Source organism: Xenopus tropicalis, chromosome 2 (genome assembly GCF_000004195.4).
Source record: "Xenopus tropicalis strain Nigerian chromosome 2, UCB_Xtro_10.0, whole genome shotgun sequence".
NCBI lineage: Eukaryota > Metazoa > Chordata > Amphibia > Anura > Pipidae > Xenopus > Xenopus tropicalis.
In genome coordinates this window covers 85302771-85870808 of record NC_030678.2, presented here as the reverse complement: position 1 = coordinate 85870808, position 568038 = coordinate 85302771, and the positions used below count along the sequence as shown (strand labels likewise).

The 568038-nt window shown below is 37.3% G+C and overlaps 1 protein-coding gene and 1 long non-coding RNA gene across 2 annotated transcripts; one reads left to right on the top strand and one right to left on the bottom strand.

The window, feature by feature from the left end:
* The first annotated feature begins 195164 nt into the window (after positions 1-195164).
* grik3 (glutamate receptor, ionotropic, kainate 3) lies at positions 195165-449484 on the top strand. Its single transcript, XM_031896913.1, has 16 exons — positions 195165-196009; positions 327702-327878; positions 328104-328361; positions 331419-331600; positions 333898-333951; positions 340202-340375; positions 344388-344531; positions 356661-356768; positions 366012-366125; positions 372567-372770; positions 398759-398982; positions 418719-418837; positions 421727-421944; positions 441841-442063; positions 447192-447442; positions 447802-449484. Exons 1-16 carry the CDS (start codon positions 195895-195897, stop codon positions 447994-447996), a joined length of 2760 nt encoding a protein of 919 aa, XP_031752773.1. The 5' UTR covers positions 195165-195894; the 3' UTR covers positions 447997-449484.
* LOC116408850 lies at positions 243557-246823 on the bottom strand. The gene is made up of 2 exons (XR_004221317.1): positions 246742-246823; positions 243557-244824 (listed from the first exon to the last, which is right to left on the bottom strand). It is a non-coding gene; the product is annotated as an uncharacterized LOC116408850 (long non-coding RNA).
* Positions 449485-568038: the final 118554 nt, after the last annotated feature.

Here is a 568038-nt window from a genome sequence, read left to right as displayed (position 1 = left end):
TCCATTACGTGTGACTGCTGCAATGGGTATCAGGGGTCCGCCTTCTGATATTTAATGGAAACTGATGGATGTGAATTATTTGATGTGTGTTATTTACTCCTGTTTATGCTAATAAATTAACTTTCCAGTAATGCAAAGGGTAACTTATTCCTTGTAGTGGTAAAGACCGCTGCTTCTTCATGCCAAAAGATATCTACTGTATTATATCAGTTGTTCATAATTTCTGTATTTAAAAAATATATATATACATAATATATGTATTTAAAAAATATATATATCTTATCTTATTGTATAAATGATCCCATTTGAAAATACTATAACTCATATTAGAGCAGTAGTAGTAGGCTGAACAGGCTTGTGTAGAAGGGGATGTCACGAGAAAAGCATAGTGTTCTAAAGGTAATGGTCCAGCACTTTATCAGTGCCCCCTTAGCGTATAACAAGGTGATAAAAATAAAAAAAACATAGGCAAATCATTTACTTGAATGGCAATGCCTCTTTCAAAAGAAGAGACAGCAACACTCCATGTAACTTTAGGTATGATCTGCTTAGAAGCCAATCAGAAGAGGTAAATATAAATATAGTATAGTGTACAGGCAATTCTAGAAGAAAGAGAATATCACAACCTGTTTTATAAGTGACAAAATTGTATCAGGCTGTAGCAAGTCAATTCTGTATTTTTATTTGTTTGGCTTCCTTTCATCTGGAATTTGATGTTGGGAGATTGAGTGAAAGTCCTATTTTATGACATAGTATATATTTTTGCAAAAATGCTACCGGCTTGGTCTCAGCCGTATTCAGTTCAGGTGTCTAAAAGGACATGATTTTACTTTGTAGTGCGCTAATCTATGTAATGATATGCATTTTGTCCATACCCTAATATCTTTTGCTGCCCATGTCTATTACCCAGTGCCCCATTGCATGCTGCATAATGTCCTCACTTCTATTCTTGATCTGCATTTAGTTAGCTCTCTCTGTTTTAACTTTTAAACATAATACTATGGTATCCATAGCAAAATTTGCTGTGCTATCAAGATTAGTTGTGTTGTTACTCCATAGACCAGTGATCCCTAACCAGTGGTTCACGAGCAATGTTGCTCACCAAACCTTTTGATGTTGCTCCCACTGGTGCTCATTTTTTAATTTCTGGCTTGGAGGCAAATTTGAGGTTTGGAGGCATAAAAACCATATGTACTGACAACCATACCCTTCTTTAGTCTGTCAGTCCTCATTATGCTGCTAAATAGCTAATCACAGCCCTTTCTGGGCACCTTCTGGGAACTCTTTTTTTCATGTTTGTGGTGCTCCCCAACTTTTTTTTATATTTAAATGTGGCTCATGGGTAAAAAAGGTTGGGGATTCCTGTCATAGACAGGTAGCTATCCCAAATTCTCTGGCTGATGTTTACTAATCGCTATAAACATATGTTTTACAAGTGGCCATGCCATCAGGTTGGAGATACTGTATGTATATAGGGTTTCTAAATGCAGTAAATTTGAAGTTACAGTGTTAGTTTACCGAGTTCATTTAGTATAACACAAACACAAGTCCAATAAGAAAAGGTAATATGAAATAAAAATTGGATTTAACAATGTAATATTTTTCATTAGAAAACTAGTTATTATCATGCAAATTTTATTTATATATTGTGCATACTTTTATTGCATACACTGCACACTGGTAAAAATAATACCATTTGCATTTTTTTCCATGTTTAGATGCAAAATAACTATTCATGCAAAGGAAAAATGTATCGCCTAAGTGCACAAAATACTTAAAAGCTGGTACTTACAGTCCCAAGTATGTCTGTTTAATTCATAACCCCCAGGGACATGCAGTACATATATGTTTACAGATCTTAACAGTGCTACTGTATATACAGGGGGAAAATTATAGTTACTATGAAAATATATAATCCCATGCACCCTCCCAGCGTGGGGGGAAGAACACTGACACCAACAGGGGTGTTTTCCTTAAATAAATACCAATATTCCTTTCATTCTAAATTTAGACTCTGTTAGCCTACTCCTCTGGTGGGCAAAAATATTTTGCAGTGATACATGCCATTTAATAATACAAACCGGATTCCAAAAAAGTTGGGACACTAAACAAATTGTGAATAAAAACTGAACGCAATGATGTGGAGGTGCCAACTTCTAATATTTTATTCAGAATAGAACATAAATCACAGAACAAAAGTTTAAACTGAGAAAATGTACCATTTTAAGGGAAAAATATGTTGATTCAGAATTTCATGGTGTCAACAAATCCCAAAAAAGTTGGGACAAGTAGCAATAAGAGGCTGGAAAAAGTAAATTTGAGCATAACGAAGAGCTGGAAGACCAAATAACACTAATTAGGTCAATTGGCAACATGATTGGGTATAAAAATAGCTTCTCAGAGTGGCAGTGTCTCTCAGAAGCCAAGATGGGTAGAGGATCACCAATTCCCACAATGTTGCGCAGAAAGATATCAATATCAGAAAGGTGTTACGCAGCGAAAAATTGCAAAGATTTTGCATCTATCATCATCAACTGTGCATAACATCATCCGAAGATTCAGAGAATCTGGAACAATCTCTGTGCGTAAGGGTCAAGGCCGTAAAACCATACTGGATGCCCATGATCTCCTGGCCCTTAAACAACACTGCACCACAAACAGGAATGCTACTGTAAAGGAAATCACAGAATGGGCTCAGGAATACTTCCAGAAACCATTGTCAGTGAACACAATCCACCGTGCCATCCGCCGTTGCCAGCTGAAACTCTACAGTGCAAAGAAGAAGCCATTTCTAAGCAAGATCCACAAGCTCAGGCGTTTTCACTGGGCCAGGGATCATTTAAAATGGAGTGTGGCAAAATGGAAGACTGTTCTGTGGTCAGACGAGTCACGATTCGAAGTTCTTTTTGGAAATCTGGGACGCCATGTCATCCGGACCAAAGAGGACAAGGACAACCCAAGTTGTTATCAACGCTCAGTTCAGAAGCCTGCATCTCTGATGGTATGGGGTTGCATGAGTGCGTGTGGCATGGGCAGCTTGCATGTCTGGAAAGGCAGCATCAATGCAGAAAAATATATTCAGGTTCTAGAACAACATATGCTCCCATCCAGACGTCATCTCTTTCAGGGAAGACCCTGCATTTTTCAACAAGATAATGCCAGACCACATTCTGCATCAATCACAACATCATGGCTGCGTAGGAGAAGGATCCGGGTACTGAAATGGCCAGTCTGCAGTCCAGATCTTTCACCTATAGAGAACATTTGGCGCATCATAAAGAGGAAGGTGCGACAAAGAAGGCCCAAGACGATTGAACAGTTAGAGGCCTGTATTAGACAAGAATGGGAGAGCATTCCTATTCCTAAACTTGAGAAACTGGTCTCCTCGGTCCCCAGACGTCTGTTGAGTGTTGTAAGAAGAAAGGGAGATGCCACACAGTGGTAAAAATGGCCTTGTCCCAACTTTTTTGGGATTTGTTGACACCATGAAATTCTGAATCAACATATTTTTCCCTTAAAATGGTACATTTTCTCAGTTTAAACTTTTGTTCCGTGATTTATGTTCTATTCTGAATAAAATATTAGAAGTTGGCACCTCCACATCATTGCGTTCAGTTTTTATTCACAATTTGTTTAGTGTCCCAACTTTTTTGGAATCCGGTTTGTACAACTCACAATGATTGCTAGGTGAAAAAAATGACTGCAGAATAGTGTCTATTGAAAAGACACACAAAAATGCATGTATACCTGCTGGTGCATATCTATACTGCTATGTGTGCCAGTTGCACCTTCTTTAGTGCCTGATGCAAAAGGTGCAAGCTGCAGCAAGCATTTTTGCACCTGTACCTAACAGTGTTGTAAGGGTAGAATCACACATAAATTAAGGATGTGTAAGTTTACTTCTATGTCGTGCTCATCTAGTACCTCTCACTTAGCAGGAAAAACTTGCACCCATGTGCACACCTTCAGTATCCGGTGCCAAGTTTTGTTAAAAACCACGTAAAATTATGATTTCTGTGCACTATACACTTTCCTTTATTTGACAAGTATTCAGCTGCACACGGTTATAAAATGGTTAATGATATCTCAGTTTAGCCCACCAAATAACTAAAACTCCAGACAGGAAAAAAAAAAATAAGGCTTAAAAGAAAGCAAACAACCTCTACATAAAGGAGAGTGCATTATTCCTCTAAATTGCAGTAATTTCCAGCAAACACAGCTAGGCCCCATAACTTCAAAGGCAGCAACAGAACGGCAGACTACAAGATGGCTCTAAACAGCTGTGACATAATGAAGACGAAACTGTTTCTAATGTCTCCTAATTGCCAGGCACATCAAACACCAAAGTTACAACTGTAATGGACACCTTGCTTCATGATAGGAGATCAGGGGTGGGAAGGGAAGCCAAGCAGTGAATCAAAAAGGGGTGTCAAGATTGGAGGGCAGCTTTTAAGAGCTTTTACATCTGTTCTTTCATGAACACCTAAAAACATGTTAATAAAAAGAAATCCTGATGTACTTTGATATTAAAATGTGGAATGGGCAAACCATACATTATATATATATATATATATATATATAAGTATGGAAAAAGATGGCATTAGATTAGGTTAATCATTCATTAGGCTCCCAAATTATGCCATACATTATACCATTTTTTCCAGTGCCATACTGACTCTGTCTCATAAAAATCAGTTGATTTGGTAGCAGAGTGGGAGATGCAAGTTTGGATAGTGGCAAACAAGAACAGGGGTGGTCAGTAAGTGTGCATGGGCAGAGAAACAGAGAACTCAAGAGAGGCCCTGCAATTAGGTTCAATCACCAGAACACACTAAAATTAGTTCTTACCAACATTACATTTCTGTACTGAAAATAAGGGTAGGGTGACCTAAGTAGTCTCCATGACTTGTCATTACACTGGCCTGCAACATTACACTGATGTGTTAAAGAGAAATTAGCATCAGTGCATGAAGCTGGATCATTCTATAGATTTATATATTGCAAGGCAGTGCTGAAAACATCAGGCAAATTTACACTTTAATCATGGCAGAGATTATCCATGCCCCAATACAGCTATGCATATTTACACTCATATATTTAAACTACCATTTTACCAGGTAATAAAAATACTAAATAGTTTATATTATGATAAGGAAATGGTTCCATTGGGGTTGATAAGCGGACAGTAAAATTGATTATAACTATATATAAATGGCTTGCATTTACAAGTCACAAGTCTTTTATATGCCTCGGTGCAACACTTATCAACCTCAGTACACAGAAAAGTCCAAGAATCATAGCACGCTAGAGACTTTTATACAGATTTATTACATACAGACACAGTCAGTAGGTTATGTATGTTTGCACGTACAGCTGCGGTCCCCACATCTCCCCCACAATCAGATGCACGTTAAACTACTTTTATAAAAAATACACCAAAAAAATATACTGCATCAAAATGCACTCATTTCCATATAATTGCTCTCAGTGCAGCTCAGTCCTTTCTGCCATCCTTTCTGCCTTCCTTTCAAACTGAGGGCTGCTGCACTTATTGACACATGGGAACCCTGGAAGAACCACCAACTCCAGACCAGACAATAGCTCCAGGGTCATCTCAGCACCCTGCATCAATCAGCACAGTTTAATTGCACTAGAAGAACAGGGCACATATCACTCACATGCTGAGCACCAGAAATTATACAATGCAGACTTTGAAAATAATTGTCGAATTTGTGACAAAGCGCAATTTGCTGACTAAGATGCAAATGCGGCAGGTGCAGCACAGTTGCATCAAGAGCATCACCCCTCTGTGACTGATATGATGCCATTGTATGAAAAAGCATAGCGATTGTGCTCAAAATTGTACTTTTCTCACTGCAATTGAGAATGTACATGCACTCTTATACGTTGCACTTTAGTCTGGCTGTGAGGCCTTTATCAAGACTCTTGATTAAGGTTTCACAGCCAAACCCAAATGTTTGACTTGCTATATCCAATAAGATTTTTTTTATTTTTAAATTAAACTGTGGCTGGTTAGCACATCACAGGTACAGTATATTGAAATAAATCAAATAATAACAAAGCCTATTAAATAAATATAACAATTAGGGAGATGCTAAATGACACATTTTTTGACACTGGTATGCTGGCCAGGGACAGTTTGGATATCAGTATGATGTAGATTAAGAACTTTTCAACTACAATATTCATAATTTCTTTCAGCAGTGATGTTGATTAAAGGTCAAATAAATGTTGATTTGTAGTGATTTTTTTTAACTGACCTATACATGAAATTAAAATTAGAGCCAAAAGACTTTTTCAGACAGCTTAACCAAATTAAATAATTATAATAATAATATTAATGTGTAACCCTTTTTGGCTGTAAACAGGCAAAGTCTAGCTAGATGGATTAGAGTATGGAGTACATTGGACTCTCTTTCTTAGAATGGGCCTTCACTATGTGAAAGAATATATTTGTTTGCTGTTATTGAATTACACCTACCCCACTTCAAGATGTAAAGAAAGGAGAAATAAGGATGCCAGAAGCTCTTTTCAATGAAACTGGACAATAGTTTAATTTGTCCAAGACAAATGATCCACAGGGATATGTATAATAAATAATGACAATGTAGATATATAGCAATGGAATTGCAAATAGTGTTACAGCACTGATACACCACTGGGGAAAGTAACATGGGCAGTAAAGGAATGCCCTTAGGGTTCCCACCTTAAGTGGCCTGGATCCCATACAGCAGGGAGAATAAATCTAACTCAAATACTCTTGTCACTACTGCAGTCTCTTCACTAAGGCAGCAGAGCCTTTTAGGAGACTACTCCCTACTATATCTCCTGGTTGGAGCACAAAACAGCTGCTCTAGAAAGACTGACCTGCTCTAAATAATCCTTGTTCACGAGGTCCCTGCTCCCTGACTTCACTAGAGATAATGGCTTTCTGGGACTTGTTGATCCACCTGGTTCAAAAGATGCAGGCCAGAAGAGAGAAATCCCCCTCCTGCTAAACACTATATTACAGTGTGCAGGAAGTGGTCATAATCCTATGGGCCAATAATATAATAATATAGCTATATGCTAATAGCAAAATATATACGGCATCTCCCCCCTATGGGTCCCTACACATGGAAATAACAATAATTCTTTCTTGGCATTCTGTTGTTCAAAGCTTTTATAGAATTAAAGTTTTCCTAACTAAGTATGATGCAGACATTAACCTTTAAAGATATTTTGTATTTGAACATTTTTATATGTGTCAATCTTTGCTCCAGTTTGAGAAGCTGGGGTTGATTTTGGCTATTTAGCGTCTGTCACTCAGGGCTCTGTCCTCTCTGTTTAAACTCCCTGTTGGAAACTCCAATCGGGTTTCTAGGGTAACAATCTAGCAAACATTTATTACTTTCAATAAAACAATTGCAATAGGACTGAAATCAAAAGATAATCAATAAAAAGTAACAATAACAACAAAAAGTCTAGTTTCATAGTCAAGCTGCATTCTGGTAACGCAGTCATCGACACAGGCAATTAACTGACATTGACTAGTTGCAAAGTTGGTAACACTGTTTCTATCTGTAACATACTAGAAGACATTAAAGGTGATTAATGCAACAACATGGAGGTGCTATATAGATATAAAAATTGAGCAAATACAGCAAATTACACAGAAAATACAATTTGTAGTAGACACTGTTACCTTCTTTGACCTAAGCTTATTCAGTTCTGCCCAACACATAGTACATTTTGGCTGCAGGTATAGTGGTGTTGTTTGGAGATACTTGGGAACATTGATTGAACAACTAAGTCCATTCAACTCACACCAAGTAGGTTATAATCTGACTTTGGTTACACCTTGGCTGTTATATATTTGCAGTAGCATTATGTGTGTATTTATTGTAGTCAAAATATTTTTCTTAAACCTCTCCTTTTTTGAATGTTCAAGGTATATATAAAAGCCCCACATGTAAGGACAAAGGAATTCAGTCAGCCTAAGAATGTATGCTATAAAAATATATAAAAATCATTGCTGCATGTTGCATATTCCAGTCTTTATGACTGCAATAAATATGAAGTCTGATGACTGTCATAAAAAGCTCAATGAAAATATTTTTCTAACAGGGCCATTACAAAATGATTAAAGTCCATTAATAAAACTCGATGGCTTGATGCATGTTATGGTATAACAGACTTATTTATAATATTTTTATTTACATAGTGCTAGTTAATGAATATTCATAATGAAAATGCAATGATACAAAATGATGTAATGCATTGCTTAAGATGATAGACACTTAGTTAATATGGGAATGATAAATAGTCTTTGTAAAGTGTTGTAGAATATGTTGGCACCAAATAAATAGTGATGAGCGAATGTGTCCCATGAAATGTGGCTACCGCACCTTTTCTTTTGATGGTTGTGACTTTTTTTTTTGTGACTTATTTTATGCAGCCAGAACTTTTTTGATGCGACAGAGACTTATTTGACATGACTGCAAACTGCAAACTTTTTTGATGCGACTCCTCACTTATTGAATTTTTGTTGCAGCAGATTTTTGAGGTAATTCAGAATTTCACAGCAAATCTATGCCTGCCACAAAAAAAATTCACTTATCGCTACAAATAAATAAAGAATAATAAATGATACAATTTTATTATTTTTCTTGCTTATGTTCATTATGGTTTACCTTTCTGTTTTTAGCAACCTATATCACTAGCAACCAAGACTAGAGATTGCTTAGAGAGTAGAGATCTAGGTAGGTAATACATAAGCCTTAGGTCAGGACACTGTAGAACATATATCATGATGAGATATGCATTTGCCATTCTTTAAGCTATATTGGTCCAAATTTCCATCCTGTCCAGGTCATGGTAGAAGAAAAAAAAGAGTGCCACTACACCTTCATTATTTTATTTCATTTTAGCAATATTAAGAGCTCAATGTATATTTACTTAATTCTGGTGCAATACGATTATGTCGGGCTTAGGCCCAAAACTGGGGTAAATATAACCTAGAGCAAATGTTTGGTTTTAGTATTTGAGCATAATCTTTATTAGCGAACTATGAATTGAATGCTACGTGTTACTTGGCTGGGGTTGTGTATAACCTCTGGCAATAGTCTTGTATAAGAGAGATTGTCACCAGCAGCAAAACCTTATGTTGTTTTACATCCAGATGAGAAAACTACCTTCATTCTTTTTTTGGGGGGCAAATCGTTTTAGCTGCTTTCAGGATGAAACTGTGCCTTTCAGTGGCGCTAAACCCAGAATCTGCTTCTCTCTGCCTGGCTATAAAACGCAGGCATACACTTTGTGTGCCCTTACCCTAAGATTTCTAACCCACGCATTTTATGTCTGCTGCACTGCATGCATGTCTAAATAAAATGTTACCACAGGTAACATGCTTGCTAAATCATTGCACTGTTTGACTTTCAAAAGAAACGTAGTTTATAATAAAACTTTTGCAAGACTGTAAATACTGCAAATCCTGTAAGTGCCGTTCTTCTGTATCTATATATATAGTGATGAGCAAAGCTGTCCCGTTTCGGTTCTCTGAAAAATTTGCCAAAAATGTTGCACATCAAAAAATTATGCATGCATAAAAAAAATGACACACATTTTTTTAGTCAAGCGGCAAATTTTTCCAAGGTGAATTTTGTTGCCCGTTTCGCAAACAAAAAAAATGGCAATGGTGAAATAAGGAAATTCCGCCATCGATGCCTGCCTACTTATTTCACTCATCACTATACATATATATATATGTATCTGGATGCTATCCACAATTATGTCCCACAAAAGAAGTATCGTTGCACTCACAGTGTTATAGAAGAAGAAGCTTTCCTCCATCATATATATCAAAGCCCAGACATGAACTCAATATCATCTGCTGGGGACCATCGTCAGGATGTGACAACAGTCCCCAGAGGATTGAAGAGCGTTGATGTCTGTGCTATAGATAGATGATAGATACTGTAGATAGATGATATATATCATATATACAGTATATATATTATCAATAGTTGATATTATCTAAAACTAATAAAACTATGCAGGGTATAATGTGAAAGACACATGTAGCATGACCAGTAGCATATTAAGCTTTTGACATACTGTATTGTCATTTTATTTAACAGAAAAAAGCGCATTGCTGTGTCTGTTGCTTAAAAGCATTCACTCTTAACAGAAAACTGCAGTAGCAAAAAAAATTAGCAGTGACCTTGCATTGCCTGTTCACTGAAAAGCTAAAAGACAGCACTTTCAGGATGGTTTAAAACTATTGCTCATTCCTTAGTTTCAAGGATCTGTTACAAATCTGACATAAATATAACAACTTTAATGTGCCAATATTATTGTGAAACTGAGTAACATTTCCTTACCGTGTCTCTGCTCAAGTGTATTGCTCTAATATGGTTTTGTAAAATGGAGTTATTGTATATTTCTTTTATGATAGTAATAAAACTATCCGCAATAAACTGTAACTCACTCCCAGCACTTAGCACAAGAGTAATATATGGGTTTCTATAGGAATTTTTTTAAAGAGCTATACATGATTATAGGTCCTTTCTATATTGCCACTATGAGAGACATTTTATGCAGTTGTTTTAGAAATGCAAAGGAAGACAGCACTAGGAAAGGATATGGTATTTTAACCGTTTTTCTCTTTTATAGGAAATTACAATGGCATTTTATAGGATGCACACAAGGGAAAGTTGTGCTCACAACTAAACAAGTTCAAGAGAGTCGTGTGACAGAAATTACATCACTAAGCACCATTTATAAGCATATGATTTACAGTTTATTCACAGAGAGTTTCAAGTGATGACAGCCCCCTGGGCAACGAGCCAGGGGGGCTATCATATCTGTCCTGTGATGCGATCATTGCAGGACTGACCTACAAGCAGCAGACGTGATCGCTTCGCATCTGCTGCTTGTACTGCTTCCTCCTTTCCCCCAGCGCTGCCCACTGACTTCCTCCCGAGGATTGCAGCCAGAAGGACCAGGCAAGAGATCTGATTTTCAGGACAGGTAAGTGCGATTTTTTTTTTATTTACAAACACTTTTACACACATTTACACACATTTACATACATTTACACACATATACAGCACACAATTTAGCACAGGTTTTGTCACTTTTTTTATACACTTATATACACACTTACACACTGTCACACAACTTTTACATGTGTATACACATGTATACACAAACATTCACAAAAAACGTAAAAAAATTTTTCTTCATTTTACTTCTTTTTTTTTAATTTCTTTTCCTTAAAAACTGTTTATTTTGACAGCATGACTATTGGATAAGATATTCTGACCACTAATTACGCTGTTGTTGTTTCACTAATTTGCACAATTTTTGTAGTTTCATTGCATTTTTATCCCTGTATTAGTGTTCCTGATATGTTTTTAGCATATCTTTGCCATGTGTAACTTTGGTGTAGAAAAATAACTTTACCTATTTTGAATTAATCAGAAAGTGTACTTTCCAAAAATATATGGTTTTGTGGGGGTCTCTGTATAGTTTGGGGGTGTTACAGCACATAATACACTGACAGGGGGCTCTGTATGCAAAAGCTGAGTTGGCAGGCGAGAAATCCATATGCGCTAATTTCATTTTGGGTTCAGTACATACCACAGACTTTGGTATATCTATGCATATTGGGCATCAAACTGTTCAGTAGACCTTAGGTGTTCCTATTGTGTGCAAGAAATTGTGTGAGATAAATGCAGCAAATTGCAACATTTGTATGCAATTTTCTGAAATGTCATAAAACCCACTAACTTTAGGAGATTTCTACTTTGGTGTAGAAAGGACTCTTTACCCATGTTGGATTCACCCTACATTTCTGCAGCTTTTACCCCTCATAAAATTGCCATGTGTTTATGAATTAGGTAAAGGTAAGCCATGAAATTTGTGTGCACAAGGTATATTTGTGGGTCTCTAAGCCCTATGTGCTTTGATAAACCTATGTACAGTGGGCCTCAAACTGTTCAGTAGACCTCTGGGATTCATATTTAGGGTGTTTTATTTTGGTACCTAATGACCTGTAGAAAATAAGATGCTGCATATTGGAAGTTTTGAGGTGATTTTTGGAAATTTCATAAAAATCTGCAAACTTAGGAAAGTTTTGCGGCTTGGTACTTTGGAGTAGAAAGACATGGGTACCCATTTTGAATTCAGGGCAATGTGTACTTTCCAAAAATATATGGCTTTGTGGGGTGAGTATACTTTTTTGTAGTGTTATCCCACATAAAATGATGTAAATGTGCTGATTTTGCAGGAGCTGAAATGACAGCAATGACAGATCATATGGGGGTAGGTTCACATTGGGGGCCCCTACATGCCACATACTTAGCTAAACCTATACATATTGGGCATCAAACTGTTCAGTGGACCCCTGGCGTTCAAATGTAGCATGTTTTATCTTGGTACCTAATGCTATGTGAGAAAAAAGATGCTGCAAACTGGAATCTTTTAGGGGATTTTTAAAACTGTCATAAAAATTGCCAACTTTAGGAAAGCTTTGCGGCTTGGTACTTTGGAGTAGAAAGACATGGGTACCCATTTAGAATTCAGGGTAATGTGTATTTTCCAAATATATGGCTTTCTGGGGTGGGCATACTTTTTGTAGTGATATCCCACATAAAATGATGTGTTGATTTTGCAGGAGCTGAAATGACATAAATGGCATATATATAAACGTATAGATATTGGGCATCAAACTGTTTAGTGGGTCCCTGGTGTTCAAATGTAGGGTGTTTTATTTGGTTACTTTGTGACCTGTATGAGATAAGATAGTATAGAAGCTTTAAAGCGATTTTTTAAAAAAAAAAATCACAAATTTTGATAAATACCAATAACTTTAGGAAAGTTGCAACTTGGTAGTTTGGAGCAGACAGACAGTTGTTCCTATTCTGGATCCCCCAAAATCTGTTCTTTCCAAAAATGTATAATTTTCTGGGATAAACCTTCTTTTGGTGGATTTTTTGGCCTTGAAATCTAAAGTATGCAGCTTTCTGGAGCAGTGCTTTAGAAATTTGGTAGTGTACTGCTGGGAGTTTTTGACCTATACAAGTGAGAAATCTCCATAAAACTATATATTTTTGGTATTAGCACATTCAGGAGACATGGGCCTTTCCAAATCGGTTGTATTTTTGTGCATAAAATTATTTTTGTTTCTGGTATATGTGTTTATATTATGGAAAATATGATTTTTTAAAAAAAATTTTTACACATTTAGAAGCCTATATCTTGTTACAGAATTCGAAATACAGACAAATTCCACCATATTTTGAAAGCTCAGTTTGTCCTGAAAAAAAACAATACATTGTTTTCCTGGGTAAACTAAAAGTCCCCCAAAGGAAAGGCAGTACAAGTTCCGCTTTGACCAAAATGACTGGTCAGTGAAAGGGTTAAAGATGAAAAATGTTTACAGTTTTAATTTAGATATAGTATAAAGAAATTCATTACTTGGGTTTAAAACTGTATATACAAGATGGTATTATCCGATGAATTGCTAATAATGCTTAATGCAAGATTTTATGGGTATCCGCTAGTAACTGTTCTTGGCTAAGGAAAAGATGTAATGAACTTGGAGCATTTATTAGGTGAACAATTATTAGGGGATGTGAATACAGGTCAACAGGGATGAACTATCTTTTTTGTCCCCACTTAAAGGCATCATACCACAAAGTTAAAAATATCTGTGAGAGATACCCATTGTGTAAAACAATCCAAAAATCATGTTTTTAGCCTGCTCACAGGGGCTTATTTCTGCACCTATTGATTAATTCAAGGGAATGATTTTCTCCTTACATAAAACCTCTGTCAGTTCAAACATGGTTTATTTGCAATGCCTTGAGCAAGAAATTCCAGATGATCAGATATATATTTTGTAATACATTTTGTGGCATATTTATTAAAGTGTGTAAGCCAACATCACTGGTGATGTTGCCCATAGCAAACAATCAGATCTCTTTTTTGTTTTCCAGCTTATAGGTTGCTATGAGAACATCACCAGTGATGTTGGCTAACACACTCTAATAAATATGCCCCTTTACTGATATGCAAGTAAACTTACTAGTTTGATATTCAAACATTTTACAGAGTTCAGTGGAGATGACAGTAGTTGCTTAGCCATTCAGGGTATAAACAAAGTCATCGCTCCTAAAAAAAGGGGCTAAAAAGAGAACTATACCCCCGGGCACTAAAAGCCCCTTTAACTATCACTGCCTTGACCCCCCTCACCTCTATCTTATCACATAGTTCCTAATTTTAAAAACTGTCCCTATCACTAACCCCTAACTAATAATGCAGAGCAGCGCAGCCGCATACCTGGCCGGCATCTTCTTAGCAACTGAAGACACTTCGGGTCTCACTGCCGTTACGAACCTACTTGCGCATGTGCAGTTGGTGGTAGCTGGAAATCTGCTTAAACTGTGCATGTGCAAGCAGGGTCCGTGTCGGTGGTTAGACCCGAAGTGTCTTCAGTTGCTAGGAAGATGTTGCCCAGATACGCTGCTGCACAACTCTACATTTTTAACTAGGGGTTAGCGATAGGGAGAGCATTTAACCTTAGGAGCTATGCAATAAGGGAGAGGTGAGGGGGGGTCAAGGCAGGTATAGTTAGTGGGATTTTAGCACCCAGGTGTATAGTTCTCCTTTAAATAGGGATCATAGGTTCCACAGATATGGTACACAGAATCCATAAGGATGACCCCAGGGTCAATGGCAGCCACAAGGCAGCCCTGTCCTTACCATCTTCCCTATGGCAGGTGGTAATTACAGGGTTCTTTTGCGCCCTGTGCACACGAGCACTCCCTAACATGCATGTCAGAATGATAAATGTGGAAATTTGCGTGTATTTTTGTGCACTTTGTATCCTGCTCTGCACTTTGTAAATGAAGCGTCATATTGTTAAAAAAGGAGCCAAAATGTATACTAGGCAAACACTGGACTTGTTTTAGTTTTAATTCACTATACATACCTATGTTTTGAAATGGCATGTTGTCATGAAAGTATCCATATTATAGTTGGCATTTTGATTTACATTTTACAAGTATTTTATGTTATGAATATAAAATCATTAATTGTTTAAGTAGTGAGATTTAATAGGCTAACAGCTGGCAACAGGAAGTTGTTCACGTTTGTTTAATGCTTTAAAGTTTCCCATACCATTTGTGTCTATTATATATGGAATAATTTATCCCTTTATATTAAATCTCTAAGTACTGATATATGTATACAGGATTATCATGGTAATTGCATATTATTATCTCCTCTGGTCTCAGCTTCAGTCATTTTTTTAAAACTATTTCTTTATATGGCTTTTTGCATAGTTAATATCTATAGGAGGGTTGTTTTAGGTGTTTATTTAGAATGCCTTTGCTTTTTTTTACTGTGCAGTAAATAAGTAAACTTGTCTACAAGGACATACAGGAACACTAAACTTTAAACAGGTCAGTTCAAACAGTCTTGACTATCATTCCACAATTTTATTCCTGGTCAAGCAAACATCTGAGTGGTAGTTGTGCTTTACTAAAACTGGAAAAAGCTTTGAGTACCAATATGGGGGTCTGTGCATTATAAAAAACATTCGTAGTGTTTATTTTTAACTATGGAATCTTGCAAAAGCTACAGTATTTAAAAAACAAACAAGTCAAGGTTACCCTCTAAGGCTTATGCTGGTTGTTGACTCTTATGTCCATCTCTTTTTTTCATAGTATCGCCAGACAAACACTCAATTACACAAGGATTGAATGCTATAAAATTTATGACTACAACATATTAAGGGCAGCTGCAATGCAACAGACACATATTTCACCCTGACACCAACCAAGGCATCAAGTGGCCTAATAAATTTAGCTTTTTGATAAATCCTGGCTATGTACCTGCCACCTCTAATCTCACTTGAGACTTTTGTAGATCCAGCTTTTATCAAAGGTAAGGAGCTTGTCAGGTTAAAAGAAAGTTTTTTTGTTTTCATTAATATGAAGTAAATACTTTTTATTGAAAGCTTGATTTACTGTGTTTGTCTAGAAATCACAACTTGTAAGCCAGTTATCTTTTGTGTTTGATCCTATTTTAGTAATTCTTTTGCAGAATCTAAGACCAGTGAATGACTGTATAGAGGTACAATTATTGCTAGCATAAGTAAGTTGTTTATTTGTAAAAAAGGAAAACAGAAAATGAAAGAGACAGATACATCAAAGTGTAAACAAAATAGAAAAATATTGTATGCTTGTGCACTTCTCTACATTATACTAATAGATAATGTTCAGGTTATAATTTCTTTTAAAACCAGCTTTGGTAGCCAGATGCAAATTAATATGGCACTGTAACCATAGCTACCACTTATCAATTAGCTATAATCATACTGTTAGAATAATAAGACTGAAGCCTATTAATAAAGCATCGAGATTATAAAATGGTCAGTGGACATTTTTTCCACCTCTGTATATTTAGAAATGCTATTTTAATCATAATATCTCTTTCTGATACCCATTTAATGCAACTTTAACTATTTTTTTTAAATAGTTTTTTCCCAAGTCAACCTATTTATAAAGATTGATGGCACATTTTACAGATTTCATGAAATGCAAAAAAATGTATTGTAAGATCGTTAATATCTTCTTTTTGGAAAAGCAGAGAAGTTATAAGAAATATTTAACTACCCATCTAGAATTTTGTGCACGTAGTTAAAATTCTTTTCCACAGCTTCACTGCCCTCGCCATGAATAACCACCTGCACTGAAAGCTCTCTTCCTTTAATGTATGTGCCTATAATGTCCTTTCATGTATTTATAATGCATGATTGTGTTAGATGAAACAATCCCAACCTTAACAGTCTAGTTTAGTTATATGTATCCCCTTTACCAGTTTAATTGCTTGTATCTGCAAACCAGGTGCCATTTTTTTGGCACAGAAGTAATGACTTGGGTGGATGGATCTCTAAATACTTTCACTGTTTTTCACAAGCTATATAAAACGCATGCAAAGAAAAACGGATTTTTCCAATAGAGTCCAGAGTACACTATATTAAAGGTTATGTATTTGGTATGAGACTTATCATTAGTTTTGCGGTAAGACAGAACATCTACTAAATCAGCCAATAAAGGATATAACAATCTAAATTTTGATCACTTATATCAATTTTAAAAATATTTGGTAATTAATACATTTGGTAAGTGTACATGTTTTTGCTCTTTTCTATTTTGATTTTCTTCAGTTAGGCCTTCATTTGTGTAAAAAAAAAACCTTTTAATAGTACAAATATTCCATTGTCGAACAAACTTCTGTCATATTATAAAATGCTACAAGTTAAATGGCCTTTTTCTGTTTTCTTGTTAGTGCTATTTGCGCCATCTGTGTGTGGCCATGTGATATTTTCTGTGTGCTTATCTTTATAGGCAGAACAATGATAACAGATTACAGTGGTTAAAATTAATGAGACCCCATGAACTTGCCTCCCGCAGAGACTTCAGTTTACAATCTATGAGCTACAACACATGCCTCAATCAGAGTCTCTCAGTGGTCCAAATCAGTTATTTCCTGGGACATGAGTGTGAATAATAGCAGGACATTACAGTCAAACTGCAAATCCCCCTTTTCGTTCAAGACTGCTTGATTACAATATTTATTATTCCAAGGAGGAGGTAGTCAGGGTGGAAATGCCGCCTATACTGTCTCTTTTCAGCTATTACCGAAACAGGACCAAAAAAAGAATGTGATGATTTGATGTGAAAGGTGAACAAAATGTCACTAGTTAGCTCATCTGTGATTAGTATATGTGGAGGGAGGGGAGACAGCTGGGTTTATCTCCAGCAATGGCATTTTTACTGTTGAAGGAACATTCAGAACAATAATGGCAATGTACAATTATAATGTTTTGACAGGAAAAACAGGCTTTGCATGAGTCTGTGACCTACAAACTTTAGATCAGGGAATGAGATAGTAGCCTTCTCATATTTGTGCATCAAATTAGGCCTGGAAAAGCTCTCCGAACAGCATGTGAATATGTGAACTTATGCTGAATAGCTTGATTGATTTATGAATTTATTGAATTTATTATAGTTATTCTAATATGGTGCTGTGAATTCTATCCAATATTCTACACAATATTTTTTCGAGCACAGTAAGTTTCCTGATCCCTTTAATAAAACATCCAAGGTATCTTTTGCTTATTCCATAAAATGAACATATGTTAATCTAGCTGCCACATTATGAGACAATAAGGATACTGTATATATGCATGCTTGTCTGTCTTATCTGTTAATTTAATACTATGAACTGATCTCCTCCTGCTTATATTCTTCATACAAGAAAGCAACCTTTATGGAGTTCATCCTAGTTGTATTTAATTTTAATTTTTATTTGTAAGATGCAGTGTGTTTAAACTTTTTTTACACACTTAAAGGAGAATGCAAGTCAAAATTTAAAAAGCATACTGCCCAATAGTCCTCCTATTGTTTAGTAAAAACGCCACACTTTTGGCTCACCTAATCAAATATTTACTCAGTCACACTTACTTCACATTTTCTAGAACAGGCAGCCATCTCTAAAAAGGTATTCTCCCTTCCTTTCCCTCCTTGCTTCATACTGCACATGTGTTTCATTCCCTCCCCCCCTCCCCTCTGCCAGATCCGCTTCTGATTGGCTGGTGGGGATTTGTAGCTCAGAACAGGAGACAGGATCAAGTTATACACATGCTCAGAGAATAGGAAGGCTGCCACTGGCAGCCTACAGGAAGGGAAGAGAGATTTCAGTGATGTCACTGGAGTCTTCACACTGCTGTAGGCTGCCAGCACCATATCTCAGAGAAGCAAGCAGGGATCTGGGAATTTAGATATGCAGTAAGTACTTAAAAAGAATGCCTTTAGACTTACTTTTAATTTATATTAACCTTTTCATTGTTGAGGTTATTTATCAATGTTTGAATTTTTTTCACTTTCACTTTTTTTTACCATAAAACTCATAAAAATTGATTTATGGTTCAGAAACTAAAATGTCTGTTATTCAAGTGCAAAAAAGCCCCTAAAACTTGAATGTAAAACTTTGGTATCTAAAAGCTTGTGAGCTTATGTAGTAGTCAGTGGGAGTCATGCCATATTTTCAATTTAAGATTTTTGAGTATTTCAAGTTTTGTAAACTCTTAAATTTGAGATATTCAAGTTTCTTTATTCAAATGTCTTACCATATTAATAAATAAGTAAACATGAGAGTTTATTCAAATTAGAAAAAAACATGCCTCATTGACAACCTCATTGTGGTGGAGTAATGGAATTGTAAATTTACGAAATTATTCAACATTTATACCTTAGTAAAGAATACCGTTTACTATTACAATGCTTTTACAGTAATTTTACTCAAGGCATTGTCCTTGCCCCACTGATATTAATGTATTGCTCCAGATCTAAGCTGATATAACATAATGGTTTACCTTTCTGAATTAGTCAAAGCACACACCTTTATAAAGTATCACCACTTTTAACTTTATAATAAATTCTGCCTGTGGATTTTAGAAATGGTCATGGACAGTGCTACATTGTGATAACATGGCTTATAAATAACAAATTTATACCACTTTCTTGCATTGTCTTTGGAATAAAACATTTTATACAGCTGTAATAATCTGGCCCTTTGTATCCTTTATAAAATTAGGAAAATACTAAACTTTTCAAAAATAAATTAGATCTCAGTCTATGAATATGCCATCCTCTATATTTAATTGGCAAAAAATCTCAGTCTTATTACTATACTTTATTAACTAATTGAATATATTTCTTTGCTATAAACTATATTTTATCTAGTCTTTAAGCCTTGCTTGATCTTAAATGACATTTTTTATTCTTGGTGTGTTACCATCTGGTATGTTGCCACTCTAGTGACTCCTTAATAAGGTCACTAGAAATACCTCTGTGATAGGTCATCAGTCAATGCTTGGCCAAGCATTGCCCCCATTCATTCTGTAATAAATGTTATCGGACCAATCTGTTATTTTATTTCTTTTGTTGGAAGAGTTATTGACTGCACACTGCTTTTATAACCCTGGTTATGACTAACCTAGAGTTGAGTCACAATAAATCACTCTCCATTTTAGAAGCTATACCAGCAATTAAAACAAATGTATTCCATTGCTGCTTTGATTTTACATTGTATCCTTCTTAAAATTAGGGAACGCATTTATTATTTGTAATTTACTAAGTTTGCTTAGGGCTGTTTGCTTTTAGTAAAACGCTATATATCTTTTCTGCCAGGTTTAAAATTAAAATAAATATTTGCATTACGCTATATTGCCGTGTTTTGAATGAATTAGATTTATATTTTTTTTATCTAATGTAGGATTTAATGTCTCCTAATTTAAAAGCAAGGCACCCAACATTTTTTATTTGAATATTCTATGAGCCTTTCAGTTTTTAAAGGCTACAGCATTACAGCAGAAACTGTTTCCCATTCCAGGTGAAAGTATTTCCCTGTAATTCTGTAGTTGGCCATGGGTGTAAGGGTTCCCTAGTCTATAAATAGGGAAGATCTCCATGCCCAGGCCTCATTGGAGAAGGAAGTGGTAGGAGAGACTAGTGATAGCTCATTGTAGGAGTGAGAGGTAGGATTAGGGTAGCTAACTAAGCAGCTTGAGGCTCCAACTAGGAAGCTAGAAGGGTTCCAAGTAGCTAGGTCCAAGCTGGGTAAGAAGAAAGAAGGTACTAGGTACCTGAGAGTAGACCATAAGCAAAATAGTTATATATAAGCTAAATCAAAATCCCTAGTCTTCAATCACTCTGGAGACTGAATAAAAGTTTTTTGTTTTTTTTTAACAAGCACTGGAAACCAGTAAACTAATATATTTACAAAGTAATAGAGCAGCAGTGTCTTGAAAAAGGTCAAGTCTATTGTTTTTGCACACAAATGCCCAAGTGTACATTCAGACTCACAAAACTGTCTACTTTTGAAACTAATGATAAGGGTATCTGTCCCATTTTGCTTTGATAAAAAATTTGCAAAACTTCATAAAAATTAGCTTAAGATGGCTACCACATGACTTTTTTGACATACTGTACAGGCCTTTTTTGACACAACCACAATTTTTTGACACGGCTGCAACTTTTTTGATGTAATTGGTACTTTTTTCTCAGTAGTTTTGCGAAAAAATTTGCCAATGGCGAAATTATTAACATTCAACAAAACATCCAATGCTAAAAATATGATAAAGTATAAGTAAATTATTTTTGCTCAATTATTATTCTTGAGGAGTTTCTCCATTTCATAAAAATATGGTATTATTATTGTAAAGATCTCTCTGCTTAGACACAGATTTACTTTCCTTTGATCATCCATAGTCAGGCAAGGAAAGGCCTATTGGGGGGGGGGGGGGGGGGGGGTGGGGATCGTGATACAGAGTACAGATCCTTCTATTTCCAGGTACCAGATTTCATGTTTTTTTATATAATAATTGGCATTCTGAATATTTTTTTCTGACTTTTGTAAAAGAGTACAATCTACACGGAAAACGATGTATCAGTTATAGGGTCAGCCATGAAGCTTTTTACTAGATGTATGTTAATGGATATTCCAAGACAAACCAGTAAAAGTCAAATAGTCAGTGGTTGGTTTTTAAACCTACGAGTTTATTTTAAAGTAATCAAGGGCTCACATTTAATTCAAAATAAAATCTGGAAACATACCAAAAGACAATTTTTGTGTTTTCAATTAAAATATGGAGTATCACATTAATATTTATTTCAGATCATTAAGCGCATATTTTTAAATGTGTTGTTCTGATAACAAAATATATAATTGTACATCTGTTAAAGAAAATGCCATCTGCAGCTGTACTAATTAAGTATATTTTTAAAAACGTTTTCAATTGTTGTGACAGATATCTAGTATTATATAGGAAGTCACATTTATGATTAAAAAAAATAAACATGAACAGAAATAGTTACAAAATAGTCTCCCAAACATTTTAAATATAGTTTGAAAAACTATATATTACTATTCAATCATTTGTTTCATCCAAATAGCCTTACTCCTAGCTACTATGACTATACAGAAGTCTATAGTTGGTGCGACCGTGGCCTTTTTGATGCGACTGCGCCCAATTTGACACGCGCCAAAAAAAAACATTTCTGCATGACAAATTTTTCCGCGGCAAATTTTCAAGAAACAAATCGCCAATGCCGAAATGCAGAAATTCCCTGCGAATCCATGCCTGCCGAAAAAATTTGCTCATCACTACTAGGCAGCTGTCTGTTCTGCCTACCCCTACTTCCAACCCTGATAACCAGGCTGGCACATATTTAGACCAAAATTTGAAAATGGAAGCAGCTAACTTTTTTCTTTTTTTGAGTTTTAACTTTTTTATTGAACATGACATGTTACATGACATTGTAATCAGTGGTTCATAGAGTTGTTTATGGTTACATCAACAGAGTATGCAATTATCAACCAAATATGATTCTTATATTTATTCTTTTAGGAAAGGGGAGGATAGGATGGGAAGGGTGGGAGGGAGGGTGTGCAAGTCCCGACTTGCTGGGAAGTAGAAAGTAAAAGTCAAAAGATGTATACAAGGAGGGAAAAAATTGTATTATAACTAAAACCAAACCAAACTGGGTTATTAATCATATGTCTTGGATGACAAGAAGTGATGGGTGAAATGTTTCGCCAGGCATGGATTCGCTGTGAATTTCCTCGTTTCGCCATTGGCGGATAGTTTTGCAAAACGGATGAAAAAATTTGCCATGGAAACATTCACCGCACGTCCAAAAATTGGCAATTGATATTTTCGTGACTTAATAATTAGACCCAAAACAGAACTTTTAGTCTGCAAGACCACGTTATTCTATATTGTTTTTAAGTAATCTGGACTTGCATTTTGTTCTAAATAACATTTGAATATGTAACAAACTGCATTTTTTATTCACTTGAAATAATTGGTAGGACATTTGCATTTATTTCAGATCATGAAGTGTGCATTTGAAATGTGCTATAATGAGAATGAAAAACACAAAATGAACGCAATTGTACATCTGTTAAAGAAAATGCCATCTGCAGCTGTTTTAATTAAGTATATTTTTATAAGCATTTCAATTGTTGTGATATATGTATAGTGATACAATTAAAATTAAAAAAAGCACATGAGCACGTAGAGAAGTCTCATAATGTACAAAAAGTTTTAATAGAACAAAAAAGGTATTCTACTTCTGCTGGACCTTTATTCCAAAGCACCTGCCTAATATTTTAGTTATTATAACCTCTTTTTCAAATGTCTTCATTCAGTATCGTCCTTTTGTTACATGAGTTCTTCTCTAAAATATTTCTAATCATGTCTATGCAAAATTTTGATATTTACCCTAACTAGTTAAACAGATACAGGAGGATGTATTCACATATCTACAGACTGGAGCTTCATACCTTTAATTAAGCATATAGAATCTTAATAGTGGGAGGTAGTGATGAGCACATTTTTTGCCTGGCATGGATTCACAGTGAATTTCTGCATTTCAGCACTGGCAAAAAGTTAAACAAAACTTCAGAGAAAATTTGCAGCTGAAAAATTTGTCGCTCGTCAAAAAATAGGTTGTGGTCGCATCAAAAATGGGCACGATCACGTCAAAATAGGGCACAGTCACGCCAAAAAAAGACGCGGGCGACAAATACAAGATGCGGGCAACAAAAAAATTGTGCAACAAATGTGTTTCACGAATTATTCGCCATTCACAAATTTTCTTGTCGTTTTGCAAATTTTATGGTAAAGCGACACGGGACAGATTCGCTCATCACTAGTGGGAGGAATTAGGAAGGATGCATATGTAGCAGGGAAAGTGCAGACCAGCTGAAAATGAGGTGGGGGTTTCACTTATGGGTTACCATAATGGAGTAGTAGCAGCTGGTAGGCTGATCCAGAGAATCTCAAGTATGTTGCAGAGCATTTGGGCTAAGGAGGAGAACTTCCAAGGGTCAACCAAGGTATGCAACCTCTTCTTATTAATCCCCTCAGCACCCAAACAGAAATTCCTCCCAATATAACATATGGTATCACAGTGTAAGCTCTATGACACCTGTAGGATGCACGGGAGCCCTATACCAACAGTAACTAGGGGCGGACTGGGGAAGCAAGACTGGGCAACCAGGGAGGCTTGTGTTGTCCTGTTAGGTGTGTGTCTGAGGGTGTAATTCAGACCCCCTTTTTATACATGGGAATAGAGACAATCTTATGTGATACATACATGGTTAGAAAAAGGTGGACTATCTTGAGGTTAGATGTTAGCCAGCTCAAATATCATTCCTGAAGCAGCCAGGCTGGAATTTGGGATACAAATGATAAAGCACAGGTGGGAATAGGCCTCATAATGACTAAATTGAAAACACACTAGGAATGATACTATGACCTTATACATACTGTTCATATATTCTCACTTTATGAAATAACAGGTATAAAGGATGATTGTAATTACAAGGAAGTTTATCAATCACCCACTCACCATTAAAATCATATTTGTTATCCTTGTTCCCCTTCAATAGTTTGGTATATACAGTAAAGCTTTTTTTTTTTTTAATATCCCACATGTAAATATGCAAGACTCTCATGCATGTCACCTCTCATGTTCCTCTTTTTAGATAATGACTTCATCAATCAGGAAAGATGTTAATTAGCTGATCTCTCAGGTTGATTACTCTCAACTTTAAGCTGGGTACACAGAGACAAACAAGTAACTGCCTGATTGCAAAGGCAAATTCAAGCTTGCTGAGAAATTTCAAATGGGAATTCCATGAAAAGAAAAAAAATCACCCAGCTTTATAAGGCTACAAAACACCTAAATAAGGTTGGTGTTGTCCTGAGACAAGCCTCTTTGTTTTTTTGCGCTAAAAGCAGGTCTGAGCATCAAATACTATTTTTGAAACAAAATGTTCTTTGATGCATTAGTCTACAAAAGATCAGGCAATTATTGTTGAAAGCCAAAGGGAACACAAATAGGAAATTCTACTGCAAATATTGCAAGGGTTGTAAAAACATAAAACAAGAATAAAAAAAAATTAAGAAGTAAACCTGAGTGCCTTAATGTGGTACCTCCTGGAAACTATTATTATTTATAAAGAAGTTGGAAGCAGCCAAAATATAGAGAAAGGCATAGGGGGACATAAGGCTATAAGCAAGCTAAGTTTGATGCAAGTATTTATATCTTATGTCTAATATATGATATCTATTATATTTTCAGATATTTTGTAAGGTTAAGTCGTTACCACATTTTCATTGATGACAATAGATAATGAAAAAACATAATTCAAATACAGGTATGGGACCCGTTATCCAGAGTGCTCGGGACCTGGGGTTTTTACTGGATAAGGGGTCTTTCCGTAATTTGGATCTCCTACCTTAAATCTACTTATAAAATTATTTAACAGTAATTAAACCCAATAGGACTGTTTTGCCACCAATAAGGATTAATTATATCTTAGTTGGGATCAACTACAAGGTACTGTTTTATTATTAAAGAGAAAAAAGAAATCATTTTTTAAAATGTGAATTATTTGATTAAAATGGAGTTTATTGGAGTTGGCTTTCTGGATAATGGGTTTCGGTATAAGGGTCCGAAGCTTCCCTTCTCCTGTAATCAATTAAATTCTTCCTTTTGCCTTTGCTCCCTTATACTCTCAAGCCCCACTTCTGCTTATTCCATTTGTAGCTTACCATTGCTGTACAGAACATACTTTGCAGTAATAAGCAACATTACATTTTGCAATAGTAATTCTATTAACATTGCATTCTGTAAGTATTCTTGACTTTTTTTTCAATTGTAATACCTGGGTTTAGTGATTTTTTTTTGGCAGGCATGGATTTGCTGTTAAATATTTAGTCATCGGGGATTTTTTTTTTTTTTTTTGCGAAATTTGCTAAAGATTTTTGGCTCATACCAAGTTTTTGTCAGAACTTATGAAGGTGGTAGTGTCTCTCTGTAGGGTCATACGTGCATGCTCATATATTGTAACAATTATATCACATGTCATTTGCATATTGCCTTCACGGTGGGATGAAGTTTGTCACTTTGGCACGCACATCATGTTTAGTGCAAACATGCCTTTAAATTGTGGGACTATTACCAGTTGCATGTCTAAATATACTGCAGATCTCTGATCCTGTTGCGTTCCAACATGATTATGTTTATCATATTATGTTTAACTAAATTTGTGGTTTCTGCTCTTGTTCTGTTCATAATTTGACTTTGCTGATGGCTATTTGATGATAATTGGGCCAGGCAGTTATATCTTGATACTAGGGTTACCACTTAGATTGTAAGCTCTATGGGGCAGGGACCTCCTTCCTACTGTGCCTCATACCACATGGCACATACTCCCTGTGTATTTATACTTATTTATTGTATTTATTAACACTTATCCTCCCTGTATGTAATTTTGTATATTGTACAATTGTACAGTGCTGTGTACCCTTGTGGAGCTTTATAAATAAAGTTATACATACATACATACATAAATACCATGTGGCTGGTAAAAATGATGCTTGCTCCCCATGTTATTAATAGGGAAGAAACTATACGAAGGCCGGGATTTTTTCCAGAAAAGGTGGGAACCCTACTTAGTATACTATATTGTCAGGAACGCTACAGGGGTTGCTGCTGTTTAAGACAACAACCCCAATTCCATTCTCCTTACCCTAAGCATTATGTCCTAGTAAAATGGTTTTCCATGTTCTAAACAACTTTTTTTTTAATTTTTATGCTATTGTTTCCCTAATTTTTCACCATTTTGGCCACTGAGAATGCTGGGAATTGTGGTTTTAGTCCCAGCTGAATCAGCTTGCCAGGGTAGTCAGTTTGGGAAACATGAGTGATAAGCAAATTTACAATTGAATGGTGGAACAGAAAGACCAGCAAACTACAGTTCCTTCCCAACATCCGCACTGTAATTTGACTCCATGTCATAGTGATCTGTTCTACCAGACCTATGGGACTTATTTACCTAGCCAGTATGTTGTATATCTATGTATATCTGTGTCTATTTCTCTACAGCTGTGGCATCTCATATCTACAGCTGTGGCATCTCATATCTGGAAATCAGTTATCCAGAGACCATCTCCAATAGACTCTATTTTAATTAGATCATTCAAATTTGTAAAAATAATTACCATTTTTCCAATACCATTTGTAACTAGTTAAGTTTGGGATACCCAGCGCTTCATCTGTAGGTCTAGCTTTTACACGTACAGTGCTTGAAAAGATAATTATGCCATTTGTAACAAGTAAACATACACCAGATTTATTGTTACTGTAATGCTTATAAATAATTGAAGAACACTGTACACATATTTTTTTCTAACCACTACACTTTCATAGGTAATACAGCCTTAATAGCCATGTATAAACATTGCTAGAAACTGCAACCAAGCATTATCATTATTAATATGCATTCTAAAAACTAAAAGGGAGACCAAAGAAATTTCACGACAAAAATGAGCATTAAATTTCTCATTTGTTTCAAATTTCTGTGTAAATGTCAGGAACTAGCAAAACAGTAAACCTCAAAAACATGAGGAAGGTAACAGTTCTAAGGAAGTACGTCCCATGCACCTCTTTAACAGAACTTTGTTTCCTAACCTTGGGACCCCAGTATTGCTGAACTACAACTTCCCTTGTTTTAGCCCTTAATTAAATGTTAAAGAATGGTAGGAGTTTTAATCCAGCAACAGGACAGGGGTAATGGACTAAACAATTCAAAATTATACTAGTTAATAGGGTGATCCCCCAAATACTCAGCGCTTCTTGGTGGAGTTCTTTGAAACCAAATCTTCAATATAGTAGAAACTGTGGGATCGTGTGCTGCCTCCTCATAAGAACAACCCTCCCTTTTTAGATGGGTCTCAGATGTGTGTAATCGTGTTGATGGAAGTTCATGGAATTAGAGAAAAACAAAAGCAAAACTAGTGCAATACGTACAAAACTTTCTTTGTGACTAAAATGCTAAAAGATTTTTAGCGTTCTAATTTGGTGCAAAATGTGCAAATATATTAAGTGAATCGAACAATCAAAAGTGCTTATACATCAGCCCAATGCAGTGTATCACACCCACACGATGTGTCCAAAGTAAATTTAATCAAATCTGGTGAGCATTTACTTTGGACACATCGTGTGGGTGTGATACACTGCATTGGGCTGATGTATAAGCACTTTTGATTGTTCGATTCACTTAATATATTTGCACATTTTGCACCAAATTAGAACGCAAAAAATCTTTTAGCGTTTTAGTCACAAAGAAAGTTTTGTACGTATTGCACTAGTTTTGCTTTTGTTTTTCTCTTTCAGAGTGATTCAGTAACTCATCCAAAACTGAATTGAATTGCAGGGTAGGATCATTCATACCGATGTACTCTAACATCTGCAGAAAGAAAGGGAATCATGCTCACAAACTATAATAATAAAATAGTAATTGAATTGTTAAATTTAAACCATATAATGATAGATAAAAAATAAATAGTAAATAAATATTATCTTCAAATACATAGAATTCCTCTCACTGGTCTAGGTAGAGTAACATGTATAGGTACAAACTTTGGGTTCTTTTCTTATCCCAAATCTTGGAGGCAAAAATAGAGCAACACTGGTGTTAAAGAAACCCTACATCCTAGAATAAATATTTTCAGTTCCAGAGGGTAATGACTATACTGTTTATAATAGGGTGATTTGGTATGGCCTCCAATCCCCTTCTGATGGTGGGTTAATGAATAAATGACAAAAAAACCTCAATACTTGTCATAGCAAAACCTAAATATTTTATGTGACCGCGGCTTATTTGATGTGCTCATAATCTTTTTGATGCGAGGCCCATTGTTTCCTATGGGACCACATAAACAGGTGCAGTCAAGTCTTTAAAAATAATTAAATGTGGTATTTCAAGAAGCTTCTTTGGCCTTTTTGGTGTAACGACTTTGTAACTCCCCTCTGGAAAACGAAAAATTCCATAATGTAAATACAGGTGTTAGGGGAACAGTTGCACTAAAAAAAAAACTACTGTATTGTTTGGTGTTGCATGGACTTATAGATATATTTTTGACCTACCATCATTTATTCAAAAACATTTTTTTGTAATTTGGATACTATTATCAACATAAATCAATATGAAAAAAGTGCTTCCACCTATGGTTTAAGGTTTTACCATAATTTGTTATAATCAGACATTGTACCACAACAATTTATTACAAAATACATCCTGCTTCCCAGAATGTTTAAATGAAAAAGCACTGCAGCTATTTTTCTAATACATTGTCTGAAATACACAGGAATTATTATACAATGCAAGCACAGAACACTGCACAATAGGAGAAGAGCTCCTTTTGTGATAAAATGAATGGAATCAGGAAGGTTAGGAGGGCTGATTAATGTCTCTTAGTCCTAATGGTGCTTTCCTCTAAAAACATGAGGCTTATACGTGCTGCGGAAATCAGCACTGCTAAATTTGAGAAGTCCTTCTTCTAGTCCTTCTTCTTTTTATGAGGGATGTGAGGGATATTTAGAGTAGAATGCAAAGTGCAAAACACAGGTGCATTCTGACATATACTTTGCACTTTACACCCTGCCTGCATGTAGACAAAACAAAGCCCAAAGGGGAGGGCTGTGGGGCTGTGCCTTGTTGGCAGGGCACTGAAAGTCACTCCAGATTTTTATATGACACGAGGTGCAAAGTACAGTCAGACTCTAGACATACTCTGCCTGCCCTACCCTGCCTGTGTGTGCCATACTCTGCCTGCCCTACCCTGCCTGTGTGTGCCATACTCTGCCTTCCCTACCCTGCCTGTGTGTGCCATACTCAGCCTTCCCTACCCTGCCTGTGTGTGCCATACTCTGCCTGCCCTACCCTGCCTGTGTGTGCCATACTCTGCCTTCCCTACCCTGCCTGTGTGTGCCATACTCTGCCTGTCCTATGCTGCCTGTGTGTATGGCACATACAGGCAGCATAGGGCAGGCAGAGTATGGCACACACAGGCAGCATACAGTGACAAAATGCTGGCACTGCTCCTACAGTCTGCACAATAACTATATATTAAAAAAACTTTTTAATTGCAGTACCACCACAGTATATGTTCTTTTTATAGTGTGTAGGGTTTATTTGTGGGTTTCTACTGCTCCTACAGTCTGTCTGAGGTGTGAATAGGTGAACAATGTGGGTGATTACAGCCTGAGCCTGAGGTGTGAACACTACAGGGGGTGAATAATGCAGGGATTAAAAGGTGTGAACAACACAGTGGATTACATTTTTAAACAATACAGGGCGTTTACAGCCTGAGGTGAGGTGTTAACCATGCAGGGGGCCAGTACTGATACCATTAAAGCCATCAAAGCAGCCAGACAGGTGGGGGGCCACACAGAGGATGGTCATGCGGCCCGCGGGCCACCAGTTGTACAGCACTTCTCCAGAAGATAACTCTTTTGCTTAAGTATAGGGGTCATGACTATGCAATACTATATGAAGTATTTACTATAGTTAATGGATACATGTGGACAAGAACTAACTGTGGAACTTAATGGAGAGAGAGCAGCAACAGGATGCACAGCACAGCCCTGTCATTACATACCCCTATTGAATGGAGTTCTGCCTAAAGGTTTTTTTCACATTTTGTCCAGACACAATTTTTTCAGGGTTAAATCCTGTTTTGCTGGTAAGTCTTTGGACTTACCAGAAAAACACAATAGAATACTCCACAGACCATGCGCCAACTGAAGAGACATAATGCAACAACATGGTAAAGAGGCTTGGCTGCACCTGTACTCAGTGTAGTATGGGGTATTTGTTGACATCAAACAGAGGATGTCACATATTTTATTTTATTGCCGTCAGTTGGTAATTAAATACAAAGCACAATTAGCAACTGGTTCAGGTTTTACTTATCTATGCAATTATTGATGTGATTTTATTAAAAACAGGGGTGGGGGCACTGTTAATATGTTTCAAATATTTATTCAGGTATGTTAGTATGTTTCAGATATTTATTGGGAGGTTCTACAGATCTACAGTGATAAGCACTAAACTTGTTCACATTAATCCTTTGGAATTATTGTCTACCCACATTATATCCCTTTCTACTACTATTTGTTAAGAAAAACTCAATAGTATCCACACAAAGTTATAGGTAAATTTATAGGTAAATAAGTAGGAACATTAAATTAAACTAATCCAAACAAAACTAGAAGTAAATAAATCTATATAGTTAGAGAAAATTAAACAAGATGGGTTTATTCAACTTTGAACTTCATCTAAAAAAAAACTTGAACTTTTGCAATTCGACTAAGCTAATAAAACATCAGATAAACCAGCGTTCCCCAAACTTTTTCCCAAGATTTCTTATATTCTTTTATATTGTAAATTTGTGAAACGCATTTGTCGCACGATTTTTTTTGTCGTCTGTGTAAATTTTTTGTCACCTGCACTTTTTTGACACGACCGCGCCCTTTTTGACGCAACCGTGCCCAATTTGATGCGCCACGCACAATTTGACACGACCGTGCCCAATTTGATGCGCGACAATAAAAAATTTCCATGCTGAGAATTTTTTCACGGTGAATTTTCACAGAAGTTTTGCAAGCCAATGGTGAAATGCGGAGACTTGCTGCAAATCCATGCCTGGCAAAAAAATTTGCTCATCACTAGCCACCAATAACTTTATCTATTTTCCCAGTTTTCAAGATTTTCAGCCTAAGTAAAAATGAATGGAACAATGTAATTCTGATGTGCAACTTTTTTCAGCTACAAAACGCAAACAGAATTGTTCAGTTTAAATCGCTAGCATTAGAGAAAAATACATGAAAAGTCACTTGTGTTTTTGTTTTTTCTCTCATTAACAAACATTTTGATAATTTGGCCTGTATAATAAAAACCATAGATATCTTCTATTTAAAAGAAAAGGCAAAAAGTATTTTATGCAAAACTATATGATTGGTGGGACATTTGTTAGATTTGATTTCTTCCAAACCATCTGACCTGGTAGAAAACTTGTTATTCAGAAAGCTGCAAATTTTGGTAAGGCCATTTCCCATAGAGCCAATTATAAGCAAATTATTCTAAATTTTAAAAATGATTTACTTGTTTAAAAAGTTTGTTTTAGCAGAGTTTAGCTATGGTGATCCTCATTACAGAAAGATCCTTTATCTGGAAAACCCCAGGTCCTGAGCATTCTGAATAACTGATCCTATACCTGAATAAGAGTGTCAGGTTCAAGTTTTTAAAATCTTTTATATATATATATATATATATATATATATATATATATATATATATATATATATATATATATATATACATGTGTTTGTGTGCGCATATGTTTATCCATTGCTGAGAAAAGAGTTAATGACCATGCTGCAGACAGATTGTAATTAGCAATTGCTGCCTGTTTTTAAGCAAATGAGCCTTTGAAAGGAAATTAAGAAAGCAAATAATTTACAACAAGGGCAGTTTTTTATTCAAAGTAATGGAGGTGTTCTAATTTCTGGGACCTGTAATTAAAAGAGCAATTCTCATTAATTATGATGGTGTTACCATGGGGACTTTGGCCAATTTTTTCCCATACTGCCAATACAGCCGTTTTTTAATATATAAGTTTGCTTTTACATTGTTGTTAACATTCCAAAACTATGGATGGTAGTTTTACATAGAATTACCCTTCAGCAGTAAATAATAGGAACATAGGATTGTGATCAGAAATATACAGTATATTGATACGGAGACAGAGTCTTCTGTTTCTATTTGTCCTAATACTTATTTATTAACTGGTGTATTTGGAGGTATATCAATGCTACCATTCCTTAGAGTGAGCTAATATGTAATATCAAGGTCTATCTTTCACAAACATAAAAAAAAGTTTGATTCTATGAGAAGGTAATTGCCTACTACTAAATCAGAGCTGTGTTTGGTTGCTGGATGTGCAGAATACCATGCCACTTGATAAAACTGTAAAGATGCTGGGGGGTGCTGGAGCTGGTGGATGTTGGGTGGATGCTGGGGGGAGCTGGAGGATGTTGGGAGGATGCTGGGGGATGCTGGAGGATGTTGGGTGGATGCTGGGGGGAGCTGGAGGATGTTGGGTGGATGCTGGGGGAAGCTGGAGGATGTTGGGTGGATGCTGGGGGGAGCTGGAGAATGTTAGGTGGATGCTGGGGGGAGCTGAAGGATGTTGGGGAGGATACTGCAGTGGGGAGCGGCCCATAGTATGGGGACACTGGGGGAGGACCAGCAATGTTTTAGGGAGTCCCTGCTCTAGCACCAATGCAAAACATAACACCTGGCTGCCAATGTTTTAGGGGGCCCTGGCTACCAGTGTCTATCATGATTCTGTCATGATATACAGGTGCCACAGTGCATAATGAAATCTTTAGGGCCACAATATGTCATAATATGATTGGGGCCTAGTCACCACTTTCTTTCTTTAAAAAATGTTCCTGGCCCAGTATCACTATCCTCAGCTGACACTCTAACATTACTTGAGTGTCCTGTCTGATTCTGTCAGTAACACTGGGCTGGTGGCAGCACAATCCTACAACAGGTTATAGTACTGTTTTCATTCATATTCAGCCCAGTGTGACCAGAAGGAAACATAGTGGCCTCTGCAGCTCTTTCACTAATACCCAGCAAGTAAGTACTATTGCTGGTAAATTAAGCATTACATACCTCTGGAAATTATGTTTCTCCAGAATAAGTGTAGTAACGGTTGATTTGTATATATCAGATGAATCAGCATAGGGTACTAATGGCTGATGCAACTAATTTAATCAAATTTAAATTAGAAGAAAATCAGGTTGTATTACAGAATAATCAATGGCAATATGTTTTAATGAATCATATTCCTCCCCATAGAGCCAGCTATATGCTTTCTATGCTTCTTAGCCACACTAAACCCAATAACAGAAGCCAGCAATTATATATAAATGTCTATATGTCTAAGTTGTACTTTTAAAAAAGGCTAACAATCTATGATATGTGTGTACTCTATAAAATATTGTTATATACTGTCATAATTTAAATTTGACAAGCAGAGAGTTAACAATGATAAATGTTGGTTTTCTGCATTTTCTTTTGAGTTTAAAAAAAAAAAAAGTATCAGCTAATTTTCTGCTTGTATTCTTTCCCTATAATTTCCCAGGGACCAAATTAGTTCTTGTTAAACTGATAATTCAATTCGCCCACAAAAATACCCATCTACATATATAAACACATCTTATAATTATGCGCCTACACCTGTATAATAGTGCATTGCATATGTCAGTAATTTCTGTGTAATTATGTGTGATTATTACAATACCTTTTCCAGCTCCTTTAACCATATTGCAGACCTCTGATTTGTACAAAAGTTCTCGGATAACAATCTGGAGCCTCTCTCATCAGAATAATAGCTCTGTCAACAAAAACATTATGATTAATGAGATTTTGGAACGGCAAGGCGGCTGTTTCCTGAGCATTGATTCACTCTGGTGATTTACGGTGTAGTTTAAATAAGCAAGACCAATATAAAGTGTCCCATGTCCACAGCACTGTTTCTGAATAAGCTTACTAATACCTAAGATGGCATCTGTACAAGGCACATTATAATAGATGGCAGTCATGCATATAATAATTTGATACATCTTTTTAAGGCTCAAAACAAGCCTTTTATGTTCATTATTTTATATATTGTCTGTGCAATATTTAAAACAAACAGTTACTATAAATGGGCAAAGTATTATGTTCTTTTCTTTATGAAAGGCTTCTATTGTCTTTAAATTGCTATATAATATGTCAGCATGAATCCTTTATTCCTTTGTATAACGTATCTATAGAAGGTGCTGACAGTCAGTGTCAGTAACAGTGAGGATAAACAAAATCCAATGCTCAAGCAAACTGTTTTACATTTTATTTTTTTTTTTTTTGAGGCAGGTACTAATTCTGCAAATTGTCCGGTTGTGAAATATGTGAACAGGGTGGATGGGAGGTTGGTCTGAGGTAGAACTTGTTTATTCTTCTGCAGACTATAGGGCTCATTTATCAACACTGGGCAAATTTGCCCGTGGGCAGTAACCCATAGCAATCAGTGATTTGCTTTTTCTAGGCTGATACAGGTAGGACAATGAATGCAACAATTTGATTGGTTGCCATGGGTTACTGCCTAGTACTGATAAATGACTCCCATTGTGTGGCCTGGTGGAGCTACAGTACCTGTACTTGTAGCCCAGCTGGTTTCTTTGAAAATAAGCTTATTTCCTTGCTTTATGTGGATTTTCACTGTTACAATGAGATCTGCAGCAGTATTTATAGTAATAGGAATGAATGGAGTACAGATCCCTGAAGGCCATGCTCTGGAGAAGAAGTGAAAGGAAGAAAGTGGATCTGAGGACCTGATGGGTGGAGAGTTGCTAGAGATCTCTGCTAAACTCCAGAGTATGTGTGGATGCTGTATGGAAGACAGTGACAGAGATCACCCATGTGCAGTTTGGGAAGTTGACTGAAATCCAGCCAGTGTCATTCCTAGTCACTAGCTCAGTGCTGAGAACTTGTCCCAAACAAGTTGCTTGTCTCACATCTCAGTAGTAAGTGTGCCACGGTACTGAGATACAGGTAACTAATATATATATCTAACTTGTGCAGCAGCAGTGACACTGGGATAGACTGTACAATATAGCTCCCTCAGACAGACTCTACAGAAGGAAAACTTTGTGTCAATTGTCATAGGAGATAAACACAGCACCAAGCTACTGTTGGATTATTATTATTGACCAACACAAAGTGGATTACAGTGAAAACACTACCTAGAATCAAAGATAATTATATTTAAATTGACAGTATACATTTGAAGCTATCGTACAAAGTTTTTTACAAAAATGCATGAGTTGCATTTGTTACTGAATAGAAGGGGGGCAAGTCAGGTCCTTAATTGTAATATGATAATATGGTGATGAGATACTTATACCTGAGCTACGAATTCCCATGAATTGTGCCCTTAGATGTCCTTGTGGTCTTGGTGTTGGAGAAACCACACTAAGAATTTGTGACCAAATCCTAATATTGGTCATCTATGAAGAAAAAACAGATTTTCCTGTGCCTAGGTATTTTGTAGATCAGAGACACAATGCAGGTGATCAGGGCCACCATCAGAAATCACGGGGCCCCTCACAACAAAATTTCTGGGCCCCACCATCAATACAAGGGATACACAAGCATTGGTAGAGAGGGCCCCCTAAAACATTGGTAGCCAGGGCCCCCCTAAAACATTTGTGGCCAAGGGTTGCGTTTAGCATTAGTGGCAGGGACCCACTAATACATTGCTAGCCAGCCCAGGGCCCCCTAAAACATTGGTGGTCCTCCCCCAGTGTTCCCATACAATGGCCCGCTCTCCGCTGCTTCTTGACGCTCCCCCCCCCAGAATCCTCCTGCTTCTTCCAGGGCCCCCTAAGCATCCTTCAACTCCCCCACCCAACATCCTGCTGCTTCTTTCAAGCCCCCCCCAAGCATCCTCCCCCTTCCCCCAGGGCCCCCCCAAGCATCCTCCACCTTCCCCCAGGGCCCCCCCCAAGCATCCTCCACCTTCCCCCAGGGCCCCCCCAAGCATCCTCCACCTTCCCCCAGGGCCCCCCCAAGCATCCTCCACCTTTCCCTAGGCCCCCCCCAAGCATCCTCCACCTTCCCCCAGGGTCCCCCCAAGCATCCTCCACCTTCCCCCAGGGCCCCCCCCAAGCATCCTCCACCTTCCCCCAGGGCCCCCCCAAGCATCCTCCACCTTCCCCCAGGGCCCCCCCAAGCATCCTCCACCTTCCCCCAGGGTCCCCCCAAGCATCTCCACCTTCCCCCAGGGCCCCCCCCAAGCATCCTCCACCTTTCCCCAGGGCCCCCCCAAGCATCCTCCACCTTCCCCCAGGGTCCCCCAAGCATCCTCCACCTTCCCCCAGGGTCCCCCCAAGCATCCTCCACCTTCCCCCAGGGTCCCCCCAAGCATCCTCCACCTTCCCCAGAGCTCCCCCAAGTATCCTCCAGTCCTCTGCTGCCGCCGCCGCCACCGCCGCCACCGCCGCCAGCATCCTTCTGCTTCCCCCAGCTCCTCATCTGTGTCAACTCCGGCTTCATTTGTATCTTCCACTACGTCCCGAGCTCACCGCTACATGTGCGCTTTTATATGGTTGCGCCCCGTGCGTGTGACGTCAGTGAGCACAGGGCGCAACCTTATAAAAGCGCACATGTAGCGGTGAGCTCGGGACATAACAGCGGACGCCGGCAATGGAAGTAACAGGGCCCGGAGTTGATTGAAGGGGGCCCGAGGTAAAAAAAACTCTAGCATGGCCGGGCCCCCTTTAAACGCCCGGGCCCGGGACAACTGTCCCCCCTGTGCCCCCCTGATGGCGGCCCTGCAGGTGATATAAAGTTGTTGTGATTGAACAAGTAATGCCCCATTCAAGAGGGGTGATCGGATACTGCAGTTGAAATGTAGGAAGATACAGTGGAATAACAGACTTAAAACTTTATTACAAAAATATTTAGGATTACAATTTATTCATATATGTTCAACATAAAAGAAATGTGCAATTATTGTATAAATTGATTGCTGTTCTATATTAAAGATGTCATGTGAATAGGCCCAGTGGGAATAGTGGTGCAGATTGTTCTGCAGTTTCCTACCAGACAGATACTTAGGACATGAGATTGATCATGTGATTTTTTTTGTCTTGATAAATGTCATATATCAAAATAGTTTCATGTAAGACTGATAAGGGGAATGGATCATTTTAAAAGGAAGATTGTTTTCAGTGTTCAACCTGCAGCTGGCTTGAAAAAATTAACCACTGATTGGCTGCTATGGAAAAGTCTAGGTATGGAAGATACAAGGAGCATACAACCTACCTGAATGCATGATGTTGACAGTGAAGTTTGGTAGAGGAGGAAAAATGGTCTGTGGCCCTTTTACATGGTAGGATCCTGTTACACTGAAAGCAAACCTTAAGGCTACAGCCGATAATTAGTGATGATGCAGAATTTTTTTTGTTGCAAAAAAAGCAAGAAAAAACACTCAACATTAATGCATTTGGAGTGAAAAGCCAATTTACTGTATATACTCGAGTATAAGCCGATCCGAATATAAGCCGAGGTACCTAATTTTACCTAAGAAAACTGGAAAAACTTATTGACTTCAGTATAAGCCTAGGGTGGGAAATGCAGCAGCTACTGCTAAGTTTTAATAATCAAAATAAATACCAATAAAATGACATTAATTGAGGCATCAGTGGAGTATATGTTTTTCAATATTTATTTCAAAGAAAAACAGTAAACTAGCTCTGTAAGTGGAGAAGAGAGTCAACAAAAACAATATGTATGTATGTATGTATATCTTTATTTATAAAGCGCTAGTTATGTACACAGCGCTGTACAGTAGAGTACATTAATACAAACAGGGTGTTAAGATAATAATAGATAAATACAAAGTATAATAATAAATACAGATAAATACAGCTGCAATAAGTTAAGAGTCAAGGACACAAGAGGAAGGAGGTGCTACCCCACGCTCATTGCACATTGGCAAACTGGCAGCAGACCCAGTCCCGGAGGGATGTAAGGGGAAATAAGTATTGCTAGTGGGAGCCTAGGCCAGGGCTATGGAGGGTCTGGTTGCAGGTGGCCTAATTTGCACACAAAGGAGAGAGGGTGCTAGTCTAGAGGGACCCATGGCACCCGACTCGAGTATAAGCCGAGGGTGACTAATTTCAGCACATTTTTGGGTGCTGAAAAACTAGGCTTATACTCGAGTATATACAGTACTTCATTTGGAAAGAGTAAAAACGCAGATTGACTTTATTGCATTGGGTACAAGAAAAAAAAGCAAAAAGACTCTAATTGATTCCAATGCATTTGGCAAAATTTTGCTCATCACTAGTTACTAGCATTGCAATGATCAGAATGAATGCAGGGTCCTTTAATCACTGCATAATTTTAAATGGTTAGCAAAAGATTAACTTGTTCTCATCAGTACAATTATGCATAATTATAAGTAAGCAACAGGGATTTTGTAAAATCTCCCTTAATATTAAGAGAAGCCCAGAAGATATGGTGTATGAATAGCAGTACAATGAAATAGCTAAAATCCTTTTAAATAATAAAATGTAGGTTAAAGGAAGCAGAGAAACAGGACATTTGCAAACCAACCATTAGTGATGAGAATTTTTTTTAAAGAGGACCTGTCACCCAGACATAAAAAGCTGTATAATAAAAGTCCTTTTCAAATTAAACATGAAACCCAAATTCATTTTTATATTAACACATCCAAACCCATTATAAAGGCATTTCAAAATCCCAACTGTCAATCATATATTGCTTGCTGCGCCTCTATGCCTTAGGCATAGAGGCGGGGAAGACAATAACTTTAGCTTTCCGTTCAGCACTACCTAGATGTCACTGCACATCTCACTTTCCTCCTCCCGCCTCATCATATAACTGTGTAGCCAGTACAAGGGCATGGGCATCTGGTCCCCCATTCTGGCACATAAACAAGATTTTGGCATGATACAAAGTTTGCCTTCAAAACAGTGTCCACAAAATGGTGCCTGCCTGCTTGCTGTGATTGAGTAATTCCAAGGTGGAAGGAAACAAGATTTATATTATTTATACAGAATAAGTAAAGTTTATTTTGCCTAACAATATGGAAAATAATTTGGAGTTATTTCATAAGGTGACAGGTCCCCTTTAAGCAGGCATGGAAAGTTGAGGTAACAAAAAATTTGCTGATAAAAAAGATGCCTATTGACTTTAATGTATTTGGACGGCAAAAAAATGCTGTAGCCACAACAAATGTGTATCATTAATTTTCGGCTGTTTTGAGAATTTCAAAAGTCAAAGCAAAAAGGGACAGATTTGCTCATCACTACCAATCATCAAACATTTAGGTAAAATAAGAAAGTCAAGGGGCATTCTTAAAGGGATTCTGTCATGATTTTATGGTTTACTTGTTATTCCAAAATTGCATTGTTTACATAGCAAATAATTTACTCTGCTATTTAAAATGTTATTCTTGGACCATCAAATTGTTTTTTTTAGTTGTAATATTGGTGTGTATGCAGCCATCTCAGTAAATGAGCTTTTAGAAGAAGCCAGTAGTACACATTAGAACTGCTTTCAGAAACAAGCCAAGTAACGTTATATAAATTTGAATTTCGTGTCAAAAGTGACGGCAGCCCATCCGCTGGCATCATGACTTGGCGCCGGCGTTACTGCCCATGTGGGGGCTCCCAGGATTTCCTGGAAAACTTTTTGTGAAAAAACTTTACCACGCAAGGAACATGAATGTCTCTAGCTGCCACCCAGCATCTCTCTTTAGGACCAAAACCCTTCCAATGAATAATGTATTAAATGTTACCTCTAAACTTGCTAGGATCCACAATCTCCCGAACCTCAAATTCTTGTTGCCCTTTGATGGAAACAGCAGTAGGAGGAGGAGAAGCAGAAGAAAAAACATTACTAACCACCAGTTTAAGGAGGGAGACGTGAAAGGAGTTAGAAATATTCATACTGGGAGGAAGTTCAAACTTAACACAAACAGGATTGATGATTATCTTGTTTGACTTTAAAGGACCAATCTAACAAGGACCCAACTTAGAGGAAGGAAGACTATGTTTAATACACTTTGTAGATAACCATACAAAGTCTCCAACCCCAAAGCATGGCGCTGATCTATGACATCTGTCAGCTACTTATTTGTCTGATGAACAGTAAACCAAATAGACTTAAAGTCATGAACAGCAGCTTCAGCAGCAGGGACATTCACTTTGAGTACAGGAGAAGGTAGAGAAAGGGGATTAAATCCATAAACAAACAAACAAATGGGGAAAAACCCAAAGCTCCATGCATGGGGTTATTATGAGTGAATTCAGCCCAGGGGAGAAGTTCTGATCAGTTGTCCTGATTCTGAGAAATAAAACAGCAAAGAAACTGTTCCAGGACATGATTAGTTCTCTCTGTTTGGCCATTTCCTTGTGGATGATATGCTGAAGAAAATTTTAGGCCATTTCCCCTACAATTTACAAAAAAGTACACCAAAAGTGAGACAAATTGGCCCCCTTGGTCAGATACAAGGAAAGAGGGAAAACCATGGAGACGGAAAATCTCTTTAATAAGGATACTTGCCAGAAAAGCCGCAGACGGGAACTTTTTTAAAGGAATGAAGTAAGCCATCTTGGAAAATCCATCTACAACCAAAATTTTAATTGCTTCTAGTGAAAGTATTACAATGCCTGTGTGTATACAACATTTTTCTATGCTATTTTTTGTTGTCTTCACATGTCACAATAATGTTAATGCTCATACATTGTTATATACAATCCCCCCTCTTGCATTCTGTACCCCCTCCTTTTTCTTGTTAGGTATTAAAAACAAAGATGCTGGAGGACCTTTTAACAATGCAACATATTACTAATTAACAATGTCTTCTTCCATGGGGCTGATCCCATGACATCAAACCATCATCCTTGTTTTAGTATAACAGCATCCCTCGGTCTCAGCACAATAACCCAAAAAGTATCTGTAGTAAATGAGATAACCCACCATGTCCCAAAATGTGCAGCATTTGTGCTTTTGAAACTACTGACGATGACTCCCTTAGCTTAGCACTTGTAACATAAGACAACAGACTTATTTCTTGTGCTGTATTTCTGAATTCTTTGTTTTGATAAATAACCAACAGACTGATGCCACAAGGGACTGATTCTCGGCCTGCAGGCGAGGTGTTAATTCTGGACCTGCATATTTCTGCAGGCTGAGAATCAGCCCTGTGTATCACCAAGTATTTATAGCATATGTCATTGTAATCTACATATGCATCCTCTTTGTACTTGCATCAGGATACATGATAATACTTAAATGAGAAACTCTCAGGAAGCACATTTGTTTTAGGGAGTGAAGAAAGTCTCACACAGTTATAAAATGAGCAGTTATACTAAGTTTTATTCTCTAGCAATATTTCTCTGCCAACAAAGTATCATTTTGCTTGAGTAAAAATCAATATGTACATATAAGTAAGAAAGGATAGATAAATCCTGTACTAAATGCTTAGAATCAGATGTGTTTTCTTGCTGCTTAGAAAGCCTGCCTCACATGTTACTTGCCTGAGATATGAATAAGTAAACCTCTGGTTGCTGGTTAATTTGATTTTGTCCACAGCAAAGCCTTTACTGTAGAACTGAACTGTAAAGCAACACTTGGCATCTTCCACCAGAATATCATGATTTGGTCAAACTTTTGACTTTTGGCTAGCAACCCCTCAAGACCTGCCCCCCCCCCCCTCCTCCATGATAGGCCTTTTCAAATGCCTGACCTATATAAAGTGTTTTTTTAAGAATTCCAACATGAGCTGCAAAATGCACCAGTTTGCACTCAAATAGCATCTCTTTCAATAAACTGTAAGTGTGCGCTGCACTACACGTTCTTTACCTACATCTGTGTTGAAATAGTGTCCTTTCCAGCATGCAGCATTATCAGCCTTAGTGGAAGATTCACTTAGTAAAATCGCAGTTATTGATGCAGCCTCTTAAGGGAACCCCAGATTTGCTGGCAAGTAATTCCATGAATCCCTTGCCCCCTTGCCAGTGTCTGTAGTTCCATGTAATTCATGAGGCACATTTAGCACTCAAATCACATTGGGCATGGGATACCTTTTCTGAACATTCTGAGCCAATATGCACTAAATTTTGTTTCCATATTAGTGATTTGAACTTGCACTTGTGTTTGTAAATGAGCTTATCTTTTATTGTCATGTTCAAGCTAACATGCTTCATTTTTATTTTCCAGAAATAGCTAGTACACACTGGTGTCCAAAAAGGAGTCAGTCCAAACCCTTTAAAAAATGTGAAGCACAATTTATTAAAGTGTGTCTGTTATTAAAACATGTTCAGGAAATCCTCGCAATGTTGAAATGGAAAAGACATATTTGTCACATATTTATTACATAATTGATGGTAATTAAACAGTGTCCTTAGACTATGGCAAATGTAATCAAATAAGCAGCTATGAAGATACCAAACAGAATTAAAGTATGCATTCTAAGAGATCTCTTTCAGTGGTGAAGTTTGTTGTATCAACCTGTTGTTAATCAATCTGGTTTGCACATCTTCCTTTGAAATCCAAAGGAGTTAAAAAGCATTTTTCTTATTGGAGAAATAAATAGGGTATTTCTCCATTGTTTAAATCTGAATTAGAACTGTATGCATTAAACACATCTTCACTTTTTGCTGTTTTTTTTTCTAATAAATCAATTTTCTTGACTTTTCCCTAAAAAACTGAAGGCATTTAAAAATATATAAAGTCAATTTACCTCTGCCCCAAAATCCCAAAAGGGAATAATTAACATGTTGACTAGATAGCTTAAATGTCAGCGCCATGAGCATAAATCATGACTATTTCCATTTGGTTTTTCTTTTCACAGGATATTTGATTATATTATCTTTTAGCCACAGGTAAAATATGCCTCTACGGAGCCTTGAGCCTTTTGTAGTTTTACATCTGGCCAGAATAAAGAGCACCATGTATTCCCTGTCTATGAAAAATAAATTTAAGCTGCAGAGGAGCTTGTATACTGTATTGCTTTAAGTGAGCCAATACATTACCAATGCTGTTTTAGGTTCCAAAGCCTCAGGGTTTGAACAACAAATATATGAATAATAAATTAGTAAATAAGATAAAACAGTACAGTTCTACCTCATGTTAGAAAACTATGAAAAGCTTATTTAGCTACTTACATGTAAAGCTTATTTAGCTACTTGGCTGACAGAGACACAGAGTAGTGGATTAGTGTATAGATTGGTTAGTCTATAATCTTATAGAATTAGCCTATAATAGTGCAAATATGTTTTTGATTTTAAAATGTAGTTTTTAGGATCTATTTAAACTTTATTCCACCAGTCACCAGTGCACATCTGTGACACAAAACAACACCTAACAGCATGTAAGATGCTTATTCATTTTCTATCATTTCATAAAGATGGAACTTTAAAAGAAGAGTATGTATATTTGTGAGCTGAATTACACAAAAGGGGGGTTGTGGGAGTTCTCCAAGGCTAAGTAAAATATATAAAGACAATGGAAGAGCAACGGATCTGACCAAGTCAGCTACAAGCATACACAAGAGAGAGTCTCAATCAATACACTTTCACTGGTCCCTAAAAACTGTGTAAAATAAATGGAAAAGGACGCTGTCTGAACGCCGGATATTATGCAAAAAATATTAAGAAAAAACGCATAAAAAAAATTAAGCCGACTTTACACCATTTTTACACGGCGAAGCCTGGTGATGTGTGGTGAATTTTCTCGCCGTTTTCTACACAGCATAATAAATATGCCCCAAGTGTATATGCAGGTAAATCTATGGGTTTCTTTAGTAACAAAATTATGATCATAAAACAGACAAGCCGTTATACCAAATCAAGGTAAACCCTATATGGTGGTCCTAACTATTTCCCTCTGGTCATAATTTTCAAAGGCTGTCTCCACCCTACATTGTAGCATTTCGTAGGGTAAGTGTCTCCAGACCTAACTGACCTGGGCATTGGTTTAAGTCACAGGGCTTAGTCCATCCCAACAGCAGATTCAGAAAACCATTTGGTATCCTGACCATTAGGAAATTTGGAAATAGTCTTCATCAAATAGTACAACTTATATCTAAGGAACCTGTTTTTAGTGCATTCCCAAAAAGAACAAGGTCACTAAAGCACAGCATCAGATTCAACCCTTTATTTTATCCCCTAGCATTACTGACCTACTTTAGGCAATTAAAAAAAATGAAATAATGTTTCTTCAGTTGGGTTCATAACTGGGCTTAATGAATTTCTAGAAGTATACATCAATCAGCAGTAGTGGCAGTTAAACCAGAGAAGAAATAGAATACTATTTTAGTGTCAAGAAGAAATATTCCCCTCCCCATGTGAGATCAAACAGGTTCTGCCCTTGGATGGTGGGGGGAACTGATTTTTCTTTTGATCCTCAAGTAGAATGTTTTGGAAGCCTTTTAACAAGGAGCACTTTTATTTTCTATTGATTATTCCTTATTCTTTATTCTATTTAGGGTTACATGTATTCATATATGTATATATATATATATATATATATATATATATATATATATATATTTAATCTAACCAATAACTCATAAATATTGATATTTATTATTTATTTATAGATTCTGTCCAAAGCTGAAGAATACAGTTACAATGAACAGCACCTTTAGAATTTTATTATCGTTTATTTACATAAAACTGACTTAACAAAAATATTTCAACAAACAGGTAATGTAAAATAAAATAACAAAAAGGGGTTTTAGAATAATACAGCAGGATTAGAAAGCTCTGCTCACAAAAGATTATAATCTAAAGGTTAATACAATCATTCGGAAATGCTGTTTCTGTATTGGTTCCAGGAATCAGTGAAATAAGCCTTGTCAGCAATGTTGTCACTCCCATTTAGATAAGCTATAATATCTTGGGAGGAGATTGTTCTATAGACTTAAATATATCACCATACTTTGTCTACTACAAAAATAATTTAAACATGAAATTACTTTGACTCCAAAGGATGAGATAAAGTGTAATTATTACAGGGAAAATTTGAATTAGTTGCACAAAATGGACTTTATTGGAGATGGCCTTCCCGTAATTGTGAGCTTTCTGGATAATACGTTTCTAGATAATAGATCCCACATCTGTACTAAAATACCTACTTTGTACTATGGGTACTACAGTTTTCTCCCACACTTCAACACATACAGTCAGGTTATTTAGCTTTGATAAATTTGATCTAAATCTATGTGATATGGACCTTAGATTGTACGCTACAATGGAGCACAAAACAAACCCTGTACTGCACTGTGTAAGCAATACAGCATATTAATAACAGATAGTAAAGTTTCTTTATGTGTTAAATTTCTTGACAACCCTTTAGCTGCCTGGCACACTGATCAGATGGCACATAAATACAGCTGTTTGCATTAATTCCTAAACAGTAACAAGTTACTGTATTTAGTGGTGTATTAATTAATATAGGAGACAAACATCACTGGTAATGTTGCCCATAGCAACCAATCAGATCTTTGATTTTTATTTATAGGTGACGATCAAATCTAAATAAAAATTGGTTGATATGGGCAACATCACAGGTGATGGAAAACTTTCTAATTGGACCAGTGTTGTTAGTGGAGTACCACAGGGTTCAGTCCTTGGTCCTTTACTTTTCAACTTGTTAATTAATGACCTGGAGGTGGGCATAGAAAGTATAGTTTCTATTTTTGGTGATGATACTAAATTGTGCAAAACTATGGATGCAGGATGCTGCCACTTTGCAGAGCAATTTGACAAAATTGGGAAACTGATCAGTGAAATGGAAAATGAGGTTCAGTGTTGAAAATTGCAAAATTATGCACTTTGGTAGAAATAATATAAATGCGAGTTACACACTAAATGGTAGTGTGTTGGGGGGATCCTTAATTGAGGAGGAGCTTGGGATTTTTGTAGATAACAAGTTGTCTAATGCCAGACAGTGTCATTCTGTGGCTACTAAAGTAAATAAAGTGCTGTCTTGTATAAAAAAGGGCATTAAAAGAGAAGGAAAGGCAAAGTCACTTGGGGGTGCCAAAATGTTAGGCACCCCCAAGTGACTTCAATCGCCTACCTTTTACCCCAGGCTGGTGCCCCTGTTAGGAGAGAACAGCACCAGCCCGGGGTAGCTGCAGCACTTCATTTTGGCACCCCCAAGTGACTTTGCCTTTCCTTCTCCTTTAACTTAAGGAATGAAAACATAATTTTGCCTCTTTAGGGCCGTGGCAGACGGGGAGATTAGCTGCCCTTATCTCCCTGATATGACATCCCAACAGCGAGAATGTAAATGCCGGTGGGATGGCATACGTGGTGCCAACGACTTGCCGAAATACCGCGTATACCATCCCACCAGCGATTTACATTCTTGGGGAGATTAGTTGCCAACGACAAGGGAGATTTGTCGCGGGCGGGCTCCAGTGCTTAAGAAGGATATTAATGAGCTGGAGAGAGTGCAGAGACGTGCAACTAAACTGGTTAAGGGGATGGAAGATTTAAATTATGAGGTTAGACTGTCAAGGATGGGGTTGCTTTCTCTGGAAAAAGGGAGCTTGCGATGGGACATAATTACTCTTAATAATTACTATTTATATAATAGGGGATTATAGACAGATGGGGGGGGGTTCATTTTTCCCATAAAAAAGACCAGCGCATTAGAGGCCACCCTTTTAAATTAGAGGAATGGAACTTTCATTTGAAGCAGCGTAGGTGGTTTTTCACAGTGAGGGCAGTGAGGTTGGGGAATGCCCTTCCGATTGATGTTGTAATGGCAGATTCTGTTAATGCCTTTAAGAGGGGCTTGGATGAGTTCTTGAACAAACATAGTATCAACAATTTGTATTGATGTTAGTATGTATAATTTATGGTTGTGAGTGTATAGAAAGGTCAGTATAGGTTTATGCATGTGCTTATGCGTGAACTTGATGGACTTCAACCCAACTTAACTATGTAACTATATGACCCACTTCTTAGCCACCATACTGCCTACAGCCACTGTGCCAGTCTACAGTTAAAGAAAACATTATGGTACTTTCCTAACTATACAGTAGTTGGAATTAAAAAGTTTTTTTTACCGTGTTACCTTTTCTATTTTGCCTTTGTTGCAAAATCCAGTTTTTCTCTCTCTCTCTCTTTGTATGTTTTTTATTCTTTATTTTTAGGGTCTAAAGCTTTTCTTTTATGCTTGTTGTTATTCTTATGCATATGGTGTCAGATGTTAATGCACTCCTTTGATTGACAGGTAATCAGCAGACATTTGTACTAAAAAAAATGCGCAGAGGATGAATAACTCTGTAATTTTATTTCACTGTGATCCCGCTGTGTGGGGAGACTGGAAATTAGCAATCAGTAAGGTCAACTCTGAGCTGGTAAAGTGAGCTGTAAGAGAGTTTAACATACTGATCAGTCTGCATGCTTATGGGATGACAGTCCTGTTGCTGGAAATTGCTAGAATAGTTCATCCACTCCTGAAAATTCTGAATGCATATTTTTCATTTTGCTTGTGTTGAAAGAGGCAAAAAATGTTAATCAGCTTTCAAATCAGGAAATTTTATGCAGAGGCAAAATAAAACTGTGAAAGCCAGAAACAGTTAATGATATGTCACGCTACACTAAGCTGTGCAGAGCAAAAACTTTTTTTAAATTATCCCTCATAGTACCCTCAGTTTATAACTTCTTTATAATGTACTGAGTATTTATTTCATACCTCACCAGTTTCCATAATAACCTTTTTGATTTTTCCATGTACAGGGATAATACAGCATAAAACATTTACAGGTGGGACAAGGTGCAAAAAACAGGTGCTAAGTATATATATATATATACTAAAGAACTACTAGGAAATGCAGCACTGTACAATATTACAATATAGGAAAGTACATATAGGATGGACAAACAGAAATAAATACATACATAAGTATAAATATACAGATATTATGTGATATGTGGTGAAAGACATGGTAGGAAGAAGTCCCTGCCCCATACAATCAAAGTAGGTAGATAACATACAGGCACAAATAGAAAAGCAAACTAAAAAATATGGTGATGTTAAGAAGAGCAGGAATGTACAGAGCAACTCTTAAGGCTCGCAAAAGGACCATTTTACTCCTACTGGGGCTGTATACAATATGGATGGCAAGTAAGGAAGCCAAAGGCCTATGTTGAGTTTTTGCTTGACCCAATTTTTTCTGGACTACAAATGGTTTAAGCATGTGGGGACTTAAGTTTAGCAACATTGGGGTTCTATATGAGGCTTCTAAATGTCTAAAAAAAAATAAATCATATTTTCCATAATACAGTATAAACATATACCCCAGAAACAAAAATTAATTTATGCACGAAAATACAACTGATTTGGAAAGTCTCATGTCTCCTAAACATTCCAATACCAAATATACAGTATATAGTTTTATGGAGATTTCTCACTTGTATAGGTCAAAAACTCCCAGCAGTACACTACCAAATTTCCAAAGCACTGCTCCGGAAAGCTGAATATTTTAGATTTCAAGGCCAAAAATTCCACTAACAGAAGGTTTATCCCAGAAAATTATACACTTTTGGAAAGAACAGATTCTGGGGAAAACAGAATTGCTAAAACTGTCGGTCTACCAAGTTGCAATGCTTTCCGAAATTTATTGGTTTTCAACAAAATTTGTGAATTTTTTTAAAAGTTGCTTCAAAGCTTCCAGTCTATAGTATCTTATTTCCTAAAGGTCATAAAGTAACCAAATAAAACACCCTAAATATGAATGCCAGGGGTCCACTTAACAGTTTGATGCCCAATATGTATAAAGCTACAAAAAAGTGCGTTCACCCCAGAAAGCCATATATTTTGGGAACGTACACATTCCCCTGAATTCAAAATGGCATGTCTTTCTACTCTAAAGTAGCAAGCCCCAAAGCTTTTCTAAAGTTGACAATTTTGATAACATTTCCAAAAATCCTCTCAAAGCTTCAAGTTTGTAGCATCTTATCTGCCACGTATCATTAGGTATCTAGATAAAACACCTTAAATTTGAATGCCAGGGGTCCACTGAACAGTTTGATGCCCAATATGTATAGGTTTACCTAAATATGTGGCATGTAGGGGCACCAATGTGAACATACCCCCATATGATCTATCATTTCTGTCATTTCAGCGTCTGCAAAATCCATACATTTCCATTTTTTATGTGGGATAAACAGGGCCGGATTTCTCTTCTGGGCGCCCCAAGGCCGCCCCTGTTGTTCCCCCCCCCCCGTGTGCATGCGCAAACGTGCTCCCCCCCGTGCGCATGCGCGAACGCACGACAAACTCCCCCCCGCAGCCGTGAGTGTGCATGCGCTCCTTTAAACTCCCATACGGAGCAGTGGGGAGAGGTCCCGACTGCTCTGTATGGGAGCAAAATTTTCTTGCGGCGGGGCGGCATGCCGCCCTAGGCCCGGGCCTTTGTGGCCTCTCCACAAATCCGGGCCTGGGGATAAAGCTAGTAAAAAGTATGCTCACCCCAGAAAGTCATATATTTTTGGAAAGTACACCTTCCCCTGAATTCAAAATGGGTACCCATGTCTTTCTACTCCAAAGTACAAAGCTTTTCTAAGTTTGCCAATTTTTATGACATTTCCAAAAATTACCTCAAAACTTCCAATATGCAGCATCTTATTTTCTACAGGTCATTAGGTAGCTATATAAAACTCTGTAAATATGAGCCCCAGAGGTCTACTGAACAGTTTGATGCCCACCGTACATAGGCTTATCAAAGCACATGGCACTTAGAGACCCCCAAATATACCTTGTGAACACTAATTTCATGGCTTATCTTTACCTAATTCATAAACACATGGCAATTTTATGTGGGGTAGAAGCTGCAGAAATGTAGGGTTACCCCTGAAAACCATATATTTTTGGAAAGTACACATTCTGACAAATCCAACATGGGTAAAGAAGCCTTTCTACACCAAAGTACCAATCTGGAAAGCTTTCCTAAAATTAGTGGTTTTTATAACTTTTTTGAAAAACGCCTTAAATTGTTGCCATGTTTATTTCACACAATTTCTTGCATACAAAGGCAAATCACCCCAAAGAGAAACACCAGAGGCCTACTGAACAGTTTGATGCCCAATATGCATAGATATACCAAAGTCTGTGGTGTTTACTGACCCCAAAATGAAATTAGCGCATGTGGATTTCTCGCCTGCCAACTCAGCTTTTGCACCCTGACAGCATATTATGTGCCGTAACACCCCCTAACTATACAGAGACCCCAGGAAACCATATATTTTTGGAAAGTACACATTCTGATGAATTCAAAATAGGTAAAGTTATTTTTATACACCAAAGTACCACATGGCATAACTATGCTAAAATCAGATCAGGAATACTAATACAGGGATAAAAAAAAATGCAATAAAACCACTAAAAGTGTATAAATAAATGAAACAAGAAAATTAGTCACACAACAGCATAATTAGTGGTCAGAATATCTTATCCAATAGTCACAATGTCAAAATAAAGTTTTAGGGAAAAAACCTAAAGACAACGGGGTAAAATGAATAAGTAAAAAGAAAAAAATATTTTTGAGTGTTTGTGTATACATTAGTGTACACATCTAAAAGTTGTGTGACAGTGTGTAAGTGTGTATATGAGTGTATGTAAGTGTGCTAAAATGTGCAAAATGAAAAAAAAATGTGTGTAAATCTGTAAATATATGTAAGTGTGTGTAGTAGTGCAAATAAAGGGCACTGGTGGTACAAGGTTGCAGGGATGGCATAGAGGGTCCTCTCTGCAGTGTCCTCACAGCACAGGAAGTGAGTGGGCGGCGCTGGGGGGGGAAGGAGCAGGACAAGCAGATGCGATCTTGTCTGGTGTTTGGAGGTCAGTCCTGCGATGATCGCATCACAGGACCGACATGACAGCCCCCTGGCTCATTGCCCAGGGGCTGTCATCGCTCCGAGGCAGCACACGCCGCCTCTGCAGAGAGATACCTTTATCTGTAAAGAACCTACGGCGTACGTGCTTGGCAGATAAACCTTTTTCTGAAAGGGTTAATCTGGCAGAGTGCTACTTTGATTGGTTTACTGACACCTGCTTTACAGAGCTTACTTTAATCTAAGCTTCAGCTAATTTGGTGAACACTAACATTACCTTTAGAGACTCTAAGGAGTTCTTCTCTAGGTGAGGGGAAAAATCAGTGTTTCTCTCACTTCCATTGGCATGCTATCTCACCCTTTTACATAAGCTAATCTGCATAATTTACTGCACAGAAAGCTGCTACTGGCACTGTGTAAAATGAAGGAATACAATAATTTAATTTTCCTAAACTATGCATCTGCTAGCTTTTTCCTTACAATGATGCAGTGGCAGTTTTAATGTCATTTGCCTGTATGAAATGGTTACACTTTAAGACATATTGATGCTAGAAAGCATGCTTTATTTTTATGAATTCCCATATATCACAGGCAATTCTTATTTCATGGTACAGATCAAGTGCTATTTCATCTCTAGGTACAAGGATGTTTTATATGGTAGACCATCTTCTAGATTTGCACAAAATCTGTTCCATTAAAGGCGATAACACTTTTTACTAAAAGGACATTGCATATGTAGAACTTAAACTGAAAACGTAAATTACAAGTGGCAGACAAAATGATGGCCCCATAGGTTTAAGAAGGGGAATGTCTTGTTTAATATTTGAGAAAATTGAAAATGTGTTCTAACAATTGCAGCTATTTTACCCCTTGCTTTGGTCTGTGTTTTTTGTTGCACCTAACATGTCATGAAAATAGTTTGTTCTCATGTGTGGCAATAAATTATCTATATTTTGTTTAAAGAAGAAAGAAAAGCACCCGCCCCCCCACCTGAAACCCCTGGCCGGTGCTTCTTTTAGGAGTAAACTGCACCTTCTCCTTCTGACAAGATCCCAGGGCCCGAAAAACTGGATTTTTTGTTAAAGTACGGTTTTTCACTACACTTTGCAAGTGCGAAGACCGAAGAAGGAAAAGGATCACTTTGTCACATACACCCCTGCCGGTGCAGTTTTCTCCTAACAGGAGCACTGGCTGGGGGTTTTAGGTACGTGGTTATAATCACTGGGGGTGCCCATCATTTTGGTCCCCCAGTGATTGTAACTTTCCTTTAACACATTTACTACTCCTGAGTCCTGGTGCAAAGAGACAGTTGTGGTGCATATTTCTGCAAATCCTCATAACCTATTTTCAACCAGCTGCTATGAAGGCAAAATTTTGGTTGCCACTGGTTACTGCCCAGGTGCAAATTTGCCCACAATTTTATGGAGAGTTATATGTTAAGAATGTATATTTAACCAACAGATAGTTTATATCATATTAAGTGGTTTATTAAAAAAATCTTACCAAACTAGAATATCCTGTATATATTGGTATATTCCTTTCACATCCTTTCCCTTGAGCCACCATTTTGTGATGGTCTATGTGCTCCCTCAGAGATCACCTGGACCAGGAAATAATGCAGCTCTAACTGTAACAAGAAGAATTGTGGAAGTAAAAGATGGAATTGTGTCCATTAATTGGCTGATGTGACCCAATATGTATGTGTGCTCTTATTATCACAGGGGGGTCAAATGGTTGATGAGAACAGGGAAATTTTGAGCACAAATTTTGAACTCTTATTTTTCATCTGCCTATACTGAGGAGCCAACTAATTAAGACTTTCCTTTTAATAGACCCAATTCTAGTAATATAACTACTGATGCATGGGTCACTCAGGAGGAAATTCAAAAGAGACTTGAACATGTAGTTCAAAGGTAAACAAAGGTTCAGGACTGAATGGTATTCATCCCAGGGTATTAAACGAATTTGGCTCTATGATTGCCAAAACTATTCACTTAATTTTTCAGGATTCATTGAGGTCTGGCATGGTGCCAAGAGACTTGCAAATTGCTAATGTGATGCAGTTTAAAAAGTGATCCCATTTTCAGCCTGAAAACTAAAGGCCTGTTAGTCTGATATCAGTAGTAGGAAAGCTTTTAGAAGGGGTAATAAGGGATAGGATACTTGAATACATTGCAAATAACAATACTATAAGTTTGTGCCAGCATGGTTTTATGCATAACAGATCTTGCCAGACTAATTTAGTTGCCTTTTATGAGGAGGTGAGCAGGAACCTCGATGCTGGAATGGCAATGGATGTCATCTACTTGGACTTTGCTAAAGAATTTGTTACAGTACCTCCCAGAAAGTTAATAATGAAATTGAGGAATATTGGCCTAGAACAGTGATCCCAAACCAGCGGCTCGTGAGTAGTGATGAGCGAATCTGTTATATGCGAAAATGTTGCACGTCAAAAAAAAAAATTGTCGCCCGCGGCTATTCTTTTGTCGCGCGGCTATTATTTTGTTGTCCGCGACTATTATTTCGCCGTCCGCGGCTATTATTTTGTCGCGCGGCTATTATTTTGACGGGGCGACAATTTTTGGACGTGCGGCGAATTTTTTTGCAAATCCATGCCTGGCGAAACATTTCGCCCATCATTACTCGTGAGCAACATAATTTTGCCTCTTTATAGGTCTCTGGTAAGGCCTCACCTTGAGTATGAAGTGCAGTTTTGGGCATATAAAAAGATATTACAAAGAGACATACACATACAAAACAGCAAATAAAATAACAGGGAATAAAACACAGAGAAACCCTATGTACATTACAGAGTAATTACTTTGTGTCCTCCTGAGGCAATAGTTGGAAACCTGGGCACATACCCCCAACAGAACTGGGACCTCAGGTATGAGCTATAGTAACTGGGACTTTTGCCCCTTTACCCCCTGCTGGGACCTTTCCTCATTACCGTATGCATAAGGAGGTAGTGCCCAGGAACTTGTCACTTAAAACCCCCTGTAGATGGCTGCAATTTTGAGGCCAGTTTCTGTCATATAATATTTGTACTTGCCAGTACCAAATAATATGTATTATGATGAAAATATGGGCCTGCCTTGATCCATATGTGGGCGATCAGAATGATACCAAACATGAGGGGTATCCCTGGTGGTAAATTGGTGGGTATAGGTTGGCCCTGTTTGGTATCATTAGGAAGCATGTGACCTCTCCTCAACCAATACATGATTTAAGAGGATGTGAACCCTAAAGCAAAGAAGATATGGATGCCTTTCTATAATCCATATTTTTCTCATAGCTGCTCCCCCCTGCAGCTCTGGGTCCACAGTTCCCTTTCTTTGATCTACAGACTTTTTATCTACAGCCCCAACTTCCATGCCTAAATGGTCTAAAGGTCCCCATACACGGGGCGATTATAGCTGCTGATATCGGTCCCTTGGATATTTGGCCCCAGGGCCAAACGATCTGATTATTTTTTTTTTAAGCTACTTGCTACCCGATATCGCCCACCCGTAGGTGGGGATATCGGGTGAAGATCCGCTCGCTTGCCGGATCTTATAGTGTATGGGGACATTAACTCTGAATTGTTTTCGAACCCAGATAAGTGTGTCACCCTTCCACAGTTCCTTGTTGCATATTTAATTAAGGGTCTCTGTGTGAACCTGAGACAAGGTGACGGTAGTGTTTAACCCTTTACAATTCCAGGGCAATACTGCCCTGACAATGAGGCTAGACTGTCAAGGTTGAGGTTGTTTTCTCTGGAAAAAAAGATGCTTGTGAGAGGACATGATTACTTTCTACAAATACATTAGAGGGGATTATAGGCAGATGGGGGGTGTTCTTTTTCCCCATTAAAAGGATCAATGCACCAGAGGCCACCCCTTTAGATTAGAGGAACGGAACTTTAATTTGAAGCAGCATAGGTAGTTCTCTCTTGGTATTCCTGAGTATCACTGAGCTTTTCTTCCTTAGATTTTACTGTTGCTCATCCTTGACCTGTTTTTTTTATATGTGACTTCTAGCTGCCTGCCCTGACCTTGCCCTGTATTTGACTTTGTCCTTGTTTACTGTTTTGGCGACTACATGTCTGATTTTCAACACATCCAGTTATTCCACTAAATCTGCTTCCTGACAGGTAGTCTGAACTTGCAGAAATATGTGCCAACTAGTTTTGGAACCATACCCTATTTTTCACAACTACTAAAGGAACAACCTTTTAGCCAGGATATCTATCCAATAAATCCAGCAATTTATTGATTTGATTAAACCCACAAAATTAGTCTTGTGAAGCACCATTCTTATTAAAAAATTGTATAGAAAAACAGGAAATACAGTGATGTTACTGAGAGAGATTTAAACATTCTAATCACATATAATAGGTACCTGTTTTGTACCAGTCAAGGTCCTTTTATAAAGAGAATTTTCTACTTGTTTTTGTGCCTGGAATGAAACTCTACAGCCAAGCTGGGGTTAAGTGGCCAATTATAGTTCTTTTCTCTGTTATTAGATCAAAGCAGATGCTCAAGACACATTCTGATACAAAGGACAGAAAACAGGCTGCTTTTCTACAGAAATGGGTAATTAAACATTAAACCACTGATTAAGTAAATTGTTGAACATGAAATTGCCCCAGAATTGGACACACTTAATAATAATAGGTAGATATGTAAGCTGACCTTTGCTGATCCTCCATCTGGTACATTGTATATGCAATGGTAATTTGGGGTTTAGGTCTTCAGTACCTCCTCCATACTTGAACTGACTGCAGTAATTGAATTCAGTCTGGCTTCCCGTTTAAATGTTACATTATTTTTTTTTTTTTTGCATTTAGTCAACTTTTTCATTTGCCAACAATTTTGAATTCTTTTTATGTTTAAAATGTTCTGAAAATCCTTAGGACCCCTGGAGTACTTTGCTGAAAACAGCAGTGGCCAAAATGCAGTTTTTCGCCTGTTACTGTTTTCCATATTGATCTAAGGGGAATACATTGAGTAAAGCACACATGGAGGTGACAGGCAAACCGCAGTGATCGCAGCTCTAAAAATATCCATTAGCCTTAGCAGAAGGGTAATTAAGCTTTAGTGATTAGGATACTGTAGATCTGCCCAAGTCCCTGCACCCCAACCAAGATAAAGCTGGAATAGTCATGGGGATATGTAGTTCATTTAAAAACTACTTTCTACTACTTCCTAAAAACTACTTTCCTGCATAAACTAATAGAGCCCAGTTAGCACTGTAAAACATCACAATGGAAGGTGGATAATAGGATTTGTTTGGTATAATATTTCTGTGGGCTGATCAGTCAGTATTGTACTATACATTGTACTGATGTAATTAAACAAATGGCAAACCTACTGGTTTGTTGACTCTGAGTTCTGGGTATGTTGATGACACACACAGTTGGGATCATCGGTTGGAATAATCAGCCAAATGAATTCTAAGTGGAGCCCACACATATATAAGTTGTGTTTGACAAGTTTTTGTTGTATGGAATAAGGGTCCAAACAAAGGCTGCCACTCTTGTAAGGTAAATAAAAGTATGAAAGAAAGGTCAAGAGGTTGAGTGCTGCTCTCAATGTGTAATTAAAAATTACTTATAGCAAACACAGTTACCACTGAATCAAGCATTGATATCTTACTCTTCTATAATAATTTTGGGTTTTATCTCTACCCTGTAATTATACCCTAAAAACGTAATCTATGATTATCTTTTGGTTCTCTGCATCCTCTAGGTTGTTAATGTATTAATATTCCATGTTGTAATTATTAGTATGGCCTTTAGATAACTATCCTTTCCTAAGTGGATATAACTTTGAGGGTGCTTTATTGTGCACTATATTGATCCAATAAGATTGACATTTGTCACATAAACAAACTAAAACAAGTCAGGCTGAAATGTGATTCTATATACAGTAATTAGGGGACCCAAAGGAAAAATTTCCTCTACTGCTCAGAAAGCCTTTGCCTGTGACCTATATTACCCTGTAGAAGGGAGGGATTTTGAGGGATTTCCATTGGCCTAGGCTTTTGTGACTTTTTCTTTTCCCCGGTTTTTATAAGGAGATGGAACCTATGGCTTATGCTTTTGGTCTTCACCTAGAACCAGTCTAGCGCATAGGACCGCAGCATCAAGCTTGGAACGTTACGCTGACCAAACACATTTAAGATGTCAGTGAGTAGGGACCCTATAAAGGAGGTAAAGGTACTGTTAGTTAGCACAGTCAGAGCACACTAATAGGAGATAGACAGGCCAGTTTAGAATGAGCCGCTCACCCACCTTAGTGTAGGAACTGCAGTCTGGAAAGAGGCTATTCTCTTCCCTGAGTTTCTTTCACTACAGGGGATCCAGTTCACTAAGAAAGTGGTGAGACAATTCCTTTACACCCTTACCTTTTCTTACAGGTAATGGTGTATTAACCTCTACAGAGTGTGTATTCCTGCTATACAACTACCTCTCAAAAGGTGTACCATTCTAGTTCTGCTATACCCTGCACTAGATTATCGTAATGAACTTCAGGCAAATTAGCTTGATTCCTATAAGGCAGCTCTACTGTTCGCAGCTAGGTCAGATTTCTGTTGGTTATATAAGATTTTGTAGACCCAAGCACATTTTTTATGTAAAAATGTTTATCCATTTAGTCTCATTATTTCTGAAGCTTACACAAAACCTGTGTTTGGTTAATGATTTTCTCTAGGAGTCATACCCCAGCATGCTAAATAGGTTCCCAGCTTTTCAGGCTTCCATGCAAGCTAATGAACTTCATATATCCTAAAAAAGACAGGAGTTTTTGGCTCCCTGTTAAAGTCCCCTACTATTTACCTGAAGTATGGGAATGGCTATAGTTGCAAAAGTATGCAAGCTCTGCATACCTTCTCATATGTAAATTGTTTCTATATGTTAGTACATTTTATGGCATAGAGAACATACATTTTTCCTGTAACAATTAGTGAAAGTGCTTTGCATAATATTTAAACTATATACATTTGAAAACAAAACATCTATTATTTTTTTCCCAAATTGTTTTAATATTAATTGTGATATGCTGGCTGTTATACATTATCTCTCTGCTTTCTATAAAAAAAAAAAAACTCTCTGGATTTGTTTAGAGAGAGTGGCATTACAGTCTTTATGAATAACATACTTACAGTGGCTACAAGTGCTTGAGATAGAGAACACCAGGCCATGCTTGAAAAAGATAACAAAGGGTAGCTGAAAATGATGTGAGCTATAATTTCTTACAGAGAATCCATAAGAGTAATTTACAAATGTTGCCACCAGTGTAGTCGCACAATAATAGAGACAATTGTTGTGCATGTTGATGTATTTGTACCAAAATATTATTAATTCACTTTTGTATAGTTGCATTTGTGCAAACCCTATAGCTACCTTCACCCTGAACATGGTGGTAATGGCACCACAATAGATTGCGTCAATAGGGGGAATCAGACCTGTGCAAAAAAACAACATGCTAATGCCTTTTAAACAGTATATGCACAAAGGAACTTGCAGTTTTCCAATTTTGTCAAATTGCTTAGTTACAACATCCTGCATGGAACTTATAGTTTTGCACAATTTAGTATTGTCAGCAAAAATAGAAACATAACTTTCTATGCCCTTCTCTAGGTCTTTAAACAACAAGATTGAACAATCAGAATATCCAAGGCTATTGTGATACTAATATCTACAGTTAGTACTAGTGGTTGTATTTATAGTTTATAGTCCTTCACACAGAAGGTATACAATTAAAAATATTATGTTCCAGGCCAATATTCCTCAATTTTATCATTAACTTTCTGTGTGGTACTGTATCAAATGCTTTTAGTAATTTATGTTATTAGGACTTGGAACTTGATACTCTTAAAGTGATACTGACACCCAAAAATTTCTTAGAAAAATATGAACCTACTTCCAAACCTACCTATAGGTCATATTGACTGTTTTTTCCTAAAAGTCCTGCTTCTCTACATAAATCCTACTGAAGATCCTGATCCTGTCTGGCAACTCAACTGTAGCTTCTCAATCTGTCAAAAGGACTATGTCATAAACTGGGAGGATTCAGCTTGCTGTTTGCTTCAAGGAGCTCCCCCTTCATCCCTCTCTTGCATAGCATCACATGGCGTTGTGAACTAGATAGCAGGCAGGCTTAATCTTTCCATTGCCTGCCCCCTTCTCTGCTCTTCCCACAAAGAATTAAATAGCAGGCCAGCTTAAGCTTTCCCGTGCCTGCCTACTTCTAAGGGCTCTCCCTCCCCCCCCCCCATTAGACGTAGACAATGGAGCTGAGCTTGTCACACACCGGCTGAAAGCAGAAGGGCGTTGCAGGTTTGTGATTGGGTATATTTATTCACTTGGGTGGTATTTAAATTAAAACCCAGAAGAGGGGAACAAACATGGCTGCTCCGTGGGTCTGTAATTCGTGCTACCATAGTTATGAAGCAAAAAAACTTTGCAGATTTAGTTTATAAGGAATTTAAAGCTGATACAAATGAAAACACAACAGCAGGTGTAAAAACATTTTTTAAGTGGCTGTCAGTATCACTTTAATAGCATATAAAAAGATAATAGATATTAAGAGAAGCTCATATCATAACAGGATTCTGGGAAAAAAATTCCTTAAGGCTCCTAGAAAAGTCCATTTACACGGGCTTTGTCCCATTTACATGGGTTTATCCTATAGGCTAAAGCTCACCCACTGGGTTTAAAGCAGAAGCCAGGATAATAGCTGATCAGATTCCCAACTACAGACCGGTTTCGCCCTTTTTGGGGCTCATCAGTGTAGCGCAGGGTTTTCTGATCAGCTTAGGTAGAGCCAGGAGTGGGGATACACGAACAAGCGAAAGGGATTGAGGAGACCGCCTCATACGTATGCAAATGTCATAACAGGATTCTGGGAAAAAAATTCCTTAAGGCTCCTAGAAAATTCCATTTACATGGGCTTTGTCCCATTTACATGGGTTTATCCTATAGGCTAAAGCTCACCCTAATACCTACAGTAGATATTAGTAATGAGTTTGATCCAAAATCCTTTGGTTTTGGTTAAAATTTTTGCAACCATTTTGGGCTGGGGTTGAGTGTGGCTGCACACATCTTTTATACTGTATTTCTAGAATGTTCTGAATAGAAAGGGAACCCTTGCAATATGGAGGTAGTACACCAAGTTCTAGTCGCAAGGTGGGTATTTAACAAGCACATGCCATAGAAATGTATAACAAGATGATTACCATAGACTAGATTGTCCAGGTCCAGAAATGTGCTACTGATACCCATTGCTTTTGAAACACAAAGAAACACAGAGCGTTGGCTTAGCAGCCAAAAAAAAGTCACTAATAGATTCTGTGCAGTAAGCAAGAAAATAGTTCCAGTTATATAAAAGTTAAATGGAGTTGGATGAAAAAGCCAGGTGTTGGAACAACAAGGTTTATTATTCTAAATATACCCTTATAGTATATATAATATAGTGTCACATTCCTTTATTTACTTAATCAACCAAGTATGGTCACACAAAAATGGATGCAAATATTGTGCTTAACAATTCCATTCATTATATGTGCTTGTGTCTTAACATGCTCTTTGTACTTTCTCTACTGCCCTTTTTCAGTATTTTATATCCTTTATTTTTCTTTATTTTCTTTTTCTTCCCTGTACAGCACTTTTCAGCAATGGCCATTCATTGTGTAATTTTGCTTCAAAGATGTATTTGTCTGCTACTACCTGTTTTTTTCCCTATTTTTATTTCTCATGCTGCCTTCATGTTTTATTTTTTCATCATGTTTCTTTAATAGTCAGCAGGATTGCAGCTATGTCACTTATCCCAGTCTTTTCCTACAGCTTTACAGCTTATGTCTTTCCCCTTTAATACCAAATCATAATAAACATACTTCTTTCCCAAAATATGCATAACTCATACACAGTCCAAGGCAGCTGGCTCCTTTGCCCATCCATCAGAGGAGATAAATTGCTCACAATCTGCAGAACACGGCAGGGTGTTGCCAGTTTCACAAAATATAAATTATCACTGAATGACTGTAGGTGGCAACAGAATCTAATCCAGAGAAAATCTAGCAGAAGTACATTATGGTTTGTCCAGTTCTGTTGCAATGAGCAGGGAATTATGTATGTGCTAAAGTTCTATAATATCAGCAACTACTGAAAGGGAATAATTAGATTGTGTGTTTGGTTGTAGCACAAGAAACTTTAAAGAAATGGTCAGGCTCACAGGCTGCAGTAAATGTTAGTACTGTATACATGATACAGTGATACACTTCAGTTAATTTCATTGAAAAATCCGCAAAACGAATTAAATTCAATAGGCAACTAATTTTCCATGCAACAAATTTTTACGCGTGTGAAATACACACTTTTTTTCTTACTCCAAATGCCTTAAAGTCAATGGACGTTTTTTCATACTCCAAATGCATTTAAGTCAATGGGCATTTTTTCTCACTACAAATACATTAAATACATTTCGTGTGGCAACTTTTTTGTCTCAGTGACATTTTTTATTGGTGACTTTTTTTGTCTGGGCAAATTTTTTTTTTTCCGCTGTGAATTGTTGCCGCTGTTTCCCCAAAAAAATTCACTGATGGTAAAATGTGGAATTTGGCACTGAATCCATGCTTGCCAAAAAAATGCACTTATCACTAAAAAGCACATAAGAAATTGCCCCATCATGCTAGGCAGCTTATGTGCTTACACGTGGTAACCTGTGGTACAAAATCTTCAACTCTTCTTCCATCGCAGGGGTTGGGGGACAGGGGGGCATGGACCATGGGGCCTTCTGTATTGTCCTGCCTTCGCTGAAGGTAGCAAAGTGGTGCAAGCAGGTAGCGAGCAGACCAGGAGAGGGTTGTGGGACTTGGATAATAAAGAGGTTGATGGAGGAGAGGAGGAATAATAGTTTAGAAAGTGGGCCTTTGGTGCAAAGTTTTCTGGTGGGCCCCTGGCATTTCAGTCTGACACTGCCTGAGCACATCATTTTTAAAAATGTGCACACAACACAAGTTTAAAATACATGCACCAAAGTATTCATCTGTGCACATAGCCGAGAAAGAATTAGAGGGAACATTGGTCTTGTGCTTCTTCTTTCTCTTTTTCAGGCAGGCACATGTACAGAGCCAGCCTTTTTACTCTACTGCGCATGTGCCATTGAAGAATGAACTAGTACAGTTTTCTTGAGTATCAAGTACACGATTATAATCCCTGGGGGTGCCTAACATTTTGCACCCCCCTATGATTTCACATTCCCTTATCCTTTAATATTGATGTACAGATTATGTGGTTCAACAGTAAAGGTAAGCAATTAAAAGTAACCATTACAATAAAAATGCATTTAGTATTTTCAGTTTGGCAGAAGGCAAATTATTTAAAAGCCAAAAAAAGAGAAACAATTAAAAGGTTGGTAAAAATAGACCCAAGTCACAGTACATAGAATGGTAGCAGTTATGTTTTTTATTATTATTTAGTAAATAACATAAGCTTCATTTAAAAATAAAAAAGTGAAAAAGGCACAATGTTTTTTGGTTATTCTCATCTGCCCAACATACTTTTATAGACTGGCAAGTGATTGGGAAACTCAAACAGAGGGCTTTATATTCAATGTATCTACATGTTTACACAGATTTACATATTTCTTATCCGTTCTTTTTTAAAGAATATTTTTCCAATTATTTTTATTTTTTTGTTTGGCAGCATTTCAAAGCACCATGTGTTCTAAATGAGAACAAATGGCAAGCCACATTTCATATGAGCTATAATATTCACAAACGATGTTGTATAATATTCAACAATTTAAATGCAAACTATCATTAAATAGTTGATTACAAAGAAAATAACAAGCTGAAAATAGTTCTAGCTCAGCTGCCAGCAAGTGAAGGTTTGTTAAATATGCGTAATGTGAGACTTAAAGTCGCAGAGCACTTCTTTCAAGAACAATGAAACGAATGTGTTTAATGGATTGTGAGATTAGAACTAGAAACCTGAACATTTTTAATTTTATTTTCTTCTTGTTCAGATGCTGGGATAATTTCCTTGGTTTGTCTGGATTAGATTTGGGGTCTGGCCAAAATATTTCAAGCTCCTACTCTCTATATATTTCTGAAATAAGACAATGGGGGAATGTATAACATTTGTTAACAAAAATAAAATAAAATATTGCAAATTTTAGAATTTGCTCAAGTACGTGGTGTATGTAATAAAACTTCTTTCTGAAAAAGTTGCACCAATAGAATATACAAATTTTACGGAGGTGTAAAACATGCATTTACAATGTAATAACTCTCTAATAAAGAATATTACATTGCAAGAATGTGATTTTTGTTCTTATTTTTAGATACGTAAAAAGGCAAGTGTAGGCAGGAGTAAGCAGGATTTTCGTAGACTCCAACTTAAGCTATTTTATTTTACAGAGTAGATATTTACTGTGAGAATTAAGCAGGCCAAATATGGCTATGTGCCACTCTGACAATAAAGGCTATTTATTCCTCTGGGAATTATATAACCATTAGTCAGTTAGCCTTCTCCAAGACTCCATTTATTTTGATGTTTTATCCTGGTTTTTAGTGTAAATCCATTTTTTGCCCATATTTACTGTATGCAAAAAAAAAAGCAAAAAAAACCAAAACCTAAAACAGGCAGACGGGTAATTTTAGGTGTCCATTTGCTTACAGGAGAGGAATTTCCCAGGGGTGATAAAGCACCCCTTGTCAGGGCCCTTAGATTAGGCAATTAGAGTACTACCTCTTACATGGAGGAGCATGTTTTTTTGATATTATCTAACAGCACATATCAGACAGTGGCCCTCCATCTGTCCCTGATGAGCTACTTACTGGCACTTCTGTAGGCAATTCTTGTTCTATAATAGCTAGGAGGCCACTGCTCACATGAAGGAATGTGTAACTATCCAATAGTACATATCAGACAATGGTCCTCCAGCTGTCTTCTAATAACTACTTAAAGGCAAGTGTGGAGATGCTATGTTATGTGCTATTGGATAATGAGAATAAATCACGTTTCTCCATGTGAGCAGGTGGTCCTCATCTGAGAGCTACAACTGCTTCTATTTTAAGCTGTTTTTTGACAGCTGGAGGGCCACCTAATTACAATAGTAAATCAGGAAGAAGCCCTCTAGCTTCTAGTAGTTGCTTTTAATTTACATTTTGCTTTATCTAAGAATGAAGAGAGTTGTTGCTGACAGCAGAGGGTTTACACCAGAGAATATATATATATATATCAGCAGGCCCGGATTAGTGGAGAGGCCACAAAGGCCGGGCCTAGGGCAGCACAAACCTGGGGGTGGCATGCCGCCCCGCCACACCAAAATCTTAAAATTGTTGTTCCCATACGGAGCAATGGGGACTTCTCCATATGCAAGTTTGGCCTACCGCGCATGCGCGGGGGAAGCGTGTGACCGGGGAAAATTTGTCACATTGCCTGAAATCCGGCCCTGTATATCAGACCTATTGCTTAACAGAGACTGTTGCACACAGTAGAAGATTTGATAAAAGAGCTGGGAATAAGACCTAATAGCTGATAATGGAACACAGTAAAACATTACAGTTTGGAGAAAACTTGCAGCTCTACTAAACACGTCATAGGAAGGGTAAAAGGGGGCAATAGGATGGGAATTGGACCACTTCCTGTGGGGGAATGAAAGGACATGCCTAGCCTTCATTTCAGCCTTAACACAGAGTTTAGAGGATCTCTCTGAAGCATTTATATAATACCATTTTTAAGAGCTGAAACATGACACTATCAAAAAAGGAGGAATATAATAATAAGAGATGAGTCGGACACAATATATCTTTTTTAAGCCATAAAACCACAATTAGGAAACAAACTGTGCAAAAAGTCTTTATTTGATGTAGTATATAGTATAGTAGAGCACAAACATAAGAGATTGCTACTATGGTCTGCTGCTCCTTACTGAAGACTAGTGATGAGCGAATTTTTTCAGAAGGCATGGATTTGTAGCGAATTTCTGCATTTTGCCATTGACAAATTGTTTCGTGAAACTTCCGTGAAAATTCGCAGCAGAAAAATTCATCGCACAGAAATTTTTTTTGTCGCGCAGACGCGTAAGTAAAGGGTGCTGTCATGTCAAATCGGGTGCGGTCACGCCAATACAAGGGCACGGTCGTGTAAAAAAAAAACATGCATCAGTAGTCGACTGTCCTCAGCCTGCCTTCAGCCTGTATCCACCAAATCCCACAATTAGTGATGAGTGATTTTTTTTGCCAGGCATGGATTCGCAGCGAATTTCCGCATTTCGCCATTGCCGAATTAATTCGTGAAAAATCAGTGGCACAGATTTTTTTTGTTGCGTGTCAAAAAAACACGGGCAACAAAAAAAATTCACGTGGGCCACAAAAAAAAACACTGGCCACAAAAAAAAACACGGGCCACAAAAAAAATTGTGCGACAAATGCATTTCGTGAATTTCTCGATGTTTGGCGAATTTTCTTGCCGTTTCGTGAATTTTATGGAGAAGCAAATCGGGACAGATTCGCTCATCACTACCCACAATTTCTTTCATACGTGATGTCAATAAGGAAAGGAGCACTGCAGTGCAATGCCTTGTGGGTTATGTATTTCCTGCATGCTATCTGTAAGTTGTTACAATTTGTAACATTAGTGTTTTAGTCCCTCCTCCCCTGCCAGGATTTTAAGTGAGGCAGAAAGAGACCAACTGTTTTCAGCTGGATTTTAGCATATATTTCAGCATATAAAATTGCATTTATTCATACTTTTTGAAGGAACAGATTTGAGTGATAGGTATATTAGGGGTTTCTGTGTAGTGTGGGGCTCTTTAATAAATTTTGGTTTGGAAGCCGAAGTTCCCCTTTAATTTAGTGTTTATTGCCTGGAGGTTCAGGGGTTTGTGCCGTGCATGATACCTTTATTGTGTTCCCCTTATATTAGTGATACTTTTAGTTATTACTTGTTAAACTTGTATAAACTACTGCACAAAGGCTCCATAACAGAAGTAGTTCGAAAAGATGTTTGTCTTCACTTCTCCTGACTGCATCAAAAAACTTTTTGAATCGTCCTTTTTCCTGAACTAAAAAAAATAAGAGACAAAAGTTTCATTTATAAAGGAAATCATTTACATGATATTGATGGCTCTTGTGTATTATATAAATAAAATAAAGGTATATAAATATTAATACGATATCTTCCTAGAGCATGTTATTTTAATTGACTACTGCCGGTAACTAGCTGTAGTATAGAGAAATTAAATATATATATAATACAGGTATAGGACCCATTATCCAGAATGCTCGGGACCAAGGGTATTCCGGATAAGGGGTCTTTCCATAATTTGGATCTCCATACCTTAAGTCTACTAAAACATTAATAAAACATTAATTAAACCCAATAGAATTGTTTTGCATCCGATAAGGATTATTTATATCTTAGTTGGGATCAATTACAAGGTTCTGTTTTATTTCTACATAAAAAAAGGAAATCAGTTTTAAAATTCTGAATTATTTGCTTATAATGGAGTCTATGGGAGACGGGCTTTCCGTAATTCGGAGCTTTCTGGATAACGGGTTTCCGGATAAGGGGTCTGATACCTGTATATGGTATTCCCATAGAATTAGCTAGATTCATCATTAAAAATTCTTGGTAAATCACCAGGTTTGTCACTGCAACTGGTAGGAATACATGTGTTTTTTAGTTCGGAAAAAAGTTTAATGATTGAACATAATCCCATAAACAATGTGCATTTGCAGGAAATCAAAATCTTGCAAAAATCCCCTTCAAGTAATAGAAAATATATATTTTATTTTGTGACAAATGAAACAGGTGTTCTGGAGCTTAATAAATATGTTGCTATGGTGCTAATGTAGTAATTGGCAAACAAAAATGGAGCAAATAATTGCATTTTGAATTTTTTTTTGTATTTTTTTGCTTTTGATTTTTTACCTTTTATGGCCTGCAAAACCTTTTTCCAAGTCAGTGAATTCAAACAGACTTTTATGTAAAAAAAGTACCTTGAGACATACAATTGTTGCCGTGCAGTCAGATCTATTGAGTGTTAAGGGTGGTGCAAAAATTAATCTCGATTATGGAGTTGAATGACTTGAGAACTTGAACAGGACAGGTGATACATGTGTATTTAGATGATATAGTGCACTATTAAAGAAGCACAGGAGCTTTTAGCTTCTTCCCAAAACACAATTTGCTAGTTGTCTGCTTTATTTCCTTCCTCTCTTCTTTTCCCATTGTCCTTTTCTTCTGTCCAATTAGTCTTGTATTCCTGTCATGCAGTAGGCAGCTCATTAACTATGGGTAGCTGTCTATTAGTGATGAGCGAATCTGTCCCGTTTCGCTTTGCCCAAAAATTTGCAAAACTGCTGAAAAATTTGCGAAACGGCAAAAACATGTGAAATGACAGTTTTTTTAATGCCTGCAACTTTTCTTGACACAACCACAACTTTTTCCCCACTCTGCAAATTTTTGTTGTGGTAAATTTTTCTGGCAGTTTTAGGAAAAAATTCACCAATGGCAAAATGTGAAATTTTGCAGCGAATCAATGCCTGGTGAAATAATTTGCTCATCACTACTGTCCATGTATTGTTCAGTTTAGACAGTTTTAGTGTTTTATCTACTCTACACATTTGTAATTATAATGAATATGCAGGTGTACCAGCAATGTAATACTATTTGATTTCTTGTAAATACATTTTAGATCATAAATGGGAAACAGATTAACATTGTATTGCTTGCTAGTTTTAGGTATGTTTCCCATACATGAATCAATATAGAACATTTTTTGAATAATGAAATATCAGCATGATGGTTGCAGCTTTAGGGAAGGAAGAAACTGAGTTTTTTTTTAATGAAATTTTATGGGGTTGGCAAAACAGCTGCCCAATACAACAGGACTTTGGTTTCTGTTTCATTCTCAAACAATTACTGCCACGAGTTCCAAACTTGTAGTAGCAAACATTTGTAGGATAAATTGTTTTGATAATCGCTACTAATTTTTAATTTTTGAAAGCATCACTCTGCGTTGGTTGGCAAGATATCTCTTTTAGCCAAATTTAAATATAAATGGGGTAGATTATTTACTGTATAACCAGGTTGTAGAAAAAGATTACTCATTTTTTAGAAAGATGGATAGGGTAGTATCTAACTAGATCCCTACATGCAAAACTGTCTGTTGCCTGCCTAGTTCTAGGGTTCAGCATGTTGTAGAGCAAGAGGACAAATTATTGGGAGGGGCTGGAAAATACCATGATGTATACACTGGTAACAACAACAAATTTACAGGAAGGCAGGGAGAAGTCCTAAAAATTATAGAAAACTAAAAGCTGAAAGTGAGGACATCCTGGGTACTTATCATTAAGACTGTCCATGCTGCATGCTACATTAGGGAGGAACCTGGAGCTTAAGAAGATTAATGTATGGCTATTGGTGTAAGGAGGAGGACTTTGAGCTGATTGTTTCATCAGCTACATACCATTTTAATGGGCTGCATCTTAACAACAACTGGAATTGTTTTGTGGGTCAAGATGGCTGGAAGGTTGGAGGAGATTTTCAACTACGAATGACAGGGAGCAGTGAGAATAATAGGTTAAATGAGGATCAGGGTATAGAAGGGTAAAAAGGGTGGCGGTGAGATGGATGGGAATAACATATATGGTAGGGAGGACAAGAATGTACAGTATATGTATATTTAACAGAGACTGGTACCTGTTTAAAATAATTACTAATACAAAAAGCTTGTCTGGAAAATGGGAAAGGTGAATTTAAAGGCACTGGATGATGGTGTTATTGGCATTGCTAAAACACTAACAGAGAAAAGTCACTGTGACTGAAAAATTCACATAACTGCCAGTAAATATAGAAAGCTATTCCATTTAGGGGGATGTGCAAATAGAAAACGAGTGGGGTATTTCTATGTATTACGCAAAATATGAAACCCATTGTAAAGGAAGAAGTTATGGGAGAGAATTAGATGGCTGAAACAGATTATAAGGCATCTGGCAAGTTAATAGTATGCTACAGACCCTACATATAATCAAAGAAAATTGCCTCATCTCTGGTTACAAATAGAAAAAGTTGCAAATGTGGGGCAGGTCTTAATATGGGATGGCACTAATGTTGAAAATGGAAATAAATTGCCCCTTTAACACTCCTATTCAATTCTGTGCTAGTATTATCTCACATTATAAGGTAAGCATTGCTGCAGATTCGAAAAAGCTGATTATGAGTCAGAGCAGAGCATGATAAGAGGTTCTCTGTCTGTTAGATACACTCACTCTGAAACAGGGCTTTAAAGGAAATCCCTTTCCATCAGTACCTGCTGCAACATAAGTCATTTGTCTGCATTATGCACATATGTCTTGAAAGGAGTCACTATCACAGCATGTTGGTAATAGGTTATGTCATTACCAGTACAGAGATAAAATGTGCTAGACATTGCAGGAAACAGATTTAAAATCTATCTCTTTTTTAGGAAAAAACATACACATAATATAGGATATTAGGTACAGTAGGCACTTTTTATGGGATGCATACAGATCTATGCCATGATGCTGGTTCAAAAAGTTTATGGTAAATAATATTTAGAACGCTAGATCAATGACCTAGAACGGATATTTAAACCTAACAATATATAGAACACATTGTCTGAATTAAAAAGTTGGCATGTCGGAGTGATCCGTATACTAACCCTTTCGTCTATTTAATACTGTGTCAACATGTGGATAATTTGAGTTATTTTGTCCATTGATGTACCATAAACATCCCACAGTTTATTAAAGCCCTTTTAGAATGTCATACCGGTTTATAAATGTATTTGTCTTAAAGGGGCGGTTCACCTTTACCTTAACTTTTCGTATGTTATAGAATGGTCTCTGAAGGTTCTGTATTTTACAGGTGCGTTTATGTTCATAATCTTTGATCTTGGTGAGTGAATATGTGTTAATGAAATAGTAAAGAATCCTTAAAAAGTTCTGCTATAGGCTCTAAGCCAGTCTGTCTTGGATGGGGAGGATAAAACTGAGTGAGAGTAAGCAGTGCTAGGTATCTGATATCATATTTAGATTTTAAAGTCACTGTCCAACCCAAAATTTGCTATGGGTAAAGTATTTGGTATAAAAATAAAAGGGCAGCTATAAATAACAAAAAAAATCTTTATATGCATCCAGAAAAGACCTAACTTTAACTTAAAGCAGCTGTTAAAATAGAACACAGAACTTTTGTTTTTTGGGGCTTTTGTGATTTGATTCTACAATGTAATTTTCTACGTAACTCACCACATTCAAAAAAAGCTATAAAAGCAACTGTGCTGTAACCTCACAACCTGCTTAATTAACCTCTACTCCTAAAATGTCTCAGATCCATGGTAATTTTCCAAGAATATTTTTATATTTCTATCATCATTTCTGTACTTTTTTCTCACTCTGTTCCCTCATATAGAAATAAAGCTGTTAATGGACCTTGAAGCTTTTTACCTTATGCAGAAAGCTATAAACCCTGTTTCAGAAGTACCTGTACAGTTAGGCAGTCTGTGGCTCTTGCCAACAAGCACATCTGGTCATTTACTTCACCAAGCCAACACCCTCAGGAAAAAGCAATGGGCAGTAGCAAGCATATACTACCTACACACTCCAGATAATCCATGTGAAATAATCTGAAACATTCTCCTTTCTCTATAAACAGTGTCACCAGTATCTAATTAGTTTGATGAAGTAAAATGTCAGGGAGGATTGGAAGCCGGAGTGCATTAATAAATCATTCTAAGCTTGCTGCTAGTCTTCTCTATTTGCCTAGCTTGCTGATGATCCATATTAGATTAGATCTACATTGGTTCTTCCCAAACAAAATCTTCACCCTATCATTGCTGGAGGCAGTCAGCTTTGCATTTAATGCAACCTCACAGTTTTTTGTACTTTTTGTCTTTAAAATTCTGAGCTAGGCAAATTAGAAAATTGTTTCCTTTATATGCCACAAAAACTCTACATTGATTACCACTTCCAAAGTGCATATGCAGGATTTAACAACAATATTTTATCAACAAAAATCTTTCTACCAAATGAAATAAGTATTGCCAATGTTCTGTGTTGTGGATAATGCTTTTTTTTCCTTTACTAAACTATGGAACCACAAATGTCTCTACTTGTGTGGTGTTTCAGTTTAGTGCTAGATGCAGAGCTCAGCTGTGTTCTTTCACTTGCATCCAGGGTCATACTAAATGTCCCCTTATACTTTTAAATAAAAAATTATTTGTGGGAAAAAATCGCCATGTGACAAAAAAAAAAGTTGCTGTTGCATGCAACAATTTTTTTTTATACGCAACAATTTTTTAGACATGCTTTTTTTCACAGTTTCTCAAATGTTTCGGCAAAGTGAAATAGGACAGATTTGCTCATCACTATAGTTGACCCATCAAAGAATGTTAGCAAAAGACCAATATTCAAAATGTTTTGGTCTTGCAGCTTTCTCTCCCATTAATAAACATCTACCGCAAATGTGGTCAGTCCATTATATTTTACTTAATAGCCCTCAGGAGTGTTTCATCAACCACTTTTGTATCTTTTTATTTTAGCAGAGTTATTCTGTATGAAGGAATCCCAGAGTCAGCTTATGGACATACATTTTCAGTATTTTCAACAGACAGACAGAATTGTAACTAGTTAATTACACTTTTCAGCCTTATTACCAACAGAACCATAGGTACACCATAGTCACAGATAATATAGCCATGTTAAGCTATACTGAATTATCCTCATTTCTGTAAAACAGACAGTGGCATTATGAGGATAATGCTAGAAAACATTGTCTATAGACATACATAAGTGTTCTGTGTGCATAATTAGATATGTATTACTATTCATCTGGTATAGAACATTGTAAATATAAGATAACATTTATTCAGAGGGGATTGTCTGTTATGAACTAGTTTTCTTAGTGATTACAGCAGCCCCAAGACCATAAAGGTTATTTTGTCAGAGCAGAGGTCGGAGCCTTATCGTGCATGGAACATTTCTGATTTCCATATGAATGTGTTTACTTGGTACTATTAAGGAGTCATAAGGGAACTGTCACAATTCCCTGAGACAAAGATATATTGTTCAAAGAATCAATAGCCATTTAGTGAAATTAAAGCATAGCTAATATCTTATTGCTAAAGTGACTTGCATGAAACTTGACAGCATTATTGTCTAGAGAATAAAATGTCGGATATTTTGCTCTCTGCTTATCTAATGGGAGCACTTTATATGCCTCTCCATGTCTTTTTTTTAGGACATTTATAAAAAGCTTTGATGCAGAAATATGAATACTTTTTTGAACCTTCATTTGTGCTGATTCTTTAGTGTGCCAATGCCTGGACAGCAGATTTGCTGGTAGTTTCCAGCTTTTAAAGTTTATTAAAGTTTTTCGGGCTTGTGTACTGTACAGTTTGTGTCATGCCCACAAATATTTACTAAGAGGAATTCATAAAGCTCCAACATATTCCACAATTACATACAATATAGGGGTGTACACATCAAACACAAATTAGATACAAATACTTGAAACAGAGGGTAAAGATAACCCTCCTCATAAGAACTTGTAGTCTAAATAAAAGGTAATTTATTTTAACAGTAAACCAACAGTTACTATTTTAGCTGCCTTTAGCAAATAGTTAACTCTTTTGCAACTCACATCCGTTTCAAAGAATTCTTTTTAGTATATGATAGAGTATTTTTTCTCTTTTTCTGGCTCTTTACTTCTGACCTGGGTCCTTTTCCAACCCTAGTTATCTGCCTTGCTCACCTCCACACCGTCACTCAGCAGATTCTTGGTCTTCAGCTAAAGCTGTTTCCACTCCCATTAGGACAACACACCTCCTGATCCTCTGGCACTGATGGGAACAATGTTATTATGTTATTACATATTTTTTTACTTTTACATGGCTATATTCATAGAGGTATGGAACTATTGTCTGTAGTCACATTATTCAGAAAGTTCCAAAACACAAAAAGCTATTTCCCAAATTGTATCAAGTAATTCTGACTTTTTCATTTCAAGCTTTTCATTTCAAGCTTTCATCCATGTTGATGGCAGAATGTTTAAATTTAGAAAGACCCCATACCCATAGCTGAGACTTTAAAGACGTAAAGATGCTTTAAAAAAATAAGCCTTTACCATTATTGACAATTAAAAACACATTTTTAGCAGTGATGTGTCACCTGTCACATCTATGCCCTTAAGAGTTTATTGATATTTGCCAATGTACTCTACTTGGAATGTAGCTACTGTATATTTTTCTTCTTTCTGTACTGATCCTCTCCCTGGGTGAGAAGCTGAACAGGCAAAGGATTATGTCTTATTTGAGGCAAGTATTTGTGCTCTCCAACAGGGTTGACCTTAACTAATCCTACAAAGTTTTATGCTGCTCCTAACTCAAGAACAGTTGGCGGGCTATGCTGAACCTCTCTAACCCATCTGTTTACATATTTGTCTTATCTGGATATGGTATTTATATAGAGAATATTAGGTGCATGATATTCCAATCTACCTGTGTTCAGTGTTACAGGTCTAATCATGAATTCTGATCAGGTTCATGTTACCATTTATTTAAATACATACAGAATATATAACTTTTAAAGCATTAAATATGTTGTGTTCGACGAATGACTTTCCTAGTTCATAGAATATCAATCATAAGCTAAAGTACAAAACAAGGCTTTACAATGTTAGCCCTCATATTGCACGCCTGAGTACTTTTAATTTATTAAAAATGTAATATACATAAGTAAGTGGGACTGGGGGCTTTACATATCTAGATACATTTATTGCCTCCCTGCTCAGTGAACCAAGATAGGTGATTGCAGCTAATGGTAATTTGAACACATTTGCTCATAACTGAATTGAAATATGAAAAAGGCTGACAAACACATACAGCTGATGTATTCACAATCATTCAGCTGTAAACCTCAAACAGACAGAAAAAATGATTTTTGCCATAGCATTCAGTGATTTTCCAGGGCTCTGTGTTTGAGGCAATCATCAGACAGTCCTAAGTTATACATGACACAACTATAAAAAAAAAAAAAATCTTCTCTAAAGCTTTCTGTGGCAGGGTGCTGCACTTGTGTGTGTTTATGGTGAGGAGATCTCTTGAATGTGATACAGCAAATCCTGCAAAGGGCATTTTTAATACTTACGTGAAAAATCAATAATGTATTGACCCATTTCTTTTTCATGTGAAGCTGTAGCTGTCAGATGCAAGAAACGGCTATACCTAGAGGAATAACCAAATAATGTCATACAATGAGCATATAAAAATCATGCCAACCATATGACAAAGATCTTTTAGCACTCTCAAAGGTATTTACATTAAACTGATTTCTGTATCAGCATGGATGATGTTTCTTTTTCTGCCCCATGTGTTTGGGTAGGCAATATTTTTAATTGGTAAGAGATAATGGGACAGATTCAATTTGAATTAGAAAAAAAATCTCATGGTTTTTCACAAAATCTATCTTATTTATCAAATTGATTCTGGCCCACGAAAACCGAAGATGGTCAAGAAGAAAAGGAAGACAAAATGAAGTTACCAGAGAAAGGAGAGCCCTAGATCTATAAACGCAGGGGCTGCATGGCAAGGAATACCAATGACTAGCAGCCAGATTACACTGGTTTATGTTTAAAGATTTGCCGAATCAGATGTAGCTGTGATTGGGTGAGAAGCAATGAGTCAAGGCAGGGGAAAGCTGGGCTGGGGGTGGAGAAGGAGAGGGATGTGATGTCAGGGGAGCAGATAGGAACATCCCAGCCACCTCCCCTCTTTTTTGCATATTTTGTGAAATGCCAGGAGTTTCTCTTCTTTATGGTCTCATATTATCTATTAATAACAGAATGTGGGTGTTTTCCTGTAAGCACTGTTATATTGTGGTTCTGGGTAATACTATACAGTATAAATGTGATAGTCTGCGTGGTATCATTTACGTTAAATGAATATCAAATCCTTGATTCAGGAAGGAATTTTTTGCCTTCCTCTGGTTTAAAACCGTGGATGATAATATATTTTAAGTTTTATTTGTCACAGCAGCGGTAGGACCTTGTCAGAGTACTGCACAGGAAATTTTAAAAGAGGGAGAAAGGAGGTTCTCTCCTGTGACTGCACAGTGGGTTGATTGATACAGACGCTACTACTGCTTGTGCTAGGTGACAGCCTGCTTGGATTTCCTATCATCGAGGCACTGCAGAGTCAGGACCGGCATGAGGGCTGATGAACTTCTCTCGTGGTGGGAGATGCTGCTCCTGCTGGTAGCAGAGATTGGGGCCATCCTCTCTATAGGTAGAGGCAGCCTAATACTCAGTGGTGGACATAATGACATACTGCCAATCTCAAGTCTTCAGTCTATATAGGTGAGACCACACAGATGCTGAAATCACGTATCTAACAGCATCAGTCTGCTATCAATTTTGGGAATAATACGTTAGTCCAAGAGAAGAGCCATACCTCTGATCAACTTAAGTTTATGGTACTGGAATCTATACCCCCTTTAAAAAGGAGATTTAGGCTTAAACAGAAAATTGAAATCCCTTTACCCTTTGGGGTTAAAGAGGGATTATGATCTTTTCCTATTTTTGTAAACTATGTATATTGTGCTGTTTTGTTTTGACAGTTCCTTGTTTCTATGCTGTGTAATTAATGATACAATGTTGGTCGCTATGGCAACTGTTTTCTGGGTGATGTAATTTCCTGTGTATCCCTATAAATGTGATTTACTAAGTGGATTGATAAAGGGCATGTGCTTTGCCCGAAACGTTATAACATCTGTATGGTTGCGTCTTAAATTGTCTACCCCACTTTATGTAACTGAGAAGCACTTACTGACTCTTTTACAAAGTAATTATCTATATGGGTCATGCTGATTCTGCAAACCTTGTTTTTACTTTTCTGTTCTTGTTATGAGAAAAAAGTTATGTTCATCAAAATCATTACATGCACATCATTTTACCAAATTATCTTTTGTGTTCACTGCCCGGTAGTAATTAAACAATTTGACATCAGAAGGAAGTGCTATTAGTGAATATGAATACTTCCCAGTCCACCATTTTTTCGTTACAAAACGAAAACACTTGCTCTTTGAAAATAGCATTGACGCAAAGAGAGAAAAAGTGGGATAGAGAAGGATCAGTGTTGTACCCCATAGGCCTAGCTTATTGCTGCTCTTAATAATCATTGTAAAACATTTGTTAGAGAATGGGCTTGACCTTTGAGACCCATGCATACTTGAACTGCCACTATGATCCCAATGTCAATAGCTCAACAGACTATATGGGAATCAGGCTTTTTATGGTGATGAGCGAATTTTTTTGCCAGGCTTGAATTCACTGCATATTTCTACATTTCGGCATTGACGAATTGCTTCATGAAACTACAGCGAAATTTGGCAGCAAATAGGTGGGAGCGTGTAAAAAAGCCACGGTCATGTAAACAAAAGTGTAGTCACAACGTATGTATGTCAAAAAAAGTTGCATGTGTAAAATAAAATGTGCGGCACCTGCGTTTCGCAAATTTTTCAGATTTGCAGATTTGTTGAGCCCTAGCTATTATCGTATATTCTGTGTAGGACTAAAATCAATGCACATTCAATGCATATGGTGCATGCATATATACAACCCTATGCACAGTAATTTAAATGTAGTTTTTGGAGTCCAGATGTGCTGCATAGAGTTAAAAAATAACAGGTAGTTTGCATATGGTAAAAGCTTAATTGCACCATACTGAGCCACAATGCTAATAACCATTACACTTTTCCAACTGAACGTTACTATAACTTTCTCTAAATTGTAGCCTTATAAACAGCTGATTTAGAAAGAGCCATTGACACTTATCTATACAATACATATGACACTTATCTATACAAGCAATGGCTAACTTCACATGCTATTATCATTGCACAGAGTCGACAATAACAACTTTTACTTCTACTCTTAAGGGATAGTGTATTGCTATGTGTGAGCTTTTCTACATTCCACTGAAGTGATACATTTAGAAACTGTAGCATATACAGTAGTCAGATGCATTGCTCCTTTTGCCAAATGTATTTATACCCTTAATTATTTTTAATAGGACTGATTCTCTCTTAATAATATTCAGGGGACATCTCTCGTAACATTTTGCAATATAAATTTCCTGTTTACAAATTCAAAAATATTTATCACCAGTGATAGTGGGGTATCAAGGTATAGGGGTCTTACAGTATTCTCTTATTCAGTGCCTTTAGTGATGTTATAAGGCTGATGCTAAAAAAGCGGATTCACAGATGTGCATTTCATTCAAAAAACCAATCCATTAAATAAATGTCAGTCACTAAATTGAATCTTCAAAAATATGTACAGAGGTTTTCATTACTATTATTTAGATATGTGGATATTTCTTTTATTCTGATAAATGAATGCACAAATGTACAGTAAAGAAAAAAAACTAGGTTGTAATATTTCAAATAGAGATCCTTTTAGTACAAGAAGGGTTGATCACGGAAAATATTAAAAGAAAGGGGAAAAAAAGCTTTTGTGATATGCCTTTGAAGATTCACCCTTATGCGACTAAGACTATGTTTCTCCTACTACTGTGTGTAATTTCCTGTCATTACAAATAATTCTCTCCTTGAAGTTTTCCTTTTTTTCTGTTTTTAGCCTTTTTATTTGTCCTCCTCTCCAGTTAAAACAAGTTTTTAACACCTCAAGTTTTCAAATAGAATACACCAAGATCTAACAACTGACTGTAAGATCACCTTACTGATGAAAGACAGAGATTTTTCTAAAGGGTACATTAAAGTCCATTTTCCCTGTGCAATATTTTATCATGACCCCTTTAGTTGATAAGTTTGCATGTTAATGTTTGAAGAGATGCCAAAAGTGCTGTGAGCTTTTTCTTTTGATGTTTACAGGGGAATACTACTAGTTTTTATTTGTAAACTTGATAAATAAGACTTTGTTTTTCATTCTTCAAAATTTTTGTATTAAAGTTACCAGACAAAGCTAAACTAGTGCAAAACAGGGACAATTATAAAATTTATGAGCAAATGACAGATATACATTCATGAAATTTTGCTGTATGAGTTGTACATCTTTGGTTTTCCCTGCAAATTTTCGCAACTGAACATATTTGTTTTAGACTACAGGTATATCAGGAATACTGAAAAAAAAAGTTATATAGAAAACTAGTAAAAGTATACTCTGTATTTCTTACCCTTTGTGCTATTTGACATAATAAACAGGTAATTGACAAAAAGGATTTTTTTCCCTTAAATAATGCTTTGAGATTAAAGGAAAAGTAACACAAAAGAATTTTAAGTAAAAAATCTATTCTACCCTGCCCCAATAATTGCCCTATCCTGCAAACCATTTATTATTTTGAAAAAATACTATGCGACGATCGATTGATCAAGCCTAGCCTGACTCCTTCCTAGAAGGCTAGGCTTGATCAATCGATCGCCGCATAGTGGACGCTTCCCCTGATACTTCACCTGCATCGCCGTATCGCCTTTCTTCAAATGACCAGAAGCCAACTTTTAACAGGTATTTTGTACTACAGCATTCAAAATAATAAATGGTTTGCAGGATAGGACAATTATTGGGGCAGGGTAGAATAGATTTTTTACTTAAAATTTTTTTGTTACTTTTCTTTAAGAGGCCCGTATATCAAAATTCAAATTTGTGTAATTGTAGAGGTTTTATTCTACCATGACTACACTTGTCTACTCATTTATTAAAAAAGTTAGATGTAAAAATTCTGTAACTAACATGAACAAAAAAAAAAAAAGCAAAAATAATTCAAACACGAATGGGAAAACCTTTAAATCCTTGTTTTTGTCAGAATTTTAATAAATATATATATAAATAAATAACTTAAATAAAGATTGTTACAATTTGCCTAGGATAGCTCCCATTACTTCTATGTGACCTTGACAGCTTTTAGATGGCAGAGTTTTGTATTATTGTTTTTCGTGGTTTTAATGTATGTATGTATGTATGTATGTATATCTTTATTTATAAAGCGCTACTTATGTACACAGCGCTGTACAGTAGAATACATTAATACAAACGGGATTATTAAGATAATAATAGATAAATACAAAATACAACAATAAATACAGATAAATACAAGATAAATACAGTTGCAATAAGTTAAGAGTCAAAGACACAAGAGGATGGAGGTCCCTGCCCGTAGAGCTTACAATCTATATGGGAGGAGTAACTTACAGACACAAATAGGCAAATATAAGTGCTGTAGGTCACAGTGGGTGACACTACAATATAAGTGCTGATTCCCAGATTAGGTGCTGGGTGAGTGCTCCAAAAGGTAGTCTTTAAGTTTAGTTTTAAAAAGACTGGGGGATAATGCTTAATAAATTACACAATTTTCAGGTTTCAAGTGATCAGTATAATCCATGATTTTTAGTGCTTAAAATTGTGATTGTGAAAATGAACAAATACAAAATAAATGGGCCCCATAGTAAATTACAGCTGATACTGATTAATAATAGAAATAGAAATGCTTTTAGAAGCAATTATGTTGGGGAAGTTGGAGTTAATAGACCTAAGTTAGATATGGTGTTTGATTTAGTTGTTGATTATTCTACTAGGACAATAGGAGGTAACTGCTTTCTGTAGGTTATATATATATACTGTGTAAAGGAATAGAGTGCCGCACACACAGGGACTTCAGAAAAAAAGCAAAAAGTGTTTATTGAAAAAGATCCAACGTTTTGAGCACTAACTGTGCTCTTCTTCAGGGACAAGGTGTAAATGTAAACCAAATTTATCTAAAGCTATCACAGACATTTTCAGTTTTAATTTAAATTACCTTAATTTAGCTGTGAGAGTAAAAAGGAAAATCATCACCAATCACATAATACAATTGTCTAAACTAGCTGCTGGGTAGAATGAAATTGTTAATTACATAGAAGGCTATGGTCAGTTTAAGAAATGCCTATAATGTGCCATATCTTTCTATTAACAGGGCACTGGCATTTAATGTACCTTTTCTGGCTTTGGATAATATAAAAACTGAAGGATGGATTATTAAGTAATGTATATTGGAATAAGTGATTCAGCAATTTAGTAAATATTCCATACTGATGATCTGGTAAGAATGGCAGGATAAAGATTTGTGATTGTCAGGATTTCTAGGTCTAGGTCTGTAAATCAATATTTAAAGCTTACATTGTTTTTTTTTTTTTTTTAAATGAAAATGCATTTGTGTTATTACTTATCAGCTGTGTACAGTATTTCTTAGTAAGCTGAATTTAGATGAGACGTTGCATCTCAAGTCAGAAAGAACCCAGTATATATTTGTTGGGAACAATTCCTGGAATGAAAATATATTTTTAAAATAAATAACACCATTATTAGTTGCATTTGTTTCCTGTTGACTTATGATCTGGAAGTGCAGTTTCCTCATTATCCTAATTATTCTGTTACTGATACTTGAAAACAGCTGATTTTGTCTTTTGGGTACTTGGGGGTACAAATGATACCAATAAAAGTTCCAAAATGAATCCTGCCAAATGTTTTTAAGGTGATTTGTATTTCAGTAACTCAAGGGATTTGTCGCTAAATATTCTCTCTATCCATTGCTGTTAAAGGAGAATTGTCACCAATAATAACATAATATCTTTGGATTTCTCTTTAGCAAAGTGTACAGTAAATACAAATAAATTGCTTTTCTTAAGCTAAACATATTAGTTCATTTCACTCCTTAGCCACACTGTCTTTATGCTGGGTACCATGCTGGGTAGTAACTGATGGGTTCCAACTGGATCCTTTACCCTCACTCTCTTTGCAGATGCTGGAGGAGGAAATTACAAACACTGAAATGGATATAAGAGTTAGTAAATTAACTACAGCAATTGCAGTGTACTATGTTTTAACCCCACTTCAAATTAATAATAAAACATTATACCTCAATATAAAAGCATACTCTTTATTGCATTCATGTCAAAAAAGTACTGAGGAGGGGTTCTTGCCATGCACAATATTATAAATATCTAGTATATGAACAATATACAGTATATAAACAATCGTACCAACATTACTGGCATTTAGAAGGGTCATGCAGTGAAAAGAGAAATGTAACATCCTCTCATTTAACCAGCCTGCATACAGTATTCTGGTTGATACTCCAGTGTGATATGACCTTCTCTTAGTTTGATGTATTTAATTCCACTGGTGTTTAGCCAATAAGGATTGATTTCATTTGCCGGTATGTTTGTGATGCAAATTGAAAGAACCACTAACATGATTTCTTCCTATTGTCAATGCGTAGAGTCGTGAAAAGTGAAAAAGAGTCAATCAGATGTGGTGCTTATACTCTTACTATACATACCAGTTGTCAGTCCTCATCATAGGCAATAAGCCATCAGTATCTGGTAACCACCAGCTTGCAGGTTTTTTTTTAATATATTAAATAATTTCAGAAGGACCAGTCTTTGTGTATGAAAGTTTAAGTACAAATGCAATATTAAAACATCAATGGTTCCATGGCCAAATAAAGTGTACTCATTGTTAGCTGACAAAAAAGCCATCATTCACTGTTCTGCACCTATTTACAACAATCCTTGGTCATCTGTCCATCTTCTGCAGGAATTCTAAATTACATTAGTCAGTCCACTGCAATTGCTATATATCATTTTCCAGGAGACTGGACTGACATTTCCTAGATTTATCTGAAGGGGTACATAGAATTAAGTAAGTTGGGTATATATTTTAGTTCTGTCCTGACATGCAATTAGGCTGAAATGTAATGCCTAACTAATAGGTGTCACCTTAAGCTGAAGACAACTATGTAACTAAGACAATTATTTACTAGGGATGCACGGAATCCAGGATGAAGTTTGGTATTCGGCCTTGTTCGGAAGGGTTTGGATGTGGCCGAATCCACGGTCCTGGCCAACCGAATCCTAATTAGCATATGCAAATTAGGATTTGGAAGGATTAAATGTCACCGCGTGAACATGAAAGTGAAAAACCATTCCAAATCCTACTTAGCATATGCTAATTGGAATTCGGATTTGGTTCGGTATTCAGCCAAATCCCTTACAATGGATTCGGCGGTTCGGCTGAAAAACTGGGTTTGGTGCATCCCTATTATTTACCAGTCATGGATCATATGTCATTTTAAAGATGAACAATATTAAAACATAGAAAGCCAATTCCTTTAAAATTAATACCCATAAAAATCACATGCAGTTTTGTTGTTTTATAAGCTTGACACACTGTCACTGATATAGATGAGTGCAGTCTGCAATGTACGGTAGATCTAACTGGCCATCAGCCATCAAGTATGGCATTTTAATAGGAAAGAGAACCTACAAGTAAAGGCAGGATTTTCTCCCCAGTGAGCCAACACGCAATCCAGATTGCCAATGGATCAAACCTATTATCAAACTCTTTACTGTAGGACAGCTGATCATTTGAGACTGTTCTTCTTGAGTGGAATATATTGTTAGAGGTATCTACAGTACATTCCTCTCACAGTCATGTATCTTCCTAGTTGCAGACTCCATTTGGTTACAGATTTGTTAAACTTACTCTACTATTTTACTTCTACTATTTTATTCAATTTCATTTTACCAGGAGATTTTAAAAATAGAAAAATATTCATTTTACTCTCTTCCTGCCACAAGATGACTAGTCAACTTTTAAAAATCTATCCTTAAAACTAACATAAATATTAATATTCTGTCAAGAATATCTGATTACATATTTCATACAGTTGAAGCAGCAAATTCCTGCTATTACTTTGTTGTCTCTTCATTCCATGGTGCAGATAAACTTGCATTCTTGCTCATTGCTAAGTTATGGATAGCATAGTGTGTTATGGTAATGCCTGTAGTCTTAATAACTTAGAAAAACCTTGATGGAAAGAGTATGATGTTGGTTCAGCGAAATGCCTGATTCCTAAAACAGCATTACCTAGCAATTGTGCTCATTATATTGGCAGTGCATATTATTGTAAACTGATATAAATCAGTTCGACACAGATCAATAAATGTATGGACCAATAATGCAAACTGATTAATTTGTAAGGCTACAATATATAATCTTAGATTAGACAAGTGCAAGTTTAAGATATATTTTTAGGAGCACTGCATGAGTTTCAGTTGCAAAGGTATTCTAGTTAATCAGATTGTACTGACTTGACCTGCTCTAAGACCCCAATCAACAGCTAGACATTTTGATGCGTTAGGAAGCATTTTTATGAGGTTAGTAAGGTAAAAGAAACAAGTGCTAGCCTATAGAATTAGTAAGCATTTGAATTTAAAAATTGTCCCACCAGTAACCCCTGGTTTAAATGTGCTCTTTCCCAAGATTGCTATGGTCCCCAGCCCCAGAGCCACAATGACTTATCTGCGTGACCTCATAATAGTCCTTTTTTAACATTTAAAACAATTGTTTTAGTACTTAATTTCTGCAGCTAAGAATCAGATACACATCATATCTATACCACCCAGAGGGTGGATACTTACTGAATTAAAAAAAAGAAAGGGCAAAAAAACTGTTACTGCCAATAAATAATTTATTTGCTGTTGCTGGTAGGGCAGCTATAATCTATTACTGGGGATGTGTCCATAGAGATACAACACAATTAATAGAGCAGATATGTTTAGGCAATTGCTGTAATAAGCAAATCCAAATATGTTTGAGATATAAAAAGATAATGAAAAAAAAAGTAAACAAAAGAAGGCCAGTAAAGATATAAATAAGGGGACACTGCCTATATACATGAGATAGCCCAGCTTCAAGATCAGTTAATTGTGTCTTTTGTGCAGTATGTCTCCATGTTTTGGAATGTTTGCATACCTTAGCACACCAAACGTCTTACTGTATTGTTAAGGAACAGTAATAATACAAAATGGAAAGGTTACTGAAACAATCACTGGGTGGTTGGTGGTGGAATCAATATATGAAGCATATAATAAAAGCTATAGCATGAATACATTTTAGGTAGTAGTGGTTTAATAAAAGGGGAAATGTTCTTAGGAAAAAAGGTCATACAGATACACAAGGGAGAGATATAAGGGCAGTCAGTTGTGGCAGTCAGTAGGGAACATTTAACACAATTTTATATTATGTTTAAAAAGAAAGACAGACAGACAGGTAGATTGAAAGATAGATGCCAGCCCCTGCTGGTATTTTAAGTTTCAAAAGCTTAATGTTTCTGGAGCATAAATCACATATTGCAGGAATAAAGTTTCCTTGCTAAGCCCCACTGCCTAAAAGTTTTTATCAGAGAACGCTGAGCTGCATATAGCTGATTACATCAATTACTTTTCCTAACATGATTGTGATCCCACTGCTGCTTCACTGGATCAGCAAATAGAAAGTAGACTCTGAGCAAATGGCATTTTTATAACCTTGGCAAAATGATACCGCTGCTGATGAAAATCAGCCACCTAGAGAGTGAGATATAGGAAATATGATACATAACTAACAAGAAGAATAATCTCCTAAATTGAAAGCCATAATGTTTGCTGTTAAAACTAAATATTAAGTGGGTATTCAGTTTCTATGACACTCCTGAGGATGCTTACTTAGCTGGATATGGATATCACATTAAGGAAATCTGATTAAATTTTTTGCATTTGAAACTAGAAAATGAATGGTTTTACCGGATAGAAAAATACATTGAAAAGACTAAGCATGCAGATGGATTTCTGATGTAACATCCATGCAAATGGATAGATTTGACGACACCCTTCAAGCTACAAGATGTGTAGTTTATAGGTTATTGTAGTTTCACAGTTATGCTGAAAAAAATGGTGAGGGTCTCTTGCAGGTATGTGATTTAGGTAGTGGTTTACAGTAATTGTCCGTTCAATTATTAGTTTAGTATAAATAGTAAGGTGCGGCATTGGGGTTGAGAAATGGGGCTGTTTAAGTGTCATATAGAAACTTATAAATCACGGGTATTAACTATGTGATTTCATGAATAATAGTGGGATTGATGTAAAAAAAAAAAGTTAAATAATGACATTTGAGTTTGAAATCCATGTGCAATGTTTGCTAAAATAAAGTGGTCTACATTTTTTAAAGTATTTAAATTATTAAAGAAGTTCCCCATTTCACAAAACTGGTTTAAGATTAGGTCCCCTTTAGCCAAGCTGCACCACAGAATAATGTACTGGGGTCAGTGGTCACCATCTCGCATAACTTCGTTAAACCACTTCTATTCTCAATATATAGGGGCTGATTTACTAATCCACGAATCCGAATCCCGAATAGGAAAAAATCGGATTGGAAACGAACATTTTGCGACTTTTTCGTATTTTTTTTTATTTTTTCGTCGCCGTCGCAACTTTTTCGTAGCCATTCCGACTTGCGCGACTTGTCGCAACTTTATCGTATTGAGTGCTAGTAAACGGCGATAATTTACGAAAAAGTCGTGACGGTGACGAAAAAATCACAAAATAGCGATCATTACGGAAAAAACGCATTCGGACGCTTTTGATCCGTTCGTGGATTAGTAAATCGGCCCCATATTGTACATATCCAACTTTTTCGTATTGAGCGCTAGTAAACGGCGGGCAAACCTTTCCGATTTTTTCGCGACGGCTACGAAAAAGTCGAGGCAATTCGCGCAAGTCGTAACGACGAAAAAAATCGCAAAATAGTGATCATTACGAAAAAAACGCATTCGGACGCTTTCGATCCGTTCGTGGATTAGTAAATCGGCCCCATATTGTACATATCATTGCATAGTACATTTGTTAAAGATGGGCTTGTTTTAATTGTTCTCAGTTTTTCTTATTGGTTATCAAATTACCTTTATTTTTGCCTCTTTGTGGCCTGCAACTGAAGATACTATTTGGTCTTTTTGTGTTTTTCTTATATTTTTATTCAGCCCTATACTTTTAATCTCTCTGATTTCTTATCTACAGTCTTGCTGCCAAAGTAATTAAACCCCAGGAACCAGATAGCTGTGAAAACCCCAAACCTAACAGCTACCCAAATAAAATGTAAAACCACCACTGAAAATGTGAAAATGAAGATAACAAATGGAGATTTTCTTAGAATACCACTATTTACACCTGCCCACTTCCTTCCTTATGTTCTCACTATCCATATACTGTAACCCAACATTTATATCATGGTCTGAGATTTTGTTTAAAATAGAAATTCAGAGTTTTGAACCCTTAAGGCTTGTGTCAAACCTGGCATTCTGATTGATGGCTTTGCTGAGCATTCCCTAAAACTGTTGAATGGGAAGTGATGGCCTGCAGGGAAGAACATTTGGACAGGTACATTTCTCCTTATGAGCACATATGTGGTTTTATGAAGACTAAATTATATGTAGTAATAGTTGAAAAACTGCTTTGAACTAATTAAATGTAAATAAAAATGAAATAGGAATATTTAAATATAAGGACATTTTGTGATATAAGTATTACTTTAGGCACTGATGGCTTTAGAGTCATTATACTTTTTGTAATTAAACCATAACAGTTGTCCTTATGTCCATGGCAAACTCCTAAATCATGAACATAAAGAGGGATATAAATGCCTTTAGGGCATTTTTATTTCTTGTATTACTGATCATTTAAATCTACAGTACTCAAGTACTTTGCACTTTTTACATTTTCATTTTATCTAAAAATTAGTTTTCTGTAAGAAGCCTGGAAAGGTTAGTTAGCAAAATCATTCTGACATATGAATGATTGTATATACTGATTACAAAAATAACAATTTTGACAAACTAACAAAGTGAAATTAGTATTGGGATGAGTGTATATGACCCCCTAGAGTCCATAAAATTAATTGTAGTTGCAAAGCCATATAATTTGTGTTTTATCATTCCATGTTCCCTTACCAGTCTTATAAACTGCATATATAGATAGCATCAAGTGCTAAGTATTCCAGTGTCATAAGCAGAGCAAAGAGAGAAAGAAGAAATCAATACCATTAAGAGGTTAAGCCACTAGTTTCAGGGTGATGGGAAGAAAAGTAGATAGAGATATGGCGGTGAAACAAGTTCCAGAGTCATAGGGGTTCATAACAATAGAATATTGGAACGGTTACTCTGTCTTACTTTTTTTAAGTCCCTACCCTAGCTAACCCATGTGAACCACCTTTAAGTTCATTTGTTGCATATTAAATAATTTTTACCAATGCTTCTGCTCACTTGTTTTCCTACATTTAGTATCCCACCAAACTGCACTTGCCTCCAGTGCTCTACAAGATAAGATGTCTACATGACAAGGTTGCCTATTTGTTCAGTTCACATTTTCTGTAATTTGGTTACACATAGGGAGGAGTGAACTTTTTCGCGTGGCACAATTTCATACCAAAATCTCTACACTCTACATCCCCTAAACTGGTTAAGGGGATGGAAGATTTAAACTATGAGGTTAGACTGTCGAGGTTGGGGTTGTTTTCTCTGGAAAAGAGGCGCTTGCGAGGGGACATGATTCCTCTGTACAAGTACATTAGAGGGGATTATAGGCAGTTGGGGGATGTTCTTTTTTCCCATAAAAACAATCAGCACACCAGAGGTCACCCCTTTAGATTAGAGGAACGGAGCTTCCATTTGAAGCAGCGTAGGTGGTTTTTCACGGTGAGGGCAGTGAGGTTGTGAAAGGCCCTTCCTAGAGATGTGGTAATGGCAGATTCTGTTAATGCCTTTAAGAGGGGCCTGGATGAGTTCTTGAACAATCAGAATATCCAAGGCTATTGTGATACTAATATCTACAGTTAGTATTAGTGGTTGTATATATAGTTTATGTATGTGAGTGTATAGATTGGTAAGCGTGGGTTGTGTGTGCTGGGTTTACTTGGATAGGTTGAACTTGATGGACTCTGGTCTTTTTTCAACCCTATGTAACTATGTAACTATGTAACTATACCAAAAAGCAAGATACTCAAAAAACACTTCACATAAAAACTGTTTTATTACCAATAATTTTATTATCAAAAACAGCTTAACCCAAGTGATATAATAGAAAGTTTATTCATCACCGATTGATTCTAAAGAGAAAACATCATGCTAGCTTGCATCAGCTGGGGAACTCCGGTACAGTAAAGGTCCTACGCAGCATGTCTGCTCATAAGTTCCGGAGGCTCCCAAACAACACCTGTTCTCTATTCTAAGAGTTAAATTTTGCAACTTAATGCCCAGTTGAGATTGGACTAGACCAGGGTGGTGGCCAGACGCCCACAGTCTCTTCTCTTGTCGCATGGGCACAAGTGACAATAACTAATTTCTAAGATTCTCATAACTATAGTTCTCATCACTATAGTGACTCACAAAAGAAATACGTATACACTGGCACTTCATGGCACAGAGAAACAAGTTGAAGGTCAAAAACAAGTATGAGCTTAAAAACAAGTACTAATTCAATGTAAAATGGTTGCTGCTGTACAACATGGATGATACATAAACCAGTGTAGTCAACTTTCCATATTTCATTCATATAAATCCATATCACATTTGTATCACAGATGTGGGCTAAGGATGCGAGAGATGGGTCTATGGTGATACCTAGACAACTCCCTTGTGGGCTGCATGTAGAGTGACATTTTCAACTATAATGTTAAACAACTGGTTAATTAACAAACATGTTAAGATTAAGGTGGGAAGCAGCCATCCAAGATACTGCAGGAGTAAGGCATTGCGTGATTCTTGCCTGAATAACAGGGCTGAGATCAGTACAGGAAAGGAAGATCTGTGTGTCATCAGTATAAAGGTGATAGGAGAAACCTAAGGATGTGATGATGTCGCCAAGAGAGAGACAATGTGCACCTTACCCTGAAGGTGCACATGGGGAGATAGGATGCCAACCATAATAAACCAGAACCACTTATACCAAGCATTTGGAGATGTTTTAAAAGAAGTCAATGATCAACTATAACGAGAAATTCAGGATTATGAGTATGGAAAGGGGTCAAAAAGGTGGTTGGTATGCAGAAAGTTTAGCAACCAATTAGAAACAATCCATTCAAGGAGCTTGAAGGAGAAAAGCAGGAGTGAGATTGGCCTATGGTTATCAAGGGAAGTCAGATCAGAGGAACGCTTCTTGAGTATAGGTATGACAAGAGCATGTTTGATGGTGGATGGAAATATCCCAGTTGAGATGGAGAAGCTGAAAATGTGTGTTAGAGCAGGAACAACCATACAGAACAGATCTTTTACATGGGAATGGGATTGAAAAAGCAAGTGGTGGCTGGGGTTAAAGAGAGCAGCTTTGACACTTTATCTTCAGTGAATGGAAGAAGGAGTGGTAAAATGGACTAGGAAGCTTTGCACTGATAGTGAGAAAATCATACAAATAGACAGGGGTAATGTTTTGAAGCATAAGGTTGATTTAGATTTGAAGTGGTTTGCAAATTGTTGGTATGCAAGGACAGGAAGTGATTGTGCTAAAGTCTGGGTTTGAGCAGAACAAAAAAGGTGCAGTGGGTTAGTTTTATGCATGTGAATGAATTGAAAGAAGTAGGATTGTTTAGCCTGAAAGACAGCAGAGTTGAAACAAGAGAGAAGAAACTCAGAAATTCAGATGAGCAGTGAGCAGGAGCGTAGCAGACGGATGGTGGTGTTTAACCAGGGTCTGGGATTAGAAGCTCTTTGTCATTATAGGAAAAGAGGGACATGAGGATTCAGGGAGAAAGTAAGATCGGTGTTATATTTGTGGACAGGGTCAGAGGAGGAAGTGTGCAAAAAGAGTGAAAGACTGAGTGAGGATTCCAGAAATGGAAGTATAGCGGGGTGTAGCTTTCTTCACAACACCACAATGATTGGAGTTAATGTCACCCAGTAGGAGAGAGGGTCAGTCTTAGGACATGTTTTAAAGTCAGGAAGGACAGCAGGTGGGCAGTAGATTACTGTCACCTGGAGTCTTAGGGGGGAGTAGATATGAGCAGTGGAGATTGATAAGAAAGATTGAATAGCAGTAGTTGAATTTGCAGAGTGATGAGAGGAAAAGACCAATTTTTTTTGTCGCCCGCGCTTTTTTGACGCGACTGTGCACTTTTTTGGTGCGACCAATTTGATGCCCAATTTGACGCGCAACAAAAAAACCCACGTGACAAATTTTGTGAATCCATACCTGGCGACAATAATTTGCTCATCACTAGTGGCAGCAGATAGGGATAGAGAAAGGCCCAGGATAGGTACTGATATCCCCTGACACTAGAAGCAGGAGCAAGGTGAGATTAGTGCAGATAAGAAATTTTTTTTATATGTTCATCACTGGGAGCGATGCTAAATATTTATGCAGCACTACATTTGTCCTTCAGACATTTCATTGCAGTATTATATTGGCAAGCAAAATTGTGCTTTTTCTTACTGGAGAATCCTTTTGAATTGGGAAGCCTACTCTGCAGCACACAAGAGTCAGCATTTGGGAAGATTTTGCATCTCCTTTACTAGTGCAAGATGTCTTACATGACGGAACAGGCTTCAAGAAGAATCAGATGCTGCAATGCAAGGGGCTGTGTCATGTTGCACTTTGTTGGGTCAAAAGCACCAACAGTACCTGGAATATGGAATTCTGCACTTTGTAATTAACTCATTTAAAATAAATTCAGTTTAACAACTCACAAATGAATAACCTATTCAGCTAATATAAACACAAATGATTTAAAAATAAATTATTCACCCTTTTTCTACTTAAAAAAAAAACATATAACGAGTCGTACTTTTTGGGCATTTGTCATTCTGTTCTGAGTCAACACATCGGGCTGCAAACCCTTTTTCAGTCAAGCTGTGTCGATGAAAGAAGCCTGTGCGCTCTGGTACTTTAGGTAATCAGGCTGCAGGCAGAGGATGGTGTTCAGTACAGCTGACAAACACAGCAAATAAATAACACAGGGCAATAAAAAGTTACATTAGGCAAATAAACATCTCAAGATGAATTATACCTGCCATTCTAGGAAAAGCAAACAAACACTACCTAACAGAAAGCTGGCAGACCTGCCGGAGAGTTAAATGACTGAAAACCATCAGGTATGGGGTGAGAACGAGCTATTTAAGGGAATTTTTTTCTCGCTTCAGCTGCAATGTAAAGAAAAGCTTTTTTTCCCTTTTAAAACAGAAACACTTAAAGCTCATTTTCACTAATGAGGGGAATTTAAACGAACAGTTATTTTTTTTACTCAAAACGCCTTTTTATGTAGCTGCAAGAAAAGGCTTGGCTCACAGGGATAAAGTAGCTTTTATGACTCCAACACATTGTTCAAAGCTGTATTTTTTAGATTTTTTTTCTTGGAAGTCTTGTGGAGCCATTAAAATGATCAATACCCGCAAGGGTTTTGATTGCATGCAGAGTTCAGACTAACTGCAAAGTGGCAGGTATTCAAGTTAATTTCCTTCAGCTCTTCCTGCTAACTAGGTTCATAGGGGCTTGTTTAGCCCACAGTTCAGATGCCTTTCTTTTGTTACACAATCATTTTGCCCCAGAAGAATAAACAGAGCTAAAACAATATCTTGTATAGTTCATTCACAATGTTCTAACAAAGAATGTTCCTGTGGGTCCTTAACTAGAAGTAAAGGTTCAAATGAATGAGAAGCGTTAATGATCAACAGTATACTGCTGGCTGGAAAAAAGACCGGAGATTTATTTGATCAACTGAAACTCTTCAATATAATATGGTTTATTTTTAAGCATTTGTTGACATGCACTTACAAAAAGGATGTGTGGGAGTAAGATATGTAAGGGGCAAGTCCTGACCTACTGTACTCCTGAAGTATGTTACTACTATATACTTTAAATAAGTAATTTTGCAGCATGTTGTGTAGCCCTTGCAGTGTCTAATCTCTAAATCCCAATCTGATTCATTCTTAAGGATACACAGCCATCTCAGATAATTTCTTGCTTTTGTACTGAGCATTCGGCATTTTTAACAGGTTTTTATCTCTACCTATATTATCACTTTCTGTGAGCTAGTAATGGCAGATTGTTATTATTGTGGCTTTTACAGAGCAATACATTGCAGCATAATATTCAGTCAGGCTGTTAAAACACATACATGTAATGTCTTTCTGCAGATGTTTTAAAAAACACATTTCTCCACTGGTTCAAGCACCTTCTTCTCTGCATAACTGCTAGATAGGCCTCTAAATTTCTTTGTTTAAAATCAGAAGTAATGTTTTGAGTAATAACTAAAATTTATAGCTCTCCTATATAAAGTTAATTTTAAAAAGTATACATATATATATATATATATATATATACATACTATAAAAAGCAAAGATTTTTTAAAATATATGAAATTGTCACCACTCACTCTTTGCCATACTTTGAGTGTGAAATAGGAAGCATAATCTTTCCAGCATCTTCCCTGATATCTTACCTTATTCCCATCCAGTGGCTGTGTACCTGTAAAAGAGAAATACTTAAAGGAGAAGGAAAGTCACAATAATTTTGGAGTGCCAAAAGTTTAGGCACCCCAAGTGATTGTAATCACTTACCTGATACCCTGGAAAGATGCTCCTGTTAGCAGAAAACTGCCCTGGCCAGGGGTTGAAGCAAACCTTCTGCAGGTGGGTCCAGAAGAGCAGGGGGCCCAATAAAGCCCTAACTGTTGAGCAATTTCAATGTATATTGATAGAATATGACAATTTACCAATCTGAAGTCCTGTTGGATTCCATGTTCTTTGCAAATGTGTTCATTGCTAGAGGATTTAAGCTTATAGGCTGTAAGATGCACCTTTAAGGTTATTAGCTAGTAGTGCAGATCCCCTCCAGTAAATATGTTTAGGGAGTAGAATACTAGCCTGAGTCTCACTGGGGTCACTTCACTTAAAAGGCCAGTTGTGCCTAAGGAAGAGATACCTCCCAACTATCAATCCCAAGTTGGAGCAGAAGGCTGCTCTTACTAGCTAAACTGTACTTATGTTCCTAATGACAGGTCCCTTCTTATTCAGCATCTAGTAGAATGACCACAATGCGATAAAAATAACGCATTGCGGTACTGCACTTTTTAACGCATGCGATATGAGTGACAACGCATGCAAAATAATGTTGATGAATCGGTACTTATTTATCGTATGCTTTTTGGAAGCAAAAAAAGTAGGCGATAAGCGTTATTGACCTTTAGCGAATCGGCCCCTATATGTTTAAGTTTCACTTCCCCTTGAAAATGTGTGAAATAGAAACCAATGATGGGATTAATTTCCCCTTGAAAATGTGTAAAATGGAAAACAATGATGGGATTAATTTACCCTTGAAAATGTGTGACGGGCAGGCTGTCACTGACTATTGTATTACTCTACTATTCTAAGCCTCCATAGGATTTTTTTTTGCCAAAAACTAAATGTTAATACATCACAAATTATGGGAGTTATTTTCGAAAAACTCGAAATTTCTAAACAATATTGGAATAATTGAGTACTGGCGAAAACCCATTTGTAAATCTAAAAAATATCTAGAAGTAAAAAGAAAAATCAACTTTTTCTCAAAATTGCTTAGTAAATGTGCCCCTTAGTGATGACCCATAGTATAAGGTATTAATAATAACCCATCTGTACAGTAGAGGTTATTAAGTGAAAAAGGAGAAAAAAACAAAAGGGCAGCAGAAAGTGATAGAAAAAGATAAGCCAAATGACTGGTAGTATAGAGTGGACTGTAGTCCAGCATTAATCTTATTTTGAGAATAGTTTTAAAGGGGACCAAATATAAGGAACTTTGGTATTCTGTTCTCTCTATTCTATATTCAAATTGTTTGTTGCTGTTTACCCTTTGATTTGACTTTTGTCAAGGTGTGAATCATTTGATCATTTAAAGGCAGTAGAACTATGAGCTGCCATGAGAACCTGGTTCACCAATTCCTGGGTCTGTTTTGAGAATTTTTGGAAAGGTTTGCACAGTAAAAAGGGAAAGTAATGGGGTATGTGGTAAAGTTTGCTGACAGAAAAATTTTCACAATGTGAAAATGTATGCCATCGCAAGAACAAATTTTTTTTCCCCGAATTTAATATCACTAAAATGTATTTTCAATTTTTATTATTTCCCCCAAAGTTGTCTATATAGCACAGTTAGACACTTTAAAATGCACAATAACATGACATTTAGAAACAGTTGACAGATTTTTGCCATAAAAACTCTAAAAGCTATGAATGTTATCATTTATTGCACTGAAGATATAACCAACTATGGGCTAGAGCTTGATTGTAGTATTAGATGATTATTTACCAGTTGGAATGAAATGTACACCAGTTATGGACACCGCAAGAACAAGTTGGTTTTACTGCACTGACTATTCATTTCTAAATAATATTACTTCTCAAGTTTAATACATTTTTTATGAATAGCCGTCAGATATTTTGTAAATAAATAATGAAGTAACATTTCTAAAACATGAAAAGACACTTCATAACTAGATATTATATGATGGAGGCACTAGTCCCCTATGTCCAATGCATCCAGGTTCCAAACATATTACAGAAAACATGGATTGTGGTTTGTTTAAAAGCCAACATTCCTATTGGTATAAAGCTTTATGGCTTTAGCCACTTTATGGCAGTTCACTGTGAGGTCACTTCCTATTGGTTTACTGGTTTTTGGTTATTTAAAGATGTGTGTTACAAGGCATGGATGCCCTGAGAAAGGTCCCAATGGGGACCGAAACGTTACGTCGGCTGTTTATGCTACTTTAAATATATGTTTTGATTTTTTCACAAGAAACGGAGTTGCTGGTCTTTTTTATACTATATTTATATATATATATATATATATATATATATATATATATATATATATATATATATATATATATATATACATATACTGTATATCTAATTAGCAAATATTGTCCTTTTTACCTTAAGACAACATTTAGTGATGGAGTGATGGATTGTGTGCTACTCAACTGATCAACTGACCAGAAATAATGCAGCTCTAACTGTAACTTATATAAATCGTGTACACATAATCTGTGGTCTTTCATACAGTATTTTGAATTTTATTGCTGATAATTCTGTGAATATATTTCCATCTCTTTTGTAGGCTTGCAAATAGAATTTTCTGTCTATCTTAAACTATCCTCCACAAGCCTTTTTGTATTTTAGAGAATCTGCTCTTTTAGGCGCTCTTTTCAATTGTTCCCTCCTGTGATCCAGCTGCATGAGCCCTGTGTTAATTTATTATTCTCTTAGTTCTGTTCCCCTATTCCTATATGAAGGTGTATGGCATATCTGTTCTCTAAGGGTAGTGATGAGCAGGGGAAGTGCAGTGCTTTGAGAATCGCTCATTAGTGAATTGTTGGCATTAGTAGATTAGGTCTTTGTATCATGTTTTAACTCTTAAAATCATTCTGGAAAATGGTGGCAACTGTATTCCAGCAAAAGTGGGCAAAACAACAATTTTATAGAAAACATATCTCCTTTATACGGCCCCTATTTGTATTCAATCAAACATAGTGCTGGACAGAGGTTCATAATACTGTTGGAATTTTTCCCCTTTCAGACATTACTTTAAGTGCTTATTGATAACATCAAGGCTGTATACTGCAAATACTTCTTGGGGAAACTATGGTAGGGCCATTACAATTTTGACTTTGTGGCCAATGCAGGATGTAGAGAACTGAAAATATGGGTGGAAATGGATAAGGTATCTGTTACTGTGCTAGTAGAGGAGGTACTGTAGTTTGTTAGTATTAAACCTCTGGAATTTAAAAATAAAAAGCAGGCCCCTATCTGTTCCATTTGTCAGCAAAAACTTAGAAGGCTTTCATAATGAATGAAAATTATCAAGAGAATGTGATATATAGTCACCCTTCTGTAGCTCCAAGGATATCCAAGGCCAGAAGTAAGCATTTACTAAAGGTCTTAGCCTAACTGACCTTCGGTATAGGTCTCTCTTTCCCCTGTTTAGCTACATATGAAACATTTGCATGTGCCTTACATAAACGAATATATAACTTTCATAACATCCAACACAATTATTGTGACATTAATTTCCACAGATGCTCTTTTGCAAGCAAATGCACAGATATGACATAGCAAAAATGTAGAGTTATGAGAACAATTATCAGACAAAACTAACAACTTGCAGCTCTTTGATAAATAAACCCAATTTCTTGCTGAAATGAATGCAACTATTTTGCAAAATATCTACTTAAATTTCTGCATGCCCTTGGTTAGAAACTTGTAAAATGGCAGCCTCACAGACAGTATATACAGGACTAATGCCACTTGTCATAATGCTAGAATCAATTGTTATGCCCGCTTAGGAGAGCTAAAGGGTCAAATGAGAGAATTTTAGGTAAGACTTATCTCCCTTTATATTTTGACATATAATTCCTCACTGAATGGTATATTTGTCCTTTAGAGCCTGGATTACTTGCTCCCAGTCTTTTCAACAAGATTACATAAGCTCAACATAGTCAGCATCCAAAACTCAACCATTTGAAATAAGGGGCAGATTTATCAAAGTATGAGATTAGAGCTCACCACAGAAAAACTCATTCACTTTCTATTCATTCTTATGGGATTTTTAGAAGCATAACTATCAATAGGTGGAAGTTCACCATTTTATAAATATGCTTCTTAAAATCCCAAAGGAATTAAAAGAAAGTGGACAGTTTTTTCTGTGGTGAGTTCTGCAATTTAATAAATCTGCCCCATAATTAATTGTATATGCTTCCTGGTGCTTTTTAGGCAAAGTCACAAGCCAAACAACCTGAATACAATGTGTTCCTCTCTGATCTGTTTGCTGAAGTTTAGCAGATTCTGCCATGCTTGGGGAAACTACTCAGGCTTCACTAGATATGCTGGTGCTAGTTACAGAAGGGAGTGCATGAAAGGGATTGTTCACGTTTCGCAAAGTCCTAACAAAGTGTTAGGACTTTGCAAAAGGAGTACTTTCCTGAATATATTATTGTATCAAAAATAGATATGTTTAATGTTATCAATAATTAAAGTTGCCACTTACCCTAAGCACAAGATGCAGAGATTGTCAGCAGGGAAGAATATTCTGTAAAGCACAGTGCAGTACTGGCAGCTACAATCTTATTGCCTGACGGGCAGTGATGTAGGGATGTGTAGTTCCTACAGTGTCTTCAAAAAAGGTTCTTTCTTTGGTTGGACTTTGCAAAGGGTTAACAACTCCATTATTAGAGGAAGTCTCTAGATAAATGAATAAATGAATTCAGGTGGTAATTGGAGTGCATATGTTATAAAATACAAGATATAGATAGACCAGTAAAAAAATTAGGTCAATGATTGCTTTGACATCATGGTAAACTGTGTAAAAGGACAGTTATAAAGTTAAAGTTGAGTTATTATGCAGCTTTAGAATGATCACAAATGTTTATCCTAGTGTAAAATTGTGGTTGAAATGCATACATTTGAAAAACAACTTGGTACACGCCAGGCAATCTTATACAAGTATAATATTCCATTTTAAAATTTGTTCCATTGATTGTTACATGGGGGCTGATTTATGATTAGTTACTGAATCCACATGAAAGTTCCTAAATCATCCCACAGGTCTGAGGTGATGGAAATAATGTAAATAATGCTGTAAAGTAGATAGTTAGTGGCTGATACATTAGTTCGCTTCAAGGGGTTTGATGGCTTTTTAGCAAGTGAGGGAATACAGGGTTATGGGAGATAGCTCTTAGTACAAGTGAGGGAATACAGGGGTAGGGGAGATAGCTCTCAGTACAAGTGAGGGAATACAGGGGTATGGGAGATAGCTCTCAGTACAAGTGAGGGAATACAGGGTTATGGGAGATAGCTCTTAGTACAAGTGAGGGAATACAGGGTTATGGGAGATAGCTCTCAGTACAAGTGAGGGAATACAGGGTTATGGGAGATAGCTCTCAGTACAAGTGAGGGAATACAGGGTTATGGGAGATAGCTCTCAGTACAAGTGAGGGAATACAGGGTTATGGGAGATAGCTCTCAGTACAAGTGAGGGAATACAGGGTTATGGGAGATAGCTCTCAGTACAAGTGAGGGAATACAGGGTTATGGGAGATAGCTCTCAGTACAAGTGAGGGAATACAGGGTTATGGGAGATAGCTCTTAGTACAAGTTGATCCAGGGACTGGTCCGATTGCCATTTTGGAATCAGAAAGGAATTTTTTCCCCTCTGCGGCAAATTAGAGAGGCTTCAGATGGGTTTTTGTCTTCCTCTGGATCAACTAGTAGTTAGGCAGGTTATATATAGGCATCATGGGTGAACTTGATGGACGTTTTCTTTTTTCAACCCAACTTACTATGTTACTATGTGAAAATAGATTTCTTGGCGCAAAATATTTCACACATTTGTATAAATGTATAGAATAATGTATGAAATACAATGTTATGACTTGTTAGAAGATATAAAGCTTGGTGAATAACAAGTTCTTACCAGTGGCCAATGTGTTAAATGCTGCTTAATGAAAGGTTTCAATGAGTCTATAAAAACAATAATTGCATTTTAAAGGTGCTTCTGCATAAAAGAAAGATGGGTAAATGCTGTATATAAACATCTATAGACTGACCTTCTAAAGTTGTTTACCGTTTGTTTCCTTTACGATATCTCTAAGTATTACATAACGCAAAAGACATGATTCATCCCTGACCTTGTGAGCAAAATGACGGCCTATTAACCATGAGTAATGGCTTTCCCTTTCATACAAACTAATTAGAGAAGCCAGAAATAAAGACATTTAAACCTAATGAGACACTGTATTTAGAAAGGAATATTTAGGCAGCAACAAATAAGAAATTTAGTATAACAAAACCCTGAGACAATTATACAACAGGACTATTTAGATTTTATTTTTATATTTCATTTTATTGAAGATAGAATTAAATTGTAATTTTAAAATAAAAGAGCACAGCGCCCCTGTATTTTATTGGCAATCATTTTTGTTCTCTATTCTTTGTATAGATGAGTGCTTTCTGAAAATGACTATGCGGGAAGAAGAGATTTGCCCAGAATATAACCTTATTTTGATGCCTTATTTGTGCATACATTACAATGCAGCTTTGTGTAGCATGGGAGAAAATGAATTAGGCTTTTGGAACATGCTGTCGCTTGCTCCTAGAGGTGTGAAAAAATTATGAGGTCTGTTGTACCGAAAAACACAAATAGCATACCTTTCTTAAAAACAAACACTCACACGTTTGGAAGATGGAGACAGAGCTGAACTGCTGCTGAATTTTTATTTATATAAGGCATGCAGATATCAAGGCTGGTGAATTTGATCTTGTCTGGCATGATGGACTAGGTCTGAGCTTTCAGCACTGGATCTCAGATACACCTTTGCCAAATACATGAAAGAAAAGTGGACACAAAATGTTGTTTGTGCAGGGAAACTCCTAGGTAATTCCTATTAAATATTCATACCGGCTGAACCGATCTGCTGATCTTATGAAAAAATGCAGGCCTGGTCTTCTGCTAAGGCTCATACCTCGCAATGCACAGAGTCATACAAGGATATATTGGAAGAGCTGCTGGGATTGTGCACTTTTATATTTCCCCAGTATAATGACTTGTTATTTTTTTTCTTCCCTAAGAATTTATACCATCCAAAAGCCAGGATAACTTTTGTTTTTTCTTTTCCAGAACACCCTGTTAATTAAAAAATTAGGCAAGGGCCTACAAAATCCCTAGAATATTTAGAACATTACCCTTCCCTGTTCTTTATACCTATATTTTATCAATCTTAAAGGGATTCTGTCACAGGAAAACATGTTTTTTATTTACAAAAAGCATCAGTTAATTTCACTCTTTTTTTGTTAGCTGATTTTTTTTTAAATGTTTTTGTCACGCCAAATGCGATGGTGTTTTTTCTCATACCAAATGCATTGGGGTCAATGAGTGTTTTCTTTCCTATGTGAAAAATTAGAAAACTGCTATAGCCTTTCAAAGGGTGGTTTAACATCACCAGAGAAACTGTACAATGGTTTATGGGTAGTGATAGGCGAAATGTTTCGCCAGGCATGGATTTGTGGCATATTTCCGCATTTCGCCATTGGCAGATTGTTTCGCAAAATGGATGAAAAAGTTTGCCGTATGTCCATTAAAATAAATAGTTGCGGCATCAAAATAAATAGTCGCACGTCAAAAGAATAGTAGCGGGCAACAATTTTTTTTCACACTCAACATTTTTGCCGTTTCGCAAATTTTCTGCTGTTTCGCAAATTTTCCCAGTTTCGCGAATTTTCTGCCATTTCGTGAATCTTTCAAAAGACTCGCGAAATGGTGGAAAATTCGCAAAAATTTGCAGAAAGAATTTTCCGGCGAAGCGAAATGGGACAGATTCGCTCATCACTATTTATGGGGACTTATCAAACATTTTTCTAATATACAGTATATGCAGTAGCTAAAATTAATTGGTCTAGAGATACTCATCCTGCAAAATCCTTGTAAACTGCAGTAAGAGCTGTTCACGTTCATCCAGCTAGAGGGGATCGCTGACCCCTTTTGCGAGTCCTCATTCACTGGACTGCTGTATTATCCAGTCTTGTTTAGTGTGTGTGTGCAGAATATTGTAAACTTTTAAAACAAACAGGCCAATAGCCAATCAGCAGCAAGTAAGGGCAAGGTGCAAGGCAATGATGCGTCCATGTGACCATCTTTGCAGGAGAATGTAGCCCTGCCTGTACACTAGGGGGCTATTTTCTAATGGTCAGATTTTTTTCTGATTCAGATTTTTTAGCTCTAAGTCTCCAAAAAAAAAGCTGCAACTTTTTTTCAAATTTACCATGCAACAAAACTGCTAAAAATCCAAATCTAACAATTCACCAGCTAAAACTTATTGAGATCATGTAGAATTCAATGGCAGATGTATCTTCCTAGTGTTCCTGAGTTTATTCAAATTTATAAAAAGAAAAAAAAAATAGAAAAGTTAGAGTTTTAGTAAATCTACCCCATGGGGCACATTTATTAATACACGAACGTCCGAAAAGCGTCCAAATGCGTTTTTTTCGTAATGATCGGTACTTTGCGTCTTTTTCGCGAATTGTCGCGACTTTTTCGAGCTCTCAATACGAAAGTTGCGATAATTCGATAAGTCGTAATGGCTATGAAAAAGTCGCGACAATTCACGAAACTTATAATGGCAGTGAAAAAGTTGCGACAATTCTCGAAACTTATAATGGCAATGAAAAAGTCGCGACAATTCGCGCAAGTCATACCGGTTACGAAAAATTCGCGACAATTTACGGGAAAGTCGTAACGGCGACGAAAAAAATCGCAAAAATACGAAAAAGTCGCAAAATGTTCGTTTTCCAATCCGAATTTTTCTCATTCGGATTCGGATTCGTGGATTAGTAAATCAGCCCCCATGTGTTGAAGCAACGGATATTGCTTGTTGACCAACTTGCTTAATAACTATGCAAAATAAAGGTGAACCACCCCTTTAATTGTTATTGCTGCTCAGATACGGAAGAAGAAACAAACAAAAATACTGCTAGTTTTAATATATGCAATTTTATAAAACCAGATTGAGTTAAAAGGTTATATGGAATGTAAATCTCTAGTTACCTCACTCATTTGTATCTTTTCCAGTTACCATTGACAAAAATAAGGCCATTTGCCTTTAGTCCAAGAGCGGTTATTTTAGTTCTACTGTGAAGAGCTGAAAAGATTTTTTTGCCACTTTATGTATTGCAATTTCTCAATACTAAGCAGATAAATTAACACAGAAGCAGGTAACTTTTTATGGTGCGTGTGAGCTGCTTCCACTTCAGTACCCCAAATAACAGCTTCTGAATCACAAGACAGCTAATAGTGTATGTAATTGGTCTTTATACATCCTAAGCAGACACTGCAGCATTAAGAAGAGACACTTTGTAACACCATGATGGCAGCTAGTCATAAAAAAGACAAAAGACATATTGATTACCTTTTTATTGTTAACTGTAATTCTCTTTATTCCCCTTAAGAGTTCATGAAAAGTGCATCTTTTCCAATAACTACACGCACAAGTATGTTGCCTGCATCTGAAAGAACAGCTAAGCTAGGAAAAAAATCTGGTGGTCTTTAACTGCAAGTCAACAGTGTGGCTTCTCATAAATAATGATGAGCGAATCTCATCAAAAAATCTGTGAAACTGCCAAAAAATTTATGAAACTGTGAAAAATTAGCAAAACGCACTGAAGTCAAAAAGCGACAAATTTTACACGGGTAAAAATTTTTATGTGCAACTTTTTTTTTTTTTTACTCCAATGGTCGTTTTTTTCTCACTCATTGCATTAAAGTCAATGGGCATTTTTTGTATCAATGACATTTTTTTGGTGACTTTTCTGTCTCTGCAACATTTGCCGAAATGCAGAATGTCTCTGCGAATCCATGCCTGGTGAAAAAATTAGCTCATCACTACTAAACTGATATATGTTCTGTCTTGTGATCAAACAATTTAGTCTTTTAGGAGACCCTACTTTAAATTAGGGCTATGCATGTACATTTATTATAATACAACAGTAATGTTGTGGGGTTCTATTAACTGAGTAAAAGAGAAACTATCTGGGTGGTGCGGTAGAGTGACCAAAGAATTAAGCAAAAATGTGTTTTCTCTTTAAGTTTTCCATAGTAGGAGATGTAAGTTTCAAGGAAGATGTTACTAAACTAAACAAAGCATGCTTTCTCTGTTTAAAGGACTTTGTGGTTTGGGCTGAGAACCTTTAGTGTTCTGGAAGGAACATGCAGACCAGATGATCTATTCCACTAGTCCAGCTCACATATTGGAGCTTACTTTCCACAAGAAGGCTGTCCTGTGGAAAGGTATTTTATTGTACGGAAAAAGTGTGGAAGGTCTCTCAAAGCAGGGCACAGAGCAGGAAGGCTACCTGTCTCTGTTTGGAACTCCTAGAGGGGCCAGGGTGCTGCCTGTCACTGCAAGAAGCAGAGGGAGCCCTTGAAAAAGCAACTGAGAGACTGAGTGTCCGAGAACCGGAGAAGAAAGCCAGGAGGCTGACAAATTCCCACAAAGAAGTATTGTAAGTATAGGGGTGTCCTCTAACATTTGTGTTTTCTTATTGGTAGTCCACAAGGAGCCCATTTTAGTTAGGGAACTCATCAAATGTGTAAAGGTAGGCAGGATTTATTTTTATGATTTATGCTTTGTATGCAGAAATGGGCACCTATGTGTTTAATAAGTGAAGAAAATGTCAGTTGTAGATCCCATAAGTTTACAGTGGTTACTCACTATAAACAAGGAGATGTTTTTCTTGCATCATATTTTCAGCATGGGCAGGTTGCACCTTCCTGGAGTACTAACCTCTTAGTATATCTGCATTCTTGTCTCGTGTTTCTCCACCCACTCCGGCACCTTTTCACTTCATCATTCCATTTCCACATGACTCTCTTCAACACTTTCCCTTTTTAAACATATTTGTAGAAAGCCCCTTTACATTAAATAAATCAGTGTAATCAATATCAATCTTGTTAATTATTGTTGAACAGCAAAATGATTGATAGAGATTCATCATAGAGCAACATGATGTCATGATGATGTCAAAGGACTTTTTTGTCCAACATACCAAGTGCAGTGTCCATGGCGTAACAGTCAATGGTAAAAATATGCAGTCTTATCAAATGCATTTGCATTTTTCAACTTGGCATTGCAGGAATTAATACATGATCCAGCTACCAAGGAAAGGGTTAATTCACAGTTGCTTTGTTGTGTATGAAGCCTGTTGCACTGCCTCAAAGAATAAGGTTATATGGGTCACCTTTTAAGTGTTCCCAGTTTAATTGCAGCCCATTTGGCATGTAATTGCGACTGCTCTGCTCTTCACATTTGACCCAGAAAATGACACCCCTGCTGTATTCAGCTGCTGTCACTCCTATGCTCCTCTGTAATTATTTTCTAGGAGGGATCATGTTTAGAAATCTGGGTATTTTATACTGAGTTTAGAAAAGAGACTTAACTTGTTCTTGTAAAGCACAAATATCAGTAAACTGATGATTTTAGCTCTACATTTGTTGGTCTATAGGAGCAAGTGGAACACTTATAACTGCAATTACATAACATGCTAACAGTCATGTATGAAAAGCAATATTATTCATATATTTTTCTAAGCCCCCAGTCTATTCAATATGTTTTTATTTACATCAAATGAAGTTGTATTTATGTCTGGAAATGCACAATTGTGGTGCCTAAATCGCAACATTACATTTGGCCTTAGGGGGTGGTTATCAAAGACTCATATTAAGTAAAGTAAAAAAGCAATGTAAATGTTAGTAACAATAAGTGTATGCAATTTTACTCGCAAAGCTGGTTTCCTAAGCTTCACTTTTAGTTTGAAATATAAAATGATTGCATATATTCTTGTCTAGCCCTGATGTGCACAATTTTATAAATAGGCACACCATAGCTTTAATACTGAATTGCACACAGAGGGATTCTGCATTATTTTACACCAATGTCTGTTTTTTTGTGCAACATCTCCAGCATATCCAGCCTAACTTTTTTTTTGAGTAGTTAAAATGACAAGGTTTAACACATGGGGAAACCTTTTAAATTACATTTGACTCAGGCAGACCATAAGATGTAAAGGTTCAGTTCAAAGCCCAGTGCACTAGCAAGGTAGATTTGTATTTTACCACCCCCAGCAGGCAAAGAGCACAAAAATCAAGCAGCAGTGTGTTTCACCACTCCATGATAAATGATCCAAACCCCTTACAGTATTACTGTATTATTACATATTGGCCATGATATATGTGGTCAAACCATTGATATATTTAGAAGCTTAACATGTTATGATTTTTCTACATAATTACTATTAGAATGTTTATTATGCAAGATTATTATTGGCTACTATTATAAGCGGACATTTATATACAATTATATTTGTGTGATTTCTCAGCAAAACCATGCCTGGCGAAAAATGGTCATCATTAACGATTGCTAAAATCAGTTTGTGCCTTTCAAAGCTCTTTGTGCTTAAATGATCTTGTCCTATACATTTTAATCTGGTTTCAAAGGAGTTTAGGAAGGAGAAGATGGTCTGTGCCAAATTGAATTATTATTCAAAGGCGGCCATTTACTAACTGTCAATTTTTTTTTCCCGAATGAATTTTTAGCTCCAAAAGTCGCAGAAAAAATAAAAGCCTTGACTTTTTTTGAGATCTACTATGCATTAAAACGGCTTAAAATCCAACAATTTGCTGAGACCACGCAGAAGTCAATGGCAGATGTCCCTTCCCTTTCCTTTCCTGGAGGATCCTTCTTTTGCTTCAAAACATTAGAGCTTTCTGATTTTTTTTTCTGCAACTTTGCCCGTGCTGACTTTTTCATTTTAGACTTTTAAATAAATGTAATACATTCATGGAAATGTGATTATTCAAATTTTAAAATAAAAAAAATGAGAAATGTTTAATGTTTTAGTAAATCTGCCCGCACATATTCGTAATCTAATGGAGTATTCTTTTCTCCTTTTACCTCTGTTCCTCAACTGCTAACATACAGGTTACTTTCCTTTTCTGCCCACTTAAGTTGACAAATTATACTTATTGTGACAATGATAGAGAACTACATGGTTATATACCTGCTAATGATATCAAGTACCTACCTACCAAATTATTCCTTTTAATGATACAATACATCTATCTTGCATGGTTAAATGAAGAGTTATGGATTATGCAATTATGTGAGACATCTACACACTTCCATTATACTGTTCATTTGATTACATTTCATCTATATTTAGATATTGTATAAAACCCTAAATGCCTTAAATTACACTCATCTTTCAATACTCTACCAATCATCTTATTAAGAACAATAATGGATGGGTATGGACCCCTGTAATTCACTAAAACTTTGTCACACAATAATAAGCCCTAAATTCCTGGTTAGCAGCTATAATCAGTCAGACCATTAAATACAGTACTAACCATAAAAAGTCCCTCTAAATAATTATATCTGTTACTCTATTCCATCAAGCTCCCATAATTCAAGTGATCTTACCTAGTTATACACTACACTAGGTGGCTTTAAGACTACTGTAGTCTATTAAGTGCAAATTACGTTGCCAGCAATAAACACTAAGAATTACAGATCTATTTGGTGAGAAGCAACCAGCAATGATGCAAGACTAAATTAATCCAGCATCATTAATGTTTATGAAGTACCATGGTGATCATATGTTCCAGTGCATCATCTATATCAAATATTAACTATTAAGTCTTATTAAATCTAGTGCCATTAAAATAATAATAGTTAATTACAAATAATGTGACAGGTAGCAGATTTACCTACATAAAAATTAGGTGCGGGGTACAATTCTTTTAATACTTTAAAGCTTTTATTTGTATAAGGTTGTATAAATGGATGTTTTTATAATGTGTACACTTTCTAGTTTAAGAGGGAAGGAGGCACCTACCTGCCATGGCATGACTTCTGTCAACAGTTTGTGGGAGAGCTTCTTGTTATCTTGTTATGAATTGAAACCTATGTGTATACTATAGTTCCATGACTGTTACAAACACAATAATTGTATTCCCTGGTAGTTAATAAACTCTGGGCTGGGCTGAATGTTTAGATCTGGGTGGAAAGGCTCATTGAAAAGTAACTCTTAGGGGGCCATTTATTAACTGACTACGAAAGTTTCGGAATTCATTCAAGCTTCGGTATCATGACTTTCTTTTGGCCAGGTTGGAGCTGCAAAGAGCCATTGAGTCCTATGGGAGGCTTCCAAAATCATGCATTGAAGGTTCAAAATCAGAAATGTGTTTGCGCCAAATTTCGTAACTTTCGGATCGCACCACAATATTTTTGTATGACCACGATATGAACTTTCGTGCATTTAACGCACATAAGGGCTGATTCACTAAAGTGCTATAAAACGTGCGCTATTTATAGCGTGTGTTAAAAATTTAATTGCGTCTAAATTTTATCGCACGATTCACTATAAGCATACTTGCGCTAATTTACGCGCGATATTGCATGCGTTATTTAACTCGCGAAGACTATTTTCATGCGGTATTTGACGGTACATGGGCTAAATAACGCCCGCGTATAGTCGCCGCATATAAATAGTAGCATATAAATAGTGCATATAAATTGTTGCCGCATATAAATAGTGTATATAAATAGTAGTCACATATAAATAGTAGCATATAAATGGTAGCATATAAATAGTAGCTGCTAGTGATGAGCAAATGTGTTCTGGTTATCTTTGGTGAAAAATTTGCAAATTTTTCAAAAGATTCATGAAATGGCAAAAATGTTGTGTGGCCAAAAAAATTGTTTCCCGCGACTATTATTTTTTGACGCCTGTGTCAATTTTTGGACGTGCGGTGAATTTTTGAGTGGCAAATTTTTTTTTGCGTTTTGCCATTGGCAGATTGTTTTGTGAAACGCATGAAAAAATCTGCCGCACGTCCAAAAATTCTCTGCGAATCCATGCCTGGCAAAACATTTCATCACTTGTAGCCGCATATAAATAGTCGTGCGAATAAACGCACACCATGTTAGCCATACACGCCAATACTTGCGGAAAATTACTGTATTAAAAATGACCATTTCGCTGCAAACTGGCGGCTGCATCACTCTAGGGCAGTGCTGTCCAACTTCTGTGGTACCGAGGGCTGGAATTTTTTCGGCCTCCGTGGTGGAGGGCCAATAATGGAGGCTAGTTTTGACCACTCCCCTTTTTAAAACAACACCCATGTTATTGCATGACCATAGCCATATTAATGGTGGTAGTACAGCAAAAACCTGCCATACTCTGCCTCCCCTACCCTGCCTGTGTGTGCCATTCTCTGCCTGCCCTATGCTGCCTCTGTGTGCCATACTCTGCCTTCCCTACCCTGCCTGTGTGTGCCATACTCTGCCTGCCCTACCCTGCCTGTGTGTGCCATACTCTGCCTGCCCTACCCTGCCTGTGTGTGCCATACCCTACGTGTGCCATACTCTGCCTTCCCTACCCTGCCTGTGTGTGCCATACTCTGCCTGCTCTACCCTGCCTGTGTGTGCCATACTTTGCCTTCCTTACCCTGCCTGTGTGTGCCATACTCTGCCTGTCTGAGGTGTGAACAGGGAAACAATGTGGGGTTTCCAGCCTGAGCCTGAGGTGTGAACACTGCAGGGGGGTGAACAATGCAGAGATTAAAAGGTGTGAAAAGTACATGGAAATACATTTTTAAACAATACAGGGGGATTACAGCCTGAATCTGAGGTGAGAACCATGCACGGGCCAGTTAATCTCAATACTGATACCATTTAAAGCTTACACAAAGGTAAGCCATCAAAGCAGCCAGACAGGTGGGGGGCCACACAGAGGAACACTGCTCTAGGGGAAACACAGACTTGAATAAATAACACTGCAAAGTCCATATTTTATTGCCAAAAGCTCATTAACTGTACTTTTCTATAATTATCGCCTGCCTGAAGTAGGTGTTAATTTTTGCATAGCCTAATGCGATATTTAGCGCGCCTTACTGTTTGTGAATCATGCGTTAGTATTGTTTTCTGTGCGCTAATTAACGCATGCGTTAAAACTCCCACATGCAGTCACGCGAAAATGAACGCATGCGATATGCGACTTAACGCACGAGATAATACTGTAGTGAATTGCGCGCTAATTATCGTGTCTATTTTAACGCAAAAAAACGTACGATAAAAATTATCACACTTTAGTGAATCAGCCCTATGGTATTTACTCTGAAATTTTGCCAATCGTACTTTTAAACATCCGAAATTCAGACTATGAACAATCTGCCCCTAAGTGTCAAAACAGCTAAAAATCTGACAATTCGCCAGCAGCTAGAACTTCCTCATGCCTCATTACCAATAGCGCTCTCTGCACTAGCAATGCAGCCACCGTCTCTTCCCTCTGACACAAAAAAAGTTCAGCATGGGGGGAGCTAGGGGGGCCGCATCAACTTGGCCGCCTCAGGTGGCAAAGAGCCCTGAGGTGGCGCTGGGTTTCGGCGTGACAGTTCAAAAATGCACACTTTTGCAACTTTTCTGTGACTTATTCCTGCACGTACTTTTTCATACTTTTTAGTAAATGTAAGACAATCGTGGAAATGCATTTATTTGATTAGTTTTTTTAGAAAAAGGAGAAATGTTTGGGTTTTAGTAAATCTGGTCCATAGAGGCCCATTTATTAACATTCTCATTTTACTGATTTTAGAGGTTATTGAAACCACAAATAAACTTGAATGGCAAGTGATTTATTAAATAGTCTTTTTAAACAAAAGCACAAATTAAAAATGCGGGGGAAAAAAAAGGAAAAAAAACGTGAATTGTTTGTTATGTCGCACAAATGAAGTAAAAAAACCTGAAAAAGGACAGCTACTATTGACTTCAACATGACCTTGACAGCTTTTAGATGGCGTATTTTTATTTTTGGATTTTTTTTGACACATAATAAATGGGGAAAAATCATGTTTTTTCTGCAAAAAAAAATCATATTTCTGTGCAAAAAAACCCAATCATTTTACAAACTGTATAAAAAAGACCATACAACCTTTAGTACTTGGGCCCCTTAGTCCAGAAGAATCACGGTTTAGTGATGAATAGACATTGAACTTAATTGAGCTCAAAATAGTGCTGGACAAAACACTTGCCCATAAAGTTGTGTTGACTGTTAATCTGATACTTTATATGCATCTGGTCCTGATTTCAACAGAGATCCCTTAATGGATGCTGATATAGTATAGTCCGTTTTTCTGATTTAGATATTTTTAACATACAAATGGATTATCTTCAATGGTACACTGTTTGTCTAAAAATCAATAGACTCTCACAAGCACCGTGATGTAAGTTATGTAGGACCTCTGGGTCACATTTACTGTCTTGTGATGAGCTAAATGCCCTGTGTAAAAAGACTAAACTCAACCAAAGGGAGTCATTAATGCCAGACGATAACATCATGATTGAGAAAGGTTAACATAACACATGTATAACCTATGCTCTTAAAATGCTTTATAGCATATAGCATTTTTGATTCTGGAATACAGTGAAAGGCTGATGCATACAGGCATTTAGTTAGGCTTACAAACTAAGATTTTTAATATTAAGTGAAGATGCGATTAGTTATTTGGTTATGCTGTTAATTTCCACCAGTGCGTCTGATGCTGGTGCTGAATCTTGCAAAGACAATAAAGCACACATAAAAGAACAATGGAAAAAAAAATATACACAGGTATAGGACCTGTTATCCAGAATGGTCAGGACCTGGGTTTTTTTGGATAAGGGGTCTTTCCGTAATTTTGATTACTATAAGTCTACTGAAAAGTCATTTAAACATTACCTAGTAGGATTGTTTTGCCTTCAATAAGGATTAATTATATCTTAGTTGGGATCAAGTACAAGGTACTGTTTTATTATTACAGATGGCTTAACAGATAAGGGATCCCGTACCTGTAGTATGTTGTATTCATTTCTTGTTCACATAACTTAGTAAATACAGATATCAGGCATTTTTTAGCATTATCATAAACTATCATAAACTATATTATGCTCTAAGGGGCACAGTTACTAACCATTGATTGTTAATTTTAAACTCAATTTGAATTTATTTCCAAAAAGTTGCAGAGAAAAAAAACTGCAACTTTTCTGAGATTTACTATGCATCTAGGCTAAAATCCAAATTTGACAATTCGCCAGATTAAACTTGCTGAGTTCATGTAGAAGTCAATGTCAGAGGTCCCTTCCATTTCCTTGAACTTCTTTCTTTTGTCTCAAAACTTTAGAGATTTTGCTGAGATTTGTCCAAAAAAGTTGGGATTTTCGTAGCGACAATTCAAAAAAGTCTATTTTTACGACTTTTCTTGCAGCGACTTTATATTAGACATTTGGGAAAACAAGTTTAGTTGAATTTGAAAATAAAAAATGAAAAATTATGGAGTTTTAGCTTCACAGAAAATTTTGCGAAATATGACTACTGTGTGAATTTTTTGACTTATACAACTTTTCTTTTACGCAACCGCAACTTTTTTGGATTTGACCATGACTTTTTGCTGGCTCTGCAAATTTTTGCTGCAATTTTGTTAAAAAGTTTGACAGTTGCGAAATGTGCAATTTTGTAGCGAATCCATTTCTGCTGAAAAATTTCACTCACCACTAATTGTTACCCTATCCCTATCTCTTACAGCGTTTGCAATTTTGAACAGAGATAAAATATTTGTTACAGTGAGAGACAGGTATGCCAACAGGTATGTGCCACAGATGAACTGTAACACAGAAGGGGTTTCTGACACTTCTGACAGTGTTACAGTTCATCTGTGGCACATACCTGTTGGCATACCTGTCTCTCACTGTAAGAAGTCTTCCTTTAGCACACTGTCACTTTAAGAGTTAATTCTCACTCCAAGTTGACTTCTCATGCTCTATAATGAATCTGAATATGAGTCCAGCACTTACAGGTATGTGGTGTGCCCCCTTTACTCAGATGGGGATCCCCCTGCAGGTGGTTGTTCCTCCAGTCAGGATCTTTACCAGGATCTTTACCAGGCACAGGATATTCCTTCCCTGTACCAACCTGTTGCAAAGGACTGCTGCGGGTGGGCCTTCCAACTTTCTGGGCCCAGGGGCACCTCCATGATCCCTATTCCCTTCTCTCGAATCTTCTCTCCTCCTCCTGGCTTTCTATGCCAGACTATCAAGCTTCCACTTGTTTTTGGTGGATTCCAGACTGATGTGCAACCTACTGTGGCCTTAAGATTGGTATTTTGATAATCAGCTGCTGACAACAAACATGTCAGCTCCCATGAGAAAACACAGGATCAGTGCCTGCTCCTCCACAGGGACTGCTGCAGGAGGGTGGTGACCCAGCACTACCTCCTTACATAACATTTAACATTCATTTTAATTTTAAGCCAAAAAACTTTCAAATCTTGCAAGTAACTGAAAATGTGAGCATTTAGCTCCCATGCACAGTGTTGATTTCATAAACTACAGAAAAATGGCATTTATTGTATAACATCTAGCCAGTCAACAGCACTATAATACAAAGTTACATTTATATTCTGAAATGAATGCTGCTATTATAATGGATTTTAATTCTGTACTCAGTCTCTAATGTTTCTGTTATTTCCACTGTTAATATCTGATATGCATATATTTACTTTTGCATAAAATTAATGAGGTAAATTTTCTTGTTTTGCCTCAGCTAAGGTTTGTTATTTCTTTCATGTTTATAGCTACATTTGTCCCATATCTCTTTAGGCACCATTGAAGTAAATGTCAATAATTCAGCTATATAAAAGGCAGTTGATCTTGCCATGTGTCTCAAGATGTATTTGCTTTGATCCCATATTCAACCTCATAATCCCACCTACAAAGCTGGTTTGCTATTGGCAGAAAGGGAGCACAACAGTAATCTTGGTGCTAGTGATGAGCGAATCTGTCCCGTTTCAATATGACGCGTGTTGTTTTTTTTACACGCGCGTCAATTTTTTTTTAACGTAGCAAATTTTTCTACCCGCTTCTCGAAATAATCCGCCAATGGCAAAACATGGAAAATTCACCGCAAATCCATGCCTGGTAAGTTATTTTGCCCCCTCACTACTTGGTGCATATTATTATTATTTTATTAATATTCATTTATAAAGCGCCAACATATTCCGCAGTGCTGTGCATATTCACATAACTTTATTTTAAATGACAAGGACACAAGAGTCATGAAGTATAGACAGTGACATGAACACCAAAGTACACAGTGTAGGGATTGCTATAGTGAGGGTGTCCTATTCATAATTATAGGTGCATGTACCCTGCTCACGAGTGTACTTATTGCTGGTGTTCTGTTTTCTCAGTTTGAATCATAAACTCTACCTTTGTCTGGACTTGGATTTGCTCCCCTTTTAACCTGTTATGTACCTGCTTTTACATAAGTCCTCATTGAACTTTGGAGGCCATTGGCCCTGACAATAAGATCAGACTATCTTGAAGGCTGTCAGTCCTGACACAGAAGCACAATGTTAAACATTTTTTTCAGAAGCTTTCTTCCTAAATACCAGGTATGGGACCTGTTATCCAGAATGCTCGGGACCTGGTGTTTTCCGGATAAGGGGTCTTTCCATAATTTGGATGTCCTACCTTAAGGAAGGAATCAGATGGAGATTGTATAAGGCTATACGTTTAGAGCTATAGTGCTATGCTGTTCTCTGTTCACATGTTTTTTGTGATTCATGGGGTGGTTGTGACTTTGTGCTCTGTTTTCAAGAATGCAATTCCTGTATCATTTGCAGAAAATGTGTTAAGCTGTTTATTTTTACTGCTATCCTTTTCAGAGCTAATAAAACTTATAGCTTAATGCACCTTTAATTAGCAGCGCTTTATGCGGGTATATTTCAAACACTAAAATGAATGTTACTCTGCAGATAGACTGACTACTGCAAAGAAAGGTAATAATAAGCTAACACTTACATATATCTATATATTTTCTTTTCATTTCTTTCTTTTTGTTACTTCAAATGACTATTTTAAACAGAGAATATGGCAGTGCTGCAATACATAAGAATGATCTCCTTGGTAATTTGAGAAGGACTTTCACATTCGCTTCTGAATTTATACTGTCTTCAAAGAACCCTGCTAGGTTAATCACACCTTATTTTGCCAAAAATTCCACTTCACTGGAGCATGTTTCGGAGGAGCTTTGATTTGAATGGGGATTGATATAGTGCTTGGAAATAGAAGTATCAGCAAAATGAAGCCGTTATAACCAAGTGCCAGGCTGAATGTTAAACTCTAAAAGTCACCTGCAGTACTACTGACACAACAGAACTCCAGTGAACAGATTCACATGCAGACATATACAACCACACAATATGAAAGAGCTGTCTAAGACAGTATACCCCAGACAGCTGGAGACCCAGAGGTTCCTAAACTGTGCACCCCCCCACCAAAAGGTATATAAAGTAGTGGATGTGGCGACTGAGGATCACTAAGGCTAATATTAGTCCCATGGGGAGACATGCGATTTTTAAAAAGCGAGTGACTAGTTGTTCCTTATGTCTCTACATAAGGAACAATATGAATCTCCAGTACCTAAACCAACAACACTACTTTGAATCGCATATCACTCCGAATCGCTCCCTTTTTTGAGTGATCTTAAAGTGGACCTGTCACCCAGACATAAAAAAGCTGTATAATAAAAGCCCTTTTCAAATTAAACATGAAACCCAAAATCATTTTTTGATTACCACATCCATACCCATTATAAAAGCATTTAAAAATCCCAGCTGTCAGTCATATATTGCCTGCCCCGCCTCTATGCCTTAGGCATAGAGGTGTGGCAGACAGTTACTTTCACTTTTAATTCAGAACTTTTTAGATGTTGCTGCTCTCCTCACATCCCCCCTCCCTCCTCACCATGTAATTTTGTAACCAGTGCATTGACATGGGCAACAGGTCCCCCCATACTGGCACAGAAACAAGATATTGGCAGAATGCAATGCCTGCTTTGATAACAGTGTCCACAAAATGGCCCCTGCCTGCTTGCTGCAATTGTGAATTCCAAGGCTGAAGAAAATAAGATTAAAATGATTTATATAGTGTAAGTAAAGTTTATTTTGCTTGACAACCACAATAGAAAACAATTTGGAATTATTTCTTAAAGTGAGTGGTCCGCTTTAAAAAGAAAGCATGGCCATTCAAAACTACTAGAATTGCTTAAAGAAAAACCTATTGGGTGGGAAATCATTGAGATTGTTTGTGAATTTCCCCATTGGAAACTCTGGGGAATATGATGTTCTGACTTGTGGGAAATAGAAATCTCTGTGTTGTTGAAATCTCTAGTAGGCGCTTGTTAGGAAAAGACGAACGACTAGTTGCTGGAACTCACTTTTTAAAAATCACAGCGACTAATCTCCCCGTGGGGCATTAGCTTTAGGATAACAAATAATTAGGCATTCTCTAGATTACAGTATATATCTTTAACACTGTTGGGACATGGGGAGAATTGAGAAAATGTTCAGCAAGGAGGTGAAGCCAAAAATACAGAAAGCAGTATCGGACCATTTCAATTCTCTGTGCAGCTTGTCCTAACTGTTGGAAAAGTGTTCAAAAAGACAGCTCCCCTCCAGTCAATTAATATGTAATAAAATGCACAACATTTGCCCAGGTGCCTCTCAAACACTGGTTGCTACCTGTTTGCACTGTTACATAACTAGGGTCACCATCTTTTTTAGCTTTCGGATGCAGGCAGGGAACAGGACTGATGGTGTCAGGGGTGAGGCTGATGACATTTTTGGGGGTGTGACTATGACATCACATGCATGCTGTATAATCTATAATGTTAGAAAGTTTTGGGGAAGAGGGTACCAAATGCAAACTGAGTCATGTGCTGCCAGTGTTGCATACATTGATAGATGCAGCTGTTCTGAATTTTTTTGTTCTGGGAGTCAGTGAGTGAAAGGGGCAGCTTGGGGTGGCAAGGTGAGTCTCTCCCTTCCATTGTAATTGATCCCTCATACCATCCCCTCATTTACCATCATCTGGCATGATTGGTTTACCCACTAGAAACATTTTCTTGCATAAGTATTAATAATAGTAAATGAACATGTTCAATTAGCCTTGAAATCAAAAAGAAACACAGGGCAGATAATTCTTGGTTCTTTCAGAGCAAGTTTCTTCACTAGAATGAGACTTTTTTTGGTAATGAAGTTGTGCTGTGAATGTTGGAATTTTGGTCACATGGTGCTTTTAAATAATTGTGCCATACATCAAAGGAACAGTAACACCAAAAAATGAATGTTTTTATTTAAAAGTAAATGAAATATAATATACTGTTGCCCTGCCCTGGTTAAAGTTGTGTGTTTGCTACAGAAACACTACTATAGTTTAAATTAAAAAAAAAAATCGCTGTGTAACCATGAGAGCAGCCATTCAAGCTGGAAAAAAAGGAGAAAAGGCACAGGTTACATAGCAGATAACAGATAAGCTCTGTAGAATACAATAGTGTTTTATCTGTTATCTGCTATGTGCCTGTGCCTTTTCTCCTTTGAGTAGCTGCCCCTGTGGCTACACAGCAGCATTCTTTATATAAACTATAGAAGTGTTTCTGAGGCAAACACATCAGTTGTACAAGTGCAAGGCAGCAGTACATAATAATGTAATTGCTTTTATATACTTTTTTGGTGTTACCGTTCCTTTAATCATAATTGGTATGCCAAATAATGTGGTTACATTGCTAATAAAATGGAATTATTGCACTTGTTGCTGTAGCATATATTTTTGACAAAGATATTGTTTATCATGCAGCTTCATCAGCAGCTGTTTCATTCTATTTATCAAGGAAAAGCGGTACAGTGGGATACCAAGGAAAAATAAAATGATGAATGGCATCACTTCATCAAATTCACATTGTCAGTGTGAAACAGAACAGGGAACATTAAGGTAAAGGGGGAGGAATTAAAAAAAATCAGTTTGAAAACATATGAATCACAAAAGGCCAGTAGTCTTAGCTTTTCTGTTGCATGAGAATTTATCTTTGTCACACATGGTATAAACAATAAAAAGAAAACCTGCACATTACAGTTTTAGTTGCACATCTGATATTCTTTTTTCAGTATATGAATTTTAATGCTATGGGCTGGAATCTTCATAGTTGAGTACAACCCCAACAAACATCCATCAAGTTCAACCCCAACAAACAAAGCCCAGCGCATGTAGATATATACACACACTCATACCAACCTAGCAATACACTTATAGATATATATATATATATATATATATACCAATATCTATAGTAACTAATACACTTGGATATTATGTTTGTTCAATAAATCATCCAAGGCACATTTAAAGGCATTAACAGAATCTGCCATCACAACATCATCTGGCAGGGCATTCCACAACTTCACATACACAATTAGAAAAAATGAAATAAGCCGTGTAACTCACATTTGGTGGGACTGCCCTAAATTACAAGGGTATTGGCACAAAGTATTTGATCTAATAAGCAGTATAATTAGTCAACCGGTGACTTATTCAGCTTTAACAGCTCTTTTAAACCTTGACTTGGCCTTTAAAATTTTCCGACAAACTTTAAGTAGTGCTCATATTAGAAGCAGCGAGACTACGTCTAGCTCAAAGCTGCAAAATGGATCTGATTCCTTCAATACCAGAACTAAAAACTTTCTTAATTCATTACAGAATCTTGAATACTATAATGCCACCATTAAGAATGCTCTACGTAACCATCAGAATAAATGGTATTCATGACAGAATTTTATCGCTAATACTGAGGAGTAAAGTTTAGGCCTTAACTCTGGCATTTTTTTATAGCCTTTATACTATTTATCAGGCCTCTCTTGTGATATTATTAGTATTCTTATTTCTCTTTTTTTTCTTTTCTTCTTCTTTCCACTTCTCTCTATTTTCTTTTCTTTATCTCCTCTTTTCCTCCTTTCTTACCCCTTTTTTACTTTTTTTTTCTTTAATATTTGCTGTAATAATTTACTCATTAACCAATCTGCATATATACAATGTGAAATCTGTTGTCTGACTATATAAATGCAAAAAACTGTTAATAAAAATAAATAAATAAATTAAAAAAGCAGTGTAACTCATAGCTAACAATCAGAAATTCACTTTCATGATTGCACCGGCCCTAGCCTGATCAAAGTGAATTGCTGATTGGCTGCCATGGATTTCTTTCCTAGCACACGTTTGGCCATCGTTTGTACTGTAAATGATCTTCAGTGTGCTTATGTTTTACAATAAAATATGTATGTGAGATTTTAAAGTATACTATGATGTAACAGATTTTAAAGTAGATATAATAAGCGAATATATGCAGTGTCCATGGTAATACACAGTAAACAGTGCCTCAGAAGTCAATATCATACAGTATTTAAGAGTCTTACAAAAAATAACTACACCCAAAAACTCAATCTGTTCTCTTCCGCATATATTAAAATGCTATTGTCTGGATACATAATGTTTAGTCTTTATGCCTGGGCCTCACAACACCCACTAAGTCTCCTGTCATATGCCCCTTTTTTGCATTAGTGTAATAATCATCCATACTCAGATGACATGCAGAAGTTTTTTTTTTTAGCGAGCGGATCTTCCCCCGATATCCCCACCTACGGGTGGTCGATATCGGGGAGCTTGAAGTTAAAAAAAATAAATAATCTGATCGTTTGGCCCTGGGGCCAAATTCCCGGATTATGTAGGCGGCAATGGGGCAGTCGGTTCGGGGACCGCATCAACGAGCCGATGCGGCCCCCGATCCGACTGCATCTTTTAACCTGGCCGATCAATATCTGGCCAATTTCAGGCCAGATATCGGTCGGCCAGCCCACTCGTTTCTGCCCCTACACGGGCAGATAAGCTGCCGAGTAGGTCCAAGGGACCGATATCGGCAGCTTCTATCGGCCCGTGTATGGGGGCCTTTACACTGTTTTGCCCCATTGTCACAAAAAGCAGCATTGGGGTTGATATTAAGAAGAACAAACCATGTTGTGTTCATTTGACAATACATATAGGTGTTTTATCAGATTAGTGGTAGTTTGATCAGCTGTTTTATCAACAAAACAGCAATAAAAATAGCCCTGTAATGAAACAGGAGGTCTATTAGTCCAAGGCCCCTCTGGTATAGAGAAAGTGGGAAATTAAGTAAATATTGGAACAATAAATACAATTGTTTGGAACAAGGAGGATAAACAGTTTTTGCAATTCATTTGTGTTAAATTAAGCTAATTTTATTACAATTTGTCATTTGCCAGGGTCATATCTTGGGATCTGTTGCACTTGCGTTATGATACATATTGGTTGCAAGTTGTGCCTAGAATTTCCACTTCTGGATCATGTGTTCCAAGCAGTGTTTGCATCTGATTCATTGGGCACAAGTCTGGTGTGCCTGCTGACGCAACCTGCTGTTGGAAACCTGAAGCTACCACCTCTGTGATGGTAAAACCAGGGTAATTTTCACACATATGAAATCATAGTAGTGTGTATAATGAATTGGGCCAATATGTAAAAATAACCCCTTACATTATTATTAGGACAACCTAAGCTTTCCAAATGTGATACCATTTTTGTGTATCCTTTTTTCTGTAACAAGGCTCTAAATACAAAAAAAAATAAAATAATATATATATATATATATATATATATATAATTAGAAGAGTTCCATGTATTTATTCTTCACCTTATTCTGTACCCAAACCTCCTCTTCACTCATATAGTTTTCCGCATAACGCCTCGCACCCTTCTTCTCTACTAATCCTGACAAAACCTACCAATCGTTTACCTGCCCTGGCCTTTTTATACCCAGATAAAGTATCATGAATAAGAATGTAAGGGGTTTCCTAAACAGTTGGATCCCCTATGCATACAATTACCAAAGTATTTGGCATACTGAGTTCCCAGTATTTATTCAATGTTTACAAAGTTTTATAAATAACACTTTGGCTATTTCAAAACAAGAAACCCCATGCAGTTTTAGTGTCATAAGAACCTCTAACAGTAAGCTGACTGCAGAAAACCATACAATTCCAAGTCCTGATACTCCAAACTAGAAAACTCCAGTTTTGCTAAATGTATCATTTTAAATAAAATGTTGAAAATTGCAGTAAAGCCTACATTTCAAATAGAAACAATACACCTTTCTAAAATGTCATCAGTGTGTTCCAACTAATTTAATAGTTCCTTTAATAAAAACTTTATGCTGTTTTATGAAAAGCAGCACTTTTTGAGAGTTCATGCACATAATCCATATGCTTAATAATTCATGTACTATTCATGTGCTTAATGACCCAGATCATTTATGCCAAATAATTAATATGTAAGAGAGGATAGCATAGTAATTTCTAAAGCCCATGAGACGGGTAAATCGTAAGGGACTGTATCTCCACGTAAGAAAATTTGATTTTGCAATTTGTAGTAATAATTGTAAGTATTTAGGATGCATTGTTTTCTCTTCAGGCTGATCATATGGACTTGGTACAGCAAAGAGAAAAATATGGTGTTCTCTGGAAATGCTTAGAAGAACACCCTCCCTTAATATATGCAGCCAATGCCTCTAACATTTAGCTGACCCCAGAAAAAGGTATATCTTTGGCAAATACTATGGTTAACTATGTGCTCCAACCAGGCAAACAGGAATTTTCTGATTTCCAAAACTCAAGTCAAAAGGGCATTTTACAGAATATACATAGGAAAATAAAAACATGTTGCATATAGTGACCCCAAGATTAAAAAAAAATGTATATGAATTGTTATGGCCCCTGAAACTCTTTGGACCCCATATAGAATTTCTAAGTACACATTATGATGAATTAATAATGGTTCAGAAAATATGTTTTACAATCCTTTTTGTTGGTGGCGATGTGGGCTTGCACCAAAAAAGGGCTGGGTGATGACTTGAGAGGAGCGGCAGGGCATGGAGGAGTGGATGGGGTTAGGTAAAAGAATTGGGGATATGACAGTAATTAGGCAGAAGCGATTAGGTAAGTGTGAAACATTTCTAAATTGTTAAAGGTTTAGAGGGGGAGCAGGGTGAGGCAGGAAATTGGGGCAGTCTAAGGGCAAGTCACTGGAGAACAGAAATTGAACTTGTATGTAATTGCCGGGGAATTAGTGGTAATGGTCCCAGCCTTGGCTGGTATTTTACTGGCTAAGCAGTAACTCTATTGTACCAATCATCCAAACTGTAAATCTAAGCTTAAGTTAGTCGTATTTATCTACAAAGTATCACAAGGCTTAACACTATCTTATTTCCTGCAGCTTCTTACATGCTATTGTGAAATATAATAAATATACTGCCATGGGTGTTCTTTTTTATGCTCATGCTAGTCACGTTTGACCAAAAGATTTTATTAACAAAGTTTTTTAGCTGGAAAGTTGTTGCAACTACAAAGAATCTCAATATCAACATTAGCTACGGAGTAATTAATATGCAGCTAATTCCTATGATTGTCAATCAGTTTTTCACTAAAATTCAAACAGTACAAGGACAAAATATTGTAATTAAGGGTTTCACCAGCAACATTTTTATACTGCCACAGTTTTCTTCAATGTTACTAATCCATAATTCTTACTGACATCAATTGATGTACAGTAGGTTCAATATAATGTCAGAGTGAACAGCTCAATGTATTTACAGCAAATATTTTTGAATCTAGTCTCTGACATCACCACAAATGAAATTCATAATATGAAGGGGCCTATTCTAATTGTTAGAACTTTTTGTAATGACCACGATAATATCGTTAAAATAGTATGACTTTTTTAGTGGTTTTTGTTAACTTCCACAAAAAAGTTGTATTTTTCGCAAAAACTACGACCATTCGTAAATGTATTCATGGTTTGGTATCATGACTATGTTTTGGTTGTGTTGGAGCTGTAGAGTGCCATTGAGTCATATGGAAGGCTTCCAAAATCATGCATTGAAGTTCAAAGCCAGAAAGGTTTTTGCGCCTTTTACGATTGTTTGGATACAAAAATTTTGGGACTTTTGGATCGCAACCACAATATTTTTGTACAACCAAAGAAAAATCTTCTTGCAATTTTCGCACATTAGAAATTATCGTGGTTACTCCAAATTTTTTCCAATCGTGCTTTTAATAAGCAAAAAATTGTGGTTAAATGAATGGGCCCCTAAATGTTGACAATCTCTTGCTTTTGAGTCTGTAGAATCAAAATTTAAAATAAAATATTATTTAAAGACCCACATTTTTCCAGGGGGGCACTGCATAAGTTACCTTCTCATACCCATTAGTTACCTTCTCATACACTGCAACAGGTTCCTTCAGAGCCCATTTTTATCAAAGAGTTTACGCTTGCTTGTCCCTGTGATTTGGTGTGAAAAGCAATAGGAATTATTGTATAGGACCTAACCCATTATACCCTCTCTGTGAAGGGAATTGGAGCACAAAATAGAAGGCTGATTTAGAGACTTTTTTATGTTCTTTTTCTGCTAATGGTGTGGCTTGAATCCTGAACAAAAGATGCTAAATATATCTGTCACCAACACACAGGGACCTCCTTCCTACTGTGTCTCATACCACATGGCACTTATATATATATATATATATATATATATATTTATTGTATTTATTTATTATATCACTTGTCCTCCCTGTGTGTAATTTTGTATTCTGTAAGATTGTACAGCGCTGCGTACCCTTGTGGTGCTTTATAAATAAAGTTATACATACATACATATAGGCAACCTTGATAGGGAAAAAAGCAAAAGCCAGTAGGAGGTAAGGGTGCAAGGGTCAATAGAAAGCCCCCGCATTGCACCTATACTTTATTGATTTTTATTACTATTGCTGGTCTAAATTGCCTGGTTAATAAGTGGTCTTGAATTCCCCTTCTTTAGTTGAAGTCATCGTAATTACCTAATGCAACATGACTGATATAGCAATAAAAAAAACAGTGAAATCATCAAGTGTTTTCATGTTTGTTTAGATTGCAAACTTTTGTTGACTCTATTTTTATTCTGTAACCCTTGTTTGTTAAGTTATTGTGTTTGTTATAAATGAATGTAAAATGATGCATACTGGTGCTATGTAAATAAATGTTGATAATGACAGTATGGAAGCCCACTATCCAGAAAGCTCTAACATATGGCACTGCCATTCCAAGAGCGTAAAACAAATCTCAAACAAATTTCTCATTTTTGACAGATTTTTATTTTAACACAATGTCGCTAAGATCTTGGGATATATACTGCATAAAGTTCTGTGTTAATCCTTGGAGAATTCTGTTTTCTGTCTTCTATTTATATATATATAAATAGAAGACAGAAAACAGAATTCTCCAAGGATTAACACAGAACTTTATATTATATTACAGTGTCCTCATTACCCCTCTGCTTCTGCTCTCTTTTAAAAGATAGCTCGTCAAATTGGTTGCTTTTAGTATTGCTGTCTTTTGTATCTGTAGGTCTATGTTAAATTATCCTTATGATTAAAGCAGCCACTACCCACAGCTGCATTCAAAAGCATATCCATCCCCCCCCTTCTATGAGATTTGAAGCTTTCCTGTTTAAAAGCTGCATGCCCTCAGCAGAGCACACATGCTCACCTGGCTCACGTACAGCTTGGCAAACAAAATCCTTTTTTTTAATTAGCCTTGACTGCGCTGTCTGTGAGCAAGCCCTCTTGGCGCTGGATAGTTGGTAGCTGTGACTTGATATTTAGGGAACAATAGGATTGTTCTAGGCATTTGATACATGAAGAGAGATCCTTTTGCCTAATAACACTTCTAGCTTAAACTTGACACAAATGTGCCAATTTATCTTCCACCGCAGAAAGCATTACAGTGTCTGGGCACTTTTTCATTTTCCTGAATTTACTACTGTACTAATAAAGTAGCAGCTCTGCGTGACATATTTCTGCATAGAGACACATTGCGCTAAAGTCCCCTCAGGTAATTTCTGAAAATGTAGGCATGCCTTTAGGTAAAAAGAAGAAGATTTCAGCCATCACAACTTCACAGATTGGGTGGTTTTTTTGATGACAGTGTTACCCTCAAGTATTATTTGTGATTTACAGATGTAAATTTCTTAAAACATGAAATTACAAAAAAAAAGTATAACCAAAAAAAATGCATAATATAATGATAATTCAGCATGGTATGATTCAATCCCAGTATATACATACATATACAGTACATACAGGGCCAGAACTAAGGGTTGTCAGAAAAGCATTTTTTTAACAACAAAATTTAACCATGTTAGTAAATGCTTACTAGTATGATATAGACAATGGCATTATAAACCCATAAAACCGTCAGAAACTGCATTTCGATTATTTCTGTGGTCTTTGACTAATTTGACTTTTTAATTACTTTAGTGAGGATGCCACTTCTACTAGAAATCAGGTAGCAACTGGGAATTCAGAAAGAAAGTATCCATTTTTTGGTTGATGGCATGAGTGACCCCTTTCACCTACCAAACTGTATTTAAAAGTGCATTCTGGAGAAAGGCAGAATAAGAAGGGAAAAAAATGACCAACCTACAAACTGTTAATAATAGGCTAATTTCTGTTCTATAATTAAAAAAATAGAAGTAAAACATCACTTTGTTCTCCTATCTTCAGCAAAAGATAATATCATTTCCACTGTAACTATCTCACGCTACAATGGTATCCCTCTCTCCCCCAAAGAAAGGCTCAGTCAACAATTCCCTACAAAGATAGCTCTTTTGTTCCTTAAAGCTAATATAACAGTCAAAGTAGTTTTAAACTATTCTTTTAACCATTTTTGCTTAGTTATACTGACATTTTCTAGAAAATAATAACAAAAGGCTGATAAATTGGTCCAACATGGTTACCACTGTTGCCCTGTGCATAGTCTGTACTGTAGTCTTGACCATGTAGATATCTGAATGAAGAGTAGCTCCATCTTCATCCCATATTACAAAACAATACATGTTAAACATAGTCTAGATGAAAAGTGTAAGTTTGTTTGGGGCAGGGAATGACTGGAATGGTAAACAATCTTTTCACTTTTGTATTGCAGTATTGTGTACATATGCTCAAGTTACTATTTGAAGTCAGCAAAACTTTTCTATTCCCGCTGTGGGTCAAATATTAATAAAATAGAACCTTTTTGTGTAGCACAGCAAGACTATGACGTGAAGGGTCTTGTACAGATATTAAACATGCCATATGGTAAATGAACCCCACTGTACCACACAATGCCTAGGACTTAACACAATAAAATCTTGTCTAACACGGAGTCACAAATATCACTTTTTAAAATCAAGTCTTCAGTCATAATGACAATAAATGCTGAGGACCAAATCCTAAATGCGAGTTTGAAAGGTTCCAGTGCCAGATATTTGCCAGTTAAATCAACTAGACCAGGAACAACATGGATAATTTTTCCCACACTACTGGCTTACAGAGAGTATAAAGATTAGACCAATTTGAGGTCCTTTCTCCTTTTAGTGACCAACTTTCATTGCCCTTGTACTCTTTGCCCTAAGACTCATGTTACAACCACCCATTTAGTTTCTACCTCCCAGGCCTCCCCTTAGTCAGATGGCTTTCAAAATATGGCAACATTCAAAATTAACCATAGATTCTCTTATTTGCTTTTCATTGATAATTAACTTTGAATTGAATTATTCTTTCCCTTTGGCATTAGCTTTGTTTTTAGGCATTCTGTACCAAATGTTATTTGTTGTTCTGCAGGACCAAGCTGAAATGAAAAATATTTAACTACTTGTTTTTCACAAGTACAGACTTTGAAAGAGAAAGCTTACATTACTATAATGTAGATTCTTAGCTATTGGCTTATTTGAAGTGTCTGTGGTGGATACTTTGGCTTTATAGGCTTTAATCTGTGCTGTTTAATTTCTCCAGCTCCATGAAATTACATCCCTATTATCATTCTGCCTCTGCAGTAAGGAAGGTAACATTGCTGCTTTCAGAAACACCACAGACTTAGCATGCTCAAGGTAACAAAACAGATTTATTTTACATTTGTGTTATCGATAACCTGAACTCGATAAACACAGTGTTAATTATATGACCAGCTTAATTCCTGCCCCCACGGCACCGTTACTTATGAGTAATAATCAAAGTTCAGCTTGTTAACCACGCAACATTAGTTAATTCTCTAACACAATACTGAATTGATTTGCCGTCAGAACATGTTTTCTTGCCGAGAGGCAATACACTGCTTACATGAAGCTGGAGAGAGGTATCCCAAAAGAAATGCTTTCATTTACTAAAACATCAGCTCATGTTTGAAGTATTTGTCCCATGGACACATACATGCTTTAACATAAATACAAATTATTTCTTTGAGCATTGTGGTAACTTGGGACAAGAGAGGTGGAGGTGATCTTTACTTTGCAGAAAAAAAGGTTTCAAGTCTGCTGTGGCAGAAATTCCTACACTGTATTGCTAGGTACCTGCAAAGAAAAAAACCCCTATCATATTATTATATAATATATTTTTTCAGTTGGTAAAACTAGCGTTATAGTAACACCGCAGAAGCAGACGTTACATCAATTGTAACTCCTGCTGCACGAAGATAGGAACCTTAATATGGATATGGGAAACCATGGCCATCCAATTCTTGGGATACTACAATTCCCAGCATTCCATCAACAGTTGGAGATTGTCTGGAGGATTCTGGAAGATAACACAAAAAGAATCTGTGGGATGGGAAGCTTTTACTATTCCAGTCTTGTAATTTTAATGAGAATCTCAATGGCTTTCTTTAAATATTGATTAGATAGCATTAAGTAGTTAAATGGTATCCTTTGTATTCCAGTGTAAACCTCATGCAAATATTTCAATTGGCAAAAGGATTTCTAGTTGGCTTCTAAGCTTTCTATATACAAATGCAGGAAAAAATATATCTTTTATACAATAGCAGACTAAAAGAAAAGTTACAAGATAAAATTTAAAAAGTTATGTCTCAGAAAAAAAGTAAAAAAAAAAAGAAAAACATGATTGCTTTTCTTAGTGTACATAGGTGCTGACTGCCCTGCAACTTTATATAATTACTACATATCCTTGCTCATTAATTAACTTTTATATTTTTTCTGCTGGATATGTATATATTTATGTATATATTACATATATGATTTTTTATGTTGCTAATTACTTTATAGTTCCTTTAGTAGGATGGTCAACCACTTTAGAATAAGTTGAATTATTTTGACTTTATTGTGATTGCAATTGTTGTGTAGAATTTGATAAAATTAAAAGTAGCCCCTTTTTTTCTTATTGCAGCCTATATCGCCCCATTTTCGGGGGGGGGGGATATATGGCTTACTTGTGAGTGTTTGGAAATCCCCACTTACTGTCTTGGCATTTTTAACAGTATATTTATGGAGTTTGAACTTTGCACAGTGTCTTGGAGGTGTTACATTGTCCATTCCTCAGTTCTGAAACTATCACTGATAAATCGCTCATTTGTTTGCTTTTTTGCTGAAATCACTTACTTTAATGTTTATTTGATAACTTGTAGTGTGGTGTAGCTGGTGCATTTTTCATTACCCTACCCTTACTACATATCACACATCATGGCCACTGTATCTCCTTCTAAAGCTGAGGAGGCCATGATACTCTGTATGGATTCAGAGTGGTAACCTTCACAAGACCAATTAAGCCGAAGCCTATGAGTAAGTGTGCTTGGCATACGAAACGCGTTAGGCGTTCCTTCTTTTAATGCAACAATAAAGATTTGATTTTATGAGAGACCCCGGAGTCCGGAGCGCTTGGTGTCCACTACGTGTGAATTCGGCTTTTTTTTCCCCTTCAGCTACGGGTTCGGGGCCCTGAGCACCCGGACCAGCCAGGGATACCGGTGAGCTATTTTGACTTGTACTGACTATGCTTGACCATTGTGTTCCATGAACAGCATTTGCGATACGTCCGGGGTTTTTACACTCACTGTTTAGATTGGTACGGATTGTATTTTGTGAATTGGAGCATTTATTATCATATGCAGAGAAATTTACTTTTGTTTTTCGTTTTTGTTTTACTTTATATGATATATTATCTTACCTCTTTTTCTTTGATCAAAGCGACAGAGAAACACTCCTGTCTTGGTCTCAAGAATTTATCACGTCTCTGTTTCTTGAAACAAAATCATTCTCATGTCAATCCCTTCTCAGTTCCAGCACTGCTGGTAATTTCATTTACCTCTCCTGCACTGAATCATGTGGCTTTTTCTTCTACACCTCTCAATGTACTTCTCAATGTACTACTTGGGGATCTTAATGCCACTCCAATTGCCGTCCTGCTCCTAGAAAAAAAGCTCTAACTGTCCACTCATCCCTAAACTATTTAAAAGACTAAAAATTTTCAAAATCTCTTCCAAGTTATATCTGTTCAAGAGGGGGGGCATATAACCTCATTTGTTCCATCAGAGAGATGAGTTGAAAACTGCTTTCAATACCAGGGATGTTCGTTACAGGTACCTAGTTATGCCATTTGGCGTATGTAGTGCCCCAGCAGTTTTTCAAGATTTTCATCAAAACATTTTTTTACCTGCTTTTAATCTTCTGTTGTGTTTTCTGGTAATTTATTCCTCTCTGCCAGACATGTTTTTTCTAGATAAATTAGTTTGCAGCATCTGAGGGAGAATAACTTGTATGTCAAACTGGAAAAGTGTAAATTCACAAACATAAGATTGCATTTTTAGGCTACATCATCTACTCTTCCAGCTTTGAGATGGATCCTGCCTAAGTGTCTGCAGTATTGGACTAATGCTTTTCCAGTAGGTTTAAAGTCATTCAGTGGTTGTTGGGGTTTGCCAACTTTTATTGAAAGTTTGTTAAAGGCTTTTTACAGATAGTTGCCCTTACTTGCAAAGATTCTAAATCCTCTTGGTCCCCTAAAGCCAAAAAGGCCTTTGGGACTTTGAAATGGTAATTCAGTACTGTACCTGTACCTGTTTTTTTTAGTAACCTATTCCTCAGTAATGATGGATGGAAAGTCGTATAATGTAGCAGACTATTTCTGCCTGTCTCTTTGTATAAATCAGCCTTTAAAGATGTACCATTTCTTGTCAGGGAATCTTTTTTTAACTCATGCCTATACATTACAAATCAGTCCCCACTGTAATTCTAAAAACATTGGACAGAGGTCACTGCCTTTTACTGGCCTCGCAGGTTACAACTCACCTACAACCACCCCAGTAGAGCATACATGTACTTTACAGTTCTCTCTCTCTCTCTCTTACAGAATGGGCCATTGCAGTATAGGTTAAGGATAAGTTTTCCGCTGTGATCTCACACAGGTAGATCTCGCAATAATTAGGTCACTGGTGGTTCTTCAACAATAATTATCTGTGCATTTGCTGAAACATATACCAGCCTCTTTGAAGTATTTTTAAAGTATTTTTAAAGTCAGTAAACAGCTTTGCAAATTCTCTTGATAGTAGTGATCAGGTAGAATACTAGGTCAAGAGTATTAGATTACAAGGCCCTCCAAGTGGAACTTGTGGGATGTACCTCTATCCCTAGGTCTATACACTTGAGTATCTTATATGCCAGGTGACACCCAGGATGCTAATCTTTCAGCTCTCCTCCTTGGAACTAGGACTGCTCACAATCTACCCAGAACCTAACTCTCACTGACAGAATGAGCTATAACAAGGTCTATCCTCTCACTAGCTATTTCTACTGCAGCCTACTGTACCTCCACCTCAGGCTCTTCAGCGCCATCCACCCCTCCAGAAAGTGGGGTCCAAAGAGCAGAACCACCCTTAAAATGGGTCTAGATTAGTCAGAAAAGCATTCCTTGTGCTGTCATGGAATTGTATCCATTAATGTGACTTCAAAAATAGCCTTTATTTCCCAACAACATAATGATTCACCTTTTAAAGACTAGGGACATCTAACACCACTGGCTAATAGAGGGACTATAGGGGAACTCTAACCTAAAAAGGCAAACAATCCTCCCTTCCAACTATAACCAAGTCCAGAACTGAGTCCTAGAACAAGCCCTTAAAGAGATTACCTAGAGTAGGGATCATTAATTATTTTACATCCCTACATTTATCAAGGCATTTCGCTCATGGTTGGTTGAAAGGTGGCTTATGGAGAAGGACCTTTTATATAACAGCTTCCTGTAACAGTGAGAATTGTGAGACAAGAAAAAAAGCATTTGCTGGGAGATTAGAGGTTGAATTTTAAGGAAAAATGGAGATGTCACCTGCAGAGCTTTCAATTTTAGGGTAGATTGCTTTGGGTGATGATATGTTATATAAACTCTGCAGAACATCTCAAATAAAATGGTCAAGAGACATTAGTTGAGGAATTAAATTACTATCTCCATGAAATGTGAATGAACACTTCCCCGGAATTCATACGTTTGACATGTGTGTCTCTGAAGCGCTAGAAAATGATTTAGCATGAAATTAGAAAACTGTTGAATCTGCTGTTGAAAGCAAAAGGAAAATGTTATTCTTCCTACTTACAGTGAAACGTGGCATTTTTATACAATGCAATGTATATCTCTGCACTTAAAGAATCTTGTTTTCAGGAAAAGCTGTTAAAAGAATTTTTAATCAAAACTTTACATGGCATGAGTATCATAATCATATTAAATTATGCTCAGAGAAGCAGAAAGAAATATATACGGTATATGATGGATTAATAGGCAGGCAGAAAAACAGACAGGTAGAAGATAGAGAGACGTTGACCACAGTACAAAAATGCAGCATGTAGCCTAGCTGGGATATCAGGTGTGCCATCCAGGCAGCTCATCCAAACAATTCTCCCCAGCTCAACACTTTCTCTGTAATATGTATCCTGATCTCATACAGCTCAGGATTTGAAGTGCAGTGCAGCTACTTTTTATTCATTGAACAATTCTGTATTGTGACTATTTTGTAAAAATGCACAATGTTGCATTGTCATGCTATATAAATGCACATAACATTCTGTACATACATATAACTAGATGACAACAGGCACGTCGGTATTTGTAGTTAAGAAATAAATGGTGTGCTTGATTCCCATTTTGTTTGGGATTCTCAGGTATAAGGTAAGATGTAATCTTTAGCCCAAGTGGAGGATTCATACTTACAAGATACAGTACAAGTATAAGGTGCACAGCGATGAAGTAACTCAGATGGCAATTCATGATTATGCTATCACAATTGTGCCAAGGACTAGTGCAGGAACCTATACACCATTACAGATGCTGTCCTACATTGTGAATATTAAGCCCTTGCTGTGCAGTGTCTTTGACTTTTCCCTACCTTGCCAGCCTGCATGTTACCTTGTTTGTGCTAGTATCTTCACTCTGCCTTCCCTGATTAGCAATCAGTGTGAATGTGCACCTTGTTATTCCTATCAGTTAACCATACCAATGCCAGTGCCCACCTTTTGTTTTACTTTGCACCTGCTTGTGTGTTAATAAAGTTGTTCCTGTTTGCCAAGCACCTACCCCATAGTCCTCACATCACAGCCTAAAAGGGACTTGGACCCCTTGGCAGGGGCATATTTATAATAAGGCACCCGAGGGCCTGTGCATAGGGTGGCAGGTGTTAGTGGGTGGCGCTAGGGTGCCTATAATTTATTTTTTTTATTTGAAAAATAAATTCCCCCAGCCTCCGCCAGCAGCACCGGACCTGGTAGTCTGTAGTGGCCTTTGTTTCCTAACAGTACCATAAATGTATCCAGATTCTAAAAAACTTTACTAAAACTTCTTTATATGTGGTTTTAAATTTGAACAGCCTCTACATCTCTATTATCGGTAAGGTATGTAACAGGCTCTACTCTGACATGGAGACTTCAGGATAATAATTATATGCAGTACCATGGTGGAGCTATAGGGTCTAGCATCGGGTCCAGCATCTCCTGCTCACACAAGAACTTTTTGAAAGGAATTGTAACACTAAAAATCCCTTCTACACCCCTCTAACAATACATCTATCTGGCACAATGTTACTTATTTCAAGTGCTTTATGTAAAATTACCATTAAAAAGTTATCTCGCTGTTCTCAAAAAAACACATTACGGCGACGTCAACTGTGCCAGTTCCTACAGTATGTGCACATGCTCCACTTCACCTCCAGACATAACCTCTTTAAATCGACAGTTGTTGCAGCTTTATAAAGGATTTTCTAGCCACTTGTGTTTTTACTTTTATGTTTTTGTTTTTAAGTTAGTTAACCTGCCCCAAGTAGGTGTTAATATTCGCACAGACTAATATGATATTTAGCACATTTAATGCTTCATATGTGTTTGTGAATCATGCATTAGTATTATTTCTATTCAATAATTAATGCAATGCAAGGTAAATAACGCATTGCGTTGTTTGCGCACACGATATGCGTGCAAAAGGACTTTGATGAATCAGGACTTAATTATCGCATGCTTTTTAATGCAAAAAAGCATGTGATAAGCGTTATCGACCTTTAGTGAATCGGCCCCATAGAGTCTGGCACAGTTGAAGGTGTGCTTTTTTGGTGAACAGGAACAGAAACATTGTGCAGGGTATGAGGTACAGAATAGATTTAGAGATTTAGGAGCACTAGTTTCACAGTGTGGCAGGTGTATAGACAATAGTGTACCTACTTCCAAATTGCACCACTTCTGTAATTAGTCTTTCTGTAACATCTATCAGTATATAATTAATATAGTGCTAACATATTAACATACTCAGCTACAATTCATGTATAGATCATCATGTATAGTGTTTAAAACAGTCCAAATACATTAGAGGGGATTATAGGCAGATAAGGGGTGTTCTTTTTTCCCATAAAAACAGAGGTCACCCCTTTAGATTAGAGGAACGGAGCTTCCATTTGAAGCAGCGTAGGTGGTTTTTCATGGTGAGGGCAGCAAGGTTGGGGAATGCCCTTCCTAGAGATGTGGTAATGGCAGATTCTGTTAATGCCTTTAAGAGGGGCCTGGATGAGTTCTTGAACAAGCATAGTATCCAAGGCTATTGTGATACTAATATCTACAGTTAGTATTAGTGGTTGTATATATAGTTTATGTATGTGAGTGTATAGATTGGTAAGTATAGGTTGTGTGTGCTGGGTTTACTTGGAAGGGTTGAACTTGATGGACTCTGGTCTTTTTTAACCCTATTTACATTACATTAACATTTATTTATAAAACGCCAACATATTCCGCAGCGCTGTACAATAAGTGGGTTACATACATTGGACATACAGAGTAACATATAAAGCAATCAATAACCAATGCAAGAGGTGAAGAGGGCCCTGCCCAAAAGAGCTTACAATCTACAAGGAGAAAGGGTTGAGACACAAGGTGTGGGAATGGGCATGACCAGAGTTGTGAGAGGTGTGGTACAGGGTATTGCTAAACTAGATTAGGGTAAGCTTCTCTGAATAAATGTGTTTTTAGAGATCTCTTGAAGGCAGAGAGATTGGGAGATAGTCTGACAGTTTGTGGGAGTGAATTCCAGAGAAGGGGGGCAGCCCTTGCAAAGTCTTGAATGCGAGCATGTGAGGAGGGAATGAGAGAGGAGTTGAGGAGCAGGTCAGTAGAGGAGCGTAACAAGCGGGTTGGATGGTACCTAGAGATGAGTTCAGATATGTAGGGTGGGGCAGAGTTATGGACTGCTTTAAATGTGAGGGTCATTAGTTTGAATTTTATCCTGGATGGTAGGGGAAGCCAGCGCAGGGATTGGCAGAGTGGCATGGCAGAGGAGGAGTGGTTGGAGAGGTGTATGAGCCTGGCAGCAGTATTCATTATGGACTGGAGAGGGGAAAGTCTTTGGAGGGGAAGGCCAATTAATAGGGAGTTACAGTAGTCCAGGCGAGATATTATAAAAGAGTGAATAAGAATTTTGGCAGCATCTTGGGTGATAAATGATCGGATTTTGGAGATATTTCTTAGGTGAAGGGGACATGATTTGATAAGTGATTGGATATGAGGAGTAAAGGACAGGGCAGAATCAAGGATAATCCCAAGGCCTGGGAAGATGGGGTGATGGTAGAATTGTTAACCGTTATAGATACCTCGGGAACAATGTGGGCGTTGGATGGGGGAAAGAGAACCAGTTCAGTTTTAGAGAGGTTTAATTTAAGGTAACGTTGGGAGATAGCGGACAGGCAGGAAGAGATGCGAGTTATAAGCTCTGAGTTGAGATCAGGAGAGGAAAGATAGATCTGAGTATCGTCAGCATAGAGGTGGTACTGAAAGCCAAAAGAATTGATTAGTTTGCCAAGTGAGGAGGTATAGAGAGAAAATAGTAAGGGGCCCAGGACAGAGCCTTGGGGAACCCCGACAGAAAGAGGCAAGGGAGAAGACGATTCACTATTGTAAGAGACACTGAAGGATCGATCTGAGAGATAAGATGTAACTATATAACCCATCACTTATAAAAGAGTATACAATATATCAGTCAGTCACGGGAGACATGATTCATACCCATAGATTTAACAGTTTTGAATATGTAGATGTCTTTCCCTCCATACTGGAGCAGAGGGGGAAGAGCTTTGTTTTACTAGCCATAGAAAGCCTGTCTTGGTCCTAAATTTACAAATAGCAGCATCTTCTGTGCACAAAATGTGACTATATTCTGTATATTCTGTGTGTCAGGAAATGCTCAGCAGAAATCCAAAAGTGATTATAAGCAGCCATGACAGTAAGCCAATAGCTGGCAAACATAGTGTAGTTTAAAATAGCTATGCATCTTGCACTAAAACTACTGGAAGCATCATCAAAAATGTTAGTTGAAAGGCTGGACGTCAGTTCTCCCCGAGGCAACGGAGACTCCAGCTTGGATGCATCTGTAGTGATGTTTTATTGATTATTCTCTGGCCTTAAGGCACTTTAGCTAAAACCCCTGAAAAATTCTTGCATTCCTTGATTACGATTGGAAACGATTGATCTGTGACCGCAATAGGAACTTGGCAGACTTAGTTCTGATGGTTTCTTAATGACAAGGGAGTCATTTTGGACTGGATTGGGTAGGAAGGCAAACAGCTGGCAGAGGCTGTGATAAGAAGGGGATACTGCTGACACTGCAGGTTCATGCCAAATACCATGGAGTGTTTCATCTCAATGTCACTTAAAGGGCATACAGGTGTAACACTGCAGGGCTTTGGCAGCTCTGTGCACTGATATAATGTATGCATACAGTTATCTGGATTAGCACAGATGTACCAGTTCAAAAATTGCTTTCGTAAGTTTATTGAACTTCTGTTCTTCCCTCCAGCAGAGAATAGTTAAACAAACCTGTTTTATCACTCCACATTCTCTTATGTCATTTGTAGTTCATTGAATATCCCGGGGCTGGCACTTGAGTACCAACAGCATTGAACATAAAGTATTTAAACATATCCTCTGTCTTTACTTGCTACCATTATTAAATTATTTATATATATATTAAAATTCTCAAGTACACAAAATTATAAGGAAAAAGATACTATTATTATATTAGTATAATAAATATTATTACAGTATTATTTAAATATGCTATATGCTATTAATTTTATGATATAAAATAGCAAATTTGAGCACTAGGTCTGCCTTTCTTATCATTGTCAGCATTTGTTTTTTCTGTTACCCATTCAGAAAAAAAATCACTACAATAAATTAAATTAAATAAATGGATACATTTCATTATTACACTTATATGCAGAAGAAAACACAATATTTTAACTTGCAGCTAAACTGATTGAATTAGAAGAAGCCTATTTGGTGCTAGCTAGTCTCAAAAGTAAGGATTGCCTTACTATTTAAGAAAACATTCTTATTCTTGCATCTTACTGTCATACAAAAGCAAAAGAAAACCATAGCATTGGTTGGATTTTTCAGTGAAAGGGATGTCCTTATAGACCCATCATACGCAACATCTGTTACTCCCATAGCACATTGTGACTTGAATTCTTTATAATGTTGTACAGTATGTCTGGCTTTTCATGGAGCTGTCTCTGTGGGTGTGCACAGAGAGATTGTTCTCCTTTGAAGATATGCCTGTAGATTTATGTCAAGGTACCACAGAGATGATTGGCTAATTTAAAACTAGGAATAATATATGAGGAAATGTTTTTTTCCCCCTACTGACTTCTTTTTTTATGACCATGTCATAGATAGAAAAATAAAGAAAATTCCACCCAGTGAAAATAAACAGAACGCAAACATGATACTTGGACTAAGAGGAGGAGATCAAACAGGAAACTGATATCAACTGATTGTGTTTGGCTTGAGATTTTTTTTATATTGTGTCAGGGTTATTTCCAGTAGAAATAATGGATTCATTTACTAAAGATTATCATGAAGGTAGCTACCACAATATGATGGTCATTATTACTAATTTACCTAGTTATGACTTTTCGTAGAAAAAAACTATTACATTTATCAAAGATTTGGATAGAAGCCGCTGCCTTTTACTTGGGTTGGCAGGCTACAGCTCCCTGCAACCCCCAGTAGAGTATACAGTACAGGTCTCTCGAGAGTTATCCTGTGAAGGTCTTGTACTCTGGAGAAAGCACATTTGCTAGTGAGCTCTACTGCTGGCTGTTACCTTTGCTTATTTATGGCAAAGAAGTAACAATAGCTAAATACTGTCATTTTTCTGGTACCACCTTGAAGTAACAAGTGAAGAGACCCCGAGTTCAATAAAAACATCAGGTAACTGTCACTGGCACCCAAGTCATTAGAAGATCTGTAAAGTGTAAAGTGTTCCCTGTCCCAGTAAAACAGTAAAAATAACCCAGAATCCGGATCACAGGAAACACTAAGCACATTTACTAATGCACGAACGGGCCGAATGCGTCCGAATGCGTTTTTGATTGCTAAATTGCGATTTTTCGCAAAATTGTCGCAACTTTGTCGTAGCCATTCCGAATGTTTCACAAAATGTCGCGACTTTTTCGTAGCGTTACGACTTGCGGAAATTGTCCCGACTTTTTCGCAGCTTTCGCGCCGAGTACGAAAGTTTCGGATTCATTCAAGCTTCAGTTTGTTGACTTTTCTTGGGCCAGGTTGGAGCTGCAGAGTGCCATTGAGTCCTATGGGAGGCTTCCAAAATCATGCTAAGTCTGAAAGTTTTGCCCGCCGCTTACGAGCGCTCAATAGGAAAAAGTTGCGACAAGATACGAGCAAAGTCGTAACGGCGACGAAAAAATCGCAAAAAATACGAGAAAGTCGCAAAATGTTCGTTTTCCAATCGGAATTTTTCCAATTCGGATTCGAATTCATGTCTTAGTAAATCAGCCCCTAAGAGTAAGCTCTATGTAAATAGGAGGACATTTTGGGTGTCCCTCTTAGATAATGAGAATAGCGTCCTATTCAAGTAGATAAGGAGCATGTATTAGTGCAAGTAACGATATGAACAGTGTCACTGCTTGCTCAGTATTGTACTCTACAACTGTGCACTTGTGCTTTCCAGAGTACACACAAACACATACAGTATGTATTACAATACAAACTGTACATTTCTGGAGAACAAGCTATAAATGACACATCAGGTCTCTCTGGTAGTCTTTGCGGTTGCACAGGTTACATTTAATAATGTAACCTGTGAAATATTAAATCATTATTTTGTTTGTTTTGTAAGCAGATTTTTCCTCTCTGCATCATTTTGGTCTTTTTACTGACAAACCATCCCACATAATATTGGTGTTAAAAATTCAGCTTGAACTTGTCATCTTTTTTAGAGCTTTTAAAGAAAAGATAATGAGCAGTTACAGACCCAAATTACTGTCACGCACAAACACTTATATCAGCATTGAAAGTACATTATTTATAATAGGTAATAAAGGAAGAAATGATTATGGACTAAGCAAATGGGCCTTTACAGTTAAGTCCTATAATGCTAAATGTCTGTTTAGCAATGAAAGTGTTAAGCGGGCAAGAGAAGGCAAAGGAACAGTAATTGAACAATGCAGCTCATAATCTACCCTGGAGTCTAAGATGAGGAAAGGAGGGGGCTGAAACACTGAAACAAGCACCCAACTAATTCAAAGTGTTTCATTAAGACAGACACATACAGAGGGGGTGTTCTTCTATGACACCTGGATATTAAAGTCTGTAATGGAGTCAGCCAACTGGTAAATGGAGCTTTTAAACACTTTCTGTGCTCCCCATTAATGCATTTGACATTGATTAATTCTGTCACGAAGGGGAAAAATGAGTACAAGTGGTCAGCAAAATTTCTTCTTTTTTTTTTTTCTTCTTCAGTGTACTGTGTTTAAGGTTGAAGAAATCATTGTGCAGCATATTGCTTTGTGTAACACAGAAATGGAATTCCCAGACCCATTTTTGAAACATATGACGTACAAACATATGCCCCACAATGAAATAATTATCTGAAATGTTCTAATTCTGGTCTAGTGAAACCTCAGGGCAATGACAGATAGATAGGGTGCTCTGTTACCCCAGAAAATCTCATTTTGCGTGGACAACAAAGAGCCCAAAAATACATACCCCTCCACAATTATTTGAATCTCTGCATGTATAATACTTTAGATGCATGGATCCCAGGTAATTATGCAAAAATGCCTGTTTTAGGGAATTAACAGGGATAGCCTAATGTAAAGTTTTTTACATGCAGCGATTCAAGTAAATGAGGAAGGGCTGGTATTTTCGTGAGGTAGAGTCCCATCTGTCATTGCCCTAACAGTTTGAACATACTCATAAAGGGGCTAAGGTGAGAATTTTTTGCACGTCTAACATCATCACAGTTCACCTTAACTTATTTTTTTTTCTCCACTTTCTATCTAAGGAGCTATCCAGGTGCATTTTTTGGAAGAAACTGGCAACATGGGAATTTTATTGTTACTGTCTGTATGACTTATACCTAAATTAAAACAGACAAAAGTATGCAGTATGGATAACCACAGTACTTCCTACTTTATTGATGTTGAATCAGTTACTGTGAGTACAAATTCCACCTCAACTTGTATGCCCAATTCTCTTCCGATTTAATCTAATTCCCTAACCAGAGAACTGTAATTTATTCATCAGGATACCACAGTATATTTTCAAAGCAATTTTTTACTTCATGTTTTCTAAATATGGAGTAAAAAGCTTTTTAAATGCTGCAGGAATCTGTAATTAATATTTGTGTAATATGGTTTTGGACATGGGAGTACCTGAAATTACAATAACCCCAGCTGGTATACCTGAGACCTGTTCATGTAGGACATGTGTTGCATAAGGCTCTTTCCTCAGGAAGGGTTAACAAATCAGATTCTTCAGATAAACTTGGGTGATAATGGTTCTTTATAAACAGATACACTCCTTGTATGATACACTTTAGAAATGGTGGGTGCTGACTTTGATGGTATAATATCAAATCAGTAATTGCTTCCAATACTTTCTCAATGGGTTGTTACTAACACAATCATAGCTGTAGTGTTTACAATACCCAGAGGTAGCACTGACTGCCATTGTGAAAATCCCCAGTGCTAGGCTTTGCTCAAAGTGGTGTATTACTAAAGGAATCTATCTATTCCTGACCCTGATCACTTGAGTCCCTATACTGACAGCATTGACACTGCAGGATACTAACCCTTACTAGTCTCCTCGTTGGAGCCTTTGACTTCTCTACTAACTACCCTGATCCTGCCTCGTACTCCTAGAGTGAGCTGTTACAAAGCTTTCCTGGCACTTACTTCACCTACTGGAACCTACCTCTGTCTCAGGCCCTCCAGCACCACACGATTCCCTCCAGCAGGTGGGTAGACCAAAAGAGACTAAGCACATGTGGGTTTCCCTTTTTATAAACTAGGAGACTACTTCCCCTACCAACTGTAATATAGGCCCACATATAGCTGGATAAAACCCTTCTGAGGAGACAAAGGAATTAAATGTTGGCAAAACCTTTACCCACTTACATATGTTTGAATCTCCCTTTAAATCTAGTACATAAATCTATAAACAGTATCTAGTAGAATTAAGTCTAAAACAACTGGACTTTTCCGAGTTTTTCTTAAAAACGTTTCACCACTCATCCGAGTGGCTTCTTCAGTTGAAATGACTGTTAGGGAATTCCCCGGTATTTAAACTCTTGATGGTAGTACAGTCACAGACATCCAATCACAATGGTTCTATTGTGATTGGATGTCTGTGACTGTACTACCATCAAGAATTTATTGTGATTGGATGTCTGTGACTGTACTACCATCAAGAGTTTAAATACCGGGAAATTCCCTATCAGTCATTTGAACTGAAGAAGACACTCGGATAAGTGGTGAAACGTTTTCAGGAAAAACTCAGAAAAGCCCAGTTGTTTTAGATTTAATTCTACTAGATACTGTATATCATGACCTGGATGAATGAGAATCTTCATAGACATAAATCTATAAAGTGCTAAAAATAGTCAAGTAGCTTCAACCTAATTGATGTGCACAAATATTAATATTGTCCTTTCAAATGTTTTGAAAATAAGAGGACATTACAACTTGCTGTGCTATGCTGTTCATAAACAAATTCCACTAATAAATTTCAATAGTGAAATAAGTAGAGACTGATAATATAACCACACACAATAAAGTATTTTTATAGCATGATTTTTATTAAACTTTTGTCTACATACTTCCTTCTGCAGTAGCAATGTTGCAACCTGAAGAGCCAAGCCTGTTTCACCCTGGATTGGTATAATTGCCTAGAAAAGTAATTGCCTAGAAAATGTATTGTGTTGTCCCAAGCTTTTTGTGAACTTAATCAGAAGGAGCATGCTATTAATGTATTCTATCAATGCAGCTTTCTTTGGGGGAAGAGGGGCCATCCAATGCATAATTATTAGTTTCTAGCCAAGTAAAGTATGGATCTTACCAGTGTTCTCACATTATTTGTAAGGAACAAATCATCAACATGGCCCAAAAGACATCATTTAGGGGGATAGTAGAGGGGAAAATGTTAGTCATCCACCATGTTTTTGCTAGCTTTTGTCTAGTACATATAAATAAATGGTCATGTCCATATTATATGCCAATAGGACCCATCTTTTACATGTAGGAGAATGGATGCTTCTCATGCAATGTAGTCTGTTGGGGGTGAAGTATGTTCATTTGTGTTGGCTCAATATATCCCTTGACCACATCAAAAACTGCCTCCTTCCACTGATCTTTATTTAAACAGGAATTCTCATGCCATTTATTGAAGACTGAGTGGAATGGAGCTGGACTGGTAGATACTAAGCATTTTAACCTCTTTTTGGCTGTAATACAAACAAGTCCAGCTAGGAAGGATTGGGGCATGGGGTACATTGGACACTCTTTCTTAGGATGGAAAAAGTAAAAATTAGGAATGCCAGAAGCTATTTGCAAAAAAAACCAAAACAAAACAGAGAAGAATTTAATTTGTCCAAGACAAATGATCCACAGGGATATGTATAGCAATATTCACAATACAAATGTAAAGCAATAGACTGACAGGTTCAAATGATGGTAAAGGCAGAGCATTGATACACCACTGTTGAGAGTAGCATGGGTAGTATGCCCTTAGGGTTTCCAACTTAAGTGGTCCAGATTCCAAACAGAAAACTTGAATCAGGGAGAGTAAATTTATAGCCTTGTCAAAACTGCAGCACTAAGGCACTTGTCACTAAGGCAGCAGAGCCTGTGAAGAAGGATACTCCCAGTGTGAGCAAAGAAGCTGCTCTATAACAAGAACTGACCTTCTCTAAATAAATCCTCTTTCACAGGGTCCCTGCTCCCAAATTTCACTAGTGATGGATGGCTTCACTAGGGCAATGATGCTTTACTGGAGTCTTGTTGAACCCAGTCTCCTGATGCAGGCCAAAGAGGAAGATCTACCTTCTGCTAAATACTATATTACAGTGTGGCAGGAAGTGGTCATAACGCCTATGGGCCAATCATACATAGCATGCTAATAGCAAAATAGATACATGGGCTTCTGCCCAGTAACAGTGAAACAAGGAAGTGTAGGGTTTAAAGCTATATGGATTGTTAACCCTATAGGACCCTAGACATTTATATAAGTTTAAGACCATTTTGAAGACCAAGTTGTTTTAACAATATAAAGTCTGGCATGGTCAACCCTGATGCCACAAACCAGGCTATAAAAATATGGCATAATCATAAGGATCTGTACAAAAGCAAAGTTGGTGCTTTAATCTTGTCTCTAAGCAATAACATATATATGAACCGTGAGTTCATCACTATGTCTACTAAATACTTTTTTTGAGGACCAATACCACATTGCCACAGAGTGTAAATGTAAGTGCTGTAAATGAACATTTCTCTACAAGAGCAGTGCAGTGTAAAGGCTTTATCTTGGCCAGTTTCAGGGCAGAGAGCATTCCGTACATGGGGCCCTCATACAGTGGGGAAGGGGCTGGTATGGTAGTTTGCCATTGCCTCCAGAGATCCCACCAATCTTAGGTCAGGCATTTGGATAATAAAAATAGAAATTATTAAGTCCCAAAATAAATCTGACAAAGGAAGCAGACAAAGTGATAAATGAGATTCTAGGCACCTTGTTATTCCACAAAAAGGCCTATATGAAGTCACATACTTGTTTAGTAACTGTTGTTGGTGAATTGTGGAAAACAAAGATATTTTGGTAGGAAAGACAACACAGATGCCTATGGGTTTTGCCAGTTGTTGATTGATAAATTGAAAAAATATTTATTGGAACAATCTGTTCAGGGTCGAAATGAATGAATGAATCCCTAAGTACTTAAAGCTAGTAACCTATTGCAGGTGGGAGTCATCAGCCTGTCATGGGTCGAGATAAGGACCTTATGGATATATAATAGATTTGTTCCAGTTAATGTGGAGGCTGGCATATGTGGTGACTAAGGAGAAGATGTTTAAAACTTCCAATAATGAAGAGCCTGGGTCAGCTAAATTAGGCAGCACACTGTCCTGATATAGTGATATTCTTTCTTTAATGGGACCATAGGCAAACTAGCTTTGTGGATTGCTGGATCTAGATAGTCAGCAGATCTATTGCCAGGACAAACAATAGGGGTGATAGGGGGCATCCTTGGACTTGAGCCATATAACAGTTTAATACACTTAATGAACAGTTCATCAAAGGCAAAACAATGATCAAGTACCCCTATAGATAAGGCAATTGAATGGAATCAAGGTATTTTTGGATTCCAGCGAGACAATCACCCTGGATTCTGAATTCTCATTATAGTATAATCTTATCAAGTTTACATCTGTGCACTTAGGCATAAAGCCCATTTGATCTTGATATATTAACTGTATGATGACTGACTTGCATAGTCCTGGATCCTTCCCTTGCTTGTGAATTAAAACAAGGGCATTTGCAAAGGAAGACAGTAACTTGTCCTGACTACAGTATATGCCTTTGTAAGTATATCAGAGGATGCCTGCTGCCAAAGTGGGCCTGCCAAAGAATCACAGGCAGATGTACTTTTGACACTAAGCACTGGAAATTTCACAACCTTAACTATGAACATTTGTAGTGTTATTGCATCCAATATGTCAAAACACATACAACTTTGCACATTTTATTGCACCAGATCAAATATCAGTGCATCAGTTGCAATTCCCCCTTGCAGCCACAAGGATGCTGGAATTAAGGAAAAAAATTCACATTGCATGAAATTCTGCCTTGTGTTTAACCATTTAAGTGCCAGCAGAATTTGAAATTTCAGTTCCCCTCAGTGCCAGACGTTTTGTAAACATTCTGTGCTCTCTTGATAAATATGCCTGTTTACTTTACTTTAGCTAATTATTCGTTGGCCTTGACTGTCCCTTACTGTTGGGCATTTATGCAATTTTCTGTGCTAATTAACATATTTACCAAAATCTTCTTTTGGTAGCATTCCCCCGCCAATTTTCACTTATTAGCAGTTTTGCAGTGAGGAGTCCATTTTAGAAGCTTGAAATCATTTTTGAGCTTTTTCTTCTTTCTCAGAACTGCATAATACCCAAACAGTTAACAGTAAAAGCAGAAATATCCAGGTGGAGAAAATGTTTGAATGCGTGATAACAATTTCCCCAAGTATTGAAACCAAAGGTAAGTATTACGTTTCACTTAAAAAACCTATTCAGTTGTACTCTTCTTGGCATGTCTCTATTCTTGAACCTATCCTATACTGATAGGTGATACCTAGAGTATTTTTATTCTTCTTGGTTGAGCCTCTTTAGGAGATTGGAATTCATTTCCAGAATTCCTTTTGTTTATTTGTATCTATATGAGGCAGTCTCCTCAACCTTAATGATTTGCTGGTATTTTTAGGGAGATATTCATGCTATTTAAGTGATTATTAAAGGTTTTTGTGGGGTTTTTTATGCATTATGGTTTCCACATTTTTGTGTTGCAGTTTTTAGTAAATAAGGAAACATTCATGCTTTTTTAATTTGTGAGTTTGATCATGGTAGAAAAAAAACTCAAAACAAGCAGACTGCAAGTTTGTAAAAAAAGGCGCAGATGTGAAAAAAATAATTGCTACAAAACTCGTGCAACTTTTCTCGAATACTAGCTTATTTAAGAAAAAAAGGACAGAATGTTCCTGTGTGTGTTTTGCCTCAGAAAAAAAGCTGTACACTGGCAAGAATCACATTGTTTTATACATTTTCAATGATGGTATAAAAATATTTTAAATGGGAAAATAAATAAATAAAGTTGTTTGGGGACAATTCTCATTGACTTCTATTGAACCTACAGCTTATACCTGCCAAGTTATTCTGGTGACTTTTTGCAGATTTTTTTCTTTAATAAATACAGAATATTTGTGTTTATTTTTGTAAGAATATTCTCAAATATATTAGTGTTCACATTTTTTGCTGTGTTTTTGCTCAAATCATAAATAAAATGTCAACTCAAATTTTTATAAATCGACCACAGTGCACCTCAGAAGATATAGGGTGCTTCTCGGGCACTGGGTGACACACTATAAACTATAAATCCGATCACTGGTCATTATAAGAATATAATAATAATCCTATCTTTCTTGAGCACGACTATTCAATTCCTGGACCTATGGTTTGGTAGATTTCTCCTGAACAGTATAAAATAAATAAAGCAATAACAGAACACCTATATAGCACTGCTTTGTATAATTTTGCATGTAAAATGAGCTATTGTGTCTGAAAATTGCTTCCATTTCTGTCACATTCTTTTTATTGCATTAAAACACAAACTCTAATAGTATGACTTCATATTTCTTCTCATTCAGTCAGTAAGAAAGAGTGGGGCGAACATTCCAAATTTGTGAGATATTTATATGCACTGACATGTCTAGTATCCCAAAAAACATATCTACATTGAAATGAAATGTTTTACATGATAGAGTAAAGGAGCATTTTCATGCTAGAAGCACGTGGGGTAATTGTTACTAAAACCTACTGAGGCTTACAATCGGATAACCACTGCAGTACAAATTTGGAGCCACCCAGGTTACGCCTGCTGCCCTGAAACTCCACTTACCCACATAACTTACAGGGGGCCCATGAAAGGGCAAGGGAAATTGGGTATAATGAATCCATTATGGAGCAAGTGTTTGTGCAGTTGCAGTTGTGCATAACAAAGATAGAAACAAAGAAAAAATTCATGACAGATAGAACAGGAACAAAGTTGTTACAAAGCATCACCCGATTGTGAGCCTCTGTAGGTTTTTGGAACAATTACCCCACGTGGGGTGGTCCACAAATCTCAGCCATGTTCTAATGCCATAATGGCAACCTGTCCTTCCCTTCCGCTATACACTCTCTGATAGCTTGCCCCTTTGCAAAAGGTGGGGAACCTTGATCTAATCTAAGCTGGTCCAGGGGCTCCCCATGGGCGCTGTATAAATGAGAGGATCTCTGCACAAGGCAGTGGACATACTGGCACTAGCAGGCTGCCGTGGCTCCAGTCAAGCATCCAGTGAAGAGATTGCATTGCTGGTTTCCATAGAAACTCAGATCTAGCTGTCTGTTTCAGGCGTTTCTCCTAACTTTCTCTCCTGAGCTCAGCTCAAACAAAGCAGAACTTTTATCAGACTGTGTGTGAACCTGCATTCTTGATGAAATGTATGCTGAATTAAGGTCTTTGTGTGTGTGTAGGCTGTTTGCAGATTGAAATCTATCTGCTTATGTATCAGAGGATATATGCAGTACAAATGCTGCCTTTTGGGTGGGGGAGACGTGCCCAACTGATATACATTGTAGGCAAATGTAGGCTTTACATGTCCTTTAAGACGTGGAATATTCTTGGCAAGCCAAAAAACGCTTGCCGAGAATATGCCCCGCTACTGTAAAATCCTCCTACCTGAACCTGCACCAGGAAGCATTAAATACGCTCAGGTGCAGACATGTAGCTGATATCCACCGAAACTGCAAAGTTTTGCATTTTCTCTTGGCACAGTGGTAAAGACAGAGCAACGAGTACCCCAAAGGTTTCTGGTTCCAAACCCAGCAAAGCTTGAGGTTGTCCCCTCCTCACAAGATGCATACCAAGTTCCTAAATACAACATTGGTTTGAGGTGTGCAGGAGAGAAAAGTAGATTGGACGTAAATCAGGCTGCTTATAGGGCCGGTGGCAGAGCCACATTTGCAGGTACCCAGGTTTTAGGAGGAGTTTAGGTAGATTAACAATTTCAGAACATCTTTATATGGGGAATATCTAAGTGAATGATATACTTGTATTCTCTGCCTGTTTTTTTTTTTTTTTACAGTAAAATGACTAAAAAAGAAATTACTAAAAAGTCTAGAACAGATTTTTTTCATGACAAACATCAAATAACTATTGAGCAGCCCTTGTGCCTTCTATCTGTTATTCTTTTCATTTTAAAACTTTGGCTACACAAAGGCTCCTTCACTGAAAACAAAGAGCAACATCAACATTGCAGGCTGTCTCGTCATTTATTTCTTCTTGTCAGTGCTCGCAGGCCATTTTCCTCATAGTCTAAATTTACCCAAAAGCCTCCAGGGAGCAGCCAAACAAAGACAGACATTGCTTTCTCCTGTTTGCCATGAGCAAGGTCTGGGGAAATGAATGAAATGGTTTGAAGGTAGTGTAGAGAGGGTCAGACAAAAAATGGACCCAATAAAAAAACTCAACTTTGTTCACCCAAGATTCCAATTAACTCAGCGCCAGCCCATAATCCTTTGCAAGGAGTCTTTCAATATGGAACATCAAAAGAGGCTTATTGGCCTGACCTCGCTGCTTCTAAATGAATCAGTATACAGAGATACTTGGTAGTGTATTATAGCACAATGTGCCTATTTTCAAATACTCCTCACCCTTTAGCAACTAGCAGCTGAATTGTCGATTGATTTTATGAAATAATAGCTTTAACTGTAAGGCAGTATGTAAAAGCATCATGCAGCTTATTTTCTATTAATATTTTAGTACTATGTTTCAACTTAATATATGCAGAAGTGAATATGTAACTTTCCATGGCTTTAAATTAATTTAAATTACTTCCTTGTAAATAAGACGATAAGGGATCCATTATAGTCTGCCCTTTCTGATGTGCAGGAATGCTGGAATCTGCAAAAGCATCCAATTTCCTGTGAACATAGGCTGAATTGGCTTTTCAGCTTCATCCTGTGACTAAAGTTATTTCTGTTGTATGGAACAAATGAGTTAAAGTAAGGTAGCTATTTAGTTATTTAGCCGTTATGTTAAAATTTGCAACATGCAACACTCATCACTTTTATTCATTTAAAATCATCAGAATCTTTAGTTGCCTATTCTACCATACATGGCTTTTAATATAAATATAGTGATGGGTGCCAGTGTTTCTACAAAAAGCATGCACTTAAACAAGGAAATAGTTTGTATATTTGTCAAATATGGTGGAAAATAATTTTTCATTCGTATCACTACAGTCGACTAAAAAGTTGTGCCACCATAAATTTTTCGGTAGGTATTTTGACAGCAGTCTATGGTAAAATGTAGATAAAATCAGGCTATTTGGCTATGTAAAAACAACCTGAAAATTGTTCTATTAATTTCTAATGAATAAATAAAGTTGTCAGACCTCAGCCTGCACTCTCATACCCTTGTAAGGGTACAGGCTGAAGTCCAGTGCCTAGGGTGGCAAAGGGCAGAAATATAGTCATGAGAGGCATGCACACAGACAGACATACAGCCCTAACAACAACTTTTGGAAGAATGGGGAAAAAGAAGAAACTGCTCCACAGATTCTACATGTGCTGCCTCAGTTAGCTCCAACAAACTCCTGCACTACACTTGCTAAATTCTCTCACAAAAACACCTATCTCCTGCTGTATCCACAACACACTGAGCAGTAGCCACCCAGACAGCTCCTTATATAGATCAGTGGAGGATCCCAATATGATTAGTTGATATGGAAGGCAAGGGGCCCATAAAAATGGCATGTTGGTGTACTTTTTTTTTTCTTTGTGGTGAAATCCTAGTATGGGTTTGTAAAAAAGTTTGGTACTGACAACAATGCAAATTTATCCATGAAACTTTGTCTTGATCAAAATATGTACGGATATTCTGACTCCAATTGCTGTGATAATGGCTGAGTTTCCCCTGAGACCTCTCACCCTGGGCCTGTATGGAGCCGGGCACAACCGATGTAGGCAATCTTTGCCAGATTGCAGAACTCACAGGCACTTGGAATCCACACAAGGTTCTTTACTGTTGTGGGTGAACAAATGTTGGGGTGGATGGACAAATGCTGGAGGTCAAAAGGAATATTGCTTTCCCAACCCCTGGAGTAGCTCCTCACACATGGAAAGCAGAAACATGAATGGCATGATGGGAGGAACTGACTCACATATAAGGAAGGGGATGGGAGGGTATACAGACTTAGAAGTAAACAAGTTGCAATGCGTCCTTGGTCACTAGGTGGCAGTGTAACAATATATATGCATTTAAACCATTAACTTTAAACATAATACACAGATATTAACTGCTGGGGCAGCACAACGGATCTTTACCCTATCTGGTCACTTTGCCATGACTGATATCAGGCTGATCCAACTGTTTGGCCCTCAGATCACAGGGGGTATATTTATCATGCTGTGTAAAAAGTGGAGTAAAACATCACCGGTGATGTTGCTCATAGCAGCCAATCAGATGCGTTAAATCTAATTGCTGATTGGTTGCCCTGAGCAACATCACCGGTAATGCTTTACTCCACTTTTTACACAAAATGATAAATATACCCCATGTTTGTTCAGGGTGTTGGGAGAGGACCGTATCAACTATGCAATAAATTACTTGGCCTGACAGGATTTTTAAACCTTTTCCATAGATACAGTATCTGTGCCTTTTAGTGCACTTACAGGAGGAAGCCAATGCAATGGATCAATTTTTAATGGCTTTTTTTAACTGGACTCTTCACAGATAGAGAAACAGCCTTTTATGCCATAAGCCTAAAATTTAGGAGCATACAGTATTTTCCTGTATATCTATGTAATCTTACATTACAACTGAGAAAAATGATATTTCTATTGATGAAACCCTCATAAACCCCAATAATTCAGTGTGCTACTTTGCAATACTCATTTTTTCTCTTGTCTCATCAACACTACTGTCAAAACATACCACTTTTTTTCTATTTTCACCAGTTTTTGGTGGTGTCATTTTTATTACTTCATGTCTGTTTTTTTTTCATATTCAGTTTCAGTATTATCTTCTAATTCAGTTTCTTATTGTCCAATAGAGCCAAAGGCTATTCAATGAAAAAAAAAATCTCACTGTTTATCACAAGAAAGCTCTAGTGAAGTCTATGGGATAAAATGCAACTGAATTATGAGAAGTTTTTTTCTCCCTAAACTGAATCTCACCCATAAATTTTCATGATATTTGATATACCAAAAAATAAGGTTTTTTAATGGAATTGAATCAGGCCCGTTGGGACTTTTTGGTAAAATCAGCAACCGAATTAGGAGATAAGCTTTTTTCATCCAATTGAATCTGGACTGTTGTTACCAGTGCATAATAATTTAGACTGTTCAGGCAATAACATACTTCCAATTTTGGGAGCCTTGGCTCCTGCAAGTTTTAGCTGTTCCAGTGCTCCCATATTCTACTATAGCAAACTTCTGGAAGCATCTGTGCAGCCATGTGAATAGTGGGCTGCCATGTTTCCAAATAAAATAAATAAAAAATTAAAAGATGGTAATGTAGCTCCAAAAACTGACTTTATTCCCAAAGACCTTTTAACTTTTCTGTTCACACAATGGGGTGTGTATTTACTAAAGTGTGAAACTTCAACTTTGACACACCTAAATTAAAAATGAACATTTTCCACAACATCTGCAGTTAACTATAATGTGAGTATGTCAAATTTTGGTATATTAACTTCTTGTTGATAAACATTCACATGTTTTTGGAAGGTGTTCATTTCTTAATAGCACCAATAAAGGCTGGCAAACTACCATTAGAAAGGTATAGCAGCCACTGTAGCGTTTCATTATCTACACATCATCATATATTCAGTCTTATAGTCATTATCTACATCACAACCATAATGCATAATATCCCACATTCAATATATTAGTAAGTATGCACCAATGCGTATCATAGCAGTGAAAGGGAAACCTGGACATCTATGAAGAGGCTGCTAAAATAAGCACGAGTAGATAATCAGGGTGTTACTAAAGAATATACATGGCAAGTTTGATCTTTAATCCACAAAAGAGTAATTTGGAACTACACCAAGCAATGAGATTGATAAAGGTGAATATGAAAATCTGCTGAAGATGAAATAGCCACAATGGGAGTAATTTATCAACACTGGGGCAAATTTGCCCATAGGCAGTAACCCATGGCAACCAATCAAATTGTTGCTTTCATTGTTCTACCTGCAGCAGGCTGAGAAAAGCCAATAGCTTATTGGTTGCTATGTGTTACTGCCCATGGCAATTTTGCCCAGTGTTGATACATGAGCCCCAATAAGTTTATTTTTGAAAAAATCCTTTGTTTCTGATTTTCTTTTTCCAACCTCAAATATAAAGTGGGGGATATTTCTGAGAACCTGTTCAGAAAGAATCAAATGCTGTTAAGTCTTGTTTTGGTGGATGTTATATTTATTGAAATAAAATGTTTTCCAACCAGTTTGTTGTGTCACTACCTGAATTAGGAGACATTCGCCAAGAGAAATGCCTTCTGGTAGATTTCAAGTGTTTTTCAATAATAAGGTGAAAACAGCTCTCAGAATACACAATTCAATGACATTTATCTCTGCAGAACAGTGTCTGCATCCCAGCTGCCAATAAGTAACAAACCCTTCATATCAAATCCTCCCTGATTCCTGCCCTGCAGCAACACCAGAAGAAAAGCTCTAAAGCTGCTGTTTAATTTACTGTGGATATACATTATCAGTTACTTGTAATATATGTAAGACATTAAATAACATATAATTGCAAAACGTAAAAAAGCAATTCTTTAAAACATTAAACATTAAAACTCAGTCAAACAGTAAATAGAGTATTTCAATGTATATGACTCCGCAAAAGGGTAAAAACAAGCTACAATTTTAAACCCCTGGGCACTCACTTAATAATACTCTAAGATCTGGGTACACATGCCCCGAGTTAATCAATCACACACCAGGAATTGCTTACCCTTAAAAAGTTGGGACCTGACTGCTGACCCCCCCCCCTTCCCCCCACCAGGTCTATCACATAGTTAACAGCAGATCCCATACATCATTTGGAAGCTCACTTGCTGGTTACATGGCGTGGTCTGGATAGCATCCCCTGATGAGTTTCGTACTTAGAAGTAAAAACAAATAAATTAGGTTGAGGAGACTGCCTCGTACTTAGAAATAGTAATCATAGGCATCTATGGTTAAACTCAAGATACCAAGAACCATACAACATACCAAGAAAATCTATACAGTACATAGGAAGTTTAGTAATGAAGGCCTTTTCCCTTCACAGGATTAAAATGTACCCAAACTAAACAATATTGTACAGTACATCTACTATCCATTTCTCCTGCATAACACTTACATATACATCCTGTAAAAGAACTATAACATTTAAATTAAAACACTTCCACTGTTACTATATAAATTCTATTATGGATCAAATGTATAAAATGTAAATGTGCTTATATTCATATTTTTATGTAAGTACAGGTATGGGACCTGTTATCCAGAATGCTTGGGACCTGTGGTTTTCTGGATAAGGGATCTTTCCATAATTTGGATCTCCATACCTTAAGTCTACTAAAAATGATTTAAACATTAAATAAACCCAATAAGATTGTTTTGCCTAGTAAAGATTAATTATATTTTAGCTGGGATCAAGTACAAGGTATTCTAGGTACAGCAAGTCTGACACTAAACTTTAAGAAGCATGATTCAAACCATTTTCTATGCCAATATATTTGAATATGAAATTGCTTGTTCTTTTAGGCCATTGCACAATCTTAGAATCTGGTTAAGTTGAAGAGGTTAACCGTTACAAATAGGTTTGATTAGACATGATCAATAGTTTTTTTTTTAAGTTCACTGATTACAACTAGAAAAGTCTCATTTTTTTTCTAATTAAACAAGATTTTCTGATGGAAATTAGCACAACTCAAGCTCAAAATACCCTTCCTGAATAACTCATTAGTTAAAAAAATGTATTTGCTACTTTATTTTATTTCAGAACAAGGTAGCTCTGACTTTTAGCAAGTTCTCAAATTTTTTAACTTCAAAGGAGTATTAATATTTAAAAATCTACTAAATTGTGTAGCATGCTCTGAATTTTCTTCTGCAGAGATCAGATCCTATTCTCCTTGTGAATTGACTTAAAACTGTAAGATGTTTCTTTTCCATATTGGCATAACAATTGTAGACTACTTAAAATACAGTATTAAAAGAGCCGTGGGATATGAAATCCAAAAATAAAATAACATTTACCACTCACTGTTAGTACAAATGACTGTAGGAAAGCCTATCTAGAGTACATCTGTTAGAATGCATTCCTAAGTCAGTGCACATCACAGATTGTTATTAAAAAAAAAACTTGCATAGGCAAGCTTTATGATTGGTTAATTGTGGCTCATGTCTTTCGGAAACAGTTTTGCATGCCGAGCTATGCCCTGTGGCAGTTACAGAAAAAATTAATAATTCAAAGATTTGTATTAGTTGCAAAATTTCTCTAATGGTGCCGAGTGAAGTTCTCCAGCTGTGATAGCGGATTATGCACTCTTCTAATACTAGATGCTTGTTCCCTTGGGACTACTTAGAAATAATTGGGGAAAAATAGCATTAACCTGTTAATGTACAATGTACATTATAACCATATCCATATCAGAAATATAGTTTATATTTCCTTTGTACTGTATCCTATAAACAGAATGCAAAGTATTATCATTACAAAAAAACCTGGAATATCTAGAAATTAAGATACTACAGGGAATCTATTGGGTCATAAAGTCCATGTTGTAAAGGATCAATATGCACTAACGATGAGCAAATTTTTGGGTAGACATGGATTTGCAGTGAAACTGCGGCAAAAAAGTTGCCAAGACAAAAAAGTCAGCAAGACAAAAAATGTTGCTGATACAAAAAATTCCCATTTAATGCATTTGGAGTGAGAAAAAACGCCCATTGACTTTAATTTTTTGCCGTTTTGCAGATTTTCCGGCAGTTTTGCTCACTTTACAGCAAAGCGGAATGGGACAGATTTGCTCATCACTAGTATAAACGAATGCGGGATGGGCAGAGAACTTTGTCTTGATGATAACATTGGTTCCATGACATAACAAATGCATTTAAATAGATTATTATCCCTAATTTTTACATTTAAATGAATGTTGCCATATGTAATATTCAACCACTGAGATAATGAAACCTCATTCTGCTATCATGCTAACCAGAAAACAGACCTACCCTTAGCTGGCTCTAGTGCCATTGACACAGAAACCTTAAATAATACTGATGTGTTTCTATAATTAATAGTAGTGATCAAATGATATCTATCCCCTCTCCATCATTTCATTGCTTGGGTCATAGCATATCTGACACTAGAAATAAGGTTCAGAGAGACCGAGATAAGTGGAAAATGTTGGACTGATTACTCACCTGCTCTTCTATTATTTTATCTGTATAAATATCAATAAGTCTATTTAATCTTCTTAGTTTTCGAATCTTATTTTATAAAGATTCAAGTAAAACTCTACAACATAAATTTCCCATGGTTGTTCTCCAAGTCGACATTGTACTCCACAGTGCGTTATGTTTCAATAGGTTTCAATGGGGCACTGTATCTGGGGCTGTTGGGAAACCCACAAAAATTTGTACACAGATAGAAATTGCCACCTTTGTGCTTCCAGCTGCCATTCAGCCTTTAGACTACTTGTAGGTGTAGGATAATTAGCTGGGGTTTAAAAGCTCCCTACTTGCTCACTACAGCTCCTGAGTTAAGGGGAAGTGCAACATGATGTTACTACTCAGTCACACTGTTTGCTGTGGGACTTGATTTTAATTGTAGGGGATTTGATGTGGCACATGAGCTTACATATTTTGGCCAAATTGTGGTACCAACACCTTATTTTTTTTATAAAAATAAAACTGAGTGCTGCCAATCTTTTTCTTTCTTTTTGTATACAAATAATGCCTTTTTATGATATCTAGCAGCTGGTCAACTGTAGCCTTTTGTAAAATGTAGTTTATCTTGGAGCCATTGACTGGAAACATTCTAATGCAGAATGCACTGGTTTCTTAGCTGCTATATAATGTGAATCTGAATAAGACTTTTATTGTGATAATTATGTTCTATATATACAGTATATTGTGAGCCGACCCTAAGCTCTGTAACTGACAGCAGCACAGACAGGGGCGCTTCTGCCATTAGGCGAGTTGAGAAACTCGCCTCAGGCGGCAGAAGCGCCCCAGTTACCAGGGGCGGCAAAAAGCCGCTCCTGGTAACTTTAAGAGCCGAATTTCCGGTTTTTAAACCGGAAATTCGGCTGTTCTAGTGCAGAGAGCGGCGATCTCATGGCGCATGGCGGTAAATATCGAATGAAAAGAATACTAACGCATAATTCACAAAAGCACATGAAGCGTTAAACACGCTAAATACCACGAGAAGCTGTGCGAATATTAACACCTACTTGGGGGAGGCGGTACTTAAAGAACATTGCGCCTCGTGACCATTTGGCAACACAACATGGACTTGGCAGTCGGATTTTTCTTGCCTTGTGAAGAAGAGGATCAAGTATGTGATCGTCCTAGAGTGATGCATCCTACAGTTTTCAGGGAAAGATCAACTCTAGAGGGATTATCAAAGGAGAAAATAGTGTTGTTCTCTAGATTAAATAGAGCAGCAATCTATAGCCTGTATGAGGTACTGGAGTCTTATCTGCAGCCACTAGCATACAGAAACCATGCTGTTCCACAACAAATAGTAACAACATAAATGTTTAATTACATAGCACTAGAATCGCATAGGACTAATGTTTGCATGGGTCTTACATTATCATCAACAATAAACCTCTTTCTATTTCAGGAGATTGTTGTGGTTCTCTGTGGAGCTGTCTTGCTGACTTTACAACCGACTGACCTTTTTGATGTTGTTGGAAAAAATGATATATTTTTGCCAATCTTCTCAATGATGATCATCATGACATGAAACATATAACTTCATGGACAATAATGTAATTCTGGTATTTTTGGACATTACAAAGTTAATGTGAAGAAAACCTTTTTACAAGGACCACCTCCAGTTCCAGACTTATATAAAAAAAATATATGAATGCTTTTATTGTGTTGGCTACAATAAGCAATCCTACCACAACATAGTGACGTTTTGCTACTCATTGTTGCCCCAATGAATCCCTTTCTTCCCATTGTTATCAATAGAATAGTAATGCATGCTCTGACACTAACCCTACTAAACTACTGCAACTCCCATCCCTCTGCTTTATATTCTGTATAGCTGTACTGTGTAGTTCCTCACTTTCTAGCTTCACTTGCTTCCTCTGGATGATAATCTTTATCTGTGCCCTCAATATCAGCCACATCTGGCCTGCTAATGTAGCCAGGCCTCTCATCCTCACTGTTGGCCATTTGGCCAAATGTGAAGGTGCACATATGTTTTTTGTTTTTTTGTGTTTAGCTTGTGCTGTGTCATATTTACTAACATCTGAACTGTCACTGCTGTCATTAACATGAATAGGTATTTCAATTTTCAATTAACATTTACTAACACTTGTTTGGGGGTTTGGGCTAAATCTCTGATGTAGAATTTGCCTTGTTCCTTTCTGTTTTCAATTGTGGGTTTTGTGTATTGTGACTTTTTTTTTTACTGTGTTGTTTGGTTTTTGGCATCTGTGATCACTTATGAATCCTTCATGTTATTCATTTGTTTATTTCTGCCACTACTGTGTACAATATTGCTGTGACCCCTCGTCAAGGGTTTATTTGGTCGCTCCACAGGCGGTAATTGCGCATCTGTACCTTATGAGCTCTCCATCTTAAGCATCTCTGCGGAACTGCACAAAATGGCGGAAGTCATGTGGAAGTCATGTGGTACGCGATGCGGAATATCACGCAGTAATATCACATGCAAAATATATTGCATGTGGCGAAAAATACCGATTGAAAATGTGTTATCACCAGATAAATAACGTCAATAAAATCGCTTCTTAATTATGACGTGTGTCCTTTTAGTTAATCGAGTGTTAAGTCGCAAAAAATAAGAAACGATAAAATTTTTAATGCATGCTATAAATAGTGCTCGTTTTAGCGCCCTTTAGTGAATCAACCCTAATGTCTAAAATGTCTGCCCTACTTCTTTAGTTCTCCTTTAAAATTAACAATTTTGTTTTCAGTTTAATCTAATGTAAAAGGAGAATATTATAATATAATATTAGTATATCAGTATACTAGTAAATACAGTATTTTTTTTGCATTTCATCAAATGTTTATGTTTCCTTCTGTTTGTCTTCATTTGATTTCACATTATTTCTGTTAATTGTTCCCAGGTTGAACTCTGCTGGTGCCGCTAAAATATGCACAGCCTGTTTCTTAGCAACAATGATTCTGGGACACCATCTTGTATTTTTGGGTTTATAAATCATGTACAAGAGAAATTTCCGTATTTGCTTCTCAAATGTTTTGTTAATATTATAAATAAAAGCATTCTACCCTAACAATTAATAACCAAATGCATTTTTATGTAATCCCAGCATTTACAAATGGGCAAGGCATACTAATGAATAAGTGCTGGGAAGGCTTGAAAGGCATAAGGCTATTGATTATGGGGGTAGAATCACTGGTGTAACTATTGAGGAAGCAGATCCAGGGGCTGCGGGGGGTGGGGGGTAAAGGGGTCACAGATCACAGGGTCTGCTTCCTCTATAGTTGTATAGAAATCCCCTCTCCCCATTTGCTCTCCTACCTGAGAATGAGTGGGCAGGGGAACACAAGCAGGTGGGCAGGTAGCAGAGGGGCCAGGTAAAGGTTGCTGTGCGTGCCAGACCCCTTGAAGATTTTTTTGTTTGTGCTGGTGCCGTGTGGTTACGCCATTGGGTGGAATACCTTTTATATATGATAAATTGAATAATGTTTTTAAAGTGCAGGATTATTTGTTTGTATGGTTAGGGCCTTGCAATCACTGGCACTTTTTCTTGCGCTCAATTGCATTTATAATGCTTGGGACTTCCCCTACCTAATCTTATTGCTGAAAGCTTTATTACTTAACTGAATTGTTGCATTAATACACCAGCAGTGATACACGACTCAGCTGTATAAAAATATGAAATGAAATGGATCACCGAACAGCCCAAAAACCTTCATATATAATTAGCAGGATTCATGATCTGAAGTTAATGCTCCTTCTCAGCAATTCCATTTCTGCTCATTTAACTGTGCATGCAAACAAAGGATACTAACAAATATACAGTAACTGATGGCATGTTTTCTGATATGGTACTAGGGATAAAATCCATACCTATGCAAAGGCAGAAGCCCTCCTGTTGTTGGTTATACGAACCTTACTTCGAAACCATGCAACCTCGAGTGTCGAGGAGGATCCTCTATATTACTTGTTCACACATAGGACAAATAATACCAGAATCCATTAGATAATGAGCCTGTTAACTTATAGATGCAGAGAGTTATTTATTTCATTAGTAAAGCTTTTTACTTGATGAGTGGATAGGTCAGAGGTCACAGAATCTATTACACAAATATATCAGACTATATTGAGGTTTTGTTTTCAGATCATTATTCAATCAGCTGCTTGCAGAAATATTCCCAGACTCCACATTGCATTTTATTTCAAAAGGTAGTTTAGCAATTTGCAATCGGTCATTTTTTATTCCTTGTGGTTTATTAATTTGTTGGCTTTTTGTTCAACAATTCTTTAAATACTTCCAATTTACGTTCCAATTTACCCTTGCAACCAGGCTGTGATTTCAGTGAGAGGCTGGAAAATGAATCGGAGAGGGTCTAAATAGAAAGATAAATAATAAAAAGTAACAATTACACAATTGTAGACTCACAGATCAATTGTTTTTTATTTGCCAAGGTCAGAGACAGCCATGTGAAAGCTGGAAAGAGGCAGAAGAAAAATGCAAATAATTTGAAAACTGTACAGAATAAAAAATGAAGGCCAAGAGAAAAGTGGGTAAGGATATTCTATTCTACTGAAAGATTCAAAAATAAATTATAGAAACAACTACTACTTTAAATGAGACATTAAATCCTAGTTAAAAACATAGTTATCAAGTGATGTTGTCAGCACTTGACAAACTTTTTCTACAAATGAGTAAATATATAACATGGCGAATACTGGATCTTATTTGGCAATTTACACTTAGCAATACTTTGCTCAGTTTGGACTTTTTGTTATACAAGTATAACAAAACCTTATCCGGAAACCTGTTATCCAGAAAGTTCCGAATTACGTAAAGCCCATCTCTCATAGACTCCATTATAAGCAAATAATTCTAATTTTTAAAAATTATTTTCTTTTTCTCTGTAATTATAAAACAGTACCTTGTACTTGATTGTAACTAATATATAATTAATCCTTATTGGAGGCAATACAAGCCTATTGGTTTTATTGAATATTTAAATTATTTTTAGCAGACTTAAGTTATGGAGATCCAAATTACAGAAAGATCCCTTATCCGGAAAATCCCAGGTCCCAAGCATTCTGGATAACAGGTCCCATACTTGTACTATGATATAGATATTTTACTAATTCTAACTATATCACGTTGGAACAGTCACCACCAGAATTGTCTGGTACTTTCTGTAAATGGTTGTCATCTATTTGATGTATGATACTTATTTATTAATATCCCTCTTGACTTAGTTTTACTGAATTTGTATACATTGCAACTACCATAACATTTAGGCTAATCTATTTACAGCTGGTATATTTGAATCTATATACACTGTAACTAACATAACGTTAAAGGGGTGGTTCACCTTTAAGTTAACTTGTAGTATGTTATAGAAAGACCAGTTCTAAGCAACTTTTCAAATAGTCTTCATTATTTGTTTTTCATAGTTTTTGAATTATCTACCTTTTCTTTTAACTTTTTGCAGGTTTCAAATGGGGGTCACTGACCCCTCAGCCAAAAAACTATTGCTCTTTGAGGCTGCAGTTTTATTGTTATTGTTACTTTATATTACTTCTTTCCATTCAGGTCCTCTTCTATTCATATATCTGTCTTTCATTCAAATCATGCCCTGGTTGCTAAGGTAGTTTGGATCTTAGCAACCAAATAGCTGCTGAAACTTAAAGCTGCAGAGCTGCTAAAAATTACTGAAATAATTAAAAAATGTCTGTTATTAAGTACACAATCTGAACAAATGTTTCAGTATGGCATGCTTTTCTTCACTAAATACAGGGAATGGAGAGAGGTTATAAAGGTTTTCTGGACTCACCGGCTTGCAAATCTGGCCTGTGTCATACTAGTAAGGCACAAGACCAAATTTGTTTACTTACTAATGCTGTCAGACCAGGTTAAATAGATTAAGAGAGAGTCAAAGGGTCAGAACTGTTTGGCAGAATTTGATGTTTTCTACATAATCACCAGTGTTTTTTTAAAGTTGCAATGCAGAACATTAAGGTGACAGTGATGGTGAGATATTGATGACCAATATATCTATTCAGGCTGAACTGTCAGACCATCACTCAAAGTGTGGGGTCAAAAGTCAGATTTCCCAGATTACCCTCTTCAGTTAGAAAAACAGCCCAAGGAGCAGTTATCACTGGTTATCATTGAACTGGCCTATCACTTTCTTGATAATGCCAATGGAGAAATGTCAATAGTCTAACTGACTATATTGACTACTGCATTTCCAAGGAAATTCAGAACACTTTACATAAACTGTTCTCCAGTCTCAATAATTGCTGGTGGTTTGGAGACTGCATATAGTCTTATTTTAAAATGTACGCCTGCAAAGAAATACTCAAGTCTGTTTCCAGACAAAACATAGAAGGAGAATCTGACCTCGGTGACGCTGGAGAAACGTCCAAGGCCCCTTTAGAGGCAGTAGACGCTCTCATTGCAGCAGTAATTTCCTGTCTTGATTTCAAGACTTCAGAGTCCCAGACTATGGTGCCAGTACAGTGCCAGTGAAGTATGAGTGATGTGCCAGAACGGTGTCCGTACAATGCCAGTGCAGTATCAAAACCGTGTCAGTATGGTGCCAGTACAGTGCTAGTACGGGGTCAGTCCAGAGCTAGTACAGTGCCCGTGAAGTGCCAGCAGGAAGAAAAAAATGCCTGTGCCAAGCATTGGAATTATAGTGCAGAGCCAGCAATGGCAGCAGCATGGTATAAAGCAGGAGCCCCCCAACGTGAATGCAAGCCCATCCCACCTGTGGTCCTGTGTTCCACAGAAACCTGTAAGAGAAATGCCCTGTATTTAAGCTATCCACATGGGAAAGTAGCACTGAATAGATTTTAGGTCCCATCTCTCTGCAAGCATAACAACATTGAGTTTTTTTTATATAGTGACATTACGTAGGAGGTATAGGCAATGATCACCCCTTCCTTCCTGGTTCCTGTGTTGGTTATTGATCCAACTGACTGAAGCAAAAGGAGAACGTGCACATTTTTGGCCCAGTCGAACAGACGGTTTAAAAGAGTAGTAAAAGCCAACATTGTAACAACAACCATGCCTAATTGGAAGGGGAGGCCTGCTTGTCATTTATGTACAATGCTGCTTTTGCATTCTTACCTAGGCGGATTTACAAGACTTCACACCTCCTCATTTTAATCAACAATTAAATAAAAAATTTTAAGAAATAAGTTCATATAAGTTATCATCACTGGCTGACAGGATTTACCTGGGGTGTCCTCATGTCCATGTGTAGTCAAGCCACAGATAGGTTGGGGTCCTTCATATTATTGCTCAAATCCAGTGGGTCTACTGGTTCCATAACAGTGCAAAATAAGAATGTTGGTCTCTGAGCCTTCCTTCAGTAGAAGAAGATGGTGGATTAAAATGCCAATCTGTGCAGAGGACCTCTTGTTGCTGTCTCTATGAATAACAGGTTAGAGTAATTCTGCCTGGTGGTTCCTTATCCACTGACTTACAGAACTACACACATCTCTCTTAGAATATACCCCCTAAACTATCCTTTGTATTATACACTCCTCCCCTCAGAAGAGAGGATACTATTTTATCTCTTTGTTCTAATACCCTCTGAGCTCTATGGGTGAAGCAATAGACACAGACAAGCACAGAGCTCCCATATTGAAAGGTGTTTAGCAGACAGAATGACACCAGAGACTCCAAGGACTGTGCAAGATTACTAATGAGTACAGAATAATTGAACCCTTTATATCCTGTAAATCAACCACAATAAATGTAATTATATTAACAAGATAAATGTTGAAAGCATACAAGCCCATAATAGGATACACAGCATGTAATATGTATACTTTTACAATATAGAAATGTATATGTAGGGAGTACGAACCATATAATAAATAAATATGTACCTGTAAAGATTAAATGAAAGTAAGTAGGAAGAAGTCCCTGCCCTGTGAAGTTTACAATCTCAGTAAGTTTTAGTTGACAGTGTAACTGGGGCTGGTGCCCCTGTTAGGAGAAAACAGCACCAGCCTGGGGTACCTGTAGCGAGCGCTTCCTCCTTCCTGCTTCGTTTTGCCGGCAAATTCCCAGGACCGGCGCATGCGCAGCAGAGTGAAGAGCCAACTTCACTCTACTGCGCATGCGCACATGCAGCAGGAAGGAGGAAGCAATCGCAGCTACCCCGGGCTGGTGCTGTTCTCTCTGAACAAGGACACCAGCCTGGGGTAAAAGGTAGGCAATTAAAGTCATTTCGAGGTGCCTAACATTTTGGCACCCCCAAGTGACTTAGCCTTTCCTTGTCCTTTAAGGGTTTAAAATGCTGGGGAATTCCCTACCTCTCAGTTGAACTGAAGAAGCCTTTCAAATAAGTGGTGAACTATTTTCCAGACTCAGAAAGTCCAGTTTTCCCAGACATATCTCTACTAGATACTGTATGCAGTTAGGTTTAACTCTGAGGCAGTCCTAGTTCATAATTTGCTACTAAAAATAATTTGCTATGATTAAGCAACTTGCTGTCAATAATTATTTTACGACTGCTTCAATGGGGGATCATACCTTACTGCCATACCTCTTGAAATTAAAAAAAAAGGGGGATTCCTAGCAAGGATCAAAGTTTAAAATACTGAATATTTTTTTCGTTTACAGGGTAGTATGAGGCTATGTTTCCACCAACATTTTTCATCTGACCTCTGTAAACATGGAGAAGACTTTGACCTTCAAGCAACCGGAGCTATGCATTTTCAGAGCTAGTATCTATTTCATCATACCTATCACAGATATCAGAAGGTGAAAAATAACACTCATAGAATCAATAGGGTCCAAATCTCTTAGAAAACAAGTCAAATTAGACACCTGTCCTAGATCATTGTAGCGAGCCAGCTGGATCAGTCCTTTATCCACCTGCTGTAATATGTCAAACGTCATTTAGTTATTGACCTTTTTTTGTTCAGTGTGCCCTGGTATCTGTTCCAGGCATTTCATTTTTTTAAATGTCCGTGTACTAACCTTCAGTAGTGCCGATGGGAAACTGTTGCTTGAATACCAACTGCAGCAATAACAATACAGATAAAAATACTATACTGTTGGAGTTGGTGACTATGGGCCCTGTTTTATTTCCTATGAGACCATTCAATAATAGAATCAGAAACTTATATGATTTTTCTTTTCTTTACAAAACACTCTCATGCTCTGTTTGACCACTTACCAATTGCATTTGTTTGTTTGTTTAGTTAATTCATTAATAGCAATTTTAGTTATTATTTAATTTGACTTTAACATGACAAAACAGTTTCACACATATACTATTAAAAAAAAAATCAGTATGTTCAGTATGTTCACAGCTGCAGCCATCATGCTGATCTTCAGGTGAAGGAATGACCTTATAAGTTGGAGCACCACATAAATCATATCTGCAGTCCATAACATGTATGCAGCCCCCTCAACACCACCTTGATGGGTGCAGCAGATAAGGAATAGAGAGGAACAGATACATAGGGTGGAAGGGAAGAAGGTTTAGAAATTTTAAGGATAGCATAGTCATTACTGTTTTTAAAGTTTTACTAATCTAATATACAATCCAAAATAGAATACGTAGATCTAGTGTAATTAAACTAGCAGGCTAGTGTAATATGTTGGTACTGAAGTAGTTACATAGCATAGCAAGAATGACTCTGTGTTATATCTGTTTTGCTGCATTAGATGTCTACAGAGCACTCAGACCAAAATTGACAGTTCTGTTGTAATTGGGCACCCTTCTCTATAAAATGGACTCTAATTATGTAAGAATATGGTTCGATAGCCAGTGGGGGAGGGGTGAGAACCATCGATTCTCTATTTCTTTAGGAAAGAGAGCGAGAGAGAGATGGAAAGAAAAAAAAACCATAAAAGAATAGTCTGGGCTCAGAGGGAGAGGAGGAGGACAAAAGCAAAATGAAAAGCTATCATAGCTCCGTCATTGAAGAGATAGTACAAGCTTTTGTGTTGAGGACTCACTAAATTGCCTATATTTTCTGTACACGACAGCACAGGGTTTGACAATTGTCATCTGCTTTCTTTTTTTGCATTGTAGCCTGGAGATTCATATTTTCTGTCAGTTTCGAGATTGACCATTAAGCTCCCAGATAATTCTTTCATTTTGGTTCAGATATAAATGATAGGATCTAAATAACATGCTCTTAAAAAAAAGATAGTTTTTAAAGCTACACATTTAAATGTATACTGCTGATCTAAAGAGACAGAATACACTGACTTCTAATAAAATTAAATCATCTTAGGGGTATATTTATCATGCTGTGTAAAGAGTGGATTGAAACATTACCGGTGAAGTTGCTCATAGCAGCCAATCTGATGTTTTGCTTTGGTTCTCTAACTGTTTAAATCTAATTGCTGATTGGATGCCCTGGGCAACATCACCTCGGTAAAACTTTACTCCACTTTTTCACACACAGCATGATAAATATACCCTTTAGTGTCTGTACAAATTTTAATGTAGCATTGTCTGGTTTTATATCCCATCTGGTGTAGAAGTATTGCACTTCCAATTTAAGTTAAGCACAACTGGAAACCCTCTTTGGAGGCATTGATAAGAGAGGTGGTCACCTCATGTCATTATTTTTGAGTCCAAATAAGCCTCCTTGGTGCTCCAATTGTCTATATTAACTTCTACTGCTTCTAGCCAGTTAGATATTGGATAGAAAGCAGTATAAACTTGAATCAGTACTGGCCAGGCACATTGTGATACCCAGAATAATATAATTACCCTTCTTACTTACATATATCATATTAAATGTTTGTTCTTGGGGGGATGAGAATTCAACAAAAGAAAAACCATTGCAGTTATGTTACAGATGAATAATTCTCATAAATTAGTAGCTATGCCCTACCAGTATGGGTCCCTTCCTAATTGCTGACTATTCACTCATCTCTTCATACTGATTCAGCATTAATTAAATCTCATACCAGTGCCACAGCTTGTTAGAAATAAAATATACATTTAGCTAAGTTTAAATCACGTTTTTTAGATACTTTAGAATCTGAGTATCAGAATTAACACAGAAAAAAATCCCATTTAGAGTTGTGCACAAACAGGTATATGGTTTCCCTCTTTGTAATCTATAGTTCACCCAGTTCTCTATACAATTACAAATATTATATTCCAGGCCAGTATTCCTCAATCTTATCATTAACTTTTTGTGTGGTACTGTATCAAATGCTTTAGCAAAGTCCAAGTAGATGACATCCACTGCCATCCCAGAGTCAAGATTCCTGCTCACCTCCTCATAAAAGGCAATTAAATTTGTCTGGCAAGATCTGTTACACATGCTGTGCCATGCTGGCACAAACGCACACTATTGTGATTTGTAATGTATTCAAGTATTGTAAACCTTATGACCCCTTCCAAAAGCTTTCCTACTACTGATATCAGACTAACAGGCCTATAGTTTTCAGGCTGAGAATAGGATCCCTTTTTAAATAACAGCACCACATTAGCAATTCACCAGTCCCTGGACACCATGCCAGACCCCAATGAATCCTGAAAAATTAAGTGAAGAGGTTTGACAATCACAGAGATAAGCTTGTTTACCCTAAAGGGTGTCCGCCGTCCAGTGGATCATACTGCGCATCTGCCAGATCAGCCAAGTCATGTGAGCAGAGACTTGCATTCCAGCGCATGTAAAAACGTATGTGGCGCAGCGAAAATACGCCGGCCTGCGTCAGCACGCAAATGATGAGTTCCGGCGTGCGCCCTGACGCAAGCGCGCACTCGTGTTTTGGCACCATCTTTTTACTTTAAATAGTCGCCCAGTACACACCATCTTTGCTTGGTTATCAAGTTTACTCTAGTGCCTGGCATTATTCCGAACCTGCTTCTCTGTTGTGAACTTTGGCCTGATCTTCACTCTTGAACCTGTTCTGCCTGCCTCGACCTGGACCTGTCTGACTATTCTTCCACCTGATTCTGCCGATACCTCGTTTTGCCCTCCGGCCTCTCTCCACTTCCCTGCTTCCTGTTCTCAACCATTTCTCAATCATTCTCAACATTTGTGGGCTTGCTTTCAGTGACCTGTCCTTATGGCTTGACACCCTGGGATGAACACCATCCAGGCCTGTCCTCTGTTACCTTTACATGTTCAAGTCTCTTTTTCATTTCTTCCTGAGTGACCCATGCATCAGGAGTTACATTACTAGAACTGGGTCTATTAAAAAGGAAACCTTTATTAGCTGGCTCCCTTAGTTGAATAGACAGATGAAAATTAAGAATTCAGAATTTCTGCTTTTTCCCTGTTCTCATCAACCAACTGACCCCCCCCATCCATGTCTCAGTGATACAAATTATATCATAAATAAAATGGCAGTTGAATAAACACTGCTACTACTAAAAGACAGTTAATAAAAGATACTTTTTTGTTAATTTAATTTGATGAAAGTTGTAGCCATCCAGCAGCCTGTTAGTAAGCAGCAACTCTTTCCACTTTCGTTTTCAGTCAATTTGTTGTAAAGCTCTCCTTTAAGTCTTAAGATTTAGCCGGCAACCTAGGGACCAGATAACAAGGTTACAAACTATATGAAAACATTGTTGTATCCTACAGTGTATGCTGCAGTTCCAAGAACATCTAGAAAAGTGAACAATTACACATAGCAGCAGAGGTGATGAAAACTGGAAGTTGAAAAGCACAATAGATTCTCAGCAGTTTGAATATTAACATAGGTAATAATACTTGCATGACAGCAAGTTTTTTTCTTTTACAAAATGGCATATTTATCAAATTTTTTTGGCTCATTTAAATGTACAGAGTGTTTTTGCTTTGTTTTTAAGGATGGAAATCAAAATCATTTTTTTTTTTCATTTACCAGTGGCAGATGTTTCTACAAGTATGGGACCTATTATCCAGAATGCTTTGGACCTGGGTTTTTCCCAATATGGGGAATATGTCTCCCGAATGTGCCAATACCTGATATGTATAGTTTTATGGAGATTTCTGACTTCTATAGATCAAAAACTCCCAGCAGTAAATTACCAAATTTTCAAAGCATTACAACAGAATACGGCATACTTTAGATTCCAAAGCCAAAAATCCTGGAACATTAGGTTTACCCCAGGAAACCATATATTTTTGAAAAGTACACATTCTGCTGAATCCGAAATGGGTAACCATGTCTTCCAATTCCTAAGTACCAAACGGCAATGCTTTACTGAATTTAGCAGTTTCTATAAAAAATTATGAAAATTCAAAAGAATCACCTCAAAGCTTCCACTTTCAAGCACCTTATCTCCCACATAGCATTAGGTACCAAGAAAACACATTCTAAATATGAAAGCCAAGGGTCCACTGAACAGTTTGATGCCCATTGTGCATAGGATTATCAAAGTATCTGGAATTTAGAGACCCCAAAAGGAACTCTGTTCATACAAATTGCCCCAAAGATCTCTTTAAATACTGAAAATTGAACATGTTTACTGCATTTTCTGTGGGGCAAAAACACAAAAAACACATTGACCCCCCAAAACCATATATTTTTTGGAAAGTACACATTCGGGTGAATTCAAAATGGGTACCCGTGTCTTTCTACTCCAAACTACAGAGTCCCAATGCTTTCCCAAAATTGGCAGTTTTGATGAAATACCTGAAAATTGCATCAAATCTTCCAATTTCAAGCCCCTTATCTCCCACATAACATTACGTACCAAGAAAACACATCCTAAATATGAAAGCCAAGGGTCCACTGAACAGTTTGATACCCACTGTGCATAGGATCACCAATGTATCTGGCATTTAGAGACCCCAAAAGGAAGTTAGTACATACAAATTGCCCCGGAGATCTCTTTAGCTACTGAAAATTCAACAAAATAACTGGATTTTTGTGGGGTAAAAACACAAAAAACACATTGACCCCCCAAAACCATATATTTTTGGAAAGTACACATTCGAGTAAATTCAAAATGGGTATCCATGTCTTTCTACTCCAAACTACAGAGTCGCAATGCTTTCCCAAAATTGCCGGTTTTGATGGAATACCTGGAAATCACATGAAACCTTCCACTTTCAAGCACCTTACCACCCCCATAACATTAGTTACCAAGAAAACACATTCTAAATATGAAAGCCAAGGGTCCACTGAACAGCTTGATACCCACTGTGCATAGGATCATCGATGTATCTGGCATTTAGAGACCCCAAAAGGAAGTTAGTGCATTCAAAGTGAATACGCTGCAATATAAGCTACCGGCATGTGTATTATGTGCCATAAGACCCCCTAACAGTATGGAGACCCTAGAAAACCATATATTTTCTGAAAGTACACCTTCTGACAAAACAAAAATGGGTAAATACATCTTTCTCCTGCAAACTACCAAACTACAAAGTTATGCTAAACAGAACGGTTTTTATGACATTTCTGAAAATTGTCACAAAGCTTGCATTTTACTTCATTATGTACCCTCACACTTTGTAATGTAACAGCATAAAATATTATAAATATGAATGCCAGGGGTTTACTGAACAGTTTGATGCCCTATATGCATAGATAAGACCCCCTAGGCGGAGATGTGCTTAACTTTTAACATTGTAGATATTGTAGGGTTTAAAATGGGACATAAATACTTGCATTAAGTGACAGTAAGCAGCCCATTTATTCTCAGTTTTTGTGGTTCTAGATGTTTTTGAAACTCATTTTCTCTAAAACCATGAATGGCAAGTAATTTATCCAAAAAAAGCACAAATGAAAAAAACTGCAGAAAAAAATGTGAAGAACACTAATTTTAAAAAAAAGCCTGAAAACCTAAATAACCCACGAATTAAAGAAAGATTAGCCAATTGAAAAGGGACACCTGCCATTGACATCTGCATGACCTCGACAGCTTTTAGATGCATATTTTTACTTTGGATTTGTTGCAGATTGGACACATAATAAATGAAGATAAAAATCATGTTTTTACATGAACTTTACAAACATGGTTTTAATACAAACTTTAGTAAATGCCCCCCAAAGTCTTCTTGAAAAATGTTCATGTCGGTAATATTTATCAATTTTTTTCTGTAAAGAATCCCCATGCTGCACTGTTTTGTTTATTCGCTGACTGACCAATCGAAATGATGTGCAAGTGCATCCACCAGCACTGATGTATGCGATTTAAGGCTTTAATTTATATAACTGAAATATTTGATTATTGTAACCCCTCTTCATGCAACAATCTATTAATAATTGCCAGTGAATCCTTTCTCCATTCTCTTTCATTATTTATTTTGGGAAAATCATATCTTTGTGGACCTTAAGCACTCATTATTAATAGTCATGAAACAATGGAGAGTTACACATTGTGCTGTACCGAGTCCTCTCTTTTCACTGTTTCATATTTCCAGTCTGGTGATGAGTTTCTAGTCTTCACTGTGTGAATTGTCCTCCTTGATTCTTTAAAGAATCCTTAAATAATCATTTAACAAAGCCTTTGGTATAACACTGTGCTGTTTATGTAAATTGCAAAAACCTCTTTAGCCCTTCTGTCTGATCCTCCAGCTGCAGATTTGTGTGTTTATCTCTCCTCTGTACACAGTCAATTATGTGTTGTTATTGGTGCCAATTTTGGTGGTTTCTATTTTATGGTAAACTGAATGATTTTTTTTTCTCTTGTAATAGTTTTGTAAAGTATCAAATCTGTATATTATTTGTCTGTGTTTTAAAGGGCATCTAAAACCAAGACATACATTGATGTACATTTACTCAGGGTGCTTCACTGAGAACATTTGCATTTTACATTAATTCTATTTTGTTTTGTTTTTTTACAAAAAAACATAGACAGTTAGGGGCTGCTTTATCAAACTTCAAAATTGTGCGTGGCGCTTTAATATTCAAAAGTAAAAGCAGCCAAAACTCGAACACAAATATACTTGAGAATATTCTTAAAGGAGAACTATACCCCTGGGTGCAAAAAGCCCCCTTAACTATCATTGTCTACATCCCCCTCACCTCTCCCTTATCGCATAGTTTTTTAGTTTCCACTCTGTCCCTATCGGTAAGTGCTAGCTAAAAATGCATAGAAGCACAGCCGCGTACCTGCCCAACATCTTTTTACTGACTGAAGACTCTTCGGGCCTCACCGCCGACACCTAACCTACTTATGCATGCTCTGTTGAAGTGGATTTCCTGCTACCTCCAACTGCGCATGCGCAAGCAGGTTAGGTGTCGGCAGTGAGACCCGAAGAGAATTCAGTCGAGTAAGAACATGTTGGCGAGGTACACTGTTGCACCTCTCTGCATTTTTAGCTAGGTGTTAGCGATAGGGATAGAGTGTAAACTTGTGTTAAGGAAGAGGTGAGGGGGGTCTAGGCAATGATAGTTAAGGGGGCTTTTTGCGCCTGGGGGTATAGTTCTCCTTTAACAATGTGATTCTCGCCAGTGTGTGACTTTTTTTCTGGGATAAAACATGAGTGGGAATATTTTCGCCCATTCTTTTCCTTAAATAACCAAGCATTCAAGAAGAAAAGCCATATGAGTTTAGTTAGATTAGTTGTTTCGTGTCTGTGTTTTTTTTTTTTTAACAAACTCAAATTTGAATAAATTGGCCCCTAAAGCTGGCAATACACATTAAGATTTTTAAAAGATCTTTTAAGTTATTATAGGACCAAGCTTATCCTGAAATGATTGATTAAAAAGTATGATTTGTCCATCAATGAAAATGATCATTTCAAGCAATATCATCTAGTTGAAGCTAGGAAAACTACCTGCTTGGTCCTTCAAAAAACTGGACAATGCATAAGTTTCATTGTTAACGAAAATTTTTATACCTTCCATATTGATTTTCTAACCAATGTATGATGAAAAATTGCTAGATTTGCGATCGTTCAGTGCCCACTGACCTTATGATAATTTGGTGGATTTGTCAAATTGCACTGAAATTGGTAGTTAGGGAGAGAAACATCTTAACGTGTATGGCCACCTTAAGAGTCTCTGACAACCTGGCCTTCAAAAAGCTGTTCAATTGAAAGCCTGCTACCTGTCTAAAACTAATATCTCAAAAGAAACTTAACAGATTAACATGGAGCAATATTTGGCAGAAATCTCTCATTTTTACCCAGAGTTTCATGTATTGACATTTATCTTTTTATTTTTAATCAATAAGTTTGATGACCTTATCATTCACTGTTAAGCAAGTACTTGTCATTTCTCTTTGCTGTTCTTTGTGACATAACAGTTATATTTGCCTTTATCACATTGCCACAATTCAGTCCCCCCCCCCATAACTGCAGTCATGTCAATCTCCCTGCAGTCAGTTTCTTGTAAAACAACTTCCATTGTTTTCATGACAATGCACTCCCATGTAGTTGCACTTGGGCGCTGCTTAGTCCTTCTTGCATTCTGTTCCAAATCGAGCACTGCTGTACCTATTGATGCAAGGGAACTACTGCCACCTCCTGACCAGGTGGTAGCTTCAGGGTTCAATAGACACTGCACACTTTCACCTGAAGAACTGAGGCATGCCAAACACTGAAATTATGTACCAATGGGGCCATGACATGGCTGTAAAGGGGAACCTGGGAAGATGTTAGTTACAAGGGGTTGTGGGAAATGTAGTGTCACAGGATATTGGTTAGGGGTGTAGGAAGGAAGAGAGTAAATGAGCAGGGCAAGGCGGAGTCAGGCACCATTTTACCTTAGCAGTCCCCCATTCCCCTCCCTTGTGTGGGGGCTGTCTGTAGGGAGTATACTGAGTAAATAGTCACGGGGTCATGTGGGGCAATAAGTAAAAGGATTCAGGACATTAGAAAGAGGGCCACATTTTGTTTGACCTCCTGGGATATTTAAACCTGCCTGATTGATATACTGGATGGCTAACCTGAGTGTCCCATACATGGGCCCATGGCCACCTTTAGACTAAACTATTAGTTACTAGTGTTTCCTCTACAGCCAGTTGTCTAATTAAAGGTTTTTATAAGCCTATCTTGTTTGCCTCCAATGATTAATCATTAAGCTTTATCCTGCAATGTGACTTTCTTCTGGTCCAGAGATTGCTGGTTCATCAATCTCTAACCTGTATTCTGCATCTTGCTTCTGCCTGTCCTTATCTCTTGTCTGTACATTGACTGCCGTCCATGCCTTCTATGAGGAGCTTGAATATTGGGTTTTCAGTGGATGTAATCTACTTAGATTTTATTATGTATAACTTCATTTTTAAAGCACTACAAGGATATGCAGCACTGTACAATACACACTAATTTATTGTACCTGGACATAAAACTGGCAGAATGTTAGATTACAAGTTCTAACAAGTCCTTAACAGAACATTTGCTAATTGGACTTTGAGTTTGGCATTGTAAGTACTGTCTATACTTTAGCTGGTAATACTAAATTGTGCAAAAGTATAAAATCCACGCATGATAATGCTAATTTAACTATATTTGGGAACCGGATACCAACTGGCAATCTTAGGGAACTTAGGGAAAAATAATTAAAAACTGCTAATTATATACTAAATGAAAGTGTGTTGGGGGCCTCCTTAATATAATTTTTGTGGGTAACAAACTGTGAATTAGTAGGCTGTCAGTCAGAGGCTACTAAAGTAAATAAAGTACTCTTTTGAATAAAAAAAGTAATTTGCAAGGAAACATAATTACCCTGTGTAAATACATTACAGAACATTATAGGCAGATAGAAAGGGATTTTTTCACATAGAAAAGAACAAAGAAGAGGCCACCCCTTTAGATTTGAGGGACTGACATTTTATTTGAAGCAGTGTCTGTGGTTTTTCACAGTGGAATGCCCTACCGGGTGATGTTATAATGGAAGTTTCTATTTATGTTGATAAGAGTAGCTTGGATGACAGGCATGGATTCACTTCCAAATTCTGCATTTTGCCATTGGCAATTTTTTTGTGAAACTGCTACGAAAATTCGGGTCTACAAAAAAAAAGTGAGAAAAAAGTTGCGGTCACATCAAATAAGTCTTGGTCACATCAAAAAATGCTGCAGTGGAGTAAAAAAAGTCACGCAGTAGCCGCATTTTCAGTGGAGCAAAATGGAACAGATTCAATCATCCGTAATAGTTACATAGTTACATACATCAAGTTCAACCCTTCCACGTGAACCCAGCAAACAAAAACCTATATTGACCTACAGTATCTATACACTCACATACATAAACCATATATACCAACATCAATACTAGATATTAGTATCACAATAGTATTGTCAACAAAAATATAAACAGTACTCTCTATGCCCACCTCCAGGTCATTAATAAACAAGTTAAAAAGCAAAGGACCAAGGACTGACCCCTGCGGTACTCCACTAAGCACACTGGCCCAATTAGAAAATGCTCCATTTACCACTGCTCTTTGCAATCTATCCTTCAGACAGTTTTATATCCAAGTACAAATATTATGTTCTAGGCCAATATTCCTCAATTTTATCATTAACTTTCTGTGAGGTACTGTATCACATGCTTTAGTAGATGACATCCACTGCCATTCCAGCATCAAGCTTCCTGCTCACCTCCTCACATCTTCATAAAATACTTATATATGTGAGTATATATAAGTAGATCTGTATATGCATATGTATCAAATTGAACTTGATTGACCATTGTTTTTTTTTTCAACTGATATTAATTATGTAACAATGCGATTCATTTTGTGTCCCTTTGTGCTCTTGCACTAGGGTCATGGTAAATGACCCCTACTGTGTAATTATTGTTTTTTGGGGGAATAAAGGCTTGTCAAAATAACTAATGATTTTTAACAGTTTAAGGTTTAATATCCTAGAATTTGCTCAATGATATTTAACAGCAGTAGTAATGCAAACCACAATGTCATAAATCTGTTTAAAGCATTGCACAACTTTAAACAAAAAAAAAATGCACTTGGAACTGTGGGCTTATTGCAGTTAAGCAGTCATACCAAATTCTTTTGTAGTGTAAATGTAGGGCTTTTTATTAATATGTCACATTTGTAGTTGCTTGTTACAGTAGCTCAGTAACTCCATGCATTTTCGAAATGATTTCTGCCAGCAACATAACAAGTTAATCTATTTAGACTGAATTATTTAGTAATGTGATACATGCAAATCAATCTCGCCAGCGGCAGAACTGCAGGTCTGTGTGCATTAAGCAATAGATTTGATCTCTGAAAATTGTTTTACAAGGAGGGATGCCACTAGCGAAACTTTCTGTATTTTAATAAAAAGACATCTAATAAAACGAATTGTGGAAATCTGCACAACTGATAAGAGATCACAGTATTATAGGCCAGATAGAATGGAACTGTATTTGTTCTGTGCCCGTTGTTAATGATATCTCAGTACCCACTAAATGTAAAAATTTAACAAATTTATGTGAAAACATTTTTTTACACGCCCGTGACTTTTTTGACTTCATCGAACTTTTTCTTTACGCTGCAAATTTTTTTCATGATGAATTTTTGTGACCGTTTTGCTATTTTCTGTGGTTCTTTTTACTATGTATAGTGAAAGGAACCATAGCAGTACCCCTCCATGTGCTGATACAGGGACTGTGTTGTGAATTTTACTATTCTAAAAAGTAATTATGTTAGCCACTGTGGATAATATTTGGGTTTTATAACCATAAATCCTCTTCTTCGCCAGCCTGTTCTGTGAATCTATTCTGCATATACTGTGCTTCTTTATGTTGGAGAATTGCCTCATGTAGGTCATACTACTGTGGTGATGATGATGATGACGATAACCAGATTGATTTCTTATACTACTACTTCATCTCAGAGCATTCCCTTTTTATGCTGAAGTGGATCAACATTGATCAAAACAGTGCTGGTCATTTACTACTAGATAGTGATGAGCAAACTTTTTCCACAATGACAGATCTATTTTTACTTGATTCTGGTCAGTTTGCTAGTACAGCTGCCTCTCGCTCTCAATTGTAGTTAAGAGTGAGTGCCCAGTTTTTATTATCTCATCAGCTGTCACTAGTGAAGAGCGAATCTGTTCCGTTTCGCCGAAAAATTCGCGAATCTTTCAAAAGATCCGCGAAACGGCGAAAAATTCGCGAAACAGCGAAAATGTTGTGCGACAAAAAAAATTTGTCACCCGTGGCCATTATTTTGTCGCGCGGCTATTGTTTTGTTGCCCGCGGCTATTATTTTGGTGTGCGGCTATTGTTTCGTCGCCCGGCTATTATTTTGTCGCCCGCGGCTATTGTTTCGTCGCCTGCGGCGACAATTTTTGGACGTGCGGCGAATTTTTTCATAGTAACATAGTAAGTTGGGTTGAAAAAAGACATACGTCCATCAAGTTCAACCATAATGCCTATATATAACCTGCCTAACTACTAGTTGATCCAGAGGAAGGCAAAAAAAACCATCTGAAGCCTCTCTAATTTGCCGCAGAGGGAAAAAATCCTTCCTGACTCCAAGATGGCAATCGGACCAGTCCCTGGATCAACTTGTACTAAGAGCTATCTCTCATAACCCTGTATTCCCTCACTTGTACTGAGAGCTATCTCCCATAACCCTGTATTCCCTCACTTGCTAAGAATCCATCCAGCCCCTTCTTAAAGCTATATCATGTATCAGCCAGTACAACTGATTCGGGGAGGGAATTCCACAACTTCACAGCTCTCACTGTAAAAAATCCTTTCCGAATATTTAAATGGAACCTCCCTTCTTCTAAACGGAGTGGGTGCCCTCGTGTTCGTTGGTAGGACCTACTGGTAAATAAAACATTAGAAAGGTTATTATATGATCCCCTTATATATTTATACATAGTTATCATGTCACCTCTTAAGCGCCTCTTCTCCAGTGTAAACAGACCCAACTTGGCCAGTCTTTCTTCATAACTGAGACTTTCCATACCCCTTTTCATCCGTTTTGCGAAACAATCCGCCAATGGCGAAACACGGAAATTCGCCGCGAATCCATGCCTGGCTAAACTTTTCGCCCATCACTAGCTGTCACTTCTTTGGGTTGTTTAGCAGAATCGTGTATGCGTGTTTGTCTAGAAAGTTTACATTTGGAGCTTCTTTTTGAGTGGTATACTATTTAGCAATGTATTATTTATATATATTAACCAATTATATGGATAACAGTAACTCACTGGATCTCAATTTGATGCAGAAGACCTGTAGCATTGATAAATATGTTGAAAAACATCATATTCTCATGTTCTGCACCACTGACTTATTTCTGAGATTTCTGGGTGGTGGGTTTCAGATAACAGATCATATACTGTAATAACGCATGCACAATTAGTAATTGTATAAGCTATTTAAGAAAAGTAAACCATTTCTAATACAGTAGGGCATTATAGCATCACTACTGAGATATAACAAGATCCAGCACTCAACTCTGTATATCCCATGATAGGTTGCTTCCCCAGATGCCTGGCATTGGCATCAAAACAGTCATTTAGTAGTAAAGAAGGAGCCACAACTGTAGAAAACTTTCACTTTATATTACATAAACCCCTTAAAGTTTTAGGGGACTAGCCTCCCCTTATTAGAATTATAGCATCACATTTGAAAAATATGCATTTTAGGCATAATTTACAACACACTGTGCTTTATTCATAAGAGACGGGTGGTGGGTGGCATGTGGGCATCTCCTTGGACATGTAAGCTAGGGAGGGCCATTTGGCACAAGGTGCAGAAGAGCCCAGTACTTCCTGTGAATAGCATTAGGGAACAATTTTGCACCCATTATGGTTCCAGAATTTGTGCCCTAGTGATTTATAAATTAGGTTCCTTAAGTCTATAATCATTTGAATTAGCTATACATCCAGAAGCACCCCTGTCAAGCGAAATGTAAGGCGGCTTGCTATCTTAATGCATGGATATACAGTATATTCATACAAAAATACTGCATAAAGAGGTTTTAAAACAGTAAGGAAAGCTTTCTTTTCTCTGTCTTTAAGAGTTCCTGCTCTCCCCATCAAAACAATAGCTGTCACTTGTGCATGATTGTATATACTGGGTGAATGATTCAAAGATAAACCAATGAAATGAGAGTACGAGACAGTGCCAAATATTATTACAGCCCGCTTGTGTAAGATGTCATATTTCCTGCAGCTTGACACCACTAGTAATAGAATTGTCTTTCAGACGCCTGGAGAGAGCAGTTTAGAACAATCACAAGCGCTTGCTTATTGTCAACATTTAAAATGAGGGAGCAGTTAAAGTCTTCAATTAAACCCTTTACTTTTCATCATGAGAAAAAGCTGCTGATTCCATGGAAAACTGTACTATATTAAGGAAAAACTTCATAATTATTTTTTAAACATCTGAGCAGTTGCAATTCATTGGCCTCTGAGCCCACTAAAAGAATTTACCAAAGAACCTGCTTTGAATGACTCTTCTAAGAGCAAAAAAGTCTGTTATGACAAGTTTTTTTTTTTTTTTTTGGTCAAGAAGGAAATTGTATTTCTTGGTTAGTATTTTGCTGCTGAAAACATAGCACTATTGGAATTACTGAATATCATTTATTAAAATATGCACACACTGTTTCATTGCATTGTAATAGTCACCCCTTTCTAATATGTGTCTTTATAAAACCTTGCTAAGAAATATGGAAGCTAACCATACAGCTGCTGGTTGACCAGTAGTGATGAGCAAAACTGAGCCATTTTATTTAACCAAAAACACATGGCAAAATGGAAATGCAGATTTCACTGTGTATCTGTATCAGGCAAAATAATTTGCTCATCCAGACCAGGCATAAAGGTTAGGATATCTACACATAGAATAAAGGAAAAGATTAGATGGCACTCACAACCAGCAAATTAAATTTATTGAGATCTCCACATGATGTTTTGGTGGATCCTCCCCCTTTCTCAAATTCTCTCACTTGAGAAAGGGGAGGATCCCCCAAGCTGATGTGCAGATACCTCAATAAATCATAAAATAGAAGCGCATTTTTTTGCACCGTACACACTGTGTGGTACATTATGCAATAATGCAATACTGGCTGATAGTAAGGTGTTGAAAGATGAGCTTCAGTACCACAATACAGACACAGGAGAATATTTTCAAAGTTTATCTTTGCATAGGTTCTTGTTTTGAAAAATGAGGGTAGAATACGTTGCATTCACCTGCCACAATAATTTTCAACCTGACTCTCATTGAGACAGGTATCAGTTTTAATGCTAAGAGAAATCAAGTTCATCAGCTGTTCAAGCAAATCTCTACACTCTAGGGTATTCTTACATTTGTCTGAAACACCCTGGCAGTAGGCCCCTTCATATGCCTAATTGTATATCAGAAGCCAGAGTCTGACATTGTATAGCATATTCACTGGCATTGGAAATTTCCTGCCAAATAAACATTAGTTAGGCCCCTGCAGCTTGGCCTAAATCATTCTAAATCATCATTCTAAGTCATTCTAAATCAAGAGTAAGCAAAATTTTAGCAGGAAGATCCTAGCATCACAAGTTAGTGGAGCAATCTATTCCCAGAGTGGGGATGCTGACATTATGTTGTGGCACATGTGTGCTTGATACATTTTCTGCAAGTTTTGATTTGGTTTTTGGCAGTTAGCACTGATCTCCACAATCAATACTCCATAACTTGTACCAAGTGTTTTATGCAAACGCTGTTTTTCTCAGTAACATTACCATATACAGTAACTAGTACAGAATAATACATAGAAGAGCCATAAGCCAACAGAGATTTAAAAAAAACCCCAAAGTGCTAATGTAATTTATCCAAACACCTTTAGCTTTATTATAACAGAGACAAAGGTTGCATATGTCTCATAGCCAAACTGACCATTCAGTGAAACCATGCTGTCATACAAATGGGTTAATGAATAGATATTTATTCATCGATAACAGTCAGGTCTAGTTACTCGGAAACTTCTCCAAGCTGATTTCAGCCAATACCCCTCCTCTTGGCCCAACGCTGATTACAGTTACTGCAACTCAACTAAATTGATCAGAAAATTCAATGTCTTTAGGGAAGAGGGGTCCAATCAGCACCAGACTCATACACAAAGCAATAACACATAATTGCAGGACTCGCCAAACTGTGTTAGATAAAAGATCTTTCATAATTGTCAAGCAAATTGTGTCTTGTATCGAGCCTTAAAAAATGAATCATGAGAAGCATTTTCTTATTGATCGCTACTGTAGAAAGAAGCATTATCCTGCTTGCAGAAAGGTGCTGTAATTATTTTTTTTTTTTACTTTCTATGGCTTTTGCAAATAATAATAAGAAAAACATAGAATATAAGATTTAGTTGGATATTATTATTCACAGTATTACTCTATAAATCTTTGTTTTGCTGAAAATCCTTTACTTTGCTTCAAGTATATGAAAAAATGTATCCATTTACTATAGCAACTTAACAGGAAAGTACATTATGAATGTACAGTAATTATATTCACAGGTACAGTCTATGATGCACACAGTGCCAGTACAGTACATTCTTGCCACATTTCTAGCAAACTGCTATGCCTTGTGTGCTGGGGGGGATATTCCAAAGCTCCCATCTATAAAGACTTTTATTTTCATGCTACCACAAAGATTCTGGGGATTGATGATATTCACGCTAGACTGATACAATTTAACGGTCCCCTAGTCTATAAAGTGCAATGAGTTGCGCCACACTTTGTTATCTGGCACAAGATGGAGGGTGCAGTTTGCTCCTACCAAAGGTAAAGATGGACACCTAAATTCTATACATACAATACCTTTAGCATTAAACTGTGTGACTATCTGCCATCAATACTATGCAAACTATACTAAACTAACTACTATATATATATATACACACAAAGGATGGCACACCGCTACATAACATACCTCGGGTGCTCGGTAAAGGGTTCCAATAGTATAAAAAAGACCAGCAACTCCGGGATTTCTTGTGAAAAATCAAAACATATATTCACAAGAATATATTCAGGCGGTTGTTAAGCACAAGGCTCCTCACATGTACCAGCTTTATTTTAAATCCTTTGCTAGTTGAAATTAACTTAGAATAGTTGTATATTAAAGCGGTATATAGGTAGCTGTCTTATGATAGATGATAGATAGATAGATAGATATTGCTACATAATTAATTACCACTGTTCATATATTTTACTAAGAAAAATGGTTCCCATTGCATTTGAAAGTTCTAGAGACTAATGTAGATTTATGAATAATAATGGTAAGATTCTTTTGCATAGACTGGACTGATAGACCTATAACTCTGATCCATATATTGATGAAATCCTCCTCCATGTGTGGACTGTGTGACTTTCTGTGCATCTATTTTGTTTCTTTCTTACCTGAAATACCAATGCCTTTCACTGAGAATCTCTTATACTGCAAAGCTACATCCACCAATAAAAATACCAGAGAACGTCTTGTGATTCACTTCAGCAAAAATCTAAATTGATGCGGGCATGATGAATTTGAGATTTGAGTGATGCGATTTGAGGGATTTAATGAATGTGGTGAAATGTCTTACCAACATTTTGAAAATGTTTGTTTTGGATGTAAAACTTTTCAAATGCTAGCATCACTACAAAATTCAATTAAATCTCTCCTATATATTTTTTAAATGTATGATGCCTAGCAGCAATTGGTAAAAAGTGACTATTTAGACACTATATACTACTGCCCTACCTTAATTTACCTTATAATTTCCCATACACCTTGCTTAAACTTCATACAATAGCTTTACACTTGATTAGATCGGTACCCAATGTCTTTGCAAAAAGAATTATAATCATGCAATTGTATCTATAGTATTTTGGAACATTTGCCAACCCCATGTAAAAAGCTGAACATCACTGCTCTAGAAGAAGCTTCAGCTTTACTCTAGCCAACCCAAGTCAAAGTGCCTAAACATATCTCTTTTGTTCTTACTGAAAAGGACATTAAAGGGGTTGTTCAACTTTACCTTAACATCTAGAGGCACATTTATTAATGCACGAGCTGTCTGAATCTGAGTTTTTCTTACTGAGTGTATTTTCTGCATCAATTTCGTGCCTTGAGCGACTTTATTGTACTTTGTGACAAAATTTGTGCAACAAAATCATATTGTCACGCCGAGTACGAAAGTTTCGGATTCATTCAAGCTTCGGTATCGTGACTTTCCTTGGGCCAAGTTGGAGCTGCAGAGTGCCATTGATTCCTATGGGAGGCTTCCAAAATCATGCACAGAAGGATCAAAGTCGGAAAGGTTTTCCCGCTGTTTACAATCGTTCGGTACGAAAATTTTGTGACTTTTGGAGCGCCAATACGATATTTTCGTGACTATTCCGATTTTTCCGTAAGCATTTTCGTGATATTAGTGATCATCAGAAATTATCGTATCCAATCCTAATTTTACCCATTTCGGGATTCGAATTCCCGAAATGGTTTTAGTGCTTAAGTCATGATAGACAGGTGATATTTAATTCTACACACCTATAGGATGAAATCACATATTATATAAAACAAGGTTGTTGCTGAAAGTAAATATTTTGTATGCAGAAAAACAACAATAATACTGCTCAGCTTGCAGAGTTTTACACTTTGCACATTTTCTCTTGGAATTTTTATTCGAAAAGTATTCACTGATCTGAGGAGACAAAAGCAATCAAGTCTATGTCCAAATTGTAGCAAGTTTATCACAGCATTTTCTCAAAATCGAAATGTTATAATGGTCTTCAATTAGAAATATTAGTTCTGCTCTTTTTCCCACAGGAAGAATGCTTCAACAATACTAGTGCAATCCCTTAACCAAATACTTTTCTACTATATTTTTCTCATTTGTTATTAAACTGAAACCATAAGTGAGCCATTGCTTATCTTTATTTTGAGGGAAATTATCTTTAATGACATAGGACATATGCCTACCATACACTTGGAATGTAATGTAGCAAATGTTGTATAAGTTTTGGGTAAGAGTTTTTGGTTTCTTTTTCTCTTGTAATAGACTATAAATTAGTTTTGTCCAAGAGCATGTTTTTACTCCTTCTCATTCTTGACAAACTCACAGAATTTTTCCCACAGGCATTTCCTGTTATTCTTTCAGAATGAGAAGCTATAAAATTTGCAATGATTCATTACCTACAAATAAACTGTAATTAATAAAACTCCTTTACTATGCTTAAAACAAATGTGACTGTAAGCAAGAGCCAAAACCTGCATTGATGAATCACCACAACCATCTGGTCTATATTTTTTTATAGTGGCAGTGATTATAGATTAGTATTTTTTTTTTATTGCCTGATACAGATTTGGCAGATTTGCGGCAAAATTTGTGTTTTTACCAGTGGCACCCAACCATTGACTTTAGTGCATTTGGTCTGAGAAAAAAAGCCGGTAGATTCCAATGCATATGGTGCAAGAAAAAAAACACAATTTACTCAGTTCAGTTCAGTGTACAAGAAAATGCACTTGGCAAAACTTCACCAATTTCACCAATTCAAAAATTTTCAGGGCAATGAAACACAAAGCAGAAAGGGGAGAGGTAAAGTGGAATGTAGGAGGAACAGGGTATGATAAAGGAAAAAACTGAAAGGGACAAAAGAAAAAAAAAGCACACAAAAAAGAGGTAGTAGAAAAGGTAGTACAGGTATAGGACCTGTTTCCAGAGTGCTCGGGACCTGGAGCTTTCCGGATAAGGGATCTATCTGTAATTTGGATCTCCATACCTTAAGTCTACTAAAAAAATAATTTAAACTTCATTTAAACCAATAGGATTGTTTTGCCTCCAATAAGGATTAATTATATCCTAGTTGGGATCAAGTACAAGGTACTGTTTTATTATTAAAGAGAAAAAGGAAATAATTTTTTAAATTAGAATTATTTGCTTATAATGGAGTCTATGGGAGATGGCCTTTCCGTAATTCAGAACTTTCTGGATAACGGGTTTCCGGATAAGGGATCCTATACCTGTAGTAAAAATTTCTATAATATAGGACTTGGCAGTGTTTCTTCTACTGGAGCAAGTGGGGAAGTAAATAAGTGCTTTCTAATGGTAAAAAAATTGATCATTTTTTTAATTGAAAGAATAGAATAAGTGCTTTCTAATGGTAAAAAATGGATCATTTCAACACTATTTAATGTGCTAATTTTAACAAAGGTGTTTTAAGGTGTACACTGTGATGATGATGATGATGACGGCTATTTCTAGACATATTTTAAGGTTATCCATGACATTTGTGTATTATATAGGAATAAATTAGGAATTCTGCCCAAAGCATTTATTACTTTGCACTGATTAAGATGTAAATGGTCCCTAAAGCTGTGAGTCATCTCTAAAAATGTATTTATGATCATTGGCAGATAAGGTAGGCAAAACAAATAGGAAACATTAGTTCAGGATAGACCTCAGCTTCCTGTGGTTCATTTTACAAGATTTCAGAAAATTAACTGGAAATTGTAGGGAAAAAAAAATCTGAAAACCGATCCTACAACACTATGGGGCAGATTTATCAAAATGTGAGTTTAGAGCTTAATAGATAAAAACTCACCCACATTCTATTTATTCCTATGGGATATTCAGAAATGTATTTATCAATGGGTAATATCTAGAAGTCGCCATTTGATAAATACACTTCTAAAAATCCCATAGGAATGAATAGAATGTGGGTGAGTTTTAATGTATTAAGCACTAAACTCACATTTTGATAAAACTGCCCCTAAGAGGCAGATTTATTAAAATGTGACCTTAGAGCTCATCCACCTTCTGTTCGTTCTTTTGGGATTTTTAGAAGCATATTTATCAATGGGTAAAAGTTAGAACTCACCATTTGTTAAATATACTTCTAAAAATTCTATAGGAATGAATAGAACATGGGTGGGTTTTATGTATTGAACTCTAAACACACATTTTGATAAATCTGCCCCTATGTCATGACATACAGTATTATCCAAATCTTGCTTTCCAGTTGCTTGGAGTAATAAAATGTAAAATAAAATCTCGATAAAAAGTAATATTTGAGCCACAGTACTCCAAAAATTTGAGTTTGAAAATATGGCTGGACTTTGCCTAGGTAGTTCCAAAGAAAATGCACTGGTACAGCATGTCTGGCGAAGGGGCGTGCCCCAGATCGTTACTTTTTGTACTTGCACTAATAAACAAGCAGGGAGTTTCCCCTCTTTAAATTGCCACACTGTGCCAGCGCTTTTTCTTTGGAACTACAGTGTTGGATGAGAGGGTGCCGATCCCTCTTTTGTGTATTGAGCACCAGGCGAAAATCTTGGAAAGGCCTGCGTGTTCCGGAGAGTGCTTCTCTGTATACTGGACTTTGCCTAGGACCACTCTATTGACTTCTATAGAAACTTGTAAGCTTTTAGATGGCGAATTCTCAAATTCGAGTTTTTGCACTTCATAAATACCCGACAGAGACCCCAGTTATCTAAAGCTGTTTGTTACCTGATCTTGCTCCTATGTGTTCCTCAAAGTGTTTAATCTCCCACATTTCTTACCTATAGTAATGAGCAATCCTGACCTGTTTTGCTTCACTAAAAAGTTGCAAAATTGCAAAAACAAATTGTGAAACAGCAAAATTTTGCTAAAATGCATTCAAGGAAAGGTAAAATTATATTGGGGCCTGCTGAATGGTGTGCGGGGTTTAACACAAGCTTTCTGCTCCCTCTGATAGATACTTAGCGGATGGCAACAAAATACCTAGTCAATTTGATGCCCAGAATATCGAGTCACGGTTGATGCAGTAATGTCTGGCAGAGTCAGGCTTGATGCAGGGAATGGCAGATAGAGTCAATCTTGGCACAGGGGGGATGTCAGGTAGAGTCAATCGCCGCAGGCACTGCAGGCAAAAATCCTAGATAGATAATAACCATGTAGATACTGCAAACCAAAGTTTATCCACAGTCTGTTTTAATTAGTTTACAGTTCAAATTTTTCCAACCGAACCTAAAATAAAAATCTATGCTTTCATCAACATCCCCTCCTCTTGTAAGTGATTGCGGCAATTGACATTTAAATTGGATTTTATTCTTACTACTATCCTACTAGCAGACACCTACACTAAGTGGAGGATTAGAAAAAACAAAGCATTTGTCTACAACAGGCACTTATTGAATATGTAAAAACTAGTTGTACTCCCTATGGGGATTCTTTGCATAAATGATCCAACATTCTTGCAAACTGACAGAAAGCATATTTTAATGGCCCTCGTGATTTTACATCTGGAATCCAGGTCACAGGAGTAATTGAATAGATTACCAGTGTTAAGAAGGAGGTGGCAGTACTGTATGACATTTCATGCATAATTTACCCAAGTGCTAACTGAATAAGCACAGGTAATAGGACAATTGGAAACAAATATCTATGCCCTTAAAAGGAATATATTCCTTCATTTTTGACAGAATGCCACCCTAGACTTGTTAGAATTCAGAAGGCAACAGTATCTAATCAAAGCAGGAAGTTATATAGTTTGTAAAACAACATTCCCTACCTGTTGCCTAATAATACCCCCATAAGACCATTTTCATTGAGTACTTGTTTTATGCTCTTGCAGCACAATTTGTAGACTAGGATTGCAGTCTCTTGTTGGCACCATAAAAACCATTTTAAAAATGAACAGTGTCCTGTTATGTTTACTTTATAAATTACCATTATTTACACAAGACATTAGTGGTCATTTACAATCTCAGTGGGGGCAAGTGCAAGAGCACTAAGGGGTGCAAGAGCAAGCCCCTTAGTGCTCATTGAACAGCACAGTGCCACACACATTAAAAGTTTAGTCTGCTATCAAACTCATCATGGAATATACCAATAATGTGATCAGTTTCTTAGATAACACTTTTGATATGAAATATGGTAAAATAAAGATCAGTGTATACTACAAGCCTATTCATAGTATCAGCTTTCTTAATCTAAATGGCTTCCATCTCCCAAGAGTGAAGTGGGTACTCCAAATAGCTTGAAACGGATTCAGAGGATAAGGTAGGAGTGTTTCAACAATATTTACTTATCTACTTCTCAAGTAGTCATGCAAGCTTGTCTCTGTAGGACAAAGCTAACAATGCTGAGAATAAAAGTGGCATTAAGAGCTTTAAGCCAGATAACCTTTAAACCACATTTTTTTGTGAACAAAGACACAGTACATCCCAACTAAGATAGCAAAAAATGCACTTGCCCCACAGGGCTAAGGTACTCTTTTGTGCCTTAAATACTTAATAATAATAATATTTTTGTCTTGCTGTCAATAGTCACTTGTATAGCTTTGTGTAAGGCTTGGTTGTTCACTCCTAAGATGCTATCCATTATGTCTTTGTACTTCTAAGAATATTCATTATTGCGAATCACTTTCAAGTAAAGAGTCATTGACTGTTAAAAGGAGAAGTGAAAATTCCATATCAGTTTGCCTTACCCCAATTTTGGTTTTCTACAACATATACAATGCTCCAGAATATTGTCAGCATTTAAGGATGATGGAACAAAAAAATGGTAATTTATAAACAGCAAGGGATGATGCAAAGTGCAAGAAATCAGGTTTTTGAAAATTTACACCCTGGCATTAATGTCTACAGAGGGGACAGGGTGCAAATGGAGAGCAGTGACATGGGCTTTCTGCGTTATGAAGTGCTGACAGCATTTGGAAGCAATGTATTAATAAGAAGTCTCCCCCCTGCCCCCTACACAACCCTTAACTTAGGGTGTCATTCAGAGTCAACATGGGGTGCAGAGTGCATCAAGAGCCCAGAATAGAGTGCTTATTGAATGAGCTGTAAGGAGAGCAATTCATGCCCTTAATACTCTAGCACCTATGACCCCTGAGGTGTTTTTAAATATCCAAGATAATAGTATTTTATAAACATCATTTTAATTAGTTTCCTTTTTTAAGTTTTTCATTAAGTACAGAGGCAACAGTCAACCTTTCCAAATTCCATATGTTACCAAACCGCATTTTTTGGGAGAGATTGTTTTTGGAAACCATCTTTGTAGGAGTTCCAAAGTACAGTACCTGCCCATTATTAGCAGCCTATTATCACCTTATAGAAATGTTTTTTAATATTAACAAGAATAGAGGATTTAACAGATTTTTCGAGGTATTTGTAGTGCTTTGTCCCATTTTTTCATGTATAGAAAGCCCATTCGTTTATTTTCAGCTGTCAGGTGCTAGGTTGAAAAGATGCCTTGTATAGCAAGTGCGGCTAATTCTGGTGAGTATCCAAGACCTCAGGATTTTTAAAAGGGGGCTTGAATATGTGGGTATTCTGGGTATAATGTTAAATTCCAATCTTTCAGTGTCCATATGCTATGAATTAACTATATGAGCTGTTGAATGCAGAATTTTCAAGAGCGGTTAACCAAAAAATATAGTGGTACTGAAAATATAACCTTGTACTTGTACAATGTAGGCAATAAATGAAACACATTGTTCCATGTATGTATGTATGTATGTATATCTTTATTTATAAAGCGCTACTTATGTACACAGCGCTGTACAGTAGAATACATTAATACAAACAGGGGGTTATTAAGATAATATTAGATAAATACAAAGTATAACAATAAATACAGATAAATGCAAGATACAGTTGCAATAAGTTAGGAGTGAAAGACACAAGAGGATGGAGGTCCCTGCCCCATAGAGCTTACAATTTATATGGGAGGGTAACTTACAGACACAAATGGGCAAATATAAGTGCTGCAGGTCACAGTGAGCGACACTACAATATAAGTGCTAGTTTCCAGATCAGGTGCTGTGTGAGTGCTCCAATAGGTAGTCTTTAAGTTTAGTTTTAAAGAGACTGAGGGAGGATTCTCTCCGGAGGAAATCAGGGAGGGCATTCCAAATGTAAGGGGCAGCAAGGCAGAAAGGTTTAAGGCGGGAAACAGCAGTAGTAGTGGGGGGCACAACCAAGAGGTTGCTCTGTGAGGAACGAAGGAGACGGCCAGGAACATACGGAGACACAACAGAAGAGATGTAGTGAGGAGCAGAGGAATGGAGGGCTTTGAAGGTTAAAGGAGAAGGAAAGGCTAAGTCACTTGGGGGTGCCAAAATGTTAGGCACCCCCAAGTGACTTTAATCGCTTACCTTGTACCCCGGGCTGGTTCCCCTGTAGCGAGCGCTTCCTCTTCCGTGTTCACGCTTGCGCAAGCGCAGTACAGTAGAGTGAAAAGCCGAACTTTAACAACAAAGTCGGCTTTTCACTCTACTGTGCATGTGCCAACCCAGGGATTTTGCCGGCAGATCGAACACGGAAGGAAGAAGCGCTCACTACAGGTCCGGTTTTCTCCGAACAGGGTCACCAGCCCGGGGTGCAAGGTAAGCTTAACATTTTGGCACCCCCAAGTGACTTCTCCTTTAAGAGAAGGAGTTTGTAAGATATTCTTTGTTAAACAGGAAGCCACGATAAGGACTTTAGCAGGGGAAGGGCATGAACTCTCCTGGATGAGAGGAGGAGAATTCTGGCAGCAGTATTTAATATAGACTGTAGGGGGGAAAGATGCGAGTTAGGAAGGGAGTAGGTTTTGGCTACTGATCCTGCCCAATATTTACTGGGAATGCTGCATTGTGGAGAAACAAATAGAACATTTTGTTCAAAATTGCACTTTTACACATTACAATTGTAGTCAAATTACCCCTATAGAAACTATATAAAGTTTGCAATAAAACCCTATATTAAAGGTGTGGGATCCCTTATTCAGAAACCCATTACCCACAAAGCTCCAAATTATGGAGGGCTATCTCCCATAAAGCCCATTTTAATAAAATAATTCTACTTTTTGAAAATGATTTCCTTTTTCTCTGTAATAATAACAGTAGCTTGATCCCATCTAAGCTGCATAAATCAATATTGGTGACAAAACAATCCTTTTGGGTTTATATAATTTTTAAATTATTTTATTGAAGGTATCGTGGTCCAAATAACAAAAAGGTCCCTTATCCAGAAAAAAACCCATATCCCAAGCATTATGCATAATCGATCCTATACCTGTACTAGGCAAAGACAATAAGAATCTGGCATTAATAGCAGTATGTTTCACTACTTTTTCCCAAGCTGAATCTTTTGAAGCATTTATTTTGCCATTACCTTACATGAGAAACCTTTGTATGACTATTTCATGGGCAAAACAGTCCTGTATAATACTCGCCTGACTCAATCAACAAATAGGAATACAAGTGAAAACCCCAAGTTAGTCCACCTTTATATTTATATTTTGCACTTCTTCTTCTGATTAATAAGTGACCCCTTGCATGGACTCGACTGGCCTTCACCACAAGACCCTGGTCAATAGTAAATGACCTCTTATATTTAATACCTTAGTATTGGTGCTATTAGTTGGAAACTTGGGAGAGTTTTATTCGCACTCGCGAGTCTTTTTCGGCGATTTCGGGAAATCGCACTGCCGCGTGTGCCATCCCGCCGACTACTTACATGTTCGCCGGCGGGATGGCGGGTCATGGCAACTCGGGGAGATTAGTCGCCCGCGAACAGGGAGTTTTGTCGCGGACGACTAATCTCCCCCGTGTGCCAGAGCCCTAAAGTGTTTTGTGTGCCTCTAATCTTTATTTAGTAGCTCAATCCCCCTGTATTGTCCAAAAGAGAGATAAGATTTCAAACCCCTTGCTAAATTCTTTCAAGAAACAATGGGGCCGAATATAATAACCTGTTCATCCTATTGAAAACGACAGAGCTATAATCATGGCAAAACAGTAAATGTTCAAGATAAATGTTGTAATCTAAATTCAGTCAAATGCTGAAACCCCTTTGGGAATCTCATTTTTCGATGCATTAATGCAAAGTGTTCATTAGCTGAGAGCTACGTGTATTTCAGTAGAGGGCAGTCATGACTTAGGAATCTCTTATTGCAAAATATCACAGTAGCGTACTGTGATAGAATAAATTCAGTGGCAATACGAGATTGAATAAATAGAATTGATGCAGATATGTCACATTTATTGAACATATTTGTGTATGTATATATATATATATATATATATATATATATATACTGTATATGTGTGTATATATATATATATATATATATATATATATATATATATACACATATATATATATATATATATATATAGAAAATTTACCTCTATTGCCGAACACATACATAAACAGCATAAAAACATATGGCCAAATAGTATGTCTTGACTTGTACCATGACATGATATTTAGTTGTGTGTGTGCAGAAGCTTCTTTATTGTATAGGCAGACTCTGAGTCATTTAATATTCTACAGCATGATTTCTGCAGATGAGTCTTGAAAAAGAATGTATAATTACCTGATTTCTGTTTTCTATTAATGTTTTTGGAGCTTACAAAGATATGCAACACAAAAATAATCATCTTTTTTCTAGCTTAGTTATGTACTCATTCAGTTTAGCGTCCTGTAGTAGATTGGGTCCCAGCTGGTACCCAACAGGGATGGGTTTTCAATGAACAGTTGATTATACGGTATGCTGTCAGTTACCTACATGTGTTTTGCTTTCTAACTTGTAGGTAACTGTTCAGATCTAATTGCTGGTTTGTCTTCAGTGTTACTACTGTAAATGTGGCACTCAGTGTAAATTCAGTGAGTGAGACCAGCATGGGTCTCTAACTTAGTAGCCTATTTATAAAGATATATTCTAAACTATACACCTCAGAACACCTCATAAGAATGCCTAATTTGCCTTACACACATACCTTGCACATAAATGACATATATGCAACCACGTCTCCATTAACAAAAGTGTATATACCTTAAGTATGGATTTCCTTTGTTATAATTTTAATCTACCACCTGGACTTTGTGAAGATATTAGTTATATGTCCAGGGCACCCAGCATTAGACATGGCATAAATATGTGATATAATACTGTATGTACAAATCAACTGCGTGTGTGGTACAGTATGGAAAGGGAAAGTAACACGTCTTTAGGGCAGGTACTAACTCCAGTTTCTCTTATAACTGTGTGCCTTGCAGTTTGCATCATTGCCAGGGCTATAGAAGTTCTGGAGTTCTAAGGGGTTCAACGTTTCACCAGTTCGGGCCATCAAGGAAGCAGCCAAAGTATCGCTTGTTATAATCTGCCCCCATTGCTTTCCCCAGTGCATGCTTCCCCCAGCCCTGCCCATTTTGTTTCTCTAAAGGGCATACCAGAGGATGCCCATGTGCTGTTCATCTCCTGCCCACTCTGTATGCAATTCTGACAAATGCAGGACTTACTACATACAGATTGAAGTGAACTTTCTCTATCTGAATGGACTAAACCTTTGCATCTTGTGATTGTGATTTCTACATATATAAAAAGACAGACAAATAGATAAATGGAAATAGACTGCATGTATTTTGTTCAATTCAAATACTTGTTATTAGCAAACTTGCAATAAATGTTTATCACGGGACAAATTACATAGCTGAAGGCTTCTTGCCTTTCCTGCTAGATATTAGGGCAAGGGTCTTTTTAGCGCAAGCAGAAATCTAAAATGAAGGTGGCCAGGTCTGGAACTGAAGAGAAAACAGTTAAAGTATGCATTAATTTAGCACTGCTCATGAAACACACTCATTATACTTTTCTTTATTGCAAAAATGATGGGGAAAAAAGAAGAAATCATTAAAATAAGTAAAATGTGAGCTGATAAAGCTATTTTTTTCTATCTCCCTTCCGGAGTTTGAACTATAAATTCAGGTTAATGGGAAAAGTCCTATACTAATTTTATGAAGATGTTCCACAGATTAGTAGCACTTTGAGCAGAAGGCCAGGGGCTGTCAGCAGCAGGATGGCAAGAAATATGAATGGAATAAGGGAAGGCTAAATGCAAACTAGAATAGCTTTCCAGGAAAATAATACCGGATACCTTTGTTAGATTCTGAAAGTTCTTTGGAACAGGATGAGAAGACAAGAGGATGGAAGAATGTTTTAGGAAACTATATATACAGGCAGTAAAAAGAGGACTTCTGCAATGTTTTAATCAAGCTCTTAAATAGCATCTAATGAAACGAGAGCCAGGTGCCTTCTCTTAAAAGGACTTACTGGAACCAAAAGATATTTATAAATATGCATGGATGAAGAGACAGAAGTAGAATTAAATACAGCATGTAGTAGAAAATGTTGTGGGGTGATACTATAGGGATACATGCATAGTGGTGTGCTATAGATAGATAAAAGTTTAATGTGTCTTGGTTCATCAATAAAAGGACTAACTACATTATTAATTCTTCAGGGCTCATTGATCATGGAGGGGTGGGGGGGGAGTACACAGTGTAAATAAAAATGGTCAATAGTAAGGGTTTCTTCTCTATAGCAGCATCTGCAACAAGCACTATAGTTGCTAGTAACTTATAGCTCCCACAAAGGTGCTACCTTCATTTACGACTTTCACTAGGACTGTAACACTGAAACCATTTTCTCTGTCTCTCGTGTTTCATGGAGTGGTGAGGGGAGTACAAAGTGCAAACAAAAAATGGTCAATAGTAAGGGCTTCTTCTCTATAGCAGCATCAGCAACAAGCGCTATAGTTGCTAGTAACCTATAGCTCCCACAAAGGTGCTACCTTCATTTACAACTTTCACTAGGGCTGTAACACTGAAACCATTTTCTCTGTCTCTTGTGTTTATGTTTACCTATTTTTACACTTTTTTGTTTCCCTACAATTCTTTTTTCCATCAAGTTAAAGCATCTCATTTCATATCTGTTTCTCAGAAAAATCAATTACATGTGGCTGCTTGAACCAATAACTAGCATGGGAAGAGGCACCCTTATCTTGCCAGAGGTACATTAACTGGTAATCGAGGGCGTTCTACATGTATTGCTACTTTTATTTTCTCAGAAATGTAGCATATGCAATCAGAAAGTAAAAGTTTCTTCTTATTTCTCTTCTATCATTCCTATAATCTATCTATCTATCTATCCATCTATCTATTTATCATCTATCTATCTATCTATCTATCTATCATCTATCATCTATCTATCTATCTATCTATCTATCTATCTATCTATCTATCTATCTATCTATCTATCTATCTATCTATCTATCTATCTATCTATTATCATCTATCTATATCCATCAGCTCAATCCATCATATCATCTTTACCTCTCTGCCTGTCTGTCTGCCAGATCTGTCTGACCTTTATCTCCCTCCAAATCTATAAACCTCTCTGTACGTACAGTATTTTCCAGATCTTTCTATCCACACTGATACACTAAAGCATGGATGTACTATGTATAAATAGCTGCCCTTATATCCCCTGTGAGCTGCCTCAGCCAATCAGTACCCCTGCCCCATCCTCTCACAAAGTTGATGTGGAATGGGTTGAGCCGAGATATCTCTCTGAGGACACCCTCTGCTGAGCTGACAGTTTAATTGAAAAGTTTCACGCTGCGGTGGCCAAAACATCATCACCAGAAACTGTCAGTTCTGGTCTGTGCATGAGGGAAATATTATTTTTATTACATTTTACAGGTTGCCACTTTTAACTGTGTCAGTGCCAGCAGTATGAAGATTGATAAAAGAAGTCTTTATTTTAAAACTCAAGGGTTCAATATCATAAAAGATTATTTATATGTTTCAATATAACTATATGGCAAAAAGGGAGACGTAACACTGGATATGCCCTTGTCAAAATAATATTTTGAAACAATATGAAGTTCTTACAGCTGTAAAACAAAAAACAGATTTAGGATTGTTTATAAAAGATTTCAAGTGATTTAAATGTAACTTTTAGAAGTAGCCCAAATATGTGCCTAAACTGCCTCTACTGACTTCCATGTGAATCGCCTGCTAGCACTTGTGCAGCCACTTCTCAGACAAGCGTTGCCTGGAAATACAACAGTAACTGCTTCTTGCAGGTATTATTGTTTCCTGTGGGGACATAACAGGAAAATACTCCAAATACATTACAAGCTATCATTCTCCTGGCATGGCTCAAGTGTCAGGGATTACACATCTCCTGTATTAGAGGAAGTGATTTCTTTGTGAACATTAACTACAATAGAATATAGGATACCCAGAAGGCCCTCACTGTGGGTTAGAAAAGGGGTTAAACTATTTTATACAAACAATGATCTCGCAGGCAGAGGCTTTGGAAAAGGTGTTATAAAAGGAGTTATTAGCTGTATTTAGGTCTGGTGCCACACTAGACTCCAGACCTAACTGTGCTCCCCGGCTTGCAGAAGTGACATTATGTACATGGCTGTGCTTGATGTCACTTCCATCATACGTGATGTCACGTCAAGCAAACATTGCCAGGTGAGCTGCTCTTATGCCTCCCACTTGGGGAGTTTTTTTTTATTGTTTTTAAAACAATGTATTGATTATTTAGGCACCTGAGGACAACTCCCCTAAAGCTGCCACTTTATAGGCACGGGCCCTTGATTGCCTATAAAGGAACCTTTACTAATGCAGCATTAAGGGTATGGATGCAAATGTTTTTTTTATCAATGCAATTCCTTAAATGTTCTTGCATCTAAAAAAAAGCTCCTTGCACTTCCAGTTGCACCAAATTTAATTTTGAAGGTCTTGTATGTGCACAGGTTCCCTCTCCCCCCTGATTTGTCAGGCTACTGGGGCCTTCCCTTCATCAGATCCCTCCTCCATGAGGGAAACTCTGTGGAGCTAAAATTGCTCACCCTGCTGTATACTAATAGGGGAAACCTCCTGGCATCTCTGTATCACTGGGAACCTCCCCTTCAGGGTAGTCAATTTGGACAAAGATCTGCTCATTTAGGTAACTTGCCAAACAGTGCACCTTTCTGTAAATAAGCAGCTTAAGACCATTAACCTGTATGGTGAAACAGACCACCATGGGGAAGGTTAAGATCCCTTATAAATGTAATGAACTGATTGTGAACAGGAAAACATTGTGGCTTATAACACCAACAGGCAAAAAATATATTCTTATTGTCATGTCTAAAAAGAAGTGACATGTATTTTCTGGGATTGTTTTAGTAACTTTAGATAATATTTGCCAGTGCTGCCTGATCCTTTCTCCTGTAAGTATGCTTGTTTGTGTAGCTGTAATAGAAATCCCTGCGGTTTCACTTTTCATTCTACTGCCAGCTGTTTATTAAATGGTACAACTGCAGCACAATGTCAGGGTGGAATAAATTATACTGGATGTGAATAAAAAAAGAGCAACCAGTAGCCTTCCAAATGTAGTTAGACTACAATTCCCAGCAGCCCCTGGCAGCATTTGGCAACATCTGGGGTCTCCAGTTGCCCATAAGAATAGATAATACAGGTTGTTATCATAAGGATATTTAATTAAATTTGGCTATTAGAGAGGGTTAATAAAGGGCTTTGTAATAGAGAATCAGCTTGTGTAAGTTACTCAAATTTGCCACTTTTATTTATTTTTAAAATCCTTTATTGAATGTCTTGGTGCAGTCTATCATCTTTTGAAACTAAGAATCTTCCCCAGATTTAGTGCTTAACCTTTTTGAGCTGCAGCTGACCTTTCTACACACAAGAGGTTAACAAGGGCTGAGGTGGTGCCAATTGCCAAGTCAAGGAGAAAAAAGATCCTGCAGTATCAGAAGCCTCTTCCCTAATAACCACACCCCCTCTTACACCCTCAGAGCACTATTGGCATTGCACATGCATGTGCCACACAAACCAGCAAACCGTAGTTTTAATGCCCAGCAAGATCTGCCGCGATAACCGCTCAAGAGGAGCAGCTTTTTAAAAAAAAAAAAAAGAAAGGGGGGTTGGAAGTCGTTTCTTTGAATTCCGCTGAAACCCTTATTTTAAATGTATAGGATTAATTTGTAATCCAGCATCACTCTCTTGTTTATCTACATTTGCAGTTCACCCTCCACCCCTAAGACTATAGAGAAGTGGAATGAATTGTATTCACCCACTGAACAAATCACAGTCATGAGATGGGAGCTGCTTTGCATGTGGAGCAGGCAGCCTGCCTGAGTGCGTCTGCCTTTGTCACTCCAACACTCTCACTTCTACAAAATCTGTGAGGCCACAGAAGGGAGAAATATATCTGTCTATATTTTTTCACTCTTTGTCTGCAGAATGGCTTCTGCATCTGTTTTTCTTTCTCTCTATACCCCAGAGAGCTCCTGATTTCTTATGTCTGGGATTCCACTCCACAGCTTTGCTAAAGACCAGTTGATAGCATCAATGAGGACTGCATGTAAGCATCTAGTCTCCAGCAGGTGAATGGGACTGGGAGCAGCAGAGATCGCTGGAACACAGCTAAATAGAAAAACCTATGTGTTGTTAGTGGCAATATCATCTTAACCTTTGATTTCATCTGCACGGGCTTGGGGAGAGTCTGCTAACATGTGCAGTGCAGAGGCATTCAGCTGTGACTATCTTGGGCTATTATTGGAATCTTAAAACAGCAAAGGAAGTCCCAGGGAATTCCATATTAACTTAACTTTGGGGGGATTTTGGTCCTAACAATGACACATTACTGGCTCTCTTTGTGGCGTATGGTTTTACAATACTGGGCAGTATGGTTCTGCTACATTTTCTGGCTTCAGAGCTGTCAAGGAATGCCACATGTTATTCGTATAGGTAAGTCCTGCATGCCATTCTGTCTATCTGTCATACCATAGCGTCCCTTAACTGTCACGGGTGCAGCTGCATCCTTAAAAGTGTTGCTGTCCCCTCTGGTGGTGAAAGGGTTGCCTCTCTAAGTGAATATGGTTATGGACCTGAGCAGCCAGACCCAAAATGATGCTTAAGGACAAACCAACCTGCACCTTGCCCTGCAAAATGTATTCTAGTGACCCAAGCTTGCAGCCACCTTACCTCACCCCCTGCTCTGCTGCAGAGTTTTAATTCTCTTGCCCCTAAGGACAAAGAGCTAAAATCAGATACTCCTTATCAATCTATTTATTGGTGTCTGCAGGTTGGCAGTTGCAAAAAAAAAAAAAAAGCACTGAAGCACCTTTGGAAGTTGGTTGCACTAGAATGCTAGTTATAGAAAAGGTGCATTGTACAGAAAAGTGTTTTTTTTTTTACATGAATGGATCACGTTTGTCTTTTTAAATATGAAACAGTTTGTGATGTTTTACCAGTCTTATTGTGTATTTGATATCTCTGCTAACGGAAAGCATTTGTGCCCTTTTGTTGTGAGAAGTCTCAGTCATACGATCTGATACGCGCTCTGTTTGCTGACTTGTATTATATTCGCCGGGAGTTATATAGTCTCTGATAACTTGTGCTATTTCTAAACATAGCAGATCTGTAACTTTGTCTTATGCATTCCAGCATAGTTCAGATTCATATTCTTAATCATTATATAAACTACCCACCGTCTTCACTTTTTGACCTTGGGTGGCCATTTATCTCTTTGTTCCCCCAAGGACAAGTAGTGTCATAATGGGTTAGCGTCAGCATCCCGTTGAGGTCCAATCGATGGCAGTTTTTATCTACTTCTCGGCAACTTACCAATATCATTATACCTAATTTTGGTGTTTAAAATAACACAGAGCTTACATTGGCAGCAGGGCCTGCAACATGAGAACAACCCTAGTGCTAGTATTGTGAGTTAATGCCAATCGTTTATTCTCGAGGGATAGGGTCTTAAAGTCAGACTTTGCCAAATATATAATATATATATATATATACAGTATATGTTTCATGGATATGTAAATACCAATACATTTAAATGAATACGTAAGCCTAACACATGAGATTATTTTTTATCTTTATTATTTAGTATACACATGGGACCTGTAAGCAAAATATACTGCTGCTACTGATGCTGCAACTACTGATGCTTTTTGCATCTTCTTTGAAAGGTTTAATTGAAAAAAGGATTTTCTACGAGGTTTTAAGTTTATTACAGTAACAGTAAATGAAAAATACTATATTAGTGCAATACCACTTTAAGTTCAACATGAACTTACCCCAAGCTTAAATTCCTCTAGTTTATCATTTATATATCATTTTTTTTATTTCTAAAGAAAGTGTGTTTATAGATGACATATTGGAGCAGCCTGCTGGGGAGATGTTTTATATACACAAACACCTACAACAAAAAGTAGCTCTACAATGCCAATTTAACATTTATGTGCACTGCCAAAAAACAAAATATTTCCCCCTAAATATTTGGTTCAGGGTTAAACTGTATTTATAACCAATTTGTTGTCCGGTTCAAATGCATCTCTGTTTCCAAAAGGCAAACTAAACTCGACACAGGGAATGTTTTTATTTTATCAATGGACATTCAGAGCTACCAACAGTATATTTCCCCTCATTTAACCTCTCTATCTCTATGTAGGGCAATAGAAAAAAAAAGTCTTAATAATAGAATGTTTGTGAAGGCATAATTAAATACTATCAAGACTTTATTGGAAATTTGTTTTGCTTTTTATTTTTTGAGAACCTTAAAACATTCTAAGTCAATGAACAAAAAAGAACAGCACACACAGGGAAAGAGAGAGTAGATAAAGAATGTGTCTAGGGAACTGCTGCCGCAGGATGAATTAATTGTAATGATGCACAAATTATGTGGTCGCAATTAATTCAGATTAAATGTTATAAATCCTGCTTACTCCTAAATAGGCCAACATTAAGTAAATAAAACAACAATGGATTTGCTTTGAAAGTTGAGGTGCTGCACACTGTAACCAATGTCTGAAGATTTTTGGACATTGCTGGGGATAAAGTAGATCATATTTCATAGCAGGGGACTTTGTATGTTTTAGTTCGGTAAACTGTTGCAGAGAGAGTTGGGATTTACTATGATAATGCTATATGTGCCAGGGTTTCTAAAACAAAGCCTCTAAAAAAAAAAAAAAGTTCAGCTTTATCAAATGGAGTCGACTGTTGGAGAGTATAAAAACTGCAATGTTATGAACTTTGATGGAGTGTTGGATCCTTGGCCAGCCCTTCTGCGGGTTTGAGAAAACCCATTGCAGTATGGGAATTAAAATTGAATACATTAGACGTAACAGTATCCTGTATATAGGTGAATGCCAAGGTGGAACAAGGATCAGTGACTGCAACCCATCACAGGAACTGTGAAAACTGTAGTGGAATGTTTCTATGTTTATATTAGCCAGAAACAAGCACTAAAATAGACAACCAGGGGATATAAAGATCTTTAAAACAGGACCATGCTGAACATTATTCTCAAAGGACCAACCACTGCAAGCTCTGGAATCTTCACCAAATTTCCTCATAGTTAAACTAAACAAAAATGCACACTGATGAATAATGTTAATTCTATGGAACTCCCAATTTTTCTTGTGATTTACAAATGTTAAACGATAAAGGTATATGTGCTGTAGTTATTAGTATTACAAGGAGGTTGTGCAGATGCTTCCAAGCTGCACACTCAAAGTAATATTGTATCGTTTTCTCTACCTTCTTATCATCCAGTTACATCCCCTGTACTAGACAAGGTATTTTCCTCTTGGGTACGTGCCGATATGATCTTCTATAAATAAAATAATGTTCATCATCATGAGACATTACACTGTGAAGCTGGAGGTTATATGATAAATATTAATTTCAAATAAAGAGTGGTGGATTCATGTATTTGTTTCACAGCAGAGGTGCAGGATAGAATGACAGCAATAAGTTAATGTTATAAAATGAGGTGACACTACTTTGACCAACTATATACATACTGGTCTAGTAGATGTTAAGATTTTCAGAACAAATATGACAGTGACTATGCACAGTTAAAGAATATATGATATATGATATATTAATAAAATATTAAACATATGGTACTTTTTGCCCAAGAAAGCAAAAAGAAATGTTTTTTTCTTTGTCAATGTTTTAAAAGACCAATGGGACTTGCATGACTGCCAGACTGAGTTTTCTCTGGATGGTAAGGACCTGCCATTGTTAAATCTGGCTGCTGCCCAGAATGTTATTGTCTTTCTGCTTCTTCTGAGACCAACAAAATAATAGAGCATAGCTTTAGTACTCATCTCTGATGGATGTCGAACATTATTTTCCAACCTGTGGAACACTGCGGTGACAACAGAGAGGACAGAAATACACAGGAGACAAAGACAAAACAAAAAAAAGAAAAAAAGTGGAATGGTATTTTCTCAAACTGTTTTTATACATTGCATTTTTGAAAGTACTAGTGGCATTTGGATACAATTTGTCATGCAAGACCAAGATAATCACAATCCTTTTTTATCATGAACTAATCCTTCTTTCTTTCTTAATGTCCCTCATCTATTTATTTTTTTCTTATTAAAAACAGAATACTTTTTTCTAAAATTCAGTATAAATTTCACACAGTCCCATTAAACACTAAAACAAAATGTATTATATTTAACTCAAAAACATCATTTTTGATTATTTGCATTAATCCCCTAATTTATTTTGCCCTACTGCAATGTTATTTTTCTTCCTACAAAACTTTGAGAGTCTAAACTTTGTAATATATTGCTGGCTATGATCCTTGATATACCATTATGTATTAAATAGTAGTTGTTGCGCCATTGTGGTCTCTGTTAATGCGGTTTATGATACGGCTTAGCATTTGTGGGAACAGAGACACAGGTGTATATCAAATAATGGCTGAAATTCTTGCATGTAGCATACATAAGTAAATATGGTTTTAGTCTGAGTTGCAAAACTTTTCTTTAAGAAAAATGTTAATGATTTAGGAAAATAGGATATTTTTGGCACAGCTGTTTCCCTATAATACCAACAATGTTTAATTAAAATCTTTTGCTATTACCCTATTGCTGTGTACATTGTTAAATAGCAAATTAAATATTTTCGAAAATAATTCTTTAAAAATTGTATTTTGCTTTGTTTCATATATATTTGCCCCCACCACATCGCTAAACATTCTATGACACCCATTCCCAGTCCCTTTTTTTCTCCATGTGACCCTATACTTACATCTCTCTCTACATACATTGTTCCCAATCTTCTGTCTTTGCCTAAATCCCCTCTAAATCTATGCTGTAAAAACTTCTATTGAGCCTATTAAATTGTAGGAGTCTTTGAAATAACTTAAATTTCAGTTTTTATTTTTATTTACAATGAGCCATTTAGCAAAACAGCTCCCCCTGCTATTAAATAATTGCCTCACTTCTGCTCAAAGGCATCGAGAGAGGAAGCCCAAGCATCTTTGCTTTTTGCCGAAGATAACATAGTAGTATATTGCCACCCCTTTGTGGATTTTTTTTGTCTGACACTCTTCCTCTTTCTCTCTGCCTTATTAATAATTGTATCAGTTATGACTTTATTGGCTTTTTGTTTAATTGGAAATAATATGGGAAAGGAAAACCAGACAGAAATAGACTACTTTTATCATTAGTCAATAAATACTGGAAACAGCACTTTCCTTGGACATCTAATATATTTGTATTTTAGCACCATTCTAATTCACGTTTTACAATTTTCTAATTTATTCTTATGATATATAATCTTTCCTTTAGAGTAAGATATATGTAAAAGGATTCTAATTTTTTACATTGCACGAAGGACAAGTAATATCTAGGTGGCAAGAGGTTAAAAACTTGTGTAGTACTTTATATCTTACTGTCTGACTAAATGGACAAAGGTGCATTATAAATCAGTGATTAAGAAGCATCACAACTCTGAGATGGCATATATTCTGCAAATGTAGGTACCTCTTGCTGAGCGTACATTTACCACGTAAATGGGTCTATTATTGTTTACTGAATATGTGATATACTGACATAAAACATTAGCAAAACCTATGTTGGAGATAACTACATAAAAACCAAATATATTTTTCGTTTCTTCTAAGTTATAACCCAGAACAATTGGTGAACAGAACATTATAAGTAATCCATCTGTTATAGATTGTTGCCCCAGTATTAAAGAATGCAATAGAAATTCTCTGTTCTTCTGATATGATATCAGCAACCTCTGTGTGTCACTATTATTCTATAACTGTTTGACATTATTAGCATTAAATACATGGTATGTGACAAAAAGGTTCTGTTCAGATATGTAACTAAAATGTGTTACTGAGATCCAGAGTAGGATAAAGCTCATCTGAAATAACGCGGAGAAGAATGTCATGTTATAGCAACTCCACTAACAGGCTTTTATCTTTTAATTAATCATATGAGCGGTATAAATTACTCATCTAAACCAAGTGTATTAGATTTTTTTTATCACTGTTGCAATTCTGCACTCTGCAGACACAGGAGTGTTGGCACAGTTTGCAGCTACTCTATAGCTAAGAGGTAGACAGGCTATCACAATGGAAGCGAGCCAGAAGGCAGTATTGACTGATGTGCCTGGAGGGAGGGGACCTGAGACAGCAAAAGAAGCAGCTGGTCATATATATATGTCTATCTACACTCACGCTCACACACACACACTAAAAATCCCAGTAAGGAACCAATGTATTTATATATTATAAAGCACAATAATGAACTGTTCTATTTCATGTATAAGGGTATTCTTGTTTATTTGAATTCAGCATACTATATATATATATATACACATATACATACATATATATACACACACACACACACACACACACATAAGGGTAAGTTTAAAAAAAAGAGATGCAATGATGCTATATTTGTCTAAGGGAATCAGTACCACCGTTGTGTTACTGTTCTCGGTTTAACAGTGTGGTTCCATCTAAAATCCATTTCCCAAATGTGATGTATCCCTGGCGCACACTAAACCACTTGTCTAAAGTCATTTGCTTTCTGCAGGGAAAAACCCCAAACATATTGATTTTCATTCAGGATCAGTCTGCCTCTACACCACTGCCTCTACGCAGGAATCTCCCTGACAAACAACACAGTAGAAACTACCTGCTGCTGCTACATCACAGCAATGGAAAAAGAATAAGGGTGGCAGTGGAAGAATTTAAGGGGACTTGCATAAAGAATATTTTGCTGTGGTAAAAGTAAGGATTTCTTGAGGAGACAGATAGATAGACAGACAGACAGAAAGACAGATAGATAGATGCTCTGGGAACAGACCCTTAAAATATAACTGTTATGTCTTGTGGTGGATTAATTGTAAATATATATTGTAAACATAAATGCATGTGTGGTGTTTTTTTTCTACCAAATCTATTGGGAATCTGTCCAATGACTCCATAAAGGTCAAGACACCGGGGAACAAATATGTACTGTTGGGGAATGCATATTATGTTACCTCTTTCAAATGGAATCATTTTAAAATTCCTTCTCTGGTGTATATAAAATTCAGAGCTAAGAAGGATACACCATTAGGTGTTGCTTTAATTATTTAATATGCTTTGAATGTAAGTCTACCTCTTTCACACTGAATACACCTACTTTACATATTTAAAATAAGCCTGTTTGACAAATAGTGTTTAATTTTTTATTACTTTTTTTCATATTATGGGGGTTATGTAATAAAAGGAACAACATTTGCTACAGGTCTATTCAATCATCTGTATCTAACCTAAACGCAACCAGTCAACAGGTTGATTTGAGATACTTGGCTTGTTGGGCTGGAAGGACAAGTCTTCTGTTAAAAACATGTGCTGGTATTCAAAATCAGGCTACATCCTGGCTCTCTTACCATTCTAACAAAACCTCATCACCTACTGCATTCCTCTAAATGTAGGGGTGTCACAAGGCTCTGTACTTTGTCCAATGTTAGTTTCCTTATATATATATAAATACATATATATATATGTATTTGGGATATCTTATGCATTCATTTGTTTTAAATATCATCTGTATGTTAATGATGTCCAAATCCAGATATATTTATCAACCCCTTCATTATCAGCTAAATCTGAGACTATGTCTAATTGCCTCTTAGCAATCCCCAACTGGATGAACAAAAATGAACTGATTATTTTTCCAAATTAACATGGTCCTCCTTCCCATCTTTACCATGTCTTCTAATGGCATGTTCATTAAACCTGTCAACTTAGCTCTATGTCTAGTTTATACTTCTTGCTCTTATTCTCTGACCATGTTAATACCACTGTCCAATTGTTTACTTCTCCTTACACAAGTATTGCCAAAATCTGTGCGTTTTTTAGCAAGCAACATCTAAGATGCTCATCCAAGAGAATACAGCCCCCCCCGATAAAGTCCTTATCATGGATTCCCATAAAACAAAGAATAATTTATAAACTCCTCCTCATAACCTTCAAAGACCTTAATTCCTCTGCTCCTCACTATACATCTGCTCTTGTGTCTCCATACATTTCTGGCCACTTCCTTTACTACTGCTTTTTCCCCCCTTGAGCTTTTCTGCCTTGCAGCTCATTAACATTTGGAATACCATCCCTGAATTCCTCCAGAGAGAATAATCCCTTGCTCTCTTAAATAATAAACTACCTCTTGGGCCACACACATAACATTTCACCTAGTTTTTATAAAGCAGTGTCTACCAATGGAAACTGCAGCAATTTTTCTCCAGTGCCGGGCCAAGCCTAGATGGGTTGGCCCACCATCCCCCCTGCCCCTGTGCTCACGCGCACACAAGGTGGCGGGGTTGCCAAGGCCACTGGTGGGGGGGTACTGTAGTGGGGGAAATGGGCCCGGAACTAGTGGTAGGTGAAAGAAAAGGTATCTGCTTGGCACCCCCCTTCCACCTTTACGCCCTAGGCAGTTGCCTCTTCTGCCTACCCCTAGGTCCAACCCTGTCTGTCCCATTTTTCTTTCCTGGAAAATTCACGAAACCGCTGAAAAATTTGCAGAATGGTGAAAAAAAATAATTTTTTCTTACCTGTGCAACTTTTTTTTTGCTCCAAATTTATTAAAGTCAATGCTCATTTTTTTCATTCCTACAGTGCGACTTCTTCGGTGACAAATTTTTCTTATGGGTGCAGCTTTTTTTCTCACTCCAAGTCAATTGGCGTCTTTTGTAGCTGCAAATTTTTGTGACTGGCAGCGAAGTGCGGAATTTTGCCATTAATCCATGCCTGGCAAAAAAATGTGCTCATCACTAACTAGCACTACATTTTTAATGTAACTGTATTTATTATTAGTATTATTATAATGACCCCTCTTTGTTCTATGAATTTGTTCTTCTGCAGTACATTGGCGTATACATAAGTAGCATAATAAAAAAAAATACATACTTACATATATACATACATAAAGGCTTTACCTTTAAACGTATAAGAAACATTACAATGACAATGTGTATGCATGCATGTATGTATGAATACACATAATTTGTACCACTAAGCTAAAATACATTCTTGCAAAAGAGACACCAGTAAGTGCTGTTAACATGTACCAGTGACATAAATAAACCATAACTGTGAAGAAATGGTACAACACAATTTAAGTCCCAAGCATCCCAAGAGAAAAGGGCCAAAGCACTCTCATAATCTAAAATGAGAAATTTCCCTTCAAGAGAAAGTTGTGACAATTTCCACTCACTGAATTAAGCACACTTGTATAATACCCTTAGCGTTATTTTTTACCTCGGTCAATGCAGTAGAATTTTAAACTCTTCATATTTTTAAGGATCCCAAGTACAAACTTTTTGTTAAATAATTTACAGATGATTCTATTCAGTAGATTTCAGCTGTTTGCCCTGCTTAAGATTGCATGCAAATATGCCACCTATAAATTTGTGAACTTTATAAAGTCACAGTAACAAAACCGATTTTTAATACAAACACAAACGATAAAACCAACTGCAAATAGTTGACTATACTGGAAATACCACATTTGCATACTTTTGTGGCTTTTGCTTACATTATATAGTTCAAATCTGGAAATGTATTGTACATGACAATGTATCTGTTGATATTTTAATATTATTTTTTTATATGGAGAACAGATTTAATGTGATATACAGTTTAACTATAAATATTGACTCAAATGTTCCTTGTGCTCAGATCTTAGCCATTATATTATATACTCGGGTGTTTTTGCTGATTTTCCACCTTTTCAGTTGTTTACCAAATACAGATAAATTATCCTAGAATATCAAGATGAATATTAAACACTGTATGGGCAGACCATATTATTATATCACCTTATGGAACATTTTAATACTTTGTGAATCAAAAACCTAAATATACTAGTATTTAGCATTTTTCCTTCAAACTATTGTCTGCCATAAAGTGCAGTGTAATCTGTGAGGAACCAGTGCAGGTCAAGAACATTCTGGGCATTTTTTTCTAAACTTGATATAGGTAGAAAAGAAGAAGCACCCTCCATGTACAATATACCCCCCTTTTTTACTTAAAAATGAGCTCTGCAATAGCATATACATTTTATTACATTATTATCTCAATATTCCCAAATTGAATGATTCAGTTTCTAAACCCTTTAGGCTCATGTTTTGCCTGTTAAATCCATTGAAGCTTGCAATTTGCCCAGTTTTTGGTAAGCCTTGCCTCTTCTCTGGTCTGTAAATCAGGAATGTTCTAAATTATGGTTTGGTTGCTGTGGGCAACTGCAACACATTACTTAATATGGATCAGTTACATAATTTATGATTGGTCATTATTAGCCTTCCACCACTGGGATTATACATTGTAACTCTTGTTTTATTGGCTGTGCTGTCCACATGTCTTACTCCTCTATATATATGGACGTCTGGTGTTTCATGCTATCAACCAATTGGCGTATCTAAAAATTATTGGGCCACATAGTAAAATGTTACTCACCACTCACCAAATGGAAAGCTTCAGGCACATATACTGTAAAATGGTATATCTTTAAAAATAATTAAGCCCTCCAGCAGACTGTGGTTCTAGTGGTACACCCCAGTGTGCCATCATACATCCCCCACCACTCCAGGCATTCCATATGGTTTACAAAGGTAGTATTACATTGAATCTGCCTTTTGTTGGGTGCCATTATGGATCAGTATAATTAAAATGATATGATAATATAATGATACATAATGATAATGATATAATAAAGTGATATGATAATTATCAGTTGTTAATACAATAGCATATAGTTGATAGGTCAGTTAAGATGAAATATAGAAATATGTGTCCCATGAGTCTTTTAATTCACAAAGCCTGTATACCTACAGAAAATATTCTGTTTCAAATAACAATTCAGTATGTGTTTTATGGTATTTCGTTTAAGTTTTTGGTATTGCATTTCATTTAATGCTCCTGCTGTGCTCAAGCAGTGGAAGAAAATTACAGAGATTGGTCAGAAACAACTTGGGTGCTTCTCACTTCAAATATCTTGTACACTTGTAACTCCGGTTACAGCAGTTATTATTTATTTATACAGAGCTTTGCAGCCAGAAATAAGGAGAAGCATAACTTGCTTACAAATTAGGTGAGAGATGTTTGTATTGGTTGATGTGCTGATTGAGTCCTGGTAATGATTGTGTAAAGAGGGATTTAGTGATATTTATATATCAGTAGAGGGCAGTGTGTGGCACAATTACTGTATGTTATATCTACCCATTCTATTTGCATTGCTTCCCAATACCATGCTGTTAGGATTGAGAAGTCATTGTGGCAGAGGATTTCAGAGATTGAGGAGTGTTCATGACCATTTATGGGGGAAGATTATACTTTTTTTTATATTCCTTTAGAAGTATCATTGCCTCAAAAATGCACACATTTTGCATTACAGAGCAGTAAAAATCATAAACATTAGGGTCCAGAGCAGAAAGTTCCGCCAAAGTGAAGTTGAAGAGAGGAACAGAGAAAGACTGGAAAGGGGGCATCTGTCAATTCTCCTTTATTTTTCATTAGTCATTTATGCCACCAATAGGGGTTAAGCAAGGGGGCCATCAGAGTTTTCAGGGTATAATGGGCATGGCTAGGGGTGAAATGGGTATGACAAAAACCTTCCAAAGGTTGAAGTGTCTGAAGAAGCAGCATAAGATCTGCTTTTCCTGTTACTTGAGCAAGCATGCATCATTTGTTAAGCTAAATGGTAGGACCCATTGAAAACATAATCAAAGCGATCTATTTTATATATATATATATATATATATATAATATAATTTATTATAAGTGTTGATTACAGATCTGCTTACTTTATCTTTTGTAGTTGGGTGATGTAAGGTCTCCATTTTCCAGCATGCTGCAGTCTGCATTATTCTGGTAAACATTGATATACTGTATACCCTTATTCCAAGTTTTTTTTTTCCATATAAAATATAGGTATGGAACCTGTTACACAGAATTATTGGGACTTGGGGTTTACAGATAATAGATCCCATACCTGTACCTATAAAAGATGCATGACATTTCACTATAGACTTTTAAGCCCATGTCTGTGCTATCAATCCAAAAAATGAAGAATAAATGATGATTAAATAGTGCCTTTGAAAATGTATCCATGTGTGAACTGTGCCATTTTTCTGTATTATTAAATCATGATTTGGGGGCTAGTTTTAAAAGGGCCTTCCAATGTACTTTGTTCCAAGAATGGTGGGGTTGGTCAAATGGGAAGGTGATGCCCTAACTTGTTAGAGAAAATTATATAGTCTTAGATTTTTTCCCCCTTTGCTGAGGCCAAAAATTCTCCAAGTTGAATAAAAACCCCTTTTCACTTTTTTCATTTAATTGTGTACTATAGTGAATGTAGCTTTTTCTCCAGAGTACAAACAAGAAGCAGATGTGGATGGCATGGAGCTGAAAATACATCTCCTGGGAGTGTTTCTGGTGAAACAAACCACATCCCTACTCCTCCGTTTAACAAACCTGTCCACACTTCACTTTATAAATAACAGGTTTATATAGGATATCTGGCAAAAGTTTATATTGCAGTTTGAAGCTGTGTCTCCATCAGGGTTTTTTTCCCGCACGCTGCAGTCAGAAACTGCACACAAAACTTGCCTCCACATCATTATGAGGGTTAGCCGCCAGGGTACACATTTTCTTTTATGCCATGTCATGTCATGGCATGTGGTGACTGTAAAAAGAAGAATACATGCTATCATAGTGCACAGTGAGAAACCTATACATTACTGGTGTGCATATCAGATATATATACATATGTGTATTAATAAACATTTGCCTTTTTCTTACCAAAATCGATCTTTATCATTGCTTTTAATAGTCTACCATATATTAGTAGAATTGTGTTTAATTGATTGAGGGAAGTAGTAAACTTTTTTTATTGCAACATTTTTTTCTTTAATAATAGGCCACATGAGGGTTTTAAAGGTCACATAAAACAATTCTAGACTCTGAACCTGCAAAATGTAATTACTACTGACCCGCCTAGTAATAGTTTAATATGCTATCTGTTGCTAAATCACTTTAGACATTCTGAGGATCTATACAGCACCAATTCTCTTGTCTTTAACAAGATGACAGCTTGTGCTGAAATGAGTTTATAAGGCAACTACAGCAGAGTCACTGTCTGATGAAGCTTCTCTCATCCTTATCATAAAGGTTACTTCTTCGGCAGCGCAGCTCACAAATGACAGTTAACATGCAGCAATTTAAAGCACCTAGAGGTGCAGTCCCATTGATGGGTTCATTCAAGGCTATTGCTGTCTTTTTCTTCCTCTGCTACCGCTCTATCTAACCATGTCTTTCTGAAAAATTGATATTTTTACTGATGATTCCGTGTATCAATAAATAAAGCAGTTTGTAATAACAGTACCAAACTACCTGGCCCCAGGACAGTTATTTTTTTTGTTTGTAATTTTCAATAATTTTGTAGGTTATAACAAGAAAGGTAAAAATTGTCCATGAAATCTGGTAATCTAAGTCAGTCATGCAGATTTGTACGTCAGTGGAATTTTTGAACCACTCTAGCATGCTTTGTAATTTAATAGACTGTATTTGTCACTGAGAAGTGATTCATGCTACTTACTCTATATTCTTTATTCAAACTCCTAGAATAATACAATAGAGTCTGGATCGACACACAACTCTACATTAGAGTTACACTATATTTATCTTATTTATGATTTTGCAGATGGATTTAATATATGACAGAAAGTGTGTTAATAAGAGATATTGCAAATTACCCAACGGCATTGTGGCCATGAACTATGTCCAAACCTCTTACCAATTCAAATGAAATTGGGCTGAAAGGGTTTTATGTCTAAAACTCCAGGCTGTGTTGATAATGGAGTAAACCGGGGCATATTAAGGTGTGTAGATTATTGGTAGAAAGGTATATTATTATAAACTGGGTCTACAGACAGAGCACTATAGTAAAGGGCAACTTGCATTGACTAAATACAACCCCACCTTGGCTAAATGCCTTGAGCACTGTGTTTCCAGGCTGTGGGCCAAATATCAGATAATGTGGGATTTGGCAGCGTACATGGATAGGCTATTTGCAACTATCCATTATTACATGGAAGCTGTGGAAGATTCAGTTTCTGTTACTTCCAGGATGGTAAGTAAGCTCCAACAAATGCTCCAAGGCTTCCAAAACAGAGTGATCTGCACTAAGGGAAGGTCAGACAATGTAGTTGTAAATAAAGGGTGAAAGGTGTATTATGTGTATGTGTAAAAGTTCTCAAAGTGGCATTTTCTCTAGCTGGCAAATCTGTATGAACATGAATTATTCATATTGGATATTTGCAGAATTCATTATCTAGTCTGCAAACAAACCAGGGCAATAAATCCTTTTGAAAATAATAAAGTGTTTTTTTATGTTTGTCTATATTGTAATGTTTAATCCCTAATAAACCATGCCAGTCATCTATGGTGGAGGGAAATTAGAAATCTGGATATGCACAATCTCTGTGGGAGGCTTCAGACAACTGTGACATCATCTTGGAACTTTGCTAGGAAAAAGCAAACTGTATACTAGAACCATGAGCGTGTTGCTTGCTACACTGGGTAGTGTAGTAGCTATCATCACAGGTAATTAGTTTGAATAAAACGAATTAATGTTAACATTCTGCAGTTGTACTCATCTCCTGGAGGATACAGCTGCATGGTTTCCAGCATCATTGCAGTTCTGTTCCAAGTTGTGTGCTAGAATTGTGTGCAATGTGGCAGAAGTCTCATAATGGGTGAAGTTGCAACTAGCATGACTAGGGGCATGGCCCATTACTCACTTCTCCCTTGCTCTGTTCTAAATAACCACGCGTGACATCACCTTTGTTGGATGTTATGGCCACAGCTTTATTTGTACAACAGTCATGTAGAAAACCTTTATTATTTACATAGAAAAACCATTCATAAACATTGTTTGTTAGTATCATTGATAAACATCGTACAAAAACTTTGTAACGGTTGGTAATAATTGACTTGGTAAGCCTTGGTAAGCCCTCTGCCAGTCTGCCCTTCCAAGTGCCAGCAATGCTCACTAGCCGCTTGCCCCTAGCTCAGTGAGCATGCATAGCGTTGTAATATCCACACCATAGCTCTTAAACGGAAACAATCCACAAGGGACCAAGCCCTGGGAGAATTAACTGAACATATCCACCATCACCGTGGGTACCCACCTTAGGGGTTGCCCCAACGGTCCAGTATTGTCCAAACCACACCAACGTGCCCGGCAGACTGGCAAGGGACCCGCCAGCGCTGTGACTAATGCTCTACTCTGGGTAGTCTGTTGAAAAACTTCCTCTTTGTGCCCATTCCCACATCCTCCTGGCCCTATCACTATCCCATTGAGCCCAACTAACTCCAGATAAAGGGATGACAACTAGGGAGGGTGGGTGGGAGTTTTCTGCCGCTGCTGGTCTTCTTTGTCCAGGTGCCTTCCCGCGCAACTGTCTGGCCCTTCCTTCCGCTGCCACTTTTTAACCCTTGGTGCCCCCGTGACCTGGCTGCCCAATCGGCGTTCCCATTGCCTGCCCAGTCATGTGGGCCCTCCTCCTACGCTACGCCCGGTATCCGGGCCCCTCTTTATCGGAGTAGGGATGAACGCTCTCAGCATGACAATGAATGAGGTCTTAATAACAGCATTAGTGTGTGCTTTGCATGGTTATAGCCCATTGCAGCCATTGATGTAACCCACTGTGGGAACCCTGAAATTACTTGCCCAGGTCTCCATTTGCACATTATGCATTAGTTTAGTGTGGGTGGACATACTGGCCCTCAGCACAAGTATACGGAAGTGGAAGGAGCTTGTATGGGTGCAAGTATTTCTGCTTCATTTTAAATAGGATACTAAATAAGAAAGATGCATGGAATTATGGCTGAAGGCTCACAACTTTACTTGATGTCTGCAGTGATTAGCTTGCCTGTATAGCACCATTCTGGGGTTAATGTTATAATGTGCAAAGTTTGTGACAAGTTTACTAACCCATAGAAATCAATCTGCATAAATTACTGGTCAGCTGTTTTAGAGCAAACATCTGATTGGTTGCTATGCGTTATTCAGCCTGCTGTTTTTGAAAATCTCCATACAATATATATAAGTGAAAGATTACAATAAAATCAATTGCACGTTCTCTGATCCATACTCACAACCTAAATAATATCATCTTCCTTGTTATTATTCAAGATCTGTGACTTTAAATATGCTACTATACATACAAATGACATATATAAAAATGTATGTGTGTGTTGTATAGACACAAAGCTATTGATTACAGCATGTAATCTATCTATATTTTACAAACCTAATGCAGACCATTAGTTCTCATGTAATGTTATACGGTAGGTTAGGTAACTGTAACTGGGAATAGGCTGATGTAAAATTTTATTTTTCTTTAGGGTTCCTGCCTCTGTCTCTGAAAATAAACTCAGCCCTGCTATATAACCAAGGCAATATATAAAGTGATTTATATAATTTAATGTATCATTCAGCTTTTAAGGGTTTCAGTGGAGGCATCCAACCATAAAATGACAATACATCACATCACAAACGCCAATGCTGTTATGTATATGCTGATATCTGCACTCTATTTACAATTAAAGGCCATAGCATTTGACCTGTGTTTATCCCAGGGTAATGATTACAATAGCATTTGATGGAAGTGAGCTTAAGGCTGAAGTCTTCAATTAACTGTCATTGGAAAGGAGGATGTTTGTACTGGGCCTGGGATAGATTTATGATATATATATATATTTATGTAGTATTACATTATAAATAGACATTCTTCTCTTCACAACAGTGGTATCTTCACCATTTATTACAACAGTGTAATAAGTATTTTATCACTAGGTAATGACTGAATACAAATTTCCATTCATTCAACATTAAATCACAGCCCTTATTCTTTTAAAATATGGAGTTTACATCCTTCATATCGCATGAATGCTTGATGCTAGAGAGATACCACAACCTTTATCTCATGTCCTTGTAAATACGGAAAGGAATTTACTACAGGTTGCTCTTGTTTACTTATGTGTTTTAAATATATATAGCGAGTATTAGGTATGTATTTCTTCTAGCGAATGATCAGAATCATGTCAGTTTATATAATAATAATCCAAAAATGTGCAGATCTGCCATTCCACATTATTATGAATTGGCCTGGGGATTCATTTCTGCATAATTTCAGCATCTCAAGAAAATTCCAATGAAAAGACATGAAATTAAGCTTAATATTATCTGTGTTTCTACATACATAGTGGCATTTGACACATAGCTATGCAGTAAATTGTGATGAGCGAATCGTTTTCATCTCACCAAAAGTTTTGAGAAACTAAAAATAATTTGTAAAATGGCAAAAATCGGCAAAACACATTGGGGTTAATTTATCAACACTGGGCAAATTGGCCCATGGGAAGTAACCAATGGCAACCAATCCAATTGTTGCATTTATTGCTCTTCCTGCAGCTGACTGAGAAAAACCAATCTCTGATAGGTTGCTATGGGTTACTGCCTATGAGCAAATTTGCCCAGTGTTGATAAATGAGCCCCATTGAATTCATTTGGCATTTTTTTTTCTTGTGCACTTTTTTGCATGGTGAAAATTTGCATGCCACAGTTTCCCTAAACCCTTAAAAGTTTGCTGATAGTGAAATGCGGAATTTTATAGCAAATCAATGCCTGGTAAAAAATGTTGCTTATCTATAGCAGTGAGCAATGGATCTGACAATTTACATAATATAAAATACCATGACTGTATTTAGGTTCTAGTTGTGTTGATTCAAAAGTGTAGATACATAATGTAAGAAGTGCTGACAATCAACACACATAGTCCCATGGACATGCTTGCAAACTATGAGAGTTTTGTCACATTTGATTGATTTCCATCATCATTTTTCTCGATATACTAAAATGCATTGAACGTAGAAAAGATATATTGACTATTATTTCAGTGAACCTAAAACCATGATTCTTAAAATGTTTATCAAATTGGCTAGCCTTCTATGACATGGTGGATGTTATGTACTTATTAATGATGTGCTGGTCAGGAAATACTTAATCCTTGCCTGATCCAAACCCACAAAACCTTAACCCACACCCAACCATAATTGCAAAATTTTACCATTGTAGGGCCCATTCCCAACCCATACCCACATCTTTGAGCTCTGTATGCTGCTTTGGCACATGCCTTAGGTCTCAAGACAGTAAAATTTCAGTAATAGAGAAGGAGTGTACTTCCCCAGTCTGACCCAACCCGAACCTGCAGTAGTCGCCCAAATTTTAACCTTAACCTGCCTGACCTAAGTGTAAACCCATGGGTCCTGCAGATTGTAAATCAAACCAGAAATAGTCATTATTTTTCATAACATATATTTCTGTGGGCTTAAAAGGCTAGACCAGGTTCCCTCAATCTCTCATAATAAAGTAAGAAGTCACTATTTTCCTTATTTTATGTACATAAGATATTGTATACTCTAGATATTATTAGTTTCCCTTTAAAGGGACAATGGAGCTCGGAAGCTTGATTATTTATACCATATCATATTGTAGTGCTGATAAATGTATTTTTGTGGTGCAACTGCAGCTTACCACCCCATACCTGTATGGGGTAACTTCCTGTGTTAATGGCTTTTCTAATGATATATGTGCCCTGAAGTAGCCACCAGAATAAAAAGAAGCTGCTGTGGACTCGAAACCACGTTGACAGGGCATAAATGAAGGGGCAAACTGTATTTGGGGAAGTGATTTCAATTTAACACTTGCATATTGCATACCTCTGACCTCTTCACATAAAAACAAAATATTATTTAAATATGTTGGTGTATATCTCAGACACATAATTACATACTGTACAGGATATATTAAAAATAGATCTCCAGTGGTACTCCAGTATTTTGTAGAGGATCTATCCATGTACAGTGCAAGAATACCTTTCTGCAATAAACCTCTCCATCACACATAACCCTACAGCTGTAATTTTTTTTACATCTTGGTGTATCAAATCCTTATTGCTTCTATTTAAAACATGACAGAGGTTGAGACCCCTGATCTGATCGACTAACACATGGATCCTGTAAAAGGCTACTACCTTCCCCCCTCTCCCCTTCCCTAGCAGAGAGATTTATGATATTTGTTCTATAGTTTCTTTTAAACTTCTGGTGCTGATTTATTGACTAATCAATTCTTGTATCTGGCTAATACTTTCAAGTGATCCATCAATGCCATCCAGCCAATCTTGCTTGAAATGCAAAGCACAGTCACTGTGCCACTTCCCGGTAGAGTCTTTTGGCTGATTGGGTGGCATTTTCAATATCCCATTAACCATTTCAAAACTGTATAATGATTGCTTTAGCTACTGTAGAATGTTTTATTCTTTTGGAGCTCTAGTGGCTTTGGAGAAAAATGGTATTAAGCAATCTTAAAATCAGTTTTGCATTTAAAAATAAAATTTGAGATAGCATTAGCATTATGATTCAGACTCAAAGGCTCATTTACAAACACAAGGGCAGCATGGTGGCTCAGTGGGTAGCACTTCTGCCTTGCAGCACTGAGGCCCTAAATTCAATCCCAGTGAGGACTACATGGATTTTGTAGGTTCTACCTGTGTCTGTGTGGATTTTCTCTGGGTACTCCGGTTCCCTCCCACACTTCAAAAACATACAGGCAGGTTAATTGGCTTCTGACTAAACTGACCATAGTGTGTGTGTAAATCTTACAGGAACCTTAGATTGCAGACCCCTCTGGGGCAAGGACACATGTGAAGCAATGTGGAAATATGTTGGTTATATATAAATAATAGGAAATATATAACCCACAATTCATCATTCCTCCCCCTCAAGAGTTTCAGCATTAGCACAATAGCTTAACTTTGGCCATACAAAAAAAAAGTTTTTCTTAGTACAAATGGCATCAATTTCACCATAAACGGTGTCAACCATGATACAAGCATGTGATTCACTAAAACCAGTTATTTCTCCCTTGTGTCCTATGCCTGTGTACTTTGCACCTTAGGTGCAACTGAATACAATTCATCAAAGCTGAAATAGTTCATTAGGGAAATGCACAAACTGCAAGGAGTGGACTTGGTCAGTTACCTTTGTTAATAGCACTCTTACGGCCACATTTACCAATCCACGAACGCTCCGAGCGTTCGTTCGAAAGCTCCGTGTGTATTTTTGTGGCCTTTTTCGTACCTTGCGCGACTTTTTCGTATTTGCGATAAAATTTCTGCGACAAAATCGTATTGTCGCGCCGAGTACAAAAGTTTTGGATTCATTCAAGCTTCGGTATTGTGACTTTCCTTTGGCCAGGTTGGAGCTGCACAGTGCCATTGATTCCTATGGGAGGCTTCCAAAATCGTGCACAGAAGGATCAAAGTCGGAAAGGTTTTCCCGCTGTTTACAATCATTTGTAACAAAAATTTCGGAACACCAATACGATATTATCGGGACTAATACGTTTTTTTCGTAAGCATTTTTGTGATATTTGCGATCTTCAGAAATTATTGTATCCAATCCGAATTTTTCCCATTCAGGATTCGAACTTGTGATTTCATGAATGAAGCCCTTAGAATATGCACTGTGCATTATACACTTGTGTTTAGAATTAAGTAATTTGTGTAAACTTCTATATTAACATTTGTATACATTTTCAATAATACCTGCATACACAGGACAGACACTGATATTTTATGCCCATTAAGTTATTGGAAGGCAAAAAAACATATTTTGCCTTGGGGAAAGAGAATAGCCCAAACAGATCTGTCTTCTTATTTGTTACTAATAGGCATCTAGCTAGAAAGTGCCACAGAACAACCTTTTGAAAACAAGATAACAGCCTAATTGGCTTTCCCCAGTAAACTATCCAGGCAAGAAAAAAAATATTTATAAAATCTTTTAGCACATATCAAGGACTTCATGTTATAATCCAGAAAAAAAGTTGCAGTATGTATATTAATGAATGTATGATATTTTTTTCCCCTGTGTAGATCTGTTTATAAGTTTGTGTATGGGGTCCTCATGAGGTTGTGACTGATTGATATCTGCCCAAAAATAAGCCAGATATTATTCTGGCTGAACTGAATTTCTAATTGGGCAAGTATTGCACAATGGTTCCATTAAACTTATTCAATTAGGTGTAAGAAACTGACAGGTGTAAGAAGGTATGATCCAGTCACAATGGAACCATGATTCTCATTGATGCAGGTGTTAATCTTTCAAAGTACATGATGGAAGTGTGAATTGTTGTGAAACCGCTGGGGTAAGGATGTTCAATGGAACCATTGAGATTGAATGTCTGTGGCTGTACTAACCTCAAGTGTTTAAATGCCGGGGAATTCCCTACCACTTATTTGAACTGAAGGAGCCACTCGGATGAGTGGTAAAACATTTTCAAGAAAAGTCCAGTTGTTTTAGACTTAATTCTACTAGATACTGTATATCATTGTATGGATGAATGAGAAGCTTCATAGACAATAGTTTTCTTACTCATCACAGAGTAATGCTTTGCAAAGCAAAATAATCTACCACTTTTTTGGTGACAGTGCAACTCACAATGCTTCTAACTGCTCTGAGGTGGGATCATTTCCCATGTCCCACTGAAATTACAAATAGCAGCAGTCAAAATGCTTGTGTGGCATGAGATATTATATATTAAAAATATGTTACACCATTAACAGGCCAGTTGTTCTCAAAACTAGCTCTTCCGCCTGAGGTTTATTTCTTAACTCTCTAAAATCAGTAGATAAGACTAGTGTTTGCCTAGAGTAGGGCTGTCCAACTGGAGGCCCTCCACAGGATTTTTATGGCCCCCATGTTTGTTCTAGGGCTCCATAGACTTCATTGTATGGCATTATCATTTTAATATTATTTGGCCCTCAAACACATTGTGTGGGGAGTAATTGACCCACCCCATGTAATAACCTGGACAGCATTGGCTTAGAGAAAGAAGGCTGCTTATTATTATTCATTATATGAGGGGTAACAGTCCTTTATCTAGAAAAACCAATGTTCCCACAAAGATATCTCAGAACATACTACCAGCTTGCTGTACATTACAGCCGACTTACAACTAGTGTTCAGTATCCCTCTGTGGTTGACAGATCCATGACTCTCATTATAAAGATCCATAAATATTGTTTTTTTATTTGTGCATATATGTCCAATCTGTGTCCTTTAAGGCAATATGTCACACCTTTCCATGTATTTTAAATCTGCTATTCTCCCCATTAAGCTAATTGTCATTTCTAGTTCATCACTGTCTTTTCTAAATCAATAGCCTGTTACTCAGGGAGTCCTGGTGACAACTCCTGTCTCAGCTACAGCAGTTTTAGGAAAGTGTCTTTGTTGCTCAGAGTCTCTAGAACCAAGCCTTTAATGTTACGATCTAGAGCATAATAAATCTACATATAATAAGTATTAATTTTAAACTATAATCAAGGAGTTTTAAAATCATCTTGTACATATCCCGATTTATGTTAGGTGGAATCCCATTCACATTATAGAGAGGCTCAGAACTGTATTATAAAAACATGTTTTTTTACTTTGAACTGTAGGAGCTCAGGTGTGTACAATTTTCATTGCAGCTATTGACCCTGTGTACGTCTAAAGCTGAATTAAATGCACAACACAGGGAAACAACCACCACCTTACCAATAATTTCTCTTTTGTGTCATATAAAAAGCCCTCTGAATCAGGCAAATGGTGGGGGCATATCAGAAATGGCTCTTACACTTAGTACAGTATAAATATGCCGCTAACTGCGGCAAGATGCAGAGAGAAAGATTTCACTCTTTATTTGTCTGCTTGTATTTTGTACAATTATATTTCGCCTGTGGGATTGAATAAATTGCAGTTTATCAGTGAAAGATTTCTGCATTCACCACCTGCTAAAATAATACATACATGTGGTAGATGCTTTTAAATATTTATACCAATATCCACAACACATTTAGTGCAACTGAAATCTTTTGGAAGCCTGTTGCCAGTGTCGGACTGGGACCCCAGGGGCCCACCAGAAAACCTTAGACCCTAGGGCTGATTTCCAAACTATTTTTCCTCCTTTCCTCACCCAACCTCTTTATTCTCCTTGTCTCTTTTATTTACATGCTAGCGTCTATTCTTCCACCTATTTCTCCTCTTTGTTGCCATTCAATGGCCATGAAGCAGGCCAAATGGTCAGGTGCAGGAGGGCCCACTGACACCTGGGCCCACCGGGAGTTTTCCTGGTATCCTGGTGGGCCAGTCCGACACTGCCTGCTGCTGTGTATTTAAAGTGTTTAATCACTGCTCCATGTCCAGTATATATAATTTTGAATAGACAGGTACTTGGTGTCTTGTATTTATATGAATAGAGTTAGACTATTTAGATTACAGATGAGATTCTTCAGTGATATTTTTTCTGTGTTTGAGCTGTAGAGTTTAAAACCAGTTATCAATTGTCCATGGTTTGTTACTTGAAGGGTGTTTACTGATGGCCTTCTGTTATTGCATTTGCTTCAGGTCTTAAAATAGACAAGATTCCATCCAAATCTTTACAATATACAGAAAAACAATGTTGCAAGTACTAAAGGGACTCCTACTAACAGAAAAGCTATAGGCTTTATGTGTCCTGAAATCAACCTGCACTGTACATGTAGATGTGTTGATTTGATGTGACATAGAGACTGATGCATTATCTATTGCCCAACAAAGAAAGCAATGTTGGCTTGCCGAGCAGCACTGGGGGTCCTTTATAAAGTTCACACAGTGCATATTGTTTCGTAAATAGTTGTTTGCACATGGTTTCCCTTTAACGCTTTAAAATTTGGCCCTGCTGTTGCCTATCTTACATTTTTTTGCAAATCGCAGTGAAATTTGAATTGTACAGAGAAATTCGCAAATGAAATTGTGATTTGCATGAGAGTGCCTTCTGTGCGCATTTTTTATAGCATCGATTTTCTCTTTCAGTTGAGCGAATATTTTTTCCACCACTAAAGTTGTGGCGCAACTTGGACGCAGAGTGTGCACATAAATATTCCCAATTTGCAAATATGCTATATTTAAAAAGCTTTAAGAACATTCTTAAAGCAAATAAAAATTTTGCAATTATGTTTGCACATTAAATGCATCAGTCTTGTCCAGCTTTATATATATAAACATGGGCAGGGCAAATATGTTCACTGTGTGAATAATTCTGCACTGTGCAAATTTTAGAAATGAGCCCCACTGTGAGAAGCATGATAAGGGAGGTCTGGTACTCACACATGTTCCTGTTTGCACACATGGTCCTGTATGCACACATGTTCAGTACATATACATATAAAAATCTGTCCCTTTTGGCTAGACCTTTAGGGTTATGGCTTTTGCACAAAAAGGAGCATTGTGTGTACAGGGGTCCTTGTATATTTTGTGCACATAATAAGCCATTGGGTTGTTTAGTGTATAGTTATAAGGTCTGTATGTCACAGTATTAAATTGTATTAGTTAGTGGTTATGGAAATATGCATGTTATATTTTGCATTATTTTCTATAGTTGAATAGCTATTTCAATAAAGCAGAGTGAAGAATTTAAGCATATACATGGGGTGCAAATAAGTCCTACCTTTTTTTGTATACATTTGTCAACAGAAATATACATAAGGAATGTCTGACAGTTTTGCCCAATTGAACATCCCACAATATGACACATAACTAAACTAAAGACAGAGTTTCTTTGTGTATGTGTATCTGGTACATTGGAGTCAGTAAGAACCATGTGTCACTGTGTGACTGATTCTAATTTTGTGCCATGTGTTTGGGTTCTTATTTCAGCCAAGCTTCTTTTATAGTAAACACAAAGACATGCTAAGGAAATGGAGCAGAATATATTATATCCACATATAGAGAGCTTTTTGACTTAAATCAGGAATAGCTAATGTATTGATATACATACACTGATATGGACTTTAATGCTTGTATGGAATATTTTAAAGAACTGGTAACATCAAAATATGGAATAAATATGAGATAATTATTTGTGCTGAGAGTTTTCTACCAATAATTGCCTTTGAGAGACCATGCACATAAGGCAAACTTTCTTGATTAAAAGTGTCCATATTTACATTTTGGGCACAGACCATAAGCCAATGTGTCAGGCCTATATACACTGCTCAATCTGGTCTTTGCTAGCTAAACATAAAAGATTGCTTCTCATTTCCAAGAATAGGAACCTCTGTAAGTAGCTAGGGACCTCAAAATGTTGTCTCAAAACATATATAGGTCCAATATTTCAAATACGTTACTCTAAGGGGCACATTTACTAACCCACGAACGGGCCGAATGCGTCCGATTGCGTTTTTTTCGTAATGATCGGTATTTTGCGATTTTTTCGGAAAATTGTTGCGACTTTTTCGTTACCAATACGATTTGCGCGAAAAAACGCGAGTTTTTCGTAGCCATTATGAAAGTTGCGCAAAATCTGCTGATTTTTTCGTAGCGTTACAAACTTGCGCGAAACATCGCGCCTTTTAAGTTTTAACGCTACGGAAAAGGCGCGACTTTTCGCGCAAGTTTTAACGCTACGAAAAAATCGCCAGATTTTGCGCAACTTTCGTAATGGCTACGAAAAACTCGCGTTTTTTCGCGCAAATCGTATTGGTAACGAAAAAGTCGCGATAATTTCCGAAAAGTCGTTATTTACGAAAAAGTCGCAAAATGTTCGTTTTCCAATCGGAATTTTTCCAATTCGGTTGGAATTCGTGTCTTAGTAAATCAGCCCCTAAAAGTGTAGAAAACTAATGATTTTAAAATTGTTATTTTAGAAATGTTGTTGAAATGTAAATTTTGTTCAATTCTTCAGTGTCAGGGAAAAGAACGCTGGACACAGTTCCTCCCTACCCAGATCCAGGACTTCGGGGCTTTGTGTTTCTCAATGCCATTACTGTTTTAAAATCTTCAAAACTGAATCAACAGCAAGCTTAAAGAGTATACTGACAAAAACTTTGATGTAATGCTGATGTGTAATGGGCCTGTATTTTACAAAAGGTCTGTAAGTACCCATAAACACTAGAGTGTTACACTTTGAGCGTTATACAGTAGTTCAGCAAGAGGAACTTGGGTTTCTTGGTTTAATTACTGTGTTTTTACTGGCTTTCCTTTCTTATAACAGAAAAGCCAAAAAAGAATCTGATATTGAACTGCAGTTTTGCTTTTCCCTACATGTCATTGTCTGTAATTTAGATCTAAATTGCATTATATATTACTTTAATGCTGTTAGTGTACAATAGAAAATGTATTGCTACTAATTCCATTTGGATCTAGCATTAACAGAGAAGCCTATGTCCTACTATTTCCCAACAGCCTCTTCTTCTTGGAATTCAAGGCACATTACAGAATCCCGTTGCATTCATTTAACACCAAAGCACACTTACATTTACTCTTGCACTCACATACGGTCACCCCCTGAAATGGAAACTTCAATCTCTAGGTTCATCTGATGATGCTGCTGTCTGCTCATGTTGTACATTGGGAGCCTTTTGTAAGAAGCTCTCCCTGAACTGACTCCTAGAGATAAATCGTTTGTAACTCTGAGCTGTCTCACACCAAAATAGTAAATGTCATTGGATTGCAGCAATCCATCTTCCCACCAGTACAATTTACATATCATTACCTCTCTTTCTTTCAGCAGGAGTTTCCCACCTCATTAAAATTACCTCGGTTTCCAAGAAAATGACACTTTTTCACAGTGGCAAAACTTTGGACATATTTCTAATTCTTGATATAAATTAGATAGGAGGGTAATCAGTGAAATTGAGATGTTAATGTAGAGTGAGTAGAGTCATTGTATTCTGCAACTCTATATTTTAAAATTAAATGTTGAAAGAAAAATAAGTAGAAACAGTTCATTATCCCTTTTATCAATAATCTTATGTATATGCAGTATATTTATTTTAATAGGCCATCCATGGGCAGAACACCTGTCCCCTTTTAAAATGATATACAGCAGTATACCCTTGAGCAAATGGAAAACCAAACTGATCTGACCATTTTTTTAAAGGATAAGGAGAGGCTAATAAAGAGTTAATCTCAAGCTGCAGACATGCCTTCAGTTGTCTTAATAGTGCCCTTAAGTCTCCCCATATTTCACCTGTTCAGAAGATCTGAAGCCAAATAGGAAGAAAAAACGCTGAGCTGTGTAAAGAAAGTTCCCAAAATGCCTCACTCCTGCACAGACACCCAGACCAAGTTGAACATGCTCAGTTAGTAAAACTATGGGGCAGATTTATCAAAACAAGAGTTTGAATCCCGATTGGGAAAAATTCGGATTGGAAACGAAAATTTCTGAAGATAGCAAATATCACGAAAATGCTTACGAAAAAATCATATTAGTCAGGATAATATCATATTGGTGATCAGAAAGTCACGAAATTGTAAACAGCGGCAAAACCGCAGAAGTCATGAAAGCACCGAAAAAGTCGTGTAAGCGTTGAAAAAGTCACGCAAGGTATGAAAAAGTTGCAGAAAATACGATTGGACCGATTGAATTAACGCTCGGAGCGTTCGTGGATAAGTAAATGTGCCCCTATGAGTCAGCTTCCTGCTGATTGGCTCAGGTCCACATTCCTAAGGGGGGGGAGTGAGTTCTTAGCTTTCTTGAGGGAGGGGGGAGCAGGAAAGAGCAGAGAACAGAAAGCTGCGTGTCTGTGGCACAGGAATTACAGACACAACTAATCTTTTGACAGAAAAGTCAGTGCAGCGTTTCTGTGAGTGCTTATGGCTGTATTTACATAGACCTTTCTGATAAAGCTTACTTAGTTTTTACCTTTCCTTCTCCTTTAAATTACATTTGCTTATAGTATAGGCATTGAGTAATAATCATTATAGCAGGATTGTTTTTTTTTTTAATTTTACAATGACTTCGGGATACCTTGTGAGGCAGCATCAATAAAATCTCTTTACAGAGAACCTACCTGCAGACATTGTCTAACAAATATGAAAGAATTCACTTTAAACTCTTGCATCTGTAATTAAGCATGGGATGCCTTTGGACTTTGGAGTGGTAGTTGGCACAAAAGAGTACATTTTTAGGTGGCACAAAAAAGTTAATTTTTGTGTGCCCTATTTAAGGCATAAAAGATAGCAGCATGCCCTAACACATATAAGAAAATTCAGATTACAAAAAAAAAACAAGAAAAAAATATTTTCTGTGCCTCTTCCATTCTCATTTCGTTCAAGTGCCCCTTTTTTTAATTCCCCCATTCACATGTCTGACTCACTTTGTAACTATAATTTAGGTGCTTTCCTTTATCAACCCTTGCATTTTCTCTCATTGCCCATATTTTTCATTGTATGCCCTTGACATTATATTCATCTTCTGTATCTCAGAAGTTAGATCTACATTTGGGCTCAGTGTGCAAAATGGTGCTGTCAGGGATAAAGGGTCCTATTTGTAAAATGTCAAAATAGGATAAAATACAACTTTGATGTATTTTTTTTGTGCATGGCTTATAACTTCCAATTTTAGTGCTGAAAAAATCAGAAGAGTTATTGATATGAAACTAGAAGCTACTTTGAAATATCAAGCAATCTAGTACAATTCTCTTAGTTTATACAGTTTTGATGATTTTATTCTGAAGAGGAGAATATATTTCTACAAAAGTTAAAGGTTGGTCTGATAGTCTTGCAGAATTGTTTACATTCCTATTTTGAGTCTTTTTTTATACATAGGTCTGATTATATCCAACTGCAGAACACAGCCTTCTGCATGCAGATGACTTAAAAGTGACTTAAAACAATACCACCTGTGTGTTGTGGCTCTTTATATGTAAATCTTATTAATACTGTATTATTATTATTATTATTAACATATATTTATGTTGAGTTAAACAATTTAGTAGAACAGAACAGAGAGCAACTGTTAACTAAAACAAAGCTGAAAAATAAAATCAAATAAAAAGCGGATCTGTACAAAATGGAATATTAAAGTAGAAAATTAAGCTAAATCAAAGGTAAATAAGGTTTTAAAAAAAACTATAAAGTAGCTAAAAGCAGCAAGTAAGAAAAAGTCCCTGACATCAGTTTTACTTTGTAATCACCTCTCCTGTGCCCATTCACAGGTACACGTTCTTCCCTTTTCCTGTGAATACAGTGCTTTCTGCATTCATCTGCATTAATCTTTCACTAATCTATCTCTCTATCTATCTATCTATCTATCTATCTGTCTATCATCTATCGTTCAGCTTGAATGACTGCCCCTGTGACTATACAGCAGCTTAATTATATAAAAAGTAATAGTGCTCTTGAAGCAAATGCACAAATTACTACAAGTGTAGGATTACAATACATAATACTTACATTCATATATAACACTTTCTATTTTTTCTTTTTTGTGGGTGTAAGTTACTGGTTCTTTGACTCTGCCTCCATTCTTTGAAGGCACATGAAAGTGTTCATATAATACTTATTTCAGCACCATGGAGAGCAGCTAACTAATATTTATGGAAAAAGCACTGGCATATCCTTTTTGTTGTACAACATAAGGAATGTTTGCATACATAGACAGTCTGATATACACAGCCTGACATGATACCTGCTTCTTGCTTCCTTCTCTTGTGACATTTTTCCTGCCCTGAACCTGTTCTTTAAATTTGAATAGTCTGTTACTATACTGCATAAAACTATACTACAATTGTTTAATGCAAATCAATGTAAGATATGGATTTCAAGAAATGCAGTGATTTAGGGCCCAGCTTGACAGATGCTAAAATGCAAAATATAAATCTTTTTCATTTAGCAAAATCAGAATGAAAAAAAAGACTTATGCTATAGATAAATGGAATTTGAGTAATAGTTTATAAACCTGAACTGCTGAGCTATATTTATTTGAGACAAAGGATTGTGTAATTCAACATTGAACTTTAACTTGCAATGCCTTCTTTTGTTGAGAGTTTGTATATGTGTAGCCCTGAATAACATGGAAAAATATGTTATACAACGTGCTAAGCATTGTGTCTAGTTTAAATGATGCTCAGTGATGTGACTTTCATCACACAATTCATGAAAACTTTTATATTATACAAATAATATACCACTTATAAATAGTAGATCAAATCTATCCTAGTTTGCTTCGCTGTGGAGTCTATGGGCATTTTCTTTTACAGTGAAACCTGGTGAAAATTTTCAGTCATCACTAATTAGAACATACTGTATATGTCAGCTTTGAACTCATGACTTTTATAGAAAAAAAAATCTTTGACCATTTTTTGGGCACAGAGCTCCTTTGTGACTTCTAACTCTGTATATTTTATGGTAGGGAGTATATGATTAATTTGATGATGGAGCTCCTTTATGATTTCTAATATTCATAAGATAATTATGTGTCTGCAGCTAGTCTTTGCGTTTGTTAGTAATACTACAAACTACAGAGAGCTTCAGAGTTCAAAAACTTAGATCATTTCCTATTAGTGAATCTTGGCGATGATTAAAATTGTTAGGTAGTTCAGCAGCCATCTGAGGTTCTTGTGTCATTTATCAACTGGTAAGGAGGCCACTATCTGTCTGTGACAGAAAGACTGAGAATGCAAGATGCGCCTTCTGCTTTAGGTCTGTATGTCATAAAGTCTCAGATTTGTAGTGAATGTAGGGAGGAGATTGATGGCTGTGTGGATCTATTAATAGCAGTGTGTAATAGATAGCATATCCAAGAATCTTTATATACTACCTGACTGTATATTGTCAGATTCAATGATTTATATGAGAATGGATTCTCAAAAATAAACCTTGAAGAGAAGGGAAAGGGTTGACTATTATCTTTCAGCGTAAAACCATTCCTGACACGACAAAAATTCGGAAAGATTTTAGGTAGATTTCCAAGGGACTTTTATATAGTATACACTTCAGCAGAGGGACAGTACAGTCCAATGCAATACATTAAATTCTATGCTGAGAAAAGCAGAAATAGGAATTTAGTGATAGACTCAGCTCTAACCCTCTGCAAAAGAAATATTTAGGCATAGAATTACAACTAAGGACACTACAGCCTATGTTAATTGCATTGGTCAGTATTTGGGAAGGCTGGAAGTAGGATGCAAACACTGAGCAGCAGGGCACAGACAGGAGGAATAATGTACAGAGCAGGCAGAAGGGAAATTACAGGGTGATGGAACATGGATCCATACTGGGTCTTGCTGTATAGAAGTTACACTGCTGTATGAAATTAACTGCTAATTGGTTGCTGTTGCCAACTGCTTTTCTGCAATTTAAAACCTATTATATATAAATCAGGCCCTGTACCTTATACTTTGTTCATACATATATTACACATAGTTATAACGTTTATGCTCCAAACATACTGAGTGAAATGAACAGGTTACATATGTGACAGATCAAAGCACCAACTATGTAACAATCAGTAAATTAGAAAAAACAAATGAATGAATGAGAAAAAACAAAGATTGTTTTTAAATTGAATCTTATGCATTAGGGATAACAAGAAACATCTTTTATAAAATGTACCCTTAATGTCCGTAATGTCAGTCCCTGGAACATATAGGTAGATAGATTCTGTAGGATTGCATAGGTTCAAAATATACACATTTGGGCTCAATGTATCAGTAAAAAGGTACAGCACTAGCCACCAATGCTTTTTTATCTTTTTGATCTTATCTAGCCTTCTGCCTCTAGTCAGCAGCCTTTTTAATGTCCAGTGGGCACTATGCTGTTGCAGGAACTGATTAGCTCACATAGCACGTAACATAACCAGGAGGGAGGAAACAAAGAGGCTAATTTGCTAGCATAGAGTTAAATTGCACCAATACTATCCAACCAGCAATATGTTTTAATCAGTCTACTACAAGTAAGAAAAAGAAAGCAAAGAGCTGAGTGATTGCTATGGGTAACCCGCATGGTGTTCTTTAGCACCTATGTGAGAAAATGAGTTTCTCAGAATCTACAAGTATATGCAATTAGGGCCTACTTAAAGCATGAAAAATTCACTGCCAGAGAGCTCTTGTACCCTAAGCTCTAAGAATGTTACATTATTACCAAAATGCATTTCTGTCTTTACCATTTCTACAAGGATGCCTGCTAAGTTTTGGAGAACCATGGTTTATTGTTTGATCCACTGTATTTTATTTTACTTTATGTAGTAAGCATACAGAGCAATATTTATTTGTGTCCTTAGAATGCCTGTAGTGCACCTATATACAATCTCACACATGCACATTGGTCCTTGTTCAGCACGCTAATTTGTTATTACATTTGCGTATCATTTTTTATGTTTGCCGTTTAAATGGTCGTTTTGTATCTCTTAACTGCAGCTGAAAGATATAAAGAAGGCTTGCACGTGTATCTCTCTGCAGCATCCGCACACGATATGTTGTGTACTCATTGCTCATTCCCAGCCGGGTCCCGCTGTGAATTAAACCTCTGGCAGCTTTAGAGCACTGTATAAAAATGTTGATTTTTCTCTCTTTAATGCAGCGGGGAAAACATATTTTTCAATGATTTGGTTGGCTGCAGATTTTCCAACAGAGAGATTTCTGTGATGACTCTTCTCTGCAAAGTTAATTAAGTGGAGAGTACATTAAAAGCTTAATATATTGGGGTCAGCATAGTTCGTACTTTGCAATGTTAAAAGCATGTTAGAAAGAATGTATTGCTTTTAATGTTGCTTTAAATGGTATGTCAATAACAAAATCTATGATGAAACATGTTGGTAAACTCCCCCCCCCCCTTCCCCACCAAATAAAAAAAGATAATGAATTCTCCTATCTTCTAGCTTCTTTGAGGTTTGTACGGATGTGTTGGTTTAACATCTAGTAGTTCATATAGTCTTTATGCATAAGAAAAATGTTTGCCGATCAGTCAGTCTTATCAATTTGACTAAGAACTGGAAAAAAACAGAGCTTAAGAGCGGATTTTCTCTCGATATCCCCCTGGGGCCAAATGATTGAATTATTATGGCGGGTATAGGCAAAGACGATCCGGGGACCGCATCAATGAGCCGATGTGGTCCCCAATCTGAATAGATTTTTTAACCTGCCCGATCGCGATCTGGCCGATTTCAGGCCAGATATCGGTCGGGCAGGCCCGTCGGTAGTGCCCATACACGGGCCAATTAGCTGCCGAATCGGTCTAAGGGACCTATATCGGCAGCAAGAATCGGCCCATGTATGGGGACCTTTACTTATACAAAACACAAATCAAGATCTTAGTGAAAAAGTCATGTCTCTGACAAGGAAACATTTCTTCCTCATTTTTAATATTGGTATATTCAGGAGTTTCACAAGCTGTAGATGTAGGAGCTTCCCATATACCTATAACAAAATAAATAGTAGTTAGCACATATTAGGCGAAGTGCAACACGATTCAAGCCCCATAGTGAACTTTGGTTCTCACAGTACTCATAGTTAACCATCAATAAAGAAGCAATGCAGTAAATTGCTTAGAATTCAACATCTGAGGTTAAATATGATACTGAGGACAGCTAATGGGTACTCTGAGATACTGATATAACCCACATTATCCCCCTTTGGAGGAGAATTTGTTCATGGCCTGCATGCCTTACAGATATAAACTGCATGGTTACATATATAGGAAACCATTGGTTAAACATTGGAGTTAAACACTTATTTGTCCAACTAGATATTCTTGGTGCTATTGATGAATATCAATAGCACCAAGAATATCTAGGTGGACAAATAAGTGTTTAACTCCAAATTTGACTTTCTATCTAGGTTTTCATGGTTATCTAGAAGACTAGAAGAGCAATGAACATCAGGCTGAGCCCACTGCCCACTTTCAAGACCCCAGCCTATAAATGTAGTGTCAAATAATTTATATGGGTCTGATTGTCACAATTAATATTTTCTCAATTGCAGTTTATTTTGTGTAATGTTTTTAACTGACATAATTTAAGTTCTAGAAACATTGTATTTTTCATTGATGTCAATGGGAAATGCATTGGATGGGGGTTGACTGCTGTTACTTTTAGGGGTTCACCTTTGAGGGTATAAGTCAACATCACTGGTGATGGGTTATAGGGTATAAGTCAACATCACTGGTGATGTTGCCCATAGCAACCAATTAGCAATTAGATTTGAATGGTCACCTACAAGTTAGAAAACAAAAGCAAAGATCTGACTGATTGCTATAGGCAACATCACCAGTGAGGTTAGCTTACACACTATAATAAATATACCTCATAGTAAGTAGAGAATGGATGGCTGATTCATAGTAATTTTCAATTTATCCTTATTTTTTATTTCTTATAGTTTTGAATTGTTTGCCCTTTTCCTTTTCATTCTGTCCCTTCTTCTATTCAAATACTAGTCTCTTATTCGAACCACAGTCTGGTTGTTAGGGTAATTCCAAACTGGAGAGCCGCTGAACAAAAAGCTGAATAATATCAAAAACTACAGGAAATAAAAAGTTAAGACCAATTGCAAAAGTGTCTCAGAATATCAAGCTCTACATCATGTTAAAAGGTATTTTCAAGGCAAACAAACCCTTTGTAGTGGTTGCAATCAGAATGTTCCACGTGAAAAAGCTCTAGCACCTACATTCCATTGTATCACTACAAATTAGTAAAACCTGAATTGTGTCCATCAGTAGCCAAAATATTAGATATATTTTATTAGTTGAAAAAATTTTGATTTTTTTACAATTTTTCTTGGAACAACAGAAATGGGTGTTGCAATATACTCTACGCCTATGATTGTATGGAAAAAAAGTGTTTTTTTTAATTACAAAATAAAGTGCCCGGCAACAGTTGAAATATGCATAAAGAAATGTAGACCTCAAATGTAAAATGTGATTATGTTAACATTTTTATAAACATGCAGATTTCCAAACCTCATATTCTGGTTCTCTCATGTCTGTTTGCAATGCCTCTGCAAAATTAGGCTACTACCTTCCCTATTAAAGGCATCAGGAAATCTGACCTAAGAGAATGGTTATGCACTTTATTAATCAGTGCAAATTAACTAAATGTTTTTTAAAAAATTAAAAGCTCAGCTACTGACAGTAGCACAGAGCACGTGCAGTGAATCAGCAGAAAAGAAGATGGGGAGCTACTGGGGCATTTTTGGAGGCACAGATCTTCCCTGCGAAAGGGCTGTGGTTGGCTTGGGCTGGTACAGAAACCCCTTTTCAACACAAACCTACCTGGCATGCCTTCTGGCAGCTCATTTTTAGCCTCATATGGTGGTTTTCTCCTCACTCAGAAATGCCAGAATTGTTCTCCTGGAACACTGATGCTACCAGTGATACCAGGCTGTACTGTCCAAGCTACCTGGCTTTGTTAATATATGGACTTCCTATAGCTAAATACTCTATGAATATAGTTTTGTTGTCCTAGGACCCAGTTGTGTGGTCCTAATAATTTATTTGGCAGATTATAACAATAAAATTTGTGTGGTGTTAGAAGAAGTGAGAGGAATCAGGGAAAACCCTAGTGGGCAGGTACAATATGCCTCTCTCAGAGTGCTTTATGAGACACAGGATATGGTAATAACAGGGGCTGTGTTTGCTAGGGCTGGAAAAGCCAATGCAAGTGCTGTAATTAATTGGTCACTACCTGTGAAAAGGGGAATGCTGATGCTTGCCCAGGAAGTAGAAAGCAGAAAGTGAAATTGGTTTGTGCAGCAGATTTTGAAAAGGAGAGACAAATTGGAGTTCATTTCTGCAATTACTAGAGAATTAATTGCCCTAAGGGTGGCTGAAGTGACACAAACAGCATATTTTCTGTATATGAAGACTGTCAAAGAATCAGTGTCTTTTGATTTCTTCTAAAATTGCTGTAAAGAAAACCCAGAATTCCTGCTCAAAGTTATACTGTGTATTGTTGTCTCTTACTTTGAAAAGAATATTACCACTTCAGCCATTTGAGTGAATTCCCACATAGTCAATTATGGTATTAGGGTAGAGTGTGGTGGAAAGTTAATACAGATATGGGACTTGTTATCTAGAATGCTTGCGACCTGGTGTTTTCCTGATATCATTTAAACATTAAACATTAAAATAACTGGTGGGTGCCAAATGTTAGGCAATGTAATCACTTATCTTATACCCTGGGTTGGTGCTTCTATTAGCCTGAAACTGCACTGGCCTGGGTACATGCAGGCGAGTGATCCTCTGCCTTCCTTATTCTTTCTTTGCGATCCTGGCGCCGATGCGTGCACAATAGAGTGAAAAAGATGGCTTTTTAAAATAAATTTAGGCTTTTACACTCTACTGCACATCCGCAGCTGGCATGAAGAAAGAAGATGGAAGAGGATCGCTCCTTCGCAGGAGCACTAGCCCCGAGTATCAGGTAATTGATTACAATCACTGGGGAGTGCCTAACATTTTGCCACCCCCCAGTAATTCGACCTTTCCTTCTCCTTTAAATATCTAATTTGCCTCCAGCAAGGATTAATTATATCTTGTTTGGGATCAAGTATAAGTTACTGTCTTATTATTACAGAGAAAAGGGCAATATGCTTTAAAATGTTTAAATGATTAGAATTAAATGAATAGCAGGTTTCTGGATAACAGATCTCAGTTTTGTATAAGTTTATTCTAAAGTGATGCTGTCTTTTTTGTTATAAAGTGATTTTTAAGCAATTTTTACTAGTCCTTTGTTATTTTCTGTCACTTTAAAGCAGGGATCCCCAACCTTTTATACCCGTGAGCCACATTCAAATGGAAAATGTGTTAGGGAGCAACACAAGCATGAAAAAATGTTCCTGGGGGCGCAAATAAGAGCTATAATTGGTTACTTAATAGTCCCTATGTGGACTGGCAGCCTACAGGAGGCTCTGTATGGCATTATACTTGGTTTTTATGCAACCAAAACTTGCCCCCTTACCAGAAATTTAAAAATAAGCACCTGTTTTGAGGCCACTGGGAGCAACATCCAAGGGGTTGGGCAGCAACATGTTGCTCACGAGCCACTGGTTGGGGATCACTGCTTTAAAGGTTCAGATTTTATATACCTCAGCTATCTGCAGTTGAATAGTAAATGTTAATGAGCCTTTCAGGTAAAGGGTAACTGATCCTGCTTTGCCTTGTAGGATGGCCACTCTGGCACTAAAAGTATAAGTAGAATTTTTGCCATAAAGAAAGACAAGACTTTTGTTATTTGACAAACAGAAAACAGAATTAGTCATGAGCACTACAAAATTAATATATCTGCCAATATTGTGTTCCAAAGTAAATGAAGTATGTTTGTAATACATTTTGTAGGGAAAAACATGTAACTTTTTTTATTTGGAAAACAGTTTAAATTTACCTTTTTAGTACTTTCTTGTCTTTGATTAAACTGAGCATACTGAGTGTCAACATAGATCAAAGAGAAAGTGTGAAATCTGGAATATATATATATATACACTGTATATATGTACAAGTGGTACTTAAATGCTGACACCACAGATTACACTTGGGGGCACTAAAAGGTTATACGTACACTTTGTATTAGTGATGGGCAAAATTTTTCAGCAGGCATGGATTTGCGGCAAATTTCTGCATTCATCGATTGGTGGATTGTTTGGCAAAACGGGTGCAAAAATTTGCAACGGAAAAAATCGGCTCACAATCCAAAAAAATTATGAGCGCATCAAAAAAATTACGCACATCATTTTTTTGATGCGCTAGACAATTTTTTGACACACCCTACATTTTTTTTTAGATCTTTGTCATTTTCTGAGTTTTGCTAATTTTCAGCCATTTCGTAAATCTTTGCAAAGTTTTGCAAATTTTCCGGCGAAGCGAAACGGGACAGATTTGCTCATCGCTACTTTACATTACATCTCATTAATTTTAAGGTATTAAAGGGGGTGCTGATTACTTTGCTCAACAATATATTCTCAAATGCTGCAGAAATACAATTGCCATTACTAATATATTATTAAGGGTAAAAACAGAAAGATGGAGCTGCTATGTCACTTGGCTATTTTGGAAACTTCTATCAAAGGTTGTTGATAAAAGAGTTGTATTCTCTGGAAAATAGGCATCATGATTACTTTGTACAAGTACATTAGAGGGGATTATAGACAGATAGTGGATGTTCTTTTTCCCATAAAAAGGATCAGCGCACCGGAGGCCATTCCTTTAGATTAGAGGAACAGAACTCAAGCTTGCTGGCCCCTCACGCCAGAGAGGCCATCCTGAATCATTCGATGGATTATTTTACTTTTCAATACAATTCCGGCATCAGTCTTTGTGTCACATATATCATTGTCCTTATTACTGGTGACGCTTTGGCCCAGGCAGAACACTTTTGAGAAAGAGAGAGGAAGAAAGAGTGAGAGGGATGATCCACTAAATGACTCTGTGGCTTTCAATGCCATTTTCCGGAGTATCTTTGACACACCAGATCAAGTTACTAATGCCCTTTCCAAGCTTCAGCAGATATCAAGGCACATGCACAGTTACAGACCATAAATGCATTGACTGGCTGGAAAAATTACAGCGTGTCAGCATACCCCTGTGATGGATTGGTCCACAAGTAAACTGCATTCTTGGAGATCCTTGTGCTATATGCGTTGCTATATGTTTCCCAAATGTATATACATTTGGGAAACATATAGCAAAGCATATAGAACAAGGATCTCCAAGAATCCAGTTTACTTGTTTTCTTTGACCATCTCATGGGTGGATCTTTAACAATACCTGCCATGGCCAATAAAAAAGGGAAAATGGAATCATTTATATACTGCTTTTTCCCGTGGCATTCAATGCGCTTTACAGCAAGCAAGGCAGCCATAAAAGGCACAAGTATGCTGAAAAACCAGGAGAGTTGCCACAGGAATTTGACGCAGAGTTCCATGCATTAGACCCCCTATTAAAGGCTGATTACTTAACCTCTAAGCCTTACTTTAGTTCTATTTCCTTTGTATATTTGTTCCTCGGCATGGAAGAGTAAATTAACTATATGCTAACAAAAAGTGTGTAACGTTTCCTTTCTGGGCTACATCATCTATTTTGAAGGCTTTGATATAGGCCCTGCTGAGGTGTATGCAGCACTTGGCCTATGTCTGTGGGATACAAAGAAATTCAATGCTATCTTTCTTTACTAATGAAGAACTTACATTAAGAACTACTCTCAGATTATAGCTCTTAGTTTACCTTCAGTATGATGAAACAAGCATTTACCTCTGCTAAAACATTACAGAGACCAGAATACTATAAACTTGTCTTAGACTATAAAGACAAAATGGAATTGTTTTCCCACTATCATGATGTTTCCACAGAAATTGTAATACTGATTTCCATTTTCTTTATTTAAAAATGATGTTTACTTTGTTAAAAGTTTGACAAGAATAAAGTTTATATTGCAACTGCCATAAGATGAATTTTACTTTTCTTCTTCCTAGTAATATTGCTGATACTGTAGTGGGTTTAAAATGCATTTGCCAAGACCAAATTAAAAGCAAGTAAAAAAAAAAACCTACAAAATATAACCAGTAAACTAATTTGTGCACATTTAATTACATCTATGCAACCTGCAGTATAAGCTATAAATTCTTAGTAATGGGGCAAAATAATGAGGAATTTAAGAAATTCGATTTTCACATCTCAAACCCCCTGTGTACAGCATAAAGACTTTGGGACACTTGGGTCATTTTGAATAAAGCTTTACAAAAGGCCGGTATTTTCTGAGATTCACCTTCATTAATCAGCTTTTCAGACAAAACTGAAATGTTTTCTTCACTCTGATGTCTTCTTTGTGTTAGAAATACTGCTCTTTTCACAGCTGCTTTTAACTGATATTTTTCTTTTTAGCCTCACAGTGACTGCTTGAACTTATGTTAAATTTCTGTATTGTTTTTGTTGTTTCCCAGGAACGCTTAAATATATACCTCCTATAGTAATTGCAGGTATGTTTGAATGTGTGAACAGTGCAAGAAGATCAACTCTACTACTACTATGCAGTATATACTGTATATATATATATATATATATATATGTAGTTCCCATACACTCACTGATTCTGAAATGAATTTATTATCAAAGGGCCTTTCTTTTGTCCCTACACATAGGACACGCATTTTAGACATTATGATTGATCTGCACAGGTTCCAACGCACCAGGAAGCTTAAGGTACATTTACGGTCTTCTGACTACAGACAGTAAATCAAGCAAAATAAAGGCAGCTATATTATACCTCATAGTGTATATTGAGATTGCATTTCACCTCACGCTATTTTTAATGGGGGTTGAATTTAAGGTATATATTTTTCTTTTCTTTTTATCTGATTGAAATAAAGGTTAAGTTTTATTTTCTATCACTCTTGGCTAGTTAAATCACCTGATATAAATTTGGGAATGATAATTGAAGTCTAAACTGGGACCACCTGTTTAGGTAGGGTGTTTCCCTACTCTCTCTCTTTATCAGTTTTGGTCTATGGTTGATGACTTGAATCAGCTCCCTACCACAATACGCTTTCCGGCACAGCTTGGTACATCTTCTATTTGCTTTTTGGACTTGGCATTATCTGTGACGGGTTCTACTCTTACCACTACAACCTACAGGAAGGACACAGACCGAAATACATTGCTGCACTTCTCCCCTTGCCATCCTCCACATACCCTACAAAGCATCCCTTATTCACAAATGGTATGGATGGTAAGGAATAACTCCGACCCAAGTTACAACATCAGCTTGATGAATTGGAGGTACGCTTCATACAGAGAGGATACCGACCACATCTACTGGAATCCTCAAGATTAAAGGCCATAACACTCACACAAGCCCTAACCCTGAAAGCTGAAGAGAAATCATCGCAGAGTACGACTGATGAGAGACTTACCTTTACTACGACTTTTACCCCGGATAAAAAAACCTTTGATCGGTGCAATCTTCTATCATTGGTCGGTCCTGGAGAAAGATCGCACTTTACCTCCTATCTTTAGACATCTCCCACGTATTGCTTATAGAAGGGGACATAGTTTGAGAGACATTTTGGTAAAGACTGACCCTAACCACTGCTACCCCAAACACCTGGCTTCCTTCTACTAGACTGGGTTGCTATAAATGCCCCAACTGTACCACCTGCAATGCTCTTATTTCGGGACCCCCGTTTAGTCACCCACATACGGGACGGTTGATTCAGATCCAACATAGACTGACTTGCAAATCAAAATATAATATTTATTTTATTAAGTGCCCATGTGGTCTAATGTACATCGGAAAAACTGTTACTACATTCAGGGACCTGATGGCCGATCACAGGTCTGCAATCCGGACAGCACTAACATCGGGCGAAGCTAACACTCCAGTGGCAGCACATTTCTTGACCCATACATGGGCGTCCACAGAAGGGGGCAAGAGAGGGCACTTGCCCCCCCCTGGAAAAGTAGCAAAAAAACAAAAACCTTACTCCGTTTCTGCACTTTCCTCTCAAGCCCGTTTTTGCTGTGCTCCGATTGGATCTTTCTTCTTGTGGATTCTCCAATCAGAGCACAGCTTCCTTGACAGACAGTAAAATTGACCAATCAGAGCACAGATGCACACAGGGATCGGGAGATTTTGCAAACTGGAAACAGAAATAAAGACTGAAAAGAACAATCTGCCCCTGTAACTTTACCTAAGAACCAACTCTCAACTTTTGCTGCAGTTTTCATCCCACAGGTACTATACACAGGTACTATACACAGGCACTATACACAGGTACTATACCCAGGCACTATACACAGGTACTATATACACAGGCACTATACACAGGTACTATACACAGGCACTATACACAGGCACTATACACAGGCACTATACCCAGGTACTATACACAGGTACTATATACACAGGTACTATACCCAGGTACTATACCCAGGCACTATACACAGGTACTATACACAGGCACTATACACAGGCACTATACCCAGGTACTATACCCAGGCACTATACACAGGCACTATACACAGGCACTATACACAGGCACTATACACAGGCACTATACCCAGGTACTATACACAGGTACTATATACACAGGTACTATACCCAGGTACTATACCCAGGCACTATACACAGGTACTATACCCAGGTACTATACCCAGGCACTATACCCAGGCGCTATACCCAGGCGCTATACACAGGCGCTATACCCAGGCGCTATACACAGGCGCTATACCCAGGCGCTATACCCAGGCACTATACACAGGTACTATACCCAGGTACTATACCCAGGCACTATACCCAGGCACTATACACAGGTACTATACCCAGGCACTATACCCAGGCACTATACACAGGTACTATACACAGGCACTATACCCAGGCGCTATACCCAGGCACTATACCCAGGCACTATACCAGGTACTATACCCAGGTACTATACCCAGGCACTATACCCAGGCACTATACCCAGGTACTATACCCAGGTACTATACACAGGTACTATACACAGGCACTATACACAGGTACTATACACAGGTACTATACACAGGCACTATACAGTTCTAAAGAATCACTAGCTGACATTAAATTGTTTTTTGCCTGACCTGACATCTATAATAATTTATAATCTATCCCCTACCCTAACACATGGAGGGTAAGTTAACTCTTTCCCTCTGAAAAAGCTCATTGTGTGTTTATATATTTGTTGTTGTTTTTTGCACTTACTATTTTTTTTTTTTTTTGTCATTGTTTTGTTCATTTATAGTAAGTTACAGTGGGGCCAATGTTGTGTATCAGTGCCAGTGTTATAGTGCCAGGGCCTGAATATCTGCCATCAGTACCCACTGCATCTCCCTGTATATAATGTGCTGGGTTTGTAAATACGGACTGCGTCTCACTGTATATAATGGGGAGTCAGTACCCACTGCCTTTCTTGCTATAAAACTAACATAAACACATCTAAAGGGGTGGTTCACTTTTAAGTTAACCTTTAGTATGTTATAAAATGGCCTATTCCTAGCAACTTTGCAATTGGTCTTTCTAATTAATTTTTTTGAATAATTTGCCTTTCTCTTCTGCCTCTATACAGATTTCAAATGGGGGCCAAAAAATATTGCTCTGTGAGGCTACAATTTTATTATTATTATAATTTTGTATTACTTATTTTTCTAAGTAGGCCCCTTAACTATTCATATTCCCATCTCTTGTTTAAACCACTACCTGGTTGCTAGGGTAAATAAGACCCTAGCAACCAGATAGCTGCTGAAATACCAAATGGAGAGCTGCTGAACAAAAAGCTAAATAACTGAAAAACCATTAAAAATAAAAGTGAATTGAATGCGAACTACCCCTTTAAGCTAACTGATCACAAACACAAATGTTTGCAGATCCCCTAACAGAAGTGCGCGTATGAATACTTTTACATCCTAAACATTTTAGGGTAAAAAAAAAAAGCACCCCCACCCGCACTTTTGTACAGTATCCCAGGGAGTCAGTGGGAACGGCAAGAGGTAGTTGGGAGGTTAACTTTTTACGCCAGCAGCGAATCCACTAAGTGTCACATTAGCTGTAGGTCAGTCTGTGTATGGGCCATCTTTAGCCTCCCCTAGTATCATCCTGCAAAAAAAAAATATATATTTTTATATATATATATATATATATATATATATATATATATATATATTTGTCTGTTGCAGGATGATGCTAGCTTACTTGCCCCCCCTTGGAAAATTTTCTGCGGACGCCCATGGACCCATAAACACACACTGGCCAGCTTAAGATGTATGATTATCGATCACATACCCCCCTTAGTCCATGGTGGCAATCGTGAAAAAATGGATGCACCTCCTCAATACCATTAGCCCCAGTGGTTTGAATGAACAAGTGTCCTATTCAGCATTTTACTTATAGCTGACTGTGTGAACTTGTGTCCTTCAGCACTCAATACAGAACTATTCTTTACTGAGGCCTGTTGGCCAGTCTTGATTTATCTGGGTGAACAATATTTATCCATTTTTATCCATTTTGCTCCCCCTTCTCCAGTTTAAAAGTGAGCTCTGTATCATGATTTCTTCAATACAAAGTTAATCTCCACAGCCTTGATAATACATTCTTTAATTAGTATTTATGTATGGGACCGCTTTGATTATACTCCCCTGCTTTGCAATACGTGATCTTTTACTTTTACATGTGGTACACTCAACTAAGTGTGAGAGTTGCAGTTCAGCTATACAGGTTGTTCTCTTCTTTTCTTAGTGTATTATTCTTTTCTGTTTTTATCCACTTTATTCTTTAATAGTGTGCATATGACTAGCTTGTATATATGTACTTTTTGGACTGTACTTTATCAATAGTTTTGTTTATTTGTTACACAGTTGGTGGGAGGTGTTATGTATTTACATTGTGTGATGTCACCAATTTTGGTTTAAGTGTGGGTTTGTTGCATTGTGTGCTCACTTTGAGGAAGGCTGCAGGGACAGCCGAAACGTTAGTCTGACAAAATAAATGTTTCTTTATTTTTGCGTTAAGACCTGTGAGTGTGGCATCTTTTCTATTGTCTACAATACTGACTTACATACTGCACCCAGGCATTCTTTGCTCCAACATTATGTGAGTGCCTGCTCTGCACTGTTCTGTACTGTTATACATATACATTAAAGTCAATGTTTAGGTAAAATACAGCAAAAGTTATATACAGGTATATCTATTAAAGATTTATTATCAAGAAACTCATTATCCACAAAGCTCCAGATTCAGTTGGGCCTTTTCCCATAGAATCCATTTTGAGCAAATAATTCAAATTTTACTTATTTTCCCCCATTCTTTTCTGTAATAATAAACAGTACCTTACTTGATGATAAGTACATTACATGAATTCATATTGGTGGCAACACAATTCTATTGGGTTTGTTAAATGTTTAGTTATTTATTTTCAAGTAGACTTAAGGTCTGTAGATCCAAAATACAGAAAGATCCTTTATTCAGAAATCCCAAAGTCCCATGTATTCTGGATAACAGACCCTATGCCTGTACAATGTGTAATAATTATTATTATTTGGTACAAATACTAACATCTCTGCATTGCTTGGAAGTTAAGGGAAATGCTGTGCTTAAAAATAAACACTCTCTCATAATTGACATGTTGATTGGACATTGGGTAGGCATTGAAAAGAGTTGTACGACTATAATTGTAAAATAGTGCAAAGTACTTGACTGGTGGAAATCTTAATCCATCAATCCATTGATTAAATACAGTTCTATCAATATTTGTGCTGTTGGTAAGAAAAAGTAAATTAGTAGAGTAATGCTAGATTTGTTATGTTCCTTTGGATTTAAATGTTGTTGTTGAGTATATTGTTTTTCATTCCCCTTATGTTTTCTTTGCAATATTACAGTAAACTTCAATAAAGAGTGGACATAATGAGTTCAGTGCTAGAAAAACAATGTTGGAAGCCTCTGGCAACCAAATATAACACTGAGAAAAGAGAGTCAAGTGTTATGTGAGCAGGCAGTATTGTCACTGGAGAATCTTCTTGCATAAGTTTGGCTGCTTGATGGGGTTTTGCTTTATTGCATTGTGGTTGTTCTATGGTTTATGAAGTATAATATAATAATATGGTGAAAAAATTGGGAACGTGTAGAGAAACATTTGGGTGGAAGACTTTTGAGTATTTAATGGTTTGATGATGAAAATTAATAGTGTTGCAGGCAGACTAAGACCTACATCTTGAGGATATATTCAGGCCCGGATTTGTGGCGAGGCCACAAAGGCCCGGGCTTAGGGCGGCACAGATTTAGGGGCGGCATGTTGCCCCACCGCAACGAAAGTTTAACATCTTGCTCCCATACGGAGCAATGGGGACTTGAAAAGCACGTGCATGCGTGCTTGCGGCTGCGCAGTGGAAGGGGGGGTAGAGGATTGTTTGCGCGTTTGTGCATGCGCGCATGTGGGGGGAAGTCGCGAATGGGGGGGGGGCGGCCTGAGGGTGTCAGGATTAGAAATCCGGTGCTGGACATATTACTTAATCAGGGATGTCCTACCTAGTGTAATATGTAGTGATACTTGTTTTATCTGACCTAAAGTCCAGGACTGAGACCCGTAACAAACTCTAAGGCTGATACCACATGTGGCGTTTTTACACTGCGTTTTTTCTCAGCCTAAAAACGCCGCACAAGCCACACAGCCCCTGACTATGGCGTTTTTCAGCCTAGTACTGGTGACGTAGCAAATCCCGTTTCCATGGTGCTAATAGTGCAACATAATAAAAAACGCCGTGTATTTCAGCTAGGTCTGGCAGCTGCCTTTGTGTATACATAGGAATAGCTTGCTTTGCAAATACTGGCGTATTTCAGCCAATGCTTGAAAAATCCGTGCTAAGGCGTTTTCTAGCGTATTTCCGCATTGTGTGGTTTGCTTCGAGTCTTTTCAAGTTATTTCTATGGATGATGATATCAGGCGTTTTTCAGCCGCTGAGAGAATTAGAAAATACGCAGCGTAAAAACGCCACGTGTGGCATCAGCCTAAACTCCAAAATTGGTCCCCTCATAGCTCATTTATCTGTTTGTAAATTGTGAGGACCAGTTCTCTGCTACCTCATCTTGCCAGAGAAAACTTTATGGCAATATACATGGTGAGAGGAAAAACAAAGATCTCAAATAAGCTGGAGTTGAAATATGTAGGATAATTTATCAGGTTAAAACACCTTTCACCCACTGCACTTGCAAAACAATCCATTCCAAGATGTTGAAAATCATTACCATAATAATTGGTAAGTCCTTCTTTCCTTTGAGCCTTTTTTTTAATTTTGCCATTGAATAAAGACTGATGGATGTTGTATGCCTGTGAAAGTTACTGCGAGGGTGAAAACATTTCACAGTGTCAATGAACGTGTTTAATTTCCCTGGAAGTGCTGGTTTAAATCGCACGCGGGGTATAGCATTAGCATAACAAAGAGATAATGCATTCATTTAGAGTTTAATAGGCAACACTGCCCTGCAGTTGTTCATTAAATGGAGCCATGCACGAAAGGGTCAGAATTTCCCCCCTGCAGACCATAGTATAAAACAGTAATTCGTCTAGAAAGGGAGTTGTTTAATGATTCTTAATATCTCTTCTACCTGCTGAATGAAAGGCAGCACATATTTTCTTTGCTTAGACTTTCTAATTATTAAAGGGAACTGAATAAATTGTACAAAAGCAAAATAGTAGGTGTGTTTAGGATCACTAAGATTTGAAGCAATGAACATTGTAGAATGCTGATTCTTCATTGCAGGCATATGTTCATTCAGTTTTAGTACAGATTAATTTACGATTTGGAAACCATTGATTATTTTGATTTCTAAAGCTGGCAGTGCCGGATTTGTAAGCCGGGTGCCGGAGCTACATTTTAGGCCAGGTATGGGTTCACTACGAAATTCCGCATTTCACCATTGAAAAAACTGCAGCAAAAAATCGAGGTCTTGTCAAATAAGTTGTGGTCACATAAAAATAGAAATGTATCAACAAAGTTGTGCATGTCAAAAAAGTTACGCTGTAGCCACATTTCCCAAAATTTTCCCTCATCACTATTGTTGGTAACCAAGCTACATAAATTCCTGTTCATGGCAAAACCATCCTATGGGGTTTATAATGCTTAAATGTTTTTTAGTAGATTTAAGGCAATGTGATTCAAATAACAAATCCCATTATCTGGAAAACCCCACATCCCCAAAATTCCAGATAATAAATGCCATACTAAGAGGTTCTCATCAACTGCTTTAATCTAATATAGTTTCACATATAAAGGTCTTATACCTGTATATAAAAGACAAAAAAACCTATTAAAATGGTAATTAAATGAAACACGCCTTTCAGATTTTGTTTATGAACATATTTTTATAGGGATTGTTGTACGTGTATTTCTTACTTATTCTGTTTTGCAATAAAATGGTTAATTATGACTTTTGCTTATATTTCAAATGCAGGCATGTAAAATAGCAGCTGCTCATACAATATAATTCACACCCAGATAAAAGAGAATATACATAATTAGCCTAATTTGAGCTGCACATAAGAACTGGAGCAAAACATTTTTTACTCTGCTAGACAAGACCTGTTTTTTTTTATTTTCACATCTGCTCTCTAAAGTGATTCAAATTAAAATGGAATTTGCATACAGAATGCACAGTTCGACCAAATTCCATAACATAAACTATCTCCATCCGTCTCCTTCCCAATTAGTTGTATGGTGAGTGTTTGCATATCCGCTCCAAAGTGGTAATCTCTGTTGTCAAAACTGTAGGCAGCTACGGAAAAGGAGTTTTTATATCAGGAATAAAATCAGTGCAATTTATCAAAACATTAGGTAAGAGCAACTCTCATCCTATTTAAAGGGCACATGTTTTTATTTTCTGCATGCTTCTAGCTTACTAGTTAGATAGCTATGTAAAAACTGAAAAAAGACCATCAAGTTCAATCCCTCCAAACCAACCCCAGTGCATTTACTGTATACACATATTTATACAGACCTATCTATATGCTCACATATATACTAGTGTCAATACTAAACTAACTGTAGATCTTAAGAACACAATAGCCTTGGATATTATGCTTGTTCAAGCAGTCATCCAAGCCACTCTTATGTTCAGTAACATGGAAAAATTTACTATTCTATCATATGCATAAAACAATATCTTGTATATCTTGTAACTTCAGTATATAATCTTGTGATGTCAAGGGAAAGTAAACCTTTCATTAAACCCTTCTGGTTCTTTTAAGTTCTCTGAAGAAGAAACCCCATAATTACAGATGCAATAGGATAGAATGGGAATCATACCAACTAGCACCTGGTCAACTATCTTGATATCTAACATCACTATATTTAGAGCTGTTGTGTTGTGTTATAAAAGCAAGAAAAGAAAGCAGGGAGGATCGTAATTGAAGAATCTCCTTTTTAAAAGACCCTCCATCCAAAAACTATTTAGCACAGTAAAGCAAAATGCATTTTAAACTTTCCAAATATACATTAATTGAAAAGTGTTAGGGCCGTGACAGACGGGGAGATTAATCTCCCCGAGATGCCATCACACCAGCTAGAATGTAAATCGCAGGTAGGATGGCATATGCAGCGATTTGCCGAAATCGCCAAAGTTGCCTTGCAAGGGAACTTTGGCAATTTTGGCGCCGCCTATGCCATCTCACCTGCGATTTACATTGTAGCCGGTGGGATGGCATCTCGGGGAGATTAGTCACCCGCGACAAGGGACTAATCTCCCCGTCTGCCACGGCCCTTAATAGTTTATTGTTGTTTGTAAATGTAAGCAAGCTTGAAATTGTTTTTTTGGCTGTTTATATTCACTCCTGGCTTTGACTCCTGAATCAATGTTCCAAGCCACTTGAGTTACAGACCTTGTGGAGGAGACCTGTGAACAAAAATAACAGAAAGAACATTACTTTGCTTTCCTCTGTGATTACATTTACAAATAAGCAACTTTAAAAATAACTTTTTAATTAATGTACTTCATAAATCTGTATTTCCAACACTCGCAAAAAATTGTGGTTTTGCGAGTGTTGGAAATAATCACAAATTGGTGCTTTCATTTTGCCATATGTTGTGTCTAACCGGGAAAAAGAAATTGTGATTGACTCCAATGCATTTGGTGCAAAAGAAAAACATGAGAAAAAAATACCCATTGGTTTTAAATAGTGATGAGCGAATATGTCCCATTTCACTTTGCCGTAAAATTCACGAAATGACAAGGAAGTTCGTGTAACCCATGTATTTTTTTTTTGTTGCCCGCGCCTTTTTTTATGCGACCACACCTATTTTGACACGACTGCAACTTTTTTTGACGTGCAACAATTTTTTCTGCTGCAAGTAACAATTCCCCAATGCCAAAATTCGTTGCAAATCCATGCCTGCCGACTCCATTCTGCCATTTGTGTTATTCTGGTCAAAATATATGCATTTTTTTCCAGAGAAAATAAACCCATGGTAAAATTTTAATGCAATTTAGAAAAAAATGTCTCTATTTGCAAAAACAGAAATGTTTACCTAGTACATGATAGGGACTCATTAAGAATAAAGTACAAAGTGAAAAGTATGTTAATTACAAATCACCATGTTTCGTTACCCACAATGAAATGTAAAAATCCAGCACAGAAGTGGGTGCTACACTCTTCATGCATCAATTCAAGGTGATTGCAAATTCATGGTGAATTAAACCCTAAAAACAAACATGGGTAGAAATGCCATATTTCATATATTGAACTGACTGCACCAGTCTACAGTTTCTGAATCTTTAACACAGTAATAATTAAGGCCTATTTGTTAGAAGCTCTGGGCAGCTATTGAGAAGCTAAGCTTAGGGGTCATAGCAAATTATCAAGCTACAGGGCTCATGATTAAATTCTGATGCCAACTGCATTGTTTTCACAGCTGTTATGTAATAAGGATTCAACTGACAGCAGCACAGAGCATGTGCTCTGAATCAGCAGAAAAGAACATGGGGGGCTACTGGGGCATCTTTGGAGGCATTGTTCTTTCCTGTTAAAGGGGTGTTGTTGCCTTAGGCTGGTACAGAATGACAAAATATATAAATGCATCATTTGTAGCTACTTCTTTGTTAAGCTTTAGTTCTCCTTTAATATCTGATATGGTAAATTCAGTGCAAGTTGCAGCACATAGTTTTCATTGTGGGGATTGTGTCATTTTTCAGGCATGCCAATACAGGTGACATCAATAACATACCTATAGGTTATGCTGGATATTATTAGGAAAAGCTAATATTTTATAAATAAGGTGTCAGGTACACGCCACTCTCAGATGCGCCTGACACCGGGACGGGGAAATAAGGGCTTACACTCAGTCACCTTTCACACAGGTTAGACTAACATCAAGAACCCCCAAACACACCACCACCCCAAATAACTATTCGCTGCCACCATGTTTCATTAACAGGCGATAGAAACCTAATGCACAAATATATCACACAGCTTTCTTACTGTAGTTAGGGTTAGTTTCCATTAATTTCACAAAACACACTAGCAGCCGAAGGGTTAATTTACAAACACACTCTCCTGCTAGTAGTCAACTAGTTAATTAGTATTTACACAGAACTTGCCCCCCTACTCAATACACACACAGCGAAGCAATTAATATATTCACATCTAAACAAGGTACGTGAGTCTTTAGAGCCAAAGGACAGAACTTATTAAATGTTATATTTAATATTACAAGGGTAAACAGTGCATTTAAAAAGGTTTTACAAAAAGAGACATACACATATAAACAGTAAATAAAATAAAATGGAATAAAACACAGAGAAAACCCTATGTACCTTACTAAGTTATCCTTTGTGTCCTCCTGAAGCAAGAGTATGGAAATCCTGAGCCCACCCCCCAACAGAGATTGGGACCTCAAAAATGAACTAAAGAATATCTGGGCCTGTGTGCTTTTTATGTCCCGCGGGGCCCCTCCCTCATTACCGTATGCACGAGGAGGGAGTGTCCAGAAACTTGTCACATGACCCCCCTGTAGAGAGCTGTACTTCTCATGCCAGTTTCTTGTCATATAATATTGGTACTTGTCAGTACCCAATATTATTATGAAAATATGGGCTTGCTTTAGCCCACATGTGGGCGATCAGAATTATACCAAACATGAGGGGTGTCTCATGTCCCAGCCTCCCAGAAACTATCCCACCTAACTGGTGGGTATAGGCAGTGCCTGTTTGGTATCATGAGAAGCATGGGACCCCCTCATAACCAATATGTGATTTATGAGGATGTGAACCCTAAAGCAAAGGAGATATGGATCCCTTTTTCTCCTAGCTGCACCCCCTGCTGTTCCTAGGTCCACACTTTGATTGCTTTGATTGACAGATCAAAGAAACCAAAGGCCCCCAGTTTCCTGCCCCCAAATGGCTGGCCCCGCATTGTCTGATGAGTTTGATAAATTTGTCACCTTCCACAGTCCCTTGTTGTGTATTGAATTAATTAAGGGTGTCTTGTGGACACAAAGCCAAATGTTGCCAGGTTAAACTCTGAACATGCCAGAGCAATATTATGCTGATATGACATAAGATATGAGATGTATTTCCTCATTGAGCCATTATATAAACTAATCACAAAATAAACTCCCTTTCTGATAAAAAATATCTTCCTGCAACAATAAGCCTACTTGTAAACATCAGGGGACTAGCCCCTTCATCAAGGGGCTAGTCCCAAAAACATTTGCTGATATGAATAAACGTGACGTGAAGACGTGAAGTTTTTGTGCAAGAAGCATTAAAGTAGAGAGTGCCTTTGTTACTTTTTTTGTTGACATTATATAAACAATATGTATGGTTACTCTCATCTGACTGACCCCAGTTTTGTGACCCACCACCCTGAAGGTGTAGACTGCAAAATCAGAGATGGTAGTTACCCAGCCTATTAATGATTCAAACAATACATTATTACTTAAAAACAAAATTTGTAATATTGCCCAAAAAGGCAATTTGCAGGTTTGTGTAATAGGCATCTTTTTCCCCGAGTTCTGGCAAGGGGAGGTATTTTACCCTTGCTATATCTGTAATTTTTTTTTTCTCTTTGTCTATTAGAAAATCTGTCCCATTTCATTGCATTTGCATAGCTGCCCATAACCTGGCAAGTCAGTAATTGCACAGTATGTTGGGTTACAAAGCGATTTAATGAAATGATCATCTTCCATTAGTGAAATGCTGTTGTACTGGCATTAAACTAACTCAAGGGGTTACCCTATGTCCTATTAACACCAAGCACAATTAGGTATTAGCATTAATCAGCTCTAAATGCCTTCAGTCTACTAATAGATTTGATCATTCACCTGTTATTTTAATTATGTCAACGGCTTTATTATCTAATTGCATTCAATTAGTATACCACCAACAGACAGAGATTATGGTTTGCACTGTACCTGCAGCCAGGACCAAATTATGTGACTTTTAGAGGTTGCAGTACATTTTCTGTTCTATTTAGAACCAGAGTTGTTCCATTTTAACCCCTAAAGAAACACACTGTTAGCTTAATAATCAAGTCCTGGCTAATTAATGCACTATATAAAGGATGGTTTCATATGTAATCTGAAATACAGTTTATTGTGCTCTCTTGGACTTGGGCACAGTCCTTTCGCAACTGTCTAAACAGTTAAGTATAAAGGGAATACCAAACAGCTGTATAATCTAACAAACAGTAGTCTAGGAAGTACTTGAAGCAACTTTTACTAATTCATAACAACCTTTGAAAATAGCACATATACTGTATATGTTTTTATGTTTATATATAAAGTAACTTATTTATTTGTAGTAAATCTAAGAACATGGCTCTAAATAAAAACTGTTAAAGGGAAAAAGCCTTGAATGTATTGGGAGGGGCAGGCTGGGATTTAGAGTGAAAGGTCTGGGGAAGGTTTGGAAGGGTAGGGTTATCTCTTTCCTAATGATCCAATGGAGCAGAGGTTGATTAGTCCCATTGGGAGGCTTGTTTTATGTTGTCACAAATTGGTGAAAGGGGGTGTGAAACCTATGCCTAGTTTTAAGTGCGTTAAGTCTTATGTCTCCATGGTCATACAGTATATTCCAAGAGGGAAGTTAGTCAGATTGCCTACAGTAGGTGGCTGGCATACCAGGAAACCTACTGTGATGGTTTTCAGAAGGCAAGCATTTCATATGGAGAGGTAGATACTACAGCATTTTTACAAATACAAATTGGAATCTGTATTTGATTCTAGTAGTGTGCAGCAAGTACTGAAGAAATTAGTCTGGAGTGAGTTATGGAGAGTACAAAAGGATTATGAATTCTGAAGCACTGAAGGAAAGGGAAAAATAGATGGAGTGGCACTGAAGCAAATGAACAGTAAGGTGCTGATCAAAAAAAAATCCCACAAGCTAACACCTCTGAAGTTAATAGACAGCCCATAATATAGATGGTGTGAAACCTTCCTGATGTCATAGTGACATTATGATGAAAAATAAATCTCATGCTTTCTTAATGAGACATCATTCATTTTTTCATTTATTAAAATGATAAAAAGACAAATTATCTATATATCAGATTGTCCCACATTTTCTGTATAAATACTCTTTTTTTTTAACCATAAGTCAGCAAGCCTCTAAATGTGTCCTGCTGAACATAACCTTCCAAAGAGTTCAGTGATTATGCGCAGCTACAGTTCTGCTTGCACTCATACAAGCTTTTTAGAAGCATCATAAGCATACTCTCTGATTTATGTGACTTTTTGAAGCCGTAATTGCAACTTTAATTCACTACAGATTATTGCATTGGGAAACTACAGCTTTATTTCCCTTGGAATTATAGTGGGTTATGGTTTATGTTCAAATGTCAGATCACATAATAAATCAGGCGCTGTTTATAAACGAGCCAACGTTTGTTCTTCCTTTTCTGTGATACACAGGACCAATTATTAGGCTCAAATGCCCATTATCTATGGGAAACAGGCGTCGGGGCCCATATGGAAGAGTATAGGGGCTAAATAGTCTATAGTGATGCAATTGTTAGAATTAAATATCTTATGCCTGTAGGTGCAGTAAGTGTTGTGCCTATTGTCATTACATGTATATATGTATACTATTCTCTACTGCTCAATACTGTGCATGCTGTAAAGGGGCAAAGCTGCTGACAAGATCAGTGTTTCAGAATTCAAAAAGTGGAGCAAGAGACTGAATACTCTGTAGCAAGGATTACTCCCCAAGGTGTCTAAGGTCCTGTACTGAGATTTATCATGCCAGCCTAAGTACTTCTCTACACATCATTCTGCTGAAAAATGTTAGGTATAAACCCACCATTATACATTTTATTGATGCAGACTCCATTCAGTAATATTAGCTGAATATTGTTTACAATATCCATATTCTGTCATGATTTTTATAATGTGCTTTTTATTTCTAAATTACACTTACAGTTTACATAGCAAATAATTCACTCTACCATTTAAAATTGTATTCATAAACCAACAAATGTATTTTTTTCGTTGTAATATTGATGTGCATTGTGCCTGAGTCTGAGCTTTCAGAAGGTGCCAGCACTACACATTAGAACTGCTTTCATGTAACCTATTGTTTTTCCTACTGCCATGTAACTGGAGGAGTTCCAAGCCAGACTTGGATTTCTTACTATTGAGTGCTATTCTGATATCAACCACAGGTGTCAGGGATCTGCTATCTTGCTGCCTTCCCATTGTTTTGCTGATCGGCTGCTGGGGGAAAAGGGGAGGTGATATCACTCCAACTTGCAGCTCAGCAGTAAAGTGTTACTGAAGTTTATCAGAGCACAAGTCACATGGCTGTGGCACCTTGGGAAATTAAGATTATGGCTAACCCCATGTGAAATTTCCAAATTAAATTTAAAAAGATCTGTTTGCACTTTTAAATAAACAAATTTCAACACAGCATTCTTATGGAGAACCTCTATTAACAGATGAGTTTTGGGGGGGAAAAAAACATGCTTTTTCTTTGCCTCCACTATCTGTCTGGAATCTTTAGTGATCTAAAATTCTCAATTTTTGTAAATTAATAATGAAAACTAAACCTTACATTTTAGGTATTTACTGACCGGATTCCATTATTTTTTTTTTAGAATTGTAACAAAAGAATTTTCAATCAGTTGTTTTCATCATTTTGCCATTAGTGGATTGTTTTGGTAAATGGATGGAACAATTCGCTGTGGAAAAATGTGCGCAACTACAAAAAAGACACGGGCATCAAAAATTTTTTTGCAGGCGTTATTTTTTCTCTATGTGCATTTTCCGGGTTTCGTAAATTTTTTCGCTGTTTTGCTTATCTCTTTAAAGTTTAAGGAAATTTTCAGCAAAGCAAAATTGGACAGATTCCTAGTTTGGAAGGATTTGTACTTAGTGCATTTATTTAAGTTTCCTGCACTCTTCAAGTGCAGGAAACAGTATTGCTGGGAATAAAGTTTATTTGTGCTTAAGATGTTTCCTTTTTTAGTTCTAAGATAATCCTCACCATCTGCTTTTTAGAAGCTCAGTTCTGGCATATGTTGAGAATATCACTACTAAAAACTGATTTTGCCCATGTTAGAATTTATCCATATACTGTACCACAGGGCTCTTTAGTGCTGTATATTCTTGATTCTAAAGACAATTTGGGCATTTAACTGGGAAAGACTGAATTCAAATCATTTGTATAGAGTTGAAACTAAATTACATACTAGGTTGAGCTTTCCAGCACAGATCTCTGCTTTTATGTCTCTCTGATCATCTCAGGTAAAAAACAACTTGGGACATTATTGATGACAGATGCAGATGGCAAATGTAGACATGTGTCACTGTGCTATTTCCAGCCCTGGCCTGAAGCTTAGTAGCTTAAAATCGAAAAATAGGCAAATGTAGCAGAAAGAGGCATCAGTATGGATTCTTTATAGAAAAGAACTAACTGTTTAAAAGCTCTGTCCATTTTTGGATTAAAAAAAATAACTAATGCCATATTTAATATGAGGTTTATCATTAAAGGTAGAAAGAACTTACAACAAAAATAGGAACAGTTATAGGACCTTCGTAGCTAACATTTAATAAAATAAACAATTTCTTTGTGGCTTTCTCCCAAATAAGCAGCCTAGATCTCAAACATCTGTCTAATGTTGAATACATAAAAAGTACTTGTAATAGCTTGTGATTGGGCTTGTCATGTCAATAAAACTCTGCAAAATTGTGTGCTTAATATTAAACATTAACACCCAACCAAAAATGACACTCTATCTATCTATCTATCTATCTATCTATCTATCTATCTATCTATCATCTATCTATACAGTGTCATAAAAGATTACACCACCCTTTTCCCTAATACCATCCCCTGTGCTTGATACCATGTGACCATAACAGTTCATATTAGATTTTTTAAAATTCATTTGTATATTACGCTACTATAAATACTATTATATTAATTCTTGCATTATAAAATAAGTTTATAATAAGAAAATCTAACTGAATTGCTCCGTTTTGATGAGATCTCTATCAATATTCCCCCTTGAGGTGACCACAGTAAGGTTGAAATCACTTTTAAAGGCTTCAAAATGGCCTTTGTTTTGGTTGACTATGCCTTACATAATGTTGATACAAGGAAAAGCAGTATGTTTTTATAATTATTATTTCTCTTGTTATTATTTTAGTAAATAAAGCAGGGTATAATAAAAAAAATGCACAAATGTACCTTTAAAGTTATTAAGCAACTATGCATTTGTACCTTTTCAGTTTCCGTGTGCCAGTGTTGACCTCTTTATGCCTTTTGTATTATGTACTGTATAGAAATGCTTTCCAAAAGAGCTCCAGCAGCTACCAACATGCTACGTAAACAATATATAGGAAAAGGACACAGCTCATACATGAAAATACACAGCTATTTGACTTAACATTGTCCTAACACAATCTGTGCATATCACTTTCATATCTGTTTTTCATTCAGCACAAAAGGGTCATCATAAAGACACTGGCAGCAAGTCCTTAACTAATATCACACACCTCTTATCATTTTGCAATATTAGAAGTATGTTTGGCTCCTTCTCTTCCAATATCCAGAGATAATGTTTTACAAGACTGACAAACACATGAAGGCTCAAAGTAATATGCTAGGGAGATGGAAATTGCTGATAAGCAGTTCTGTTTATCTGCTTCCCTCTCTCTCTCTTTCTCGCTTTCTCCCTCCCTCTCATTTATCTCTAGCCCATCTCGCTTTGCTGTTCTTCCCGGCACTCCAGTATAAATGAAGAACAAGATAAGGCTAGGATGCAGCTCCAGCCAAACCTGACTCATACTTTGTTTTCTTCTTGGCAGATTGCAGCCATAGAGTATTCTAAAACCAAATCCAATCCATCAAATTTTTTCCCCCAACACAAATGAGTATGGAGGAAATAATTATTTTGCTATTTACCACAGTTTAATACCTAGTACTGTTTTGAATAAATGAATTTCAAATATGATTCCATTTATTTGCATTTGGCTGTATCTTGGTTTTACAAAAGGAATCTAGTGAGCCTTTATAAAAAGGCTTATATCTAATTGCATTAATAGAGTATTACACTTGTGGGTCCACATTGCGCAATATCCAATCTTTTTTGCATATGCTGATCAGTCTCATTACAAAAATGAGGCAATGTGTACCCGCCTTGGAAGACAAAAAGGGCAGATACATTATGGGGCACATTTATTAAAACTCTAACATTTCTTACAGAAAATGTCCGTGCAGGAAAAAATCGCAGAAAAGTTGTGAAACTGCAACTTTTTCAAATTGTCGCATCAAAACCTCTACTTTTTCACACAAAAAAAAATATAGCGTCAAAAATCCGAAACCTTGAAAGTTTCATAGTGAAAATTTAGGAGCGCCTACTTCAAAATTGTCCTGACCTTACCATTGCAGCAATCTTCATTTAGGTCTTTATTCCAAGATCTGTCTTATAGGGGCAGCTTGATAAAAATGTGAGTTTAGAGCTAAATACATAAAAACTCATCTACATTCTATTCATTCCTATGGGATTTTCAGACATGTATTTATTAATTAATTACATTTATTAATTAATTAAATTAAATACAATTCTTCAAATTTTATAGGAATGATTAGAACGTGGGTACATTTTTATGTATTAAGCTCTCATTTTTTTAAATCTTCCTTACACTTTATTACTCTTTACCATTATCCTTTGTAATGAAATGGAGCTAATCACAGAATTACTAGTTACCCTAAAAATTATTTGAGCACTTATTTAATCACCCAAGAGAAAAAAGACCCACTCAGAAGTTTCATTACGATAGCTTATGTCTACCATGATGCTATAGAAAACAATGGGAAGTGGATATTCTACATTTTGTATTATAGATACATGGCATATCGATTTTTTTTACCTTAATACTTGATGTCTCCTGAACTTCCAAATAACCTAAAAATTGCTTGGAAAGCTTTGATTCACAAAAAAAAATAATAATCATAATTAAAACATTTTCTTATATAAGGTCAGATTTGCAGAAATTTGCAAATTGATTTGCATTGGAGATTAGTTGGGTCTGCAAGCAAGGAAACACAAATACATGTTTTTTTTTACACTGACAGAAACCCTCATGTCTTGACAAGGGGACTCCTCAATTTCCCTTCGCCTTCAGCCATCCCTCTGAACCCCATTGTTACATACATTAATAAAACACCAGGAGACGGTAATGGGTAAAAAGAGGCCACAGCACTTATTTACATTTTATCAAATAAATAGGACCTTGCCAGCCTCACCCCAAGGCAATATTCGAAGCCAGAATTCCATAAGAGATCGCTACTATGCTCTGCTGTTCCTTACTGAAGACTTGAGATCAGCACTATGTCATTATATCCACCACTGAGTATTAGGCTGCCTCTACCTACAGAGAGGATGGCCCCAAACTCTGCTACCAGCAGGAGCTGCATCTCCCACCATGAGAGAAGTTCAGCAGCCCTGCTGCCGGTCCTGAATCTGCAGTGCCTCGATGATAGGAAATCCAAGCAGGCTGTCACCTAGCACAAGCAGTAGTAGCGTCTGTATCAATCAACCCACCGTGCAGTCAAAGGAGAGAAGCTCCTTTCTCCCTCTTCTAAAATTTCCTGTGCAGTACTCTGGCAAGGTCCTACTGCTGCTGTGACAGAAACAACTTAAAATACATTAACATATATCCACTGTTTTGATCCAGAGGAAGGCAAAAAACCCAGCCTGAAGCCTGTGCCAATTATGCCTCAAGAGGGAAAAAATTCCTTCCTGACCCCACCTGGCGATCGGAAAATTCCCTGGATCAAGGATTTGACTTTTATTTAACATAAATAATACCATGCAGACTCTCACATTCATACTGTATAGTGTTACCGAAACCACAATATAACAGTGCATATTGGAAAACATTCACATTCTGTTATTAACAGATAATATGAGAGCATAAAGAAGAAAATATCCTGGCATTTTACAAAATATGCAAAAAAGAGGGGAGGGTGGGTGGGATGTTTCTACCTGTTCAGAAGATAGGAAGTGAACTCCTTCTTTTGTGACATCATATCCCTATCCTTCTCCACCCCCAGCCCAGCTTTCCCCCTCCTTAACATACTGCTTCTCACCCAATCACAGCTGCATCTGATTTTTCAATCTTTAAACATAAACCAGTGTAATCTGGCTGCTGGTCATTCGGATAACTTGTCATGCAGCCCCTGCGTTTATAGCTTCAGGGCTTCCTTGACAAGGGGACTCCTCAATTTCCCTTCGCCTTCAGCCATCCCTCTGAACCCCATTGTTACATACATTAATAAAACACCAGGAGACGGTAATGGGTAAAAAGAGGCTTATTTACATTTTATCAAATAAATAGGACCTTGCCAGCCTCACCCCAAGGCAATATTCGAAGCCAGAATTCCATAAGAGATCGCTACTATGCTCTGCTGTTCCTTACTGAAGACTTGAGATCAGCACTATGTCATTATATCCACCACTGAGTATTAGGCTGCCTCTACCTACAGAGAGGATGGCCCCAAACTCTGCTACCAGCAGGAGCTGCATCTCCCACCATGAGAGAAGTTCAGCAGCCCTGCTGCCGGTCCTGAATCTGCAGTGCCTCGATGATAGGAAATCCAAGCAGGCTGTCACCTAGCACAAGCAGTAGTAGCGTCTGTATCAATCAACCCACCGTGCAGTCAAAGGAGAGAAGCTCCTTTCTCCCTCTTCTAAAATTTCCTGTGCAGTACTCTGGCAAGGTCCTACCGCCACAACGAGCCCAACTGAAAACCTTCAGTTGGGTTCGTCCCCACCATAAATTTTTAACTATGTTATAAAACATTTCTTTTTGTATCACACATACTGTACCACAGGATAGAATAAAATTGGCCATTAGCTCTATGGTATAAATACAAATCATTTTTTTATTTATTTATTTATTTTTTAAATATCATATGTATGCAAAACATAAATAAATACTTTCCTTTATTGAAATACCTTTAAATCCATGACCATGTGCAATTACCAACATGGCCAGTTATGGATGTATATTTTTTGGACACGTTACAGCAAGGCAAAACTTCCCACTAGGATGCCTGGCATATCAGCCCAAATAGTTCTCAACTAGAGGATTTGATGAGCACAAAAAACAAAAACCACTGGAGCATTCTATTGGCCAAGAGACTAAAAATTTGTAGCATTATTTTGCTGCAAATTACCATGTATTCTGCCCATGTGGTAGACTAGGATGCAAACACGGCTTTTCAAAGGCAATCTGATTCCATCCTGGATACCAAACTTGCACTTCTATTAATAACAATGGAGCACAAGTCAACCAACCACTTACCATGCCCTCCAGCTGTACACGCCTAGCTCAGAGGGTAAGATCAACCAACCACTTACCAAGCTGCTCCATAGCTGCCTGTCCTCTCTGTGGAGACCTCCCTCCGGCTGTACTTGCCTCGCTCAGAGGGTAAGGTCATCCAACCACTTTGCCATACTGGTCCGGTAGCTGCCCATCCATACTGTGAAGACCCAGCTCAGAGACCCCAGCTCTGAGGGTAAGGCCAACCACCACTCCACCATGCTGCTTCCATAGCAGCCCTTCCACACATGTGGAGACCCAGGTCAGAGACCCCAGCTCTGAGGTTAAGGCCAACCACCACTCCACCATGCTGCTTCCATAGCAGCCCTTCCACACATGTGGAGACCCAGGTCAGAGACCCCAGCTCTGAGGTTAAGGCCAACCACCACTCCACCATGCTGCTTCCATAGCAGCCCTTCCACACATGTGGAGACCCAGCTCAGAGACCCCAGCTCTGAGGGTAAGGCCAACCAACCACTCCACCATGCTGCTTCCGTAGCAGCCCTTCCACGTTGTGGATGCCCAGCTTCGAGGAAAAGGTCAAACTGCTCCTGTTGCTGCTCCCGTACACTTGCTGTTCCTGTACACACTACCGCAGCTCTGAGGGTAAGGCCAACCAACCACTCCACCATGCTGCTTCCGTAGCAGCCCTTCCACGTTGTGAATGCCCAGCTTTGAGGGTAAGGCCAAACTGCTCCTGTCGCTGCTCCCGTACAGACTACTGTGCTTTTTGCCACAGCCCATCCCTTTGTGCAGAGACCTCCATCCAACCTTGCAAGCCTAGCTCATAAGGGCCCAGCTCAGGGAAAAAGGCCAACCAACCACTTTTCTTAGGCTTTGATATTATAGTCACTGTAGTGACAACTAGCCACAGAAAGAAAGAAATAATAACCTTGTCGAGAATGGGGGCTATTAGTTTCTTGCCTGCTTGTATGCCCTCCCCCCCAGGTGATCAAATCATATACTGACAGTGGGGAACTGCTTTCTGCCCAGAAAATTTAAAAATAAGTTCTATGAATTAAAAGCTAGCATTGTGCCAGGGAGCTATGTGATCAGCTTAAATATACATATATATATATACATACATATATATATATACACATATAAGCTACAGTAAGCAGGCCTCTATCATATAATCTTGGGGTTGCTAATTCTATATAATTGCACAGATATGGTGAAATTGTATCTACCCCCCAATTGCAAGCTGAGTGCCCTGAAACTGCAAGCGACATTGTGCTAAGCGTATTTTCACAGGAGCTGTGGCTTTCTTATACAAACCTTTTTTCAGAGGGAATGCTTGCCAGTAATAAACCACCATCCGCCTTCATGGACTACCTGGCATGCCAGCCACCCAACCGTTAGGGGTTGGGTGGGCAAGTGTAACCAGGCAGCCAATTGTCAACACTCCTGTGGGACCCAAGCCCATCAAGCACCTGCCTCGCTAATAGTCGGCTGCATCCCAGCTAAGCTACAATAGGCAGGCTCTGTTTTTTATACTTACCCATCAGACTCCTACTAGTTGTACTAATAGAGGATTATACTATATTTAGGTTCTGTCTGCAGTAGCAGCAGATTGTCCTCTGAGCATGACCTGAAATCTGTGACTCAATAAATTAGAGGTAAGGATCCTACTAAAGGCTGCTAAATCGAGAACTATATCTATAGAAATACCATGCAATGTACAGACTTCTTAAACCAAAGCCTGGGAAAGTTACTATATTCAGGCTTTGCCCTATTCCTGACTAAGCTCCTCTCTGTAAACTCAAACTACTGCTCTCTGTGTACTTTGATGAGTTGCAGTAGCAGCAGCTCAGTGTCACAGCCTGGATTTCTATATTTAATAGAGAGGATGCCTTTTTGGACTCAGGCTGACTCCCCTGCTGCCCAAGTGACTACAGTGCAATTAACTGCTGTAGCAACAACAAGGAAACGACTATTGAGCAGCCTGCCCAAATAGTTCTACCCCCAATGCTAGTAGTATAATGAGGAGTAAATTTGTATATACTTCAACTAATAACATTATGTAAAAGGAGAGGTCTGTACATGGTCCATGATACACTCACAGGGGCAATAGTACTGTAATCCCCTCCTCCCTCACTCTCTCTCTATATATATATATATATATATGTGTGTGTGTGCCGAAACACAGTAGAACGACTTCGGCCCTAGGTACACAGCCTGAGTGTAGCCTCTACAGGAATGTTGTCCAAATAACTAGATGGCTATCTGGCAGGTTCTGCATGGGTTAATAATATATAGATAGATGACATCCGCAACTGGATAAGGCCCAGTAAATTTAGAGGTAAAACTCTGACAGCAGGCTGCTGAATCAAATGATTATATCTATAGAACTACTGTATAATACGTAGTGTTAGTAAAACAAAGCCCAGGAAAGTTACTGAATTCAGGCTTTGCCTTATTACCAACTGAGCCCCACCTCCAACTACAGCTCTCTCTGTATACTCCAACTGTAGCTCTCTGTATACTCCAACTACAGCTCTGTATACTTCAACTACAGCTCTCTGTATACTCCAACTATAGCTCTCTGTATACTCCAACTATAGCTCTCTGTATACTCCAACTACAGCTCTCTGTATACTCCAACTATAGCTCTCTGTATACTCCAACTACAGCTCTCTGTATACTCCAACTACAGCTCTCTGTATACTCCAACTATAGCTCTCTCTGTATAATCCAACTACAGCTCTCTGTATACTCCAACTATAGCTCTCTCTGTATAATCCAACTACAGCTCTCTGTATACTCCAACTATAGCTCTCTCTGTATACTCCAACTACAGCTCTCTTACTAACAGGCTGGTGGCTGGTTGAATCAACTTGCTTTCATTTCAACTAAAAAGGGATAAGTATTCTTTACTAACTTTATCAAAACCATTGTGTTTTTTTACTGTTGGGTTTTATTTATTTTTTTCATAAGTAATTGTTGTTTTTGGAGCTAATTTACAAAGTTTGTGGGATCCATAGGCTTACAGCAGGTTACATTCCCTTGTAATTACCCTCAGCTTGAGGAGGGTGGGGTTTGATTAGTTCACCTTTACAGACTGCATAAATAGAACCACAGGCAGTCCAGTGAGCTGCTTACTAACAGGCTGGTGGCTGGTTGAATCAACTTGCTTTCATTTCAACTAAAAAGGGATAAGTATTCTTTACTAACTTTATCAAAACCATTGTGTTTTTTTACTGTTGGGTTTTATTTATTTTTTTCATAAGTAATTGTTGTTTTTGGAGCTAATTTACAAAGTTTGTGGGATCCATAGGCTTACAGCAGGTTACATTCCCTTGTAATTACCCTCAGCTTGAGGAGGGTGGGGTTTGATTAGTTCACCTTTACAGACTGCATAAATAGAACCACAGGCAGTCCAGTGAGCTGCTTACTAACAGGCTGGTGGCTGGTTGAATCAACTTGCTTTCATTTCAACTAAAAAGGGATAAGTATTCTTTACTAACTTTATCAAAACCATTGTGTTTTTTTACTGTTGGGTTTTATTTATTTTTTTCATAAGTAATTGTTGTTTTTGGAGCTAATTTACAAAGTTTGTGGGATCCATAGGCTTACAGCAGGTTACATTCCCTTGTAATTACCCTCAGCTTGAGGAGGGTGGGGTTTGATTAGTTCACCTTTACAGACTGCATAAATAGAACCACAGGCACTCCAGTGGAGCTTGCTCTGGTGGTAGGTGCTTTGCTCTGGTGGTAGGTGCTCTGTAAGTGTTTGCTCTTTAAGTGGGACTCTGTAAGTGGAGTTATAAACTCAGGAGTTAAACACTAAGGGAGTTAAAAATAAGGTAAAACAAGGTATTTACTACAAGTCCTTACACCTATTTTTGTTTAACTGTTCTTGTAACTGGGAGAATGAGTGGTAGCAACATTGAAGGTCTGACACAGTGCACAGCCTGCCACATGTATGCAGTTGTGGAACAACAGTTCCAAAGTGCATACCTCTGTTGTGGATGTGAGCGAATTGCCACTTTAGAGGCTCGCGTTAGAGTCCTAGAGGAACACGTCGCAACACTGCGTTCAATCAACAATCTTGAGAGGGGTCTCTTGTTAACTGAACAAGAACTAGTGGGGTCAGATAGTAGGGGGGGAGGGGAGCAGCAAAAGGATGATAGGGCAGTAAGCTGGGTGACAGTTAGAAATCTAGTGTGGGGAAAAGGAAAAGGGAGGCTGCTCCAGGGTTTGCGCATCCCAACAGATTTGCCAGATTGTGTGAAGAAGATGGGAGTGTGAACTCTGGATTGGCGGTTCTAGGTGAGGCTGATCTCTCTAACAGCCGGGAGACCAGTTTCACTAGTAGTGGTGGGGAGGAGAGCAGAGCTAGGCCTAAACAGATGGTGGTTATAGGGGATTCGATCATTAGGAAAGTGGACAGGGTAATCTGTCAAGCGGATCGCTTCAACCGGACAGTTTGCTGTCTTCCTGGTGCCAGGGTTCGGCATGTGGTTGATCGGGTTGACACATTATTGGGAGGGGCTGGGCAAGACCCGGCTGTCTTGGTACATATCGGTACTAACGACAAAATGAACGGTAGGTGGGGGACTTTAAAGAGTGAGTTCAGGGATCTAGGCTCTAAGATTAGGCAAAGGTCCTCCAATGTCATTTTTTCGGAAATTTTGCCCGGTGCCGCGTGCAAGTTTAGGGAGACAGCGGGAGCTTAGGGAGCTAAATGCGTGGCTAAAGTCTAGGTGTAGGAAGGAAGGGTTTGGGTTCCTAGAGCACTGGGCTGACTTTTCCTTGGGGTACAATCTATACAGCCCTGACGGATTGCACCTCAATGGAAGGGGGTCTGCTGTGCTAGGGGAGAGAATGGTTAAGAGGTTGGAGGAGTGTTTAAACTAGACAAGGGGGGGGTGGGTGAGCTAGAATTCCATGGGAAAATTAGTGTAGACGGGGTAGGGGGACTAGCAAAGGGTTGTGGGGGAGGAGTGAGGGGGGCATATAGTTTATCAGATAAGGAGCTTCCGTTACAAGGAAAGCAGTCTCATAATTGCCTTAGCTCTAATTCTCCCTTAGCTAATGTAAACATCAGAGGGAGAAGTAATAATCTCCGCTGCATGCTGGCTAATGCGCGTAGCTTGTCGGGTAAATTAGGGGAGCTGCAAGCTATTGCATGTATTGAAATTATGATTTAATAGGTATCACTGAGACCTGGTGGGATGATAAATGCGACTGGGCTGTGAATTTAAATGGGTATACACTTTTTAGGAGGGACAGAGAGATTAAAAAGGGTGGAGGGGTTTGTCTTTACGTAAAGTCAGACTTAAAGCCATGTAATAAAGACATTACCAATGAAAACGTCGAATCTCTTTGGGTAGAAATTTCAGTAGGGCTGAAGGTCACAAAGAAAATGATCATTGGTGTATGTTATAAACCACCCCGTATAGATGAGGGGGATGAGGCCCAGCTATTGTTGCAAATGGAGGAGGCTTCAAAACTGGGTCAAGTTGTTGTTATGGGGGACTTTAATTATCCGGACATTGACTGGAGTAATGGGGGGGCTAAGTCAGAAAAAGCTAGTAGGTTTGTAAATATGCTAAATGACAACTTTTTATTTCAGGCAGTTCAAGAACCCACTAGGAATGACGCTATTTTGGACCTGGTGATTTCTAATAATAATGAACTTATCTCTAACATTTGTGTGGGTGAGCATTTGGGGAACAGTGATCACAACATGGTCTCCTTTGAGATAATGCTGCAGAGACAGCGCTATAAGGGAGTAACTAAAACACTCAATTTTAGACGTGCAGACTTTGCCAGTATAAGGGCATCTCTGCAATGTGTCAGCTGGGAAAGGCTTTTCATGGGGTTAGACACAGAAGGAAAATGGAACATCTTTAAAACATTGCTTTGTAGGTATACGCAACAGTATATCCCCCTAGTAAGCAAGGAGAGGCATCGCAAAGCAAAACCTTTATGGCTGAATAAAAGTGTTATTGTCGAGGTTGGTAAGAAAAAACGTGCTTTTAGGGCATTCAAGTTAGCTGGGACAGCAGAAACTTTCATCAGGTACAAGGAAGCAAATAAAGCATGCAAAAAGCTATCAGGCAAGCTAAAATAGAGATGGAAAGGGATATTGCTGCTAGGAGTAAAAAGAATCCAAAATTATTTTTTAATTATGTGAATAGTAAAAAAATGAAGCAAGAAGGGGTGGGAACTTTATTATCACGGGGGGGTACGTTGGTTGATGAAAACGGGGAAAAAGCTGAAATTTTGAACTCTTATTTTTCATCTGTCTATACATCTGAGGAGCCAGATAATGAAGGCTTCCCTTGTAATATGCCCAGTTCTAGTAATTTAGCTACTGACGCATGGGTCACTCGGGAGGAAATTCAAAAGAGACTTGAACATGTAAAGGTAAACAAAGGTCCAGGGCCGGATGGGATTCATCCCAGGGTATTAAATGAGCTGAGCGCTGTGATTGCCAAACCTCTTCACTTAATTTTTCAGGATTCATTGAGGTCTGGCATGGTGCCAAGAGACTGGCGGATTGCTAATGTGGTGCCGTTATTTAAAAAGGGATCCCGTTCTCAGCCTGAAAACTATAGGCCTGTTAGTCTGACATCAGTAGTAGGAAAACTTTTGGAAGGGGTAATAAGGGATAGGGTACTTGAATACATTGCAGTTCACAATACTATTAGTTTGTGCCAGCATGGTTTTATGCGTAACAGATCTTGCCAGACTAATTTAGTTGCCTTTTATGAGGAGGTGAGTAGGAACCTTGATGCTGGAATGGCAGTTGATGTCATCTACTTGGACTTTGCTAAAGCGTTTGATACAGTACCTCACAGAAGGTTAATGATCAAATTAAGGAATATTGGCCTAGAACATAATATTTGTAATTGGATAGAGAACTGGCTGAAGGATAGAGTACAAAGAGTGGTTGTAAATGGAACATTTTCTAATTGGACCAGTGTGGTTAGTGGAGTACCGCAGGGGTCAGTCCTTGGGCCTTTGCTGTTTAACTTGTTTATTAATGACCTGGAGGTGGGCATAGACAGTACTGTTTCTATTTTTGCTGATGACACTAAATTGTGCAAAACTATAAGTTCCATGCAGGATGCTGCCGCTTTGCAGAGCGATTTGACAAAATTAGATAACTGGGCAGCAAACTGGAAAATGAGGTTCAATGTTGATAAGTGCAAAGTTATGCACTTTGGTAGAAATAATATAAACGCAAACTATCTACTGAATGGTAGTGTGTTGGGGGTATCCTTAATGGAGAAGGATCTAGGGGTTTTTGTTGATAACAAGTTGTCTAATTCCAGGCAGTGTCATTCTGTGGCTACTAAAGCAAATAAAGTGCTGTCTTGTATAAAAAAGGGCATTGACTCAAGGGATGAGAACATAATTTTGCCCCTTTATAGGTCCCTGGTAAGGCCTCACCTTGAGTATGCAGTGCAGTTTTGGGCTCCAGTCCTTAAGAAGGATATTAATGAGCTGGAGAGAGTGCAGAGACGTGCAACTAAACTGGTTAAGGGGATGGAAGATTTAAACTATGAGGTTAGACTGTCGAGGTTGGGGTTGTTTTCTCTGGAAAAGAGGCGCTTGCGAGGGGACATGATTACTCTGTACAAGTACATTAGAGGGGATTATAGGCAGTTGGGGGATGTTCTTTTTTCCCATAAAAACAATCAGCGCACCAGAGGTCACCCCTTTAGATTAGAGGAACGGAGCTTCCATTTGAAGCAGCGTAGGTGGTTTTTCACGGTGAGGGCAGTGAGGTTATGGAATGCCCTTCCTAGTGATGTGGTAATGGCAGATTCTGTTAATGCCTTTAAGAGGGGCCTGGATGAGTTCTTGATCAATCAGAATATCCAAGGCTATTGTGATACTAATATCTACAGTTAGTACTAGTGGTTGTATTTATAGTTTATGTATGTGAGTATATATTGGTAGGTGTGGGTTAGGTGTGCTGGGTTTACTTGGATGGGTTGAACTTGATGGACACAGGTCTTTTTTCAACACTATGTAACTATGTAACTATGTAACTATGTAACTATGTAACTATGTATACTCCAACTATAGCTCTCTGTACACTGTAATGAGTTGCAGTAGCTGCAGCTCAATGTCACAGCCTGGATTCCTATATAATAGAGAGGGTACATTTTTGGGCCCAGGCTGACTTCCATGCTGCCTGAGTGGCTACAGTGAGATTAACTGCTGTAAAGCTGCAAACAAACAGCAAGAGACTAACAAACAGCTGCCCAAATAGTTCTACCCCCAAAGCCAGCAGTATAGTGAGGAGTTAGTGTGTATATACTGCAGCTAATAACAATATATTAAAGAGAGAGCTCTGCCTCATGTTTCTACCTGTTCAGAAGATAGGAAGTGAACTCCTTCTTTTGTGACATCATATCCCTATCCTTCTCCACCCCCAGCCCAGCTTTCCCCCTCCTTAACATACTGCTTCTCACCCAATCACAGCTGCATCTGATTTTTCAATCTTTAAACATAAACCAGTGTAATCTGGCTGCTGGTCATTCGGATAACTTGTCATGCAGCCCCTGCGTTTATAGCTTCAGGGCTTCCTGTATTGCTTGTACTTTAAAATATAGGCAAATCAAAACTAGTAGAAAAATAGGGCACGTTAAAAGGGTCATAAACAAACTCACCTGCAAGTGCAGGTGCTTTTTAATAGACACAATGGAAAGTGCATATTGATGCAATTTCCTATTCATTAAAGTGCTTGCTTTTACATACACTTGTGCACTTCTACATGTTTGCCAATGCATTCATAAAGCCTCTTTTGATGGTGTGCAAATGTGCCTATTGATGCTGTGGAACCCTGGATCTACCACCACTCTTTACCTGAATCTCCATAGTTTCTCCAGAATCTCCAGGGTTTCCAGAGTAGTTTGCATCTTCAGACACACCAGACTTGCACCCAGTACACCCAGTATCAATGCATGATCAGGGAGTAAAACAACCTCCATTCTAGATTATTTCCACCCTGTCCCAGTTTTAACAGATGCAACTTGAAGCATTCCTGCAATTATGCTGAAATTGGGGGGAAAAACAGCGGCACGATGGGTAAAGACCACAACAACTTAATTGTGAAGTTGCACTTTGCACTTGTCTTCATAAATGGTCCCTTATTCCCTCCCAGTGAGCACCTATTTTTGTTCATATTTTTCTCTTCTAGTTTTACATTAGTAAGTTTTAAAACCAAAACAATTTTGTTGCTACTCCCAACAATTAGTTCTGGTTTGGGTTATCTACTGAAAACTTTTATTTTAGATTATTTTTTTCGATTTTAAAAGGAATTTGGACCACTTGCAACTTGTTCTCATATAAAGTGCTGACTCAAATAATGAAGCAAAATACATTGAACTCAATGAGAGTTTTCTCTGTCTTTTAAAAGCAAAATGCATGATGAATCCATGATCTGCAAAATATTTCACTGATCACTAATCAATACCAAACAGCCATGTATGATATACATGTTACACAATGCTTGCCCTGTTAAAAATGCATCCCAGTCCCTCTACCCTTGATCTCAGCAGTACACATTAATAATGTCTTGTTTGTTTCTGCTCCACATGTTGTGATTGCAATCCTGCACAAAGACCTATCTTCCTCCTTTTTTGTATTGATTAAATGGTAGCCCCAAAGCAGTTTATGTCATTATAGTTACAGATACAAAAGTAATTATGCAAGAGCCACTCCATGAAAAAGAAGGATTCACATACGAAGATTATATGGTGCAACACAATACATTATAGTGAGTAATAAGAGATTATACAAATAGTCATTTATCATCCTTAGAGATAACAGTAAAGGGATGAGATTTTTTTTAAAAAAAGGGTAGTCTGCTTCTGTTATCCTATGTCTTATAATCCCTATTCTTCTTTTTAATGTTTATTATCTTCATTTCTGCCATATTACTTTAACAAAATATCCATGCTACTGTAGGTCACTAAATTATTTAAAATTTAGTCAGAGAAACATTTTTTTTTTCATTAAGGCATTATGGGGAGTTAACATCTATATTTTTTTTAATCTGGTGAAGCTAGAGCAGGGGTGGGCAAACTACGGCCCGCGGGCCACATCCGGCCCCTTGGCCTTTTTAATTCGGGCCACCGACGACGCCAAGTCTCATCACGCGGGGGTAAGTAAATGTGGCCCGTGAGCCCAAAAGTTTGCCCACTCCTGAGCTAGAGTCTGGTACGTGGCTGTCGCATTATGTAGTGCACTTTTAGGAAAGCCTTTTTACAGAATAGATTTTTCACTTGTTAAATTAAATTTGGAATATTTTAAATTCACATTGTTTTAGCATACCTCAGGCAGGTTTTTACAATTCAAAAACATTCTAAAAATTGCATCTATGTGAAATATCCTATTGCCACTGCCCAGAGCTTGACAAGAGCATCATTGGGACTTGCCCCACCTCTAGCCAACCTAAAACACCACCCCTCCTATCCTTTATTTCCCAGAAAAATTACACAGATACCAGTTTTGGATGAAAAGGGCCGCAGAACATTTATTAACAGCTGAAGTTTTAATTTAAAACATACCATAAAGAACAAATGTCATATCATAAACATATCAAACATATCATGAACATATGCTAAACATATCATGAAAATATGATAAACGTAACTTGAACGTTTGTTAACAAACAACCATGTACCATAGCAATCCAATAACTGCGCAATGCCTCTAGCACTGCCAGCTGCCATCCTAGGCCGGAACCACCTACTCCTCAACAAAATTCACTTCCTGATACACCTCCTTACCCAGAGGTGCCAGGCATGCCAGCCACCAATAACCATGCAACTCCCTTCCTAACATAACCATTGGTTCCCGGACTCAACCACCCCGCCATCAAAACTTCAATACAAACGCACCTGTATAGGGAGGGAGGGTGGGCATTTTCCTGTACTGTCTAAGATGGAATAGGAAGTGGGAAACTCAAAGTCACCTTTTACACCCCCACTGCTTGCAACATCTAAACCCACCAATCCACCACTACCTGGGAGTGGCTTTTCAACCCCTACGGCTCTGTCATGCCCCTGTTTCCCTACACCTTGCTACAGGATTCAAAATACCCTTGCACTTTAACTACACAAAGGCCCACACAGTCCCCCAACAACCCTATAAATAGTGACTGTCTATGGCATCTTACAGCAGCCCCCTCGGACATTTGCCAGAATCCACAGATTGCCAGTCCAGCCTGCCTCTGCCATTAGGTAAATAACCAAATCTACCCCTATAACAAATTTTCTAATTGGACCACTGTTGTTAATAGAGTACCTTTAGGGGTCTGTCCTTGGTCCCTTCTTAATTTGTTCTTAAATGACCTTGAAGTAGATATTATAAGAACTGTCTCTATTCAGGATGTTTCCACTTCACAGAGAGATTTGAAGAACTGGGAAAACATTCTGCAAAAGAGGTTCAGTGTTGATAAATGCAAGCTTATTAACATGGGCAAAAATGACAAATTTTAGTTATACATGAAAGGATCAGTAAGTATCAGTCAGTGACCACTAAAGTAAGTAAAGCTTTTTCTTGCATAAAAAGCCATTGAATTTGAAAAGATAAAAATGTAATGTTGCCTCTTTATAGATGCCTGGTAAATCCTCACCTTGAGAATGTAATGCGGATTTGGGCCCCAATCCTTAAGAAGGTTATTAATGAGCTGAAAAGAGTACAAATAAGTGCAACCAAAGGGGAATGAAACAATTAAACTATCAAGAAAGCCGGAGTTATTTTCTCTGGAGTTAAGGTGCTTACAAGGGGACATGAATCTTCTTTACAAGTACATTAGAGGACATTATAGAAAAATAGCGGGGATCTTTTTCAATTAGAAAATAACAAAAAACTAGAGGTCACCCCTTTAGAATTGTGGAACTGAACTTTCACTTTAAGCAGTGCAAATGGATTTGCATGATGAGGACAATGTTATACACTTTCAGATTAAAGGTCACAGTACTGCCTGTGTTTTGTGAAAACACAATGAAACCCTATACTTGCGGTCTGCCTTATAGTAAAGACAAGGCTGGCCTGTACCCATCAACACTGTACTCTGTACCTTGTGCTCTCTGCATAAGCACTAAGGAGTTTCTCTTGTTACCTTTTTCTCCGTAATAATAAAAAAGTACCTGTTGTACTTGATCCCAGCTAAGACGTAATTAATCCTTAATAAAGGCAAAACAATCCTATTGGGTTCATTTAATGTTTAAATATTTTTTTTTTAGCAGACTTAAAGTATGGCGATCCAAATTACAGAAAGACCCCTTATTCAGAAAATCCGAGGTCCCATACCTGTACTTTCATTGTTGCCTTTAGAAAAACTATTCTGAACTTATCCTGGAAATCAAATGACAGTTAAAAATATGAGAAATGTTATAAATTTTAACAAAACTTGATTCATTTACAAAACCTGATTTGCAGTCTGTGAATCAATCAGCATTTCTATGCCCAATATAGAGATATTTTATAACCTCAAATCTGCTTGAAGCAGTCCAAATCAAACAACTAGGTTTTATGCAACAGAGGTGCAAATCATCTCTAATTACTACTGATTAGCTCATATCTGCTCAGAATGAACAATTACACAGAGCTTTGCTTCATAATCTTAGCACTGGAACATGCCAGGTGCATAAACATTCCTGTCCATAAGTATTTTAAATATGGGATACTTTCTGAAGGCTTGTTCTATCAGTACAAACTATAGGCATGTCAGGCATACTATTGACATTAGTACTTTAACTACTGTATATACTCGAGTATAAGCCTAGTTTTTCAGCACCTGAAATGTGCTGAAAAAGTCACCCTCGGCTTATACTCGAGTCGGGTGCCATGGGTCCCTCCAGACTAGCACCCTCTGTCCTTTGTGTGCAAATTAGGCCACCTGTAACCAGACCCTCCAGTGCCCTGGCACGCTACCTAATTCATCTTCATCTACCATCCTCACCTGTCCCATTCTGCACTAGACATCGCACTTTATATTGTATATAAACTATATACAGTTTTGAAGGATTAAGCTAAGGGGTGTAGTACTCTTAAGTTATCATTGTTGATACCATATTGTTTTTGTTTACCCTCTTCTCCACTTACAGAGCTCACTTACTGTTTTTCTTTGAAATAAATATTTAAAAACATAAACCCCACTGATGCCTCAATGAATGTAATTTTATTGGTATTTATTTTGATTATTGAAACTTAGCAGTAGCGGCTGCATTTCCCACCCTAGGCTTATACTCAAGTCAATAAGTTTTTCCAGTTTTCTTAGGTAAAATTAGGTACCTCGGCTTATATTCGGATCGGCTTATACTCGAGTAGATACGGTAGTTATTGATTTGTTGTTATGTTGATAGTAACCATGGCTGAAACGTCTATGCAGGAATTGCATATATTTGAAATGCTTGGAATTTGAACATTTCAGGATAAGGTATCCTTCCATAGTTGGGGCAGCATGACTCAAGGAGAGATCTCATGTCCTCTATTTGAATGAACTCTAAAGCATGGTTAATAATTTTATAGAATGTATTTTTATGGCGGATTAAAGCCCTATAGTCCAATATGTGCAAGCGGTTCTTGAGTAAATGAAGGACCAGGAAGCTTCAAAAGACCCCAGCAATGCATTCTAACAGTGCTGAATCAGAGAGTACATTATTCCTTATATTAAGTTTCCTTAGGTGAAAAAGCCTGAGTCAGAAAGGAGCAGCAATAAGAGAAGGATGAGCATGTTCAGCCTGAAGAAATACACAGCTAGAACAAGGGACTTGGAATTATAGCCCCAGAGAATAGAAAAGGGACACTTCATGTAGCACAGGGGGGAAAAAAACTAATTACAGCCCTAGGTGTTCTGTCTAAAATAGCAGCTTTCTGTGTCATGGTTTATCATACAGCTAGAGAAAAATAAAACAGAGAAATCATACTGAAGGCAAGGATTTTAAAAGTGTAGTCTAGCAAAGAAATAAGCATTTTTTTATAGCATCGCCTTTGTTTTTCCATTAAACCTTGTAAATCTTAATAATCGGTTTAGTTATATTTATACTTATTTAAACCCTGTATAATCTGTATAAACCTGAAGCAACATTTTCTGACTAGTTTCCACACCTGAGATTTAATAAAAAAAAACCTACAACAGCCTCAGTTAATATAAATAAAAAAAAACAAATATTTTGAGCATTTTATTGGAATCAAGAAGTCACATTTTCATATTAATGTCATTTTGCTTTTTTGCTTTAAAGCTTTGTGAGTAACAGCTTTTTTTGGTCGGCAAGATGTAGACCCAAAGGGCTTTGCATGACTTCTTTGATTTTCACATACTAGAAAGAATGGGATTAATTTGCCCATTGTATTAATTTAACCATATGTATAAGAAGTATCATAAATAGCCTTGCACTCCAATGTGGCAATCGAGGCAGTGGGTTTAGACCATCACTAAAGGCTAAAGCAAGCCATACATACCCAGATTTGGCCTGTCAGCCCAAACCAACAGAAAAAAATGGAAAGGTAGACATGTATGTATAAAACAAATGGTATCTGTCTGTTCAGTTTATTGGCTGGTGTATTCTTAGTTTTGGCAACAATGAAAGAATCCAGATTGAACAAGACTCTAACCTTGTACAAACTGATGTGGATGCGTTTAATCTGAGGGTGGCCATCTCCATAAACCTTCCTGTGTCAGTATGGTGTCTGTGTTTTACAAGAACGATTTCTTTTGTTCATTGTTCCGGTGAGTTGCACAGGTTAATAAAAGTAGCATGCATTTTAAAGTAGGCTGCATTTTCTAAGAGATGCTAGGTAAATCCTGTCACTGCTATGGCTTTAACTGAGGTTTCAAAATTATATTGTAACCCTTGCTATTAAATTAATTTAACTGAGGTACCTAATTACTCGGTTCAAAATAGTGCTATGCAAATGTAATGCAACATGTGGTGTGAAAACATTACACACATATAAAACAGATAAAAAGATATCACTTTTTTTAAAAATATATTTTGCGGATTTCCAAAAGCCCTCATTGGCATATATGGGGTTGTTGATATTCCTCGGGGAAAGGATAAGGTGTCATCCTGAACAGAACCCTACGGTACACACAGAAGTTGCTAATCCTCTTTTGCTGACTACAACCATGTTGAGTATTGTAATACTAATCAGGATTCAGCGGTAACAGCAGTATGAATCCTAGTTGAGGCTTTTCATCCTCTTAGCGGCTTCAAGCATTTTTTTCCTTTGGATCCAAAAACCAATTAATTTTGCAGCGGAGAGTTTGGGTTCTGCTTTGTTTGAAGAAACCTATTTTGTCAAAAGAATAATAGACAAAAAAACATTCGAACTGCTGCAAGTGAGATTGGTGTTTACAGATAAAAAGATAACTGCTTGGGATTTTAACTCTTCTTAAAAAAGGGAACATGGAATTCTGTACTCTGTACTCACATTTCTGTAAAACCCCTTAAATATGTTAAAAGAAAAAAAAAAAGTTTTACTTGTACAATTTTCTAATCAGCATCCTTAGCGAAATGTCACAGTCATTTGCTTTCCATAGAGAAAATGCTGCTCTCACTTCTTAATGGTAGTGCCTTTCAAATGTCAGTCTAATGTGTAAGAATATCTGGTTATATTTGGCAGCAAAATCATTTGAAACCAAACTGTATCAGAACAAAAATGTTGGTTTTTCAGCAGTATTGCATGCCTTCATACCTCTCATATGAAATGCATTGCAGCCAGATCCATTATCACAATAATACAAAACTACATTAAGTATTTCCAGGAAAGCAGACATCTCTAGAAATTACCCTTTAACATTTCTCCACCCCAAGCAATCCAACCAGAGGAAGCCTTTTGCATGTTTAAATAATTTGTTGCAAATTGCAATTAAATACCCAGAGCTGCAGTTTCAGTTGGAAATGTATTCTCAACCTGCTAATGAGTAAAAAGCAAAACAAGCCTTGCAGCAGTGTGAAGACTACAGTGACATCACTGAAATCTCTCTCCCCTTCCTGTAGGCTGCCAGCAGCAGCCTTCCTATTCTCTGAGCATGTGTGTAACTTGATCCTGTCTCCTGTTCTGAGCTACACATGCCCACCAGCCAATCAGAAGCGGATCTGGCAGAGGGGAGGGTGGGGAGGGAATGAAACACATGTGCAGTATGAAGCAAGGAGGGAAAGGAAGGGAGAATACCTTTTTAGAGATGGCTGCCTGTTCTAGAAAATGTGAAGTAAGTGTGACTGAGTAAATATTTGATTAGGTGAGCCAAAAGTGTGTTTTTACTAAACAATAGGAGGACTATTGGGCAGTATGTTTTTTAAATTTTGACTTGTATTCTCCTTTAATGCTCAGTTGAGCCCTTTAAGGCTAAAACATATGTTTAAAATGATGTAAGACAAATGGTGCTTTTCCCTGCAGTTAGTTACCTCTAAAGCCACTTTCATTAATGGTACTTGTGTCAAAATGCACTCTGGAACCATATAGTTGAGCTCAGCTCCAATCAGTCCTTTCTGCCTTCCATTCATGCCTTTTGAAGCATGGCGCTGTGTGCAACCTGCAGCTTCCATCACCTTCTGACCAGACAGTAGCTCCAGAGTTCCCTGTTGCCCTGACTCAATCATCACAGAACAGTTTTGTATACATCATTTGCTCTACAAACACTGGAATTAGATGTCAGACAGACTTCTAAAATATTCAGTGCACATAACACACTAGGAAAATTTTTACAAAATTGTCACAGATTTATCCAGGAACTGTTAATACTGTTAATAATAGGAGATATGGTACACATATGGTGGTCTGGTTCCATCATCCAATCCTTCTGGACTTATCAAATACAGTTAGACTTGGGGATGCGGTCCACTGCCAGGAATTGGGGAAAAAACAGGAGGTCCCAAAAATTTCCCAGCTAATGAGAGAATTTAGCAGTAATATAGAATATGAAATGGCAGTTCCAAGAAATATTTCGGAAAGAAGATCATACAGGGAGATCAAAAAATATGGAAGAACATTTTTGGTCTTGATAATTTATAGTTATGTTTGATGTGTCTGGGTTTTTGTTTGGGGGAAGCTACCACAAATCTCTGAAGAAAGCGGCTCACAAAGCACCATGGTCAGCCAGAGAATGGATAAAACTCGAACTTTATTTACATTCTTAAAAACCCAGAACGCCTGATGCGTTTCGTGCGTGCCCGCACTTAATCATAGGCATACATTCTGAGACAGTAACATGGTATATAAAGCCTATCAATTAATGACATCACAACATTTTTTTTTTTCCCTCTTAACATAAAGTTAAGAGGGAAAAAAAAAAATCACAACATTTTTTTTTCCCTCTTAACATAAAGTTAAAAAAATTGTGATGTCATTAATTGATATGTATGCCTATGATTAAATGCGGGCACGCACGAAACGCGTCAGGCGTTCTGGGTTTTTAAGAATGTAAATAAAGTTCGAGTTTTATCCATTCTCTGGCTGACGATGGTGCTTTGTGAGCCGCTTTCTTCAGAGATTTGAGTTTGCTCCCTTGGGCTACGGGTTCGGGGCTCCAAGCAAACGAACCAAATTTCGGCATCGGTGAGTGTGTGTATATTTATGTGATCTTCACTGCATGTGTACTAGCATTTGAAATATTTGGCGAGGGACCTGGGGTATATACACCCAGGTCAATACCTGTTTTAGGTAAAGATTTTTGTCTTTAACTTTGATCTCTTTTATAAATTGTCTAATTAAACTGTGTTAGCACACTATATATATATATATATATATATATATATATATATATATATATATATATATATATATATATATATATATATATATATATATATATATATATATATATATATAAATTTTACTGAATTGGGTGTATTCTTTGGGGGAAGCTACCAGTTATGATAAGTGATGGTGGTTTTCTTTTCTCTCTGGAGATATTAATAAAATAAGCAGTGTAATTATTATGATTTACATATATTGTAAAAAAATAAAAAGTAAGTTGGAAAAAATATATATACTGTATATATTCAGTGCAACTGTGCTGCCGATTTGCAATGAAGTGCAAGTGCAGTTGTGTCTACTTTGATAAACTGGACACAGTAGTCAGATGCAGTGCATTTTGGTCACAAAATGATGCATGAAATCTGGGAAAAACAGTTTATTGTGGGGAATCCAAATTACACTTTGCTCATTGTGTTATGATAAGTGAATGCTCCCTGTAGAGTGTTATGTGTATTCATAGTGTTTCTTTCATGAAAAGTAGATGTGATCCCTCATCTGTAGTGGCACAATGACAAGTTACAGTAGTTTCCCTGGATATAAAAAATATACTTTGACTTTAGAAATGGGATTACTACAATATGTTGTCCTTTTCTGAATCAGGAAAGGAAATGTTCTGTTTACTCTATAGCTGTGTAAGATGTTCTACAGCAATCCTACATGCAGTTCAGCATACTGTATCTGGTGTATTTGAGAAACTGATTGTTTGTAATTAATGTGCCTTCATTAGAGGACAACCACAATGAACAAGTTATCAGAACAACTCTCATATACATGGTAATAAAGTCTAGGTCCATCTGGCTTGTGGTTACCTCCCACTCCTTCATAAGGTTATCCTGTGCTCCTCTAGATGTGTGCATATTGCATGACTAGAGGGCATATAAGTAATAAATTATTGCTACACAGAAGCAGGCAGGAGTTCAGCTGAAGCATGTCGAAGGATGCAGATACAAGCTGTAGGCAAAGGGCTGAGTCCAAGAAAGCTTAAGTTGTAGAAATGATCAGTGACAGGAGCTAAACAAAACCCCTGCTGATTGCCAGAAGTGTAATACAGGGCTAAAGGAAATTAAAATATAGTTTTTTGCAGCGGACTGCAGTAGATAAATAAGTCTGTGCTGTACATATTTTCAAGAACTGTAGTGGTGAGTCTGAATTCAGTTCTGACACCTTTGTAAATGTTTAATATTGTGTGCTGTGTAGTTATCAAAAAAATCACCCCCCCCCCCAAAAAAAAGGCCCTATAGCCAAAATGCTTATACAATGAAAAATGAATACTTTTCATATTAGCAGCTAAATACAAACAGACTTGCAAACAATCAGCAGAAAACTGTTTCAGTCCCTCATTAGTAGGATCTAGTAACTATAGTCACCTCTTTACAAGGGTATTGGACATTTAAGCGCATGATCAATCCTAGTAATAAAATGGTAATTTTTTATTTGTTTGTTTTATATATATTTTTATATGTTTATAGTATACAGGTATGGGACATGTTAACCAGAATGCTTAGGACCTGTTGTTTCCAGAATTAGGAAATGTGGATCACCATACCTTAAAAGCTACATTTGCCTACAATGTATATCAGTTGGGCACGTTTCCCCCACCCAAATGGCATCATTTGTACTGCATGTATCCCCTCCGTTTGCCAGCACCATCACATTTTCCTAAACCAAATAGCAGCTTTCACCTGGTGGCCATTTTTCCTCTGATACATAATTGGATACATTTAAATCTGCAAACAGCATACACACACACAAACTCCTATTCAGCATACATTTCATCAAGAATACAGGCTCACACAGGCAGAACTGTCTCTGATAAAAGTAGGTAGGTAAAGCTGAGCTCAGGAGAAAAAAATTGAAGCAGACAGCTAGAGCTGAGTTTCTATGGGAACCAGCAATGCCATCTCTTTACTGGCTGCTAGATTGGGGGCCGTGTTTAGTAATCTGAGCTTAGAACAACTGAGCATGCCCACAAGCCAACAGCCAAAGCAAATTCCTGGGGGGGGGGGGGCGAGTGGGTTACAGGAGGAGAAGCAAATCTAAGTGATTAAGGAGATGTTGCAGCCTTACTATTAATCTCTGGACAACCAGTGTGGCAGGTATTGAAAGATGTCAAAGAGGCTGTTCACTGATTAAATTTTTGTGTGTGGGGTTTACATGTCCTTTAAGTCTCCTAAAAAATCATTTAAACATTTAATAAACCCAATTTTTTGCCTCCAAAAAGGATTAATTATACATCAGCTGATGATCAAGTAAGGGGTAATTTTTATTATTACAGAGAAAGGGAAATTAAGTCAAAAATGTAAACTTTGTTAAAATGGAGCCTAAGGAAGATGACCTTCATATAATTTGTAGCTTTCTGGATAACAGCGAATTGGATTTGTTGTCAGAAGTTATAACAGTAATATTGTGCTCTATGTTTCATATACAAGTCTCTATATTTTTGTTTTTGGGTAAAAAATCCTTTACATCCCCCACCACTAATTACTTTTTCATACCTTTGTGATACTTTGTCTACTTAATGAGTAAAAATAGTCCTACTTCTGAGATGTGCCAAAACTTTGGTGCAACATAATGTTGTGATAATGTATAAAATACGGATCTATGTGCAATATACTGCAGCTCTCCACATCTTCAGAAAAATGTGTGTTACCATCAGGCCTGGACTGGCAATCTGTGGGTTTTGGCAAATGCCAGATGGTCTGTTGTAAGATGCCATAGACCAGGGGTGCCCAGACTTTGTCCCCCGGTGATCTACCTTTGACTCCTCCCCCAAGATGCAGTGTACATTCCTAATAAACGTGCCGTACTTCTGCATCCCCCGGCTTTGACGCGGTCCACTAGAAATCCACGGGGGATGGACTGGTGGACCGTGATCAACGTCTTCGCCACCCCTGCCATAGACAGTCACTATTAGGCTGGCGGGGGTTCTTTTGGGGTCCAGTACAGAACTCACCATAGAAATGTTTAAGTAGATATCCAACCAAAATGTGTCCAATATAAGAATAAAATTGAAAACAACTATTATAAAATAAAATTATTTGAATGTTATTTGTAAATGAAATCAGTATCTGTCTGTCCCTTTCTATTCTTTGCACTGTTGGTTCTGACATTTGTACAATGTAACAGACCTGGAGGAGTACTTCCAACTTCTGCACTGTTTCAATATTTAGAACCATCATTAAATCTTTGACCCAGGTGTCCTTGAAAAGTCTGTGTTTGTGCATGCGCAGTAGAGTAAACCCAGCAGATCTAGTCTACTGCGCAGATCTGCAAGTGCCAAATGATAGAAGATAGCTTAGGTAGCTTTTTCATGGCCCGGTGCATTTTTCTCATAAGAGGAGCACCAGCCCAAGAAAATACTTAGAAATCTATTTCACTGGGGGTGTCAAAATGTCTTTAAGGGCTCTGGCACACGGGGAGATTAGTCGCCCGCGACAAATCTCCCTTGTCACGGGTGACTAATCTCCCAGAACTACAATCCCACTGGCGAAAATGTAAGTCGCCGGTGGGATGGCACACACTGCGCAGGCGATTTCGGCAAATCGCCGAAGTTAGTTTGAGAGGCAATTTGGCCGATTTGCCGAAATCGCCTGCGCAGCGTGTGCCATCCCGCTGGCGACTTACATTTTCGCTGGTGGGATGGTAGTTCAGGGAGATTAGTCGCCCGTGACAAAGGATATTTGTTGCGGGCGACTAATCTCCCCGTGTCCCAGAGCCCTTAAAATCATTGACAATATTAACAGATGTATATTGGAAAGTTCTTTCAAATTAATTTCCTTTCTTTATGCCAGAAAACTATCACAAATTCAAACGAAAGAAGCACCAAGCACTCCGGATTTCAAACAATAAAACCCATCTTTATTAGTCCATTAAAATGCAAATACCTAACGCGTTTCGTGCGCGTGCGCACTTAATCATATGCCTATGATTAAGTGCGCACGCGCACGAAACGCGTTAGGTATTTGCATTTTAATGGACTAATAAAGATGGGTTTTATCGTTTGAAATCTGGAGTGCTTGGTGCTTCTTTCGTTTGAATTTGGAATAATCTCCTTGGCTACGGGTTCGGGGCCCTGAGCACCCGGACCACCTTGGGACCTGGGTGAGTGAAACTGATTTCGTTGGACCTTATGGGCTTTGCCTGTCTACATTAGCGTTAGGTTTGGGGTATCTACACCTGGACCTTAACGCCTAATTTGGTACGAATTTCGTAGTTTATATAATTTGTTTTATTTATTGCACATTGGTTCTTTAGATAGATTTTGACTTTTATTATTTATTTAACTTTTCTTTATTTTTTCGTTTTTGGTGTTTGTGAGAAAACTATCACACAATCAAACCAGATTGTACTGTAGATTTACACCATGCATCACAAGTGTTTTTGCTTAAGTAAACCAGTAATTAGTAGATTAGGGCTGTGCCAAAATGGGTGCTTCTGGTGGATCATGGCTGTTGAACTTGGAAATGTTAGGAGGTATACTTTACTCAAGTTGCTTACATTCTTTATTATTGCGCAAAGTCAGGATATATTCCCCAACAAAGCCTGGTCAACAGAATTCGACATAATTTCATCTCAGCATGCCATTAATCTTAATGTAGATTGTATGGCATATGTCCTTAGCAATACCAAGAACTGTGCTTTGTTAATGCAACTGGAGAGGCTTTCAATAGATAGATGTCAGAATATTTAAATAGAACCATTCAACCCTTGCAGCCATAGGAGATTGTGGTTAGTTCACAACCCAATAAAATTGTGTATGCTCATCGCCCAGTGTCAACTCAAAACCCAAATGTCACTGCCAAATGACAATGCTAGTCAAAACTAGTGTTGCTTAGTGTAGGACTGATAAATGACCCCCTACTTTTTAATGTCTGTATTATTAGGAAATCTATTCCAATGATTGTGCACAATAAAATTAATGTTCTCACAACTTTAGAAGTACAGGTCTGTGTAAATATAGCAATAAGCACTCACAGAAATGCTGCATTGAGTTCTCTATCAATAGAAACACATGATTTCTTGTCTTCTTTTATGTAAACATGTTCTTTGGTATCAGACTTCCTCTCCTTTAGGACTTATTCAGGTTTGGGGCAAGTCTGTGCAGCTCACTCCTTTCTCCCACTCCTCCTCCTCCCTTCTCCTGCTCCCCCCTCCCATAAGAATTCACTCCCCCTCCCATCAGAATGTGTGATCTGAGCTACCAACTGCTAGAACTGTAGCAGGAAGTTACTGAGACCAAGCTAAAATGGCAGCTGCTATCTTAAACAAATTGAGGTGATTTCTAGGGCTGTTTACTCAGGTATGGTAAAGCTTTCTACAGAATAGGTGGCACTAATGTGACTAATTTATTTGCAGTAAAATGCCAAAATGCCTTTTCTTCTCCTTTAAGTTTTTATGAAATTTTATAAGCTCTTTATAAGTAATTGTGGTTTGCCATATATGTGGTTTGCCTTTGCTAGAATCGAGGGCCGGGTATAATGCCCTAAGGGATAGTAACAGTGTCACTTGGTCTAAAAACCTTTGGCATGTGCTCCAAACAACTCTCCTTGGCTATAATAATAAACACAGAATGGTTCCATTTTTAATGCTTATGGAACTATAGCTGCAGACCTGCCTCTATTTTGATTGGTCTTGTGGATTTCTTATGGTTAATTATGCAGCTGAAAAGAAAAATAAAGCCTAACTGCAGCATGCATCATTTAATTATACAAAACCAGAAAACAGAAAATATTTATAAATAGGAAAAGCTTGTTTTAATGTTGACTTTGTATGCCCCTAAAATGTTTTCCTTTTGTATGTACTCATCCCCAGCACTGTACGGCAAAGCACTTCCTGGGAAGGAAGGGGGTTAAATATCCTGAGACATATAGTGTGGGGGGAAAAAGTGTGTGCATATATATACAAAGCAAAAAGAAACCATTGCAGATGGTAATTTAGAAATGCGATGATTGCCGGGGCTGGAAAGAACACAATTTTTGCACATTAGTTGTGTAGGCAGGGGATTATCAACGTGTCAGTTTGGCAGGAAGACTTGGCAGAGAAAAGAATTAATCACAGCAAAAAATGTCAAATGTCAGGAAGCGAGGGACAAAGTATAGGACTGGTAAATACAACCCTACAAATGAGAAGCATTCATCGGAATGCTGTCACTTTCCACTGTATATTCAAAGGTAAAACTAAGCATTTTGATTTGGTCCTCTCATTTTTTTTAAATAAAATATTTAATGTGTTAATTGATACAATGTTAAAGTTATGTATATAATAAATTTGGCATCTTTTAGTAAGGCTTGAAAACAAGTTGAGACTGGGAAAACTATAGAAAGGATATGACATAGTCAGCGATTGTACTCTCTTCCTTTTGTTATGGAAGCAACAAACGGGCTTTACCTTTATTTTAAGGTAAACTTCATTGCTGAATGCACAAGGAAAAATACCTAATGGGTCTTGGTTCAGTTATGGAAAAAATATGATTTTCTTTCATTTATATTAAAAATGTATGAATTGCATTGGGTCAGAACACATCATGACTTTAAGTTTGTTAGCCATAAGGTTATAACCTGTAAGTGAAAATGTATTAGCAAATATAGCTATTGGCTTCAGGGGATCATATAAACTGTATATTTCACCATGCCTTCAGGTCTTCCCAGAAAGCACAGTACAGTTTATAAGATCCTGCATCTACAGTTCAGTAACTGTTCAGTCACAATGGTAAATAAAGAGGTCGGCATGATTCATTGTGTCTGCAATGAAGTTGTATAATAAAAACCCTTGGCAAATAAAACATGAAACAAATTTTTTTTAATTAAAACATATACCTGTTATAAAGGTATTTCATCTCAGTTGTCATATATTGCCTGCTCCGCCTCTATGCCTCAGGAAGAGTCAATTACTTTCACTTTTCATTCAGCACTTTCTCAATGTCACTGCACTTCTCACATTCCCCCTCTCATCCTAACCATCTATAATTATGTAGCCAGTGCATAGGCATGGATGTTAGCCCCCCTCCCTCCATTCTGGCACTTACACAAGATTTTTAGGTGATTCAAAGCTTGCCTTAATAACAGAGTCCACAAAAAGGTGCCCGTCTGCTTGCTGTTATTGTGAATTCCAAGACTGAAGAAAAAAAGATGTAAATAATTGATATAGTGTAAGTAAAGTTTATTTTGCTCAACTAATATGACAGAAAAATAATTATTTCTTAGTGTGACAGATCGCCCTTAAAAGCAACACTGTATCATTTGCATTATTGTTAAAGTAAAAATATACCTTTTTACAGTGAAGTTTTATCTTAGTTTATATAGGTGGAGGGGGTTTTAAAGTTTACATAAGAAAGAGTTATATAAAGTATTATCGTTATCCATTGGGAGTAATGTGTTCCTACTTGCGGCTTAGGGATATATTTAATCATTGATGTAAAAAGGGAGGAGCAGCTATTTTTTGGCTTTTTGGACTCTAGTACAGGATTGGGGTGGGTGGTGATGGAAGGTTCCCAAGGTATAAGAGGCCCCTTAGAGGAGGTTGGGAATGGAAGCCCCTGAATGATGGCTTGTATTGATAGGTAAGCATGAACTAGACTAGACTAGTTTTCCTATGCTCCACCAAGGAGGGACAGTGTGAGATTAATTTTCCCAGTCGACACTCACCAGGGTAGGGACTTCAGTGAGACTCAGAGTAGAGCACATTCCCTTTGTGACTGGCATCTGTGGTGAGCTTACCCTAAGAAGGAATTGTTTCACTGTGTCTTTCAAAGAGTGAATAAGCTATCTGTTTGACATCCTTGTGAAAAATATTGAAACTATCCATTGTATTAAGTGCCTGTATTTGATGTTTAATAAATTCATTGGTGATGGTGACCAAGATTCTTTTAAAAATGTGTTTTATCATAGGAATTCAGCCTGAAGAGCGACTTGCATATAACAAGAGCTGCAGCAGTGATATTACTGACCCAGTTCCCCTTCCACAGTGCTATATAAACAACAGTGTGGGCATTTAGATCTTACGGCATTGAGCTTCTTTGACAATATAAGAAGGAGTTAACATTATCTATGTCTGGTCTCTCCATACACTATAAAAAACAGAAAATATGAACCAACACTTTGAAGACGAATAATGTAAAACAAAGGAAAAAGTGGGAATAGCAGCAGGGGCCAGAGAATAGGAGAAAAAGTTCAGATGTTTACACAACAACAGATAGGTAATATGTTCTCAAAAATGTAGATGTGTAAGAGGTTGTCATTGTAACATTTTGTCATTGTACTCAAATATTTCAATTAATTGGGATAGAAATTATATACTCTTACATAGGATTTCTGTACCACTTATTTTGTGTAGTGTACACCAAACCCTATGGGGCACATTTACTTACTCACGAACTGGCCGAATGCATCCGATTGCGTTTTTTTCGTAATGATTGGTATTTGGCGATTTTTCGGAAAATTATCGCGACTTATTCGTTGCCATTCCGAATGTTGCGCAAAATCTGCCGATTTTTTCGTAGCGTTAAAACTTGCGCGAAATCTTGCGCCTTTTTCGTAGCCATTCCGAAAGTTGTGCAAAATGTTGCAATTTTTTCGTAGCGTTCGGATTCATTCAAGCTTCAGTATGGTGACTTTTCTTGGGCCAGGTTGGAGCTGCAGGGTGCCATTGAGTCCTATGGGAGGCTTCCAAAATCATGCTAAGTCTGAAAGTTTCGCCCGCCGTTTACGAGCGCTCAATACAAAAAAGTCGCGACAAGATACGAGCGAATCGTAATGGCTACGAAAAACTTGAGTTTTTTCGAGCAAATCGTATTGGAAACGAAAAATTTGCGACAATTTCCGAAAAGTCGTAAAGGCGCTGAAAAAATCGCAAAAAATACGAAAAATGTTTGTTTTCCAATCGGAATTTTTCCAATTCGGATTCAAATTCCTGTCTTAGTAAATCAGCCCCTAAATGTAGTAAAATGCACTAAGGCAGCCCATGTGAAGATATTAACTTTTAAACAGGTGACATGCTACATGTTGATTGGTTGTTATGTGTTACTGTGAGTTAAACATTAAAAAGGATTGATCAATGCAAATTTTCTGGCCCCTGATTTAGTAGTAATTTATTCTTTACATATACATACATAAGTCACAGTTTTGTGATGATAAAGTTAGTAAGCTATCATATTATGTTAAGGTTTGTTCTTTCTTTCATTTCTGTTAGCAGGGACTTCTTTTTGGTCTTCTAAAAAATGGCTACCCCCCTTGTTTTAATGTACAAAATAAGAGCAGCAGAGGATTATTTGATTTTGTCGGAGTCAATGTCATGGAACTGAGCCACAAATGCATGTAATGTATGTAGCAGGCAGACTATGTAGATGAAGATATGGTGTTAAAATGTTCCACTAAGGGGACATTTCTCACCACAGGGCATATATCAACAAAATGAAGGAATCTAATCTATCATTGCTTAGAAATCTTTGTTTTGCCTCTTTATATAGCCATTGTCAAATATAATGATTATCCACTCTACTATATTATTTTATTATTCTATACTAGAGGTAGCTTTCATAAATCACATTGGAATAGGTTTTTACCTTTTGTTAATTCAAATTTTCATGTAATACTATTCCTTGTTAAAGATGTTAGTTAATGATCATTATTTTTCTTGCCACAGTTAATGCAATTTATTGCTCATTTACTAATGCCAGTGCAAATGCAAAGAGCTAATATGCTCACAAAATCTTAAACCTGTATGGGGAATATGGGTATATGTACCTCTACTCACACATTATGTTGTACATTACTACTGATGAGCAAATTTTTTCAGCAAGCATGGAGTCTTACCAATCTTATGATAATAATTTTGTAAGTAAGTACAAACCCCTGTTTTTTGTCAATACATGCACTAGCACAGACAATTTACTTATGAAACAGGGGACCAGGGAATGTGCATTGATCAATCCCCCTCTCTTTTTGTATGCTTGTAGTTAATTTGGCCAGATCAGTCGCACTTCCATTGTATTTGTATACTCTATTTAGCCTTGGAGTGCTCCCACAACCCCTTTCTGTGTATCTAAGCATGGAGTCTCTGTGAAATTCTGCATGTTGGCCATTGGCAAATTTTTTTGCAAAGCTGCCTCAAAAAATTGTCGCAACAAAAATTCTCAGATTGAGAAAAAAGTCACAGTCGCGTCAAATAAGTTGTATCAAATAAGTCGTGCAGTGGCTGCATTTTGCACATTTTTCATCATTGTCATTGTACAAATTTTTCATCAAAGTGACTGATTCCCTCATCACTATACATTACCTTATACCATATCTTTCTATGAGGGACAGTGCACCAGTTCAGCAGACTGTGATAAATTGCATGCAGTGTCAGGTACAGTGACTAGGCGCTTTGAACTATGAAGCAGATTTCTTAAAATTCAAACTTGGAAATCTTTAACCAGTTAAAATGTGTTATCACATTTGCCTGCCTGTTAGGAAATAAATTGGCACATTTATCAAAGTATTTTACAACTTTCATCAATGTGTCAGTACATTAGAATTTGTTCTATTGCTTTAAGCCATCCAACCCCATCTGTGCTATAATGTTAGATTTCAGTGGCAGCGCTCTAACACCTCACTGAACCATGACGCCCTGAAAATTATTATTATTAGTGATATGAAAGACATTGGGGGAGTCTTAATTTTGAAAAGCGCTTTTCAATATTCTAATGGATTAGAATACTCTAATGAAATGTTACAGTAATGTAATGTTACGGTAAAGCCAATAATTGGTAAATCCATCCCTTTGTCATGTGTATGCATTGTCCTTGAGTTTTGTTCATTTTCAAAGGCTGATTTGTAATAACAATGTGTCCTAAGTATAATTATAACATTAAAAAAAATCATGTGTAACACTAAAATCTACCACTGAGCATACCAATCTATTTCTAGAGAAACCAACCTCCCTACATGATATAGTACATTTGTACATATTATTAACATCCTCTGAGTGTTATTACATTTCTCGGCATGTTTTGTGATCTCCCCATGTGTTGGTATATTGCTCTACAACCCATTAAAGTCAGAAGAACAGATGTTGGAAATGTTGTTTTCCAGTGTGGACTTTATATGTACAAATAGTTATTTTCATAACCTGATTTCCAGTTTATAGGCACTGCTGCTTCCTTTATTTAGAAGCTTAGACGCTGAATAAATCATACAGACACATGTGGTCCTAGAGGAGACGCAACTGAATATTGATCACCCTGTGTTGTTTTATTAACGCTCATATTTTGTTATTTCCATTCCCATCTATATAACTCATCTGCTTTACTCAAAGATAAACAAGCAACAGTAAAGTTCTAATTATAGTTTGGCATATGCACAGTATTTTGTTGTTATTATCAAGTATTTACATTACACCAATACAGTATTGTTGCCTTGGAAAATACTTTAAAAGTTGAATGAGTTGAATAGATCTGATTGGATGAAATGTTTAAACTAATAGAAAAACACAAAGCACAAGATAGTGGTAATAACTGTGGGTCAACAACTTGGTTTTAGTTTTTTTTTTTCTAGGTTGGAGTTAGTCCGACATGTTTCATACAGTTTTTGAACATGGGATTAACCATTTTTTAGTAATATTCACTGGGGGAAACCATGTAAAAAAGCGTGGTCCAAGACATGTATTTGTTGTCTCTCACTAGCCCAGTTCTGAATATACTTCATGTGGACAGTAGGCTGTACATGAGACAATTTTATAGTCTATGATAGTGAGGCTTTCAGAAACATCAGCAATGAAGCTCCAGGGCCCAGCTTTATGGTTATTCATGATACATTATAAATATCAGCAAATGGAGGACTGATTGCTCATGTTGAATACAGATAAATGAATCATGTTTGCCTGGGAGGACTAGACAATTATGAGCAATATGAGACTGCATAACACAGCAGTCAGTGTCTTTACATAAAAAGTCTATTTCCAGAACTTTTGAAGAATCTTAGCACAGAATGTGATTACCAAAATGAGTAAGATAGAATAACAATGAGACAGTGACAGTTACAAAGGCACTTACTGCTTTTACTGTTAACTATGGCCAACTGTTTATTGTATATATGCACTTTTTGCAGGTGTATATATATATATATATATATATATATATATAGATACATACATACTTTAATGAAACAGTGGGTGGGAAAAGGCTTAGGGAACTCAGTACCACAGAATAAGTGGGTCAGAAGACAGCAGTGTAGAAGAAAATGCAAATAGAAAGAAACTGTTGCCAGAAAAATGGAATCAGGAGAGGCAGAAAGTAACTTATTTTTATAAGGGTTATAAAATATTCTATTATATATACACACGCATACAGATATATACTATATATACACACACACATAGGTGTTACGGGAAGGTTATCTCCCTTACACTATATTTTAATAAAGTAATTCACATTTTTAAAAATGATTTCCTTTTTCTTTGTAATAATAAAACAGTACCTTGTATACAGTATCTAGAAGAATTACCGTATATACTCGAATATAAGCCGAGTTTTTGAGCACTAAAAATATGGATGTGCCCCCCCACTGACTTGTGTCCCTGCGTACCTGCGCCCGTGCTCTCCCTATGCCAGCTTCCCAGAACGCCATCCTAACTGTGCACTCTGCTCTTCACCTGTGCGCGCTTCTGATCTGCTTGGCGCCGCAGTCGCGCCAGTGACATCACGCGCCCCTTCAGTTACTCGTGGCCTGATATTACAAGGTCTAAGATCAGGCCACGAGTAACTGAAGGGGCGTGTGACGTCATTGGCGCGACTGCGGCGCCAAGCAGATCAGAAGCGCGCACAGGTGAAGAGCAGAGCGCACAGTTAGGATGGCGTTCTGGGAAGCTGGCATAGGGAGAGCACGGGCGCAGGTATGCAGGGACACAAGTCCTCCAGTAATGGCCTGCAGTATATGCAGTATGCAATTAATCCTAAACGATTTTGCTATGTAGGAGTCAGGGGAAACTTTATCTTAGAATTTTAGATTGATGGTTTCTGATTAATAAAAAATTATTTTGTTTCACCGACACTTGTAATCCATGCATTTATAGTATCAAACTGGAAAGGGCTATTGTCATTGCTGTTTTTATTACCTTAGGCATTGGTAGAACATCACAGATTACCAATGGCTGCACCAACTCCTGTACTATTTCTGCTAATCTTAAATGTGCTTTTCTTGGTAATCAATATAGACTTTGGAATCCCATGATACTAGTGGAAGGCCAGCCTGAGTAGGGGATTATCTAAATGTTCCGTCCTGGTTTTGTCTGTCCTGTTTTATGCCTGTTCCAACTTGCTCCTACCTGTCCTACACTTGTCAGGCCAGTTGTTCCCGTTCTTTGCCTTTTCCAGTCTCTCCTAAACTTTGCCCACTCCACCATGTCTAGTCCCTTTCTAGTACCTTTCTTAGGCCACCACTGTCTAAAACACTATACCATATATATTTCTTAAGCTAGACAGGGGGCAATTTTTGGGATACTCAATTAAACCAAAGTGTGAGCACACTTTGTGTGCTGGCTCACTCGCACCAGTCCTACTGGTGACACCCTAGGCTTATACTCGAGTCAATAGGTTTTTCCAGTTTTCTTAGGTAAAATTAGGTACCTCGGCTTATACTCGGATCGGCTTATACTCGAGTATATACGGTAAGTCTAAAACAACTGGACTTTTCTGAGTTTTTCTTGAAAACGTTTCACCACTCATCCGAGTGGCTTCTTCAGTACCTTGTACTTGATCCCAACTAAGATATAATTCATCCTTATTGTAGGTAAAGCAAGCCTATTGTGTTTGCTTAATGTTTAAATTATTTTTTTTAGCAGACTTAAGGTGTCAGATCCCTTATCTGGAAAACGCCAGCTCCTGAGCATTCTGGATAACAGGCCCACACCACTAAATAAATATGAATATATATATACTGTATATATATATATACGTATATATATAACTAGAAAGAATATGCCGCACACACAGGTCTTAGATGCAAAAAACAAAAACAACAAAAAAAAAGGCTGCTTGTGCGGCCGAAACGTCAGTCCTTCATCCAAATATTTTGTTTTTTTTTGTTTTTTGCATCTAAGACCTGTATGTGCGGCATATTCTTTCTAGTTTTATATGAGCACTTTATACTGCACTCAGGCAAATTATTACTTTGTTATACGTGAGTGCCTGCTTTGACCTGTTCCTATATATATATATATATGCTTGTTCACTTTGAGAAAGGCTGTGGAGTCAGCCGAAACGTTAGTTTGACACAATAAAAAATTTTTCTTTATTTTTCACTAAGACCTGTGAGTGCGGCATCCTTTATCTTATATATATATATATATATATATATATACACACACATAGTAAAACAAATACCTGATTATGCCAATTTAAATGTCTAACATGGGTAATATTCCAATGTGGGTGTGAATGTAAATTACGTGGGTGCAAGAGGTGGACCAAATCATTTACAGTGCTACATATAAAGATATACAAGAACTACAAAAAAAAAAAATATATATATATATATATATACATACATGCTTATGGTTTGCAAAACTGATGTGCAATTATGGAAACTTTTTGCATGAACCCATTTAGAAGTATTGGTACCATACACATCAGTCTTCCATTTGTTTACATAATACCTTTGAGACAGCACTAACGTGGATTGAACATTTGTATGAATTACAAATCCACACTACAGGGCTGCATGGGATTTATTCTTAAAATGGCACTCGTTCAAATATGGCAAATTTTTACTTTAGATGGATCGGTGACAAAGATTTAGCGCAAATCTAAACCCTTGTTTTCATACCAATGTATTGCACTGGAAAACTGAAACCAAAGAACCCTGTTTAACTGGAGCTGAAAAATAGCTGATGCTATGCATCATTCGTCAGAACTACAGTGTTTAAATTTATTTTCTTTTGTGTGTGTGTGGAGAATTTGGAATTAGATCAAATCCTAAAATTCAAAATTCTGTAGATCCCTTAATAAATGATTGCAATTCACATTAAAACCTGAGTTCATAAAGTGCTAGATAACTGGGGTGGACATTTAGCTAAAAATAACTAAGCTATCCTATTTTCCCTACAGTTTTACAGTGTCAGTTTATGAATGCTCTTTTTTTTACAAAGGTTATTGCACATAAAAAATAATGTGACCCAGATTTATGAGCCATTTTTCTGCATTACTACTAATTCAAAGTAATGTGAAAAAAAATATTTCTTTCATTTTGTGGAAAGTACCCATAAAAGGGCTTTGTGTTAAATGTAACAATGTACATTCTATCATGGGCACTATATGAATTGGTATGGTGCACAATGAGCTCATCCTCGCATTTTTTTTTGATAATTTTACACTTTGTGATGAAGTGAATTGGTAACTTTTTGTTAGTTAATGCCTAAATGTGAATTAACTTTGGTCGACTTGGCTTAGTTTTTATATGTATGTGTTAAAAACTAGCAACTTTGAAATAGTATTAACAAACGGTGGCCTACTTTCCTTGAAGCATGTGCTTCTGCTGTTTGTTTAAAATGGTGCTGAAATCCTTGTATGTTGAAGACTGTGTTTTGTTCATAGATAAATAGAAAACTTTGCATATACATTTTTTGTTGTTTTACATTTTCTTAAAAAAATAAATAAAATGAAGCACAAAGTTCCACAGATCTGAGCACAGATGTACTCAGTGACCAGTAAACCAATAAGTCCATCTATTAAATACAGTAATTTTCTGACTCAAAAAATTGTTGATGGCACTCAAGAAAGTGTTGATCGTTACTGGGAATCCTTTGAGATTTTACTATTTAAAAAAATCTGCCCCTTTATCTTTCACCACAATTCCTAACATTTGGGAAATCCAAAAATCCTCTACGTCACTTAAAATTCTGCATGCATTTGAAAAGAAGAAGCTATTAAATAGATATACACTGCAAACAAATAATTGCTACTGCCACTACTTACTTATCCCTTGATGAATTGAGGATGCAAAGTGCGGGATCCTGTGTTTCTATTGGCTTATCAAGTTCTCTGGCTGCTCTGTATTTAATAATTGTGGATAGTGCAACTGACAGGAGCCCGTTGTGGATATTGCCAAATCTCTGCTGATTACCACTCTAAAACTTCAACTGACATTGAAAACTACAGTTAATATTTCAGTAACATTTCTGATGTAAATTAGTCCCAGGAGTTATAACCCCCCCCCAAGCGAAATTTCAATGCAAAGACACAGTACCAGCTATGATAAAAGCTTGATCCCTTCACAAAGGCAAAAAGGAATGCATATAAGGAAGCAGGAACACCATCTCACGTCTTTAGCTTCACACTAAGCATTAACATTGCTTAGAGTAAAATAAGTAATAACGTTATGTTTAAAAATGTATTCTACATGGTATTGTTTAATAGATTTGCAGGTGCCACATTAATGCTGCAGTGGCATTCAGTTGTCCTTACATGACAAAAAGATACAGAACGCCAATGTGGTCTAGCGACACAGCTATATCTAAGTCTGGGGGATATATCACTGTTAATGAAACTCAGCATCATATGGAAATTTTATATTAAAATCACACTCCTTTAAACACCTCATCCAGCTGTTACCAAATGGTTCTTGTCAGAGGAAGAGCCATAAATGTCAACGCATAAGGTGACAGCTAGATGGTTGAAAGATGTAACAGGGTAAAACAAAAAGAAGGATCTAGAATTGTATTACTGTCATTGAATTAGCTATGTTATTAGATATTGTACAAGGATTATTAGGGAATAATAACCACATCATGAATATGAAAATTCTTTTTAAATTAAATGTAGCTGCTTTTCACTTTAGTTTAGTTAATACAATATTATGAATAGCTAGCGGACAAACTGTTGTCCATGCATGACTTGCTTTTGAGGCTTAGGAAGTTGTCAATTTTTTGAAAAAGTATCAGTATACCCTTAATTCTCATTAATATGCTGCAGACAACATGAATGCCTATGTTTCATGCTACCATGTAAAACTGCAAAAAACCAGCCAAAGCATACCATAAAGCTTTATTTGTAATATATTTCATTAAACAGGGGCACATCTACCAAAGAGATGAGTATTTTTTATTCCTTTTACACATTCAGTCCTGCAAACCTTTAATATCCATTTGTCTTATAACTTGAAATTTCTGTCCATTTCTGACCTTTTTATATTTACTTATGCTCCACCTCTCATAATTCATTTATCATTCTTTATAATGGCATTGGATTCTCATCATGTCCTTTCGCCTTTGATAATGTCTTAAATTTTTGCCTGTTACCCTGTTATATGCATTTCTTGCTGACACTGATTTCTGATTCTGACGTAGCCAGATGCTCTACTCCCTTGTGCTGAACTGGCCTGATGTATGTGTGAATATCCTTCCTCCTGATGTTGCTAGGGATATTCAGTACTTCACCAAACCTACTGCATATTCTTGCACTTTTGGTGTCCCTATTTATGCTAAACATCTTTTTTTGCTGTACTCCCCTCAATAAATTGCTACATTCAGTTAGTATTTTATTGAATAGGACTGCTCAACATCCCTTTTGCCTTTTATTTGAATCACACAAAAAGTTCATGCTTTTTGTTATTTCTTGATCTAAACAGGGCAAAGGGAAACAGAAGCCCCCCCCCCATGTTTAGTTCTTGCAAGGTAGATAATTAGATTACCAGAGCACAGCAAGCCCATTATGTTGACATCCTAAACCACATATGTCAAACACAAGGCCTGCGGGTCGAATCCAGCCAACCTGGCTGTTTTATGTGGCCCTTCGTGACTGTGTTTGGCCGTCCAGCATGATCAATTTCTATTTTCCTCACATAGTAACTACATAGTGACTAAGTATCTTAATAAAAAAAATTTGGTCCACGACTTAGCCTGTGTTTTAGATTTTGGCTCCCTTATGTGACACCCCTGTCCTAAACAAAGCTGCTTTGTCGTTGATTATTTTTTTGTTGTTGTTTGTCTAATTTTCCTAATTTGTCCAACTGGTTCATGTTTTCTAAGTACTCCCAAGTTGATGGATGTGCTGGTAACTGCAGTCCTGTCTTTAACAAATTGTTTCACCTTTTGATGCATTAACTTTATTGCATAGTGTCTTTATATGGGGTCAATTACTCCTAGCATTATATATTTTCTACTTATATATTCCTTGGCTTTTAAAGGGTTGGGTTTACTTCGATTCATCAGTCCTCCAAAGAATTGTGATGTGTCAACCCTCAGGGCAGAGCTGTTTGTGACTTGCTTGGTGATCTCATAGGGTTGCACAATAAAGTGCCAGGTTACTTACTTAATGATTACGATATGAGACAATATACGTTATATATCAATGATGGAAAGACTGAATTGGATACATTTTATTTGTTTTTAAACCTCAAATTTTTAAGCATGCTATTAATTATTCTTTATGTTACTTCGGCAACTGGAACAAACCACCAGACTTCTGTTTGCTGTGCCATTTCATTTTGCGTGCCCCACAAAGTTTCCCTAAAGTGATATTTTTAAAAACTTGGCAAGTATGGGCAAAATACTTACTAAGCAGAATCCCAGTGACTAAGTGCAGTGTCTGATTACAATATGCTGCGTGTGTGTATAAAGTCTGTTTCTCAGCTCCCAGAAGATAAAGCACTATGAACCTGATTACCAGCTGCATCTGCTGATCTCCTGTAGCCCCCTTTAATACTCAGCTTCTGTCATTTAAAAAAGAGAGAGCAGAAGGACAAAATGAACACTTTGGCAAACCCAAGCAGAGCTTGGCATGTCAGCCATGCAGTCAGTGCATTAAAAAGCAGAAGGTCCAATTTACCGTTCCGCTATAGGCTGGGGAGCAAAAGACATCATAATTCTGGTGCGTAACATGGCCGTGGGCCTCATTAAGATTGGAACACTATGTAGACAGCAATCAATAAAACAGCAGGTCCGTGTGTTATCAGCTTCTGCCTATGCAACATAACATAACCCAGGGAGTTGACATTGCAATGAACTTCACTGAAATGAACAAAGTTGAATAACATCAAGATGATGGGAATCCACTGTAACTTGTCACAGAGGGACATGCATAGAGCCCATGACCATTGAAAAACTCAATGTTTCAGCACCTCATACTACAGTGTACATATACACAATGCTAATACAATTACATGGCTCAGGTCTCGAGTAGATCATTTGTATATGGCCCGGTTTTTATAATTAGGAAAACCGGCAGGATTCTGTAACATCACTGATTGCCGTGTCATAGCCCCGCCCCATGATGTTGTTTCCCTGCCTCCTCTCCACCCCCCATGACGTCCCCCACCCCCTGTTCAGCTTTCTTAGCTGGCAGAGGTGATGGCCTTCCTGTAATTTGGAGCTTTCTGGACAACGAATTTTCAAATAACAGATCCCATACCTGTGCTTACTGTCACAATAGCCTTGAATATTATGCTTGTTCAAGAAACATGCATGAGTATTGGTAAACATATAAATTTTTGTACATCCAATAAAAATACTACACTTCTAAGGAGTCAAAGTTTGGAAGATTATTCTTATTATAATTTAATTTTATTTATATAGTGTCTCTTTATAGAGATTTACATCATTGTAATTTTAGATTTATTTGGTTTAAGATTGTTTTGATGCTTTGCTTTATAATCAGATAGAGACGATATGACATTTTCAGATAGTTTCAGATATTTTGTTTATTACATGTATGAAATCTATAGTCCAGTTTGGGACCTAGGGCTTGATTTATAAACTATTGTCATTCCTTTAGGATACTAAAAACATATAAACATTAAAGAAAATATATAACAATATATTTTTTTTTTTTTGCTATCTAGCTCATTCAAAAAAAATTAACTATTTTATTAAATAGCAAACTGTGAGAAATGGCATTACTATATTGTGGAGATTTAAGGATGGGGGTTTCCAGAAAGGGGATCCCATACCTGTAGGGTATACATTGTATATTGCTTAGTTTTATTTTCCTATGCATTAATACTTTGTCCTTGAAGAGGCTTTTTTTCATCATTTATTTTAACTTTAGAGAGCAGCTATGGGCATTGGACATGACTTCTGGTTATTATTTTAGCTGAAAACTATTAATGAAGTCAGTGGGCATGTTTCTGCAATAGACTGTGGGGAATGTGATGTCTTACATCAGATTGTAATTTAGATTCAAGTCATGTCTGACCTAGAAATAGGAGAAGCCTCACCCCTATAAGACCTTCCCATTAATCTGCAGTCCCATTGCACATGGGCACTTAGGATGTAGAAGAAAAGTGACTTTGAGGTGGGAAGGACACCTTGCACCAGGACGTTCTATAAAGTTTTACACCTTGAATATGATATAGCGGCTGTACAATGTTTTGGATGTTTTTATAAAGACACAGAAATATATATATATATAATTAGGTCATTTGCGTTAATTTCAACAATAAAAGCAAATGTTTTGACAATGTTTCTCCTTTTACAAATATGCAACACAATGAGGGTATATACAATATTATCACATATTAGAGCTTGGAGGGAAATTATAAATAAGGTCAGAAATATATAAAAATATGTGAAATATGCACAACATGTACAACAGCCTATTGTATATATGGTATTTGATCAGATTTTAGATAAATGGAAAAAGGTCAATGTACTGAATAAAGAATAAAAGGAACATACCACTTATAGACATGTGGTGTTCATATGTCCAGCCTTAAACCTTCCGCTAGGGGATAGATTGCATGTATGTAAGTAAGGGTAGGCAGACAGAAGAATTCACAATCAGGCCAAAGTAAATGAAGTAAAGTTTTACTTTAAAAAAACGTAATGTAATGTAAATGTAAATGAAGTTTTGCACCTTACTACTTAGTCATACAGTAGGCTATAATTGTCACAAGGTATGAAACGTAAGACTTTCTTTTTGGAGATGTTTGTGGAATAAAATGCAAAATGTCACTTCCTTTACTTTGGCTGTTTGAGAGTCCTTTGGTGTGGCTTTCTTTCTCTGCATACACGTCAATTAAATTCCCTTCTCCTGCCCTCTCTGCTTGATTAATCTAATGACCCATTGTTGCCCTGACACAGTTACAGTATATCCCCAGTACATTCAATCATTTAGAAGCTCAGTAAGGATGTGCTGATCTATTCTTCAAAAAAAATAGTTCCTTAATTCCCTGACATGCCCACAAGGTGAAATATTACTCTTTTTCCAGCAAAATAAAGGTTCCAAATATCTCCAAACACTTCCGGGCAGATGGCAAACCATCCAGTTGGAGCCTTTGCCTAGAATAACATCAATGTCCCAAGAGAACACAGTAGTAGAAACAAGAAAACCTGTTCGATCAAAACAGCAGAAGGACAACTGACCTATAGCCAAGAACAGATAGGAGATGTATTTCATAAGTACTATACACAACTCTATAATCTACAGCCTACTTACTCAGGCAACACATCTCCTCCACAAAACACTTGCTTTTTGGATTTGCTTACTAAATTTTTTACTGATGCAAAACTCCCCAAATAACTGATGAAGACAACCAGATCTTAAATGAGGATATCACAATAGAGGAACTTCTTCTAGTACTTAAACAAATGCCAAACGGCAAATCCCCAGGCCCCAACGGCTTTCCCTATAAGTATTATAAAGTTTTTTCACATATCCTCGGCCCATACTTAGTGAAGCTCTTTAACGAATTTCTCCAAGGTACTCCAATCCCAAACACGACGTTGAGCTCATATCTCACCCTTATACCCAAGGAAGGGAAAGATCCTAATTTATGCCCCAATTATAGACCTATTGCACTACTAAATTCAGATCTTAAATTATTCTCTAAGATCTTAGCAAACAGACTTGCCCCCATCCTCCCAAAGTTAATTAACGGAGACCAGGTTGGATTCGTCCAAGGACACCAAGCTGGCGACAATACCAGGTGAACAATTTTACATAGAAGGCACATGTCAGTGGTCCTCTTGAGCCTTGACGTAGAAAAGGCATTCGACCGACGACCGTTTGAGTTGGCCTTACTTATTTTCACTTCTTTCACACCTTTATTTTTCAGGCCCACTCCTGGAGGCCTTGAAAGTGCTATACCAAAGCCCACAACTCAATTAAAATTGCCAGGACAGGCCCATAACGCATTAGTATAACCAATGGCACAAGACAAGGCTGCCCCCTATACCCCCTCTTATATGCTTTAAGTATAGAACCCCTTGCAGCAGTAATCAGAAACTCTCCAGATATCTCAGGGGTCACCCTCAAAAACTCAACTTTTAAAATCCCTCTCTTTGCAGACGATGTCTTGCTGACACTGACTAACCCATTGATTTCTCTCCCAAACCTACAGAAAATCTTAGATATCTATAGCAAATTCTCTAATTATAAAGTCAATGTCAGCAAGACACAAGTATTACCACTCCATATTCCAAAACACCAGTTGCAATACCTTCAGGAATCTTTCCACTATAATTGGCGAACAGATTCGATTTCCTACCTAGAGACACATATTACACCAACATATACAGACCTATATAGACATAACTTTACTCCTTTAATACAGCAGGTTACAGAAATGGTCCAAATATTCCTTATCTTGGTTTGGTAGAATTTCGACCATAAAAATGACTATTTTACCAAAATTTTTATATCTCTTTGAGACTCTGCCCATACCAGTCCTCGCTAAAACACTTAAGCATATACAAACTCTATGTCCCGGTTTTATATGGGGACATCGTAGACACAGGATCCACAGAAGCACACTAACTACACCCTGTAGGTTGGGGGGACTAGGAGTACCTTCATTTGGTAGATACTATGATGCTGCCCACCTCTGACAGCTATACCAGCATGGTCCAACGGCTATCTAACTCAATATGGGGACAGATGGAAAATGCTGAACTAAAAATAGGCCACTTGAACCACTTTATTTCAGCAATTTCACATGGTACGATAGAAAAAGATACCCTTTTATCCTCAACACGACATACCTTATCAGTCTGGTATAGGCTCAGACAGAAATATGATTTGATTTCAGCTAAATCACTTAGGGGCACATTTACTAATCCCCGAATCCCGAATGGGAAAAAAACGGATTGGGAACGAAAATTTAGCAATGTTTTCGTCACCGTCGCGATTGTTTCATATTTGTCACTACTTTTTCGGCGCCGTCACAACTTTATCATATTTTGCATGATTATTTCGTCGTCGTCGTCACGATTTCTTCGTATTGCACTATAGTAAATGGCGGAAAAACCAATCCGAATGTTTCGCGACGGCGACGAAAAAGTCGCAAAAAATATATGATAAAGTCGTACCGGCGACGAAAAAGTTGAGCAAAATACTAAACAATCGCGACGGCAACGAAAAAAATGCAAAAATACCGATCATTACGAAAAAACGCATTCGGACGCTTTCGGACATTCATGGATTAGTAAATGTGCCCCTTAATGTGTTATTCCTAAACAACCCTGATTTCCAACCTGGACTGCACCCCCACTTGATTAGAAAATGGTCTGACTCAGGACTCCAAACTGTGGCTAACTTATTAAACCATTTCACCAAAGAGGTGAAAACATATGAAGAGCTTAAGCAAAAAACCAACCAGAACACCTTAAAAATGTATGAATATCTTCAGCTGAGGCACTTCGCCAAACCATACAGTGATAATGCTAAACTGACCACCTTAACCCCATTTGAGTTAATCACCAAGAGAGGTCTTCCACAAAAAGGGTTGATCTCTAGAATATACCAAATTCTCTCCGAACCCAAGACAAGCACAACCATTAGACACCCCTATATGAGCAAATGGGATTCTAACCTCTCCCAACCCCTCTTGGAGGGAGATTGGTCACTTATATGGGGAAACGCTAAAAAAATGACAACTTGTTCTAGACAGAAGGAACATATTTATAAAATTCTTATGTTCTGGTATCATACTCCAGCTAAACTCCACTCTCTGTTCCTTAACCATCCTCCAACTATGCTGGAGAAGCTGCGACGAGACCAGTACTCTCCCACAAATCTTTTGGTTCTGCCTGTTGATATCTCCACTATGGTTAGAAATATCAGACCTAATTCTAATTTTTTAAAATTATTTCCTTTTTCTCTGTAGTAATAAAACAGAACATTGTACTTGATCCAAACTAAGATATAATTAATCCTTATTATTATTATTATTAACATTTATGTATAAAGCGCCAACATATTCTGCAGCGCTGCACAATAAGGGGGTTTCATACCTTGGACATACAGAGTAACATAAGGGAATCAATAACAATACAAGATTGGAGGCAAAACAATCCTATTGGGTTTATTCAATATTTAAATTATTTAATTTAATTTAGCAGACTTAAGGTATGTAGATCCAAATTACGGAAACATGCCTTATCCTGAAAACCCCAGGTCCCAGGCATTCTGGATAACAGGTCCCATACCTGTATATACAGTATATATATAAATTAAACCATTAAACCAAAAGAAGCTGACCGATTTTTATACAAAAACAATATTGAATGTTAGAAAATCAACCCTGTAATATGCCTTTCCCGAGCAAGACAAGTTATACAGTTAGAGGGGGCTAATCCTTTATTAATAATTTATTAAACCTTCTATCCCAATCACATGCTCACCAGAATTGCAATGGCTTGTATGGCTACTATACAAACACTGATTTGATAAGTTTCAGAATTTTTTTGTGTGTGGGTTATAATTTCCCTGTAATTGCTGCTTTGTGAGGGAAAAATGGACAAGTTCTGGAAAATTATCTTTCTAAAAATCAGTAAATCAGCCCTTAATACAACAGATGAAAATCTCCGAGCCAGACAGATAGATACCATCAGACAAAATTCTAATGCTATAGAATCAGAAAAAAAAAATCTAATGCTATATGCAAGGGCAGATGTAAAAAGCCTTCAAAGGAGCTTTTGTGAGAGACCCTGAAAAGAAGACTGCTAGGAGCTTTACATGGAAAAGAAATCATGAGTAAATTGTAAAAATTGTAAAATGAAAATAAACATTAAATTCTGTGTCTGCATTTATATCCAGTTCTGTTAGTATTTAATGGGGTGGGGGGGTGAGCTTTGTTATTCTTTTTTTTTTTTCAGTGTCTCACTGAGTGATGCCTTGTCCTTTCATTCTGCTCCATTGGCTTTGTATAAATCATGATTTGGCACAGATTGGAAAGGTCACGTTAACACATCTTACTGCTTGCCATCCGGGTCTATTATATGGTGGGAGGTTACACTTTGTATCACCTTAAAACATGGGATAGGCATATAAAAGGCTGTTAATGGCTCACTGTCAATGACAAACTGCACTGTATAAATACACATCTGTCAGAGTCCAATGATCCAAAGTAGGTTCTGAGCCAGATAATGATGCAGAGCTAGAAAGGTTCTGAGTTGAATGGATGACATTTCTCTGCCAGGAATAAGACCAGTAGAGCAGCTAAAAATGAATGAGGTTGAAATTATCAAGATGCACTTATATTTTACACATATGCATTCAACTGTTCATATTTGTTTTGTGGGTTCAGAGTTTTGTAACACAAGTACAGGATCTCTTGTCTATTTACATTATTTCCTTTTTTGTTCTATAATAATAAACCAGTACGTTGTACTTAATGGTAACTAAGCTGCAGAAATTCATACTGGTGGCTAAACAATCCTATTGGGTTTATTAAATGTTTCAATGTTTTTAGTAGCCTTATTGATATGAGGATCCAAAGTATGGAAACCCTTAGTTGGTACAGCATGGTAAATCAGAATTTAAAGTGATACTGACACAAAAAATACTCTTTAAAATATGAATGTACCTTAAAAGTTACCTATAGGTCATGTTGAACATTTTTTCACTTTGTAAGTAACTGTTACTTGAAGTTCCTAAACCTGCCTGTTTTGCCAACTTGACTAACCCTTTTTGGCCTGTCAGCTATAGCTTCTAATGCTAACGGCCTCCTACTGCTCAAATATGGCAACCTCCTCATAGATGGGGGATCTGATGGGTAATTTAAAAGCATCAGGAAAGTACTATACATATAAAATTATAAATAGCAAGCAAGGATAATGTTATGATTGATTTAAAAGGGTTAATTTCTGGTGTCAGTATTATCTTATTCTACTTTTAGAGCTGTCTTTATATTAAAATAATCTTCATTGGACAGGTTTAGAAACATAAAAGTGCAAACTTGCATCCATATTCTTCATTATTATTTTTTATTTATTTCTGTTTAATTTTCTCAAATAGTATGTTGTAAGTTGTACATGACTAATGTGAGTTTTATATGAATGCACCACTTCTATTTATAAAATAATAAACATGTCTAGCTATTCACTGATGTGTTCATGCTGGTTGTGTTCTCAACAATGTAATTTAACTTCCTGTTTACCTTGAGAAGCTCTTGGATTTTATTCAGAACATGAGAGTATGGCTTCTCTGTTTAGGAAATGCACTTAATGCCAAATATTGATTCGTACAATGGACCCTCAATGCGCTGTTCAGAGTGAACCTGGTACTCTTTCTAGTCTGTTTTAGTACTTGAGATTTCTGCCATAAAATGAATCTAATTCTAGCATGATTTTGTACATTTTACTCATGATGTGTACTTGATTATTTACTTCTTTATTATTTTTTTTTCATTCTTCTCTTCCATTTCTTAAGACCGCAAGAAATTGCTGTATTTTATAATGAAGTGTTTTAATTCAGTACCAGATTTAATGGATAGGTGAATTAGTTTCTGATCTATATATTAGCATTAAGAAGGGCATCTATAAATGCAGTGGAAAGTGTAGTGGAACTGGCAATATTAATTTTTTACTATTAGGGGTCATTTAAGAAGATACCAGATACAAGTACAAGAGCACAAAGGAGTGCTGGATAAAAATCTGGCACACACTTGTCATAGACCAGACCCCTGTTGTAACCTCCAACTTCCACACCCTAACATGAAAGAGTTAGGATGGGTGGGGGAAAAGTGAATTCCCTTGCCTGCCCCTCATGAGAACACTGCTATAAAGTCCAAAACATTGTGAATTAAGCCTGGTTTTTGAAATTGCACTCTGTCTTTAAGATGCTAAATGACCCCTACTGTGATTATAGATCAGCAAAATAGGTAAGGACTTTTCTAATTAACAATGACAGTTGCTGTTATGAGTTCAGCAAAAGACTAAATTAGATAAATGTAACCATTATATTGGAGATTGTAATAGCAATCAATGCGTTCATCTTGCATGTGCATGTTGTATCTAAACATAAACGTCAACATTTCAATGTCTCACTCCAAGATCTATAAATGTCAAGTGCTTGGTAAAAAATAGGCCCTTCTTAGCCGACATGCTATGCTGGTGAAATAAAATATGAAACCTGGCCATAATGTGGGATGATTAAAATGAAGATTTACCTATATAAAATGCAGAAGGGTTTCGAAGTAAGGGAAAAAGAAACCAACTGACAGTGGAATAAAGGGAAAGCGTTAATGGTAGAGTAAAGGAAAAGTGAGCAACAGAGAACAGTAGGTGACCTAATAAACTCACCATAGATATGTTGGATATGGAAACTATGCATATGGAAGTTATGTAAATGACAATATATCCATGCTACAAATGGTACAAAATGAATTAATTATAGTCATTAATATTAATGAGGAGTTGTGAACTAATCACCTCCACTAAAAATGTGCTGCACAGTACTACCAATATTGATATAAATATAAACACACATGATAGTTCTTTTTATCTAGTCTGCAATTTAGTAAGCCACAAATTGCCATGAAATATTAGCTCCCACATCAGTTGAAAAAGATGCATACAATTTACAGTATAAAAAACATGTTTTTAAATCTTTTCACAGGATAGACAAAAATAGATTTCTTTGGGTTGGTACATAGCTTATAAGTCCTCATTTAGTATGAGCTAATGTAGAAGAGTGTTTTCTACACACTTACACTCAAAATGATGCCATGAGAAGAATATGTGTTTGTTCTGCAGCCATCTCTATGTTCCTAAAAGGTAGACTAAAATTGCAGGCTACAGTTAGTTATATTCATACCCCCCAATGACAATAACAAATATACCAAAGCCAGGTATAGTGAAAGGAGATATTTTTGTATCCTGTGGTTAGAAAGCGGTAGAAAGTGTTTGTGGATTGTGGCTGATAGAAAAGTAGCGATCCTGTCAATGTTTGATAACATGTCGTCTTCTTGCAAGCATTGTGTTTGGGCCCTTCGGATTTTAAGCTTTGATCTAGCTTTAGATCCAGTAGTCAAAAGCAACCAACGAGCAACTAGTATATACTGTTGCTCTCCTCCATGGGGGACACAGACCAAGGTGAAAAGTCCGAACACCAGTTAGGGTGATATTTTCAATGCATATTTTTTATTTTAGCACACCTGAAAATATGTTGTACAGCCTGAAGGTCAGTTAGGGAAAAACATTTAAGATGTATGTATGTATATGTATGTATACCTTTATTTATAAATCGCTACTTACTGTATGTGCGCAGCGCTGTACAGTAGAATACATGAATGCATTACAGGGGGGTTATTAAGATAATAATAGATAAATACAAAGTATAACAATAAATACATATAAATACAGTTGAAATAAGTTTTTAAGAGCTATAGTTGAATAGCTGATACACAAATGCTTCCAGATACTGTATGTTTAACCATGTGAGCGATAAGTTATCCTGAACAAATTGTGTTTCCTTTAATCAGAAATTGTCTATTGTATTCTTGGGGGCTGGGGTGGTAATACCATATTCTTTAGATACATATTATAATCACTTTTGTGTGCTGCAATTTTTAAGGTTAGGTGGCAAGTATTGTCTGTTTTGTGTACAGTTTCAAAAGCATTACTGAAAATGCTGCAATTCAGCACCTTACATATATTAAGCAATAATCATCAGTGAATTTGAAATGATTATTCAGTTCATGGAAGTTCTGAATATCCGCTTCATGAGCTGCCATATTGGTATTGTCACTAAGGAGAATAAGTATAACTGGCTCTTTGTAAAGTGTTATGGATATAAATTTCCTACCTTTGTGATAAAAATATGATAAAACTGTATTTTATATCACTCAGAAATTGCCCATCCATAGTATCAGCTTAGTTCATTGTCACTACTCATTGACTCCCTTAACCTAAAAATGGCCTGGACTATGTAGGGGATTTCAGAACACTAATGGCATGTCATCCCATAGGACAAACGTGACAAATGTGATTAGGATTGAAATACATCCCTGCAGCTTATTTTTTTTTTTAATGAGTTCAGTTAAGGGGTGATTGGATTGGCTTACAAAAGAAATACTGTAGGTTTTAGTGGATTAACAAAATGTTTAAGTACTCTAGGCTGGTTCTAGTTCTGCTTTTCCTGAGAATTCTAAAGTAATGTTTGCATATCATGTGAAAAATAAAGAAACGTAACCAGAAAGTTTAGCAAGTAAAAGTAATCAATTTATATTAATGTATTAAGGTTAGGGTTAGCCCTGCAATTTCCTTTTATTAGAAATGATCTGGTATCCTTACTCTACCCTTTCAAAAACTTAGATAGAAAACTTCTGTTATCACTGAGTGAAATCCCAGCTAACCATTCTTCATTTCCCTGCCAAACTCTCGCACAAATTACCCAGTGAAAAATTTCCTCTGTATTACTTGTAACAATAGATGTTCTGTTGCCCCAAAGGGACTCTATAATTATAGACCATCATTCATTTTTTTTTTCTGCTCTCACAAATGAAGTTTCAGTTTGAATAGCGGTGAAACATATTAATCACTACAGATTGACTTGAATGACTCTGCTGTTCCCACTCTTGTGTTACTAACGATTTTTATCGCCTATCACAACGTTTGCATAATGGCAGTATGATAGGTGTGTATTGTTAAAGTCCAGAATAATCATTTATATGAGCCATGGACTTTTTAGTTTAAACTATCTTTGTAAATGTCTATAAGAGCTGCTAATGTTTAGATAAACTGTTAAAATCGCCTCTTTTAAATACACAGTTAATATCCAGTTCATTTTTTACAATTATATTAAAATGTAGAAGCAGTAATATAAAAGTTAACAACCTCCCAGTAATAGTACAGAATGTTTTGTAATCAAACTTCAGATACAGGGGCTTGTTTACTAAGATTTACCAGTAAGACCTTTATCACAGTTAATTGGTTGTTGTGGGGAACTGTACTTCTACCATGTTACCATGATAAACAGCCCTACAGAGCTAGAGTTCAGCTACAGTTAAAATAATTCTTTTTTAAATAGTGACAATTGTATGAAACCAAGAACCAGAACAAGTAGGACTTCTGTCAGCTCCCATTTCTTGACAATCTTGTAGATTGTAAGCTCTTTTGGGCAGGGCTCTCTTCACCTCTTGTATTGGTTATTGATTGCGTTATATGTTACTCTGTATGTCCAATGTATAAAACCCAATTATTGTACAGCGCTGTGGAATATGTTGGCGCTTTATAAATAAATGTTAATAATAATAATAATGTAACTACGAGTTGTAGTGTACTAATATCTGCGTGGAGCAACACTATTAATGAAGGTTTAAATTGCCTTTAAAAATGTAGGAAATGCCTTTAAAAATATGATGTTCCTGCATTATAACATCAAGTACACACTACTTCACAACACTGCTGTGAAAGGTTTTTGGCAAAACTTTGTATGCTTTACAAAGCCGGAGGGGTGTGACTAATTCGCTAGACCAGGAGTCCCCAACCTTTTTTACCCGTGAGCTACATTTAAGTATTATAAATTATTATTATTATGGAACAAAATAACCATGGAAAAAAATTCGTCGGAGGTGCCAAATATAGACTGTGATGTGGTTATATGGTAGCCCCAAGTGGACTGATAGCCTACAGGAGGCTCTGTTTGACAGTACACATTTTTTTATGTTTCCAAAACTTTCTTGAGGCCACTGAGAGCAACATGTTGCTCTCAAGCCACTGGTTGGGGATCACTTCTCTAGACCATCCAGAAAAGGAATAGGCTCATAATTGCAATTACTGATCATTCTCACCAGTACTACCTACCTATGGATCCAAAATATAGCTACACCACTGCACCGACTTAAATAAATTACAAAATAAATATAAGTTGTTCTAATTAGGAAAAAATAAGAATTATAGTAATACAGTTCATTAAGAAAAAAAGTAGAATGCAAACTACTCAAGATTCTCTGCAATCTTTTTAACATAATGACTAACCTTAATAGAAGCAATCCTGCTCAAATGAAACAAACAATACATTATAATGTAGGCCAGCACTTGCTCTTACTTCTGTATCTTCTATAATTTCATCTTTTATCATTTCCCCTATCTCTTGCTTTCAGCACAAGGATGACTCACAATTGTACCATTTACATCTCGAGCCTTCCATCCCGTACTTCACTAAAACTCTGTTTACATTCCCATTACATCCTGTAGATATTTATTTCGCTTATTTTCATCAAGAGGCTTTTTAGCTTTAACGTTGTTTCATCTGATTTCTTTAATCTCAGCCATAAAAAAATATTCTAAGCCTTTTAGCGTTTTTTCAAATTGTTTTCCCCTTTCCAAGCAGGGGCTTGATTCAGTTAGGTGCAATAATTCTGCTTTTTTTAAAGAACATATTTAAATGACACTTTTCTTCTACTATTCAAAACCAAATCCAAGGTAAAAGCCATTATTTTCTCCTTTGTGTGCAAATGTGAGCCTAAAAAACGAAATATCTTTTGCAAATATTCCTTTGGCCACACAAAGCAACATTGTTGCTTTTGATTAAATTCCTTGATACTCCCATCAGGTGTTGGGTAACATATTGACTGTCATTTGGTCTATGTTGGATCTCAAACAGTTAGTTCTTAAAATCTGGCTGGGCTGTTGCTTGTGTTGTACATGTAGCTAGTGATTGGTTACCTAAAATCAGGAGCCTTAATCCTCTACAACCCCCTATGCATGATATCAAAATTTAAACTTTGGGATAACCAACAGCATTATAAAAGAATCTGCCTTTTATTTTCCTTCAATGTTTTTACAGAAAACCCTAGGGTGAGCAACTGAACACACAAGAAACGAAGGGTGAGATTTCATCCCTGACTTTCTCCTTGAGGAACCCTCCCTTAAAATGAACTGACACAGTATCTGATTCAGTCTTGGCAATGTCTTAGCCACTGTTAAGTGCATCACTTATAAACCTCTTGTGTCTGCTGAGACTGTAAGCTCAAGTGTAACTGTATTTGTTTCTTTTATGTTCTTGTTCCAATTTGTTCTACAAATATTTGGTTTGTACAAAATTGCACATAATAGTACTATTAATAAAGATGTACATACCATTCATATTCTGTTTCACTTCAAATTCTGTATAAAATGGAAAAACTTCCTATTAGCATGGATTATATTATAAATTTATGTTTACCCACTGGAGTTTAAGGGGGGCATAAACTATCCCAAAAACTTCTTCTAACCTGCCAGCTGTCCAAAGTATGTACCAAAACCCAAGTATGTACCCAAAATCCAATTACAGATGTAAATTATCCCGAATAGCTCAAGTCCTCATGCCTTAATGGGACGAAGCATTGCATGCAATTTTTGTTAACTTTATTACACTGTAGGGCTAGTATTAGGCTGCTTAGGTGTTCAGAGCTAGAAGATTTGTTTCATGCCTTCAAAAACAACTACGCTAAGAAAGAAGAACAATCCAGATGCAAATGGGCAAGGCTGAGGTCTCACTGTAGGATTCACTATACAAAAATCAAATGAAGCATCACTGCTACAGAGTGTTAATGTACCCTTTAAAAGCATAGATAAGATGGAGGTATGGGTATTTTAACCCTATTGAAATACACTGGTATAGTGCAGAGTTTCAGATCAGCATGTATGTTACATTACATTATATGGGATGTTTCTGGACAAAAGTGCTAGAGCACTAAGCTTGAGGGAAAGCTGCCCTGTGCTCCTCCTGCCGTACTGAAAATCTGGTGCAATGAGCAAAGCGCACCATATAAGTAGGCACAGCCAAGCCCTTCCTTTACAGGACCCCTTTGAGGGATTTGCCTTCTGCTGCTCCCTAAATAAAGCACAAGTAAGTTGGCAACTATGGTACATGTGGGGGCACCTATGTGCCCACCCACCTCTCACCAACACAGTGCTGCCTAGAGCAGTCAGCACTGTATTGTGCAAAAAAAAAAGTCAAATTCTGCTTTTTTAATTTGCACACTTTGTTCTACATTGTAAATAACCCCTGTGAAGTTCAAATTGACCTTCTGAATTATTTTGTTTATCTCTAGTTATTGTTTCATTATTAAATATTTCATACTAAAACATGCAATATATTTCTCTTTTTCCCATTATACTATCCAGTTCTTAAAAACCTGTCAAATCATAGGCAATTCAGCCGCACAGATGTCCTCAGTATACTCACAGTGGACTTCAAAAACATGAACAGTTGCTGTCAGGAGGATTTTGCCCTCTTGCTTACTCCTAGAGTCACTCCATTCATTTATAGAAGGATAACATGGCATTAGAGATGCTGTACTGTCTGTGAAAAACCACAGACAAAATTATAGTGGGAAGAGATATGAAAAAGGGCACAGCCTACTTAGAAGGCACTGTTTATAATTAAAACTGTGGGGGCTACCAAGCAAAGTGCAAGAGAGGAAATAAATATGGAAAAAGCAGGCTGTACAAAGCTATTGACATTTCAAACTGCTTGACATGGAAATGCAATGTGCTAATAGCACAGGACAGAGCCTGCTGGACCATACAGTTAGGAAGGAAGAAATGATTACCTGCTACGGCCTTTTTCACCAGGGGAACAAAGTGAGAGCTTTAAACTAATAAGATGTTTGGGGAAAATAAGACCTTTCTAGAGTACACCTTGATATATACTGAGAGATAAAGTGCATGTCTCCTCAGTGCTCCTGCTTTTCATTGTTTTCTAGAGGGGAACACTAGGCAAAATGTATCTTGGTTCAAACTCTTAGGGATCCAATGTGTGCAACAGGCAGTTTAAGGTTGAAAGACACTGCCAGAAATACAAAGATCTTATATGTCAACAGGGATGAGGATAAATCACTGATCTGACAAACTATTAAAAGTTATACAGGTAGCCATAAAGTATTTCCCTTGCATTACTTATATTACTTGTAAACAAATGAAGCAACCTGTTTTAGTATGATTTTTAAAATTCTGGACATTTTTTGGGCCTATTTTGCAATAGTGTTACAAGACACAAGCAAATGTGCATAAAATGGGTCTCTTCTAAAATTAATCACAACTCTATATTAAGAATATTGCATACTGTATGTCTCTATTGTTAGATAGCCACTATACCGTACCTTGTTTTCGCCCTCCCACCAGGACCAGCACTATCTGAGAATATAAACTAGCTCCTTTACATTCACCCACTGTTAAAATATCATCATGTCCTTTTTGCCAAACACATTTAACATATGCAATAGTGTTTTAATGTGCCCACTGACTAAATAAATTATCCTATTTTGAAAGTCAACCAAATTTTCACACTACGTCCCAAGTTTCATGGCCTTGCTCTCCTTATACCAAGAGAACCACTTGACACTCAGCATACAAAATGGCCCAGGTATAATGCTAGCCAGTGTCCACGCATCAACAACACTTTAGGGGTTTGCTTGTGGTAGATGCACCACTAGTTTTCCTGTAGACCATTCATACATACATACTTTTTTGCATAAGAATACATTTACTAATATCTATGAATATATGACAACTTAACATGCAGTTCCATTTGGGATATAGGGGATGATCCAATAACATAAACTTAAGCACTACAACCCTCAATGTACAATTAGCAATTCACTCATAGATATACAGACACAATGCAATGATTAAAAAACTGCTGTTAAAATGAGGTTGCATTACATATAGGGGCGTATTTATTATGCTGTATAAAACTAATTCGCCGAAAGAACGGAGTAAAAAGCTGTGTAAAATAAATGGAAAAGATCGCCATCTGAACGCCGGATATTACGCTGTTATTTTCCATAAGTTCCGGTGGAAGAAAAAACGCATAAAAAATTACACCGTTTTTACACGGTGAAGCCTGGCGATATGTGATGAATTTTCTCGCCGTTTTTTACACAGCATAATAAATATGCCCCATAATGTCACTTGTATAATGATGGTCACAATACTTTTTTGCTTTGTTAGGCTTGCAATCTAATGTCTGGGGTCAGAACCATTCAATAAATTGAATTGCTTAAGGTCTAAAATGCAGAGAGAGCAAATTAGACTTTCCTGTCTGTAAAGTTTTCTAACATAACTAGTCTCTCTACAGTCACTTCTTTCCTCATATGTTTTTTCTTTGTACTCTCTCATGTAACATTATGGTTTGAGCCTCATTTTTTCCATTTCTAGTCTGATATTCTCATTACACAGATACATTTTTTCTCATAATATAACATCACAGATGTGATTCAGCTATGATTCCATTTTGAAACCACTCAGAATCCATCACTTTTGCAGCAGCCCAGCTTGGCTCCACATTTTTCCATGGTGCCTATCCATGCGTTTGAATTTGAAGCATCATCTTCTTTGCAGAAAGAGATGCGTTTTCACAAGCAGGATAAAGCAAAATTTGTCTTAGCATATATTCTGCTTATTCGAACCAAAAAATCTTAAATAGTTCTGCCATGAGCAATTTCACAGTTTCAATCACTCTGCAGAAGAAAACTGTATTTCTTAACTTTTCTTTTTTTCCATTGAGTTGGAAATGGGAAAATATAAAGTAAAACATCCTTGGGGGTCATTTATAAACACTGGACAAATTTGCACCTGGGCAGTAACCCCTGGCAACCAAGCAGACGTTTGCCTTTATTATTCTTCCTGAAGCTGGCTTGAAAAATATCACCGATTGGTTGCTACTGGTTACTACACAGGTGCAAATTTGCCCAGTGTTTATAAATGAGTTCCACTGGCACAATTTTTATATATGATTTACATTTAGCCACTATGCAAGACCTGGGGTCCTATTTCTTAATCGTGGGCCCCTATATGTTGCTGACTGCAACCGCCAGGAATGATTTCACTCTTGATTGTGTTATTAACTCTAAGTTTTAGTTTAGCAACATCTTTACTTGAGAGAACAAAGAGGCCAGTGGCTCTATACTGACTGACCAGAGGATTACCATAAGTAATTGTGCTTACTGTAAGTTACACCCTGTACAGCCAATATCCACCCCCCCCCCCAAAAAAAAAACCCAAAAGAATAAACACATACACCAGTTGTTCTGTTAAGACATGGAGCTCTTAAAATAAACTACCTTCCTAACCTGACATGTTTTCTAGATGCATTTAACAATTTTACTAGAGATGAATGATCCACTCAAGATGAATTCCTTAGAGAACTGACCTTTATTTTTAAAACCACTCTTTTTGCACTTCAAATGGCTATACCACAGATTAATTTCTCTTCTTGTTCATGTATTCAGACTACATTAAACAGTTTAAATGCATAACATAATTCATGAATGTCCATGTTTTCTTTGATCACTCTACAGTTTTTCCTTTTACAGTCCTTATGATCTACAATTAGAAAACTCACTTGATCACTTGATTTCTGCATGGTCCAAAGAATAATTTTCTTCCTTCACTTTGTGAAAATACACAAGTATTGGGTTTCTTCATTGATATTCATACTAGGCAGCATTTTCCCCATACATGCATTAAAGGGCACAGTCCATCAAGTACAACCCATCCAAGTAAACCCAGCACACACAAACCTATACTAACCAATCTATACACTCACATACATAATCTATACATACAAACATTAATACTAACTGTAGATATTAGTATCACAATAGCCTTGGATATTATGCTTGCTCAAGAACTCATCCAGGCCCCTCTTAAAGGCATTAACAGAATCTGCCATTACCACATCTCTAGGAAGGGCATTCCACAGCCTCACTGCCCTCACCGTGAAAAGCCACCTACGCTGCTTCAAATGGAAGCTCCGTTCCTCTAATCTAAAGGGGTGGCCTCTGGTGCGTTGATAATTTTTATGGGAAAAAAGAACACCCTTTATCTGCCTATAATATCCTCTAATGTATGACTTATATAGTAGCATTATTTTGGGGGGGATGCAGATCTCTATAAAGATACAGATTCATATACGGACAGAGAGGGACAACTGAACATTACTATGAAAATCCCTTTAAAATCTTCATACGAAAGAAAGGGCATTAAGGCAAAATGATTCAGTTTAAGTAAAATTGATATACTGCACGGTATGCATATTTTTAACAACATAAATACCCATGTTTCTTTAGTCAAATAGCATAGATTAAAATATATTGGAAACACAACTTGGATAGTTGACCCATTTGTTTACTTTACGGTTAGATAGAAAAGGTCACTTTTAAGGCATTCAAGTTAGCTAGGAAACCTGAAACTTATATTTAGTACATAGAGGCCGATAAAGCATGCAAAACAGCAACCAACAAAAATAAACTAGAGAATGGAAACAGTATTACTTCAAGGAGAAAACTATGTCCAAACTTATACTTCAAATATGTAAACAGTAAAAAAAATGAAGCAATAAGGGGTGGTACTCTGGGAGACAGATTTATCAATTGGAATTTTCACTTTTTAAAGATTTTTCTACCATAAAAGAAAATAACAAAACAAAAAGGCATGAATGTTGACTTATTTATTAAAAGATCCAAATATAAAAATCAAGGATAGATAAAAATGAGGAATGAATATGAACAAGAATACAGAAACCTTAAAATTACAATGCACAAATCAACCACAAATAAAATAAAGATTTTATGATTTGACTAGGTGAGTTCCAGTTGACTTCTATATGACCTCAATATTTTTTTGTGGTGGACAATTGATAAATTAAGAAAAATGTATGTATGTTTTTGAATAAGTAGTAAAACACACAATTTTTAGCACTAAAAAAACGAACCTTAGTAAATCTGAACTTAAAAAATAAGTAAACCTTTTTTTTCTATTAGTAAAAATATTCTAAACAGCCTCCAGAACTGCCTACCTTTGTCCCTCTGTTCTTTCTGACCTGGTTCCTCAGTTACAAGCTGCTGGATTCCTCTCCTTCCTTGTTCAGAGTGAAGCCCCGCCCCCACTTCCTGTTCAGGTCTCTCATCAAGAAAAAAAACCCTTCTAATGCACAGACTGGCTCCTGCTGCCTGCAGGCATGCGCATAAGGCTCTCCACTTATACTACAGGTAGTCGATGTAATGAGAGACCTGAACAGGAAGTGGGGGCGGAGCTTCACTCTGAACAAGGAAGGAGAGGAATCAAGCAGCTTGTAACTCAGGAACCAGGTCAGAAAGAACAGAGGGACAAAGGTAGGCAATTCTGGGAAGCTGTTTAGAGTAATTTTATTAATAGAAAAAAAAAGTATCAAAGGAAGATAAAATGGTTTATGAGAATAAGAAAAAAACCCCCAAAGAACTAGCAAATGTAGGTTTCCTTTTTACTAGGCCCTATTCTAATTATTTAGACCCAGGAATTGACCCAGGAGGAAATTCTGAGTACTTTGGTACCATTATTCAAAAAGGGATCTTATTCTCAGCCTTAAAACTATAGGCCTGGTAGGTGGTAGGAAAGCTATTGGAAGGGATAATAAGAAATATGATACTTAAGTAAATTGCAGATCACAATATGATGAGTTTTTGCCAATATGGTTTCATGTGCACTCTTGTGTCTTTCCAGGTAAATGTGAACACCTTTAATTACTTCTATATGGAGATGAACAGAAACCATAATGTTAGGGTAGCAGTGAATGTGATCTGCTTAGATTTTGCTAAAGTTTTTGATACTGTAATACACAGTTAATTGTACAAGTGCTTGCTAGTTGAGTACAGCAAGGGTATGTCCTTGGTGCTTTGCTTTTAATTTGGTTGTTTGTTTAATTTTGTTGCTTTACTTTTAATTTGGTGGGCATTGTAAGTCCACCTTGAAGAAATATTTGACTGTTGATATGTTGATAAATGCAATTTAATCACTTTGGTATCAAATAACACAAAGGCAAATTATGCACTAAATGGTAGTGTTGGGCCCTTCTTAAGTTAGAAAGGTAAGGGGATTTTTGTAAATTATAAACTGGGTAATTCAATTGAATTAATGTAATTTGACCTCTTTATATGTCCATGGTAAGAGCTCACGTTGTGTATGCAGGGCAGTTTTAGGCTCAGTCCTTAATGTGCAACTAAACTGTGGAACAATAAAACTATGACATTATATTGCCATGGTTTGGGTTGTTTTCTCTGGAGATAAGGTGCTTGTTAGGGGACAGGATTACTCTACAAGCCTGAGGGCCAAATGATCGAATCAATCTGATATTGCCTACATAACAGGGAAACACCTGCTTGTCTGGTGACTCCACCAAATGTGCAGATCTTTCAATGTATGGTCTGCTTTAGACTTGAGGAACTGAACTTTTATTTTAAGCAGAGAAAATATACAAATATATATATATTGGAGGGGTCATTTGGAGGGGTTGAACCTGATAGACCTTTGTCTTTTTTCTAAATTAACTACGTAACTTGTCAGTCTGTCTATCTATCTTTATATCTATTAGTCTATCTAGCCAGTCATATATCACATCAACATATGACAATGATTTTTATGTTTCTTACAGAATACTCTTTGAATATAAGCAAGCACTGTATTCCCAAGGTCAAAACTTATGATAAAATAGTGAGTAACAGTGTTACTGGGAATGATTATGTTATGCATAGTAATAGCATAGTGTAAAACCAACTTGAATTTGTTTACCTTAGTCACGCCGCTGTGAGTTTTCAAACACACAAAGGGGATACATTAATAGATAAAGTTGAAAATTGCCTTTGATGAGCATAATTAAAATATTACAGTAAGCAGTAATATGTGTAAAATTAATTTATTCCCAAAGGAGACATTTCAGGAATCCACTGGTTTTGTGTTAACATGTTCACTGAGCTGTGAAAATGTAGGCATCAGATTTTAATTATAGTCAGCGCTTAGTGAATAAATGCATTGCTGAGCTACGATTTCACCCTTACAAGAAGGCTAGGACAACTGTACACAGCTTGCTAAGCCTTACCCAGCCTGAAGTAGCCTAAAGAGTTGCAAAGCTAGATAGACTGTATGATTTATTACAGCCTGCTTTTAGCAGAACAAATGACTTAACCCTGAAAGTTCCAGTAAGTCTAGAGGGAAGTTATATAGAGGCATTACTACTGTCACTTAATTCCTTGTTCTATAGAAGCAAATGTAAGGTTTGGTGATACCATTGGCTAACTGAGTAAGTAACAATTCCATGCTTTTCAGATGATAGTATATTACATCTGTTCTTTAGGCTTAAAGATGTTACATAATTTTTTTAAATGCAATTTTCTAAAAGCTAGCACAGTACAACACCTTACTATATTGTTCTATAGAAGGCATGCTGTCCTCAGTGAAAGCTGATTTTAAGCTGACAATCAAGTCAACTTTGGAATTGTTCTGGTACCATACCTTCAGGTGTAATGCATGTGCCCACTGTATATGTGCAGATGTGTGCACTCTGTGCTTGGGCAAAGCTGTAGATTATAGTCAGGGTGTAAGACATGGCCAGTCATAGAAAGATGTAGGCAGGACCTTTCTGGGCATGACCAGAAACCTCCTAAAATCACCTTTGTTAGGAAAATGTCTGTGTAGAATAAATGCACATAGATGCTCTATTGAGAATACATTCTTAATATGTGCTATCCATCACCTATGAAATGAGCACATTGATCATGGGCATAACTAGAGAGAAAACAGGTCATCTGACTGCTGGGGGCCCTGGTGATATTCGGGATCCTAACATGACTTTGCTTTGAAACAGAGTACCTTCTTCTAGTTACTCTATAGAACACTATACCGCTAGAATTAATACTTAACCAACAAGTAGTTTATATCTTATTAATTGACCTCTTCACAAATCTTGCCAAAAAAAAGTCACTTTTTAACTTTAAGGCAGTTTATTAAACACAGGGGTGCCCATTTCAGCATATAAAACAAAAATCATAAAATAAATCCTGCCCTCTGGGTGCTACCTTCACACATTTGATGTGGTCCCTCATCAAACTGGGCCCCTTGTGGACTACTGGAATGGATCACCTGGCCTGCCTGTTCCTTCCAGAACACTATAAATAGAAAGCTAAACCCTTGAAACAGAGGAAACATTCTCTTTTCATCAGAATATCCCTTTGAGCTTACATTCCCAACTATGGGCAACTTAAAGGGAAAACTCACCTTTTCAATTCTTTGGACACTTTACCACAGTGCTAATAAATTGGACTGTTGCCTTAACCCATGTGAATGACATTTTTTTTCCAGCAAGAGGGTAGGTATCAAGGGTAAAAGCTACCATGCCAAAGCAGAGATCTAGTATCACTTAGGCAGATGAAGATGTTCTTGGAGGTGGTGAGAAAAGAAGGGGCGTAGTGAACCACACTGTATGGGCTGCTACAACGCGTTTTATATTAATCTAATACAAAGGCTGTTGCCTATATTAGATTTCATTCTATAGAGGAAAATAATATAATTATCATTTTATGTGATTCTGAGGTAACAAAATAGTCTTCTTTATTTGATACAAGAGCCCATACTATATATATTTTGTTTGTCACATAGTCAAAGCCATATCATGTCTTGGCTAGTAATAAAATATCAGTTTTATAGTTTCCTGAACCATGGTCAGACTGGGAAAATAGCTGGTAAAGCCCGGCCCTTGTAGGGCCCCGGTGACCCAGTCTCGAACCCTGTCAGTAGCTTAGCCCTCTACATCACCCCTTAAAGGAACAGTAACACCAAAAAATTAAAGTGTATAAAAGAAATTCCAATATAATGTACTGTTGCCCTGCACTGGTACAACTGGTGTATTTGCCTCAGAAACACTACTATGGTTTATATAAAGAATGCAGCTGTGTAGCCATGGGGGCAGCCATTCAAAGCAGAAAAGGCACAGGCACTTAGCAGATAACAGATAAAACACTACTGTATTCTACAGAACTTATCCATTATCTGCTATGTAACCTGTGCCTTTTCTCCTTTTTTCCAGCTTGAATGGCTGCCCCCATGGCTACACAGCAGCTTATTTATATAAACTATAGTAGTGTTACTGTAGCAAACACACAACTTTTACCAATGCAGGGCAACAGCACATTATATTTCTTTTACTTTACAACTCTTGAATTTTTTGGTGTTACTATTCCTTTAAGAATATGTTGCAAGTTATAGAATGGGATGCATGCAACACTGCGTGTGCACAGGGGGGGGGCTGGATGAATTACTCCTGTGGGTTGGGAAGTTAGCACAGGGATGGGGAGCGCCCAAGGTGGCAGCCTTGATGGGCACCAAACACCCCAATCTGACACTGTATTGAATTGCTGACATAGATGCTGCCAACGTGTGGTCATATTTGTTCTTCTGTCTTTGTTCACACCCTTTTCCAGTTGTAAATTGACTATACCTCTGATAGCAGATATACCAGCTTACTGATATTTGTGCCAAAATAAGTATGCAAATGCGTACTGTAAATAAAAGTAAAAGATCAGATAGTTAGTTTGCCATGTACAGTGGTAGCGCCTTTTTATCTGAGCTTAACACTTTGATGTATTCCCTTGATCAGACTTCTCAGAGCTGTGTAGAGACAAGATGCTCTTTATTTCAAGACTTGTTAATACGCCTTATACAACATGGCTGCTTATGTTGTTGAAATAAATGAATAGGAAATGAGAACTGTTAGAAGCGAGAAAAGCAAACACGTTTCCTACTTTACTTACTGAATTCAGTTTATGAAGTGTCTGAATTAAGAGATGGGAAGACAAGTATGTGGTGCTTCCTTGTCAAACTTGGTCATTTTTAGCAACAGCAAGTGCTAGTCTTATGGGTTATTATTCTTCATGTTTCAACTGGTATCACATGTTTCAGGAGGATTATGTTTAGAAATGGCACTGTTTTTTGGGTAGAAATTTGGATGTAAAAGTTAGACCATTGTGATGTTTGTATAATGACGTTTGTACACCTTTTCATTTCATATCCCTGTTTTTAACTAACATAAATGTAGTTTTTTAAGTAAACTATCTACAAGAAGAACTAATACTGATTCTGCTGGGGCCCTGGATTAATGTGTATGCTTTTGAAAAGTGATTCTGGGGGACTCTTATGTCTCACAAATTTGTTTTTATTAAACACAGTGAACTTAGTTGCAAATACTGGTCTTCAAACTCAAATAAGTATCTTCAAACACAAATAAGTAATAGGCTACCACATTCAGTGTGTTTTGGTGGCAGCCTTGACACTTTAGTTTGGTGTACTTCATGAAATAGAGATTTTTAACGGACAAGGAAAGGTTAATATAAATTAAAAGTAAGTCTAAAGGCATTCTTTTTAAGTACTTACTGCATATCTAAATTCCCAGATCCCTGCTTGCTTCTCTGAGATATGGTGCTGGCAGCCTACAGCAGTGTGAAGACTACAGTGACATCACTGAAATCTCTCTTCCCTTCCTGTAGGCTGCCAGCGGCAGCCTTCCTATTCTCTGAGCATGTGTGTAACTTGATCCTGTCTCCTGTTCTGAGCTACACATGCCCACCAGCCAATCAGAAGCTGATCTGCCAGAGGGGAGGGGGGGAGGGAATGAAACACATGTGCAGTATAAAGCAAGGAGGGAAAGGAAGGGAGAATACCTTTTTAAAGATGGCTGCCTGTTCAAGAAAACAGAAAATGTGAAGTAAGTGTGAATATTTGATTAGATGAGCCAAAAGTGTGGCGTTTTTACTAAACAATAGGAGGACTATTGGGCAGTAACTTTTTAAATTTTGACTTGCATTCTCCTTTAAGACAAAAGTATGTACCCCCTAGGATCGAGGGTAGTATAAACTAGATTCCAGGGTCCCTAAAGAGTCAGTATTACTTATGGCTAAGGCATGCTTTTCATACTGGCCCCAAGTAGTAGCTGCCAAAATGTTCAAGAGGAGTTGCCATAATTTGCATTCATATGGTGTCAGTGGGTACAGTAGCTCAGTGTCAACATCAGTGGGAAGTGACCCAGGACTAGAGTGGGGAATTTAAACCACTAGTACCAAGTATTGATAATCATAACATTTGGGGTGCCATAGGCCTTAGGGTGATAAACATAATTTAAAAGACCAAACTGATAACAGACCATCATGCAAAACTACATAGATCTATAAAACTGTACAAATGTAACTTCACAGTGCAACAGGTTGTGAGCTTCTAGTACAGCAAATGCAGGTGCAGAATTTCCCATTACCCAGTCTGCAGTGTCTGCTGCGCAAATAGCTGTGAAGTTCGTTATAATTAGAGTATTTTCTTTTCATAGAAGATTGACTTTCTCTGGAGATCAATTAGCCTGCCTCTCAGTTAAAATGCGAGCAGAGAGAGAGTTTAACCTGCATATTGATTGATGTTTAAACGCTATTGAGACTGGCATAATAGAGTGTAATGTAGGCTGCGTCCCACTGTTAATATTTCATGATATAGATTTTCTCATATGTCATATGATGTGACACTTTAAATGAGTTGAATGCAGAACCCAAAACACTTGTCTATGAGTTACGGCAAGAATTTTCTTACCATGAATACCATTATTTACAGGCAGCATTTATTCCATTCTTTGTCTGCAGTGGAATCCAGGGATTTTGTTTAGCTAAAAATCACTGGATTTAAGTATTCAACACTGATTTTTTTTTGCCTCTTTGAACAATCAGATTAGAAGCCTTTTCCCATCTGAATTTTTCTTCCTTTGTGTCCATAACTGACAGTATGTTTTATACTTAGTAACTCTATTTTGCAGAAAAGTGTGTTACTTACAATTATATGTTCATATGAACTATTTTGTAATTTTTGATTTCCCATCCTCTCTCTCTTCAGTCATGTAATCATGCAAATTTACTCTCACAGTCTGATGACGCTAATTGCATCATCAAGATACATCTCTCACCTCCATTAGCGGCACAAAGGGCAGAGTCTGCCTTTTCTCTGTACACAAAGACAGTGCAGGGGGAGCTGATTATTTAGGCTGATTTACCCTCTTGCTCCCAGATGCGTAGGCATACAGCCTTCAGTTTTAGCAGACTTAATGGAATCACATGACTGAACTAGATTTATATACAGTTAAAACCCAATTCTAGTATAAATTAATTTGTATTAAAGGCTTCATTGGTTTGTTAAACATCTAGATTGTAAGCTTTATGGGGCAGGGACCTCCATCCTCTTGTCTCTTTGACTCTTATTGCAACTGTACTTTGTATTTATTTGTATTTATTGTTATAATTTGTATTTATCTATTATTATTTTAATAACCACCTGTTTATATTACTCTTTTCTACTGTACAATGCTGCGTACATATGTAGTGCTTTATAAATAAAGCTATACATACATACATAAAGTATTATTTTTCATCTAAATTTCATCTGCCACTTAGCCGACTGGTTTTCCAGTTTGTCCAGATCCCCATGCATGTATGGCACCTCCAGGATGGACTTCATCATTTTGCATCTTCTGCAAATACAGATACATTGCTTAAAATCAGTGGGCTGATTTATTAACTTTAAACATTAGTGATTATTTTCTCTTTCATTTCTTTTTGCCACAGAAACTTTTTGTGTTCTGATAAGGTTTTTTTTTTGTCATTTCCCCCCCTTACCTTTTAAATATATTTTATGTTTTCTTTGTCGAAAAAATCCTGAAACTAAACCTACTAAACCTTGAGAGCTTCTATAGAAGTCACTGGGAGGTGCATTTGCATTTAAGCTATATTACATTTGTAAACATCACTGGAAAAATGCAATCTTTGTTGCAAGATTTTAGCATGGGACTTTCTTTCTTTCTTTCCCTTTCCATTGTTTGCCTTAATAAACAGTTCTTAGTGTAGAATAAGCGATTTAAGTCTTTGAGAATTTGTAGTTAGCAGGACTGTGTCAAACCTTCTGCACTACAGCTCAGAGGAAAAAAAGGCATCCTCTCGGGGACTGTATATAAAAATATGTGGCAGAGATTTCTGCTGAAAATAACCCAACTGATCGATACACATCTGGATCTGTGCCATTTTTCTTGTGTTAATTTGTGTTCACCCAGCTCCCCGATGATAACGCTTCGTGCTTGGTGTATACCGCTAAGCAGTTTCTGGAAAGAAGGGCCTGTCAGGCTGATCTCATCTCCCTGGGATTGGCACAGCTACAAAATAAATTCATGAATAAGCACAAATCACATACACTGGGGACTGCAGAATAAAATCGATTCACCATCATGAAAAAGTGACCACATTTATTTCATGGCCAATTATTTTTCTGCTGGCCATTAGTGGTCTTCTTCATATTTTCTTCTCCTGGTTTTTCTGTAATTATGTAAACAATATGATGTTGTAAATGCTAAGTTTACTGTGTGGATATATGGGCTGCTAGTGGCGTTTTTGTATGATAATTTATTTGGTATTTTGGCCACTTAGCTCATAATAATGTAGATTTGACAGAGTACTGTAATGTGCCAGTTAACATGTTCTATAGATATAATCTCTATGGCTGTTCCATATTAACTTTGCAGCTTGCCTTACTATTTTTTTTAACCCTTTACAGAAACAGGCATTTAAAAGTGAGATTTTATAAATGTAGGCAATCTGTCTTACCAAGTACAGACATGATAGTTGGAAGTCACTGGGCAATGCTTATGTGATGCAGACTTATTTATTATATTAACTTTGTAGTTAGCTTTAGTTTACTGAAGGACTTTTGATCCTTTGCAGTTTTACCCCACAATATTGGGGGCTGTATTTTGTACAGAAAGGAAGAGGAAATAGGAGCAATGTAATCACAATCCTTCAGGCTTCTTAAATCGTTAATAGGTTTACACTATGGGGACAGGGGAAGGAATCTCTTACTTTAGAAATTGGAGTTTAATTAATCATTACACTGATTTACTTAATTATGGAACTTGATCATTTTTATGCTGTTAGGATATCTTTCTGGCATGTGGTTAGTTCTAATGCTAGTAATTTCTGGAACCGATTTTCAGATCAATGTAAAAAATCCCAACATGGCCATCCTTTCTTCTTACCTGACACATTTCTTGGCCTTTATCACCTCCGTTTTTCTCAAGATTTTCTTTATCTCAGTAAAACTCTTATGTACTGGATTATTGAAGAACAAAATTGTACTGCAATTTCTAAATTGGGGCTTGCCAAAAAGGAAAGAACTACCCTCTTTTAGTATAGGAAAATATTTTGTTGGTCCCTGCTCCTGTTGACTGCCACTTCTTGCTATAGCTTATTATCCAAAAGCTTATTATTCAAACCTACTCCTAGGTCCTTTTCCATTAATGGTTCATCTGTCTTTGTCCTATTAAGGGTAAAAATAGTCTGCATAAGTTTAAATCCCAAGTGTGTAACCTTACATTTACTGACATTGAATCCCATCTGCCACAAGATCCCTTTGCAAGGATGAAACTTACAGGCTGGATTCAGATGTTCTGCATAGTTTTATGTCTTTAGCAAACTCAGTAATGAACAACATAAATAATGTTGGGCCAGTACAGCACCCTGTGCCATGTTAAACTGTAGTCTTAATAAAGAATATACCACTGAAAACTGCTCATCTATAACATCCTTCAGACAGGTCCTTATACATGTACTAAAGTATTTGTACATGTATAGGGACCTGCCTGAAGGATGTTGTAAATGAGCAGTTGTCCATGGGTAAGCAAAGTTTTGACACAATATAAGTATCTGTCTACTTTATCTACTTCAGCTCTGCAGTCCAATTTCTTACAGACTTCATAAAAAACAATGTAAAAGTACTTTTGTTTGACATACTCTATAATTCATAAATCCATACTACGTATGTTCCTATTCTTCAGGACATAATATTGAATGTTGGTTCTTAACAATTTAAATCATTTAAATAAATAAACTCCCCCACAACAGGTGTCAAACTCCTACCAACCTATAATTTTCAAGTTCAGACAATACACATAATATTCAAATGACATTGATCACATCAGTAAATTTTTCCTAGCTGTGGGCCATTGGTCAATTAGAATTTTAATTCTGAGAGATCAACATGAATTGTATTTCAAAACAATGTAACAGATCCCCCAGAGATAAATGATTGCCCAGTTAAATTGGAAGTGATGATTTGGCTAGCCATGTCAATACCATGTGTATGGCCATATTTAGTTGACTACAGCCTAAATGTAAAAATGATAGTTGGCCCCTTTATTAATGGCAAAGTCCCCATGCCCCCATGTACTACCAGTGCCCTATTTCTACCTCCTCTATCCCCAATGAACATTAGGTTTCCACTTGGTACGTGAGTTTTTTTTTTTTTTTGTCTTTTTAAATATATCCTTATAGTTCAGTATAATGTGCCAGACTGATGCCTCCAATTAATTTTCAGTTTGCAAATAGTCTTATGCTCTATTGCCTTTGTAATGTTCAAGTGACTATCATCTGCTAATTTCTCATAGCTGGATCACCAGTGATTATCTCTGATCTGTTACTACACCACTGCCCTTAATGACTGCAATTGCTTACATCAATATGTTTCCTTAAAGTCTTTAATATGCATTGTGTCAGAGCCAGGTATTGAAAGACACCACTTATCTTGGTTATCTAGTAATGTGTCATACAGGTTTTATTTTCTATTGATTTTATCTTGGATTGACATTAACTGTGTTGTTAACCTTTGTAAACAACAGGGACCAAGCTGTGCATCATGTTAACAGGATGGTTTTATGGCTTCCAAGCTGTTGACCTAGCTCTATAAAGCAACTGATGGCAGATCCCTGTGTTCTGCACGTTTTGCGGAGTATTTGTTCTAGAAAAAAAAATGTTTTTTCTTTTAGTTTTACTCAGATCTTTCCTCTTTGTATTAAGGTTTCATAATTCTCAATTGCTCATTCTTACACCCAAATAATTTATTATTGTGCATTATACTTCATTAAGCCAACTCAAGTCATTAGTCCATCAATTGACAAACAGATTGTAGCATTATTTTTAATCATTTTTGTGCAACATGAGTGCACTGAACACATGTAGCAATCATCCTTTACCCTTTAAAGTGAAATTCAAGGTTGCAATGAGTTCTGGGTGCTATTGTATTGATACAATATCTCATTTCCATTACTTTTACACTCTTATTTAATGTGACAACTGCAGAAGAAGTCATTTACCAATTAATTTAGTAGACAGCCTACTGCTGCAATACCTCTGGGTTTTAATATATATATATGATAATAGACAAAGCATGCTTAGGACTGTTTACTTATGGGAATAAGTCAAAAGGGATTCTGGGAACAAATTCCTTAAGGCTCTTAGAGGAGTCCCATTTATATGGGTTTATCCTATAGGCTAAACTTACCCACTGGGTTTTTAAAGCAGAAGCCAGGATAATAGCTGATCAGATTCCCAACTACAGACCGGTTTCATCCTTCTTGGGGCTCATCAGTGTAGTGCAGGGTTTTCTGATCACAAATACTTAAGCTGGAATATGGCCTCACTCAAACTAACATATGCAAACATACATATATTTATTATCTTATCCAAAAAGTGACTGTCCAGACTAGTAATATATAAAAAAAACAAGTATATAAATTATTTCAAAATAGTTCCTATAAACAGTTGCAAACTGGAGTCAGGCAGGGGGAATGTTGTTGTTGTTGGTATTGTTTTTGAATTACTTAGCTTTTTGTTCCCCGACTCTCTGATTAGGAATTTCAGCAACTATCTGCTTGCAAGATTCCAATTTATCCTAGTAAGCAGGCAGTAGTTTGAATGAGTGACTGATATATAAATAGGAGAAGCCTACTATCTGTTTAAGCTCTAATAAAAAGAGTGGAAAGAGCAGGATGGGTTTAGTTTGTACCCTCGCAAAGTAATAAACATGGCAATTTGCTTAAAAATGCAGTGTTAGCTTCAATTGTCTATGTTGGTCTGTGATAGTGATTTCAAAATCTATTAGGAAATGTTTAATAGACACTTGGGTGTATTATGTTTAAAGTGTTTTGGTGACATGATCTCAAAAGGAAATAACATTATATTAATTATTATTAATGATGCCTCAGAAGAGCACAGTGAACAGAGGATCTACCATATGGCCATAGCTTGCTTCATTAAAAGACTACGCTTTATTTTGATCTCCTCTATTTATTTTTCTCATTGGGGACATATTTCTTTAATTGTTGTGTTCATTTTCTCATGTCTAATTGAGAAAGATTCCAGATGGACTAAATCTTCCAAATTCAGTATACACTGGGAAGTGTTACGGACCATTTATTTGCTTATTAACAGTATCAATGGTTGAAGAACTTCTTTATGTACGAACAGAAATCAACTCAGATTTAACCTGAGCTGCTACTGGTCACAGCATGACATCCATCAAAAATCGCATCAATGGTATTTAGAAAAATAAACATTTCATAGATATATTTTTATTTTTTTTAATTTAAAAGACAGGTTCAAAGCTAGAGGTTAAGAGAGTTCAGTGCAATCATGTTTGCTGGCTGTTATTGGATAGAACACACATTTCCAACATTGCATCCTGGATTTAGATTCTTTCTTTATTCATTTGTAATTTACAAAAATGTTTTCAGATGTATTCTTTATTACTAAGATTGTCTAGTCTGCTTTCATTTCCTTCTCTTTTATTCTAGTGTAGAAATCAACAAGGAAGCTACATTAAAATAAGGCATTATCTAAACAAGTTTCTTTTTTATTGAATATGGCACCAGAAGTATATAAAATCTAAAACAATATGTCCCCACTATACCCAAAGACATTACTTTCTGTGGCTCCTCTCTAGCACCTGCAAAATTACTAAACCAAGAGTTGATTAAGATACTTATTTAGACAAGAAGCAAAGCTCTGTATCATCTGAGAAAAATGTAGAATTTAAATATTTAAAAAAATAATATAATTATATAATTAAAATCATAATATAATTGAATAAAATAATTGCATTCAAATATAAAATAAATACAGACATGAAAATAACACAGTTATGTCATATTTGTATTATCTCACAGGAACTGCAAAATTAGGTTCAAAACCATGGGTATTAGTCTGTTATTAATCCATAAAAAGACCTGCCACTGTTTGGTGTTACACTATACTTTCCTCAAACACTGTTTTTCAACATAAACGTATACTGTAAGTACAAGGCTATATTTCCCCTTGTATTTTCTCTACTTCGATTCGTTTGGCTGATGGATTCTAATCACCTGCAGTATAAGACTTTTTGGAGCTGCCCATGATTGGATTCATACCATAGGGACAGCAGCTACCTAATAACCTTAAAAACACATTAAGAACATGCTAATCAGTGTTTACTTGACAAACCAGTCAACCATGTAGATTTTCTGCAGCTGCTGCTTCTTGAATAATTCCCAGCATGCCTTCAGTTAGTAGGCATCAAAATGGCAGAGGATATACAATTGCTTCAATGTGTCGTAATAAAAAGATCAACATTAAAGACTCTTGTATTTTTGATTGGAAATCCTATATAATAATCATTAAAATGTAATGTAATAAATTGTGTCATTCTGGTTCCCTTGTAGCTTTTATCATACAGTATATCTTTGTTGTTAGGCTTTATTTATGTCAGGGTTTTAAAGGATGTTTGGTATGTTTTGGGCTTCTGTACCCTGACCCCCCCAAGGCAACTACAGCCTCTTTCCTTATCTTCTTTCCTGATGATTCACAGCACAAGCTCTGGGCGGCTGTTGGCTTAGGGACCCACTTACAATATACTGTATATAGAATATAAATATCATAATACAAGGTAATTATTTCAAGATTTTCATTACATGTCAGCTCAGAATCCAGTCCAGTTTGCATCAACCTGTAGCATCAGCTTCTATGACAGCCTAATTGACTGCTTAATGATTTGTGATGACCCCTAAGCTAAGCTTCTTAACAGCAGCCCAGAGAGCATGTGAATGTCACTGACTCCTAACAAAATCCAAGATGGTGACCCCCTATGGAAAACTTTAAATGCCTGAATCATTACTGTTATAGAGCTTCTGAAACTTCAGACTGGTGCAATAAGTTCAGTGAATAAAATATGATGGCATTTCTACCAGTATTTGTCTTGGTACTGTTTTTTTTCTATGCAGTACTCCTGACATTAGAGTCACCCTCTAGAGCAGGCCAGATAGTATCCTAGGTAGTGATAAGCAGAAATCTGTTCCATTTCACTTTGCAGAAAAATTTGCAAAGCAACAAAAACTTGCAAAGCCCATTGAAGTTAAGGAGCATTTTTTTGCTGTGAATTTTTCATTTGCACTGTGACTTTTTCAGTAACATCCATACCTGGCAAAAAAAAAAAAATTGCTAATCACTAATCCCAGGCACTAAGGTTGAGACACCCATGTTAAGCAGAGCTGGCAGCTTTACATCTTGTTAATTAAATCTACAACCAGTGGGTCAAGACAGAGTTTAGTTCTCCTTTAAGGCCAGCACAATTTAGACAACTAAGTTTCAAATAGCTTTCTTCACAAAAGATTAATCAGTGTGAAGGATAGCAAGCAGACAGCCGGGAGTCCCCATACACGGGCCGATTGTAGCTGCTGATAATGGTCCCTTGGACCGATTCGGCAGCTTATCGGCCCATGTATGAGCACTACCGACTGGCCTGGCTGACCGATATCTGGCCTGAAATTGGCCAGATATCGATCGGGCAGGTTAGAAAATTCAGTCGGATCGGGGACCGCATCGGCTTGTTGATGCGGTCCCCGAACCGACTGCCCCATTGCCGCCGTTAGAATTCGATCATTTGGCCCCAAGGCCAAACGATCTAATTCGCCTACATGTTACCTGATATCACCCACCTGTAAGTGGGGATATCGGTTGAAGATCCGCTCGCTTGGCGACATCGCCAAGCGATCGGATCTGCCCATGTATGGGCAGCTTTAGATAGTGGTGTGTATAAGTATTTGTTTTATTTGGTTATTTTCTTTCCATCCTAATAAATTGTAATACTTTTTTTTAATTTTCAATAATCCTAATTTATTTAAATTAAATATACATGTACTATATATATATTGGTATATATGTTTCTGTGTATTTTTTTTCTATGTACTTCACTTATTGTCTTCCAGTAACTTTTACCTTTTGGTACCTTGAGCTCTCAAGGCCCTCAGTAAATCCATAATTTATTATGCAGATTTGACTCTGTTTTTGCCAAACTGGATTATTAGAATATTGACTTATATTTGCTAATGTCATCTTTGTTCCTGTAGGAGGCATCTTTGAGCATCTGGAAGGACCCACAGGGCAACTTGTAAGTGCAGAAGAACAAGCCTTCAGGTTTTCAGCAAGCATTATCAACAGAAACCGAACGTTGCTGCCAAATACAACATTAACCTATGACATTCAGAGAATTAATCTGTACGACAGTTTTGAAGCCAATCGGAAAGGTAAGTGCAACATCTACATCCTCAAAAATACACACATACACATAAAAAGTATCTAACAGTCATTTACATTGTAATATATTTCCGTTACATATATGCATTTGATAAACACATTTATTATAATGGAGTCATTGAGATCTCTGTATGGTTAGTCCTGGTTGTTTGGAGAAAATCCCAACCCTTTGAATGGTTAGATAACATTGCCTTTGTGGTACATCTATTTTGCAGCCTGTGACCAGCTTGCTCTTGGAGTAGTTGCCATCTTTGGCCCATCTCATAGCTCCTCATCAAACGCAGTTCAATCTATCTGCAACGCACTGGAAGTGCCACACATCCAGGTCCGATGGAAGCACCACCCGCTAGATAACAGGGACTCATTCTATGTTAACCTGTACCCAGACTATGCTTCTCTCAGCCACGCTATACTGGACTTGGTTCAGTTCCTCAAATGGAGGTCAGCCACAGTTGTGTATGACGACAGCACAGGTACCGTATGATAATACAAGAAAGTTACTTGTTTATTGGGGATAGAAACAAAAATGTAAAATGTAAATATGTGTATAGTAGGAATATTAGCAATATTATACCACTGTCAGGTACATGTTACCACACAGAAGCATAAAGAGACAGTTAAACAGTAGAAAAGAAATATGTCAATGTACAGATGATATTTTCTTTGCAAACTGCAAATAAAATATTTCTTTAACCCTTTCCCTGCCAATGACGTAGCTCCTACGTGCTGGCATAAAAAGATGTCAAACTGTGATTCTGACTGCAGATATCACTAGGAAAAAAAAAACATTGATTTTAGGTTTTTTGGGGATTTTAGCAATTTTATTGCATTTCACATTGTTCTTTGTTACTTGTCTTTGCACATGGACATTTTGTCTGCTGTATTTCAATTTGGGTGCCTCTATACACCACATAGTTTGGTAAATCTATGCATATAGGGCATCAAACTGTTCAGTAGACCCCTGGCATTCATATTTAGAGTGTTTTATGTTGGTACATTATGAAATGTGGGGTAAATAATGGGCCAAAATGCAAGCTTTGTGACGATTTTCAGAAATATTATAAAAACTATTCTGTTAAGCATAGCTTTGTAGTTTGGTAGTTTGAAGTAGAAAGATGTATTTACCCATTTTTGTTTTGTCAGAATGTGTATTTTTGGAAAATGTATGGTTTTCTAGGGTCTCCATACTGTTAGGGGGTCTTATGGCACATAATACACATACCGGGTGCAAAAACTGCACGAGCTGGAGTGTCATTTGTGAAAATTCATATGCCCTATTTTTATTTGGGTGCCCCTGTACACCACATAGTTTGGTAAATCTATGCATATAGGGCATCAAACTGTTCCGTAGACCTCTGGTCTCTCTGTTACTATTTGGGGTGAATTGCCTTTGTATGCAAGAAATTGTGTGAGATAAATGTGTCAAATTGCAACATTTTTAGGCAATTTTCTGAAATGTCATAGAAACCACTAACTTTAGGAAAGCTTTGCAGATTGATACTTTGGTGTAGAAAGGACTCTTTACCCATGTTGGATTTGTCAGATTGTGTACTTTCCAAAAATATTTTCAGGGTTTTCAGGGGTCACCCTACATTTCTGCAGTTTCTATCCCACATAAAACTGCCATGTGGTTATGAATTAGGTAAAGGTAAGCCATGAAATTAGTGTGCACAAGGTATATTTTGGGGTCTCTAAGTGCCATGTGCTTTGATAAACCAATGTACAGTGGGCATCAAACTGTTCAGTAGACCTCTGGGGTTCATATTTAGGGTGTTTTATCTTGGTACCTAATGACCTATAGAAAATAAGATGCTGCATATTGGAAGTTTTGAGGTGATTTTTGGAAATGTCATAAAAATCAGCAAACTTAGGAAAGCTTTGTGGCTTGGTACTTTGGAATATCCATTTTAGATATCAGGAAATGTGTACTTTCCAAAAATATATGGCTTTCTGGGGTGAGCATACTTTTTTCTAGCTTTATCCCACACAAAATGATGTAAATGCGTTGATTTTGCAGAAGCTGAAATGACAGATCATATGGGGGTATATTCACATTGGGGCCCCTACATGCCACATTCTTAGGTAAGCCTATACATATTGGGCATCAAACTGTTCAGTGGACCCTTGGCGTTCATATTTAGGGTGTTTTCTCTTGGTACCTAATGATATGTGGGAGATAAGATACTATAGACTGGAAGCTTTGAAGCGATTTTTAAGAAATTTCTGATCTACAATATTACAGGAATGGCTCCTGTCCTACAAAGTAACCAATTTATACAAATGGTATAATGCTTCTGTAGCAAATGCATATTTTGTTTCAAAAGCAGGGCAATAATAATTTAGTATCCTGTGTATAATTGAATAAGCAGATCTTTCTTTATTTGGTATTACCGATTATTTACATAGCTAACAAAAAAGTTTTTTTTTTTTTAAATTAATGTAATGCTTATTATTATGCTTATTATTATGTTACATGTTCTTCAAAAAAAATTTAATTATTCACATCATTCCTTGCTCCAGCGAAGCTTACAAGCTAACTAATCTAAAATTACTTCAGATCTAACAATTAATATGAGGTGCAAATCAATTTGAACTAATGCCAAAAAGTTCCAACAAAATTAAGATTTATTTGGTACCAATTGCTCTCTTGGGTAAACAACAATATATTTAATTTCAGTATTTGGGGGTGCTTATAAAATATTCAACCACTGCTTTAAGTTAAAGGGAGCATAACCCTTTCATAAAAGTAGATTGCAATGCAATGTGCAAAGTACTAAAAAGGCCATTATTTGCACTTTGGTCACTGTGTGGCTCTCCATTACCCAGATGAAGACTTGCTACTAACTTCACAAATACAGTGTTGACTGTGTTAGTCAGGGTTGTACTGGTGAGGGGCAGGAGGGGAGAGGCACATAGGCATCCCCAAAGCTGCCCCTAACTTGTGCATCATTAGAATGCACAAGTTAAGGAGTGGAAGGAGGTGCTAGACAGGCCTGGCTTGTGGCCCCTAAAACTTCTCTCTGCTTTCTTGATTAACAATACAGCTTTACAGAGTAGAGTTTACCATTCCCAGGGAAGCAAGTGCTTGTTAAGTGAGCACTAAGGGGCATGATTTTGTATCTCTTTTCACTCCACCTATTACTTACACCCCAGAGAATGCAAAATCACCCTTACTGTCTCCTTTGCACCCTCTGACTCTCAAAGTAGGCATCCCAAAGGTAATCAATCACCCTACTGGAGCTACATATATGTAACAGAATACCCTGCATTAAAAACAAAAACCTTTATTACTTTCAGTGACAATTATGTAAAATGAGAAGAGTAAGTGTAAATAGAGAAGGAATGATTTTCATCAGAGTACCTTTTTATATGACCTGGGCCTGAACTACAGCTGCAATAATGCTTTAACCTTTAATTATAAACTGGAAATTGTACGCTAGAAAGCTTAAAGTAGGATAGTCTTGCTAATTGCTAAATTTGTATTTATTGAGAATGAGAATCAAATTTCTTAAACAATGTGTTTCCCCTAGGCCTTATTCGTCTACAGGAGCTCATCATGGCCCCTGCCAGGTACAATATCCGCCTGAAAATTCGGCAACTTCCCCCAGAGTCTGAGGATGCTCGTCCCCTTCTTAAAGAGATGAAGCGAGGCAGGGAATTCAGAATAATTTTTGACTGCAGTCATACTATGGCTGCCCAAATACTCAGACAGGTAAGTGGTCCAAGGCCCTTGTTTTGACATAGATTAGGATGGTTTATGCCACCTCAAAGCAGGCCAACACATTACATTAAAAAGTATGAACAAATAATAAAACATATTAACGACTAAAGCAAATAAAGTACTATCTAGTATAAAAAAGGACATTAACTTGAGGGATGAAAACATAATTTAGCCTCTATATAAGTCCTGTTAAGGCCTCGCCTTGTGTATGCAGTGCAGTTTTGGGTTCCAGCCTGCAGAAGGATATTAATGAGCTAGAGAGAGTACTAGTAAAAGGAGTGGGGGATTTAAACTAGGATAGCCAAAGTTAGGGTAGGGTTGCTTTCTCTGCAAAAAAGGTGATTGTGAAGTGCCATGATTACAAGTTACGGTTATGAGAGGGGGATCTTTTTCGCCATAGAAAATATCAACACACCAGATGTCAGCCCTATAGTAACAGAGGGGCTTGGAAGATTGCTTAAACAAGCATAGTATCCAAGGCATTGTCATACTAAATTCTACAATAAGTATTAATGTTGGTATATAAAAATTATATATGTGAGTATATAGATAGGTCAGTAAGAGTGTGTATATATACTTTTGGAGGGGTTAAACTTGATGTACTTTGGTCTTTTTTCAACTCAGTTAATTGTGTAACTATGTAACTGTATGTTTAAACAATTAAGAACAAAAAGCATCAAATATCTTGTTCAGAGCCCAACTTTTCAGAAACAGTTTACAGACATTTACAATAGTTTTAAGTAATATTTTACAAAGACTGATTTATTTTTCGCATTAACATAGTTGGCTGCTTTTATTCAAAGACCTTGTGAGAGTATTTGTTTTTAATATGCTGAATGTCATTCATTAACAAGCATTATACTCCATCCTTCTTACACGCCAGCATGAGTTTAATCAATACTGAACACAGAGGATTCCCAAACCATGTTGTTTAATCCTGTAATTGTTTATTGCCTTTAGTATTTTACTCCCCTTGGTATTTAACTGCTTATGTGGATTAAAGACTGCTACCTGTAATGACCCAATAATATTATCAACTCTCTGTAAAGAAAACATGTTCTAGGTCTCACAAACATTCCATTATCTAACATTTTATACAACAATGTACCCATTCATATTTTATTCTAAATGTTAGTGTTTTTTCTCACTCCAAATGTATTAAAGTCAATAGGCATTTTTCTCAAATTTTTTGTCTTGCTAAATGCATTGAAGTCAATGGAAGTATTTTATTTTCCTCACTTCAAATGCATTAGTAATGGATGTTTTCTTCTCAGTTTTTTTCTTGTGCCAAATGTATTAAAGTCAATGGGTGGTTCTTCTCCAATTTTTCTCATGCCATATACGTTATGGTCAATGGGTGTTTTTTTTCTCCAGTTTTTTTCTCATGCCATATGTGTTAAGGTCAATGGGTGGTTTTTCTCTAGTTTTTTCTCACTCATGTGCGTTAAAGTAGATGGATGTTTGTTTCTCAGGTCTTCCTAATTGCATTGAAGTCAATGGAAGTATTTTATTTTCCTCACTTCAAATACATTAATAATAGATGTTTTATTCTCGTGTTTTTTTTCTTGTGCCAGATGCATTAAAGTCAATGGGTGTTTTTTCTCCAGTTTTTTCTCACTCCAGATGCATCAAAGTCAATGAATGTTTTTCTCATGTCAAATGGACTGGAGTAAATAGAAGTTTTTTTCTGTATTTTTTTCTCACTTCAAATGCATTGAAGTAAATAAAAGTTATTCTCAAGTTTTATTCTCATGCCAAAGGCATTAAAGAAAAAAATATTGCATCTTCTGCTTCTTCACCGAAAAAGAAGCATATTTGCAATATACTTTAGTTAGAAAATCTACTGTACTGTTTCTTTAAAATAAGCAATCTTGTGCAGATGAGTTTACTGTTTTTCTCTTCTCCCTCTGGAAGCTGCATGCAGAAATCCTTTGACGGCTGGGCGGCCAGAGTAGTGAGTGCTGCTCTGCATTAGGGCTAGGAAGCAGAGCAGTCCTAATTATCAATGGACATTTTTTTCTCATGCCAAAGTCAATAAAATATATGGACATTCTTTTCTTAAATTTTTTCTCTCTCTAAATGCATTGAAGAAAATTTGTTGCTGTTTTGCTGAAAAAATTTACATGAAATTTCATTGTGAATCCATGCCTGGTGAAAAAAATTGCTCATCACTACTCAATATACATAATCTAAACAATACAGTATTGGTAGTGCCCAAATCTCTGCCTTGCATGAATGCATTACAAACTACACACCCAACAATTCTTACATTTTTTTCTTGTTCTTAGGCCATGGCAATGGGTATGATGACAGAGTACTACCACTACATATTTACCACTCTGGTAAGTCTTTGATAGTATCAAAATCTTTGATCTCATTATGAGTTGAAACACAATAACTTCAGTTTTGTAAACTTGTTATTTGTAGGTCTGAGGAATGCACTGTACATGTTGAGGGTAGAATAAAAATGATAAGCATCTAGTTAGATTCCGCTGACCTAATATGTAGCATTATGATGAAAGCAATTATTCAGTATCTAAGAAAGCAAAGATTATTTAGTAGGTAGATATTAGAAATATGAAGTAATGTTGATTAAGCCAGTGCCTCATGGCAAGTCCAAGGGATAAGTGAAAGTTATTATTTTTTATTCAATGATCTGAAACATAAATGATACAGATAGACAAAAAGCCATAATGTAAAACTGTATAGCTTTAATAAAAAGCTGCAGCTCCATGTGTACTCCTATTGCACTAGTCGGGTCAGGTCACTAAAGAGATAAGGCTTCACAAGCCAACGTGTTTTGTCTTTGTTAGTGACTTCCTCAGATAGACCTGGAGGAAGTTGATAACATCTAAAAAAACATGTTGGTTTATAAAGTCTTATCTCCTTACTAACTGGAACAAAAATTGGACCCCTCTATATGAGTTTTTATTATTTTTATATTGGGAAATCATCTCTTATGTAAGTTAAAGTGAATCGGGTAGATCATTCCTCAGTAGGAAAAAAAAGGTTTGGTAACATGCCACTGCTAAGTTATGCTAAACCTTATTCCAGTGAGTCCTCTATTTAGCCACTTTTCAGTAGTGTATTTTTATCCCCAGTGAAAATGCAAACTAGGTTAATGAAGAATAGTAATAGTAGTTTCTTACTTAAGTAGTGTGTAATACGTGTGTGCTTATTGTTTTTTTATCAAAATCCTTAAGTACCAAATCAAATAATTCCATTGACTTGAACTTTTGTTTATTTAAAAGAGAAAAAGCTACATGTGGGGAAAACTAGATCGATAGGAGTTTATTTTATTCAGGCCAATCTGCCAATGTAATTAATGCTATACCTATCTGTTTCAGTCAGCTTGAGGAAATTCTTTTAATTAGGAGTTATGCATCTTATTTGTAGGAATGCCCGAAGCTGGGGAAACAAAAGGGATTTGTAATAAATGAGTAAATCAGAAATCTCTTTTAACTCCCTTGGTCTGCAGTGACAGATATATTGCATGGCTGATTATTTAATACTGAGTTGCTTCAGGCAGTGTTCCTAGCTTGTACTGCATGTGGTTAGGATTCAGCAATACGAGGCCCTTGGGATTCTAATGAAATGGCCTATTAGGTTATACTAAAAGCATCAAAATGCTCCCAAGTCAACACTTAGTACTTTGTATCCGTGTTTGCCTCAGTAAAATACAATTGGTTGCCAAATGCAAGGTTCACTTCAATGAATCAACAACTTGTAGATGTCACATTCTATAGCAGCCAAGTGAAATGTGGGTCTCAACATAAAACTTTCATTAATGTTTTCTCTGGTTAATTTACAGCCTATCATGTCACAAAATATTTCAAGTTTAATATTCTAAACCCATTTAGTATAGAGAAATGCATCTGGTTTCCTTTCTGAACAATGCCCCGCACAGAGTGCAGAGTGCAAAAAAAAAGCCACAATCAGCCATCTTTTTTGCAATTAGCCCACTGCATGTAAGAGCGCAAAGACCTGCGGACTGTGCTTTTAATCAAAAATGGCCTGTGTTAAGCCATATATGATTATAAGAGGATGGGCGGGAGGTAAGTTGTAAGATGTAAAGGGGAATGGGCTAAAATAAATGGCTACATAATGTGATGGGTCTAATTAAATAGGAATTATAGATATCAAAGATATGATATGGTACTTGATATCAAATGTCCTTTTAGGTTATAATTATGTTAATTGTTGAATAAGAGATGTCATGAGGAAGTTCTGTTTTTTTCCCCAAACAAGCTAAATTAGTGAAGGAAAAAATAACTATAAAAACTTAATGCAGAAAGCAGTGGAAGTTGCATGATATAGAAACTAAATGAAACAACACAAATGATTCTGGCTACTATATCAAATTGACCCATTTGTGGTCCACAATTATAGATTATCAGTCATAACCTCCAAACATCTCAGGGCAATCTTGCATTTTCTTTCTGTACTTCATCCAAATTTTTTCATTTACTGCCCTTTTAAAATAAATAAGTCAATCATACATCTCTTTTTGCTCCCAGCTCTACAATGACAGATTTACTGCAAGGGTGATGGTTTAATGCAGCGTACCTTGAGGCAGTGTTCCTGGCTTGTACTGCATGTGGTTAGGATTCAGCGGTACGAGGCCCTGGGGATCCTAATGAATTGGCTTATTATGCTACACTGAAAGCATCTAAATGCTCCCAAGTCAACACTCAGTACTTTGTGTCAACATTTGGCTCAGTAACAGGCAACTTTTTGCCAAAAAGCAAGGTTGCGTACAGTTCACTGAATCAAACACTTGCAGATGGTATTCAATAAATGGTTGTGAAATGGCTGTTTTCTTTTAGTTTTTTTTTTTTGAAGTATGGCAAATCTCCACATACTATATTTTAAAATTGGTGGTAAATAATTTAAATGAATAAACACAAACAGTTGCCATGACCTCATTACAGTACATTTGCAGTCTTAGTGCAATGTCTAGGTAAGTGCTTTTAAGCAACAAAATGTCAGTGAAAAATCTCTAACTCTTTTATTCTAAACATGTTTACATTAATAAAATAGCAATTTTTCCCCATTAGATTATATCAAATTCTACAAGCAATGCGAAAGAACAGATGCAAATAGAAAAGGAAAAGAAGCTTTTATGATGAGCTGAAATTAATTTCAGTGCTATGTAGGTTAATACAACACTACATGGGTGTTGTGTATCATAAATGCCTCCACAGAGACATTTAGTTTGTATTAGATGGACATGTGCAAGATAATATGTGCAGCAAGCTACATTACAACAATGCTAGTCTATGGCTGTCTACATAAATTCATGGGGTGGCAACATTTCTATAGTTACTGTAAAGTCTTCTATGCATGTTGAGGTGGAGCTAATAATTTCTGTCAATACACCTGGCCTCCATATTGGAATGCAGAGATCTACTGCAATTTGAAAAGGTGCAGGTCAGGAAAGTGTGCAAAAAAAAGATTCCCTAATAAAAAGCTCAGTGACTCATCATGTCGCTGTCATAGGATTCTAGCTAGACAATATGTCCATTTGTTCCATTTCTGCCATGTTTGAACTGTAAGTGAAGTCATCATAATATGGAAATATTTAAATGCAGCAACAGTTCATATGTGAGCCAGCTATAAGCCAGGCCTGATCTCCCATCATCAGATCCCAATCTCAGTAATAGGCTTGTGGCTGAAGGCCACCAACAATGGAGAGCAAAGGCTGTTATAGCAGCAAAGGGTGGACCAAGATCACCCTTTGGTTCAGTACCCTAGGTTTTGAAACAAAATGTTGGGAAGGCAGGACCAGGTACTTCTCATTCTAGCATACAGTTGAATCAGTACCAGGTATCAGGTTCTGATACTTGCATACAGTGGGATTGTGGCTAGAAAGCTGCTGTGGCAGTTTCTGCACAAAGCAAACATTGTTAAAAATAATCAAATCAGAAGAAATAAAAGTATTAAATGAGAATTTGGAGGTAATGTACTAAATGGTTTGCTACTTGTCTAGCAACAAATTAGGTATCATTTACTGGTGAGCAAACATCCAATTGTTTGCTATGGGTTACTAGACTTGGGCAAACTTGAGACTTTTTATTATGTTACTTCATATTCAAATTGAGAAAAATTTGACCCTGTATTAGAATGAATGACAAATTATCAGCTGGGGAGAAAACAAAATAAAGAAAAAAAGATCAAGAAAAACCTACATTACTTTACTTTTATTTGTTTATGTTTAACCAATAATTGTGTAGACTAACACAGAATGCTTAAAAATAAACAATCATTACATAGAGTTTGCAAATGTTTAATTCTACTTCCATCTAAAGAAAGCCTCCATAAATAATGAATGTACACTATTATAAAAAATATGGATTCATACTTGTTGCGTTACATTAACCATTCCCCTGCAACACCACAAATGCTAGTTTCAAAATGGCACCATACAATTATTAAATTGACTAAAAATATGTGACAGAGTAGCTATGAAGGAGTTAATGGTTTCCTGTCCCTCATCCAGCCATAGGCTTCCTGAAACAGCAGATCTTTGTGTGATTAAACACAATAGCCAGACATCCATCTCAGCCAAAGGATGCATTAAGATTCGTCACTGTTCTGTACCCTTCCACTTTCTGTCTGGCAACCCTATATACAGTAGCTGGTTATCTGCCAGGCAAGACATGCATTGCTTGATTGCACCCTTGCTTTTATGGCCTTAAGTAATATCAAGTTTTCATTTCTTCTTTGTCATGCATTCAAATGTTGTTTAATGCCTGAACAGTACATATCTGCAAATATATCTGTATAGATTATGAATAAGACTAAAATAAAACTATTAATTATAAGTGTTATTTTTTATGACCTCTAGTCCATTTAAAGGGGACCTGTCACCCTAAGATATAATTCAAAATTATTTACTATTGTGTTTGTCAAACAACATAAACATTACTGACACCTGCCAAGCAGGCAGGCACCATATTGTGGAAACTGTAATTAAGACAAGCTTGTGTATGTGCCAGAATGGGGGACCTGATAAACATGCCCATGCAGTGGCTATGCAATTAGATGGTGAGGAGGGAGGGGGAAAGTGAGTGCTGAATGGAAAGCGAAAGTAATTTTCTGCCTAAGGCATAGAGGTAGGGCAGGCAATATATGATTGACAAGTGGGGTTTTTAAATGCCTTTTTAATGGGTATAAATGTGTTAATGAAAAAAAGGAATTTGGGTTTCATGTTTAATTTAAAAAGGACTTTTATTATACAGCTTTCTATGTCTGGGTGACAGATCTTCTTTAAGAAAACATACTAAGAAAGTTCACTAGTACTTAATGTTTCAAGTATGCAGCTGGCTGATTTTGTAAATAACCTACATTTTTCTCATGGTAAAAGGGCATATTTATTAATGCACGATCTGTCCGAATCTGAGTTTTTCTTACTGAGCGTATTTTCTGCGACAATTTCGTACCTTACGTGACAATTTCGCACCTTGCGTGACTTTTTAATACTTTGCGACAAAATTTGTGCAACAAAATCGTATTGTTGCACCGAGTATGAAAGTTTCTGATTCATTCAAGCTTGTATGTTTTTGCTTCCTCTGAAAAGTTATACCATCCACTTTACTATAGCCACTGAGGTGCAGGCAATACTGCCCCCAAATAATTTTATACAGTAATAATGTCTTAGCTCAATAGTTTTCCCATCAAAATAACAACATGCTCAAGAGGTAATTTACTCACAGAACCAGAATTTATGAAAAGTTAGCTGGTGGTGGCTAGAAATGGACGTATATATTGACTAAAAAAAAAATTCTTGACATTTTTTTGCAGACAACCAACCCACAAAATACTTTGAGAAAATGTTACTAAATCCACTCCAGGATTAAATAATAGATCTAACTTAAATTCAATTTTAAAGGCTACAACAATGCTTTGATCCAAGATGCTGTATTTTATAATATTCCAATATTCTCTACAGTCATAGACCAAATTGCTGCACACTTAGGAGCCCATTCATTAAACCACAATTTTTTTTTTTAGAAAAAAATCGTATTTTTCCTAATTTATAGAACTTTTCTTAATGTCCACGATAATTTTGTTAAAATTCCGCAACTTTTTCATGGTTTTCGTTAACTTCCAAGAAAAAGTCATATTTTTCGCAACAACTATGACCATTTCGGAATTCATTCAAGTTTGGTATAGTGACTATCTTTCGGCCAGGTTGGATCTGTAGAGTGCCACTGAGTCCTATGGAAGGCTTCCAAAATCATACATTGAAGGTTTCAAAGCCAGAATGGTTTTTGCGCTGTTTACAAATGTTCGGATTCAAAAATTTTGTGACTTTCGGAACGCAACCGTGACATTTTCGAATTTCAGAAATTATCGTGGTTACTCCGAATTTTTCAAATTGTCATTTTAACCACCCCAAATTTGTGGTTTAATCAATGGGCCCCTATGATTTGAATGTAAATAATTAGCCAGAAGGTAAAGTCTAAAATACATACTATCACTACCAGCCATGAGTAAATAAAATATTTGGACAGCTTCTGTTGTATATATCTACTTTAAAATAAACAGTGCACATTTTGACTAAAGTTCAAATAATTTTTCTTTTATAAGGACCTCTATGCTTTGGACCTGGAGCCATATCGCTATTCTGGAGTAAATCTGACTGGTTTCCGTATTCTAAATGTGGATAATCCTTATGTCAGCAGCATTGTAGACAAGTGGTCAATGGAACGACACCAAGCAACTCCTAAACCAGAGTCTGGACTTCTGGATGGAATAATGACGGTACGTTCTAAAGAAAAAGATAAAGAATATAAATTGACCAGATTGGTTTTATTGCAGCTTAATAAAATTTAGGCAATTTCTTAACTAATATTTCTCTTTGCCATTGGCTAGGGTTGAGCATGATATATTCTAAAATAAAATTTTCATCTTTTACCAACTTCACCCAGCCTCCATTCTTTCCTTCTTTTTCTTACTGGCTAGTTTCTTCTGCTTGTTACACTCATTGCAATCTTTTTCCTCTTTTCCAATCCTTGCTCATATTTTTACTGTTACTAGTGATAAACAAATCAGTCCTGTTTGGCTTTTCTGAAAAATTTGTGAAACTGTGAAAAAGTCTGCAAAACTGCGGAAAATTAGCGAAACACGAAAACTGACATGCGCATCACAAAAAAAATGCAGCACATCAAAAAATGTTGCATGCAGCATTTTTTTGCCACGTGCAACATTTTTTTAATGTGCGCAACAATTTTTTTTCAATGCAACATTCTTTATGTTTCGCTGATTTTTTGGGCGTTTCATGAATTTTTTCAGTTTTGTGATTATGTTTTTTTGGCAACAATTTTTTTTGCTGTGCATGACTTATTTTTGTTGTGCTGCAAATTTTTTCCCCGGCAAATTTTTGCAGCCATTTTGCGAATCTACGTCTGCCGAAAAATTTCACTCATCACTAGCTGTTACTGACAAAATGCAGATTGGAAAAAATTAATAGTGAACACTCTTTTTTATATATATTGCTCACTGGGTGCTCTCCTGCTATCCCAATGAAATAATTGTGGGGTCAACAGTGATTTTACTTTGTCGCAAAACTATAACACTTAAGAGGCAGGAAGAACATATAAAATAAAATATGATTAGACCTCAATTGTATATAGTTCTAGGTATCTAGATCTTTCTTGTGGAAAGCTTTCCATGATTTTTTCCAATGTTTGTCAGTACCAGGTGGGTATCAGTTCTTAAAATATTATTTATAAATAAAGTATATAATTAAAGACTGTATGCTTCCAAGGGCAATTAACTTTTGTTTTTTAATATTAGGGCAAAACATTTATCAGCCAATCTTTCATTCATTCAGTTGTTGAAAAACTATACCCCCAGAATAAATACTTAACCAACAGATACTTTATATTATGTTAAGTGGCCTATTAAAGAATCTCACCAAGCTGGAATATATATATCAGTAAATATTGCCCTTTTACATCCTTTTTCCTTGATCCACCATTTAGTGATGGGCTGTTTGCTCCCTCAGAGATCACACAACCAGAAATAATGACGCTCTTACTGTAACAGGAAGTAGTGTGGAAAAGACAGAACTCTGTCCATTAATTGGCTGATGTGGCCTAGCATGTACAGTATGTGTGCCTTGGCTTGTCTGTGTGCACTGTGAATACTATGATTCTAGGAGGCGGCCCTTAATTCTTAAAATGACAATATTCTATTTAGGAACTTGTTTATGCAATATATTTTTATAGAGACCTACATTGTTTGAGGGTATACATAGCTCAGAAAGGTAAAGGGTGGACTCATTTAGGTCAAGGATGGACAGATACAAGAACTAGCAAGGCAGGGTATAGATTTGTTGGTGAGAAATTCTTGTAAAGCAGGTTCATTGGCAAAACTAATTACAGAAAAATGATACAACATTTGCATCAGTGGAACAATAAAGGAGCCCAAAGTTGTGCATCAAAAAGAGACACATGGAAATTATAATACATATTGTAACAGCATTTTAATTATCAGTTAGACTCACGCAAGCCCAGTATTAATTTTAGCTCTGCTCAACTCATTTTTTTTAATTTAAATCACTTGTAACACTGTCCATGGTTCTAGCTGTACAACACACATTCAGTGTATTTGTTTTACCCATCTATCATTCTCTTCCTCAGCTTAATGAATATTTTATAGCCACATACTCTTATTTTCAGCTATGGATGGATTGAGAATAAGTAGTAGAGAGTAAACATACTATACCATACTATTATCTAATATTGTTTATTTTTCAAATAATATTGTTATACAGGTTATTGCTATAACACAATATTAATATCCAAATAATCAATGTGATATTTAGTGGAACAAAGCAATGTATTCATTACATGATTATATGGGTTTTCTTTTCTTTTGGGAGCTGTCACTCAGACATAGAGGAATATATAACATGCACATAGCACTTTCTGGTGTGGTGCATCAATTATATATGTAATAAATAATGTGTTTGGATCTCTATTACAGTTTTCGTGTCACTGCCCTAAACTGAGATTTTTATTTTCAGCCAGAATTTAATTTAATAATTGTGGGCTTTTCAAAGCTGTTTGACATGAAAAGTTTGCCAATATTGCATTGCCTACTACCTTCATCAATTGACACTTATCAAAAACAATCTGCTTACCTTTATTTTAATGAAAATATTTAAGGCCTGAATGCATTTCTAAGCATCCCTCCACAAGACAAGTGCACATATGCTGTGAGTTAAGTGGATTAACAGAATATAAGGCTATATTTTAGAGAGCTAACGAGAAATAAAATCCACCTACTTGACTTGTGAAAATAATTAGAAAAATGTCAAGACACATTTTCTTAGCAGCAAAACTGCAATATTTGGTTTGAAAATGATGCAACAAAGGGGCTGACTGGGTTGCACAAACTGAGTTTATCAAATGAAGTTTTCCCTAGGTGTTAAAACATTCCTATTCTTGTAAATGACACGTGCTTTACTGTTATAAAATAACATGAGAATACCACGTTATAATATCTATGTTAAGATAGGATCTTGTAAGAGGATCAAACATCAGACATATTGAAACCTATATTATTTTCTAATTTGACTCCTAATCCTGAAAATAATTATTTATTTAACTAATATTAACCAAAATCACCCCTTAGGGATATCAAACATTTAGCACTCATACCTGCTGAGGCAGTACTGTATGTACAAGCACTCATTCTTACATCTCAGTAATGACTTGCCAGTAAGTAGGTATGAATGTTGATATGCTGTCTCCAACATAGTGGGAACAAATTGCACCTCCAAGCATGCTATTCTCATTCAGGTGCAAATTATTGTATCTAATACCAACCTTTATCAAAGGCATACAGTTTTACCCCACACTAGTGGGTAAAAAAGGTAGAGGTGAAATGCATTATGGGTAAAAACGTAGGAATTAACAGTAGTCTTCAAAGTTTTTTAGACAGTCCCCCTTTCAGCTCTAACCCTTACCTGATTGCAAGGTTACAGTTATATAACAACATTGTCCAAATTAACCCAAATATCACCTTCAAGCACTACTGTCACATCCTTTAGTGAAGCTGTCATTTTGTTACTAACCAATGGCATGCTGGGACCTGTAATTCGTTGCAACAGCTACAGTATAAACACATTCTTTTCTAAACATTTTATGGCATCATGGACACGTCAGGCCCATTTACTAACCCTGGGCAAATTTGCAACTGGGCTGCAACCCTTGTTTTTTGTTTGAAAGAAGTCAGTAGTGTGTAGATAAATAGAAAATAAATATTAGATTGCTGGGAAATATTCTGTATGCCTTAGTTTGATTTTAAAAAAAATCTTCCCCTAAGCTTAAACTAGAAAGGAAGAAATAGGATATCAATGATTTTTGCTCTGATTTTTTACTTAGACTTTTAGATTCTGTTAGTTACACACCCACTTAGGTTTTACAATGAGGGAGGGTTCTCTTCTTCTTGGTTCTTTGATATTTAACTCTTAATCTTTATGCAACTCTATTTTGTATTATAATTGGAATGACCCCTGTTTTTTCTATTTGTTAACTGTTCTGTACACTGCTGTGTAGATAAGTAGTGCTATATAAATAAAAATATACATACATAATCTGTATGTTTCATATATATGCCCTTTAGGGGTAAAGTTCTTTATTAATATGTGTTAATAACAGAACTGTCACCACTGCTTTCTTTCAGCGTTGCTATTTTCGAATCCTGCAGTATATTTTCCTGTCTAGATAAATCTCATTCCTGATGCCATTCCCCTTTATTTTAGACAGATGCTGCTCTGACGTACGACGCAGTTCATATTGTGTCTGTTTGCTACCAGAGGGCCCCACAGATGACAGTCAACTCTTTACAATGCCACAGACACAAAGCCTGGAGATTTGGTAGCCGTTTCATGAACTTCATTAAAGAGGTAAGAAAGGTCCTGTAAGTCACCAACTATAGATGAAAAACTTGGGGCAGATTTAGAAGGTATTGAATTAGAGGGGAACCAAAATGATTCCTAGCAGTTTGATAGTTTCCCATTTGTTAATACTTTCCTGGCTCTCAGGAAAGTGTTTTGATGAATTGCCACATTTTTCCATTTGTCCCATTGGGTTACAACTACTTGTAGTTTAACATCAACCCTCATGTTTGTAAAAAATGATTCTTTAAGCTTAGTTCTCAATGTCATTTTTTTTTTTAACAAAAAGATATTGGTAAGTAAACCCTCTTATGCGTAAGCTACAATTATAACAATTAACAGTTAATTGCTGTTGTCATGCTTATTGGTAATTGCTAATTACCAAGCCCAACACTGCAAATGCTGTAGGATGCGCCAGAGATGATAACATCTCAACACTAAAGATGCAACTGTGCATGTTTTAATGCATTAGCTCTAATTGGGTCAGGTACCCTGCCACCTGGCAACCTCGATAGTGGGGACAAACATGGTGTTTTGTCACTTGTAAACAAGCTCAAGTCTTGTTTAGCTTGGCAGAGTTAGAAAGAACTTTCATTCTTTTATTTGTCTTTTTTTAATGGGCATATCATGAAGCAAATAAATATTCCTTTTACCCTTTATTTCACCCTGAACTACATAAATATATCCATTTGGTTGGCCATAGCTGGTGATGGGAGAAAAAATTTGCCAGCTATGGATTTGTGTCGAATTTCCGTGTTTCGCCATTGACGTTTTTTTTGCGAAATAGCCGAAAAGATTTGCTGCGCATCAAAAAGAATTGTCTCTCACATCAAAAGAATTGTTGTGCACGACAATTTGTTTTTGACGTCCTACATTTTTGACGGGTTTTTTTTTGTGTATTTTTCACCGTTTTGCAAATCTTTCGAAAGGTTTGAGGATTTTCCAGTGAAGCGAAACGGGGCATATTCGCTCATCACTAGCCATAGCCTTTCTTGTGACTGATTAGAAACAATTTCATTGCAAGCCATGTGGCTCTATAGAAATACAGCAAGCACCTGCAACTGACTACTAATTTGCCTTACAGAATGTGTTTTTTATAAGCCTATATTTTTAAATGGATGATTGGCAACCCCCAGTTAATTAAACAATAAGTCCAGCATGCTTTGGTCTGAGGAAGCTAAAAGGGAAAAATTTAGAAACACATTCAGATAAGTACATACAAAGAATAATAAACACCATTGTGAAATTTTTAAGGATATTCTTTGGATGAGTTCCTTGATTATATAGAAGCACGGGGCTGCAGGTCGAGGATTGTTATGAAATACTTAGAGGTGACTTACATTAGCATTACGAATTTAGTATGAGGAATTTAATCCTTTATAATACACAATAATCATGTATATCCTTTTTCTTTTATATTATATCCTTATAAATGGTGCTTAGTGATGTAATTAATTATATCCGTGCTTAGTGTGTATTATAATACATAAAAAATAAAATATAAGAGTATCCAAAATTACCTTGGAGAACTTATTAACCTCTGTGCTTTTATATTGTCATAATATCCTCATATTTTACAACAGGAGGTACATTATTCACTTTATAAATGGTAGATATGGTTGTCATCAGTTAAAATCAGTGTTTAGTTACGTAATTTGTATCACAGGACTCATTGCAATTTGTGTATTATGCGAAATGGTGTACTCCCTAATGTAAAATAAGAGGAAATTAGATGTTACTTTTAAGTTCCACCAAGACCTTTAAAAAAACACTGAGTAGAGATGTCAGTCTCTCATGAGGTGATTTCTGTGGCATGGCCTCATTAACATTATGACCCAGTGACACCACACTACACTATAATATCCACCCCTGCTCCTTACTCTTTTTCTTCTTAGAGTCCAGATAGGTTGACAGCTCTGGTAATGAAACTTCCAGAGAATAAGGAATGGGTAATCATATTCCAAGATTTGTTCAGGACAGCCATGATATTTTATAAACATCATCACTGAATTCTGAGTTAATATCAATATAGTCTTTTTCATTTTATTAGGGTCTACATTATAAATGTGAATTTACTGTATGTTAAAATAGCTAAATGCAATCTTTGAATTTTCCCATTCTGCTCTCCTCCTTAGACATGGTACCAGACAGTTCTTTCACTTTCATAAACAGTTCCCAGCATCTTTCCACCCCCCATCCTGCTTCCCACAAGCTTTTGTGCTCACAGTGTCCTTCTTAAATTTCCAATGAACCTTCAATAACATATACTTTACTATCTTGCACAACTCTCAGTATCTTAAATATACCTTAGGGTTGTGGCACACGGGGAGATTAGTCACCCGCTACAAGGAGGAAACTTCAGCAATTTCGGGGAAATCGTGGAGCCGTGTATGCCATCCCACCGGCGATTTACATACTCGCCGGTGGGATGGTATTTCGGGGAGATTAGTTGCCCGCTACAAGGGAGATTTGTCGTGAGCGACTAATCTCCCTGTGTGCCACAGCCCTAAAAATTACAGACAGCTACTAGTACCTTGAACACATTCAACAAGTCTTCTGTCAGCAGAGGAGCACTGACAGAAGGTCCATCTTAGGCTTATATAAGCAACCTTCTTTTGTCACTAAGATTACTTATATCTCCCATCAACTTGAACACATTTAATTGTGTCAACACTGCTATCACCACTGACATGGGACTGGAAGCACTCATAGCATTGCCATTAGCAGCATTGATTTGCACTGATATGGTGTGTTGTCAGGTTAGCATTAGGAGAAGCACTGAAAGAAAGGCTAAAAGCGGTGCTTCTGTGAGCAGTGCTGTCATGCAATAACATGGTTGCATTGTCATTACTTTTCCAAGCCAGGCCAGACTTAGGCTGTGTTAAGCTTATATCTTTCTCAGTGGGGATAAGACACAGAGTTAAGTTCAACAATGGTGCTAAACAGCTGTTGCCCGGTGTGTAACTTAAATAAAACACTGGACACCGTGCTGGAGGAGAATTTAAGGCCACATCTCTATTAATGAATAAATATAATCATAACTTTACACATTACGTTAACTGCTAAACATGTAATCAAGTACAAAGGATAAACATAAACTGCTGTGAAAGGTGGCAAGCTATGGGTGTGGGCCATCTGGTCCTGAGACAAACGTTAAGCTGCAAGTGGATAAGTATCCGCTCCATAAGTACTTTTAGGACTGGGACCAATAAGATGTCTGGTGATTGTTGCACAGAAATCTCACCTTTTTGTTCCTGATGCTTCCTCCCCAAAAGGTCACTGACATTAAAATAGGAAATAGCTCTAAAATCGTCAAACTCCAAATCAACTCAAATAGACTTTGACCATTCTGTAGGCCACTTGGGCCATGAAGATCGCACTGGTCACACCACAACAACAAAATGGTGGGCCAATAACTTGAGTTCTTTTAAAGTTGTTTTCATATATGTTTTGCCCTGTGCACTAAAAAGAATGTCTTCCAATTTGTCAAGGGTCAGCCTAAAAACCATCCTGAAAATTGATTTTGATTTCCAGGAAGGTTATAACTCTTGTGGCCCCTTGGTTCTGTCCTCTGCAAATTCATGCATGACAAAATAACTATAACAAAAAATGGCATCTGTCTGAATTTGCGAGACCTAAGTAGCATCTAAGTAACAAAGCAGTTGAGTCTTCTATTGTCTGCTGGCACACTACCCATTGTAAAAAGGAGATGAAAACCTCAAAATAGTAACATGATACAGAACACCCAATAGGAAGGAATATGTTGACCAGATATCTACCTTCAAAGTAGCCCAATAGATGGAATAATTCAGTGTGAGCAGGGAGGAGCCTGAAAGCAGATCCATTGTCTGATTTGGCTATTAAAAGGGACCTGTCACCATAAGAAATAATACCAAACCTATTTTCTGTTGTGCTAGTCAAGCAAAATAAACCATGTTGTTTATATAAATCTTGTTTCCTTCAGTCTTGGAATTCACAGCCAGCAGACAGACACTATTTTGTGGAAACTGTTATAAGGCAGGTGTATTTATATAATTATTAATATTGCTATAAACTTTGCATTCTGGAATTAATATACTCCCTTTTTAAAAATGTAATAGCCAGTATGACTATATATATATATATATATATATATATATCTACCAAGTTAAAATTTAAAAAGGGAAAGGATATACACTAGGGAAAACTAAACTTTTCTCTTTTCAAGTAAGGTAATTCTAAATTCTTTGTGCCTACTGCTAGTCAGTTTGTCAGCGGCTTATAAGCAAACAGTTCTCTAATAATTCTTGTAGTGCATCCTGCTTTTCTCAGTGTGATTCCTTGCTCGCAGATACACTAAAAAGGACTGCAGTCTTATTTCATTGTGTTGTTGATGGGAATTGCATCCTTGTACCCCCTGATGGTTGCCCTGTGGGCATGCAGCAAAACCTACTTTACTTGATCAATTGGATTTGTCAATCATGCAAGTACAGTATTTATTTAACAAAAACCAGTGCATGTTGTTACTGTTATTCCAGGGTCTGTTGGGATTTTATATTTGGAAGTCAAGACAAGGGAAAAAAAATCGTTTTGGAAAAAATGGTCATTGTTTCAAATTATAGCGAAAAATCTTTTTTTTTTTTTAAATAAAATGATATTTCTTTGCTCATAAACAGTTTCTGGCTTGAAGTAAAAAAAAACTGATACAGCAATAGTGTCCTCTAGGGGCGGTCACACAAATACGACAAGTTTTTAAATAAAAATGTTTGTTTCTTTACATGCAGAGGGAAAACAATTTTGATAACACAATATGCTCTACAAAAATATAGTTAAGCATAATATGTATACCCAGAGCTGAAACAAAGGGTAAACACAAAGCTCAGTATGACATGTTTAACAATGGAGTGACTCATAACCTTGTCTCTTGTGACAAGAGAACAACATGTTTTTACAACATATTTTTCCTGTGCTAACAAGTTAATACTATCCTTTAATAAAGGACCTGCACTGGTGTGTGTGTGTGTGTGTATACATTTTGCAAAAAGGTTTAACTATGCTGGGAAATGTATTGCACTCTATTCTAGACAATTTACTTAAATGCACAAGATACAACATTATAAGAATTATGCAACTATGCTAAAATAGTTAGGGGGAGGTGGGGGTAATGACAGTAATGAGAGCAAAGTAATGTCAAGAATAATTTTAATTATCAAAAACAGGGCACCTTACAGAGGTTTGGAGTACCTCTTGGGTTCTCAGTATTTACGAATGACTTGGGACAGAGGGTTCTGATAGTGAGACCTTATAATCAAAAAAGATAAAAGGAACAAAACAGGCAGAAATAGTTAGTTGTGTCATTAAGGAAAATGTAGGACTGCCTGACTAATTAAATAAAGCTTTACATAAAAGGAATTCAATGAAGAAACTGTATTGACTAAGAATGCAAAACAGCAGTTGAGTAAACAAATAAGCATAAAATATCTATGTGCTTTCTTCTCCTGTTGTATCTCTTTACCTCTACTTCTTCTTGTCCTTTATGCCTTTGATCTGACCCTGTTTCAGTATCTAACCTCTATGTATTTTAAAACAAACAGCAAATATTATCAAGTACTTAGACTTGTGACTTAGCAAGAATTTTTATTGCTGTGACATTTTCAAGGTTAACTAGAGCAATTAAATATCTTAGAACCAATGACAATTGCATTCCAGAATAAAATATGACAATGGCACTTCCTTTGGATCATGGGAAAGAAAATGAATTTAGAGAGGAAGCTGGATCCTGAGCATTTAGCACTTGATACCCATTTGCAAAGCGAAGGTATAAAGAGACAATGCCAAATATTGTAAATCAAAGGTTGGGGGAGGGGATTACTTGCCTTAGTAAAGCTTAAATATAAATCTAAAGCAATATTCTCAAATAAACTTTGGGCTTACCTTTGAATGATTTCCTTTATGGACAGACCATATAGGTGTTGGATAGCCTGAGATTGTGAATTGTATTATGATTATATTGGTCTGAAAAATCAAACAAACCAGCAGCCCAATTTGAAGCCTCTGTATAAATAAAACCCTGCTTTCCCCCATAACAGGCTGCTATCTTTATAGTTAAAGAGCAGATCATTGTACAGAGGCTTCTCAGTGGACAGCAGGTTTGTTTGACTTTGCTCTTTGGGATCAGGAAGCAGAATGGGACTTTAGTTTCATTTGCAAATGGCCTATTAAGAGCACAAACCACCAGCATACCATAATCCATGGATATTCCTAATTAAAATAATAGGCAAAAAGTAAGTTCAGCACAAACTTACAGAATTCATAATTAACAATTTAGGCCAATCTTTTTATATATTAGCAACAGTTGCACTATTTGGCATTAACTTCTATCATATCGAACTATTCCAAATGTTATCTTTTACTATATATATGTGGATAATCATTAAAATGCTCTCTCCAGCAACTGCATAGCCATTATTAATCACCCCATGCTGCCTAACACCTAGTAAAACACATTGTCCTCCTTTTGAATGGCTCTAATTTCCAACATACAGTATTTCTTATCAACCGTTTTAAACCTACTAATTGGCCAGGCAGTAGCAGAGGCCTTTAACTAATTCCATTTAGCTGCAAGTCATTTCACAGTCAATTAAAATACAGGAAAAAGAATCCCTAAATTACATTTTCTCCACCCCAAAATAGTCTTGAGTGAACTTGTCTCTAATATTTGCAAGTTGTCTTTAAAAGCAATTTTTATTTTTTATGTTCATCTACCTCACACAGTTATACTTCATATAACAGACTCCATGCCAGGAAAATGTCAAAGAAAAGGAGAAAAAAGAAGGAGCGTAAATAATTTGTAAGACTTTATTCTTTGCAAATGCCTGGGAGCTTTTAGCTTCTCAGTACTTACTGCATCAGACTGCATATTGCAAGGCAGCTCATCTGTGTTATCTCTGTCATACATAAAGAATGAAGAGGCGCCTGTACCTAAAGCAATGTGCGTCAAAATTGTACACAGAAATAGCAACTGAATGCGTCAAAAAACTATGTGGTTTATGTATTTATGTACATTTGAAATTGAATGTGTAACTTTTATTGGGAAGTCAGAATGTAGATGCTTTGACACCTTCCTCAATTTGCAAAAACAAGATCAAGGTATCAAGGTGTATGTATGCCTCTGTGAATAGAATCTGAATGAATGCAATTCTACATCCATTTTTGTACTTTGCTCTGCACCTTGTGATCACAAATGAGCCTGAATATTTTTGACATTCACAAAATGTATTTGTTCTTGTGACAGCTTCACTTTATTTTTCAGTACAGCTCTGTAAAATACTTTTGTCCTTTATAAATACATAATATGTTTGTTACCTCTGCATTGAAAACTGTTGTGAATGTTATTGCTTGGCACAATATTAAGAATTACAATTTTTTAAATTAATCCACAGTTACAGTTATGGATATACCTGAATTCTTGTTAAGCATAAAATATTTTATACTTTTTAAGTGGTGCTTCTTTCTCCAGGAGTAATGCTGGCCAGAAATATTAGGGCCATTATTAATGCAGCTGCAAGTGTGGTTGTGCTAAAGTGGATGCCAATGTTGCTCTTACTGACAACATTCATTAAAGCAACTGTTCAGTGTAAAAATAAAACTGAGTAAATAGATAGGCTATGCAAAATAAAAAATGTTTTCAATATAGATAGCCAAAAATTAAATGGGTCTCTAATGTCATAGCCAGAACACAACTTTTTCCATCTAATGTGTTATATAATTAAATTTTTTTCATTTTGCATAGCTATATTTTTACATAGTTTCTTAAAAGGTACCTGGGTCCAAACATGCTTCTTGCACCTCTGTATTATTGTGCTAAGCGTTATTGTGTCCATCCTGCCTCTTCTACTGGATCATTAGCAAGTGTGTCTTTTGCTACTGAGAAGCCATGAAGTTACTGCCACCACGAACATGCTAAGCAATTCAAGGGTTCCAAGCATGGGCCCAGTCACACAATTCCAGGGAGAAGGCTGCATTGTAGGTAAAAAATAGAGATTTGCACTTTTCGCACTGCATTCATAATTTACCTTTTCTGGTCTTTCCGATTGTTATGCTTTCCATTCTCTTGTTTTTTTTTTTAAAAAAAAAGGTTTTAAACCATATAAAAATGCTAATTGCGTAAGAAGAAAAGCACCAGATTGTGTGCACTGTAATTTTTTTTTAAATATATCTCTATTTAGAGAACATTCGACATTAGTCTAGAAAAAAACATGTTGCTGGAATTTTGCAATATGTTTCAAAAAGTAGTGACAACCAGTTACACTATATGAATTTATTATTAACTAGAACTATATTATAGGGTATTGATTACATTTTCTCATAGAAGACATAAAGCCACTAGTGAATGATGGGAAAAATCTGCTTTTACGTGTAACATAATGCTATTATAATGATGAAATACAGGGAAAAACAAAGGCTTAGGAGGTGCAAGAGTAATTCTTTGAAAAGTTGAACCTGTCTACTTTACTTTTGTTTTATGAAAACAGATGTGTGCTTTTGGGGTATAGGTGTGGTTTTAGCTAGCTCCCAATTTCAGTATAATTTTGTAAGATCATATTCCTGAATGTCTGAAGATTTGGCTGTGGAACCCAGTAACTTCATTTTTTACCACTGTACTGAAATTGTAATTAGTAGAATGTCTAGCCTTTTTCATATCATCAAGCCTGTCAAGTGGTCTTTGGAAATCACTAACCTTTTCAAACAAAAGAAAGGGGAAATGAATCATAAAGCGGCAACCTTTTTAGAGAGATGTAGCCTAAACATTTCTGTAAATCAGCAAAACACAGATTTTTTTTTGGAAATGTTTCACTTGGTAAAGCCAATTTTTCAGGGAACAAATCACATCGGATTTGTTCATCTGTAGTTACTGGTTGCATGGTGCACTTTCCAGTTGCATCATTAATCAGCTGACACTTTCAATAAGAGTGAAATCAATATCATTATTCCGGCTACCACAAAATTAAATCTGGGTTTCTGTGAGTCATCTCTGCTGAAAAGGCAACTGGATGACTTAAAACATCAGGAAAAGATTGCTTGATATACAAGTATGCTTTAAAATGGAAAAAAATCAAGTAGCATAAAGCATTATAACCGATGGCAATAAACTTGCAAAAGGTCACCAAAATTATTTTGCGCCTCAACAATTTTTCTTCTTTTTTTCCTCTCTTGAGAGAACACGGTTTGACTCATTTTTTCCTTAGAAAATACTCTCAGATAATATTGAATTGGGCAGAAAACACAGGGAGAAAGGTTAAGCTTTCATCTTATATGAGAAAGCCAGAGCAGGGGCATTATTTTTTTTGTCACAAAAATAATTGACCACTTAGTGGATGAGAGGATGGTCCCTGAAGTTGTGTTGCATTCAAACAGTGTTAAAACAAAACAACAAACAAAATTCATCTGTATATACATAACAGACACTTTCTTCAATTTCAAGTTTTTTGAAACATGGGGGTGGCTTATTTTAGAATCAAAAACTCAAATCATAAAAATAACTCTTGTTTCTTTGGTGCTATCTTCAAACTTGGTGCATCCCTTCACTACACTAGGGGGCACATTTACTAATCCACGAACGTCCGAAAAGCGTCTGAATGCGTTTTTTTTCGTAATGATCGTCATTTTGGGACTTCTTCGCGAATTGTCGTGAATTTTTCGAGCGCTCAGTATGAAAAAGTCGCGACAATTCGCGAAAGTCATAATGGCTATGCAAAAGTCGCGACAATTCACGAAAGTCATAATGGCTATGCAAAAGTCGCGACAATTCACGAAAGTCATAATGGCTATGAAAAAGTTGTGACAATTCACGAAAGTCGTAACGGCTACGAAAAATTCGCGACGGTGACGAAAAAAAACGCAAAAATACGAAAAAAATTCGCAAAATGTTCGTTTCCAATCCGATTTTTTCCGATTCGGGATTCAGATTCGTGGATTAGTAAATCAGCCCCTAGGGGGCATAGTTATTATGCTGTGTAAAATAAATTCGCCAAAAAAACGGGGTAAAAAGTTGTGTAAAATTAACGGAGAAGATTGCTGTTTGAACTCCAGATTTTACGCTGTTATTTTATGTAAGTTCCGGCAGAAGAAAAAACACGTAAAAAATTATGACGATTTTTACGCCAGTTTGTGTGTGGTGAATTTTCTCACCGTTTTTTACACAGCATATTAAATATGCCCCTTGTAGACCACCTGTAAAAATAAACAAATGTTTGAGGTCACCCCTGTACCCACAAAACCTATTCATTCTTTGCAGGGGATATTCCCTATGTAATGACACATTGCCCAGAGCAGGACCAGCAGTCCAGTTTTGTGTTCTACAGAGTGAGGACTCTTACCAATATACATAGTCCTGAAGGGAGCACACAAACAAGTAAACAAAATATTTTATTGGAAGGACAACGTTTTGGTCAACACCCATTTTTTTAAGCTACTAAAGCCTGAACTACTACTAATATTCAGCAATAGAAAATGGAATATGACTTAAAATGTCTAATTCACATGTTTGTTTATTGAATATTAAGTAGTAGTTTAAGGAGGTAAGAGCACGCTTTACATAAATCTGCATCAGTTCCTTTTTGGATGCATTAAATTCAACAGCAAAATGTCATCACATGTACAGTTTGCAGAAGAATAATGTCTGCTTGAACTGACATTTACTGGAATATGCTAATGGAAAGCATGCTACCTTTTTGGCTCACTTTTTAGAAAAAAAAATAACTACTGAACACATTTCATTTGTTACTGTGGATTAAAATGACATTCAACAACATTCTAAATTCAACATCCATATAAAATAGCGCTTCACAGGCCTTCTTAAACGCCATTTTAGCAACAGGTTGTTAATTTCCTCTTTGACTTTCTTCTCTAAGGGATTTTAGTATAAAGGCCTTTTCTACATATCAGTAGCCAGTTTTTAGGGATTTATTACAAACAGACAACATATTTTTTGTTATTTTTCTATTGTTTTAATTAAACAACTTTGAAGATTCAAGTAAAAGTTTTGGTAAAAAAAAAAAACTCCAAATATATTTCTATAAAGCTTTAACGCAAGCACTTTCTCCTACATGCTAAGGTCTGGATTTGATTCATGTGTCACCTACTGATAGCACCGGGCCATCAAATTAATCTTAATTACTACATTCCTGCAATGTTTTGTATTAGCATTATGCTGCTTTTGTCCAATGAAGTATTAATGGGAAGTTAATATTTTCACCTCTAGATGTCATAAATTAAGGAAGCTAATTATTCATTTTACATTCTTTAGTGGATATCTAATGCTTAGTATTTTCATTATCCATATCCCATCTTTTTAGTTGTTTGGCTTACTATATTTATTTGCCCGGCACAAAATCTACTCCCTATGATTATCACTGCTGAACTTAGGGAAGGGGGAAGTGTAATAAAGACTAACTCGCCATTCTTTAAATGATTTTGCATTAAATCTTAGTCAATATCAACCTATCCTAGTTTACAGAAATTCTTTTTCTAATTACTCCCAAATGAAGTCAAGATTCTTGCTTGATTAATTAAGTTGTGATTGTGTTTTTCACTTCTCTGCATTGTCTCCTACATGACCTAGTTAAATCAATGACAGTTATATATTAATCAATTAAAGCTTAAGGTGATAAATTGTGTTTTCATTTTTTTATTCAGTGTATATGGAATGCACATGAGGTGGTATATAATATGTAGGAAATCTTATTTAGCATTCCCTTGTTGAACCTATGCAACTACTATGTGGACTGACTAATAGTAATTGTAAATTAAATGTAATTGTATAGCTGCTATTGTTTGTTACCCAAGACAAGATTGTGGAAAAAAGGCTTATAAGGAAAAAAATACAATAGCCATCTGCATTGTGAGATACTAATATAACTCTTTACTATAGCTGTGACTACAAGTAAGACATTAGAATGTATTGGAATTACAAGCCAAAATTACAAAACATGCAATGATGAGGTGATTATTAATTAATAAATTCCTTTTGGGATCTGTATGTTTGAAAGAGAAAAAATTACCATGGAAAAGTAATTAAAATGAAGCATTGTGCTAGTGTAGAAAGTGATGATTTATGAGTCTTGGTAATTTTCATAAATGCCCTACTTTTATCTACAGGCCCAGTGGGAAGGGCTGACCGGACGAATCGTTTTCAATAAAACCAGTGGACTTAGAACAGATTTTGATCTGGATATCATCAGCTTGAAGGAAGATGGCCTGGAAAAGGTACCTGCATCTATTACATGAATGTGTTCCATGTTATAGAGAATGTTAAGTTCCTGAATATGATAAAATATTTAAGGATGAAAGGCGTGTTCATATGACCAGGATAACATTTGTGTTTAGCTAGGCAAATGAAAATCCATTTGCATCTTGAATTTAAAAATATATGTCGTGTCTGCAAGCAATTTATTCTACTGATATGTAGTAATGGCTGAATAAAATGGATTTTTTTTACCACATTATGTTCTGCTCTAAAGCTAATAAATACTGTAGCAATGTTAACACCTTGCTGGGATAGGGAATGAAACTTACCGGATATTCTTAATAGCATAGATTTAAATACCTAGAACTCAAGTGAGTGGCACAATGTAATTAAGATCATGTATAAAATGATTCCCTCTGCAACACAATTAACCTGGTTTAATAAACCCCAGGTCTATCTGTGATGGGTGAACCACATTTTTAATACAAAAAGCATAGACTCACCGGTTGTTTAGTCTGGTTCCAGTTACAAGCCCCAAACCCATAGCCTGCAAGGGTTCAAACCAGTAAAAGCAAAATTGCTTGCACTCACCAAATAACCAGAAGGGATATAACACCTGACTTGTTTTGTGGGCAAAGCATTTAATCATAGGCACAGTTAATGCCTAACACACAAAAAACATCAGGAACGATGTTTTAACAGTTACAATAAAGAATATTTTTTTATTTTAAACAATCATTTTTTATTAGTTAGTTGCATATTTAATTAGATGAACCTAACGGGAAGGCCATGCAATTCTAGTCATATTGTATGAAATCAAATTAATACCATGGCTATGTGAAATGTAGCAAAGCATAGTATACTTGTATGTCATGAAGCGCTCTTTATTTGGATAAAGGTATATAGGTAGGGATTCTATGAAGGTGTCACGAACACTCTCAGCCACAGGGGGTTATATTTAGTCACCTTACGCACAGGTTAGACTAACATCAAACACCCCCAAACACACCATCTCCCAGAAAATCAATTCACTGCCACCATCTATCATTAACATGCGATAGAAACCTAATATGAATATTTCCCTGCTCTTTACAGGGAATAACAGGGAATGTTTCCCAATACACAAATGTATTACACACTCTTTCTCACTGTAGTTAGGATTAGCTTCTACTAATTTAACAAGCACTCTAGCAGCCAAAGGGTTAAATTACAGTCAAACACTCTCTCCTGCTAGTAGTGGACTAGTTAATTAGCATATACATGGACCATTTTCCCTCTACACACAAACAAGAAGTTAATACATTTAGGCCCAAGCGCTCATACAGGCTATGAGTTTGTTTAGAGCAAAGGACAAAGCTTATTAAATTGTATATTTAATATTACGAAAAGATATTACAAAGAGACATACACATACAAAACAGTAAATAAAATAAAAGGGAATAAAACACAGAGAAACCCTATGTACATTCCCAAGTAATTCCTTTGTGTCCTCCTGAGGCAAGAGCTGGAAACCTGGGCACATACCCCAAACAGAATTGGGTCCTCAGTTATAAGCTATAGTTGCTGGATATTGTGCCCTTTCATCCCCTGCTGGGACCTTTCCCCATTACCATATAGATGAGGGGGGAGTGCCCAGAAACTTGTCACTTAAAACCCCCTGTAGATGGCTGCAATTTTCAGGCCAGTTTATGTCATATAATATTGGCACTTGCTAGTATAAAATATTATGATGAAAATATGGGCTTGCTGTGATCCATATGTAGGCGATCAGAATGAAACTTTTTTGGATCCTTTTTTATAATCCATATTCTCGTAACTGCTCTCCCCTGCAGTTCTAGGTCTACAGCTCCCTTTCTTCGATCAATAGATCAAAGAAACCAATTGCCCCAGCTTCCATGTCCAAAGGGTCTGGCTCTGAATTGTCCTATATGCCAGAAAGTGAGACCTTTTCTGCAGCCTCCTTCTGGAATATCTAAGGGTCTCTTGTAGACCCAAAGTCAAATGTTGCCAGGGTTTAACCCTTGTAATGCAGAAGGTAGTTATATTTTTTAGGACAGCATTTGGGCAAAGATCAGACAAGTAGATGGGACTAGATTTTTAATACCATAAAATATTTGACCAACTACAAAGTGTCTAGCAAACATCAGCATGGGTGCTGGTTTGAATCAGAGTTAGAAATGCATGGCTTGATGAAACTTGAGATATATGGTTTAAAAGAAACCAAATAAAATGGAACTGAGAGCAAGCAAAACAAGTACATAGAACAAGTCAAAGGTTATATCAGTTTGGGACACTAAATTAGCCTCAGGATATTGGATGGGGTAGACCACAGAAAAAGTGTAGAATGATACAGCATCTTCCACTTTCCCATCCTGATCCAGTAACAAGGGGGATAAGGCGGATGAAGATAGTCATACTTTGAAGACAGAGAAGGCAAAAAATGCATATTTGAATTATTAGTGGTAGAAATCTCCCAAAGCCTCCAGTGGCACAACAGAAAAATGTGTTGGATGATTATCAGTCTAATGCTAAGAGAAAAGAAACACTAATGAGAGAATAGGCCTGCCTTCTGTGGTGCCTAAATGAAAAAAAAAATTAAAATCCTGGTGCCCTTAAAGTGCAACCGACACCAAGGGGCACATTTACTAAGCAATTTTGAGAAAAGGTTGATTTCTTCTTTAATTCTAGATATTTTTGAGATTTACAAATGGGTTTTTGCCTGTACTCGATTTTTCTGATATTGTTTCTCTAAAATATTTAAACTTGAAAACTCAGGATTAACTTCCCCTTGAAATTGGGTAAAACAGAAAACAATGATGGGATTAACTTTCCCTTGAAGATGTGTGAAATAGAAAAAAAATGAGAGGATTAATTTCCCCTTGAAACTGGTTAAAACAGAAAACAATGAGGGATTAACTTCTCCTTGAAACTTGGTGAAACAGAAAAACAATGAGGGGATTAATTTCCCCTTGAAGATGTGTGAAATAGAAAACAATGAAGGGATTCACTTTCCCTTGAAATTGGTTGAAACAGAAACCAATGATGGAATTAACTTCCCCTGAAGATGTGTAATAGAAAACAATGAAGGGATTAACTTCCCCTTGAAACTGGTCGAAACAGAAAACAATGAGGGAGTTAACTTCTCCTTGAAACTGAGTGAAACAGAAAACAATGAGGGCATTAACTTCCCCTTGAAGATGTATGAAATAGTAAACAATGAAGGGATTAATTTCCCCTTGAAATTGGGTGAAACAGAAAACGATGATGGAATTAACTTCCCCTTGAAGATGTGGGAAATAGAAAACAATGAGGGTATTTACTTCCCCTTGAAACTGGTTGAAACAGCAAACAAGGAGGGGTTAACTTCTCCTTGAAACTGGGTGAAACAGAAAATAATGAGGGGATTAACATCTCCTTGAAAATGTGTCAAGGACAGGCTGTCACTGATTAGTCTATTCCTCTACTATTCTAAACCTCCATATGTTACGCCACAGATCAAACCTGCTGAATTTTAAGGTAACTAAACATTAATAAACCACAAATTATTTTAGAAAAACTCGAATACTCGAGTACTGGCAAAAACCCATTTGTAAATCTCGAAAATATCTAGAAGTAAGAAAAATATATATTTTTCCCCAAATTTCTTAGTAAATGTGCTCCTAAAAGTTACCTATAGGTCATGTTGATCATGTTTCACCAGACTGTCCCTTCTCAGACATTTATGTAATTTATAGCTTCTAATGCTAACAGACTGCTGTTGCATAAATATGGCAGCTCCCTCATAGAGGAACATGGGGGATCAGATAGGTAATGTAAAAATATCAGACACATACTTTTATTGCGAAATAATAAAGAGCATGCATATTAATAAGGTTTAATTCCTCGTGTCAGAATCTCTTTAAAGGAGAAGGAAAGGCAAAAATCATTGTGGTGTGCCAAATGTTAGACACCCCCCCCCAGTGATGTTAATAGCTTACCTTTTACCCAAGGCTGGTGCTCCTGTTAATAGAAAACCGTACCAGGCCCGGGTAACTGCAACGAGTGTTTCCTCTTCTTTCTTTCTTTTGTCTTCTAAATACTGGGGCTGGCGCATGCGCAGTAGAGTGAAAAAGCCAACTTTTTTGTTAAAAGAGGAGACACTCACTCACAGGTAACCTGGGCTGGTGCTGTTTTCCTCTCACAGGAACACCAGCCCAGGGTAAAAGGTAAGCGATTATAGTCATTAGCCTTTCCTTCTCCTTTAAAGCAAAGGCTCAAATTGCAAAGGTGACCAAATCTGGTAGAAAGGACTAGGTCTTGTACACAATTGTAGTAAACCTGTTTTCAAAATGAACCATCTTTTGCAAGGTTTGGGGATAGGAGGTATTAAAAAGATTTTGGTGTAGAACCCAGTAAATAATTGTGCGACTTCCCTGGGACCAGCCAAACAAAATTACAACCGCCTAAATACATTTAATGATATCCATTTATCAGAGTATAGCAGTAAGAGAGAACCATTAAAATGAGGAAAGGAGGAGTACAAGGATAGACAGGAAAAATGAGATAATAAAGTATAGTGTGCTAGACTTAAAGATAAAATCAATTCATGTAGGCTTACTTTATGTTAAACATTGCTGTGGTCTATAAGCACTTTGTTCCTGACCAATGCATTTAGAAAAAAACTTGCAATCTGACAAAACTGGATGTTATTAAAGGCACAGAACATGCCTGCCCGATATACCTGTACTTGATACATATTTGAGGGAGCTGTCATAAAGCTTGTCAACACCTATGCACTTGCATAGCATTAAATAGAGCAATTATAACTGCTAACAGTGCTCATTACTTAAATAAATGCAGAAAACCTATCATGGTAAGCCAGTTCTATCTTGTTTGGGCAAATATAAATATGCAGTAAATAAATATTTTGCGAACTTTATATGCTATAGCCTCTTCCTTACAATCTGTTAATTAAGGAAGAACAGATGGATGATAAACACTCATAAACATGATGTTTTCGCTTTTTACAGACACTAATACTACTGTATAGGAAGAGAGAAACACACATTAAATGGCATCTATTCACCAACATGTATAGAATATGACCCTTAGGTTTAAGATCACAATACAATAATATGTTCAGGAGTTGGCCTTTAAATTTAAATGGCGAAATATGATCACAATAAAATAACTTACATTATTCTGTTTTTCTCTTTCTTTTACCACTGCTCTCTTTCTCTCTGTATCTGTAAATATATCAATGTGTCTAAGTAAGCATGTGTTTTAGTTCTGAACTAAATCTGAAATTGATAAAAAAAACAGAAGTATCCTAAAATCTAGATGCCTGATTTACTGAATGTATGTGACAGAGCAGTCTATTACCCTGAAGAGTATGATCTCCCATGATGCTCCCTGTCTACTGGATTCTTTGCTCTCCTCCGGCATTGAGGCAAGAAGTCAGCTAAGATTGATTTTGCTTGATGCTGCCAGCCTTTAATGAAATGTGTAGTATCTGTAGGGACAAAAGAGAGGAGAGCAAAAGAGAGAGGCATTTTTTTCTGATTTTGCATGCATGGCTAAGCCTTCTGCAAAGGACATCCCTAAGGTCCTCACCATATTAGGGTAGCTGTCACAGATACCCTTCTTGTTTATAGCATCATAAATCATAGTTTCTACTTTGGCCAATCAGGAAAGGCCATTCCGAATAGTGAAGTACCTTTTTATGTTACAGACTGCTTGTTCCTGGTAAAGTGAAACCCATTTGTATATATATAAGTATAATTCCAATTATCATATGCATTTTAAAGCAGTAAATTTGCTTCACCACTTTCTCTCACTTACAGATTAAGGTTCCATCGACAGTATAAAAGAGAGGTTCAGTTTATAGTTTTCTAGTTTACTATTGTTTCATTAGTTCAAGGAGCAAAGAAACACTTTATAGTCAAGTGCAATCAATTGAATCTATAATAAATCGATTCCTTTATGTATTAATGATAATTGAGTAGAGGAGGTAACGTTCTTAATATCCCATGAAATATTTTGTAAAAAGGTCCTGAGGGTGCACATATCTTTGTTTTTTGTACTATTCCCACACAATCATCACAAACTCATCTGCTCACACTGCTGACTGGCTATATTAAACCTATGTTAATGTTTGTATTTGCCATAAGAGTAAGGTATTTAAAAGCTTGAGCTTTCATTGTGTGTGGGTTGCCTGACCTGAATTAGTAAAAAAATAGGAAAAATCCAAATGCGATCATTTATATAAATTCTCTTTTGCAGTGCTCGGATTATACACCCATGCAAACTTTTTTAAGCCTTTCCGACAACATTTTTGCTCTCAAGTTTACATTTAAACATTTTCTATTGAAACTTTAACCCATTATTCAAAGAAACGAGCCTTCAATGGTGCATCACATTTCTAGCTGTTCATATTGAATCTGTGTCAGTTCATCTGTTCCTCTATGGTCTGTCCTGTTTCCTCTGCATAGAACCTTTATCACACCTTAGGAGATAAACTGCATCAGATGATTTGCAGCTGAATATTCCATTGATGCTGTGGTAAAGATAGAGAACAAAAGGAGTTCTGGGAATATTTGTTTCAGATGATCATTTCTGCTCAGCTCAGTTTGTAACTCTTTATGTAAGAGATCGTGCCTGCTCTGCTGTTAAATGTACACCAAACATTTTAGAAGTCCCCATTTATATTTAGGAGTAGATGGTATATTAACATAGCTCCCAAAATTGTCCTAATTTTTGTTGGACAGTCCCTCTTTTGACAGCTCAACCCGCAGTCACCTTCACTTAGATACATTGTTTCTTACATTTAATTAAAAAGTAGCTTGTGGCAGAGAGCCCAGAAACCTTAACAAGCTTTTCTGCACTTAGATACATTGTTTCTCACATTTAATTAAATAAGTGAGCTTTTGGCAGAGGGCCCAGAAATCTTAACGAACTTCACCTGTACTTAGAAACATTTTTTTTCAAATTTAATTAAATAAATGGGCTTTTGGCAGAGAGCCAAGAAAGTAAACAGGCCATACCTGCACTGAGATACTAATAAGCTAAACAGGTCCCTTGGCCGGGACTTCCAGCTTAAAGGGCAATTTCAGCTTTTTTAACAAAACTGTAATAACACAAAAAAAGAAATGTGTTCAAACTTTAAATAAACTGCAAAATTTAGTCAAATGGAAGTGGTATTTAGGGGGTGTGGTTGCAAAAATGGGCATGGCCAAATATTTCTTTTTGTCCCCCTTTCCATTTTCAAAATGCTGGGAGGTATGTATTAGCCATATACAACATAAAATTATACAGCATATAAGTATTATAAGCAGATGTATAAAAAGTCCTAAAGTATTATTTACAAACGGTGTGCAGATTAATTTTCAGACATGTTTGTACCTACAATGCAGTGTTTATGCTTATTCATGTGGTTCTTTTGACACAACCTCCTGTGGAATACTGGATATGTTCAGGGTGGCAGTAGTTCCAGAGTTCTACAGGGCCAATAGGCACACTTGCACACTTTTTAGCAAAAGAGACAGGTCAGACACAGCGATACTTAGCGCATCTATATGGGAGTACAATGTACTGTTTTATCTATAGAGATAAGATATGATTAATTAAAGAAAAGGACTTACATTAAAATAAAACAGCCTTTTACTTAACATTTCTTCAGCTTGTAATGTACATGGCATAGGTATACTCAGCATTTTGCTGTTTAAGTGGCCTTGTAGAGGCCACCACAAAAGCAGATAGGAGGAATAATCTCAAAGATGTTATCTCAATTGATTAATACATCACTTTTGAGATACTAGTGCTGTTAAAATGCCGGATAATCAATAGATTTAATTTAACATAATGTGTAGGCTTTCATTTGGCCATACATTTTATTCTGTATAGAACTGCAACATTCAGCAAGTCTTTTGTTATATAATTGCTTTTAAAGTGTTAGATAATCCCCAGGGTTTCTAAATCTTTGTTCTCTATCAAGTAAGAGTTTGAGCCATTAATGTTGAGTAACATAGTAGTAAGCCATAGCAGACATCTTTATCCAGTTAAACTAAATCTACTTTGACTAGCAGTACTGAGGCAGAAGGTTGTGGAAGTCATGAACACTATTGGTCCTGATGTTTTGGGCACCACAAATAGGTATTCCTTTTTTGGTGAGGGAATGCTTATGGTGCTGATATACTGGGGCCTTGCCTTTTTTAGTGCTTCTTAGAGGTGAATGTTGAAATAAAAAGATATTGGTTTACATTTTTAGTACAGGTATGGGATCCGTTATCTGGAAACCCGTTATTCAGAAAGCTCCGAATTACAGAAAGCCCGTCTCCTCCATTTTAATTAAATGATTCATAATTTTAAAACTGATTTCCTTTTTCTCTGTAGTAATATAACAGTACCTTGTAATTGATCCCAACTAAGATATAATTAATCCTTATTGGATTCAAACCAATTCTATTGGGTTTAATTAATGTTTTATTGATTTTTTTTAGTAGACTTAAGGTATGGAGATCCAAATTACGGAAAGACCCCTTATCCGGAATACCCTTGGTCCTGAACATTCTGGATAATGGGTCCTATACCTGTAACATGAAAATAAATCAAAACCTCTTTTATAAGGCCTTTCTCCATTATTTCCATAACTGTGTATGTGGTAATGGGCAGTTGCCAGACACAGCTGGATCTGGGGGCTAAAGGAAAAGGTTTTTAATATATAATAATTATTGGTTAAGAGCACTGGTGCATAATGGTACTGGTATAATGATCATGCTTAATCCTACTGGATATTAATGGTAAACATGACCACTTAGGGAGATTGAAAATCAGCAACAGATCCAGAAATAAGGTAAGCTGAATGCATATATGCTGAGAAGAAAAGACTAGGAGCAAAGGTCATTATATATTCAAAATTCAGATTCAATTCAGTATGAAAAAGGTTTATAACATGAAAACTCATGGGCGAGATTCAATTTGAGATGTAGTTTAATAAAAAAAAATGTATCTTATGCTTTATCACATGAAAACTCTATTTAAGTCTATGGGAAAAAACTGGAACTGAATTTAAAAAAAGTGTTTCGTCCTTGAATTGAATTTAGTCTATTTTTTCACATGATAAACCATAAGATTTCTTTTTTTCACTGAATTAAATCTGTCCCTATGTATGAAAAGACATATGAAATAACAAATGGGGATGAGGTTTATGCTGCACCAACTTCAGTGAAATGTATTATTATGTGAATGTATATATGTGATTTTAATTTGCAGCATGTATTTCTTAGGTTGGAACATGGAACCCTTCTGATGGACTGAATATCACAGAAACTGCCAGAGGGCGGGGACCAAACATCAGTGAGTCGCTGACTAACCGCACACTCATTGTCACTACAGTGTTGGTAAGTCTCTTTTTTACTACAAAACAGCTTTTTGGCTAAGAAGGAAATTAGTAGCTTGCAGAAACAGTAAAAGTCACATACTGTAAATTAAAAAAATCTTTAAACTTCTGCTAAACTTATCATATTTGAAAGGATATTTGATTGTCCTGTTCCTGTTAAGGGATGGCTAAAATTAATTTGCCTTTAACTGTAATGTGAATCAGCAAAATCACAAATAGTATTAGTCTGGTATTGCCGCAAGAGTGGAAGCCAGCATTGCCCAGAGTTTCCCTTTTAACAGTAGTGGCGTGCCAAAAGCCATAAGGGGGAGTAGAGGTGGAGTTGCTTAAAGGAAAGCAAGTTAGTAAACTGTTAGCTGAGGAAAATGATTGCCTAAACTAATACCCAGCAAAAGCTTGAAAAAAGAAATTCATTAAGATGGTAGCTATGATATTCTAGAGCAGTGATCCCCAACCAGTGGCTTGTGAGCAACATGTTGCACAATCTCCTTTGATGTTGCTTCTAGTGGCCTCAAAGTAGGTGCCCATTTTTACATTTCTGGCTTGGAGACAAGTTTTGGAAGCGCAGAGGCACAGTTATAATCCAAGCAGAGCTTCCTGCAGGCTAGCAGCCCACATGGGGCTACCAAATAGGCAATCACAGTTCTTATTTGGCATTACCAACACTTTTTACATCTGAGTAGGGCTCGTGAGAAAAAAAAAAGTTGGGTATCCCTGTCCTGGAGTATGTATATCTAGCTAACAAAGTATTACCTATTGTAAAATATAAGGATATTATAAGTCAGCGAAGAGTTCCATGGCCATATAAACCTCCGAGGTGACTTTAAATATCATTATATTTTTTTTCAACCAGGTGTACTTTATTTTAATACACAGTTTTATGCAACAGAAATTATTTCACTAAGCACTGACTATAACTAATGATATCTCTTAGCACCGATAAATGATGACAATGATAACACAGTTTACTATGTTAGTATTTACAGGATACTCATGGCTCTTGTGTATTATATATACACATATCTATTTAAAGGAGAATGCAAGTCAAAATTTAAAAAGCATACTGCCCAATAGTCCTCCTATTGTTTAGTAAAAACGCCACACTTTAGGCTCACCTAATCAAATATTTACTATTTATTTTAGTAAGTCACACTTACTTCACATTTTCTAGAACAGGCAGCCATCTCTAAAAAGGTATTCTCCCTTCCTTTCCCTCCTTGCTTCATACTGCACATGTGTTTCATTCCCTCCCCCCCCTCCCCTCTGCCAGATCTGCTTCTGATTGGCTGGTAGGCATGTGTAGCTCAGAACAGGAGAGAGGATCAAGTTACACACATGCTCAGAGAATAGGAATGCTGCCACTGCAGCCTACAGGAAGGGGAGAGAGATTTCAGTGATGTCACTATAGTCTTCACACTGCTGTAGGCTGCCAGCACCATATCTCAGAGAAGCAAGCAGGGATCTGGGAATTTAGATATGCAGTAAGTACTTAAAAAGAATGCCTTTAGACTTACTTTTAATTTATATTAACCTTTCATTGTCCTTTAAGTTCATGAATTGCTCTAATGCTTCAAAAACACATTCTACATTTTCCAAATGATCTATACTAAGCTTATTTCTAATAAATTTCTCATATTTTCTGATTGTTGATGGGGTCAGATAACCTTTCTGCTGCAAAGATGGCCAGTGACATCTTGGATGGAAGTACACAGATTGTAAAACAAACTGGAAATGCAAATCAAACCAAATCCAGACACTGAAAAAGACAACATGTTGCAAGACCACAGTTCTTAAAAATAGGGAAAGCAATAATTTGCAAAGGTCCATTCTTTAAGCTAATGAAAACCAGGATTAAAATACCTCAGTTCAAGTAGATACATTAAAACATCACACATGTCTTAGCAGTTAAGATTATGATGGTCCATTTAAACATTGCCAAACCATATTTTTGGCCATGGCCTTTTAGCATGCCAAGGGTTTATGCCATACAATATGCTGTTTTCTGCTGCCCATATGGGAGCTAAATCCCATAACCACCCCCTTGTTCTTCATTAAGTTGTGGCTACAATTTTTGTAGTGGGTATTAAAATGATGTTAGTGTGTAATTCTTTGGACACAAGTCAGGTCCATGGTTTCCCAGCAACAGTAGGAAAACTTGCACTTGATTCTTCATAAGAGGTTGAACAAACAATTAGATTCTCAGCACAACTATGGATCAGCTTTAGGTGCAAGTATATTACAGAATAATGACAATTTGTGCAACAATTGCAGATGTCTTTGTGAGACCAACACTGCAGTTGTGCTTTATAAATGATTCCTATTGTATACGTATGGCATAGAACAAGACTGCATACCTAATTATTATAACACTAAATACTCGTACACATTCTGCATAACCTTGTATTGATGCTAATGTGAAGAAAATTTGTACTAAGTGGCCTATTTTTCAGTGCTGATTTGATTTCCTTTGCCAAAGTTGTGGTATTTGATGACAGATTGCAGCTATTTAGTCATATTCAGAAAAGCATTTCTTAAATGCTTTTTGACACTTTGGATGGTTAAAGGTGGCGTTTCAAACCTCTAACATTTTTCGACAGGAAAATAGATGATTTTCAGCCTTTGAATTGAAATGTATTCCACTTTTCAGCAAGCATTAAACCAGGGTTATGCCACTTTTTCAATCTGCTCTTTATGATATTCCTCAATGTTATTTTTAGTATGACATTGCTCTGTATCTACCTCTGTCATTTCTTTATCCTTTGTGCTTTCAATCTATAGGGATAGTCTAGTTCTGTATTAATTTATTTATATTTTAATTGACAGCCATAGATTTCTCATCCCATTGCCATATAAAATGATGCTATGATTTGGGTTCCTTCAGGCCATCTGCTCTAATTATATCTTTACTTCTTATCAAGTCAAAGATGCCCTGTTTGGTGGTACTGAAATATTCATCATTTCGTAGGAAAAAAAAGGCGAAGAGTCCTGATTGCAGTAGCGTTTAATCGTACGGAAAAGCCATGGGATGAATTTCTAGATGGCTGGTTTCCTATTTTATTTTCCCATTCCAGTTGTTAATATTGAAACGACACGTTCAGGGAGAGATATATGACCCGATCATCAAACACTGCTCTCCAACAGCAATTTCAGAGCTCAAAATATTCTATATGGAGGGCAAGAGAATCGATTTAGATGAGTTGAGGGAGCTTTTGAATCCAATGCCTGTCCATTTTAAAAAAATAAATAGAGGAATCGTTCCTAAGTAACAGCTTACCGGAGATATGAATTGCCCCCCAAAAAAACATTTTAGACCGCAATATCCATTAAACCATTTTAGCGCTCACTGCTCTTAAATTGTGCATCCTGCTACTTTGTGACAGCAGAAAATTAATAGGCGTTTATGGATTTTAAAGCTGTTGCCTTACTAATAACTGCACCTCTGCATTTTTTTCCAAACACATTGCTAAAAATATCTTCACTTTAAAAGACTCACTTGCTGTGTACACAGATGTGTATGTGGAAATTTGCAGACACAGTATATCCCTGCCCTGTGGAGCTTACAATTTAACTCTGCTCTCTGGGAACTAACCTTGTACTCAAGGTCACTAGGGCTTTGAGCACAGCGAACATTCCATAAAGCAATCTTCGAAAATGCCAGACACACTTTGAGAGAATTAACCTAATAGCTAGTCACTGTATGTTGTATAAAGGTCTCATTGTAAATGTGTACAAAGCAAGGCACATGCAGTTTAGTAACTCATCTTCTTATAACAGTTATAAACTCAGTTCACAGAATCTAATACACTTATTAGGGAACAAATTTTAACCAGAGAGATGAAAAACACACAAATATAGCATTAGATATTAAAAAGCATCTAAACCTTGATAAAACTGCCCTACTGCACCACCAGATTCAAGAATATTCACCTCCTACATGCCAGCATGCCTTCAGTAATGGTGCACTTATCTAAGGTAAAGAAATGTGCAAATGTTGGCTTCCTGATATCATTCTGTAATCACAAATGAGATGGGAGGACTGTTTACATGTTGACCCATTAGATGGACCCATTACATCAGCAGCAATTCTCACTAGAACTCACTTCTCACTATGCATTCTTTAGCATTTATTTGGGCACTGAAAGCTAAAGAAAGGTTTCTTTTGTTGAGTTATATTTCTTTAGGAATAGAATCCTGATCTTGCTGGACTACAGCTCCCACCATGGTCACCCTGCCCTACTGGCAGCTCAAGAATTGGCACTACCCCCTATCAGGTTTCTCACTCACTGTTAATAGGGTCCTGTCAGCAATCTGACATGGTAATGTCAGCTACTAATTCAGAAGCTTTAACACTAATTCCAACAAAGTTTGACTGATAGCCTTTGCCTTTAAGAAGCTGTTGATCAGTAGCATATACAGTGAGACAGATAAGAGGAATGAATATTACATGATCCACTCCCAGCCTGTCAGTTGGGGGATGCAAAGCAGGAGGTGCTGGATGTTCAAATACAGAAATCAAAGATCAAGAGGGGGTCATGAGCAGTCATGAGTCATGAGGTTGGAGTTCCTAGTAAGCAATTGTCTGTTTCATATATTAAATCTACACTTGGGATTGTTAAGAAGCTGTTTTAGAAAAATGGCTCTTTTGGGACAATGAATCAGTCATTTTATGAAACAAAACTATAGGGGCATTATTAGCATGTCATTTATTTGTCTGTGTTCTGGGTCACTGTTTGTATCAGATGGCTCAGAATAGAAGACAGGGCACCAGTGAGTGCCAGGGAGTGCCAGTGCCATCTGGGCAGCTGGGGAAAGGAGAGTAATCCACTGTTGTGGATGGAGGCTGTGAGAAGAAAAATACTAATGAAGAAAATGCTAGTAACAGGAAAATCTAGCTTGTGGCACCTAAGCACTCAGTATTTTCTCAAATGCTTTGTCTATTGGTAACATGGACTCTTGAAGCAGGGGCATAAATATAGAGCATACAGGTCCTTTGACATCTGGGGGTCCTAGAAGGTATAGGGGACCCAGTAAAACAATTTGAATAAATGTATTAAAAATACCTTTTCAAAGTTTAGAGTGCCCTAGAATGATTGTGCTGAGGAGCCCAGTAACTTCTAGTTAAACCACCACCTTGAAATAAAAAGCAAGAGGGTAGGGGGTCTATTGCATACTATCCATAGTACAGTACATTGCCAAACACCTGATTGGTTAGTTGGAGACTGGCTGTCTAGAGAAATTTTATATTTACTTTCTAATTCAGTAGCAAAGATTACAGAACAGCAAGGGGGCTGGTTTTTATGGGTCACAGGACACTGATAAAATCTTTAGCAATATATTGCATATCTTGTGAAAATGATGTTCAACAAATTGGATCAACATGCAGAGGTACCGTGACCAAATCCAAACACTAGATGTATTGTGAAGGGGGATGGTGCACATTCTATGAAGACTTAAAAGCTTTTTTATTGCAATATATAATGTACTCAGGCACAAATTATCTTTCACACTGCAATGACTCTTCCTTTATAATTAGCTCATAATCAAACTATCTTGTTTGATATGATGTGATAAAACCAACAATTGTAAAGAAGAATGAAACAGTGCAATTTAGCATATGTTTCCTAAATTAAAAGTATTTATGTATGACTTTAGAATTTGCCAGCAAAGCTACAGTATATTTTAATTAGTAAATGATGTCATGTTTTCAAATATTTTATATCCCTTATTTCCTATATTTATTAAAGTTGAATATTTTGGTGTGTTTAAAGGGGAAGTTGACCATTAGTATGATACAGATCTGTTTTAAGCAACTTTTCACTTGGTCTTTATTAATTATTTTGCAAGTTTTTAAAATTATTGGCATTCCTTTTCAGCCTGCCTCCAACCTGCAACTAAAATTGTTGTCTGGTAGTGGGGATCAATGACCCCAGCAATAAAAACACAAAACAATTGTACAAATGTATTTATTGGTTGATATTTATTGGTTGAAATGTATATATTATTATCCTTAATGGTGATCTAGTCTTATTTAAATGTATTGTTCATTTCTGAATTTAAAGAGGCAGTTCACCTTGCCTTCCTCTGCCATGTCTTTCCAGCTTTCAAAGGGAGGTCACTGATTCCAGCAACCAAATAACTATTGTTCTGTGAGGCTACAATTTTACTGTTATTTGTATTCCTCATCTTTCTGTTTAGCCTCTCCTCTATTTCTAGTCCAGTCTCTCATTCAAACCACTGCCTGGCTGTAAGGTATACAAGACCTTAAAAACCAGAAAACTGCTGCGGGTTAAAAAGATTATTTAAGCCCTAGCAGCCAAGAAGCAGTTGATATTTTCAAACCAAAGAGTTGCAAAGAATATAACATTTTCAAAAACAACAAAAAAGACTAATAGCCAGGGGAAGAATTACAATCTTACAGATATATATTTCTTAATGCTTTTAGGAGGAGCCTTATGTGATGTTCAAGAGATCAGACACTCCTTTATTTGGCAAAGACCGGTTTGAGGGCTTTTGCATTGATCTTCTGAAGAAGATAGCTGAAATACTTGGATTCGATTATGACATACGACTAGTAGAAGATGCCAAATATGGATCGCAAGATGAGAAGGGCCAATGGAATGGCTTAGTCAAGGAGCTCATTGACCACGTAAGTTAGATTCATATTTTCCATAGATAGATAGATAGATAGATAAAGACAAACATCATTCCATTTTGTGCTGTTTTAGGTGTTATACAGGCATTTGTTTCTATAAACATGTGCCCTTTCTAGAAAGTGTATAATTGGCTCTAAACCTTACTTACATTCCCCTGCCTTTAATGGTAGGGAAATGTTTCATGACAAAAACATCAGATTCACTAAAGTGCGATACATTTTATCACACTTTTTTTGCGTTAAAATAGACGCAACAATTAGCGCGCGATTCACTACAGTATTATGTTAACGCATGCGTTAATTAGCGCGCAGAAAAGAATACTAATGCATGATTCACAAACACTTAGACGCGCTAAATATTGCATTAGACTATGCGAAAATTAACACCTACTTCAGGCAGGCGGTAATTATAGAAAAGTACAGTTAATGAGCTTTTGGCAATAAAATATGGACTTTGCAGTGAGATTTATTCCAGTCTGTGTTAGCCCCAGAGTGATGCAGCCTCCAGTTTGCCGAATATAAATAGTAGCATATAAATAGTAGCCGCATATAAATAGTGCATAGAAATAGTAGCATATAAATAGTAGCATAGAAATAGTAGCCGCATCTAAATAGTAGCCACATATAAATAGTAGCATATAAATAGTAGCCACATATAAATAGTAGCATATAAGTAGTAGCCGCATATAAATAGTAGCATATAAATATTTATATGCGGCTAGTATTTATATGCTACTATTTATATGCACTATTTATATGTGGCTACTATTTATATGCTACTATTTATACGCGGCGACTATTAGCGGCCATAATAATAGGCGTTAATTAGCACACATGCGGTAAATGGGGCATGCAGTATCGCGCGTAAATTAACGCAAGTATGCTTATAGTGAATCGCGCGTTAAGTGGCGAAAATTTAGACGCGATAACATTTTTACTGCACGCTATAAATAGTGCACGTTTTAACACACTTTAGTGAATCAGCCCTCAGGTGTCTTCATATTTGGTGTGATACCTATGATTTATAGCACCAAAACAAATGTTTTGGCAAACCAAATATGGAGACACTTTTTTTTAACTGTTAACAAAACTTACACATTCTCAAACACCTTACAGATATGTAAGCTTTGCAGTGTTGTAAATGTCATTTCTTTTATGCTTCCATCTGTGTGTATTACATGGCACAAACCTATTTGCATCTGTTACGGTAATGTAGCTTAAAGATTACTTCTAAATCCTTCCTCTGAAAACAAGGGACCCTTTGTGTAAATAAAAAGTGTTTTTCTTCTTAATTGCAATTGTCTAAACTATTGTAAGCATTTCTATAGCGGTGTATCGAGCATTCAGCCTATGCTAAAATCTCCATTCTGTTACAACATGAAATATGCAGCTGGTGTTTCTGACATCAAAGAGTTAAGAGACTGCTCATTTGAATGCAGTTTGAAATTCTTCTCTGTCTTACATGAAACCCTTCTGAAATTACCCCTGCTGGTTTACAGGCAATCACAGATTGCCAGTTCAAAAAAAGAGAGAAATAAACCGCTAGGACAAATTTTAGATTATTTGAAAGTGGGCATCAGAACATTACAGTCATTTTAATGGATGCAATGGTCTCTCTTAAGCAAAAGCTATCATTAATAATGTTAGGAAAACAGGTCTCCATGGTTACAAGCTGTGCTGCTAATCAAGCTTTGATTGGTCAGCTTTCATGCTTCCATTTTCTGAGTTATTTAATGGGTTTTTAATTTTGTCAAAAGTATAAAATGTCCCCATTAGAGTTTACACATCTGCAGAAGCTATTGTGTGCACCCAGTATGTATTTACTTATGTGTTGGTCAGATTTGTGAAGGGAAGCACTAGCGTGGAGGGTGCAGCAAATATGGGTAGAAGCAGTAGGGTTCCATTTCCATGGAAATATTTGCGATTTCTCAGGCTAAATATTTTTTATTAACTAATGTTGAATATTTAAATTTCTGTAGTTGATGTAGCTGAAATGTAGGTGTAATGTAGTAGAAAGGGACAGAGGTGAGACATAAAGAAGCCAATGGATGAGTTTTAGTAGTTGCATAAGAGAATAAAGGGAAATTCTGTCAATATTGTATATTGCCACTTTAATAAATGAAAAGTGCTGACCCAATATATTTCTTCTTAGAAGAAAAACATGTTCAAGATTGAGTAGATGAATCACAATTATTAGACATAGCCGCATTTACTACCTATATTAATTAGGCTGTCAAAAACCAAGGGCCATGACAGTGCTAGAAAGAAGGGGACTGAAGATGTTAAAGTTTGGAATTATGGATGTTATAGTTTGGTAGGGTTGCCTATTAGGAGGGATGGAGACATAAGCAGTTAAAGGATTAAGGAATTGAAGGGGGTATTCACTTTTACCTGAACATCTGTCTTCCGCCCTCCCCAGAACAAGGGGGTAGGGAGGTAGTATTAGTGTTGAGTCACAGTGGGAGAGGCAGGGGTTCGGCCTTGGGCCAAAGTGATGGAAGGGGCCTGGTGAACATGGTGTGAGTTAGGGAGGAAAGCAGCATCTTGTAGTGTCAACAGGTGGGCCCCTCATTCTTGGTTATAATTGTTTGCAACCTTCAGTGGCTATTGTGGGTTTCAAGAAAGTTAATTGTTAAGTATTGTATAAATGTAATTGTTTACAGTAGTTGTTGTTCTTTATGTAAATTTGTTAATACACAAGCTGCAGCCCTTTTCACATTTTTCACCCAAAGTATTTTCATGTAGTCTGCTATGTTACATTCATGGGAAGAGTTTGGTGTTGTTGGGAGTGGCCCCTCAAATTGGTCTGCCCCTTTCATGTGCTCTTTATGCTGACTTTGCTTCCAAAAAAAGTATAGAACTCAGCAGTAAACAATCCATTTGAGGATATGTGATTTTAAAATAGGTGTTGTGAATTTTGCCCATATATTGTCCATTACAGTATGTTTCCATAAAACAGATGATGTATTATACTTATTTAATACATGTTCCAACACTTTGTCAAAAAGTGTATTACTGGAATGTTTTCTATAGAATTAGTTGGGATAAAGATGATGCAGTGTCACTTTCTAAAAACTTCATAGTTTGCCACTCTCAGTTTCCCGCTCACTGATTGACTTATCCTAAATCACAATATGCAATAATGCTTTATCATGGCAAGCAAGCATTTATCATGTTCTGGAAATGATCAGCTATATGGAACTCTGGGCCTTAGAAAGACTGCATAGGCCTTTTTCTGCTACTGGTGACTCTGAGTGTTTTTTGCTGTTTTACAGATATATTGCTATTTTTAGATTCAAGGGACCAGTTTCTGACATGCCTGTCAGTAAGTTGCTTTTAATCCCTTGCCAGCTCTAGCCAGGCAACTGGCATCTTAAAAGCAATTGCAGATACTTTGAGAATCTCTACAAGCCACCTGCACAGTGTTCTGTAATAATTCTGCATTGAAAACGATATTATTAATGCATAACCATCAGAAGTTCTATAGCTCTCTTTTCAGTTGCTGGGCTGCACTTCTGAACTTTTAAACACAGTAAAACTTAATATGATGCCAGAGCAAACAAATACAAAAACAACAACAGGTTCATTACACATTTCTTGTTTTGATCAATAAAAGAGGCAATCTGTTATCTGGATTTACTTTGCATAGTTTGTGAATGGCTTCTGGCAGCTGTATAAATCTATACAACAACATGTTAAGCTATTTTCTGATAGATGTGATGAAACATACTTGGACACAGATAGGCAACATTTGGAATGCCAGAAATAGAAAAAAAAAACATAATTCCTATAATTCTTTCTCCAGTATGACTGCTGCTTTTATTGGTTTGCTCCCTAGTCATTTAGCCCTGAGTATCCTATATTGTTTCATGTTTTGGATGTGGCACACTTTGGTTCTCATTAGTTTGCTTCCTTGACTGTTGTTTACTACATTTGTTTTGCTTCCTGAGAGAGGCAGAGAGAGGAAAAAGCTAATTAGGCAGCCAGTACATTTCATTTACCAATCTGTCCTGGCGTGGGTTCTACAGCCGCTGGCCCCCATTTATATAACCTTTATTTATCTTTGCACAATCCTTTATTAATCAGACAAAAGACAAAAGCTCCCTAGCCCTGGCTGAGCAGCACAGTGTTCCACTGAAAGGCCTTCTTTGTATGAAGATGGATGACTACACAACGTGGTTGTTAACATACATTACAGATTGTACTGCGGGAGCGGTGATCAACTGAGACTTTTGAATTACCAGACTCTCCGTTGAGAGACAGCAGCCGCAGATTGGGGCTGACAGCAAAAATGTGGGAGGAGGACCAGGCAGTGGGAGAGAGGCAGAAGCGAAAATTGAAAGTTTTATAGGTATAATAAGAGATCAAGGGACACTGATTGAGCTGCAGTATATTTAACGGCTCAGCATCAGTCAGTGCTGTAATGCTGCACAGGATTGATAAAACATTGCACTCTTTTGTCAAGTACTATGCGTGTCTATGTTACATGCAGAGAGGTGAATATTAGCATTTCTAATCTTAGCATATTCTATTTCATTCTTTCATGGAGTTCCAGTTACTGCTCTGATTTTCTGGAATTCAGAATTTGGTGCTCATTTAAGATCGCAAGTACAAAGCACTAGTTTGGGCAACATTTAAAGCATTTGCTGATGCTATTTACAAAAGGTAGTTGCGCACATACTTGTTCCTAGAAACTACTTGTTGGCACGCTTCAGGGGCAAAGAACTGCTGTAGTGGTAGATATATGGAAAATGCTTGGTTTTAATGGCACAGGTTGTTAAAATTCAGTCATTTCTCCGAAGGTGAAATTCCCCTTTATTTATTGAACATGCAAGGTGCTATGGAAATCAGAGTCATTGCTAATAACTAAAATAACTGAATATTTTTATTTAATGCATAAAAAGAAAGCTGCTTTGATTTTGCAAAGACAAGCAATAAGACTGGACATGTGACTGGACATTAAGGATTTCATGTGATCAGTGGGCTTGGAGCCACTTAATTTATGCATGCCAAAAAGGCATGGTGAGTTATGTAACAGAAGATCACACATTGGAAGAGCTTTATGTAGCGCAAATGACTAATACATGAAGCTAATCCTGTTCTTGTACCCAAGGAGAAAACAAGGTCAATAGATGCTTTATAACTGTATATATTATGCTTTCAAACTCACATATTTATTTTGTAGTTATAGAACAAAAGTTCCAGTTGCAGTTAAAGTTATGGCAGATCGGCAGAATTGCTCATAATTACATTTTTACTGGTGGTATATCATCTTACATATGCGTATTTTTAATTACTTGTACACTGCTAAACTATCAAAGAGGTTTGTCTATTAGCCAATATGAACCCTTGAATGTCATTTACTGTATAGTCTATTAGCCATTAGCCAATATCAACCCACGAATGCCATTTACTGTATAGTCTTTTAGCCATTAGCCAATATCAACCCATAAATTCCACTTACTGTATCTGTTATAGGCATTAGTAGTAGCCATGCTTTGATCATTAAGAAATATAAAGTATAAAATTTGGCAAGCAATAGTTAAGCACAGGATAATTATTTAGATTTGGCTTAAAAACATGTTACAAGCTTGGGGCACTTGCACGCTCAGCAAATCCAGGCAATTAATAGCTGTGTGGGGAAAAGACAAAATGAACAGCTATACACAAATAATGGGAAGCCATTCTGAGGATTTTGTCACCCACCCACGCCCAGGTGACAAAATGGGCATCAGTATTAGTGATGTAGCAAACCTCAAAAAAACGTTTGCGAACCCGTTCGCAAACTTCCACCAAAAAGTGCAAACTTTTGCGAACTTTGCGAACCCCATAGACTTCAATGGGAAGGCAAACTTTAAAACCTAGAAAAGCCATTTCTGGTCAGTAAACTGATTCTAAAGTTGTTTAAAGGGTGCCACGACCTGGACAGTGGCATGCAGGAGGGGGATCAAGGGCAAAAATTTCTCTGAAAAATACGTTGTTGACACAGTGTTGCATTTTGTGCTGTAAAGGGCACAAATCACACTACATTTCTAAACTTGTGTAATAAACTGCTTTAAAACGTCTGGCGTCTACATGCCAATCAAGTCGTGTAAAGGTTACAGCCGGTTCACACGCAAAGACAAAACGCCGCAGTAGTGGATACGGAATATATTATTGCTGGTGGAAAAACGTCACTCAGGTGATGTTTCTGGACACGGAATTATTATTGTTATTTTTAGACAGAATGTGAAAAAGCTCACACAGCTAGGTGGCACTTGGTTGAAGAAGACAGTGGGCAACAAGGCCTGCAATAGCAACGTATACAGTAGTGCATAAGGAATATATTATTGCTGGTGGAAAAATGTCACTCAGCAAACAGCACTGGACACGTTAAAGAACAGTAAGATAAATAAAAATAAATAAATAAATAATAATAATAATAATAAAAAAAGTGATCTCTGGTTGGTGCTGGTGGTGAACTACTATGAGCAGCACACCTGTCTCCAACACACACAGACGGAGCTGCAGTACACAATGAAAAGAAGACTAGAGTAACAGTAATCAGAAAATAAAAGCAGTCCTTACAAGGACTATTGGGTTACAGCAGATGATCAGCACAGGACAGCTGCCTGCACACAAACTGTCCCTCAAAACCCTGCACAGCTCTCTCCCTATGCTATCTCATCAAGCACACACAGGCAGAATGTAAAATGGCTGCTGGGCTTCGGTTTATATATGGAAGGGAGTGGTCCGGGGGGGGGGGGGTGGTCCAGGAGGGAGAGCTGCCTGATTGGCTGCCATGTATCTGCTGGCTCTGGGGTGAGAGGTCAAAATTTGGCGCCAGCTAAGGCGAACCCAAAATTGCGAACATCGATAAAAAATCGCGAAACTGCGAACACCCGATGTTCGCGTGAATTAGTTCGCTACATCTCTAATCAGTATTACTCTGTGTGCCAGTGTGCACTACACAATTGGAAGGAAAGGAGAGGAAATGAAATGGGAAAGGGAAAGGGAAGGGATAAATCAAGCTTTTACTGGCAAGCTGAGTGTGGAAAAGTAGCTTCCTTTTGTTTCCAGTCCACTGATTATATGCGATGGGAACAGGGCTAAGGTTATGGGCTATTTTAGATTCTTAGCAAAGAGTGGAGTGAAAGCTGTGACTACATAGTGACAAGAGTTAGTAAAGTAACAAAGACAACTCCAGATATCTAAAATGTATCATGTTATTGGCACTAGGGCAAAAGTCAGGATAATCACAACATTTTAGCTTTCATTTTGTCAGTGCAGAAAGTAGATTTCAAAGGGTTGTGAGGTATGGTACAGGAGATAGATAATCACACTTTTATGAAAAGAAAAAGACCAAACCTGAGTAGAATTGTAACTGGAATAATAAAAACACCCTTTTAGTGTCTTTCATGAGATAGAAAATATATACTGGAATTTATGTATATAAAAAATACTGGCCAAACTATTGTCTTTGCTTATTCCACTGCCTTTAGGAAAGAGGTTGTCATAACATATTATTAACTAATGTAACTCTACTGCATTAGCTGCAACTTAAAGGACAAGGAAAGTCAAAATCTATGAACCACACTATTAAATAGTACTACTATGGCTGTGTAAAAACGCTATAATTCTGGCTTGCCTAATGAAAGATTTACAGAGATTCACCTGCTACATTCTACATACTTGTTTGAGTGAACGGCGCCGCCATTTTGTCAGCACCCCCTCCGCTTTATCTCTCTGTCTGGTCCGCTCCCTCCTTGCCTCTCCCCCACCAGCACCCGCTTGCTTCTTTCGTCAGGACCGTACCCCCCCCCCATCCGATCTTTCTCCGGTCCGCTCCCCCTTTGCCTCTCCCCCCACCTGCATCTGCTTGCCGCTGCCACACACAACGCCGCTTGCCTCTTCCCCCCTGCCTCTCCCCACCTTGCCTCTCCCCCCCTTGCCTCTCCCCACCTTACCTCTCCCCCCGCCAGCACCTACTTGCCGGCTGTCTGTTCTTCCGTGCCGCTGCTGCTTCTGTGCCGCTTCTGTTCCTTACTGCTTCTGTTCTGTGCCTTGCTGCTTCTGTTCTGTGCCGCTGCCATGGCAACCTGATGCTGGGGGGGGTGCGCATGCGCCGCCTAAGGTCTCAAGTCGCCAAGTCTGGGAAGGAGCGAGGCATTATGGGAATCTTCTCTACCCAGCTCAGCATTTTTTCTAACTGTTTGGCTTCAGATCTTCTGAAATGGAGAAATATGGGGAGACTTAAGGGCACTATTGAGACAACTGAAGGTATGCCTGCATTTTGAGATTAACTCTTAGCCTTTCTTTTCCTTTTCCTTTAGGGCTCTGGCACATGGGGAGATTAGTCGCCCACGACAAATCTCCCTTGTCTCAGGCGACTCCCCAAGTTGCCATCACCTGCCATCCCACCGGCGAAAGTGTAAGTCGCCGGTGGGATGGCACACGTGGCGGCGCGATTTCAGTGAGATCGTGCAAGTTGCCTCGAGAGGAAACTTGCGCAATCTCACTGAAATCGCGCCGCCGCGTATGCCATCCCACCGGCGATTTTCGCCGGTGGGATGGCAATCCGGGGAGATTAGTCGCCCGAGACATGGGAGATTTGTCGCGGGCGACTAATCTCCCTATGTGCCAGAGCCCTTAAACTAAGTTAGAAACATTAAAAAGGCAAGGGGCCAGAAAGGAGTAACAGAAGAAAGTGTCAATATTTTTTAAACTGGAAGGCCCTTCAATAAGACTCCTGAGTAGAGCCCGCTTTCTGTTCTATGATTCGCTGCCTGGTTTATTAGAACTATTTCTTCTAGCTCTAACACTTAAACAGCACTGCCCTTCTGATCTTTGATTACAATGAAATATAAGTAAGCCATAATTGCACAGTAATTTTACTATATAATTGATAAAAACTAGGAGTAGGAGTAGTTATGTCCAGTCAGCTTTAAGAAGAATAATGAAAGGAAAATTTTATTGGTTAACCATGGTTACTCCCCAGATGCAAAACTACCCACTGTTATTATATGATGAGATGACTGACATAGCCCTGAAAATCTCTTTTATAATTAAGTTTGAATGTCTACTTTGTAAAGGTGGTTAAAGCAAACTCAGGAAGGTTTTATTATTTAAGTAGCAGGATAAAGAACTCTTTAGAAAGAATCTTCATAGGGATAAACAGAAACAATGAAATAATGATATATCAGAAAAATTTTGTTTGCCTATAATTTAGAATAAGATAAAATTACTTCTGCTTTAGGTACTCCTTAAAAGTACTTGCTGCTCTACAGCTCTATAAAACTCTGCCTTGATTCATGCTGAAATTTTTTATGGTTTTTGGGTGACTTGAGTGTTTTGAGAAGCCACAACAAAATTAGAAATCTGCCTAGAGTTCCATCCATAAAATCCTATAATAAAGCAGTAACTCCCCCACCACTCTGCTTGGTTGCCTTCCAGCAGTATAAGTAGGTTCTGGAAATCAGAGAGAGAGCTTCAAAAGCTGATCTAGCAGCCTGACAAGCACAGCTAAGGAGGAACCTGTGTTTTCCAATGAAAGGTGCCTATTATACGTTCCCCAGTAACAATAGTGATGGATCACTGAAAGTGCGGGAATTGACTATAGCCTGCCAAAACTGCGCTTAATGTCAGCAGCTAGTCACTGACAAAACATGCTCGGTGGGTGTCTGAGTGATCAAAATCTATTTCGCAAACAACACAGTGATTTTATCCTCTGAGAAGCTACTTCAAGTTTGTCACATTCTTCAAAAGATGTCTCTGATGGGCGATGAAAAATAGTGCTGCAGGTGTTGTTTTTATATGTGAGCATCTATAATTTGTAAAGTTTCGCCAGCGCTTGCAGCACCACACAAGATTACAATAGAAGCAGATTCTAATAGCTGAACAGAGACGCAAAATAAGAAAATAAATAAGGGCCAGTATTAAATGGAAAAAATGTGCCAACAGTAATTCTCAGTGGGATATAGCGCTGCTATACTGTTAGTAAGTCTGGTGTGCCATATTATCATCATGGAAAAACATTCAGGTTATCAGACTGAATTTCAATTCCAGACATAGGTTGGCATCCAATGATGCATTGGCAAGCACTTTCTTTTTTTTGGTTGATTTCTCCTCTTAAGTGATCCTTAAGAAAGTTTGGCTAAGCACACGGACAAGAGGAGGCAAGAGGTGATTCATTCAACCACTCATTTACTAACAATGGGCAAATACGCACCTAGGCAGTAACCCATAGTATCAGAGATTAGCTTTTATGAAGCCAGCTGCAGGTGAAACAATAAAAGCAGACATTTTATTGGTTGCCATGGGTTACTGCCATCTCCCACCATTGCTGGAGTATTCTTATATAGTTTTTTTTTATTATTATTATTTCCCTAAGGATAAAAGAAAGATTTTAGAAGATTTGTGATTATAAGTATTGATTTAACCAGTACCTAGGTATAATTTGTTATTGTGCTGCAAAATACAATGGCTACTGCTTTTCAAATACAACAGCTGTACAATATGAAAATTGAGTAAACTCTTGCATGCATATGAATATGAATCACAGATGTGCATCCCCTATGAGGGGGGACACTGCATTGCATGGTGGGCTCAGCAACCAATGTCAAAGGATGAGAAAAAGCATAATCCTGCAGGTGACATCTGTAAATGGAATCCTATATGGCATATACAGGACCTATTATCCAAAATCTTTCCGTTATTTGGTTCTCCATACCTATAGTTGGTTAAAAATTCTTTAAGCATTAAATAAACCCATTAGGATTGTTTTGCCTCCAATAATGTTTTATTACTACAGAGAAATGTAAATGATTTTATTAAAATAGATTCTAAGGGAGATGGCCTTCCTGTAATTCAGAGCTTTCAGGATAATAGGCTACCGGATAATGGATCCCATAACTGTACCATAATCCTAGGAAAACTTATTTCAGTGGTGTGCTCATTTTTAGGTTCTATAAATTACCAGTGAGGTACATGATTAGATAATGAGATAATTTTACATACAAGGAAAGTGGTTGCTTTGATATTCCTTTACAAGATCATTTGTTGGAACAGTTATATATACAATGGATCTATGAATGTATTGGGGAATTTAGTCATTCTGCTATAATGCTAATATGAACTATGTTGAAATGTGATTTTCACTAGGTAATCAGTTAGTTTTGTTGAATTTTATTAAGGGGCTCTAAACGCTGCTGTACTTCTCTGTTTAACCACACTTTATACAGCTGTTGCTGGGCTACACATTCCAGCACACTATGAAGTATTATAAAGCTTAAAGTATGCTGGCAGCTGTAGTCCAGCAAAATAATTCTTATAGCAATATTGCTCAAAACATTTCCCCATATCTCCAGGACCAACAGGTACATTTAAATGCAAGACTGAGAATCCCACTTGATCTGTGTCTTGATCTGTCACCATGTTCTTTGCTTCTGCAACTGGAGCTGGAATCTTTAGGCACAGTTCTCCTAGCACTAAGAGAGTACATCATGTATTGCCATGTTTGACTAAAGTGAAATATAATGAATTGAAAATGACATAGTGTTCATGGTATGTAAGATAATAGCGAGATGCAATCAGCATTCTTATTGGTAAATTCTCCATGTGAAATTCAATTTTTTGTCAATTTCTATTGTCCCATTAAACATGTATAGGTAAGGACCTGCAGTTTAGAGTGCTTGGGGTTTTCCAGGGATCTTAATTTGGATCACCATAAGTCTAATAAAAAAAATCATTTAAACAATAACACAATGGAATCGATTTGCACCCAATATGGATTAATTATATCTCAAGTACAAGGTACTGTTTTATTATTACAGAGAAAAAATGTAAAAATCTGAATTATTTGTCTAAAATGGACTCTATAGGGTTGATTCACTTACGGTCGATAAGTGTTATCGCATGCTTGTTTGCGTTAAAATTGATGTGAAAAAACGTGCGATTCGCTAAAGTATTATCGCGTGCGTTAAGATGCATATAGCATGCACGAAATAACACCTGGCGTTAATTTTCGAATAGAAATAATACTAACGCATTATTCACAAACACATAAGAAGCGTTAAGACGTGCTAAATATCGCATTAGTCTGTGCGAAAATTAACACCTACTTGGGGCAGGCGGTACCTATAGAAACTTGTCATTTGTGACCTTTTGGCAACACAACATGGAGTTTGCAGTGGGATTTTTTTCAAGTATGTGTTGGCCCTAGAGTCATCAGGGAAATGGTCATTTGCAGAAAAGTAGTTTTACGAATGTAATAGTTACGTGCGTTAAATCGTGCACTAATATAGCAAGTGCCGAAATATATCGCACGCAGCGTGAATTAAAGCACGCGCAAAAAATAATGCAAGAAAAACACTCAAATAACAAACAACATTGCGTCTTAATTAACGCAAGTATCCTATAGTGAATCGTGCGTTAAGTCACAAAGAATAAGAAGTAATAACATTTTTAACGCATGCTATAAATAGCGCTCGAAATATCGACCTTTAGTGAATCAACCCTTATGAGAGATGGCCTTCCCATAATTTGGATCTTTATGGATAAGGGCTTCCGGATAACAGATTCTGTACTTCATTGCTAGTTATACAGAACCTGATTAATGGTCATGTACCCTAGAAATAATGTAAATAAATTATAAGAGGAACTATTTGTACTAGCAACTTTCTCACCCTGTTTAAAACATAGAGGTTGGAACCCACTTTATAAATATAAAATAAAAAAAAACTTGTTTGGAAATAATGCAGAAGATGCTGATGAAAATAAAGATTCACATCCTTTGTTTTACTATTTACAGCTGAAACAAAAGTAATGGAAGAAAAAAATAACATAGTAGTTCAAACTCAAGAATGCTTTATGGAATGGGGTCAAGGTTATTATACAGGAAGAGAGAAGAGATCAGATATAGACAGAGGAAAAATGCGTACCTGTACATGTAGGAAAAAGAAAGCTAAAATGAGAGTTAGCATTTAGAGGGGTTCTTTGTTTTCTATACCAATTCATTCACATTCAGGAAACTACCTTCACTTCAATTACACTAAATAAAGTGTTATTTGTTCATGTACCTAATGACCTCAGAATTTTTATTATATATATATACTGGTGATTTGATGGAATATTTGAATAAAAAAAAAACAATAGCACTATTCCTCCAGCTATTAAATGTTACAAGTGGGGATTGAATGAGTGATTTTGTTCATAAACTTTATGACATTTTGTATTGGGGGTAAAGCCTTAGCTATTCTAAGATGCCAAGTATGGGATTCATGCTTCCTATTCAAAAGGCCCAGAAACAATGAAATATTGGCTGCATCCCAAGCAAGATATTTCTTTATCTGCACAGTTTGGAATTTCAAGGAGACAGGAGCTGTGTTGAATTGTTTTATTTAAATAATTGTTTAGTAGAGTGTTGCTTTCATCCTTGGAAAACCATTTCTGTATCATCTGCTGACGCCCTAACGTTATTTCTGAGAAAGAGATATGACAACATATGCAATACAAGTATAATCCTCAGTGGACTGACATCCCTTTCATAAAAATGGGCTTGGAATGGATCAGGCTGGGAATGAACTCTGCACAAGGTATAAGGAATAGTGCTCACAGAACCCCGCACCATCCCTTTATGTTAGCTGCCTGCAGATTTTAAGAGCAGAAGTATTGACAAGTAAAAGTGGCGGCACAGTGACTGACATTCACCACTTGGGAGTGACTGGTGGCAGAGTGTAAGCGTAACCACAGTGACGCTAGAGGGAGAGACAAGAGAATAGTTGGGCAGGCTAAGGTCACAGACACAATCAAAGCAAGGTACCAGGAATTAAGTAAAGTAGAATACAGTAGGCTAACTGGTTTGTAACTGTGGGTTAGATTTGTGTAACACCAGGGATATCACAGAGAACAAGGTCAAGAACGGAGCTGTTTCAAACATACGAATCAGAGCATGCAGTACCAAGGGGTAATGATTTAATCAGCATCAAGCCAATAATCAGTACCAATAACTAAGACAAGAACATCCTGACTAGCTCCATAGAAACTCCGTAACACCCCCTCTCAACACAGTAAAGCCTGTTTGCAAATGGGGGCCTCTTTTAAAACCGGTTTGAGAGAAGACTTAGTCTTAGTAAGACTTAGTAAGTTAACCCCTATCCTAACAGCAGCCAACCTGAAAGAGGCATAAAGATCAAAGAAAGAATGGAGAGAATGCTTTCTGCTCTAAAGCATGCAATGAGGATAGGACAACTTCAATTCAAAGTACAGGCTTTGCTTGCTTGTGTCTGGGACATACCTGCACTCTGCACTAAGTTTGTGTAGGGGCAAAGCAGCCCTGTCCTTACCACTGGTCATAGGGAAGACACCCTATACGTACCATTGAGGAGGGTAAGGGCAGTAGAGTGCCTGCATGTCTCCCCCAGCCCTTCATAAAAACAGAGCCTTATGGTCTGAAACTGCTCCCACGGGCACTGACCACAGGGCTGGGAGCAAAGTTCTGGGAGGGTTTTTTTGCACTTTGCCCTAAAAAATCATAAATAACTTCTTGTGAGTTTTGCAGATAGGAACATGCACCTGCTATTCAAACCTGAACACAGATTCTAGCCATTCATTAATAAATGTCCCATCCCACAACACACTGCAGAGAAGAGAGCACACTCTGTATGGAGAAGTGGCAGATCTGTGTTGAGCTTAATAAATTGTTTTCCTAAAAAGGAACTAACTGTACAACCTAGGACTATTTTTATGACAGGAATCAAATGCTGCCATTAGTTAGGCATTCTGGTATCACATATAATACAAAATGTTGATATAAATTCGATTTACAAGTTCAAAAAAAGTATCCACTGTTCTAAGATTAAAATAACTATAAAAACTATATAAACTATAGGAATATGCTACTATACCCCTGCCCCTTCAACCATTATTACTATTAACACCTTACACATTGCTTAACTAAGCAGAGAGACAGTTCTGCCACTAAAGAGCTGGGGACTGTGTGATACTTCAGTGGGCTAGAGTCATTTTTACATGTATACCCCAGCATATAGAACAGTGTTTCCATGATTGTGGGGCTGGCACCCCTAGCGGAGTCATTGGGTGGGGGCACTCAAGGGAATGCCATTTAGAGAGAAATTTGGAAAGAATGCCTTTTGGAAATTCTAGATACTTCTGGAAGCCCAGCCTAAAGCTTAATTATAGTGATCTTTGGAGTGAATTTGCTATTCTATATATTTTGAATCTATGACAGAATAACTCACACAGTAGAGATTTCATACAAATGTTTGAATAGAGATATATGTCAGTGTGGTCCTCCATTAAATGGATATGGATACTGCCAAAATCACATTAATGAAGTTTTTATTGGTATTTTGATTACTAAATTTCAATTTTATAAATATATAATACAATAAATTTCTTTCTTGAATCTGCACAGTCACCTCAGTCAACATTCACAATCTAACTGTAAAAAAAGAGATAGTTTAAGGATAAATTCTGATGTATTTTTTCACAAGACTGAGAAAGTATTCCCTAAAAAGCCTTAAACATAATATTTCTGTTTACAATTGGTTCTAAACTCTTCGGTTTAGAGCAAAAGACAATGTTTATGCTGACGGGGGCAGACAGTGATCTCCGGCTGAGCCTGTACTGCCTTGACCGAGCCTCTTTATCCATGAATCTTCCTCTGCACATTATTAAATTCAGGGATGATAAGGCTTAACGAAATGATGCGCTTCAGTAATTGACTGGCTGGTTTTTGTAATGTCACAACATGACTAATGGACGCTTCTCCTTCACTGGTTAGAGCTGTGGAAATCTGCTGTCAGCAGAACCTCTAATTGGAGATCACCTTTACCAACTTCACCAATTTCATAAATATTCAGTGGATCAGTCTGCACATGCTGCCTAATTTGCTCTGTGTTTGACATTCATTGTCAAGGACATGGGAATGGCATTTGTCTACTCATCGGCGGCTCTTGTAATATATTGCTGAAGAATGATAAATTCCAGTGTGAAGAAGAAAACTTCTGTGTTGATCAGACATTGCTAGCAGTTTGTCCTCCATCCTCAGTAGAACTGGAGCTGAATTGCTCCACTTATCCTATTTTGATCTAGGTAATGCATAGGGAATGTGGGTGTGGGTTAGTTTATAACTGTTATTTAATAAGATGTCTGTAAATAGTTGTAGTACCTCATTTGGAACATATGTTATGCCAAAAATCTCATATATATTACAAACTTGTCCAGTATTTTTTCTTTAATTACTTGTCTTGTTAGACAATGCTATACTTTAATGTGTCGGGGAGAAAGTACAAACGAAAGTTCTACTTAAGTTATACTTAATTATGCTTGAAAGTGAGTTTGATGTGTTTTGAAGGTACGTAAGGTGCTGGTCTATTTTCATTTCCAGCCAGCTCCTTTCAGTCAGAGTTGTTTCAGCCTGAGTGAAGAGGGAGTGTTCCCTGCTGACAGGCACATTCTAAATATGTCATTTATATGCCCTTTCTGGGCATGCAGCTCTTACTGAACAGGCCAACTGCTTGCTTTTGATATTTAGGGCGTTGCTTTATTTGAGCAATGGTGCAGAAAATCAATATCACTGAGACAGCTCTGTGTAGGAATAGACATATATATGAGGTGTGTAGTTCTGTGCATAGATCCTTTTCCATGATTCGCCACAGTTTCTACTGGCTTGGGATTGCTGTTGTCACATACTCATTTGGGTTAATCAGTTGTTTTATGATATTAAAAATATGATATTTTGATTTTTATGGCTCTTTCAGTCATTAGTGACTTGTGTCATCCATTGCTGAGATCCATTGTTCCAGTAGTATGTCATATTTGAGCTGTTATCATGGTCATTCCTCAAATGCTGTATTCATCTCTTTACTTTCTAAAGTAGCCTACCAGTTTGTGATGTGATGGAACCGTTTGTGCATATTTCATATACAAGGTTAAATCTGTTAAAATTGCAGTGACTTGTTGCATAGCACTATTAATGTTTGTATAGGTCTACTTAACATGTAATGAAATCTGCATTGGCATACCTGTTCCTGTTGTGTGACTTTACAAATCTATACATATAACAGCAGACTCAACTACATGAAAAACTACATGGACATTGCTACACTTTGATGTTTATGGAAAGTTTTTTTTTTTAAGATTTGGAGATAAGAAGTCAAAGACAATGGTCCCAATTCAGTTCAGTGAGAAAAAGTGATCTCATGGTTTATCATATGAAAACTTACAGAATGGCTAAGGTTCAATTGGAGGGGAAAAAACTTTTCGCCTCCTTCAGTTCCAGTTTTTCTCTATAGACAGCTATAGAGTTCACATGAAAAACCATGAGATATGTTTTTACATGAAATTGAATCTGGCAAACTCAAACTGAACTGGTTTTATTGTCTATGACAAAGATACATGTGGTTATGCAGTAAATACTCACAAATGCAGATGGAATGACAGGTATGCAGATACACATGGTGTAGCAATAACAAATGAAGCACCAATATAGAGAATGAGCTGGGTTAATTAGATTTATGTCCTTAGGGTTTCCACCTTAATGAACCAGATCCCCTGCAAGTGGATCAGGGAGAAGACTTCAGTTCTTACACTAAGGCAGCAGAGCCTGTAAAGTAGACTACTCCCGCTGTCTCTCTTGGTTAGAGCTAGAACACTGCTCATGCTATCTAAAGCTGACTATCTCACTTTCCTAGAAAGTGCTATTACAAAATTAACCTGCTTTTACTATTCCTCATTCACAGGGCCCCTGCTCCCCAACTTCAGAAAAGGTAAAGATACCTCTGGGGTAAGATGGCTTTACTGGGGCCTTGTTGATCTTAGGTTCAGTGGAACATCCACCTGGTTCAACAGATGCAGGTCAAAGAGGAAGATCCACCCCTTTGTTAACACTATGTTACAGTGTGGGAGTGATCTAACTATGGGCCAATAATGTACAACATGTAAATTGGTAAATCTATTACATGGGTCTTTGCCCAGAAACAGTGAAATAAGGAAGTGTAGGGTTTAAAGCTATAGGGATTATTAACCCTATAGATTCCTATAGTAATAATGCTATCAAATATAATAAATATCTTGTACCAGAATGAATATATCTGAGCCAAAATTAACATATGTTTTATGCCACCAGTTGCCATTTCAGGGTATTTACAATGTAAATAGGGAGGATAGATGGTTATTGAACAATTATGTGGTCTTCAGCCACAGTCTCTGGATGCATGCATGCAATCACTGAAAGGGTTACATAAGAAAATAGTTGTGTAAGTGTTAATTGACCCTTTTCTATTATCTTTTTTGTCTCGCCTAATGCATTTTCACTTCCCCTGAAACAACAGCACTAAACCAAAGACTAACTTATCAGCAGCACATCTGATGCCAAGCAAAGATGTAGCGAAAAAAAATGTTACAAAAATGGCTTTTAACTGAATACCCATAACAACTTAGAACAAGCCGTAAAACAAACGTTCCCGTTAAGGATTTTACATTTAATGAAAGCATCCTTTTCCAGATTTAGGTCACAAAACAATTAATGTGTTTGCATGCATCTCATTGTAATGGCATGCTATATTTCATTGCTATATTGCATCCAGGGTAATATAACAGTTGCCAGAGTAATTACTTATTTTGTTTGGCGAATGCAGCAAACTCAGAATGCCAAATAAACATCACGTCGTTCTAATTTAAAACCCATCAGTACATTTAATTAATAGCTGAACTTCCTCCATTTTCAGTTCTAAACTGCTTTTATGTCTCTGTCCTTCCTCCCACATCTGTGCTCTCAGTATAATAATGTGCCCTTATATATAGCTGTGCCGCTCAGAGTTATGAAGCATTGCTGTGTTCCTGTACTTAAGGGATTTCTTACTCAGCAACACATCATTTTTGGGGCTGAGATCCAGTTATGTTTAACCAATACTTCACACAAGGAAGCAGAGAGAAAGACAAATATCCTAAAGTCCATCTATTTTTAAGATTGTCAGGCTAAACTATAGTCTATATATGCATATATATGCATTGCCTTTGGCCAGATTGTGTCATTGTGTCAGCCCTGTCACTGATACCAGCTTCTAAAAATAAATATGCCCGAATGTTTAAAATACCATTGTCAAAATGACCCTTCTGTTTTTTTAAGAGGGATAGAGTGCTGTCATAAAATTTAATTTTGGTGAATTTCCATTAAGATTTTCAGCCATTCCAAAATGATGACAGTATACATCAGACCCACAGGTTATCACTTTATAAATGCCCAACACTTATTAAAGTATTTTGTACAATTTGTTCTTAAAGGGCCACTAAACCTTATTTACTTCCCTTTGTAATTGACAGAAAAAATAAAAATAAAATAATGTAACTCTTTTCCTCATCCACTGTTAGCAAGCATATAATACCATAAAACCAAGCTTTTTAATTTTTGCTGAAATCTCCTTTTTATACACTGGCTACCTGTTACGTACAGGAATCAGTTCAAAATTCTTGTACTCGCCTTCAAAGCACTCACTGGTGCCGCACCACTCTATTTAACCACCCTAATCCCCAAGTACACCCCCAGATGTAACCTTCACTCTACACATGACCTCCTTTTTCTCTTCCTCACTCATCACTTCCTCTCACTCTCGCATCCAGGACTTCTCATGCTCTTCCCCGTCCCATTAGGCACTGCCAGACTCTCCAAGCCTTTAAACGGTCTCTTAAAACCCAGCGTTTCACTCAAGCCTATAACCTAACCCCCCCCCCCAAACATTCACTAACCACTGGTTTTCACCTCTTACTCCGCACTTACTGTCACTTTACACACCTACATGAACTCTAATGCCATGCTAGTTACCCTGACCTCATGTCTCAGCACTCCCTTTTAGAATGTAAGCTCTTGCAAGTAGGGCTCTCCCCCAAGTGTCTCCGATCCTTATCCAATGTAACTGCAAACCATTTTTGTGAATTGTTTATATGTACATGTTAACTGTTCTGTCTTTTGTACCCCTCTATTCTGTAAAGCGCTGCGTAAATTGATGGCGCTATATAAATAATAATAATAATAGACTAACAGCTTTCATTGCCCCTTCCCACAACCCTTCTGGAATATGATACCTCAACATCATGATAGTGTTTTAAAATGTAGACTGGAGATAGTCAGGATACGGGTGATGGCAAAAAGAGCAAATTCAGTCCAAACAGATATTTTCAGTTGCTTTATTTGCACACACAATCTGGGGGTCATTTATCAACATTGGGCAAATTCGCCTGTGGGCATGGCAACCAAACATATTGTTGCATTCATTGTTCTACCTGCAGTTGACTGGAAAAATCCAATCACTGATTGGATGCCATGGGTTACTGCCATAGGTAAATCTGCCCAGTGCTGATAAATGAGCCCCAGTAGAAGAGGCATTGTCACATCTCCCACAAAGCTCCTCATCTACCATCACTCTAAGAAGTGACAAAGCTGTCCATCCACCATAACCCAAGAAAGACAAAAAGTAAAGTGGCTTTAAACATACATTCAAGCTTTCTGGAATGTTTGGGACAGTGCCAGCAAGAGGAAAAAAATTTGCTTTATCCAAGTGAGCAACATTTTAACAGTTATGGCATGAGGGAAAAATATTCCCCCAGTCCCTCCTGCTCCCAAATCTTGGTATAGAAAAACAAAAAAGTCATACAATTACCTCACATATTACCCTTAAAGTATACCATTTTTTTAATCTCTAAAATTACTCTGTACAGCCCCCCAGAATAAAAGAACTTTCTCCCAACATCCAGATTTATTTATTCATTTAGCTGAATTGTATCTCTTTTACTGACTTCCTTGTCTAGTATGAAGTCCCCAAACAAAAAAGGGAAAATATCTTGTAACAAAATCAGTGCATAAAAAGTATGAATTTTCTTCACATCTTCATATGTATACAGACTTAAATATATTACTACCAGTGTAAAAACATTGTATTTTATCAAATCTTCAAATATAAAGATATAAGGTATCAACTATACCATATAAAGCAAACAGTAAATGTTTAGTACATATCTAAAGCTCATCAATATCTGTAAAATTCTTTAGGTAAAGTAACAGGTAAGTGACTGAATTCATATTTTATTTGAATTCATAGTTAAGACCCAGTGGCAAACGTGTATGTAAATAAAGAAATCAAAAAGTAGGCTAAAAGACTTACTAAATCACTTCCCTTCACACCTAGCCTAACTTTCTCAGTTCGTGTCACTCTTGTTATATTGTGCAAAATGACTGGTTACATTGCTCTTTCTTACAGCACGTGGATTCCTAATTTGGCACAAATGTTCCTTTATCCTTTCTTTTACTGGACTATTTTTACATCCTACATAATGCTGTTGGCAAGTAATTATATAAATAACTGTAGTGGCGTTGCAATTAATCTACTCCTTAGTCGCAAAACTTCTACCTGTTATAGTTAGGGCCGGAACTAGGGGTAGCCTGAAGAGGCATGTGCTTAGGGCACAACACAAACCTCTCCTGCCTATTCTGTACCTCCAAAGGCTCCGGAGGTAACTTCTGCACCCCACAGGTGACAGGAGGAGGCAGGACAAGACTTTCTTGAACTCAAGCTTTCTTGAAGTCTCCCAAAGCTGTCATGCCCTGACACCACCTGTTACCTGTGGGACGCAGTAAATCAATGGGCTTGCCTAGTATGCAATATTCTAGGCCTTTTCGGCATTTAGAACCCTTCTTCCCTCTCTAACTATGATAACCTCAAAGAGGTGCTGACTCTGCATGCCTGATGGATTTTAATTGGAGCAGAGGCAGTGAGCATGCCCAGTAAGCACCTCTTTCAGGCCTTATAGTCAGAAAAAAGCTGAGAAAGCAAAAGGGGAGAAAGGTATGTTACTCTGAGGACTGTTGTCATTTTAGGGGATTTCAAAATAATTACTTGTACTTTAATCAAAAGGCCTGCACATTTAATGTAAATTCTATTTACATAATGCACTACCATAAACAAATGAATGCTCCCCCATTCCAGTATTTTCTTTAGTTTTAAGTCTTGTCCATTCATATCTCTCTAATTGCTGAGCTGTCACAGCCTTGGACATCACTAACCTGTAATGTTCCATACCAATGCTTTGCGCACTGTATGTGCAAAGGTGTTGCTTTCTGGTGCTTCCCCTTTCAAGGAGAATCCAACTAAGCACAGAGGGACAGCCTTTTGGGCATCACTGCTTTATTACATCCTGAACATTAGTTTTAAATGTAAACTTCTCCATTAAGACTAAAGATATAAATAGCTTCTTCAGTTCTGCACGATTTTGCCTCCCCTTTATTCTCGACCTTGTCACAGTTCCTGAAGGCAAACACATATCAAAATCCACATGTGACAGTCATTGGGCATGACGTGCATACAACTGCTGTAGTTCTTGACAGATAAAAAGCCATTCTGGCCCCATTAAATACCTAATGCACTAACATTGTTGAAAAAAATCATGGCAGCATGTAACCTATGTCTTCTGTAAATCCTCTTGAAAAGAAGTATTGTAAATGTACTGTATAGTGGATTCACTTTTTACAGTAACAGATATCGTAATGCTCGTAATTGCTGCAATTACATTAAATAGATGACACATTTGCACACATATTTGCATATTGTGAATTTCATAAAAGTGTGCTCCATTATGTGAAGTGTTGATTTATAGAGCAAGTTTGTTGCATATGAGGTCACTGCAAATAATATTATTCTTTTCAGTTTCATTAAAAGCACAAGATGAGTAGTATGAATGATTATATGTAATTATTATTCAATATCTGTTCACTTTTGGAATACATATGGCTACTGGATTGTCTGGTGCGTAAATATAGCAATGTGTGGTTACTGCATAATTAAGAGAATCTCATCTGCATAAACCAAAAATAACCTTTTAGTTGCATATTTAACTAAGGGCCATCAAGTAGCCTACGAAAATTGCTTTGGATTAAATAGACTGCATATTTTTAGGCTTGAGTAATTGTTTTTACTGGTAAATTTTCTTTGGTGAAAAAACTATTTACCTATCCTGAGATTGTGCAGTAAAACTTAGGAATATTAAAAAATGTGCATGTTTATTCAGTTTTTGGAGCAAATCCTGCTATATTGTACTCCATAAGGAATTGGCAGTGATCTCAATTTTGCTTAGGTGGCTTGGTAATATTGTGCAGCTATCCATCACATCACTAAAAATAAAATACAGTAAATAAATGTAGTGTTTTCTTACTCAGTCTCCTGTGCCAGGCATTGTAGCAGTTTTGAACAGTAGGGTGTTAGAAGTCCAGGGATATTTTTCTATCCAAGAGGATTTTTCAATCACGGCTATTGGGCTAAACAACACTAACCCAAATTCCTAACTAACTCATATTAAAAATTAAATTCACAATGAATAATGAATTTTGCGGAGGTTTCACAAAACATTCACTAATAAATTATCAGTTTCATATTAATTATAGTAATATATATATATATATAAAATATATATATATAAAATTATCAGTTTCATATTAATTATAGTATTAAGAAATGTTGCTCTTTTAAATTGCACAGCTCTGTTGGACCTTTTAAGTAAAAAACTATAAATAGTGATTAGAAACTCTGTTGTGTCAAAAAAGTTGCGGTCGCTTTCACGTAGAAAAAAAGTCATATGCCACCCGCGTTTTGCAGAATTTCACTGCGAATCAATGTCTGGAAAAAAAAATTCACTCATCACTACCTATGAAATAAAAAGTCTACAACTTCATTTTCTATCGTAATTTAAGAACAATGGAATACTGTATCTGTGCTGCATTGTTCTCTGGTGACTTTTATTTAGGATATTAGAATATTTCAAATGATGTCAGAACATGCTGTCTGCTCTGTTAGGCCATATTTCTGATGGTAAATATGGAATTATAGTACAATAGCAAGGCTATGGGCAGTAATTGGGAAAGCTTTGACCAACCAGCATGAGACAATGGCAGTGATAAGATTAAGATTAAAACTGTTAACACTAACAATATGAGAAAACACAGGAGATAAAATATAAAAAGGAAAAAGGTGTTCCACGTAACCTTTAAGCTTATACAAGCAGGAAAAAATTATGATATAGCAGCTTTTTAAACATAAAATTTACTCTCTTTCATGTTGCAGGACCCAAGGTAAATAATAACAAAAATGAACACTATTAAAAAGCAATGTGTCTCTCTTTTTGCTGTTTTTCTTTTAATCTTTGTTTATTTACAAGTGCTCATTTTATGTACTATATATATATATATATATATATATATATATATATATATATACAGTATATAATTACCATTGTGTTGTTCTTCCTTCTTTTTTTTATACAATTTTATAAAACCTAAATAAAAACTTAGATAAATAAAAAATAACATTACAAGCAATAGTCTTGTATGTATGGTGACAGGTGCATGGTTAGGGTTTGTTTAGGAAAAACAATGGATACCCAGGAAGTCTATAATGATAAGGTTAGATACACTAAAAACTGTGGTTAGCGAGCCTTAGTATATTATTATGTGACCTCCAATCCATATGTACCCTCTTTTGAAATATAGAGTTCACGGGTAATCACAGTGGAAACAACCATTGCGAATAATGGAGACCGTTTTTCTGCAAATGTGTGCCTGTAACATTATAATTTTACATGGTTTGCTGCACTGCAGAACATACAAAGGGAACCAATAGTTTATACAGTAGAGCAGTGATCTCCAGTCAGTGGCTCTTAAGCAATATGATGCTCACCTCCCTTTTTGATATTGTTCCCAGTGTCCTCAAAGTAAGTGGCCATTTTTAAATCTCTGGTTTGGAGACAAGTTTTGGAAGCACAGAAGCACAGTTTTATTCTAAGCAGGCCCTCCAGTAGGCTAGCAGCGCATGTGGGGCTACAAAATAGCCAATCACAGCCCTTATTTTGCATCCTCAAGGAACTTTTTTCATGCTTGTATGATTTACCAACAATTTTTACATCTGAGTGTGGCTTATGAGTAAAAGAGGTTGGGGATCCTGTAGTAGAGAATAAGATAAAGTTCCTCTCAAACAGCTATCTTTCTATCTATCTATCTATCTATCTATCTATCTATCTATCTACAGTATCTACCTACCTATCTAGTGCTCCTTTTACTGAGGAGTAATTTTCATTTGAATAAGGTGATACACTTTTATATGCACTAGTTTATGCGTAGTTTATGCACCAATATACCCATTGCATGTATTAATCTGCATGTGTCACCAGGCACAAGAATTATGAACACAGAGCAGTGCTCTAAGCTCAATCATATGTTTACATCTTCATATAATGAAGATCATTTGTTGATCTTTTGGATTTCAGCTGTATTAACAAATATTTGCAAAACAGTAGCACAGTATATAACAGTAGCAAAAAGTTATTTGGCTTCATGTTTGTTTAGTCCCTATTTTTAGTGACCTAGAGGAAAATAAAAAAATGAAAAAGGTAGGGACTAATACCAAAATGAAATCAGATCTCGATAAAAGGTCTTTTCCACAGAGTTAGTTTGTATGTATTTGTGTGATAGGGCAATGATGGTTATTTTCTCACTCTTTAACTGGTGCAGTAAATGGCACAGCTTTCTTCACCTTGATTGTTAAACTCTGATCGTGAGCTTTTGAGCTGATGTCAAGTTTTTATCACACATGAATAGTTCTGAAAGCTGCTCTAGCAAAAAAAAAAAAAACCTCAACATAAGCTCAACATAATTCCACACAGTACTAAAACCTTTATATATCAGTTGAATTATCTCAGCATTTCTCTTTCTTTTAAAAGGTCATTGCAGAATTTGTTTTTATTGACAATGTTAAAAAATGAATGTTGATTTTGTGTGTAGTCACACATTTAACAACCCCACTGAACATTTCTGGATGAATGAACACTTACTAAAGCAATTTTCAGAACAACCCCCAGATTTATGGGGGGTTTTATAAACAAAAATGCAAATCCAGTTTTAAAGATCAAAAGTGGTAACCTTTGATTTCTTTTTATACTTTTAGAAAGCTGACCTTGCTGTGGCTCCCCTCACCATAACCCATGTCCGAGAAAAAGTAATAGATTTCTCCAAGCCATTCATGACCCTGGGGATAAGTATCCTGTACCGGAAAGCCAACGGAACAGCTCCAAGTGTCTTCTCTTTCCTGAACCCACTGTCTCCTGACATTTGGATGTACATCCTCCTTGCATACCTTGGTGTGAGCTGTGTATTGTTTGTCATTGCCAGGTAACATCACTTTTAACATTACTAAATGTAAATTAGAAAATTATTTTCTACATTAGGCAAATTCCCAGGGTAAATGGCATGCTTAACTTTTTTTTAAATTTTCTTTACTTACCATCTCTTTCCTCTTGCAAAATGTAGCCTGCCCTTAGGGGGTGCCAACAGTGGTCTGGTACAAATAGCCTACTCCTGGGTCATCTTCCACAGTGTGTATTTATGTAAAGGGATCTAAAAGTAGCAGGTGTAGGTTTAGCAACTGGGTCACAAGAGTTAAAGCAGGTACAGTGGTGTGGTAGATTTGTACCTTTTAGACAAACATATATCATTATGTGAATCAAGGTTTTGTACAATTATGGGTACATGTATATGGTAAACTGCACAAGAGATTTTGATCATCTTTTGTGGGTCAGGCTTTATCTGACAATAATTTATATGGACATTTTTCCTGTACCAAAAGCATTGCAGTCAAGCATTGCAGTGTGTGTTTTTCTTATGTCCATTTAAGGCAATGGGATTTTTTTTTTTTTTTGCATTTTTTGCAATAAACTGATGTTTTTCTTTTATTTTTCAAGGTTTTTGTCACACCAAGTGCCTTGGAATCAGTTTCCATTTTTCCTCATTTTTTTACCTGCATGAAAACACACCATTATTTTTTTTTCTACTGACAGCACAAAACGCAGCATATCTGTATCAGGCGAAAAAAATTGCTAATCCCCAATTAGTATTCTTATAAATAGAAGCAGGACTTGTCACATCACCTACTGATCAATGTTCTCGGTGCTATACCACAAGATTTATTTAACTATATTAATCAGAAATAGATAAAAATACCAATAGAGTAAAACAAACCTTAATGCTGCATCTTTATTTAAGCATCATTTAGGAAAGGCAATTTCCATATTCTAAATAAAATGTATAAACAGAAAAAAGTGAGCACAAGTAAGAATAAAAATTCATATTTTGCAATGTAATATTGTTCATTAGACTATTATTGCATTGTGAATTTTAACTGCACAGTGCAAACTTTTTAAGGCATGCTTGAAGGTGGCGTAATCTTTTGGAGCGAACTTTTTCATTAAGAAGTTTTATTACATACACTGTGCATTGTTGTAAACACTGTTGCCCCATATTAAATTTCTGCAAAGCAAATTTGTTCTTATAGAGGTATATATTTTTGCATTGTGAATAATTCTTCCGTTATCGACTTCTATTACGTTCCCCCCTAAATTACTATTATAGTAGCAAAGGGAGGGCCAGCTTCATATTGATATCCATGGTTTACAGTCATACTGTCAGGAACAGCCACAGGTGGGTGGCTGGCAGGTAGGAGCTTATATGCCGTGTAATATGGGTACAGGGGGTACTGCGCTTGTTGATAGGCAGGAAACAAGTTATGTTGCTGAAATATGATTTATTAATGAAAATTGAGTAATAAGAGATATGGAAGTCCTTACAACAGGCCAGTGGTCAGAGGCAGGCAGAAGAGGAAACAAATCCGAAAAGCAGGCAGAGGGTCTGGACTGGCAGCAAACACGGAGGGTCCGGAATAACAGGCAGTGGTCAAAGGCAGGCTGAAGGCAGGGAAAGTCCAATAATCAGGCCGAGGTCAATACCGAGAGATCAAACAGAGGTCAGGAACAGGAGTTGTAGAACAGGGTAAGGTGAACGGAATCAGGCAGGTATGCGGGCAGGAGTCAGGCAGGAACAGGGACTGGAACAAGCAGGAAAGGACACTGGAACACAAAAAGGCTCAATGATCAAGCAACCAGGGGTTGCTTGTGACAGGCTTATAAAGCCCGTTAATTGTCTGATTGCAACCACCTGGGCTAATTAAGGGAGGAGAAGGTGAACATAGACACAGAAGCAAAGAAGAGGGGTTAACAGAATGTTCAGGGCTGGGTGCCCAAGGTCTCCAGTGGCTCAGTGAGGTAATGCTGAACCTGCCTATCATAGAGTCCAAAGTTCTCGTACAGGCAGGTCCTGACACATGCGGTCAACTATCCATATACTTTTGGTTATATATATTGAATAAAGCCTGCAAACGTGGAAATCCTCTTAACTATAACACCCACTTATATATGTTTCTATATAAAGCCAATATATTTAGTCTCAAGTACAGCATGCAATTTACATTAAAAGTACATGAAACACTATTGCATACATCTTAAGCGCAAGAAATATATTAACAAATCTACTGTAGTTTTTCATTTTATCCAGTTAGTAATAACAGACTCAGTTTAGAGCATGACCTGCATTAATGGTTTTATTGTTCCTCATCTGTATGAGTATCATAAACAAGGCTTGTTTCTCTCCTTCCTATCCAAACTGAGCCTCTTGTAAGCCTGAATTTGGCTAATCTCTGCCTTACAAGACACCTACACCTTTCAGCTCACACTGATTTTATCTGTAATGGATTTGCAGCTTGTCTGATCTCTAATCCATATTTATGGAATAAGGATAGAACCCTGTATTGCAGCCCTGCAGATGCCTGGCAGAGAAAACGTTACATAATACTTGAAGGTTTAAGAGGAAAATTGCCTATCTATCATTGTCTTTCCCCACTGAGCACCCTATCTTTTATAAAATATAATCTTTTATTTAATTTATTTACAATAGAAAGTACTTTTCAAATCAGCACCTGCTGTTATTAATGCTTCCAAATGCTACCCTTTTTTGAAGGAAAAGACATGTAAACATCAAGGAATTACACGCAGAAACATGAAATTATATATAACCTTAAATTAGAGCTTCCTAAATGTCAGAACCAGTGGACAGTTCATTCTGTAGCAACCAATGGGGCCACAACGAAGTCTCAGGAGCACTGGTCATAGTTTTTAGAGTAGGGACCAAGGAGGAAACAAAGCTAACACTAAGGGGCACATTTACTTACCCACGAACGGGCCGAATGCGTCCGATTGCGTTTTTTTCGTAATGATCGGTATTTGCCGATTTTTCGGAAAATTATTGCGACTTTTTCGTTGCCGTTCCGAATGTTGCGCAAAATCTGCCGATTTTTTCATAGCGTTAAAACTTGCGTGAAAAGTCGCACCTTTTTCGTAGCCATTCCGAAAGTTGCGCTAAATGTGGCGATTTTTTCGTAGCGTTCGGATTCATTCAAGCTTCAGTATGGTGACTTTTCTTGGGCTAGGTTGGAGCTGCAGGGTGCCATTGAGTCCTTCCAAAATCATGCTAAGTCTGAAAGTTTTGCCCGCCGCTTACGAGCGCTCAATACGAAAAAGTTGCGACAAGATACGAGCGAATCGTAATGGCTACGAAAAACTTGCGTTTTTTCGCGAAAATCGTATTGGTAACGAAAAAGTCGCGACAATTTCCGAAAAGTCGTAAAGGCGCCGAAAAAATCGCAAAAAATACGAAAAAGTCGCAAAATGTTCGTATTCCAATCGAAATTTTTCCAATTCGGATTCGAATTCGTGTCTTAGTAAATCAGCCCCTAAGACTAAGGCAGGATTCATGCTTGCAAAATGAAATAAGCTTTAGTTAAAATTGATTTATTCATTTATTTTTGGTAAGTGATACAGCAGGCTAGAGCAGGCGTTTATCTAAATTAGTTGACAGATAATTGAGTGGAACTGGTAAAACAGAGGTAGGCCCTTAAAATGATTTTGTATAATAAGACCACCAGAAAACAACATCTGTGCAACTTACAAAGTTACATAGGGTTGAAAAAAGTCCGAGTCCTTCAAGTTCAACCCTTCCAAGTAACCCAGCACACACAAACCTATACTGACCTATCTATACACTCACATACATAAGCCATATATCCTAATATCAATACTAACTGTAGATTTTAGTATCACAATAGCCTTGTATATTATGTTTGTTCAAAGAACTGATCCAAGCCCCTCACTGCCCTGACCGGGAGAAACCACTTACGCTGCTTTAAATAAAAATCCTGTTCCTCTAATCTAAAGGGGTGGCCTCTGCTGCACTGGTCGTTTTTATGGGAAAAAAAATCCCCTATCTCTCTATAATCTCCTCTAATGTACTTGTACAAAGTAATCAGGACCCCTCGCAAGTACCTTTTTTCCAGAGAAAACAACCCCAACCTTGACAGTCTAACCTCATAGTTTAAATCTTCCATCCCCTTAACCAGTTTAGTTGCACTCTCTCCAGCTCATTAATATCCTTTTTAAGGACTGGAGCCCAAAACTGCACTGCATACTCAAGGTGAGACCTTACCAGAGACCTATACAGAGGCAAAATTATGTTCTCATCCCTTGAGTCAATGCCCTTTTTTATACAAGACAGCACTTTATTTGCTTTAGTAGCCACAGAATGACACTGCCTGGAATTGGACAACTTGTTATCTACAAAAATCCTCAGATCCTTCTCAATAAAGGATCCCCCCAAGACAATACCATTTAGTGTATAACTTGCATTTATATTATTTCTACCAAAGTGCATAACTTTGCACTTGTCAGCATTGAACCTCATTTTCCAGTTTGCTGCCCAGTTTTCCAATTTTATCAAATCGCTCTGCAAAGCGGCAGCATCCTGCATGGAACTTATAGTTTTGCACAATTTGGTATTGTCAGCAAAAATATAAACAGTACTGTCTATGCCCTCCTCCAGGTCATTAATAAACAAGTTAAAAAGCAAAGGACCAAGGGCTGACCCCTGCGGTACTCCACTAACAACACTGGCCCAAAAAAAATATTCATAAATACAAGAGGGCTTGTTCAGATAAGGACTACTGCAATTTTAGGGGTTGCTCCTGCTAAAATCTGATCATAGAGAAGGGGGCTAAAGGATGGAGGATGTCAAAAAGTGGTAGAAAAGTGACCATGCCAATACAGCTGTTGCAATAATCATTACACTGTTGACTTTTAGGGGCTGATTTACTAAGACACGAATTCGAATCCGAATTGGAAAAATTCAGATTGGAAAACGAACATTTTGCGACTTTTTCGTATTTTTTGCGATTTTTTCGGCGCCTTTACGACTTTTCGGAAATTGTCACGACTTTTTCGTTACCAATAAGATTTGCGCGAAAAAACGCGAGTTTTTCATAGCCATTACGATTCGCTTGTATCTTGTCGCGACTTTTTCGTATTGAGCGCTCGTAAGCGGCGGACGAAACTTTCAGACTTAGCATGATTTTGGAAGCCTCCCATAGGACTCAATGGCACCCTGCAGCTCCAACCTGGCCCAAGAAAAGTCACCATACTGAAGCTTGAATGAATCCGAACGCTACGAAAAAATCGCAACATTTTGCGCAACTTTCGGAATGGCTACGAAAAAGGCGCGACTTTTTGCGCAAGTTTTAACGCTACGAAAAAATCGGCAGATTTTGCGCAACATTCGGAATGGCAACGAAAAAGTCGCGATAATTTTCCGAAAAATCGCCAAATACTGATCGTTACGAAAAAAACGCAATCGGACGCATTCGGCCCGTTCGTGGGTAAGTAAATGTGCCCCTTAGTCTCCATTTAGTTGTGATGTTCTTCAAATTTTGCTTTATACCTTCTATATACTTCAAATACCACATTTCAAATACCACAATTTCCACATTTTAAAATTTTAATCTCTAAAGCTGTAATTTTATTTTTTTATATATATTTAAATATATATATATAATATAGAGAGAGAGAAATATATAATATAAATATAATATATATATATATATATATATATATATACTCTTTAATCCATGTCCATGATACATGGTGTATGATTGTAGCTAAATGGATTTTTTTCATTTCTGAATACAGTTAATGAAAAGTGTGCAATTACCTTCTCTATCACTGGATATTCTCTTTATCAGTAATCTCATATTCAATGACAAAAAATTATGCTTTTTAAGTTGAGGGGCTGCTAACTGTGTATAACCTTCTCCAAGCAGAACATTCTGCAGGGAGAACTTTCCTAAGAAATTAGCCATGCTGACATTCTTAGAGTAAAAAATAGTCATGTATTTAGTATCAAGTAGAGGGAAAAACTCTTATTACACTAAAGTAGGCAAACCTTTGGCAAACTGAATTCAATGTTATGTCTATATAAATAATACACATATACCGTAATTGGAAAGCAATACATTGTAGTTAATTGGCATTAATGCGATGGAGCAGTATGTCAGTGCTTCAGGTCTTACTAATTAATGTTTATTTTGTGAGATGTCACATGCAGTAGCAAGTGTTTCACAGGACAGAACAGTAGTAAGTAGCCCAAATCAATTTTCAGGTATAAACGGCTTTTAACCAGTGGGAAAGTGTGATTTGCTGGTCATGAGTGGGTAAGATTTGTAGATGAGGGGGCAGGGTTTGAACGGGTCATGCACAGGGTTTTGACATAACGGTAATTTTAATTCTTAAAATGTAAATTTTCTATTTAGGATTACCCAATAGCCCATACTACTAAAAAAGTATATTTTTATGAAAATGGTTTATTTAGATGAAGCAGGGTTTTACATATGAGCTTGTTCATGCATTATATTTTTAAAGAGACCTACTTTGTTTGGGGGTATAGTTTTCCTTTAACTCTTCTCTAGCTGCTTCTGCAATGGGAGAAACAATATTTAACTGTTGTGTCCCAATAATTTATAACTTTTTACACCCACACATTATCTATTGAATCCTATTTCCTACCTTTCATTTATGTCAACTTGCAGCCGTGGGGGGTGGGGTACAGTGTAGTGTGCCAATGAAAAAACTTTTTACAGGAGGACCTAGAAGCACTAAGTTACACCGCTGGTTGGGAAACTGCTTACTTTTGTCTGCCCGGATTATAAACAGCAATAATAGTCTGTAAGGTGTTTTCATCCTTATGATGATTTGAACATAGTGTTATTGGCAAAATAAAGCATTGATACATTGCCATATTCTAGGGCAGATTACAGATACAACTGCACAGGTATAAAAAAAAAAAAAAAAGCCTATAGTGACCTTTAAGATATTTTCAAACATGGGAACAGTATATCCAGGGCCAGATTTAACTTGCCGGCGCCCCGAGGCCGCCCCCGCCCCCGTGCGCATGCGCAATCGCGGCGGCGACCTCTCCCTCCAGTGCGCATGCGCGATCAATGCGCATGCACAAACGCACATTTAAACTCCCATACGGAGCAGTGGGGAGAGGTCCCGACTGCTCCGTATGGGAGCCAAATTTAAAAAAACTGTTGCGGCGGGGCGGCATGCCGCCCCTAAACTTGTGCCGCCCTAGGCCCGGGCCTTTGTGGCCTTTCCACAAATCCGGGCCTGAGTATATCCTACTTATTGATAGGTTGCCATAGATTACTCGACCTGGTGAAAACTAATGCACCACCTGTAACCTGAGAATAGGTATTTCCAAGATTGTAATGAAAAGTGGAGAGGTTTAAAACTTAACACTTTCTAGCTATGAAAGTTTGATTCTGTAAAGCCAAAGGCCAACAACATTGGCTTGAAAAAAATACGGATGGAACAGGTACTGGGAACAGGTAAGAGTGGCACAAACAAAAGGGTAGATAGGGAAAGCTGGCACTGAGAACAAAAAAAGTCCAATATCATGGTAATTATAGGGTTAGGCAGCATTCACAATAACAGATCAAGGCATGCAAAGTTCAGAATAAAGGCAGAAAAAGGCAAGAGTTGGAAACAGAAACAGACAAAGCCCTTTAAGTACAAGATCAGTTGAAACTGTGACAAAGTTTGTGCCGAATGCAATACTGACATCTCTCCATGTGTGTACAATGGTGCTAATGTGTAACTAGTGATCACACATCCATGCCCACTTCTTGACACTGGCAGGACAGATGATAGTCAGAACTGGAAGAGCCAACCCCACTGAAACATGCATGGATATTGGTCCTGAAACAGAAGGAGAAGCTGGCACTGACACAGTCTGAGCTGCTGGCAGGTTTTTATGTGAACCAGGCAGAACACAAAAATATTGTGGTTTCGATCCGAAAGTTACAAAATTTTCATATCCGAATGATCATAAACGATGCGAAAAACTTTCTGACTTTGAACATTCAATGTATGATTTTAAGCCTCCCATAGGACTCAATGGCACTCTGCAGCTCCAACCTGGCCCAAGGAAAGTCACAATACCGAAGCTTGAATGAATTCCGAAACTTTCGTACTCGTTGCGATAAATACAATTTTGTCGCCCAAATTTGCAAAGCACGAAAATGACGTAGAAAATACAAAAAAGTTCTAACATTTAGAAAAAATACAAATTTTTTGTAATAAGACCTGTCGTACTTTAATGACTGGGCCCCCCAGACTAGAAGCATAATGTGTTTCTAGTTCACTGACCAAATGCACTGCTTTTCAAATTCCATATGAACAACTTTAACTTATTTTGTCATTATTACAGTATAGTTACATAGTTACATAGTTACATAGGGTTGAAAAAAGACCAGTGTCCATCAAGTTCAACCCATCCAAGTAAACCCAGCACACCTAACCCACACCTACCAATCTATACACTCACATACATTAACTATAAATACAACCACTAGTACTAACTGTAGATATTAGTATCACAATAGCCTTGGATATTCTGATTGGTCAAGAACTCATCCAGGCCCCTCTTAAAGGCATTAACAGAATCTGCCATTACCACATCACTAGGAAGGGCATTCAACAACCTCACTGCCCTCACCGTGAAAAACCACCTACGCTGCTTCAAATGGAAGCTCCTTTCCTCTAATCTATAGGGGTGACCTCTGGTGCGTTGATTGTTTTTATGGGAAAAAAGAACATCCCCCAACTGCCTATAATCCCCTCTAATGTACTTGTATGATCTTTTCCTTTATTTCACTGTATACTACTGATTATTTATGTCAGGTTAGCCACAGAATTATGTTTAATTTAAAACATTGGTTTCTATAAAAGCATGTATTGCCATTAAATAATCCCATGGCTATCTTCTTGGTAAAGGGGAGAAGAAGATTAGCCTGTTATCAATAAATAAAAAAGTCTGAAGTATACACTAGAGGTACAGTATTTGCTATTATTATAGGTCAATGCCACTTAAATCCAACTCAGGGGCTATTAGGGAGTATGCAAGAGGACAGATTTCGTACTGCTAATAATGAGACTTCCAGGCTTAGAGAAATGCTGTTGCATGCAAGGCATTTAATCCCTTAAGAGTCTAAACTGATAGAGCCAAACAACGGTTTTCCATTTGCATTAATATGACAGAAATTTGCAGGATGCTGTCTGAAGGAATTGCTGCTAATTCTGTTTGCTAACAATTTTGTTTACAATTTTGGACTTTACATCTATCTTTTACATCAGTAAATGAGCAGCTTGCTAAGAATCACCTTTATTCAATAGAATGCTATTCTAGTAACAGTTTGAAATGCCATTTATTTGAATGCACATTTTTTTTTCAAATCCATTTTAACTCGCATATTACTATTGGAAAATATGCCCTTTTAAAGGTTAGAACAGGGAGTCTTAATGAGATTTAGGATACTAGACACGGTGCTGAAAGCAAACAAAAAGAATATGTAAGAGAATACTTTTACAAAAGCATTTTAAGCTGCTGCTTAACCCCTTCATTTTGCATATAGACCATGTACATCAGGAGGGTGGGGTGTTTCAATTGTTATTCTTGTCACCGAGGGTTGTGATTCCGATTCTGATTCTGAATCATTGGAGAACTCTATTTTCTTTCTTACCATTTATGTGTGGTTTTCCTCGTACACTAAAAACATACAAGCAAGTTAACTCACTCCTGAAAAAAATTGCCCAGTGTGTGTGTGTGTGTGTGTGAATAAGGACTGTTAAAAATGATGACAAATCTCTTTAAATCATTGTGTTTAATGCTAGCACTATATAAATAAAGGCTAAATATATATGATATACAGTATGATCACCCCTTCAAAGTGAATGCATAATTATATTGGGGATGAGGTAGCAAAATAATTAGGGTCATTAACTTAACCATAGAGAGTGTGCAAAGTGGTTACGTTGCACACCCCCCTTCTATTTACAGCAGGGAGACCTGGTACTACCGTCATGAACAGAGCACTACCTACATTCAACAATACTGTATTCATAAGGGCCATAAGATGTGCAAGTTAGGGAGTGTCAGAGGGCACAGGCTACAATAGGGCCCTGCCCTTATCACCTGCCCTAAGGCAGACAAAAGCATAGGTCTTATCTAGTTCCCTCATGCTGTGGTCTCTCCCTGAGCCAGACCTTGGGAAAAAAGCTCTTGCTAAGTGAGAACTAAGGGGTGCACTCTTGTACCCCTACAGTAATTGGCACTTATTTCCCCAGTCTCATAAATGACCCCTACTGACCTTAGCTGACCCTGGTAAAATTTCTGCAGGCTCCCATTGGATTTATCATTATATACTGTATGTTTCTATGTTTGCTTTGTAGATTGTACATTTTACAGCCATGTAGTTAAAATTCACTGTGAGCTCTGGTGTACCAGTCACACTGATTGCACTCTTTCATTGAATTTGGGTAAGCACTTGACATTTGCAAATAAGCCACTATGATTCATTTTGACAAATATTTGTCAACTTGCAATTAATATGATCATTAACTTAAAATGTAATTAAAAACTCTTAGATCATTTATAAATATTAATTTGGAACAGGTATAGGATATATTACTCAGAATCCTTGGAACCTGAGATCTTTCCATATCTAGATCTCAATACTTGATGCCCGCTAAAAGTAATTTAAACATTAACTAAACCCAACAGGAATGTTTTGCCATCAATACAGATTTGTGCAGTTTAGTTACCATTAGGTACAAGTTTTATTGTTACAAATTATTTATTGTTTTTAGAAAATTTGAATTATCTTTAGTAATGTGAGGACAAAACGATTGGGAAGGGATAGTACGTCCAAAAGCCAAACAGATAAACCAACAAATTTTTTACTTTAAAACTTGGGGTCTTTTAAATCTTAATAAGCCGAAGCTATCCACATTTTGGGGTATTAAAATGAGATAATACCCTCTCTATACAACCACCTGTTCTGCCTTATGGAGAATTAATTATTATTAATACAGGTATGGTATCTGTTATCTGGGAACCCGTTATCCAGAAAGTTCCGAATTACACAGTCTTCTATAGAATTCATTATAAGCAAATAATTCCAATTTTAAGAAAATGATTTCTGCTTCTCTGCAATAATAAAACAGTACTTTATCCCAACTAATGTTTAATTAATCCTGACTAGAGGCAAAGCAATCCTTTTGGGTTTAATTAATGTTTACATGATTTTTTTAGTTGAGTTTAAGGTAATGTAAACCCACATTACATAAAGATCCCTTATCCAAAAACCCCCAGGTCCCAAGCAGTCTGGATAACAGGTCCCATACCTGTACCAACTATTATAACATATTTATGCTTTAGCATTAGCAAATGCTTTCAGTTGTGCATATCGCTTGTGCATGTGCTTATACAGCATTTTCAGAATCCCCCCTTATGTAAACACGGGCAAATGTAGCTACTGTATTGATGGTTTTTTGTTTTTCTTTTTTGTATTGTCTTTTTCATACATTCCTAAGCAGAATAAGAGTTGCTCACCCAAGAGATACAATTTGTGAAGGTTATTTCACTGTATTTTCCTTACACTGGATCCTTAGAACATTCAATCCCAGGGCAAGAAAGACTAAGAGGAAGAAAAACGCATTGTATAAAAATAAGGAATTATATCTGTACTTAAACTTACCATGATATAGAAGGAGCCTGAGGGTAATTGTCAAACAGGCTTGACTTCTAATGTACAGTCTGCATTTAGATGGATTGAACATGGAGTAAATGTCACTTCATTATGACTCTGGTCTGGTTTTAATGGATTTTACGAGGTTTCTTTCACTGTGCTTAAGTTACTGATATTCAACTCTTAGAATATTCTCTCTGATTTGATTTGGGTGTTAGGAGGCTTGCATGCTTGAGCCTAGTGGCATACATTCTGTCGTTTCTTTGATCTCCCTGCTCAGCCATATTCTTTGCCATTAATCAGACAAAGGTCTTACACTGGGATATCATGGGAATCTTCAGCAGCTAATTGAAAGTGGCATTGGAAACCTGTTGATTATAGTGAAATGGGACAATATTCAAAGAGCCAATTTGAAATTGCATTTGTTACAGCATAGCATAAAGTTCTCAGTTTAGTTCTAGCTGTGAATGCTACGTTCTCAAATTTTGTGTTGTCTAACATTAAACCAGATTATAAAGATATTTTGCTGCAATTATAATATATCTGTAATACTTCTAAAAGTAAAAGTAAAGCATTCTTAGATTTTTTTTATTAACATATGAGTAGTATTGTTATTAATCCATATTTTTTTTTTTAGAAAGACAATGATAGAAAAGGATCTTCTTTAACTGAGTAAGATATGCACCCTCCTTTCCCTTAATAGATAGGAGTGGAATGTGTGAGATTTAGATTTTGACAAACTGTCATTGTAATTGGGGTGTGATGTGACATCACTTTCAAACCTATTCACCCATGCTACTGCCTTTGGCTTTTCCATTTTGTCAATCCATTTGTATACAAATACATTTGTATACAAGAAGAAAGAAGAAGGAAAAAGTCAGAATAGAAGTTATATATTTGAAATATTCACATACAAGCTGGTTTCCCAACCTGATTTCTCAAGCTGCTGTAGCCATAAAAAGCATATGAGAATATACATATATTTGTGGCAAGTGGTGTTGGTAACAGTAAAGTTGCATTGGTGTAAGTTTGGCAGTAAAACACTTCTCATATCAGTGGCTCCCATAACTGTTACACCCGGAAGAGAGCAAGAAATAGTATAATTGTGATATAATATGTGAGTTTAGAATATCTATGTTGTCAGAAGGTAAGTGATATTGTTCATTTTTCTCTGCACTGGACAGCATAGATCACATTACTTTTCTGGTGATTTGGTGTTGGATCTCTTGTGCGGATACCAGCTTCTGTCCCAGTGTGTTGCTTGGTTTGAGAAACACAGGAATATGATGTATGTTAAAAAAAAATAAATCTTGTTGTTTTTCCTGCTATGCGCTTCCCTCTGTGCGTTAGTCTAGTGTTTTTGCTTGACACAATGCTGTTCTGACAAAGTCTGGGGTCATCAAGTTTTCAAAGCTCATTTTAAATGTTTGTATTCTTGGGCTTGGCATTGGTTTTTACTATTTCAGGTTTGGGGCAAAGAGTTCTTATAACCCACAGTTTATTTTCCAAAAGTTGGTGTCAGGGTCCAAGGGCCTTGACCATGTTTGAAATCTGGACCAAGGAGAAAGCAGAGTTCAGGCAGGTAAAAAGAGTTCAAATGAAGTATCTAAAGGGTTAAAGATGTTTCTAGTCAATTTCAGGCAAAGGTAAGGGCAGGCAGAAATTAGAATAGTCAGAATAGCAAAATTACAGGTTTAGGAACTAGAAGATCAGTCACTTCAAAACAGAGCCAGAATAAGACCTATATTGAAGCATTGAACCCGGGTCTTTGGTGTCTATTTATTTTTAATTTTTGCCCCAAGCGTGGTGCACATATATAGTTACATAGGGTTGAAAAAAGACCAGAGTCCATCAAGTTCAACCATTCCAAGTAAACCCAGCACACACAACCCATACTTACCAATCTATACACTTACATACAGTACAAAACCATACATACAAACATCAGTACTAACTGTAGATTTTAGCATAACAATAGTCTTGGATACTATGCTTGTTCAAGAAATCATCCAAGTCCCTCTTAAAGGCATTAACAGAATCTGCCATTACAACATCACTAGGAAGGGCATTCCACAGCCTTACTGCCCTCACCGTGAAAACCCCCCTACGCTGCTTCAAATGAAAGTTCTGTTCCTCTAATCTAAAGGGGTGGCCTTTGGTGTGCTGAATGTTTTTATGGGAAAAAAAAAACGCCTTATCTGTCTATAATCCCCCCTTTTCCAGAGAAAACAACCCCTACCTTGACAGTCTAACCTCATAGTTTAAATCTTCCATCCCCTTTACTAGTTTAGTCTGCACTCTCTCAAGCTCATTAATATCCTTCTTAAGGACTGGAGCCCAAAACTGCACTGCATACTCAAGGTGAGGCCTTACCAGGGACCTATAAAGCGGCAAAATTATGATTTCATCCCTTGAGTCAATGCCCTTTTTTATACAAGACAGCACTTTATTTGCTTTAGTAGCCACAGAATGACACTGTCTGGAATTAGACAACTTGTTATCTACAAAAAACCCCAGATCTTTCTCAATTAAGGATACTTAGGATATTTAGTGTGTAACGTGCATAATATTATTTCTACCAAAGTGCATAACTTTGCACATTTCAATATTGAACCTTATTTTGCTGGCCAGTTTTCCAGTTCAAATCACTCTATAAAGTGACAGCTTCCTGCATGGAACTTATAGTTTTGCACAATTTAGTTTAGTATCAGGAAAAATGGATTTGCAGCAAATTTACGTTTTTCGCCATTAGCGAATTGTTTTGTGAAACTTCTGTGAAAATTTGCAGCGGAAAAATTAGTCGTGCGGAATTTTTTTTGTCGTGTGTCAAATTCGGCGCAGTTGCATCAAAAAAAATGCGGGAAACAAAAAATAGACGCGGGCAGCAAAAAATAGACGCGAGTGACAAAAAAAGACATGAGTGACAAAAACAATTGCGTGACAAATGCGTTTCGTGAATTTTTCGCCACTCCGTGAATTTTCTTGCCGTTTTGCGAATTTTACGGCGAAACAAGTAATTGTTACTTGAAGTTCCTAAACCTGACTGTTTTGCCAACCTGATTGTCCCATCTCAACCTGTCAGTTATAGCTAACGGACTCCTGCTGTACAAATATGGCAGTCCCGTCATAGAGGAACATGGGGGATCATATAAGTAATGTAAAAGCATCGGGTAAATACTAATAAGGCAAAACTCTAAATACTATGCAAAGACAAGGTTATGATAGATGTAAAAAAGGGTTTCATTTCTAGTACCAGTATCTCGTTAAGGGTTTAAAATGCCATTGAATTCCATACCACCCAGTTGAACTGAAAAAGCCACTTGTCCCTGTAGCTGATCGCTACCTTTTTTTAGCTGGAAAGCCAGTATATTGCCTGCACTTTCTGATTTTCAAAATCACTGTATTTGCTCTATTGCGGCTGCCATGTTGGATATCCAACATAGCGTCACATAAGGAAACGCACATGCGCGAACCTTCTCCCTCCCCCTATACGCGAGTGCGACCTACTCTGCCCGAGCTGCTCCTGCTTGTGAGATGGAAAGCGCGCTCACAGGGTATGTTCAATGCGCATGCGCTTACTCGGTAGCTGGTCTTAGTGTCCGTGCAGAAGTGATGCATTCTGGGAGTCTTCTTTACACAGCTCAGTGTTTTTTCTTCCTGTTTGGCTTCTGATCATCTGAACAGGCAAAATATGGGGAGACTTAAGGGCACTATTGAGATAACTGAAGGTATGCCTGCAGCTTCAAATTAATTCTTTACTAGCCTTTCCTTCTCCTTTAAAAAAGCTAATGAACTATAATATACACACAATGGCATAGAATCATTTAAAAGATATATTCTAAAAAAAATAGAGAAAGATAAAAAAAATACAAGGGTTGTTTTATACATCATTGATCATTACATTCTAAATAAAATTGGGATGTTCAGATATCTTGGCAGAATAAATTGTGGTCAGATTGACCAGACAATTTCCAGTGGACTGCAGTGATCAAGTCTTCAGTTATTTGATTCAGTAATTCAGTTCATATCTGACCTTTGGCTTGGCAAAGGACATTGAGGAGTGAGGTAGAGTGAGACATTGATAGAAATATGTGTACAATATCATCCCTAACCAAGAGATGTTAATCTGAATTGACCCTGTAACACCTTTCTGCTCATCCTAAATTATTTGACCCTTAATATCCAGTGTCCAGCTTTTTTGAGGGTATAGTATACAAAGGTGCATCCTACACAATGTCCCCTGAAAGAGAATTCCATAACAGTACTTTCCTGACAGCAAAGGACCCTTTTAGATCCTGGTGCAGATGTCCTTTACTCTAATCTTGTTCGCTGTACTTTCATGTGAGTGAAAACGTCCTCAGAGAGTTCTTTTATTGACCCTGAATTTATTTATACATAGTCATCATATTCCTTTGTAAGCATCTTTTCTTTTTCCTTAGAGAGCAAAATCCAGTTTCGAAAGCCTTTCAAAAAGCAAAAGGGAAATCTTTTGTTTCCAGTACCTTGTACTTCATCTAATTTTATTAATTTGCTACATATAAACATATACACTCATAATTGCTCTCTCTTGCTCTCTCTGTGTGTATATATATATATATATATATATATATAATATCATACGTATCAAGTGTCATATAAAGCAGGGCACTCACAGGCAATTTGGTGAAAGAAATAAAGTGTATTTATTTATTATTATTTTTATTTATTTATATTCATATATAATGCAAAAAGAATATTTATATATATATTCAATTTCTTTTTATGCTTGATATTTTATTATATGGAAGATACATGTCATGATATTCCCTAATGTACTGTATGTCTCTTTTAGGATGCTACAGGCCAGCAACAGTTATGGGTCTGTTTATAGGCTAGATTAATAGCAAACTGATCAAAACCCTAGTGATCTCAAAACCCTATGCAAGAAAATGTCTTCATAGAAAAAATAGTTTTCAGTTTGTGTAGTCACTAAAGCTATTATCCAATAACATATTATGACTAACAAGATTCTGGGGATCCCTGTTCATAACCACCTGCCTGCCTAAGGCAGCCATAGTTTGCCTTTTGGATGGTGGTAGACATACCCTGCACAGGCAGGTTGCTAGACAACCCTGTACAGACTACCTTGCAAGCAGTGTCGGACTGGGACCCCAGGGGCCCACCAGAAAACTTTAGACCAGGGGTCCCCAAACTTTTTTATTAATGAGCCACATTCAAATTTAAAAAGACTTGGGGAGCAACACAAGCATAAAACATGTTCCCGAGTGTGCCAAATAAGGACTGTTATTGGCTATTTGGTAGCGCCTATATGGACTGGCAGCCTACAAGAGGTTCTGTTTGGCAGTACACCTGGTTTATATGTCTCCAAAACTTGCCTCCAAGCCAAGAATTAAAAAAAACACCTGCTTTAAGGCCACTGGGAGCAACTTCCAAGGGGTTGGTGAGCAACATGTTGCACACGAGCCACTGGTTGGGGATCACTGCATTAGACCATAGACGCACTCTCCAAACTATTTTCCTCATTTCCTCACCCAACCTCTTTATTCTCCTAGTCTCTTTTATTTACATGCTAGCATCTTTTCTTCCATCTATATCTTCTCTTTCTTCCCATGCAGAAATAGGGAATGACCATGAAGTAGGCCAAATGGTTAGGGGCAGGAGGGCCCACTGATACCTGAGCCCACCGGGAGTTTTCCTGGTATCCTTGTGGGCCAATCCGACACTGCTTGCAAGTGAAAACAAGGCTAATGATGAGCGAATTTTTTCGTCAGGCATGGATTCGCAGCGAATTTCCACATTTTACCATTGGCGAATTGTTTTGTTAAACCCCGTAAAAATTTGCCTTGAAATTTTTTTTGTCACACGACAAATTAGGCGCGGTCGTGGCAAAAAAGGCGTGGTCGTGTCAACAAGCGCGGGCAACAAAAAAGACGCGGGAGAAAAAAATTGCGCGACAAATGCGTTTCACAAATGTTTTCCCGTGATTAGGGAATCTGTCTGTTTTGCTTTGCCATAAAATTTGCGAAATGGCAAGAAAATTTGCGAAATGGGAGAGATTCGCTAATCGCTAATCACGGCTATGATAAAAGAACTTCTATACAGAATAAACTTTTGGGGGAAAAAAGTCTGCTTTATGTGTTTATAAAATTATGTCACAGGAATGCAGATGATTTAGTGTTTTTGAGTATAAATAATATATATATATATATATATATATATATATATAATTTATATTAACGTTTACACAAAGCACACAGCTTCAACATTGCATCATTACTTTTATCTTTTCCGTGCTTTCACAGCATGTATTCTTTTGTATCTTTCTGTAGTTATCCTTTCAGTGAAATCATGATAATCCTTTTTATTTCTCTATTTGCTGATCTTTTTTGAAAAAAATATTTCTATTCCATTCCCCACAGAAAACTATAGGTTGCAGCACAGCTCTCTGTCGAAAATAATTACATGCTGTACACGTCCCTGTTTATCAATTCTTCATACTTGGTTTTCAGGACCTCAGAAGTCTTTTCTTGCAAGTGCACTTCTTTGCATAAAAGTTTCATGATTTTACTCATTTATGCAGAGTGAGAGTTTGCCTGCAGTTCTGTTTGTTGGGTTACTTAAAGCAGTTCAATGTGAAGGGTTGACATTGCATTAATGGCACTCTCTTTGATGCACCACAGCTTAGCCTGTATGACTGGCAGAGGTCACATCATCAGTGAAACTGTTACAAGGTCATCCCTGGAGATTATAGATAAGGAAGTTTAAGCAGAACAGAGAATTCCTTTTTACATAATAAGGACAGGAAATATTCACAAATACAAAGTTTGGAACAGATCTTTTAAGAAAAATCAGGAGTAGCATACAGGATCCTCCATACAATATGATATCAAGTATATCTGTAATTGGATAGAGAACTGGCTGAAGGATAGATTACAAAGAGTGGTGGTAAATGGAACATTTTCTAATTGGACCAGTGTGGTTAGTGGAGTACCGCAGGGGTCAGTCCTTGGTCCTTTGCTTTTTAACTTGTTTATTAATGACCTGGAGGCGGGCATAGAGAGTACTGTTATTTTTGCTGACGACACTAAATTGTGCAAAACTATCCATGCAGGATGCTGCATGAGTCTGGATGAGTTCTTGAACAAGCAGAATATCCAAGGCTATTGTGATACTAATATCTACAGTTAGTATTAGTGGTTGTATATATAGTTTATGTATGTGAGTGTATAGATTGGTAAGTATAGGTTGTGTGTGCTGGGTTTACTTGGAAGGGTTGAACTTGATGGACTCTGGTCTTTTTTCAACCCTATGTGACTATGTAACTATCTAGGAGACCAATTTCCACTCCCAAACACCTGAACAAACTAGATAGAAGGCCTAGGTTGATACGAAACATTGAGGATAGTGGTTTGTGCCAGAATATTGGTAATAAAAGCTTTTTTATTATATGAAAGTCAAATGAGTTTTGACTGAACTATTGCTTATCTATTGAACTGGTGGATGGCCACTACTGAAGATTATGCACCCAGTGAATGAATACCAGTGGAGAGCTGACTTCTGGCTACATAAAATATTTCACAGAATGAAAGAAAATACATAAATACTTATGTAAGCCTACTGGCTTGCTTATGTTTGCTTTTTCTCTACACTGTTATCGGACGAAAAGCATCTGTATTAATAAAACGAAGGTAAAAAAAATATATATATATATAGGAAACATTTAAAGGAAAACTATACCCATGAACAAAGTAGGTCTCTATAACAAATATAATGCATAAAACAGATCATATGATTTTTTAGTAGACTTATGGTATGGAGATCCAAATTACGGAAAGATCCCTTATCTGGAATACCCTTGGTCCCGAGCATTCTGGATAACGGGTCCTATACCTGTATATATATTCCAGTTTGGCAACAAAATTTAATAGGTCACTTAATATAATATAAACTATCTGTTCTTTAAGTATTCATTCTGGGGGTATAGTTTCCTTTATTTTTATTTTTTTTAACTGACAAAAATAAACCCTAAAAGAGACAGAGTTGTGGGAACACTTAAATATGATTGATTGTGCATAAACAGTAAATACAAAAATGTATTTTTTTCCAGGTTTAGTCCATATGAATGGTATGATGCTCACCCATGCAATCCAGGAACTGATGTGGTAGAAAACAATTTTACTCTGCTGAACAGCTTTTGGTTTGCCGTTGGAGCATTAATGCAGCAAGGTATGGGTCCCTTATTTTCAATAATTTTTTTTTTCTAGCATGGTTCCTGAAATGAACATTTTGCTGCTTTTTGACAGCTACAAGATAAAAACATAGCAGCTCTTGTCAAAAGAAAAAAAAAAAGCAGTACATGAAATAATGTTGTCATCTTCACTGTCACAAAGCGCCACAGAGGGACTTTGTTACAATTTGCTGTCACAAAGCAACAATGGTTTTTGGAAGTGGACTTTTGTCTCCTGCAATTACAGAAATGCTCGTCAACACACATCTTATAGTGAGAATTAAAGAAGAATTACTGAGGTATTCAGGACTGATGCAGCTACAATGGGCAACCACTTAAGGAAGCCCTATAGTTTAAGACTGAGCACCTACAGTCCTCACTCAGCATACTCCCATAAGGAAAAAAATAAATCAGTTTTAAAATCTAAATTTTATAAAAATAGTAAAAATTAGAATGCAATAAAGTTATTTGTGGTGCAATATTTTAAACTGAACTGAAACTGAACATTTTGCAAAGATGAATTGGTCTTTAATTAAACAAAATGCATAGAATGTTTGCAGATTTATATTAAATCCATCCTCGTGCTTAAATAAGAGCTCAGTGTTTACACGAAACATGGAGATTTAAACCAAACACCCCTTCAATCTTTACTACTAAGGCAGTTAAGATCAGTGATCAGTGAATCTGTCCCGTTTCGTCATAAAATTTGCGAAGCGGCAAGTAAATTCGTTGCACAATTTTTTTTGTTGCCTGCCCCCATTTTTGACGCGACCGTACCCAATTCACTCATCACTAGTGCAAAGTCCAAAATAAATACAGAAATCACAATTTCTTTTACTCACAATTAAGGTGTAAAAGCAAGCATGCATTAAGGCACATCCACAATAACTTGCACATGATACACAGACATGGATTTTTTAGCGAACAATTATGCTTCTGCATTTCTGTTTCAATGACATCACTACTGGTCCAAAATGTTAACAATACAACTAGAATCTGATTCAATTTATCCTCTGGTACTTCCAAAGTTTTTTTTTGTCACTATAAGCACCTAGCCTTAATCTAAGCTAAGAATCTAAGCTATTTGTGTTATTTTTATATATGTTAGTGGATGACAGAGAAAGTTGGTGACTAATTAAAAATGGTCTATAGGGAATAGGGTTAAATTCAAGGACAGGCTAGACAGAAAGAGAGAGAGAGAGAGAGAAGGGAAACTCCGCCGCTATCATAGCAGTGGGGGTCAGAATAACAAGGGAGTGTTATACTCGTGTTTATACTCTCAGATTTCATTTTACTCATTATATTTGTTCTGATGGAGATCATAGGTTGATGTGATATAGGAGAGGACTAGTGTGGATGTATTCACTTATAATCCCTAGCATTTCTGTATGGTATTGAGTCTTATGACAATGATATTATTCAAGGCTTAGCTTCCTGTTAGAGTTGCTCTGAAGGTTTCTGTTGCTAAGTAAAATAACAATAAGCAGGTGTTTCACAGATTTAGGTACAAAACAACAAAACATACATTTAAGAAGCTTTGGCTAAGATATCAACAAAACTTCATGTTTTTAAAGGCAATAAACATTGCTATGTGTGTCTGTAGAACAAGCAGAATGAAGCTGGGAGAGAATAGGATAAAAACCATACACTAAACTCTCCTGAGATTGGTCAGTGGGATTTTTTATTTGCGAGGGACAGTGATAATACAAAGCAGCCAAGCTAGAAATTCATTCAACAATGACATTTTGATGACTACAGGAAAAGGTTAAATAACAGATGGATTCCAAGAAGAATGACTTATGGTCAAGGTCAGTTAAGGTTAACTAAAAGGTCAAGATGAAAGTGTAATGGGAAGTTTTGGCTAAACGTAAACAAACACTGGAATGGTAAAAATATCTCATCTGCATTTGGAAAATGAATATAGTTTCATAGTAGATGTAGTTAAAAAAAGGCATCTTGCGTAGCATAGGGAATGTCACCTACATGCATCTAATGCATTTAGTCAATTTTATTGAGCCACAGACTTGCTTGTGAGTTCAAGATTTCATTATTCCTGACAAACGGAGGTTTATATACCTAAAACATTGAACTCCTTGACAAGCCAATCTGTGGCTCTGTAACACTGGCTAAATGCCTTATAGGAACACTATCAGCAACAAATTAAAGTGTATTTAGGTAATTAGACTATTATTTACTGTTGCCCTTCACTAGTAAAAGTTGTCTGTTTGCTTCAGAAACCCTACTATACTTTATAAAAACAAACTGTTATGTAGCCATGGGTAGCTGATTGGCACAAGTTACATATTAGATAGCAGTTAAGCTCAGTAAAACACCATTGTATTTTGCAGAAAATATTTGTTATCTGCTATGTAACCTGTGCCATTTAATTTTTTTTCAGATTTAATGGCTATGGATACATAGCAGTTTAGTTTTATAAACGATAGCAGTGTTTCTAAAGCAAACATACACTTTTACCAGTGCAGGGCAATAGTAGTGCAAGGAATTATCGCTAGTCTTGCCCTTTTCTACGTTTGACCCAGTTACCTGGTGCATTATAGCCTTTTTCCCTTACCTCTACTGCAAGTGATTTTCTTCTATAGACATTTAACACATACACATTTAAAATGCTCAAGGTTTCTCCAAGTGGCACAGAAGAAGACAAAAAGCCAATTTGAAGCTGTCTCCAATTTGCCTCAGAGGGGAAAAAGATATCCTTTCCCACTCCACAAGGGCAACCGATCCAGTCCCTGGATCAACCTTGCACTGAGAGTTTACAGTAATCTAAAAAGGATCTCACTGGACACTGTTACCTTAAGAGAGAATTGGAGCTGTTAATGTTTAAATTGATTTGTAATTATTTTTTCTTATTTCATTTATCCTTCTTTTAGGGTCTGAGTTGATGCCAAAAGCTCTGTCTACGAGGATTATTGGAGGTATCTGGTGGTTTTTTACTCTCATCATTATATCATCCTACACAGCCAACCTTGCTGCCTTTCTAACAGTGGAGAGAATGGAATCTGCCATTGATTCCGCAGATGACTTGGCAAAGCAAACAAAGATAGAGTATGGAGCTGTGGTCGATGGGGCCACCATGAATTTCTTTAAGGTAATAGCATGTTGGTTAAACTGATTCAATCTAGACATATTTGCTTGGCACTTTTCCCTTTTCATTGTAGATCAATGTGGTATACTAGGTGGCTGATTTATTAACCTTCAAATTTCAATTTTTGCTGCATTTCAATTTCAATTTGGACTTCCAAAACTCAACTGTCTGATATTTAGTAAGTGTAAAAAAATTAAATTCACATATAAAGCTTTGGTATCTAAAAGTTTCTGGATCTTTTTCATTTGTCTAATTTTTTTGAGAGTTTGTAGACCATTGAAAATGATGGGCAGAAAACGTTTTTTGCCACAGTTTAATTTGATCAAGTTTTTTTTAGAGTTTTCCAATAAATAAGTAAACATTCATGTTTAGTAACATTTTGTGCTTATTCTAGATGAAAAAAAACCCTCTAAAATTTTAATTTTGATAAAGAAGCCTCCCAGTATAATTCTAAGGGGCACATTTACTAAGACACGAATCTGAACCGAATTGGAAAAATTCCGATTTGAAAAGGAACATTTTGCGACTTTTTCGTATTTTTTGTGATTTTTTCGGCGACTTTTCGGAAATTGTCGCGACTTTTTCGTTACCAATACGATTTGCGCGAAAAAACGCGAATTTTTCGTAGCCATTCCGAAAGTTGCGCAAAATCTGCCGATTTTTTCGTAGCATTAAAACTTGCGCGAAAAGTTGTGCCTTTTTCGTAGCGTTAAAACTTAAAAGGTGCGACGTTTCGCGCAAGTTTTAACGCTACGAAAAAATCGAAACTTTTTGCGCAAGTTTTAACGCTACGAAAAATCGCCAGATTTTGTGCAACTTTCAGAATGGCTACGAAAAACTCGTGTTTTTTCGCACAAATCGTATTAGTAACGAAAAAGTCGCGAAACTTTTCAGAAAAAATCGCAAAATACCGATCATTACGAAAAAAACGCAATCGGATGCATTCGGCCCGTTCGTGGGTTAGTAAATGTGCCCCTAAGTATAATTATAGGTTACTATTTCATAACTGCTGTGCCGCTCTCTAATAAGTTGCATTTAGAGAAAACTAGCAATTGTTGTTCAACAACAAAAGTAAATTTGCACAGTAAGAAACCCTTGTGTGTTGTGTGAGGAGGGCTGGGATCCCATAAAAGAAACATAAGTACTATAGGCTATACAGTATGTTGTCTACTCACAAAGGCATGATCCTCCTACAGTCACTTAAAATCTGTTGGTAGCTCTACTTAGTCTGGTCACTTATCTGGTCAACTGATCATCTTTTCACAAGGTCAGTAAAGAGAGCCCTTAGGAAGGCAACTAAACATAAGTTCCAGATACATTTAAATACTAGTCATGTACAATATAGCATGCTGCAACAGGATATTACTATATTTTCCCCCTGATACACTTGTATTTCAAATACAAGTCTCTTTAAAGAGAGACTTATACATATAAAAATATGTCCCAGCAGGCTGAAAATTTTAAGAAGCAAAGGCTTATGCTAGTATATATGTATTTCCAAAAAATGATGTGTTTTACTACACTGAAGAATATTTCTAAGAAGAGGAACATATTCTTTAGCTTTATATTTTCCTGTAACATAAAAAAAAATCATATTTCAATTACTAGAGAAGGGCGACTAGCCGTCGGTGCACTGCTAGACAATTCTAGCAAAGTAATATTGTAAATGGAGTCAAACTGTTTTTACAGCTGCTTACTAATAACAGCCCTTAGGTTTTCTGGATGATATACAGTCAGGTCAGTAAATCACACTGCATCCAGGCAATTGATCTTTTCATTTTAGATTTCATTAAATAAGTGACAACACATAAATAAAGATCAGTTACCTTACAGCAAATAACACTTTCATTTGTATGCCTACTGTTCATAATCATATTTAAAATACCCCCGTGTATATGCTGCATATATTGTAGACCCCAAATATGTTTATCCATATTGTGAAATGCTTAATCATTTGTGGTGTAGTATAATGAAATGAATGTGTAATAAAACACAAGAGAAAGAGTAAATAAACAATGCAAGGGCTAACAAGATTTTAGACCTGACTCAGAATGTAGCAAGGGAGCATCTAGACATCTCTAAGACCTCATTGTCCTGTCATTAAAAAGTTCTTTCCAAATAGTGCAACTTGTCCCTAGTTTACTGTATTTTTTTCCGAATATTTATTTTTTTTCTAAGAAACAAAAAGAGAACAGTTCCTTAATCGGCACTGAAGATAGTGACACAAGGAGAAAGCATAACGGGAAATACAATGTGGGCAGGGATTTCAAATAACTGTAAATCACTGCACATAGCAGCACTGACACAACTGCTCACCAGATGATGCCTATATTTTTACTAGTTAGTGAACGGAAAAATAGTGCAGAGTTGCTTTATACAGTATGTTCTGTTTTTTGGAAAAGTGGGCTAATAGCTTTCAAATTATTTTTTTGACCAGACAACATGTTTCTTGTGAATGGAGTGCCTTCTCCATTTTTGTATTACTACAGACAACAACATGTGTCAGGGTGAAAACCGAAAAACCAATTAGTCGCCACAATTTGTAAAAATCCACAAATTACAGAATAATTGCAGTGACAGCGGGTCCCATGTGTTAATGTATCAATCACCACATGCACAGTTTGCTGTATAGGGCAAACTGCTATAGTTATAGCCGTCACGATTAGTCGCCACAATCAGGTGTTTAAAAGTCACGCTGCATAAATCATCCAGTCTGTCTTCACCCTTAAATCCAAATTCAGTTATATAGGGGCATATTTATCAAAATGTGAGATTAGAGTTTACCACAGAAAAACTCACTCACTTTCTATTCATCCCTATGGGATTTTTATAAGCCAATTCATCAATGAATGAAAGTTAGAACTCACTATCTGATAAATACGCTTCTAAAAATCCCAAAGGAATGAAAAATCTGCCCCATAGTGTAGTACTATCTCTCATGCGTCATTCTTTTCAGACAATTTACTTTTCTCTATATCTAGTATAAATAAATTTAAAGCAACTGGACTTGTTTGGTAATCATTGAAGACGTTTCACTACTCAGTCGAACTGAAGAAGCTGCTCAGATGAGTAGTGAAACGTCTTCAATGATTACCAAACAAGTCCAGTTGCTTTAAATTTATTTATACTAGATATACCATGACCTGGATGAATGAAAATCTTCATAGACTTACTTTTCTCTAGAAAACACAGTTAACTCATTCCCATTACAAGTGTGGTATAATCTTCTCAATACGTAGGGGCACATTTATCAAAGTACAGCAATTACGAAATACTTTTTCGTACTTTGTGCGACTTTTCTGTACATTTGTGCGACTTTTTCGTACTTTGCAACAAAATTTGTGCAACAAAATCATATTGTCGCGCCTAGTACGAAAGTTTCGGATTCATTAAAACTTCGGTATCGTGACTTTCCTTGGGCCAGGTTGGAGCTGCAGAGTGCCATTAAGTCCTATGGGAGGCTTCCAAAATCATGCACAGAAGGATCAAAGTCAGAAAGGTTTACCCTCCGTTTACGATTGTTCGATATGAAAATTTTGTGACTTTCGGATCGGCAATACCATATTATCGTGACTATTCCGATTTTTTTGGAAGCATTTTCGTGATATTTGCGATCATCAGAAATTATTGTATCTAATCCAAATTTTTCCCATTTCGGGATTCAAACTCGTACTTTGATGAATGTGCCCCATTTACAAACCATCTGATTATTTTTTCCCAATTAGGATTTTTAGCATTAAAAAAAAATTTTACATTTTTGAAGATTTACTATGAAGTGTATTTATTAATGGGTGAAAGCTACTACTTAATAAATACATTTCCAAAATCCCATAAGAATGAATAGAAAGTGGGTGAGTTTTTCTGTGGTGAGTTCTAATCTCACATTTTGATAAATCTGCCACTTAGTGTACTTGACTGTTTTAATAAATAAGCAGAGAATCTTGGGATTATCTGTTATCCATAGTCGGTACAGTGTGGTTATCTCTATGCAGGTGGAATGAGAAAAATAATTTCTTCTAATATATGCAAAGAAAGTACATATGAAAGAGTGTAAATTGATGATGATAACAAATAATATGGTTATCCTGCATATATGCTATCAAGTATGTTACAAGTGGCTTTCTAAATAAGTTGGTCTCATGAAGCTATTCAATTATATACCAGGAAACTCAGGGCTAAGAAAAGGGCTAATATTTTGTATTAACGTCATATTTCATGTCAAATTTAGAGGTAGACCTTTGGTGTTTTATGAGTATTAAGGCTGAAAAAATTGCCATTGTACACTACATCACAAAAGACTCTTCCTTAAGTAATAGAACCACGTTCAGCATTAATAATGACCAGTGTACATGCATCCACATTGCTATTATAGTGGTAACTAGTGTAGAATGACAGTTTGGCAAAGTCTTTGAACTCAGGATACCTCCCAATGTGTGGTAGATTTTTTTACCTGAAGGCAGATTCTTACAATAGTTCCTCCCTATTTACCTCTGTTATGTGAATGATACAACCTAAAAGTTAGAATGAAATGTCATCACCAACAGCTAAGCTCATGCTTATTATGGGGGTTCAGTGGCATTTTGACTTTGCTACTCCTGTTGGAGTTTCAGTCATCAGTTCTTCCTTACTTTTAAATATGTACCTATTGTGGGGCAAACAAAGCACAATTTTACTGGCAATTGGAAACATAAATGCTCTCCACATACCTTTTTACAAATAAAATCATTAGGAGCATAGTAAGGTTACATCCATGTCATGAGTCATGTGAATGGTCCATTCTTCCTATTGTCAGCACAGGATTGCACACCACTCATTCCAACGCAGTATTAAATATGTTAGCAAACAAGTTTCACCTTTAATAATCTACTCCCATTCCACAGAATTAAATCACGTAGCCTGAATTCACTTTGTAGGATTTTTTTTAAAAAATCATAAAAAACTCTATAAAATCCTTCTTCTCCAAAAGTGAGTTAAATCAAACACAAGCAATGCCATGATGCAAAGAGGCAGGGAATGGTGTTTAAAGAAACAAAAAATAATTAAATGGCTTGACTGAAGCTGCCCTGAAGCATTAAGAATTCTATATCTATTAAAGATGGCACGTCTCATCAGCTTCTTTTCTGTTATGAGCACTTTTATGATCTAGTCAAGAAAACATTTACGTGCTGACAATTAAAGTAAGAGCTATAAGCTTTCCTATAACATGTAATAGAAGCTATCATAGCCACTTATGAGTCTCCTGTTTGGTGAACGACACCTCCCAAAATGCCTCACTTGCCGAAGGCAAGGTAAAAGAGGATTAGTCGTGAAAATAAATTGGAAAATTCAATTCCATAAATTGTCCACTTAAATGTATTGACAATTTAAATTTGTCTCCATAATTAACAATGGGAAATTGATTAGATTTTTTTCCTGTCCACATATTAATACAGTTTTTTTTCCAACCCACAAAGGATACCATATGGGATATTTAGCTAATGACTATGTAGGCATGCATATGTTAGTGATTTTTCATATCGCTCACCTGCATCATGCTATGCTGTATGCACTTACTTTGATGGAAACTAGCTTGGTTATTGTAGAGGCTGTTGAGATTGCCATTATAAAAAATATTGTGTGTATATACATGCACAATATTTAGCTTTAATAGTTTATTTAAAAAACAACAGGTCATTTACAGTATAGAAGTCTATGATGATTGGCCTTCATAGGCATTAAAGAAGGGCATGTTATGCAGACATTTCCATTTGGTGGTGCCAGGCCCCTGCAGTCATTTGTTAGAGAGTGTATCAAGGACCAGCATGTATCCACTTCAGATCTGCCAGTTACTTGTACATTATAATTTTATTTCAGATAACACCTGTGCTATTATAATCAATAATGGACATGTTTTTAGTGCTCTTAGGAAGAAGATAAGAGAAAGGTTTGGATTTGGGAACTAATATTATCCTTTATTTATATTGTACAACACAATGCTTTATAGAGATTACTCAGCATTCCCCAGTAAAGATTACAGTTTAAAGTTCCCAACCACAGGAGCACACACATTAAACGCAGTTTGTAAAATAAGTCAATTAACCTGCCTGCTTTTATTTTGGACTGTTGTAAAAAAAATCAGAATAACTGGAGAAAGCCCGTACAGACACGGTGACAAATGTAAAGAGGTTTAGAATCTAAACCAGGTCCCCAGCGCTGCAAGCCAGCATTGTTATCACCCACCCATCCTACCACATTTTCCTTCTATGTTTCATTGTTTCCTTTGTGTTTTCCTTTTTATTAGATATATTTTTTGTTTAAGGTTTTAAAATGCATAAGTATTTTAGTTATTCAATGCATTCTGATTTTTTCACAAATGAAACAGAGCAGTGTAATTCCCTGTACTATGTTCGGTTGATGTTTAGCAACCTCTAGTGATGAGAAATGTAGTGCAAGAACAGATCCAGTCTATAAACCTATTGACCTCATGCCCCGAGAGACTCTTTCCAGAAAAAACGGAATTAAAATGCAAAGCAATGAATAAACCAAAGAGCCAATGCATCATGGCAAGAAGCAGAGCTGGCACCACTACAGCTTTTGCTGCATTAAAATATCTTTTAGGTTTAATTAAAAGGAGCATGCAGCAGAAGCATTAACTCATTTAGCCAGCCATGTCCCTCACTTCCTCTGCCTCTGTGCCCTACAGAATCAAGATAAAATAATACCCCACAGCAGGACATCCTTTTTGCTCGCACAAATGAATGCACATCTAGCTTGTGCCCTTCACTGAGAGGAAGGGTAAGATCAAGGCGTAATTGGTGCTTTTTATAGCTGTGCTTTATATAATACAAAAATATCTATTTCAGAATAGATCTAGCCCATGGAATCAGCTATGCTTATGTAGCAACCCCAGAAATTCAGTGCCAATCAGGCAGTTTCGCTTAGGTTTGGACACCTAAAGGTGTCCTATCTTCTCCTTCCAGGTTAAAAGTACATTTCCTCTGTAGTCAAGTAGGTGGTGGTGTAATCAAAATAAAAGGAACAGCTCACATGTGCTTGAGGTCTTTCCTGGGACCTCCCTCACTGGAGGTGGTAACAGGGCTGTGTACTAGATAGATCAAGTTAGTGATAGAATAGTTCATGTAATAGTCGCTCCAGTAGCAAAATGCAGGCTTATGTCAAGGTAGTTGAGCAGCGTTTAGAGGGGTTAGAACCCCCTGCATTTCCAGGGAGCAAAACACCACAGTGAAATCGCTTATAATATGGATAAGTCACCAGCTACGAATGTATGACCAGGGGCGTATATATATTAAGGCATCCAAGGGCCAGTGCCTAGGGTGGCACATTTTTGGAAGGTTGCCCTATATATATATATATATATATATAAATATATATAAATAGGTGCCTATATAAGAAAAAGCCCCCAGCCTCCACCGCGGATTTCTCTAGGAAATATGGTGACTGAGCTGGGGGGTGAGGGGGGTCATGAGCTTTGGGGGAAGTGATGTCACACGCACGCTGCCTGTGACTTCACTTCCATGACATTGGTGCTTGTATGACCTCTTGGGAGGTGTGTTATTCACTGTTGGATATATACTCTCATGTGCTTGTTTGGTTTGCATGAAACATCCAGTGTTCTTGTCATTAACTCCATCTAAGCATTTTCAAGCTGTGGCACTCTCTCTTGAAGGGTAAAACTAATGCTGTGGTATAAAGGGCCCAGGAGTTGCCAGGAGTTGCTTTGTGGTTTATATAGGCACCCAAAATGTGCCACCCTAGGCGCTGGCCCTCGTGTGCCTTAATATAAATACTCCCCTGATTTATATGTGTGTGTGTGTATGTATATATATATATATATATATAGAAGTCCAAGAATTTGGTGCACACCAGGATATTTTTTCAAAAATTAAAACGTTACTTTTATTTAAACATGCTGTTAAAACAGGCCAACGTTTCGGTCTCCTCCTAAGACCATTATCAAGACCACATACACAGTTAAAATCAGCAAATAAATAGATAAAACCTCTAGACACTCCCCCAAGCCCCACACTCCCATCCCAGTCACATGACTGAATAGTTAACCCTGTAGGCTAAAGCATAACAAAGTCATTGTTATGCATAAGGGAGCATGTAGTGCAAGAAATACCAAGTTAAAAAAGTTCATACTTATCTACTGACAAATAATGCAGAAAATGTAACCATAGATGGTACGGGAAAATACAGAAAAGAAAAAAGGAAACAAAGACATTAAATGCTTAACCATAAACTGGCAAATATTGTAGCCAGTGTAGCAAACTCAGCAATACATCTCCTCACCTTTGCTCTAGAAAACATAGAAAAGAGCAGTGTTCATTTAACCCTGCCGGTGCCAAAGTACCTAGTTTTTTAATCCAAAACACCTCTCTTTGGAGAAGTAGCCTGGCCCGATCACCACCCCTTGTAAGGGGCGGCACATGATCAATTGCAATGTAATGAAAGGTGGGCAACCTGTGCCCCATCTCTAGAAAATGTTTGGCAACAGGCTTATTGGTTGTACCATCCCTGAAGGCCGTGCTTATGGCCGAACGATGCCCATCCATCCGTAATCGTAGTGTTTGATCCGTCTTCCCCACATATGAAAGCCCACAGGGACATGTAATCAAATAGATTACATACAAAGTAGTACATGTAATGCGATGTCTAATTTTATAGCGTTTCCCTGTGTGTGGGTGCAAAAATGAATCACCTGGGGTCATGTATCGGCATGAGGTACAGTTAGGGCAACGAAAACACCCCTGTTTAGCCCCTGTGAGCCAAGTGCCCCGTTGTCGGGAATAGCATTTTACCGGGTCATTTTTAACTAAAAGGTCCCTGAGGTTGGTGCCCCTTCTATAGCAGATCATTGGTGGTTCCGGGACTATTCTCCTTAAATCGCTGTCAGCTCCAACTATATTCCACTGATCCCGAACAAATTTACCCAGGGCTCTCGTACTCTGATTGTACTTGGTACTAAAGACCAGCCTTGTCTCACTACTCCTAGGGTTCTTAGCCCCTGTACATCTTTCCTGTGCAATTTTAAATGCCTGCTGCAAAATGTTGTCCGGGTACCCCCTCTCACTAAAACGAACCCAAATCTCTTCCAGCTGTTTTTCTGCTAGGTCCTGAACCGAATTGTTCCTTAGGACTCTGCAGAATTGGGAAATGGGTAGTGACTTTTTCATAGGTTCAGGGTGACTACTTTGGTAATGCAACAGAACATTCTTATCAGTCGGTTTCCGAAAAAGAGTAAAGTCTAACCGTGTACCATTTCTGATAAGTTCAACATCCAAAAAGTGTATTCTTGTTGTGCTGACCTCATAAGTAAACTGTACCGGGCTACCCAGGTTATTCAGCTCATCCACCATTGCACAAAACTCCATCTCAGTACCCCGCCAAACAATAAGCATATCGTCGATATAGTGACGAAAGAATAGGAGTTTGTGTCCGAATCTTGGCATAATATAATGTTGCTCGTATTGGTGCATATAAAGGTTGGCGTAGGCAGGTGCCATCGCCGCCCCCATGGCCGTGCCCGCTATTTGTAAATAATAATTATGCTCAAAACGAAAGTAGTTCAATGATAAGGCCAGATCCAATAGCTCCAAAATAAAAGGCACTGGTGGGCCAACATATGCCCCTGAATCCGCCAAAGACCGCCTAACAGCATCAATGCCAGAAGAATGAGGTATAATCGTGTATAAACTAACCACATCCATGCTTGCTAGTAAGCATGAGCCGTCATCAGGTAGCACCACTTGTTTAATACATTCAAGTAAGTGCGGTGTATCCTTTAAATATGTGGGAATGTTGCGAACTACTGGCTGTAACATTGTATCTAAATAGATACCAATAGGGTGTAATAAAGAGTCACGCCCAGAAACTATCGGGCGTCCCGGAGGATTCGTTAGGCTCTTATGTATTTTGGGCAATGTGTATAGCACAGGGCATTTTGGATAATTATGCTTTAAAAAATCTCGTAACTGTACATCAACCATACCCTGTTCAAATGCCCTATCCACAACCCCGTGTACCCGTGCCTTAAAGGTTACCCCAGGGTCAGTCACCAATTTCTTATACACTGAGTGATCACCAAGTTGACGCAAAATCTCGTCACGATAATCACAATAATTCAAAATAACTATACCGCCGCCTTTGTCAGCAGGACGGATCACAATACCTGTGTCACCACTCAGTGTTTTAATTGCAGACCGTTCACTTTTAGAAAGGTTATCTTTGTATCCATTAGCCACAGATTTAGTAATACCCTCTCTCTCAATAGCATGTTTGTACAACTTGATAGCGGGATTCAAAATAGGTGGAGTAAAAGTACTTTTTAGTTTTAAAGCAGATCCACAGTGTGACACCTCCGGTGCATCTTTGAAATGTTCCTTTAAGTTCAACAATCGGCAAAACTTAAAACAGTCAATCTCCCAGTCCAGAGTATCAAATACCCCTGTCGGTACAAATGATAAACCCTTACGCAACAAACTGGTTTCTGCTGAGGTAAGTGTGTGTTGCGATAAATTAAAGATAGGGATATCTACACCTTGTGCCCCCTTCCCCTTCTTCCCCCTCCGCGTGGGGCGCCTTTTTGGCGCCCTCGACCCGTAGGGGGTCTTTCGCTTATTATGGGGGGTTCCTCTAAAAAAACGGGGGCGGCCGAACTATCTGGAGTACCTGTAGACAAAGGTGTAGCCTGTGATACAGTCAATGGATGGTCGTCACCATCTGAATCCCCAGAACTAGTATCCACTGTATTCAGTGGCTTCTGCAGCGTACGCCGAGGGAATCTTCTATAACGTGTAGGAAACTGCGTTGACTGCCGCTCTCCGTTCAGCCACCGGTAAACTCTATGATTGGTGTAATCCTCATTGACGCGCCGAAGTTTCTCACGTTTAAAGCGCAGGAGATCCTGATGATACTTGTCAATCTGCCCTTCTGCGCGGATCATCGCATCAGATCGCGGCATTTTAGTTAGCGACTCCGCCTGTTCAGCCTCAAAGGACGCCACCGACTTCCGTACTTTAGTAAGCTCCCCCGAAACCTCCTCAATTGTTAGGATCATTAGATCAAAGGAGCAGCGATTGAGAACACCGATCCACTTCCTGCAAAACTCTGGACTGGAGCGGCCAATGGTAGGTACATTATGGATTCGAAAACCACGAGGAATCCGTTTGGCCCTATAATAATCAGACAAAAATAGGCCATGGAGATCCAAATCGGTCTCTCTCTTCTTGAGCCGTTCCCATTCAGCTGCAATATCTTTATCTCCCAGCTTACAGGGTAAATCTGTATGTGTGCTCTGCCACAGAACGCGATCAGCATCTGCTTCTGTAATATGCCAGGTTTCCGCATAATCAGTAGATAAAACCACTTGATCAACGTATTCCTCCATTAGGGTATTGGAGGTGCCTTATAACTTCAGAGTATTTCAAAAAAATATACAAAAGGGTACAAAAAGGTGGGTGCATGAAAACTAATACCTATACACAGGCATTGTTTATCCACAGTCCACAAAATTTTCAGCACACCAAACCCGTAATATAAATCACCTGGGTGCTACCTCCATGTGTCTAATTATCCAGAAGTCCAAGAATTTGGTGCACACCAGGATATTTTTTCAAAAATTAAAACGTTACTTTTATTTAAACATGCTGTTAAAACAGGCCAACGTTTCGGTCTCCTCCTAAGACCATTATCAAGACCACATACACAGTTAAAATCAGCAAATAAATAGATAAAACCTCTAGACACTCCCCCAAGCCCCACACTCCCATCCCAGTCACATGACTGAATAGTTAACCCTGTAGGCTAAAGCATAACAAAGTCATTGTTATGCATAAGTGAGCATGTAGTGCAAGAAATACCAAGTTAAAAAAGTTCATACTTATCTACTGACAAATAATGCAGAAAATGTAACCATAGATGGTACGGGAAAATACAGAAAAGAAAAAAGGAAACAAAGACATTAAATGCTTAACCATAAACTGGCAAATATTGTAGCCAGTGTAGCAAACTCAGCAATACATCTCCTCACCTTTGCTCTAGAAAACATAGAAAAGAGCAGTGTTCATTTAACCCTGCCGGTGCCAAAATACCTAGTTTTTTAATCCAAAACACCTCTCTTTGGAGAAGTAGCCTGGCCCGATCACCACCCCTTGTAAGGGGCGGCACATGATCAATTGCAATGTAATGAAAGGTGGGCAACCTGTGCCCCATCTCTAGAAAATGTTTGGCAACAGGCTTATTGGTTGTACCATCCCTGAAGGCCGTGCTTATGGCCGAACGATGCCCATCCATCCGTAATCGTAGTGTTTGATCCGTCTTCCCCACATATGAAAGCCCACAGGGACATGTAATCAAATAGATTACATACAAAGTAGTACATGTAATGCGGTCTAATTTTATAGCGTTTCCCTGTGTGTGGGTGCAAAAATGAATCACCTGGGGTCATGTATCGGCATGAGGTACAGTTAGGGCAACGAAAACACCCCTGTTTAGCCCCTGTGAGCCAAGTGCCCCGTTGTCGGGAATAGCATTTTACCGGGTCATTTTTAACTATATATATATATTTTTATAAACTTCCAAGTAAATGCCGGCACTCACGTATAAATAAGTTGCTGTTTCCTGGGTGCAGGTCCAAATAATGTTGAAGGTGCTTGAGAGAGGGTCAGCACTCACAGGACTTATATAAACAAATTATTTTTATTAAAGAGGAGACTAACGTTTCGGCTAGCACTCTAGCCTTTATCAAAAGTGCTAGCCGAAACGTTAGTCTCCTCTTTAATAAAAATAATTTGTTTATATAAGTCCTGCCCTTAACAGCCTCTCTTAGATACTGAACACTTGCTGCACACCCAGGCTCACCTTAAATGCTTCAGGTGTTGCCTAATTGGCTCCAGCATTTTCTAGCCATAGTTCAGAGTACTAGCCTCTCCTGCCCTGGAGATTTAAAGGAGCCAGTACCTTAGCCTGGGTGTTATATATCTGCCATCCAACAGACAATTCTCAATCAGACAAACCTTTTTGTCACAATATATATATATATACAGGTCCTTTTCAAAAAATTAGCATATTGTGATAAAGTTCATTATTTTCTGTAATGTACTGATAAACATTAGACTTTCATATATTTTAGATTCATTACACACAACTGAAGTAGTTCAAGCCTTTTCTTGTTTTAATATTGATGATTGTGGCATACAGCTCATGAAAACCCAAAATTCCTATCTCAAAAAATTAGCATATCATGAAAAGGTTCTCTAAATGAGCTATTAACCTAATCATCTGAATCAACTAATTAACTCTAAAAACCTGCAAAAGATTCCTGAGGCTTTTAAAAACTCCCAGCCTGGTTCATTACTCAAAACCGCAATCATGGGTAAGACTGCCGACCTGACTGCTGTCCAGAAGGCCATCATTGACACCCTCAAGCAAGAGGGTAAGACACAAAAAGAAATTTCTGAACAAATAGGCTGTTCCCAGAGTGCTGTATCAAGGCACCTCAGTGGGAAGTCTGTGGGAAGGAAAAAGTGTGGCAGAAAACGCTGCACAACGAGAAGAGGTGACTGGGCCCTGAGGAAGATTGTGGAGAAGGACCGATTCCTGACCTTGGGGGACCTGCGGAAGCAGTGGACTGAGTCTGGAGTAGAAACATCCAGAGCCACCGTGTACAGGCGCGTGCAGGAAATGGGCTACAGGTGCTGCATTCCCCAGGTCAAGCCACTTTTGAACCAGAAACAGCGGCAGAAGCGCCTGACCTGGGCTACAGAGAAGCAGCACTGGACTGTTGCTCAGTGGTCCAAGGTATGTCATTCGGAAATCAAGGTGCCAGAGTCTGGAGGAAGACTGGGGAGAGGGAAATGCCAAAATGCCTGAAGTCCAGTGTCAAGTACCCACAGTCAGTGATGGTCTGGGGTGCCATGTCAGCTGCTGGTGTTGGTCCACTGTGTTTTATCAAGGGCAGGGTCAATGCAGCTAGCTATCAGGAGATTTTGGAGCACTTCATGCTTCCATCTGCTGAAAAGCTTTATGGAGATGAAGATTTCATTTTTCAGCATGACCTGGCACCTGCTCACAGTGCCAAAACCACTGGTAAATGGTTTACTGACCATGGTATTACTGTGCTCAATTGGCCTGCCAACTCTCCTGACCTGAACCCCATAGAGAATCTGTGGGATATTGTGAAGAGAAAGTTGAGAGACACAAGACCCAACACTCTGGATGAGCTTAAGGCCGCTATTGAAGCATCCTGGGCCTCCATAACACCTGAGCAGTGCCACAGGCTGATTGCCTCCATGCCACGCCACATTGAAGCAGTCATTTCTGCAAAAGGATTCCCGACCAAGTATTGAGTGCATAACTGAACATAATTATTTGAAGGTTGACTTTTTTTGTATTAAAAACACTTTTCTTTTATTGGGCGGATGAAATATGCTAATTTTTTGAGATAGGAATTTTGGGTTTTCATGAGCTGTATGCCACAATCATCAATATTAAAACAAGAAAAGGCTTGAACTACTTCAGTTGTGTGTAATGAATCTAAAATATATGAAAGTCTAATGTTTATCAGTACATTACAGAAAATAATGAACTTTATCACAATATGCTAATTTTTTGAAAAGGACCTGTATTTATATAAAGAAAGGTCCAAGTTACCTGAAAGCCATCTCCGATAAAGTCCATTTTAGTTTTCTCTCATTTAATTTTCTTTTTCTCTTTAATAATAAAACAGTACCTTGTACTTGATCCTAACAAAGATATAATTCATCCTTATTGGAGGAAAACCAGTCCTACTGGGTTAATTTAATGTTTAAATGATATTTAGCAGAACTTAGGTGCAGTTATCCAAATTATGGAAAGATAACAGGTCCCATACCTGTATTACAAATCTCTATCACACCCTAGTGTCTCGTAGTCCTGTAAGTAATAGTAAGGGTTTCAATTTATAGCAATTAAGATACTGTATAATTGAAAATATAAAATGAAGGTAAAGTGAAAAATCCGGTTAATCTGAAGTTAGAAAATGTGAGTTCTTTTACTGGCAGTGATTGATTGATGGCATTTTTTTTTGTGCGGGTTTTTTTTTTGACAAATTCATTTTTTTCCCCCAAAGAATGCAATGCTATGATATAGTCCAATCCATTCTTTTTGTTCTACAAGATGTTACTATAAGAAACTGCAAATAAAAATTACACAAATACATAAATACAGAAAAACTTAAATAAATTAGGGCAATAGGCTTTGGCTCATCCTTCATTCTTAATCCTTGTCATGAATGAAGTCACAGATCTGTGCACTGAGACTGTGAGCACACTTACCTTACATGTAATTTTCTTGTCAGAAAGCCAGAGAAAGTCATGAAAGTCAGTCTGAAAGCCTCTAGGGGGTTTATCACAATGGTAAAGTCTATTTGTGTTTTGGGATCTGAATATTGGATCTGTCACTCTGCAGAGCAATTCAAACAGTTCAATATTTTTTCATACTTAAATAGTTAATTTGTGTTGAAAAAATAGCATCTGTCACTCAAGTTTAGACCCTCTGTGTATCCCCTGCATTACATTAAGAATAAAACATCCCAGTTTGGATGAATCCAGAGTGTCAGGCCAAACCATTTGCAAAGCCAAAGCAAAATATTTTTCAGATGTAATTATATTGGAATATTCCAAATTTTGAATAGGCGAATTAGGTTTAGGATAATATATACACATATGCACACATATATTCACAATATTGTTTTGTGAATGTATGCCTGTCCGAGAAGACATCTAAGCCCATATGAATATCATTATGGGAAGCTGGCATCACAATATCACCCAGTGAGAAACTCCACAAACTCACAGTGAAAAACCATTTGTTTTGCCTTAGGTGAAAATTTTGTTCCTCAAATCTAAAAGGGGTGACCTCTGGTCCTTTGTTCTTTTCTGTATGAAAAATAAGATCCCCTGCTATCTGCCTATAATGTCCCTACTTTGTACTTGTAAAGAGTAACCTTGTCCCTTTGCAGGTTCCTTTTTTCCAATTAGAACAAACTCAACAGCCTTTACTCATAGTTTAACCTTTCATCCACTTTACCAGTTTAAGTGAACGTATCTGCATTCCCCCCGGCTCATTTATATCCTTTTTATGGACTGGGGCCCAAAAACTGCACTGCATGATCAATATGAGTTCTTTACCACAAATTTAGTTTTTTTAATACAAAGTCAAATTTATTAGCATTAGTGAACACTGATTGGCACTACATTTTATTCACAATAACTCTGAAATCCTTCCAAATAACCCCCAAATCCACACCCTCTGGCTGATGAGCCGACTCTGCCGGATGTCCTAAAAGAAATCAGCTCCACAATGAGACTTGCACCAGCCTGACGCATGTGGCAATCTTTTTTGACACGCGCAACAGATTTGTTTGACGTGCACGATTCTCTGCATTTCGCAATTTTTTTGCTGTTTAGCGAATCTTTACCAAGATTGGCAAATTTTTCTGCAAAGTTAAACAGAACAGATTCTCTCATCACTATACCTCTGTGAACAATGCTTTAATGGACTGAATTGTTTGCTGTTGCATTTGGAAACTGTCTCTTTTATATGTATATACTGCATTGTGGCTGCACATTCACAAACCTACACTGAAAGCTTAAGCCATCAGCAAGAACCCTCAACAGAATAAAATAATAATATCCCAAATAAATGTATTGAATGTAAGTGCCACTTACTATAATAGTTGCAGTTAAAATCTAAACCTCTTCAGCATGCTTAATTGTTAAGTAGAGTCCTTGGCAAGGACTCGAATGTGAGCAGCTTCTGTACATACTACACAAGTAAACTACTTTACCCCATGGTGTGATCTATTGTAAGATCATTGGCTTTTTAACGGAAAATGAGCTGGTTCAACTCCCAAGCATCAGCATTACAGCTGCCTGTGCTTTTCTCCAGATATAGCACATAGGATTTTCCACATGTGGCTGTTCCTGTTAATAATGCAAAACCTTCAGCCCTTCCAGGGTTTCCTAATGGCCAGATGGCATTTCCAGCCTGAGGCAAATTTATAGATGTGTAATGATGATACTGGCATCCACAAATACTATCAGCCATACCACAAAACCAATGCAGTGCATCTCTGACACTCTTTTCCTTCTTCAGCAGAAAGTAGCATCTTGTTAAAACTGGCTATCCATAAATATTAGCTGCTTGTTTATGTTTTATTAAACTATGTAAGATATTCATTACAGTAAAGACATTATAAGGGGTTGTAGGAATCTATACTTTTGAGGCTTTTCCATATGATTAGCCAGGAATTGAAGCTCTCTTCACGCTTATACTTAATACACGGAACAAGGTTGAGAAGAAGCAGAATGTTGACATTATTCTGTTGCAGCCTATGAAATAAAGACTGGCTTAAACTGATGAGAAGGTGATTTTGTGGGTCACTAAAACAGACAAACAGACTAGCTAGTTATCACCTCTGTTTGTCTTAAGCAAATGCATTCCCTTATTTTATTCTTAAGGATATCAGTTCCTGATAATGAATAAAATCTATTCTGCTCTAACCTTATGACGTCATGGTATCTGGGCACAATGTCATGGTATCATGATGTCTAAAGGCTTGGGGAAACCCTACCTGTTTAATTGCATATATAAAATGAGCCTTGCTTTAACATGCCAATATTCACAGCCTGAGATTAGATTACATTTCTAGTTCCAAAGGCAGTTAAATCTAAGGCTAATGTCCCATGGAGAAATTAGTTACTCCCAATAAATTTCTGTTACCGCGGGTGACTAATCTCTCAAAAATGCCTTTCCACTGGCAACAAAGGGACTCACTGGTGAAAAGGCCTCCTGCAGGCAACTTCACGCGACTTCGGAAAACTGAAGTGATATGTAGGCCTTTTCAATGCCAGTTCCCTTTGTTGAAAGGCATTTATGAGAGATTAGTCACCGGTGGTAGCAGAGCTCTTTCATTGGTGACTAATCTCTGCATGGGACATCACATAGGGCTTGTGCTAAACTAACTTTTTGCCTAAAATTTCAATTTGTTTTTTGTATGTCTAATCGGATACATTAGATAGCTTAAAGAAGGGGTTGGGTGGCTTTTTAGCAAGTGGGGAAATACAGGGCTACTGAAAATAGCTCTTAGTACCAAGTTGATCCTGGATCCTGGATCCCCCTGAAAGGCAAATTGGAGTAGCTTCAGGTAGGTTTTGCCTCCATCTGGACCAGTTAGACAGGTTTCATATAGACACAAAAGTTTGAAATTGATGGATGTGTGTCTTTTTTTTTAACTTAACCTAACCTAACTAACTAAAAACAGAAAAGGGTTCATTAACATATTATAAAAATCTGCTAAGAAGAGGCACTCCAGACAGGTAGCGCAGCATATTGGGAGGAGGCTATTAACAGGGCTTGGAAGCGTGCTTGAGGTAATGTCAGATCCTGGGGTAGGCGGGACAAAGTCGGCTAGTGGCAGGAAGAAAAGCTCAGCGTCATTGTTACAGAATCCAGAACAGCATTGGTCTGAGTGAATAGGTGGGGATTTGCACATGGGTACTTGGTCATCAGTTTTATCCCAATAGGTTGTGGAATGCTTGCCTTGGGGGGCCTACAGCCAGTATTATTCAGGGTATTTGTAGGCAGGGGTCCCACAAGAGTGATGAGAATGAATTGCCTGGTTTTACTTGCCCACCTAACCTCTAGGGGTTGGGTAACTGGCATGTCAGTAGCCCAAAAGGTGGTTTCTTTTTGGCAAGCATTACTTGAAATGGAATTTCTTCATGTTTAAGTTAAAACTTGTGGTTTGTAAGTTAATATGTTATATGTTATTACAGTATTTTGAACTGTAATTAAAGGAGAAGGAAAGGCTAATAAAGAGTTAATCTCAAGATGCAGGAATACCTTCAGTTCTCTCAATAGTGCCCTTAAGTCTCCCCATATTTGTCCCATTCAGATGATCAGAATCCTCATAGGAAATAAAAACGTTGAGCTCTGTCCATAATGCCTTGCTCCTGCACCGAGACAAGACCCGTGTACATGCTCAGTGTGTAAGACTATGAGGAAGCTTCCTGCTGATTGGCTCAGATTCACATTCCTAAGGGGGGGAGTGAGTTCTTAGCATTCTTGAGGGAGGGAGGAGCAGGAGAGAGGAGAGAGCTGCTTTTCTCTAGCACAGGAAAACAAAGAGACAACAAATCGTGTATCTTTTGACAGAGAACTCAGTGCATCATTAATGTAAGTGCTTATAGCTGTATTTACATAGACCTTTCTGATAAATCTTACTTAGTTTTTATCCTTCTCCTTTAAAGCTGTGGCCTTTTTGCGTCCCAAGTTTAGGATGTCATCATTGTGTCTGGGAAAGGGGGGTAAAGGCAAAGTAGATAAAAGGTTAAGTAAAAGGTAGTGTTTTGAGTGTTTTGCCCTTGATGCTGCCCTTGTCATTAAATTTTGTTCTGTTATGCAAAAATAGTATTTAAATATTGATTTTGCAAAACAAATGCATTGTACATGTATTTTACAGAGTATTCTTTTGGATCTTTGTCATAATGAACAAAACAAGGGGGGGTCACCTTGTAGTGAAAAAAAAAAAAAACAATGCTCTTTGTGGTCCCTTCATAATAAGCAATAATGGATAAAACTTGGTGAGAAGTCAATCAATAATTAGGGGCTTAGATTTAAAGAGAAGAAAATTCAGACAGATTTGCTAGTATCTCTCATTTCCCTTAAAATGTTTTTCTGTGCTGCTGAATGCCCTTGATATCTCTGAGCTATGGTAAAAAGAGAGTCTTTTAATGTCCTAAAATAATCTGCTGGCTTTATCCACCTGACAGAAAGAAACAAAACACCCTCATCTAATAGACTGTATGAATCCAAATACAGAGCATGACCCCCCTCTCTTGTTTGTTTACTGTGCAGAAATCTCACATCTCGACCTTTGAGAAGATGTGGGCGTTCATGAGCAGCAGGCCATCGGCGCTTGTTAAAAGTAACGAGGAAGGCATCCAGCGAGTCCTTTCAGCCGACTACGCACTGCTAATGGAATCAACAGCAATTGAATATATAACTCAAAGGAACTGCAACCTTACTCAAATTGGAGGGCTCATAGATTCCAAAGGCTATGGAATTGGAACACCCATGGGTAAGATGTTTTCATCACACTGTTAGGGCAGACTAGCATACACAAATTATCTCCATCTCTTACACAGGATTTTACATCTTGTGTACAAGCTCATAAATGTCTCCTTTTACTATAATTCCCAGACTATCACAGGATAGGTATGCAGTAATTCGATTAAGGAGCCAGAACTGTGCTGTTTCTCATTTCCACTGGTGATTTATTTGGCAATGGGGTCATAATGGTTAATTGCATTTTTCCCTCGATTTGATGCAGAGTTCATCCCAATTCACACATTGCTTCTTCTTCCCTCTGTATAGTATGCCATTAGTCAGAACACATAGGAGATTAAAACAGAAAGTCGTGACTTGTGTATTATAACACAGAGCACAGGGGATTCACATTCTGTTTATGGGGATATAAGTAAGTGGCAGAAGATAAATACATACCAAAATCCAGGTTCTCATATTTGCATATCTCTTACGACATGTTGACTTCAATTTCGCAAAGAATACATATCTCTTGTTTATCTCATGAAAGCTCCATTTTCTTTTATGGGGCAATCAGAAGATAAGCTATGATACATATTTCTCACTGAAATGTATGTGCTTGCCAGTATAAATAAGGCTGATATCACTAATGTATTCTGCCTATAATATATATATTGATTGTAAACCCTCCATAAAACTGTCCCACAGTGCCCACTAGTTCTCTATTGCAGATGACCAAGCATTTTATTGCAGATGCAAAAAAATTCACCACTGCGAATGCTGCTTACCAGCACTACGTCAGCCATCTCCTTGTTAGGGGTTATTTATTACCACAAGTGAAGTAAGCAAAGTGCATTTTGAGTGCAACTGCCACATTTTCTTAACCAAAATGCAACATTTTTTTTTTTTTGGTTGCAAGGGGGCATTGGAGTGCGATTTGTGCACTTAAAGGAGAAGGAAAGGCTAATAAAGAGTAAATCTCAAGCTGCAGGCATACCTTCAGTTCTCTCAATAGTGCCCTTAAGTCTCCCCATATTTCTCCCATTTAGATGATCAGAAGCCTCATAGGGAAAAAAAACTCTGAGCTCTGTAAAGAAAGTTCACATAATTCCTCACTCCTGCACCAAGCCCAAGACCAAGACCAGTGTACATGCTCAGTGTGTAAGACTATGAAGAAGCTTCCTGATGATTGGTTCAGATCCACATTCCTAAGGGGGGGTGAGTTCTTAGCATTCTTGAGGGAGGGGGGAGTGAGTTCTTAGCATTCTTGAGGGAGGGGGAGCAGGAGAGTGGAAAGAGCTGTGTCTCTGGCACAGGAAAACAAAGAGACAACAATTTTTTTGACAGAGGATTCAGTACAGCATTTCTGTGAGTGCTTATGGCTGTATTTACATAGACCTGTCTGATAAAATTTACTTAGTTTTTACCTTTCCTTCACCTTTAAATGTCCATCTAGCTTTATTTCTGGTGTTCAGAGTGTAAGTTACACCTATGCCTGACTCTTTAGGCACAAGTGTGTACTGCCTTGTCAGAAGATTGTGGTGCCTCCAGGTTTTCCCTGCATCAATAGGCACACCTGTGTTTAGTTTGGAACCAAGGGCAGGAAGGACTGAGTGCCACCGAGTGCAACTATACAGAAGTGCAAAAAGGGCTTTTTGGACTTTTTTTGGTATTTTTCATTCTTTTAAGGAAAAGGAAAGGTAAAAACTACTGTAAGTAAGCTTCATCAGAAAGGTGTAAAGGTGTAAATACAGCCATAAGCACTCACAGAAACGCCGCACTGAGTCCACTGAGAATGCTAAGAATTACCTCCCCCCTCCCTTGGTAATGTGTGATCTGAGCTATAACGGCTAGACTGTAAACAGGAAGCTATTTAAAATGGCAGCTGCTATCTTAAGTAAATGGAGAAAACTGCTAGGGCTCTTTACTCAGGTATGCCAACGTTTTCTGCAGAACAAATATATTGTTCTAGGTGGCACTAATGTGGCAAATCTATTGGCAGTAAAATGTCAAAATGACTTAAAGAATGTAGTTTAATGCACAACTCACTGTGGGGAAAATTGTGGGAGTACAACTGCGCTTGTGATCATCATAAATGACCCCTGTTAGCTTACAGTTTATTTTGCCTTCATAACATTATATAGTAATCCAACTTCGGAAGGGGATATACTGTAGTTTGATTGTTTTGTAATCAAAAAACTGTGTTTAAAGAACATGAAGTCAGATTTCCATAGATCAAGTAAAGTTTTTCCTTGGTAATTTATTCTACACTTTAATTCAGTCACTTGCCCTGGAGAACTGGGGAAAAGATTTATTGAGCAATATTGCTTTAAGAATTCAACATTGATGTTGCTGGACTACAGTTCCCAGCAAACTTAATCACAAACAAATCAAAATGCATTAATTTGTAGTCCAACAATATCTGGGTATGGTTAGGCTGAGAAAACAGTTGTACATCCCGTGAAACACATATTTTTATTAATTAAAAGCATTAGCAGAATAAATGTTTTTGCATAAGATATATACTGAAACTAACTCTTAGGGGCACATTTACTAATCCACGAATCCGAATTCCGAATGGGAAAAAATCGGATTGGAAACTAAAATTTTGTGACTTTTTCGTCGCTGTCACGTTTTTTTCGTATTTTGCATGATTTTTCCGTCGCCATCGAGACTTTATCATATTTTGCGCAACTTTTTCGTCGCCGTCGTGATTTTTTCGTATTGAGCAATTGTAAACGGCTGAAAAACCAATCCGATTTTTTCGCAGCAGCGACGAAAAAGTCGCGGAAAATATACGATAAAGTTGTACCGGCAGCGAAAAAATTGCAGGTCATACGAAAAAGTCGCGACGGCGACGAAAAAGTCGCAAAAATACCGATCGTTACGAAAAAACACTTTTGGTCTGTTCGTGCATTAGTAAATCTGTCCCTTAGTTAGGGACTGGTTTGTTTTTCCTTTTTGAAGTACAGGTGTCGGAACCCTTATTCGGAACCCATTATCCAGAAAGTTCAGAAATACGGAAAGGCCATCTCCCATAGATTCCATTTTAATCAAATAATTCACATTTTTAAAAATGATTTCCTTTGTCTCTCTAATAATAAAACAGTAGCTTGTACGTGATCCCAACTAAGATATAATTAATCCTTATTGGAGCAAAAACAATCCTATTGTGTATTAATTACTTTTTAAATCATTTATTAGCAGACTTAAGGTAGGAGATCCAAATTACGGAAAGACCCCCGGTCCCGAGCAGTCTCGATAACGGGCCCCATACCTGTACTTTTTTACTTTTCTGCCTTTGAAACAGCTAGAATTTAGGCTGCAAAGTTTGACCTTATGGGGCTGATTTACTAACCCACGAATCCGACCCGAATTGGAAAAGTTCCGACTTGAAAACGAATATTTTGCGACTTTTTCGTATGTTTTGCGATTTTTTCGGATTCTGTACGAATTTTTCGAATCCAATACGATTTTTGCGTAAAAACGCGAGTTTTTCGTATCCATTACGAAAGTTGCGTAAAAAGTTGCGCATTTTGCATAGCGTTAAAACTTACGCGAAAAGTTGCGCATTTTTCGTAGCGTTAAAACTTAACGCTACGAAAAATGCGCAACTTTTCGCGTAAGTTTTAACGCTACGCAAAATGCGCAACTTTTTACGCAACTTTCGTAATGGATAGGAAAACTCGCGTTTTTACGCAAAAATCGTATTGGATCCGAAAAATTCGTACAGAATCCGAAAAAATCGCAAAACATACGAAAAAATCGCAAAGTACCGATCATTACGAAAAAAACGCAATCGGACTCCATTCGACCCGTTCGTGGGTAAGTAAATCAGCCCCCAAGTATATACTATGGGGCTGATTTACTAACCCACGAATCCGACCCGAATTGGAAAAGTTCCGACTTGAAAACGAACATTTTGCGACTTTTTCGTATGTTTTGCGATTTTTTCGGATTCTTTACGAATTTTTCGTTACCAATACGATTTTTGCGTAAAAACGCGAGTTTTTCGTATCCATTACGAAAGTTGCTTAAAAAGTTGCGCTTTTTTCGTAGCGTTAAAACTTACGCGAAAAGTTGCGCATTTTTCGTAGCGTTAAAACTTAAAAGGTGCAAAGTTTCGCGTAAGTTTTAACGCTACGAAAAAAGCGCAACTTTTTGCGCAAGTTTTAACGCTACGAAAAATCGCCAGATTTTACGCAACTTTCGTAATGGCTACGAAAAACTCGCGTTTTTACGCAAAAATCGTATTGGTAACGAAAAATTCGTAAAGAATCCGAAAAAATCGCAAAAAATACGAAAAAATCGCAAAATACCGATCATTACGAAAAAAACGCAATCGGACTCATTTCGACCCGTTCGTGGGTAACTAAATCAGCCCCTAAGTATAAATAAAGGAGAGAGAAAGAGAATTTATATAGTTGCACTGCTGTTTCTCGTCCATAGTGTTTTGCAAGGCCAAAAGCTTAGAAATCAGTTTTTGCAAATCTGTCACCAGAGGGTGGTGCTCTGTAATTTATATTTTTCTTCTTACCACATAACAAGAATTCATATCTGTTATGTCTGTTCCATTTTTTAAACAAATTCTTTAATTGGCTTAAAGCAGTAAGTGAATTAGTTTATAGATTTCCTTTTTTAACTCTGTACTTGTCTTGTAGTGAGTAATTACAGTTTGTGTTGAGATTGATTTACAATATAGTACAGAGCAATGTCTGTTCCCTTTGGCTTTTTTTTTATTTCTTTATTGTTCTTGGTTAGTGGTACTTATAGTCAAAATCAAAATCCATAAAACCAAATGAAACTAAAAGGTGTTCCTTGAAATATTAGAGCACTTGTGGTGTTTAGGAGATGTTGCCATGGTAAGGTTATCACTGTGATATTCATGTGCCCGGTGTATTTGTCCTGTCAGACATGGTCTCTGCTTTAATTAGTCTGTCTTGCATCCTACTCATATGACCCAAATAAAACTGATACACAACTAGTAATGCTTAGTATTGTACCATGAGATACGCAGTGATAGGGGACCATATTATTATAGAGGTTTTAGAAGGCTATGAAGACATTCCATTGATTTCTATAAATTAATCTAAATCATTGGACTTCATTGTCCAAAACCGTTTTCATTGTGGGAGACTTTAATTTGCCTTTCTTTGCATCAGGTTCTCCATATCGTGACAGGATCAGTATCGCTATCCTCCAACTACAGGAAGCCGATGAGATTCACAAAATGAAAGAAAGATGGTGGCGATCTGGTGGCTGCCCAGAGGAGAAGAATAAAGAGGCCAGTGCTCTTGGAATTCAAAACATGGGGGGCATTTTTATTGTGTTAGCAGGTGGGCTTATCCTTTCTGTGGTGGTAGCGATGGCAGAGTTTGTGTACAAGCTTAGAAAAACAGCTGAGCGAGAACAGGTAAATGGTTGATCTGTATTTAAATCATTTTTTCATACATTCATGCTCCTAACCATTCAGGCAGAATGATGAATAATTACCTTATCATATATTTATTTATATTTATTACCTTTTTACATTGAAACTGACAATTAGAATAAATAACTATAGCTGTGCGAATTTGGGGACTTTATTCCTAAAACATTAATCCATTTATAATAGGTGTTTAACAATAAATTCTAGCAGTGTAAACATAACTGTAAGATTGTTCCACTTGAATACATATGCTATGTGAAGATATATCTTAGTAACACTGAACCTTCCTGTAGTATTCCAGGGTGGAACAGGCTTTAATGTTTACCTCTGTGATCTTTCCCTAGCGATCTTTCTGCAGTACAATGGCCGACGAGATTCGATTGTCCCTCACTTGCCAACGACGTGTCAAACACAAACCACAGCCACCTGTCATGGTAAAGAGTGATGCGGTTATTAATATGCACACTTTTAATGATAGGAGATTGCCAGGAAAGGACAACATGACCTGTAACACTGGACTGACACCTGTGTTCCCATAACAGAGTTACTATTATCCCAGAGACCAGCTCCAGAACACATCCTCAGACTAATGCCCTTTCCAGCAATGTTGACTCTCACAAAGACATTGGGCATCCAGCCAACGAACACTCTCCAGCCAGAAGTGTCCTGTTTACAAATAAACTTAAAGAGGCAAACGATTGCCAGGTTGTTTCATCCTCAGTGGATATTGAGAAGTCACAAGCGTGTGACTTTTTATGAGCATGGCAATAAAAATAAAAAAGATCTCCTTTCTTTCTCTTTTTGTCTGTGCTGGTGTAGAACCTTTGACTTAAATGGGATAACCATAAGCACTTGGTTGGCCAGTCTAATCTGTGGGAACTCATACCTCAGTGCTGTGCCTATAAGGAGTTTGCTGAAGGTGCAGCCTTTAAGATATGTCTGAATCAGACAACTACTGGGCCTTTTAATAAGGCTGTGTCATGAAGAGTAAGACTTCTGAACTAATGCAGATCTAGAAGCAAACACTAAGCTGAAGAAGGGAAAAAATGTTCAGTCACCAGGTTTAATAAACTGTTTTCCCTGTCACAAATCAACAAGACTTTCAGCACGAACCTACAACTTGCAAGGAAATCCATATCACACAGTGATGCCATTATATACATCATTTTGTTATAATGTTTCTTTATTAAAGTTAATTGTGTCCTTATCATACAGCTTCATTTTATATGATACCCAGTGTTAAATATTGTTAATCCACCAATCCTGGCAAGTAACCAAAGAAAGAGGATTGCTTAGTAAAAGTTGATTGAGTCAGTGACATACTAGTTGTGATATATGACACTTTTATTACTGAAAAATTAACTGTTTGTTAATACTAACATTTATCCCAAAATTCTAGTAATAATCTCATTCATTATGTTATTTTTGCTTGGGTGTAAGAGCAGGGTAAGAGAAGACACATTCATCCCCGATACTGATTAGGATGTTGGGAAAACATTAGCACAAATACAGGCACCCTGTGGAGCAGCCCTTCCTTGTAAAATATTGTACAAAGCTGCATCAGTTTTTTGTCAAGCATAGGCATTCAATACCACCAAGGTGAGGAACATCTGCATATGGCCAATTTGCCTCTGTCATGCAATGCTCCCTTGGATCATCTTAACAGAAAACAAGACATGGAACAGCACAAATAGAATCCCTCTGCAACACTTAAGTGTCTTCTTGAGGCCTTCTAATGAACTCCTTATGATACCAGAAATTATACATATCAAACTTTTCAAGCAAATTAAGGTGTGTAACTTTATTATTATTTCAAAAAGCCTATCCATCTGCAAAATTTTGAATCAAACACATCAATCACAATTAATCAAAGAAGAGTTGTCTGCCTCTGCTATTTACAGAACTTAAGTTTTTTCAAATAAAGAACTGATAAAATACATTTGTATGAAAACAATAATACCACTGAGTGTAATGAGTCTATCATGTAGTTTAAGCAAAAGCCCATTAAAATATTTTTATTATTATTATTATAATTCTTCATAGGAAAGAAGTACAAATAGCAATGTTTGGGGCAGGTCTGCTAATGATCGCAGTGGGTAGCAATTACTGGTCCCATGTTTCCATCTTTCTGGAAAAAAAAGTTTAAAAAAATGACAATGTGGTATTATATCATGGAAAAGTCATTAAGTTTGCCCCTAGGTGCAGTGATCCACAGCAACCAATTAGCAGGTAGCATCAACTGGTCACCTGTTTAAAAGAAAGCATCTTAGGGTGAAGACACATAGAGCTACTAGAAGCAGCTACTTGTCACAGCTACTAAAATTGACAATTCTGATCATTTACTGATAATAGTCTCTCTAAGTGAGTTTTAGCAGAGGCAATTCTGGCAAGGTATTTAGTAGCCATGACAAGTAGCTGTTACTAAGAAGTACTGTGCCTTCAGGGCTCTGGCACACGGGGGAGATTAGTCGCCCACAACAAAACTCCCTGTTCGCGGGCGACTAATCTCCCCGAGTTGCCATGACCCGCCATCCCGCCGGCGAACATGTAATTTCCCCCGTGTGCCAGAGCCCTCACCCTTAGTGGTTTGCTATTGGTTACTGCACTTAGACAAACTTAGCGCCTTTTAGTATACATGGGGGATGGTCCCAGCAAAATTGTAATTTGCAAAACACACATAAAAACTTGCACTTTGGAATATTTCTGTGCAAAAATAGTATTACCATTGGACATAGCTTCCAGCAAAAGGAGTTGAGGGGGTGTATAAGTAGCCCTGTCACAGGCTGGAATCTGACAGTGAATCACTTTAGGGCATTTAATGCTTGCAGAGCAGGGTGCAAAATGCAAAAAATGTACACACTCTACTATCTTTTTGCACTTTGAGCCATGCCCTGCAATTACAAGAATTGCTGCAGGTCCCTGTTCTCCATTTCAGACCTAGGACCCAGGTTATCCCTATAAATTAATTTGTATTCAGGAGGTTAAGGTGCATGGGGGGTACAAAGGCACCCCCCTTCTACCTCCTAATATAAATGTCATTCAGATACTGCTCTTTGCACCTGTTGCAAGATTTTTATCAGGCGCATGGTGCAGAGTGCAGAAAAAAAAACATCAAGCTGCTTGCTTATATGCTCTTACCCCCATACGTAATAAAAGCCACAAAGAGTTAAGCTGTTGTGGTTTGTAACATTTGCTTTTGGGTCAAAGGTTACCAGTGCTCATATGTTCTAAGTATGAGCTATATATATATATATATATATATTGTGAACATCAGTGTTTAAGGTTATGCAACTCACAATATAACATTTTCATTTAATGTTGTATCATTAAAACATCATCAAAGAAAAGGTCACACTTCAACAAAAGCCTTGAAACACATCAATTACAAAATGTCATTTTTTTTATACAATCTCAGTTAACATAGCATCACAGCAACAGTATACTGTATATACTCATGTTAATGGTTGCCTTTTATGTTACAGGGATTTGTGCTTTATAGGAAAACCAGTAATCTGTAGAAGCTTCAAAGTAAGCTACCTACACATGGGCTGTGGGCTACAAATGATTTAAATAACATACAATTTGGACAAATGCATGGCCAGTGCATGGCTCATGATCCCACATGCTGGCAAGGCTCATAAGCTGACACAGTTTACATTTGGCTGATCAGTGATAGGGACATTGCTTCATATTCTAATTGGACAATTCAAACATTTCAAGAGCCATATCACTGGCAGGAATAATTGTGAAATGGTTGGGTAGTGTGTGGCCCAAACCAACCTCATATATCAATACCTGGTTCCTGTATAAAAAAGTGGTTGTCACTTATACTGTATGTATGTGTGTGTATATATATATATATATATATATATATATATATATATATATATATATATATATATATATATATATATATATATATATATACAGTATATATATAAGTCCTTCAACTATCTGCACTCAAATGCAAAAAATATATATATTTTTGGTGGTGCAGAGAATCTCTGATATCTCTTTGATGAGTATGATGAATCTTTAGCATATTCAAGTATTACATTTACAAAATAATTGGGACCAGTGATGTCAATTATAGTTTGTTCTTTATGTACAGCTGTGTATTAAAATTAAAAAGAAATACAAATAATGGAAAGCAACTCTGCTGGTCATCCACTGGAAACAATAGTGCCACTTCTGGTCATGCCCATTTTCTGCCTTGTGCTCCATTTTTAAAGCAGAGACATTTTTGACTTCACATTATTGATTCCATAGGCAGGTCATTTTGCTTACCTCTATTGAAGATACTTGGTGACTCTGAAGAGGTTTCCAAAACACTGTGCTCTAAACTGTGCATCGTAAAAAAGTATTACTGAAATGTGTCAGAAATTGTTTGCAACTAACAATTACTGTGTTATAAACTTTTTTGCTGTTGTTGTTGCCTCCAAAAATGCATCTACAGATACCATACATTATTTTGGGGAAAAAGGTGTAGCTGTGTGTGGCAACTGTTTCAATTTATACTGCTTTATCTGTATATTAGTATTTGTCACAGTGAATTATTTATTTTTCCAGTGATTTAGTGGTATAGAAATACAGATATTTACTAATGCATTATTTTCATTTTAATCATCACATTGATTTTCTGGATCAAAACACAGTTGTCAGTTGAAGATTGTATCCTTCCGTCCTTCCTTCCTCTCTCTCTCCCTCCCCTTCCTTCCTTCCTTCCTTCCTTCCTTCCTTCCTCCCTCCCTCCCTCCCTCCCTCCCTCCCTCCCTACTTCCTCCCTTTCCTTTCCTAAACAAGTCTTGTTTTTTTTGTTACATTTTTAACTAAACACCACACTCACCTGCAAGACTACTTCTTTTATAAAATATTTTTTAAATTAAGTCATTTTACTATACTAGAACTGAAATCTAAAGCATAAAAGCCATTGGTATGTTGTATTGTGAAATGCATAGAACATGTAGAAGAGTATCTTAACAAACAAAAGTTACTGTTTTGAAAAATGACTCAGTTTCCCACAGCGCCTTTTAAGGTGTCTAAAGGAGAATAATGGAAGCAAGAAGGAATTGTGGGAACTGAAATCTTGAATTGGGGAGAACTATTTTCTGGTACATTGTTTCTGTAAATCTGGCAGGAAAGTAATGTAGAAATAAATTCTAATAATACTAATTGAAAATTTTTAGAAATGTCTATTGGAAAGCTGCTTAGAATTACATTGTATATGCAAAAAAAAAATTTTTTTCATTAGTTGGGTGGACATCTTATTGCAAATGCTGCTAGCAAACCTTACCCTATAAAACTGTATGTTATATTGTACGGCACTGGATATTTTCTATTTCTTCATCTTACCCTTACCTTTCTCTTGGTGTTGGCAGCTACATTTTTGAGTAATTTATTGCTGCTAATTATTTTAGAATATCTGTAATCTCAACAAGATCATCATTTCTTCTGACCTTGATACAGACCTTGACCAGTCATGTGAAATTTGTAGCAAATGCTTTAGTTTATGTTACACAAGCTCTTGGGGGTTCTGTTTAATTGATAGGACTGTGCTCCTAAAATGATACTGCCATACTATAGTAAATTAAAAGTCAGGTCTCATGCTTTTCACTAAACAAATGATTGTTGGATGTAATTTCTACCCATTCCCATTAAGATTTGGGCACTATACAGGATTAAGTGCAATTGTTAGAAAAATGTAAGAACAGTTGCCCTCAGTACTACCCAACCCATAACTTTTTTCTTCCAAATTTGTCTTTGTTCATGAAATTAAATCTTTAACACTGTAAACATACACTATATTGTATAATTTTCCTCCCTCAATGAAGTACAATCTGGCACAAAAAAGTTGATACAATCATCTGAAATGCTTGATCAAAACTGGAATAAAACACAGTCACAGTCACAGAGACTTTCATGGTGTATTTAGCTCAGTCCAGGACAACATGAAATACCCTTTTAACCAGTGTATTAATTGATGTTCCCCTACCATTAAATCCTGCTTCATCTGTATAGAGGGGCAGCAAAACGCTGTGCTCCCATTGACCTATATTTTGCACAATGAAAGCACTATCACTGTTATCAGAAATCTGCATCTACTCTTGCTATGTAAATATTCAGTAATATGACTCAGTAACATGTAACTATAATGGTTACAATGTTTTTTTATAGTTCGATAACTATGACCTTTTCTTTGTTGGATCACAAAGGTCACATTTACACACACAAAACCACAAATGAAAAACATGATTCTCCGACTAACTGACTAACTCGTTATAAAGGTGACCAATTGCCTATGACACACTAAACAGTGATTTGGTCTGGTTGATGTAGCTAGAAGCAAGCTCCTTTTTTGGCACGCTAATATCTTGAAGCAAATACAGAATCAGCCAGTAGCCAGTATTTGCCCTCTATCCTAAATGGCAGTCACCATGTGACATGGGAAAAAATGCATTCCTATTTGTAACCATCAACGAATATTCTATGGTTACTTAAATATATAAATATGAGGCTATTTTTTCAACCACAATCACTCTATTCTTATCAGATCATTCATCATGAAACAAACCACCTATTATTCTGGATATAAGGCAACATTCAAAATTTCTATAAATATAGTTTTTGTAAACATTTTGTAAATTGTTTTGTTTCATAGTAACTGTGTTACTTCTTGCAGATCATACTGGAAACTGTATATATGATATAAATATATATAAATACATAAATATATATAATAATGAATTTGATATTATTTTACTTTTTAACACTGTGATATATTCAAGTACACAGTTTGCTGTAAACCATTAATATGGTTTTAAAGTTTTAAATAAAACAAGTTTCTATAACATGAACTTGTGTGTTATTTTCCTTCCTTCCTTCAGCAAGTCACTTTCTTTCTAATTCTACAGATCTGTGCTTTTGGATAAGTATGCTGATTGCCTTCTAACTTAAAGGACAATGAAAGGTTAATATAAATTAAAAGTAAGTCTAAAGGCATTCTTTTTAAGTACTTACTGTATATCTAAATTCCCAGATCCCTGCTTGCTTCTCTGAGGTATGGTGCTGGCAGCTTACAGCAGTGTGAAGACTACAGTGACATCACTGAAATCTCTCTCCCCTTCCTGTAGGCCTCTATTCTCTGAGCATGTGTGTAACTTGATCCTGTCTGCTGTTCTGAGCTACACATGCCCACCAGCCAATCAGAAGCGGATCTGGCAGAGGGGAGGGGGGGCGGGAATGAAACATATGTGCAGTATGAAGCAAGGAGGGAAAGGAAGGGAGAATACCTTTTTAGAGATGGCTGCCTGTTCTAGAAAATGTGAAGTAAGTGTGACTGAGTAAATATTTGATTAGGTGAGCCAAAAGTGTGGCGTTTTTACTAAACAATAGGAGGACTATTGGGCAGTATGCTTTTTAAATTTTGACTTGCATTCTCCTTTAAACACATTATATGATATGGGATAATGTAGCAGTAGTGCAAAGGTTTCAAATATACAAGTGAATGAGTGCTACCAGGCATCCACACAAGCCCTTTAGTTTAAACACATGTTGCCTACACTTAATAGGGCCAAGTTACGTGAATCATTGTTGTCCAAATGGCTAAAGAATACTTTTGACAAGAGCCTTAGCTGAAGCAAGCAATGGCAGTCTGAAATAATGAGAACCAGAAAGATATTGCTTATGATATAGATGCACCAAAGGAGAAAAGTCCCTAAATTAGACTATAATGTTAGTCTTCAGTATATTATTTATAGAGAAACCTAGGGTTTTCTCATATACAGAGCAATGGGGACATCTTTCCAGTGCTCGCGCATGCACGGCGCAACAACAGCGGGGGTGGCCAACGGGGCTGGCCTAGGGGTGGGTGTCTAGTCTGGGAAAAAAGAGGTACAGGTATAGAACCTGTTGTCGAGAATGCTCGGGACCTGGGGGTTTCTGGATAATGGCTCTTTCTGGGATTTGAATCTCCATACTTTAAATTTACAGAAATTCATTTAAACATTAAATAAACCCAACTATATATATATATATATATATACAGTATATATATATATATATATATATATATATATATATATATATATATATATATATATACAGTATATATATATATAGAGGCAACATTAGAGTGGCAAAATATGTTAGCACTATATAAATGATAATTAAAAATCAATAATAAACATACAATAAACTTCCGTAATGCTTATTCCTTAATGATTTTCTCTTCAAGATACACTTGAAGGGAATCTCTTATTCTTGTTCCATTACTGATGACAGATTGTATGGCAATTCCCTTTGACCTTACAGGTGACAATTCTTCTTTAGACACAATGATGGACTGTTCGTTTTTGAAGGATGCTGGCTGCTAACTGTTTATAGAGATACTGACACTAGAAATCTATCGTACCACCGTCTTTGCATACTGTTTATCATTTTGCCTTAAAAGTATTTGGCCGATGCTTTTACATTACCCGATTACATTATCTGATCCCCAATGTTCCTCTATGAGGGGGCTGCCATATTTGTGCTGGAGTTGTCTGTTAACATTAGAAATTCTAGCTGACAGGTTAAAAAGTGACAGTCAGGGTGGCAAAAGTCAGGTTTAGGAACATCAAGTAACAATTATTACAAAAGCAGGCCTATCAGTGAAAAATAATCAACATGACCTAAAGGGAACTTTATTGTGCACTAATATTTTGAAGAGTAGTTTTTTTTAGTGTCAGTATCACTTTAACAATAGCTGGAGGGCCTCTGATTGATCAAAAGTTAAAGAGAATGAATTTACCATATCATATGTCACATGACAATTCAGATGTTAAAATACTATTCAGCGAGATTGTTTGACCATGATAATGTGTTTCTCTTCCACCTAATGAAAACATAACAATGCAATTAGGGAAGACAGCAAGCAAACTGATGAGGTTTTTACAATGTGCCAAAGTCAGCATTTTCTTTTTTTTCGCCTTCCATATTTATTTTATGCATCTGAGTGAAAATGGGAGTCATTAGCATTGTGTTTTATAGCTGGAGATGACTTGCCTTCACAGTATGACAGGTGTGAAAAGCTTCCATGTGTTTAGTGCCTAAAAGATTTCCATTTTAACCTTTTTATTTCCAAAGAGTAAGTGTTAAGTGTTTACGCTTTAAAAAGTTTAACCTCACCCAGATAATTCTAAATTATTGTTTTACTATAATTATTCTTTAGTGCTACTTTCTGTGCTCTTGCCCGGTAGGCACTATACCCGTCCCCCTACCCAGGTCTTCTGATATAACATATACTTTATTATTGTTAAATAATTTTATTTATAGTTCTACATATACTGACATAACTAAGTGTTCATTGTGGGGACAGTGCAATCAGTGCAATAAGTTTGATGGCCATTTGCTTCTATAGCTATAGCACCCATGTGGCCAACAAGAGCAGACAACCTATATCCTGCAATGTTCCTATATAAGAAGTAATTTATTAAAAACCTGGACTGAAGGACAAGATAACTAAGGGGTGCAAGAGTCTTCCTCTTTGCTCATCCAAAGAGCTTTTAAGTCTGGGGTCTGAATGCTTTTTCCAGTGTCAGGTGTTTTATTGGTGGGCAAAGACCAGCTCTACCCTTACTACCTGCCACTGAGCAGACAGTAAGTACAGGGCCACAGTGTAGCTTGTGTCTGCCTCTGCCCCTTATCTTGAGCGTCAGAATGATGTGCAAGTTAGGTTTACTGGCAGTTGACTAAACTTAAATTTCTTTTCAGCCAAGGAGCTAAAATGGAATTGTGATTTGTACAGGTTGCCCAAGATGGTTCAATACTAATTATTTATATCTAATTATCACCCTGTGCCTGTCCCAGGTAGTTTACCAACCTGGCAACATTCTACTCCCAGAGGCCTGTTCAGCACATTCTTTATATTTCAATTAATAGGGTAAAAAAATTGGCCAACAAGGCCTACCTTTATTGTATATACTCCTAGCCCATATATATCAATAGACATGTTTGTATCATGCTGATATTGACCTTTGTTTGAATTTTGTGCTGAAGTGGTGCATCAAACATTCAGGATATCTTATCTTTGCAGAAAACCATGATTAGAAGAGCTGCAGCAGACAAAAAAAGATTATACTTCCCTGGCCACGAATTCCTCTGTATGAATTTCTAAATACATTACATTATCTAGAGGGTTTAGTGGTAAAACCTGCATCTAGATAGCCTTTAATAAGACAGAATAAATGAAACACATCCAAGATTAGGAGGAGGGACAAGAGATCCTTATCTACTTTGATAGTTTCTAAAGGATTCTCTGATGATATTCATGCTGTGTAAAACATAGATGTGTTTTTCAGCTTTTTTTCAAGCAATAATTCTTATATGCAATATTCTTCTCCCCCATGCACATAGGGCATGGTAACTGTAGTGTATTATGTAACATTCATAAATATGTATTTAATAATCATACTTATTCCCTCTGTATTTAATTATTATTATTGTTATTAACATGTATTTATAAAGCGCCAACATATTCTGCAGCTCTGTATAACATGTTTTAACAGTTTAATTGGTGTCAATCTGTACTGGTAAATTAATTTCATTTGAGGGCTAGAACCTGCTTATTTCGTTGTATCATTGTTTGTTTATTTATTTATTTATGTATTGCCTTTTGATAAGTGGCCAAAAACAGCTCCATTTCTGAAAAAAAAGAAAATGACAAGTATAACTGGAAATGCATTATCCTTGGAAAACCTGCAATTCATGTCTTAAAGGAACACTTGTCTCATAGGTGGAGAATAATATCTATTATATGTATTAAAAGATCTAAAGAGGCTTAACTGCCAAAAAGACACCAATCACAATATGTTCATAATGAATTAGAAGTTTAGTAATGAATAGCCTTTTATTGTCATCCTCCCCTAAGCAAAAATGTCCCCCTTCTTTCCTGCTAGCATGCCTTAGGCCAATTATCCCCACCCAGTGGCTTGTGAGCAACATGTTGCTCACCACCGTCTTTGATGTTCTACCCAATGGTATAACACATGACCACATGGGGCTGCCAAATAGACAATGACAGCCCTTATTTGGCATTCTCAAAGAACATTTTCTATGCTTGTGTGGCTCACCAACATTTTTCACATCTAAGTGTGGCTCACGAGTAAAAAAAGTTGAAGATCCCTGTCTTAGGAGATTCTTCACCATTGTTCTAATTCACTACTTGTTACATTAACCTATGGCAGTAGGAATAAAAATATATTTTGGAATATAACATTGAAATAAAATACATCAGTTTGATGCCAGAAGACAATTTGAGTATTTTTGTTAATAAAGTTCACCAATGTTCATTAGCTAGACAATCTATTCCACTAGTCCAGCTTACATGTTGGAGCAGATATTCCCTAGGAAGGCTGTCCTGTGGAAAGCTATTTAATAGTTGCGAGAATGTGTGTTCTCTGAGAGCAGGGCATGGGCAGGAAGGCTACCTGTTCTCTTTTAGGAACTCCCAGAGGGGCTGGGGTTACTGCTTAGGGAAGCCAGGAGGCCAAGCGAACCCCCAAAGGAGCATCATAAGTACTGGGGTGACCCCAAACTTTTGTGTGTTATTACTGGTAGTCCACAAGAGGCCCAGTGAAGTGAGAGACTCTTCAAATGTGTTAAGGTAGTGCCCAGTGGCCAGGAGTTATTTTTATGATTTGTGTTTTGTATGCTGAAATGTATACACCCCTGTGTTAAATAAACTGCTTAAAGTGAAGAAAATGTCTGTTATGGATCCTGCAAGCTTACAGCTTGTATATGATTTTATTAGAGTATATTTATCAAGAATAGAGATTACTCTTTTCTCACACTTTGATAAATATACCACTAAAAATCTTGTACACGTCAATAGAGAACATCTGCAAAATCTGCTAAATTCAATTGCTTTTGTAAAATGTGCCACTTAATCAGCATCCCAATATTTGCAAAAGCATTTCATTTTCTGGTGTTACTGTATGTTTATAGAAAGATCTAGAGCTTGTGCAAACAATTCTACAATTATGAGAGTCACTTGTAACAGCCCTGATTAGTGCAGCAGGAAGCTGTGTGACCATGCCAACCCTTTACCTCTACACATCAACCTTTTTGTTACAAACATCGGACAAAAAAACACTCAGATCTGAGGTTGACTCAGTAACCAAAACTAACGTACAGTATCAAAAGAATACCACACCTCCAGGAATGCATGCCAAATCTGAATAGCATAATGAGCTACCTACCGTGCCAGCCACTGTCTTCGGTCACATTGAATGGACACATAGGGCTAGAGTTGGACTGAAGGGCGCAGGGCCCCTGCCATGGCCCAGACACAACTAATATTAATAGATAGATTTTTTTAATGATATCTATTAAAATTACTTTTATGCGGTAATAAAGCTGTATCTGCAATGGAATCAAATATCCTTAGTGTTCCACATGTATATTGAGGATTAAAAGCTAATGTTCTGCCCCTTATATATATTTTTGAAAATGTCAAAGATACATATTTGCTTTGTTGCCATTTTATTTCCCGAGCTCCTGTAGAACTGGTGATAATGGAATAAAGTACATTACAAATGTTCAATGGGCATGCCATGATGTTTTCAACATATCATGGCATTCTGACTTCTAGGTCAGATTATATCAATACTTTGTTTATCCCCCTGACTCTGTCCCTCAACTCACAGCATTTCAAATATTCATGATTTTCATCCCGACCTCTTTCAGAGGACCGCATTAATATTTAAACAGAAACCTGTAAAAAAAACAACATTTTGAAACACTGAGTGAAAGAGATACTTCAGCTGGAAGAAAATGCTTTGAGCTATTTTGGTCCTGCCAAAATCTATTAAACAGTAAGGCTGGAGCGAAAGCCAGCACCCAGATGGTGCTTCCGGAGAAAGGTTTACTGACACTAACACTGTCTTTCTACTACAGATATTCAGGGCTACCTGCAAATAACATGACAGTTACTTTGGTTATACTGAAACGTCATCCATGTTCTGCAATCAGGCATTACATTCTTACCAACTATTGATCTGGAAGTTGGATTTCTCTTTTTCTGATCTACTCTACAGGGCTCATGGCTGTGGGGGGATTCGGGGAGATACAATTCAGTAGCATCTGGGCTACTAATAATTGTGGATCTCAAATAAAGTTATGATTATCATATACTTTAGATAACATGAATTACACATGATTTTCAGTGAGAGGTTACTTGGGCATTTTGCATAAATACCTTGCTGGAGGCAGCTCTTGCTGATTTTTGAGCTTGTAGCTTACCGGAAGTGTAGAAGGTTGTGATGAGCAAGTTTTTTCGCTAAGCAAGGATTCGTAACAAATTCCGCCGTTTTATTTCCTGCTATTTTGAAGTCAATAACAGGAACCCTAGGCAACTGCACACATTTTGCACTCTCTGCTCTAATTCTTTTGTAGCTTGGAAGGTTCCAAATCCATTGGAAAAAACTTGCCCCATTTACCATCATCATAAAGAATGGCATCAGCAATCATCAATTTGGTCCTATCCTGACTGGTCTGTATAGGTCCTGATCAAACCTTTTGTCTTGTTTACTGGCCAAACTGGATAAGGATCTGCTCATTTGGCAACCTTGGCAAATAAGTGGATCTTACCATGTATGCCCTGCTTTACATTTGATATTTGATATAATAAGAAATGATCTTAAGACCAACACCAGTGTTTGGTGTATAAGGCACTAGGCATTTGGTCACAGACATCTCTATCTTATCCCTTGTGTTTTACAATTGGAATAAACTGGGTTGATGGCTGACTATTTTTTGGCAGATATGGGTCATGCAGGACATCCCAAGTGCCCATAAACAGGCCAATAAGCTGTTGGCAGTTTTTATCATGCCAAATCATTACAGATTTCTGCTCAGTTTGAAATGTCTAACACTAAAATTTATTTGTTGATTCTTTATGTGTGTTGGGTGATTAAGTAGTGGATTAATAAGACATTTTGATATGTTATTTGTTGCCCACACCTACATTTAATCTATGGCTACCTTGTTAAAGTCTCCTAAACTTTTAAAGGGGAAGAAAACGTAATTCTAACCCACTTTTCCATATATGTTAATTAAGCAATTCCAATTATTTTTAAACTACTTGTAATTGCAACTGCTATTGTCTGTCCCTTTCTATTTTTGGATTTGTTCTTTCTGACTATATTTGCCAATGAAACAATGTAGCAGTAGTCAGCTCTTTCTCTTAATGGTACCTTAATTAAAAAATTAAAGGAACAGTAACACCAAAAAATGAAAGTGTATAAAAATAATTAATATATTATATACTATTGCTCTGCACTGGTAAAAGTTGTGTGTTTTCTTCATAAACACTACTGCAGTTTATATAAATACCCTGCTGTGTAGCCATGGGGGCAGCCATTTAAATTGAAAAAAGGAGAAAAGGCACAGGTTACTAAGCAGATAACAGATAAGTAGCAGATTCCCATTGTATTCTACACAGTTTATCTGGTATCTTCTTATGTAACCTGTGCCTTTTCTCCTTTTTTCAATTTAAATGGCTGCCCCCATGGCTACACAGCAGCTATTTCTATTAACTATAGTAGTCTTTCTGAAGCAAACATGCAACTTTTACCAGTGCAGGGCAACAGTACATTATATTTTAATTATTTTAAAACATTTTTATTTTTTAGTGTTACTGTTCCTTTAAGTAAATTAAGCCAGGTCAGTGTTAAGTCATTGATCGCAAACTGGTCTTTGCAGATCATTTGTAAATGAACCTCAATAATTCAGTGCTGCCCAACAATATCAATTTAGTGGGACAGTTGTATATATAAAATATGTTGTTGGCTTGACAATAGGGAAGTTGATGATCTAATACAAAGGACTGTGTGCCGCAAACAAGCAGACTCGTTAGACAAGGACCATGGTCTGATTTGACCCACCACTTGTGTAACCAAATAAGGCATATACCTATTTGTTCAAGATAGGTGGACTTTCCTATTCAGGTGTTACGTAATAAAGAAAATGAAAAAGAAAGTAAAAAATGCATATATATATATATACAGTATATATATATATATATATATATATATATATATATATATATATATATATATATATAAATTAGTCCTATCCCAGTATTCTGTGAGGTGCACAACCAAAATACATGTAGTTAATCGCAATGGATCATAATTAAAAATTAAAAATTGATTTTATTACAACATGGTGAAAAAAAATCCAATGTTTTGGTCCCACCTGGGGATCTTTCTCAAGGATCATATCATTTACAGGTAGGCAAACTACAGTTGACAGCCTATACAGAGCGGTTAAACAGTACAACAATCTTTGTGCAGAATTCTACATAAAGACCTTTTTCCCACAGATAATGATAGTTATACTACGTTGATACTGTATAACACCTTGAGTTGCATGACATTACCATGTTATTTACAGATGCCATACTGATGCTAAATGGTGGCTTAAAATAAATACTATTGTTTCCTAGCTTTAACCATGCTAGCTTTAACCATGCTAACCAAGAACCTACTGTATTAATGCAGACATGATGGCTCCAGCCATATGCAACTTTATCTCTTATAATGTTATGAGGATAGCTGGGAGTATGGCCACTTATATTGTCATGATGACTAGTAAGTAAAAATGGACTGTCCATGTTTGTTTGCTTCAAGCATGCTTTGAGAGTTTTTTTACACTGACATAATGGATGTAATTTCATTTTAAGCAACTGCCTTGCTGCCACCTTTTCTGCAACTGCCTACAATCTCCTGCCTGCTATTTTGTCTTGCATGAGTGGAAATTCACAGAATTCCAAGCTTTCATATTAAGTCAATAAATTAATTAATGAAGTAATTGATGAAAATATATAATTTCGCTGTGAGGGTCATAATCGCGAGAAACCACAGAATGCCTCCCAGATCAACTAAATATTACTCCAAAAGGAAACTGACCTGAACTGTATTTGCAAACTTGTTGCAAGTTTCCGATCCTTAAAACTTGTACATACATAAACTGGGTGTTGGGGACTTGCTGAACAAATATTGGAAATGGGTTTTTAGGGGCTTTGAAAGATTTTTTTTTGTTAGAAAAACCAATGCCGTATTAGAACTTATATTTAGAACAGTTAATCTAATATTAGACATTGAAGAAAAGGAACATTAGGTAATTGCCTCACTGATCAGTAAAATTGAACAAAGGAAACGTTTGATTTAAATGTAAAATGCAGAACAGTTTCTTTTTTTTGGTGACCACCAAATTGTAGCATACTCACTTGAACTCCTTTCCCTGGTATATTCCATTCCTCCTGGTATATTCCATTGCCACTGGGAATTGTAAACTTTTGGGCACTACCTAAAGTATTTCATTTTCTTTGTTAAAGTTGAAAAAAGCTATCAAAGATGCTAAATAAGGTTTATCTGTGCTGTAAAGTTCATGTACAGGAAAGAAGCTAGAGAAGTAGTGTACTGTAACCTTGGGGTGCAAGACAGAATATAAAAACAAGCCTTATTACATGTTTACTGTTATTTTTCTGACATCATTAGACAAGTAAAACCAAACTGATGATTAAGATACTTTAAAACTATGACAACTTCAGCTTAGTGGAGACTTTGAACATCCTGGGGCATCCTGTTTTGGTTATGTCTAAAAAGTGACACACTTTCATGCTGATTGTTTGGAACATTTTGTCGCTGTTTTTTACACAGAATAATAAATAGGCCCCTAAGGCCTTATTCCTCAGCTTTGGTTCCTGTTAACCCAGGAAGACATTTTGTATGTTTGTTATTTCTGTAGATATGTGTCAATAGCTTTTGTTAATAAATGTATATTTTTGATTGAACTATCTCTTTTATTAAAGAACCTTTATAACCAGGAATATTCATATACATATGTATATAAGAATAAATATACATATTTACATAAATATATCCTTGGTCAACAGTTCCTCAGATGTTGTTCTACTATAACACCTAGAAACCTTTCATCATGTTTCTAATGGAGCACAACTGCAATCATGCTTTTATTGTCAAACAACTGACAGTGAGTCTTACTATTTTCTCTCTATACTTCCTCACTTGGCAAACTAATAAATCAATTTGGCTTTCAGCACTATCTCTATGCTGATGATACTCAGATCTATCTTTCCTCTTCTAATCTCAACCCAGAGCTCCTAACTCGTGCCTCTTCCTTCTTGTCCACTATTTCTACTTGGAAGTCATTTTGGCATTTTACTGCTAATAGATTCGCCACATTAGTGCCACCTAGAACATTATATTTATTCTGCAGAAAGCATTACCATACCTGAGTAAACAGCTCTAGAAGCTTTCTCTGTTTGCTTAAGACAGCAGCTGCCATTTTAAGTAGCTTCCTGCTGCAGCTCTAGCTGTTAGGGGGTTCTTAGCATTCCTGTGGGAGGGGGGAGCAGAAAAGAGGAGAGAACTGCATACACTTTGACCCAGGGAAGTAATGATTTTTCTGATAGAGGAAGTCGGACACCCGAACAACATGTTTACAAAAAAAGGAGACAAGAAATCCTCAGTGCAGCTTTTCTTTGAGTGCTTATGGCTGTAATTACGAAGACCTTTCTAATAAAGCTTAATTAGTGTTTACCTTTCCTTCTCCTTTAAATTAAATCTCTCTAAAATAGAATTGGTTCTCTTTCCCCACCCAACAGCCACATTGTTCCTGAAGTATCTATCACCATCTTCCCAGGTGCCTTGGGGTTATCCTCAATTCTGCCCTGTCCTTTACTCCTCATAACCAGTCACTTATTAAATCATGTCACTATCACTTAAGAAATATTTCCAAAATACGATAATTTATCACCCAAGATGCTGCCAAAATTCTTCACTATTCTTCACTATTCACTCTCTTATCATATCACACCTGGACTACTGTAACTCTCTATTAATTGGCCTTTCCTTTGAGAGACTGTCCCCTCTCCAGCCCACGTTGAATACTGTTGCCAGGCTCATACACCTCTACAACAGCTCATCCTTTGCCATGCCACTCTGCCAATCCCTGCACTGGCTTCCCCTACCATCCAGAGTAAAATTCAAACTTATGACCCTCACTTTTAAAGTTCATAACTCTGCCCCACCCTACATCTCTGAACTTATCGCTAGGTACAAACCAACCTGCTTTTTACGCTCCTCAACCGGCCTGCTTCTCAATGCCTCTCTCATTACCTGCTCACACACTTGCTTTCAAGACTTTGTACGGACTGCACCCCTTCTCTGAAATTCGCTCCCACAATATGTAAGACTTTCTCCCAATCTCTCTGCCTTCAAAAGAAAACACATTTATTTAGAGAAGCTTACCCTTATTTTGTTTACACAACCACAGTGTGCTGCTAAAAGCAATAACCTGTGCCACACCTCTCATATTGCTTAATTCTGATCTTGCCCATTCCCACACCTTGATTTTGTACCCCCACTGCCAGCTAAATGGACCATGAAGATAATATACATAGACTGATATAATTTGTAAAAGGTATTAAATAATTGTTTTTCAACCCTTTCTCCTTGTAGATTGTAAGCTCTTTTGGGCAGGGCCCTCTTCACCTCTTGTATTGGTTATTTGTTGCTTTATATGTTACTTTGTATGTCTAATGTATGAAACCCACTTATTGTAAAGTGCTGCAGAATATGTTGGCACTTTATAAATACATGTTAATAATAATTTAATACCTTTTACAAAATATATCAGTCTATGTATATTATCTTCATGGTCCATTTAGCTGGCAGTGGGGGTACAAAATCTGGAAAATATTATTCTTTCCTCTGCATAAAGCCAAAGCAGTGCAGAATGTACTATTTCAGAAAGGTAGGCATAGATGGTAAGTGAATGGTGATGGGTGGCGTTGCTGTAGGAACATTAGATGCTATAGGAAATAATTGTTTTTTTTCTTTCATGCTTTACTATTGTACAGTTTAGACTATTTAGAGGAGCTGTGTTGTGTAGATATCACATTGAACATGTCTGCATATCATTGTGCTTAAAGGAACAGTAACACCAAAAAATGAAAGTGTATAAAAGTAACTAAAATATAATGTGCTGCTGCCCTGCACTAGTAAAAGTTGTGTGTTTACTTCAGAAAGCCTACTATAATTTATATAAATAAGCTGCTGTGTAGCCATGGAGGCAGCCATTCAAAGGAGAAAAGGCACAGGCACATAGCAGATAACAGATAAAACACTATTGTATTCTACAGAACTTATCTGTTATCTGCTATGTAACCTGTGCCTTTTCTCCTTTTTTCCAGCTTGAATGGCTGCTGCCCCCGTGGCTACACAACAGCTTATTATATAAATGATAGTAGTGTTACTGTAGCAAACACACCAGTTTTACCAGTGCAGGGCAACAGTGCATTATATTTTTATTACTTTAAAGCTCTTTCATTTTTTAGTGTTACTGTTCCTTTAAGTATATTGTTTCAATCATAAGGTTGTCTGCATGCTCCATGATTAATGTATGTAAAGAAAGTGAGGCATACAGTTATATTTTGTGTCTCTTAGAAAACCAAATCTAGCTAAGCTCCCATTTGTGTCAGAAACAAAAAAAACAAAAGGCTGTTCTTTTACCAAGTGGGTCAGTCTGAACTCTACCACTCGCGTTTTATTTTGACTGTCAGGTCTAGAACAGGTGGCGTGAAAACAAGGCTGTTTGATCTCAGACCAGAACTGACTCCTTGGTTATCTAGGGAAAGCATTTTCTGTGGCATAATGTTCTGCAGCCTAAGGGCACTCTTGGACATTATAAATATTTTAAAAAACAATTGCTTCCTAGTGATTTATTTCCAGTATCTTTTTGCCTGCTACATATCATATTCACAAATATACTGATTAATTGTAATACCAGTTCAAAAAAGAGCAGTAACAAAAATTGTATTTATAATTATTTAAAATCATATACTGACCCTTATTTGGGGATGATTTTGTGGTCTAGATCAATAGCTTTGATGGTATTTATTTTAGAGCATTTGTAACCAACCAGTGTGCCACTGATAGGAAGGGATATGCAACCTGAGCCTCCTTCTAGTCATGATGAGTCTTGGACATATTTATTTGTTCTGTGTCAATCATATATTGCCTGCTCCATCTCTATGTCTCAACAGCAATAACTTTAACTTACATTTAATTCCATCTAAAACATGTCATAGAATATCTCATTCACAGCAACTTTGCAATTAGTCATTATTATTTTTTTTTTTCTGTAGGTTTTTAATTATTTGCCTTCCTTTTCTGCCTCTTCTGGCTTTCAGATAGGGATCACAGACAAAAAACTATTGCTCTCTGAGGCTACAATTGTATTGTTTTTGTAATTTTTATTACTGATCTTCCTTTTCAGTCCTTCGTCTATTAAAAGAATTGTTCAGTGAAAAAAATGAAACTGGGTAAATAGATAGGCTGTGCAAATAAAAAATGTTTTCAATAGATTTAGTTAGGCAAAAATGTAATCTATGATGGCTGGAGTGAATGAATGCCTAAAATGCTAAACAGATCCTCAACTTCCTAACCTGTTACCAGACAGTAACCAATAAGTGACTTGGGGGGGGGGGGCATATGGAGAGCTGCTCAACAAATAGCTAGAATATCCTCAGAATATCAATATCTACATCAAACTAAAAGTTAATGTAAAGGGTGAACCACCCCTTTAAAGATATACTAAAGTGTCTGACTTATAGGGCTCAGATCTGGCTAGATCCGACTAGATTCTGGGGATTTTACTACTTTTTTTTAATTCTAGAGTCCACATAGAAGCCTACCCTGATCTTTTAATGGATACTTTAGGCAGTGAAGTTGCTGTTCTCTCCAACAAAGAAAAGCAGCAACTTAGCTTCCGTAAGAAGTAGTTGCAAAGTTGCTGTGGTCTATGGCACCGTGAGTATAACAGTTTGTGGAGTTGTTTTTCCAGAAATACTGAAATTCTGTCAGTATCTCTTTAACAAGCAAAGACTTATTTAAGGTCACAGTTGGCCACAAAATTAAACCTCTTAATGCCAATACACAGAATGTTTGTATATGTTTGGTCCCCTTTCTACAAAACCAAAGCATTAATTTCCCCTCTTAAGGTCATATACTGTATATTGTCACTATAAGTGCAGACCAGTCTTCAAACCTCGGTTTTGCTATTATGTGAGTATCTGCTTCTGCTTCAGCAGGCCTTACTGACACCCAGCAGTAAGCAAATCTATATTTTTTTACTGTTGTAAGCATTCAGTGCATGTAACTCTACAAAATCATGCTGATGTGTCTTGTAGTGCATTCCCTGCCAGTCTGAAAGAAAAGCAATGAATCCCTTTTTCTCCATTAGTCTATTTACTCCATTCAATTCTCAGCAAAAGGGGAGCAGACCTTCTGCCCTCATTAGCAGAGCATGCTAGGTCAGTGTTTCAGGATCATAAGCTCACATCTTTAATGAGCAAGACATATTATTGTCAACATAAATTATTAGCTTGCTAAAGCTGTAAAGGTGATTAAAACTGATTAACCTTGTCATTTAAACTTAGACCCCTCTCTCTTATATGTCCTGTGTCAAAGCCTAGCATTCATCTGACTCATGAATATAAAACCTCTAAAAATGATTTTCTGTACCAAGAAGGGGCAAATTCCCCAGTCATAATCCCAGTATGAGACAGAAATGGGGAGTAGTATACTTTGCTATATACTATGCCTTCTAATCCAGCTACAGATGTAAATACTTATCTGTTGTTGTTGTTATTTATTATTTTTTGTTTTACTAAAATGGATGTTTCAAGTGTCGGACGCCAGGGGACCACCAGAAAACCTTGGACCATAGAACACACTCTCCAAACTATTTTTCCTTTTGCTCGGGGATGCCCATTTATCAAAATGTATATTTGTGTATACCGTGACTAAACTCAGCTTTTTAAAAAGCTTGAATGTCTGCCATATATTAAAAACCGCAACAGCTTTTAGATGGTGTATTTTTACAGACACGTTTTTGGCTGTTTTGACGCATGACAAAAATGCGCAAAAATGTATTTTTTAAAATAAAAAAACATGTTTTTAGCCCCAAAAAACAAATTTGCGGGAAAAAATACAACCATCGTTAAATCTGCTGCTATTTAGCCCAACCGATGGCACTCAAATCCAGCAAATGTGCTTTGGAATCCTACATTTTATTGAGATCTCCAATAAAATGTAAGATTCACAAGTAGAAATGAGTGAATCTGTCCCGTTTCGTGAAACTCTGAAAAAATTTGCAAAATTGCAAAAAATTTTCAAAATGTGGCAAACATGCAATGCCTGCCCAAACATTCTGCTTATCAGTATTCTCAAGAATATTTGCAAGATTTGAGTGCCACTGTTACACTTTGTGTACAGGTATGGGACCTTTTATCCAGAATGCTTGGGACCTGGGGTTTTCCAGATAAGGGGTCTTTAATTTGGATCTCCTACCTTAAGTCTGCTAAAAAAATATTTTATTTATTTAAACAGTAATTAAACCAAATAGGATTGTTTTGCCACCAATAAGGATTAATTATATCTTAGTTGGAATCAAGTACAAGGTACTGTTTTTTATTACAGAGAAAAAGGAAACCATTTGTAAAAATGTGAATTACTTGATTAAAATGGAGTCTATGGGAGACGGGCTTTCTGTAATTCAGAAATTTAATGAGTTTCCAGATAAGGGGTTTGAGCACCAATGAGTATTTCCTTAGTAAATGAAAGCACAAGATTTGGAATTATATTGACATCTATGTAGCCTCTTTGTGTTAATAAATTATAGGAACTGATTAAGAAATAGGCCAAATGGTTAGAAGCAGGACTGATACATGGGCCCATTGGGAGTTTTCCTGCTATCCTGGTGTGCCAGTGCAACACTGGATGTTGCACACATAAACATACACTATGTACTGTACATTGCATATCTTTATATGGATCTATTATCCAGAATGCTTTTCCAGATAAGGGATCTTTCTGTTATTCAGCAGGCCTTGTGCCTGCTACAAATCAATGAAAACCAGTAGGATTGTTTTGCCACCAACAGGGCGGATTTGTGTTCAAGCACGAGTGTGCAAACATTTTACAATCCCATACGGAGCCGTATGGTGGCTAAATTTTAAAATTTAATAGCATGCCACCTCTAAATTTCTGCCGCCCTAGGCCCGGGCCTTTGTGGCCTCTCCACAAATCTGGGCCTGGCCACCAATATGGGTTCATGCAGCTTAGTAGCAATCAAGTACAAGGTACTATCTCATTTTTACACAGATAATGGAAATCACTTTTTAAAATTTGAATTATTTGCTTAACATGGAGTCTTTGGGAAATAGCCTTGCCATAATTTCTAGCTTTCTGGATAATGGGTTTCCAAATAACAGATCCTATACCTGTACTTACAAACCACATCCTGTATCTGCATGTGTAAATGTGAATTTGAACACTTGATATCTGCATTCCTTGTATGAAAAGTCTGTCTGTAATGAAAATACAGTTCCGTTTGATTGATTACTTAGTATCTGCTGCACCAGTATTTCCATACTTTACAGATGTATTTAAAGGTGCCCACAGCGAGACTTTTGTTTAATGGGGCAATGTTAGTTTATGCATTTGCTCCACATTTTTCCATGCAAGCAGAAATTCCGCATCAGTTTTATCTAGTGACCCATTTGTCTCAGTTCCATATTGTTATGATAACAGGATTTTATGATACAGACAACAGCACAGGCATTATTATTATTATTATTATTATTATTATTATTATTATTATTATTATTATTATTAATAATAATAATAATAATAATAATAATAATAATAATAACATGTATTTTTTAAACATATAAGTACAATGTACAATAAGTGGGTTTATACATTGGATGTACATAATTACATACAAAGTAACCAAAAACCGAAACAAGATGTGAGGAGGGCCCTGCCCAATAGAGCTTACAATTTATAAGACATCATTTTTATAATGACATTTTAGGTCCAGGACCACATTTTTGATGAAAGGAATGGCACAAATATTTTAATGTGACACGTATAATTGATTTTTTAATATGTATAAAAAAATGGAATCTGTACCAAGACACAACTTGCCGTGTTTTTACCCACCTTTCCACACCTTTTTTGTGTTTGCATTTCAATGTGAATTGGATGCATTTGTGCTGAAAAGTTTTTTTCGTCTGCCAAATTTTTGTGTGCAAAGCATTTTTTTATTTGTAAATGAATAGTGATTACCGAATCTGTCCCGTTTTGCTTTGTGGAGAAATTTGCAAAAAATCCAAAAAACAAATTCTAAAACTAAGTGCAGTTTAGGTTAGAGTAGGTCTAAAAAAAAGTCTACCTTGACATGTGGCAGGCTTTTTGCACTCATGTGTGTGTTTTTTTTACTGTGGGAGGGGCGGAGTTTGAGTAGGGCTGGGGTGGTGGATGCATGTCTGAATGATGCACAAGTTAGGAGGCAGGAATGGAGCAGATGGGGGGACTTCTACATCCCTTCTGTCCCTCACCAATATAGCGCTGGCTAATGCAGTTAGTACTGTATTCAAGGGGCAAGCGGCAGGTCTCTTTTGTCCAAAAAAGTGTGAAAGGCAATGCTAGAACACCACAACACAGTTTGCAGATTGTGGTCTGTTTTTGCACATTGTGTTCTGTGTTGAAAATGACTCCTATAGTTTCATGTGCAAATGAGGCCTGTACAAATTATTGCTAGATTCCATATGAAACAGAACAGCTGGGCTATATTTTCATTTACCTTACTGGACATTTCAGTTCACATCTGTCACTCAGTTACTAAACCTGACTAATTTATAATTCGGGCCTCTAAGACAATTCCATGTGTTACCAAATATGAACTATTTATTACAGTATTCATAAAGATTATATTGAACTGGTACTACACCCCAGAGAAACTACAAAATATTCCCCTCAGCCTTAGACAGATGCTGGCAAGACTGCGGACAGTTGGGAACACTGTTCCATATACTATGGGACTGCCCTAAGATTTCCCCTTTTTGGGACATAGTAAAGAAGCTCCTCCACAAAGTCCTCTGGACCAATATACAAAGGGGCCCCTGGATGAATTTCTTAGATTTACTAAACAACCAGAAGATTGATGAATCATATCTTGACTGCAGCTTGGAGGTTGCTATGCTATACAGATAGCATACAGATAGGGAATTGTATAATAAGACAGAACATGTAAAACGCATACAATAACATTCAGCCTTCCATAGCACAATGCATAAATATGATGAGATATGGGGCAACTTGACCTAATATTTCCCTGATGGGGGACATGATTAAGTGTTGACCTAGGATGCTACAACTACCACCCCCCCCCTTCCCATTTCAAGTGCTTTTATATGCCTGTCCTTTCATTTTCATTTTTTTTTATCAGTTACCTTTCTTTAATAAACTAAAATAATGCAACTTCTTTATGATATGGCCATGCTGGTTTAACTGTATTTGAAAAATAGATTGATAAAGTACAAAAAGAATGTTAACATTAACCACCCTATCAATAACTTTTAGTGTTAAATACACACTAAGGGGCATATTTATTATGCTGTGTAAAAAACGGCGAGAAAATTCGTCACACATCGCCAGGCTTTGCTGTGTAAAAAACAGCGTAAAATCGGGGTATTTTTTTACGCGTTTTTTCTTCCGTCGGAACTTACAGAAAATAATGGCGTAAAATCTGGCATTCAGATGGCATTCTTCGCCGTTTATTTTACACAGCTTTTTACACCGTTTTTTCAGCAAATTCGTTTTACACAGCTTAATAAATATGCCCCTTAATGCTGAAAATTGGCATTAATAATACATGCCCATAGGCTCTTAGTTTAGATCTCTTTTACACCCAGCGCTGCAAGACCCATCTGTGACTGCCAAACATTTATATTTTGTCTCTGTTAACAATTAACCAGATTATCATTTCAGAGGCATCTTATTGCACCTAACAATAGTGTTTGACAAGCAGGAAATATTTAATTATCACCCTGCCACTTTATGCTTTACACCTCTGACAGTTAATAAGGGACCATAGGATCTAATTAGGAGGGGTGAGTGGTAGTCAGTGAGGAGCAGTGTTTAGTGGCTGGACAGATGCTGGTGAATGAAAGCTCTGGGCATGCTGCCAGTGTAAAAGCACTGGCTTTTTCATGCAATGTTATGAAGCTTTAGGGAAGAAATGAACATGGACTTCTGTATGTTTTAGAAGCAAAATAACTTTGTTGAATGTGCTATGATTTTGAATGCAGAGAGTTAGAATGACTTATCTCTAGTGATCTTCAGAAGAGTGCAATGCAGGGACTGCCCTTCTCCCCATAAATGTGCATAGCCTAGCCATGAACTGGAAGCACAGTTTGCCATTGCAGACAAAAATCAACTGTGCTTTATAACAATATTTATTACCTAGAGCTGTCCTTTCCTCACACCATGAAGATCAGTGCCGAGGGAATACACAGGTAAACAGAGTCCCCCAGTCCAGGAATCATTCTGGTTTACTTGGCTTATCTGTCTTTGCCCAAGGCAAAGATTTTAAATTGCTGGGCAAATTGTCTCTAGGGGCATAGTTCAATGCTAGGAAAATTATTTTTTCAAATGAAAAAAAAAACAGAGTGCCAGAAACTCAGCCCAAAACAAATTTTGTGCAGCAGTTATGTAAGGGCACATTGAGACAATATTGAAATTCTTATTCTGCATTGGTGTTTAAGCAATGAGAACAGAGTTAACATTATTTCAGTCAGCTTTCCCACCAAGTGGCAAATGGCTACCAAAAATTGCATGTACCTATACTCATGCCAAACTAATGCAATGCACTTAATAGCAAAGAGTGGGTACTCTACCTATCTGGAACTGGAACAGAGGCAAGCAGGAGTGTTTCAAAGCTAGGATGACAAGCCTTTCCCACCTTAGATAGCAGAACTTTCAACTCCAAGTTGAGTCCTTGTAATGTTAGTAACTACAGGTTGTTAATATCTATGGTAGGCAATCCAGATTATTTCAGGAACAAGCTTTCCTTTGAAACGAACTTAAAGTGCTACTCTTTTTTATGTTTGATTTTGCAGGTTATGTTTACTGGTCTATATTTCTTGGCTCACATGGGCCTGAAATTACCTCTTCTATCTTAGGTTCAGATGAATGGTAACCCCTGACAGCTTAAGTGAAACTTTTTAGGGTTAAAAGAACTGTCGGACATTTACTATTCAAGTGAAATGGAGTTAGTGTTTTCAGTCACCAAAACCACATTGGTCATGGAAGGGATGGCAGCTTCACTCCCACCAGTGGCGTAACAATAGAGGAAGCAGACCCCATGGTTGTGGGGGGCCCGGGGTCACCCTTTTCGCAGCAGGAGAATCCTAGTTTTCGTGTTCCAACTTTGTGCCTGCTAACTTGTTTATTCCTTCCAGCATGGTGTCAAGTGTCATATTTGTTATATTACTTGCCACAGCAGTTCTGGTGCTGGGTTTGGCCTCTTTAGCAGCCAAGGGACCTGTGTTTCTAATTGGAAAAACAAACTGTCCTCTTTTTCACACATGCATTCTTTTCCAACTCTTAATTAGGAGAATGTTGCAGACCTTCCCAGAGGTGTGTATGTAGGTGCATAAAATCCCTTTATCTGTGATGCAGTAGGAGCCTTTGAGGGGTATTTGGCATTCCATACTATTATGTTCTAAAGTTACAGATGTGCTGTAGAAGTTCAGGTATTTTATTTATGGCCATTGCTGGATGATAAATTATGTCTAAAATTATTTTCTCATGCAGGAATTAAATTAACATGTTATGTGACCACTCTAAAAATATATTACAATCAGTGTCTTCAAGTCACCAGACACTGGAGGATTTACTTAGGTCTAGTTTACATGGGTGATTAATGTAAAACTGTAATTAAAAATCCCAAATAGAAATTCATTTCACAGTTGTTTAAGACTATCATGTATCATGGGTCTTGCACCAATTATGAATGCATATAGAAAAATACACACTAAAATGACATGCAGTTAATAAAACTATGCAGAAATTACACTCTTCGCTAATAATAAGGCATGTGCAAACTTTGCAAAACATTTAAAAAAAAAAAAAAAAAGCCTTTTTTTCTATACCAGGTTCTAAGATAACCCTAAAAGAAATAGCTCAGCAACCACTGTTATAATCCAAAGACAGTAAGCACAATTTCATTGTGATGATTTGTCCCTAACATTTGACATGCTATCCTTTTGCTTTCATCTTTAATTGAGAATAGTCACAAATCCAATGTTGAATCATTCCATTAGGAGAATGAAATCTGGGATACTCGCCAAGACACTTCCATAATATCTGAGTTGGTTGGGACAAAAATGTTGTCTGTTTCTGATCTAATCTTCATCAGTTAACTTTTTCTTATTGTGCCTAAAGGCCATACACCGGCAGACCTTGAAGAAATTCACCTGATTTGCCCTGGAGCCTAATAGATAAATATTGTTTAGTGTGGCTATACACGAATATAGTCAGACATTTCTGTTTGGAGTGACTCCATCTGACAGGATGGGAACACCCCCCCAAAAAAAGTAAGGTTCTGATACTTTTTCAGATAACAGTGTGGGAAACTATATATCCTTGTTTTAGGGACTAGAATTAGTAACTTTTGGCATTTTTAAGAGCTAAAACTCAATAAATAACTGTATTTCCTGTCAGCCTTTAATATTAATTTAAAAGAGAAGGAAAGGTAAAAAAAAAAGTGAGCTTTATCAGAAAGGTCTATGTAACTACAGCCTTAAGCACTTGATAGAGTCTTCTGTCAAAAGAAACACAGGATTTCTTTTCCTCTTTTGTGTACACATGTTCTTCGGCATCAGACTTCCATCAAGGAAGGAATTTTTTCCCCTCTTGAAGCATAATTGGCACAGGCTTCAGGTTGGGTTTTTTGCCTCAAAACAGTGGATATATGATAATGTATTTTAAGTTTTATTTGTCATAGCAGTTGTAGGACCTTGCCAGAGTACTGCACAGGAAATTTTAGAAGAAGGAGAAAGGAGGTTCTCTCATGTGACTGCACGGTGGGTTGATTGATACAGACGCTACTACTGCTTGTGCTAGGTGGCAGCCTGCTTGAATTTTCTATCATCAAGACACTGCAGATTCAGGACCAGCAGCAGGGCTGCTGAACTTCTCTCATGGTGGGAGATGCAGCTCCTGCTGGTAGCAGAGTTTGGGGCCATCCTCTTTGTAGGTAGAGGCAATCTAATACTCAGTGGTGGATATAATGACATAGTGCTGATCTCAAGTCTTCAGTAAGGAACGCCAGAGCATAGTAGCGATCTGTTATGGAATTCTGGCTTTGAATATTGCCTTGGGGTGAGGCTGGCAAGGTCCTATTTATTTGATAAAAATGTGAATAAATGCTGTGGCCATTTTAGCCATTTTTAACTCCTGGTGTTTCATTAAGGTTTGTAACGATGGGGTTCAAAGGGATGGTTGAAAGCGAAGGGCAATTTAGGAGTCCCCTTGTCATGCAAAATTTATTGAAGCAGTGGTAGCACACCCACTAGTAGAACTTTTGAAGAGGTGGTCTGTAATCTGCCTCCAGTATAGCATTGATCTGTGATAGCTAGTAATTCAGTTTTAGTCATATAAAGTATATGATCTAATCTATGAATCAAGTTAGTCCAAGACAAAAAAACCTACAGTACCTGTATAAGAAGCAATGTACACAGGGCAAATATTTATTGAGAATAAATCTGCTCTATGCCACAATCAGAGCTGAGCTCTTGGTTTTGCACTAAGGCAAACTTTGTAGTAGGGTGAGCACAACTGCATCAAGCGCCACCCCTTGCAAACACAATGCCGCTGGAATTTTGGGAAAAACACTGCATTGTGTGAAAAAAATATGGGAATTGAGCTTGAAACTGCACTTTGCTTACTGCACTTATGGAGCTAAATAAGCCCTATTATGTGTAACAGTGATGAAGGAATGAAAAAATAAATATTACTTTGTATAGCAATATATCACTGACTGGGACTGCAGTTTCCTATCATGCACCCTCTCTGTGTCAAGATAAGATATTTTTTTACGGTTATTTTCCTCTTTTGCTGAACCCTATAAACCAGTTTATATCTTGATGCTCTGTCTTCAAAGACGCATCAACCTTTTGGAGTTATCTTGATGCCTATTCTTTAACTGTCTAGCACATTTTTTTTCCAAATCTGTGATCTTGTGTCTAAGGGTCACTCTTGTTTACAAAGTACAGAATGTTACTATAAATCATTGTATACAGAAAGGGATTATTATTAGCCACAATGCTAAGGAGCTTAAAATATAAGGCACCTATCGCATCTACACATTCTATAATCCATTTAATCAGCAGCTAATTAACTACTACATGTTATTTGAAGTCTGGAATACCTGTAGGATGCCAGAAACTCAGTTCTGCAAAGCAGCAGGTCCTTCTAAAAATAGACACAGCAACTATAATATGTACTTCAATATGAAATACAGGCCTACCCCTAGCCCTCTCCCTGCTGGTAAAGATTTTAAAAATGCTATTCCTTGACTTTTACTGCATTTCTGATCAGGTGACAGGCTGTGGCATGTAAAACAAGTCCCTCTTGCAGGCAAGAGGTTAGGGTAGGCAATAATAATTGCTTGAACCAAGTCTGGGGGCAGTAAGTGTAGGATGCATATGATGTAATTGGTTTTACATATTTATTTGTAAATAAGGATTGGATCTTTGAGACACTTCATTTAACTATTGCAGTGTTAACAAAATTACTGTCAAGAAGTGTTACCCCCTTTCCCTTATTCAAGATGATCTTTTAAAGGGGATCAAGGTCTTAGCTCTTTGGAGAGACTTAACTACTTTGGCCAGAGGGACATCCACCAGATAGAAATCCACCATTAATCTATTGGACTATACGATCATGTCTTTTTGCCTTTGCAATGCTTCTGCTTCCTTCCTTAAATGATGTCCTGAACTGCACTTTTTATCTTATATAAACATATTTCTAATCAATGTTTAGTATTTTTTAACTTTTGGGGCTATGGTGATTCAAGGTTTCCTATATTAATGCATTCTTGTTATAGTTTCTGCCTATTCACTATCATGCATGCATACAAGCTAACCAATTAAAGTGCTGTACGTGTACTCCATATAAAAATACAGCCCTGCTATGACCATCTGGTCCTTTGCTCATGCTTGCAGTTATCCCTTCTGTGAGGCCACAAGCAAATTGTAATACTTTCTTCTCTACCTTGTAATAAGCACAGGCTCTAAACTTTGTTTCTGCTTTGATTTCCTTATGTAATCCTAAATCCAGATGCACGTTACATCAACACAGCATGCACAAAAGCAGCTCTTTATAAAATACAATGCTAGAAGAAACAATACATTTAACAGTAACAAATTTGCAACTTTTCAAGTATTTTATTTGAATTAGGATGTCACATTTTGCCTCTTATGCTTCTCTCTTGCAGAATACACAAATCCAGGTGAAGGAATGCAATGTCAGGATAGATGAAAAGCAAAAACATTCGGTACTTGCACATGTAATAACAGACATTGACACTGAGAGACTTGACTTAGAGTGCAGATTCCTATCAATTCTTTGTGTCCCGATAAGGAAAATGTCATTGTCATATGTCATATGTCTAAAATGTCCAATTAATGCCACACACCTGAAAGGCAGTGTAAAAACATAAAAAGTCTGAGCCTTGGGGATTTACTATGGTGGTTTCAAAGTTACATCAACAGTGCACATTTTTTATAGAACTCCCACAGTTTTATTTTAACTATCATTTTTGAAGAATGTGGATATTCTGTAGATAATAAACATATAAAATAGTTAGAATAAGTTTGATTTTGATGTTTATACTGTTACCCAGCAAAAGAATATTCCATATTGTCCTCCAAGATTCAAATTCACAGCTCTATCTATTCACAGCTTTTTATTTACCACTATGCAATCTATGCCAATTGGCTTCTGACCAAAATGTTCTCTATATGCCTATATAATGTTTGTAAAAAATATGCTAATTACAATATATAGGTGGTTTACATTAATGATGCATGGTCACCAGAAGGAAGTTGGTTCTCCATAGGTGGTGCTACAGGAAGTCCAATGTCCCAAAAGGGGTTGAAGTAAGTTGATAGTGGAGGTTAGCATACCCAAACATTAACACATAAGCATGCACACATATGGTTATTAATTAGACATAACAAGACATTACTAGTATCCCAAGAGAAAACAAAACAATTTGTTAAATCACTGTAATGATGAAGAAACAAATCAATTTCCAGAATTAAAAACTAAAATGTAAAGTAAGTAATGCTGAAGAATGTTTTCAGGTCTCTTTGTACTCTTTTGTGCAAAATGTTAACAGGTTTGGAATTTATTGGGAATGCTACTTTGTTATTTCAAGGTTAATTAACCAGTCTGATATAAATTCAGAGCTCAACACAATACCCAAGGCTTTTTAAGTGATTGTGTAACTTTTGTTCCATATAGAAGGGCAAAGTTCAGCAGAGACTCATCTGCACCTCATTGTGCTTGTGAAATCAAGCCTCAATGTTCATTTCATATGAAACCAGTCAATGGGCATTACACTGTAATGATTTTCTGCTGTGATTGACCCAGGCTGTATTCACAGAGTTGACCTGAGGTCTTGGAACTTAAAAGCACTGTCTGCTTGCTCTAGAAATGAACAACTTTATTCAGAATCACCAGAAAATCATATCAGTATATGACACAATTCATTGACAGAGACTGACAGATGGACAGAAAGAACATCAAGGCTAGGATCCAGACAGTACAATATATACAAGAACACCTTGTGGAGTATAGAGGGAATTCACAGAGAAGGGTATTAATTACAAGAAAGTACATATTGAGGGAAAGAAATAGTAGTCAGTGGTATCAGAGACAAATGTTTGATAGGGGTTTTATTGTCATATGTATCCAAATGTTAATTTCCAGCACATTGTGCTCCAATATATATTATAAGGATAACGCATTCTGGAATCAGTACTCGTCCTTAAGGTAAGCAGATAAATCAAGAGGATCCTTCAGTGAAAATGCTTCCTGTCCTGTGCACACCTTGATCTAAAAGGCTCGATGTCTGCTCTTTTGATGAGTAATATAGGCAAGCCAAAAAATAAACAGTAATCTCCCTATGTTAGGTCACAGTCTTTTGACTCAATAATATCTCTATTTAGCATATTAAGCATATTATTTTCCACAACCCTTTATGCTGCAAATAGGATACCCCCTTATTAGCCCTAAGAATATGATTAGGTCCCCACTTAATCTTAATCTTATAGGGTCTTCCCAATGTATTGGTAACAAAATGAACATAAAGCAAAAGAGATTACTTGTTCAGCAATTCTGCTTTTTCCGAGCCACACAACATTTTTTTACTCTGTGTTTTTGTCTATGGCGGTCTATGGCAAAACCTGGTGAAAAAATGTTGCCCGTTACTATTAATTATCAAAAGAAGAAGCAGGAAATTTGCATGGTTTAAGAATTCATGCAGTTTTTATTGCCTCCATAAACCACTCTACATTCTGCCTTGAACCTTTTCTTGTTGCTAAATCATCTGTAGAGTGCTTGCTTGTGAAAACACCACAGCACTCTCAGTTTGGATTGTGCACTTTTAAGATAGCAAAATTGCCCAACCTTTACAAAAAAACTTAACAGGGAATGCATTTTCTAACCCTAAGCCTATAAATTCCCCCCCAAGGCACAAACTGCATAAGGCTTCTTGAGATTTACTTTCCTCCCAAACTGAAGGTCTGGGGCATGTGCACCCTGACTATTTTGGTGAGTTCATCCACCTCTTTTTACTTCTCTTTTTTGGGATAAAACTGGATGCTTTATTTGAATAACATGGACTGCAATGTGTTGCTTTTTAAAGACATTAAGATGCTTTCTTGAAAATGAATAACACATGCCCAGATCCAGGGGTTCAAAATGGGCCCTGGAATTCTAAATACTTAGAGGCCCAAATAGCCCCCCACAGGCCCAATAAGTAGTGACTGTTTGCGGCATCTTACAGATTGCCCATCCAGGTCTGCTTATGCCTTTTCATCAGTACCATCCTTTGTATTTCTGGAAGGAAACAAGATCCCTTATTTTCCCTTTTATTGCTGGTTTGTTAGAGACAATTTTTCTTTAGTTCTTGAATTGTTTTATCTGTTTGTAGCAGTATTTATCAATTACCTTGAGTAATGAGTGGGTGCATGAGACCAAATGGGAAAGCCATGAGATAAGAAAGGTTAGCTGAAACTTGAAATCACTTACATTTATCAATTACCTTAAACAAGTAGTAACAAATCCTGTTAGAATAACCAATTTTCTGTGCCTATTCGATATCTGTCTTGTTTCTTAAAGTCAGGCATAGTCCTACCCATATAGTACCCCAAAGCTTCCATGCTAATGCTATGTTTTATGAAGGACAATAAGGTAAAGATTTATGATCAAATGCTTTTTAGTGTCTTGGATATCCCTGGAACTACCTGGTTGACAATTTAGACAATTGTGCAGTGCACAATTGAGAGATGCAGGCTGCTGTGGAAATGCTGGAGCTACCACCACACAGGGTGGACTGGCCCACTGGGAAAATTTCTGGTGGGCCTCGATCCTCTTGGGCACCACTCACTGCTTTCTGCTATACCACCACTGTTGACAGTCTGCAATCCCTTCTCATTATTGCAAGCCGATAATCTGCCAATCACTTGCTGTTCGCCTCCCTCTCTGCTGGGCTGAAATGAATACTGCCATCTTTAATTTTTATGCTTGACCACCTCCCTTCCTTCTTTCCCCTGTCCTTCCTTGTGGCCCAGCTAACCTGCCTGCTAGATCCCAGGGCCCCAAAAATGGCAGTATAAGGAAAGCATAGAGGTGCAAGAATATAAAAGTGCGGGGAAGGGGAGAAGTGAATAGAAAAAAAGCAGAGGAAGAATATAACAGAGCAGAAAAGAAGTAGGGACAGGAAAAAAGAAATGTTGAAGAAAAAAAGTTGGAAGGAAGGAAAATATATAGGAAAGAGAGAGAAGAAACACAGAAGAAGAAGAAGAGAGGAGAGTTTAGAAGGGCTGAGAGAAAGACAAGCAGGAAGGAAGGTAGGTAAGTTGGTTTATATTTGTCTGGTAAGAAAAACTGCTTTATTATTATTTATTGTTCCATAATTTAGAAATAGAAGCAGGAATTACAAAATTAGTTTTGTATTTTTTAAATCATTGTATCAATTATTTGAGAAGGATTAGTGCATTATATTGATATATATCTAATTAGCACTTGAAATGCATCTTGTTTGAAAAGTCCTGTTTCTAGTACCATTTTCCTTCCCAGGAATCATTAGTCAGACAAATTTGTAGTCTACCAATGCACAGTGTACAGTGAATATAAAATCCTCCTTGCCCTTGCCACAGGGGTATCTCTCATGGAATGTGTCATTACTGTTACATGAATTTAATATAGGGGTGGAGTATTTAAATCTGAAGCTTTTTAATATATGGGAACAAATACTGAGGGACTTACTAAAACCCATTGTTGAAATGTGATAAACATGTGTAGGGATCTCCAAGATTGGGCCCCTAGGATGGGTTCTCCTTTGACAGGCACTAGAGGGTGGCCTTAGGGAATTGGACACCTAAGGGTGGTCCTAGTTGTTTTTGTGTTAAGAAAGGGAGTATCCCTGCAGTTCAGGGTTATGGCCACAGGGTGGTGCACACAGTATATAAGGCTGTGCAGCCTTGTGCAGCCAGGTCTTCCTGCCTGGGACCCTCTGGCAAGAGGCCAGCTACAGGCCAGGAGTAGTTAGTGAGCTAAAGGTTATAGACCGCTCTAGGAGTGGTAGATAGGTTATTTAGCTGGGCAGCTTGGCCCCTACAGGAGATTTAATGAGATTAAGATCTCCCAGCACTGATTGCTGGAGTCAGGGAACCAAGTGGTAGTAATAGGTGATTTGCCTAATCCGGGGGATAGCCGGGTGATATTCCGGGGTGAGGTCTCAAGGGGGTGTCCGCTTGGCGGGAGTACCGGGAAGTGCCCTAGAGAGGGGCTTCTGGCGTGTAGTACCGGAGGGAACCCAAAGGAGGGTCATCTGGCTGGAGTATTGACGGTATCCCAGGAGAGAAGGTCCCCTAAGGAAAAGAGTGTTCCCTGACGTGTTCTGTAACTCCTGCAAAACCTATCTGTCATTCATTCTGCAAATAAAGAAATTACTTGGTTCGGCATAATACCAGAGTGCATTGTCTTACTATCTGGAGGATCCACACTGCCGGGTAAGCAACTACCCCAGGGAGGGGGCAAGGTGCCAGGAGTGCTGGGAGTCCCCAAAGCAGAAGTATAATATCAAGTTCTCAGGAGGGGAGTTATAGTTCAAGCTATCCCTATCCTGGGTGGAGGCACGCCAAATAGTACAGCAACATCTGTTCCCCATAGTAAGCGGGGCTCAGGATCCCTGTAAGCGCCACAGGTAGCAGCACATTCTCTAAAGTGGGCTACACATGTAACTTAGTTGCAGAACTGGTCACGATGTGCTAGCTAGATGTGAAAGCTAAAAATAACCCTTAAAGCTTGTAATTGTATCCAACTAATTACATGTAAATGAAATGCATTTATTGCAGCCCTGCATTCTGTTTTTTCTTAAAGCATCCCCTGAAGATAGCTAGGTGGTTAGTTATCTATCCAGGATAACTGCACATACACTATTAGGTTAGCTCAGCTGAACCCAGTGACCTAAAATGTCTGGAGAAAATATTCTGCAATTTCATCTTTCTGTGTATGATAGTTACATAGTTAAATTGGGTTGAAAAAAGACCAAAGTCCATCAAGTTCAACTGATGTACATAAACCTATACTTACCTATCTATACACTCACATATATTACTATATATACCAACATCTATACTAACTTTCACTTTTAGTATCACAATATTATTAGTGATGAGCGAATCTGTCCCGTTTTGCCCTAAAATTTGCGAAACGGTAAGAAAATTTGCGAAACGGCGAAAAATTTGCGAACTGCATTTGTCGCGTGATCTTTTTGTCGCCTGCGTCTTTTTTGTCACCCACGTCTATTTTTGTCGCCTGCGTCTCTTTTTTTGTGGCCTGCGCTTTTTTTCGCGACCGCGCCCATTTTTTTACACAATCGCACCCAATTTGACTCTCAACTAAAAAATTTACGTGCAACAACTTTTTCCACGCCAAATTTTCATGGAAGTTTCACGAAATGCGGAATTTCGCTGCAAATCCATGCCTGGTGAAAAAAATCAATAAATATGATGCTTGTTCCAGAAATCATCCAAGCCCCTCTTAAAGGCATTAACAGAATCTGCCATTACAACATCACTAGGAAGGGCATTCCCCAACCTCACTGCCCTCACCGTGAAAAACCACCTACGCTGCTTCAAATGAAAGTTCCATTCCTCTAATCTAAAGGGGTGGCCTCTGGTATGGTGATCCTTTTTATGGGAAAAAAGAACATCCCCTAACTGTCTATGCTTCTCTGAGATATGGTGCTGGCAGCCTACAGCAGTGTGAAGACCACAGTGACATCATTGAAATCTCTCTGTCCTTCCTGTAGGCTGCCAGCGGCAGCCTTCCTATTCTCTGAGCATGTGTGTAACTTGATCCTGTCTCCTGTTCTGAGCTACACATGCCCACCAGCCAATCAGAAGCGGATCTGGCAGAGGGGAGGGGTGGGAGGGAATGAAACACATGTGCAGTATGAAGCAAGGAGGGAAAGGAAGGGAGAATACATTTTTAGAGATGGCTGCCTGTTCTAGAAAATGTGAAGTAAGTGTGACTGAGTAAATATTTGATTAGGTGAGCCAAAAGTGTGGCGTTTTTACTAAACATCAGGAGGACTATTGGGCAGTATGCTTTTTAAATTTTGACTTGCATTCTCCTTTAAGGTTCTTATGCAACAGTACCCACATTATTCATAACAGGAGACAGAATGAAGACAGTGCCAAACAAACACAACTATATATAAGTGCAAGAAGTTTCTGTGTATGCAGATTACCATACCAATAGGCAGTGTAGAACTGTACATAAAGGAGCCTTGACTTGGCAAATGAACTTACATATTTGGTACTATTAAAACCTCATTTCTTTATAACAATAATTTATAAAGGTTGAAATTGTTTGATGGCAATAATTCTCATTCTCTCTGTAAGTGAATAATTGCTTTTTATAATTTCTAGCAGCTAGTCAACTCAAGAATGTACAATAGACTGCTTGCATTTGGGATTCAGTAATATAGTATAAAACCATTAAATATTTTACCATGTTACTGTGTACTGTACACCCACAGAAGATTGTGGCTTTAGCAATATAGTCAAGAGAACTATAATGGCTTCCTGAATTTTTAAGTTGCATCCAAGAACAAGTCCCACCAATAGTGATGAACAAAACAGCTGTGCTTCACAAAAAAATGTGCAAAACTGCAGAAAAATCCATGTGGAGTGAAGATGAAGTCAAAGTCACACTGCAGTTAAGCATTTTTAGGTCTGCAATAGCCTTACATTATTAGAGAAGCTCCTTTGCACTATGCTACATCTGTTCTTCATTGGAAAAAGTTTCCCGTGTTGACAACTTCTTCCAAACAAGGCCCCTAGACCTTCTTTGAGAGACAGGGGGTGGCTGGGGAGGGCTCCAATCCCATTGGTTGATTTGGAAGGTAAGGGGCATTTAATTATGGCACTTGCATTTTTCTTTCGGCATAACAGACTACATTTTTCTGTGAAACAGAACGCATGGTGAAATTCCAGCATGGATTTACATGAATATCTTCACAAAATTGTACTTGTTCACTCATCCCTACCCACCAAAGATTCTGCAGGTTATAGCATGAAAATAGACCTATGAATATCATTTTATGCTGTTGTAAAAACCTAGATGAATGGCATTATCTGTTTTGTGTGTGTATTATATGTCTGAAAGGGCACATCTTTACTTTCTAGGGCATTTTTTAACTTTTAGAAAGTGCAGAAAGAAAAATTATGGAACTATTAAGTATATGTATAATTGTACATATTACACAATCACTCTTCTAGTTCAAATATTGTATTGCAATGAAACTTTTATAGTAATATTTGTGCCAGAAGCCATATTTATGGCCATCAAACTGACGGAAGTTCTATTGAATGAAATGTACTTGTTATTTCATTTTAGTGACGCACAGGAACAGATAAATCATCTCATGGAGGGACTGCAGGGTACAAAAACTTAGTTACAGTTATATAATTCTCTTTTTAATGAACAAGACAGTAGATACAGTACCTCACTCTATGCAAGTGAAGCAGATTTAGATGAAATACTGTTTCTAAAAATGTTACCTTAGTTATCAAACGCACGCAAATATAGAAATAAAAATACAAAATACTTCCACTTATCCCTTCTTTAAATTAATTCAATATTAGACTTTGTAAACATGCTACATCCTGCTTTATTATCAAACATACTAAGATTACTGTTCAGTTTTGTATTCAAACTCCAGAAAAGCCTTGTGACACCTGTATCAAACCATGGCCTTATGCTGAGGCAACATTGCCTGTATGGAAGGGTACTTCTTTTTATACTTTTCTTGGTGGAGCTGAGCTGCTTCCTACCCTCTCTATTAGCGGAGTGAATTTTTTTTGCCAGGCATAGATTTGCAGCGAATTTCCGCATTCCACCATTGGCGAATTGTTCCACGAAACTTCCGTGAAAATTCACTGCAGAAAAATTTGACGTGCATCAAAATGGGCCACAGTCGTGTCAAAAAAGCGCGGGAGACATAAAAAATACTCGGGCGACCAAAAAAGACGCGGGCAACAAAAAAATAAAATCGTGCGACAAATGCGTTTTGTGAATTTGTCACCGTTTCATGAATTTTCTTGCAGTTTTGCGAATTTTCTGGCGAAGTGAAACACAACAGATTTGCTCATCACTACTCTCTATCTCACCCTCCTAGAGAGTGCTCTTACAAGAGTAACTATCTAACTGGTCCTCGTTCACGGGGTCCCTGTCCCCGACTTCTCTAGAGTATAGGATGGTAACTCTAGGGCAATAAGGCTTTACTGGGGCCTATTCTGATCCCAGGCTCAGTGGACCCTCACCTGAGACAAAGAGGCAGCCAAAGAGGAAGCCGCACCTCCTTGCTAGACACTATTTGAGACTGCAAGGGGTGTGGTCAACCAGCTAACCAATAAAGTATAGTGTAATAACTGTAAACTAGATACATGGGACTTTGCCCACTAATAGTACAATCATGAAGAAGTAGGGTTTAAAGCCATAGGGGAGCTTAATCCTATGGGTCCCTACATAAGGATTTATTATATCTTAGTTATCATCAAGTACAGACTACTGTTTTATTACTACAGAGAAAAAGGAAATTATTTTTAAAATTAAAATGTTTTGCTTTTAATGGAGTCTATGAGAGTAATTTGGAACTTTCTGGATAATGGGTTTCTGGATAAAGAATCCCATACCTGTACAAGGTATAGACAATTTAAGGGAGATAGTTAATGTTTTTATGGTTAAATAGTGTTATTTTTTTGACTAACTGCCTAATAGCAAAGTAATTGCTCAAAGTAATAAACTGCCAAGAAAGGTTTGCCTATTACGCAAAGAGCATGTGTGTTTATGAAAAGTCTACTGCTTCTTTTCTTCTGAAATATGATCCTTCTCCTTTTTTTTAAGTTTAATATTCAATATAAATATTTTTTTCCGTCACTTTTATAGGGAAATCTGCTTCAATAGAACAAAAATAGTCTTTTTTGTAAGCAAGACCATCTGGTTATGAATTCTATACCCCATTAATTAAAACATGTGTTAAATGGACTGCTTGGACTAAATCTGTTGTAGATTATTTTAAAATCTTACAGTTTTTTTTCCCTCAAATCTTGCTAAGGAGCCTTCACAATTTTAAATTATACAGTCTTTAGCAGTCTTTAAGCACATATATGTCTGTATGTGTGTATATTCTGTATTACTTACAAACAGATACAATTAAAGGAGAGGGGTTTATACAAAGATAGATACATTGCCTATGCATTTTATGTTATTAAAAAATGTTTCCTCCACCTTTAACCCAGTGGTCAACAGGCATTTTTATCTCAAGCCAACCAAGGTCTTCTCCCAAAGTATATAACCCACAGGGAAAGAAGCACATAAAACATATATAAAAATGCAGTAAGTCAGCATGTTAAAGAGTGCCAGGGTACCATCAACTATAAGTAGCCTCAGATTCAAGTAACTTAATTTATTGGATTGGTACCTAACCTTTTATGCTCAGGCAAGGTTGGTTTCAAGCGAGATCATAGAAGCCTTAAAAAAGCTCCCACATTTTTCTATTGGTCTTGCCAAACATGGCCCCTGTCGAAAAAAGGCTACTACTATCAATGGGAGATAAAACAATAAATTAATTAAAGGGGAAGAAGGCTAAATATAATGAAAGAGAAGAAAAAAAAGAGAAGTAGAAAATATGGGAAGGGTTGAGAGAGGTGATTTCAAAGTACAGTAGAAGAGAAAATGGAATAGAACAGAGCAAATAAATTGCTGGGAGAGAATGAAACAATAGAGAAGAAAAGGACATGAGAGATGGGAAGAGCAAATGGAGGTACAGGGCAGTGAAAAGGATAGCATAAGGCAAAGGCTTATTTTTTTAAAAGATCACTATTGCTGGAATATTACTAATTTATAGTAAAATCATAAAGGATACCATAATAAACCACAAGGTAAGCAAAAAGTCCTCTGGCAATTGCATGCTGTACATTTGTATATTTGCCCCACAGACTGTAAATAGCATCACTATGGTCGGCAGTTTAGCATATTTAAATAGACTCTCAAAGTAATGTATCAGATAACTGAGGCTGGGGCTGCAGGAGACAGGGAACATATTACTCCTTGATACAACTTGGGAAATGATATATACATTTCAGAAGGAAATAAGTGTGGAAGAAAAACACTCAGAACACCATATGGACATAACACAGATATTCAATTAGTCATTTGCAATATTCAAACTGACCCACTAATTTTAAACTTGTGTAGGGACCCCTAGGGTTAAGCTCCCTATGGCTTTATCCCCTACCTCTTCACACCTTTATTGTTATTGGGTAATAGCCCCTGTACTTAAGTTACAGTTCTTACACTATTCCCCATAGGTCTATACAGGTTGACCACTCCCCCTGCAGACTGATAAAGTGTCTAGCAGGAGGGAGTGTTTAGCATGAGGGAGTCTTTGGCTGCCACTGCTTTCAGGCATCACTCCACTGAGCCTGGAGCACTAAGGCCCCAGTAGCATTTCATCTGATAAGTCGGGACAGGGCCCCGTGAATGAGGAGAAGACAGCATAGCAGTATTTGTTATAGCACCCTCTAGGAGGTGTGAGATCAGTCAGACTTATGTAGCAAGGGCAGTTTTTAGCCCCATACAGAATACTAGGAAAGGAGTAGTCTTCCTACTAGGCCTTTATTGCCTTATTGTAGGGACACAGAAGTGCTAGGGAATCAGGTTAGCAAATATGCTTTGCCCTACCTCTTGAAGAGAAGGGACTACACCGGTGAGCTGCCTATACCTATCCTTCTGCTGGTGCTTTGCCTACCCAACCTCTTGATGAGAAGGGAGTACTAGGGAAGTATCATATTCCTCCTGTTGCTCATCTGTATTATCGATTGTACTTCTGTATTCTGGTCTATCTCAACTCTGTGTGAGTATTTGCTGATCCCTGCATTGATACAACATTGTCTTGGACAATAAAGCTTCATCTAGTTAATCTGCAAGAGCTCCTGGCGTCCTATTCCTTTAATATACTGCACAACACCAGTGTGAATTGTAGTCCAACTACACCATATAGCTCTAGACACAGCCCCCATATAGCAGAGGCCCATCCTGGGAAAGGGGGTTGCATGTAACACATGCTCTAAGTCCAACTAGCCTGGTATTTACCCCTAATTACAGCCAAATAAGTATTACACTTGTATTTACTGTTTTACACTATATTATTTCACTAGCAGATCATATAGAGCATCATTCTTGTTTAGCACACACAAAATTTCTTTTTAAGAAAAATTTTGGATGCATTTAAAATCACCATCACATAAATAAAACATGTTTTGTCATTGTTTTACTGCTCTCATTTTGTATATAAGCCAGCCAAGTTAAACAAACTACTCAGGGTTCCAATATATTTTACAAAAAAACCTTTAGTTACCAGATGCAATAGAACAGCACCATAATCTATTCATGTAGCATTCTCTAGTATGTGCAGATGGAGTAAACAGTACAGAAGAACATGCAACAGTTTATTTTACGTACAAAAAAAGTTGCCATGATCTATTTAACTGTAATAGAATGGTCTGAAGCAATCACCTGTGCAATAGGCACATCAATTTTCAAGGTTGTGAATTGTAGAGTTCTTTTCTTCTTCTAAACTCAAATTAAAAAAAAAAAACAAAAAACACTCATGCTAATACTTCAACTATTTTTTCTTATTTTTATTAATATAAAAAACTTGTTCAAAAACTTGAATATCTTGAATTTTTTTGTGGAAAAAAATGTAATTTGAATGTTGATTAATCACCCCCATAAAATACATATTGCTGAAGGAGAATAACTTTTTTATTAGTCTCCATCCAGGTTTTAAGAGGACAAATATAGTGAGATTGTCTTTTTTTAAGTGTAATGCAGTTGGGGATGTTTATATTGTTGAGTTTTTGTGGCTTTGTAAAATTAAGAAATAGGGGCAACTCGAAGGTCTTTTACTCATTAAAAGGGAATTAACTGAAAGAGTTGCTTACAGTGCAGATTTATAAATAGGAGCCCGTAGCTCACAATTATACCTTGTAATTTTAGATGTAATCCAAGAGTTTTTCTCCATTAGTAATTATCTTAAAATAGTATAAGGTAGTTTTAGAACTGAACTAAAACACAGTGGTTCTGTTCTATATATATATATATATATATATATATACCTCTATACAAAGCAAATGATTTCAAAGGATCTAAATGCATTCACCAGCTACAATGCCCATTAAGTAAACTCTTTGCTTTTTAATTTACTTTTAGTGGAAACTGTTGCAATGGAACACGTAATTATGGCCCTATATTGTCTCAAGGCTTTCCCTGATTGATTGGTGGAGTTGATATGCCTTCTCTGTTATTTCACCATAGAAAGGCAAACAGTGTCGCCTTCAAATAAGCTGGGCTGCTAGAAACAAACAATTGTAATTTGTGCATTTCAAGTTGTTGTGTGCAATTAATGAAACTACTTCTTTGTAAAATTAGTGCTGGGACCTTCCTTGGGGAGCCATTAGGCTTTTAACACATCAATCTGAAACATCCCTTTCCCAGATCTCACATTAATCATGCTGATTATAGTTTTATTTACATGCACAGGCCTGACTAAGTCTGTCTTTTGTTAATGGAAAAAACCCTGCTATTTGCTTTACTTGAATAGGCTTTTGTAAACTGCTTGCAATCTTGCTAATTGCTTTTCTTGATGAGTCTAGAGTCACTAATTACTAATACTTCTTCTTAAAATTTGTTCTATGTGAAATTATGATAACTCTTCGTTATACTTTATACAGTTTCATTGACTGCTTAAGAATTAACAATTGCAATGTTAATTCTTAATGAAAACATGGAGTAAGGGCCCCCAGACAGCAGGTGAGGCAGGTGAAGTAGTACCCATACAAAGTACAGATATACTGGCATATTGTGCTAGAGACAATTTACATAATACACAAAGAAATAAAGCATAGAATCTTTACAATGTTTAACATAGAAGAGTCACACATATTGTTATACTGAATTTGTTTTGGGTGGTACCAAAAGTTAGGCACTCCCCAGTGATTGTATTTGCTTATCTGATACTGCATGTTGGTGCTCCTGTTAGCAGATCCTCTTCCTGCTGCTTCTTTTTCCACACCAGGTATCCATGAACAGTAAAGGGAGGAGCCAAACTTTAACAAAAAGCCAGCCTTTTCACTTCACTGCAACTGTGATGGCCCCTTGGTAGCGAAGGAAGATGAACTGTAAAAAAAGGATCTCTCTATGGTGCCTGCAGTATCAGCTATGTAAACACAATCACTAGGGGCAGTGTCTAGCTTTTGGCACCCCACCCCCCCCCCAGTGATCTCACCTTTCTGCAAGAATTATTTAAGAAAAAATGCTGTAGTTTTTTAATGCTCTCTAAACATTTCCCTTGCAGCACTCCATCAGTAGGGGGTTGTACAAATAAGAAATTGTTTTTAAGGATGTCACAATATGACCCCCTATTTTCTTCTTGCAGGTCAGGATGAATACCCTGCTTTCCTTGTATATTGCACTCACATTAGGGGGTTATGTAATAAAAGGCTGACTGATGCAAAAGACATGTCACAATGAAGATACCATAAATTCTTCATCTCAAATAAATATTACAGCAAACATATGTACAACAGTGTAATCATTGCTAGATAATGTCATTATTGTTCTTTGCATCTAGAAGTTTAATAACACGTGGTGTAAACATTAGGAATGGAGATTGTAGCCTAACCGCCATATGTCATATGTCAGTTTACCCAGGAGCAGTAAACCATAGCAACCAATAAGCATGTAGAACAACTTTCTGTTCACCAGTTTAAAAGCAGACATCTTATTGTTTGCTATGGGTTACTGGTACTTGGCAAACTTAGGGGGATAGTTTCTAATATAAAATTGATAGATCTTTTTTTTCCCCCAAGGACTGCTTTCAATCTTATTCAGCTACCATACTTTATTTTACTCCTTGCATTTTTGTAACTTAATGGTATATCCCCAAAATGATATGTCTTTAACATAATTTTCCCTCATTACAGCTTCCATGTGTTAATTTAACTTCCCTTTGTAAAATGAATTAGTTTTTTTTTTTTTACTTTTTTGATTAAATGTCCATTTATTTGAGCAAATGAAGAATAAAATTTTCTGCACAAAATTCAGAGACAGAGATCCTACTTATTTAAAATATAGGAGGTTTGTGTGTGTACATTATGGAATGACCAAGTAAATGTTTTGCAATCTCAGAGGGAGGTGTTAGGGAAATGATCTTTGTTCAATTTGTCCCCTGCCCCATGAGCCCACATCAATTTAACCTTCTCCTACCATGTGACTGTTGGCAAAGTTGCCGTTCCACACTATAAACCAGTCAGTCTTGATGATAGCAATAAAAATTACAAGTAGTATGGTTTATTACTCTAGTGATGATAGACATCCAGGCAATGTTAGAACATAAAGCAGCAAGTTAGCCCAATTAAAACTTAATAGTTTTCTTCATTTCAACTAATTTGATGTTGCTGCTTTACACATAAAGCTTTCAAAACAGCCATTACTGAACTAGATTTTACACTGTCTCATGCTGAGCAATTGCAATTAGACTACAATTAGATAACCAGTCAATTTAAGAACCTTCCTTTTTCTTGTGCCTGCCCAAATACAGTAAGTACTGATCTGCCCAAACTAACAGATGAGTAGTGCACAGTAGTAGTAGTAGTAGTATCAACTAAGAACTGTCCTCTGTACTAAGACTGGTATAATCTGGAAAATGAATAAGAGATTATAGCCTATGCATATTAAACAGTAGCTTCTTTGTGGCCCCTTTTCACTATACATTTAGGAGGTAATGTAAAAGGCACCGAGTTTGCCCAGGTGTATTAACCTATAGCAACCAATCAGCAGGTAGTGTTTAGTGGTCACCTGTTTAAAAGCAAACATGTTATTCGTTGTTATAGGTTGCTGCACTTGGGCAAACTTAGTGCCTTTTATTACATATAGGGATTAGGCTAAAATCGCCATTCCTAAGGTTTACACCACATGTTATTAACTTCTAGATGCAAAGAACAATATCTAGCAATGATGTAATATTTATTTGAGATTGCATAATTTATGGTATCATCATTGTGACATGTCTTTTGCATCAATCAGGCTAGCTGAATATAAATAATACATGTTGTTGCTCTAGAGTCCTTTATGATTTACTGGCACTAATAACTGAATGATGTTATGGGGGTACTGGGGCTTAGCGTTTATCTTACAGTTCTATGATCCTTAGTTTTTTGACCTGGGTACTTTTTGCAAGGTGTATGTATGTTCTCCCTGTGCCAGTGTGAATATCTTCTATGTTTGCTTCTGTAGGGACCCATAGGGGCTGGCAGGGTTTGCTACTATGCCCCGGGCCCCTTCGAAAATCTTTTTGCAGGTGTTACATTCTCACACTTGAAAACATGCAGCAGAGATACTGTAATAAGTTAATGATAAAATTAAGCCTTGTATTTTGTATTAATTTTTACTTTAACCACACATTGCAGGGGTTCAGCTAAAAGTGTAAAGTAGATACAAGAGAAAACTGTTGCAAAAACGATAAAATATAAAAAGCAACAAGAATCTGTATTTCACTTAACCTTCTCTCTGTCCCTAGAAACCAGATGGGACTGCATGCGAAGCAAAATTTGGAGCCACACATATATTTGCGCTTAAAAGATGTTTTATTTTGGCCATAGCGTGTGAAACAGGCAGTTGTTTCATCATTCTGTCTGATAAAGGGCTTGACTGCCCAAAACAATATCCTGTTGTTTCACACTCTGTGGCCAGAATAAGTGGGTTAAACATTTTTTAAGTGCCAAAAGTATGTGCAGCTCCTAATTTTGCTTTGCATGCAGTTTCACTCATCACTATTCCTGACTTATAGTACAGATGAAGCCACTTTGGTTTGTGTGTTTAACACAGAATAACCAAACTCATTAACTCACTTATCCAATTTAACACAGGAATTTGCATCATAGAGTCCCATATAATTAAGGAGTTGCCTAAGCAATGGTGCTCTGAAAGGTTAAATGTGCTAAATAAGTTTATATGACTAAAAATAACACAGTTTCTTCAATTTATCTCAAGTGGTTTCATCTGTATGTCTATTTTATTGCTATGATTCGTCTGAAGTGACTTCTTCTTCCTACTTCTTGCCACTCCTCTACTTCATGAACCCTGTAATCTTTCCCAGTAGCATTCATTGTACGAGGTGCAGGAGATGTTGCTCTTCAGCTGTTGGCTGTCATCACGTAGGGGGGCATTCAATAACGTTTGATTTTTTTTCTTTTCCATTTTTTTTGCCTTTCTATTTGTGATTTTTTTTTTAATTTGGATCTTTTTAATAAATGCATAGATATTAGTAGTTTTCATGGAAATGAGTTTAGTCATGGTTTAAAGAAAACTCTAAAATCACAAAGATCTGAATGTTGCTAAAAAGTAAAGAGTAACTGTGAATATACACTTCACCTTCACCTTCATGCACATCACTGGACATTATAAAAGTATTTCTAAAACACCTGTTCATATCATAATACACTGTAGTGACTAAATATAATTGGTTTTGACAACACTGACACCTTGCAACAGATAAAGACATACAATTCTTTATCCCCTTTTTTGTCAAAGATATCTTCAATACATCGTATCTCCTGTATGGTTAATGTAATTTCTATCATAAGCAGATGCTTACATGATTTATTTTTTCATAACCTACTCTAAAAACACACAATGCCTTTACTTGTACAGCATTTCTGCATTTACTATGCCTATAAGCTATATTGCAAGTTCTTCTTTTAAATCATTGTATCATTACCTTCCTGCTGACATGATTTTTATTTAATGCATTGTTGACCCAACAGTAGTTAAACACTGCCTGCTTATTACACACTATAGAGTTATTACATTACAATTGATTTGAAAATTAAATCATATTTTCTCTAGTCTGTAATTGCAGATTCTGTAATAAAATAACCCACATTTACAAATGCAATACTAAAGAAATAATAGGATGCTGTAAAACTATGCAGTAATATTATAGTTGTCCCCCTCCATGGTAATATTTTATCATGGATCTCACCATTTCCATGTCAGATCTGAGAAACATTGTCATCTGTCGTTCTACAGAAGCTTCTTACAAAGAGTTATAGGACGTGCATCATACTGATAACACCATCTCCTCGTTCTCTAATAGAGATAACCACTCTCATTCCATTACACCAGAGCCCTGACGGACACTAATGGATTCCATACTTTCTCTGTGCTTGATCTACAGCTCATATTAGTGTGAGGGTAATTTAGTGACAACAGTTTATCAACGTGTAGATGCAAGATAATAGTAATCATAGCAGAGGAACAGAATCTATTTGTGTACCCAGTATATTTTCTTCCATTTACTTCTTGTATCTTGTCTGACATGCTAAGTATATTCTTCAAGCTCTTGTTTCATGGACCAAGCTGCTGACAAATAAACAATGCCAAAACATTTCTTTATCAGCATTCATCAAAAATGTGTACCTTTATTCCAGTTTGTATTGTTGGAATGGTTTTATGGCTTGTCCAGTATGTGAAACCTTTTCCATTAAAATGAAATACCTGGAAAATGCTTATTTGTAGTTGGTCTTAGGCCTTTAATATTGGATATTATAAAAGCTATGGCAGGGGAGAATCAGCCTGTGGGACCAATGCTTTTATTATAAGAGTAATTTCCCAAGAAATGCAACCATGCAAGGAGGTGCCAGCCTATAAATATGACCACAGGTAAATAGTTAGGACCACCACATGGGGTTCACAAAAGAGGCATGCTTGCGTGAAAATGTATGCACTTGCACAGACAACATTACTAAGAAAATGGGGTTGCCAGACAATGTGTATTGATTGATCCTTGCTTTTTTGTACATTTGTAGTAATTTTGGCAAAATCAGCCACACATTGTTCTTTATTTATATTTTACTTTAGCTTAAATTTTACTTAGCCTAGGAGCAGTTACACCAAAAAAATAAAAGGTTTTATATGCAGAAACACTATTCCGTTACATATATAAATAAGCTTATGTGTAGCCATGGGGCATTTACAATAAAAACTAGGCCATAGGTCACAAGTCATAGCAGATAACAGATAAGCTGAGTAGACCACAATGGTTGAAGTTCTTACACAGAAAGATAAACAGAAGTCAAAAAACCTTTGTAATATGAAATAGGATATTTGCTGCCAAGAAATTGCAGGTGCTGGATGAATAGATGCAAACGCAAAATGCCCCTTCATAAATACAACAAAATGAAATCCGTATAAAGAGAAGCTGACAGTAGAAAAATCATTGCCAAGAAAAGTAAAAGAAATCTTTAAGAAGTTTAAATGGAAGCTTACTTTGTAGTGATGATGTAAACCAGCATGCAGGTAATGTCAATTTTATTTATTTATTACAGTCCTTTCTCTGTTGTTTACTTGTAAGGAAATCTTTCATTGTTTAACACTCAGAGCGCCCCTGGACCCAAAAATATTTTGCTAGAGCAATTACATATAAATGCATTACACTGTAAATCCATGAGTTTCGTAATTTCATAAATCCCTAATGCTGTGTAAGCTATAAATGCTAAAGGAGATACAAATATATAACAGACATGAACCCATTAAGTAAATGGCAAAAAGTAAAAGCAAGAATGCTGAAATTAGCAATAGACCAGGCTAGCGTGCTACAACGCATTATAGACTGGACCTTCCACGAACACCACAAAGCATGGCCATCAATTGAACAAACATTTGTCACACAACCTTTACGGCTGCTCCCATGGCTGAAGTCTAAACACCGAGAAGGTCCCTGGAATAAACATCCATTACTATCTTATGCATTGGACACCTGGGACTCACTAAAACACAAACTCAAACTAGAGGCGGACTACTCTTTACTAACCCCGCTGACACATAATCCCGCTTTCTGACCCGGGTTACAAAAAGGCTACTTCACCAATTGGAGCCAGGATACAATATCACAAGGCGGTGCGGACTAACATCAGGCACCTTAATACACATTTTCTGGACCTGTCCTGCAATACAAGAATTCTGGACTGCAATACTCCAAATATGCAACGATAAACTCCAATTGGAAATAGACAAAAACCCGGCTACAGTCCTCCTACATTTCAACGTCCAATCCGTCTCATCATACAAAAAATCTCTCACACAATACGCACTCAATGCGGCCAAACTGTTAATTCCCCGCAAATGGAAATCTACAACTCTGCCTACCATTGCGGAATGGACCCAAGAAATGGAGGACATCCGCAAATTTGAGGAAACACATACGGACTCATATAAAGCCAAACAAACTCATTGGGCTACTTGGAGACCTTGGCGAGCCTACTTGGAAACGAAAATATCAAACCCAACAAATCATCCAAATTAACAACTAATGGAGTGTTTGCTCTGCTGACCGAGTCAAAAGCAACAGGAGTAATAAATGGCAGCATATAGACTCCTTAGGCCTGGGTAATGGAAGCTAGTACAAGAGATGGACCCACAACTATTCTACATCTGACGCCCCTTCTGTCTGATACCCCCTTTCCCCCTCCCTTCCCCGGTTACCATAACTCAATCCAACAGCTATAAGCAATACACAACAACGGACAGTCTCTTCCATAATACAATTTTATGCTTTAAGTACTATGTATAATAGATAGCATCGTCAAATCACTTTCTGTGTTACTCACTATGCTTTTTCTCATTATCCTTGAACCAATGCTCGAATATGTCTATTGCCTGTTTGGATTGTACATAAAACCCAATAAAAATTTCAAAAATTAAAAAAAGAAATTAGCAATAGTATGTTGGTTATAAAGAGACAGTTTAAGTGGATTTATTCTGAAAACAAATTCATAATGTTATGGGGCTTATTTATAAAGCTGTGCAAAAAATTGCGAACAAATACATCAAATTCCAGCCCCCAACTCTATAGGGGTCATTTACCGAATGGAAGGCAGTGTGCAAATGTTAAAATTGGGAACAATGGTACTTATAGGAGGGTTTCTGAAAAAAACAGGGTGTTTCCTTATCCATCAACATTATATTTGTAAATATATTATCCACTCTCTGTTACTTGCAGAAAATCTGCTGGAATGTTTCATTTTCCATTACTTTTATATTTTGTTATCCTTTGATCTATAGACTCCATTTCATTGAAGTTATTCTTACTATTACTGACGCATACTCCAAAGTAGCAGTGGCACCTCCAATGCATCATAGGATAACATTGCTTTTATTTAATCCACAATTTAAATCTCTGAACAGAACAGTAAAGACAACATCTTTTTGTGTTTCAGACCAACAAATCGTAGCTAAACAATCAGCAGCCCTGTTCTGTGTTCATGCATAACTATAAAAACTACATAAAACAATACCAAGAATTCACAGTAGGGAATACATGAAAGATTTCACATAAAACAATGGATATCTCACTTCACAACTATATAAAATTTAAGGGTCAGATTTATCAAAATGTGAGTTAAGAGCTTAATACATAAAGTCTAATGTCCCACAAGGAGATTTAGTTGCTGCGATTTTTAAAAAAGTGAGTTCCAATGACTTTTCCTAACAAGGGATTACTAGAGATTTCAACAACAAAGCGATTCTATTTCCCACAAATCCAGGTGTCATATTCCCTGCCCACAATAAGAAGTTACATTCAGTGCAATGGGGAAATAGCAGTGACTTCCTGCGCAGTGGGTTTTACTTTCAGCGATTCCAATAGTTTTGAATGACAATGCTTTCTTTGTAAAATTGCTTGAAAAAGGGTCTCAGAGCGATCAGCGATAAGAAGTAGTATCATCGTTTAGGTACTGGCGATTTATATTCTTCTCTATGTAGGGACAAAATGAGTGACTTGTTGCTGGAACTCGCTTTTTTTTAAAATCGCAGCGACTAATCTCTCTATGGGACATCATCCTTACATAAAAGCTTACCCAGGTTCTATTCATTCCAATGGGATTTTAAGAAGTGTATTTATCACTGGGTGAAGGAACTCACCACGTGATAAATAATCCTTAATAGTGAGGAACTTGTAGTGATTCAATTGTTAGTATAGTAGAGATTCAAAGGTTAGTAGAGATTCAGCTTAAAGGAGAAGGAAAAGCTAATAAAGAGTTAATCTCAAGCTGCAGGCATACCTCCAGTTGTCTCAATAGTGCCCTTAAGTCTCCCCATATTTCACCTGTTCAGATGATCAGAAGCCAAACAGGAAGAAAAAACACTGAGCTGTGTAAAGAAAGTTCCCATAATGCCTCACTTCTGCACCGAGACCGAGACCAAGTGAACATGCTCAGTTTGTAAGACTATGGGGCACATTTACTAATCCACGAATCCGAATGGGAAAAATTCGGATTGGAAACAAACATTTTGCGACTTTTTCGTATTTTTTGCGTTTTTTTTCGTCGCCGTTGCGACTTTTTCGTAGCCGTTATGACTTGCGCAAATTGTCGCAACTTTTTTGTAGCCGTTACGATTTGCTCGTATATTTTCGCAACTTTTTCGTATTGAGCGCTCGTAAACGGCGGGCAAAACTTTCAGACTTTGCATGATTTTGGAAGCCTCCCATAGGACTCCATGGCACTCTGCAGCTCCAACCTGGCCCAAGGAAAGTCACGATACTGAAGCTCGAATGAATCCGAAACTTTTGTACTCGGCGCGACGGCTACGAAAAAGTCGCGTCAATTCGCGCAAGTCGTAACGCTACGAAAAAGTCGCGACAATTTACGAAGAAGTCGGAACGGCTACGAAAAAGTCGCGACATACGAAAAAACGCATTGGGACGCTTTTCGGACGTTCGTGGATTAGTAAATGTGCCCCAATGAGTCAGGATCCTGCTGATTGGCTCAGATCCACATTCCTAAGGGGGGGAAGTGAGTTCTTAGCATTCTTGAGGGAGGGGGAGCAGGAGAGGGGAGAGAGCAGAGGGCTGCGTGTCTCTGGCACAGGAATTACAGACAATCTCCTGATTTTAAATTTATTTACAGATATGTAGATTTATTTCAGGTTTCAATAGCCAAACAGCATTTGCAGTTTCTTGTTTCAATGTAGGGGACTTTTAAGTAAGTTTACTCTCAAGTAATTTTTCATTATACTTTTATTTTAACATCTACTTACAATTCTGAGTGGAAGAGGGGGCAGCCCCAGTATGGCTGTCATTGGGTCTTTGAATGATCAATGTTTTTTTTTGTTTGTTTTTTTAGTTTTCTATTTAAATAGAAGGAGGGCATAAGTAGGTCTACCAAGAAATCTGTGTAGTCTTACTGGATGTTTTTATCATGTGATCTTAATGATATAAACTTGCTCCAGATCATTTCAAGTTCTTGTGCTGTCTTGTTCTCAGATGCGATTATCTGACATAATTTTTTACCACAAAATACTTTATAGGAATTTCACCACAGTCTGCTTATATACTACCACAGTACATGTGTAGGGGGATGTTTTTCATATGTGTCCAGGTTGGAGCAGCTCTGGGAAAAGTCAGGTATACTTAAATGCTTTAAGTGCTGCAGACTGTAGTTCATGGCATTGACATGAAAGTACCTGTCTGCCAATGTCATAGATTCAGTTTTTCTGTGTCTGTGTGTATATATTGCAGTATATTCAAATTAGCCATCAATTTAAAAGTCATCCCTGGTCTGGTCAGGCCTACACTCACTTTCATCTGATTCATTTGGGAGTAGCCATGGAAAGCAAGTCTCAAGTTAAACTTTGTAGCCATGGAAAGCAAGTCTCAAGTTAAACTTTGTTGCTGTGAAAAATGTATAATGAAGCATTAGAATTCATAATGAATCAGATGAAAGTGAGTGTAGGACTGGCCAGACCAGGGATGAAGTAGATGACTAACTTGAATATACTGCAACATATGGAGGGCATTTTTAGTAGCTTAATGCATGTTCTATAAATATTGAATGCGGACCTCTTGTTTGAATTTTGTTGGCACCCCCTTATTGAATCCCAATCTAATGATCTTCATATTATTTTTTTACATCTCTTTCATAGAAATATTTACTAACAAGGTACTACATCATTTAACACAGTTAATTTATAAATCTTCTAAATGAGCTATGTTTATGCAATGTAAAATCAGCTGTCTGAATAATCTCATTTCTTGAAAAGCAGACTACAAGCATCCTCAGGAAGGGAAGGTGGTTCCCACTCAAACACTTAATTTCACAGCACAAGTTGCCGTTTCTATTATTTCTGATGTTGCTGAAAGCACCACTAGAAAATTGAAGAAGAGGTGTACATTTTAAAGGTTTACAAGGAACCAAGGAACTGAAACAATCCAGTGAACAACAATAACATTTATTTATAAATAAAATACTTATTTTACACTAAACATTTAATTCATCAACATTTTGTCAATGATGAATAAACAATTTTTTTACAGTTGCAAGATATAAAGCTAAAAACATATTAACTGTACCACAATCCATAAAGAAACAGAGCAGACAACACAGAAGAAGCAGTCACCACAGGTCGTAAAGTTAATAAGAATCAATGACAGCGCTTCCTACTTAGGATTATCAACAGCATCCTGTTAAACCCCTGGGATATCATGTCCATAAATGTATAACAGTCTAAAGAAAAATTCATCATAATGTTTGCAATGTGGTTAGAATAAAATTATTCAATGCAGTTATGCACAGCCCAGGGCTTCTTGATAATAGACCCATATGCGTGTAGACCCCAGTTTATTAAAGTTTGAAAATGGTTGTTCCTTTTTTTTTTTTTAAGAAACATTTTATATGCTTTCGCATAATTCTCCTATTTATGAAATACTGTATTTGATAAAAATAAAATGAAACACTACATATCTATTCATTTGTCCTGTTAGTTACTATACAAGCATGTTTATTTTTGCACGCCAAATAATTAAAAAACTATAAGAAATACAAAATTGAGAACAACTAGAAAGTTGCTTAGAAATAGCCATTCTATAATATACTATGGGGCACATTTACTAAGCAATTTTGAGAAAAAGGTCAATTTTTTTTTACTTTCAAGATTTACGAATTTTACGATATTTTCAAGATTTACGAATGGGTTTTTGTCAGTACAGGTATGGGATCCCTTATCTGGAAACTGGTTACCCAGAAAGTTCCGATTTACAGAAAGGCCATCTCCCATCCCATTATAAGCAAATAATTCTAATTTTTGAAAATGATTTCCTTTTTTTTCTGTATAAATAAAACAGTACCTTGTACTTAGTTACAACTAAGATATAATTAAACCTTATTGGAACCAAAACAAGCCTATTGGGTTAACTCAGTATTTAAATTATTTTTAGCGGACTTAAATTGTGGAGATCCAAATTACATAAAGATCCAGAAAACCCCAGGTCCCGAGCATTCTGGATAACAGTTTTCATACCTGTACTTGATTTTTCCTATATATAACTCAAGAAATTACCAGAAAATTTTGAGTTTTTCTTAAATAACTTGCATAATTCATGATTTATTAATGTTTAGTTAATTTTTTTTGTCAAAAAAATTTGGTAGATTTGATCTGTCGAGTACCATTGAGTCCTATGCAGACTTAGAATAGAAGAGGAATAGAATAGTCAGTGACAGCCTGTCCTTGACAAATTTTCAAGGAAAAGTTAATCACCTTTTTGTTTTCTATTTCACCCAGTTTCAAGTGAAACACATTATTGTTTTCCAAGAATGAGTGCCAATGCTCAAATGACTGCTGGAGCAATTCCTGTTTGGGAAAATGAAGAGGATTCATGGAAATGAACAACCATTTAAACTCAAATTTTTCGCCAATAAAAAATATACTTTGTTAATTATTGCATTGTTAATTTTAATTGCATATAACGCATTTTCAAGACATGCTTGAAGGTGGTGTACTTTTTTGGGGTGAAAATATTTTTTTCAGTACAAAGTTTTATGCACTGGTGCCATTTCTCTTTCAGTTTTCAGGTTCACAAAAGCTAAATTACATTTGTGCAAAGAAATACATTATTCCATTGTAAGTATTTTTTTCCATGAATGACTTATTACATTCTCCCACAATCACTCTGTTGGCGCACAGGTAGGTTCCCCGCCAAGTAACTACTCCTCAAGTGCCACCTGCAGCAGATTTCAATTAAATTAAACATTAGGCTGATGCCACACGTGGCGTTTTTACGCTGCGTTTTTTCTCAGCCTAAAAATGTCGCTTGCTGTGCAAATACTGGTGTATTTCAGCCAACGCTTGAAAAATCTGTGCTAAGGCGTTTTCTAGCGTATTTCCGCATTGTGTGGTTTGCTTTCTATGGATGATGATATCAGGCGTTTTTCAGCCGCTGAGAGAATTAGAAAATACGCAGCGTAAAAACGCCTTGTGTGGCATCAGCCTAAACAATGAAACCATTAACAATTAAATACACCTGCCAGGAGGGGGTTTGCTGTTTTGGAGGGCAAATAGAAAGTCTCCCTATTTTAGAATCTTTCCTGTTTATATGCATAGCAGCAGAATTCTGTTGGGGTACAATAGGTTACATTAATAAACTGCTTAATTTCATGTAATTCAGCAGTGTAACTGTATTTGTCATAGACTGCTAGGGAGTGAAATTGTTAATCACAAACTCACTGCTTCCCAGGACTCTGAGGAAGCACTATGAAGTATAGTATTTTGAATCAATCTGAAGTTATTTTTGACTCAGATGTCCTCTTATAAATGCAATCTTTAGGATTTCAGCACACACCATCTGCTCTCATACAGTACAGCATGGATTTTCAGACACACACTGTTACTTATTTATTTTCATTAGCATAAATAATGTGCTGTCTTGGTTCCGCAACATTCCGCTCAGAACAAAGAAATGCAACAGACTTGGAATGCGGCACATCAAAGAGGCTTCTAATTCAATTAGGAGAATATGATTTGATACATCAAAGGAACACAAAGGCTTTTAGTAGAGAGTGTAAATTGTGAAATTATAAACATTTACCTGAACGTTTTTCTTTTCCCATATTTTTCCAGGCTGGCTTTATAGCCCTTTGACAGCTCTTCTGTGCGAGCCCAAAAACGATGAAGACAGTAATTATTTATACATTTAATTAAAATGTTATCATTAAATATTAATCCTTTTATATTGTACAATGAAATGAAAATTAGTTATAGCCCAAATCCCAGGAAGACATTTCTAAAAATTGCTTTGTTTCATAAATTCTGTTTTCCTCCTATTTTAATTTTCTGGTTTTGTACAGGTGGCATAATAACTTCTACGTACTGTAGGCAGTGTGACATCCTTAAGGAGAGAAAAAGTAATTTATAATACAATTGGATATCTAGCATCTACAATTTAAAATTGGCTTGAAACCAATAATTACATATAAATTAAATAAGGAATTGTGTAAGAATTGAGTGTAAAGAACTTCCATTGCCACATAACAAATGCATCACAGTTCCTTGCAGCTTTAAAAGTTAGGATCCTGAGCAATAAAAACTGATAGTTTTATAACCCATTTAACACCAGCAGATTGGGCACTTTTGCTGCATCTGGTTTCCATAAAAATTGCTGCTATGTCATGTTTATCCGCGATTGTTTTTAATATGAATGTGGTATCATTTCCAGATTTCAAGGTGCAGAGTGGTGCTTCTGCCAACAGGCAAGGTGAGAACCCACAATTTACCAGGGATGGCAGCAATCTGCATCTGGTAACGTTAAGAGTCAAATCTCATTAAACTGAAAATGTGGTTCTTCTAGTGCAGAGAGAGCAATTACCGTATATAAATTAAACTAAAAATGTGCTGAAAAAGTAACCCTTGGCTTATACTCAAGTATATGTAACTATGTGCTGTTGCTTGGTGTGCTGTTGTAATGCGTACAACCGCCCCCCCCCCCCCCCCCCCATGGACGGACGTGTGTGCACACGCACGGACACATGGACACACGTTCATCGCCTGACAAGACCCAGCAGCCCATTTCCCAGGCTGTTACATGGTTCCATGGCGAATGAGCTTCCCAGACACAGGCTAGCGGCTACAGCTTACACACTTCCCCATGTGACATTCCTCTCCTGCCCACATCGCCCACATCTTCATCCCAGGTGTTCCATTCTAGAGCTGGAAGCTGAGTGATTATGGTGAGTACTAGGACGTTTAACTCTTTATGCTGCAGGATTGATGATTGAAGGGATCATCCCCCCCTCATTGCAGAGCCGGTGCTAAAATGCGCACAGGGTCAATGGGATGATTTTGGGCATAAGTGCAGTGTGGGGTTGTGCTGCAGGGAACGTTCAGGCCCAGCCTGGCCTGGTTACTGGCTCTGCTGCAGTTAGGTGTGGAAGCTGCCCTCCTCCTTAAGTCTCGTGCATGGACTTAGTGCTCCTGCCTACATTTATCTGTCATGGGGGGATTTCTTATATGTTCAACTTGGCACAGCATCTAAAGTAGCCCAATGACCCGTAGGGAAACATAGGGAAGCAGGGGCATGACGTAGCAGTAGGACAGACATAGCCACTCCCAGTTTTTTATCTGATTGGTTGTTTCGTTTGGGGTATAAATAGCTGGAAAACGTTCCCGCTCCTCATCCATTTTAGGCAGCATAGGAAAACGCCCACCCTCCCTCCCTATAGAGGTGGAGGCAACGAGTGGTGTTGGCGGGGTGATTCAGTTGGGGGAAAACAATGGTTGGGTTAGGAAGGGAGTTTGTTAATTGTTTGGGGATGGCATGCCTGGAACCTCAGGGGTAAGTAAGTGGATTAGGAGGTGAGTTTTGTTGGGTAGGGGGTTCCGGGCTGGAAGGGCAGCTGGCAGCGCCAGTTGCGCTGCACAGTTATTGGCTTGTTATGGTGTATGTTATGGTTTATGTTTATTCAAAGTTGGTTGTTTGTTATACAAACATTTGTATTGTGTTCATGAGTTGTTTTCTATCTTATTTGCTCTTATGATATGTTTTAAATTAAAACTCTAATTGTTATTAATAAATGTTCTGCGGCCATTTTATCCCAAGAATTGGTGTCCGTGTGTTTATTGGGGTTGGTAAGTAAAAACAGGCAAAGGGGTTAAGGTTGGGAGAATGGCGGGTCAAGATCCGACGTTGCTCACGTCACGTGTTAGCCACCCCTGATACAGACGCACTTTTCTTCTTATAGTCACCTGCCCCTGGCTGCTTCTCTCATTAGAATTACCAGCTGGAATATTCCATGTAGTGATGTGTAAGTTGCTGTGTTCTAATTAAACGCAAAAAACTCCCCACAAAAAATGTACAACTGCACAGAGCTGGAGCCCAAAGTGATTTTCTTGTTCCCCCCACTCTCTGTTGCTTGACAAAATGAAAGGTACAAGGATGGTGCGATTGGCAGAGCAAGCATGGAGCCTGCTGTTCTGAAAGCCTCTGCTGCTGAAACCTAATACTGATTTTTGGTGTGATAAAAAGAGGATCCTACTTACAGCAGGAAGCAAAGCACCCATGTTACAGCCTGCCTTGGCTAATCTGACAGGTACCATGTGCAGGGAGAGGCTTCCAGAGCTAGAGTTCCTTAACCCATTCATTGATCACTGCAAGTCATTACAGGCTTTATGCAATGGTCTCTGCAGCTGCTGTAGCATTTTTCTTTCCCTAAAGTTATCTGTTATTTATTTGATTATTGAAACTTAGCAGTAGCTGCTGCATTTCCCACCCTAGGCTTATACTCGAGTCAATAAGTTTTTCCAGTTTTCTTAGGTAAAATTAGGTACCTCGGCTTATATTCGGCTCGGCTTATACTCGAGTATATACAGTAATGTAAGGCCTCCCCATGGACCCTCTCCAGCACAGGAAAGGTAAGCACTAGGGGGAGAGGGGGTAGCATTGCAAGAGACAGTGACTAGAATTGCCCCTGGTTATACAAGAATTAAAAGTTTTTATTTATTTGCTGGGATACAGGTACAACATTTTGAGGCCAACTTTCTGTTCTTTATTATGACTAACAACGGATTGGTCACCCCCTGACACACTGAATGTGAAGCCCAGATGTTAATATAGATTTCTAATCCTTTAATAAATCTAGTATTGTCACCTACTGTATATTGCTATGATTTATGACTAAAGGAAAATACAGCAAAGCTTGAAGGGGGTCAGATATTCAATACAGTGTGCGCACAATAACACACACACACATATATATAGAGAGAGAGAGAGCTTTATAAAATCTAAAGGACTGGAAATTAACAGCAGCACAAAACAGCACATGAAGCATTGTTATTCATGCACAGGTATACTTCTGTTGCCTTATAGTATGGATGCAACTTTTTGTGATACAATTATGCAGATATGGATACTTCAGATCCAGTAATTCCAATTTATGTTTTTACATATTTGGCCATCAATTGGTCAAACTAAAAAAAATAAAAACACATTGACGGTAACTTAATATCAGGAGAAACAGAATCACTGTAGCAATGATCCTCCTTTGAACCCTACATTCCATTCATAAATATCTAGTTATAAGTGAATTATATAGTGATGATGAGTGATGAACAAATCTGCGGCGAAATTCAGCATTTCGGCATTGGCAAAAGTTTTGTTCACAAAACTGCAGCAACAATTTGAGTGAGAAAAAAAGTCACAGTCACATCAAAAACACTTTGTGGTCTTGTTAAATAAATCATGCAGTAGACATATTTTGCAAATTTTACACCATTTTGCAAATTTTCCAGCAGTTTCACAAATTGAAGACAAGAAAGCTCAAAATCAAGGTTTTTAGTCCAAAATACATTATGGCATTCTTTAATTGTTTTAATTAAAATAAATAAGGAATGTATCTGATATTTGCCAAACAGTGAACCCACACAAATAATATATTTTAATCAGGATTTATAAAAGGTGTATAAGAACTACTGCCTCCTACCTAGTTAATAGCTTTTCAAAGTATCACCAATACAGAACTAGGCAGTAACCCCAGGCGCTAATTTGCCCAGTGTTTATAAATTAGCCCCACAGAGTTGTTGGATTATTCCCTAACATCCTCAGTTTTAATTTGTATCTATAACCACCTTATAATCTTTTATTACTTAAATAAGTTTACTGTATATAGACAACAGCTGAGAACTTAGGCACTACATATGTTCATCACCAGTAAACTGGAAGAGAGATCTAGCTAATTTATAACCAAATTAATTTACGACCATTTACCACAGACTCCATTTAATGAACTAATTAAAAAAAATTTAAATTATTTCCTTTTTTCTGTAAAAATAACACAAATGCCTACTAAGGTATAATTATTCTTGATTGTAGATTTAATTAATTTTTAAATTATGTTTTAGAAGACTTAAGGCACGGAGATTCAAATTACAGAAAGATCCCTTATCTGGAAAAACCCAGGTCCCGAGCATTCTGGATAACAGGTTCCATATCTTTATTCAATACCAGCTGCAGAATTTAGATGAGCAAAATAAGAAGAACCCAAACAATGCAATTTTTGCTATCGAACCAAGCTGATCTTTGATCATAATTTTATAAGGCCCAATAAATACACAAAAGCAAATGTGGTTACCATGGCACTCTGCTGTTATCTTATCCACTTACAATGTTTCTTTTCTAAATATAGTCAATCTACAGCCCCATAAGGCTGATGCCACACGTGGCGTTTTTACGCTGCGTTTTTTCTCAGCCTAAAAACGCCGCACAAGCCACACAGCCCCTGACTATGGCGTTTTTCAGCCTGGTACTGGTGACGTAGCAAATCCCGTTTCCATGGTGCTAATAGTGCGAAATAGTAAAAAACGCTGCGTATTTCCGCTAGGTCTGGCAGCTGCCTTTGTGTATACATAGGAATAGCTTGCTGTGCAAATACTGGCGTATTTCAGGCCAACGCTTGAAAAATCCGTGCTAAGGCGTTTTCTAGCGTATTTCCGCATTGTGTGGTTTGCTTCGAGTCTTTTCAAGTTATTTCTATGGATGATGATATCGGGCGTTTTTCAGTCGCTGAGAAAATTAGAAAATACGCAGCGTAAAAACGCCACGTGTGGCATCAGCCTAAGAAGAAGTGTTGTTTTATTTGAGTAAATTTAAACATTTGCTTGTAGTCCATTCTAGCATATAGCAATCAGGGATGTTTCTTATGGTGGAACTCAACTAGATGCAAAGAAAACTACTGAAGGAAAACAGGTATTATAGGTTTTTACAGACCCTATCCTCTATTTATTCTGCCTTATATTTTCATAAATCTCTAGACTCAAAGTTAGAAGATAGTTAAGGCTGGAAGTTGCCTTTATAATATTGTTCATTTTCTTCTATTCTACTAAAGCCCACTTTTCTATTATATTCTGCCTCACAGCTATTCAACATTCTGTATTTCAAATCTTAATATAGACACTAATAAAATTTAACAGGTAATGGCAGAAACTAAAACTGTCCATTGTACTGTATCATTTCAGTCCTTGTGTTATTTTGTGTAGTCTGCCCAAAGCCCTTCTTCTAAACATTTTTGTTTTTATTGTCATTATTTTTTGCACTAATTAATGAGTAGGCATAATATATTTCTTACAACAGCCACATAATGGTGAAAAACAAGACATAATGAAAAACTAGTCTAGCAGATTTTATGGGTTAGTCACAAATTAGTGATGCTGCAAAGATTTGGTAACAGAACATGCATGTAATAATAATATCCTTCAATCATCTTCTTCACACATTTATTGCCGTCAGAAAACCATTATTACTATCTCAATGCAAAACTAGTTAGATATTGCTTTTGATTTTTCTAACATCCAATGAATGTATGTATATAAACCATTTTGTCTGAGATTTTGGCTTACCCCTGGTCTGTTTCTGAGCAAAAATAATAAGGACAGGATGGTGGTATTGTCTCTAAAAATAGAGATTAAACTTGCTTCCTTATAGTAAACAGGCTCATGTATTTATGTGATTCAATGAAGCCCTTTACCCCATATCCTTAATGCAAAGTACTTTTGCTAGTGATAATCAGTTGTAGTTGCCACCATAAACATTATCGGTGTGTTGATACTGTGTAGACCAGGATTGTCTAACTGGATGCCCAAAACCACAGCGCAAAAATAGTTGACATAGAGCACAGACCAAGATCATTAGTTGTAGCCTAAGCATGAAATGGTTAAAAAAGTGTCTGTAGCATATTTATGTTTTAAACATACAATTAGTACAAACTACCAGTGCAAGTGGGTACTCAGGTGTACCCTCGCCAATATTGTATCTGCCTTACCTATTCCAGGGGTATATAAACCCAGGCATTCCAATTAGGGTCCTGCAAACATGGCCAAACTGCCACCTTACTATTATAGTAACTTCAATATCTGTCTAGCTGATCTTTCTTAAACAGGCTTGTGGTAAAAATAAGGCTTAAGTAGCTTTTTATATGTTGTAAAAATTAGTCTCTTAAAAAAAGAAAAAATCCTTCAGAGAAGATGTATCACACACGTGTGGGCCAGCAATAAAAAGGAATTGTTGATCCCAACATTACATTTTTGAGACATATATTTATACCAATTCAAAAAAGTTCCAAATGGGGGGCGTGGCTTGCCTTGGAGCCGGATGGCAGTGTGTGATTAGAGCTCCGTGACATACAAGCCCGTTCCAGCTATTTCCTGCACTCTTTGAGATGGGGAAAATGGGGAAAGGCAAAGCAGAGAAGGAGCGACCAGCGGGGAAAAAACAATTACTCGCACAAGCAGAATTAACACCGATGTTTTTTAAGAAAAGAACGGACAGACTTGAATCCAAGATGGCGCCCGCGATCGCCCACGAGGACGAGACAGATACAAACAGGGAAACTTCTGAGCAGGAGAGCGAAGGTGAGGAAGAACTTAACTTACCTGCATATATTGCTACTCTCCCCTCAAAAGCCGATATAAAAGGCATGCTTATGGAAATGACCTCCATTATAAAGGAGGACATACAGGAGATTAAAAAAGATATAATATCCCTGGCGTCTCGTATGGACGATTATGAGCATAATCAAAGCAAAGCTATCTCCAACCAAAGAACAATACATACACATATACAAAAGCAAGACTCTATAATCCAAGAACTTCAGAGACAGATAGAGGATCAAGAAAATAGGAGCAGGAGAAATAACATAAGAGTGAGGGGGGTCCCAGAAATCATACAAACTGAGGAAATTAGGACTGCACTACTGCAGATTTTCAACACCATTCTCAAAAGAGACCCTGCCACTGACATAAAAATAGAACGGGCACATAGGGTGCAGAAGCCAAAGGCTGCCCCTCTAAATGCCCCGAGAGATATACTCTGCTGTTTACACAGCTTTGCGCTGAAAGAAGAGATTATTTTAAAATCTAAAGAAGCCATCAACCTCACATACGAGGACTGCTCCATTAAACTTTTTCAGGATGTATCTAGAACAACACTTACTAAACGTAAACTGCTGAAACCTCTTACGGATTCCTTAAGGGAGAGGAATATACCTTATAGATGGGGATACCCCTTCTCCTTGACGGCAAATAAAGATGGAATCTCAGCCATCATAAGAAACCCTGCTGATACAGATAACTTTGTTAAAAAATTTCACCTTCCGCAAATAGAACTCCCAGGATGGTATCCTAATCAAGATAAAGCACCCGACCTCTCTTTTGAAATACAAGGAGAATGGCAGAGAACAACTACTCCAAAGCGAACCCCACGAACACCGAGGACCCCGAGGGATAGATCAAGATCTCTTCATAATTGACTGACCAATATATGGATCTCCATTTAACTCTCTTGCATACTCCTAGAGCTAACTGACTTTCTTTATCAGACTCAGACTGAACTATCCCAATATAAAGGTAAAATCAGATATGCAAGCTTCTGTTACAGGTTAGAGTTAATCCCCCCAGGAACCCGAATCCGAGGGATGCTACAGACTGTTCAGTTATATATATTCTAAGTCGGCCCAGCCTACTAAGGGTACAATACCATTAATCTTTTCCTTCATTTCCTGGGCCGGAGTTCGTGATTTTTTCACCTTATATTTTATTTTCTAGAAGTAATGACACTTAATGTGTTGGGTTTTATGTTATGCTTCTCTGTTTATGCTGTTTCATAACTGTCTTCCCCCCCCCCCCTTCTTACTTCCTAGTTTAGCTAAGGGCTGGAACAGGGGATATGTACCCCAAATACTTGAGTTTAGAACCAATGCACACCCCCTTCTCCAAACAACCACTAACCCCCCAATTAAGGGTAAACTCTACCCTCGCCGTTCACTTGTACCACCAGCCAGGGGAAGATACCCCAATAAGTCTACTTCGGCTATACTATTTCACTAAACCCCTACTCCCAGGTTTCTTCACCTCACTATGTTCTAAACCTCTACCCTCCCCCAACCCCTTGCAAGCTGCCAATAAGTATAGGCAACTTCTGGTTATTACGCAATGGCTAAGGCAAAATCAATAGAATGTAAAGTTTCTTCATATAATGTCAATGGCATAAACGAACCGGTAAAGAGAGCACAAATTTTTAATGAATGTAATAGGTCTAACTGTAAGATAGTTATGTTACAAGAAACTCATTTTAAGGTTAACCATGCTCCAAATATTAATCCCAAGAATTTTTCTCATATATTTGTAAGTAATAATCCCATTAAGAAAGCAACAGGGGTACTAACCATGCTCCATAAGGACCTACCATACACCCATAAAGAGACGCTAACAGACAAAGAAGGAAGATTCTTAATCCTCAAGGGTAAACTGGCTGAATTAACATGCACTATTGCAAATGTTTATGTACCAAACCAGGGTCAAATCACTTTTATTAGGAAATTCTTAGAGATACTAGAAAATTTTGCAGAAGGTCTTGTTATTCTTGGTGGGGATTTTAATCTTACTTTAAACCCCCTAATTGACACCTCCTCAAAGAGGACCAATATATCCTATAGAGGATTAAAAGAAATAAAAAAACGGCTATGTGAATTATCTTTAATTGACATCTGGAGAGTAAATAACCCCCAAAAAAGAGATTTTACTCATTTTTCTAAAACAAACAATGTTTATTCCAGAATAGATTACATATTTATTTCCCAACAATGGGCACACCTTTTTGATCAGACAATAATAGGTAGTAGTACTGTTTCCGATCATTCTCCAGTTATGACTATATTCACAATTCCACGAACTCTTAAACAAGAATATACGTGGAAATTTAACGAAACACTACTTCATAAAGAGCAAATCAAAAAACAAATTCAGAATTTTATAGTTCAGACCCTCCAGAACAATACTTCTTCAGAGATATCTCCCTCCACGCTGTGGGAAACTCTAAAATGTGTAGTAAGAGGACATCTGATCTCCATAGCCAGCAAACTGAAAAAAGAAAGAGAAAAAGAAATAACAATTCTACTAGCAGAAATTACAAAACTAGAACAATCCCACAAAGAAACTCTGGCTAAAAACACACTCCTTTCTCTAGAAAGCAAAAGAATACAATTAAAAGGACTTATAGATCAAAAAATAAATAAGGCATATATGAGGTGTAAGCAAAGGAATTACGAATTAGGAGATAAGTGCAACAAACACTTCGCTAGGATACTTAAAAAAATACAACCCCAGACCCACATCCCCTCTATAAAAGACCAAAATAACTCAACACACTACGATACAAAGGGAATTGCCGAGACGTTCCAAAAATATTATCAATCGTTATACAAACTACAAGAGCACAAACCATCAGATTCCCAAATGGGAAAAATGGAAGATTTCATAAAGGAAGCTAATCTGCATGCTCTTACTAAAGAACAAAGTCATCTACTAGATGCACCATTTACAGAATCAGAACTAGAGGAGAACATTGATTCTCTCCCCATAGGGAAAAGCCCAGGTCCAGACGGATACTCAGCTCTATTTTATAAAGCCTTCAAGTCAGAATTAATCCCTCCTCTATTATCCTACTTTAATTCTATAGGCCTCCAAAATTTCCACCCCCAAGCCCAAGAAGCACATATTACAATAATACTTAAACCAAATAAAGACCCCCAACTATGCCCCAGCTACAGACCTATTTCTTTAATAAATATCGACCTCAAAATATATGCAAAAATGATCGGAAACAGACTAAAACAGTACTTACCCTCAATGATCCACCCTGACCAGGCAGGTTTTGTACCTAAAAGAGAGGGAAAAGACAATACAACTAAAGTAATCTCATTAATCCGCTATGCACAATTGAAAAAAGTAGCCTCAATTATACTTACAACAGACGCAGAAAAAGCGTTTGATAGGGTCTCTTGGGACTTCCTAGAAAAAACTTTAGCTGGATTTGGCTTGGGACACTCAACCAGACAAAGGATCCTAGCACTTTATAGAGTCCCGACTGCTAGAATAAGGATTAATGGTATATTATCACCAAAGGTAGAGATATTCAACGGAACTAGACAAGGGTGCCCCCTTTCACCCATACTTTTTATAATGCTCATGGAAACATTACTATCCCACATAAGAAAGAATGCAGATATTTCGGGACTAATAATAAAGGGAAAGGAATATAAGTGCGCTGCTTTCGCAGATGATCTCTTAATGTTTGTTACAAATCCTGTGATTTCCCTCCCAAACATAGTCCGCCTCTTAAATACATTTGGAGAACTCTCCAACTTCAAAGTTAACTACGCTAAGTCAGAAATACTAAACGTCAATACTCCAGATATAATTAAAAACGCACTAGAAGGAAAGTTCCCATTTAAATGGACGAAATCCTCTATAGGATATCTAGGTATAAAACTACCTTCCGACCTAGGAAGGTGCTATCAGGACAATTATATCCCTCTCATAACTGCTCTCCAGAAACTACTAGAAAAATGGGGCAAACTCCAATTATCCTGGTTCGGAAGAATACAGGCGATCAAAATGACCTTTATACCTAAAATGTTATACCTCCTACAAGTACTTCCAATACAATTACCCCAAGCCTTCTTTAACTCAATAAAATCCATGATTACAAGATTCATATGGATGGGGAAAAACCCCAGACTGAAATATAATCTCTTAATTCTCCCCAAAGACAAAGGAGGCCTCGCACTTCCAGATATATATTCTTATTACATTTCTACCCATCTGGTACGAACACTAAACTGGGTAAACAACAAAGAAGGGAAAGATTGGATTGAATTGGAACAAAACTTCTCTCCATGCCCCCTCCCGAACTTACTATGGGTAAATATGGATAATATACCACCAGAAGTAAAACTGCACCCCCTTACGTACGCAACTTTAAATATATGGCATAAGAATAAAGAAAAGTATAACCTATCCATAATCCCTTACATACTACAACCCCTGGTGTATAATCCCAATTTCCCTCCTGGCATGGAACCAGGCGCCTTTGCTAGCTGGGATTGCTGGGGAGATAGGGCAACCAGAATAAGTGACCTCATTAAAGAAAACAAAATGATCCCACTAGCTGATATACAGAAAAAGTGGGGTACTCACCCCAGAGATGTGTGGAAATACAACCAATTACATCATTTTATATGCTCCTCGAAACAGAAAGACTGGAATAGACCACTAACGGTGTGGGAAGACCTACTAGATAAACAACAAAGGCTAGACAAGCCCTTATCAAAAATATACAAAGCATTAATAAGCACTCTATCTAATACTCCGAAACCCTTCTATAAAGGTTGGGAGAAAGAGCTTAACGTAACGATCCCAGAGAATCTCTGGAATAGAATACTTAATTTGGTTCATAAAGCTTCTAGAGCATCACGTACTAGAGAGGCTATCTATAAACTATTAACTAGATGGCACTACACCCCAGCCAAGCTCCATAAAATTTATTCAAGTAGCTCCAAGATATGCTGGAGGTGCAATATAGAAGAAGGCACCCACTTACATATCTGGCTTACGTGCCCACTACTCCAGCCTTTCTGGCAAGAGGTAATAAATACTATTAATTTAGTAACTCAATTTTCACTTAAACTTGAAAATCAGTCATTAATTCTACTGTATACCATTCCCGACAAGAACATCACTCTTTCGGACCCTTTAACGCTACATCTCCTGCAAGCAGCAAAATCTCTCATACCCAAGAAATGGAAAAGCACCTCCCCCCCCTCCTACGAGGAATGGCTTACAAATGTAGAGGAAATCCGCAAAATGGAAGAAATAACTTTCATGGTACAAAACAATAGTTCATACTATTGGAAAATATGGTCCCCTTGGATTAACCACGTACGTAACTTATGAACCAAATGGTACTCGGTCAAAGATATTTAGTTAAGGCCATTTGCTAGGAATAAACAATGTCTTTTTTGTCCATTGATAAAATGGTATGATATACTCTCATAAGCCAAAGTCTATCGCTTGTTAGTAGTAACTTATTGTCAGTTCTTGCTGTTACCTTCATCATACTAATTGTTGTAAATTTTGATTCCTCCCCCCTCCCTCCCTCTCCCTCTTTTCTTCTGTACCACCCCCCCCCCCAAAAATACAAAATAAATAAAGAATTGATTAAAAAAAAAAAGTTCCAAATGACATTTTTTTAAATCATTGCATGGTTGGTATTGTGTTATGCTCTGATTGGTAAATACTTTAGCATACTGAATATAGATATTGCTATCTGTATATTGCCATTGCTGTATAGCTCAGACTACTAATATGCACACCTTAGAAATGTTCCTAGGTGACAGGTAAATAATAAACATATATAAAAGCCTGTATGCAATCCTTTTAAGGAGATGAAGTTTTGAGTTTTGCCTAAATTTTGTTAATCCTTGCAATATCTCTGTCTTTACCTATGTCTTTAACCAGATGATGTAAGAAAAATAACAGTTTCAAGAACAATAACTCTCACAGAGATGGCAGAATGTCATTGCCTCCTAGCATGCAACAATCAGGAGTATCAACAAATAAAATAAGTTAAGCGGGCAAATAGGCTGTAGTGTCAAGAAGTATTCAGAGAGTGCTTTATTCAACACTGACAGCAAAAGAAAATGCCCTACTTTCAGGCAAATGAAAATGTCTACTTTCAGGCAAATGAAACACCATCAGTCAAACCAAGGCACAAGTCATGGTTCAGAATTGACAATAGTTAAAATTCAGCAAAACCATAATTAAAAGTTTGAACCATATAGAACTGAGTATACATAAAAGGGTCATTATGAGCACAAGTGCAAGTACAGTCATGCTACAATGGGCAAAAACAAGTTCCTTGCTTTCACTGCCTCTTCTGATAACTCACACACAAGTGCATTATCAATGCTTGGGATCCCTGGGGATTGCTGAAGAAAAATGCTTCATTGTGCAAAAGCATGCTATGTACAAAGGAGCCCTGTACTTGCCACCTGCCAAAAAAACAGTGCTTCCTTGCACTTGGGGAAGCTGTACTCAACAACAGCACAGTTTGCACCTGCCATGGGTACAAGCATAAGTGTATTGTGCCACTTGTGTCTGCAGTGCTTGCACCTGTACTAGTGGTTAATAAGCCTATTTTTTACTCTGACAGATTTAAAGCTATTTCTATCACTATATCTGGGGATTTATCTCAAGTAATTAAGGAACCCAACACCCCACCTGATATACTGAGCCACAGTAGCTCTTTAGATGAGTAAATAGCCTTATTATTTAAAAAGCTGTAGTTAGGTTTAATTCTTCTAGCAGTAATACAATGTTTACTATATTTTACTATAGCTATTCTTTGTGAGAATTTAGCCTTTTACTTAATGAAGAGTTAGGGGCAACAGATGCGAAAAGGCATTTCAGCTAACTGGCAGTATTCTTCTCTTACGCTGGTAACACAAGGGTTAATGTAAATAGACCGTCACCCTCAGAATGTTATTACACGGGTTTAATCTATTTACCAAGTGGTAATTTGGTGGTCTAGCAATATGTTCAATTTCTATGTAAATCAGTCCTAATTCTTATGTAATTTTAAATAAAGCTAATCAGACACCAATTAAACCTCAATAACACTTTGAACAGCCAATTTCTATATAATTACAACACAATAATAGCTTTATTAAACCCAAATTAAAAACGTATTTGATCCAGTTAACATAGTGTTGGTAAAACAATAACTACAGTTCTGTTTTGTGTCTGATTGGTTGGGAACAACAGTATTTCAACAGCATGATTAGAGCTGATGAATTGTGGCTAGAGAGTGGATGCAGTATTTTACAAAAATATGTGACTAGGAAAATAATAATAAGGTATACAGGTTACACTTGTACAACTGGCAGTGATTTGCTTCTTGTGGTATATACCGTATATAGACGTTCTGAAACTGTAGTGCACAGAATATTTTGAATATACACAAATGATTTAATATTGACTACTGATAATGTTGTGTACACACTCATCAACAAATTAGATTAAAAACATTACATGTAACCTGCTTAAAAATGTGCCATATGACATCTACTTATAATGTAAAGCTTGACTGTTACCCTTGTATATGCAAAAAAACTGTCAATAAAAAAAAAAAAAAAAATGTGTCATATGTTCATCTTGGCAATAAAAGCTGCAACGACCCATGGAGCTCATTATGACATTTCTACATATTTTTTACCACTTAATGGAATACTGTCATAGGAAAACATTTTTTTTCAAAACACACCACTTAATAGAACGTCTCCAGCAGAATCCTGCATTAAAATCCTTTTTTTTTATATTTAATTTTGAAATTTCACATGGGGCTAGCTGTATTCTTCATTTGTCAGCCATGTGACCTGTGCTCGGTAAACTTCAGCCCAGCCACACATTACTGCTGAACTGCACGTTGGAGTGATATCCCCCCCCCCCCCCCCACCCCGGGCGATCAGCAGAACAATGGGAAGGTAGCAAGATAGCAGCTCCCAGTAGATATCAGAATTACACTAAATAGTAAAAAAAACCAAGTCCAGCTTGGGACTCCTCCAGTTTCATGGGAGTAGAAGAAACAATAGGTTACCTGAAAGCTTCTGAAAGCTCAGACTCAGACACATTTGAATTATTTGCTATGTGAACAGTGTAATTTATAAATAAAAAAAATGCACCATAAAAATCATGAAAGCATCCCTTTTTTTTTGGATAGTTAGTTGGTTGGTCCAATTGTCCTACAATCTGACATACAGCTATTGGAGATTTATAAACCTCACCAATGGTGAGTTGAACACCTGACCCTTGTGTCATTGCCTGGCCTCACCTTTTACTGTGATTCTATATATTTCATATTCATCCATAAAACATTTAAAATGAGCATATCTTTTGGTTGTGGGGTTTGACATGTAAGTCTATTTCACTGGGGATGCTAAAAGATTAGGCACGCCCAGAGAAATAGATCACTGAATTTTTTTCCCAGGTTGGTGCTCCTGTTAGGAGAAACCTGCACCAGCCTGAGGAAAAAACTGCATCAGCACTGCCTTACTACTACTACTTTTACTTACCTTGTAACCGGTGTCCCAGACACCCCTTGCAACATGGGCTGGTGCTGTCTGGAGCATCTGGCCAAGAAAAACCTTAGCGATCTATTTTACTGAGGGGGGTGCCGAACAATTTGGTACCCCCCCAGTGAAATAAACTTTACATGTCATTTAATCCTCAAATGATCGCTTTGCAGGCTGATTAACCAGAGTTCATCCATAGCCCAGTGATCCATGGCCAAGTTTTTTAATCCAATTTTTATGCCTCCTGTAATATGTAAACTAATGTAAGCTTGGAATCTGCTTCACAGCCAATTGTAACTATTACCTTATCTGTAAAGAACTGGTTCCTTAAGTTACCTTTACAATTTATATATATATATATATATATATATATATATATATATATATATAATTACCTTGATTCCTTCCCATAACTAGCACAAGATAGTATGCTGTTTTCTATAAAAAAAAAACGCCCTCTAAATAATCTTCCCTTTTTACAGTATTTTTCATTTAATATAACAACTGTGGCATTAAAAGCACACACATGTGACATTAGGAAAAATTGTTTTTGCTCCATATAAAAGCTGGTCACTGATCTCTCCTTAGAGTAATTTCCACCTAGAGTCTATCACTACAGAGCAGAAAATAGCACTGGCTGATCACACGCAGTCTATCACATACTGATATAGTTTGGCACATCTCCTGCAACCTATCATGTCCACCACAGCATCCCTGGACACTATCCTATAAAAGGGTGCCATATAACTGGTTGAAATACTACTGCTCTGGATTTCTACATAACCAGAGGAATTACAATTCCACCACCTCAACCTTCCATCAACCCCCCCAGCCCTGCAAGCACTGTTTCGCAGCTGTGAAATATCGAACAGTTTTAGAGGAGCGCAGGGGAGCCCACAGCTCACAAAGCTGAATATCAATGTGTGACAGAGGCAGTTCTGTGCGATGGTTATGAGCTGTTCATGAGACCCCTGCTGCAGAATCTAATCTAATCTTTGTGAAATGAAGCTAAAAGTGTCCATGAAATTCTTTTTTATTGCATTAATGGCTGAGTCTCAAGAAAAAAGGTGTCTGACACGTGTCTGCACTGGGAGACTGAAGACACTGGGTAGGCATGTAACAGCATAAACAGAATAAAAAAAAATATTTAAAAGAATCCAATTAAGAAAAATAATAATCTTCCTTTGTTTACTTAAATATATTGTAACAAACAAGGAAGAAAATGGAAATTTTGGATAAAAATGAGAAAATGGGAATAGTTATGGCCACTTTTAGTGTAGAGCAAAAGGGCATTTGTCTTGGCCTTCCTATTAAATAAATGTTACAATGTGCAGAGCTTACATTGCACTATGTATAGGGCAGGCTACTCTTAGCAGACTAGCACTTGGGGCAATTCCCATAGCCTTGTGCTTCGTAACAATTGATATTTTTATTATATATAACAATGGGGATAGATCAGGACAATTTGGGGAGTTGACTTAAGAGTTAAAGGTTGAACATGCCTGATTTATATAATGTTTTCTCAGCTTATATTAGGGTCCCAACATTTCCTCAAACTTAGGACACAATAAAATCTATAGAGCAAAGTTATAGGAATCAATGAAGAACACATGAGAGCAAATGGGAGATGGAACTGTATAGACAGACTTTACTGAGCTGGCAGGCTGGATTCACACAAGCAATTTTGTTTCTCAGTGACTAAGCCTGCCAGATGGCAGTGATTTTGAGATAGGGGCGGCAGTAAATGTGCCTACCGGAGCGTCTATGCAGATTTCTTAAAAAAGGACCCCCTCAGCAATTAGTCACTACATTCTGAACTGTGACAACTAAATCTCTGGTGTGTCTGTGTGTATACACTATGGTAAGGCCACTAATAAGCTGCCTCTTACATGCTTGACTGCAGCAGTCTGTGATTCTAAGCATCTCTTGGGCAGAAAATAACTTTGTATGGACATTTCCATATGGGGCTGTAGATTATATTCACAGAGCATGAAAGAGGTGAATGAAACACATCAACAAAATTGCTAGTAAAACTATAAAGGAGATTTAATTAATAGAAAAAAGTTTAGGGGCAATTAAAATAGGACATAAAAGGGAATCCTTATATCAGATAATTGAATAAAATGTGTAGCACCTTGTAATGAATCATGTATTTATAATCAGATAACTGTGGAAAAATATACTGAGCACCCAAACATTGCTGATATAAAAGTCACTATTTATTCAATCCATTTAAAAACAGGCTGTGCGTGTATAGAGTGGACTATACGCTTGATGCGTTTCGTAGCCTCACGCCACTTCCTCAAAAGCTGCTTAAGGCCCACATTAAGGAGGTACTTTTAATAGTTCATAACTCCTCCTTAGCCATATTAACCCATTATGGGTACACAAAATTAAAAACATCAAACAAAAATAATATGTCACTAGTACTTTTAGAAAAAAAACATAACTTATATAATACAGTAAAGGAACCTGACAATAATAGCACTCAATAAAAGCAGGTCAATTCTTATTCTCTGTTCATACCTCCCAATGATTCCATAGTTCCTAGATGGTAGATCCAAAACACTTCATTTCTTAGTGAGGCCACGAAACATGTCAGACGTATGGTCCACTCTATACATGCACAGTCTGTTTTTAAATGGATTGACTAAATAGTGACTTTTATATGTAGCAATGTTTGGGTGCTCCATATATTTTTCCAGAGTTGCAGAGTGATTGCCGTCTGAGTCTCGGCAGTACATGCAGCACATTCAGAGCTGTCACTGGTAAATGCTTCCGTGAACAATTATCAATAATCAGATAACTGCTGTTGCTATAAGTTACTAGTCATATTTAAAACTTTTCACGTTAAGGCTTGTGGCCCAAGGGGAGATTAGTCGCCCATGCCTAAATCTGGTCTACCATAGATTACTGATCTCCCTGAAATGCCTTTCCACCAGCAATAAAATGAATTACCAGTGGAAAGTCATTCACGTCACTTTGTTTTTTTGGAGTTGCGCAAAGTTGCCTGCAGGAAGAAAACAAACCTGTGCATATGTCTTTAGGCTGATGCCACACGTGGCGTTTTTACGCTGCATATTTTCTAATTCTCTCGGCGGCTGAAAAACGCCCGATATCATCATTCATAGAAATAACTTGAAAAGACTCGAAGCAAACCACACAATGCGGAAATAAGCTAGAAAACGCCTTTGCACGGATTTTTCAAGCGTTGTCCGAAATACGCCAGTATTTGCACAGCAAGCTATTCCTATGTATACACAAAGGCAGCTGCCAGACCTAGCGGAAATACGCGGAGTTTTTTACTATTTCGCACTATTAGCACCATGGAAACGGGATTTGCTACGTCACCAGTACTAGGCTGAAAAACGCCATAGTCAGGGGCTGTGTGGCTTGTGCAGCGTTTTGAGGCTGAGAAAAAACACAGCGTAAAAACGCCACGTGTGGCATCAGCTTTACACTGGCAATTCACTTTGTTGCTGGTGGAAAGGCATGTCAGGGAGATTAATCACCTTGCAGCAGTTGGTGTTTTGGGCTATCCAGCTCAATAGATCTCACTATTTAATGCACCTACTACAGGTTCTAGCCTTCTGTCTGGCTAGAACAGTACCACAATCAAAAATTTCTGTTTGAGCCTACACCACCCTGGGCTTTCCAAATACACCCATCTTCCCCATTAAGGGGTATCCAAGACTTAATTGACTACACCTGGCCTAGACTAAATATGAGAAAAAAAGATAAACCTGCAGTGGGGTTTCTATAGTTTTACTCCTTATATAAGTTTGCTTAGTGGGGCCCCACATATATTAGGGCCCAGGATATTTGCCCTTGCTTACACTCGTCCAAAATCTCTTTTCTCCTGTTTCCAGACTCTTCAGACTGCTTTATTGGCACATTCTTTAAATCCTTAATGTTGATGAAAGTGTCTACCTTCCTTCCATCTCTCTTCCGGGAGGCACACAACCCCTAAACAACATGATAATGAAAACAAAATGGGCAGTATTTCAGTAAACTTGCATTAAAGTCTGTGAAACTCTGGTGCCATAAATCACCAAGACGGACTCCAAATCAATGAAAACACTGACAGATTTGAGTAGTCAGCATTAGCCATTTACAGTGATACCATTCTCATGGCTGTATTTCTACAAATGACTCAAAAACAACATAGATCCAGGGTATAACCTTTAATAAGCTGTGTATTTTGGAATATTGCTTTGAAAACAACAGCCATCAATTGTGCATACGAAGCCGCAGCCATTTCCTCTGCCTGCCCTCCCCGCCCTAGCCACGCACTACTTCCCAACATAACGTTCTATCTGGTCCAATAGGTTTCTAAATTACCCACCAAAGCTTATTATTTTCAACACGGCTGGTGGTAATGAAGTACGTTTGCAATGATGCGTTATTACGGCCTGTCGATATCCCTGGAGCATTGTGAACATATATTTATGATTACTGCCGAAATACATAATAGCATGAATAAACAGTTTAATCTAATATAAATTCCAGTAAAGATAGCATTAGAAGCCTCTGCTGAAGCATAATGACAATGAGAAGAGGAAGAAAATCCCTTAACTAATGTAAGATATGAGTCCTGTTTTCATTTTCTATACTGTAAAAGCTGTCCTAGATAGTTATGAACCAGAACACAACAGTTTTTTTGTATTAAAAAAAAAGAGACCAAGAATTTTATGTCTGCAATGTTTCTATGTGTCTTGCCTTAACATACATCGTACAATTATGGTATGATCTTTTTTAAAGGGAAGATTAGTATAATATATGTGCCTACCTGTATGTGGTCATGGAACTCCTCTATGTATGTATATATATACAGTATAAAAATCTAATGCACCATATACCACTGCATATCCGGTAAATTATAAATGTTGCTTAGTGAAGTACTTATAATAAATGATGTACCCCCTTGTGCTTTTATATGGTCGTTGAACTCCTTGGTGATTTATAATAATCAGACGTATCTCTGTTCGTGTTCAGAGATGCCACAAAGGCTATATATATATACCTGAATGGGTGCTAATAAGGAAAGATTGTCTCACAGTTGCCAGGAGAATATACACTATGCTTATAGCCTGAAAGGTGAGGATGCAAATAGAGGCAGACAGGATAAGACACATGCTCCTGGGTTTTTTAGGACAAGCCATCAAGGAGGGGAGAAGGAGATTGTTGTGATACAGGAGGCATTTCCAAACATCCACATCAGGGTTTGAAGTTTTGTCCAGATAAGGCTGATGCCACATGTGGTGTAGGGCTGATTTTTTCGGCAAGCGGAAAACGCTTGCCGAAAAAATCAGCCCTACGTCACGTGTGGCATCAGCCTAAACCAATAGATCCATTTCAGTTGGATATAGTCCTGCATCATTTTTCATTTGTTGAAACTTTAACCAGCTTTCATATGAATGTCTGGAGGACATAATTGATAGTAATCAGATCTCACTACTTTTGGTTTGCTTGTTCCACCATTTGCTGGTATGTAGACATATATAAATAATATGCAATTTGATATCCAGTATCCGAGTTTGGGCCAGGTGGGTTGATTGTTCTCCATATGTGGCACATACCTTACAGGACTGAAAATTGTCTCACAGAACTGATATTACAATTAAGCCCGTGATAAAGGGGGCAAAATTATAATTATGGAAATGTTATATTATGTTACTTAAATTGAAAGGCAATTGGCTTACAGAGTGGTCGAGAGCTATAAACCATTACATTGTTATCCTTTCTTGAATAATATATGTTAGATTAAAAACATGTTGGATAGTGTATATAATGCTGTGGTTACTAACAAATTGTACAATTATTAAAGCAAAAAATCCATTGACTCCAGTCCTGTACACTTTAATGTAGGTGCACAAGGTCCTGGTTCATTCTCCTAGTCGCCCTATAGTGATGTCAGCAAGATACTTAGCCCATTGAATTAAACAGTGCTTTCATTTATTAAAGATACTGGATGCTTTTGACAATGCCTGCATGCATTTGATGGTGTGATAGGTGCGTAATATAATTTTTGGAACATTAGATGTGCTTGCGTACCCCAGTATCATACCACTATGGAATACAGGCCCTATTCTTAAAGAAAGAGCACATTATTCTTAACAATAGATGTCCTGGTTCTTACAAGTATTGGAGATCATTTTGGGCTGTAACTATGTCACTTTTTGGGATCAGATTTATTTCCAGCTACGTGGAACTGGAATGGGACCAACAGCACCACATCATATGGCAGTGCCTTTATGGCTAGGCTTGAAGAACACTTTTATTGTGATGTGGACTTCACCAGGCATTGTTTAGTATAGTGAAGATACATCATTGCTGTTTTGTATTATGGTGAGGTGACGTTGATACCCTACTGTGGTTCTGTGGTAGACTGAATGAGATACAACTCTCAATCACTTTGTCACTTTCATTTGAACGCTATGGTATACAATTTCTTGATGTATAAGGGTGAGGAATCGGATTACCACCTGTGCGCATCTCCATATACTAAACGTAAATAAATTCTACATTTTAAGAGTCAGCACACATCAAATACTAAGAAATCCATTTCAGTCATCAGTAATACCTATGAAAAGGAATACAGGATTACAATATGTGCCAAAAATGTCATGATTGGGGTTACCCAGAAAAAGTAATCAGGAATGCCAACATAGGTAAATCATCCTTGTGTGAAAATTAAACAGGGAGGATGCTTGCCATTTGTTACACAATTTCATGCTAACGGCAAATCATTAGGTAAAGTTTTCCAACTTCTTTGGTGTCAAGGCCCGGAATTTCTCCAGCATACATAGTGGAGCGCCGCAAATGGAAGCCAGTTTTGACCACTCCACTTTTTTAAACCACACCCACTTCAAACCACACCCACATTAGCTTTTAAGACCATGCCCACATTAATGGTGGTAGTGCAGCAAAAACCAAAATGCCTGGTGCTCACTGCATGGATATCAACTATCATTCATATGTGAAAGAATTATATTATGTCATATTATGACACACCCTTAAATCTATATGCCCTCTGGATAGCACAGCAACCCCCAGCACATAATTACCAGGGGCGCTTCTGGCAGAAGCGCCCCAGTTACCAGGGGCGGCAAAAAGCCGCTCCTGGTAACTTTAAGAGCCGAATTTCCGGTTTTTAAACCGGAAATTCGGCTCTTCTAGTGCAGAGAGCGCAATTGCGCTCTCTGCACTAGCGATCTCACCGCCCCCGGACCCGCTCCTGTGCTCAGAAGGTAAGCGCTGGGGAGCGGCGGGGGGGGGCGGCATCCAGGAGCCGCCTCAGGCGGCGATTTGTCTAGAATCGCCCCTGATAATTACACACCATAGGGATCATTTAATGGCTATTTCCAACTGCTAACAAACACTGCCAGGTTCACCTCCCACAGGCAGCATAGGGCAGGCAGAGTATGGCACACACAGGCAGCATAGGGCAGGCAGAGTTTGGCACACACAGGCAGTACTCTGTCTGTCTATGCTGCCTGTGTGTGCCATACTCTGCCTACCCTATGCAGCCTGTGTGTGCCATACTCTGCCTGCCCCACCCTGCCTGTGTGTGCCATACTCTACCTGCACTATGCTGCCTGTGTGTGCCATGCATTGTCTGCCCTATGATGCCTGTGTGTGCGATACACACAGGCAACATAGGGCAGGCAGTACATACAGTGACACAATGCTGGCACTGCTTCTACAGTCTGAGGTGTAAAGAGGTGAACAATGTGGATGCTTACAGTCTGAGCTTGAGGTGTGAACACTGCAGGGAGTGAACAATTCAGAGATTAAAAGGTGTGAACACTACAGTTAATTCCCAATAATATTGCCTGCACTTTTTTCATATATTAATTAGGCTGGCATCTGCAGTCTATGCCCAGCTCCTACTAAACTTCCTTTTGGTAGGATTTTTTTTTCTTCATAAGGATGAGTAGTGTACAAGACAGTAAGAGCTTTTCTTTCTTCTTTTTTTTTAATCGTGCTTCAGGCTGAAAGTTAGATTAAAAATTGGCTGAACAGGGGAGCAGAGGATAAAAAAGAATTAGAATTTAAAAACACGAGAGCTCAGTCCAGAGAGAATAAGCAGAGAAAGAGTCGAGTGTTCAAAGGAGAAACCATCTCTCATTCTCTTTCCTTTATAAGATGTGGAAAATGTTCTTAGAGCAAATAATACTGTGTTTCTTATGATACAGAATTGTATTCTAAGTGCAAAGTGTTTTATTTGGAAAATCACCAATGATTGCACCATGGTTGTCTTCCATTCCAATAGCCTTATATATAAGTGTATACATTTCTTACGTACAGTGCATTAGGCATGTTGCTATGCTTAATATATGTTTATGGTCTATAGCAATTGGCCTTGTCTTCTTGTGCCTGTAAGTTTCTTGACTACAGATATAATCTTCACTTGATTGCTGCTGGAGTCCATAAAAAAAGAAAAACTGCTGTTCAATGAAGGACCTAAAGCCTATGCAAGAACCAACTGTAGCTTGGCTTGGCTGGGTGGCATATATTTCATGTTCCAAAAAAAAAAAAAAAAGTACCCTCCTCTTGAAAAGACAGGGTTTTTTTAAGCACCTCCATCTATGAGAAGCAACCTGATTTCTCACATCTGTTAGCACGTCCTGCTTTATAAGAAGAAGATTGACACTTAAATTACAGATTCTTCCCACATCTGTCTTTTCAGGGTGGTTTGGTTATAGTTGTTTTGGTTCTTCGTGAAGAATCATTTGCAAACCAAGACTGAGTCTTCAACAGTGTAGTGGCTTGAGAGGCAGCTTTTCAAGAAGTAGCCAGGAAGTATTATGCGCTGCTGGCAACAACTAGCTTGGCTTGTGGAGTGGCATAGATTGCATGTTCCAAAAAAAGGTACCTTCCTGCCTCTTCCAAAACCCCATGTCTTTCAAACACCTGCAACCATGTGTGGTTACAATAGTAATCTGTAATTTAACTTTCAACTTTCTTCTTATAAAACAGCATCCCTTACCACCATATCGCTGAAGCTCTACTCTTGGGTTAGAATTGGTGGCAGATGGTCCTTCATTGAAAACTATGGCAACTGTATCCAAACTCTCCAAAAAGTAGAGAAAAATGCAGCTACTCTTTCCCTACAACGCTGATGCCACAGGGCAGAAAGACAAAGGCGGGAAGAAAAAGAAAGCAAATGCAAAAAGATCTGTTCACAAGCCTGAGTCTGCTATGGAGCAATCGCATGAACTCAGGTGGGAATGAATTCAGGACCTTGTGTTTTGTTGGCAATCGCCTTAACCACTGCTCTATTTGCGTCACCGGCAGGTGAGGCTTAGGACGCCTGCCTTGTGAACAGAACTTTGCGCATTTGCTTTCTTAGGCTTACATCTGCCACCTAATTTGAAAACCTGCCCTGTGGCTTCAGCGTTGTACGGAAAGAGTAGCTGCCCTTTCCTCCACTTTTTGGAGAGTTTGGATACAGTTGCCATGGTTTTCAATGAAGGACCATCTGCCACCAAATTCACCAACCCAAGAGTAGAGCTTCAGCGATATGGTGGTAAGGAAGGCTGCTTTACAAGAAGAAGCTTCAGATTAAAATTACAGATTATTCTCACATCTGATGGTTTGGTAACAATTGTCTTGGTTCTTTACTTGCCTGGCCAAGCCTGAGTCTTCAATAGAGTAGTGGCTTGAGCTTGCCTGTACATTGCTCAACCTGGCCTATGGCCTTGCCTCTGAGGGCAATCCCAGATTCCTCACTCTTTTTTGGATGCTTCTTTTTTTTTTTTGGATACTTTGCTTTTGGCAACAAGTTTGCAAAACGGCCGTGCGTCATCAGCAAGGGGTTAGGACGCCTGCCTTGTGAACAGAACTTTGCGCATTTGCTTCCTGCTTCTTCCCACCGCTGTCTTTTTGCAATAGTTTTGCTCACAACTGCTACCTAATTTTAAAACCTGCTCTGTGGCTTCAGCATTGTAGGGGAAAGAGTAGCTGCCCTTTCCTCCACTTTTTGGAGAGTTTGGATACAGTTGCCTTGGTTTTTAATGAAGGACCATCTGCCACCAAATTTGCCAACCCAAGAGTAGAGCTTCGGTGATGTGGTGGTATAGGGGGTGGTATGCGCATTTGCTTCCTGCTGCTGTCTTTTTGCGATACTTTGGCTCACATCTGCCACCTAATTTGAAAACCTGCCCTGTGGCTTCAGTGTTGTAGGGGAAAGGGTAGCTGCCCTTTCCTCTACTCCAGATGCTTCAACTCATTGTGAAGGGCTGTCTGCCTGTACATTACTTCTGAGGGCAATCCCAGATTCCTCACTCTTTTTGGGAACCTTCTGTTAGTGTGACTTTGCATTTGGCAACAAAGGGGGTTGCAAGGGGTTAGGATGCCTGCCTTGTGTATAGAACTTTACACATTTGCTTCCTGCCGCTGTCTTTTTGCGATACTTTGGCTCACATCTGCCACCTAATTTGAAAACCTGCCCTGTGGCTTCAGCGTTGTAGGGGAAAGGGTAGCTGCCCTTTCCTCTACTCCAGATGCTTTAACTAATTGCAAAGGGCTGTCTGCCTGTACATTTCTTCTGAGGGCAATCCCAGATTCCTCACTCTTTTTGGGAACCTTCTGTTAGTGTGACTTTGCTTTTGGCAACAAATTTGCCAAAACGGGCGTGCTTCGTCAGCAAGGGGTTAGGACACCTGCCTTGTGAATAGAACTTTGCGCATTTGCTTCCTGCTTCTTCCTGCTGCTCTATTTTTGCCATACTTGTGCTCACATCTACCACCTAATTTGAAAACCTGCCCAGTGGCTTTAGCATTGTAGGGGAAAGAGTAGCTGCCATTTCCTCCACGGACCAAGGACCATATGCCACTGAATTCACCAACCAAAGAGTAGAGCTTTAGCGATGTGTTGGGAAGGGAGGCTGCTTTATAAGAAGAAATATGAGATTTAACTTAAAGTTACTGATTCTTCCCACATCTGATGGTTTTGGTTCTTCACCAAGGAGCACTTGCCCTGTTGGGAACTACAGATGAAGCACCAGCTAACGTTCTCCCTGCTGTGTCAGGGGAAAAAATGCCTTCTTAACCTGTAATTCTGTTTTCAGACAGCAGGTGGTGCCTGGAAAGTAACGTGAAGGTGCACAGTAGGGGTCCACTTTGACACCAGTCTTCTCCGGCCTTATATTTAGTTTCATTTTTCTGGAAAGTGGGAAGTGCTAAGAGTGATTACACACTGGGCTGTTTCTGGGCACTGCTTTAACCTATTTGCATATACACAGAGCTGATTTTGGTGCCAAAAATCTGCTCCATGTTTCTGCACCCAATGGGGATGCTTGGAGGGACTTCTGGTGGTGAAATATTTTCTTGAGGAATTCATTTGTTTGTGACCTTCTTAGACTTGTACTATATCATAATAATTTTACATTTCATAATGAATTTTACCCAGGGAACAACAAAGGCATGTGCTACCACATATGTATATGTTTTCCTAGGCTTTTGGGAGGAGAGAAAAGCTTCTGTCAAGCAATAATATCCTTACAAATGGCTTGGCATTATTCCCTAAGCAGTACATCCAGGTAGTCTTAGGGCAAAGGCAAACGTAGCATTGACTCTGCAGGTTGAGACAGCTGATACGCTCCCTTCTTCCTCTCTGTAGAGGTGTATTCACAATCACAGCTTGCATGCGTGTAGCTACACAGGGCAAAGATCGGGCTGAAAATGTAAAAGCTAGAAAAGCTATTGTCCCGTTGGTACAATGTATGTAAGGCGCATAATCATTTTTTCTTTTATACCGTATTTTTGCATTTTTTTCCCTCCTTTCTTCACACATTATGCAATTCTGTTGTCCTCAGTAGTTTAACAGAGCTCCCAGACCCCTGCAAAGAATGGGCCCAGACAATAAATAAGTTCAAGTGAATCTTAGTACAGTCAGCAATTATATAAATATACTGTACTTAACAGCAGATGATAGTTTTCTAACATCCCAGGTCTTAATAATTAATCTGTTAGTAATGTCACTCTCAACACTCTATACCAGTCGTACATGTTATCTGCTTACCCCTATACATACCTGTGTATGGGGCTCTCAGGAGGGACTGATATTAATAATTGGTCAGTTATCAGTGATGCACAACTGAAGAGAAATAGACACAGATATACATAGATATACAACACACTGGCTAGGTAGGTAAGTCTCATAGGTCTGATAGAACAGACTATGACATGGAGTCAAATTACAGGGTGGGTGTTGGGAAGGAACTGTAGTTTGGTGGTCTCTCTGTTCCACCATTCAATTGTAAATTTACTTATCACTCATGTTTCCCAAACTGACTACACTGGCAAGTTGATTCAACTACCACTAAAACCACAAGTCCCAGCATCCTCAGCTGGCCAAAATGGTGAAAAAGGAGGAAAACAATAGCATAAAAAGAAAAACAAGTTGTTTGAACATAGGAAACCATTTTGCAAGGCAGATTGATGGACATAATGCCCAGGGTAAGCAGAATGGCTTTATGGTTGCCATAAACAGCAGCAACCCCTGTAGCACCACTAACAATATAGTATACTAAGTAGGGTTGCCACCTTTTCTGGAAACAAATACTGGCTTTCGTATAGTTTGCCTATTAATAACATTGGGAGCAAGCATAATTTTTACCAGCCAGGTGGCAACCCTAATATCAAGACATGACTGATATCAGGTCCAGACTGAAATTCAAAATATAACCTGGCCCAAATAACCCACCCACAGGCCTAATAAATTCTGACTGTCTACTATGGACTATCTTACAGCAGCCCATTTGACAGAATCCACAGGTTGCCAGTCCGGGCCTGTTACATACATACTGATTACACAAAAGAAAGTGAAATGAGAAATAATGTTCAAAAATCCTCACTGGGTATTATTGATTATCAAGTTTCTGAGTTGTAGTTCAGAGCAAGACTGTCACACAAGTTTATGACTGGCAATACCAGGTGCAGGGAGATATAGTGTCAGTTTACTCCTGTACAGTGAATACTCTATATACAGATCTAACAGTAGAGTAATAAGCAATATTGTGATCTAAGAAATAAAACAATTATAAGGGTTTGAACTTGCAACCTCTCTACTTAATGTGGCATAATGTATTATAACTATACCCCTGTTTGTGTTCACACCTTGTAATGCACTGCATACAATTTGGGTGCTATATAAACATAGAGTATAAAGTACATTCATACACCCCATTGTACCTCTTCACTTACTCACTGAGCTCCAAGAGCACATGTACAGTATGGGTTTTATTTTAATTTATAACACTGCATACTGATATGCACAATAGACAAGTATTTTTTTACTACCACTGTGCTAGTCAATTTTCTTTGTGTGCAAGCCCTTATTTGCATAAAATGCACAATATGAGGAACCAGAGAAGATATACTGGTGTTTTTCCTATAGCTTTTAACGAGATAATGATAATTTTCACCAGTAATTAAAAGGCTGCATCTAAATGAACAGGACATTACACTTCTATCTCTTTAAATAACCTGTGACTGTCTGTATATTTTTCTAGTCTCCAAGCTAACAAACTCCCAGAACAAACCCCTGCCAAGTTCACCTCCCACAGGCAGCATAGGGCAGGCAGAGTAAGGCATATAGGCAGCATAGGGCAAGCAGTGTATGGCACACACAGGCAGCATAGGGCAGGCAGAGTATGGCACAAACAGGCAGGGTGGGGCAGGCAGAGTATGGCACACACAGGCAGTACTCTGCCTGCCCTAACCTGCCTGTGTGTGCCATATTCTACCTGCCCTACCCTGCCTGTGTGTGCCATACTCTGCCTGCCCTATGCTGCCTGTGTGTGCCATACTCTGCCTGTTTGTGCTATACTCTGCCTGCTCCACTCTGCCTGTGTGTGCCATACTCTGCCTGCTCCACCCTGCCTGTGTGTACCATACTCTGCCTGCCCTATGATGCCTGTGTGTGCCATACACACAGGCAGCGTAGAGCAGACAGTACATAGGCAATGCTGGCACTGCTTCTACAGTCTGAGGTATGAAGAGGTGAATAATGGGGGTTATTACAGTCTGAGCCTGAGGTGTGAACACTGCAGGGGGTAAACAATGCAGAGATTAAAAGGTGTGAACAGTACAGGGGTGAACCATGCAGGGGGCCAGTTAATCTCAGTACTGATACCATTTAAACCTTACACAAGGCTAAACAATCAAAGCAGCCAGACAGGTGGGGGGCCACACAGAGGGGGGTCGTTGGATAGCACTGCAAGTTGGATAGCACTGCCTTATAGGATAGCTGGGGCTTCATCTGTATTAAATCATAAACGGATAACTGTCTTACGGGCTCCCAAGTCTGACCTGCACACTTAGATCCCGCTGACTTCAGATCAACATCACTGACTTCAATACTTGTTTATTACGTAACTACAGTGTATGACAGATTTTAGCTTTTGGTTCAAGTTCAATATATTGATAGTGCCCCCTAAGCTAACAATAATGATTTAGATGTATGAACACTTTATTGTAACCCCAAATCTAACTCTGGCCTTCAAGTTTGGGCTTCCTGATTTACCTAGGAGAACACAAACACATTATTCCCAGATCTCATTCTAACTTCTCTTTAGGCTACCCCCCCCCCCCCCCGCACTTAGGAGTGGCCTGGCATGCACAGCAACCTCTACTCTTGCATCTCCCACTCCCCAGACACTAGGGGAGTGTGGGGAGGAATTTCTAAATACTTTAGGAAGCAGACCCTGACCCCTGTCCTCTGGGCCCCTGGGTCTGTTTCCTTTTGTGGGGGCAACTCCAAAGATTAGGAACTATAAGCCCTTAGTGCATCCAATATTTTAGCATTAGATTCCCTTGATTTCTCTTATTTATCACTCTATCTGCTATTTTATGGACATTTCAGGAGGTGACAGAAGCAAACAATTCAGTACTGCAAAAATAATGATGGTAGTACTCTCTAGGTATTTAGACTGTGGTATTTTATAAACACAGTAAAACCAGTAAGCACAGTAAACCAAGTCTGGATCTCACCTGTTGCAAGGATGCAATAATTTTAAATAAAAATGTTAGGAATTCTGCTTTTATTGTTAACTCATTCAATGCACGGCTCCTTGAAATATGCCTATGAATTATCTCAGGAAATGACAAAGCGTAGTTATAACAAGGCAAAAATGATCTCTTTAAGCATATGTTTGTACAGCCTAAGCGAGTGCATCTTTAACAGAACTGTATATTAAAGCAAAGATTAATGTTGGGCCATACAGCATTCATCACCTTTCTCTGTTCCCTGCTGACACTGGCACAAATCAAAGACAAGCCCATGAATGCGATATCTGCTCGATTGTAAATTCTGGATGAAAACGCTGCATCTCCACTAAGGGCCGCAGTTGGGAGCTCTGTCTATTTCAATTCAACAAAAGGAGAAAGACCCTTCAGGCTAGGTAATGATTCATTCATGTCCCATCATTTTAGGTTTTTTTTTCCTTCCCATTGGGATTTTTCTCCTGCTTAATGATTTCACATTTATGGCCTGAAACCAGGCTGTTTATAGATTCCATACGACGGACACTTACCTAGACTGAAACTAAATGCAAATCCAAATAGACTGAGAAAAAATCTAAATCAGGAATGTTAAAATGTGTCCCACTAGCTGGTACTGAAATGTAACTCCTAGCAACGACTGAGAGCCAAAGATTGAACACTATGGGGCACATTCATCATAGTAACATAGTAAGTTGGGTTGAAAAAAGATATACTTCCATCACGTTCAACCATAATGCCTATATATAACCTGCCTAACTGCTAGTTGATCCAGAGGAAGGCAAAAAAACCCCATCTGAAGCCTCTCTAATTTGCTGCAGAGGGGGAAAAATTCCTTCCTGACTCCAAGATGGCAATCGGACCAATCCCTGGATCAACTTCTACTAAGAGCTATCCCCCATACCCCTGTATTCCCTCACTTGTACTGAGAGCTATCTCCCATACCCCTGTATTCCCTCACTTGTACTGAGAGCTATCTCCCCTACCCCTGTATTCCCTCACTTGTACTGAGAGCTATCTCCCATAACCCTGTATTCTCTCACTTGTACTAAGAGCTATCTCCCATAACCCTGTATTCTCTCATTTGTACTGAGAGCTATCTCCCATAACCCTGTATTCCCTCACTTGCTAAGAATCCATCCAGCCCCTTCTTAAAGCTATATAATGTATCAGCCAGTACAACTGATTTGGGGAGGGAATTCCACAACTTCACAGCTCTCACAGTAAAAAATCCTTTCCGAATATTTAAACGGAACCTCCCTTCCTCTAAACGGAGTGGGTGCCCTCGTGTTCGTTGGAAGGACCTACTGGTAAATAAAACATTAGAAAGGTTATTATATGATCCCCTTATATATTTATACATAGTTATCATGTCACCTCTTAAGCGCTTCTTCTCCAGCGTAAACAGACCCAACTTGGCCAGTCTTTCTTCATAACTGAGACTTTCCATACCCTTAACCAGCTTAATTGCCCTTTTCTGGACCCTCTCTAACTCAATCATGTCCCGTTTGAGCACTGGAAACCAGAACTAAACAGCATATTCTAGTTGGGGCCTTACCAGTGCTCTGTAAAGGGGAAGAATAACCCCCTCCTCCTGTGAATCTATACCCCTTTTAATACAGCTCAAGTCAAAACCTTGTTTGCCCTTGCAGCTGCTGCCTGGCATTGCTTGCTACAGCCAAGTTTATTATCTACAAGGACTCCAAGATCCTTCTCCATTATGGATTTGCCTAGTGCAGTCCCATTAAGGGTATAAGTGGCTTGCATATTTTTACATCCCAGGTGCATGACCTTACATTTATCCACATTAAATCATCAATGTACTATTGAGTCTGAATACTAAAAATTCGTATTTTTTCTGTGATTTTTTTCGTTAATTTGCACAACTTTTTCATACTTTGCGTCAATTTTGCAGCAATATCGTATTTGTTGCAACGAGTAAGTTTCAGAATTCATTCAAACTTCGGTGTCATGACTTTCCTTGGGCCTGGTTGGAGCTGCAGAGTGCCATTGAGTCCTATGGGAGGCTCCCAAAAACATGCACTGAAGGTTCAAAGTCAGAAAGTTTTTTCACTCCGCTTACGATCATTTGGATACGAAAATTTCGTACGACCACAATGTGAATTTTCACACAATTAACACACATCAGAAATTTTTGTATTTAATCCAAATTTTTCCTAAACGAACTTTTTAACTTTGATAAATCTGGCCCTATATGTTATTGCTATTGATACGTAGTGTTGTAATTAACTGTTTCTAGACCATTCATTTGGTTAGAATGCATAAAGTAATTTCAGCTACATCAAATTATTGGTAATTCAATTGGTAAAACTAGCCATACACGTTCAGATTTTAGTATTTTTCAGACGAATGTTCGGCTATCAGTCATACGTTTAAATGCAATGATGTGAAACTAACATTCAGACTGAAATTGTAGGATAAAGCCCTTAAAATACAAATCGGAGGATGTTCTGAACATGAAGTAATTGGCAAGCACCAATCGTACAAAAGTGACTTCCACTGTAGGACCCCCAAGGATATCGTAAGATACACAATACACGCAAAGACTATTTCATTAGCCAACTGGCCAATCGACTATACAACCAACCGCCATGGTACGAAAATTATAGGGACAATAATTCAGAGCCTACTCTGAAACTAGGTTTTTTTTACGATTTTATGTAAATCATAAAAAAAGATGACCAGCTAAATTCAAGAGAAAAACTTTGTTTGTCATTAGGGCTTTCCTCTCTGGCTCCTTTCTGTTATGTTACCTTTGGCACATGAGGCTCTTTTGAATTTTTTTGCTTTTCCATGTTAAATCATGGCATCAGAACATCAAAACACCTATTTTTTGTTTTAAGTTGTGACAAAACCAATGTGGTGAATATTTATCTTATTTTCTCCTAAAAACGTGCATTTCTGAGCAAGAATGGAATGAGAATGCCCCTTGGTTGCAACCATTAATTGTCACTTATAAAGGCCTTGCAGCCAGAAGGAAGATATGTTTGTGCACCTGATTGATGTGGCCACTAGTCCTGGTGCTTAGAAAATCCTCTAGGATATGAAGTATTATAATTGCAAATGTTGCTAAATATATTCATGCATGATGTTGTGCCAATGGGAACAGATCTGTCTGTTGTTGTCTGCCTGGTACCTGAATACTATTACCTCCACACTGATTGGTGGGATACCAGGAAGTTCCTCCAGTCTCCAAGGGATTAGACATTATCACAAATAGCAGACACGTTGCTAATGCTATCATTGTTATTCAAGACATGTAGTATACACAGAAAATTCTCCCTTTTAAGAAAATTGCAGAATTTTAAGAAAAATATTGTTACCATACTGTCAATTTGGGAACAAACAACATGCAGAATCCCCTGTAAACTAATAAATGCCAAATACAATCAACAGCTAAATGTGGTAATTACTAGTGATACTAAACTGATTTATTTGATTTCTCTAAGCTAAATGAATCTTTGCAAATGAATGCCATTAGTTATGTGTTCACAGCATCCCATAACTTTAGTATAATATGCTAGTGTGTGCATCTAAAGTCATGGTACTCCCTTTTTCATCATTGGTATTTTGAGAAAGTGCCTTCTTTACTTTATGTAAGCAAACAACAACCAGATTTTCAGAGAATTCCAGAGAAGAGTTGTAGCAAAGTCATGAATGTGAGTGTAAGGAGTTAATGAGAGAGGACTTGAGGAGGAGGTCAGTAGAGGAGCGTAACAAGTGGTTTGGGGGAGTACCTAGAGGTAAGTTTAGAAATGTAGGGTGGGGCAGAGTTATGAACTGCTTTAAATGTGAGGGTCAGCAGTTTGAATATTATTCTGGATTGTAGTGGAAGCCAGTGCCAGGCTTGGCAGAGTGGCACGGCAGCAGAGGAGTGGTTGCTGAGGTGTATAAACCTGGCAGTAATATTCATTATGGGCTGGAGAGGGGACAGTCTCTGGAGGGGAAGGCCAATTAATAGAGTTACAGACATTATATGATGAGAGAGTGAATTAGAATATTGGCAGCATCTTGGGTAATAATACCAAAAGATACAAGTGCCAGTAGAATCAAGATACCCTGGAGCCCTGTTGCTAATGCAGGCAGGTGTGTTAAGCTCAGTGCTGCCTTTTTCTTATGAGCAGTGCATTCTGCAGACTAGCAATATGGGTATTCTGGATTCTATAAGACCCTGTGCATTAAACTGGGGCTGTTGAGATCTTTGTGTATTTACAAATAAGTCTGTTCGTGCAATGTGGGCACAGTATTGCACCCATCAGCATCCATAGCCTGCTCTTAGTATTTTGCAATTAATAAGATGTGTCCTATAGAAATGTTTTTTTAGAATATATGGAATTCCTGCTTTAAAAACAACATTTATTATCCATTTAATGCAAAGGTCACAATTATTGTATGGATTTAAGTGGAAGAAGGCCTTCTCATTTACAAATGAAGCAAAATACTAATTACCATTGAAATATCTAAAACTTTAACTAAGCCTCGGTCAGTTGCTTTGTCAGTAGTTGTGGAAGGGGTGTCAGTAGAGCCTGCAGATCATGCTGGGCAAAGCAATGAGAAGAGATTCTGCTTTTGTGTTTGATGAGAGTTTGTGTGGGTCAGTGAAAGGGTCTGATGCTGTGCCTCAGGCTGATCACGTCTCTCATTATCAAGGAGAAAAATATGATAGCAGTGACATTAAAACCTGGCATCATATGCATGTTTCGCTCTTTTCAGGCAATAATCCTCAGCAATGCTTTAGAAACACACACGCACAGCCAAAATGTAATCTCTAGGGATACTTGTCAAAAATATATTACTCTGAACTCACTTTTTCATGTGTTTGATTTTTGGTTAATATGAAAATATAACTGCATATGCTTATATAAAACGTTATCAGGAGCCAGTTAACCCGCTTGAATGATTTTGGATTATGAGAGGATACCAGAGTACCCAGACAGACATATGGAGAACATACAAATGCAGATAATTCCCTGGCTAAAATCAAACATGTGACAATGCTTTTAGAAAACACATTAGTCTGGTCTACAAATGTACAGGAAAGTGTGCTTGATAAGATGCATGATATGGGCTGCAGGGGGATACCTACGGCAGATAGGGTTAATATTATATCTTAACCAGGTAATTAAGTTGCAACTGAGATAGTAGCTGCCTATAAAAGGGTTGTACTCCATTACCTGGTGGTTCTGACTGTCCCCAGTGTGTAGAAGGATACCTGAGAGAGAACCAAAGGCCTGTAACGGATGAGACTAAGTGCCTGACCTTGAAAGAGAAAGCAAGTGCCAAGGGGCCTGTGACTGTGCCTGGAGAGTGGCAGGCTATTGGAAAGTGGAGCAGTGAAGCTGACTTGAAAGTAAAGAGAGAAGTTATCTCTGAAATGTGAGTAACAGAGTAGTAACCTTGAGTCTGGAATAGGCCCTGGTGGAGTTAGGAAGGCTATAATATCATCTGTGTTCTTTATTGTTGATGCCATATAAAGAAGAGAACCTTGTTGTTGTGTTTTTGAGTAAAGCCAATGTTCTTTGGTTTTTCGCCAAATGTTGGACCAAAAAAGGTCCAACTTAAATAACTTAACCCATAAAAATATTCTTGAAGCAAAACATTTACATTCACATTCAATTACATGTGCATAGACTAGGTTGCCAATATAGCCAACCCTGTTCAGTAAAGCACCCCAACATGCTAAGCATTAAAACAGCATATATTGCTTAAACTATGGATGAAGCAATAAGTGTCCTATATTAGCAATTGTTTGCCCTTTTTTGTCAACAACACATGACTTTCTAGGTAAGCATTTGCTCATGGTGTATATTTAAGGAAAGTACTTTCAATATAACATCATTCATAGAGTGTATTATATTGGTATTGTTATTATTTATATATAAGTAATAATCTCCTAAATTCAATGTGTTGGCTGAACGTTCATTTAAGTTTCGCTTTGCATCCTTATCTGGACTTTGCCAGCTCTGCATCAATGCAGTAGACTATTGTGATTAAATAGGGTCTAAAGCAGGTTGTGATTACTTAGAGCTTGTCTGAGCAGCAGATTATGTACTAAACACAAACTACTGATGTGCAACTCAAGATCAAACATGATAACTGCTGATGTGCCTATTGTCCTGAGTAGCAGAAGCAGTTAAAATATTTGGGGCATCTTTATTTAACATTAATTTTAGTTTGTTCAATTGCTGTTTCAATTGATTTTGTTACCATTAAACTTTACAGTTTTGTTCAATCCATTGCAGAAGCATGAATATAACTATTTATAATATAGCTGTTGTTTTGATATTTGTATGTAAATGTACTGTTGACAAATGGCATGCCTATTATAGTTCCTTCCCACTTCTTTCTTTCTTCTTTTTTCCACTTCATACAGACAAACTATGAGATCATTCACACTTCAGGAAACCCCCCCATTTTTTACAAATACTGTTTAACATTTTCAATGCCAGTTGCTTTTAACACTACATTACACACTAATTACACTAATTTGTTTTTAGGAAGTTTTTATATATTTATATATTTTATATATTTATTTCTGGGCATATAATTAGCACTTTGGCTGAAATATGCCAAGAAATGTGTACACAGGGCTGACAGGATTCGCACTGAATGCTACCTAAATACAGCTCCTGTTGTGGTTTAACCTTTAATAATAGGCTGGAATAGGCAGTGAATTTTAGTCCAGTAATATAGGGGTTGAGGAGCACTACTCTGTAATGTTCTGTGTTCTCTAAACCCAAAAAATTAATGGATGCAAACTTATTTAGGGTGCCAGGATTTTGGCACATCTGAGAGTCAGCAACCCTAAGGTTAACGGAATCCAGGAACTGTATAGACAGAGGCTCTGACACTCTGGTCTGTCAGAGAGCTGTTAAGCCATGACGGTGCAGTGTAGAGACCCTTCCTGCAACCCTTCCTTACTTACCCAACGACCTCCAAACCAATTTCTTGTTCCACAATAAAGACACTCAGACACTATAGTTTGAAAATAGAAGGCTGCAGTTAACAGTTTATGAACCATAACCTTTACAATATTTTAACATTTATAACATTGGTATAACAAACATTTACATAAACTTCAATCTTTACTTACCTCCAAAGGGGTGATACCTAATTCCCATGTAACACCTAGGTCCTGCCCTGCTCCTACTTCCGCCCTAAACCAAGGCTGACTACCTTCCCATCAGAACACCAGTCCTACCATGCTACTGATGCTTGACACCTCTTGACATGACACCTCTTGACTTGACACCTCAAGCCTAGGGCGCAACAATTAGGGGGCACCAGACAGGAAGCAACTCCAACCAAACAACTAGCTCAGGGAATATGTGATAAATTCTGAATCTAAATCCAGTTTCATAGTCTTAACCAACTACCTCTGTGGTACTCACCCCATATAATTTCCTCCTTTGTATACCACCAAAATGTCAGGCCGCCTTCCCGACCTTCCAGAATAGCGCGGATCAAACTTTATGCCACCTCATCCCTTACCAGTTTTACCTGACCCTCCAGGAAGTCCAGCTGCAAACCAGATTTCTTAACTGTGGCTCGCCGTTGGGCCCAATGGATGTAGGAGTGACCAAGCACCCAGAGCCATCTGCAGAAGAAAGCAAGTCATACATAACAATAAACCTCCTTGACCTCTTTGGAACCTCCTTGACTCCCACCTGACAATTCAATATATATATATATATATATATATATATATATATATATATAGACAACAACAAGAGGTCCTCTGAACTCACCCATTATCAATATATATAGGACATTAAGACATTCTGTGCATTAAGCTACCAAGAAATGCCCTCCCCTTTAAGCAAAACAGGGATTGTTTGTCCATATTATATTGCAATATACTTCAAGCTGGCCAACTGCGTCAAAGTCATCCCTTCTGGCCAGTCCTACACTGACTTATGCAAATCATTAAGAATTCTACTGCTTCAATATACATTTAGCAAAGGGACTAAGTTTTATCTGTAACTTTCGTGCTTTCAAGGTTAAAACTCCCATATGGTTGCCCTTTTATTAGTTCCACTGGAATCACGTGACTGTAGCTGGGAAGAGTGGGAGCTACAACATGGAGCTGGCCACTGCTCCTGTATAAACTATAGCAAAAAAGGAGAAAATTGTGCTCAACCACTAAATTTTAAACCATTGAAACCTTAAAAGCAAGAAAGTTGCAAAACTTAGTCCCATTGAGACCCTTAAATTGCTAAGTGGTGTGCTGCTGAATGGGCCAGCTATCCTACCCAACACAACTTCCTTAGCCAACTTTTGCTGAACCACCTCAGGGTGCTGCTCAGCTGACTTTAAAATGTGCAAACCCACTCCCCCTCTTTTTCCTGAAATGGAATCCTAAAGGCCTCCTGAAAATCCAATTCTAGCAGCACTGCCATTAGAACTGTACCTGTGAGACAGATGAGAACAGGAGTGCCCCCTCTGTAAGTGTCTCCATCTGTAAGGGGTCCCACATCCTCAACCTCCAGTGGATGTCTCCCCTTCGAGCCATACTGCTCCCCCTTCTGGTGTCCCGCACTTGTAACCTATTCCTGGATCAGGACCCTTACTACCTCTGCCGCCTGGACATGCCATCCCTCCTCCCACTATGGTCACACCTGCGATCTTTACTCCAGTGGCCTGCTTGCAATCCACCGCCTGGGGCCTCTGGCACTCCCATGTTGTCTCCTAGTCCCTATGACCCAGAAGCCCTGTCTGGGCCATGAGTCCTCCAGGCATGTCGTTGCCCTAGCCAGATGGTGCTGTGGCTCCATGGAAGGATCCTGGCTCCCCCTCCCCATGTCAAGATCCTGACTGTCCAGCTGATTGTACTGGCCCCCTTTCCCCTTCCATCCTCGTCTGGGTGCTCCCGTGCCTTTGGCTTTTCCCTGACCCACTGTGTGCCTCCACTCCTTTTGTCTGCCCTTTCACTGGGCAGAAAGACGTTTTGTATTGCAAGGTCACATTTAATTTTTTCTGGGGCCCCCTGTAACTTTAAGTGTCCATTTTAGGTCACTCCCCTATTGCAACCTATAATGAAGATTAAATGCTTTTTATCAATGGGTTATAAGGCTTGCTATCATGTCACCCTTGTAGCAGGTGCCTATTGTGTGCTTATAAGTCAGTTGTAAAAAATTAATTGTAACTGTGGAACCCCACAGTCAGGCCAATCGATCTTCAACAGAGAGCAGGAGATTGTCATGCTGCTAACTGCGGCAAGCTCTTCACTCTTTGATAAATAAGGAGGAGGGGTGTGTCTGTTCGTTAAGCAGGAATTAAAAGCAAATATTAAGGAGGAAGTGATGGGGGTAACAGAGGGAGCTGAATCATTATGGGTTGAGCTTCTCACAGATAGTAAAGAATCTACCAAACTAATTGTAGGGGTATGCTATAGACCCCCTAATGTAAGTGAAGAGGAGGAGGCCCAGCTCCTGTTGCAAATAGAAAAGGCTGCTAGTTTGGGGCAGGTGATAATAATGGGGGACTTTACTAACCCCAAAAAGCCAAGACTAACCCCAAAAAGTTTTTTAAGTATATTAATAGTAAAAAGATGCAGGTGTGGCCCCATTGAGTTATAGTAACAATATGGTTACAGCGGATATAGAAAAGGCAGATGTGCTTAACCAGTTCTTTTCTTCTGTGTATACAGTAGAGGAGCCAGAGTGCCAAGTCCCACCCAATAGCTGCACTGTTGCCTCAGCTCCAACTACACAGTGGTTGACACAGGATATGGTGCTTAAAGGGTTACGCAAGATAAATGTAAACAAGGCACCTAGGCCAGATGGAATACACCCTCGGGTACTGAGAGAGCTATGGGCAGAATTACAGTGGCCCTTGTTTCTGATATTTTCAGACTCGCTTTCATCAGGTATGGTACCTAGGGATTGGAAGAAGGCGAATGTCATTCCCATATTTAAAAAGGGAGTAAGATCTCAGCCTGGCAATTATAGGCCTGTAAGTTTGACATCCGTGGTGGGCAAGTTATTTGAAAGCTTGTTAAGGGATCACATACAAAATAATGTAGTGGAGAATGCCATTATGAGCAGTAATCAGCATGGCTTTATGAAGGACAGGTCATGTCAGACCAATTTAATTGCTTTTTATGATGTGGTAAGTAAGAAGCTGGACAGTGGGGATGCAGTAGATATAATCTATTTGGATTTTGCCAAAGCATTTGATACCGTTCCCCACAAACGACTGCTTTCTAAACTAAGGTCTATTGGTCTTAGTGAAGTCGTTTGCACGTGGATTGAAAACTGGCTACAGGATCAGGTACAGAGGGTGGTTGTTAATGGTACATTCTCTACTTGGAATAAGGTTCTCAGTGGGGTCCCTCAGGGTTCTGTACTGGGTCCACTTTTGTTTAACTTGTTCATAAATGACTTAGGGGAGGGTATTATAAGTAATGTATCAGTGTTGGCAGATGACACAAAACTCTGCAGACCAATCAATTCTATCCAGGATGTGGCATCCTTGCAGCAGGATCTTGACCAACTGGCAATCTGGGCAGCTAAGTGGCAGATGAGATTTAATGTTGATAAATGTAAGGTCATGCACCTGGGATGTAAAAATATGCAAGCCACTTATACCCTTAATGGGACTGCACTAGGCAAATCCATAATGGAGAAGGACCTTGGAGTCCTTGTAGATAATAAACTTGGCTGTAGCAAGCAATGCCAGGCAGCAGCTGCAAGGGCAAACAAGGTTTTGAGCTGTATTAAAAGGGGTATAGATTCACGGGAGGAGGGGGTTATTCTTCCCATTTACAGAGCGCTGGTAAGGCCCCATCTAGAATATGCTGTTCAGTTTTGGTCTCCAGTGCTCAAACGGGACATTATTGAGTTAGAGAGGGTCCAGAGAAGGGCAACTAAGCTGGTAAAGGGTATGGAAAGTCTCAGTTATGAAGAAAGACTGGCCAAGTTGGGTCTGTTTACGCTGGAGAAGAGGCGCTTAAGGGGTGACATGATCAACCTTTCTAATGTTTTATTTACCAGTAGGTCCTTCCAACGGACACGAGGGCACCCACTCCGTTTAGAAGAAGGGAGGTTCCGTTTAAATATTCGGAAAGGATTTTTTACTGTGAGAGCTGTGAAGTTGTGGAATTCCCTCCCCGAATCAGTTGTACTGGCTGATACATTATATAGCTTTAAGAAGGGGCTGGATGGATTCTTAGCAAGTGAGGGAATACAGGGTTATGGGAGATAGCTCTCAGTACAAGTGAGGGAATACAGGGTTATGGGAGATAGCTCTCAGTACAAGTGAGGGAATACAGGGTTATGGGAGATAGCTCTTAGTACAAGTGAGGGAATACAGGGTTATGGGAGATAGCTCTCAGTACAAGTGAGGGAATACAGGGGTATGGGAGATAGCTATCAGTACAAGTGAGGGAATACAGGGGTATGGGAGATAGCTCTCAGTACAAGTGAGGGAATACAGGGTTATGGGAGATAGCTCTCAGAACAAGTGAGGGAATACAGGGGTATGGGAGATAGCTCTCAGTGCAAGTGAGGGAATACAGGGGTAGGGGAGATAGCTCTCAGTACAAGTGAGGGAATACAGGGGTATGGGGGATAGCTCTTAGCACAAGTTGATCCAGGGACTGGTCCGATTGCCATCTTGGAGTAAGGAAGGAATTTTTTCCCCTCTGCGGCAAATTAGAGAGGCTTCAGATGGGGTTTTTTGCCTTCCTCTGGATCAACTAGTAGTTAGGCAGGTTAGATATAGGCATTATGGTTGAACGTGATGGACGTATGTCTTTTTTCAACCCAACTTACTATGTTACTATGTTACTATGCCCTAATGTCTCATGTATTTATATCAATATATAATTGATATGGTAGAATTTCTTGGGGTAACTGTCTCCTGACCTAGGCATCGGCTAAGTCACAAGGCTTAGTCCTCCCCGTCACTAGCTTTTATAGGAGAGAGATTGCCAAGACACAGCATTGATTCCACAGGTTTAATCCTTCATCTCATGCAGCTTTTAAAGGAGAGAGACTGCCCTGACCAACACTCATTGTTAAAGGCATAAAACCACCATATAAAGGGACCAGAGTGAAGGTGCAACAACCACATGGAAGCTTGCCTATGCTTCCTGCAGAATAATTCTATAAAAAATATACAGTATAAGTACAATGGAAGTGCAATTGATCTGCCAAATTAGCTACAAGCATGCAAAATAAAGTGGATCTATCAATGCACATTCCCTGGTACCCTGCTTCATTAGTAATTTAGTATCTGTGCAAGTGCATTGATTTTTAAAAAAGGGGGGTGTACAAGAAATATGATCATAAACTTGACAAGCCACTTTACTACATTAAGGTTAACCCCATATGGTGGTCCTATTTATTCACCTCCAGTCATATTTTTAAAAGCTGGCACTTCCCTGGTGGATGTGCCACCAGGTGATTTGGTGAAATATGTTTTCCTAATTAAAGAAAACTAAATGCATTAATGCATTACCTTTGTCCAGCTTTTCATTTACTTTAGAGATTGAAAAGGAAATTGTTTCCCCTATACATCTCATTTCATTTTTAGAGATAAACATATATATCACTGCTTGTTCTAAAAATAGCAGGGGTCATATCTGGGGAATTGAACCCCAGTCTTCTAAGCAGCTTTTCCCAATGACCTACTTTAGACAAGTTCTTTGCAGCTGGCTTTTAACTTTACGCATTGATCTGCACGCTGCTGCGAGCATATTCCAACTGTATCCCGGGAGTCCCCTGTTTAAAACTCCATCTCCCCACACACATATCACTCTTCTCCATTTGCCCCAAGCATACCAAATAAGATGCCTTTTTAAATGTAGATGAAAACATCATTGATGGATTCACTGCCACTCCATCCCTCCTCTCTAAGTCTGTACCTATCCTCTTCTTCTTAATAAAACGCTGTCCGCATCACATATTCACAAGTCATGCATTTTTAACCTGCTAGGATTCTTAAATCCCCTTTGAATTCTGAGGATTGACAAAGAGAAAATTTAAGTACAGAACTTTTTTATGCTAGTTAAAAAAAGTAGAATTTCTAAGTTCTCTTGTTTTAAGTGGATCTTTTGAGCCAGAGACAATTTTAGATGTTGATCTGCCTGAAAGGAGAAAATAATTGCACCTGAATTACTGTGTTCGCTATGAAAATATCAATCTTTACTATGTGCAGTGTAGCATGCACTACATGAAGCTTTAGATTTATTTATTAAAGTAGATGTACTTTCCTTTTTCTTTGCAAAGGTTTACAGTCTGCATTGTTAATCATATTAATATGGTACATGCCATGTGAATTCTCTGTCTGTACACCAATTAACCCTATTTATCCGTAAAGGGTGTAAAAAGTATAATGGTGAGGTGGGTAACCTAAATCCAGAAGTGCCACAGACAGAGATAACGATGAGTGAAATTCCACATTTTGCCATTGGCAAATTTTTTTACGAAACTGTCGCAAAAATCCAGAGCAAAAAGAATTCCCAGAGTGAGGGAAAAGTCAGGGTCCATTTAGACCAGAGGTATCAATCTCATGTTCCATACTTAAAAAATATTCTCCAGTAGAAAATCTGGACAATTATTATAACTCATAATGGATATTTCCATGTACAGTCTCCATCAGACAGGATTTTCAATGAACCAAACATTGAACTTTATTTCAGCATTGCTCCACAGTATAATGAACAAGTGGTACAGTCTTCATCACTTGTAGCCCTCTTTATTATTTACTGAGCCTTACACACTGTATCCCTAACTGTGACTTCACCACATGGTCACAAACTCAAAGGAGACATATAGCATAAGTTAAAATCCCCATTATCTTGTAGGCAATATTTAATAATAAATGATGGTAGTTTTACTTTAAGATAAAAATGATTATTATTATCTTTACAAATGGTCCTTTTTGTGAGCTCAATATAGATCTTTTCTGGTCTCTGTCCATGTTTCAATGGTCCCTGCCACAGTAGGAGAGGGACAGCCAATCACAGCCCTGCAGTCACACAATTGCCTTTTTTCATGTTTTCTTAATAGCGGCAGTTTTAAAGATATGTTATATTTCTGTTGCCTGAATCCCTATCTTAATGCAGGATATCCTAATGTATATCCTAATGCAGGAGTTTTGTCTTGCTAGTACAGGTCAGAAGTAATGGCATTACAGTTATTACAGATATAGGACCCATTACCGTAATTTGGATCTCCATACCTTAAGTCTACTAAAAAAATCAATAAAACAATAGGATTGTTTTGCATCCAATAAGGGTTAATTATACCTTAGAAGATGGTGGAGATATTCAAAATAAACTCTTTTGGGTAGGAACATAATACTCTTGGAATAAACATTATGTGTCGTGAGCAATGCATACCAGTCTTCCCCAGATCAGTCGTTTCCTCTGGCATCTCTTTAAATATTCCTATTAAATATTAATTGAAGCACATGGTCCTTTTCCTTACTCTTGAAGTGTAGCAAATTCCAACACATCTGAAATCTAGTGTTTGAAGATTAGCAAAATGCATTTTTTCTTGTTTTCAGATGCCATGTGGACAAGAGGAATTACAAATAAGCATAAGAAAAGCTCTATGCATCTAAAGTTTGATTGACAGGTGTCAAATCCTCCTCTTAGAGAAAAGGGTGATTAATTTGCCACTAGAGATGAGATATTCCTATGTGACATTTAACATGTCTCTGAAGGTTGCAAGAGGTTAAATCTTTTTTTCTTCCTTTCAGAGGATGGTTTCTGAAGTGCCACTGAATAAGTATTCAGCACTGTCCTCTCCCAGGAGATGCTGAGGAGCCCTTTAAATACCGCCAACAAAAGAGCAGACATTAGAAAGGTCATTAGGAAATATGAGGGAGGGGACATTTCACATTTTGACCATACTGTGCAGTATTCCAAGTACTTTAATATTAACTAATTGGCCTCAACGACAGATTGTTTTTCAGAAGATAACAGAATGTTTAATTTTGTGCGAGAAATTGGGCACAGAATTCTAAATATGATATTGATTCAAACACTAAACCCCCAGACAGTATCAAACTCATAATCTTCACTTATAAAAAACACACCAGAATCTCATTTTGATAACAGCATTGAATCTATTTAACAAAGGCATTGGCCACTGACATTGCTGTGGTGCATTGGAACGTGCTTATCAACATGCACTTTTCCCTTGAAATGAATCTAAATACTGGGGCTCAAAAATACATTGCTGGGCTACAAGTTCTAGTGTGCTTTCATGTGGAGTATAAGTCCAGCAAAATCAGGGTTTTATTATTAAAGTAATATTGCTCAACAACACTCTTCAACACTCCAGGTTCCGTGACACAATGAATATAAGATTATCTTTCAATGAGAATTTGGCTCCATGTTCTATTTTCTTGCAGCTGGATCTGGAAGCAGTTTATACAGTGGCATGAAAAGTGTAAGGAGGGTGAAGCATGGGGACCATGTGGCAATAGGATGCAACTTTTGCCGTTTGGTATAGTATGTGCATTTTTGATATACTAATTTTAATTATCTGTAGCCAGTAAATATTTTTGTATGTGACACCGCTAATTTGAAGAACCAACTGTCATTCTTGTGCCACAAGAAACCAAAATTCCCAACAAGTACATTACTTAGAAGGACTAGAATGAACCTATTGCAGCAAATTTTCATAGAATTCAAAAGCATTTTATATAATTTTATACTTGTCATATTGCTGCAGTTTGCCTAGGAATGCTTGTAGTTTGGGATAATTATAGCCAAACCCATATAAGCAAACACCTTATTACTGCCTTAAAACTATAGTTCATAGACTTTGTGCAAATATAGTGACTTTTATTATAATACAATATAGGCCTTTAAAGTGATACAACTGCTGTTCTTGTGAACTGGTATAGCAAGTCTGTTAATGCAATAAAAGGTACAAATATGTCCAGGTCTAGTCCTGGCTGACCAAAAAAATGCTGCCTGCTGATTGGTATCTACAGTATGAGTGACTTGACAAGCAGAAACTTTTCACCTTTTATTATATTACCCTATACCATACCCATTTTAATGGTTGTAGTACAGCAAAAAACCTGCCATACTCTGCCTGCCCTACCCTGCCTGTGTGTGCATACTCTGCCTGCCCTACCCTGCCTTTGTGTGTGCCATACTCTGCCTTCCCTACCCTGCCTGTGTGTGCCATACTCTGCCTGCCCTACCCTGCCTGTGTGCCATACTTTCACTGTGTGTGCCATACTTGGCCTGTGTGTGCCATACTCTGCCTGCCCTACTCAGCCTGTGTGTGCCATTCTTGGCTGGTTTGTGCCAAACTTGGCCTGTGTGTGCCATACTCTGCCTGCCCTACTCTGCCTGTGTGTGCCCATACTCTGCCTTCCCTACCCTGCCTGTGTGTGCCATACTCTGCCTGCCCTACTCTTCCTGTGTGTGCCATACTCTGCCTTCCCTACCCTGCCTGTGTGTGCCATACTCTGCTTGCCCTATGATGCCTGTGTGTATGGCACACACAGGCAGCCTACAGTGACACAATGCTGGCACTGCTCCTACAGTCTGCACAATAACTATATATTAAAAAACTTTTTAATTGCAGTACCACCTCAGTATATGTTCTTTTTGTAGTATGCAGGGATTATTTGTGGGTTTCTACTGCTCCTGAGGTGTGAACAGGGGAACAATGGGGGTGATTACAGCCTGAGCCTGAGGTGTGAACACTGCAGGGGGAAAACAATGCAGGGATTAAAAGGTGTGAACAACACAGGGGATTACATATTTAAACAATACAGCCTGATTACAGCCTGAATCTGAGGTGAGAATCATGCAGGGGGGGGCAGTTAATCTCAGTACTGATACCATTTAAAGCTTACACAAGAGTAAGCCATCAAAGCAGCCAGACAGGTGGGGGGCCACACAGAGGGGGGTCGCGGGCCGCATGCGGCCCGCGGGCCGCCAGTTGGACAGCACTGCCCTATATGACTTCCAAATTAAGTCATCAAAGAGTTTAAATACTATTTTACATTTGTTTTCAAAGTGCACCATTTATAAATTACCTTAATGTTTCAACAACATGAATTTGTTTAGGGTGCTTACATAGATACAGAGAGGATAATGTTTAAGTGCAGTGGATTTTAGGTTATGATGTTGACTCAACAAAAAGATGCACGTAAAACTTGTTTTATAGGTATAGCACATTTTTAGCATATTTAATGAATTCTCATGCCTAAGGAATGGAAGCTTTTACATTTCCTTGTAAAACATGTATTTTGCTTTCCTTCATAATTACATATGCTTTGGGTGGCAAATTAAAATTGTATTATATTTGAATTGCTGATTAATACTGAATTTGCATTTAAATAACTACTTAAAGGAAGCACAGTGGTTCAGTGGGTACCATATTTACCTTGCAGCACTGGAATCCAGGGTCTAATCCTAACTTGGATTTTCATCCTTTGTCTGCAGGTTACAGTATTCCGGTTCCCTCCCACAATACACAAAATACAAGCAGGTTAATTGGCTCCTAATTAAACTGACCCTTTAGTCAGTTGTGTGATAGGAATTTGTAATGGGCCATATACAAAGACCCCAGACAGAAATGCAAGAGTACTGTACTTTGCAACCTGCCTTTCACATTGTAAATGTTCCCCACAATCTTTACTGGAGATGGGACAGATGTGAATGATTAACATACTGTATTAAGTGCTGTGTAAAATATGCTCAGGACCTGGGGTTTTCCAGATAAGGGATCTTTCCGTACTGTGGATCTCCCTTCCTTAAGTCTGCTAAAAAAATATTTCAACGTTAATTAAACCTCATAGGATTGTTTTGCCTCCAAAAAAGGTTAATTGTATTTAAGTTGGGATCAAGTACAAGGTTCCAGCACTCCTCTTGGCATCCCTGGAAGCACAATCAAGATGATGGCATAATACTCCAGGGTGGTATCACTGGCCAGGAGTCAAAGGTTGGTTGGTTAACAAATTGGTAACACCCAGTTATTTTCTTTTAGATTCATTCTTCTGAACCAAACATTGTTAAAGAGCCCACACAACACAGAAATTGATATATATTGCTTGATAGTTGCTTGATTTTTTTTTACTTTTCAAAAAGCTTAAGTTGTGTTGGGGTAGAGTTTGACTAAGTACCCTTTTAGGTACAAAACGCATAAGGCTTTGTAGCATTATGTGTAAGTTTAAATAAACTTTTTTTATTTTACTTCAACATTTTTGAGCTACTACAGATGTTTATTTGAGTTCCAGAGTGCCTGCCTTTCTTTGTTTCGATTTCCTAGATTGGCTCCTCAAGCTGAAGGTCTGGGGCATCAGCATCCGGGCCCTTGACTATTATGGGTAAGATTTGTACCTCATTCACTTAGTGGTATGTATTCCTTTTGTTTTGGGGTAGAGTTCCTCTATAAATCAGAGTCACTGAAACATAAAGCTATTGGGTAGAAGTGGTAATTATCCTTTATGGTATGTTGGTGACAGGAAATTCTAAAGAAAACATCCAGTTGTTTAGAGGAAAGAGAACATTCTGCTAGGTGAAGGATAGGAAATTCCAGATATGGGCAGATACTTGAAAAAATTGATTAGTTCAGAATAGCACTAGCAGGTAAAGGGGGAAATGAGAAGTAAGTCTAATGGTTTGCATAAGTGACGATACCCATAGTTCTTTATAAGACTTTCACTTTGGACAGGCTGAAGTAAAAAGGTATTCCATTTAGGAGAAGATAAGGCAGTAGTGATGAGCAAATTTTTTCGCCAGGTGAATTGTTTTGCGAAACTGCCACAAAAATTCGCCACGAAAAAATTTGTTGCACAGAATTTTTTTTTGTCACGCATCAAATTGGGCGCGTCAAAAAAGCGCGGGCGACAAAAAAAAAATTAGACGGGGTAACAAAAAAATAGACGTGGGTGACAAAAAAGATGCGTGTAACAAATGCGTTACGCGAATTTTTCGCTGTTTCAAGAATTTTCTTGCTGTTTCGCAAATTTTATGGCGAAGCGAAACGGGAAAGATTCACTCATCACAATAAGGCAGATGATAAATGCTTTGCTTTCCAAGATAACCCATAGGCTGAGTGAAAAGACAAAAGGGGCTCGAAACTGAGAGCAAATTTACACTATTCACACAGGTACTTGTGTCCATACATACTTCTTAGCAACTTAGGGAAAGACACTATTGGTACCCAAGAACTGATGCAATCCTCCACTTCCAAACATGTCAACTCACTGCCTCACCCTGATGTAAGCTGGTACAGGTCCATTACCCTCTCTCAGTAATTTACACCTGAAACCTAACGTATCTGCTTTTATAAAGTGTATAGAATAAAATAGAATCTAAAATCCTCCAATATCCATCCAAAGCAATAAAATAGGGAGCTTGATAGGGGGCTGAGTGCAGGGCAAGTGTGGCCAAGATATACCCAGATCTGAACAAGTGAACTGAAGAAGCTTGCAAAGTCTCGCAAAGAGTGCAAAGTCTTGCATTTTTATGCAGATATCAGCTATATGTGCCTGCATCTGAGCATATTCCATTCATTCGGGTGCAGGCACAGATAGGAGCGTATGGCGTGTATTTTCAGCAAGCGTTTTTCGGCTTACCAAAAATATACACCATACACATGGTATGGCATCAGCCTTATAGCAGGGAAGACAAGAAATGTGGTATTTTTGTTTACTCATCAGGTAGGGGGAAAGCAATTAGTGTAAGATTTAGCACAAGGTCTGTGATAAATTTGTTATACTTTCATATGTATTTGAATCAGAAGCATTTGTATATTATTGTTGCTATAAAAAGGTAGTTCTGGTAGCTCTATGAAAAGGAATCCTGAAGCTTGAATCCAGTTGATCACTTTTTAAGAGATGCAGTACTACAATTATGTTTGTGTTGGCTGTATCTCCCAAAAGTGAGATTTACAGTTACTTGCTGGAACTCCAGCTGATATTACCCACTGGTTCTCAGTTGTTGCAATAAATGATCAATTTAGTCCAAAATTAAAATACTGCATGATCGGTTTGAAAAATCTAAGTGGTAACAAATACAGAACAAGGAAGACTTTAAATACCCACAGCTGTCTTGTAATAGATCATCCATTAAGATGCATCGGTGTACTTAAAGATTTTAATTAGCACGTGTTAATTTTCACTGCTATTTTTTCCCACTCTTCTGCCTGAGTCTGTTTACTTGGAGCTGATTCATTAGGTTTATTAAGTGCCCCCCACTGCTACCTGTCTGCCTCTTGTCCTCACTTGATTAATGACAGAGAGACTGATCACTTCATATCCAGCTCCATGCTGCATCAGAAACTCCGTCCCTCCCTCTAGAAATCACTGATAAGCAGAACCATTCCCCCCTCTATTGGCCAAAAAGAAAAATCTAAATTCAGAGAAAGTCCAATTGTAATTATTTTGGTACCACAGATGCTTTCCGCAGTTATATCTTCTGTTACATGTTTGCTGTTTCCTCATGTTATCAAAGGCTATATCATTATTCTATCTAATATTGAGATAAATGGAGCGATATACAGTATGTGCTCTTTCTAATCAATTTCTAACAGAATACCAGGGCATTGTATTGTAATGCAAAGTGTTCTGTATCCTGCTGGTGCAAGTTTAAAGTAATACATTTTATTCCTCTATTTCATATCTTATTCATCAATATTTCATTTATATTCTAAATGCTTATTTTTAAGTATGAAAGCCAACATAAAATAAAAAGCAGCTTTAGAATTGTTGTTGCTGTTTTACATTTTGTTAAAGTAACATCTTAGTACAGTGCAGAAAAGGTGTTGGCGCAGTGATTAGTAAAAGTGGTAAACCAACTAATGGTGGTATCTGTGCACTTATGGTTCCCTTCTCTGCACAGTCCTAGCCATGCCAGCATGGGTCCATCATTGTCAGCAGCTTTTTTAACAAGATTATGCACAGAGCTGCACAATGTACCAACTCAGCAGTGACATGCTTTAGCACCATTATATTTGCCAATGAGCAGCCACAATGTAGCTACTGGTGTCATTGACCCACTTTGCATCTAAAGTGACAGCATAACACCATAAAAATGTGGTAGCGTGCGTATTAGTACAGCTGAAGCAAAAGCCATTAGGATTGAGGGGAATGTCCATGTGGTAAGGAATACCATTTTCTACTACCCACACCCTCTATAAACCTGTATATTATTTTTCATGGCTTATGTCAGTGACAACATCTCTGTGGTCAGTAACAGTAGGTAGGGGCATTGAGATAGAAATACATATACATACATCTGCAAAAATTACTTTTCTTGGATCAGTTCAGTGCTTTTTTTGGAAATGTTTCACTATGTATTTCAAAATTTCTAGGGGTAAATGATCAATATGCTTTATAAAACATTTTAAAAATGATGATATAAAAAATTATTTTTGCTACAAAAGAATGGAATGCAAGAGATAGATACAGGGCATCTGTAAAAAATCTTATTAACTAGTAACATCCATGGAATGAAACCCCACCACTATATTTCAATTAGCAAATGTTTGGCTGATGTTTATATATACAGTTCAGCCCCCAATGATCAAGGTACCAAAAGCCTCAATAAAGCTTAATATTTATTCCAAAAGCATTCATGTGTTTATTCAGAAAGAATACACATGGAATTATACAATATCAACAAATATATTTTAGTGAAATATTTTTTTTTCTCTGCATAGAGCTCTGCCAGAAAATTTCGTTTTCCAAACCCAGGAAGAGGGAGGAGGAAGTCCATTAAAATCATTACATGGCTGACTTATTCTCAGCATGACCTGAGATTCCTTCCATCAAAACACAGGCCATAAGTGCATTCTGATATCCAACCACATGCTATACAGAAATCATGCACACACTGTCTGGCTGTCAGCCTAAAATCCTAAGCTTGGAGAGTAATACTCTTACAGACAGTGCTGCGTCAATAATTAATAGATATGTCTTACTGTTGTTGAAATGCTAGGTAATTAAGTAAGGCATATTTAATATATTTGTAAAAATACCAAAAGGAGACAGAATAAAATAAAATGCCTTTAATGCAAAGTGGCAGATACCACATACCACCAGGAAAGAACAACATTTTTTTTAAGCAGTTGTTTCATAACATAGACAAGGATCTCAAATAGGCCAGCAAGCTAAAAAGGCCAGACTGGGTGAATGGAGAAGTTTGTATCCCTCATCAGATCCTGCATTTCTGGCTGGAAGTACTAGCTTCCTCTTCCTCGTGATATGTTGCTTTGTTTATGATCCGTGAAGCAATGTTGATCACACAGCATCTCCTATGATACACTTATGTATTATTCATGTGACAATATTGCTTGCGGCGTAGATTCGTCGCTTATGGTGGGAGTTATTCAAGGCACCACACAGGGTTTCTGCCGCTTAAGCTATCTATAACATTTATTAAAAGTAAAAAAAAAATAAGTAACAATATGCCATTAACAGGCTGTTTTATTGCTTCTGATTTTCAAGAGAGGAAACAGAGAGACATTTAATGTACATAATCTATTTATATGTCATATATAAAACTGTTTCATCTTTTAATTTGTGCATTGTTTGTTCTTTATTATCACTGGATTTCCTAAAACAAGGTTACCCAACTTAAAGTCTCAAAATGTTACAGTGCAAACAAAGAAAGGTTAACTGAATTCCTCTTGGCTTATGGCTGCTGTGGCACAGCATGGAACAGCCACCACTAACCACCTGGGTTCCTCTTGTACAGAGATAGGTAAGGCAAGTAGAATGGAATTTGATTACTACTTCTCCCTCTGATCTTTACATTATGGTAATGGTGAGTTACAGTTTGGATGCATAAAGTAGACTTCTTTCAACAAAGGGTACTGGCATACAAGGTGATTGGTCACCTTCGCTAAAATTTTTGCTACTATTGACTGCTAATCTCCAGCAAGAACTTTCTCACTGGCAATAATGTAAATCGCTGGTAGGATAAAGTATGTGATGCTTTGTTTTTCCCAAAGTTGCCCAAAGTTTCCTTGCAAGGCAATTTACATTATTGCCAGTGGGAACAGTTTTGCAGGAGTTTAGTTGTCAATGGTGGGAAAGATTTATTGCAGGTGACTAATCTCTTCGTGTGCCAGTACCCTAAATTGGAACAACAAGGTTGGTGTTGCACCTTACAATTGGGAAATCAAAACCAAGAGTGGGGGTTCACAAATGAATGAACCATATTAGATAAGAACAGGGAGCATCGCTTTATCACTGCTAAATTGGGCAGTGTGTTAAAATGATTTTATTTTGCCTGGAAGTTTTTCCAATTAACTTCCTGGTAATAGAGTGTAGCATGTAAGGCAAGTTTCAGTGTCAGTGTATAAAGTAAGTGTACCCAAACATTATGGGGGCTATTTATAACATTACATTTTTTCCCGATTCATATTTTTTTGTGCAAAAATACCATGTTGTCGCGGAAAAAAACACATTTTTTTCACCATTCATTATTCTACAAAACTGCAGCAAATCCAAAAGAAATAAATATGCAATGTTGGTATCATGCAGAAATCAATAGCCTTTTTAAAACTGGAAGATCTTTCTTTGCTTCAGGATTTTTGAGGTTTTTCATGATTTTTTTTGATGCTTTCATTTGTGCAACAATACAAAAGAGTTGAGGTTTTTAGCATTTTTTTCAGTGTATTTTTTTGTTCGTGCTTTTTCAGTTCAGATCTTTTAATAAATTACTAGACATTTGTAGTTTTGATGAAAGTGAGTTGAGTTGTGGTTAACAAGAAACTTTAAAACCAAGAAAATCCGAATGTAATAAATCTGCCCCCAAGTGTGACCTCTACAGGGGCAACCTGAAACTCTAAAACTTGCGCCAAAAAATAGAAGAGTCACCCAGGAACTGGCAGAAGGGAGTATGCTAAACCAAGGAGAAGGGAAAGCATTCACTCAGGCTGAAAGAAGGAAGGATGGTTTGGAGCAGTGTGATGCCAAGGTAAAAATGTCTTAGTAAAGAAGAGAAAAATTTTGAAAGCAATAAAGGGGAATGAGACAGACAAACAGAACTGACATCATGACAAAAAGAGATCAGAAGGGATTACATTTGTATTTGGGGTAGCTGTCAATAGAAGACTTTCTATTGGAGAATGAATACAGTATATAACAGTTATTCTTTTTGACACCACTTTGTCACATCACCTTAGTGCTAGTGACCTTTGACCAGGTAAATGATTTCTCTAATACATAATGTTGTTCCTTTGAAAGAAATTTAAGCTGGTCCAGTATTGATTTTTAATGCAATAACTATTAATTGATTAGCTGAAAATGTATTACTTCAAGATGCAAAGCTAAAATTTGTCATAATAATTGGTCACTGGGATCACTGTTCTTTTGGAGTTTATAAATCAACTTTTATTTAGTCAAGTTGAAGTGAGATGTGAACTTAATAGATTTGGCTAATAACCTAAAGCTAAATGATTTTGACTAAACATATATGTATACCTATAAATAAAAATAAAACGCCAGTTAAAAAAACAATTGCCATTGATCAACAGATGTAAATGCAAAAATGACATATATTTTAAGAAAACGTACACTGTATGATGTGATGTTTTTCTCTAGCCTGGGGGAATATCTCTTACTGAAAATACATTTTACAAATAGTAAGTGACAGAGAGTTGCAGTGCAAGAAAGTTACAGGGAGACCAGTAAGAGGAATTTCTATTCAGGTAGGAAGCAATCTCAGCATTAGTTATATGATGGAATTTCAAACAGAATTTTTTGTCTACATAATCACCAAGGTGTTGTACTGCCCAGGAGGGTAAGGACGTCAGAAGACTAAAAACCTGGGGTACCTTGGGAGAGGACCATGCTACCTAAGTAGTATGGGACCTCATGGTTTGCCCTGTTGGCAATACAGTATCTGTTGTCTAGTGTTGTAACCCATAGAGAGATATGACTTCAGGGTTCACCAGTGCTTTGTCCTGTGTTTCCCTGCAGTGGAGTGCACCTGTGTCTATATAAATACTAGACTCCACACTCTTACCACCACATAAAAATCCTGTTGAAAAAAAAAACCAAAAAACGACTCTTTAAACTGAATTGTAGCAGTAGCCCATGTTATACATAAATTTGAATATTAGTAATAACCCTTGTTAGATATAGATAGGTCATAGTATGTGAATAAAACATAGACGGCTATCAAATCTCATATTTATCTCAGCTAGCAGAACCCAGCCTTAACTGAAATTGAGTTCCAGCCCTCATTGCTGAAAATAGATACATACATAAGTATATGTACACACGTACACACAGGGGGAGAGATTTCTCATTTTCAGGTAGATTGCTGCCATAAGCAATGTGTTGAAAGTCCTCAGTTTAGTTCCGAGCTCCTGCCAATCATCCCTCCTACAGCTTCTATTAACCGAGCATAAGAAATGAGTCTGGCAGAGGTCATGGTGTGCCCCATTAACTTCATTAGCATAGGATACCAAATAGCATAAGCTGCTCTCTGAACCATTACTGGGATTTTTACACTTCTCCAAGTGCTGACTGATGGCTTGTACATGTTAATGCATATCTGCCTTTTTGTTCTCTGTCTCACAATGCTCCCTAGGATTTCATTTAATGGGCTCCCCGGATCATATCACATCAGTCCAGGCAATTTCTCTTCTAATTCATTAAAATGGACATTAAACTGGTTAACCTTTTCTCTGCCAAGGCAATATCATTCAAAACATTTTAAAGGTAGTATTAGAATTAAAAAAGTAAAGTAGCATTAGAAGGAAGTGTAAAAAAGTAAAAAAATGCAGAAAGAAAAGGGCTGTAAAATGAGTGCACCGCAAATAAAGACCAATTTTAAATCTGATTCAATTGGATAATATGAAAGGGCAAAAATCCCCCAGAATACATTATTTCAAATTTTGTTTTCTTATTTATTGTGGTAACTGGAGACATGTAATAAAGTCCCATTAATGAATTTTTGAATAGGTATAAAGTTTATTTTAAAAAAAACGCCTTGGATGGAGTTTCCTGGAAGTGTAAATATCCAGAAAAGAGAGCTGCTTAATATGTTCCAGGCATACATTTCAGTATCCCTGTAACATACCAGTGTTGAGTAGTAAAATAGCCATTTGTCAATGGAAAAATAATATGCTGATAGGTGGCTTTTATTTATATTGGGGTTGTTTTAAAGCACTGATTTTTCAAAATATGGTTCAAACTACGCAAAATAACTGTTATCCAAGCAGAGAACTGTTATTTACACCTCAGTGGGATGGGAATTTTCCCTGACGCACCGAACCTCAGACATAATGGTGGCACCAAATGGACCACTCTGTCTGTGATCATAAGTCAAATCAGACTAGCTTTCTTAATTCAGAATGACTTGTACAAGGATCTTTCTGATTATTCCGGAAATATCCTTGTACAATTCATTCTAAATTGAGAAAGCCAGTCGGATTACTAGCAAAATGTCTTTGATTTGACTTATTATTACTGATAATAATTCAGTCATTTTCAAACCACAAGGCATTTTTTTTTTTAAAAGTATTAATAACAGAGAAAAAAGTCAGTTCCTAATGCCGCGACCCTTTAATACAGTTCCTCATTTTGTGGTGACCCCCAACCATAGAGGGGTGGTGTCTCTGTTCCTAAGTAGGGATGTAGCGAACATCGGCAAAAATGTTCGCGAACCTGTTCGCGGACTTTCGGCAAAACTCGCGAATATTCGCGAACTTTGAGAACCCCATAGACTTCAATGGGAAGGCGAACTTTAAAACCTAGAAAAGCCATTTCTGGCAAGAAAACTGATTTTAAAGTTGTTTAAAGGGTGCCATGACCTGGACAGTGGCATGCAGGAGGGGGATCAAGGGCAAAAATTTCTCTGAAAAATACTTTGTAAAAAAAATGCAAAAAAAAAAAACACAAAAAAAACGCCAAAAAATAACGCCAAAAAAAAAATGCAAGCTATTCCTATGTATACGCAAAGGCGAAAAAACGCGGCGAACCGAGGCAAAAAAATGCAGCGAAAAAAAAAACGCGGCGAACCCAAAATGGCGAACATCGCCAAAAGTTCGCGAATTTGCGGACTTGCGAACACCCGATGTTCGCGCGAATTAGTTCGCTGGCGAACAGTTCGCTACATCTCTATTCCTAAGACCATCAGAAATAAGTGTCTTCCAATTATCTTAGGCTAAGGTGACCAGATTTTTGGAGCAAAATCTGGGGACAGAGCAGCAAATTTTTAGGCCATGCCCATTTTGACAGACAGGCCCCCCCAATAAACCACTTCAGTTTTACAGATACATCCTCAGTAAATATATAGATCAAGGCAGAGGCAATACCATGTATAATACCCTCCAGAACTCATAGCAGGGTGACACAGTGGCAATTCCATGTATAATACCCCCAGAACTCATAGCAGGGTGACACAGTGGCAATTCCATGTATAATACCCCCAGAACTCATAGCAGGGTGACACAGTGGCAATTCCATGTATAATACCCCCAGAACTCATAGCAGGGTGACACAGTGGCAATTCCATGTATAATACCCCCAGAACTCATAGCAGGGTGACACAGTGGCAATTCCATGTATAATACCCCCCAGAACTCAACCTCTTGCTAGCACACTTAAATATATGAGAACTGCCGTTTCTGCTTGCCTGCTCCTGAGCGCTTCTGTCCTGCACATTCCTTCACTCTGATCATAGCTGTATCTGATGATAACGGAGCAGAGCAGATCTTTTAGTAAAAAAAATTTTCACCGTCCTTCGGGACAGAGCGCTTCAGCTTACAAATTGGCCAATGAGGGAGGCACCTTAGGTTTACAGCGATTGGTGGAATGTGGTGCTGCTTGTGGCTCCCTGATTGGCCAATTTGCGCAGTGACATCTTCTACATGGAAGGACCTCCTAAGCTGGCTTCCTGAATGCCTGCCGATCCAGGATAATTCACAGGGTTTTTTTTGTCCCACGGGGACGGCAAATGGGGACAATTGCCACTGGGACAGCAGCTCTGAAACGGGGTAGATCCCCGTCAAACGGGGACAAATGGTAACCATATCTTAGGCGACCCCTGTGAAAAGGTTGTTCAACCCCCAAAGGGTTCCCGACCCACAGGTTGAGAACTGCTATTTTAGAGCATATCCATTTGGGTGCAATGTAAATAACAGGCATCTGATAAACTCAGGAGTAGTGTTAGTCTATCAATTCAAGATGAACATGAATTTTGACCCTCATAAAACTGAAGTAAAGCCAAGAGAGAACAAAAGACCAGTGCCATACCTTTGTTAAACCTTTGTTTTTCATGGCATACTTTACTCCAGGAGACTGCCTTATCTTATCTTGCAAAACTTTATAGAAATGTGTTATAATAGTATCCTTTAGAATACAATGCTATAGGATGAAAAAAACCTTTGCATACTTAATCAGAGTAAATGGGATATTCATCAGAATAATGAACATTTTGCTTTTTAAAATAATGATGAATGAAAATGAACTGTAAAGAATTTTTTAATATACATTAATTTAAAACTTCTGATGGCTGCTTATAAAAGAAATTGCTACTGAATTGCTATACTCTGAGTGGGGCAGATCCACTAAACATGGTTATTTAATACATTAGCTTTTGCATGGTTGGTAATCGGTAACAAGATTACGAGTTTGATTCAGTACAAACTAAATTCTTAGGGGCAGATTTATCAAAACACGAGTTTGAATCCCGAATGGGAAAAATTCGGATTGGAAATGAAAATTTCTGAAAATCGCAAATATCACAAAAATGCTTCTGAAAAAATCGTATTAGTCACGAAATTTTCGTACCGAACGATTGTAAACAGTAGCAAAACCGATCCGAATCTTTCGCGCTAAAAATACAGAAAAGTCGCGCAAGCGTTGAAAAAGTCGTGCAAGCGTCGAAAAAGTCGTGCAAGCGTTGAAAAGGTCGCAGAAAATACGATTGGACTGATCGAGCGGACAGTCGGAGCGTTCGTGGATAAGTAAATGTGCCCCTTAATCTTGGTAAGATCTCTAGTATGAAGAATTGTTACTTTAAATTGGCAAAAACAACTAAATAAGCTTAATCTTTCATCCTTCTTTACCCTGTGGACTACAGATGTTGTCAGCGAAGAGATCATTATCTATATCAGCTGGAACTCAGAGCATTACAGGAATTCATCAGCTGCCTATGGAGAGAAGAAGCCGTATCCTTGGTCTGCGCCATGCATTTCTGCACATGACTGCCAGGAGCTCACATCATCAACTGTTTAACCATTTTGCCGCTACTGTAACACATTTATTCTTTGATTCTTCTCTAATGAACTTGCAGTATATTTTTCATTTTAACAGCTATTATTCTCAGACTTCACTATTAATTAACTTGAAGCAAGTGTTCATTGTCCAGGCACTAATTTTACCGAGGGCAGGTATGAAAAAAGTAATATGAATTGTGTGATTCAGAGGGAATGTTTTTTGGTGTCCATGTTTAAGTAAATGTGTGCTCTTTGCTTATGCTGTGTTTACAGTTAAGCCAACTGGCAATAGTCAAAACATGGTTGATAGGAATAATAAGTTGGTTTATCTGGTATGAAAGTATACCAAGAAAGCAAACAGTGCAAACTTTTTTGGCTCTGGAACAATGGCAGGGGGCAGAGCTTAATGGCATCATTTGTGCTTGTTTGTTGTAAACTCCACTACTGAGCAACTAATGTTTCCGCTGCAAGGATATCATATGATTTGCATTGATTATCAAATGGTCCCATAGAAAAGTTGAATTTACTGTTTGATGGACAAGAAAATGTTTCATTGCAGGGAGGGGAGTTCCATGCTGGTGTGTACTAATACATTTTGGCAGAAATATTGTCAGAACTATGCTCTAGTTACTGACACTACTTCTCTGTATATCAGCATGTTACACACAGGGATAGGACCTTTATATATGTAATTAATGTTAATGGCCATTGGAAAATTTGGAAACCATAAGTCACCTTTTTAAAATCCAATCTGATGATAAACACCTCATACAGTAAACTTATGAGGAATATCTCTTATGTTTAGGGGATGATCCTGATGTCCTGCACTTTGATACTTTGCCTGCAATATAAGATAACTTGTCATGACTTCTGTTTTTTTCTCTCTTGTCACACTTATTTGTAATTACTAATGTGAATATTTCCCCATACCCTCTTGCCTTCTCTACCCCCCTCCCATTTTAATAATAATAATAATATTACTTATAATGCTGTACACCTATATAATATAGAGCGATTTATTATGTAGTGTAAAAAATGGCAACAAAATTCACCTCACCATCACCAGGTTTCACAGGAGTCAAATCAGAGTCAAATCTGGCATTCAGATGGTGAACTTCTCCATTTCCACTGTTATTTCTGTGAAAAAAACATACTAATAAATAGGCCCCTAAATGTGTGTACATGATCAACATAGAGAATACATACAAAAAACAACTATTAATCAACACATTATGTAAGTCTAGCATTTTTGGACTTTTTTTTTTTACACAGACATACCTGATTCCCTACTTTAAGTAGAAAACCTAATAGTTTGCACCAGTCAGGGATAGGCTATTTCCAAACCACTCATTGTAATACAACTCCTCCCTCAACTTGTTTGATTGTGATGGCTTCTGGAAATTATGAAGGGACTTCAATTTCCATAATCCATCACTTCACAATGGCATCAAGAATGTTTTTGTTAAAAAAAATACATTTATATTTAATCTTGGAAGTTTATGCACCTTCTTTACATAACTCTAACGGACTTAAGAGGTATATTTGCCCTTTAATTGCACTTGCAATTGTGAATGAACATAAAACCTCTTTGCACTCTTTGAGTGTTAGAATGTTAACTCAAATCAATCAAACTCAGGACCCCAGCACTGCAAAGGAGAAGTGCTACCTATTTTTTTTTTTTTTTTTTTTAAATTTGCCACCTGGCTTTTATTTGTGTTTTACTAGCCAGTAAAATACCTACCAAGGCTGGGGCCATTATTACAAATTTACCAGCAATGTAGTTGCCGATAAATCTGTAATACCTGGAAGTTCAGGCCCTGGTCCATGCCCTTAAGCCCATAATTTGCCCAGAACCCACCATAAATTTACCCATCCTTTTTCTTGTTCATTGATCCTTCTTGTGAATCCGTGAAGTCATAGCTCTAGCCACTTTTTCATTACCCTGGTGCAGATGGGAGGCATGTAATATACTGTACATATGTATAATGAAGCTCAGTGTCTTTGAAAATCCCAAAGTATGTTTGTTGATTTGCATTATGTACTATATTGACTGGAATAACATTAAAACAATATCCTTTCAAACACAGAAAAGGTAAATAGACGCATATCTGTCCTTTTATTAAGTGGCTAAGCATTGTACACACTGTGCCAGTCTTGGCAGGTGTTGTTATAATTCTTCATAAATGTAAGTAAATATTAAAAATGAAGAACAGAGGCATGGCATTTCACCCTAAAATCACTTATGCACAGATGTTCTGGCTCACTGCCACATACAGATATTCACTTTCAGCTGATGTACCAAACATTTGTAACCTTAAACGGACTCATCCTTATCAGTGATACCAACATTAAGAAAGTACAGAACATAACTTTCCCACCCCTAGTACTGCTGGATTTATTTTGTTAAACTAAAGCAATATCTTCAGAATTAAAATGTAACCAATAGATTTGCGGATAACAATTCTACATTTGGACTGTTTCATGTGGAACATTTTATAGAGACCAGCAGTATTCAACTGTATAGTTTCCCTCAAAAAGATAATACAACCAGTCGTTAACTGGCAGCCTGTGGATTCTGGCAAATTCAGAGGGGCAGCTGTAAGATGCCATAGGCTGTCACTATTTATTGGGCTGTGAGGGCTGTTTGGGCCTTTGTGTACCGGAAATGCCAGGGCCTATTTTGATTCCCAGTCCACACCTGATTACAACATAAGGCATTGCCATTCACAGTACTTCAATGGCACAGTGGATCTAACCTTTACAGTACTGATTTGACTTAATAAGTTCGCCAACAATATTTTCAATAAGAAGAAGCAAAGGAAAATAAGAAATAGGAAATGTATTAATGTTGTGCACTGAATTATCCACCAATCCCTTTAATGATGAGTAAATATTTACAGAAGGCTAGATAATGCTAGCACTAAGCAGTACAAGGCCAGTATGAACAATCATCTGCGTATCTTGCTCCTGGATATATGAGGAAAAATGAATGATTCCAGTGAACAATTTGCAGTTTATTACAAGGTTATGATCATGTTCCTCACGCCAATATGGCAATAGCTTGTTACTTACGGGATATCCTAGATACACTTTAATTTCACTGATAATGAGCTCTTTCAATTAACATTCACTGTCCCATTTTGTTGGTTTATGAACTGCATCACTTTTATGAAACTGTTCAGATCAGTCAAGATAGTTTTTTATAAGAACTGGTTAGTTCTTGGGGATTGGTATACACACTTTTAAAAGACTTCTGGCAGGCACATTTGAATTGTTTATTCAGTTGATGGAAAATCAAGTTCTGGACGTGACTTTGAT

Coding starts and splice junctions, on each gene's coding strand:
- grik3 (XM_031896913.1), top strand. CDS start 195,895: ATGACACATTACTGGCTCTCTTTGTGGCGTATGGTTTTACAATACTGG. Junction 328,362..331,418: donor TGTGTATGACGACAGCACAG/GTACCGTATGAT, acceptor TGTTTCCCCTAG/GCCTTATTCGTCTACAGGAG. Junction 356,769..366,011: donor AGGAAGATGGCCTGGAAAAG/GTACCTGCATCT, acceptor TGTATTTCTTAG/GTTGGAACATGGAACCCTTC.